The sequence below is a fragment of the Pecten maximus genome, chromosome 9 (genome assembly GCF_902652985.1).
Source record: "Pecten maximus chromosome 9, xPecMax1.1, whole genome shotgun sequence".
NCBI lineage: Eukaryota > Metazoa > Mollusca > Bivalvia > Pectinida > Pectinidae > Pecten > Pecten maximus.
The window spans coordinates 36,031,960-36,608,675 of record NC_047023.1 but is presented as its reverse complement, the minus strand read 5'-3'; the positions used below and the strand labels follow the sequence as shown (position 1 = coordinate 36,608,675).

At 36.3% G+C, this 576,716-nt stretch overlaps 15 protein-coding genes and 3 long non-coding RNA genes across 32 annotated transcripts in view; 5 read left to right on the top strand and 13 right to left on the bottom strand.

Moving 5' to 3' along the window:
- Nucleotides 1–46,332: 46,332 nt before the first annotated feature.
- On the bottom strand, nt 46,333–50,322 carry LOC117334367 (growth arrest-specific protein 1-like). The gene has a single exon (XM_033893947.1). It carries the CDS (start codon nt 49,561–49,563, stop codon nt 48,817–48,819), a length of 747 nt encoding a protein of 248 aa, XP_033749838.1. The 5' UTR covers nt 49,564–50,322; the 3' UTR covers nt 46,333–48,816.
- A 53,577-nt stretch (nt 50,323–103,899) lies between these two features.
- LOC117334653 (integumentary mucin A.1-like) lies at nt 103,900–106,651 on the bottom strand. Its single transcript, XM_033894400.1, has one exon. The coding sequence runs from the start codon at nt 106,324–106,326 to the stop codon at nt 105,328–105,330; it is 999 nt and encodes a 332-aa protein (XP_033750291.1). The 5' UTR covers nt 106,327–106,651; the 3' UTR covers nt 103,900–105,327.
- Nucleotides 106,652–106,658: 7 nt separating this feature from the next.
- Nucleotides 106,659–110,784, bottom strand: LOC117333982 (putative mediator of RNA polymerase II transcription subunit 26). Its single transcript, XM_033893403.1, is given in 6 exon segments — nt 106,659–106,766; nt 107,553–107,639; nt 108,165–108,440; nt 108,471–108,812; nt 109,182–109,329; nt 110,582–110,784. Coding segments are annotated over 6 exon segments (1,164 nt in total).
- A 12,596-nt stretch (nt 110,785–123,380) lies between these two features.
- LOC117333980 (mucin-2-like) lies at nt 123,381–126,889 on the bottom strand. The gene is made up of 2 exons (XM_033893402.1): nt 126,884–126,889; nt 123,381–124,754 (listed from the first exon to the last, which is right to left on the bottom strand). Exons 1-2 carry the CDS (start codon nt 126,887–126,889, stop codon nt 123,381–123,383), a joined length of 1,380 nt encoding a protein of 459 aa, XP_033749293.1.
- Nucleotides 126,890–127,360: 471 nt separating this feature from the next.
- LOC117334654 (apical endosomal glycoprotein-like) lies at nt 127,361–154,435 on the bottom strand. Its single transcript, XM_033894401.1, has 4 exons — nt 154,348–154,435; nt 150,688–150,918; nt 127,943–128,065; nt 127,361–127,536 (listed from the first exon to the last, which is right to left on the bottom strand). Exons 1-4 carry the CDS (start codon nt 154,394–154,396, stop codon nt 127,370–127,372), a joined length of 570 nt encoding a protein of 189 aa, XP_033750292.1. The 5' UTR covers nt 154,397–154,435; the 3' UTR covers nt 127,361–127,369.
- A 9,447-nt stretch (nt 154,436–163,882) lies between these two features.
- LOC117334785 (universal stress protein Sll1388-like) lies at nt 163,883–166,723 on the top strand. Its single transcript, XM_033894587.1, has 4 exons — nt 163,883–164,061; nt 164,888–164,971; nt 165,338–165,450; nt 165,788–166,723. Exons 1-4 carry the CDS (start codon nt 163,995–163,997, stop codon nt 165,983–165,985), a joined length of 462 nt encoding a protein of 153 aa, XP_033750478.1. The 5' UTR covers nt 163,883–163,994; the 3' UTR covers nt 165,986–166,723.
- Nucleotides 166,724–183,255: 16,532 nt separating this feature from the next.
- LOC117334784 lies at nt 183,256–190,863 on the bottom strand. Of its 3 annotated transcripts, none has more exons than XR_004534235.1 (4): nt 190,719–190,863; nt 185,597–185,666; nt 184,713–185,404; nt 183,256–184,347 (listed from the first exon to the last, which is right to left on the bottom strand). It is a non-coding gene; the product is annotated as an uncharacterized LOC117334784 (long non-coding RNA). The 3 variants fall into 3 exon arrangements; XR_004534233.1 differs by having other exon boundaries at nt 185,601–185,666; XR_004534234.1 differs by lacking the exon at nt 190,719–190,863 and adding an exon at nt 187,588–187,677 and having other exon boundaries at nt 185,601–185,666.
- A 16,933-nt stretch (nt 190,864–207,796) lies between these two features.
- On the bottom strand, nt 207,797–230,455 carry LOC117334514. Its single transcript, XM_033894192.1, has 24 exons — nt 230,319–230,455; nt 227,734–227,832; nt 227,261–227,344; nt 224,105–224,222; nt 223,676–223,820; nt 223,119–223,185; nt 222,625–222,730; nt 222,001–222,098; nt 220,938–221,064; nt 220,168–220,299; nt 219,448–219,717; nt 219,134–219,337; nt 218,828–218,971; nt 218,582–218,691; nt 216,933–217,060; nt 215,840–215,967; nt 215,336–215,468; nt 214,959–215,077; nt 214,695–214,838; nt 214,093–214,272; nt 213,529–213,685; nt 211,791–211,909; nt 210,397–210,510; nt 207,797–209,667 (listed from the first exon to the last, which is right to left on the bottom strand). The coding sequence occupies exons 1-24, from the start codon at nt 230,382–230,384 to the stop codon at nt 209,531–209,533; spliced, it is 3,129 nt and encodes a 1,042-aa protein (XP_033750083.1). The 5' UTR covers nt 230,385–230,455; the 3' UTR covers nt 207,797–209,530.
- Nucleotides 230,456–231,939: 1,484 nt separating this feature from the next.
- LOC117333979 (uncharacterized PPE family protein PPE24-like) lies at nt 231,940–235,953 on the bottom strand. Its single transcript, XM_033893401.1, has 2 exons — nt 235,928–235,953; nt 231,940–233,062 (listed from the first exon to the last, which is right to left on the bottom strand). The coding sequence occupies exons 1-2, from the start codon at nt 235,951–235,953 to the stop codon at nt 231,940–231,942; spliced, it is 1,149 nt and encodes a 382-aa protein (XP_033749292.1).
- Nucleotides 235,954–245,099: 9,146 nt separating this feature from the next.
- On the bottom strand, nt 245,100–248,978 carry LOC117334981. The gene is made up of 4 exons (XM_033894861.1): nt 248,819–248,978; nt 248,415–248,695; nt 248,094–248,279; nt 245,100–247,543 (listed from the first exon to the last, which is right to left on the bottom strand). The coding sequence occupies exons 1-4, from the start codon at nt 248,967–248,969 to the stop codon at nt 247,406–247,408; spliced, it is 756 nt and encodes a 251-aa protein (XP_033750752.1). The 5' UTR covers nt 248,970–248,978; the 3' UTR covers nt 245,100–247,405.
- A 14,410-nt stretch (nt 248,979–263,388) lies between these two features.
- Nucleotides 263,389–271,233, bottom strand: LOC117335030 (hillarin-like). Its single transcript, XM_033894929.1, has 10 exons — nt 270,752–271,233; nt 270,060–270,143; nt 269,480–269,593; nt 269,011–269,234; nt 268,380–268,548; nt 267,009–267,977; nt 266,362–266,527; nt 265,452–265,732; nt 265,031–265,218; nt 263,389–264,127 (listed from the first exon to the last, which is right to left on the bottom strand). The coding sequence occupies exons 2-10, from the start codon at nt 270,114–270,116 to the stop codon at nt 263,998–264,000; spliced, it is 2,298 nt and encodes a 765-aa protein (XP_033750820.1). The 5' UTR covers nt 270,117–270,143; nt 270,752–271,233; the 3' UTR covers nt 263,389–263,997.
- Nucleotides 271,234–272,274: 1,041 nt separating this feature from the next.
- On the top strand, nt 272,275–276,762 carry LOC117334843. The gene is made up of 2 exons (XR_004534239.1): nt 272,275–272,383; nt 273,071–276,762. It is a non-coding gene; the product is annotated as an uncharacterized LOC117334843 (long non-coding RNA).
- On the bottom strand, nt 276,280–283,313 carry LOC117334844. Its single transcript, XR_004534240.1, has 3 exons — nt 283,217–283,313; nt 281,785–281,998; nt 276,280–281,051 (listed from the first exon to the last, which is right to left on the bottom strand). It is a non-coding gene; the product is annotated as an uncharacterized LOC117334844 (long non-coding RNA).
- A 1,712-nt stretch (nt 283,314–285,025) lies between these two features.
- LOC117334841 lies at nt 285,026–293,917 on the top strand. The gene is made up of 3 exons (XM_033894660.1): nt 285,026–285,106; nt 287,582–287,623; nt 288,622–293,917. Exon 3 carries the CDS (start codon nt 288,633–288,635, stop codon nt 291,981–291,983), a length of 3,351 nt encoding a protein of 1,116 aa, XP_033750551.1. The 5' UTR covers nt 285,026–285,106; nt 287,582–287,623; nt 288,622–288,632; the 3' UTR covers nt 291,984–293,917.
- On the bottom strand, nt 293,104–376,542 carry LOC117334842 (ankyrin repeat domain-containing protein 24-like). Of its 8 annotated transcripts, none has more exons than XM_033894662.1 (23): nt 376,428–376,542; nt 336,862–337,089; nt 333,107–333,237; nt 327,137–327,225; nt 324,999–325,063; nt 323,519–323,647; nt 323,131–323,237; nt 321,930–322,024; nt 320,507–320,620; nt 320,123–320,190; nt 317,337–317,432; nt 315,338–315,412; nt 313,657–313,674; nt 311,522–311,641; nt 311,325–311,360; nt 310,889–310,978; nt 310,448–310,523; nt 310,151–310,263; nt 307,673–307,837; nt 305,690–306,681; nt 301,457–301,580; nt 300,527–300,592; nt 293,104–299,375 (listed from the first exon to the last, which is right to left on the bottom strand). In XM_033894662.1, exons 2-23 carry the CDS (start codon nt 336,928–336,930, stop codon nt 299,301–299,303), a joined length of 2,913 nt encoding a protein of 970 aa, XP_033750553.1. In that variant the 5' UTR covers nt 336,931–337,089; nt 376,428–376,542; the 3' UTR covers nt 293,104–299,300. The 8 variants fall into 8 exon arrangements, with proteins under 8 accessions (XP_033750553.1, XP_033750554.1, XP_033750552.1 ...); XM_033894663.1 differs by lacking the exon at nt 376,428–376,542 and adding an exon at nt 356,980–357,296; XM_033894661.1 differs by lacking the exon at nt 376,428–376,542 and adding an exon at nt 354,585–354,940.
- Nucleotides 376,543–376,821: 279 nt separating this feature from the next.
- On the top strand, nt 376,822–525,220 carry LOC117334865 (furin-like protease kpc-1). 4 transcript variants are annotated; one of them, XR_004534242.1, is made up of 16 exons: nt 376,822–377,223; nt 400,961–401,059; nt 441,379–441,483; nt 475,088–475,216; nt 482,820–482,896; nt 495,539–495,627; nt 499,609–499,781; nt 502,284–502,496; nt 503,371–503,471; nt 504,600–504,703; nt 505,253–505,367; nt 505,720–506,024; nt 510,822–510,953; nt 516,623–516,760; nt 517,142–518,545; nt 518,720–525,220. XR_004534242.1 is itself a non-coding variant. In XM_033894696.1 (15 exons), the coding sequence occupies exons 1-15, from the start codon at nt 377,059–377,061 to the stop codon at nt 517,714–517,716; spliced, it is 2,520 nt and encodes an 839-aa protein (XP_033750587.1). In that variant the 5' UTR covers nt 376,822–377,058; the 3' UTR covers nt 517,717–525,220. The 4 variants fall into 4 exon arrangements, 2 of the variants coding, with proteins under 2 accessions (XP_033750587.1, XP_033750588.1); XR_004534241.1 differs by having other exon boundaries at nt 517,142–518,661; XM_033894696.1 differs by having other exon boundaries at nt 517,142–525,220.
- Nucleotides 525,221–529,785: 4,565 nt separating this feature from the next.
- LOC117334863 (protein RRNAD1-like) lies at nt 529,786–545,469 on the bottom strand. 2 transcript variants are annotated; one of them, XM_033894694.1, is made up of 10 exons: nt 545,330–545,469; nt 542,186–542,304; nt 541,484–541,763; nt 539,349–539,509; nt 538,972–539,005; nt 535,782–536,491; nt 534,324–534,457; nt 532,943–533,075; nt 531,449–531,636; nt 529,786–531,142 (listed from the first exon to the last, which is right to left on the bottom strand). In XM_033894694.1, exons 1-10 carry the CDS (start codon nt 545,438–545,440, stop codon nt 531,039–531,041), a joined length of 1,974 nt encoding a protein of 657 aa, XP_033750585.1. In that variant the 5' UTR covers nt 545,441–545,469; the 3' UTR covers nt 529,786–531,038. The 2 variants fall into 2 exon arrangements, with proteins under 2 accessions (XP_033750585.1, XP_033750586.1); XM_033894695.1 differs by lacking the exon at nt 545,330–545,469 and adding an exon at nt 543,602–544,127.
- A 9,124-nt stretch (nt 545,470–554,593) lies between these two features.
- The window catches only part of LOC117334125 (uncharacterized PE-PGRS family protein PE_PGRS54-like), a 32,582-nt gene continuing 10,459 nt past the window's right edge, over nt 554,594–576,716 (top strand). The window contains exons 1-7 of one of the 2 annotated variants that reach the window (XR_004534039.1): nt 554,594–554,641; nt 561,830–561,910; nt 562,345–562,607; nt 564,194–564,410; nt 564,755–564,811; nt 566,887–567,639; nt 569,204–576,304. Coding sequence is in view for 1 of the 2 variants with exons in the window: in XM_033893582.1 (XP_033749473.1) it covers nt 561,838–561,910; nt 562,345–562,607; nt 564,194–564,410; nt 564,755–564,811; nt 566,887–567,639; nt 569,204–576,304 (8,464 nt within the window). In the remaining variant the exon portion in view is untranslated. The remainder of the gene's footprint in view (nt 554,642–561,829; nt 561,911–562,344; nt 562,608–564,193; nt 564,411–564,754; nt 564,812–566,886; nt 567,640–569,203; nt 576,305–576,716) is intronic. The other variant, XM_033893582.1, reaches the window with a different exon arrangement.

Below are 576,716 nucleotides of genomic sequence, written 5' to 3'. Positions count from 1 at the left end.
AGCCAATATACAGTGTACTGTTAAAGGGTGTGTAATACTAGCCAATATACAGTGTACTGTTGAAGGGTGTGTAATACTAGCCAATATACAGTGTACTGTTGAAGGGTGTGTAATACTAGCCAATATACAGTGTACTGTTGAAGGGTGTGTAATACTAGCCAATATACAGTGTATTGTTGAAGGGTGTGTAATACTAGCCAATATACAGTGTACTGTTGAAGGGTGTGTAATACTAGCCAATATACAGTGTACTTGTTGAAGGGTGTGTAATACTAGCCAATATACAGTGTACTGTTAAAGGGTGTGTAATACTAGCCAATATACAGTGTATTGTTAAAGGGTGTGTAATACTAGCCAATATACAGTGTACTGTTGAAGGGTGTGTAATACTAGCCAATATACAGTGTACTGTTAAAGGGTGTGTAATACTAGCCAATATACAGTGTACTGTTAAAGGGTGTGTAATACTAGCCACTATACAGTGTACTGTTGAAGGGTGTGTAATACTAGCCAATATACAGTGTATTGTTGACAGGTGTGTAATACTAGCCAATATACAGTGTATTGTTAAAGGGTGTGTAATACTAGCCAATATACAGTGTACTGTTAAAGGGTGTGTAATACTAGCCAATATACAGTGTACTGGTGAAGGGTGTGTAATACTAGCCAATATACAGTGTATTGTTGAAGGGTGTGTAATACTAGCCAATATACAGTGTACTGTTAAAGGGTTTGTAATACTAGCCAATATACAGTGTATTGGTGAAGGGTGTGTAATACTAGCCAATATACAGTGTATTGTTGAAGGGTGTGTAATACTAGCCAATATACAGTGTATTGTTGAAGGGTGTGTAATACTAGCCAATATACAGTGTACTGTTAAAGGGTGTGTAATACTAGCCAATATACAGTGTATTGTTAAAGGGTGTGTAATACTAGCCAATATACAGTGTACTGTTAAAGGGTGTGTAATACTAGCCAATATACAGTGTACTGTTGAAGGGTGTGTAATACTAGCCAATATACAGTGTAATGTTAAAGGGTGTGTAATACTAGCCAATATACAGTGTACTGTTAAAGGGTGTGTAATACTAGCCAATATACAGTGTACTGTTAAAGGGTGTGTAATACTAGCCAATATACAGTGTACTGTTAAGGGTGTGTAATACTAGCCAATATACAGTGTACTGTTGAAGGGTGTGTAATACTAGCCAATATACAGTGTACTGTTAAAGGGTGTGTAATACTAGCCAATATACAGTGTACTGTTAAAGGGTGTGTAATACTAGCCAATATACAGTGTACTGTTAAAGGGTGTGTAATACTAGCCAATATACAGTGTACTGTTAAAGGGTGTGTAATACTAGCCAATATATAGTGTACTGTTGAAGGGTGTGTAATACTAGCCAATATACAGTGTACTGTTAAAGGGTGTGTAATACTAGCCAATATACAGTGTATTGTTGAAGGGTGTGTAATACTAGTCAATATACAGTGTATTGTTGAAGGGTGTGTAATACTAGCCAATATACAGTGTATTGTTAAAGGGTGTGTAATACTAGTCAATATACAGTGTATTGTTAAAGGGTGTGTAATACTAGTCAATATACAGTGTATTGTTGAAAGGGTGTGTAATACTAGCCAATATACAGTGTATTGTTGAAGGGTGTGTAATACTAGCCAATATACAGTGTACTGTTGAAGGGTGTGTAATACTAGCCAATATACAGTGTATTGTTGAAGGGTGTGTAATACTAGCCAATATACAGTGTACTGTTGAAGGGTGTGTAATACTAGCCAATATACAGTGTATTGTTAAAGGGTGTGTAATACTAGCCAATATACAGTGTATTGTTAAAGGGTGTGTAATACTAGCCAATATACAGTGTATTGTTGAAAGGGTGTGTAATACTAGCCAATATACAGTGTACTGTTGAAGGGTGTGTAATACTAGCCAATATACAGTGTACTGTTAAAGGGTGTGTAATACTAGCCAATATACAGTGTACTGTTAAAGGGTGTGTAATACTAGCCAATATACAGTGTACTGTTAAAGGGTGTGTAATACTAGCCAATATACAGTGTACTGTTGAAGGGTGTGTAATACTAGCCAATATACAGTGTACTGTTAAAGGGTGTGTAATACTAGCCAATATACAGTGTATTGTTGAAGGGTGTGTAATACTAGCCAATATACAGTGTACTGTTAAAGGGTGTGTAATACTAGCCAATATACAGTGTACTGTTGAAGGGTGTGTAATACTAGCCAATATACAGTGTACTTGTTAAGGGTGTGTAATACTAGCCAATATACAGTGTACTGTTGAAGGGTGTGTAATACTAGCCAATATACAGTGTACTGTTGAAGGGTGTGTAATACTAGCCAATATACAGTGTACTGTTAAAGGGTGTGTAATACTAGCCAATATACAGTGTATTGTTGAAGGGTGTGTAATACTAGCCAATATACAGTGTACTGTTAAAGGGTGTGTAATACTAGCCAATATACAGTGTATTGTTGAAGGGTGTGTAATACTAGCCAATATACAGTGTACTGTTAAAGGGTGTGTAATACTAGCCAATATACAGTGTACTGTTGAAGGGTGTGTAATACTAGCCAATATACAGTGTACTGTTAAAGGGTGTGTAATACTAGGTCAATATACAGTGTACTGTTGAAGGGTGTGTAATACTAGCCAATATACAGTGTATTGTTGAAGGGTGTGTAATACTAGCCAATATACAGTGTACTGTTGAAGGGTGTGTAATACTAGCCAATATACAGTGTACTGTTGAAGGGTGTGTAATACTAGCCAATATACAGTGTACTGTTAAAGGGTGTGTAATACTAGCCAATATACAGTGTATTGTTGAAGGGTGTGTAATACTAGCCAATATACAGTGTACTGTTAAAGGGTGTGTAATACTAGCCAATATACAGTGTACTGTTGAAGGGTGTGTAATACTAGCCAATATACAGTGTACTGTTAAAGGGTGTGTAATACTAGCCAATATACAGTGTACTGTTAAAGGGTGTGTAATACTAGCCAATATACAGTGTACTGTTAAAGGGTGTGTAATACTAGCCAATATACAGTGTACTGTTAAAGGGTGTGTAATACTAGCCAATATACAGTGTATTGTTAAAGGGTGTGTAATACTAGCCAATATACAGTGTACTGTTAAAGGGTGTGTAATACTAGCCAATATACAGTGTACTGTTGAAGGGTGTGTAATACTAGCCAATATACAGTGTACTGTTGAAGGGTGTGTAATACTAGCCAATATACAGTGTACTGTTAAAGGGTGTGTAATACTAGCCAATATACAGTGTATTGGTGAAGGGTGTGTAATACTAGCCAATATACAGTGTATTGTTGAAGGGTGTGTAATACTAGCCAATATACAGTGTACTGTTAAAGGGTGTGTAATACTAGCCAATACACAGTGTATTGTTGAAGGGTGTGTAATACTAGCCAATATACAGTGTATTGTTGAAGGGTGTGTAATACTAGCCAATATACAGTGTACTGTTAAAGGGTGTGTAATACTAGCCAATATACAGTGTATTGGTGAAGGGTGTGTAATACTAGCCATTATACAGTGTATTGTTGAAGGGTGTGTGATACTAGCCAATATACAGTGTACTGTTGAAAGGTGTGTAATACTAGCCAATATACAGTGTATTGGTGAAGGGTGTGTAATACTAGCCAATATACAGTGTATTGTTGAAGAGTGTGTGATACTAGCCAATATACAGTGTACTGTTGAAAGGTGTGTAATACTAGCCAATATACAGTGTATTGGTGAAGGGTGTGTAATACTAGCCAATATACAGTGTATTGTTGAAGGGTGTGTAATACTAGCCAATATACAGTGTATTGTTAAAGGGTGTGTAATACTAGCCAATATACAGTGTACTGTTGAAGGGTGTGTAATACTAGCCAATATACAGTGTACTGTTAAAGGGTGTGTAATACTAGCCAATATACAGTGTATTGTTGAAGGGTGTGTAATACTAGCCAATATACAGTGTACTGTTGAAGGGTGTGTAATACTAGCCAATATACAGTGTACTGTTAAAGGGTGTGTAATACTAGTCAATATACAGTGTACTGTTGAAGGGTGTGTAATACTAGTCAATATACAGTGTATTGTTAAAGAGTGTGTAATACTAGCCAACATACAGATCATCGAAAGATCTTTGACGTCAGACAGCCAATATATGAATATGCTACATGTATAACTTCATAGAACTTATTTCAAGTAGTTATGTATATGAATGATATGATTGTAAACTTTGAAAAAGTATGAGTAAAGTTAGAATTGATATATATTTATTATAACTGTTGTGGAAGTGTTATATAACTATTATATACTTGTTATAGAAGTCTTCAAGCCATATGGAGATAGATCGCAATATACACGTAATTGCTTTGAAATGCAATTGAATTGTTTTTGTTTTTTTTATTTAAAAGATAAAGAAAACAATCAACCTTTTTGAGGGTGGTAAAATTGTAAGGTGTGAAATTCTTAATACGAGAATGTATAAACCCGAGGTTGAGAGATCCTCATATTCACCTGAATACAGGTAACTAATTGTTTGATTATGACATTTTATGTTTTAACTATGCGAAGTATTAAAATGCAGCACATATTCACCTCGCGTATATGAATTTTTTAGGTTTCGGTGTAACATCGCGATATATTTAGATATAGGAGAGGTGTTTTAGTGAATCAGCGAGTAGAAAAATGACAGTCATAATAAATGTACCCTTTCTTCTTTTCTACCGATAAAATTCACGATTCGTCAGCGTTGCAGTATCTGTAATTAGTTAATAGCCGGGATGGATAACATTCCTCTAATAAGGACCGACTATCTTCACCTGTACTGAAGTTATATAGCGAGTTTTAAAGTGCCAACCATACATTTGCATGCATCTTTGATCGAAATAACTACATCATACTCAATATGTTAATTCATGTTTTTTATCACTTTTTCAAAATGAAAGTAACGTACACGTAACATTTATGTGCAATGTATAACTGAATCTAATTACTTAAAGTGATGCTTGTGATGTCATACACTTCCCTATTATACACACTTTGTAAACACTTGATTAACATTCAGAATGTATATGTGTATATAACGAGTTCCTATTTCTTGATAGTCACATTCCAGTATTTCCTATGTAAGGTGATAACGCATTAGAGGATATCCCAACAATGTGACGATTCAGTTTTAACTATATATATTTTTTCCATCTCTTTCATACTAAAGTTTTATAATACAACGAGGATTCGGAAACAAGATGAAAGCTTCTATTAATCCTGGTAAACGTGTACTGTCGACATGTTTATAGAAACTCGTGTAGAGATATGAAGGCTAATAACGGTTTTCGGGAAGTGTATGTATTTTTGCTATATTAACGACGAATTCTGAACAAGGACATTGAAACCGCTGAACAAATCATCGTCCTGCTATACGTGTACGATTAAACCAATTGACTGTGGGATCAGTCTCAATTTCAATAGCCATCAAGGAAGCAGTAGCTAATCTGTAGATAATCTGTAGATAATCTGTAGGTAATATAATCTAAGTAATTCTACATGCAGACCTACCTATCACTGTTATCACATTGATATGTGTATTGTGACCTCCCTATACCTGTAAACATCACTGGTATTGTCGTCACTATGAAGCATGTACCCGTAAACATGTACCTGTAAACATGTACCTGTAAACATACCTGGTATTGTCGTCACTATGAAACATGTACCTGTAAACATGTACCTGTAAACATCACTGGTATTGTCGTCACTATGAAGCATGTACCTGTAAAAATCTACCCGTAAACATGTACCTGTAAACATGTACCTGTAAACATACCTGGTATTGTTGTCACTACCTGTAAACATACCTGGTATTGTCGTCACTACCTGTAAACATACCTGGTATTGTCGTCACTACCTGTAAACATACCTGGTATTGTCGTCACTACCTGTAAACATACCTGGTATTGTCGTCACTACCTGTAAACATACCTGGTATTGTCGTCACTACCTGTAAACATACCTGGTATTGTCGTCACTACCTGTAAACATACCTGGTATTGTCGTCACTACCTGTAAACATACCTGGTATTGTTGTCACTACCTGTAAACATACCTGGTATTGTCGTCACTACCTGTAAACATCCCTGGTATTGTCGTCACTATTAAACATGTACCTGTAAACATGTACCTGTAAACATGTACCTGTAAACATCACTGGTATTGTTGTCACTACCTGTAAACATATACCTGTAAACATATACCTGTAAACATACCTGGTATTGTCGTCACTATGTCTGTTCTCTTTAGAACTTGACATTTCAAGGATTTATACCTTGTTTTAAATGGCACGTTTCGTTAATACCATTAGTATTTGTCAACCTTCATTAAGTCCAATGGTTTATGTATACATATTTCTGTTGTTCAATTTTTGTTAGTTTCATAATTTTGTTTGTAATAACAGTTTTGTTCATCAGTCGAATTATTGCAAGGGTCGCAGCTCTGAAACAAACAATTCGTGAATAGGTGGTACACATCAGGTCACCCGGAAGTACATGTAGGGGGCGTTCTTGAACAAGGGTAATTAACTCTCAAAATTTTAATCACTTTCGACAAAGCAACGAGCTAAGGATTACATGTGTCTAAAATGCGATCCGTTCACGTGTCTAAGGAAATCCTTGCAAGGACAAGATACTATACTCGAGTACCCTAGAGAGCGGCACGCCTTGCCAATCATTCTCGTGGAGAGTACAAGTGTAAAACGCGCCTGCTATGCGTATGTTCCTGATTAACTGCATATAAAAAAAAAACCGAGACACCCTAGTCTAAATGTAAACGAAAATACATAGACAAAACGTGTTTTCTTTTAAAGATCAATTAAATGGAAATATGCTTTATATTGATAAGCAGGACAATCAATGTATGACATATAGCTTTATTATATATGCAATGTATATTACACTGTATATTAAAACAAAAACTGTAACACTTCAGCAATATTCATTTCAATCTGTGACCGTTTATATTTCTTGGACAGCAGCGTGACGTTATGGATGTAAATATGGCAGTCGAAGTCTTACGTCATGTTACTATCATTATGCTATTGCTGTATGCAATATTTACAGTTATTGTCTGTTTTTAGACGGAACATTCCAGGATAAAACAAGCATCGAATTAGTTAGGTCTTGCCGGTCAAGGGAAATCCTGTTGAAAACCAAAAACACAGTGCGTTGGAAGTCTTGGCTTCGTCAACATAAATGTGACCCTTAATATTTCCGACAACTGCGGTAATTAGGTATATATCACGTTTGACATGATAGTATGGATATTTCCGGTTATAAGGTATATCTGACGTTTAACATGATATTATGAATATTTACGGTAATTAGGTATATATGATGCTTGACATGACAGTATGGATATTTACGGTAATTAGGTATATATGATGCTTGACATGACAGTATGGATATTTACGGTAATTAGGTTTATATTACATTTGACATGACAGTATGGATATTTATGGTAATTATGTATCTATATTACGTTTGACATGACAGTATGGATATTTACGGTAATTAGGTAAATATATTACGTTTGACATGATAGTTTGGAATATTACGGTAATTAGGTAAATATATTACGTTTGATATGATAGTATGGATATTTACGGTAATTAGGTATATATATTACGTTTGACATGATAGTATGGATATTTACGGTAATTAGGTAAATATATTACGTTTGACATGATAGTAGGGATATTTACGGTAATTAGGTATATGTTACGTTTGACATGATGGTTAGAATATTTACGGTAATTAGGTAAATATATTACGTTTGACATACACGTGTCCTCTTGTCCACATTGCACATTGTCATGGACATAGAATGTATTGATTCGTGCTCCTTAGGACTAAGTTACGAGACATGAATATTTCTTCTTCTGCCATCTGGACTAGCTCTTCTCTCATTTTACGTGTTTTGCATCATACAACATGTGCCGTGTCAACGTCAATGAAACCTAAATGAGAGAGGCACAAAGAGGATAAAAGTTCTTGTAATCATTTTCAAGTATTCTTGTCGAAGAAATCATATCATACAATACCTGACTTCACTAAAGTTTTAAGGAAACAGTAAATGTTGCACTAGATCCGTGACCCGGGTAATAAAGGTCAACCGTCTACATACAGAACATGGGTGAGAATAATTCAGGTAATGCACATATTTTCCGTTGACTTTCGAGAGATACAAACCCCAATATAATAATTCAATCATTCAATCAGAGAGAGAGAGAGGGGGGGGAGGGGGGGGGGGGGGGGGGGGGGGGGCTGCGATCGTAACCCTGGAGTATCGATGATGACGATAAAGCGGATCATAATATTGTATAAGATCAATATTGAACTGATAGCTAGACCTGCCGAACTAGACCTGCCGAGCCATACTTAACCCTTGACTACAGACAAATGCGGATCAAATTGGAATCGTCTTTAGGAACGAAAATGACATCTTTAACAACTTAAGTTCCGTACTCACTATTATGAAATAAAAACGAGGTACAAGAACTGTAGAAACACGAGACCACTTCATAGTCCATCAAATGTATTAAACAGTAAACAGTCTTGTAATTAACCGTGTTAATACAATGTATTCAAACATCACTCCGTCTTGCTGTAATTATCCTTGTTAATACAATATTTTCAAACATCACACCAATTTTCAATTTATTTCACTCAGGCGCACTTTATATTGTGCGCGACAAGAGGTCGATATGAAATACAATAATACAATGATATGATTAACAGTAAATCACACATCTTTATCTTCTACACTCCTCATACAACGATAGACGCGACATTTCACCATACATAGCCAATAACCATACACTGCTCAAATTAAAACAGTCATCCTAAAGTGATATACAGTTACTGTATTACATTTTATAATACTGGTCTGGTGTAATTTACTGTGTTTTACCGTGTTAATACAATGTATCCAAACATCAAACCGTATTGTTGTAATTTACCGTGTTTAAACAACCGGGTTCCAAAACACAACATTAGTTTATTACTAATTTCAGTCCATGGTATATCATCAATGTTATCAATATCTAAAATTAACTTTAATGTTTAAATACTTTGTTTGATAAACCTCAGTTCTGTTGTCTTACATCACTTTATAGGTCTATATTCCTGTCTACACTGGCATCACTGATCCTGGTCGGAGGACGAACGGACATTTAGAGGTGCTAGTGAAACGGGTGTCGTTTGTATAATCTTAACCCCTGTAAGTAAATCTTGATATAATAACAACAAATGGCTTTAGATCGTACATAAATACTTATCGTCACGTGGTATATTCACCAACAAACTAGTTTTTTAATATAAGGGTTTACATCTACTATACGTTGTTCTTATTATGAGGCGATGATACAAATGTATATCTTCCACATAAAATTTCAACTTTTAATTTTTAGCAAGGATACATGAATAAGATACAAGACACGAGTAAGGCAAATTATGACTGAAATTCGTTCTTACTTTAATATCTGAATGCTACATTCTTAAAGCTGGGCTGAATCAATCAGCATTAAAATGCGGCGCTGTCTGTAGGATACTATTAGATCGAGAAGTGTTTAGAGCGAACAGGTGTCTGTGTAATATGTAGCTAACCGTACCAACGCAGACTTCGCGACCCTGTCATAAATTGTCTGAAACTTGTTCTATAACGAGAAGCAAGATTTGTGTGGGTCTAATTTCAATAAAAATCTATTGTAATTAAAATAAGTAAATTCCCAGTTACCAAGCCCGTGAACTTTTTGTATGGCCACAACGGTAAATCATTTTACGCCTGCCTTCTAATTTATTTTTGTGATAACACTAATGTATTGTTATGCATCACAGGTCACACTACGACAGCCCGTAAAGCCCAAACAAGACACCAGCGTCACTATATATCACCAATGTTGATCGACCTTACGATGATGCTGACACCTGCTGACTATGTGACTACGTTGATGATACACACTTTCAAATGACGTCATCTTATATTGTGACATTAAAACAACTCCCTGAGAGTTTTCTGATATGTTTAGAGAGCATTGTAGAGACTAAATGATGCCCCCAATACAATACCGGGGGTCCAAAAACCTTCATTATATCTTTTCTTCAATACCACAACTACACAAATACCCTTTTTCCAAGAATACGACAGGTGAATGACTACACACGTATATGCCTGGCGATGATGAAATAGTATGATGCGGAAGTCATTGAAATGATACATGTATGTATCACACCTGCTTAACGTTGTTGACTTCAAAGGAAATTGTAAAGCATAATATTTCCACGGAGACATCAATACATTGTTGCCACTTTTTCCTACTGCCACGATGACCATCCTGAAAAATACATTAACTACCAATTTGGACATGCAATCCTATTCCAGCACATGCCGACCCGGCGAAACTTCCATGCTTGCAGGTTGATCATGCACGTACACGTATCGAGTGGGACATCACTTTTTTTTCTCGAAGCTAAGAAACGGTACAAAATCCTCAAAAATAATGAAAATCGTAAAAAGTTAATCAAGAAAAGTAGAGAATATAAAAAAGTAATCAATGCAAATTATAGAAAGTTCCAAGAAAAAACTGAGAACGAAATGAGGAAAACCTCCATGTATGAACCGAAAGCATTCTGGGATATCTTAAATAGAATTGATAAACAAGATAATGCACTGAGAGTTGACATGCCAATTGATGAGCTACATGATTACTTTAGAAATTTAAATCTGAATCCCAATAATAGTGAAGACGAATTTGAACTTCCGGTCGAGACTGATATACCGATATATGACAATATACTGAACGGCCGAATTAACAGTAAGGAAATATTAGACGCTGTTAAAAAATTAAATAATAATAAAGCGTGCGGAATTGATGATATATATAATGAATACATTAAAAGTACCATTAATGAAATGTTGCCCACATACCATAAACTTTTTAATATTGTATTGGACACGGGCATAATACCAGAAAGTTGGAGCACTGGCATAATTAAACCAATTTTTAAGAACAAAGGTGATCGCAAGGAACTAGATAACTACAGAGCTATAACGCTCGTCTCCTGCTTGGGTAAAGTTTTTACGTCGATAATAAATTCCAGACTTTACACTCTATCAGATGAAATTAATCTTATTAGTAGCGCTCAGGCGGGCTTTAGAAAAGGACACTCGACCATAGATAATATTTTCATTTTACACACATTGACATCTTTGTATCTATCTTCCGGTAAAAAACTCTATTGTGCCTTTATTGATTTCAGGAAGGCCTTCGACTCGGTTTGGCGTATAGGTTTATGGCAAAAAATCATAAAAAGTAACATAACTGGGAAGATATTCAATGTTTTATATGGTATGTATTCAAACACTAAATCTTGTGTGAAAAATGGTAATGAAATGTCACAAATGTTCACCTCCAACATTGGTTTAAAACAAGGGGAAAATTGCTCTCCGTTTTTGTTTGCTTTGTATTTGAACGACTTAGAAACTTTTTTTATCGAAAAAAATGTTGATTGTTTGTCTAAGATTTATGAACTATGTCGTGACAATATTGATATGTATGTTAAACTGTTTATTATTCTATACGCTGACGACACTGTTTTAATGTCGGAAACAGCGACTGGCTTACAAACTATGTTAGATATGTTCCAGGAATATTGTCAGATATGGAAACTTGAGGTTAACACAAAGAAAACGAAAGTAGTAATTTTTTCAAAAAGAAAAACGAAAGGAAGAAATCGATTTATGGTGTTCAATAAGCAACTAGATATTCAAGATACTTTTTCATACCTAGGTATACTATTTAACTATAATGGAAGCTTTACAGCTGCCAAAAAACAATTGTGTGTTCAAGCCAATAAAGCACTTTTTGCTCTTTATCGTAAGATAAGAAATATAAATTTACCTGTTGATTTACAACTGAAGTTATTCGATTCACTAGTCACCCCAATATTATTATATTCATGTGAAATATGGGGATATGAAAATACAAGTATGTTGGAAAAAATACATCTACAGTTCTGTAAAAGAATTCTTGGTCTACGAAAAAATACATCTAATTTGATGATTTACGGAGAAACTGGCAGGTATCCTATTACTGTTAATATTAAGCTAAGAATGATAAAGTTTTGGTATACTCTTCTAACCAATAAAAGCAAATTGTCTAGTACTATATACAAATTGATGTATACTCTCCATGTAACTGGTCAGACTGAGTTTAAATGGATGAAATATGTTAAAAATATTTTAGATAGCGTTGGACTAAGTTTTGTCTGGATACAACAGAGAAATTGTGTACCTGATATTAAATATCTACAGTCAATTATTACTCAAAAATTACAAGACCAATTTATACAAACATGGTTCAATCAATTAGAAAACACGTCGAGAGGACAAACATACTCTATATTTAAATATCAGTTTGGCTTTGAAGATTATCTTCTGCGACTAAATGTAAAAGATAGGAAAACTATATGTAAATTTAGAACGTCAAATATCAAACTTCCGGTTGAAACCGGAAGATGGACTGGAATCCAGCGACAAGATAGAGTATGTCCACTTTGTAACGCTGGTACTGGAGATGAGTTCCATTTTTTATTTGTGTGTAACAACCATAATGTACTCCAGTTGCGTAGTAAATATATCCCAAATTACTACTGCAGAAATCCTAATTACTTTAAAATGAAAGGAATGTTCTCAATCTTTTATAAGAAATTGTATATGAATGTCAGTTTATTTATCCAAAAACTAGTCGAGTTATTATAACACACCTTTATCATCCAGCATTGTGATTATGCAGTATGTAAGCTTTATTATATTAATAATTATATTTATGAAAGGTTAAAATGTATTTTCCCACATTTCCTCTTCAAATTATATTATATTTTGCCTGTCATGCATCCATTCTGTTGAAAATGTCTGACCTCTTGTTATACACTATTATGTGTGTCTGAGTGAAAATAAAATCTTGAAATCTTGAAAACCAATGTTGATCGACCTTACGATGATGCTGACACCTGCTGACTATGTGACTACGTTGATGATACACACTTTCAAATGACGTCATCTTATATTGTGACATTAAAACAACTCCCTGAGAGTTTTCTGATATGTTTAGAGAGCATTGTAGAGACTAAATGATGCCCCCAATACAATACCGGGGATCCAAAAACCTTCATTATATCTTTTCTTCAATACCACAACTACACAAATACCCTTTTTCCAAGAATACGACAGGTGAATGACTACACACGTATATGCCTGGCGATGATGAAATAGTATGATGCGGAAGTCATTGAAATGATACATGTATGTATCACACCTGCTTAACGTTGTTGACTTCAAAGGAAATTGTAAAGCATAATATTTCCACGGAGACATCAATACATTGTTGCCACTTTTTCCTACTGCCACGATGACCATCCTGAAAAATACATTAACTACCAATTTGGACATGCAATCCTATTCCAGCACATGCCGACCCGGCGAAACTTCCATGCTTGCAGGTTGATCATGCACGTACACGTATCGAGTGGGACATCACTTTTTTTTTCTCGAACAGTTGAAAAAATGACAATACTATTATAACATGATATTTAAGACGCTAAAATAATTCTTTATCTCCCAAAAGGTACCATTCTGATACAGTGTCTGGCTCATATGGGCTACCATAACCTAGACACTAGTTATATCATCGATCCTATTACTAGCCATGTGTTGTCACGGCCAATTTGCTGTTTCCGTAAGAAATCTCCTTGATATCCAAATTGAATTTTTCATTATAACAGGCAATTCTGAATTATCTCGTTTCCACAAGGCATAGTTTGTCGAGTAACACCAAAGGTGTGCGTTAGATTGACCCTATCTAGATCTCATTAACCCTCCTCTCAGCTGCTGTACCTAGAAACGTGACGTAACACATATGTGGCGCGAACATTTGTTGCATATAACAAAGTTTATAGTCAGCTGACCTATATAAACACGGTTTGATTTGTTTTGGTTGTTCAGAGTCATATTAGATAAACGATGGGAGCCGAGAGAGTCATCTACTGGAGAGAGCATTAAAAGGAAAATTATAATAATACATTTCCACTCTGTTCTATAAACATATTGCTAGGTGATAGCAATGGAGCTTTACAAGAAATAATAATCAAATGAGACAGATACAATTGAATATACATTGTACAATAAAAATTAAATATGTCAATTATTAACGATATGAAATGGCTCGTTTCATGTAAGATTTTTAAAAGTATCCTAAAATGGGATCTTTCAGTGTCAGGAATGTTTGGCGTATTTTGGTTTCTCTAAATTTGGCGTTTCCGTCAACCCTGTGTGAAATTGAGGTATCTTCCGATATTAATTTGTAATACCGATTTCTGCCATAAGAGAAGGAGTTAAAATAACCTTCTCCCTTGTCATAAATTTAATATTTAGATGGATATGATAATATAAAATAAATTTCTGCCTTGACGTAAATTGGTATATTTAGATGGATATGATAATTTCATTAATACCACTCAATAGTTGGTATATAGGGTGTTGTCTTTGTCACAGGAAGTATTTCTTGGATCAGCATAATATGCATCTCATAGTATACAGGTAAGTATAAAACTAATGATATTCATTCATAGTCATACAAGTACATTACCAGATGATGAACAAAATTAATATTTTAATACAATATGATGAAAATAAATCCTTGTCACACATTGAATTGAAAGTACATGTATAATAACGTTCGAACCAGTTAAAAAATTATCTCGAAACATGTGATATGACTTTCGACACTGTAGCTCTAATTTATCGGTTTTTCTCTCGATATGCTTTAATTGCTTTTATTGACATGATCGAATGCATTTTCCATTAAAGTAAAATGGACATCCCATTGATTTGAACCAACAAATGTGTGACTTTAGCAAATGTTACATGCAAACATCAATATCTTAAAAGATAGAACACTTCCTTTCAGAGAATACCAACTAGCTTTCAACCTTTCAGGAGAGAACACATAGAAAGTATGTCAGAACGTTAAAAACAAGATCAGACCTAAAATCCGATATGGTAAGAGAAGGGAAATAAAGTATGCGTCTATCAGGAAAGTCTTTTACACAAAACACATTATTATGAATTATTCTTTACCTGAATAATTTCATCTTCATGGAAATTTATTAAGTGTTGCTACATATCATGAAAAAATCTCAAAAAACAATTAAATACATTCCAGTAACATCATATTGTTATTTTTTCTTGTTTTATGTTCATAATCTGTATCTAGCATTCAACATTTATAGGTTTATGCAAACTCACATGAATTTTAATTCTTTACCATATTTTCATTTGTAACGACCTTCAAATTACCTATTGGTTTATTACTGATTTGCCAAACAATGTTTTATAAAAATCCTGTTGATAAAGTGTAGTCTGGAGGCTTCCATACAGGAAGTAGTTATCATCAGGTGTAATAGCGCTATACCGACAATTTCTACCCGGGTCTGCCTTGTAAAATGATAATATTAATGTCGTAATTCGTTCTTGTATGGTTTACGCACATTTTCAGGCAAAACTCCAGCAGGAAATAAAGAGCTCTACATTATAATTAGGGAGAGTAATTAGGTATAATTGTAAGACTTTAGCGCCTACTGATCAATGGTTAATGTTATCGCTCAAGGCGTCCAACCTGTTATTGCGCTAAAATTCAAGTGCTGCATGGTATCTACCATCACGACCAAGAAAACAAATTGGGAAAATAAATTAGATTAAAGAGCTCATAAAAGAAAGATAATGATTTCCCTAAGGTAGAAAACCAGGGTAAATACCAATGTAAAATCATTCTAGGCTTATCAAGCTCTAGAGTCCAAAGGCTATTGTATGATATATTAAAACTGTATAGTCGTATGACCAACTGTATAAAAATCAGACGGTGTGTTGGATTTGCGCAGTAAAATAGTGCAACAATCACACAAAACCGATTACTTACTGTGTGAAGAACCTCCAAAAGTCAGGCACTGATCGACTTAACTTAGGATTTTATTTGTTCTTTTCTTTCTTCGCAAGCTATTCTTTGTATCTTCTTCTTCTTCTTCTTCTTCTTCTTCTTCTTCTTCTTCTTCTTCTTCTTCTTCTTTACTTTTGACTTCCAATTAAGCGTTCGAGACTTGTTGCTCTCTGCAAATGTTACCAGTTAAAACTCGTTGACCGGTGGGGATGTCCCATTTCCAGGTGCGGCCTTTCAGTGTGTTTGCACTATATAAACGTCCGTCATCCGTGGACACTGTCCATAACTAGCCTTGTTAAAGACGTAAAACAATGCCATACCAAATAAAGATATAGTCCCTAGGTAGAATAACAAATGCCACACCGCTTAGTTTTATACAGCACTGTTCTTTGTAATTCACAAAACTGATACGTTAATGCCAATTAATAAGACACACAAAAACCAATTACTGCACTATTTAAGAACGGGAGAATTCTATACAGATATTGCCGTTAAGTACAAATGCTTAACTAATGTTATCTTTATCCTAGGCTATAAAGTATGAACGCCTCGTGCTCCAGACAGGAATCTCGAATGGAAATGGTAGACATCTCTGTATCCGGTCCATGTATTAGATGTTTACGCTATCAGATAAGAGGTGGTGTTTATTTGTTTATCAGAAAGTATATACTATTTTACTGGTAATCTGATTACTCCTTACAAAAACTCTTCAATCCCACAATGTCGGGACCGACCGCAATTCTGTTTAGTAAAGCCATAGATACCGCCGAGATTGGCAACCTAATTGTAGACACAAAACAAAAACAAGATTGTCGTATTGTCTAATTTGGCTGCAAATATTGATTATTTCGTGTTATTATAAAGAATTTGCTTAATGCATTATAATGAAACTTGGAATATGTATTATATTTGGACATGGATATAACTACCGTCGAACTCTGTATACCTATATAACTACCCTCGAACCATGTATACCAATATAACTACCCTCGAACCATACCAATATAACTACCCTCGAACGCTGTATACCAATATAACTACCCTCGAACCCTGTATACCTATATAACTACCCTCGAACCCTGTATACCTATATAACTACCCTCGAACCATGTATACCAATATAACTACCCTCGAACCATACCAATATAACTACCCTCGAACGCTGTATACTAATATAACTACCCTCGAACCCTGTATACCAATATAACTACCCTCGAACCCTGTATACCTATATAACTACCCTCGAACCCTGTATACCTATATAACTACCCTCGAACCCTGTATACCAATATAACTACCCTCGAACCATGTATACCAATATAACTACCCTCGAACCCTGTATACCAATATAACTACCCTCGAACCCTGTATACCAATATAACTACCCTCGAACCATGTATACCAATATAACTACCCTCGAACCCTGTATACCAATATAACTACCCTCGAACCCTGAATACCTATATAGCTACCCTCGAACCCTGTATACCTATATAACTACCCTCGAACCATACCAATATAACTACCCTCGAACCATGTATACCAATATAACTACCCTCGAACCCTGTATACCTCTATAACTACCCTCGAACCCTGTATACCAATATAACTACCCTCGAACCCTGTATACCTATATAACTACTCTCGAACCATGTATACCTATATTACTACCCTCGAACCCTGTATACCAATATAACTACCCTCGAACCCTGTATACCAATATAACTACTCTCGAACCCTGTATACTAATATAACTACTCTCGAACCCTGTATACCAATATAACTACCCTCGAACCCTGTATACCAATATAACTGCCATCGAACCCTGTATACCAATATAACTACCCTCGTACCATGTATACCAATATAACTGCCATCGAACGATGTATACCAATATAACTGCAATCGAACACTGTATACCAATATAACTACCCTCGAACCCTGTATACCAATATAACTACCCTCGAACCCTGTATACCAATATAACTACTCTCGAACCCTGTATACCAATATAACTACCCTCGAACCCTGTATACCTATATAACTACCCTCGAACCCTGTATACCAATATAACTACCCTCGTACCATGTATACCAATATAACTGCCATCGAACCATGTATACCAATATAACTGCAATCGAACACTGTATACCAATATAACTACTCTCGAACACTGTATACCAACATAACTACTCTCGAACCTTGTATACCAATATAACTACCCTCGAACCCTGTATACAAATATAACTACTCTCGAACCCTGTATACCAATATAACTACCCTCGAACCCTGTATACCAATATAACTACCCTCAAACCATGTATACCTATATAACTACCCTCGAACCTTGTATACCAATATAAGTACCCTCGAACCATGTATACCTATATATAGCCGCCGAACCATGTATACCAATATAACTACCCTCGAACCATGTATACAAATATAACTACCCTCGAACCCTGTATACAAATATAACTACCCTCGAACCCTGTATACCTATATAACTACCCTCGAACGCTGTATACCAATATAACTACCCTCGAACCATGTATACCTATATAACTACCCTCGAACCATGTATACCAATATAACTACCCTCGAACCCTGTATACCAATATAACTACCCTCGAACCCTGTATACCAATATAACTACTCTCGAACCCCGTATACCATTATAACTACTCTCGAACCATGTATACAAATATAACTACCCTCGAACCCTGTATACCAATATAACTACTCTCGAACACTGTATACAAATATAACTACCCTCGAACCCTGTATACCAATATAACTACTCTCGAACCCTGTATACAAATATAACTACCCTCGAACCCTGTATACCAATATAACTACTCTCGAACCCTGTATACTAATATAACTACTCTCGAACCATGTATACCAATATAACTACCCTCGAACCCTGTATACCAATATAACTACTCTCGAACCCCGTATACCATTATAACTACTCTCGAACCCTGTATACAAATATAACTACTCTCGAACCCTGTGTACCAATATAACTACCCTCGAACCCTGTATACCAATATAACTACCCTCGAACCCTGTATACTAATATAACTACTCTCGAACCATGTATACCAATATAACTACCCTCGAACCCTGTATACCAATATAACTACTCTCGAACATCGTATACCATTATAACTACTCTCGAACCCTGTATACCAATATAACTACTCTCGAACCCTGTTTACCAATATAACTACTCTCGAACCCTGTATACCAATATAACTACCCTCGAACCCTGTATATCAATATAACTACTCTCGAACCCTGTATACCAATATAACTACCCTCGAACCATGTATACCAATATAACTACTCTCGAACCATGTATACCAATATAACTACCCTCGAACCCTGTATACCAATATAACTACCCTCGAACCCTGTATACCAATATAACTACCCTCGAACCATGTATACCAATATAACTGCCATCGAACCCTGTTTACCAATATAACTACTCTCGAACCCTGTATACCAATATAACTGCCATCGAACCCTGTATACCAATATAACTACCCTCGAACCATGTATACCTATATAACTACCCTCGAACCATGTATACCAATATAACTACCCTCGAACCCTGTATACAAATATAACTACCCTCGAACCCTGTATACAAATATAACTACCCTCGAACCCTGTATACAAATATAACTACTCTCGAACCCTGTATACAAATATAACTACCCTCGAACCCTGTATACCAATATAACTACCCTCGAACCCTGTATACCAATATAACTACCCTCGAACCCTGTATACCAATATAACTAATCTCGAACCATGTATACAAATATAACTACCCTCGAACCCTGTATACCAATATAACTACTCTCGAACCCTGTATACTAATATAACTACTCTCGAACCATGTATACCAATATAACTACCCTCGAACCCTGTATACCAATATAACTACTCTCGAACCCCGTATACCATTATAACTACTCTCGAACCCTGTATACAAATATAACTACTCTCGAACCCTGTATACCAATATAACTACCCTCGAACCCTGTATACCAATATAACTACCCTCGAACCCTGTATACTAATATAACTACTCTCGAACCATGTATACCAATATAACTACCCTCGAACCCTGTATACCAATATAACTACTCTCGAACCCCGTATACCATTATAACTACTCTCGAACCCTGTATACCAATATAACTACTCTCGAACCCTGTTTACCAATATAACTACTCTCGAACCCTGTATACCAATATAACTACCCTCGAATCCTGTATATCAATATAACTACTCTCGAACCCTGTATACCAATATAACTACCCTCGAACCATGTATACCAATGTAACTACTCTCGAACCATGTATACCAATATAACTACCCTCGAACCCTGTATACCAATATAACTACTCTCGAACCATGTATACCAATATAACTACTCTCGAACCCTGTATACCAATATAACTGCCCTCGGTGTACTGTATACAGGACGGTGGTATAACCTAATATCACATATCAAGCTAACATTGTAATACATGTAGTACGACTTGTTACTTGTTGAATACATGTTTTTCACAAATTAAAAGATTTGAGGATTTTTTTACCGGAAGTAAAACATTTTCTGTCGTTGCTAGGCAACGTTTCGCACATTGGGTTTGGTATGCAAGGTCATAACATTATGGATATTATTGATATACTGCAGCACACACAGTCTGGCTCGCAATGATATGTCGTTCCAGCTGTTGAAATATGATTCATTATGGTAATTAGGAGAGAGCGCCTTTACAGGGTAAGATCGTACCGCTCTCTTATCCTCTGGTTCAGCAGTCTGAGATAAGTGTCTATTTTTCAGGTTTTAATCAATATTGAAATATAAGGAAAAGGAGATGAGCTGTTTTCAACACGCGGCTTATTTAACCATCTTGTTAGAAGTGATAAGGTAACAAGGTAACATGGCAATAATTCTGTAAACATATATTCCAGTCACAAAAAACAAAAAGTCATCATTTTTCTATAATAAGCAGCTATCTAGGAACATTAATTTCGAAATAAGATTCCTAAATAATGAGTTCTAAAGTGGCTTTATCTTTTCTGTGAAAATCTCCTGGCAAGATAAATTTCTGGCTAGGAGAACGGTGTCTGTTTTAGATGATGTGTGGTTTCAACATCCCCCTCCTTTCCGACAACCCTAGCTTTTTTCCTTTCTGTCAACCACAAAAAGTTCTTTCCTGTTCTTCTATGATGCTGAATTTCACCATCTTTTTCTTACTATCATCCCTCCCGACCACCCCTCCTCTGTCCATCCCGTCCCACTCCTCTGTCCCTCCCGCCCCCTCCTCTGTCCCTCATGTCCCCAATCCCCTCTGTCCCTCCCGTCCTCCTCTGTCCCTCCCGCCCCCTCCTCTGTCCCTCATGTCCCCAATCCCCTCTGTCCCTCCCGTCCTCCTCTGTCCCTCCCGTCCTCCTCTGTCGCTCCCGCCCCCTCCTCTGTCACTCCCGTCCCCCTCCTCTGTCACTCCCGTCCCCCTCCTCTGTCACTCCCGTCCCCCCTTCTCTGTCACTCCCGTCCCTTCCTCTGTTACTCCCGTCCCCTCCTCTGTCACTCCCGTCCCCCTCCTCTGTCACTCCCGTCCCCCTCTTCCGTTCTTCCCGTCCCCCTCCCGTCCCCCCTGTCGCTCCCGCCCCCTCCTCTGTCCATCCCGTCCCTCCTATTCCTCCTTCAGCTTCTGTCTGTTGAATCTATCTCACCTCTTGATTTTGTTTTATCTAATTTACGGTTTCCCTGTTATTTTGTCATCCCCTTTTTCCCTTGTTTATTCTTTCTATTTTTTCATCTATACCTTCCTTTCCTCCGGTGCCTTTCTTCCATTCCGATAAATCCCTATAACCCCTCCCCGTTCCCCTGTCTCCATTTCTTATCAGTTACACAGCCTCGGTCTGTAGCGTCAGAAGTTGTTACACAATAGCCTGTGTACGCGGGAAGAGTCTTTGGTTACGTCATCACCCTGTCAAGAAGACATCGGAAACCGCACTTTGGTAATTTTATGGCATTTTCATTTCATCGCCATTCTCAACTGTCCACCAAATGCTTAAAAATAATATATACAGGCCACACGTGGTAAAGTATCATTTGCTCACAATATTTATGTCTCATTAACAGTAAGCTTTTTTGGATTTTAAGAAATAAAAAGTTTTAGGGGAGAAAAGGAATAAATAAATTTAAAAAATGCTCCCATGGATTAGGTTTTAGTTAAGGTATTAAAACACATTAAATGAAAAGAGGGTAATAAGAATAATACGAGGACCATGGGCGGCGGCAACAACAACCTACAACAACAACAACATGATAGGAAAGTCATATTTAACACAGGTACTTGTGGATATGATTATGATATTTCTAATTCAAATGTTTCATTATAGACGAGTAAATTAATGTATTACAGTCGCATGCTTAATTTGAAAAAAAATATCGTACCTCGGCCTTATAAATACTAAAAGGTAAGCAAGTAAAAGATCGAAAATCGTGTTAACGCCATTACTAGCTGTGTGTCGTCACTTCCGTAAAGGGAGACTGAATGGTTGTTGTGATCGTACCTTAATTTGAGTTCGGATATAAATTTCTGAGTAATGCCTGCACAACAGTTATTAAATGATGGCCAGCTATGAAGAAAAAATAATTTCTGAATCGATGACACAAAGGCTTGTAGCAGTAAAGCAATGCATATTTCAGGGAGAACAGGGATTTCCTCGAGAGGGTAGGCGGTGACCTAGATTTTCGATCTTTTACTTGTTTACCTTTTAGCATTTATAAGGCCGAGGTACGATATTTTTTTTCAAATTAAGCATACGACTGTAATACATTAATTTACTCGTCTATAATGAAACATTTGAATTAGAAATATCATAATCATGTCCACAAGTACCTGTGTTATTTAATACTCTCAAACCCTAGTGTAAAGTATGATTTCGTAATGCCACGATGCGATTGTAGTGTAATTGGATTACTTATAAGCAATGGATTATCTGGAGGGCAAAAGGAAATCGTCATTAATTACCCTTTTCCGGAACTTCCAATCGTATTTGATGGATTGGATGCTTCCTGACTTCCGGTTAGGACATTACTCCAAGTAAGGCCGATAATTAAATGGGAAGACATTTTATTTCATTTTATTTTTTTTCCAGATTATTGTGTCATGACAACTGACATTACCCATCCTTCACATCCAACTGTCACCATTTATAACAGAGAAAGCTTAAGAGGTAGCATACATAGTGCAATATACATATGAAATATAATATAAAAAACTTACATGTGAAAATCTACAATCGTATTGAAATCTAAAGGTAAATTATACCCAATAGTTCGAGTATACTAATACCTACATATGTAAAAATATGTTTGTATATTGAAATCTATATGAAATAATTCATAATGAAATATTGAAACCCAAAAGTAAACAATGAAAAGTAATGTCTTTTTTTTTTTTTTTTTTTTTTTAATATTTCATATTTAATTAAAGATGTGTTACATTAGATTTCCGCTAACTCGCATGCATTACACACAAATGTAACGCGTGCTCATTTTCATTATATAGTTTCTTGTCATCATTATCGATAAGTTTTTATACCACAGATATTCACTACGTTCTACGTGCTACTCTTACGGTTTCTAGCTACTAGTTGTTTGATTCAAACAAAGCAATTAAATTTATTGAATCATATCAAATTTAAAAATAGATGCATGTTATAATGTCATACGCCAATGGTATGCTCTACCCGAGCTGACTTGCATTGCATTGCAGTTGTATATGTATCGTGACGATGAGATGTAAACTCTCAAGATTAATAAAGGAGAATGTTCCTACTATGGCCGACAATGCCTGTTATAAAAGCATTCTTTGCCTCTTTGCCTGTTACCGGTACCCGGTTTCTTCATCAACCTTAACGTCTTTAACTAGAAGAGTTCCCTATGAAAGCATTACAGAAATTACAGAATTCGAAAGGAAAGTTCATTTAAGTTGAGTTTTAAATGTTATAACATCTTACAGTTTATGTTCCTGAACAGTTAATCATTATACAGTGTATATCAGAAATAAGTATACATAACAAATATGTAAATTCATCTTTTGTTGAATGTTAAAACATCTTACAGTTTATGTTCCTGAAATGTTAATCTTTATACAGTGTATATCAGAAATATAAGTATATATAACAAATATATAAATTCATCTTTCTATTTACCTAGAATAGCTCTACAACATGCATACATAATACAGTGTCCTGTGAGATCTCCATGTATAACGTCCAATGTAGAACAATGTGATATAGCTTCAGTAAATATAAACAATGAAACATAGAAAAAATGTCGAAACGTTCAGAATATACGTCGTGTATACATATATGTCGGACAAAACAGCTTCAGATAACGATGGATTACGTATTGCTCTCAATATAGGGATTAAGCTTTTTAAACAGCTTAAAGTTGCTGATAACGTTCTGAACACACTAGAATATAGTTCCATTGTACTGAACTGGCATGTCTGGACTACCATTTCGTAAGATGTTAATATTACAGTTAAAAGGAGGAAGTTTTTCTAAAACATCGAGTTCTCAGCAGGTGGTCGTTAGGACAATTCAGGAAGAATTGGTCAGTAGTTTCATCAGAGTTCTGACAAGTGTACATAAACAAGAGACTATTTAGGGAGTTGCAGTCACTCATTAGGAGAGTATGATGCATGTAGCCGTGTCTGCTTCTGAAGGCGTAATAGTGTGAATGAGGTGTGAAGGAAGTGAATAGACAGATTGGTTTAAGGTAATTAATTGACGGATTGTACTTTATGTTATTGAGAAGTACCTTCCATAGCTAACTAGAGGATGGTAGAAATAATCTTTATAGATAAGATAAGTTCGACATTTTACTTAAATAACATGAATAGCCCTACTGGTGTAATAAGAACGTATATTAATATGACGAACAGGTGAAACGTTAGGTAAGGTTATTGACCATGACCAATCTTAGGAAATTGGATTATTTTTACTTTTCTCTTTCGGGCAACGAAGTAGTGGCAACTTAATTCTGAATACAGTAGTCCCACGTCGTGATTCTGACTGCTCCGTGCTGTATGTATAATATCACCATATTCTAACATTAACTGCAAAGAGCTGTGATGTTATGCTGTTGGGCAATTGGGTCATCAGCTGAGTCTATCCGTTGCTGGATACTTTAACACTTAATAAGGAACATCATCGAGATGTTTGGTCAGCAAAAGGTAATCAGTCTCCTGTCCTCAATGGTCTGGCTTCCCAACACTGCCATCGTGTCTCATTTACAACCAACATGACACAGTCTCTGTCCGTAAACCATGTTGTTGATGCTTACGTGCTCTTCTCTGGACAGCGAGAGTTCTTAATATGTTCCACCATTACTTCGATGGAAATCCCCTGACTCCAGCTTCGATTGGGTAGCACCATGCTCTGTTTCCATGCTTGCTTCGTGTACCAGATCTGTATATTTCGTTGCCTTCCCTTCGCGGGCCTATAGTGTTCTGATCCCTCGTGGTACTGTCAGCTCCATAACGAGCCAGGTCTCCAGGTCTACCGTTAGTGTCCTGTTATAGGCTGCTAAAAACAATTGCTCCTCTCCTGCCCGATGTTGTCTTCGGCTGCTCTCCTTTGACGAAAATGATTAATCTTCTTCCACTCCATTCCTATCGTTTGAGGTACTGTCCGAAGAACCTGGTGGTATCTCCACCGATATCTGCCCTGTTACAGGGTCACCTTGCAGGACGACAGAATTCGTCAACCTGCCATGTTAACAGTTGATTTGCTGGAGCTAAAAGGACAGCATATACTGCCCTTAAGGGGCATCTAAACAGCAAATCAAGTCAAAACATTGATATTTTACAGGCCTATAAATCCCTATTATGGTGCAATGTCACAGAAGTAACATGATGAACTTTTAGTATGTATCATGGCAAACCGTGGGACTTAATGTTGACATGTAATTTGTTAAGCTGTTTGTAAATTTCAACAAAACGTAAGAAAAATGCATGTTTCAGGGGGACATAATTAACTCATTTGTATCCCATATATTACACAAACTTGTCATGGCGTTTTGCTCACAAGTGTCTAAAGCACAAAATAGGAGCATTGGTCTGACCAGCTTTGACGTTATTATATGTATAAACGCTGTTTTTATTTTGACCTTGAATTGCAAATGGAGGTCGTGAATGATATCACACAAATATGGCATATAAGGAGGTACATTTAAAACGTCAAAAATGCTCTTATTAGACAATATAATGTATTCTTGAAGTGGCAAGAAGACTGCTTTTATGAAAAAATGTTCAACCGTTGAGTTTGGGGTAAAATATGCCTATTTCTGAAAAAAGGCTGCAAACTCACCATTTTAACAAATTGACATTCAAATGTTCATGTTACTATGATGAGATGTCTTAAAAGTACGATATAGGAGTTTTGTTATTAACTGAAATGCCTCCTTTAAGCCATATTTGTGTAATATTATTCTCAGCCGCCATTTGCATTTCAAGGTCAAAACAAAATAAGTGTTTATACGTACATACAGTAAAATCCGGTCAAACAAATGCTCCTACTCTGTGCTATAGACACTTGTGAACATAACAGCATGGCTATTTTTCAGGTTTGATCATTTGCGTGACTTAGAATTATTCCATGCCAAATCTTACCACAAAGTTACTCTACAGAAGAAACTGGTAGCATCTATAGCATATTATTGGTGACTGTGAGAGGGTACATGTCCAAACAAACATTTTGGTATATTACATGACATTTTTTGTGCAAATCTTAAGGTATTTATTCGTGTTTGAAATTCAACACTATTCTGCTATATAGATGACCCTTAAAATGTACTGAAGACTCATCTAATGTCTTGGTTGCTGATAACTTCGTCCCCTCTTTGACACCTTTCCTGCTAGCTTTCGAGTCCTGGAGGGACATGATGAGTGTTGCTTTTCCAGGCTTGAACTCCTATACAATGGAAGAAAGTGGAACTGAAACTTTGTATCCTGGGTCATCGTCTGATGTGCCTGTTGACTCTCTACTTCTTCTTCACAGTGGACATTATGCTTTCGTACAGTGGCAAGGCCAGTCACTCCGCAGAACACTTATGTTTTGTACTTTCCGGGTAGTCCACTCCTATCGATGTTGATAAGTCGCTACAAAAGTGTTCCAACTGTTTGATGTTATATGCGTCTGGAAGAGGAACCCATTTCCCAAGGCACTTGATAGAATTTCCTACGATTGGCGGAATCTCCACTACTCTTCAATCTTAAGCTGGAACCATCGAATTAGATTCCTTTTTTGATGATCATGGGTCGTCATTTTGAACTTCCTCCTTGTCCAGCATGCTGTCTGTCTCCTCTAGGGTAGAAAGCGTCCATCCTGCCTGAACGGCAGTGGAAATCGTTAAGGTGTGATCACCCTGCTGAGAGGTCTGATGTTGACACTTGTTCGTAGCCCACAGCTCACTTTCTTTTCCTGCCTCAACGAAGGTCTTATAAAAGTGAAATACATTGTTAGAAGACACTTCCTGTCAATACTATTTCAAAATCGCCAAGGAGACCACATTTTACAGGCTTCATTATCAAGGTATTGAATACGGTCAGATTAACTTCTGTTAATGAATTGAGATGGAAATACCAAGGTCTCTGTGACTTCTGCCAGGGAAATATCCGTAAACAAAGAGGGATGCTCACTATTCTTGATTACAGCTATTGTTTTGGTAGGGTTATAACTAACAGGCCCTATTTTAAACCACTGGAGTATCGTCCAATAGTGTGGTAGTCCGGATCTGCTGTGATGTATGTTAAGTAGTAGTGTTTACAGTTCAAGCGACACATTGACAGCGATTACATAAGTAGTCTGAAAACCAATTAAAAAGATTTCCTGCGATTCCGAACGGTTTCATTTTAGAAAAAGGTGGTATCGGTGTCAAACTCTTTGCTGATATCACAGAAGACCATTCAATTTCTTTAGCTTTATCGAGAGCAAAGAAGATTTGCCAGACTGACAGCGTCAGGTTTAGATATTTGTCAATCAAATAGTTGTTAACATATGTTTGTACACGTCGTTCTACCATTTCCCCAACAATTGATAACTGATATATAGAACGATAGATGGATCTTTTTTTTTTAAACTTCCAAGATGACGGGAAAAAAATGTCTATCGTTGAGCGACAAACTATCGGCGGCTTCCTCAGTAAAACATGGAAATACGGTCCATTACTGAACACTCCTAGGAAGACAAACACCTGTTGGAGTAGTGATATGCACTATTATGCATATTGAATACATGTATTTATTACTAAATACCCTTTTCAACGTACTATTCATGGTTTTCTTTTGTACAATCCTTCTAATCTGAACATATATTACTCCGATTCACTAAGATTGTACAACATGACATTGTTAATAATCGTGAAATTGCTAATAAACGTGAAATTCTTCATTCATCATCCATTTCTGGTTTGACATATATTGGGAAGATTGAATTTGTTTATCTATATAATATACAGATCATGGCATTTATGACCATAACATTTTATGAGTCCTTGAATGGTCTAAAAGAAAACGGGTTTGCAAAAACATCTCTGCATATGTCAAACGTGTTGAAGTAAGAAAAAAATATCCCCGAATTTGCAAAGTGGATGGCAATAAGGCAATATTTGAAGTAAATGTATAAACTGTAGCTTTTCAGGAAAAACGATCACGGCATTATCACGCGTTACTTCTGTTTCATTTCTGCTCCCTAGATCTATTGAAACAATAAACTGTAGACCGATTTCTGATTGGTTGATTTATTGACCACTCAGATTGCGTTATAGATAACTACTTCCTTTATCTATGCAATATATGATATGTAATCGAGCCGATACATTGCTATTAACGTGTACGCCTATCGAGTCGATATCTAGCCGCTGCTGACGGCAAATTAGATAGGTTAACTTACTTCTCGACCAGCACTGACAAAACATGGAATCTTCACTTCGTATCATTGTCGATTCACATTGAGTTAAATGCATTGTATGGAAATAAAAGACTAACCACTAAGCATTAAGATTTAGGTATCTATGGTGTGTTTATTTTTTGAGATTTCTAACTTTAAAAACTAGAAGGAGATTATTAAGTATTAAAGTTCAGTGATTCTTGACAAAAGCAAAACGCAAAAAACAAACGAACAAATCTACGAGACCACAACCAGTTTAGGAAAATGAGTATTGTATTTTGGTCCTGAGTTTTCCGCCCTTTAATTTCTTTTGTCTCTCAAGCCAATATCTGCGCCAATATAAATGATGTCATGAAATTATCATAATTTTATTGTAATTCCAGGTAATATAAACGTCGTAGCTGGTATGTGACACATTGGTATATCCCCAACACGTATTATCTACACAACAAATCCTGGCAATAGATATTCAACATTTATCACTTTTATGTATGTTTTAATTTGTCGTTTTGACTTTGGAGTATGGATTGTGGAAGGTTTACCAAATAGGTAGAGTATGTTCTGGTATACCACTGGTATGGTTAACGAATCGGTTCATAGCAAATACAGAAGATAACGCTTATCGTATGTGGAACAAAATGTAGCACCTGATAAACAGACAGATTACATTACCATGAAAAAGTAGGTTTTACAAAATGTAAAGCTACAAAATATTAAATATTATCTTACAACAGTTGTTTACTCTAGCTTTCGAGCTACCACTGCCCTTCTCCGGGGACTTCAAGACGGAGAGGGACATACAGCAAAAAGATGTAGGTGACACCAAGGAAGAGAAGTACGTTTGAAAGTTAGGGTATTTGAGTGAGCAACTTGTGTAAGATTTTATATTCATTTATTATTATTGATAAGACGTATGTATTAATACATATTTGCGCATTAACAATAAATTAGTAATTTTCACCGTTAGTATATCGCCTTCAAGTCGAAAACTATGTAACATTATCTATCATTATTGGATCAGAGCAAACTCACATCAGCAAAGGGTAGTACATATGTTTACCAGGGTATAGTGTTATTGATTGTGTACACTTGTCAGGAACACACACATTCATACACACTCCGAGTGTACGTATACAAATGTAGACACACAGAGATATCAATTAGGCAACAATCGATATTAATTGATTTTGAGTTATCGATCTGGGATAAGATTAATTGGTCGGCAATTAACATCTGGTCATTTCCGACAGGCGTCAAAGTAGGTATAACCTAAATAAAATGGCATTTATTATGTGAGGTGGTCATGCTGCGGGACAACAAAGGCTATTACAAATGGAATTGATACACAGTAACTTATGTTGATAAATACATGGATCATTATAACATCCACTTTTCGTTCAAATAGACTAAAACCGTAACAGATCTTTTAGAATACGTTCGGACAGTTATCAACTTCATACCATCATGTATATTATTTTTATCATTCATTTCTTTTTTACAATTAAAATGTTTATGTCGTATCGGCTTGACTATACTTTTAAAATCTGTGTATTTGTATTTCTTACGTGAACTATTTGAAATGTAGATAGTTGAATTGTCAAAAGGTTGACTCGTTTATTAACTATACATTGATTTATCTATTTCGATAACATAATATTTTGTAAATGTGTAGATATTTAAGAAGAAATAAACAATCATCCTCTGATTCTATGATATCGATGAAATGAACATGTCTGATCTTTCTATCAACTACAAGACCAGTGGACACCAGATGGCGCAACAATAGTAGTTAGAGTGTGTAACTACATAACAGGTCATTATTGACAAAACTCTAACGAGTAAGCAAATAGCGATCACACCTTCAGCCGTGTGTAACAGCTGTAGAAGTGGCGGCTATGATGTCAGACAAAGTTGACGGTCATTCAGGTCAATCGTGTTGTAGTGGACGTTTGAACTACGGTCATCTCACCTCGACGGCCAAGTCCATTTAAGAAACGGATATGACGTACATCCCAAACTCGATATCCGGTTCACTCAATTTCGATTTTCCATCAAATATATGTTATGGCTTTATATGTCAATATTAACCGTCTATTTTAACATATATTCGTTTATCTGAGATTAGCCAATTCGTTTTCTTTGAAATAAAGACACAACAAATAGGATATAACGTTGAGATATATCTATATGTCTCGGAGTTTAAACATGTGAACGGCACGTGAGACTTATGCGGCGCATTCTTGTCTTTGTTTACACGGCCTTGGAAACTATTAGCAGAGTTTTAGTGACTTTTGGTTAAAATTCCTTTCTTACATTAAACCGTCGGTTTTTACCTCTTACTTCCCTCACGTAGAACACATATGAACTCTGCTATGTTTTATGCTAAAAAAATCCCGCAAAAATCAATATTATCGAAAAAATTCAGCTTTATCAATTTTATTAAATGCCATTAAATAAATCAACGACCATTTTAAAACAATTATCAGCATAAAAGGCTTGGCAAATGTTATATATTTTTCCACATTTAACCTTCCCCTTTTGATATACTAATAGTAGGATATTATCGTAAATAGTAGGAATACCACAAACACGACATCTACATGTTAATATTCCTAATAAACGGGTTTTGTAGCTCAAAACACATAAAATGGATCTGTGATTTAATACAAGTACAGAGCTAAGATGATCACTTTTTTTGTGTAAAGTTTAAATCCTCATTAAACTATTATTCTAACAATCGCCGTCTAGCTATCTCTGGAGATGTGTAATTTCAAGAAAATATATGAATACTTATGAAAATGTTTATGTTGTAATTCTATAGGCGCTATCGTTTATGACTTCTGAGTTGCGTGATTTATCGCAACGGTTTATTGACTTATAACAAAGACTAACGTGTGGAGTTTGTGATGATGGTAATAAACAACCCAATATTAATACCATTTGTAAAAACTGAAAACTAATACAGTCATCGTAAATACTTTCCTATATTGTGTTATATTTTTTTTCATAATAATTTATGATTTCTGATCACAAACCTCGCTTATTACTTTTTGGCACATATTCTGACACGAGAAACACCTGCGGTATTATGTAATTTACAAATATAGTGTTTGTTTGTTTGTAATTCTGTATTGGTGTTGACGTTTAACTAGGTCACTCGTTTACCTGATTCAGGTTTAATAAATAGCCATATGTTTGATTGATGTCGTCAAATTTCGTTCTATTTGTCAAGGCTGCGTTATGCACATTTCAAAATGTTTAAAAAGTAGTTTGTGACGTCAATGGACTTTCATATCGAGGTTTCCGTTCGTTTTAAAAAAAAAAAGTTTGAAAAGTAAAAATTCCGAAGACTTGAAATATAGTCCTTGCGGCCTATACTAACTGATTACAAATCATAGTTAGTGATACATTGATAAACAATTTTACAAAGTGAAGTTAATTGGACTGACAGCCGACATCTATAACTCTTCTTAGGGTCAATACCTAAACAGCTCAGGCAATAAACCGGTCCTTTATTCGATTTCAAGTATTAATTATAAAGATAAAATTGTCACTCAGCGAAACTAACATAGCAAGTGTTTGTAGTTCGAATTCCAAAGAAAACGATTTTCATTTATAGTACCTTTACCACAGAATTCTTTAGGATAGGATCAATAGGGTTGCATTATGTGTTTATTGTTGTGTTACATCTTCATGAAATAAGTATAACTGCCACGAATAAATATAATCAGAATTAATGTTGGTAGATGATTAAAATGATCAGATTAAACAAATGATGGATTTAATGTCATTGTATTTCGTAACGCCTCCCTTTATATTTTTGCAGGTAATGTATTAAAGTCTGTATCTTATCAAAAAGATACAGAAATTTCATACGAGTAAATCATTCCTGTTTGTTGAATTAAGTTATAAATGAATTTTCTCTGTTGTTTTTTGTTTTGTTTTTATGTTTTTGTTTTTTTGTTGTTGTTTTTTTTTTTTTTTTTTTATTTGTTTGTTTGTTTGTTTGTTTTTTCAATGGTGTTAATTTTCTTCCATGTTTTATATAAGGTATAATTGATTTGATATGTTAGTTATTATATATTCCTTTCCCTCTTGTCTGATCTTCCTTTCCGTATTTTGGTTTCCCCTTGATATCCGTCGTCACATGAGTCAGGTTGTTGTGAGGATTTAAAAAAAAAAGAACAAATAAACACCGTCCTTTGTACAGGAAGATGGCGTGAGAATCTCAAAGTATATGGCATATTTTCATTTCCATAACCTGTTCTTAGCTTCATATAACCCATTATTAACAATAATATCAACAGCAAAAAATGTCAGCAATTAATTCAACATTTCACATGCGCATGTCTTGTGATTTAAAAAAAAAAGCATTTACGACTTTGGGCACTATTATTATTCTGCTACACGCCTAATTGTAATAAGAACAACATTAAATTCAAGATAGAACACAAACAAGATGACATCGAAACAACTTACATAACATCACTTAGAACAGCATCACAAGAGCAACTTATCACATGACTAGCATTATCTGAAGATCAACATTTACATGTAGACTGCATAAATAGAAAATTATGCAAAAATATACATTATAAACTCATCAATCGTTATCTCTAAAACAGCAAATCTGTGCCATCATTGTAGAAAAAAAACCAGTTATATTTGTGGATTTACTGTACTAAATAAACTTCTGAGACGTAACCGGAAGTGTATGAACAAGGCGTACTTTACAGGGCTTACACAGTTGACCATGTACTCGGCCAAATGTTCAAAACGTCCTTAAGCTTCAGAGGAATGTCTAGAAATATAAATCTACATTATTGTAGAATTCTACAGGAGATTCCATGAATTAAATTTCATGCTTATTTACCAGCAACACTAATTCATATCAAATGTACAATACATGACGCTGATACTCAGTCTGTGACTTAATGTGAATTAATCAACTGACAATTTTGGTATGAGTCACATTTGAAATTATTTTCTGTGTTTCTGGAATAGTTGACATCTATAACACACGACAAGATACTCATAGTTGATATAGCACATGACAAAATACTCATGGTTGATGTAGCACATGACAAAATACTCATGGTTGATGCAGCACATGATAAAATACTCATGGTTGATGTAGCACATGACAAAATAATCATGGTTGATGTAGCACATGACAAAATACTCATGGTTGATTTAGCACATGACAAAATACTGATGGTTGATATAGCACATGACAAGATACTCATGGTTGATGTAGCTTCAAATGATGCTTCAAATACTGACCAGAGGAAGGCCTGACGAGGTCCTGATTTTCAGTAGATTTTGAACATCGTGTGTGTCTTCTATACAGGCCTTGAGACTACAGATGTTAGGCACTTCTGATGGACTTCAGTCTTTGATAGAGTCACGGCTGAGAACATACAATTTAATATACATATACATTCTATGTACACATATGATTGACGTTCTTTTGAAAACCAATTTTGAAAATTATAAAATTTACTTAAATATGAGCCAATTGCATCTCGACAAGCAGATTTCTTTCAACCTATATAAAGGTATTGTCAATAAGACGACTCAAAGGTACCAACACTCCTAGCATAACTGACGATTCTTATCTAACTCTCATCTTGTATTGTAGGTTGCTAATATCTTGTGTGTGTTTTGAACAATCTTTTTAGCAGTAATTAAAGGTTTCTGTCATTGTTTTACTCACTGTTATACATTAATTAATGTGGGTACAACTCGGACTCATCTTAGTCCACACATTTCAGACAGTTCATGAGATTCGGAATATGTAATACACATAAAGAAGATTAGGAAAAAAACAATTAAATTAAACTGTAAAGTCCATATCGATAGGGGGAACATATAAACAAAAGAAATGTTTAAACCTAGACACTAGAAAAAGTGACAGGAAAATGCAGCCATGTGTTTCGGAAGTTTCTTGAGTATCAATGACGACACCTATATGCCATTTACATCTAGTGTAACAACAATGATCGGCCATCATGGTTTATCATGTACACTTCACCATCCAGGAACTCATTCGATCCTCTTCAGTGTTTGGTTTGGTCTCATCAGCAGCTAAGGTCATTTAAAGATGCTATGCGAACTTCACTACCTCACTGAAGCATACTGCCAAAAGCACACAACATGACTTGAATGGGCTAGCCAGTTGTCCCACTTCCAAAATGCTGTGCGCTAATCTGGAGTAGCAACCACCATTTTATAGACTCTGGTATGTCTTGGCCATAGGACCGAACCAAAAGCTTTCCTTACAGGGTCGAACGCTCAACTTAACTTTAGGCCAAAAGTGAGACAGTATGAAGGGCGACATCAGGAGGAAATAAAGTTGTTAAGAAAGAAGAGAAAAGATAAGATTCCACAATTAGTCGCCTTTTTATCGATCATGCAATGGGAGCAGAAGGTGCAATTTTACGCCCTACCTGCAGGGTAGCCCTTTGAGTGTAATTCACTTGTAAATATAGTCCATCCTTACAACAATAAAGTATAAACATGTATACATAAACATTGTTCTATCCATAGTCATTAGAACTGAGAATGTATAAATTAACTCTCAACTTACATCAGTATATTGCTGAATCGTTAAGTACTGATGTTGTATAAACGTAAAACTTATATCACATGGACCAATCAACTGTAATGCGTTTTGATTGGCTGAAACATTGAACTTTGATCAGGATTGCTTCTTACTACGTCATTCAAGATGTTCTAATTGGCTTACAGGTGAAGGCCGCTTTACGCAGAACATGCAGAAAAAGTTGGTTTTCTGATATGTAAATTTTATATAGATTTGTCTCAATTTAATTCTTTGAAGGTAATTAATTTTTAAATAACTTCTGAAGTTTTAAATAAATCAATTTCTTTTTGTATATCAATCAGTGGCATTACTTTCTAAATGATATGATTAACGCAACACCCGGGGGTCTATTCATCCTTGTTATAACATTTTTTATTGTAATAGCAGTATTGTCAGATGATAGAACAGTCATTTTATAACATTTCTATTTTTCGTTTAAAAAATAATGATAACACAGTGTCGAACTATTTATTATGTAGGTCTTTCGGTCCATAGGTGAAAATTACAGCATTTGATTGTGTATCAGTACATCATACGAGTACATGTAAATAGGAGAGTGTTTAACGTAATATTGTAATATCAAATATAATCATAATATAATATTACAGTATAAATGCACACACACACCTGTGCACGTATGTTGCATAAACACTAAAGATACATGACATAACACTTGTATCAGCTGTAACTCTCGAATAAACTCCAATTGAAACATGCTGATATTGTCTCTGCCGTTATGTTTGCCGTTCGTTGGAATGCAACTAGCCGATTAACATGCTTAAAGATAAGCAATAAAGCTTAACAGCATATCCCAAAATGGGTCTCTTTATATCCCAAACACATGATAACAATTAATTTACTATCATAAAAACCCCCGAGCCGAAAATAAAAGCGTTTCAGCTGGACAAGAATCCAAGGTCTGAAGCCAAGAATGTAGGCTGAGAATGGAACAGACAAACCTTGGTGAACATATCTTAACGAGTTTCTGTCCAGATTGCATATTCGTACTGGAGTTTGATTTACGCTGATGCATATACAGGCACCCAGATCACTGGCGATACTGCATCTTTAGGTAGGGATTACATGTTATAGTGTACAGCGTACAGATGTACAGCGTACAGATGTACACCACGAGGTTTTATGTAGGTGTATCGAGATATTATTGTTAGATTCATCATTCATGATGAGATGCACGATTTATTGTAGAATGTAATCATTATTTAAAGATCATTTAACCATTAACATAAACTCCTATTAAATCGTCATTACTTATATATAAACAATTTCCATAGTACTTTATATAACCCGAATTTATATATGAAGGGAACATTTACTACTAGAATTGCTATAATCCGGTATTTGGTACAGATTAGTCACCTTCAAAACATTTCTATAAAATGATATCACTCACATTAATTGTATTGAACGACCTTTGAAGAAAGATAAAGTGTTGCCCGGTCAGAATTTTATACGATAGTCTCAACATCGTTAATTTTCCTTTTCTCATTATCAACATATCAGTCTTTATTGCTAATGGAATAACGTTTCCTCGTTTACATTCACTTTTCTGCAGAGACAACAACTTGTATGAGAATGTTCTGGATACACACATCATGTTGAAGAACTATTTATAAGCAGTTAGGTACCTTTTGACAAATAACTACTTAGTAAGCATTTTCTTTGTATTAAGAAAATATAAGTAATATATATATATAAAGTTATCCAGAGTTAACTATCTGTTGACAAATAAAGTACAGGTGTGCTATAGCATACCCTGTAAATTGGTGAACACGATGTCTGAGCGGTTTCTGTACGTTTCCCGTCCCCTGATCAATATGTCTATGATTTACACTAACTACGTTGATGAGTTTAACTCATTTAATTGTTGATTTAGTTCACAACCTTTCCTGTATTCAACGACAGACGTGTCTTCTAATGCCATATTGTAACATATGGTAACTAAACGTTCCAGATATTATTTTTAATTTGAAAAATTGCCACAAAATAAAACCGCAAACATGTCAAGAACTTGCGAATATAACAAATATTTTCATAGTTTGAATTCACAGTATTTTAGTTTTTATCCCATAAACAAAGAAACTTCACGAAAGCTTGCTGACACATAGACATGATCGGTAGTTCTTTATCTTCCAGTCAAAATTCGCCGATTTCAGACAACTGGCCTTGCAAGCGCAATATGCTTTCGTAAAGCAATGATTTAATGACGAAATAAGCCATATGGAATAGAAATATGACATAATTACATAATGGCTAGCATTTGTCGACTGTTCAGTGTATCTGTAGGCCGGCTGCAGCCTTGGGATAACACAATCATTTGCCAAACGAGAGATAATTGGCGGAAGTCTTAATGAACCATTAATCCTGGTCCTTTCGACCCTTTCAAAGTACATAGTAATAACAATGATTTACAAGCGTCCTGAGGCCCAGCTGTCCTCGAAGGATCGACAGGACAGGGCACCATTTGATCGTATAAATTAATTAATTCAGATTAAGGGTAAGTACAGTGTATTTTATTGTATGTCTGTCTCTAGTTTTATATGGATATCAGGAAGCCCCCAGATCAGAACGTGTTTTCTGGATATGGGGTTTAGATGTTCTATCGATTTTTCCTCCACGATGCTTCATTAAGGTTGCGACTGGTCATCCTGTATTCGTGTTGGGTGTTGGGTAATGCATTGCTATCTTTGTGACAGGAAGTAGATTTTTACGAATGGCAAATACAGGTATATTGCCTCATATCCGAATGTTCATTATTTTAAGACAACTTTTTTTTACTTAGATTGATCAATCTCAAATAATGTTTTGGGGCACAACACCTGCAAATTCCAATAAAATCTATTTTTTAAACCATTTGAAGAAGCGATTGCAATAAACTAGTCACAAAATGTAAAGGTAAAAATACGTTTTAGAAATTCATATTATCCCCAGCTTACTACCGATGAAGGAAAGGAAGCTTGTTCGTTTGTGAATATGGAACTCTCTTCCATACACAGACCTATCCAGCCATAGTACTCACTAATACAACGGAAAGAAATGTAATATTGTAGCACAACATGGTTAAGTCGGGAATTGAACTAAATCAGTTGAAGATACAGGGTTAAAAAAGAAATATTCATTCTACCAATAAACAAATTTCAAATCATTTTAACATTTTATATCGACTTTATTATCTCATATAAATATATTTTACGTTCACTGTAAAGATACTAAAAAAAAATTATTTTCCTTTCACTGTATTCAAATGATAAAAATGTGAATTCCGTTTTCGGGATTCTTAGATTTTGATTTCAAATGGAAATACATGTACATGTATATATATATATGTATATATATTTTTTGGTTTTATGACGTGCTGTGCAGTTTCTCCTGTAAACATTTTCGCACGCGTTGCCTTTCAAATCAGAAATGATCTGACAAAGATATTTCCAATGCCTAAAGGCATTAAAGACACACAAGATATTAAGACTAGTCATTTTTTTTGCCAGAATCTTGATTGCGTTCATACGTTTAAACGAATACACGTCAAATTCAGAAATAAAACCCACATGATGTCTGTCAAAAGCATACCTTGAAATGGATTTGAATCTTTGAACGAAAAAAAAACAATACAATTCTCTCTTTTCAGGCTATTGAACTGTCGGATTTTAACGTATTTACCTGGTAGCTGTGTCGATTCTATGCTGCTGTGCTAGCTATGGTGATCTATTGACTTGATTTGACTGAGATATTTCATTAATATTACACTTGTTTGACTTTCCTACCTTTCACATGGTGGGTAAATCTGCGTCTTTGCATTTAACTTCTAAAAATGGAAGATAATCAAACCACGGAATCACCAACAAAACACATGAGACATGTCATTCTAAGTTCTGCCAAAAGGTTTATTTTCACGTTGTCCTTGAAAATATTCAGAAAATAAATCCGAGATGATATCGATTGCAAAGGGTACAACGACAGGTATACGACCAAATCTATGCATTATATTTTATATTGCAGTGTTGACAAAAGAACTGGAAATACATCCAACAAAGTGCGCAATATTACCATTGATAACGCCTGCTGACGTATCATAATTATGAACTTACCAGGCTTAACGATTATGTTACCTTCACAGTGATCTTATGACATAGAATTTATCAGTTTGTTACGTAATATCCGGCGTGAATTAACACGTGATGATGTCGGATATGCTATATATTTAATACCTACTAACTTTGTGTAAAGGTGATGTGTTTACATTCCCCTGATATCTATAGAGTTATGTTTAAAGTTTAGCCACGTTGGCAAACATCATGTCAATAAACAAGAGGCAGAATAGATATTGAGACAAAAACAGGATAACAGGTTCCGGTAGAGTAACCGTCTTCTGCTTCAATAGCGACTCCCGCCATTTTAATCTGGGTCAAAATCTGGTTGTGATGTTATAAAGATGAAAAATATGGTAGTGCTAACGAAACCGCGAGGTATATCAACAAGCATTGAACACGTGGAGTTCATATAACACAAGAATATTGATGTTAACAACGAACGTTTCCCGATATCTTCCTCAACCTGCATCAGGTTATTTTATATTATAAAGATGTAGATACATTTCTATGCTTGCATCCATAAAATAACACGTGATATGTTGTTTTAAATAGGCTTATGACAAGACTTAAAATTTGTTCTAATGTGAAAACGCAGTAATGCAAAAGAGAGAGAACATAGGTACGTATATCATCCATTCACATTTTGATATGGAAACATGGCAAGTCAAAGAAGAATGAAAATGTGTACGTGTATCATCAATTCACATTCTGATGTGAAAACCTGGCAAGGTAAAAAGGAGAGTACATTAATTTGTACGTGTATCATCCATACATATTATGATGTGAAAATGTTGTAAGGCCAAGGAGAGTGAAAATGTGCACGTGCATCACCCATTCCCATTCTGATTTGAAAAGTTGGCAAGCCAATGAGGGTGAAATTATGTACGTGTATCATCCATTCAAATTCTGATATGAAACGTGGTAAGTCAAAAGGGAGAAAACATGTACTTGTATCATCCATTCACATTCTGTTATGTCATTTTCATGCATATTTGCATGTTAATCGCTGACATAAAGGGAACATCATTCATATCGCGGTAACTTAAATTGTTTTATTAGTGGTAAAATAATCGAAGCAGGACGCTCTTCGGCTAGTCAACCTAGAAAAATCCATTTCAGTAATATACAATTTATTTAGATACAACACCCCTTTTATAATACGAATTGAGTTTCAATGCAAATTATACATTTCCAAAGCAATAAAATTATGCAGTTTTTTTTAATTTGAAAAGATAGTAAAGGATCGTAATCCGGTAAATTTTGCTAATCAAATTGAAGACAAAGCTACCAGAAGGTTATGTAGACCGGCTGACATATGATCGCTGTATACTTGGTACGGGAGCTACTATGGAGATACGTGGTTGTAACTCAAACTGCAACGTTATACCAGGCAGTAATCATACACCCATTAAATGTTTAAATATAGAGCCAAAATACAACGATACCGTCCAGTAAATTTTCAAAATCCTTACAGCTTTAATGTTAAATCATTCACTTTTTTACTTCTATTATAAAATATAAGCTTGAATTTAAAGTAATTAAATTACTAGCGAAGTATAGTTAAAACATTGTTAAATTGTGGGCAGTCTGTACCTTAAATCCAGCCATTTTGTTATTATGCGGGGTTTTGTACCGTCAGTGTAAGATAACAGAGCTTTTAACACTTATGCCTAGAGGGCGAGAGTTAGGAAGAAACATGTCGAGTGAAGTAGGCCGGTGAAAATATCTACATACACTGTATAGATACATACGCTAGCTGTCCTTATTTCAGAATATGTCTGTGATAGAGGAAAGCGGGGGGAAGCTATTTCCCGCCGTGTTGCGCATGCGGAAGAACCTAATAACATATTACAGTCGTCTATCTCTCAACAATGAGGAGACTATTTACATCCTGTCATCACTTTCTTTCGATTTCAAACAGATGCTGCTGAAATATCAGCCAATAATTGCGGTTTTCTGACAAAACGCAGACGACCTCTTTGCTTCCGTTCAGCCAACCTCGGGTTTAGACTCTCATCATTTTGGCGATAGAGACAGACGGATAGTGGGAGGAGGCTCGTTTCTGCACTTTTGGTTGATTTCCTCATTGTCTAGGGAATTTTGGCCAAGTGGTAATTTATGACTGTCTTGGCGGTCCAATTAGTAAGTAAGTCTAATCATCGACACGAGATGGCAGCACCTGACACCTAATTTAATCACCTTTCCATCCCACGGTAGTACTTCATCCTAGGGGTCAGTGTCATACGTTTGCAATTAATACATTAATTTGTCGCATATACACATGTGAAGGAATGTAGGTAATGCATAGTTCAGTACACACGAATCTATGACGTCATACAGCACTTGAATGAGTTGTCACCATGGTAACTCGTTATTAAAATAAACATTATATATTCGTTTTCATTGATACATTGCCAGGAACAAAATCTTGTTACAACCTTGGTAAACAGCATCGAACGAAATATATCCCTTACATGAATTTTAGGCAAATGAACAACACAGCTCCTGGCTATTGAATTCGCAAAATGGGTCGATCAACGATAAAAAGTTGTATCTATATTACTAATTACTAAATTTGGGTAGAATAATCTGGAGATAATCAGGAAATTCCCAATACAGATTACTTTGTACATCACAGCTAGTGTAAGTATTACTAATATCTAAAATGACTATAAAAACCAGTTTGGTAATAAGGGTAGGTCTCAGATGAACAGCCATTAAACAGTCTATGTTTACAGATGTACATAGATTTGGAGGATACTATGCTTTATCCTCCTTTAACACATACACTATAATACCCTCTCATTATAGCTGAGTATTTTATATGATGAAATTTCTTTTTCGATTGCGGCAATTCAATCTAATCCTGTAAAATGTTTTTTAAGTACCCTGTAAATAGACTCGTATATAACATGACATAACGATAATTGAATCCACCAATCTAAAATTGGAATTACATGATGAAATCGATTTTATGTGTAAGACGATTAATTGAGCAGCCTCAGTTGAAGTGCGCTAACATATTAAAATCATGCTGCTTCCAATTACGTAAATGCCCCATTTTGCGTTCGGATGATATATTGGCAAGATACGATTCTACGAAAATACGGCTTTGATTCTTTGAGTACGAAACTAAGGCTATAAATTGCTATTGATCCAACTTCGGCATGGAAGTGCACTTGTTGCCTACTGTAAATATTACTACAGACCCCGACTGCTATTTGACACGACGAACGTTTTGATGCTCAATTGCCAAAACTTGCTTGAACATGGTAGTTTACTTCTCGAAGATTGTCTTTTCGATTTCTATCAAAGATGTGGCAATAATGATTAATGATTAATTTTGTATTGCCACTTTCAATGAGGCAGTGCTAACATTTTAATTTAGGTTATAGCAGTGAGTATTAGATAACAAAAACTGAACTTATCAGATTATTCAATCATAGTCAATTCTTCAATTTGTGAAATAGAAAGTTTATTCCTGTCTTACTAGAACAAAGAGTCTTTGTCCTATGACTTATTCCATCACGATTTGTAGTTGGTGTATGTGAACAATGTAAGACGGTCCAAAACAGCTTGATTTACATAAATTGATAAAATGATGGAGTTAATTCCGATAGTACCCAACTTTTAGCTGGGCACGCTTTCCGTTCCAGTTACAGCTAAACAAAAGCTGGTATTCAGTATTCGGAATCAAACGGACTGGAAACCAGGACTGTTCGCCATATATTTGAAAAACCCAGAGCAATATTTGTAATTGTAACTGTGCCGGATGACATCGTGCTATAGATGTGGGGGTCCATTCAGGTCGAACCTTCTGATGTTTTGACCCGCAAATGAATGTTATTGTTATCGGTGCGGAAATATTGGACACTTTTCAATGATGTACTTTATTCGGACCAGACATTATACTACAAACATTTGTACAAGATCATCTTTCCCCTGGAACCAGACAGCGTCAGCACTCGACGTCCTGTTCCCGTCCTGAACAATTCTTTTGGCAGCGAGTCTGCAATCACGACAGCACCATAGAAAAAGACCAAATCCACATCTAAACGGCGGCGAGATTCCGACTTAGGAAAAACCGAGAAACTAAACAGGTATTGTCTGTTTTACCAGAAGAATAATTGATAACTTTAACGTATACTGATAAGTTTTAAACCAAATCAACGCAATAAGTTCACATAACATCAGATTGAAATTCACAGTCAAAACCCTTCCTAGACCAAAGAGTTTGAAACAACAAAAGCAAGGGACTTCAAAATCAGCATACTACTTTTTGAACTTAAACAACACAAGGAAGCACTAAATGAAGTGCGGATTAAAATTGACAAAACAATTTTTGAAAACAATGAGCTAAGAATCAACGCACTTGGACACCGAGGACAGTTCTAATCAACGCCAGCGTTTTGCCGCAAACCGGACAATATAGAACTTTTCGCTCAAAAAATCTTTCGCATCAAAAAACCTGACAGAAGGTTAGAACTTATCAAAGGCACATTTTTAGTAAAAACAATGATGGACAATACGCCTACGGGATCACTTGAAATCAACATGGATATGTGTTTTTACACTGAAGAATTATGAAACGAGGACGTCTCATTCTTCGAAGCCGGAGGAATTACCATAAGGATTTTTTTGTGATAAAACTTTATAGTGCTAAAGCTGACCCGGACTGCTTTCAATTTGATTTGATTTGTGATAATGTTGTATTTGTAATTTTGTAGTTCGGGAGACAATCGGCAAAGCATATTTCTTAGACGTTTCAATTACATTAAGTACTTATAACGTTTCAACTTTTAACTGTATCATTTAAGATAAGTTCTGGTGTTTTTATCGCTGTACGCTGTACAATAAGTCTGATAAATTGTTCATTTACTACCCTTTTTCGTATAGGTATAAATATCCAGTTGTCCATTCAGTTACGTTAGTAGATTACCATACTACTAGTCCACCTCGTCAGTTTGGACCTCAGGCCAAGTTGATATCTATAGTGAAACCTGTCGCTAAAATTTCAGATCGTTAAACATGCTTTGTATACAGCAAGGTCAAGGACTTTGAACGAAACACATCGGGCTTATTTTGAATATTCTATAAAAACCGCCGTACAAGTTATCTTGCAGTGCATTTCAAAGTTAAACTGAACCACTTACTTCTTTATGCCAATGGAACAAAACAGCGGAAAAAACTATTTATGTCAGTTCTTCACCAAAACTGGGTTATTTGTTCTGGGGCATTAAATACCCTTTGATATTTTCATATTCAAATGACATTTTTATGTGTCGAGATAAAATGATGTTGATAAGTATAATATTTCTTTCAATTATTTTTGTATTCAAATTTAAAGAAATGTTTCAAAATAAATGTCGAATTTATACCACATAAAACATGTTTAAAAGTAAGTTACGCCCAAGAAATTGTGCAATGAACAACGCTAATCTGTTATCTAACTACATGTGTATTTCCAAATTTGTTTGTACTACAGATATGACGCTAACGATCCAAGTAGTAGACACATTTATATCACAAAAATACAATTTAAATCTAAATGTGTATATATAATGATGAGTCCCTAGCATGTAAATGATAATATCATAAATTAAGCCTGTATCAGGCATTCTGATCTAGGTTGAAATTTAATATTTCAACCTCGCTGAAGTAACATTGCAATGTAAAGCGTTATATTTAAATTTTATATAGAGTGTGTTTACTAGTGTCATCTAGTTTTTCATTTAAATATCTGACAGCACTTTTTGACAATTTTAACCCCCGCCATAGTTGTATTATCTCTCTTCTGTGATTTGTGGTCCTATTCTAGTAGCAGACAATGCACTGACACTTCGTAAACAATGGCATGACACTTCATATTTGTACGAGTCCGAAATTATCCGCATGCTATTGAATGTCGTTGTACCGAAATATGTACTCGGCAAGGTGACCTAGGACCAAAGTAAAAAGCTTTGTCATCTTCACAAGGAAAAATGAATGCATTTCTAATCGCTGTCTAACCGATGAAATCATTAAATTTATGTTTGTATTTCATTCATGATTGTTTACAAATGAAAAAGATACACTCATTTTCAATGAAGCTCCATCAAGAAAGAATCTGTTCTGTAAACGATGTATCAGTAGTAAAATTGCAGAGCAAAGGCAAGTTGAGCATACTTGAAATCTGCGAGTATAAGGCTAGATTTAAACAAATCAGTTCAACTTGAACACATTAAAAATAAAGGTATTTTACATTGGTAATAAAAACTGAAACATCAAATATTTTGAAAGACCATGAACAAGTCATCGTTATGAAGAAGAAAACAGTTATAATTCAATAATTACCATGATCATCTTAACGTGTGATTTATACTAAATTTGTTGTCATGTTGACCAGACGTATTCAATCTAGCCTTTTTTGATTTTCTGATACTGTGCTAATGGGACACACTGTGGATATTGTTCACCGCCCCAAAAACAAGTGTCATATTTACACCATTGACAAACAACAAACACGTGGCATGTAATGTCTGATATTGTTACAATATTCAAACAAGTCAGTTTTGGAATGCATCCGATGAAACCAAACAAACAAAGAAAGAACGAAACTGTGTGTAAATGACAGTCACACTCCACTATCTTGGTCCTGAGGATCTTATACTATAAACGTATTCAATAAATGCTACCAATAGATCTTGGGGTTTTTTCATTACTGAATTAACTAATGTTTTGACACCTCTGGTTTTGAAAGGGCTTGTCTACATGAATTTCGATGCTTCAGTTTTCAGGGATTATCTAACTTATTTAATAGTACTTAATGGAAATTGTCAGTTGTAAGTCAGGGTATATTCTGGAAATATGTATGTAATGTTACTTAAGTGTATCTTCTAAAAATTCCATAAATTTTTCAGCGATATCAGAGTAATTAACTCAACCAAAAAAATTTTGGATCTGCCAAAACGTAAATGTTATATTTTTCTTTCTCGTTTTGGAATCCTTCATTAAAACGTGAACACTATATTTTCCGATACATGTAATAGTGATTTGTTGCATTTTCCAGATAAGACATAGATATTTAAGGTACATAATATTCGCGGTGAATTAATAGCATGCCGCCACATGTAAATAAACGATACATGTTTCTTTGTGCATTCAAATCAAGAACTATACATCACATATCTTAATCAACGAATACATTTGGCACAAGAAAATCTATGTTATTATGGATTTTAAATTAAACTTCAAGTATCAGATAACAAAGTCTAGTTATGGCATCGGTTGTTCATTATATTGATTGGTTAAAATTTTTGACATTCTGACTCTGATTATAATGAAACACTTATTTACAAGACCACAATGAACTCCGTGACTGTCACTTACACACACAATGAAATAAATATTACAGATTTCATTTCACAAATATATAAATACTGCCTCCGTAGTCATATACATATCTCTTTCATGTGAAAAATATATAGCACATTAGATTCCTACAGAAAAGAAAAACTTTGTATGCATTTTTAATTTCTCTGTATTCGTCGGAGACATAATAAACACATACTTCACTGAGGTGATAACCGACCATGAAATAAAGGTTGTATGTTTCATTTAGTTATATATGCCAATTACTCTTATATACGTTTTCCTTTAATATGAGTAATGCTGAGGTCAGCTATTTGAAATATCAAACTTCTATCCAGGTTTTCTTTTCAAATTTCAAATAAAAGAAATCACATCTTTTTTTTCTACGGGTTTTTATTATGTCTTCGACTAGGCGGTCAGAGCAATATACTCAAACTGTGAAATGGTAAATGCGTTTTTGCGCACAGAGCTAAACAGCAACACATGAAAGAATATGAAAGAAAATTCCTCGCTTCAACGGTATATATCTATACTCAGAGAGACATTATCCATAAATCACAAGAATATCTTACAATCGAAACGAAGTTGGTAACGTTGGCGCTGTGGCCTTGTGTGTGCTCTAGCCGTGTAGCCAGGAGCCCGCGCTTATGATTTTTTTCACAGCTGGCACATCAGGAAAAAAGCATTGGCTATAAACTCTTTGTATGTGAGCAAGGTTTTCTCCGTTGACGGATATAGAAATACACAGCAAAAACATCACTAAACATCATCACATTAAATATTACGGATGATCAGAAAGTTGTAAAAAGTCAGCAATACATCTAAATGCATACACATATTAAAATGGCGCGAGGTCCTGATTTGGAGATCATTAACCATTTGCAACTCACAATATTAACCGAACATTGGAAGTAACACACACAATGTCTTACAGCAGTATACATTCGGCCACCATACAACAATAACAACAAAAACAGCATATTATATTTAAAAGATACACAATGGTCTGGTGTCCAAATTTTGTATTAACAAATTGTTTTTAACTGATCACGTGCCCTTGTAAAATATCTATAATCGAATGTTATTCGAATCACTTACTGAGAGTCAGAAAAGTTTGAGCAAACTCAGAGTTGAAAGTAGAAAAAATATGTCGAGAATATCTACTTGAACAGCTTACTCTCGCTTTGATAAATGTTATTTGTACATCAATACAGGCACATGTATTTAGATAGTAATTAAATATGCACTCTTAAATAATCAGGAACAAAATCTATATCTCTCTTGATATTGATTATAACGTCTATTCATATCAAGATCTTTGAATGTATTCCCGGTGATATCTGCGCTTAATCTTATAATCGTACCTAAATACGTTGATTCATTGAATTGAAGCTATCGAGTGACATTGATCTGCTATCAGTGACAGCTATCTCCAACAGCTTATCGCCTGTTATCTGTAGCAGCATTTAACATCCATCGGTGTTGGGTTAGATCAAGCACGACTGGGACCTTCGGCAACTTCACAAGTTGATTGATATCTTCTTAGGAAATAAACGGAATATTTGTGTGATCGACTTCGTGTTAATTGCACTTTAAATGCTAATAATTCCTCGCCTCTGCGCTCGTTAATGTCCCAGCTGAATATGTCACCGGCGTGAACGAGATCCCCCTAGCACGTGTCTCCAACACCACAATAACGAGGCAATAAGAAGGGTCACACATAGAAGTGAAACAGACAATCTGTTGCTTCCATTGAAGCTCTTCACCTGATACACCTTATTAAAACATAGAACATCTGTATAGTACCGGATACTTTTACAATCATACAATTCACTTCCATCACATTCACAGTTTTGTAATTTCTGAGCCTTGGCTTGTTGATACAGAATTGTAACACTGTTGTTACATCGCTCCGTACATTTATCACCTATAAATAACTTGCTGCAGTGACTTTTGTAGAAATCTAATGCAGTGAAGCATGAACTGTCCGCTTCACAAATCCACTTGGCCAGAGTACAACTGACCACTGATGTCCCATCGTTTACACTATGAATGGCCTCTAGAACGTCATTGGTGCATACCTCAATTCCTTGCTTTCTATCTTGACAGTATGGATCTCCACTACAGTTGCAGTTGATGAAATCTAATCCGGCATCGTCTTCTGATGAGAGCAAAGATATAAGAGCCCTCTTACATGACGTGGTACAGACGTCAGTCTCATGAAACAGATTCTCTTTGCATCCCGCAAAGAAGTGCTGAAGTGCCATTCCACATCCTATCCTCCTTGCACACCAGTCTTGGACATCGTCACAGTATTCGGCAGACATCACAAAACTACATAGCCAAGATTGTGCAAAACACAGTGACAGGACCCAGGAGGCACGAATAAACATCCTACGGACGGGTCGGACTTTCCAGGGACATAGTCAACAACAACACGTGTGCATATAGTCAACGAGTTGTTGTAAAAATATTTAAAACATCCAAGTCACAAAAAAGATTTGTAAAGTGTTACCGTAATGAATAACATGTACAGTCAGCTGTCCCTTACTGGTATGCCGAGTCGTTCTTGTCCTTTTCACCTGAACAGTTTTATAAATCTGTTTTATAAAAGGTATTTTTCTCCCTTGAATGAGCAGTTTGAACGAAGCAGCAAGCCGAAATGTTCCTAATAGGCCTGTTAACAACAGTGGGTCCTGACTATCGTGTTTTGTTACACTGTTGACGATTTAAAGAATGATATAGCTCACCTCGTTGTTGTGAAAGTTCACATTACCACCGAGACGTGATTGCTAACATATACACTCATCCATATCCAACGAGAGTTCATGGACTGGGTCCTCGGTCAGATGTATCGTCTGCTAACTCGTGGCTTTACGTATAGTAAAGGGATCCTCAACAGTAGTAATATATATACTTGGTAACTAATGCATCTTCCGTATATCCATCTAGTGTTAATTGATACACACACTTTCTGTAGTTTGTATATGCCTTGTGTTTTCGTTAATAAGTGTCCAGCTGTATAAACCGATATCGGCAGTCCCTTGCTACACACAACACAACCCTCCAAACTAACACTAGTTATTACAACACACTGACACCGCTATACACCGAAATGCCCCATGAATACTCTTGTAAGACTATTTTTGTAATCACCTCGCCCTCTGGCGGATTTGACGCCTCGTGAGAGGGCGTGTGTTATCGAGATCTCTTGGTCATGCAGCCAATACCATCGACTCTCCGGTGATGTAGAGAATGATTGGCATGTCTTAGGTATATGTAGCCCGTCGCTAAATGCCATTAATCATTTGCTGCCTTGTATATCGGAAGGCTGGCTCTGCTAGCATATACTGTAGTAGTTCGCGATGGTACGGTGAGTTCAAGTCTGGCTGTCTTTGTATTTTATAAACATTTTATATAAATCCTGGCGTCTTTATCTAGAAACACATCTAGTCTAACACATTGTGATAAAAACTCCCCGACTCTGTCACATGTAATGCAAAATCATAATATTTGCGGTAGATATAGCTCAAGATCATTATACACATGTTATAGATATTGGTAATATTTTCACATCAAGCTCAACATGCAGCAAGTTTCTGTACCAGGTATATATATAATGATGGGACTAGACTATCGAAATCCCAGCTCGCCACCTCGTAACACATTATCGAAACTTGATACCTCTTAACAGCAAAGCACAGTTCGTGTATGAAAACAGCTAGCTACTTACCAACAACCGTCGAATTTAGTTCGTAAACACATGATACTCACTGCCATGCGCCGTGGAGTGCAACACATCGTAAAGTCCATGATCGACGTTATACGATATATCGTTTATGATTTAGACTTAAAAGGGGATTTCTTTGTTGATTAATACGACTGGATATATTGCTACGTGATAAGGTTTTTCCTTCAGCGTTACAAATTTCTTCTGTATCCTATATAAACATAGGCTGCATAGTGACAATATATCTATATGGATTGACAGCTGCAAGCTTCGCTGGTAGAGATCTTATCTCTTGTTGATTTGTATTTGTGATAGCTTTACTGTAAATTACACAAGAAATTTTATATCTATTAAAATAACACTTACATGAATGAATGATACATTTGCGACCTTAGTTTATCGAACACCTTTACAAAGACGATTTCAAACGGCCAATTCAGAGTTTTTATACATGGTAATGCTTATCAAAGTAACAACGGGCATGGGCTGGTGTTTCATGGTTTGAACTTATTAGTATGGCGATATCTGTAGAACGCTGACTGCCACAACCGGTAGTTTACATAGATGTTCACTGTGATATTTGGGGGGTGGGTAATGTTTTTTTTTCGGATTAATGAAGTTTCTGTGAAATCAGTTGAACATCTTTAACACTAACAACAACGTTCCAGAAAATAAATCGATTGCTCAAGGCATAAAATATATTAGTACCATTCACAACATCAGCGATGTTAAAGACCTAAAGAGTATTTGGTTGCATTCCCATGTGCATTTATGATGAGAAATTAAATCAAAAGGTGTTGGTTTAAATATGCTTTTATAAATATGTTTGTCTCGTTATATCGACCATAGAGAGAGCTGTGAGTTCGATTACACGTTGGTATTTCCTTTTTGTTTCAATTAAAACACAAATTTATTTAGAGTGTTATTATTGCCCCTAAAATGACAGTTGCTCACAAGATAACGTCAAAATAAATATGTTTATCAGACATAGCTGCCATGTAAGCAAATATGCAGTTACACGCATAAAAATTCAAATGAACTAGATGTACTAGGTATTGTAGTTGTTGTTTTCGTCACGAACAGTGATCAAATGATGTGTGTGGTGCAACAGATAAAAGAATGTATAATCGATAGTTGACAATCAGTACGTATCGGAATGGCTGGTCTCTCTGGAATGATTCCGCGTCACGGCAATGTTCAGTATCATTCTGGGAGGAAACAATTGATTATTGGTATGAATGGCCCACATGTTTTTAAAATATGACTGTTTTAGTTAAACAACTTACAACGATGACATAGTTATCAATTCACATCATTCCACACAAGTTAATAAATATATCGAAGACTAACATGACATTAGCACAATTCAATACAACTTTAAAGTAGTCAAAGTTCATCAAACTGCATCATTAAATTATATACACTTGTATGTATAAATGCCTTTGTCCTTCAAGGACTTTTCAGTGATACTAAGATCCTAAAACGTTGACATACTTAAGAGACGAATGGAGAACTCACAATAGGATGAAGGGATATGAACATCTGGATGAGGACGGGCAATTGCCGCATTTTTAATACCATTTTCAATATGTGATTTCAAACGAACTCCATTCACGTGTCTAAAATATGATTTATATTACAAACTTAATTGTACCCACATGAACATTAACTCTCTTATAAACATTTTGTAATACACAGCTTAAATGTATTATTGCTTATTTATTCAATATTCTTTAAAAATGAGGAGAGATGGCGGCGTGTCGTATGTACTTTAGATAATCTTCACAATTGATATCGTGTGTTAAATTAGTTTGTTTTTTCTTCAAGTTACTTTTTAACTTTAAAAGTGCAAATAAACATTGAATCAAATTGTGGTATTATCATTATATGTTTTAAAAACACAAATTATATGAAATCACTGTCAGATATCTATCAACTCATTTCTTTGATTAATCCATCGTTAACTCCGGTATACGTATATGATTATTCCAATATTTGTAATCATCTTTTCACCTGTGTATAATTTGTATACTATACAGGCGTGATAGCGACACTGACTCTAAAGCAAGCTGTCATACCGTACACGTACGGATGTGGGAATGGTATACAGGTTTTGACAGTGTGGTTGATTTACTAGGCATGTGGCTAACCCAAACATTTACCTATTCATATCCATATTCTAATTTATTAGCGGTGAAAGCTAACAGACAACAATCGTATTTTATTACAAACATTATATTAAAATCACAATAATTATCCATATGCACGTGTTCTTATTAACATTTTTTTAATTAACAAAGATGGAAGTATACTTTTTAAAAAGTGTCTCCAAGGTACACGGGCTTATAAAGCAAGAAAAAAACAACAATGTTGGACATTTAAAAAAAAGGTAGTATAGGATATATTAGATGAAATTGGTAATTGTGTAACGTGGGGCGTCGTTTTAGTATAGTTTTAGATAAAATGGGTACATTGTATAACGTGGAGCGTCATTTTAGTATAGTTTTAGATAAAATAGGTACATTGTATACCGTGTAGCGTCATTTTAGTATAGTTTTAGATAAAATAGGTACATTGTATACCGTGTAGCGTCGTTTTAGTATACTTTTAGATAAAATAGGTACATTGTATAACGTGGGGCGTCGTTTTAGTATACTTTTAGATAAAATAGGTACATTGTATACCGTGTAGCGTCATTTTAGTATAGTTTTAGATAAAATAGGTACATTGTATAACGTGTAGCGTCATTTTAGTATAGTTTTAGATAAAATAGGTACATTGTATACCGTGTAGCGTCGTTTTAGTATACTTTTAGATAAAATGGGTACATTGTATAACGTGGGTCCTCATTTTAGTATAGTTTTAGATAAAATAGGTACATTGTATAACGTGTAGCGTCATTTTAGTATACTTTTAGATAAAATAGGTACATTGTATACCGTGGAGCATCATTTTAGTATAGTTTTAGATAAAATAGGTACATTGTATACCGTGTAGCGTCATTTTAGTATACTTTTAGATAAAATAGGTACATTGTATACCGTGTAGCGTCATTTTAGTATAGTTTTAGATAGAATAGGTACATTGTATAACGTGGGGCGTCATTTTAGTATAGTTTTAGATAAAGTAGGTACATTGTATAACGTGTAGCGTCATTTTAGTATAGTTTTAGATAAAATAGGTACATTGTATACCGTGTAGCGTCGTTTTACTATACTTTTAGATAAAATAGGTACATTGTTTAACCTGGGTCCTCATTTTAGTATAGTTTTAGATAAAATAGGTACATTGTATACCGTGTAGCGTCATTTTAGTATAGTTTTAGATAGAATAGGTACATTGTATACCGTGTAGCGTCATTTTAGTATACTTTTAGATAAAATAGGTACATTGTATAACCTGGGTCCTCATTTTAGTATAGTTTTAGATAAAATAGGTACATTGTATAACGTCGGTCCTCATTTTAGTATAGTTTTAGATAAAATAGGTACATTGTATACCGTGTAGCGTCGTTTTACTATACTTTTAGATAAAATAGGTACATTGTTTAACCTGGGTCCTCATTTTAGTATAGTTTTAGATAAAATAGGTACATTGTATACCGTGTAGCGTCGTTTTAGTATACTTTTAGATAAAATAGGTACATTGTATAACGTGGAGCATCATTTAAGTATAGTTTTAGATAAAATAGGTACATTGTATAACGTGGAGCATCATTTAAGTATACTTTTAGATAAAATAGGTACATTGTATACCCTGGAGCATCATTTAAGTATAGTTTTAGATAAAATAGGTACATTGTATACCGTGTAGCGTCATTTTAGTATAGTTTTAGATAAAATAGGTACATTGTATAACGTGGGGCGTCGTTTTAGTATAGTTTTAGATAGAATAGGTACATTGTATAACGTGGGGCGTCATTTTAGTATAGTTTTAGATAAAATAGGTACATTGTATACCGTGTAGCGTCATTTTAGTATAGTTTTAGATAAAATGGGTACATTGTATAACGTGTAGCGTCATTTTAGTATAGTTTTAGATAAAATAGGTACATTGTATAACGTGGGGCGTCGTTTTAGTATAGTTTTAGATAGAATAGGTACATTGTATAACGTGGGGCGTCATTTTAGTATACTTTTAGATAAAATAGGTACATTGTATACCGTGTAGCGTCATTTTAGTATACTTTTAGATAAAATAGGTACATTGTATAACGTGGGGCGTCATTTTAGTATAGTTTTAGATAAAATAGGTACATTGTATACCGTGTAGCGTCATTTTAGTATACTTTTAGATAAAATAGGTACATTGTATAACGTGGGGCGTCATTTTAGTATAGTTTTAGATAAAATAGGTACATTGTATACCGTGGAGCATCATTTAAGTATAGTTTTAGATAAAATAGGTACATTGTATAACGTGGGGCGTCATTTTAGTATAGTTTTAGATAAAATAGGTACATTGTATACCGTGTAGCGTCATTTTAGTATACTTTTAGATAAAATAGGTACATTGTATAACGTGTAGCGTCGTTTTAGTATAGTTTTAGCAGTGAAAGCTAACAGACAACAATCGTATTTTATTCTAAACATTATATTAAAATCACAACAGACAATCCATATTCACGTTATCTTATTAATACTTTTTAGTAAACAAAGATAGACACATAAAAAGTCTATGAAAGGTACATGGCCTAATTATCAGGCATGAAAATAACTATGTTTGACATTTTTAAGAATAGGTCGATTATGTAACGTGGGGCGTCATTTTAGTAAAGTATTAGATAAATAAGAACATTGTATAGCGTGGGGCGTCGTTAAAGTACATTGTATTACGCGGAACACGCGTTAAGTTTGACGCATGTATGAAATTTATTCATTACATTGTATTACTCGGAACACGTGTTTAATTGTATACATGTATGATATTCATTAGTTACATTGTATGACAAGAAACACGTGATGATTTCTATACTTGTATTGTATTCATTAGTTAGAAAGTACTACGAGGAACACATATATATGAATATTCATTAGTTACATTGTATTATGCGGAACACGTGTTCAGTTTCATATACATGTATGTATGATATTCATGAGTGACATTGTATTACGGGGAACACGTGTTTAGCTTTATACGTGTATGATGTTCATTAGTTACATTGTATTACGCGGAACACAAGTTTAGTTTTATAGGCGTTTATGATATGCATTAGTTACATTGTATTACGCGGAACACAAGTTTAGTTTTATAGGCGTTTATGATATTCATTATAGTATAATTAGTGACATTGTATTACGCGGAACACAAGTTTAGTTTTATAGGCGTTTATGATATTCATTATAGTATAATTAGTGACATTGTATTACGCGGAACACAAGTTTAGTTTGATAGGCGTTTATGATATTCATTAGTTACATTATTACGCGGAACACAAGTTTAGTTTTATAGGCGTTTATGATATTCATTATATAATTAGTGACATTGTATTTCGCGGAACACGTGTTTAATTTTATATGTATAATTTTCATTAGTAACATTGTATTACGCGGAAATCTATTTTAGTTTAACGTTTTGATGCCTTATTTATCACACTTGCCACATATTCAGTGTATTATTAGACGGTTTAGCTGACAATGATTTGACATCAAATTATACATGGAGCTTTATCTGGTTGAGTTATCTTATTTAAGAAAAATCAAGGTTGAATGTCCTCGTAACAGAAAAGGCTGACAACAGAGTGGTATGACTGATTCACCGCCATCTCATGATCTCTCCATGTAAATAAAAAGTAAAGCTACATCACTGACGAGTGGTATATCAGTTTCTAAATCGCTCCTCAGTAGATATATCTGTATTTCAAATAACTACTGGTTTGTCTAGAAGTATATTTCGGTGTTAATGGGTGTCATACAGACACGTAAGGAAAATATACGTAATACATTGTCACCACACTAAATCGGAAGGAATTAGATATCGGTATGAAAATATTTAACGACAATAAAAGGACAGAACGACAAAGGGACAGAGAGACACGAACGATTACACAGTAACACCAATAATGAAATAGGTAATATGTTATCATTGGTCAATAATATACTTGAACCAATACGGAATCTCTTTTGTTCAACTGATGCAGACATATACGCGGCCAGTAAGCTTTGTCCTTAAATATCATAAACAGCTACATGTAGATACAACTGTTGATGACCATACAATGCCCTAAGTACATCACGATTAAACCTCTCATGTAATTCATAGATAGTCACTTCATCAACACACCACAAAGGCAAAGTCTGACTTTACTAATAACGAATCCGCTGATCTCCTGATCATATTGTTAATTAATATACAATGTAGGGAACTTAAGTACTGAGATAACGTTGATGCTACCAAATTGCAAAAAAAAAAAAAAAAAATACAAAAAAAATACAAAAAGAAAAAAAACAGAATACTGACATAGTAATCTTAAATTCAACATCGATAGCGCGAGGGCAAAATATGTAGAAAATATAGATTTCATTTCAAGATATTTTATTGGGAAACAATTGGATTGAACATATAATAAACAAATATATAGATAAAATATAAACTATCAACTATAAATAGATTTGCATGGTGGTTCCTACAAATAAAAGGGAGGATAGGATCAGGTGTTCCGGAAGAGTAAGGGTCCTCACCTTCATCCTGGACACCGCAATACAAATCTAGGCCGTGTTACAGCTGTAAGTCACAATCTCAAATGATAGTTAGGGTGGTGACATCCAGGACACCGCCATACAAATCTAGGCCGAGTTACAGCTGTAAGTCACAATCTCAAATGATAGTTAGGGTGGTGACATCCAGGACACCGCCATACAAATCTAGGCCGAGTTACAGCTGTAAGTCACAATCTCAAATGATAGTTAGGGTGGTGACATCCAGGACACCGCCATACAAATCTAGGCCGGGTTACAGCTGTAAGTCACAATCTCAAATGAGAGTTAGGGTGGTGACAACAGGACACAGAGAAGGCGTTTCTGTACGGCACGCGGTTAAGATATGAAAACTTCATTATGATATGGCGATAGTACTACATGTGGTTTGGTTGGATTCTAAAACAAAAACCCTGATAATGAAGTCTATATTCAGCAGTAAGGCACAGGGAGAATATCTAAGCATTGTGTAAGCATTGGCATTTGTTAATATCAACACCAATAGCCGGATGTTGTATCATATCTCGATTAAAATAATTTAACAGTAATTGGGTGGCCGGATGGCACATTGGTAAAACATTCGCCTTTCACATTGGTTCGACTCCTGGATCGGACATCAAAAGGTATGGAGTTACATGTACCTACCTTCGCTGGTTACTCGTGCTTCCTCAACAGTAAGACCCCTCTCACGCTTCTATCCGGGTTAAGTGAATATCATCAATGAATATAACTTGTTTCGCAATTATTGTAAAATAAAGAAGTTTACATTTACATGTAACATCGAATAATTGAAATATTTTAATAGAATTGAAAGTTTTTATTGATCACAATGTTAATTATAACAAATACGATGAGATCACGCAGAAAAAGCATGAACCACATATTTTGGTGAGATTTATACAAAGCCTCGCTTATACTGATGGTATTTTTGTTTGACTACACAGAGCAGGTTTTAAGTAAATATTCAACACTTGAGCAGACGTTTTAGGAGAGAATGCTCCCATTGTGAAAAAGTGCCTCCCTGGAATCAAGAAAATAGCAGTGTGTTCGTACACGGTATTACACATCAAAGCGAACACAGGTGCACGGTAAAGAATCCTACAACTCCAAGCGTATGAAAGACCAAGACTATCGACTACGTACGGCACTGCAGGAGTATACTTGAAGCCAATATGTGGGCCAAATATATTTTTCTTTCTTGATGTACGAGGACAAGGTAATGAATAAATTTCACACGCAAATAGAAGTTTAATTGATGTTCTATAAATAGAACAACAGGCGTCTTTAGTGTGCGTACAAATGAATGACTGAACAAAGTAACTATTTTCGTTCTTGCTATCTAAATACGTATGGAAGGTGATTAGTCCCTATAAAAGTGCATACAAACTAGTTATGTGATAATGTATTGTATAGAATTAATAATACACATTAATGTGCATATAGAAAACATCAAACTAGTTTTCTTAATCTGATATCTTCGACACATATATTTTTAAAATCAAGATTTGAAGTGCAGTGTTCGTGATTCTACGCGGGATGAATCTACCATCTCGTTATTTAACCACAAATACCGCCTTGGCTTATCTTGATATAGATGTTATTGAAGTATTCGTCTTCTTATCATTTATCATGGTATGCAACACAGCTCTATTCCATATTACAAAGTAGTGTATGATGAGGAGGGGGATATAATGCTCTGTAATATTCAGCATATGTGTTTAAGGCATATAAATTAGCATGATGTCATCATTTCGTGCAAGTTTAGCTTAGCTCATAATATGGTTTGATATATTATATTCTATAGCACTTTACAATATAGTTTCGGACACATGCAAATTGCAAAAAGGGATACGGAATTTATACTATACATTTAGGTTTTGTTTACTTCAATCGAAGAATTAAAAAAAATGGTTTCTCAAGTCAGAAAGAGCTATCAAAAACGTCATGCAATACCACAAATATAATACACATTTTTAACGTGTTTTCAAAATACTGGTTGTACACTAAATAAGTGTAGATACCCTGAACATTGTTAACACTGACAAATGAGCCAATGCCGTTGATATCCAGAACTATTTATCTTAATGAGTCACTTTAAAGAGCATATATACATTTTTTGTAGTTAAACGATATGATACTTCGAGACTGAGAGAAATCCATTTACTCAGGTTTTTACAAACAAAATAGCAACACTCAAATTAATTAATTGTTTATCAACCTTGAACTAAAACGATTTGATATTTCGTTATTATGTAATGCTGTGTATTCTCCCGCTGACCTGCTGTGCCCATATGTGTCTTATCTCCGCTATACACCTGTTCAGTGGGCGCTTGTTTGGTGTTTGTAGGTCTAGATATCACAGACAGGTGTTTCTAATACCAAAATATGAGCTCTGAGGAATACGCACCTCTTCCGTGTAATTGATAACAAATTTCTTCTGAATTCCATATCATTACTTGACCTGTTTAGACTACAAACAAGTCGTATTAGTGGTTATAAAAGCAGATTCCCCAAACCTGCCACAAATTTTCCTGATGGATATCGTAACTGATATACAAATATAATAATCAGGATTTTGTATCTGTTAAGTATAATCTTCCATAATGCATTGCAGAAGAAGTATGGACTTTATTTAATAATTATTATCATAATATTTAAGAGACTAGTTTCAAAGTTAGAAATAATATGTTGATATGAAATGAATGCTGTACTAAACAAAGTTAATGTTAGAACAATTAGCTGATACACAGTATAGATTATATTAGGCATCAATTAAATTAAACATACCGAAGTATATACAAACTGAACGCATAAGACCTGAAGTTTATTTGATTTTTTTAACGTATTTAGCGTACTTCGAGGCTAGCAAACAGTGAAACAATCATAGACATATAGAACTACAGACAATCTTACCATAAACATATAGAACTACAGACAATCTTATCATAGACATATAGAACTACAGACAATCTTATCATAGACATATATAACTACAGACAATCTTATCATAGACATATAGAACCACAGACAATATTATCATAGACATATATAACTACAGACAATCTTATCATAGACATATAGAACTATAGACTATCTTATCATAGACATATAGAACTACAGACAATCTTATCATAGACATATAGAACTACAGACAATCTTATCTTAGACATATAGAACTACAGACAATCTTATCAACATATAGAACTACAGACAATCTTATCATAGACATATAGAACTACAGACAATCTTATCATAGACATATAGAACTACAGACAATCTTATCATAGACATATAGAACTACAGACAATCTTATCATAGACATATAGAACTACAGACAATCTTATCATAGACATATAGAACTACAGACAATCTTATCATAGACATATAGAACTACAGACAATCTTATCATAGACATATAGAACTACAGACAATCTTATCATAGACATATAGAACTACAGACAATCTTATCATAGACATATAGAACTACAGACAATCTTATCATAGACATATAGAACCACAGACAATCTTATCATAGACATATAGAACCATGAACAATCTTATCATAGACATATAGAACTACAGACAATCTTATCATAGACATATAGAACTACAGACAATCTTATCATAGACATATAGAACTACAGACAATCTTATCATAGACATATAGAACTACAGACAATCTTATCATAGACATATAGAACTACAGACAATCTTATCATAGACATATAGAACTACAGACAATCTTATCATAGACATATAGAACTACAGACAATCTTATCATAGACATATAGAACTACAGACAATCTTATCATAGACATATAGAACTACAGACAATCTTATCATAGACATATAGAACTACAGACAATCTTATCATAGACATATAGAACCTACAGACAATCTTATCATAGACATATAGAACTACAGACAATCTTATCATAGACATATAGAACTACAGACAATCTTATCATAGACATATAGAACTACAGACAATCTTATCATAGACATATAGAACTACAGACAATCTTATCATAGACATATAGAACTACAGACAATCTTATCATAGACATATAGAACTACAGACAATCTTATCATAGACATATAGAACTACAGACAATCTTATCATAGACATATAGAACTACAGACAATCTTATCATAGACATATAGAACTACAGACAATCTTATCATAGACATATAGAACTACAGACAATCTTATCATAGACATATAGAACCTACAGACAATCTTATCATAGACATATAGAACTACAGACAATCTTATCATAGACATATAGAACTACAGACAATCTTATCATAGACATATAGAACTACAGACAATCTTATCATAGACATATAGAACTACAGACAATCTTATCATAGACATATAGAACTACAGACAATCTTATCATAGACATATAGAACTACAGACAATCTTATCATAGACATATAGAACTACAGACAATCTTATCATAGACATATAGAACTACAGACAATCTTATCATAGACATATAGAACTACAGACAATCTTATCATAGACATATAGAACTACAGACAATCTTATCATAGACATATAGAACTACAGACAATATTATCATAGACATATAGAACTACAGACAATCTTATCATAGACATATAGAACTACAGACAATCTTATCATAGACATATAGAACTACAGACAATCTTATCATAGACATATAGAACTACAGACAATCTTATCATAGACATATAGAACTACAGACAATCTTATCATAGACATATAGAACTACAGACAATCTTATCATAGACATATACAGAAAATCTTATCATAGACATATAGACAATCTTATCATAGACATATAGAACTACAGACAATCTTATCATAGACATATAGAACCACAGACAATCTTATCATAGACATATAGAACTACAGACAATCTTATCATAGACATATAGAACTACAGACAATCTTATCATAGACATATAGAACTACAAGACAATCTTATCATAGACATATAGAACTACAGACATCTATCATAGACATATAGAACTACAGACAATCTTATCATAGACATATAGAACTACAGACAATCTTATCATAGACATATAGAACTACAGACAATCTTATCATAGACATATAGAACTACAGACAATCTTATCATAGACATATAGAACTACAGACAATATTATCATAGACATATAGAACTACAGACAATCTTATCATAGACATATAGAACTACAGACAATCTTATCATAGACATATAGAACTACAGACAATCTTATCATAGACATATAGAACTACAGACAATCTTATCATAGACATATAGAACTACAGACAATCTTATCATAGACATATAGAACTACAGACAATCTTATCATAGACATATAGAACTACAGACAATATTATCATAGACATATAGAACTACAGACAATCTTATCATAGACATATAGAACTACAGACAATCTTATCATAGACATATAGAACTACAGACAATCTTATCATAGACATATAGAACTACAGACAATCTTATCATAGACATATAGAACTACAGACAATCTTATCATAGACATATAGAACTACAGACAATCTTATCATAGACATATAGAACTACAGACAATCTTATCATAGACATATAGAACTACAGACAATCTTATCATAGACATATAGAACTACAGACAATCTTATCATAGACATATAGAACTACAGACAATCTTATCATAGACATATAGAACTACAGACAATCTTATCATAGACATATAGAACTACAGACAATCTTATCATAGACATATAGAACTACAGACAATCTTATCATAGACATATAGAACTACAGACAATCTTATCATAGACATATAGAACTACAGACAATCTTATCATAGACATATAGAACTACAGACAATCTTATCATAGACATATAGAACTACAGACAATCTTATCATAGACATATAGAACTACAGACAATCTTATCATAGACATATAGAACTACAGACAATCTTATCATAGACATATAGAACTACAGACAATCTTATCATAGACATATAGAACTACAGACAATCTTATCATAGACATATAGAACTACAGACAATCTAATAAAAATATAGAACTACAGACAATCTTATCATAGACATATAGAACTACAGACAATCTTATCATAGACATATAGAACTACAGACAATCTTATCATAGACATATAGAACTGCAGACAATATTATCATAGACATATAGAACTACAGACAATCTTATCATAGACATATAGAACTACAGACAATCTTATCATAGACATATAGAACTACAGACAATCTTATCATAGAAATATAGAAATACAGACAATCTCATCATAGACATATAGAACCATGGACAATCTTATCATAGACATATAGAACTACAGACAATCTTATCATAGACATATAGAACTACAGACAATCTTATCATAGACATATAGAACTACAGACAATCTTATCATAGACATATAGAACTACAGACAATCTTATCATAGACATATAGAACTACAGACAATCTTATCATAGACATATAGAACTACAGACAATCTTATCATAGAAATATAAAACTACAGACAATCTTATCATAGACATATGGAACTACAGACAATCTTATCATAGACATATAGAATTACAGACAATCTTACCATAGACATATAGAATTACAGACAATCTGATAGACATATAGAGCCATGGACAATCTTATCATAGACATATAGAATTACAGACAATCTTACCATAGACATATAGAATTACAGACAATCTTATAGACATATAGAACCATGGACAATCTTATCATAGACATATAGAACTACAGACAATCGTATCATAGACATATAGAACTACAGACAATCTTATCATAGACATATAGAACCACAGACAATATTATCACAGACATATAGAACTACAGACAATCTGATGATAGACATATAGAACTACAGACAATCTTATCATAGACATATAGAACCATGAACAATCTTATCATAGACATATAGAACTACAGACAATCTTATCATAGACATATAGAACTACAGACAATCTTATCATAAACATATAGAACTACAGACAATCTTATCATAGACATATATAACTACAGACAATATTTTCATAGACATATAGAACTACAGACAATCTTATCATAGACATATAGAACTACAGACAATCTTATCATAGACATATAGAACTACAGACAATCTTATCATAGACATATAGAACCACAGACAATCTTATCATAGAAATATAGAACTACAGACAATCTTATCACAGACATATAGAACCATGGACAATCTTATCATAGACATATAGAACTACAGACAATCTTATCATAGACATATAGAACCACAGACAATCTTATCATAGACATATAGAACTACAGACAATCTTATCATAGACATATAGAACTACAGACAATCTTATCATAGACATATAGAACTACAGACAATATTATCATAGAAATATAGAACTACAGAAAATCTTATCATAGACATATAGAACCATGAACAATCTCATCATAGACATATAGAACTACAGACAATCTTATCATAGACATATAGAACTACAGACAATCTTATCATAGACATATAGAACCACAGACAATCTTATCATAGACATATAGAACTACAGACTATCTTATCATAGACATATAGAACTACAGACAATCTTATCATAGACATATAGAACTACAGACAATATTTTCATAGACATATAGAACTACAGACAATCTTATCATAGACATATAGAACTACAGACAATCTTATCATAGACATATAGAACTACAAACAATCTTATCATAGACATATAGAACCACAGACAATCTTATAGAAATATAGAACTACAGACACTCTTATCACAGACATATAGAACCATGGACAATCTTATCATAGACATATAGAACTACAGACAATCTTATCATAGACATATAGAACCACAGACAATCTTATCATAGACATATAGAACTACAGACAATCTTATCATAGACATATAGAACTACAGACAATATTATCATAGACATATAGAACTACAGACAGTCTTATCATAGACATATAGAACTCCAGACAATCTTATCATAGACATATAGAACTACAGACAATCTTATCACAGACATATAGAACCATGGACTATCTTATCATATACATATAGAACTACAGACAATCTTATCATAGACATAGGGAACTATAGACAATATTATCATAGACATATAGAACCATGAACAATCTTATCATAGACATATAGAACTACAGACAATCTTATCATAGACATATAGAACTACAGACAATCTTATCATAGACATATAGAACTACAGACAATCTTATCATAGACATATAGAACTACAGAAAATCTTATCATAGACATATAGACAATCTTATCATAGACATATAGAACTACAGACAATATTATCATAGACATATAGAACTACAGACAATCTTATCATAGACATATAGAACTACAGACAATCTTATCATAGACATATAGAACCACAGACAATCTTATCATAGACATATAGAACCACAGACAATCTTATCATAGACATATAGAACTACAGACAATCTTATCATAGACATATAGAACTACAGACAATCTTATCATAGACATATAGAACTACAGACAATCTTATCATAGACATATAGAACCACAGACAATCTTATCATAGACATATAGAACTACAGACAATCTTATCATAGACATATAGAACTACAGACAATCTTATCATAGACATATAGAACCACAGACAATATTATCATAGACATATAGAACTACAGACAATCTTATCATAGACATATAGAACTACAGACAATCTTATCATAGACATATAGAACCACAGACAATATTATCATAGACATATAGAACTACAGACAATCTTATCATAGACATATAGAACTACAGACAATCTTATCATAGACATATAAAACTACAGACAATCTTATCATAGACATATAGAACTACAGACAATCTTATCATAGACATATAGAACTACAGACAATCTTATCATAGACATATAGAACCACAGACAATCTTATCATAGACATATAGAACTACAGACAATCTTATCATAGACATATAGAACTACAGACAATCTTATCATAGACACATAGAACCGTGGACAATCTTATCATAGACATATACAACTACAGACAATATTATCATAGACATATAGAACTACAGACAATCTTATCATAGACATATAGAACTACAGACAATCTTATCATAGACATATAGAACTACAGACTATCTTATCATAGACACATAGAACTACAGACAATCTTATCATAGACATATAGAACCATGGACTATTTAATCATAGATATATAGAACCATGGACAATCTTTTTTCCCGGCTGTATCCTCAGAGATAAGCTCTTCATTGCTGATATGTTCACAATTGTTCCAAATGCTTACAGTATTTTAACTGTTCATATGTGTGACCTCAACAATTAAGCCGTGACGTTTCTGACCTCTAATGTTATCTTTTTAACTGTTGATATGTTGTATAAGTTCTAAGCCTGGTATAAACATTGTATATCTATCCAGGTCTGGCATTCGGCAATCGTTCTAATTTATCGTGGGTTGACAAAAGCCATGTGACCATATATTGTTAATGACATCGTACAAGTAACGTCCCTACATAAGATCTACTTCGGCTGTTTAATCACGTGTTTTTCCATTGTGTTTCGATGGACATTGTCAGTATGACCGAATAAAGAAATATCACGCACTGTAAACATTCTCCAATCTCCAAATTGGTCACCCGGATGTGAGTGTATCGACCAGATAACCAGTGACCGATTGATATTACTTCCATTGACCAATTACTGCCAGGGACCGATTACTGCCAGTGACCGATTACTGCCAGTGACCGATTACTGCCAGTGACCGATTACTGCCAGTGACCGATTAATATTACTTCCATTGACCAATTACTGCCAGCGACCAATTACTGCCAGTGACCGATTACTGCCGGTGACCGATTATGCCGGTGACCGATTACTGCCAGTGACCAATTACTGCCGGTGACCGATTACTGCCGGTGACCGATTACTGCCGGTGACTGATTACTGCCAGTGACCGATTACTGCCAGTGACCGATTTATATTACTTCCATTGACCAATTACTGCCAGCGACCGATTACTGCAGCTGACCGATTACTGCCGGTGACCGATTACTGCCAGTGACCGATTAATATTACTTCCATTGACCAATTACTGCCAGTGACCAATTACTGCCAGTGACCGATTACTGCCAGTGACCGATTACTGCCGGTGACCGATTACTGCCAGTGACCAATTACTGCCGGTGACCGATTACTGCCGGTGACCGATTACTGCCGGTGACTGATTACTCCCAGTGACCGATTACTGCCAGTGACCGATTTATATTACTTCCATTGACCAATTACTGCCAGCGACCGATTACTGCAGCTGACCGATTACTGCCGGTGACCGATTACTGCCAGTGACCGATTAATATTACTTCCATTGACCAATTACTGCCAGTGACCGATTACTGCCGGTAATCCGCGGCGTACATATGCATTTAGGATTTCTGATTGGTCAATAATAGTCATCATATAAATATCGCAATTACGGTATTTTATCCATATGTACTTCAGTATACGCGCTGTGTCCATTGTCCATTCTGTTCCTTTCCTGATTTGTTGTTGTCCCCCCCCCCCCCCCCCCCCCCCCCCCCCCCGGGTCGGGTGGGGTGGGGTAGGGGGTATCTTGGATTATTGAGATATTATATATTTTTTGTATGAACATGAAACATTATATATCTGTGCTTATATCAACGTTACGTTTTATGAACAGAATGTATGTACATGTATAACAATTACGTCAGGTTCGACCTGGAAGTTTGTTTGACTTATATTGCTAATGATGCTGGTTTCATAAGGCTATTCTCGGTATAAAAATAGAACGGAAATATCCGGATAAATTGTCGACTTGCATCCTTAGAGGCTCCTATTATGTTCAGCTTACCGCCATTCAATACATCTTCATCAATCTGCTTGTAATATCAGGTACGTGGGTGAAGCACTGTGTGTGACTGCGTCTGAGACTGCTTGCTCTCCAGGAGTCCTATCGATTTAGTCATTGTCAGCTTAAGTATAGTTTCATTTTAACATTTCAGTAAATAATGCTTTGTAAATGGGTTATTTCACTTATCAACCGCATTGTTAAGTGTTCATCATTCAAGTTGTTTTTATTACAAATAGCTTAACATGCTGTACATCGTTTATATTCTAAAATAAATCGTCGAGGATTTGTCTTTAACGAAGCAGCTTACGATTTGTTAAAAGCACGGAAAGACATGCTGGAGCTGATTTAACATGATATTTTTACTAAGCTGGAACAACGTCACCATTTCTATGACTTTTAACCGAGGTAGGTGACTTGACTTTAATCCAACTAAGCTGGAACAACGTCACCATTGCTATGACCTTTAACCGAAGTAGGTGACTTTAATCCAACTTACCTTCTCTCAACGCTACCGGCGGTAAAATCGACACGATATTAAGTGGGTACAGACTTTCGTTACAGATTTTCTTGGTTATATATAGTCGTTACAACAATAATATAACAATAACAAAAATCAGTATTCGTTTGTATTTATATTCGTAGTTCGAGTGCAACCACGAAAACAACGACAGTTTATACACAACGAAGGTTTCATGTAATAAGGTATATCGAAATGATTTATAAATTCGGTCGATATTTAATGCATCAGAGTGAGATATTTTTGGCGAATTAATAAGTAGGTAATTCGGTTATTATTATGTTTGTCGTATTGATGTTCCTGTGTTATACATTAATGAGCAACAAATGATCTGGTTATATTGCTGACTGTCGACACTCCATGACACGAACAGATGTCATTAATGTTAACCAAACAAGGTTCATAACACAGAACCAATAGATCATATTGATGTTAACCAAACAAGGTTCATAACACAGAACCAATATATCCTATTGATGTTAACCAAACAAGGTTCATAACACAGAACCAATAGATCATATTGATGTTAACCAAACAAGGTTCATAACACAGAACCAATAGATCATATTGATGTTAACCAAACAAGGTTCATAACACAGAACCAATAGATCATATTGATGTTAACCAAACAAGGTTCATAACACAGAACCAATAGATCATATTGATGTTAACCAAGCAAGGTTCATAACACAAAACCAAAAGATCCTATTGATGTTAACCAAGCAAACATCATAACACAGTACCAATATATCATTTTGATGTTAACCAAGCAAACATCATAACACAGAACCAATAGATCCTATTGATGTTAACCAAGCAAACATCATAACACAGTACCAATATATCATTTTGATGTTAACCAAGCAAACATCATAACACAGAACCAATAGATCATATTGATGTTAACCAAGCAAACATCATAACACAGAACCAATAGATCATATTGATGTTAACCAAGCAAACATCATAACACAGTACCAATATATCATTTTGATGTTAACCAAGCAAGGCTCATAACACAGTAACAATATATCATTTTGATGTTAACCAAGCAAGGCTCATAACACAGTAACAATATATCATTTTGATGTTAACCAAGCAAGGTTCATAACACAGTAACAATATATCATTTTGATGTTAACCAAGCAAGGCTCATAACACAGTAACAATATATCATATTGATGTTAACCAAGCAAGGTTCATAACACAGTAACAATATATCATTTTGATGTTAACCAAGCAAACATCATAACACAGTACCAATATATCATATTGATGTTAACCAAGCAAACATCATAACACAGTACCAATATATCATTTTGATGTTAACCAAGCAAGGCTCATAACACAGTAACAATATATCATTTTGATGTTAACCAAGCAAGGCTCATAACACAGTAACAATATATCATTTTGATGTTAACCATACAATTCTCATAACACAGTACCAAAAGATCCTATTGATGTTAACCAGACAAACCTCATAACACAGTAACAATATATCCTATTGATGTTAACCAGACAAACCTCATAACACAGTAACAATATATCCTATTGATGTTAACCAGACAAACCTCATAACACAATAACAATATATCTTATTGATGTTAACCAGACAAACCTCATAACACAGTAACAATATATCTTATTGATGTTAACCAGACAAACCTCATAACACAGTAGCAATAGGTCATTTTGATGTTAACCAGACAAACCTCATAACACAGTAGCAATAGGTCATTTTGATGTTAACCAGACAAACCTCATAACACAGTAACAATAGATCATATTGATGTTAACCAAACACGGCTCAAAATACTGTACCAATATATCCTATTAATGTTATATTCGCTACATGTATGTTCATTTCCAGGAAAACATTGATTAACTACTAAAAGTTGTTCTGTTACATGTAGTAAACAAATCGTTGGTCAAGACAAGGTTTCCATGTGGATGCAATACATTAATAAATTTTTAAGACATAGATTGGTAGCATTACTAACATAAACTGACAATGGTAAGGAGAGTCCAACCACACACCTCGGATCTTCACCGGTAGGGGACGTCCAACCACACACCTCGGATCTTCCCCGGTAGGAAGCGCCCAACCACACCCCTCGGATCTTCACCGGTAGAGAGCGTCCAACCACACACCTCGGATCTTCGCCGGTAAGGAGCGTCCAACCACACACCTCGGATCTTCGCCGGTAGGGAGGGTCCAACCACACACCTGGGATCTTCACCGGTAGGGAGGGTCCAACCACACACCTCGGAACTTCATCGGTATGGAGCGTCAACTACATACCTCGGAACTTCATCGGTTTGGAGCGTCCAACCACACACCTCGGATCTTCACCGGTAAGGAGCGTCCAACCACACACCTCATATCTTTACCGGTAGGGAGTGTCTAACCACACGCCTCGGATCTTCATCACTAAGGAGCGTCCAACCACACATCTCGGACATTCACTGGTAGGGAGCGTCCAACCACACACTTCGGATCTTCACCGGTAGGGAGCGTCCAACTACACACCTCGGATCTTCACCAGTAGGGAGTGTCCAACCACACACCTCGGATCTTCACCGGTAGGGGGTGTCCAACCACACACCTCGGATCTTCACTAGTAAAGAGCGTCCAACCACACACCTCGGATCTTCACGGATAGGGAACGTCCAACCACACACCTCCGATCTTCACCGGTAAGGAGCGTCTAACCACACATCTCGGATCTTCACCGGTAAGGAGCGTCCAACTACACACCTCGGATCTTCACCGGTAGGGAGCGTCTAACCACACACCTCGGATCTTCACCGGTAAGGAGCGTCCAACCACACACCTCGGATCTTCACGGATAGGGAACGTCCAACCACACACCTCGGATCTTCACCGGTAAGGAGCGTCTAACCACACACCTCGGATCTTCACCGGTAAGGAGCGTCCAACTACACACCTCGGATCTTCACCGGTAGGGAGCGTCTAACCACACACCTCGGATCTTCACCGGTAAGGAGCGTCTAACCACACACCTCGGATCTTCACCGGTAAGGAGTGTCCAACCACACACCTCGGATCTTCACCGGTAGGGAGCGTCCAGCCACACCCCTCGGATCTTCACTGGGAGGGAGCGTCCAACTACACACCTCGGATCTTCACCGGTAAGTATCGTCCAACCAGACACCTCGGATCTTCACTGGGAGGGAGCGTCCAACTACACACCTCGGATCTTCACCGGTAAGGATCGTCCAACCACACACCTCATATCTTTACCGGTAGGGAGCGTCCAACTAGACACCTCGGATCTTCACCGGTAGGGAGCGTCCAACCACACACCTGGGATCTTCACCGGTAGGGGGTGTCCAACCACACACCTCGGATCTTCACCGGTAAGGAGCGTCTAACCACACACCTCAGATCTTCACCGGTAGGGAGCGTCCAACTACACACCTCGGATCTTCACCGGTAGGGAGTGTCCAACCACACACCTCGGATCTTCACCGGTAGGGAGCGTCCAATCACACACCTCGGATCTTCACCGGTAGGGAGCGTCCAACCACACACCTCGGATCTTCACTGGTAGGGAGTGTCTAACCACACGTCTCGGATCTTCACCGGTAGGGATCGTCCAACCACACATCTCGGATCTTCACTGGTAGGGAGCGTCTAACTACACACCTCGGATCTTCACCGGTAGGGAGCGTCCAACCACACACCTCGGATCTTCACTGGTAGGGAGTGTCCAACCTCAACCCTCGGATCTTCACTTAGTGGCTGGCGCTCTAACCGACTGAGCTATCGCAGCTCCAAGGGAATATATGGTAATGCACTTACTAATGCGTGCACATGAGTTACCAATCGGTGCGCACGACTTCGTAATATGTGCGCTCTAATTCCGAAACCGTGTGAAAGAATTACTAATCCGTAGCCGCAGGTTACAAATCCATGCACACGAATTCTAAGTATTTGCGTTGCATAGTGTCTTTACCCAAAATGGCTGATGCAAATGTTCGAGGGATGTCTTTGGGAGAGCCCGAGAACATTGTCCTTTACTGTTCTCGAAACAAAAACAGCATTTCTTTCACTGTAACGATAGGAATAAAGCACGAGAACGTGTTCTCGAATTAAAAAAATAACATCACCATTAGGAATACAGATGACGGCTATAATGTGAGTAAGCGTTTAGCAGCAAGATAAATAATACCTTTTATTATGTTGTTTTGACATGTATAATGCCATCTGTAATTAAAATTGTTGGATGGATTTTCCTTGATTTTGTTATCAGTAGTTAAACAAATCTTGCTACTAATCTGTCCCGAGTAGACACTGAATAATGTGCATTGGGAAATATGTTGGGGTAGTTGTTGATGTCCTGTGCCTGGGCCATGTCAATGAAGTCGTCTATTCTGCCATCGCAAATGATACACAAATTGTGAAGAATATGCAATTCGCCAGCATTAAATGACATATTTGTGTAACGTCTGCACAGTAAACGTTCTGAAGTTTTCTTAATGGGTCCTTCAGATGTACATTCGCACGTTCCACGCACTGTCTGGAAGACGAACACGTATTGTTTTAACGTTTTTATGCAGGGCTTAAATGTCCATTGTCTCTAAAAGGGGTCAAAAGCCAAAGCTTTAGAGAATATACCCCGTCTCCAATTATATGATGGTAGTTAATCACCTTCTCGCCATTTTCAGCTTTCAGAAACAAATGGGAACTTCGTAAAACACGTGCATCGTGAGTGCTTCCTGGCCATCATACATACGCATCATTTATAAGCAAGCTGTAGTTGTACAGAAGCAAATCATTTTCTATTAATGTAATCATTTTGTACATCTGGCTAGCTATCGACTCACATCGAATATCAAACCTATTTCGGGTATTCGCGCGATCAATCCCAAACATAGCTAATACAGTTCTCTTTATCCGGAAATGAATTTGAAAATTCGTTGTCAGACCAATACGTAACCACTCTACTGGTTATTGTATTTTGGCCTGTTTTCTCTTTATCTCTCTCTCTCTCTCTCGATCCGTAGGTGCAAATAATTTGTACTGGATCAAAAACTCAGTGAAATGGTACCTCGCTTGACCTTAACCAGTCTTCCATCATATGGTATTCCCCAACAAACTTCAATGTTTCCACCATCTTTGTTCTCGATAATGTTTTTACTGTTAGAACACCATTTCACTAGAACAAGCAGGGCCGTATTTTTTACTGTTATTGAAAAATGTCTCCAGCTCGCCCAAAGATACCCGAGATGTCCTTATCAATTTTAATTTTGACATCGGTTAAACGTTCTAAGTTATAGGTATTGTTTTTGTTCCAGAGATATAACGTAAATATCTTGGACAGGTATTTGAACAGGCGGTTAGTATTACTGGGATCGTGTCGAAGGTAATATTCTAATTTGGTCGATATCGGGACAACCGTTCAAGATAAAGAGGATTCCATATGGAATGTTATAACTGTTATATATAACATTGAATACTGTATGGATTGATATCTTCACCATATCATATGACATCATCAATATATGATTTTTTTATGTACATGTGAAGACGCTGACATGAACTGACTGTTAAGTTATTTCCAATGGTTTAAGATTCCATGGTGAAACCAAAAGATTGATCCAATAAGTGTTATGCTTTTTGTGCAGAAATTAGAAAAAAATAGCATCGTTCTTTTTTTTATTTTCACATATGTTATAACATTTAAGCAATGAACAGCGGTTTTAATATTGTTATTGTCGATATGGCAGCAAGCTGTTTGGTGGGCAAATGACATGGTGAACCCGTTAGGATTTCCATGCTACATTTGCCCACCATACATCTTGCTGCCATATCGACTATAACAACATTAAAACCACTTTTCAATACTTATATTTACATTGTCTTACCATTTCCGTCAACTTTCAAAAAAAATTAACCAACAAAAAATATCCCGCCTTTTTTAATATCACATATGACCCACTGGGTGTTATAGCCTGAGGCACTGGGTGTTATAGGCGTATGGTGGCAACTGCCTCTTAGCATTGTGTCCATGGGGAAATGCGGAGCAAATGTAAATACAACTTCATTAGTTGTTGCAAGTTGCATTGATCAATCGAGTTTAAAATCCGGTAAGCACCAATTTCCGTGACGTCAAAAAACATGGTCAGACAACTTTCAATTTAATTTGGTGAGGTAATAAAGTGACAATGTAGACCAAATTGTATGATTATCTGAATGATAATATTTATCTCACATTTTTAATCGATCCAACATATTATTGAAATTATTTGAAATACTTTGGGAAGTTTGATCCGGTTTCATGTATATTCAATGATTCTACCCATGCCCGCAGTTGGCAGCGGACATTTCCTATGGTTAGCGCGTTAGCTAATTATAATAATTATCCACAGTCCGCGTTTACTAAGCTAAAGGGAGAGATGTAAATATACTGAAATACTGACCGACATGGGTCACTAAAACCAAGGTGAGATAACGATGCAGAAATGCAATAACTGTCAATTTCGTGTCAATCGAAATTCTACCGAACCATGTCAAATTAACCTACAATAATCTGTTGTGGTCTAACCATACTGACATGGAAACCACATACATTTATTATGGAACGAATTTGCATTTGATATAAAACTCTGAGGTATTTGCATTTCACATCCTGTGTCATTTCGTGTTAATTGCAAAGTGCATAACATGTTCGTTTTGGTTTAAAGTTAATTAAGAAGAGAGGTAATCCAATTAACGTGGTCCGCTGACAACCTCATCAAATTCGTCTTCTTATTTATACACAGAAAAGAGTTTATGTCACAGTTTTCATGAATATCTTGAAAAAATATGGACATTTAATGAATATCATCTAATTTTATCCATCAAAATGGTATTGTAAGTCTTTTTTTCATATACTAATACTTTGTACTTTACATCATTCAAAGGATTAAGAAGAAGAGAAAGTTTATCATGTGTGTCATGGTACAGTCCTTTGAGATTCGGGAGGTACATGAAGACAATATTATGGACGTAAATCCCAGATGTTTGACCTGAATGTTACGGTTTAATTATTAAAAAAATCACGAGTCCTAGAAATACTGAACAGTTGTATGAGGTCCCTTACATCACTGACGAGTTCTAGAAATACGAAACAGCTGTATGGTGTCCCTTACATCACTGACGAGTCCTAGAAATACGAAACAGCTGTATGGTGTCCCTTACATCACTGACGAGTTCTAGAAATACGAAACAGTTGTAGGAGGTCCCTAACATCACTGACGAGTTCTAGAAATACGCAACAGTTTTATGATGCAGTTTAATTATTGAATGACAATTGTTGATATCGTGTTTAAATAAATAAATAAATAAAATAAAATCAACCAACTGATGCACGATATGCTTAAAATGGTAAACCAAGGGATTAAACGGACAAAATGGCATTTTATCCAAAAGATCACTTAAAATTATTAGCTTCGAAAAAGATTTTCTTCGTTTTGTGTGTTTTAAAAAATAACCTCCGACGAACATATTTAATTGTGGATTTCATACATAATGTACGGATTTATTTCAGCTTCAATATTAAATTGTCTCCGTTATATGTCCGTTAATATTCAGCATCAAGCATTTGGTTTGTAAAATAACTACATGTACATATTACGATCACGATATTTTCGTAGAACAAACAGGTCTTTAAAGGTTTTTCTCAGTAGGCATTATGATTTTTTTTCTAAAAGTTTGGTATCTCATTACGAAATAACAAAATTATGATATTATACCTACATTAAAACGGAAACGCCTTTCAAAAAGAAATAAATATTGAACGTTGACACGAAACAAGTAAATATAATATCTCTGAAATATTAAACTCTCGAAATAATATGTTTTATGTTTGATAATGATATTTTGTATTTGTGTTATTACATTTGATACAGATGAATGCATTTAGCAAAACATGTTTTAAAAAGTGTTTACTTCTCATTAAGTACCCGTGATATTGTCCGATAATGGAGTTGGATAATACAGTCAGGATATAGCATTACTTTTCAGTGTAATCCATAGGAAAATTAACAATAGCGTGGTAAAACGACTAGTCATGGCGTAAACACGGATGACTCAATCGTATGTCGTTAAAGTTATAAGTAACCCGGTTTCATATGTGGTTGATTTTTACAGTTTGACATACTATTTTTAGTATCAGTTTAATGAAAATTTGCTTTGTTTTAAAGTCCTAGAGAATTCTTACGATAAACTAAATACAATGTCATCGATTCCATTCAGATGCCGTCTCTAAATATTCCAATTTGACTTGAGTTGTGTAGGAAAACGTCTTTATTTTAAAGAGACGGGTCTATATAACAGGGGAATCTTTGAATACTAAATAAGTTTTTATTTAACTTAATTATACGAGTTCTTTTTAGAGACAGTTTTACAGTTGAAGAGGTGAAGTTTGATATGCTCAGACTAATAGTTGTTTACATAGATTACCATATTATATTATGCATTGGACCAAATGCAATTCTACATGTGAAAACTGCAAATACTTTAAAAAAATGTTCATATCTTTCACTACGAAAACATCTTAATCAACAATAGGGGAATTAGACAGATAGCTTTCTTTTGAAAAAAAAATTGTGTATTAATAGAGAATTCACAGAATAGAATGATAGACCTTGTATCTTCTTACAATGTAACCATCGGTAGTGTAATATCGACTAATAAAAAAATATTGGAAAAAGGGTAAAAAAACATAAGACCAGGCGTTCCCGAAAAGCTGGCGTCTTCTGCTTTATCGATGACAATCTAAAGGTAAATATTGATGTCACCAAACCGCCCCTACAAGTTAAAACCGCCGTAGTTACAAGAAATCAACAAGCGGCAGTAATGGTTTTACGTCAATATCGATAGCTCATTGGGTAGGGTGTCTGTTTGATACAATCCCAGGTGAAGATCAGATATGCTTTGCTCGATACCAAGCTGAGCCGTTTATATCCCTGGAGACTGAGATCACGGTCCATACTGTACTATCGAGGATCAACCAGTTGGGGTGGCACTTAACACAAAATGTTATGGTTAGCAAGCAATTTTCGTCGGTAAAAAGTGTAGCTGCTCAGTGAGTCTCCGCCTGTATATGTTGTTCAGTGAGTCTCCCCTGTATGTGTTGTTCAGTGAGTCTCCGTCTGTATATGTTGTTTAGTGAGTCTCCACCTGTATATGTTGTTCAGTGAGTATCCGTCTGTATATGTTGTTCAGTAAGTCTCCCCCTGTATATGTTGTTCAGTGAGTCTCCCCTGTATATGTTGTTCAGTAAGTCTCCGCCTGTATATGTTGTTTAGTGAGTCTCCGCCTGTATATGTTGCTCAGTGAGTCCCCGCCTGTATATGTTGTTTAGTGAGTCTCCGTCTGTATATGTTGCTCAGTGAGTCTCCGCTTGTATATGTTGCTCAGTGAGTCTCCGCCTGTATATGTTGTTTAGTGAGTCTCCGCCTGTATGTGTTGTTTAGTGAGTCTCCGCCTGTATGTGTTGTTCAGTGAGTCTCCGCCTGTATATGTTGTTTAGTGAGTCTCCGCCTGTATGTGTTGTTTAGTGAGTCTCCGTCTGTATATGTTGCTCAGTAAGTCTCCGCCTGTATATGTTGCTCAGTGAGTCCCCACCTGTATGTGTTGTTTAGTGAGTCTCCGCCTGTATATGTTGGTCATTGAGTCTCCGCCTGTATATGCTGCTCAGTGAGCATCTCCAAAAATGACCGTGGCAAGTCAGTGAACTGTAAACATGGGCAAACAGACGAAAACTATCAATTTTGCTAGTGTTTTGTACTGTTTTTACTTAGTAACAGATTAAAACTGTATCAATGTTATTATTCATTACATTGAGAAAAAACATATAGATGACAAAAAATATTGATTGATGCTATTCTTAGTCTAACTGCTTTCCAATCAAACTGTTTTACACCTAGGCATCAAGAACAAAGGCCTAAATCGATGTTACCAGTGGGCGAACATTCTAAGAGGATATTGACATATAGGACCTTCTTGTTATCAACATTAGACATTGCTTTTCCCATCCACCAGACCAGTTATTTAGAAATTGAGCAATCGAAAACAGTTCGAAGAATGAAAATAATATTGCAAATCACGTTCAAGAATCTCGCCCTGAAGCATCTGAACGATAGAACTAATATTCAATATAATTTCTTTTTCAAAGTCGTGATTATTTGCAAAATGCACGATTTTGACATATTGATTTTTGGTATTCTTACACGATATTCTACGAAAAGACATGTCTAAATAAAGAAAGTCTGTGATGGCTGGAGTTCATAATTCACTTGACATTTAAGGTAGTGGATTGGGGGAGATGGCGAAATTTGCTAAACTGATACCAGTATTATTTCCGGCCGGAAGGAACTTCTCCTTTGAGCAGATCTCCTGCCGATGTCAGAGTAACATAAGACTGTACACATAATTGAGATAACCGCCTACTGAACACAGGCTTCATGAATGGAAAATTTCTATATGTGAGATCAATAGAACCATTTTCCGTTCCTAAGATGAGAAATGACAATTTTATTTTGTTTTATTTATTAATTTTTTTTTTTTTATTTATTCATTTTTTTAAATTTTTTTTTTTTGCTTTAGCTACATGTATAGCAATTTTGCAAAATATATTGTGGTGGTACAAATGATCGAGCGTGTATCTCACCACCAACAAACGAAGAAGACGTTAACTCAAACGAATTCCCATAAACTTGATGCTACCATTCTCGTAGTGAAATGGAATACACATCCCATGTATAATTCAATATTGTCGTATTGAAGCTTCAAATGTCACGAGGAAGGTACATGAAGATTTATATTAAAATGTAATGAGCTGCTTTTGATGTATTACAACATAATTTGACCCGAAATATACAGTGCAATTAACTGTTATAGGAATCTGCTTGACCTCCCATCAAACATCAATAAGACTAATATAGCTCCCTAGTTGATGATTGAACGGAATAATGAGTACCAAGATAAAACTTTCGGGGGGAAACTGATTGCCTAAGGTCCAACTCACTAGCAATTAATTCTGGATATCACACAAAGCCTCAAACCAGAGTAAATGTCAACATTCATTCCATAAGTCAATTAATTTAGGAATATATTGCCCGAAAGCGTCCTATCTACATGGACAACTAATGCAATCAAGGTCATTTAGACACTTGAAACGTACGTATCACCATGGATAATGCTACATTTGTATGCTGATTTGCATATCGAGAAATGACCATGCCGTTCTCGTCTGTGTATAAACGACTGGTAATGCTTAATGCTAAAAGATATTGAAGACATGGTAAAACGTCTATTTAAAAAAACGCACACACAAAAGAACAAAACAAAAAACAACTAAAACAAATCAAAAACAAGCAAACAAAAAACTAACGTAAACATGCGTGTTAATAACGTGATCTGTAAAAATACGTCTTTATTCTTGGCTTTTCTGGATGTTTTCACAGGACTTACTTTCTGTCACCTTCCTGAGATTCTGAAGGAAACACTGTTGTTTATTGCAATAAACACGACCATGTAAAAGTACGATAATTACCGCACACATCTAAAACCAAGTTATTTCTGAGTTTATACCTTAATTTGTCCCCACTCCCCTACTGATTTCCCCAAATTTCCACCCCGCCCCCTGCACCCCACCCCTTCCCCTATTTGCCCTGGTTTGTCCCCACTCACCTCTAATTTCTCCCATTTCCCCCTGGTTTGTCCCCACTCACCTCTAATTTCTCCCATTTCCCCCTGGTTTGTCCCCACTCACCTCTAATTTCTCCCATTTCCCCCTGGTTTGTCCCCACTCACCTCTAATTTCTCCCATTTCCCCCTGGTTTGTCGCCAATCCTCTCTAATTTTCCCCGATATCCCCAATCCTCTTTAATCTCCACCCCAACTCTCCTGATTTCCCCATTCTATCCTAATTTTCAGCACTCCCAGTTTGACTTCCTCCATTGTCCATTTTCCCTGATTTGTGTCCTCTGTGTCCACTCAGTCTCTCTCTCTCAATTCTGACAGTATATATCGAAAGGACGAGTTTCAAAATGGCCTCAGAAGCAAATAAGATAGGTTGTACGTGGTATTGGTAGCCTCTTGTTGAAACACGTACATGTGTCGGAGCTATCATGCTGTATCCAAACATTGTACTTTACACTGCTCTTATGCCTCGAGTGTCGATATAATCCAGATCTCGTAGTCAACAATGAGGTGCTCACTGATTTAGCCAGCTGCCCGTGATATTTGGTATGTGCCATCGGTTATTGTGTGAAGGTATTCCATATCGAACTTTAGAAAGTCACAATTATCCACAGTCGCATCTAGTTTGACAAAAAGTGACCTGGCCCTTCTGGAAAGACGTGAATTATCTTTCGTACGCTGAGCTAAGGTGTATACCCTAAGGCGCGTTTTTATTTCATAAACCAGTGCCTACCATTTGCGTCTGGCTATTGTGTTTTTATATATATTGGTCATCAGATTGCATTGAGACAGACGGCTATCATTCTAACGTGTGCCTCGATAACATTAAGGAGACAGTTGGAGGAAAGATGTGTTTTGAAAAGCAGTCATTGCTTGAATCGTCCGAGATATGACTCCGCTACCCATCAGGTTATAGTTATGGATCTAAGTCTAAGTCGTCATGTTGAGTATTTCCAGGTTTTAGATAAGACGGTTGTTGTCAAAACATGTGATTCCAAATCTGGCAAATCATCCCTAATAAGCCCTCGATCAACAACGACATTTGCATCTTTCTCCACCACGGAGAGACTATTCAGTTATCGTTTTATAAAAGGTCATACTGCGTCAATAATGTAACCATCAGGCAGGGCTATGGTCATGAACTTTAAATTGTCTCGCTTCTTCTGACCACAGTAGATTCTCTTGAGCATGTGGTCAGAACTCTTGAAAAAAGATATATGTATCGTGTGCCAGTCACCCGCTTGCCGAAAAGACACTTCGGAGGAGTTTCTCTTTCTCTTGTAAGATGTGCACGTCTAAGAAACATGTGAACAATCGTTATTTGTAATGATTTTACAATGGACTGGCATGTTTTCAATATACTGGGGGGGGGGGGGGGGGGGGGGGGGGGGGGGGAGGGGGGGGGGAGGGGGGGGGAGCGTTGAACACTGTTTCCACGATATGTCCGTCTTAACTCAGAAAAAACAGTAGGGCAACCTCGTGTTTGAAGCGTAAATAGAGGACTAAAATTATGACCGAATTTCTAAAAACTGTATTCTTGTTTTCAACGTTAGGGTTAAGATCTTTTTGCAATGACATGATGGTAACTGACATTTAAGGACCGAACTCTTCATACATACATATAGTATGCATTTGGCGTGGGAAGACTGACCATAAAATAGATCCTCTATAAAAAATATAATGGGATATACCGCAGTCAACACCAACGTTTTGATCTTAAGGTTGCGTCTTTCGTTTCTCATAATTCCTGAAACACTTCGCACACATGCCAATATCTTGGTCATCAAGTCATTGCCATCTGCTTTTAAAACTTCAAAGAACGGTACTGCTTTAGGTGTTTAATGTTTAATATGAAGTACCAAAAGAACAACGATATTAGGGTGTATGGGGTAAACAAATGCAGGTTTTATTAAGTCACTATCGGCCATGTGATATATCGTATATAACGTCCTCACTATAATCAACAGCGACGATCACTTAAGGACGTTAGAGGGGGGAGGGGGGGGGGGGGGGGGGGGGGGGCTAAGAAAGGCACCATGTCAACATTAAGGTTTGGAGTGTAACCAGTTGGTCTGTTATGTCCACTATCGTTAAACAAGTCATTTGGGTGATATACATCCAAGCTATAAATCAACACTTTGCACAAATGGTAAAGTGGTGATCTTTTGGCAGGGTAAGTGTAAGTAATAAAGCTCACTATACACTAAATACTAAAGCTCACTATACACTAAATACTAAAGCTCACTATACACTAAATACTAAAGCTCACTATACACTAAATACTAAAGCTCACTATACACTAAATACTAAAGCTCACTATACACTAAATAATAAAGCTCACTATACACTAAATAATAAAGCTCACTATACACTAAGTAATAAAGCTCACTATACACTAAATACTAAAGCTCACTATACACTAAATAATAAAGCTCACTATACACTAAATACTAAAGCTCACTATACACTAAATAATTTTGTATGGACTGAATATGGAAGACTTTCCAAATGTCATTGGTCCAGAAAAGCCCCCAAAATAAATATTATTGGCTAACTGTTTTAGTATTTAGTTAATGGCTGATACTTTCCTATATCGTTAAATTTGATAATTATTTTGTCTCTTTTGTGACAATCTGCGCTCTCAGTTCAGTAATTTAGTTACGTTATTAGTTAATAAGGCAAGTACATCATCGATTTATTTGGGTTAAATGTATAGGAAAGGGAACCAACTTTGATGGCACAAAGCAGTGTATCTGTGAGTGGTATCTTAAGGTAAAACCATCTTTAGGCCGACACCTAAGGAAAATTAACATTGCCACCTGATTTTAAAAAAATGAGAATTCTCACCATGTGATGTTCTGCGGTAACGATAATAAGAATAACATCTGTAACATTGCTATCACACACGGTTATACTACGTGTACGGCGGAAATTGAGTGGCTGTTTACCTGTTGTACAACAGTACAATTCCTTGTCACGTTTTATTTCCTTTCTCATAGTTAATGCATGATTCTACTCACGCAAATGTCCTGATATGCATTCAAATCCAAATTGTTGTGTACACGACTAGGATTTAAACATGGCGGAGATCGTGGCCTCTATATATAGGACTAGTCATTAGGAACACCTCCAGCTATTTTGACACGCCCACCAGGAGTCGAACTTCTTTAGAAGACCTATATACGTTCTTGTTCTGACAATAAAGAACCCTAGTTCAATTCGTTCTATTTGGCAAACTGATAATTTCATGTTTAGAATTCTGTTTTTGCTAAATAATAGAAAGATTTAAAAAAAGAGACTGAATGCGGATTGAAATACAAACGTACTCAAGTATGATTCAATATTGTTCAAAATAATGGTTCTTAAAAAATAAACACGAAAAGCAATTAACCTGTGGGATACAGGTGTTTACTTACTGACGTATGTGTTAGAGGTACATAAAGGTATAACAAAACACTTCATAAAGACCATGACTAAGTCTCATATCGAAATTATAAAATATGTATTTAAAATCTATCCGACACTCGGTCACCAAAACATAGTCTTATATCGAAATTATAAAATATGTATTTAAAATCTATCCGACACTCGGTCACCACAACATAGTCTTATATCGAAATTATAAAATATGTATTTAAAATCTATCCGACACTCGGTCACCACAACATAGTCTTATATCGAAATTATAAAATATGTATTTAAAATCTATCCGTCACTCGGTCACCAAAACATAGTAACGTCTTAAGACTTAGTGACATGTTACTGAATTAACAATCTCGCCAAGTTGAAAATTGTGTTAAGGGGCATCTAAATAGCAAATCAAGTAAAAACAGTGATAATTACAAGTCTATGAATAACTACCATGGTACGATTTAACAGTAATACAATGAAACTTGATCATCTTTTCCTATTTACCACGGCCAACCGTGGGCATTGCTGTTTACATGTAGTTTAATGGTTTGCTAATTTCAACAAAGCATGCGAAAAATGCATTTTTTCAGGGGAACAGAATTATTTATTGAAATGCCTCCCTTTATGCCATATTTGCTAATATCATTCACAGCCGCCATTTACATATCGGGGTCAAAACAAATAAGTGTTCAAACGTACATGGACATCATGTACGGTCTAACAAATGATCCTATCGTTTGCTATCGACACTTGTGAGGATAAAAGCATGGCTATTTTTCAGATTTTATTATTTCTGCGACTTTGGAATTATTTCATGCTATATCTTACCATAAAGTAACTCTATAGCAGAAACTTTTAGCATCTACATCACATCATTGGTGTTTAGAAACTACAAACAATTTGGTATATTACATATTCATTTTTTGTGCAAATTTGTAGATATTTGTTCGTAGTTGAAATTCAGCATTATTCTCTCATACATTGTATAGATTACCCTTAAATTGGTAAACATTTCTTGGATATCCAGTTCGAACAGGGTTTGCGAATCCAATCAGTGGTACCAAATGCGTGAGCACATTGTAACTATAGCATGGCGTATGTTATTAGAACCATGCTATAAGATTTGATGACAGGCACAACTAAACAGCGTATTACCATGTAACACAGACGCCAAATAAAGAGTCAAATCACATCACAATCTATTTCATTCTTCTACGACACTCCGACATAAATCCATACATGTTGTACGCAGTTATAGTTCGTGAAGTGACGTCATAATATTTAGATTATAGTAAAAATCCCTCTCAGCACCCTCCTATTATTAAAAAGGGGGGTTTGAAAAGTGTTTGACAATACGGTGGAGACAAAATACAAATCACAAAGCCGTCTTTTTGATGAAGACTTCAACGAAATCAATATCAGTATCATATTTACACGAGCATGGAAACACATGACTTACTGTATGGCATCCAGGAAGCTAACACCCTAATTAAATATTGAACATGCCAATGAGAGGACCATATCTGTGATTTAAATCTCAGTATATCTATTCATGATGGCAATCAAGGAAAAACGTGTACCAACCCTTACTTACATCTATAATTCATCTGCGGACTAGGTGCTATATTGAACTACCTGTGAACTATAGATGTTACACAAACTCTCGGTTGTTGGATATAGTATTCCATTCATCCTCGTTAGTTGTTTTTAAACGTTACTAAAAGCAGGAGCTGTAGATAGTTTTGGTCAATTTTGAAAAAAGAACTAACGAGAGTGAAAGAATTACCGTACACTGTGGTGGCATATTTCCGCCATCGAGTTGTCGCCTTATGACTTCAATATTAATTAATGAATTAATATGTTGACATGTTTCTGGGAAGATGTCGACATCATAAAAAAATATGCCGACAAAAACCGACAAATATGTCGACTTAATAGTTTACTTACCGATATGATATTGCCGTGATAATTATGCTCATCACGATCTTCATCGACAATCTACAATCAACATAAGAGCAGTTATTATCCCGGAAAAATCACTTTCCCTGTGTGGGTGATTAATACATAAATTTAATTAGTTAATATTCATATTAGTTTATATTGAAGTTAAATCATTACATTTTTTTAAAACAAATACCAAGTGGGCCACATAGAACGATATAATTAGGTCTATAAATGGAGAATCAAATCTCAATGGGATTGCTTCTTTATATCAAATATCCAGAAATGAAATCTCGTGATCAAACCATAAGAGAATGATGATTTAGTGATACGAATCAGATATGCAAGAGATCAGTAGAAGGGAACAAAGGAATTGTCTTCAAGAAAACAGAATTACAATACGCATTTAAGACTGGCTTCTATATACGATGTATAATAAAGATATATACATATATATAGAGAGAGAGATTGAAATCAATATTAAGTCCACAATTGCTTGCATCGCCAACTGTACAGTAAATAGTAGTATAAGATCCATTCAAACGGAAAATTAGTGGCTAGGAGACCGATTGTATTGGGGGAATTTGATATCGAGATCGCTGTAAAAGCACTCGTCTTAAGCTTGCCAAACGGTATCATTCGCAATAAAATGCAAGCCTATTTCCGCCCTTTACTTGTCCCAGTATGGCAACGATTAGCGGTTTTGTCCATAAGAACTAATACTACAAGCACTTTTTCATGCCACAGAAGGCAAATGTTTGTGAAAATCTACGAACAGTGCTTAAATCGAGAGTCCCGTACAGCAATAGGTATCGTCTTGTGTTATAGTGCTGGATCAAGACCGACAACATATTCAATGCCAAAGTTTCATCAAGAAGCAAATGACTTGAGTAGATCGAGTTTAAATGATCAATGTATTAGTTTTCCTGTTTATTTACTGTGATAACGCCATGTTTATATCCCTACTCTGAATTTATTGAGTATATCATCCTTCAATGTATGATGTATATATACAGCATCGTATAGATTAACATTCTCACGAAGACAATATGCAAAGTGCCGTGGAATGGTGGTTTTGTAGTGAAGAAAACTGACACAGAAAATCGAAATTAGCGAGTTTTTGTAAATATTGTATAATAGTAAAAGATAATAGCCTTACTGATGATAAATAGTATTTGTATTCTGACATGATAATACGATTAAACGTAAATTAGTTATCATTTCATGTAACTTACTAGCGTATAATGAAAAGATATCAAATCCAGTATACAACATTTAGATTTAAAAATGAAATAAGTCTATTCCGAGCCATTTACCGAAAGTTTTTTTTTTTTTTTTTTTTTTTGAAATACAGCTATACTTTTAAAAAAGGGAGGGGGTGGGGGGCATGCTTTGGATGTAAGTTGGTATTCAGTTTAGAAACGGATCCAGTGACAAAAATAAAGTATATCTCAACAGAATACCAATGGGTTAATGTAACCCGTTGTCAAGATCTGGGGTATGGTGTGTGATGAAATTTTCGCAAGAAATTATGTTTATAGCTGTTACTCGTTACTGTGACAGTTGATGCGACGATATTTAGTTGGCAATATGTTAGACGATCCTACTGAAATTTTATCATCTTTGGGATATTGTTCAGGATGTACTTGGTGGCTTTTTCTGACAATCTATTTTTAGAACTGGTAGAACGACTGCACGCGTACTTAATGCACAGTGTACATGTCTGGTGTACATAAGACATGGTATCAGGGCCAGAGGAAACTCGGACTAAGTGTACAGGTATGTCACTCAGTATATCTCAGGAGTTGGTAATTATGTTTGTTAGTACGTTAGCTCAAACGGACAATAAAAGAAAGGAACGGGATAGTCCTGTACCCTGATCGATACTTACCCCATCACCGATATACATGTAGGTACATCGTCAAGGTCATATTCATATGTTTGTTTGTTTTTTCTCTTTCCAACAGGAATAAAGTATATTGACTGTCTACCCGTCATTCATATCAACATTTAAAATATTTCAAAGTTTGTCGATACATGTTTGTAAATAACATTGCTGTTTTGTAAACATTTAATGTAGATTATCAAACATGACACTGTACACCTGGTGATCAAAGTTGATATTTTATTTCAATTCGATATCATTGATACAATATCCACTTCGATAGAAATATTCCATATGTACATGTATACGCTGACGTCATTTCCGCCTCTTCGTTTATTGTTCAATATATTTACTCCGCTGTTTCATGTTTCCATTATCGAAACTAGGATTTTTTTGTTTTGTTTTGTTTTTTTCTCTTTGCATACAAAGTAAAAAAATCTATTCAGCTGTACAGACTTAACATGGAATATCTCTTTTCTAAATAGACCAAATAGACCTAGTACTAGTATTACACATATGGATAAGGAATGTGAGACAAACAGGACAAATAATATCAAGAAACAAACACATAGAGGCAGATAGATATCACATAAGGACATGAAAGAAGTTGCTTCAGAAGGATTCCCATAGAAAACCACTCTCACAATGAAGTATTAACATTCGTTCAAATTGTCAAACATCCTTAAAGATTAGAGAAGCGAGAATGGATTAAGTAACATAAAGTGGTCAAATTTACATTCACTAACTTTACACAGTTACAGATATGAATCGTCAGGAGTTCAAAGATCCGCAGTCGGGTAGAAAATCCCGTACTACAGACTAGATAAGCAAGATATAACCAGGATCTTGTCCTTTGAAAGATTAATTATCAATTATACTCCCCAAAAAAAAGAAAAATGAACACCCCCCCCCACCACAAAAACAAAAACAAAAAATAGGGGGGGGGGGGGGGGGGGACAAAAACAAAACAAAAACAAAATAATATTGTTATAGTATTATTGTGATCTTACCATTTTTATTTTTATTCCCGGGATGAAAAATATCCCTGTCCTCACATTAATTATACCCTTCCTCCGTTCCGCTGATGATGTAAATGATTACATCTATATATATGGCCATTTAAATATTTACTTGTAAACAAATTCGGACATTTCACAGTCATTTTGATAACACGACATATTTGAAGAAATTAATATCGGAAAAAAGCACTTGGAAAGAAAATAGCCAGATCAAGATGGCTATAAAACGATCAAAGGAACGTCAAGAACAGGGCCGCGGTAAATGGCGATCCCGCGCAAAAAGGTACATATATGATGGGTTTATAATTCAGAGTTAATGTAAAATGTCATTTTGAAAAATGAGTATTATTACTTTGTTCGAGCTTTAATGTGTAATATTGGAGGTAATTGTCAGTCGAGTTAAACACGACTTGTGACGTAGGAAGTATTTATGGGCAATTTTTAGTCATATTGCTCCGATGAAACGTTCCTGGGTGTTGATAATAGACCATTGATAATTATTTGATATCAGAGCTATGTGTTAATGTGGCTATAAACACTAACTCCCCTCCCGAGGGGAGATTGTAGATTACACACTCCTCAGATAGTGTCACGGTCACGTGAACTCAAACCAGTCGACCGTGACATTACAGTTAAACAAATACACAAACATTCCGATGAAGGTATTTTTTACAAACACCATTATCATTTATTTGACTCATAACAGAAGGAAATAAAATTAAAACAAAACACATTAACACAAAAAAAAGGTTATCTACAGATAGCATATCACAAGATGAGCAGTGGTTATGATAACATTTTACAACAGTTTCGTTTGAACTAAGGCAGTTAATATATAGCCAATGACTGTGACGTTGGAAGTGTCACCTGATAAAAACCTACCTGATACTTTGGTATGCGTCTCTCACTCCATCGACTTTGAATTTGTTATATGAACTTGTTATTGTGCTTTGGTTTTTGATGTGTTTTGGTTGTGTTTTGTTTTGTTTTGTTTTAATTGTTTTTTTTAATGTAATGAATTCCTTATGTGTGAGTAAGGGTTGTACATACAGCTGACCGATGTACCATATGATAATTGGTGCAAGTGTTTGACTCATGTCATAGACTTAAGAGTACTACATGAATATTGTATATGGATTTATATGGATCATGAAATGTAATTAGATAATATCACTCCACGAACCTACCTGGACTTAAACAACACATATATCAGATGATTCATTGCAACAAGAGGCCGATAAATTGGGCCCAATGTTTTTGTTTTGTTTCTTTCTTTTTTCCCTTTTTTAGTACATGCTTAATATAATGACAACGGTCAGTAATCTAGGTTCATTCGAGAAAATGTATTGTTAAAGATGACCGTATTTAGTAATGATAATAGAAAGATATATGATTTAAAATTCTGAAATATCATATTTCATATAACAAAAAAAATGGTACACGTTTAACTGTGTAGTAGCAAAAAGAGGCATACTACCTTTTGTGAGATCATATGTTAAACAACAATGATTCAGAGTCTATTTTCACATCATGCATTACCGTGCATGAATCGCCGTACACTACAGAGGAATGTGGCTGCTAGTATCACAAGGAGGGCAATTTGATTGACAGCAATAAAGAGTGGACAATTTGAAGGACAACAGAGTCAGTTTCGCCATAAGCATGTAGGGAAAACAGAACGTACTGAATTGTATAAGGATGACAAAGCACACTTTCTGTAAATGTAAAAAGGGTTAAATTCGACAAGGGGTAGTTGAAAAGAAATTTCAAATGAAACAAGGACAATCTATCATATTTCGATATGGACATTATGACACAATTGCTGGAAGCTACACGATTGTTGTAAAATAAATAAAGTTTACATTTACATTGATTAAGGTCTTGGTTGATGTAGAATTAATGGAACCCGACAAAAGATCAGTAAAGGTATCATAGGTAAAGGTAAACTTTACATTGTAATAAGTGGTCATTACTGTATCAACTTACTAATTCAATAACAGCGAAGACCAAGTTCTATCTACATTCACTCTTCTTTATCAGGATGGAAGCGCGGGAGGGATCTTACACTTACTATGGGGGGCGGGGATCTTACTATGGAGGAAACCGGATTAACCGGAGTAAACTCACTTTGTCGGGCTGGTGTTCCTATGTTATTTCACGGCCGATCGTGGAATCGAACACCGGTCGGTAAAATACAGGACTAGCTTAATACCAATACACCAATACATCAATAGACCAACTATAGATAATGTATTTTCTCTAACAAATTGTCTAACTAAATGCACTCATTTATATACCTCTAACTCTGATATCGCGTTAAAATGGACAGGCCATACGATATATGACATTTTTGACCGCTGCCGTGGCAATATGTCGTTACCTGAAACAAACAACACAATAATAACATCAGTCATGTTATTACCTAACGAGTTTATCGCCTTTAACATACTGTAGACGTACAGTATGTATTTTGGTGCACTCAAATTTGTGCGCATGTATGTATGAATAAAAGCAGGTTTCACCAAAGTGAATTGATGCTACCACAATACTTGCCTTAGAAAACATCATACAGAAACAACCATTAGTGCAATCACAATTTAGCAGTATGCTTCAATCTCGAATATCGCGAAAGTAAAATAACCACAAAAATATATGCGTTTACACGTAGAGCATTTGTCGTATTTATCTTTAATGATACCGATAGCATAAATTAATCTATTAATATCCAGGTCAAACAACATGAACTGATTGAGTAACTTTCATTAGTATAAGTAATATACGAAATCAGTAATAAATATTCATGCTCTATTACAAGATCTGCAATATAACATAACATCATGCGCAGTGCGATATTTCCGTATTATGTAACAGGAAGAAAACATCACGAAACTAATTACCGACTTAACAAGTTAGAAATAGACCAGACTAAAAAATTAGATAGCAGAGAAAATGAAAAGGATACATGTATAAGTCGGTGTCATCGGCGGATGAAAGGTTTCGCTTAAAGTGTGGATATCCTAAAATATTTTTATGAAAATGTTCTTATGTTTGATTGATTGTTAAAGTTGACGTTCTGTTTCAATAATAAGCGCCATTTCCTAGAATTCAGCGCCGATTAACTTCCGGTAAACATTTGAAGGCCGATAATGGAGGAAGTAATTCACACGCCTGTCACAGGCGTAGACAGTTCTGAGGTGATTAATTGTGTTTTTACATTGTAATGCCACGTCGGTTCAGTGAAATAAATCAATTTAAGAACGCATGTATTTTGTCAACTTAGTGCTGTAATAAGGGAAATTCACATAATCTGCATTTCACCAAGAATTGATAAACCCTGTAAATTCTCTGGCGTCATATTGCAAAATAGGAAATTAGGATCAATAAAATGTTTGTAATTTGTTTTTATTTTTGTTTGTGTTTTCACGGAAATCTTCTAGAATATATTTTGTTACATGTTTTCCGTAATTTGGAAGCAGAAAGACATTGGTATATATTTGGAGCCTATAAAAGACATTATCACGTATTTTTTAAACATACCTTTTTATTAAAGCACAGCAGATGAAATTATTCAGTAACAGCCAAATGATGACATCATAAAAAGAACGTTAATATAATAACTTTATCACTACGCACTATCGTTATACATAGATATAATAACGTGGCATCGCTATTCCATCGCTCCTTCGCCATCGTGTTTTCACTCCTTGGCCATCGTATTTTCGCTCCTTCGCCATCGTGTTTTCGCTCCTTCGCTCCTTCGCGTTTAGGTCGAAGGAGCGAAGGAGCGATATTGGAAATTTGTCCCTAACGGAACACCATACTTTAGATAGTTTTTCTGTAAGATGATAATGTATTATCAAAACTGTTTGTCATCAAAATAACAATGAATAGTTATTATATCAACATCATGATTGTAAATAGAAATGTCTTTTTACGTGTATGATTTCAGTAACAAATAAGTTATTTGACTTTTCTTAAGGTATTTTCCTCAAATGCAGCATTTTGAGTGGCTGTAGACCCAATTATGTATTAATGATGCACATTGTAATGCAATTTATAAAACAGTATCTTTCTTTAATATAAAGTGCCCGAGCGTTCAACCCGAAGATTTGGGTATCCTACCTTACCCAACAAACCTTTCGCGCATGCTCATTCGAAAAAATAATATTTTTCAGGATTCTAAGTATTTAATTTTTGGAGATGTTTCGAAGTCAGTGACGTTATTTAACACGAGGATCACTACATACCGTTAAATGTAGCGCGAGGTAAGCTCGCGCTGGCGGAGGATACATTTAGAAACGGAAATATTAGCTTAATGGTTTCTACTCCTGTATCGATGTCCCGTTTACAGAAAGAAAATGTCTTGAATATTATACCGGTTGAGCAAATATTCTGTCATTTCATTGAACTAGGGGCCATTTCTCAGTCGATTTTATCGTGTGATTCTTGCTCAACTCACATTAAATTTACATGTAATTATTAAATATGTTGTTTGGGGGAGTTTTCTTTACGACACTGTTACCCTAGCTATGTATTTGTTGGCGTTTATGTAGGTCCAAAAAGACATAGAGAGATTGGGGCTCTATACAAATCTGCACATGTTCATAACACAACCCCATTGAAGTAGTCCATAAAAATGATTGATACCGGAACATTAGTGTCAGGTCGAAGACTGGAGAGCGGGCCAAACCCGTACACTGTCTAACGCAGATAAAACAGCTACCGCTTCAGCAACAGTTAACTTTACACACTAAAACAAATCATTTCATTTCAAACTTAATGTACATATTTCCTAGTATTTACGTTACTATTACATTCATCATTACAATGTTGGATCTTCATTGTATATAATATTATGTATTATCGTACTATAAATGTTCAGAATTTAAATTTTCTCAATAACAAATTATTTAAAGTTAAGTTGAGCATTCTTTTCTGAAATAGGACATAGAAACAACATATCGTACATAATATTCATATTAAAAATAGAAAACATCGCATAAATATGACTCTCATTCATAAATCCTCTTGTTTTTATTCTTATGTGACACATGTCAAAATTTTGCATATGGAATTCCATCTGCAGGTATGCAACGCGAGATATTAAGTATATTAAATTCAAAATTAGGTATTTTATTATGATTAGTCCAACGAGTTTTAAAATGAGACAGAACAAAATGCGGGTTAAGTTGTTAAGTCTTAGAGTTATGATATTAATTACGGGGATAAAAACAGGGTGTGAATTATGGATGTTGGAAGAAACTGAATCCATTTACAATGAAGTTTGCTATAGCTATATTTTAGGACATTTAAACCACTGATGCGTATTAAGAAAATATGCACCTTTGAATATTAGCACAAAAGTTTCACTGCAATCTAATTTCCCAACCTCATGAACCGATACTCTACAACTGGAAAGTACATGTACCATGTATCGACATTCACGACAGTTTCTGATATCGAGGCAGTTCATAATCAAAGAATCCTACCTCTTCTCTACATGATAACATCTACAATGTTATAACAATGAAAACAGCTGAGAATAAATTATATCAAACAAGAAGGAAGTAACATAATAAGTGTGACTTACATTGATTATATAATAGATATCTCACTTTGTCTAAGACCAGATCATATATAATTGGAAGTGCTAACCAAAAGATACATTATATTGTAGGACACACCATGTACAATGTAAGATACATTATATTGTAGGACACACCATGTATCATGTAAGATACATTGTATTGTAGGACACACCATGTATCATGTAAGATACATTGTATTGTAGGACACACCATGTATCATGTAAGATACATTGTATTGTAGGACACACCATGTACAATGTAAGATACATTGTATTGTAGGACACACCATGTATCATGTAAGATACAAATGTACATTGTATTGTAGGACACACTCAGTACCACGTAAGATACATTGTATTGTAGGACACACCCAGTACCACGTAAGATACATTGTATTGTAGGACACACCATGTATCATGTAAGATACAAATGTACATTGTATTGTAGGACACACTCAGTACCACGTAAGATACATTGTATTGTAGGACACACTCAGTACCACGTAAGATACATTGTATTGTAGGACACACCATGTATCATGTAAGATACATTGTATTGTAGGACACACCATGTACAATGTAAGATACAAATGTACATTGTATTGTAGGACACACCCAGTACCACGTAAGATACATTGTATTGTAGGACACACCCAGTACCACGTAAGATACATTGTATTGTAGGACACACCATGTACAATGTAAGATATATTGTATTGTATGACACACCATGTACAATGTAAGATATATTGTATTGTAGGACACACCATGTACAATGTAAGATACATTGTATTGTAGGACACACCATGTACAATGTAAGATATATTGTATTGTAGAACACACCATGTATCATGTAAGATACAAATGTACATTGTATTGTAGGACACACCCAGTACCACGTAAGATACATTGTATTGTAGGACAAACTCAGTACCACGTAAGATACATTGTATTGTATGGCACACCCAGTACCATGTAAGATACATTGTATTTAGGCACACCATGTACAATGTAAGATACTTTGTATTGTAGGAAACACCCAGTACAATGTAAGATACATTGTATTGTAGAACACATCATGTATCATGTAAGATACATTGTATTGTAGAACACACCATGTACAATGTAAGATACATTGTATTGTAGGACACACCATGTATCATGTAAGATACATTGTATTGTAGGACACACCATGCACAATGTAAGATACATTGTATTGTAGGACACACCATGTACAATGTAAGATACATTGTATTGTAGGACACACCATGTACAATGTAAGATACATTGTATTATAGGACACACCATGTACAATGTAAGATACATTGTATTGTAGGACACACCATGTACAATGTAAGATACATTGTATTGTAGGACACACCATGTACAATGTAAGATACATTGTATTGTAGGACACACCATGTACAATGTAAGATACATTGTATTATAGGACACACCATGTATCATGTAAGATACATTGTATTGTAGAACACATCATGTATCATGTAAGATACAAATGTACATTGTATTGTATGGCACACCCATTGTCGTGTAAGATACATTGTATTGTAGAACACAACCAGTATCTTGTAAAATACATTGAACTGAAGCGTTTTTTCGAAGGCCACATCATTGAGTCAAATATTCTTAACTACAGCAAATTCAGATTAGATAATAGCTTACGATGAGGTCCTTTTCTGTCGGCCCATTCCGTCTGAGTTGAAGTGCGAGAGAAATTATAAACAGCAACATAACACTTGTGTTTTGTGCATTGTAATCTTTTCCATGCTTCCGGAGTAAACATCTCTAGCCATAACAGTAATGGTTATAGTATATTGTTAAGTGGAAAACAATGTTAACAACGGTTATGTCACTTCACGACGGCGTTCTAACATCAAACGAAAACAAGGATTATGCCATACGCTTAAAACAAAAAGTTCGTAATTTAACAGAAAGTAATAATTAGATTATAACAAGGCAATTAGTAGATTTACAGTACACTTAATTGTTAGACCGAGATGTCAGAAAATATATTTTCTCCTGACTTCTGGTAGGGAGGCCAACGGCTTATTAAAAAACATCAAAGTGCGATATAAACTTTAATTAATGTGCTATATCATACATTCTTGTAGTAATGGCATTAACACTTTAAATAAACAATCACACCAAAAATCAGAGAGATATCTTTAAAAATGAAAAGAAAGAAACAGTGTCTCGAAATTTCCGAAAATGATAAATTCCTGTCTCTTAAAACATGTAAGATACGTTTTGAAGACCAGTCCCATAATGGCAGAAGCAGATGTAGGCGTTGAATATATAAAAAAAAGTGCCCCAGCAAAGAAATAAACACTTTCATGTCACACCTGTACTCTTTTCACAAGATCTCTCTTGGCCTTTCTTTGCGACGCTTTATAATATAGTCTGTCTTCTAGACGCTTTGAATTGACAATTCGACATCAACAGTAATCATGCGAGATTGATGAATCACTTGTACATGTATAGAACGCCGATCGTTACAATCGTACTCTTAAACATTTCTATTGACGAATACTGTTTAGCAAAACATCTCAAACAACTTCAATATTTTATTCGTGTTGAATGGTTTTGTGACAATTTAAAGGATTTAACTTGTGCGAAAACGTATTATTCACAAGTGTACTTGTATAGGTCGACTTAAAGGTACGCGGTTTTGTACCAACCCTCCTTACAGGCGTTTTTCTATGGTGGATGATTTTTGCCATGTTGTATTGTTGCATTGGCGCCCCCGCCAAGCCAAGAACGGCATGCGACAGTGCGCCATGTGAAGAGCGATCATGCGCCAATCTAAAAGTCACAGTGCGACAATGCGTCAAACGAAGAGCGATGGCGCGCCATTGGAAGAGCGACATTGCGCCATACGACAAAATGAACGCTCTTTGCTTGGCGCACTTTTGCGCCATCGCTCTTCGCATGGCGGGGGCGCCATTGTGAAAGTGCTACATTGGTGAAATCAGCCAGCGTATTTTTCAGCGTAAAAAACATTGTTGATATCAAAATTCAGCATCAACTTTTAATATCAGTATCCTTAAAATCGAATGCGACACTAATATTCTATGTGGCTTTGTTCAGCTGAATAATAGATCAATGAGTACCAGCTATATCTTCAATTATAATCCTCTTTAAGAAAATGGTGTTTAATGTCGTGTTTTTAAGAAATGTTTCGATATTAGCTAATTATTCGGTCTTTGATTTTTAAATCATACCATTGACTTCAATATCCCATATTTAGACTATAAATACGCTAAATGAGAGTAATGTGTGTCTTTATGACTGCAATATAATTCGACGATAATGATATATTCATGTTATATATTCATGATAGAATAGAATGCCAGACACGTGTCCTTACACCACACTACGGGTGGCCAGTTGCTGTACGTCACTGTAGGATACAGAGTGTTTATCAGAACAGTCATCAGAGCAATGGCATTGAAAAGATGATGATGATGGTGTAGATGATTGATAAAATGTGCCAATTGTATACAACTGATAGATATTGCATACCTTGATCAGAAGTATTGTTGGCGATAGTTAGAGAGGGGCGTACAATGTGACTTACCCTCATATATTTTCCCTCCTTATTTTCTCGGAAAATCATTTGCTTTGCTTCGTATAAGAATTTGACACACCCACCCATCGATTTCTATATCAACAGACATCATACACCATTCGAAGTTCGCACCATTCAAGTACAACCCGTACTCCCTAACCTACGCCTGAACACCCTACATATATACCCCACGCACCATTCAAGTACAACCCGTACTCCCTAACCCACGCCTGAACACCCTACATATATACCCCACGCACCATTCAAGTACAACCCATACTCCCTAACCTATGCCTGAACACCCTACATATATACCCCACGCACCATTCAAGTACAACCCATACTCCCTAACCTACATGTACGCCTGAACACCCTACATATATACCCCACGCACCATTCAAGTACACCCGTACTCCCTAACCTACACCTGAACACCCTACATATATACCCCACGCACCATTCAAGTACAACCCATACTCCCTAACCTATGCCTGAACACCCTACATATATACCCCACGCACCATTCAAGTACAACCCATACTCCCTAACCTATGCCTGAACACCCTACATATATACCCCACGCACCATTCAAGTACAACCCATGCTCCCTAACCTACACCTAGCACCCTACATATATACCCCACGCACCATTCAAGTACAACCCGTACTCCCTAACCTACGCCTGAACACCCTACATATATACCCCACGCACCATTCGAGTACAACCCGTACTCCCTAACCTACACCTGAATACCCTACATATATACCCCACGCACCATTCAAGTACAACCCATACTCCCTAACCTACGCCTGAACACCCTAAATGAGCGAGCGCACGCACACACACATATATCATATGCAGCCCCACTGTTCTGTCATCCGTGCCGGAGATGATATAGAGACAAAAACAAACTATAGTACATCAGCTTGTGAATTTGTCGTATCGACATCGATATCACAAATTACTGACGATGAAATTTAATGTGACATATATATTGATATACATAGATATCTGCTAAGTACACAGCAATGAAAGCATGACAATAAAACATTAACAATCAGTCATAAAACAGCAAAGTAGGCCACCGGGCGGTCTGTTTCTGGTACAGCCATAATTATGTAAAAGTAGATTCAGCAGACAATAAAGAGCCGAAAAAAAGTCAGTTAACGACCGAAAATAGCCCACACCATCTTTATAAAGTGTATTGTCGTGAGGAAATCTATATCTAAGATGAAATAATGAACTATTAATCAGCCAATGACAAGAAGGCGAGGATGACTCTTTTTTGGAAGTCTATGACGGAATAAGAATATTCGCCATTCTAAATGTCACCTAACTAGTGTATTTTGTTCGGGATCCGCTAAACCCCCACGGAATATTGCTTCGAAAGCCATTACCTACGATTAACAATGATTCGTCCGTTTAATGTCTCTCTGTTTCACGGGGGCGTACGGCATCGCCATGACAGCTACATTGGAGGGGTAGAAACAATAGATGGTCTGTTTCTATTGTATTAGTTTCTCGCATCCCACTCGTTTACAAGATTATCTCTTGAAACACACTCTGACATTTCAATGTCCATAACAGTCTGGGGTATAAAAACTATTTCAGCGGCTGTAAAAAAGGGCATTGGAAAAATGTATATTGCAATAATTCATTCGTGTGCTATCTTCCTAACCACAATGCTAAAACGTAGTGAGAAAACAGAAAGTATCAGAACAGAAAGTATCAGAACTACGGAAGCCCACTGGTGCCAAATGTTATATGTAAAAAAAAAAAATTTATTGCGTTTAAACGCAATACTTTTGCGAATAAACGCAATACTTTTGCGAATAAACGCAATACTTTTTGCGAAAAAAGTATTGCGTTTATTCGCAAAAAGTATTGCGTTTATTCGCAAAAGTATTGCGTTTATTCGCAAACGTTTTGTGTTTATTTGCAAAAGTATTGCGTTTATTCGCAAACGTTTTGCATTTATTCGCAAAAGTATTGCGTTTATTCGCAAAAGTATTGCGTTTAAACGCAATAAAATTTTTTTTTTTTACATATAACATTTGGCACCATTGGGCTTCCGTACAGAACAAAGGAATATGTCAGAAACATTAAGTATAGTTTCGGATATTCTACTTCCGAGTGTGAAAACATATGACAACATTGCTCACAGACAGCATGTTTACACCACAATATACTAATCCAACGACAATACCACAATGTACTAATCCAACGACAATACCACAATGTACTAATCCAACGACAATACCACCGTGTACTAATCCAACGACAACACCACAATGTACTAATCCAACGACAATACCACAATGTACTAATCCAACGACAATACCACCGTGTACTAATCCAACGACAACACCACAATGTACTAATCCAACGACAACACCACAATGTACTAATCCAACGACAATACCACAATGTACTAATCCAACGACAATACAACAATGTACTAATCCAACGACAACACCACAATATACTAATCCAACGACAATACCACCGTGTACTAATCCAACGACAATACCACAATGTACTAATCCAACGACAATACCACAATGTACTAATCCAACGACATTACCACCATGTACTAATCCAACGCCTATAATACAATGTACTAATCCAACGACAATACCACAATGTACTAATCCAACGACAACACCACATTGTACTAATCCAACGACAATACCACAATGTACTAATCCAACGACAACACCACATTGTACTAATCCAACGACAATACCACAATGTACTAATCCAACGACAACACCACAATGTACTAATCCAACGACAATACCACCATATACTAATCCACCGACAATACCACAATGTACTAATCAAACGACAATACCATCATGTACTAATCCAAAGACAATACCACAGTGTACTAATCCAACGACAATACCACGATGTATTAATCCACCGACAATACCACAATGTACTAATCCAACGACAATACCATCATGTACTAATCCAACGACAATACCACGATGTATTTATCCACCGACAACACCACAATGTACTAATCCAACGACAATACCATCATGTACTAATCCAAAGACAATACAACCGTGTACTAATCCAACGACAATACCACAATGTACTAATCCACCGACAATACCACAATGTACTAATCCAACGACAATACCACAATGTACTAATCCAACGACAATACCACAATGTACTAATCCAACGACAACACCACAATGTACTAATCCAACGACAACACCACAATGTACTAATCCAACGACAATACCACCGTGTACTAATCCAACGACAATACCACAATGTACTAATCCAACGACAATACCACAATGTACTAATCCAACGACAATACCACAATGTACTAATCCAACGACAATACCACCATGTACTAATCCAACGACAATACCACAATGTACTAATCCAACGATAATACCACAATGTACTAATCCAACGACAATACCACCGTGTACTAATCCAACGACAATACCACAATGTACAAATCCACCGACAACACCACAATGTACTAATCCAACGACAATACCACAATGTACTAATCCAACGACAATACCACAATGTACTAATCCAACGACAATACCACCATGTACTAATCCAACGACAACACCACAATGTACTTATCCAACGACAATACCACCATGTACTAATCCAACGACAATACCACAATGTACTAATCCAACGACAATACCACAATGTACTAATCCAACGACAATACCACCGTGTACTAATCCAACGACAATACCACAATGTACTAATCCAACGACAATACCACAATGTACTAATCCAAAGACAATACCACAATGTACTAATCCAACGACAATACCACAATGTACTAATCCAACGACAATACCACAATGTACTAATCCAAAGACAATACCACAATGTACTAATCCAACGAAATTACCACAATGTACTTATCAAACGACAATGGATACGCGCTAGTATTTTTCATTGTTGTTTCCAAAAATTGGAATCTTGAAAAGAATCTGATCGGATAATTGAGAATTGAATTTACCACCATTCGTGTCTGATATACAACTAATACAACTTTATAGTAGAATCCACCAAAACCCTTTTTTCTGCTACCAAGTCAGTTGTCATGAAATGATATCCGAATGTCCTTCCGTGACAATCAATCATGTATAAGGAAATAGAGGATTCTCTCCTATTCCTGGAAAAAAAAGGGGAAACGACTTAGTAAATGAACATATTGACATTGTGACGTCATGTCGGCATTATCACTAACACACGTCACACGTCATGTCGGTATTATCACTAACACACGTCACACGTCATGTCGGCATTATCACTAACACACGTCACACGTCATGTCGGCATTATCACTAACACGTCATGTCGGTATTATCACTAACACACGTCATACGTCATGTCGGTATTATCACTAACATACGTCATACGTCATGTCGGTATTATCACTAACACACGTCACACGTCATGTCGGTATTATCACTAACACACGTCACACGTCATGTCGGCCTTATCACTAACATACGTCATACGTCATGTCGGCATTATCACTAACATACGTCATACGTCATGTCGGCATTATCACTAACACACGTCACACGTCATGTCGGCCTTATCACTAACATCTTCCTTCCCATCTGATCATTAATCAGCTGGTACATGAAATGTTTATTTAGACTGGTATACGTTGTTCTGGTGAAATAGAAAATGTAATAAGTATTTGTAATTATCCGATAAATTTCTATAATGAAAGATGCCGTTGACATCCTTAGTACATTGTATAAATGTCTCCTTCTAATTAGACAAAGTCTGTTTATCATTGTATCAAAAATGATTAAAATTCTATCCCTTAAAAAACCAGTACAATGTACTTGAACCTGTGGTATAACCATTATACCAACTGTCTAATTCAACAACGTTAATCCGAATGCCTTTATATATATATATGTACGAGGTTAATTGGGTATCGTCAATAGAATTAAAAGACAACATCCCATAACACTTTATAAGCCACATGATGTATACATATTAAAGATTCTCATTAAAATCGAAATAAATATGTATAAATTCATCACATATCAGGATTTAATTAAATCCGGATTTGTCAAGAAAAATACTTATAACAATATTTATAGACACGATTTAAGCGTAAATCTTCAATATATAATTGGGTTTTGATGTCGTGTGTTAAGAACTAATTATTTGTCGTGTCATGATCAGGTACTGTACGTAATGCTAGTACCTTGTAACAACTGTCATTCCGTAGAGTTATACTAAATTACTTCCGGTTTCATGATGGAGCACACTGTTAAGTGTAATACGAGAAATAAACTCGTATATACGAGAAAGAAACTCGTATATACGAGAAATAAACTCGTATATAAGAGAAGTACTCTCGTTATTACGAGAAAGAAACTCATATATACGAGAAATAATCTCGTTATTACGAGAAATAATCTCGTTTATACGAGAAATAAACTCGTATATACGAGAAATAATCTCGTATTTATTTTTTAATGATACCAACTAAATTTATTTTTTTCATTGGTCCTATTCGGCTTCCGTAGGTACGGATAAAGTCAACAATAAACATGTACTCCCACAGTCAACTGTCGATACTTATATAATTATTTCTCATCGGGTGTTGTATGGGAAGGGAGGTAACTCGAGGAATTTGAATGGTATACAGTAAATACAAGTGTTGTCTTTCTTTAAGCTTTATTTGCAAGTTTTACACATGTAAACCAGACTTCCATACACACAATGATCGAATCAATTTCATTGTTTGATATTTTTTGTGCGACTGAGTGAGTATTAATAAGCATGATCTACCCTACCAGCGGGCATCATAGCAAACATCTGGTATATATTGAAAGCTGCAAGCATTGATACTGCTAGTACACAAATTCAACAAGACATATATTAACTACTTTACTATTTTAACTTATTAACTTAGGAAACAGTACTACTTCATAAATACAACCGGGTGATTACATTATTCCTCAGAGCGGGACATCATCAATCTTACCGGTACACCATTAATCTAACCGCTACACCATTAATCTTACCGATACATAATTAATCTTACCGGCATACCATTTAACCATACCGGTACATCATAATGCTTAATATCGAAAAAAATATAATTCAAAACGAAATTACTATTAAGTATTTGAATGAACATGCATGTTATCTGCTAAAATGATTTTAATAATATACATGTACTAAAGCATATGTATTACATTGCATTCACAGATCATACATTTTGAAATAAACTCATAGAAACGTCATCAATGTTGTCGGACCAGCCGATTTATACAATAAAATGAATATAATGTGTTGCCTATATAAAAAGCAAAGACATACATGTATATACACTCACACAATAACATTATACTATATATGGTGGAAAATAACCCGTGAAAATGATTGCATTAAATAATATAATGCTTTGCGATCTCCCTTTTTGCAATTAACAGTCTGAACGAGTGTAAATGAGCAAACAATTGTACCACAGGCGTCTGGTTAGTATTTACTCTTCCTATATCAACAAGGTGTAAAACCCAAAGATCAGACGATACATCGACTGTGGAACGGAAGTAGGCTATTGATTGGTCGTATAGTTAGGATTGTTTACAGAGTTATCGACCAATCAGATAACCCCTTGCATACCGCTCTTAGATATGCGGACTACTTCCGTTCCACAGCCTATGTATCGTCGGTTATCACGACCGCTTTTGATCCATTTTCTCATCTTTAAATCATTCTCACACTACAAAATAATGTCATGTATTGCCATTTAAGGATTTTAAACCAAGGTACATGTACGTGACCAAATTTGTTTGCATTTTATATTTTAGTCGGATTGAATTTAAATTCAAAGTTAATCGAAGCCCACCGTCACTTCTGACTTTTTGGGATGTTTGTTGATATAGTAAGACAGGGACACACATAGATTTGTTTTCTATAAATATTAACCTGAATCAAACGCCTGGGATTGTACCTATAATCTATAACACTCTATACAATTTTGTTATTATTTGCTCGAACATTTAGCTGCTAGTAAAAAAATAATAACATTTTTCATATTTCGATTTTAAAGTAAACAATAACTTAGAAACATACACGTTTAATTACTTGGCTTGCTATCATCTGCGAGGTACTCCAAATGGATTTGTTCATGTTTTTTGTGGAGATCGTACACATACATATTACCCTGACCGTGAGAACCCATGTTGACACTAACATTGACATCATTCAGTATATATTGTCTCGATAGTTTCCTACGTTTACGCAGGTAGACAAACATCACAACGGCACAAATAGCGGCTACAACAAAAAAACCAACAAGAACTCCAATTATGACCGGTTTCACGTTTGTTTTGTCGGAATTGTGTTTTATTGGACTCGCCACCGTATCCGTTGAACTCTTTGTCGTGTTAGTAACACCTGGGGTACTTATGTCTGGCTCACTTTGTGTAAAAGGTGTATTCGCTGATATGGGTGTTTCTGTCGGGAGAGAAAGTGTTGTAGTATTTCTTGTGTTTGTATTCATCACCGGGGTAACGGTAGCTGGGTTAGCAGTGGACGTGGAGGATATTTTACTCGATGTTATACCTGGTTTTGCTGTCGTAGTCGTCCTTTTTTGGGCTTGTGTCGTCGAAGTTGTTCCTGCTGTTGCCGGAGTTGTTGTTTCTGAAGATGTCGTCGTCGATACTTTCGGAATTGTCGGTTTTGTCGTTTGCATTGTTGTCGCTGCAGTTGTCGGAGTTGTCGTTGTTGTCTGTGTTGTCGTCGAAGGTGTTGTCTTTGTTGTCGTTGTAGTTATAGTTGCTGTTGTTGTCTGCGTTGTTATCGGAGTTTTCATCTCTGTTGTTGGAGTTGGTGTTGGTGTTGTTGTCATAGTTGTTGTTGTTCGTGTTTTTGTCGTAGTTATTGGCGGTGTTGTTGTCAGAGTTGCCGATTGTGTTGTTATTGGACTTGTTGTCGGAGTTGCTAATGTTGTAGTCGGAGTTGTTGTCTGGCTTGGTGACGTCGGGGTTGCCGTTCGTGGCGTTTTCTGTGTTGTTGTTGTCGGATTTGTTGTTGTCGGACTTGTTGTCGTAGTTGTAATTGGTGTTGTTGTCATTGGAGTTGTTGCTGTTGGTGGTGGTGGTGTTTTAGTCGTCGGAGATGTTGTTGTCTTTGTTGTTAGTTTTGTTGTCGTTGGAGTTGTTGTTGGAGAGGTTTTCTCTGTTGTTATCGTCGAAGTTGTTATTGGTGTTGTCGTCGGTGTTGTCGTTGGTGATGGTTTCTCTGTTGTCAAAGTTGTGGTTGGTGTTGTTGTCGGAGTCGTTTGTGTTGTTGCCGGAGTCGTTGTTGGTGTTGTTGTCGTAGTTGTTGTTGATGTTGTTGTCGTCGGTGTTGTCGTTGGTGAAGGTTTCTCTGTTGTTGTCGTCGAAGTTGTTGGTGTTGTTGTTGTCAGAGTTGTTGTTGGTGTTGTTGTCGTAGTTGTTGTTGCTGTCGGTGTTGTTGTAGTTGTTGTTGTTGGTGTTGCTGTCTTAATTGTTCGTTTAGTTTTCGTAGTTGTTATTGGTGTTGCTGTCGTCGACGTTGTCGTTGGCAGTGTTGTCTTTGTTGTTGTTGATGTTGTTGTCGGAGTTGTTATTGGATAATTTTTGTCTGCTGTCGTCGAATTCGTTGGTGTTGTTGTTGGAGTTGTTACTAATGTTGTCGTCGGAGATGTTGTTGTTGTCGGGGTTATTGTTGTCAAGGTTGTTGTTGTTGTTGTTGTAGGAGTTGTCAATGGTGTTGTTCTCAGTGTTGTCGTTGGTGATGGTTTCTCTGTTGTTGTCATTGAAGTTGTTGGTGTTGTCGGAGTTGTTGGTGTTGTTGTCGTCGGAGTTGTTGTTGTCGGGGTTGTTGTTGTTGTTGTCGGGGTTGTTGTTGTAGTTGTTGTTGTCGGTGTTGTAGTTGTTGTTGGTGTTGTTGTTTTTGTCGTCGAAGTTGTCGTTGTTGTTGATGATGTTGTCGGAATTATTGTTGTCAAGGTTGTTGTTGTGGTTGTAGGAGTTGTCAATGGTGTTGTCCTCAGTGTTGTCGTTGGTGATGGCTTCTCTGTTGTTGTCATCGAAGTTGTTGGTGTTGTCGGAGTTGTTGGTGTTGTAGTTGTTGTTGTCGTCGGGGTTGTTGTAGTTGTTGTTGTTGTTGTCGGGGTTGTTGTTGTAGTTGTTGGTGTTGTTGTTGTTGTCGTCGTCGAAGTTGTCGTTGGAGTTGTCTTTGTTGTCGTTGATGTTGTCGTCGGAGTTGTTGTTGTTGTTGCCGGAGTTGTTGTTGGATATGTTTTCTCTGTTGTTGTCATCGAGGAGGTTGGTGTTGTCGTCGGAGATGTTGTTGTGGGGGTTGGTGTCGGGGTTGTTGTTGTAGTTGTTATTGTTGTAGTTGTTGTTGTTGGGGTTGTTGTTGTTGTAGTTGTTGTTGTCGGGGTTGTTGTTGTAGTTGTTGGTGTTGTTGTTGTCGTCGTCGAAGTTGTCGTTTGAGTTGTCTTTGTTGTCGTTGATGTTGTCGTCTGAGTTGTTGTTGTTGTTGTCGGAGTTGTTGTGGGGGTTGTTGTCGGGGTTGTTGTTGTAGTTGTTGTTGTCGGGGTTGTTGTTGTAGTTGTTGTTGTCGGGGTTGTTGTTGTAGTTGTTGGTGTTGTTGTTGTTGTCGTTGGAGTTGTCTTTGTTGTCGTTGATGTTGTCGTCGGAGTTGTTGTTGTAGTTGTTGGTGTTGTTGTTGTCGTCGTCGAAGTTGTCGTTGGAGTTGTCTTTGTTGTCGTTGATGTTGTCGTCGGAGTTGTTGTTGTAGTTGTTGTTGTCGGGGTTGTTGTTGTAGTTGTTGGTGTTGTTGTTGTCGTCGTCGAAGTTGTCGTTGGAGTTGTCTTTGTTGTCGTTGATGTTGTCGTCGGAGTTGTTGTTGTTGTTGTCGGAATTGTTGTGGGGGTTGTTGTCGGGGTTGTTGTTGTAGTTGTTGCTGTCGGGGTTGTTGTTGTAGTTGTTGTTGTCGGGGTTGTTGTTGTAGTTGTTGTTGTCGGGGTTGTTGTTGTAGTTGTTGGTGTTGTTGTTGTCGTCGTCGAAGTTGTCGTTGGAGTTGTCTTTGTTGTCGTTGATGTTGTCGTCGGAGTTGTTGTTGTTGTTGTCGGAATTGTTGTGGGGGTTGTTGTCGGGGTTGTTGTTGTAGTTGTTGCTGTCGGGGTTGTTGTTGTAGTTGTTGTTGTCGGGGTTGTTGTTGTAGTTGTTGGTGTTGTTGTTGTTGTCGTCGTCGAAGTTGTCGTTGGAGTTGTCTTTGTTGTCGTTGATGTTGTCGTCGGAGTTGTTGTTGTGGGGGTTGTTGTCGGGGTTGTTGTTGTAGTTGTTGTCGGAGTTGTTGTCGGGGTTGTTGTTGTTGTCGTCGATGTTGTTGGTGTTGTTGTCGTCGGAGTTGTTGTGGGGGTTGTTGTCGGGGTTGTTGTTGCTGTAAGTGTTGTTGTCGGGGTTGTTGTTGTAGTTGTTGTTGTTGTTGTTGTCGTCGAAGTTGTCGTTGGCGGTGTTGGCTTTGTTGTTGTTGATGTTGTTGTCGGAGTTGTTGTTGTGGGGGTTGTTGTGGGGGTTGTTGTTGTTGTCGTCGGAGTTGTTGTCGGGGTTGTTGTTGTTGTCGTCGATGTTGTTGGTGTTGTTGTCGTCGGAGTTGTTATCGATATTGTTGTCGGTGTTGTTGTTGTCGGAATTGTTGGGGGGGTTGTTGTCGGGGTTGTTGTTGCTGTAAGTGTTGTTGTCGGGGTTGTTGTTGTAGTTGGTGGTGGTGTTGTTGTTGTTGTCGTCGAAGTTGTCGTTGGTTGTGTTCTCTTTGTTGTTGTTGATGTTGTTGTCGGAGTTGTTGTTGTGGGGGTTGTTGTGGGGGTTGTTGTTGTTGTCGTCGGAGTTGTTGTCGGGGTTGTTGTTGTTGTCGTCGATGTTGTTGGTGTTGTTGTCGTCGGAGTTGTTATCGATATTGTTGTCGGTGTTGTTGTTGTCGGAATTGTTGGGGGGGTTGTTGTCGGGGTTGTTGTTGCTGTAAGTGTTGTTGTCGGGGTTGTTGTTGTAGTTGGTGGTGGTGTTGTTGTTGTTGTCGTCGAAGTTGTCGTTGGTTGTGTTCTCTTTGTTGTTGTTGATGTTGTCGTCGGAGTTGTTATCGATATTGTTGTCGGTGTTGTTGTTGTCGGAATTGTTATTGATGTTGTCGTCGGAGATGATGTTGTAGGAGTTGTCAATGGTGTTGTCCTCAGTGTTGTCGTCGGAGTTGTTGTTGTCGGGGTTGTTGTTGTTGTGGTTGTAGTTGTTGTTGTCGGGGTTGTTGTTGGTGTTGCTGCCTTAGTTGTTGTTCGTTTAGTTGCCGTAGTTGTTATTGGTGTTGTTGTCGTCGAAGTTGTCGTTGGAGGTGTTGTCTTTGTTGTTGGTGTTGTTGTTGGTGTTGTAGTTGCCATTGGTGTAGTTGTCGTGAAAGTTGTTGGTGAAGTTGTTTTCGTCGAAGTTGTTGCTGTTGTCGTCAGAGTTATTGTCGGAACTGTTTTCTGTGTTGTTGTCGACGCTCTTTGTGCGGTTGTTGTCGTTGTCGTCGGATCAACCGTTGTTGGTGTTGTTGTCGGAGTTACTGTTGCTGTTGTTGTCGGGGTTATTGTCGGCGGTTTTGTCCTTGTTGTTGGAATTGTCGCAGTTGTTGGTGTTGGTAATGTCGTAGTTGTTTGTGTTGTTAATGACGTAGTAGTCGGAGTTGTTGAATTCATCTTGAGCTGTCGTGGTGCTTTTTCATGTACAACATCTCGCTTATATCTTCCGATACTCCAAGCCATGATATTATCTACAGCTAGTTCGATATTTTGCCCTTTGGACACAAACCCGACCTAAAGAAAAAGAGTATGACATATCAGATTACATGCTGCACATTGAAAGAGTTCGTATTTAGCATTAGCGTTGAGATCAAAATGAGTGACCCTTACGAGAGACGATAATTTAATCTGAACCGTCTCTCAAACGTATTTGATGTATACTGTATAAAGGCTGAAAAATCGGGGTTTTACGAGCTTCTGTCGTTATTCAACGGAAAAGGCATCCTTACCAATAGTAAATGTTCATTGTGATTTTGATAGGTCCATAAACAATATGGCATGGACGTATTCGTGGAATTTTATAATACATAGTGACGACTTATTGATGTTCAGACCAATTTGCGTCGTCGCCTTCGTTTTTATTTTATTTATTGTTTTCAATAAAAAATGAGAAGAGTATGTTTCAGTAGTAAATGATGTGTTGATCTTAACAGGCAGTATCATCTGATTGTCGAGATTATATACTATTAAAATGTTTGTAATGGAAAAAATAGCGTGAAAAAAAACAACATTTAAAACAAACCTGAAATGGTATTTCAGTTCTGAGTGATACCATAACCGTTGTCCATTTGTTGAGTGGAAGTTGTCTCCCTTTGGAAAACCATAACCTCGTTGTGGAATTGGTGAGAGCGAGTACCTCCATATCAGCTGTTGCTTGCTTTGTGATATAGGAAAATTGCACACAAATGGTACCTGGGCTAATGACCGGACTTCGCAGGATGCCATCGGTATCTTGATTGTAACCAGGTGCCATATAAAAACCTATGATTGAATTCGATACTGGTTAAATGCGGATATGCATGCTGGAAAAGTTCTACACTTGCAAATGATTTCTTCGCGTAGTAAAAATTTAAGGAAATTATTTTTTATGAAAACGCTAGAGGAAATAATCAACAATATTGTAAGTGGTTAATCCAAACTAGGGAAGGCATTCACAATACTCTCAATGATTAAGCGTAACTTACTCAAGAATTTTTAAAGCGCATGGAAATTAACCCATACCAAGAACATAAAAGTCCATTTCAGTGTTAAACTACATACCATTTTCTGATCGACGTCTCTTCCATGTGACAATGTTATCATTTTGACCCCTCCGTGACTCGTATCCGCACAGAGAAGTATCAAAATCACATCCCTGTTCAAGAATTATGTGACCCGTCGAAAGACCACAAATATCGGGAGACAAAGGCTCAACATCTGTCTTATGTAACTTTACGGTACCTGAGGATTTTACACGCTGGACTGTTTCTGAAATAAGGAAAAATATTTCAAATATCATTCAGGTACACATATGCCTTTTTATCTACGCAGTACTGCTGCATCGAATCACAAACATTTTCATAACTTCATCAATATATCAAATTATTTCTCATGCCAGGCCCCAGAATTGCGATATTCGGCAGTAGATTAGTTTTTGACATTTCTTTCGACCTATTGTAGTCGCCTCATATGTATCACACTTTAGACCCTTAGCACCAAAGATGATGTACATGTATGATGGATTTTTTCTGTACTGTATCTAACCCTCGATTTGTATTGATATGTGCCAATATCTTATGGGTTTTTGGGGTTTTTTTACAATCACTAGATCAGCATTTTCCCAAATAGGGTTCTAGTTACGGAAACAAAGTTATGTAATTGTTAGGCTATTGATTTTAATAATGCTAGTTTTATTAATTGATGATTAATTCTGCATGATTTGTATGCATTTGTCTTACATTAGCCAAGACAGCACAGTATTATATACATCTTGATGTTTAGACGTAATCCCTGCAAGAAGTCTAGACGCTTCCAAACCTTGGCTTTAGTGGACTATACAAACGGATAGTACCAGAAATACAGAAACAACTTTTTAAGTTAAAGCAGTACTTCGTTATTTTATCATTTTAGGCTTGTTTGACTTCTGAATTTATGATGGATCGCCACAGAGTTATAGAAGGATGAAATAATCATAATAACTGTCAATTACATTGCATAGTTGTGTCTTTAGATAAAACACCTTCGTCACTTCTGGTTATTCAAATCATGAACTGTAGAAGTAGTTAGTTTGTTTTTTTTGTTTTTTTTTATGTATTCATTTGTCATATCTGTGGGTTGTCTAAAATTTTAAGCTACTGGTCATCTGACACAACTAAAGGAAGAGGACAAAGACATCAGTTTGACCACATAGATGTCGCCTGGTGATGGATAAGCTACATACAATGCATTGTTTAAACAGCTGTTGACTGATGAGGACAATTGCGAAGTGTTATGGTCGACATCATGATATCATTTGGAAATATTCTTATTCCTTGTGCGATATGACGTCAGACGTGACCGATACTTGTTGATATGACGTCAGACGTGTCTGATACTTGTTGATATGACGTCAGACGTGACCGATACTTATTGATATGACGTCAGACGTGTCCGATACTTGTTGATATGACGTCAGACGTGACCGATACTTGTTGATATGAAGTCAGACGTGTCCGATACTTGATACTTGATATGAAGTCAGACGTGACCGATACTTGTTGATATGAAGTCAGACGTGACCGATATTTGTTGATATGACGTCAGACGTGACCGATATTTGTTGATATGACGTCAGACGTGACCGATACTTGTTGATATGACGTCAGACGTGTCCGATATTTGTTGACATGACGTCAGACGTGACCGATATTAGTTGATATGAAGTCAGACGTGTCCGATATTAGTTGATATGACGTCAGACATGACCAATACTTGTTGATATGACGTCAGACGTGTCCGATATTAGTTGATATGAAGTCAGACATGACCAATACTTGTTGATATGACGTCAGACATGACCAATACTTGTTGATATGAAGTCAGACGTGACCAATGCTTGTTGGTGTACCTTGTGATTCCATTGTCACCACACTAGTTGTCTTTTTTTTTAAATGTGTCACTAACCCGTATTGGACTTAGATTGACATGGTTGGTATCGTCTAGGAAGCAAAAGACGCTAATCCTTACGAAAAACATGGTTTTATTTTCCTTTCGTTGATATTTTGCGCTACGTTTTGCATTGTATAAATGTATTATGGAGAGGACATTCTTGTGCCAACTCCCGTCCAATATTATTTAAGCTCGTCTCTTCGGAGAAGAGGAAGAGTTAATGTTGTCACCTTGAAAGGCATAGTAATATATGGTAATATGGTCCCTGTGGGGTTAAACTATCCCCTGCCGGACTAAAACTAAAAGATTTTTTTTGGAAAAAATAAACAGATTTTTTTTGGAAAAATAAACAGAATTTTTAAATTACTCTACGTTAAGTTTTTGGTGCATGGTTGAAAGGTAATACTGATGATACATCACTTTACAATTATACTTGGGTGCTGATATTTGCCAATAGAGTGCCTCTGGAGTGAAGATATCCCCTGCTGGACTCAAACTAAAAGATGTTTCAGTGGGGGGTGGGGGGTGGGGGGGGGGGGGGGGGTGGACACTTTTCTGCGGTACGTTTTTGGTGCAAGTGTAGAAAAGTAATACATCACTTTAAAATTTTACTAGGATGCTGATATTTCCTTTCCTAGAGTGAAACTGATTACTAAATACAATTTGAAAATGCTCACATTAGACAATTTATACAGTTTTACATACATATAAATAGCTGTCAAATTCACTTCTTAATAAAATATTCAACATTTTTCAAGGGAGACAACTCTCATTTAGATTTTTTTTTTATATCAGAAAATAAAAGAAATATTTCTAAATCCTATTAATTATTTCATATATTTATTCAATTAACAACAGCATACATGTAGCTCGTCTCCCGAATGTTTGTCAATAAATGATTTGAATATATGAATTGGAAGGGTTTCGAAAATTGCATAAAGAACATTTATATATGTGAACTTTATCAAATTACTAGTTTCTGAAGCACAACTTATCATTTAGTTGAAAATGGAGAAAATGGAATAGAGATATCCTCAATGTATAGATACAAATGTAGGTTATTAAATGTAGTAACTTGTAAGTTCGTTATCAATTCAATTTGCGAAACCATACCAATTAATGTATTTTGATTATTTACTGGCAAACTATTGCGAGACGAGCTATGCTGTTCTACATATATATATATTCTTTATGCAAAAAAAATAATAAAATCGATTCCAATTATCGGTATCATTCTGTTGCAGTGTACATATCCCCGATATCAAACTGAATCATTTCATCATACCTCACTTTATATTTGATATTTGATGAGTTTCACATATAGTTTTTAGAGTTTTACATACTTTTTGTCGATTTTTACATACAGTTTTAGAAGAGTTTCTCATATAGTTTTAATCGAGCTTTACATATAAATTTAGTTGAGTTTTACATGAAGTTTTAGGCAAGTTTCACATATTGTTTTAGTTAAGTTTCACATAAATCGTTAGTCGAGTTTTACATAAAGTTTCAGTAGTGTTTTATATATAGTTTTAGTCGATTTTCACTGATAGTTTAAGACGAGTTTCACATTTAATTTGTGTCGAGTTTCAAATATAGTTTTTGTCGAGTTTCAAATATAGTTTTAGTCGAGTTTCACATATAGTTTTAGTCGAGTTTCAAATATAGTTTTAGTCGAGTTTCACATATAGTTTTAGTCTAGTTTCAAATATAGTTTTTGTCGAGTTTCACATACAGTTTTAGTCGAGTTTCAAATATAAGTCGATTTTTACATATAGTTTTAATCATACATGTATATTATCTTATTTTCCAATGTCCGGAATTTCTCTGAAACTCCTACCGCGTAAGAAGCTACCTTAAGTGGTGTAGATAACAAGCGACATGTAAATGTGTGTACAGGGTGTGTAATCCTATATATGGGTATCTATCTATCTCCCTAATGTGACGGCATACGAGATAACCACGATAACCATCCCCATGTGTACCACCTCTTACGTAGAGTAGGTCATTTATGTCGGGTAGGTTATCTGGAGAGGGCAGTTATCATCTAGGTATCTACGATAAGTCTGAATCTTGATGTCTTAAGGAGTGTCTTCAATAGTCCTTGTACGTCTTGATAATGTATAATGGGGATTTTGTGTAAATCACAGCAGAACATCTTGGGTCAGCGTTCCACTCGTTCTAATTTATTGTTGGGTGTTTGAGACTTGTCTGGCTCTGTCTCACAAAGCAAAACAGACCAATGCCAACATGTACATATGCATCAAAAGTGTAAAGACAACAGCATCACACACAACACAAGGCGTCAATATGTCCGAGAAAACGGCCAATAAAAAGGCTATATTCCCAATCATGGCAGGAAAAATCATTAGCATACTTTAACGCGCTAACCATAGGAAATGTTCATTGCCAACTGCGGCCTTTGCTGTGGCTGATTTGTGCTATTTTGTCCTTTTGTCTTTTCGGTTAATTCCATCATTTCGTCTTTTCGCCCCAAAAAGACGAAAACTAACAAAACTTTAATTTCGGCTTTTCGTCCCGAAAAGACGAAACAACATACTCGAAAAGACGAAATAAATGCACGCAAATAAGGGACTTTAATTCTCGCCCCTAAAAGACGAAAGTTAAGCTATCAAATTTCAGTCTTTTCGGGGGAAAAGACGAAATTTAAAGTTTATTAATTTTCGTCTTTTCGGGGCGAAAAGTGAAAAAGTGGAAAAGACGAAAATAATGAGCCCGAAAAGACGAGAATTAAAGTTGCTTATATAAATTTGCGTGCATTTATTTCACCTGTTTGAGTATGTTGTTTTATCTTTTCGGGGCGAAAAGACGAAGTCCCGAAAAGACGAAAGAACGAGAATTAAAATATTTGATTTTCGTCTTCGAAAGACGAAAAGGCAAAAATCAGCCACCGTAAGGCATACTACCGTATACGCAGTCAAAACGAGGTCATTATGACAATATACAAGAATAAATTCACACATCATTGACAACCACCAAAATGGAATCAGGGAAGTACTTTCGACATCACGTGGTGTTTCTGATGACTATAACCTCATTCGGGTGTTTATCCAAGGGTCTTCGTACTTCATACACATAAGTGACACGCTATATATAGGTTACAACCAAGACAAAATGACGTTTATCATCTATTTAGTTCTGTATTCTAACTAGCTTAATATCGGTCCTGTGAGATATGTTAAAAGGGATGATTTAGACATGTTGATTTTGAGAAAAGAAACATACATGCGGTTATTTTTATATTTATTGTACAATGACAATTATCGTACACGTGCAGCTATACTCAGCCTACTCGAGCTGAGAGGAACGATATAATGCTGAAACTGATGTTTACGATTTAAAATAGTTTTGAGAGGAACACATCAAATAGGTTTCGAAATTAGATGATCAACTTCTTTGAGAAGAAATGATTCAAGCCTATACTGTATATTCTTTCTACTTTCTAGGCTTAGTATGCAATCATGTTTGTGTTCAGAGAGATAATATTAAGCATATTACTGTAGATATAAACTATGTGTTTGAATATCGAAAATGTGTTACTAGAACGACTGGTTTAGTGGACAATTCCTCTTAAAACAGTGAATCAATCATAAATAATACGATAAAATAAGGATTATTTATGGAACCGTTTATAAATGAATACTGTACAGTCAGTGTGTAATACAAATGTATATGATTATTAACATAATACTTCTATAAAATTATGTAATATAAAATGTAATAGACTTCAGGGCGGTGATGGATATATTGATATAGGCGTTATGATGTAATTGTTTGAAAACTATCGATCATTCTGTTAGACATATACTTACGGAATATAACAAACACCAAGAGCGACGTCAGTGGAATTCTGTATAACATTTTGTCGTCCGAAATGTCGTGTTGGTCAAGTTTACACTCAATGCCTGTTAATTATGATTACACTAGTTGTCCGTACTATTGTAGTTGAGATGTAGAAGTATAAAATAAATCATACCGGTTAGTCCTATCATGTTGTAATCTAAGAACAAAGGGCCTTTCAGATAAGGATGACACCCCTACATAACGTCTGTATGTGTGTGTGACTTGTGATGTGTTGTTGGGTAGGTCTGACCTCTGTTAACCTTACATTCCGCAATAATGCGGCAGAAGGAATCCTAATGTTTATGTGGGATAGCACGGGTTTTCCAGTCACGTGACTTAAATGACACGTCAATGACGTCACAACAAGGGAGTACCTTTGTGGTGTTGGTTAGTTTAACACTCGGTATGATACGTTCTCAAGGTGGTTTTTGAAAAGAAAGATCTTGTGAGAACACGACATTAAATATATCGATATAAATGCATGTATCAAATGAGCCTAAGTATACTGAATTTATTATCAACAAAATTTAGATTCGTTATCTGCTTAAGTAGAATCTAACAATTGACCATAAACAATAGGATATATTAATAGATTCTTTGTTAATCAATAACGATAAATAGAACAAATATCGGTCACCCAAATTCTTAAAATGTTAGTGGGTCACTGGTGAATGTATATAATACATATTCATAAATCGAACAACTAATTTCATATTGATGTTTTTAATATTTTCGATATGCAACAGCTTTATGGTATAAACAAGTCTGTGTTTGATTTCGTTCGTTCTAAAAGGTTCATTATAACATTTGAGGTTGGAGGTTGGGGTGGGGTTTACATAATATGCACTTGAAACTATATAGGATCACGTTATTTAGTAAAATAAAAGACACGATCGGCAATAATACAAATCACTCTTCTCCAACATTATTTTGAGAGGTGGATGAACACTACAACATGGCGACGTTGGCATTAGATACAGTGTCCGGTTTTGTCTCTTTTTGATACAACTGTGTAGAAATATATATTATTTCCAAACTCTGTACGAACAGAGTTATTTCGTTAAAAAAAAGAGAAAAAAAGCGAAAAGCAAAACAAAAAACAACCGGATAGAACCAAAATGAAATATACAAAGACTAATACCGTTATCAGCAATACTAAATTTTGGTGAACAATATCTTTGATGATATTTGTTTCGGAGACGATTGCGAGAATCGACGTGCATGGTAATGAATGTACATTTTTTTGGCTGTTTTTTTTTTTTTTTTTACGGTACAAAAATGTTATTCCCCCAGCCGGAAATATCCTAGATGTGTGTATACAATTATGGCTAAGCAGTAATTGTATACACACTTCTGTATTTGATAGGAGTTGCCAGGGTTGAGGAGCCCTTGGTTCATCTCCCCGAACAATAGTGTTGTCCCCACGCAGGAGGGCTCTCATACTGTACTTACAAATATAACTTATATGTCTATAATATCCATAACGGTACAGTCATTTTTGGAGATATCTTATCATAAAGGTTAACGGGTAGCAAACACCTTCAGTTGTCAGCTCTTTTATACATGTCTTAAGGAAATTTGTTAATACCACAACAACATAATAGTTGACAGAATGACATGACATATCGATGGATTGCACTAACTATTTTATTTTGTTTGACACACAAATTCGAATTACACCAGTAGCGGAGATGTACATGTACATGGTTACAATATGCACGCCAGCCAGGTAAGACTGTCGGCTTACGTAATAAAATGTTGAGTTGCAGGTCCCCAGTCATTACAGTTGTATGACGTTACAGCAACACTACAATGACGTCACAATGCCACGTCAACAATACGTTTCAGTGATGCAACATTAAAATAGAAAACAAGTTTTAACAAAAAAACATTCAACCTCTGGTGAGAGTGGTGACGGGATAGGAATCATTGGGGACAAATTCTTCAACTACAAACAGCAATCCCCATATTTGTCAACTTAAGAATACCTCTCGTGTTAAATCCTCATCACTCACCACTAATGCATGCAATAGTCTATATTTAGAAAGCTGATATCGTGTAAACACAGATTTAAGACTATTTTGAACTTGTAAAAATAAGTGTCATTGAATTTGTGATTGGAAATCGTTTGAGTATGTACCTCAAACATTTGTCAAATCCACAGTATTGAGCTTACTGATAATTAGTTTGATAGAATACATTAATGCAAATGCCTGAACTCTATATGTAATGTTTAATTATTATGTATCTTATTTTTATCCCCGTGTTTTTTGTTTTTTGATTTTTTTTGTTTTTTTGGTGGTTTTTTTTTTCTTAATATGGAGCCTTTCCTACTAAGGGTCTAGTTCCTTAATATTACAACAACAGACAAGTAGACTGTGTGTCTATATTTGACCATATAGATTATAACCATAGCTAATACGTAGGTAACAGCCATATAAACCTATCCATTGTCATAAATGTGAATAATTTGATTAAATAGAAATAATAGTTAGCATAATGAAAGGGTTCACGTTCATGCTACCATTTCAAATAATCGATGTGAAATGTTTGAAATAAGAAATACTTTATGTGTATGTCCGACCAATATTTTATCTTAATCAGTACAGAAAAAAACTGCTTTGATATTTTGTCTGGTTTTAATTATTTTCATATGTAAATATATCGAAACTGAATTGTTTTCGTGTTTGAAATGGTAGATCCTTACAACCAAAGTGCCTTGGTGTGTTTTCTTGAAATCCGTCAGTGAGTAATGTAATTATTTGTAAGAGGTAGACTATATACCAATGTTTATCAGTGCTTAAAATCTTGATGAATATATATGCAAGAATATCACTGTCTTCTCGTCCATTTAACTGTGATAAATTATATTCGTTATCCGCAGGGTGGTATATCACCCGGAACAACGTACGTCCATATACCTTCATAATATGAAACAAAGAGATTGAAAAAAAGCAACCTACGTCAAAAACCAAAATCCAAATTAGTTTCGTTCCAACCGCTACGCAGCGATACACATATTAATTTCGATTATGACCAAATACGGACTCATCAAGCACCTGGATACATATCTAAGGAAACACAGTTTTCCGTCCAAAAGTGAATGGAAAAGAGCCGTACTTGATGCCATCTACCCAATTGAAAACAAGTTACTCCGCGAAAGAATGGATAGTGACTCTGATTTCGACAGGTTTAAACGTGTCCATTACAGTTATCGCGCTTTTGAACACCTCAGGGTACCGACAAATGTACGGCAGTTGCGCAGCTTGTACCTATTCGTGAAACTTTTGACCGCTGTTCCCGATCTTGCCTACAACTGGTTGTGCAGTCACTGTCAAGACGACATCGCATCCTCCAGCTTTAGCGATGGCACCGCTACACTACGTAACGGAATTATGTATAACAGAGGGAACCTGGACAGCATTTCTCGGTAACATTATAAACTCATTCGGAGCAGATTGTTCATAAACATTTTGAATATGAATGACGAAATGTTTCTTGTGACAGTTCTTGGAGCAAACCAGTTAACATTCGATAGCGCCAAAACGTCAGTTCCTATTAATGTGCCTAGACTTTCTGGACAAAGTATCCCAGGTTGCCATAGAATGAGAACTCCCAAGATGTGAAACTTATGGGACGCGTCTTCATGCTCAAATTCCATCAATTTAACTCTACCTGATAACTAATATATAACACGTCCTTTATGTAGACTTTGACTTAACTTAACATTTATGATTAACATTTCAATTTCATGCACTTTCATTGTAAACAAAACAAAATCTCCAAAAGGGGGAAATAAAGATTGATGATGATGATGATGATGATGATGATGATGACACGACATCATACAGTTTTACCCGGTGTCTCTCTCTAACCACTGCTATTGTGATAACACAAACCCGTCCTAATCCAAGAATCGGAAGGTCCGTGATATGTCAACCATAAGCCAATATTGATATGTAACAGTAAAGTTTCAAAGGACACACTTATAGATGTAATTTGAAGGGAGCTTTTAAGGTCATGAAACCATTGGTTTCTCTTGTTATTTCAATTCTGATGTCATTATTTATTGGCGCATGTATTGGTTCGTCACTTCCAAAAACAAAATATTGTGAAAATGTCAATATTTTAGAGTTCATGTTAATACGATAAAGTGCATAATCCTACATTCATATAAAAAACAACTTGAACATATTTTCCTGCATGATTGATATTATTAGAAGGTTATAGTGTTACGTGGTTCCTTACACTAGACCGGCTTGTTTTTTTTTTTGTTTTTTTTTTGTTTTTTTTTTGTTTTTTTTGTTTTTGTTTTTTGTTTTTTTTTTGCTCTAGTTCATATTTTGTTCACATGAGCTGTGCAACACATCAAAATTTGTCGAAGTATTATCCTACCCGAATTTCATGGAAGCATACCGACGAACATCATTTGAGGCAGGAAATTGTTGAGAAGTATCTTGACTTTATCCCATTAGATTCCGTGGTCGATTCTTCTTTATCATTTGTTACGGTAAAACTGGACTATATCCTCCCTGTTACTGACTCTGATCAGAAACACACTGAAGTCTAGAAATATTGATTTAAATGAGAATTTTAAGTGTAAAGAATGTTGTCAACCACATACATGTGGATACATAACACAAGTATGTTAATGGCTATAGAAACTAAGTAGTTTTATTTAAAACTCATCGTGTATTATGACATATTGTATATACAAATAGTAAATTAGATTGAACATGATTGATCTTATTTGTTATTCAGATATGAACATGGTAAACATTTCGCAAAACAAAAATATTTGATATTGCATGTACATAAGCAAAGACTTAATATATTTTTAATGATGCAAAATACATTATAAAATGATAACGTCAATACAATGGTCATCGATTATTGTTCACTTAACAATTCAGTCAAAGGATGATTCCGATAGAACGCAAGCTTTGTCTAATATATCCTTTCTTATGAGTTACACTGTGGTTATTCGTTATCTCCATAAGAGTGACGTATTATCATCAATCTATCACGGAATATAAACCCAGAACTCCTTTATAACCGTTTGAGGTTATATACTGTACAAAACAAGTGTTAACAGTCTCTATTGACAGTATATATCTATGTTAACAGTCTCTATTGACAGTATATATCTATGTTAACAGTCTATATTGACAATATATATCTATGTTAACAGTCTCTATTGACAATATATATCTATGTTAACAGTCTTCATTGACAATATATATCTATGTTAACAGTCTCTATTGACAATATTTATCTATGTTAACAGTCTCTATTGACAATATATATCTATGTCAACAGTCTCTATTGACAATATATATCTATGTTAACAGTCTCTATTGACAATATATATCTATGTCAACAGTCTATATTGACAATATACATTGTATATCCATGTTAACAGTCTCTATTGACAATATATATCTATGTTAACAGTCTCTATTGACAATATATATCTATGTTAACAGTCTCTATTGACAATATATATCTATGTCAACAGTCTATATTGACAATATATATCGATGTTAACAGTCTCTATTGACAATATATATCTATGTTAACAGTCTCTATTGACAATATATATATCTATGTTAACAGTCTCGTTTGACAATATATATCTATGTTAACAGTCTCTATTGACAATATATATCTATGTCAACAGTCTCTATTGACAATATATACCTATGTTAACAGTCTCTATTGACAATATATATCTATGTTAACAGTCTCTATTTGCAATATATATCTATGTCAACAGTCTATATTGACAATATATATCCATGTTAACAGTCTCTATTGACAATATATATCTATGTTAGCAGTCTCTATTGACAATACATATCTATGTTAACAGTCTGTATTGACAATATATACCTATGTTAACAGTCTCTATTGACAATATATATCTATGTTAACAGTATCTATTTGCAATATATATCTATGTCAACAGTCTATATTGACAATATATATCCATGTTAACAGTCTCTATTGACAATATATATCTATGTTAACAGTCTCTATTGACAATACATATCTATGTTAACAGTCTGTATTGACAATATATACCTATGTTAGCAGTCCCTATTGACAATATATACCTATGTTAACAGTCTCTATTGACAATATATATATCTATGTTAACAGTCTCTATTGACAATATATATGTCTATGTTAACAGTCTCTATTGACAATATATACCTATGTTAACAGTCTCTATTGACAATATATATCTATGTTAACAGTCTCTATTGACAATATATATCTATGTAAACTGTCTCTATTGACAATATATATATCTATGTTTACAGTGTCTATTGACAATATATATCTATGTTAACAGTCTGTATTGACAATATATATCTATGTTAACAGTCTGTATTGACAATATATATCTATGTTAACTGTCTCTATTGACAATATATATCTATGTTAACAGTCTCTATTGACAATATATCTATGTTAACAATACACGGATGTCATTCCATAGTCACTATCAATCATTTACAGAACATAACCAGGTGTAGACCTGTCGTTGTCTATGTCGACGAAGAATAAAAATGAAACAACAGCATATCAATATCACGGTTCTTTGAAGATGATATCCCGTTTTGCTGGTTCGAAGACACAGGGCCAAAGTTCACATATTGCGAAATTAGATAAAAAATCGAGGCAGCTGTATTTGGTAATGTAGAGCGAATGGTCGACAATGTTGTTTTCGGTGTTGAAATTTTCCCCGTAGGAGTCAGTGGTGTGGTGGTCGAAGTTGTAGTTGGTCTAGTGGTTTGTATAGTGATTGGTGTAGTGGTTGGGTTCGTGGTTGCTGTGTTGGTTTGAGTAGTTGATGGTGTGGTGGTCGGTGTAGTAGTTGGTGTGGTGTTTGTTGTGGTGGTCGGTGTTGTGGTCGGTGTGGTGGTCGGTGTGGTGGTCGGAGTGGTAGTTGGTGTGGTGGTCGGTGTTGTGGTCGGCGTGGTGGTTGGTTTGGTGGTCGGTGTGATGGTCGGTGTGGTGGTTGGTGGTGTGGTTGGTGTGGTGGTCGGTGTTGTAGTCGGTGTGGTGGTCGGTGTGGTGGTCGGTGTGGTGGTCGGTGAGGTGGTTGGTGTTGTGGTTGGTGTGGTGGTCGGTGTGGTGGTCGGTGGGGTGGTTGGTGTTGTGGTCGGTGGGGTGGTCGGTGTGATGGTCGGTGTGGTGGTCGGTGTGGTGGTCTGTGTGGTGGTCGGTGTTGTGGTCGGTGTGGTGGTTGGTGTGGTGGTTGGTGTGGTGGTCGGTGTGGTGGTCGGTGTGGTGGTCGGTGTTGTGGTTGGTGTGGTGGTTGGTGTGGTGGTCGGTGTGGTGGTCGGTGTGGTGGTCTGTGTGGTGGTCGGTGTGGTGGTCTGTGTGGCGGTCGGTGTGGCGGTCTGTGTGGCGGTCGGTGTGGTGGTCTGTGTGGCGGTCGGTGTGGTGGTCTGTGTGGTGGTCGGTGTGGTGGTTGGTGTGGTGGTCAGTGTGGTGGTCGGTGTTGTGGTCTGTGTGGTTGTTGGTGTGGTGGTCTGTGTGGTGGTCGGTGTGGTGGTCTGTGTGTTGGTCGGTGTGGTGGTCTGTGTGGTGGTCGGTGTGGCGGTCTGTGTGGTGGTCGGTGTGGTGGTCTGTGTGGTTGTCTGTGTGGTGGTCGGTGTGGTGGTTGGTGTGGTGGTCAGTGTGGTGGTCGGTGTTGTGGTTGGTGTGGTGGTTGGTGTGGTGGTCGGTGTGGTGGTCGGTGTTGTGGTCGGTGTGGTGGTCGGTGTGGTGGTCTGTGTGGTGGTCGGTGTGGTGGTCTGTGTGGTGGTTGGTGTGGTGGATCGCGTATATGTTAATGCAGATTGATACCTCCATATTTTAATATCGTCCAAGCCTAATTTTGAATTAAATCCGGTCTTGACAGACTTGAACCGAATCTGGAAAATAAGATATAAAATGTAATAAAAGCCTCTCTTGAACACAAATAGAATAAATTTTATGGGAAGATATAGTCAAATAAAACTAGATAAGATTCTTGTTTTCAAAGGGTTCATTCACTAGTCCAATTTTGAAATGAGTTTTTTTTTATATATATATTTTGACAGCCTCGCATATTAATTAATTTATTTGATGAGTGTTGATGAAATATGTATTTAGCAGAAACATTAAAGGGACAATTTAGTCAAGCATCCTTTTTATAATCCAAGCAGAATCGATAAAACATATACCCAGACTAAATAATCTGCGGTCAACAGTTATCTGCTACGTAGCCAATGTCCATTATGTCAGTTTAAGTTTTGGGAAAGCCCACGTCAAATAAAGCTATGCTCCAAATATAGTGCAGCTTGTTGCGCCCTCTGGCGGGTACAGAGTTGGTTGTACATTTGTAAGTGACGACACGGTAGATCCGATGTATACGTATTTCTTTGGATTTCGACTTAACAACATGCGTGGCATACAGTTGTTACATGTATCATAATTAATAGATTCAATGATGATTTATTGTTTTGACAATTCAAATCCACCAAACACGGGTTTATTCCAGGGTCACCGAACGGGAATTCGTGTTCATGTAATTGTGTACACACATGCATGTATACGGCCGAAACGCTAACACCAATCTATGTGATTTATTCCATCCATGATGTAATCAGAACAATACTTATAACAAGTACGAATGGAATTATGATAATGGAAGTTGTACAGAATAAAAATATCGCACTCAACATAACTCCGTAGGCCGATCTAGGTCAAGTCTCGGCAAACTCGCTCGCAACTGTGTGAACTTCTTCATAGTTGTCGCAACCGTTCGAAAAACTCACATCTGTTATATTCATGACCTAACAGTAATTCTCCATATATTTTGTTTATCCATTCACTGTCTACGTTTAGTACGAGACCTAGCTGAAACCTATAGTTAAAATATCCGCTAACAGCTTCAAATGCAAACCAATGTTGTTTACAGTCAAGAGACGGGGCTGTGCTTGCACACATGTATACAAAGTGTGTAGAGAGACTAGAGACGACTTGCTCATTTGCATATAAATCGTATGGTTATACGATTAGGATCCCCCTTATAATTAATTAAAAAACGCATGGAAAACATAAACTTGTATCAATATATGACCAAGGATAGTTCATAAGGAGAACTCATGTACACTTTCATGAAATAATGTGTGAAATGATAAAAAAGTAAACAAACTTGACTAAATTGTCCCTTTAAATAGAAGCATGACTTTCATCATTCACACTGCACATCGTGACAGTTGAATAGCTGATTCATGATATTAAAGAGGCTTGCCCGCAGAGAGATCAGAAAAATTGGCTAATAGAAAAAGATTTTTTACACATGACAGATTGTTGGAATTGTTGAGTTTTTCATTTTATTTTCCTTATAAAACGCTGAAAAGTGATATTAAAACCTCATTTTTAAATATTATTTATTTAATCGCAACCCGCAATAAGTCTAATTTGATTGACACATCAAAGAAACAAGCACGTGCACAGTGCCGCACAGTGATAACTTCAAAGGCAGCGGCGATTTACAAATAAGATTTGCCGTTATATTCCATACATTTCCCTCTCAGGTTGAGTTTTAAAACGTCTTTTAAATACATATTCTGTAATTGTTTTCAAGAAATAAAGTCGGAAAGCCTCTAATTTTGTCACATAGAAACGTGTACTGAAGTTTATTTAGTGATCGGAGATGTGCCGTTTACCGGTCCGTCTGCGGGTAGGCCTCTTTAACATTTACCCAGGAACAATACCTAGCAAGTAGATCTAGTTCGCAGGTAAGTTACTGGCACATCATGGAATGTACAATGTACAAATGTACTTTCTTTCATGGTTTGAAATTTCCCAATTATTTTGCTGGTACATGTACAAACTTTTGGGATTTGCCAATACAACAAAATATTTCCGTAGTTATTTGGTAAAAATACAAATAAATAAATAAATAAATAAATAAATGAATAAAATAAAGGAAATTTAAATAAAACAATCTGACGTGTTCTCATGATATCCATGCATCTTATTGATAACACATTTCTATTTCAGTCAAACAAACCTTCATTTTAAAAACAAAGGAATATCAACTCAGTATATAGACTGGGTACACGGTCTTATGGAATCCAGAATGGTATATTCGCCATGAAAATGACCTAATTTATTTCAAATTGGTTTTGAATGAAGCTTAGTTGATATAATAGCTTTGGTAGAAATATTTGATGAATTTATATTCCTGGTTCCATGGCTACCACAAAAAATAGGTTTATACAGAACAAATGTTGGCATGCATATATAATTGCGATTTTTTATTCTCGGAATTAAATTGTTCAAATCTGTTGCATTTATAGCATATAAAAATAGCATTATGCATGAAAATAAAACAAATCTCAGAACAACAACGACAAGAAATTCAAATCTATATCGGATCACCAACACATAGTGTATATGATACGTTGTGCTAATAAATAGATAAATAACACAGTAACACAAATGGCGAAGGAAGACAACTTTTTTTTTCTCTTTTTTTTTTTTTTTTTTGATAGCATTAACGAATACAAATACATTTCCTTATGTAAGATAAAGTTACCTTGAATGGAGTCTGACTGTAAACAGCCAATATCGCCTTCTTCCATTTAGTCCCGTGGTTACCAGCCAGTTTCCATAGCGATGTTTCCCCGCCATTGGTGTCCAATAGAACTTCCAGATTGGCACCTGAATATGCATTTTTTAATAGAATGTTCCGATTTCAAGCACATTCGTGATAAATACTTTCGAGTCCCGGATATGAAAACCCTTTTCCAGTTCCGTGGATTCGAAAACAATATTTAGCTACTTGAAAGAAATCGATCTATTTTATAGACTTTGATGTCTTTTACGTTACTGTCTTTGACGTTCTATTTATATAACAAAGTTCACATAATCTATTCGTACATATACATATTTTACCATTTTTAACCAACTTTTTTATCATAATGATCTAAATATACAATACGGATGCTTTTAAAAATGACAAATTTGATCTGATTTTAACTTTAAAAATAAAACATGTTAGTATATTGTTTGGCTCTAAATGACCCTAGTTGTCGATGGGCCGTAAAACATAAACAAACAAACAAACCTGAATATGCCATTCCGTACCAGAACTGTATACACACAGCCCCACCGCTGATCATGGTCGTGTTGATGGAGGAACTGGCACCAGTACGTTTACCAAGCATGTATGGGTATAGGAATGGTCCTCCTATAAACATTGTTTATAACTATCAAATAGTTCTTGTTTAAAGATACAATCTGATTCGTGTATATGCTATTATTTTGAAACAACAAAAAGATATTGTGTATAGTTAAAAACGTTTATCTAGACAAGCTTCAGTTGGGGCATTCCGTACCACAAATTATCTAACTATGACTAGTACCGTAGTATCTGTAAATGATTACACAATACCTTATATAACCTTACACGTACAAATGTAAAACAATGATACATTATTTATAATGACGTGATTACCAACGTACAAAGTCGATCTTAAAGTTATGGTTCCTGGTATCTTAAAGTGCATGGCCAAAATTCTTATTGCGCGCGAAAGCCAAACTTATACATGTAAAATAGTAATGAATATCCTTTCGCTAAACAGATGTAGGCAACGGCGTTTTGTGTACATTGGTTTACGATTAGAACTTAATATATTTTTATATCGAAAAATATAGTTTGTGTACATGGACACTCCATGACTTGTTGACTTTAAGAGAAACGTTAATATTAATTATATGTACTTATTTTAAATAAAACAACAACGTGATCGTTAATAACGGTAAATCTCAGATAAATGATCAGGTAAAATCATACGATTATATTCTTAATTCAATTTAAATTCGAATTCCAAATTGTTATGCTATAGCGTGTTATATATTGTATGTTAACTAGTACTCGATATGATAAACATTGTGTGTTTTAACATTTATACAAAAAATTATACTCATATTGCATGGATGTTTGAATAAATCGTTTTAGCTAAATATATCTTTATTTGTTCATTAACGATTAGGTAGTACCAACCGTAATCTGTGTATATACATTTGTATGTAGCAACCTTATTTAACCCATGTGAGGAAAAGGTCGAATTCAAGTACCTATTTCAGGGACGAATTTCATCAACGTTCCTTAATTTAGAGAGAATCCTGAACGTATTTTGTTCTACATGTAAATCAAATCATTACATAATTCAAGGAAAGTTCCTGGAGTGATATTTAGATTTTAGGTGAACTTAAATTCTGTAATGCTTTCCTATGGGAAAACAGGAATTTCCATATGTTATACAAGATCATACTGATATATATTGGTATGTGATTATAGCAAGTCACCCTATTGGCTTGTATCAGATTTGTATGTCAGCGATTTATTCCATAGATTCCTTGAGGTACATTGTATATTTCATTTCTTCAACATTATATCATGGTAACTTCTAGGACGACCGAAACTTAAGTTATCACTTAAAGAATAAAATAGTTGCTATTACTGTTATGAATTTCAAAATTTTCTGAGACTGAATTAACTTACCATCGTGAAGAGAATCAATGCCTATGGTAGGTAGTGTAGAATATATTTTCCACTGTAAAAGAGGATAACTGGGATGACTAAAGCTACAGTAACCATGGTTGAAGTCACAACTCTGGTTCATCAGTGTCACCCCGACGTCAGAACAGCTATTGTTAGACAGAACCTGGAATTCAGCTGATCTTGTGGGGACCGACCTAGCCTGCGTAATGTTTAATGTTGGTATTATAAACCCTGTAAGGAGAAACGAACAAACTATGAAACAGATACTCAGAACTTCAATATTAAATATTATCTGATAACAAGCGACAGAGAAGTAATTCCAGGATATCAACACAAACACCGTACTCCAGGATATCAACACACAAACACGGTACTCCAGGATATCAACACACAAACACGGTACTCCAGGATATCAACATACAAACACGGTACTCCAGGATATCAACACACAAACACCGTACTCCAGGATATCAACACACAAACACGGTACTCCAGGATATCAACACACAAACACGGTACTCCAGGATATCAACATACAAACACGGTACTCCAGGATATCAACATACAAACACCGTACTCCAGGATATCAACACACAAACACGGTACTCCAGGATATCAACACAAACACGGTACTCCAGGATATCAACATAAAGACACGGTACCCCAGGATATCAACACACAAACACGGTACTCCAGGATATCAACACACAAACACGGTACTCCAGGATATCAACACACAAACACGGTATTCCAGGATATCGACACACAAACACGGTACTCCAGGATATCAACACACAAACACGGTACTCTAGGATATCAACACACACACGGTACTCTAGGATATCAACACACAAACACGGTACTCCAGGATATCAACACACAAACACGGTACTCCAGGATATCAACACACAAACACGGTACTCTAGGATATCAACACACAAACACGGTACTCTAGGATATCAACACACAAACACGGTACTCCAGGATATCAACACACAAACACGGTACTCTAGGATATCAACACACACACGGTACTCTAGGATATCAACACACAAACACGGTACTCCAGGATATCAACACACAAACACGGTACTCCAGGATATCAACACACAAACACGGTACTCCAGGATATCAACACACAAACACGGTACTCCAGGATATCAACACACAAACACGGTACTCCAGAATATCAACACACAAACACAATACTCCAGGATATCAACACACAAACACGGTACTCTAGGATATCAACACACAAACACGGTACTCTAGGATATCAACACACAAACACGGTACCCCAGGATATCAACACACAAACACGGTACTCCAGAATATCAACATACAAACACGGTACTCCAGGATATCAACACACAAACACGGTACTCCAGGATATCAACACACAAACACGGTACTCCAGGATATCAACATACAAACACGGTACTCCAGGATATCAACACACAAACACGGTACTCCAGGATATCAACACACAAACACGGTACTCCAGGATATCAACACACAAACACGATACTCCAGGATATCAACACACAAACACGGTACTCTAGGATATCAACACACAAACACGGTACTCTAGAATATCAACACACAAACACGGTACCCCAGGATATCAACACACAAACACGGTACTCCAGAATATCAACATACAAACACGGTACTCCAGGATATCAACACACAAACACGGTACTCCAGGATATCAACACACAAACACGGTACTCCAGGATATCAACACACAAACACGGTACTCCAGGATATCAACACACAAACACGGTACTCCAGGATATCAACACACAAACACGGTACTCTAGGATATCAACACACACACGGTACTCTAGGATATCAACACACAAACACGGTACCCCAGGATATCAACACACAAACACGGTACTCCAGAATATCAACATACAAACACGGTACTCCAGGATATCAACACACAAACACGGTACTCCAGGATATCAACACACAAACACGGTACTCCAGGATATCAACACACAAACATGGTACTCTAGGATATCAACACACAAACACGGTACTCCAGGATATCAACACACAAACACGGTACTCCAGGATATCAACACACAAACACGGTACTCTAGGATAGCAACACACAAACACGGTACTCTAGGATATCAACACACAAACACGGTACCCCAGGATATCAACACACAAACACGGTACTCCAGAATATCAACATACAAACACGGTACTCCAGGATATCAACACACAAACACGGTACTCCAGGATATCAACACACAAACACGGTACTCCAGGATATCAACACACAAACACGGTACTCCAGGATATCAACATACAAACACGGTACTCCAGGATATCAACATACAAACACCGTACTCCAGGATATCAACACACAAACACGGTACTCCAGGATATCAACATACAAACACCGTACTCCAGGATATCAACACATAAACACGGTACCCAAGGATATCAACACACAAACCCGGTACCCAAGGATATCAACACACAAACACGGTACTCCAGGATATCAACACACAAACACAGTACTCAAGGATATCAAAACACAAACACGGTACCCCAGGATATCAACACACAAACACGGTACTCCAGGATATCAACACACAAACACGGTACCCCAGGATATCAACACACAAACACCGTACTCTAGGATATCAATACACAAACACGGTACTCTAGGATATCAACACACAAACACGGTACTCCAGGATATCAACACAAACACGGTACCCCAGGATATCAACACACAAACACGGTACTCAATGATATCAACACACAAACACGGTACCCCAGGATATCAACACACAAACACGGTACTCCAGGATATCAACACACAAACACGGTACTCCAGGATATCAACACACAAATACGGTACTCCAGGATATCAACACACAAACACGGTACTCCAGGATATCAACACAAACACGGTACTCTAGGATATCAACACACAAACACGGTACTCTAGGATATCAACACACAGACACGATACCCCAGGATATCAACATACAAACACGGTACTCCAGGATATCAACACACAAACACGGTACTCCAGGATATCAACACACAAACACGGTAACCCAGGATATCAACACACAAACACGGTACTCCAGAATATCAACATACAAACACGGTACTCCAGGATATCAACACACAAACACGGTACTCCAGGATATCAACACACAAACACGGTACCCCAGGATATCAACACACAAACACGGTACTCCAGGATATCAACACACAAACACGGTACTCCAGGATATCAACACACAAACACGGTACCCCAGGATATCAACACACAAACACGGTACTCCAGGATATCAACACACAAACACGGTACTCCAGGATATCAACACACAAACACGGTACTCCAGGATATCAACACACAAACACGGTACTCCAGGATATCAACACACAAACACGGTACTCCAGGATATCAACACACAAACACGGTACTCTAGGATATCAACACACACACGGTACTCTAGGATATCAACACACAAACACGGTACCCCAGGATATCAACACACAAACACGGTACTCCAGAATATCAACATACAAACACGGTACTCCAGGATATCAACACACAAACACGGTACTCCAGGATATCAACACACAAACACGGTACTCCAGGATATCAACACACAAACACGGTACTCCAGGATATCAACACACAAACACGGTACTCCAGGATATCAACACACAAACACGGTACTCCAGGATATCAACACACAAACACGATACCCCAGAATATCAACATACAAACACGGTACTCCAGGATATCAACACACAAACACGGTACTCCAGGATATCAACACACAAACACGGTACTCTAGGATATCAACACACAAACACGGTACTCCAGGATATCAACACAAACACGGTACCCCAGGATATCAACACACAAACACCGTACTCCAGGATATCAACACACAAACACGGTACTCCAGGATATCAACACAAACACGGTACCCCAGGATATCAACACACAAACACGGTACTCAATGATATCAAAACACAAACACGGTACCCCAGGATATCAACACACAAACACGGTACTCAATGATATCAAAACACAAACACGGTACCCCAGGATATCAACACACAAACACGGTACTCCAGGATATCAACACACAAACACGGTACTCCAGGATATCAACACACAAATACGGTACTCCAGGATATCAACACACAAACACGGTACTCTAGGATATCAACACACACACGGTACTCTAGGATATCAACACACAAACACGGTACTCTAGGATATCAACACACAGACACGGTACCCCAGGATATCAACACACAAACACAGTACTCCAGGATATCAACACACAAACACGGTACCCCGGGATATCAACACACAGACACGGTACTCCAGGATATCAACACACAAACACGATACCTCAGGATATCAACATACAAGCATGGTACTCCAGGATATCAACACAAAAACACGGTACTCCAGGATATCAACACACAAACACGGTACTCCAGGATATCAAAACACAAATACGGTACTCCAGGATATCAACACACAGACACGGTACTCCAGGATATCAACACACAAATACGGTACCCCAGGATATCAACACACAGACACGGTACTCCAGGATATCAACACACAAATACGGTACTCCAGGATATCAACACACAAATACGGTACTCCAGGATATCAACACACAAACACGATACCCAGGATATCAACACACAAACACGGTACTCCAGGATATCAACACACAAACACGATACCCAGGATGTCAACACACAAACCCGGTACCCAAGGATATCAACACACAAACACGATACCTCAGGATATCAACATACAAGCATGGTACTCCAGGATATCAACACACAATCACGGTACCCCAGGATATCAACACACAAACACGGTACTCCAGGATATCAACACACAATCACGGTACCCCAGGATATCAACACACAAACACGGTACTCCAGGATATCAACACACAAACACGGTACTCCAGGATATCAACACACAATCACGGTACCCCAGGATATCAACATACAAACACGGTACTCCAGGATATCAACATACAAGCATGGTACCCCAGGATATCAACATACAAGCATGGTACCCCAGGATATCAACATACAAGCATGGTACCCCAGTATATCAGAACACAAATACGAAAATCCAACCGAACACAAATGTAATAATCCACGATGTTAACAGATCTTAATAAAAACTTAACGAAATAAAATTATACAAGACAACCCTCACAGAAAAATAAATACCTCTGCCTGGATTGTTATAAATGTACTTTTACTGGTGTGAGATTTTCTGATTATCCCCACAAAGACTTGTCGTCTGTCAATCAAAAATATCTTTTCGATGTCTGTCAAAAATTCGAAAAATCGAAAACATCACCATGACAACGTTTTCCAGATTTGCCGGTGGTCATCGTTTGCGTAATTGGACGAGAGGGATGTCATAATGACATATCGATTAATATGTGGCTGAATCGTATGAAATAGACCTTTTATGGTTGTAAAATACACACGGAGGTGAGATAATGAAAACGAATTAATGAAAGCTGACTACTCGTGATGTTCGATATGCGGTGGGTCCCAAATCAAAAATATACACAAAAATGGTTCAGTCACTGTCCCCTTCACAGTCGTTTAAATGAAACGTAAGCCTCGAGTTTCACTTTACCAGGTACAGTGGTAGGTCGGTGTTACTCTATGAACAAAACACACACTTCCTAACCATTCCAATTGTTCTGATTGCGAATTTACATATTCTGAACCCAATATATATAATTCCATTTTTAACACTTGCCTCGTATCAGTAAACCCGTAAAGAAATTTCGTGTAAATCTTGACTCATGTGAAATACACACATTGCTTGTCACTCCAGCTTGGTTTACGAAATTTTTATTGAAAATCATGATGTCTTGATTGAACAAATCTTAGGGTGAACTTTTAACATCACTATAAATGGTTAGCTATACCTAAGCCCAGAAAAGTACCGATAATTAAATCTGAGAGTGATTAACATTCAGCTGTGACGTTGGACTTCACAGTGTTTGCTTTGAATATCTGTGCATAGTCATTTAAATAAGTGTTCTATTTTAAAAAACACACACACACACACACACACACACACACACACACACACACTCACACAAACACGGTGGTTGTCATACTAAAATATATATATATATATATATATTACCATAGACATTAGTCGTTTAGATAAGATAGATAATAAGCTTTCCTCCACTACGAAATGCATTTTGTCTCGTAGTGATTTGGCTCACAGTATACGATGATACTTGATACGCTGGGAAAATTTCAATGTGAAGTTATTGCATAAATACACTCCGCGATGAGTGATGATTGTTCTCATGTTTATCTTGAAAAGTCTTTTTTACAATTTAAATATTAACTTACTCGAGTTAGATAAACTCTTTAAACAACCGTCAGTTGTTGGGGAAACCTCTATTTATTACACTACAGGCGCGTTGCCAGGCGTACGCCAGTACGCCCGGACTTTCACGTCATTTTTTTCAGAATAACATTTTTTTTCATTAGATAATTCTCAAGCACATCTTATTTTGATAATATGATATGAAAATGTTGAAATTCCTGTAGATGGTTTCCCATCAAATCCTTCATTAACCTGTAATTAATGTAGGCCTATTCACCGGCGTCTAGATTGTTTGACGCTGTATCCGAACGTCTCCATGTGTCTAGAGGATTCTACATGTATCCGTCTGTTACGTCTTCAGCATCTTGCGTCGGCTAAAGACATACGAGGACTGATTGATATGGTATGGGGCCGATATTGAAGGAGACACTCAGGGATGTTGTTTTGAAGTCCCACTATTCTCTTACTATACAGGGCCGTGTAGTCAAGGACTGGTCTCATTTGGTTAGTTTATATTGACGAGGTAGCACTCTAAAGTAAATAAGACAAGAGGTTTTCGCAAAATGGACAAAATCGGTGAAAGAACAGTGGTGCAATATTTGCATAGAAATGGTTTAGCATCTAAGGATTTCCATAATGATATGCAAGCAACACTAGGGAAAGATGCTCCTTCATATGCTTCAGTGAAAAGGTGGGTGGCGCAATTTAAGCGCGGCCGACAGAGCCACGAGGATAGCCTGTCAATGTTGCAACCCCAGAAATGGTCAATAATGTTCATGATATTGTTATGACTGACAGACGAGTCACAGAAAGATATATAGCCAGTATAATTGATATTTCACACAGAGGAGTAGATTCCATTCTGACCAAGGATCTTGCAATGAGAAAGCTTTCAGCCCGAATGGTACCAAGCCTTCTGACAGTTGATTAGAAGCACACCAGGCGCATATCGCCGCGTGCTAATGTTATCCTTTTCTAGAAGGATCCTGTCAACTTTGTTAAGAGATTTGTCGGTATGGATGACACATTGGTCAAACAAAGAGGCCAAACAACAGTCGAAACAATGGAAACACCCTGGCTCTCCCCCGCCAAAGACGGCAAAGACTGTTTTATCAGCTGGTAAGGTTATGGCCTCGGTTTTCCGGGATACGAATGATATTCTGCTTATATAGTACTCCAAAAGGGACAAGCAATCAATGGCACATATAACGTTCACTTCTGAAGCAGTAACGGGAAAACATTAAATTTAAGCGGCGCGAAATGCTCATTAAAGGTGTGTTGTTCAATGCTCCTGTTCACAAGTCTGTTATTGCCATGGCTGCCATTGACGATTGTGGTTTTAAATTGATTGAGCATCCGCCTTATTCACCTGATGTCGCTCCATCAGTTTTTTTTTTATCTATTTCTTTCTGAATAGCCAGGAAAAGGAGTTCTATAAAGGTGGCATTGAGGCCCTTAAACACTGTTGGAAAAAGTGTACAGATACTGAAGGGGATTTCGTTGAAAAATAATACAATATGAAGCTTGCAACATATCAATAAGCCCTCGTACGCGAGATCAACTATGGACGGAGAACGAATGCCTCTCTGAAATTATTACATGTGCGTTTCGATTTTGTAGATTTAGACACACTGAAATTTTTCCTTTTCTCCCATACAACATTCGGAAATCTAAATATTAACATGGAAAAGACAAAGTACAATGACGTCACGTCGACAATTCAATCACGTCTTGTCAACGTTTCCTTGCATTGGTGTAACGTCAATATTAGATACATAATAGGGTACATATGTTAATAGGTAAGAGAAAAATAATCATTCACCCCCATAGAAGTGAGACAGAAGAATCACAACCCTCGGTGTAAGATAATTAAGCTGCCAAACACTTGGCAAGCCTCATGTTTGGCAACTTAAGACTCTTCCTCTCGGGTTGAGATTCGCCTGTCTCAACCTCATGGGGGTGAAAAGATTCTATTAATCTCACCTATGTTGAAACAAGCTACAACAATTGCATTTCGTCACATTAACAATTCCATGACGTCTTGTCGACAATTCAATCACGTCATGCCAAGATTGTCGTAACATCCATATCAGATACATAAGAGGGTAACAAGGGATGGATAAAACTAATCATTCACCTCCATGGAAGTTGGACCGGGGAACAACAGCCCTCGGGGTAAGATACTTCAGGTGCCAAACACGAGACTTGCCTTAATAATCTTCCCCTCGGGTTGATATTCCCTTGACTCGTACCCAAGGGATTGAAAGATTCTTATTTCCCCGTGGGGATGGATGATTGTTGATCTATTCTTGTCATGACGTCATACAATTGCTTTGAATTTGGAATTTCCATTGTGAAATATGGATTTCTAATACAGATGATCTGGTGACAACACACTTGTCTTTTATCTATCCTCGATAAAAAGGTCAGGGTCACCACCCTGACAACGTGGGTTTTCCTCAAGTACTCCAGTTTCTTCCCACAATAAGACCTCTCGTGGTTCATGGAATGTTAGTATAATGACAGGTTCAAGCTTTGTTATCCTGTATCAACCAGATTAAACACTGTGATCTAACATATGTTGGTTGGAAACTACATTTGCATCATGGATTAAACAGTAAAACAATTATTCTGTGCTTTGCTACTCTTTTCTTTTTTTTTTTAATTTTCCCCCAAAAATGTTTGTTAATTAAATGATATTTAATGATACATTTCTGGAACAGGATTCTGTATCCTCTATACCAGACTTAGTACATGAGTATTGTTATAATAATAATGTTTGAATGTAATGACATTACAGTTCATAAACTAGCCTTAAAATCTTCAAGATGCTACACCTTCGACAGAGTGTAATAAATTGTTATTATTTTGACAATAAATGACATTTAGTCGATATATATATGCCTATTTAAGACCTACAAATAAGAAAAATGTATAACGTCAAAAATTGTCGAAATGAAGCCGAGAAGATTCGAACTTTTGAACATTATAATCTACTTTGCATACACTTGACCTTGATCGCAGTGCATTCTGGGAAGAGCTTTACATACAGAAGAAAACAAATATGGTGGACTTATTTTTATTAAGCTGGAACAACCATGTATATTGCCTGTTGCCTAACTCAACTACAACTTTTAATTGCGAGGTTTTACTGCAAATAGCAAATACAAACGAAATAGACATTTCAATATTATCCGTTGCGAAAAATCACGACCCTGTGTCTGTTGTCGCACACGAACCGAAACGCTTTCCTAGCGTTATCCCCTTCGGCCCCATTTCGCTGGATTGATACAGGTGTGATTTATCAACAAGTTTAAGCTGGTGAACTATAACAAGTGAATCTGCAATCATTACATATCACAAAAGAAATCCTAACCATTGATTCAATCTCATCATATGCTTAGAGTTTTCAGTAAAGATGACAAAAGACCGAACACTACGAGTGTACATGTATGTGTGTACGTTACACACTTGCCTCCCCAACAAAAACTCAACTGTGTAATTTCTATTCCATTGTCGTTTACAACTCCATCGGTCCTTGCAGTCTCCGATTGAAATCATTCCCTTTCTTAGTTCTCTTTTCATAATCTGATTTATGCTTCCTTCTTTCTGGAGATGTTAGGCTAACACATGTTGCCTTCCTCGCCTCGCCATGTGGTTCCTACTTTCTGTTTTCAGCACATGCGCAATCAGTATTTCATTCAATATTGAGGCGGAGCGAAATGGAATTTCTTCGGGACGCAATTAATTATTATTATTATTTTTTTTTTTATTTTATAGATAAATAATAAGATGAAACTTTTCGGGGGTGGTAATAATGTCAAGTGTGTAACTTTTATTCGTGAAGAAAAATACATATGAGTCTATTCGTGTTTTTAATTGATGAAAAATACTATCTGTCGAAGGTGCAGCACCTTTAAAATAAATCAACATTTTTCCAGTAATTATCAGGTTCATTTTTGAAAAAGTTTAAATCATTATCACACCATATTCTCTAGTAAGTTATTCTATACATTTACAGTATGTAGTAAAACAACATTTTTTTCTTTTCATAAGTGAACACTGTTGTGGATGTATTTTCAGAGAAAACGTTATACAAATGTATTAACTTAGAAACTTGTTTGTTTGCCAGTAACCGTTAATACTAAAGAATCCTAACAAATACTTAGATACTTTGGGATAAAGAACTAATATAATTAGATCAGGCTTTGTTTATCAAAGATAACGTAACGGAGACAACGTGGACGTCTGGAGATTAGGAAGACTTATTTGTTTGTAAACATTTAATTTAATTTACAATACTATGCCTATTGAGAATATGATTTGGCTTTTGACCAACATTGTGGGGAAGATAACCCATAATTGCAAGCACTATTTGAAAGGAATTGGGATGCAAAAATTTGTAAGTTGCCGCCAAAAGTTGAAAATGTGCTTGTCTTAGAACAACTGGCGAATGTCACTCTCACACTGCCGTAGAAGAGGGATGCAAGAATTATGGGTAATATTCAGAACTGTGATAAATATTCCCCACAATGAATACAATTTACGCCAATGCTTTCAAGAATATTGAATGTCGAATTATCTTTCTTAGGAACATCACTAATCTGTACCATATTATAATACACTGCCCTATGTCTCATCGTATCGTTATAAATGTTATTGCGGTGAATATGATGATTGAGTAGTTATCGAGTTCTAGAACATACCACAATTTCAATAATTAAACAACTCGTTAATTGGTGATATAAATAACGATGTAATAAGTTAAACATTTTGTCTAAGTCAGTAAGATTTATATTCCTTCATTTTAGAGTCTCTAGATATTACAGAATAACATTTTTTATGATTATCATTACTGTAAATCACTTATATTTTGCGTGGATTTTTTTTCTCGTTTTAATAATCGAGGAGAGTAAGTCGCGAATTCAAATTCTTCGCGATTATTTGTACGAAAACAACACCTATGGATGGCGACCAAGTTGTCGGTTGCCGATAGAGAAATCTTGTAACATCCATGACTAGCTCATCATTTGTGAATTAAAAGACATTTCTTGATCAGCGCTCGCAAAATAATTTATTCGCGAATATATCTGATGGAGAAAGTTAGCGAAATGATTTATTCGCGAAAACTAAGTGATGTATTGTATATATAACATGTTCATATCATGGAACCAATTCGAAATGGTATAGCTCGACAACAAAGTTTATGGTCTTTTGTCATTTATTTACATATAAAACTACATGTACATTGTTTGTATTTTAAAACCTTACCTGGAAGAGACAGTCTTCCAATTATATATCATAGAGAGCTATAATGAGTATATATCAAATGTGGTTAAGGTAGGATATAAACATCATTAATTTGTATTATGTCCTTAATGTTGATGATGAATAAAAAGTCGGTGTATTTATTGTAAGTGTAGCACATTGTATTCATTTATACATACCCAAATGTAATAGTTTGTTGTCATATATAGGTTTACTGCGTTCATGGCTCATGAAACATTAACATTAATATATAATCACATTTGCTAATCATGTCATAGCCACATACAAACATGAATTACCTACTTTGTCCTCTAGTACTATCATTTTAACACTCAATGAAACTCAGTAGCAGATCCTGAAGAAAACATCCAGATCAAAGTGATAAAAATAATTATCAAATACTAACCACTAACATATGGTATATTCTTTACTATGAATAGAGCTAAGAAAGAATGAAAGGAAAAGAAAGAAAGAAAGAAAGAAAGAAAGAAAGAAAGAATAAACAACTAGATACTGTACTTACATAAACAGATCCAAATCCACACTAGCTTCATTGCAACCGTTTCGTCAAAGCGTCATTCGAGTTTTAAATGATTATCAGTTGTATTGATACGATACTCTATCATCCAATGTTCATGTGTTGTCTCCTTTAGAGACGACTTCACTACTATGGTGAACGTCCTAGCCCAAACAACTGATACTTTTGTGATAAGACTGCCTTATATACTGACGAAAAATCCTACAGTTATACATAGCATAAGTATCTCTCCCTGATAACTCATGGGACACGCTTATACCTGTGATTTAATGAGAGAATGTTATCTCATATTACTATCGGAATGAATACATCATGTTACGTTCAAAAGAGTTAAGTCCTTTAAACAAAAAACAAACAAAAACTTGAGAAGTTGTGACTTGTTATCTGGTATACGTCAATTATGACTGTCGGTACTTCTTGGCGTGTGAAAGTATCATCATTTTAGATTCAGTCAGACAAAATACAGAAACTTACAATAATATAAAATCTATGACACTCGTTACGATTACTTCATTTTACACCGCCATAGGCTTAGTAAAGGAACAGCTTTTAGACTCATTTTATAAACTTTCATGCGAAAGTAAAACTAAGTTCCTCTATAGTTCGGTCTCTATTGTATAGATATTGAGGTAAAATGAAGATAAGCATATATACATGTACCTGTATCTTGAATATATATACTTCTCTAGATATGACAGACAAAGAAAATCCTTTTGAATAGTGATATATTGTAAATGGGAGTTACATTTGAAGCCGGACATCAAAATGTAATGGTGTTAATGATACCATCATGACGAGTACAGTGATTATAGTTCTACTAATATAAATAGTCATTTACAACGTTTTCTTTCTGACTAAAATATATCCATGACCCATTATAATTAACCCATCTGGGACATGAGGGTATGTATTCAACAGCTTCTCAACTAAACAGAAGTATCAGGATACTGCCATCGGTGGTATATTTTAATTCATGACATCTAGTCCGCCACTGTATAAGTTAACTTACACTATGAATTCATGTTTTCTAGTCCGCCACTGTACAACTAACACTATAAATTCATGTTTTCTAGTCCGCCATTGTACAACTAACACTATAAATTAATGTTTTCTAGTCCGCCATTGTATAGCTCACACTATAAATTCATGTCATCTAGTCCGCCATTGTACAGCTAACACTATAAATTCATGTTTTCTAGTCCGCTACTGTACAGATAACACTATAGATTCATGTTTTCTAGTCCGCCACTATACAACTAACACTATAAATTCATGTTTTCTAGTCCGCCACTGTACAACTAACACTATAAATTCATGTTTTCTAGTCCGCCATTGTACAGCTAACACTATAAATTCATGTTTTCTAGTCCGCCATTGTACAGCTCACACTATAAATTCATGTTTTCTAGTCCGCCACTGTACAACTAACACTATAAATTCATGTTTTCTAGTCCGCCATTGTACAGCTAACACTATAAATTTATATTTTCTAGTCCTCCACTGTACAACTAACACTATAAATTCATGTTTTCTAGTCCGCCATTGTACAGCTAACACTATAAATTCATGTTTTCTAGTCCACCACTGTACAGCTAACACTATAAATTCATGTTTTCTAGTCCGCCATTGTATAGCTCACACTATAAATTCATGTCATCTAGTCCGCCATTGTACAGCTAACACTATAAATTCATGTTTTCTAGTCCGCCACTGTACAGCTAACATTATAAATTCATGTTTTCTAGTCCGCCATTGTACAACTAACACTATAAATTCATGTTTTCTAGTCCGCCACTGTACAGCTAACATTATAAATTCATGTTTTCTAGTCCGCCATTGTACAACTAACACTATAAATTCATGTTTTCTAGTCCGCCACAATACAGTTAGTTAATACCATAAATTCATGTTTTCTAGTCCGCCACTGTACAGCTAACATTATAAATTCATGTTTTCTAGTCCGCCACTGTACAACTAACACCATAAATTCGTGTTTCCTAGTTCACCACTGTACAACTAACACTATAAATTCGTGTTTCCTAGTTCACCACTGTACCACTAACACTATAAATTCGTGTTTCCTAGTTCACCACTGTTCAGCTAACACTATAAATTCGTGTTTCCTAGTTCACCACTGTTCAGCTAACACTATAAATTCGTTTCCTAGTCCACCACTGTACAACTAACACTATAAATTCGTTTACTAGTTCACCACTGTTCAGCTAACACTATAAATTCGTTTCCTAGTCCACCACTGTACAACTAACACTATAAATTCGTGTTTCCTAGTTCACCACTGTACAACTAACACTATAAATTCGTTTCCTAGTCCACCACTGTACAACTAACACTATAAATTCGTGTTTCCTAGTCCACCACTGTTCAGCTACAGGATGTAACACTATAAATTCATGTTTCAATCCTATTGGTGAGCCACTAGTTCACTAGTTATATGACCACCAATTGAATTGACAAAACGGACCGGATGATTAACGTAACATCTCTGGAGGATGCATTTTATATTTATTATTTTATTACTAGGCTTAGCATGTCATAATTTTATTTCAAGCTAAAATATCGTTAGAGTTGTGTCCCTTCAACCATCTGAATATCTGTGAACTAGCTTATGATGAAAAACAAACACGAACATACATTGTAATACCATTTTCTATCAAAGTTTATTTTACTCCACAAATAGAGCAAACATACAGGTGTTATTCTCCTATTTTAGGTTACTTCAGCTCAATGAAATAACGCAAGTATTAATATACATACAAGTATTAGAGTATTAGAGTTAAGACACGTGTTGAATGTATAACATGTATTGCTTGTGTGTAATAATAAAAATACGTGGAAAGAGATGACGAGGTGAAAAGGACAATTACACTTTTGAATAAATAAGATTTCCCCAATTGATCAAGTATATCATTATGCTACTAAGTATATTGAACCAAGCCCGTCTCCTCTATTGTATTTACAATGGCCATGCTCTATTATTGAACACATATCCTCATTTAAATGCACACATAATGAATGAAATGTATTACTATATAATAGTTGATAAATGATTCAAACAAAAAGTTACAATTTATAAATACGTTGAGATGAGCAATTTCTTCGATTATAAGAATCATGGATTATGTTATTTAATATTAACAATGTGTGTTTATAAGTTTATGATTTATAGTGGGAAACACTTATAAAAATGAAGGGAGTATTTACAATCTTTCAGGCTAGACTCCCACTGATTATATCGACAACACCTACAGCATGATGATGTCGTGTTAATAGGACTGGGTATCACATACACCATTCATAATAAATATACTGTAAACGTGGACATTTACGCGAGGGGGGAATTTTCGCTTATTACACTTTCGATCGCGTAAATTTCCCCCACGCGTGTTATTTTGATATCAATTTGTATAATCTCGAGCTACAAACGAAGGTGGATCGATCACGAAAATTGCCCCTACGCGTATAGTTTACATATCGAAATCGCGAAACTAACCCCCCCCCCCCCCCCCCCCCCCCCCCCCCCGCGAAAATAACCACGTTTACAGTATAGAAGAATCATGACTGTATATAAACCATAATATGATCGAAAAGCAATTTATATAATTTTTAATTTACATAAAATAACTCACTGAAATTATAAACAAAATTAACAACTTATTTCACACAAACACTCCCTTCATGATTTTAATTGAAATATTAGTACAGACTATATTAGTCCAGGGACGTATATGATGGCTATGCTTGTGTGACACATATTGTTCAAAATAATATTACACTTTGGGAAAAATTGTAATTCTTTGTGCAAAATCAATTTAATATGATTTCAACATTGGAAAAAAAACATACAAACCGTAAAGAAATGTAATAATACACACACAAAAAATATCTACAATCAGAATTCCTAAACTTAATAATCTTCCATGACATATTAACACATTACATACACACATACTCAGCTTGTCTCTTAACGATTCTTTAATATTATGACCGTTGTGTTTTCATTCCCCTCATTTTAAGATGTTCGGGAATATGTTCGTCACTGATATAAGACTTACACTGTAGAGATTTATTTCTTTTCGTTGACCGAACTTTTTTTATAACAACGATGGCCGCCAGGACAACAGCACAACCTCCAATCACGGATCCGACGATTATGCCAGTTTTATGAGTATCCGAGAACGACCCTTCGTTTTGTGCGTCTTTGTTACCGACACCACCAAAGGGAGTGGTCCTAGGAGCATGCAAAATATGGTGTACTGAGTGACCGGAAGTACCACGTGGTGACATCTGGGTAGGAACAGAAGATTTAGTCGCAGACGTAGACGACTTTGAATTATTGGTTGACGTTGTATTAGATACTTGTGTTGTATTAAATTCCGATGTTGTAATTAATTCAAATCTTTGGGTGGTTAAACGTTGGGTTGTCGATTCCACCGATGGTAATGAAGATGTCGTCTTATTTGTTATTTTGGGCGATGATTTAGATACATGCTTTGTTGTTGGCTTCGATGACGTTTTCTGAGATACTGTTGTTTTATCAATGGTTACTTCTACATTACCAGATACTGTCGTTGTTACTGTTGTTCTTGTTGATTCATCGTGCGTTCTTTTTGTTGTTACAGTCTTTGCTGTTTCATTGGAAGTTGGTGTCGCGGGCTGTTTTGGTATTTGTGTAGTTGTCGGTGTAGTGGTTGGTGTGGATGTTGGTGTGGTGGTTGGTGTAGTGGTTGGCATAGTTGTTAGTGTTGTGGTTGGTGTGGATATTGGTTTAGTGGTTGGTATGGTAGATGATGTAGTTGTTGGTGTGGTTGGTGTAGTTATTGGTTTAGTGGTTGGTCTGGTGGTCGGTGTGGTGTTTGGTGTGGTTGTTGGTTTCATGGTTGGTTTAGTGGTTGGTGTAGTGGTTGGTATGGTAGTCAGTGTGGTTGTTGGTGTGGTGGTTGGTATAGTGGTTGGTGTAGTGGTTGGTGTAGTGGTTGGTGTAGTTGGTGTAGTGTGGGTGGTTGTGTGTCAGTTGTTGTGTGGTGGTGGTGTGTTGGTGTGTGTGTTGTGTGTGGTTGTTGTGGTGATTTGTTTGTGATGGTGTTGTTGGTGTGGGTTGTGTTGGTTGTGTGTTTGTTGGTGTATTTGTTGGTGGTGGTGTTGTGGTTTTCGGTTGTTGGTGGTGTGTTTTGTCGGTGTGTGGTCGGTGTAGTGGTGGTGTGGTGGTGGTGTGTGGTGGTTTGTGTTGTGGTGGTGTGTGGTTGGTGTTGGTGTTGTTGTTGGTGTGGTGGTCGGTGTGGTGGTGGTGTGGTGGTCGGTGTTGTGGTCGGTGTGTGTGGTGTGGTGTGGTGTGGTGGTGTGGGTGTTGGTGTGGTGGTGGGTTTTGTGGGTGTGTGTGTTGGGTGTGGTTGGTGTGTTGGGTGTGGTTTGTGTGGTGGGTGGGTGTGTGTTGGTGTGGTGGTGTGTGGGTTGTGTGTGTGGTGTGGTGGTTGGTGTGGTGTAGTTGTTGGTGTGGTGGTTGGTGTAGTGGTTGGTGTGGTGGTCAGTGTGGTGGTTGGTGTAGTGGTCGGTGTGGTGGTCGGTGTAGTGGTCGGTGTGGTGGTCGGTGTTGTGGTCGGTGTGGTGGTCGGTGTGGTGGTCGGTGTGGTGGTCGGTGTAGTGGTCGGTGTGGTGGTTGGTGTGGTGGTCGGTGTTGTGGTCGGTGTAGTGGTTGGTGTAGTTGTTGGTGTGGTGGTCGGTGTGGTGGTTGGTGTGGTGGTTGGTGTAGTTGTTGGTGTGGTGGTCGGTGTGGTGGTTGGTGTAGTGGTTGGTGTGGTGGTCGGTGTTGTGGTCGGTGTGGTGGTCGGTGTGGTGGTTGGTGTGGTGGTTGGTGTAGTTGTTGGTGTGGTGGTCGGTGTGGTGGTCGGTGTTGTGGTTGGTGTGGTGGTCGGTGTGGTGGTCGGTGTAGTGGTTGGTGTGGTGGTCGGTGTGGTGGTCGGTGTAGATGTTGGTGTGGTGGTCGGTGTGGTGGTTGGTGTGGTGGTCGGTGTGGTGGTCGGTGTGGTGGTGGGTGTGGTGGTTGGTTTAGTTGTTGGTGTAGTGGTTTCTGTGGTGGTTGGTGTGGTGGTCGGTGTAGTGGTCGGTGTGGTGGTCGGTGTAGATGGATATCTCCATATTTTAATATCGTCCATGCCTAATTTTGAATTAAATCCGGTCCTTACACTGTTGAACCGAATCTGGAAAAAAAAAATCAATTCATACAAATTTGAATAGCTAAATTATACTTGAAACATTTCTGCTCTAATACTTTTAATAATTGTTACACATATACAATAAATTGAAAATGAATTAATTCACTCTCTTTAATAGCTAATAAGACAACCGTGTCAGTTTGGAATGTATCTATATCTAGAAGATTATTATTTATGAAAAAGCAAGCGGTTAATTAAGAGATCCTGAATCCCTTAATATGTCAATATGTGTTTATCCCAATCTAATCACTAATGCAGAGTTTAAAAAGTTTGTTTACAAATTTTGATTGTACCTGCTTAACTGGTGATGTTTTTTTTTCTATAAAAGTGACTACGTAAGTTAAAATGGGATTTGAGATACATTCTTCACGCGTTAATTGACAAGGGTGTTCTGATATTTGTTTTCAAATAAGTAATAAACTTTCCGGGTGTATTCATAGTATTAAGTATGTATTGCAAACGTACGTAGCTAAGTTTAATCTTTTTTAAGCGTTTTTAGCGAAGGAAGCATTGCGCTAAATTATGAATGTGCTAATATCACTTTCTATATACTATTTATATAGCCGATATGGTTGGTACGCCATACAAACTGCGTTAATCTGTTAAGATTTAGAAATGCGCCAAAATCCGAGTTTTAAAAAAGGTAAAATAACAAGTGTTAGTTTAATATGGTATTCTTTAACTCGAGTAAGCTGATTTTGAAAGTTTAAAAACGACACAAGTTTTACAGTGTAATTTTTACTTTTAAGAATTAAATAGCGAAAATGAAAAAAGAACGCATTCGACAAACGCGGGTAAATGAGTCGGGAACAGCAGAATTGTGACCTGATTTGAATACACATGTTTGTTGACATACTCAAACAAGGTAGAGTTATATTAGCAGATGTAAAAGTGTCATTAGTTTATATTTAAAATAACGTTTAGATATTGTATTATTCTCAAACGTATTTAGTCAGGAACAACTAAACGACAAACCCTGCTAGTTAGATAGACGTCTTCCGCATCATGACTGCCAAAACCCTTGGTCTGAGATATTTCTTTGAGATGAACATGTTAAAATATTGGACCTCTGTATACACTAGTGACGGAATACATTCTGCGATACAGATATGGCTTCCATCGGTCGCTTTTTCTCCCGATAACATTTTGAAAGAAATTTCGATCTTTCTCCAAGTCAAAGACATGTTTTTTGCTTAGCTCTGATGCAGTAAAGCCATCAACGTAATAATTTGAATTTACTATATTTCACTACAAATCGGAGGCAATACACGATACACTGTACTTTGTGTCTAGAACTCATATAAATATTGTTGGCGATACACAAACCATAACAAATTCTTTTTCTTTATAAGTCTTCACTGATATCCTGTATAAGATTCTATTTAGTTTTTACCTTGAATTGAGTCTGACTGTTAACAGCCAATATCGCCTTCCTCCATTTAGTCCCTTGGCTACCAGTCAGTGTCCATAGCGATGTTTCCCCGCCATTGGTGTCCAATAGAACTTCCAGATTGGCACCTGAATATGCCATTCCGTACCAGAACTGTATACACACGGCCCCACCGCTGATCGTGGTCGTGTTGACGGAGGAACTGGCACCATTATGTTTACCAAGCATATTTGGGTATAGGAATGATCCTGTAAATATTGTTTATATATATCAATTATAGTTCTTGTTTAAAGATACAATCTGATTCGTGTATATGCTATTATTTTGAAATAACGAAATATATTGTGTATAGTTAAAAACGTTCATCTAGACAAGCTTCAGTTGGGGCATTCCGAACCACAAATTATTTGACTATAACAACAACAGTACTGTAGTATCTGTAAATGATTACACAATACCTTATATAACCTTACACGTGATACAATGATACAGGATTTATAATGACATGATTACCAACGGACAAAGTCGATCTTAAATTTATGGTTCCTGCTAAAGCACATTGTCAAAATATTTCATGCGTTAGGTTGCCAAATTAACACACGTGAAAAAAGTAATGAATAACTTCTTTTCGATAATCCGATGCAGACAACGCCATTATGCAAACCTCCGTGTATGTTTCAGTAATACAATAACTTCACAGATTTTCTAATAAAAAACCAACTTGTGTGCTGGATATTATATGACTTATTGACAACTATAAGACAACCCATACTTTATAGTTTGTGTTATTTTAATACTGTTATCAAATTTCATTAATAAAAACCACAAAATAATGACGACATAAATGATAAATATTAAAATTTTCATTCATACTGATATGTCTACGTTTTTATGTTTGTGTCGGATTTCCATATCAGGACAATAAACTTGTTTTCTGTATATCCTGTAAAGATTGATTCATAACTTTCACATCGATCTCGCATACAAAACAAAAAATAAATCGCTAGCGTCTGTAGTATAGTCTTATGAAAGTATGTCTTACTAAGAGATATTTCAGACTGAAAACTCTCAGTCACACTATCACCCAATCAAACTTGCAGTTCTAACTAGAAATTGGTGACAAGACATGACATACAAAAAGATTACTGTAAAAACATAAAATAAGTGACCACCAAACGTGTACGATATACGCACTAGGTATTTCATTAACAATTTGGTATACAATCATTGGAGTTAATTGTAAAGGAAATTAACAACGAACACAAAATCAGTAATAACTTCACTTTAAGTGCTTTGTTATAAAAAATAACTACAATGACAATTTCGCAATGTTCAAGCTATTTATGATGTTCCTTATTACTCCATAATGCACGATTTTCTGTACGCTATTACATATAAACAATGATGAGAGATGTTTTGTTTCATTGCAATATTTGTAATGCATACATATATACAATGATTAAACTAACTTACCATCGTGAAGAGAATCGACGCCTATGGTGCGTGGTCCAGTATATCGTTTCCACTGTATATGAGGGTAACTGGGATAACTAAAGCTACAGTAACCATGGTTGAAGTCACAACTCTGGTTCATCAGTGTCACACCGACGTCAGAACAGCTATTGTTAGACAGAACCTCGACATCAGCTGACCTTGTGGGGACCGATCTAGCCTCGGTGTGGTGAAAAGCTGACATTATGGATACTGAAAAAGATGTACTTGGTCATATACATAGTGTTTTATTTTGTGTTTTAAAGTGTTTCTTAAAGAGAACTTATTTGTACTTTTAACACTCAGAAACATTACCTATATTCACTGACTTACATACATAATCATTTTTCCGTGTAATGTTTTATATCTATGTATACATGTACATATTTTATCTACTTTCAAATACAAAATCAGTTTCAATAACTGTACATAACAAGTCATTCTTGTTAGTGTTCACAATGCATTTCATAAAAATCCATCAAATCTACTGTTAAGTTGTAGCAACGGATTTGTTATCAACAGGAGAAATCTTAAACCTAAGTGAACATGTGTTTTGCCCTTTTTAGATAATTATTGAAAACGGAAGTTCAATTAGAGCCAAGCAAGACGAAGGGGCGTTTTCTGATGAATATTCATTATACATGTATCCTTTAACATTTCCCGAGCTCTTTCGTGGATCATACCGCGAAAATTATATTGTATTATCTAAATTTAGAAGACATGTTGTTTATGAATAAGTATATTTAGATACTGTATCTGTGGTAATATTTGCGGGGATTTATTATCGCTTTATTCTTTGTCATTTATTTAAACGTATTTGAAAAAAGGCCATGTTGCGTGAAATTTAATACCCACGAACTAACTTCATCTGGGACACCAGCGAAATATCAGTCCCGTGATTTTTAACAGCTATACAGTATGAATCCTAATGTGCTGTATGTTGTTATGTATGTTTATATTAACTACAATTTCTACTACTTTTACACACAGGAGGCTGTTACCCTTTCAAGATGGCTCATAGATATGACTTACTACTTCTTGGTTTTCTATGACATTCCCTCGGCTATGTTCGGAGAGGAACAAAATGCAAATCATTGCAGTACTAGTAATAAGTACGAACTTAAAAACTATTAACTTTATTTTACAACAACGGCGAAACAATTATTCAAACAAACTGATATTAAACCAGAGACATAAATAGATGTATGTACGTCTCTGATTAAACACTCCTGTTAGAATCGCGCGAGGGATCTTGCTGTGGGGAAGACCACGTGGTCGGGCATGTGACACCAATACCTTTTCACGCCCGAACGGGGTCGAAACACGGCCTCCTATAGGTAAAAGGTATGTGCATTACCTCTGTACCACCCGAAAAACCAATGTGAACTATCTACCAGCTCACTGGATGACAATGCAAATGTACCACAGTAATCATGACCTTATCACCACGATTGTTTGATACTGTGATGTCACCTATGGTCACTATAGACGTGTAGATGCCATTCATACGTACATGTATGGCCGAGTGTGGTAACGTACATGTACCACGCATACATGATAAGATAATAAGGATCACGCCATGTCGGGGTCGTCAAGTTGTGCCATATAACTATACGATAATGCATTTATCGTTTTCACACTTTCGCTATACACGTTTGTACTGTTCTGAGTGTGTGCTAATTATCGTCTTGTACCATGTAACACCGTGAACAATGCAATGACGTTTTAATGTAAATTGACCTTAGGTTTCATGTAAATAGTAAATCAAGTGATATCTATCCAGATTAAAAATCACTATTCTGTTGCAATTAAACAGAATAATTTGAAAAATTGTTGATATAGATCATGGCTATCCATGGGTCTTGATTTTGACATTTAATTTTAAGATACCTGTTAATTTCGGCAAAACATACGTAAAAAGCATGTTTCAGGAGAACAAATAAACCTCATGTGGTCAGTCATATTGCTCAAAATAACCATGCAGTTATAGTCATAAGTGTCTATAGTAGGTAGTGCGAGCGTTTGTTGGACAAGGTGTTACAAACGTCGATTCTGTTTTGACCTTGAAATGCAAACGGCGGCTGTGAATTATATTGCACAAATACGACATATTTCAATTCCTAAAAATACCCATATTAGATACTATTAATACATCTGGGCACAGTAAGAGGAATGTTTTCGAGACAAATAGTCAAATAGTGGAGTTTGGGCCTATTGTCAGAAATCTAAATATTTTACCTCAAACACTGCTGTTGAACTATTTTCCTAAAGACGAACTACTTGCTATGATCAGAGTTCCTTATAGTGACTGATAACAGCGTCTTTGAAGATTGAAATGCCTCCTTTATGTCATATTTGTGCAATATAATTCACAGCTGCCATTTGCATTTCAGGGTCAAAAGAGAATCGACGTTTATGCTTTGATAAAGTAAAAACTGGTCAAACAAGATCTATAAAACATATTATACACTATACATTTTACATGATATAATTTACACTATACACTAACACTATATGCTATACACAACACACTACATACAATACGCTATATTGCTATAAACTTTAGTTGATAGATCAAATTATCAGTTGACAGTTTTAACGCTTCCATTTTCAATTGTTTTTATTGTACCCTGTTTAAGTATTTTTGTTATTTTACCATTCCCTATTTCGTTCCCCTTTCTTCTTTTTCAGCAATAATGTTGAAGTCGATGAATATGTTGTATTTGTGTATTTTCATTCGAATTGTTATTATAAAATGTGTCACCTATCTATAAGATAAGTATCCAAGGTCCGGAAAGAAGGCCAAAGTCATACAAAGATATGATTACATACTAGTGAAAACATCCTGTGACCTACCTAAGCAGATGTTTCTTAAAACCGTGAGAAGAGTAGGTTAGATTAATGTTCAATCGGAATACTTGTTAATAGTATCATTTTTCGTTTCGTTTTACCACAGAATCGTTTTACAGTATTGTTAATAAAGCATTGATTTTGGATTCGTGATTTGTGGTTGATGATATAATTTAAAAACAACAAATTATATCAATGTAACCAATATAGGTATTTTTAAAGGAAGAGACACTTTAAAAGTATACACTTAACAGTCTTGACTTTGAAGTAGTGTGAGGTCATTTCAATTCAGATATGAAATCAGAACATACGAAAATAAGAAACAATATTATTCAAATCTCATGTATAATATTTTGAAGATTTGATTAACTAATTCATAATTAATAAATCTAATATAGCATTATAAATGCAAAATTACGATCTTGATTCATAAAACTATTTTAATGTAAGATATAGAATATTATTATATTGGCTTGATATAATTAATATATAATTTAAACAATTTAAAGTTTTTTAACATTTTTAAAGACCAAATTAGGAGACACACTGGTGTGACTACCGAATTGCACTTACAGAATGTGGAACTTGATAGGTCTTCTCCCCTAATATGCCGATATAATAATTACTTTAGCGATAATAAGGAAAACTGTGTGCGTAAAATTCAGTTCAATATTCTTTTAAAATTAAAATGATTAGTATTACTCTAATATTTTAAACTATCAACAATATAAGCCATGCATTCATTATAACAAAACCAAAGGAGAACACCGAAAATATGCAGAAGCATCTTACCTAAATATATAAAGTAGAAAAATATCCATCTGGAATAAAGATTTGCCATTCCGTGAGTAATTAAAAGCTGGCGTGATATCACTGTACGATGTTACAGACTGCAATACATCGAGTAGCCGTTTATCTTATCTACTACAGATATGCTCTGGTAATTTGCCCGATTTACCTTTATCAAATCTGAACTACCGATGCATGTTTAATGTAAACATACGTATAACACTTATACATAGGAAGGGTAGAATGCATGGCCAACCCTTTTATATCAACTTGGGATGCATATTCAAATCATTGGAAATACAACGCACGTGTGTGCAGTCGTACCATGGCGGACCCTGTTATAAAGGAAAATACGACGCAAGTGTGTCCAGTCGTTAATAAACGGTTTTTTTTTCTTTCTATTTCTTTAAAATGAATCCGTTATATTAGCTTTGAAAATAATGAAATAAGCTCCTATGCGATAATTTTGTTATGGCATTGATGGTCAAAAAATGTTCATGCATCATTCTAGATAATAAACACAAGCTCCCTAGGGGCTAACGTGTATATCCGAGATGTGAATTCATTAAGGAAAACTAAACAGGCGTGCACTTTCTCTTATCTTGTGTCAGTTACAGATATCCTACACATCTATATGTTTCAATATAGTCCTGAAATGCTCTTGCGATAAATCTTTATCATTTGGGGTATTTAAATCTATCTTCGATAGTGTCCAAACTCTAATACTACAAGTTACATTTGGTGAGAGTTCCGGCTATCGTTATTTCCATGACGTACGCTCGTTTATCTTTATCTTTATCCAACACTAAAAATTATACACCATTTTAAAAAAAATCCCCAATCACTTTATATGAGGTACATATGTGTGTATCTCCAATTTGTCGTGTGTATTATATATTTGTACTTCTATATTTTGTTGGTGTTTTGACCCCGTTTTATAGAGATTGAGTTAGAATCACGGTTTCGTTGTTTTGTCGGTATATGTTTTTCTGACCTTCTGTTCCAGCTAGCTATATAGGTTTGCTTTGTATGTATTGTACATGATAAAACAAAACATATTGGCTAAATTAAATCATTGATCATTGAGTAATAAGTGTAGTTACTTTTGGCAGCGTTCCAGAAATAATAATCAATAGAAGTATCAATAGTTTGGCTCATCTTTCCTAACTTCCCTTTTTTCAATTATTCTGAATGAAAGAAACAGATTATGATTAAGATTTAGTTTCATTGTTTGACATTGTAATAGGATGGTCGAGTGGTACAGTGGTAACACACTTGCCTATCACATAGGCGGTCAGGGTTCGATTTCCTGTTCGGACATGAAAATGTCAATTACCAGACAATGTTGTCATAGTATAATCACATGACAAAGAGATTGTCATAGTATGATGACAGGACAAAGGGATTGTCATAGTGTGATCACAGGACAAAGGGAATTGTCATAATATGATCACAGGACAAAGGGATTGTCATAGTATGATCATACATGTCCAGGACGAAGGGGATTGTAATAGTTAAATCATAGAACAAAGAAGAATTCCATAGTATGAGCAAAGCACAAAGGGGAATGTCATAGGGTGATTGCAGGCCAAAGGGAACTACCCTAGTATGATCACTTGGAAAAGGGAATAAGGCGTTTAATTTTCTCTAGAAGACGATTCGTATTTCCAGATGATGCATCGCTGTGTTGATTTCTATGCACATGTTATCCCACACAGTAGTTGATAATAGTTATTAGCAGTTTCTAAAAACCTATCTACTAACGGGTCAAGGTCAAATGCTAGTACCGCCCACATCTCACCTGGTTGGTTCGGTCCAAATTGCGTAATTAGGATGGCGATATTAAAGTATTTTTTTAAGTCAGCATTAAACATATATCGGTAGCATGATAAACGGGATTTTATATCTGATTTATAACATCCACATTTTCACTTTAACCCACCAATGTTTTGGCCAATGCTGATCTTAATATTTCGATCCGTTCAGTGTATATGATACGAAATTAAAACTCATCATTGGTGTCCTCTATATAAAACTCATCATTGGTGTCCTCTATATAAAACTCATCATTGGTGTCCTCTATATATAAAACTCATCATTGGTGTACTCTATATATAAAACTCATCATTGGTGTACTCTATATATAAAACTCATCATTGGTGTCCTCTATATATAAAATTCATCATTGGTGCCCTCTATATATAAACCTCATCATTGGTGTCCTCTATATATAAAACTCATCATTGGTGTCCTGTATATATCCTGAGTGTCTAAAACACGAGTTGGTTTCTGACGTGCCCTACCCTTGATCTAATTCCAGTACACTGTACATTGTATCCTATGATAGATAGAACACTCCCGGATGGTTCAGCCACCACATTGGATGTGGGTGTACCTACAGATATACGTGTAATAAGCCTTGTTATCACGGCATGCGTAAAGTTTTATTCAAGTTGTCTTCCGAGGCCCCCGGGTCTATTATCATAGGGTAAGATATCGCCTGGCAGATTTTTAATGTCATGTTCTAACTAGGATCTATATCTGTTCAATGCATGGTAAAAAGGCTATTTGCAACATTGTCTTTTGTAATATTAAATATTTGTTATACCTTGTGCCCAATCTTATTTGCTTTCATTTATGGACATATGGCAATACAAATAATATCTATATTTACATCAGAAAGTCTGTAAAACTTATATATCAAATTGATATATGATTACCTGATTTTTTCTCTATCAATGTATAACAAGGCTTGATCTAATTAAACTATTGCTATTATCATTATCTCTATTATATAGATTATAGTTTTGTCTTTATCTTAATGTATAGAAAACTTCGATGTCCAGTCTGACTTATCTGTCAGCTTTTGATCCCGAGTAAAGCTGGGTAGGTACATTATGTATACATGAACAGTCGATAGTATTTATCAGTAGGTATGTCGGTGTCCGTTAATGTTTACCTGGCGAACTACTTCTTCTTACCTTTACTTACAATATCGTACATCAACTAATGTTTACCTGGCGAACTATTTCTTCTTACCTTTACTTACAATATCGTACATCAACTAATGCTTACCTGGCGAACTATTTCTTCTTACATTTACTTACAATATCGTACATATAACAATGTATGTCGTTGTCCGTTAATGTTTACCTGACAAACTATCTTCTTCTTACCTTTACTTACAATATCGTACAAAGAACAATGTATGTTGGTGTCAGTTATGATTTATTAACTAATGTTTACCTGACAAACTATTTTCTTCTTACCTTTACTTACAGGGGCCGCGGTGGCCGAGTGCTTAAGGTGTCCCGACACTTTATCACTAGCCCTCCACCTCTGGGTTGCGAGTTCGAAACCTACGTGGGGCAGTTGCCAGGTACTGACCGTAGGCCGGCGGGTTTTCTCCGGGTACTCCGGCTTTCCTCCACCTCCAAAACCTGGCACGTCCTTAAATGACCCTGGCTGTTAACAGGACGTTAAACAAAAACAAACCAAACCAATTACCTTTACTTACAATATCGTGCATACAACAATGTATGTCGGTGTCAGTTATGATTTATTAACTATTATTTACCTGACAAACAATCATCTCCTTACCTTTATGTTACAATATCGTACATATAACAATGTATGTCGGTGTCAGTTATGATTTATTAACTATTATTTACCCGACAAACTATCATCTCCTTACCTTTATGTTACAATATCGTACATACAACAATGTATGTCGGTGTCAGTTATGATTTATTAACTATTATTTACCTGACAAACTATCATCTCCTTACCTTTATGTTACAATATCGTACATATAACAATGTACGTTGAAAGCAGAAAAAGACATTTAAAAAATAACTGTATGAATGTTAAAGGAAACACTTGTAAGTTTGAAATGCTTTAATTTCGAGGGGAATATTTATTCTATTAGTAAGTATATAATAAAATAATTGTATTAAGATTGTCAGGCACTTAAATAAGTACAGATGTGAATGTTATGAAATTTCCAGAATTATGAATATATTATTCATAAAAATGTTATATAAATGATAACATATTTTTTAAATTATGAATCAGATTATGCTCCTACAGAAGGAAAAGAAATTCATTCTGTCGAGAACTTCTCTGAACATGACATCACAGATGTATTGCGAACACAGAATGATAACGCCACTGATATTCAATTTGTACAATATAAGTATAATGATTCGTTAGGGCGAGTTCTCTCATGGTACAGCTATCAATTACACAGCAAAAGGGGATGTTTTGATATCTAATCACGCCACCTCGGTACACTATATTTTTAGGACGTACGTATAAGAGTGCAGCAATTAATCGTGCATTAAATATGTACCAATAGAGATATGCTCTTAATCTGAATGCTCCAAAATCAACTTTTTGAAGGCCACCATCTTTGAAATTAAAGATGAAAATGAAAAAATGATTTGCCTTTGTGTTTTGCATTTATGTCAATCCCAGATATAGAATCAGTTATTGAAAGGGTGTTAAGGCAGTTTGATAACAATTCTAAAATCATGATATAATCATTTGTGGTAGAAGTAACTTGACAAAACATAACATACTATGATTATCACTAATCAAGTGATTAAGCTAAACACCTTTTGAAAAAACTTGGCCCTGCTGTCTGGATACATTTTGATTTCGGGCTTGGTTTAGATATATCTGCAACATCTCTCGCGTTAAATGGTGTTTACAATTCTTACTCGTTGGGCTAACATGTTATCAATGAAATGTTATTGATAAATCCTTACATTGCGTTATCAAAGGTAATCAAAACTGGCCACCATATCACAAGCTATCACGGTTAACTTTAGTTTATTGACAACACTTGTATACATATTGCTCTAGGTAAATCTCAGAAATACGTCGCCTGGAACAATAAAGATTACATAAAATATTTGACCTCAAAGTCTTATAAACACGATGAAGATGTATGTACACCATTATGTAAAAATATGTATTCGGGTGTCTTTGCTCATTTACATTCATTGTAGACCAAGTCATCATCCCTGAAAATCGACAAAAGAATTATTTTATCCTGAAGTAACTGGAAGCTTTGTGAAAATCATAATCATCTAACTGATTGACGGTATGTGTAATCAGGGGCGGCGTGCAAAGCGTTGCTGAAACTTAGGTTAATATGATGTTTAAAAAGAGACAATGACGTAATACCTTTATACAGCTGTTGCTATCGCTACTCAACCGTCATCGTCATCAGCCAGGTCCATCCATCGTCGAGGGTTTCAACCCCTGTCCTGGAATTCTCCACTGATGGTGAGGCAGCAGGGGTGATCAGTCCCTACTCTCCGACGGTTGGCTTTCCAGCTTTCTTCTCCACGCCGCATCCACAGCGATCGTGATACCCGCTCCGCTTCCTGCCCCAACTCTCAGACTGCAGTTTTCCATACCCCTCCAGCATGATTGAGTCCGGGAATCCTCTGCAGCCTACTTCCACAGGACAGTTCCACGCCTGCCAGCCTTCTCTGCCAGGCTCCTCCGTCAGCTCTTTATACTTGTACTTCTTCCTTTCATGTACTGATTCATACCTCGTCTAACATCGGACAGTCAGTTCCACCATCACTCGTTTTTTTCTTGCTGGGTGATAACAACACTATGTCTGGTCGCAGTGTTGTCTCCAGGATCTCTGGGGAAACCAATTTCCTTCCGCGAAGATCCACTCACATCTCCCAGTCTTCTGAACCTCCAAGAATCCCAAGGATGGTGTTCCTTGCTGTTCCCAATGGTGTCTGTCCCTCTCTGTGAAATCGGATGAATGTTGGTCCCTTCTGTGTTCCACGCCATTTTCTCTTTTCCGTCTCCAGTATGTTAGCTAGTTGCCCTTACACCGGGTCATGTCTCCACCTGTATCGGCGTTGTGCCAATGCCACCTCACAGGAGGAGAGGAAATGCTCCATGCTTCCTGGTTTTCCACATTGATGACACGTAGACTCCTCCACCAATCCACATCATTAAAGAGATTTGTCGGTGTTGGAAGCACATCACAGCCCTGAGAATGAACTGTAGCTGCCATGGTGTTCCTCTCTTCGGTGTCCCATCTAGTCCATGAGCTTTGATAGACAATCTCCAATGCTTTCCCCTTCCTTGCCTGTCTGTTTTTCTTGCTGCCTGATCTCTCCCTGTACTTGTTTTCTCCTCTCTGCTGCAGCATCCGTCCATCTCGGCGATTGCCCTCTGCCTATTCCTCGCCTTCAACTACACACTGTCCCCACAATGGCATTTTGCCCGAGTCTGCGTTCTGTCTCTGATTACTGGCTGGCCACTTTTTTTCGGTCGATTACCAGCAACTCGTGTCAAATATTCTGGTCTATTGCATAGACACCCATGATATGTTTGTATAATGATATTATACAGTAATGACCTTTATATGGAATGTTTCATTGTTGAATGGGGCTAACATATTGAGTATCATATAGACATGCGCAGAAATAACAAATACTCTTGATATGTATTCACATTGTATTACATACCATACAGGTAACAGGTACGTCCTCGGGACCCAAACACTTGGGTCATTATGAGCTTAACAAATTATGAATCAAGGGAAACAACTCTTACTACTTTCTGTTCCAATACGCTAATTATTCGAAGGTAGGTCGATCGCGAAAATTACCCCCACGCGTATAGTTTAGTTTACCTATCGTAATCGCGAAAATAACCCCCGCGTAAACAACCACGTTTACAGTACCCATTCATTAGGGGAAGTATTTGTATGCACAGATGATGATATTAGTCAAAATTATTCACTTGACAACACATGCTTAGAGACCAACACAACCATGCAGGATTAAATTGTTCCTTTCAGACAAACTGTTCGCAAAATTGCGTAATTGTCCCATGTACACCTTTACGTACTAAAGCAAGTCATCCTTTTCGGTTTTAAGATGCGAAATGGCTGGGAAAGACATTAACAATATTGCATCAAATCACCGTGATATTGTATGTGTACACCTTGTTACCAGGGGACGCCTAATGTCTGAATGGGACGGAAATATTGAAACGCTTCGTTTGTCAAAACAAGGTAAATGAAATTATATCAGTAGCATACATTTAATGTGTTAAGGAAACATTCATTCCAGATACTATCCTTTTGTGGTCCTTTCTCTTGGGAGACATTGGACATGATATATCGAGGGTGAACAAAATAACTCACCAGAGCAAGGACTAGACATTGTTTATTTTTCTGAACAAAATATTGTTTTATTAAAACTCCTGTCGGGCACTATCGAATTCATTTGGTTAAAATTATTAAAGTTCGACATTTTCATGACTGCTTTCATGGCTGATTTTGCTGCTTCCTTCCTGTTGGAAACATCCTTTTATAAAGAATACTATTCATTTCTTCCTTATTTCGAATGTGAAAGATGAAAGGTGCCATTCGGTCACCAACTAGCAAATATCTAATTACTAATATACCCATATAATTCAGTATAATAAATATTGATATGAAAACAGAAACGGAAAAGCACAAAGGGCGAGAGAAAAGGTAAAAGAATGAGATATGATAGTGTTCCGTTTGCATTAGTTGGGCACATCTTGGTTTTCAAATCAGAGACTAGTACCTGACGGAATAACATTGTTTGTTTACCTGTTATTTTAATGATACTATCGCATTAAAAACTACAAACAAACAAAATGTCATCATACGCATGTTCGCGTCGATAGGAACACATTTATATACGATATAGATTACTTTTTAGACAATCACAAAAGCATCTAGATCGTGACAAAAGGCTCTCCATGTCACTCCTTATTGGAGAAACACAATTAAAAATCATTTGAAACTAATCCAAAGCTTTGTAGAAGTAATCAGTTAATTTCCACACGTCTACGTTTTGATGTACTCACCCAACTTTTAAAATGCCTCCCACGAGGTTACAGGTAAAAGACCAAAGCCACACCACCTCTGCAAACATAAGTACTTTTTGCGTCATGGCTTCAAGAAGCTAAACTCTCCCCAAAACATTTGACAACCGTTTCAGACATTAGTAGCATATTCCTAAGGTGGACTGTCGATTGATTAAACATTGTCTACTTCAAACTTTATATCGCATTTGCTTTTGAGTAGTCATTTTCGAGGGGATGGTTTTGAGAAGTCATTTTCGAGGAGATGGTTTGGAGAAGTCATTTTCGAGGAGGTTGTTTGGAGAAGTCATTTTCTAGGAGATGGTTTGGACAATTGTGGCTTTTCAGTTCTGTCATTAGACGAAATACACTCAACCTTGATGGGAAAATCTACATCTTCAGTGAACTATAAATAGTGAAACATACGTAAATAAGTAAACTCCTGCAATGCCGACAGTATATACAGAAGGTTTATTTCATTTCGTTATCCACTGTAACATTCTTGTAGATGTTAAGCAGACAAGCTCAAAACAAGCCGTGCTATTTACTATACGGTATTCATAGCGAGACTGTTACATAACCCGGATGTTGACTATGAATATAAAAAAGGATCCGGAACCGGGCTATTACATCCATCAGTAAGTAGTGGCACTGTAAATGACAACAAGTATCGGTATGTGCTGTTTTATGAACAAAATACAAGTTGTCTATTTCACACGACGATCTGTGAGTATTTTCACATACATGACTTTACATCAACAAGAGATTACGCAATATACATTATACACAACCGTGTAACTGAAATGTTTCGCATTATGTTAATGGTATTCTTGTTGATTTTGTCACCTTAACGGTGTCGTGTATGGGTAAGATATGGAATACCAGCAACAGGTGTTAATGTATTACTGGCATATAAAATGTATGCAAACGAGTTGTGTATAGATATAACATAAAGGCATTTATAAGACACGTATTTGTTTCATTGGCACATTGTCTTTATGTAGAAAATGATCGACGCCCTTTTAAGCAGCAATGGGTCGTTTTTCTCACAACAATATCCGTCGTACGTGTACGTGTATCTGCAAGTCAAATTTGCATACCAATAGGTTAGCCCCTGCTGTTTTTGCCTATAAAGAAACATCGCATTTATGAACACGTGCATGGGCGTGACATGAGGCTTTTTGTATTTTGATCATACTTTCCAATATGATTTGTTTCAAAAACAGCAAAAATAACATCGCAGCCTAACTGAGCCTAAGGACAGGTAACCTAGTCAATCGCTCGATGTTTCTATAGGCAACAGGTGTGAATTTATTACCAGTATATATTTTAGATTGAATACAAATGAGAAGTTTTATCAGATGTACGTACTTCAATACATACCGGATCGATCGCCTTTCATTTCAGACCACGTGACGACATCGTCATCATCTATTGGTATAAATCTCCAAATGCAGAAAATAATATTGAAAGTTTGTTCAATTACATATAACAGGTCCATGTGTTTTGCATATTAATTCATATTTGAGTACAGTTAAAAGTTAATGACATTTTTATTTTTGTTTTTTTTTTCACTTTTGACGGTTGAGTTAAAATGCCTCACTGTCCTGCGGAGAGACCGTATCGCCTTAATAATCGCCTCACATATGTACAACTAGGTTTCAGTCTGTGTTCTATCACGGGTACATTCCGGCGTTGGCCTCTTGTCCAAAGATCACTAGTGACACAACTTGCACTTACAACACTGGTCAGTCCGACACGAGATCAAGATGTCCGATGAACGTACCATACTGATTGCTATGGACGGCAGCGAGCATGCTGACCACGCCTTTACCTGTAAGTGTTGCTCCATGATGGTATAAATGTGTATGAATGTCTGAGGACATGATTTTCAATATTTGTGTAATTTTAGTAAAGTCGACGTATTGTTATCAAGTTTTAACAAATCTAGGTCACGGACTTTAGGAGATAGGACTGGTCCGTGGGCATTGCTGTCCCGATAAATAATAATAAAATCAATACTAGATCTGAGTGTGTAGTAGTATACTAATACTGGTAATGTCTTTTACAATTATATTTTATTTAAATTAGAGCAGGGATATCGAAGTAGATACTTTAGGAGTTTTTTTAATGAAACGTGAAATTATTCTCTCTTTTTTTAAATCCAGTCTTTGTTCCTGAGTTATTAGTCGGATTTTTAGCTAAATGAAATATTTTAGTTAGATGATAGTTATTGAGCATGAGCAGTACAACGTTTCAAGGTACATATGCATTGTATACAGTATAATGTATCCTGTTAAATGAAAGTGATTGGGTAATATGATCATAGTGTAAAATATACAAAAATATTCATGGCAATCTTATTCCCTGGCTTAAACGTACATTTTAACACACTATTACCGATCGGAGTAAACAGATTTCAGTGATCTTATCAAGGTTGAACCAAGTTTTTTTAATAAGCGGCAAATCCCGGTTTGATTTGTGGGATGTTTAATTAGAATAAATCCAAAATGCAAGGTTTCGATGGCATTAGCAGAAGCGTCCTCAATAACGGCTTTAGTAGGTCTGACCATCTGTAGCACAGGTGTCTCCCTTAAATTGACAAATTACTGGACAAAAAAAAGAATGATTGTATTTTTATTTTTATTTATTTATTTTACAGATTACAAAGATAACCTGTACAAGGAAAAAGATGCACTGATCATCGTCTACTGTGCTGAATATAAATCATTAAATAATCCGCAGGGTGAGTATGACAATAAACCCTATCATCATAGTGTGAGTATGACAATAAACCCTATCATCATAGTGTGAGTATGACAATAAACCCTATCATCATAGTGTGAGTAAGAAAAAAAAACTATCATCATACATGTACTAACGAATACTACACCGGGAAACCTCTACTTCTGTATCAAATACACAAAACCACTGTAATACATCCATTATAAGTATTTCATTAACCCTCTTATTTAGTGAGCGATAACTATTATGAATCATACAAAGATACTTACTACTGCACAGAACAGGATAACTATTTCTGGTAAAGAGTAATAGAGTTGTTTCCCTTGTATTGGTGTTGAGGCTACTATTTCACACTATTCCATTACAGCCGTCACCATGGTGTCGATCGATCCTGCCCTTGTCACCAACCTCTTGATGGAAGAAGAGAAAGAAATAAATAAGATAGCCGCAAAGTTCGAGGCACTGGTTAAAGATCACCAGGTAAAGTTATAAATAGGGAAGTTCGAAAACCCCGGTATTTACCAAAGTTTAACGCTTTCCTCAATGGTAAGCAATCTATCAAAGTATCACAACTGCACCTGTGTCCCAGTTGGCTTATACAAAGTGTTTGAGACAGAACTTACTTTTAAAAAATAAGCAAATGGATGTCTTGGTCATTTATAAGCTTAACTTCTATGGAAATTTAGCACTAATTTCCAAGCGTATTTTGTGGACATGACTTTTGCATGTAATAAGATGCTTAGATGATATAAAAAATAAATACTTTTTTAATACTTAAGACATTGATAAGAGGTTAAATGTTTTATTCTGCTTGCAGATGAAGGGGAAGTTAATTCGCGTAGGCGGAGAGCCGGGACCAGGAATATGTAAAGTTGCACTCGAGCAAAACGCCGACTTTATAATAACCGGAAGTAGGGGGCTTGGCAAGGTTCGGCGCACTTTTCTAGGAAGTGTTAGCGATTACGTGGTGCATCACGCGCACGTACCGGTGCTTGTGTGTCGAAACAAGTCATAGCAACCTCAAGTGTTGCTGATAGACGCATTCAACAAATGGATAACAAGCATTTATGTATACTATTGTAGTGTGGGTACATATCATTAGAGGTGAAACGGTACCTCGCGGTGTAGTTGAATCGTTATATTTTTCTTCTGGTTCGGAACACGGTATAGTAACTCCAAACTCCGGTGAGTGGGCAATTTTATGCTTGGTGACATTGCTATTTCATCACGCGCTGGAGGTTATCCCAAGTGCTATATCAAAGCAAGTTTCTGATTGGCCTACTACTAGTATATAAATGATACCCAATTGCAAGCATTCTTACATTAAGCCTGTGTTGTGATGGGGAATATGGAATCGGACGAAATTATTTTGAAGGATCCTTTGGCTTCCTACCATGTGTGGAAATAGTGTTGAAGGCGTACCGTTTTACCCCTAATTATTACCCTATTACTAGTCGACTTTGTACAGTTATATAAACTTATGTAGTTGTATCAGTTTCCTATTAGCATGACAATGGATAGCCTTGCATGTATGAGTTTCCGCACTGTGTCACGTTCTATATCCATCAGTGTTTCTGGTTCAGGTGTTGATATGATAACAATACAATTATTTGTTTCGATTTTATAACCTTATATCTTTAGGCATTTTAAAATCAATGTAATTTTAAAACGTTCGACCATCTTTGGTCTACACTGTATGTGATACACAGTTCAATAAAAAGACCAACGCATTTAACTAACTGTATTATAATAATTGTATCAGTGTTCACCAATTTTTTAAAGCCACAACTCATCGAAATAAGGGTTTCATATACGCTACAGGTTACAGAAACCATACCGAATGTATCAAGCTGACAAAATCCAGATAACACAGTCTGTATGATATTCACCTAGACAATGTAAACAAGACTATATAATATTTTAATTCAAAATGTTGTATAAACACGTCAGCTATAATGTCGAACCATTACTACACATTAAATGTCTCACAGGCAGGTTCATCTACAATGTCACATAGCCGCGTCAAGTTATAGGTCCATTAGAAACGTCAGTTAGTGTCAGAGAGACCCGTCAAAATAAAGGTCCATTAGAAACGTCGGTTAGTGTCAGAGAGACCGTCAAAATAAAGGAACAACAGAAACATCAGTTAGTGTCAGAGAGACCGTCAAAATAAAGGTCCATTAGAAACATCAGTTAGTGTCAGAGAGACCGTCAAAATAAAGGAACAACAGAAACATCAGTTAGTGTCAGAGAGACCGTCAAAATAAAGGTCCATTAGAAACGTCAGTTAGTGTCACAAAGACGCGTCAAAAATAAAGGTCCAACACTTACGTCTGTAAGTGACACATAGCCGCGTCAAAATAAAGGTCCAACAGAAACGTCAGTGACAGTATCATAGAGACGCGTCAAACAGAAATGTCATCTAAGATGTCACAGAGACGCGTCTACCTAAAGGTCCACAGAAATGCCAATTACAATGTCACAGAGACACGTCAAATTAATGTCCAACAGAAACGTCAGTTAGTGTCACAGAGCCGTGTCGAAATTAAGATCTAAGAGAAACGTCATTTAAGATGTCACAGCGACGCGTCAAACTTCAGGTCACACATACATGTCAAAGAAAAACATCAAGCTAAATGTCACATAAACAAAAAAGCTTCAATGACATAATGGCATGTCAAACTAAAGGTCACATAGATACATGTAGCAACTATCAATTAAAGAGATGCGTCAATTTTCAGGTCATATGCACATAGCAGCTGTACCGCCAAAAGACATGTCAAACGTCAGCTATAAAATTTAAGGGAGGAGCGTCAAACTAAAGGTCATATAGACACGTCAGCTACTAGTTCACAGGCAAGCGTCACAGTACATGTCTCGTATACACACCAGCTACAAGTTATCAGAGTCACATGGACACGGCAGCTACAAGTTCCCATAGAGGCGTCAAATTAAAGGTCACATGGACACGTCAGCTACAAGTTCACATAGAGGCGTCAAACTAACGGTCACATGGACACGTCAGCTACAAGTTCACATAGAGGCCCCAAACTAACGGTCACATGGACACGTCAGCTACAAGTTCACATAGAGGCGTCAAACTAACGGTCACATGGACACGTCACCTACAAGTTCCCATAGAGGCGTCAAACTAACGGTCACATGGACACGTCAGCCACAAGTTCCCATAGAGGCGTCAAACTAACGGTCATATGGACACGTCAGCTATAAGTTCCCATTGAGGCCCCAAAACTAACATTCACATGGACACGTCACCTTCAAGTTCTCATAGAGGCCCCAAACTAACGGTCACATGGACACGTTAGGTACAAGTTCACGTAGAGGCCCCAAACTTTATGTCACATGGACACGTCACCTACAAGGTCACATAGAGGCGTCAAACTAAAGGTCACATAAATACGTCAGCTACAATATCACCGAGATAGGTCACATCTAGACAATCTTATCGTCATTGTTTTCGACAACTTGAAGCAAAACAAAATGATACATAGTAAAATAGGGGGCATTCCTGCTGCTTAAAGTGTAAATGGTTTTTAACATATTGGAAGTCTTCGTAGCAAGTTGCGGCAGTCGTGCCCACGCACAATTACGTACACACCAACCTCTCCTCATAACACCCATGAGGTTTCTATTGATTTGTTAGACAAATTCGAAAGATAAATGGTTAACCCTGTCGTGCTGAAGCTCCATTCCAATTACCAGCCATGTTGAGACAGTCACTAGGTTACGATCACTCTATGAAATCGTTTAAATTACAGACATAAAAACTCGTGGTTCCATACTTCATCATTTGATGCTGAAAAAAAATCACATTTTACAGTAAAGGCGATCGATACTAAACACAAATCTAAAGAATAAGGAATAAGTGCAGGAAGCTTGTGCAGGGAGTCATATATTTAATGGAAGAAAACGTATCTGTATCAAATCAGGAGTGCATGATGAGGAAGTCACACGCAAGAATATACGTAACGCTAACACCTAGTTATATGACCTGATGATCTAGGAGAGATATGGTCGCGATAGAAAAATGTACAGGTACCCTGACAAAACTAATTTGAGTAGAAAGGAAGAATGTTATAATACATTATAGCTCCAGAGAAAGGGATGATACTAGAGAAAATTCACAAAGAATTGTACCAGAGACAATTCACAAAGGATGGGACCAGAGAGAATTCACAAAGGATGAGACCAGAGAGAATTCACAAAGGATGAGACCAGAGACAATTCACAAAGGATGAGACCAGAGAGAATTCACAAAGGATGGGACCAGAGAGAATTCATAAAGGATGGGATCAGAGAGAATTCACAAAGGATGGGACCAGAGAGAATTCACAAAGGACTACACCAGAGACAATTCACAAAGGATGGGACCAGAGACAATTCACAAAGGATGAGACCAGAGAGAATTCACAAAGGATGGGACCAGAGAGAATTCACAAAGAATTGTACCAGAGACAATTCACAAAGGATGGGACCAGAGAGAATTCATAAAGGACTACACCAGAGAGAATTCACAAAGGATGAGACCAGAGAGAATTCACAAAGGATGAGACCAGAGAGAATTCACAAAGGATGAGACCAGAGAGAATTCACAAAGGATGAGACCAGAGAGAATTCACAAAGGATGGGACCAGAGAGAATTCACAAAGGATGGGACCAGAGAGAATTCACAAAGGATGGGACCAGAGAGAATTCACAAAGGATGGGACCAGAGAGAATTCACAAAGAATTGTACCAGAGACAATTCACAAAGGATGGGACCAGAGAGAATTCACAAAGGATGAGACCAGAGAGAATTCACAAAGGATGAGACCAGAGAGAATTCACAAAGGATGGGACCAGAGAGAATTCACAAAGAATTGTACCAGAGACAATTCACAAAGGATGGGACCAGAGAGAATTCATAAAGGACTACACCAAAGGGAATTCACAAAGGATGAGACCAGAGAGAATTCACAAAGGATGGGACCAGAGAGAATTCACAAAGGATGGGACCAGAGAGAATTCACAAAGGATGGGACCAGAGAGAATTCACAAAGGATGGGACCAGAGAGAATTCATAAAGGATGAGACCAGAGACAATTCACAAAGGATGGGACCAGAGAGAATTCACAAAGGATGGGACCAGAGAGAATTCACAAAGGATGGGACCAGAGAGAATTCACAAAGGATGGGACCAGAGACAATTCACAAAGGATGGGACCAGAGAGAATTCACAAAGGATGAGACCAGAGAGAATTCACAAAGGATGAGACCAGAGAGAATTCACAAAGGATGAGACCAGAGAGAATTCACAAAGGACTACACCAAAGGGAATTCATAAAGGATGGGACCAGAGAGAATTCACAAAGGATGGGACCAGAGAGAATTCATAAAGGATGAGACCAGAGAGAATTCACAAAGGATGAGACCAGAGACAATTCACAAAGGATGGGACCAGAGAGAATTCACAAAGGATGGGACCAGAGAGAATTCACAAAGGATGGGACCAGAGAGAATTCACAAAGGATGGGACCAGAGAGAATTCACAAAGGATGGGACCAGAGAGAATTCACAAAGAATTGTACCAGAGACAATTCACAAAGGATGGGACCAGAGAGAATTCACAAAGGATGGGATCAGAGAGAATTCACAAAGGACTACACCAGAGAGAATTCACAAAGGATGATACCAGAGAGAATTCACAAAGGATGGGACCAGAGAGAATTCACAAAGGATGGGACCAGAGAGAATTCACAAAGGATGAGACCAGAGACAATTCACAAAGGATGAGACCAGAGAGAATTCACAAAGAATTGTACCAGAGAGAATTCACAAAGGATGGGACCAGAGAGAATTCATAAAGGACTACACCAAAGGGAATTCACAAAGGATGAGACCAGAGAGAATTCACAAAGGATGGGACCAGAGAGAATTCACAAAGGATGGGACCAGAGAGAATTCACAAAGGATGGGACCAGAGAGAATTCACAAAGGATGGGACCAGAGAGAATTCATAAAGGATGAGACCAGAGAGAATTCACAAAGGATGAGACCAGAGAGAATTCACAAAGGATGAGACCAGAGAGAATTCACAAAGGACTACACCAAAGGGAATTCATAAAGGATGGGACCAGAGAGAATTCACAAAGGATGGGACCAGAGAGAATTCATAAAGGATGAGACCAGAGAGAATTCACAAAGGATGAGACCAGAGACAATTCACAAAGGATGGGACCAGAGAGAATTCACAAAGGATGGGACCAGAGAGAATTCACAAAGGATGGGACCAGAGAGAATTCACAAAGGATGGGACCAGAGACAATTCATAAAGGATGGGACCAGAGAGAATTCACAAAGGATGGGACCAGAGAGAATTCACAAAGGATGGGACCAGAGAGAATTCACAAAGAATTGTACCAGAGACAATTCACAAAGGATGGGACCAGAGAGAATTCACAAAGGATGGGATCAGAGAGAATTCACAAAGGACTACACCAGAGAGAATTCACAAAGGATGATACCAGAGAGAATTCACAAAGGATGGGACCAGAGAGAATTCACAAAGGATGGGACCAGAGAGAATTCACAAAGGATGAGACCAGAGAGAATTCACAAAGGATGAGACCAGAGAGAATTCACAAAGGATGGGACCAGAGAGAATTCACAAAGGATGGGACCAGAGAGAATTCACAAAGGATGAGACCAGAGAGAATTCACAAAGGATGGGACCAGTTCACATTGATCGGATGTTTATTTTCATCATTGAAAATTAAATATATAGAATATATAATGGTGTCCTGTTAAATATTATGCATTTGCCAGTCGTATGACATTGTATACGGCGACTTTCCGCCATACTCTTGAAATATTGAGATTTTCGAGGCGCCCATTCATGACATTGCCTATTTCTGTTAATGCAAATTAAAAGATGATACTATATTAGGAGAATCTCGCAGACACGTTGTAATGACGAGTGACAAGTAATGACAAGATGGAGACTAGAGTGGGATGGAGACGATGGAGTCGCAGTAGGTCGCATATTGTTATATTCTAGTAGTGCCCTTTGAATATTCTTCCACTCTCCCGAACTCAGTGGAAGCTTCAATATTTCCAGTATATTATGTTCCTGTTCAGCTCGGCTGACGTAGAAAATTCTGAAAAAAAATCGTCTGTAGCTGGATTCGTGATGTCATTATAGGATCAGACGACAAAATCTATATATGATATTACTATTTGCTTAAATATAGGTACTATTTTACACATGATGTATGTTTCTTTTATTTAATTTTTTCAAATGCTGGTGATATTTAGACAAGTTTACATTGGTCTCTGGTGTACTTGTGCGAGATTATTACACATACTGGGTTTGGTTAACTGCATCTAGGGACGATGCAACGGAAGTGTAAATAATCTTGAACGTAATACATATAGAGTCATTACATTCATACGTATTCATAATGTGGTGAACGCCATTGGATCAGAGCCTTCTTTGTACAATGCGCATTTGTTGAAGGTGAGATAATCGCAAAAATAAATCTTTCAATGACATAAAGCTGCTACGTAGACACGGAAAATTAGGTAATAGATGTATATCATCATCACCACACATAACTATAAGATTAAGAATAAGGTATTCTAGAATGCATACTTAGACGTTCTGTTCCATCCCGTGAATATTTCGTGGATGTAGATTGCTACTGAGAAAAAACATATCACTTTTCTCCTTATATATTGAAATATAGACTTTATTTACCATGAGTCGCATTGACGGGTAATATCAACAATACCAATTCGAACTTGTATTTGAGAATCTCTTATGATCGCGGAGCATACTTACTAAAAGTTGCTCCCATGTCCAGTAAGATATAGAGTTACGGCCCTTTACTTATTTTTGACGCTCGAGATAAGCAGGTTTTATCACTCCAATGTCTATTTCGACGTAATTCTGTTATGATGTAAATATCAAATATACGGGTAATTTAGTACGGTGTCTATTTTAACAATCGATATTAATACTATTTACAAAGACGATAAAAACAATTGTCTAACGATGTTTTTGCCTTGAAGCTTTCTGTACATTGTAAACAATGAGGCGAATATAACAGACTTGCCCCATTATATTAGAACGGTGTACAAATCGATTTCATGTCAGCACCTACATATATAAGGTGATCGGATGTCCGACCTCTGACGATGCATACAGAAAATCATTTATCATCTATACAGTGTAGATCCGTGATATCAGCCGTGCTAGCTGTGTCTATGCCCGATCCATGATATACATTTACATATCATACAGTACCTCCATCAATATGCATCACAATCATTCTCCGTGACATGCATCATTCACTGACAATTCGAATGTTAAAACCATGGTCCGTTATAATGGTAAAACTTGTTTCTCAATATTCGAACCACGGTCCGTTCGAATGGTAAAACTTGTTTCTCTATATTCGAACCACGGTCCGTTCGAATGGTAAAACTTGTTTCTAAAGATTCGAACCACGGTCCGTTGGAATGGTAAAACTTGTTTCTATAGATTCGAACCAGGGTCCGTTCGAATGGTAAAACTTGTTTCTATAGATTCGAACCACATTCCGTTTGAATGGTAAATCTTGTTTCTATAGATTCGAACCACGGTCCGTTTGAATATGTTAACTTGTTTCTATATTTTTGAACAACGGCCCGTTCAAATGGTAAAACTTGTTTCTTAAACTATACAATCAAACCTGCTCTAACGGTCACCTTAAAAAAGTGGCCACCTCCGTAAAGCGGCCATTCTGTGGTCCGCCCGATGGAAACTACTATATGATGAGCCTTAAATAAGCGGCTACCTGTCGAACGCGGCCAACAGCTACAAAATCTGCCCCGAGTCGTTGTATCGTCCTGTATTAAGCGGCCAATTTGTCCGGAAGTAGACATCTGCGATGATTACATGACCAGATATTTTTATCAAATTCATCAAAACATTGATCTTTGTTGGTTTTCATTTCAAAATACACTGTACATGATATATTGTTATCAATATCAACAAGTGCATTATGATATGATAAATTCAATTAACTGTTGAAAAAAGAATACGGCAACAGGCCGTTTCTGGCCAACCTGGTTTAAGCAGCCACCTGTCTTAACTAGCCAATATCTGTCGGTCCCTTGGGTGGCCGCTTAATACAGGGTTGACTGTATATTCGAACCACCGCCCGTTCGAAAGGAAAAATTTGTTTTTTATATACGAACCACGGTCCGTTCGATTGGTAAAACTTGTTTTTTTTTATATACGAACCACGGTCCGTTCGATTGGTAAAACTTGTTTTTTTTTATATACGAACCACTGTCCGTTCGATTGGTAAAACTTGTTTTTATATACGAACCACGGTCCGTTCGATTGGTAAAACTTTTTTTTTTTTATATACGAACCACTTCCGTTCGATTGGTAAAACTTGTTTTTATATACGAACCACTTCCGTTCGATTGGTAAAACTTGTCTTCTCTTTTCGCGTAAGAAGTTAAATATGTACTTACCCCCAATATAAATACACTTCGAAGCATCTACAAAAAAAATAAAAATCAATCCCTATTTAAAACCAAATTGAAAAAAAATCACCTTATACACATCGTTGGAAGAACGGTCAGCTTAAAGCCCCATACTTCCAAAGAAATATACATAAATGTATATATTTTGACCTCTTTACAGATTTCAGACTTAATATATCCCTAATAAATTATCGCAAATCAAAAACTGGAGGGAAATTTTTATTTATGAAAGTATAGGGGAAATTCCTAAAAATAATAACTGGATCCGACGGGCAAGTTTCTATCCTAATTAGTCCCACAATGCAACGGGCGGGTTATCAGTCATCATTTCATTTCATTTTCATTTATTATCTCAACATCTATACAGGTATACAGAGATAGACTACAAAATACAATACATGTAAATTTACAATAATATGAAATTTGGTGAACATCAACATCATTGGCGAAACGCCGAAATCATGTACCTGACAAAACGCAGACGGATTCTGCGAAAAAGAAGCATAAAAGGCACAGGAATAAGCAAAACCTCTGGATTTCCTTAGTAGAAGAAATTCTTCGTTGGACCTTAGCAAGAGAAGAAAAGGAAATAGACTCAAATTCCGATTTTGCCGCACGTCTATTGGATTGCTGGTTAACTTTTTCCGTACTCCTCATACATTGTTAAATTTACCGATCTGATACTTATACATGTTTTGATGTATTGATATTGTTTTATTTTAAGATAAGCATAGTATTATAAATGAGAAAAAAAACTAGCAATTACATGTAAGAGCCAATTTCTGAGCAAAAAAAAAAAGATAAGCATTTAGTTGTTCGTTTGTTTATATTGAACAGTTATTACGAGAATATTTTGCTAATAATACGTTCAAATGAAAGCGTTATTATGCAAGTTCACGCATACTCGATATGTAAACGACTACCATGTGTGTAGTTTATGTGCAGTGTACGTTGTTGTAGCCTCGTTCTCGGCCCCGTGACAATCTCGCGCGGCGAGTTATTTTTGTACACTAATATCGCAAGGATTGCCCTGATCAAGCGTCCAGTTCAACGGTCAGGCATCTGGGATTGCCATAAATACATGTGTATAACTAGAATTTTAGGTTATTTGGGAGTTAGCGGCTTTAATAGAACAGCCAAATTAATCGGAAAACGTTAGATGGCGCTGCCATGATGCCATTGACGACAGACAGATAACAAAATAGTTCATAAAGAAGACAATGCTATCACTGTTTTACAATATTAATTAAAATGTTTAGACATTGCTTTTTATTTTTGTGAATTGTTAATTCATCACTTATATATATATTTATTTGATCGCATCGCATATAATCCTTATCTACCACCGCGCAGTTTTACTTTGACAAGTGCGTAACGAGGTCGCCCGATTAACTGCCTTACAACGAGGTCGTTATTGGTTTACCGATTGTTTTTATTTTCGTGAACGCCATGTTGTTTTGTAAGGATTAACATTTTTCTTTACCTTTTTCATGACTTAAGGCAAAAAGCTATATATTTTTTTCAAGCTTTGGCAGCTTCAAGATTAGCAATTGTATTTACATTATATTTGATATCGATGAGCAAGCCTAATCACAGTGCGTCATTATCGAAAATTAAATATTGATCACACTAAATACAACATTTACCTGTTTTCACACTATGGTACGTATGCTTTAGAGAGATTACACAACGAGAGTTCCATGAACATACATCTGTTCACATCAGATTCCATGTATTATCGCCACTACTGTGTATTTATGTTTCCGGACACACCGTCTGGTTCCGGGTCCCAGGTGATTATGATTAGTGTACACACTCGTGTTCCGGTTAAGGCTCAGTATACATCAAGTGTGTTTGTGAGTCCTGTCGTTCACTGCCACAGCAATATGCTGTAAACATTTTACCAGAAAATTACGACGCAATATAAAACACACGTCTATGACGTCATATCATGAAGCTGTCAGTATTAAATTACACCACGATAGGTTGGTCCTTAAAAACAAATTAAATCTTTTTTCGATTTCTCAGTGGAATCACTCCTCGCGTAGATCTTGATGTGATTACGAGGTCCATTCGACCGAGTACACTCGGTGATCTTGACGTGATTACGAGGTCCATTCGACCGAGTACACTCGGTGATGAAGTTGTAATGTTCTTGACGTGATTACGAGGTCCATTCGACCGAGTACACTCGATGATTAAGTGGTAATGATCTTGACGTGATTACGAGGTCCATTCGACCGAGTACACTCGGTGATGAAGTGGTAATGTTCTTGACGTGATTACGAGGTCCATTCGACCGAGTACACTCGGTGATGAAGTTGTAATGTTCTTGACGTGATTACGGGGCCATTCGACCGAGTACACTCGGTGATGAAGTGGTAATGATCTTGACGTGATTACGAGGTCCATTCGACCGAGTACACTCGGTGATGAAGTGGTAATGTTCTGATGATATTCAATTGAGACACAGCCACACACTCTTAAGTAACGAGGTTATTACAGGGCATTGTAGAATGTTTACGAACAATTCGATATGATTTACAGAGGAAACATTTTTCAGTGGAAAGACATTCTAAATATAGCTTATTTGGCATTCAAAATCAAACGGGCTTGGGTAAAAGGCAGAAGGCAGTCATCTGACACCGTATGATATTCTTTGAAAATTGTCCAGTGAATAAATTACTGTAATATTGTACGACATGATGATGCCTATTCAAACACACACACAAGTTAACCCCGTACGACATCATACTGTACCTTCGTTGCAAACGAACCGTCGGGGGGGGGGGGGGGGGGGGGTCACTTGGTACCGTAACCATCAGATATAACGACCAACTGACGATCGTGATCAGTATCCATGACTACCAACCAAACGTGAAAACTAGCCAACATGGCGACAACATGCATGATGGTCAAACGAAAGTATTTGATTGTGTAGGAAAGATATTTATAAAGAAACCTACAGTGAAGATGCTGAATGTTCAGTTCGATCCCCACTAGAGTAACGATTGTTTTTCTCGTTAAATGACTCACAAAACTAAATAATTTACTACTGTATATGTTATTACTAGTGACCCCATCCCTTTATTCGCTCGTTTGAAGTTCAAATTATGTAAGTTTATATCAAATTAAAGTTTGAAGTTTTTTCTATCGGATAAATGTAGTTATTGTATAGGTGTAATGGCATACATTGTATATGAGCACACGGGTATTCGAAAGACAGTAACCCTGACATTTACAGTGCACTGGGGAATTCCCGCCTTTTTACACCTCGAATCATACGTCATTCTTTTTTTAGTAGGAGTGTATATTTTTGGTTTTCCAAGTCTCAAGACCCTACTCTTTATTCTCGTATATAGAAAGCGCCCATTTCATATGTTTTTTTACTGAGGAAACAGCTACAACCCTAAGAAACACATTTTCCTCAGGAACTTAGTTCGGGAGAAACACCAGTTGATTTAATTGTGCGAGTCCTAAATTGATTTCACAAAGCATCGTAACTGTGCTGTCTTGACGGTGTCTGTGAGCTTGACGCTTTACCTCAATACCTCTGGATGGAATGTGATACAAAATGCATGTTGTTCGGTGAGGTAGAAACTTCCAATGAACTATTTTTGCTACTTCCGTGCAAGCTTCACAATTTCTCAATCTGCAGAATAAAAGATACTGTTTTCGTCGTTGATTACGAATTAAATTCATGAAGATAAAAAGTAAACAGTTGATATCGAAGGGTCATTGGTGTGTCAGTTCTCTGCCTTGATCACTCTAGGTCCATGCCAGATTCATGACATGTCTTTTAACAGTTTAATCAATAATACAGTATTCTGCTGTATGTTTAAAAACAAAATGTGTATTAAAGAGAAATATGCAAAAATAATGAAACGGAATTCCTTTTACTTTAACTGTGCATTAACAATAATAACCCATCTGATTCCAGCACTTCACTTGCTTGCGAACATGCCATCAATTTTCCAATTATCTCAAAATATACAGGCGATTGCTTTTAGTTACCCGAAATACAAAATTAATATCAATTTATTGAAGAGCTCTGGTGATAGTATGATTTATATTTATTGTTCTACGTTTAAAATGCAATAAGACTGAATGGATCTACCTTGGTAACAGTTGTCTCCGAGTGGCTGTAATTGTTATCAATATACTTTTGTAAAATGTAGGGTTGACGGATGGTACAGTAGTAACACACTTGCCTTTCATCTAGGATGCTAGGGGTTCGATTCCCCGATCGCACGTGACAAGGTATGGGATCACGTTCCTGACCACGTGGGTTATCCGGTTTCCTCCCACAGTAGGAACCTCCAGCGCTTCAATCAGAGCCAACAAGCATGGTTAATATAAGTTTATATAACTTGCTTCGCGATTGTTGTAAATTAAATAAAGTTTACAACAATACATTTTGTAGTGTTTTGGAAACGAAGCCGAGGGAGAGTAGACGCCAGACAATCTAGTCTGTTGCGACATGTATCCAAGGCGTTGCTAGGGAATTAAAACAACCTATGATATATCTTATTTAAAGTCTGGTTCACAAAAATCCATTTTTGTCCATATATCAGTTATGACATTATCGACCTGGGAGGTTCTGTTTATTGAGCTCCTAGGAAAGTCCAGTGATTGACGAGGCGGAAAGTCACGGGGGAATACCACCGACAGGGTTATTGAATACCACTGACTATTAGTTATATAGAGCTTACTTACTCTGTTGATCTCCAGTTATTGCTCAGTGATCGATCATCATCATCAACACCAGAATCCAGTCCGTATTGCTCTATCTAATCAAAATCAAATCGTTAGGGAAATCATCACCTCTTGTTCTCTCCGAAATCCATCCCTTAAAAATAAATGCTATATTCTACCGAAATCCAGACGTTTTAGATAAAGAAATATCCACTGCTGTCAAACTCCTTCACAGTAAATGTCCTTTCTCATGTGTATGAGTATACAGTGTATGATTTCTCCTCGAGTTCCATACTTAAAAAAAAGGGAGCAAGTTCTCTCCAAATTCCACATTTTACATAAATGCCCATATTCACAAAGTTCCGGTCGTTCTAAATGAATTTTCTTACCAAACAGCAGCTGTTTGCTTTAAGAAATGTTTGTTTCTACAAAATTACAGGTTTTTTTAAATAAATACTATTTACATCGTAGTCAAATGATACTGAACTATAGAATATTCCCAACAAAGCATGATGATTGTTTAAGTGAGTGTAGGTTTGTTTGATTGTTTTGTTTATCGCCCCATGAACAACCAGGGTTATTTAAAGGCAGTTCTCATTGTAGTAGTTGGTGACTACCTCACTGAACAGCATACGGGATGTCCGTCGCATAACATCCAGAACAATACGAGTAAAGTGTCTTGCCCGAGGACAAAACCACGACAACACAGACCGGCCTGTTTCTCAGCTTCCCGAGAGACAAATCGACACGGATAGGGAATGTCGATCAACGCACCTCTGATCTCTACCAGAATCTAGGTGGCCAGCACTCTAACCGAGTTATCGGGGTCCCGGTTATGGTAGGAGTGGATGATGTATACATACATATTATAAGTGTTCGTGTTGTTTAGTTATATGTATACACACGATTATATGTATTAGTAATGTCTTTGTATCAGTGATAAGTTGTTTGTAGTAGAGTGTATATCCCAATATGTAAATTTTCCACATAAAGTACAATATGACAGCTATAACCGGTTACGTATCGATCCCCTGACAGCTATAACCGGTTACGTATCGATCCCCTGACAGCTATAACCGGTTACGTATCGATCCCCTGACAGCTATAACCGGTTACGTATCGATCCCCTGACAGCTATAACCGGTTACGTATCGATCCCCTGACAGCTATAACCGGTTACGTATCGATCCCCTGACAGCTGTAACCGGTTACGTGTCGATCCCCTGACAGATATAACCGGTTACGTGTCGATCCCCTGACAGCTATAACCGGTTATGTACCGATCTCCTGACAGCTATAACCGGTTATGTACCGATCTCCTGACAGCTATAACCGGTTACGTATCGATCCCCTGACAGATATAACCGGTTATGTACCGATCTCCTGACAGCTATAACCGGTTATGTATCGATCCCCTGACAGCTATAACCGGTTATGTATCGATCCCCTGACAGATATAACCGGTTATGTATCGATCCCCTGACAGCTATAACCGGTTATGTATCGATCCCCTGACAGCTATAACCGGTTATGTATCGATCCCCTGACAGCTATAACCGGTTACGTATCGATCCCCTGACAGATATAACCGGTTATGTACCGATCTCCTGACAGCTATAACCGGTTACGTATCGATCCCCTGACAGCTGTAACCGGTTACGTATCGATCCCCTGACAGCTATAACCGGTTATGTATCGATCTCCTGACAGCTATAACCGGTTACGTGTCGATCCCCTGACAGCTATAACCGGTTACGTATCGATCCCTTGACAGCTATAACCGGTTACGTATCGATCCCCTGACAGCTATAACCGGTTATGTATCGATCCCCGGACAGCTATAACCGGTTATGTATCGATCCCCAAATCATTCATAAAGCACAGATATATTGTCTGTATCCATTGGGTCCCTGCTCCGTTCCCTAACGTAGAGGAATAGCAGTTTGATTTTTCAGACTAGTCGATCTAAGTCGTTTTAAGTTAAGCAAAGATTTATTTGACTGGGTAGTTTTGCGGTTATTGGTTCGCAATGTTAAATCATAACTCCTAGTACAGTTCATCAAAGTTGGTAAACCCCCTGTCTACTTCACTCCGACTTGAACCCCCACCCCCGACACCCCACCCCTAAGCCCCAAATCCCACACCCCGCCCACTACAAATTAAATAGGATTAGCAAAAAATAAGCTTTTTTGTCAAGTAGATCGTTTCAACACGCACTTTACATTAACGATGTTGCCGTAGAACATCCATTCGAACGTAAACGACTATCGCATGCTGTCACATACTTAGGTAAACAAACGGAAAGTAGAAATAAATCTTCGTATATATGTCATATACCTATATACTTTGTGTGTAATAAACAGCTTGGAAATCACGCGACGAAATATACTCAACGTGTTGAGTTTCTATAGCGATTTGTACGCTGTTCAGAAACTCTATGATACTATTAAGACTTTTTAGAATCTTGTTATTAAAACTTACGTATTTCACTTAGATCAAGGAGGAAAAAATGGTTCTGTCTCCTGACCGAGACAAACCAAAGTCCAGAACACTAATTGCTCTCTGCTTGCCACTCAACGTTAAGCGTCTGGCTATCAGGACTGGTTAGGCTATGTCCAGTACTAAAATCTGACTGGACGGGCTGCCATGGTCTGGTATTTCATCGTGATAACACTATAAAGGATTGCCGTTTAGTTTGCCCGCCATCCGCGGACATCTGTGTCATAGTTCCCAATAGAGGGTCATTGTACCTGCTGTCTCCATTGCTGTCGTAAAAGGCGACTAAATTTGAGATCCTATAGTTTCGTTCTAGATAACGTTTTCTCCCTAATGTCTGTCATCACACTTCCTCCCTTTTGACCTCAATAGGCGTTCGCCCTCGAGTTGAATATACTGTTCCCTGGCCGAGACAACCCTCTTCCTCTCATGCTACCGTATTAGGTGTGGCATTTCAGGGTGATGACACTATATAATCGTCCGTCTGTGACCCCATAATCCGTGGACACCGTCCTTAAATGACACTCTATAATCGTCCGTCTGTGACCCCATAATCCGTGGACACCGTCCTTAAATGACACTATATAATCGTCCGTCTGTGACCCCATAATCCGTGGACACCGTCCTTAAATGACACTCTATAATCGTCCGTCTGTGACCCCATAATCCGTGGACACCGTCCTTAAATGACACTCTATAATCGTCCGTCTGTGACCCCATAATCCGTGGACACCGTCCTTAAATGGTTCTATTGAATTAACAGGACGTAAAACAAATAAAACAACCCTCAAGTATACGACCACCAAATGCAGAAACAATAGCGACATATGACTGACATTATCGTGACGTCAGGATTATTGTTATGCAGACAGGAACAAATCGATAAGGTTTTTTATTTACCGGGTTTAACATTTCCAATATAAAGAAAAATGTCTCGTTGGATGTTAAATCGGATATCGGACTTGACATAAACTCTCGTTATCAAGTCACGTGGGGTCGATATACCGAGTTTCTATATGTATGCTATTGAAGGTATGTGTATGTGTTTTAAGCGATCGAGCAAAAGCCCGTCAACATGAAATAGACGCACTGTTCGATAAATTCTCTTTTATGTTGGCTTTCCCCGCGAGGAGAAATCAATATAAAAATGTAGCATTACTTTTTGTGATCCAGATTTTAAATCCCTCTCTTGCTACTATAAAGTAATTGTTGGAAATGGATCTCGTGCTGCTATAAAGTAATTGTTGGAGTATTGAAAACTGAATAACACGGAGAAATACAGGAGTTGATTTCCTTATTTTCTAATGACGTTCAAGAGGAGAAAAATAACCAGTCAATCTTATTTTCACAAGCTTATAGGCTTACGCTTACATAGTGCTTACCATTACCCAAAGACAGTGTACATTGTAAATCTCTCATACATATCTCCGCCCAACCTCGACATCCATTCAAACAAGTCCTATTAATTGTATATCGAGTCAATGTTTCATTATAGTTCAAAGTTTATCTTCAAATGAAAAAACACCAAGGTCATTGATGTCAATAATAAAGAAAATATCGTGGAAGTAGAGGTTTTATATCACAATGAATACATTCAAGGTCACTGAAGCGATAGGTTTGATTTTTACCCATTTTTAGAAAATCGGGAATGTCAAGAATGTTGTAACTATGGACGCCATGTTTCCATGCAGGTTGGTGATACCGGCAGGGTAATTGAGATCATTAAGTTTATTGTAAAAGTCTTCAGTTTCAAATGTAAGTTTACCAATATCACCAAGAAGTTACACGTAGCTGTTCAAGTTCACTGTATTTGCAGTTACTACCAAGATTATAGGTGTCAAGGTCATGATATCACCATGACGATTGATTTAAACATTGTTGTTATCGTGGTCATTAATGACACCAAGGTCATGGCCGTCACTAAGGACACTGGCGTTATGGTGAAAAATATCCATGTCAAAGAAGCTGTATATATTACAGTGAAGAAATCCAAGATCACTAAAGCAGCTGATTTCACCAAGGTCAAGGGTGTTACCATGGTAACTCTTACAACATTCAACGTTTGTTTTCAAAGGACAATGGATTTCTTAGAAGACATAAGATGTTTTCGCCAACTTAAATTACAGCAATTTCACTATATCGGAATTGCAGCGAATACAAAGCTGGTACCATTCACGATATCGATATGTATAGATATTCCACACCTCACAAATATTCTGTGGGTAATGTGGTACAGCACTTTTGTCACGTGGTAAACATTCTGTACATTGAAAACGTCACAGCTAATATGACGAGAATCACAACACATGATATGGAGAAAAGCACCTTATTGGAATTTATTTCATCAGTTATTGTTTTTATTCTTCTCAACTTTCTCTCTTTCCTTGCAGCAGTTTTAAAAATTGCCCCGGGAGAATGGAATGTGACATTCGCTGGAAGTGACACTCTTCTCTGGTTACTTCCTGTTGTCATGCGCAGAAATTCATCAGTTGATTTTCGCCTTGGATCACTGCAGTTGTACATCACAGCGTTGTTGTCCTCTTCCGAATGTGTGACGCTGTTCCGGCGTCTCTGACCGTGACTCGTTCTGATGTAGTGACGCATTATCACACTTTCAGTGACGTCATACACACATTTATGAAATGGTATCTGAAACATTTAAAAGAGCACATATTACTCATATTAGTCTAACATAACAGTCGCTATTGATTCAATATCGTAGTCTGATGTTAAGGTATTTTTGTATTTGAAATTGGATTGGATCAAGCATGTACTTAGGAATCTGACACTCAATTTGATTGAAATAACGTGTTTAAAGAACTTATTGCTCATTCACAGTTAAGAGAATTTTAATATTTCAATAAAACAACTTGTGATAAGATATTGATGAAGTATTATGTAACACTGAATCTTTACCAACCACTGTAGATAGAGTCAAGAATTGGACGGATAGGGGGGGTGATGCTGTACAAGGAGGAGAGTTAGCCATTCGAGATGACGTACATTTCACTTACTCCGTTTTGTTCACAAAACCATGCAGGCAGGACGTCTACGACACAGCAAAGACAGATAGTTGGCTTGACATTGATATTCCTTTTAAAGCAATCGGCTGCATGCTCAAGTATTTAAAAAGTCATGAGATCTCACACTGCTAAATCTTCTTATTCTCATAAGAGTACGCGGTTCACCAAACGACAATACCGCCGTTGCTGTCGTTCTGAACTTTACGTGTGTCACTGTCACGACGATCAAAGAAATGCCAGCTGTTTTTAGACAAAGACTGACGTTCCAGCTCATGAATATTGACAACAGTTGAGTTGCTGCTTTCACTCGTTATTGGAGTTTGGTTTAACATGTGTATTTCCCTCAGCAGTCCCGGTAGACAGGCGATCGTCAGTAATGATCTCCACTAACACTGCTCCGTTAACTATCAATTATTTTCCAGTTTTCCTGGTTTAATGACGTTATGCCGATAGTCACGGTTCCAGGCAAGTACCCAAATACAAACTTCTAAAACGTTAGATAGATTGATGATATAAAACAAATCAGCATCGCACAAATAAAGCGTCCTTTAACTCAAAAGCTTGTTCACGAATAAAGGTATAACGCTCATAGTGTATGTTCAACAACTCACAGTACACAATCACTAATTCCGGAATCTCTCAAACCCGTACGCCGTATTTCGGGCACTTACATAGGCTGAAACCTGCCGAGAAAAAACACAATTAATAGATCACGAGACCTAGCTTCTTCATCAAATCAAATTAAATTACATTGCTGTCACGTGTGTGCTATTAGTCGTGAAATCAAACATACACGTGTAATTTAAGATGCATGATATAAATAAGAGCTTAATCGACCATTGATGTGAAATTAATCAAAGTAGCCAAATTCTCACCTACCCGTAGAGGGCTGAATGGCTGTGACCACGAAACACTTCGCCTCTCGTGCCGCTTGCTGCTGCATGTCTGAGTAAGATAAATAATTGAGAGCCTGAGCTGCTAGCTGGTACTGTGGCTGCGCCCAGAGTATTGATTGGCGAAAATACCTGGCGTGGTATGTCGCCAACACACAACATTCCACAGGACAAATAATCCCGCTGTCTATCGTGGCCTTAGTTAAATTGGGGTTTCAAGAGACCCAACTGGAAGGACACTGAACCAGTATGTATCCAAAAACATGTAGACAGTATATATAATGCACGATTCAGAACCCGGTAACGATAGAGTATCATTTAAACTCAATGAGATGAAATATAACCTCTACGAAACATGTTCAAGAGGTGAATTTGGTATTTGATTTGCTGTTGTCCGTCCTTTGACAGGTATATATGTAACGTGTAATGTCAAAACCCTAAAACCCGGAAGGTCTTATAACGAATATTTGATATACAGCAAGAATCATAAAAAAACACATAACTCTTATAAATGTATATGACTGTTGCTATTTAAGTAGTACATTTAATATTTATTCACAGAACGTCCGATTCCCGTGGTCAAACCTTTCCACAGCGCCCACGGCAAACGTCATGAAATCAATGAACTTGCTATCTCCATTGCCGATTGTTCATCTAGCATATTCGCCAATAGAGAAATGTGTTCCAATTCGGGACCTTAAATATATCAATCAAAATCTCGCCTGGCCAAAGCGGTCAGAGTAGCTGTAAAATATTAACTTTCTAATCAGTGCAAATGGTGATAATATTGTACCTGTCATCAGCAACAAATTACCTGTCCTCAGCGCCGAAGTATTAAAACATTACCTATCGTCAGTGCCCAGGATATCGAAATATTACCTGTTCTCAGCGCCCGGGTTATTCAAATATTACCTGTTCTCAGCGCCCGGGTTATTCAAATATTACCTGTCCTCAGCGCCCAGGGTTTACAATTAGCTGTCCTTAGCTCCTAGGTATTCAATATTCAAATATCACCTGTCCTCAGTGCCCAGAGTATTCAAATATAACCTGTCATCAGAGCCCTGGTTATTCAAATATTAAATTACCTGTTCTCAGCACCAGGGTACTCAAATATAAACTGTCCTCGGTGTCCGGGTTATTCAAATACAATGTATTACCTGTTCTCAGCGCCCAGGGTATTCAAATATAACCTGTCATCAGAGCTCTGGTTATTCAAATATTACATTACCTGTCCTCAGCGCCCTTGGTATTCAAATATTACAAAACTGTACCTGTTCTCTGTATCCGGGGTATTCAAATATAACCTGTCCTCGGCACTCAGGGTATTCAAATATTACCTGTCCTCGGCACTCAGGGTATTCAAATATTACCTGTCCTCGGCACTCAGGGTATTCAAATATTACCTGTCCTCGGCACTCAGGGTATTCAAATATTACCTGTTCTCAGTATCCGGGGTATTCAAATATTACCTGTTCTCAGTATCCGGGGTATTCAAATATTACCTGTCCTCGGCACTCAGGGTATTCAAATATTACCTGTCCTCGGCAATCAGGGTATTCAAATATTACCTGTCCTCGGCACTCAGGGTATTCAAATATTACCTGCTCTCAGTATCCGGGGTATTCAAATATTACCTGTCCTCGGCACTCAGGGTATTCAAATATTACCTGTCCTCAGTATCCGGGGTATTCAAATATTACCTGTCCTCGGTATCCGGGGTATTCAAATATTACCTGTCCTCGGCACCCAGGGTATTCAAATATTACCTGTCCTCAGTATCCGGGGTATTCAAATATTACCTGTCCATAGCGCCCTTGGTATTCAAATATACATGTCCATAATGTCCAGAGTATCTAAACCTTAGAAAATACCTGTCTACAGTGCCCAGAGTCACAATATTATCTGTCTCTGGTACTTAGGGTATTAAAATACCTGTTTAAACAACGGCCACATGTAGGTTACTAAAATCTTACCTGCTTATCGTCACTGTTTCAACATGGACAACATGCAGTTTCACATAACTTGAAAGTCTGCGGTGTTTTGTACATCAGCCTCATTTATATTTTATGTGGGTGTGTTATTTTTACAGTGATCTTACCAAACGTATTTTATCAGTGATACGTTGTACCTTGTAACAGCCCCAAGTGTTGTTGACAGAGACCACTTACGTACGATATACACTCCGATATACACTACATGTACATATGTTTGGATCAGATTATTTACAAATGCGGTTTTTAAGGGACTGCCTGACATGTCCTGTCACAATCTTTCGACGCACACGGTTCAAGGTTAAGTGACGATAAATTTATCATTTTTCTCCTTGGTTATTTATATTTTTTTTTTTTTACATTTTATCTATTGATCAATCATGATTAATTTTATTTATCGAAGTATTTTGTAATTATTGATGCATTTATTTTGTGATCTACATAATTGTTTTTATACATTTTGTAATCTATTGATGAATTTTGTAAATCTTTGATCTATTTTGTAATCTACTGATGAATTTTGTAAATCTTTGATCTATTTTGTAATCTACTGATGTATTTTGTAAATCTTTGATCTATTTTGTAATCTATTGATGAATTTTGTAATTTGTTTATGTGATTGTTATTTATTGATTTATTTGTGTATTCATTTGTACATTTTCGTCTTTAATTATTATTAACGTTAACCGAAGCATGCTTTTTATCAAAACTGTCTTTGTCAAACATGGCCTACTTAGGTTTTGAGTAATAAACAAACAAAAAATAAGAATAAAAAACTATTTAATATCGGTAAACATAACGACATACTAGCAAACTAGGTAACACGATAGATGATAGCGAGCTGAAAGTGGAGAAAGAAAAGCGAACGATGACGTCAGAGGAAACTTATACCTTTCTCAGTTTTACAGGCAAATAACGGACGTAGCTGGAAACCAATTAGTTCTAACTTAATTTAATTTTAACATGGATTTGCTTTCTCTGTATCAGGGGCATCATATCTTCCTAAGGTTCCCACGTGCGTGTAGTGTTGTATACCAAGTATACCTATATGTTAGTGTATCAAGTGTATCAAGGCAGCTATTTAAATTCTTTTGAAATATTTTGATCCGTCCAAAGTTGTTTTTCTGATGTCGCCATGGATACCTATGAGGCGAGGTGTATTTTGAATGTTCGCGTGTATTACACTATGGGCCAAGGTGACTAGGCACATCGGAAGCATTTTAATCGATTCTGTACCACGGTACACTTTCATATGGTACACACACGAAGCATTTTAATCGATTCTGTACCACGGTACACTTTGTATGGTACACACACGAAGCATATTAATCGATTCTGTACCACGGTACACTTTGTATGGTACACACACGAAGCATTTTAATCGATTCTGTACCACGGTACACTTTGTATGGTACACACACGAAGCATTTTAATCGATTCTGTACCACGGTACACTTTGTATGGTACACACACGAAGCATTTTAATCGATTCTGTACCACGGTACACTTTGTATGGTACACACACGAAGCATTTTAATCGATTCTGTACCACGGTACACTTTGTATGGTACACACAGGAAGCATTTTAATCGATTCTGTACCACGGTACACTTTGTATGGTACACACAGGAAGCATTTTAATCGATTCTGTACCACGGTACACTTTGTATGGTACACACAGGAAGCATTTTAATCGATTCTGTACCACGGTACACTTTGTATGGTACACACACGAAGCATTTTAATCGATTCTGTACCACGGTACACTTTGTATGGTAAAGCGACATTAACATAAAACCATTGCTTGAATCATTTCGCGCAAATCTTAATTATTTCCTAGGATGCAGAAATCCTATTCTACAAGCATGTTCGTATGCATAACGAATTCAGAATAGGTATCGACATTGTCCATGAGTGTTTGCACATTCAGCAGGGAATTGCACTAAATGTTTCCCTCAACAAATGAAAATCATGTTAAATCAAATAGATACGTTTAGAAAAATATATAAGTAAGTTTGCTTCCCTTGTTGGTCACCCTGTCGCTACGGTGCCGACATCCCATATCCCACAATACCGACACCCCATATCACACAATACCGACACCCCATATCACACAATACCGACACCCCATATCCCACAATACCGACACCCCATATCACACAATACCGACACCCCATATCACACAATACCGACACCCCATATCCCACAATACCGACACCCCATATCCCACAATACCGACACCCCATATCACACAATACCGACAACCCATATCCCACAATACCGACATCCCATATCCCACAATACCGACACCCCATATCCCACAATACCGACACCCCATATCCCACAATACCGACACCCCATATCACACAATACCGACATCCCATATCCCACAATACCGACACCCCATATCCCACAATACCGACACCCCATATCCCACAATACCGACACCCAATATCCCACAATACCGACACCCCATATCCCACAATACCGACACCCCATATCCCACAATACCGACACCCCATATCCCACAATACCGACACCACATATCACATAATACCGACACCCCATATCACACAATACCGACACCACATATCACACAATACCGACACCACATATCACATAATACCGACACCCCATATCCCACAATACCGACACCACATATCACACAATACCGACACCCCATATCACATAATACCGACACCCCATATCACACAATACCGACACCCCATATCACACAATACCGACACCCCATATCACACAATACCGACACCACATATCACATAATACCGACACCCCATATCCCACAATACCGCATCCTCAATTGTGATGCTGCATACCGTGAGCTAGCTTTGTCGTCATCCATGTGTTGTTTTCGTACAAATAGTCAAGAAGGATTTTAATTCGCGACCGACTCTCCTCGCGTATTAACGCAAAAATAAATTCCACGTTAAATATAGGTGATTTACAGTTATAAACATGAAATATGTTCATAAAAATCGTTGGAGACAAAATAGACATGTTACTACTCGGAGACGTATTTGTTGAATCATATTTGCTTTCAAACACTGTATTTTATAATCATTGCTGAAGTCTCATAGTACAGAAACCATTACCTTTATAGCCGACTCCTTTTCCTGCTGATGACATGATGGCATTAGGGCGGGATAATTAACAGTCCTTTCTCAGATAAATTGCTGCTGTGCCGCCGACACCTCAGATGACATTTGACTCGCTGCACACTACACTGAGGCCGGTCGTAGTTCGGGCACCTTATTGATCAGGAAGTCATCGAGAATTAAGTAGTTAAAAGCATCATTTCGCGGCTATATGTACGGTTTCATTAACGTTATAGCAGGAAGCAAATATTAAGCAGCTTCCGTAAATAGAATATTTAAAAATTACAACAATTTTAAAATATTCATGTCAAAATTTGATAACAACAAAATCGCTTACCGCGAGATAATCAAGGGTTCATGATTTGAAAGAATATATTGTACAAAGGTCAATACAGTGAAATTATCGACCAGTGAGTAATCAATATGGACAATCACTATGTTTTAAATCGATCAAAGATAAAAATGTTATTGGAATTTTAGGCGGTATATAAGGGATCTAAAACACCATCTATTACACCTATAGACAACCCACGGGGTGTCTTAGTCCACGATTAATACAATTATTTACTGGTGTCAACGGGGAAATCTTTAACAGGTGAATCATTAAATTATCTCGTGACACGAGAAAAAATTAATGATTTAAAAGGGACAATAAACAAGGCTTACCGAATTTAAAATCTTCCGGTACACCGTTCGTCTGTTTCCAATAGTGAACTCGATCTACTCAATATAAAATATAATGTAAATTATGTAATAAGGCAATACTTTGACTTCTAAAAGGCATTTAAAGGTACATTACATGTATTAGTGCAGACACGTACTACTTATTTGGCACTTATCAGGTCTCCATTGAGTTTAGGGTATTAAGGACTTAACCATTGAATTGTCCAATACTGATAGGTGGACCAGAGATACAGCTATCAAAAAATGAGCAGAAGTTCATCAAAGAGAAATGATAGCCATGTGCTAATGCAATGATGATTTCTTCAGATTTATATGAACAGAAGGGAGACTAGACGAAAATAAAATGCATTTGTTGGCACATGGATGGTGACAGTCTGTTGGGTAATCTTACCACGAAACATAAGTAATGCCAACCAGGAAACCAATCATTACAAATGTTGGGATTTTCAAAACAAATACTGCAGTGAAATTCACGTCCATATTTTTATATTGCTATCGCTATATGCCTTCTCCGGAATAACAATGCCCCATAAAAGGGGAAACGTGGGCGTCCCATCATTTTGAAATGATAGCAGAGCATTTAAATGTTCTAAAAGAAGAAGAATTTTTAGAGGTGTTATTGATCAAATGGATGGCGAGAAAGCGTGATTTGATTTTAATTTATCAAACAAAGCTTGTAATATAATCTCGAGTCGCCTCCTACAATCACGTTTCGCTCTTAGCATCACTGACATTATTAGATGTATGATGCGGACTCTTAGCACCACTGACATTATTAGATGTATGATGCGGACTCTTAGCACCACTGACATTATTAGATGTATGATGCGGACTCTTAGCACCACTGACATTATTAGATGTATGATGCGGACTCTTAGCACCACTGACGTTATTAGATGTATTCTGCAGAGTAATTCATGGCTCTACCGAATTTAACTCTAAATTTGTTTAGAAAGCTGTGTGTCTTTTGTACAATCTTTTACATGTTTTGTTTACGTCTTTTACTTGTAATAGCGTTTTAGACTGATGTATTTCACATTCACAGCGGCGAAGTGAATCCATTGTAGTATATTGGATTTTGAAATTCAAGTTGACTCTAAAAGGATTAACTCTACATGTAAATTGTCCTTAGCTTTACATTTAGGATAATAATAACAAGATCACCACATTGCCTACTTGAGCAATACTTGTACATGTATGGGTAAATTCATATTCGAAGCAAATAAGATTCGATCTTTACATATGTAACCCGTTCTCCACAATGTATTTCATTGCTGTTTCATTGTCATTTTCATTTTCATGTATTGTGTATTTGTATTATGTACTTATGGGCCACAAGGCCTACGGTCAATAAAGAAATTGAAAAATTGAAAAATTGTATGAGATGACGATCAGTTTCATCAAAGTTCTTTAACTTAAGGAAATCGCTTAACTTTAAATTATTCGTAGGAATGCATTTCAGAATGTATGGAAAATCCTTAGCTAAGATCCCCCCTTTGTTATAAGTATTTTTGTTTTTAAATCCTATAATACTTTCCTTAAATTTAAAGTTAAGGAATGCCGTTGTTGATACTGGACCCATGATCAGATGGAAAGGATATTTCATTTATGTACAGACCGAAGTCTAAATTCAACTGCTGTATAAAGATCTTGGCTGTGTTTGACAGTACAACTGAAGTGTTTGAAGGACGGTAGTACAGTGATAATGCCTTCGACAGACTAGTGGTATATGATGTTACTTATATTATTGACGTCACATTCACACACAAAAATCCACGACTATTCGTCATATCAGGTTCAGAGAGAATTATTTGTATCTTATAATCAATAACGGAGCTCCTAAAGGTCAACAAATAAAATACGTAGCTGGGTTCTCTTAAAATGTTCGCAACACGGACGAAGTAAAGTAGTCCGAACAGAGTGGGGACATTCTCCTGTTCTTGTAGGATTACCAGTTCTTCAGCGAGTATTGATATGCAAACAAAACCGTAATTCTAAAACGATAGCAAAGGGACAACAAAAACAACCATGAATGTCCCGGGGTTTATTTAAGCATTGAACTGTTACCAAATGGTAGTATACAGTCGATATGAATACAATTTGGGTGACAGATAAATATTTCATGTCGCCCGTTACCATTTGGTAACAGTTCAATGCTTATATTTACATTCATAAAGATTTTTGATTTACTGTAGGTTATGACGCGTTTAAATTTGCCGCTTACCCTATCACTGAGGTCATCAAGTTCAAATACCGGAACAGTGAAATTTCCAGAAGAAATGATATTGTCCCTCATGACGCTATTAATAGCAAACACATAAAGTGGTTTTTGCACAAATTTGGGTTTATTTTATATTTCATATACGTGTGTAGGTATCGTCAAATTGTTCATAATTACATAATTTCTGATTGTTTAAAATCGAAACCGTTTTTATGCGCAATGATGTACGATTAACATTTAGAAGTGATGCGGCGTTGTACGGGCATTGCACAGGACAGACTAGATTCCTCGGAAACACTTATGTTTCTGGTATTAACTGGATATACGTTATTTTCAGAAGAATAACAGCTCTTAATTCTTAATGAAAGTTGTCTTGATCGTAGGTGAAAACGATTCCAAGGATATTTCGTTCGAAACAGAATCCAGTGTAACCGGTCACATCAGTGTCGCTAACTTAGCAGACGATTTTCAACTTCACAGGGGCTCGATTTTGTAAGGTAGGCCTTTGTTATCAGTGAATAATCACAAAACTAAAATCCAGTAGGCATATACATACACAACCGGAAACTATGTCGATACTTTGGATTAAGATTTTTTTTTTTTATAAATACTTGACTTTTAATGTTGTCGTGTCTTTCATTTCTGAAAATTTGGAAACGAGCCCCTGTGAGTGTGACGACATTGACAATTTGATAATTTCGTATAGATCAAGAATGGCGCTTATAGTAATTTCGTGTTGACTACATTTTTAGTATCATAAAATTATACTCTCATAACTTGTGACATTGCTTTATTTTTTGTTGTGGCTTCTGTTAATAAATGCTAGCATTCGAAAGCTCTCTAGGCCGAAAGTAACTGGCGGCCATTGTTAAACCTACAACACCTGGAGCTGTATTCCTCCACTGACCGAATCACTGTAAATTGTAGTATACAGTCTCATGAATACAATTTGGTTTACTAACGACATATAGACAAATGCAACACAGAATGTAAATATTGTAATATCAATGGTATGGCTAAGATTGAGAAATGAGAATACAGACGCTTTGTACTGCAACATGAGCTGGACATCTTCTCTACAGTCTCTACACGGCTATCCGATCCTGCCGGATGTAGTTACTACCTTCGTATTATCAGGGATGTTAAACTGCCAATACAATTATTGATTTATGTTCTTCTGCCAGTCACCACATCAAAGGGATGCAGCTAGATAGATCCTCTCAGGATATTCCATATGGAGCCCCGTTCCGAGGGAAACCATCTTCACTACGATTTTTTTAGGAGCCAAAAAAATGATCAGGAAGATCAAATAAAATAATCTAGTTGTCATGCCTTTAAAAGATAATAACAGTAATACGATATATACATTATCACCTCGGTTGAATGTCCAGGCGAATCCAGTGTGATGTGCGTGTAATTTATACATGCCTCAATCAATTAAGTTTTAATTTAACAAATATAGATGTATATAAGCCAAAGCGGTTTTTGTTATTGCTTTAACGCCTCCATCCCTGCAATGAGTAATTTTAATTTGATAAACTTATATAATAGGTGCATTCTATACTTTCGGTATAATAAACATCGATTTCAATTTGTATGATACACATAATAAATTGTACTGAAATTTCAACAAGTGCCTTCTAGTGGTATTATAAGTTCATAGTATCATAGTTATATTCAATAGGCAATTATTATCATGTTGAAAATAATTATCTTTTACGTGAATAATAACTATATTAACATTATCTTAAACTGCAGATTTTTTTCTATAAAATTTGTTCATTGGTGTCTACAAAGTTATTTTTCTTTATTTTCATCAGAGGGCCTGAATCAACATTGGAGTCCAGGGTTCGTATTCATGAAACTGTACTCATGCTCATACTCAACTTTTGTGCTCACGCTAAGTTTTGTACTCCGGTGAGAACGTACTCAAAAACCATATTCATCAACTTCCTGCGAACGTTCTCATGTGAGTTCTGTAACTAAGAGAGCTCTCTAATGTTTGGAGTTTTGTTTTGTGTATTGGGGAAATACACGCACCTGTCCTCAAAGCAGACGATACGACCAAAAGGAAATGGCAGAAACTAGCCTGCAGTTGAAGAAGAAAAATCCTGGTTTACTGAAGCAAACAATCCAAGTACTCGATATTGCAGTATAACTTGATCACAATATCATAGATTTTGATATTAATTTTACTGGAACTCACGTAATCGGACCCCTGGCGCCTTTTTCTCTGATGATGTGGCAATAATTTTCTTAAAAATGATTTGGCCTAATGGGATAATTTTTATAACGATTTTCTTATTGACATATACATTAACTGAATTAATTTGTTGTGCCTTTTTCCATACCTACTTCTCAACAATTGGTGCACACTCAATTAAAATGTCGGAATTAAAGCTAATCATTGCCAGGAGATGGATCTACGAGACAATGTAAGTGATGAAAGCCATTCTTTTGAACACGTTAGCTTAGGATCACCTGACCTGGTTTGTTGGTCTGAAATAAACAGGGAGCGAAGTAACTGTTTGTTCATAATCATTTTGATGATAGCAAGATATACTGACTACAAAAACCTTCAATCAATGTTTTATTCATTATTATGGATTAATTTTCACAATCAATGTAACTCATTAATACCAGCAAATACTAGTGTTGACGTTATATTTAAGTGGTTTACTGGGCTAATTGTTCACGTTTGTCCCAGTTAGACAACAGCCTTGTTAACATTCTACTGTTATCACTTACATACCTATGTGTAAATATTCGCTGGGAATTCATTTTTCCCGCTATATCCAATGACCCGGAATATGCCGAAATTAATCCCTCGCAAATATTAACAACTAACAGTATTTAAAGCATGTAAGGGCATTGTGTCTAATGAGGATAAGAATCGCATTATTAATGGCTCATTATATACGTATATGTTTTATTGTACAGACCGTGGTATCTTTATTCCGACACACGGTACTGAGTGATTCTGTTGCCTCTACATGTACAGTTAACATAAGGAATGGTACATGTACAATCACTGTGATGTTTATCCATAGAATTCTTGGTAATTAGTCCGCTTAACTTTGCTTGTTAAATTTATTTTGCAAAACATATATTGTATGAAAAAATAAGTAATTGTTCAACAGACTTTAGACGACTCTGACAGTAGTGCCACATGATTTTACTAACCAAGAACCACCTCACTGTAGTATGGCAGTGTAGAACGACGTCTTAAAACGTGAGGATTTGGATAATATGGCAGGTTAGTCTATACATATTCGTCAAATTGTACGACTAACTGGTTATGTAGATGTTAATAGAACAGTTTATTATTTTTGATGTCCTTTTAGTGTAGGAACCGTGCCTATCATTCCACCACATATTGATCGTAGATATCGAATAAAAGTGTGCCCACTGCAGAATAGGGAATATTTTCGTGTGACTTGATATTTGGTAAAATTGAAGAAACTAAAATATGTCTGCTGTCCTTATTAATAGGGATCGATATGTGCACATTTCTTTCTTTTTCTACTCGTTGCTTCCGTGTTGTTGTTTTTTTCGTATGACGGTATCGAATTAGACATCCCGAGATACGTGTGTCGGTTTGTGTTTCTCAGGAATCGAAGCCGGGATACCGACTGGTCTTTGCTGTCGTGGTTTTGTCCATGTGTAAGACACCTTACCCTTATGTCTCTGGATGACATACCATGGGCCTCCCGTTTGTTTATCAGGGAAGTAGTCGGTAGATCCCACCTCAAAATGACACAGGCTGTTCAGGGGGTGATAAACCCAATAAGACCTATCCACATAAAGCCGCCATATTGGATTTTTAGAGTTACGTGCCCTTTGATCGGAGTAAAGACACTTCCGGTTCCATTCATACACATGGCCGATGGTCAATAGTTTACCATATTAGAGACGCTGTTCTTTGACAATCTGAAGGTATAAATTGTTCGTTGTACATAACACTAACTTAAAGAGTTTGCGGTTTTATTTATGCCACCAAATAAAAATATTACAATGATCATGACAAATTGGCCTGACCCGCTTGGCTGGCTGTACTCCTATAACATTTGATATGATAAGAGGCCGCTGGTCGGCTCTTTTTCTATCGGATATGATTTTGCCGACTGCGACGCCTATCAAAATTATCTCGCCGTGTAAAACCTCTAACATTGTTGGAGTAGGCTGGTTGGTGATCTTAATCAGAGGGTCACGTCACTTGTGTATGGTTTTGTGTATGTTTTAACAAGTGCATTGATTTATGGGTCTTACATTTAATCATAGAACTTGGATGTTATACTTTGTTGATCACCACAGTTCATCACACAGACACATACCTCAAGGAAAACAAGCTGAACATAGACCTTCCTCCTTACTAAGTGGACTATTGAAATGAATTGACACCAGTTAAATGAAAAGAAAACATTTCACTTCTTCCATCGAGTTCGATCCAAGTTCAAATACTGAAATGTATGGAGAAATGAATGGGGAGGAAAAGTATTTTTTGCCTCTTTCTCTTCTCAAAGCAGGGGTATTGCACGTATTTTTAAAAACTCTTTTGAATATAAATTAAGTTATAGATATTGTCCAAGACCAAAATGGAAACTATTTGTTATTCAATATTATAATACAAGATATAAAACTAACCCTTTGTGGCATATATGGCCCTAATGATGACAATCCAGAATTGTGTACTGACATACAAAGGAAAATTGAATTCCTTGGAAAAGATACTGTAATGATAACAGGCGATTGGAATGTCCCTTTAGAATATGAAATTGATACAGCTAATTATAGGAATCGTAATAATACAAAGGCCAATAGGGAATTCATAATATCATGCAAAACATAGATTTAGTGGATGTTTGGCGAGAGAAAAAATGTCAGTTTTACTATTTTCTGATCTCATCAAATTGCAAAATTATATTCGAAATGCAGATATGGACATAGCATATAAATCTGATCACTCACCTGTCTATATTGAGTTAGAATTTAACAAAACAGAGCGTGGATGTGGTACATGGAAGTTAAATAATAGTTTATTGGGGATCCAGAACATGTAAACATAATTAAAAATAAACGAAGTGATTTCTCAGTATATAAAGGACAGATGATAACAATGATATAGAGAATGCAGATAAATTATTATGGGAAACTCTGAAATTAATGATAAGGGGGAAAACTATCAGTTACTCGATCAGCTTTTAAGAAAAAAGAAAGAGATAAGTCAGAAAAAGACAGATACATTAAGAGATTTGTATAATATACATCGATCAAATGATGTTGATAGTGTAAAACATGATATAGCAGACATTGAAGGACAACTTAAAACACTAAGGGATACAAAAATACAAGGTATTATAACCAGAGCAAATGTAAGATGGAAGGTTGAGGGAGAAAAGAGTACCAAGTACTTTTGTAACCTAGAAAAAGGCAATATACTGAAAAGACGATTACTAAACTAATTTCATCAGAGGGAAATGAGATTTATGACATTCATGATATATTAAAAGAACAATCTCAGTTTTATTCAAATTTGTATAGTAAAAAAGACACTGTTTTTACAGAAATACACCTTTTTGGGATGAAATTTTACAGATTTGGGGTTCTCTTTATGAATAGCTCCCCGCAGCCCCCGAGGATATTCTCTCCCAGCCTTTAATGAAAGTATTAAAATAAATAGACGCCCTATTTTTTTAAAAGAAATTATGTGATGCGGATATATATACTTTGTAAAGGACCTTGTTGCTGGAAAATGGATTTTTTTTTGACATATGAACAATTTATACAAAAATATCAAGTTCACATTAATTTCATGAACTTTAATAGTCTCATTAGTGCCATTCCAAGAGGCTGGAAGAGATTGATCAATGACCACAGACAAAATACTAAAACTATAGTACATAACAACTTAAATCAAGTTAAAAGTATTGAAAAACCATCAAGATACTTCAATAAAAAGATTATTTTAAAGGTGCAGAATGGCCTGTTAAATCTCATGAGAGATGGCATACCTTATTAGATATATCTTAATGCAAAAACGAGTTGGAAAAAAATCCATGTTATTCCGTTTCAGGAAACAAATGACTCTAAACTACAAAGTCTCCAATATAGAATTTCAGAGTGTTCTTTACTAATGCAATGTTATTAAAAATGAAAGTTCTTGAACACGGAGAGTGCAGTTTTGTAGTGGAGCACCAGAAACAATTTGCGATCTATTTTGGGATTGTCCTCATAGCCAATCATTATGGACAAGTCTTATTAACTCTCTTTATCAATGTTATAGTATAAGGCTAGAAAGAAAACCAGACTCTTTCCTACTTGGTGTCACAGATGATAGACAACCAATGGGTCTTAATCTAGTAATTCTTTTGATTAAGAAATACATATCTCTGCAAAGACAATGCAAACACATTCCAAATTGGGAAACTTGTAAAACCTTTATTAGGAATTATAGAAGTTTAGATCTATATTCGGTCTACAATCTTTCAACCAGTATGGGTCAAAAGACCAGGCAAAAGTGGGAAAGTGTCTGATCTATCCTTATCTAAATCCAACAATTTCAAGTATATAAGTCGTGGAGTTTACTGCTGAATCTATGTAACATGATGTAAATGAAATGTTGAAATGAATGATGTAATGGAAAATAAAAAATTAAACCCCTTGTCAAAAGTGTAACAAAGTTTAATACATTTTTAAGTAAAAAGCAAAGTATAGTTCACAAGAGGTCGGGAATTGTAGTAGATTCAACAACCAATAAGTCCTCGTAAGCTTTGTTATTGACGGCTGTTATTTCTTTTGATGAAAGTTTTATTGGGATGCTGAGTCTATTGGCTGCATAACAAAGAGCTGCAAGTTCTGCTTTCGTTCTTTCTTTCGATATACCTCGTTTATCTAGAAATTGTTTGAGGGAATCGACTCTCCACATAGAAAATAACTCCAAAGTCATATCACCAGGATCGTCTATGTCATGATGCAGCCGGCTGCTTACGTTGTAAATATGCGTGGAATTACTAATATGGCAAACAACAGGTTTTAAAAATATAAAAAAAAAAAAAATGATGTATTTATCGCAAAGGTCACAAAACATCATACGAAATCAAATAACATGGGAAACGTTGTGTTGATAGTAAAAAACGCAACTCACTTCGATAGCGTATCCATAGACGCCTACCAAAACCGGAAGTGTCTTTACTCCGGGCGCCACTATCGCGTTACAACGGGGGATAACTCAAAAAAGTTATGTGGATAGGTCTATATTTCCCATTGTTCTTCTAAGGTAACTGTGATGGTGACTAGCTGACCCTCATTAGAATACTGCCGAAGCGTTACAAGGCGGCGGGACCACCATGAAACGTTAATGTCATGTCATCTATCCGCATAATGATATCACAATGACAGCTCTTTCAGAAACGTGTTTTAGTATACAAATAATCATACTTTGTTCTCATTCGTTAATTAGTTTTGCGTATATAAGATAAATTGTTATATATTGTGTTATATTGTTATACATCTACATATAATTACATCCCTCGATATACAGAGGCAGTATTTCTGGGTATGCAGTATTTAGATTTTCGAGATCCAAAAGGAAATTCAATTGCAAGCGTGGTGGAACCTATTCGGTTGTCGTTCCGTGATGATATTACTTCCGCATGGCTCTACTACTGTGTGTACCAGCCCATCACAAAAGGTAAAACAGACACTTTGTATACTGTCAATGAAAAGAATCCAGTTACTTTTGCTAAAATGTTAAACTGAGTTCACTCAATAGTAATCCAAAATCCTGATTTACAGCACTTTAACAAAGCTCATTCCAACTATTTAAAAGAATAATTTGCAAGGATTATTCATGCATGAACCTCTAAATGAAAAATACTCTTCGCATCAGATGAAGCAATCAGTTACTCTCTAAATCATAGACATCCGTATAATGAGTTTTCCGAATGTAAATTGATTGTACGACCAGTTATATCTTGACCAAAAGTAAAATAAGAGAAACCGAAAGTAACGCCCTCTGATTTTGACAAAAGGCTTTGTTTTGTTTTTACATGAAATTTTGTAAATATGAATTAGCTCTATACTTAGCAATGTATGATCCGTGTTTCCATGACTACTTCCAACACCAACTCTTCTACTGGAGGAGATTGTTGATTTTATTAAACAGCACCTGATATTGATATTGTTATTGTCATCGCCAGACTAGAATCCTATCCACAAATCATTATCTAGGCTGTCAATGACTGCAGTCTAATTAAGTGAATATAACTGGCCTCACCTGATCATTGCATGGTTAATAATGTGAGGACAAAATAGGTTGATTTTATCATAGAAGATTTTATCATACACTCGTATGACAGAAAATTGCAATACTCGTAAAATATGTTATATTAAACGGGAAACTAATCAATAACATCTATTTGTTGTCATTACGCATTACCGTCAGAAACTAAGAAGTTATTGACGTTACGCATACCGTCAGATACTAAAACATGTAATTTGATATATGATCGTGTAACGTAACGCATTGCTTTCATTTGGCTGCACTGCACGTAGACGAATGACATAAGTATAAAGTCATCTTCTTTAGTTGGGTTGTCACTAGGGCACTTCTGGCAGAAGTTAAGACCAAAAAAGTCAATGATTGTAAATATATGCAATATATTGAAATATTTCCTAAATATCATCCCATGATGTACTAAGTGTAGTACAAGATCACGTCCCTTTCTAAACTGTTGGTCTCATTTTACAAATGGACCGTCCTCATGAGTAGGAGTGTTTTAAAATACCAAAGCGAAATTTGACGTATACATATGAAGAAGGATGTTGAGTATTAAAGTTGACCTTGTTAAAATCTTTATCAAACAAATTGGCGTCATTACAATGTAATCATTAAGACCCCTTTTATTTTAGTACGGTAATGAGTAGAGGAACGTAGCTAGAGATTAGATCCAATGTGTATTGATTCAAAAGTATGAGGAATTGTAAGGTTTTTTATCTAATTATTTAATAATTATGCTGCTGATCACGAAAAGGGTCCTGTCAACGCCAGAAGTATGTTAGACTTGATTGATTTCGAAATACCGTGTGGCACTTCCACAAACTTATGCGAAGAGGACGAATTGAGATAGTGTTCAATCTACCTGAACAGCCAGACATACCGTACGTTTATTCAAATTATAATAATTTTGTCCTGAATTCTATCAAAAGATTAAATGTCTTTCAAGAAATGTTACACAATTATGGCATTTTGTTTCTATTGATATGCTGGTCTGTGGAGCTCAGATAATTAATATCACGCCTCAGTTGATATAGGTTATCTGAGCTCGGTAAATCCTCATATCGATAGAAACAAAGTGTCATTACGGTGTTATTACATCCGGACATTAAAACCAGAGTATAGTATGCCAAAGGTATGATCACATTCAACAATATTTACCACAACGCCATGCTGTCAATACATTGATACAATGACAAATTACACTCTCGTGCAACTTGATAGAAGTTGTCTGACAAATCAGATTGGCTGAAATTACGCGACGTTACAGAACACTCGAGCGTGCAATACAATGTTTTATCATTGTTGTAGAGTGCAGTATGATGTTCAACGGAATAACACGCGATCAGATGTAATTCAATCCGCATCTGATATAAAACTGAAAGTATAACAATATATTTTATAGCAAAGGGTGTGTTCAGTCATGTTTGTGTGGTTTCAAAACTTCATAAGAACCTCTACATAATAATGTTTAAGCATCGTTTTATCGATGGTTTGGTATGGTCCTTTTAAATTAGTGTTCATCGAATTATTCAACTGTAAAATGTAGAAATGGAATTAAAAGAAAGTGGATTTCAAAAACAAAACATACTTGGATCAACACTGAAACACTTTTCTGTTAAAGTACATTTGTATTTATCCAGACTTTATTGCAATCGGAAATCTATGATACTTTTCAAAATTCACTATTGATAAAGAATTAATAGTTCTTGTTTCCGTGTCATTATTCCGTTGTTGTCTTTAAATTTAGAACAACGTGATCATTTATCATGGTACAAGCATCTGTAACCATAAATACTACAATATTATTGTGTAACCTATATTATTACATGTATAATATCAATCTATTTCGACTTCTTAGATCGTCCGCCCAACACCTTTTTCACAGGATGGTTTGGGCAATAGCGCTTTATGAACATGTATACAGTTATTGCTGGAATAGTGATGTTCTGTGCAAAACTCAGGACATTCTACCATAATGTAAAATCGCAGATATAACTTTGAATATTTGATCGAAGTTTTCATCAGAACTCAGGCATGGATACAAGGAAGTAATTTCATAATGAACGAAAATAGTAAACAAAAGACGTGCGACATATCTGTTTCTCGCCCCAACAAATTGCACAAGATATGAAGATTTGTCTCCCCTTACGAAAGGTCGCTCATTGCCCACAACGCTTTTGAATAAAGGTCCGCAAACGAGTTTGTATTTGAACGATGTAGATACATATGTATATGTGAAATACACTGTCATTTGATTGTGATTTTGTGATTGTAACATTATCTATTTCTTATTTGTTTTTAGTAATTCAATTTTTGCATTGAACATATGTTAACTGTTTACATATCTACATTTACAACATATGCCCAATGTTAAAAACAGTGATTTTGATAATGATCTTGACGATCACTATTGCCGGACTCCGGATCCCGGTTTCCGTTCATTTTGTTACACAGCGTCTGAAGGACGTGTACCTAACTACTGTGATGTGTGTGGTATGGGTAAGTACTGAACCATTTCGTTGTAATAGTATTCTCGTTATTGACGTCTTCCTGACTTAGAATATACTGCAGATGATAACTGTTATATAATTCGTTTTCAAAAAGAAAAATAGCATTGAGTTATTTGTCAATGAAACGCTATCAAAGAATTTCAGATGATAATTCCTCATGTTCTTAAGTTCTTTAGAGGAAATTCGCTGAATATTGGTATTTATATTCGTAATCCTTACGACAAAATCTCAAACTGAAAGAATGCCATATTCCCGATAGATTGTATTTTGCGTTGTAATCTTTATTCGAGTCTGTGCAATTAGAGTAAAGCATTCATGGGTTTGTGTGTATATCCGTATAAAGTAGAAATAGTTGTCTTCCTTCCGTTGATTTAGAGTAAAAAAACTTTTTTCGTTTACATGTGAATGCAAAATTATTGACTTTCATTACGTTAATACAAGGAATTGATTACCAGAGAAACGTGATATTCCTTCGAAACAAAACGCAGTTGACAATGTCTTTAGAAAAATGTACTTAGCTTCATTTATTTCTTTGTAATATTTTTATATATTTTCTTATTAAAATATACAAGTATTTCTTATTAAGGTACAAAAGTATTTTTGAGGACAGAAAAAGCTAAAACAGGTAGCAGGGAACATTTTTTTCAGCTGCAATCTGAGCAACAAATAAATAAATAAAACAGAATAATCGTTGACTGATATGTACGGAAGAGCATTAGTGCCATGAAGCAAAAAAAATAAATCCATTTTTTCGTGTTAATAACTCGAAATTTCGACTTACTAACTCGAAATTTCGACTTAATAACTCGAAATTTCGAGATAATAACTCGAAATTTCGACTTAATAACTCGAAATTTCGAGATAATAACTCGAAATATCGAGATAATAATTTTAGTTATGGATATTGGTAATGCACTAGATTTAGTGAAAAAACATGTTTCTCTTAATGTCACTACTGTAAATATCATGTTTTTGTCTGACAAATAGGACATGATATTAAGAGGAATGCACTGTATGTTTATGTATATATAGTTGAAAAATATAAATTCAACATGACAACTGTTGTGTTTTGTTAACGTTTTCAGGCCTAACGGCCATCTTCAGGCGATTAATTTATTCAACGTCTAGGTTACCACATTATGACGTGTATATGCAGGTACATGTGTGACCATCTTTCAACTTTTATGAAGTTTTAAGCAGAATTGTTAAATTCATTTAATCAAAGTCTTCGATAGCATCTGTACTTGTAATTCCGTGATTTGTCTAAGACTGAAAACATAGATGAAAGGCCCCTCCTTATAGTCATTATTACCTCCACTATCAATTTACTATAAGCCTTCTTAGTTCTTGGGCCCTTTTAAGTGGCCTCCCACATACATATATACACACAAGAATGGGAAATCAACTTCATCTTCTCTATCAGTTTAGGTCAGGATGATTCATAGCCAATTCGTCTTAATAACCAAAAGTAAAATTAGTTTGCTTTCGTGAGATCCCCCTTTAAGTGAATATGATAGATTGTGTTGAATATACTTATGATTAACATAGAAACACAAATGATGAATAAAGACACTAAATCTAGTGCATTACCAATCTCCATAACTAAAATTATTATCTCGAAATTTCGAGTTATTAAGTCGAAATTTCGAGTTATTATCTCGAAATTTCGAGTTATTAAGTCGAAATTTCGAGTTATTAAGTCGAAATTTCGAGTTATTATCTCGAAATTTCGAGTTATTAAGTCGAAATTTCGAGTTATTATCTCGAAATTTCGAGTTAGTAAGTCGAAATTTCGAGTTATTATCTCGAAATTTCGAGTTATTAAGTCGAAATTTCGAGTTATTAAGTCGAAATTTCGAGTTATTATCTCGAAATTTCGAGTTATTATCTCGAAATTTCGAGTTATTAAGTCGAAATTTCGAGTTATCATCTCGAAATTTCGAGTTATTAAGTCGAAATTTCGAGTTATTATCTCGAAATTTCGAGTTATTAACACGAAAAAATGAATTTATTTTTTTTTGCTTCATGGCCCTAATGCTCTTCCGTAGATATGCAAGTATATTTATAAACTATTAGATATTTTATCCATATTTCATAGTTAACAATGGGGAAAGTCCACTTTCTGTAAAGATATATTTGTTGTAATGATGTATATCGAGACTTGACCAAATGGAATATCTGACCAAGTACCGATTTTTATTCTAAAATATTCAGCCTCATACTGTTCAATTCAACATACTTTAACAATTTTTGTTTTTACCTTGTTTTGATAAATCTTCAATATTTATAATCTATGGCCAGTGCGTTCTTATATATGATACCCCCGGCGTATAAACCCTCAGTAATGTTCTTGTCACGTCGACAGCAGTCAAATCTTATAAACTAACCAGTTAACACACCCTAGGCCTTTAGAACAAAGGATACAACATCCAAATTCTTTTGTCGGATCTTTGCTTATATTTGCTTGCTAAAATTAAAAAAAGCTGTGCTTCTTGTTTTCTCTGACAGGACAACCCGACAAAAGAATGGAAATATTTTGAAAAGTTATATAGGAGTAAAACGTTTCTTGACCATAACTGTGATGCAAAGATTCGGCCTTACATTTCCCGTGCACGTGTGAAAGGTATGAAGATCAACAACATTATCTGACAACAATATGACGAGACCCTTCGCATAAGCTACCGCTTTTCTCTCAGGTAGATATGCACTTTATCAACCACGTATTGTTTACTACTTATCGTTAGTCGGTATTCCGAACAAGGATGGATAATATTGCAACAGCAATACAAAACAAATGTGGGATCATTACTTCATGTTATACTGATCATGTATACCAAGTTTCGTTAAGATCGGAGTAGTTCTTTAGAAGGAGTTATCCGGACAACTGTTGCGTGACAGACAGACAGACAGACAGTGCTTACTTCGTTATGACTACCCTTACTAGCACCATTAATTCCCTTTCTTTTGAGAAAGTCATATCACATAACTCCATTTACCTAGAATCAAATGACGCTTGTCGATCAAGCCAATGACGCTTAACTTCCGAAACACTTGGTCTCATTCTGCTTTCCATTTGATCAACCATGAGTGATTAATATCACGTGAATGTCACATGACAAAAAATTCACGTTTATTTTTGTACAGTCTCGACTGTATGCAAGGTGGGCGAAATGATGTTAACGCGTCCGAGAGGCCGTTCCAATGATTTGTATCGAACAGGAGATATTCGCCGAGTTCGCCTGTCGACTAACTGATAAGGGACTGATAAATATAGATGCGCAAAACTCAGTTTAACCTGTGGAAAATACTTAGATATAAATAAACAGTATTCTTTATATTATATATTAACAATTTAAAACAAAAACGAAGAAAATTGACATGAGCATTCATACAAATGTATGTTTTTATTATTTTTAAGAGAATGTTCATTATACAAAATACACGTTATGTACAGTCGAACATGTATAAATAGAATTAAGCTATATTTTGAAATTTAAAATAACATAATGTTTTCTTGTGTATCGTTTTCAAATTTAATTATAAATGATTTATTTCAGATGAAATATTAGCCCCCATGATGACCGATTAAGGGTTATTGACCATTGTACACGTAATTACCAACACGTCCAGTAAAACAAAGATCAGAAAAAAGTATAGTGTTCAATTGTGAATTGAAAGTACATTCTGCAAACGCGCTATTGTTTGGAAACATTTTTGCTCTAAAAACATTACGCTAAATTTTGATTTAGCCAATGATGCTTTTGCCTGCTAAGTCTACTGCAAATTATGTGAAAAGGCTCATTCGTCATTACTTTTGTCCTTTAGGAATATGAAACAATGAATGCACCAAATCAGAACGTTTACAGTAGAATGGTCTTGCATGTGTTCTACCGACATAATGACATACAAGCAATTAAACAAAACATTATTTACATGTACATAATACCATACATGTAATTAAACAAAACATTATATAGATTTTATACATTGACTTACAAGTAAATAACAATGAGACATATAAAAGCACTTTCTGTGGCACTAAATCACCTAGCATCGAACTCACGGTATCATGAACCAAATCACAACTCTGACCTCAACACCATCCTACAACTAGTGTTTCAGTAATGAACAGTCCGGTAAATCGTAATGTTTATACATTGATACATTGATAGATGTGGGCAATATAGATTAGAAACAGTTACGACAGATTGGTAGTTTCTGGCTTAACACTTGGTTTGTACATACAGTAATACAAATATTGTGTTTATCAATTTATAGAAATGCTGGATTAATTACAATACATATGTCTTAATGTTGTCCGATAATGTACAACATATAATGTATAAGTACACATAAAAGTAAACACAATAAAAAGTATACCCAGATGTTATAAAGTAATTACACATGAAGGATGAATTAACATTATTTGACGTTGTCACTGAGCTATAATAATCAATTTAGTAAAATAATGGAAAATCATATTTGTGAACTAGTTCACGCTGAGAAACATTTTCCTGTTCTGCCTTTAAATTATATTCCTTTGTGACGTGGCAATGATAAATATATAGCTGGTGTCGTTGTTTTCCTTCAAATCTAATTAACTAATATTTATCGAAAGTCTCTTTGATGTCAGTTCGATGTGATGCAATGAATACAAACAATAAAATGCATGATATCTAAACTGAAAATAAAAATAATAATAAAAAAAAAGGTTTGTGATTAAAATTAATGTGATAGCTGTATTTACACATGTTAATAACATGATATTTGCACGAAGAAAGGACACGCTTCTAGGGCCTTACTGAATGTATACATACTTTATACAGTACATTCCACTTAATCGGGTAACGTTTAATAGGGTTTTTCGTTTATTGGGGTAAAAATTCTAAAACCAAAACCATTTTCTCTACGATCGTGTTAACAAAGATCGTTGTAAAAGTCGTTTTTTTTTCGGTTATTCGACTCCGATAATGTTACCCAAAAAATAGAAATGCTCCTATTTTTACTGTATTCCTTAAGCATTCTTTTCATTATGCATCATTTTGCGATCTTCCCTAAAAAATCGATTTCAGATCCCTGCTATCACAGACACTCGGACAGATTACATATAAACTCTCTACGGTGACGTCTCACAAAACCCACAGGTGGCGGCACAGGATCGCACGGCATATCCACGAAAATTGGTACAAAATTCAGGTTGGTCTGTCAAAAGACTTCCACAGTCAGGGCGCTCATCATTACACTGTGGCGGAACTGTAAAGAGATACAAGAAATATATATTTATAGTCTCACACCTTCATTATAGTCTTATAACTCTAACAGGAGGAAATTGACTTAAAATGAAATTTCTTGTATATAAACACGCATATGAACATTCAGTTTTTACCTTTAAAACCGTCAATGGAAAATAAATCCCTTACACATTGTTCACTCCACATTTCTAGATGCTCTTTTACAGTGACCAGCATACAGTGTATATCTAAGCATGCTGAGTTTCACAGATATATTTCAGGTCGTATATCAGCCTTTCGTACACCAAAGGCATGTCACATTTGATTCGCTATTCAATGACCTGTTTGAATCGTATACTCTTCAACAATAGTTAACCTATCTAGGGTTTCCTACCAGTGAAACATCACTACACATGAAAACTGTTCAGGTCGATCAGGTCAACTACTCGCTCTTACTGCGAAGATTCATTCTCTCACATGGTACTTCTGATTATTTCAGAATTTTTACCTCGTTTATCCACAATCAAATCACGCAATTTGTCCATAATTGAATGTCTGTGTTTTTCGACTTATGAGTTGAAATAGTTCAAAAACGGTTCTTGGTAAATTAAATTGAAAATATGAAAAACAATACGGTGGAATAAATAAATGTGAAGGAGGAAAATTAGGACTCTGGAATAGTTCGTTAGAACGTTTATCAACGTAAATAAATGAACTAGTTAGTAAAATTGATATAATCTTATATACTCACAGGTTAAAGGAATTTGACAAACGTAAGTTTCTTTTACAGAACATCTTTTCATGATCAAATTGCCATTCTTGTTCATTTTGGCGCAATCTTTTTTCTCTTTGTTTGACACTTTGCCTGTAAAAGAAATAAATGCTAATTGAATTATGTTTGACAGTGTGGTTAATGTCCTATACAAATGTTCAAGCAAAATATGTCTCGTTTACTACATCGCTGCATAAGGATATATTGTGAAAGAATGGTGAAATTATAAGATTTGTTGTATAGCAAAAGTGTCAAAAGTGTTTTTTATCAACATCATCTGAAATGCATTTTCCTAGGTATAATTGCGACATATCATTCCTCAATATGTAGATAAAACAGACATTCTCCATTCATTTTACCAACTACTTCGAAATGATAAAACAGAACACGGACTGATACAATTACTTAAACCTATATTCCAGTACAAGCCCAATTGATTGTGATCCAAGCTTACCTATATTCCAGTACAAGCCCGATTGATCGTGATCCAAGCTTACCTATATTCCAGTACAAGCCCGATTGATCGTGATCCAAGCTTACCTATATTCCAGTACAAGCCCAATTGATTGTGATCCAAGCTTACCTATATTCCAGTACAAGCCCGATTGATCGTGATCCAAGCTTACCTATATTCCAGTACAAGCCCGATTGATCGTGATCCAAGCTTACCTTTACTCCAGTACAAGCCTGATTGATCGTGATCCAAGCTTACCTGTATCCCAATACAAGCCGATTGATCGTGGTCCAAGCTTACTTTTTTCCAGTACAATCCCGATTGATCGTGTTCCAAGCTTACATATATTCCAGTACAAGCCCGATTGATCGTGATCCAAGCTTACCTATATTCCAGTACAAGCCCGATTGATCGTGATCCAAGCTTACCTATATTCCAACACAAGCCTTATTGATCGTGATCCAAGCTTACCTTTACTCCAGTACAAGCCTGATTGATCGTGATCCAAGCTTACCTGTATCCCAATACAAGCCGATTGATCGTGTTCCAAGCTTACCTATATTCCAGTACAAGCCCGATTGATCGTGATCCAAGCTTACCTATATTCCAGTACAAGACTTATTGATCGTGATCCAAGTTTACTTTATTTCCAGTACAAGACTGATTGATCGTGATCCAAGCTTACCCGTACAAGCCCGATTGATCGTGATCCAAGCTTACTTTTATTCCAGTACAAGCCTGATTGATTGTGATCAAAGCTTACCCGTACAAGTCCGATTGATCGTGATCCAAGCTTACCCGTACAAGCCCGATTGATCGTGATCCAAGCTTACCTTTATTCCAGTACAAGCCCGATTGATTGTGATCAAACCTTACTTTTATTCCAGTACAAGCCTGATTGGTCGTGATCCAAGCTTACCTTTATTCCAGTACAAGCCTGATTGGTCGTGGTCCAGTGGTGTACCGTCGGTCCACAACAGCGTTCCCTCAGACTTCTTGTCACTTAGCCCCAACCAGATATCCGAAGGATTGCTTAGTCTGTCGGGGGGAAACAATACTATATTCATATAAAACAACTTCCTAAATTGTCAGCACAGCCTAACAAAATAATTTAGGTGTGAATATATGGTTTCTTATATAGAGGATCTGTCATGAGTTTCCCTTCATATTAGATTTATAATACGAGTTTTGAATTTTTTATTTTTGCGAGCCTCTGGCGAGCAAAAATAAAAAAATTCTAAACGAGTATCATAAATCTAATATGAAGGGAAACTCATGACAGATTCTTTTGATCATATGACGTTTTTTTTCATCGTTCCCCATCAAAAACTGATTCTCTCTTTTGCCTTGAATCGCCACATCTCAACCAAATCACCCGAACCTTCGAAGTAGGTCAATTATACCGACGAGAGAAGAAATAGTTCTAACACAACTGACTCTTGAAAAGGATTCATTTTAGTAAATACACGTCTCAAAACAAAATTTCAGCATTTTTTCATTTAATCTATAATAGATAAATTGTCCTTGGTGTTTGAACAATGACGAAAATATTTTAGTTTGAAAGTACATGAGCGACTGTTTTTGATGTGACGAAGCCGTGACGTCACTTGGCGCGATAATGGAGGCTTCGTTGTACAAATGTCTATTCGCTGTCGCTGTCGTACAGAACCATTGTACGGCGCCTTTTCACCGCTTTGTGTTTATCCTCGTCCTCGCGGGAGTTTATGGAGATGTGAAATGTTCCACCGTGAATATTCCCACTGAACATTGTGTTCAGACTGCCGTGAAAAGCGACGTCGGATGCCGATTTGTTAGCAGTGTTGTTTGTGTTGACATTACACGTGTTTGTCGACGACAGTGTCAGCATGTTATTCTGAGCAACCGTTGAAGGCAAGTTGTAACAAACTACATTGCCGTTTTTCATGAGGATTTTATTAAATAATGTTATTATTTGTTTATTTGAAAAGAATCTAGACTAGATATGTCTCATCGGACAACGCAACCGCAATTTTCTATCGGAGTTAAAATATGTTACTAGGGGTCATAAAATAGATGTTTGCTAGGCCTAATTAACATCTTATAGTATAAATATAATTAAAAAAACTTTGGCTGTGTACATCTAGGATTTTATCTTTGATTGTACAACATGTTCTGTTAATACTAATAGACCGATTTGTCGTTCAGTTGATTTTTTTTCAAAGTTTACAATCACAAGTCGCCATTTTTACGAGTCGTAGTAAAAAGAAGTAGGTCGTTCCCACGCGTATGAATACAGTTCTCACGGAACCAGCCAATCATCGTACGTAGGATAGCGAAAGGTGTTATTACACTAGTGTCATAAAGAAAATTTACGTAATGGGTTTATGACACCGTATATAACGGTAGTCATATGATAAATAGTAATAGGTTTGATATCAAAACAATGAACAGTATTGCACATTTTTGTTCTATTTAAGTTAAGAATGCCAATGACAATTTTAGAAAGGATATGTCATGACATCAAACACTAATTTTGTCAAGAAAGGGTCTTCCTAATTTACTTTTCATTCTTGAATATATTTAGCTGAAAATATCAACTGGTATGTTACAGTGAAGAATAATAATGCATATCATATCATAGATTATGTACCTATGATAAAATGTATTTTTTTACTTACAACATATTCAAAATGAAGTTATGCTCATATGTTGTTTTTGTCATGACAAGCTGACCACCCTCGCTTTGACATCGCCTGGTAGCTTTCGCTTCTTTGACTAGGTCTGGAAAGTGCTTGTAGCAATAGTCCCCCAGTATGCTCCAGTCATCAGGACAAACTGCCACATTATGTCAGGAATGTAAACTTGTTTTGCTATTTTATTAGCCAAGCAATAGCGACCATCCTTATGTCACAGCGATTATATTCAGATATCATAAAATGACACACAACACACTGGGATGCTTAATATGTTAGATAAATGTAGTTCCCTTTGGAAAATCTTTATAAACGTACAATCGAAGACACATTTCTTAATTGCAAACAGCCAATTTATTGTTCATCTAAAGAATGTATGCTTCGTGTTTAGTTATTAAACTGTATAATTCAATGACTGCTAATACAATATTTGCATAACAGAGATTAATTGAATATATGGATTACTTGAAGAAGGAAAATTATCATTACTTGTGTCTTCAAAGTAGAAAACAAATTATCAAATTATTAATTGGCTAAGGTTTGTCATACCTTGACAGACTCGACCTTCCCCCGCCCATGTGCCGTCTGTCAGACAAGTCAGCCTCCGGATATTACCACCACTAACACAGCGGATGTGGACGTTCTCTCCAACAAGATAGAACTCTTTTATTTGATCCAGAAACTCTCCGTCGACAGGAAGTGTTGGACTACTACATCGCATGGAAGTAACTATAAAATAACAGTGAAGGGTTATTTCAAATACGTCAGTTAGATGATTGATAAACTCTGCTCGTTTTACATTCTCCGACACAACCTTACTTGCTGCTTCTAGTTCCTTACGAATAGCAGTACAAGTTACGTATTATTTTTCGGTCTTTCAATATCCAAAATGATCATATTCATATCAATATGATGCTTAGGTGGTCTTCTCTCCTACTGATATTGACATTTGTGTAGAAATTATGTGGTTTTACTGACTTTCTGACTGTCCTTTTTTCTGTCCATACAACACTAAGGAAGAACAGAAAAGCTTATGGTGCTTTATTTTCTATAACTTCTATAAGTTTTTTCTAAAATATATCTAAAGATGCCATTCACATTATTCATGATATTTGCACAATCTGTGGATTTTGGGCGTCATACTTCCTTACCTGGGGTCCTGCTTTGAGTATCACATAGACCACATGTGCGTGCGCATCCGACAACCCCTTCCTGTATATGACGGCCAAGAGTGCAGTATGCCGAATCGGCTGCTACGGAAGACATGCAATCGTCAAGGATATCAAAGCATCCACCTGAAAGAAAAATGACATATTCGCTGTATAATGCAAACGTACTGTTAAACTTGTTAGACAGAATGTCTAGTTTGTGTTAAATAGAGACGTGACACAGAAGTTAATGACGTAATAGCTTACCGATACCACATACGTCACAGTAGTCTCGCCTGCAATCATCAGCATGCGTGTAACACCAGGGTCTAGTACCTAGTCCTGGACTCCGGCATTTGTTACCGTCTAGGCCAGCAAAACGGTCACTTAAACGGGAAAACAGAGTACAACAGTTATAACAATATATGGTATAACAGTTAAAGGAGCTCTGGAATATCACAAAGGTACAAACGGTAAACATGGAAGGAAAACAAAAATAGTAATGAAGAAAGGGGATAATTCAAGTTTGAACAGTTGCTAAGATACGGCCATGTCAAATACTGAAATTTACTTACATTTCATCGTAATTTCACATTAACCACCTATCGTGAATATCATTATCACTTTAGGATTATACGTATTACCTCTCCGCAAAATCGTGATGACGACAGTGGGTAACGTCACGCCAGGGTAGACAACTCTGTAGGTCGTGCGTGAAGTTGACGTCTCCTCTGTATGTCCAGCCATTATCGCTAGGAAGGTAGCACAAAGCGTCGTCTGTCGTAAAGAGGGATATATAAGGAACATAGTTATTCTTTCATTGATCTCAATTTGAGCGACTTAGCAAAATTGTGGCGTTATATTTTATGCTATGCATTTCAAGGAATTTGCACAGCATATTATACAGACATGCAAATGAATTTTATATTCTATATTTAACCGTAAGTTTCGATGTTTTGCACTCTTTAATTGAATCCATATATAGTTGCCTTTTTGTTACTGGAAGTTAAATCATCGCATTTATTGGCAACTGATCACGATTGTATGAGAAATTCTCCCAGATAGACCCTCAGCCAAATTCCATATGATAACACCTGTACCAATTTATTCCTCGTTCTTTTAGCTTTAAAATCAACTATTGTTTATACCTTGGGGTGCCAGGGATACGCTAGCCCGGAAGTGACGATTCCCTTTCTGTGAGGTCTTTGATCGTAGGATCACAGACATAATGTTCGACTGTGACACGACCGACTGCCGGAATCCGCTGCCACAGTACCTTTTAGGCCATGATTGAAAGGTAATAATTCATTAATCCACAGTATATATTGTTATGTTAGTCTCCGATATCTCAGGATTTTAGTATGGCATTGTTAAAGCTGTTTAATCAATAGCGCATCTAACATTGATCGAATATAGTGCTTACTACCAAAACTACCAAACATGAAAAAAGTGTAGGTTTGGGCAAAAACTAAGAAATAAATATTCAAATAGCTGACATATGTCATCCTGGTGCCGTTGGGCGACACGGGAACAGTGTCTTTAGTTGGTTTACGAACACGGGAACAATGTTCTTATCATCCAATATTCACAGCAAAGTACACTAGCCTGTTCCGAGAACAATAATACTCACCACCTCACAGGGACCGGTAGTGATTTACCGACATTAACATAGTACTAATCCTTCCTGTGAATGGCTGACACTAGCATAAGGACCGACTAACCCTTCATGTGAATGGCTGACACTAGCATAAGGACCGACTAACCCTTCCTGTGAAAGGCTGACACTAGCATAAGGACCGACTAACCCTTCATGTGAATGGCTGACACTAGCATAAGGACCGACTAACCCTTCCTGTGAATGGCTGACACTAGCATAAGGACCGACTAACCCTTCATGTGAATGGCTGACACTAGCATAAGGACCGACTAACCCTTCCTGTGAAAGGCTGACACTAGGACCAAGGCCTACGCCTCGCATCATAAACCGGCCAAAAATCTTGAACGCATATGTAGTAACTAACGGCGTGTCAAAAATGTAGTATAACATTAAGTGTAATTGAGTGCGAGAGATTTTGCCCAGTTATGTTATGTACACGTCATGTTTCCTGCCAAGTAACTGGTGAAAGGGTGAACATTGTCGGCATTATGTTCTTAAATGTTCCCAGTCAACAAGAACCTTTTGCCAAATTATTTAATATTTGTGACGGACGTTTTGATAATAGAAGTTTAATATAAACCTACGATATGCCGGGTTGTCCCGGCAGAAATGAGCGAATCTCCACTTTATCCTCACAAACAGATGGATCGTCAGTTGACGCCGGAATTTCAAATTCGGAAAATCTTAACAACATTGTTGTATTAGGAGGACTCTGAAAGATAACATCATTGAGTTATAGTTATACGTCATCAATTCCTGTGTACTGTAAAAGATAACATCATTGAGTGATACAGTTATACGTCATCAATTCCTGTGTACTGTAAAAGATAACATCATTGAGTGATACAGTTACTCGTCATCAATTCCTGTGTACTGTAAAAGATAACATCATTGAGTGATACAGTTACTCGTCATCAATTCCTGTGTACTGTAAAAGATAACATCATTGAGTGATACAGTTATACGTCATCAATTCCTGTGTACTGTAAAAGATAACATCATTGAGTGATACAGTTACTCGTCATCAATTCCTGTGTACTGTAAAAGATAACATCATTGAGTGATACAGTTATTCGTCATCAATTCCTATGTACTGTAAAAGTGGATATTTTCGCGCGTTGAAATTTTCGCTTAGTCAGCCTCCAAACTGTTCGCGGTGTGGATATTTTCGCGCTGTCACTCGTGATGAAAATATATTTTTGCGCTGCGATGTCAGTGGGCATGTACGTTAAGTAACCATCATGGTTATCAAGAAATGAAATTTTTTTAATGATAAATAAACATTGAATTAGATAAAATACTATCAGTGTACACATTACTTAAATTAGTTTATATCCATGCATGTCTCTTGGCTGACCATGACAACGTTACACATCACGGGCGATATGACGCTTGAATGAATATGGTATACCACTAGGAACTTGCGTCTTGGATTTTATTTAGTTTATTTGGTGGAAATATTCGCGTGTCAATATTTTCACGTGTTATTATGTTCGCGTGTGGATAATTTGGCGAATATTTGATTGTCGCGAAATAAGCGAAAATTTCCACGCCGCGAACATTTTCACTTTTACAGTATTTAAAGATAATAGAAAACAAGTAAATTACACAGTTATCAGTAGTCATCAGTTTCGTCTATTTTGAGTAAAGAAGCTGATATCAGTGAGTGACACATATCAATACGTCATCAATTCCTGTGTAATAAGAGAGAGGAGAATATCTGTGTATGGCACAGTTATCAGTAGGTCATCGGTTTTGGTGTATTTTGAGTAAAGAAGCTAATATCAGTGATTGACACATATCAATACGTCATTAATTCCTGTGCAAATGGAGAACACCACTCAGCGATACTGTCATTAGTACGTCATCATTACCTGTGTATCTGGGGGTAAGAGAAGATTACATTAGCAATGTGTCATCAATTCCTGTGCATTTGGAAGGGAAATTTTTCTCATCCTAAAAGCACACGTTAACTCCAAAATCGATATAAAATACAATGGGATATCCATATTTGGTATAGAGTTGTTCAGCTGAATCATGTGTGATGTATCTGTATGTTGATTATTAAGGATTAGTCCCTAGGTTTCTGTATTCATGTAAGACACTAAAAAACACCATACATGTATAGGACATAATAACCGAGATAGGACATTTTATGTTTAGTCCACGTGACGATACTAGATTAACAACAGTATTTTTAGTTGAAATGGTTGCGTTTTTATTGTTGACATACCTGTATTACCCAGGTACACACAGAGAGAGGCCGGTAGGGGGCAGGGTAGCCGGGTGACGTCAGTTCCTTAATGGCGTCAGATTTCGTCAGGTGGATAATACCGCCACAACCTTGATATAGATTTGCAAATTTATTGTTATATTACAAACTTATTTCACATATATTTACCTATTTTCAAATAAAGACACACATGAAGTATAACATATTTACCTGTTTATACTGGTCTATAAAGACACACATATTTACCTGTTTGTACTGGTCTATAAAGACACAAGTGAAGCATCACTCTTCTTTGTCTTCTCTTATGTTGAGGCAAAGGTCTGTTTATCTTGGCAATTCGTTTACCCGGCTGATTAGCAAATTCAAAATACTGAGGAAAACTCACAGCGCCTGAAAACATCATAATGTTCAGAAGATTCTAATCTGTAAGATGCTTTATGTGTTTAAGATCCATTTTGTATTTTTTTTTTTTTTTTAATAGGAAATAAATGTTCATGTCATCAAGGATGAATTAAGACTTGCTTTACAGTATGTTTTGCGAATATCGGATACCTTTCACTTTTTGACAATTCTTTTTATTCCGCTTCCATAGAATCAATGGCTGTGAAACCGGAAGTTCAATTGGGCTATTTCTGTTTCCATCACTTCTGCAGCAGAACTCCAACTTTGTATTTTTTATAAAGTTGCCGTCAGGTATTGTCCCGGAAGTGACGGGAGGTCTTGCGTCTGCGTATTGTAAGAACCCATTCGTAAACCCTACAAGAAATTAATAAAACAAATATATGAGTTGGATATAATAATGTTCCACCGTCATATCAGCTGAAGAGTCCCTAACTAAACAATCAATTTTATTCCAGTCTCATTACCTTCTGGACATGTTCCTCCAACTCGAGACACGCAGTATTCTCCTGGTGGCCACTTGATTGAATGTTCAGACCTCGTGGATTTAAAAGTACAGAATACGAGTTTGGTAGCTTTCGACGTCACACTTCCGGCCACGTTGTAGTCAGGGGATCGTTTTCCTTGTCCGAAATGGGTGACGGAGCCGACTTCAGAACCATCAGGACAGGACACGTCTTTCACCTTGAGGATTGCGAAGCCTCCTGTCGGCCAATGGACCTTTTCTTTTGTGCTGGCTTGATGTTAAAAAACCGGTTTAAAAGTTTCTTTATTTTTCAGCAAAATATGCATGTAAAGTAATCCTTATACATGTAAAGTAATCCTTATATATAAATCTGAAGTAACCCTTACCTTTATCAATTGTTCTATGATTTACAGAAGAAGTATTTTATTAATATGTTTCTTCATCTACCAATATAATGTCTTCTGAACAACTTGAACCAAAGATCGTGTTTTACATGGTAAGACGATATACATATGTAAGTAAAGAACTGGATAGCAAGGAAACGATAGATTAGTCGTGATGGAATGAGCAACATATACAGTAGTGATGATTTGGTGGTATTTGCATCGTTCTGAATTTGAAGTTAAAATGAAATTGGCGAGCGAAGGAGTTGTTTGGTCGAGATAAGACGATGGGGAATACGAAGGATAGAGAAATAGAGTTGAAGGGAGGAATTGCGTACCAACTCCTTCGATACTCGTACAGTTGGTGGCGGGATCTAGTCCGGCGATACAGCGACATTCGCAACGACCCTTCCTGTAGGTCAAGTACCCGTCAAAGGCACAAGTCGCGTTAAAGTCTGGACATTTTTCATCTGACAAAAACACAAACGGTCACAAAGTATTATTACATTTCTGAAAGCAATCACTACCCATCTATCTTATCCACGTTACATTTCTGGCGATTAATGCGGATATTAAGATACTCAAGACAGTGGTGGCGCCGTTATACTGACTTAGCTCGAAACTATCTCAATACATTTATATATACCTTAGATGGGACAGTTACGGGACACAGTATAACATACATCTATCTAACATCTTTATTTACCCCGTTCTCATAACTATCTTATTAAAAGCTTTATTTGAATATCTTGTTGTAATATACCGTTCTTGCACTAGTACCAGTACGATTATGTTTTACACCATGACTATCCTGTGCATCTGACCATCTTTCATGTACACATTTGAAAGTGGTTTACCTACAGATGTGTAACTTTGTCACACTTTCCCAGTCGTACAAGTGTCTTTACTTGTGTACTCATGCCGGCTGTTTCTACTTTGGTGCTCTAACATTTGATACTTCTACAGTCTTTTTCTCTCTACAGCGTTTTTTCTAGCTTCTTATCCGTGCCCTTGACTTTATTTTCAACCAGTAAACATCCACACATGATTTATCTAACTGAACCCAATAAGTATATTCCCCTATCCTACCTGTGACATCCATCCCTACCTGTACACCTGTACACATGCTCAGCTTCCCTCAGAAAGTAATAGAACTCAGAGTCTTTTTCTCCTACTAAATACTTCATGTGAGGATCCAACATTGTAATCACGGGACGCCCGTTCTTGTTGAAAGCCTGTAAAATATCACTATTTATTACATTTTTACCAGTGAAATATCAAAAATTATTCATTCTATAAAAGTGATATTTTTCACTAGTGAAAAATATCACTTTTGCTGATTTGACCAATCAAATTAATGATTAGAAAATACCAAAATAATTGACCAATCAGAAAGCCCGACATATATGTCAGCACCTGGACAGGGGAAACTACTTTTTTTGTTTTCAAATTATCGCTGTAGTCCTAGTTAGCATACGGGGTAGGATTTTCGTTGATAAAAAATGTAATAAACAGAATATCTAACAGTGTCTTCAGTAAAACCAAATATATTTCACTCGTGCGGCTAATATTTTGATATTTTTCACTCGTGCTGCGCACTCGTGAAAAATATCAAAATATTAGCCCCACTCGTGAAATATATTTGGTATTACTGAAGACACTGTTAGATATCCTCTATATACATTAATATACGGAGTGTATAGATAAAAGCGGGCTGCAGTTAGCAGTGGATTCGTCAAAACCGCCGCCAGTAGCGGATTGGGGATTCAGTTCTTTATGTTTAATTGATATTTCTTTGTATTGACATTTGATGCTTGTATTCAAATAACGAATCCACTGCAGCAGCGGGTTGGAAATTCAGTTACATACAATGTATGTTCAATTGGAATATTTCTTACAATTAATTATTGGAGATTCGAATAACGAATCAGCTGCTACCTTCAGCCCGCTATAGACAAATGTGACATTATCTATCAGCACCAAAGAAGGAATTCCACATACTGTATAATTGTTTAATCTCGCGATATTTATATTTCGCGGTTGTCCCAGCCGGACCTACCTCTACTTCAATTTTCGTGCTAAATTTAACTTTTCTATACTGCATTTCCTTGTATGAAATAGTAAATAACATACTTCGGAAAGTCATTTCCAGTTGTGGTGCAGACACTCACCTTAAAACCGTAATGCATAACAGATGTGTAATCATATCTCCATGGGAAAAGCGTCCTCTTGCTGTGAACTTTCAATTTGTGGAAGGCGTACCATTTATCTGAAAGGCGTTACAAAAATTCATTAGATACCTTTAATAAAGTGACAAGCGATTGAACTTAAGAAAATGAAGTGAACCAAATCGTTCAAATGAACATAGAATATTATATCAAGATAGAAGAATTTTACATCGGCGAACATGGATGGCTCATAATCAAAATTTACTGTTAAATTCATTGACCCACATACCTTTTCTGAAAATATAATGGGTACGAAACATTCAGAAATGATTTCCCAGTGGCGTAGGAAGCGCGGGAGAGGGCAGGAGTGGGGGAGGGGCAATTGCCCACTTTTTACACTGGGGGGGGGGCAAACATTTTTTTTTTTTTTTTAAATATGCCCCCCCCCCCCCCCCCCCCCCCCCTTTTTGAAGACTTCCTACGCCACTATTTCCTTCATGATAATACAGATATAAATCATGTTACAACGAGCAAGCTGTCTTTTTCTTACTTAAAATGTTCTATATTCGAAAGTATGGTACTGTTGATTTCGAGAACGTGTCACTTTAAATGAAAGCGAAAGTCTACCTGGTTTGATGTTCTCGTAGTTAATCCGGACGTAATCATCTCTGTAAGGATTCTGCTGTTCGTGACTGAAGCCAAGTGCGTGTCCAATCTCGTGTATACAAGTTTTCTGTAAATTACAGCATACATATGTTTACTTCTATCAACCGTCTTTGTATTACCACAGAGAAACTTGATTGATATTATAAATCCAGTGTTGTGTATTGAGGCATAGAATACTTCTAGCAAAAACGAAAGTCACATATGTTTAACACTCAATAATCTTTGAACTAAAAAACAATTTAAGCTGTATTTTATATAATCAATATCTATTTTACTTCCTGGTGTTTCATATTACCCATCGTGTCATGTATAGGGACCAGTCTGATATAATTTCAATAAAATTCAATAAAAACGAGCGCAAAACAAAATACAGATTTGCGTGTGATCATTGATAACAAGGGTTTATATGACCATGTGTTCCAGGATGATGAGCGTCTTTTACAATACATGCCTACCCCTTGGCAGCAAGAGATGTTCTGACCTCGTGCCCCTGTCGACAGCATGCCAACATGTGACCAGCATCTAACGGAGAAAATAAATTGATATTTGATAATAGGTCGATTTGATCCCTGATTGGAGTTCAATATGAATACAGAAGTTTATTTCATTACTGACTTCTCCTAAACTGTAGCAACTGTGAAATCATTTAACGGCATTTATCGTGTGTTATTCAATTTTACATGGGACAATTAGTATGTTGCATCCGATATCTTTAGGAATTAAGATATTTACCGGAAGTAGTCTGTTAAATCGGTATTTGTTTCATGTATCCGTGATTAGAGGTACATGTAACATGATAGAACACATTTGACCAAGTACACCCTATACTTCCAATTATCACACTATGGCTTAATCTTCTACTTCACTTTCTTATTTTGTAGAATCATTCTCGATGATCCATATATTAAATGTTTCACTGAATGGCTTATTAAGAAATGACTTATAATATCATATCAACGGGGTAGTGTGTGTGTGGGTGGGGGGTTATATCGACAGATAAAAATTGATTTACCCTGAATGTTTACCGAAGTTGAGATGGTTGTCATGGCCCAAACCGAGGTCCTGGCCTGTGGTTGCGGTCCAGGGAACAAACCGGAAACCAGTCCAGTATTCATACATCGCCATGGCTGAGTGGATTTCACCGACCTTTTCAGGTACTATAATGAATATAAATACAGATATATCTTTCGGAGTCTTTTAAATAAAAAAAAGCATAGCACTCACAGAAATAGATGTAATCAAATGTGATCACTATTAAATGTTTCGTTATTGTTAGAGTACATTGATTGTATATATGTAAGCTATGGGAAGTGAATTAAGTAGGACATTTAGACAAAGACATTTAGACTGAATTTTAAAGTATCAGTGAAGTTATAAAATATTTTTATATTTTTATGAGTATACATATTTAGGGTTAGAGTTCACACAAAAGAGGGCCTACTTAGCGTGGTCATATCCAAGGTGTAGGGTATCACACATTTGGGCCATAATTTACTGGGCTTGTTCAGGAGAAATCTCTTGACACGGGACCGCCTATATGTCCCCTCCTCCGCCTCATCCTTTTTATGAATAAAACAATTTGAATGTTCAATTCAATTCAATTCATTTATTGACTTTAGGTCTATGACCCATCAGTACATAAATTAATTTACATGTATTTATATATGTATATATATATATATATGAATACAACATGTATTATAATAAAATTACAAAACGTAATTGACTTATTATAATTAAATACGGAAACCGATTAACCGACATATGTACTATATTATGAGGAATATTAATCAACCATATTGTCTACTGGCAACATCAGCAAAAAAAAAAAAAATACATTGTAACCACTTAATCTTACAAGGGCTGCGCCCAATCACAGAATTGATACTAATTATAATACACTGTTACAGAATAAGGATTCTAGGAGAACTTTTATAACAGTCAGTCAGAGAGACATGGAAAAAAAAGTATCAGATAATACCATTTGGTAAACACGACAGACGGACACCGGGAGGTTCAACATTGTATAAGCACACTATTATGCAATAACGTGTTACATCAAAACTCAACACCTACACAAACCGAGTATATTTACACAATTCTGCAACTAAAAGCTTCTTTGATAAATCTTCCTAGCAAATTCAATTCTTTAAGACTATTTGTGTTCAGTAATTCTATTACTTTGAAGACTGAAGGTTTTTTCCAAAAATATTTCTTTATATATTTTCCTCTAAGAGTTGAATATTTTTGACATACGAGTAAAAAATGAAATTCATCCTCAACTTCTAAAGAATTACAGTTAATGCAATACCTATAACACCTGGGAATATTCCTATACCTTCCTGATTCTATAGCTAGATTGTGTGCTGAAAGTCTCAATTTTGTTATCATTTTTCTCAAATGACTTGGTAATGATTTGGTGAGGTAGAATTGCAGTGTTACTTTATTAACCATATGTTTGTATAGATCACATTTACTCGACATATGTAATGAGTTAAACAATGTCTGAGAGGCCTGGTCATTAATTCTTTCTTTTATAATAGGCATATAAACAAAATCAGAAGGTAACTGGCGTAACCATATATATCCAAATCCAAGTTCAAATAATTTGTGCTTCACATGCAAGAGCCAATTCTGTTTTGGATTCTCTTTCTCAATTTCCATGTAGAGCAAGTTGTAAGCCTCTCTTAGTATACAATTATCAGAATTCAACAATTTAAACCAAAATTTTAACATTCTATTAAGTTGCATATTCTTCAGTGGGAGTCGCCCAAGTTCGATATAAATCATAGCGTTACAGGTAGATTTTTTAACGCCCAGTAAGTTTTTACAAAATTCTAAATGTACCTTTTCAACTTCCAAAGCATTATGAGTACTCCATACTTCACAAGCATAGCAAAGAATACTGCTAATATAAGTATCAAACAAATGCAACATAGTTTTTATATTTAAGTTCAAATTATTACACTTTGAACGTAGGGCAAAAAGAGCTTTACGACCTTGTTCGGCTAAATGCTTAGACATAAAGTTAAATTTATTATTAAACTTAAGAAGAAATCCTAAATAACAGAACTGGTCTACCACTGAGATATTTATACCGTTATATGTCCATGTTTCGTTATCTTTGACTTTACCGCCCTTCCGAAAAACTACGATTTTTGTTTTATCTGTATTAACTGTCATTTTCCATTTATCTGAGTAAGACCTTAAATTATCCAAAAGGCTTTGCAATCCCTCGACTGATTCGGAAATCAGTACAAGATCATCTGCATACAACAGGAGAAAGAGACTCAGTTCTCCGAAATCGTAACTTGGGGCCTCGTTTTCAATAAAGTAGTTTTCAAAATCATTAATGAACAGGGAAAAAAGTAATGGTGATAAAATTTCCCCTTGAAATAAACCGACCTCATTTGAGAAGAAATCTGAGCATTTCCCGTTTAGCAAGACACATGATTTTACTGAATTATATAGAGATTTCACTGTTTTTAAGAAATTACCCCGTATACCCAATTTAGAAATTTTATACCACAGGCTTACTCTGTCTACATAGTCGAATGCTTTCCGAAAATCAACAAAACAGCAATAAAGGCGTTTTTTTCTTTGAAAGCGTTTTTGTAATTATAGTTTGCAACGCAAATATAGCATCGATAGTACTAACCCCTGGTCGGAAACCAAATTGTGCATCCGTTAAAAGATCGTAAGTTATACAAATATCCATCAATCTCTTGTTTAGAATAGAGGTAAACAATTTGCAAAGACAACTTATAAGACTGATGCCACGGAAATTATTGGGATCTGAACGATCACCTTTCTTATGTACCGGTACCACTACAGCTTTTGACCATTCAGACGGAAAACATCCAGAATTTAAAATATTATTGAACAAAATTTGCAACATGGGAAGAAACATTTGCTTACCGTCAATAAAACCTTCATTTAACAGACAGTCGTTACCATGCGACTTCCCACGTTTGAGGTTATTGATAGCTGTTACAATTTCTTCTCTGGTAATAACTGAATCTAAATCTTCATATATTACAGGATAATCAACTAAAAGTACATCATCATCATCGAGAGAATTACCAGTGCGATCAACATTGTTAGCTATGGCCTGGAAGTGATCAAACAATTGATTTATCGGCATCTGCGGCGAGTTTTTACGTTTGCTTTTGCTGAATTTTTTGTAAAAATATTTTGGGTTGTGTTTTCGCAAATATTCTAACATATCGCCTTCGTACAACATGTATTGTTTTTTCAATCTTTTTTCCAAAATTTTATATCGTCTTTTTTTGTTAACTAAAGTGTTAACTCAAAAACATCAGTTCCTTTATGGCAATAACGTTAACAAAGTTATTGGATAGTTTCTTATCATACGGGGTAAAACATCAACCCCAAGATGAAAACACCGATTGTTCGAATTTAAAGCAAGATGAAACCGGAAACGCAATCGCCGTGGGTCTGCTGCTAGTTCGGTCCTGTGTTATACGTCGACATGAAACAGTTTCCAGCTTTTCCGGAAGTACAAGGGTACGTCCTTAATATACAGGTACATATATGAGTGGGTGTAAACTGTAACCAAAGTATCAAAAACACTTACTCTATTCTCATCTGATTCTTCCTCTAATAAATCATCCCTCAATTCATCGATGTTGTCGTCAATCCATTCCTCGTCATCTTTCTCCTGTATTTTGTGTGGTATAAATGCTTAATAGGATTTTGTCAAATTTGAAACCGTTGTTATATTAGAAAGGCTGAACATTGAAAGGGTTCTATGTAAGCTCATTAATTTGTACCTAATACATTATCAGACAATGGAATACGTTTAAACTTAGAATAAAATTATATATTAAAAAAAAATTCTTCAGTTTCTATAGAAATTCTTGTTATTATTATTATTAGTTAATCAAATTAGCCAAAAAATTAAATATTCTAACTTTTAACAAAGAGCAATACTATTTTCCATTACCGTTAATTAGTCTTATTTTATGAAGTTAATGTTATAACTAAAAATTGACATGAGTAAGGGATTAAATTAGAAAGATTCCAACGTGTTAAGTATCAAAAGATTACCAATGCCGTGTCCACCATACGCTGAGATTCTGGAGTAATTAGACCGTGGTTCATTACAAAGCCAAGGTCACGGTCGATCTCCTTGTCCACGGAGACATCCTTAAAGAGGAAAAGAACAGCCTAAATGTAGCGCCTTGTAAAATCATCATTATTCAATGCACATTGATTTATAGAATATTTAGTAAAGGGTAAAGAAAACGTCTTTATTGCATTTTTGCCAGTGAAATATAGAAATTTATTGCATTTTTGCCAGTGAAATATAGAAATTTATCAAACTAATAAAACTTGTATTTTCACTGCAGCGATGAGCAGTGAAAATATAAGATTTTGCAGTGAAAATATAAGATTTTGCAGTGAAAATATAAGTTTTCCGTTTTTGACCAATCAGAGCGGACCTTTGTATTCAACTCGTTGAAACTTGCCGATTTTTCCAATCGAAGCAAAGATAGTTAAATTGGTTATTTTGCTGTATTTCTGAAATTTTCAGACTAGTTTTTGACAAAATACTCACTTGACGTTAGCTATTCATGCATAGATTCTCCTATAACAGCAGAAAACTCTTAAATTGCGTTGATCAGTCCTTTCTGAATGGCGCCATCAATTTGACGTGAAGTAACGTCACTAAGAGATGACGTCATTACTGATTCCCGCACTTTTTGACGCTATTAATTTTTCGATGTTTTTAATGTTGTTTTTAAGTTGATGAAATGCAATAAATAGAAAATTGAATAGTTTCCCGTTAAATACAACATATATTTCACTCGTATGACAGAATATTTCGATATTTTTTACTTGGCTTCGCACTCGTGAAAATATCGATATTCTGTCATACTCGTTAATATATGTTATATTAAACGGAAAACCATTCAATATCCTCTATTTATCAGACTACTAAAACTTATATTTTCACTGCAGCGATGAGCAGTGAAAATATAAGATTTTGCTGTGAAAATATAAGATTTTGCAGTGAAAATATAAGTTTTCCGTTTTTGACCAATCAGAGCGGACCTTTGTATTCACCTCGTTGAAACTTGCCGATTTTTCCAATCGAAGCAAAGATAGATAAATTGGTTATTTTGCTGTATTTCTGAAATTTTCAGACTAGTTTTTGACAAAATACTCACTTGACGTTAGCTATTCATGCACGGATTCTCCTATAACAGCAGACAACGCTTAAATATTGCCTTGATCAATTCCTTTCAAAATGGCGTCAAGTTGACGTGGAGTAACGTCACAAAGTGATGACGTCATTACTAATTCCCGCACTTTTTGACACTATTAATTGTTCGATGTTTTTAATTTTGTTTTTAAGTTTATGAAATGCAATAAAAAGAAAATTGAATGGTTTCCCGTTAAATATAACACATATTTCACTCGTATGACAGAATATTTCGATATTTTTCACTCGTGCTTCGCACTCGTGAAAATATCGATATTCTGTCATACTCTTGAAATATATGTTATATTAAACGGGAAACCATTCAATATCCTCTATATACACTACCCGTCACAAAATGCATAGAAAATTAAACTCATTAGGGAATAAACACCAACAACAAACAGATCGTCCATTGAAACTAGGATTACATTAAAACCGTTCATAACACCGAGAGTTACAGTTAAATGATCATTCATAACACCTAGAGTTACAATGACCATCCATAACACCTAGAGTTACAATGTTATGATAATTCATAACACCTAGAGTTATAGTTAAATGATCGTTCATAACACCTAGAGTTACAATGTAATGATCGTTCATAACACCGACAGTTACAATAAAATGATTGTATATTCACTCTAAATTTCAGATATGAAAAGAGAAGCTGAACTCTTTGGAGGGTGGACATTTGTAAGAAAATTGATTAAAACACATAGCCTACAAATAAAAGTGGACAGAATAAAACTTGACGAATTAAGTGCTCGTTTAAACGAGGACGCCTACCACTACTGGTTAATGAGCGTATGAGTTCAACACACTACATCCACCTATCAAAGGACTGAGAGTAAGTTATAGTATACATATAACTGATACTCTCATTAACAAATACATGTATATAAAACTTTACACGAGAAGTTCATCAGGTACAGTTTACAAAGTATTCGAAGGGAAGGACAGCAGTGTTACGTCGACAGGATTTCCTCTGTGACGCTCAGCTCTACCGCTATATGTGATATATCACCGCTACAGACATCAATGGGCCAGGGAATGACGTCATATAAAAGCGTCGGAGGACAGCGTATATAAAAACTGATGACAATGATAAGAATTGTCCTCTGTATATTGGAGTATTATGTACGATAATAATATATACATTTATTTCCAATAATATATTTTTTTGTCTTTTTTGTAAACATGAAAAGTGACCATTTGAATTAAAATAGCATCAAATAAATTCAAGAAAGTAAATGTGTATCATTACGGTAGTGATAATGAATTATCTGACTAATATATTGGTGATACATTTTAACAACGTCAGATCCTGTTTGAATTCTGGCTTTTGTTATGTTTAAATACTTGTTAACTACATAATCTTTCTATAGATCTACACCAGAAGTTTTATTACTATACAAAATATACCTACCTCTGTCTGTATTCCAATGGTCACTGTTATGATGACCATCGTGGTGGTCAGTGTTAAGATGACCATCGTTGTGGTGACTGCTTTCCTCAAATGTAGAGCTTGTCTATAAAATGACGTACTTACAGCCGTGGGAAGCCCCTCGGATACACTGAACACTGGCCTCCCCTATAGTATAAGGGAAGTTGGGCTCAGTCAGCTTATTTATATGCAAATCAGATCATGGCTCGAAAACGAAAACAAAATGTGATAAATATCACATTGATAAAAAGTTCACGGGAAAAACATGTGGTGATTATCACATAATAAAATGAAATTACTGAAAATAGCGATATTATGTTAATGTGTCTGATAATAAGAGGATTTGTGAATTAAAATAATTATAATAATTACTTTATTAATAACTTCAAATTAATCCTGTGTCTCTGTAAATTTTGTTTAAGTCAAATTATCACTGCTATGTGTTTGGTGTTCATGTGTATAAAACCCAAGTGTCTTGTCTGAACTAAACAATGAAATCCAACAAACAACTTCTTTATCAAGTGTCTTGTCTGAACTAAACAATGAAATCCAACAAACTTCTTTATCAAGTGTCTTGTCTGAACTAAACAATGAAATCCAACAAACTTCTTTATCAAGTGTCTTGTTTGAACTAAACTATGAAATCCAACAAACTTCTTTATCAAAGACGTGTTCTACGCAGCAGAAAATTGTGAAGCAAATTTTATCGATCGAATCCTATTTTTGTTGTAATCAAATTTCAGCGCCACCTTGACCTCAATAAACATAATTAATTGATAACACAGGACAGCTAGGTTTATTCTAGGTTCGAACCGACACATATATACTTCAACTTGTATCTGGGTTTATCATCCACGAATCGTCTCGACGTCTTTTTTGTTTTTCTTACCAATAACACTCGGTGTATTTGCAATGAAGCAAAATGGGATGTAAAAAGTTCTCCACAAAACGATTACAGTATTCATTTAAATTTCTCATATGTCGATCATTAGGATGTCGATGTTTAACCTCCAAGTAAATAGTTTATTCTTACATTCTCAGATGGTAATGTTTTTGTCAAAGTTACGAGTTCCAAGTTGGTTATTTCTGGTACTAAATACATGTAACTTCCCCAGGTTACTTAAAGTAGCTCTCGACAGGTGTCATCCCTGATTATAACAGTATTGTAGTAAAGATCCATTTTTCATATGATATATGTCTGATATGATATTAACATTGATATATATCAAATTTTATGTAAGTCCATAATATATGTTTTTATACAATAACATTATGGTCAGACCACAATAACAGTGAGATACCATTTAAACATCATCATTCTTGCCATTGTCATCTCATTATGATGGCCATGAAGGGACGATGAAATGTATCAAATTTTAATAACTTTTTTCCTTTTGTTTTTGGTGATATTTTTTCTTTTTTAAATCCATAAAAAAATCATAAACAGGGGAAGCATTTTTAACATGTAGATAATTTATTCATAAAGATAGTGAAATTACCACGTGCGGTCGGACGTTGTCTCGCCTATTGCTAAATTACCTAGTTAATAGATTCCGTTTTGACATTTGATAAACAATAGAAAATATAATTTCAGAGGCAAAATCTAATCGAAAATAGGAAATTGACATGTAAAAGTTTGATTGGGGACACCGAGGTCAGGTGAACTGAGGTCGGATGTATCGAGGTCAGGTGTACCGAGATCAGGCGTACTGCGGTCAGATGTATTGAGGTCAGGTGTACCGAGATCAGGCGAAACGAGGTCAGGTGTACCGAGGTCAGATGTACCGAGGTCAGGTGTACTGAGGTCAGGCGAAACGAGGTCAGGTGTACCGAGGTCAGCTGTACTGAGGTCAGGCGTACTGAGGTTTGGTGTATTGAGGTCAGGTGTACTGAGGTCAAGCGTACGGAGGTCAGGTGTATTGAGGTCAGGTGTACCGTGGGCAGGTGTACCGAGGTCAGGTGTATTGAGGTCAGGTGTACTGAGGTCAGGTGTACTGAGGTCAGGTGTATTGAGGTCAGGTGTACTGAGGTCAGGCGTACCGAGGTCAAGTGTACTGAAGTCAGGTGTACTGAGGTCAGGTGTACTGAAGTCAGGTGTACTGAGGTCAGGTGTATTGAGGTCAGGTGTACTGAGGTCAGGTGTACTGAGGTCAGGTGTACCGAGCTCAGGTGTACTGAGGTCAGGTGTACTGTGGTCAGGTATACTAAGGTCAGGTGTACTGAGGTCAGGTGTACTGAGGTCAGGTGTACTGAGGTCAGGTGTACTGAGGTCAGGCGAAACGAGGTCAGGTGTACCGAGGTCAGGTGTACTGAGGTCAGGCGTACTGAGGTCAGGCGTACTGAGGTCAGGTGTATTGAGGTCAGGTGTACTGAGGTCAAGTGTAAGGAGGTCAGGTGTATTGAGGTCAGGTGTACCGTGGGCAGGTGTACCGAGGTCAGGTGTATTGAGGTCAGGTGTACTGAGGTCAGGTGTACTGAGGTCAGGCGTACCGAGGTCAGGTGTAATGAGGTCAGGTGTACTGAGGTCAAGTGTACTGAGGTCAGGTGTATTGAGGTCAGGTGTACTGAGGTCAGGTGTACTGAGGTCAGGTGTACCGAGCTCAGGTGTACTGAGGTCAGGTGTACTGTGGTCAGGTTTACTAAGGTCAGGTGTACTGAGGTCAAGTGTACGGAGGTCAGTACCGAGGTTAGGTGTACCGAGGTCAGGTATACCGATTTCAGGTGTACTGAGGTAAAGTATACTGAGGTCAGGTGTACTGAGGTCAGGTGTACTGAGGTCAGGTGTATTGAGGTCAAGTTACCGTGGTCAGGTGTACCGAGGTCAGGTGTACTAAGGTCAAGTTAACGTGGTCAGGTGTACCGAGGTCAGGTGTACCGAGGTCAGGTGTACTGAGGTCAGGTGTACTGAGGTCCGGTTACCGTGGTCAGGTGTACCGAGGTCAGGTGTACTGAGGTCAGGTGTACTGAGGTCAGGTGTACTGAGGTCAGGTGTACTGAGGTCAGGTGTACCGAGGTCAGGTGTACTGAGGTCAGGTGTACTGAGGTCAGGTTACCGTGGTCAGTTGTACCGAGGTCAGGTGTACTAAGGTCAGGTGTACCGAGGTCAGGTGTACTGAGGTCAGGTGTACCGAGGTCAAGTGTACTAAGGTCAGGTGTACCGAGGTCAGGTGTACTGAGGTCATGTTACCGAGGTCAGGTTACTGTGTTCAGGTGTACTGAGGTTAGGTGTACCGAGGTCAGGTTACTGTTTTCAGGTGTACTGAGGTTAGGTGTACCGAGGTCAGGTTACTGTGGTCAGGTGTACTGAGATCGTTGTAACGATTAACAGTGACTTTTTCTTTAGGATTTTAGCAGGTGTAAGATAAAAGATAAAAAGCTGATGTGTCGCATTAGCGTGAAGGCTTCAAGTGCTACGTAGGAGATATGTGTCCCGAGTGTTATACATTGTATTTCTGCTTCAATGTATCCCTTGTTGACTGTCTTTATAAGGAAGGGTATAATGTCTAGTTCCAGGACATACTGGAATGTACAAAACTTTCAATCCCACACTCGTCCGCCATCAATTTAGCAGAATAGGATAAGTCTTAAGTTCAATCTTTGTCTTTGGAGTGTGGCCATTGAAGTTGGTGCTGTTTGAGAATGACCTGGTGTTATAATATCTACTGTTGACATAACGTGCTGCTTTGTGTTGTACCTTTATTTCAATCTGTGTGAGATGGTTTTGGTTGTTGTCATATGGGAGAGCAGTATTCCCATTTTGACCGTGTAAGTGCTTTGTATGCTTGTTCTTTTATATTTGGTGAGTTGAATTTGAGATAACAATAAAGAAAGCCTAAAGATATGTTTCCATTTGCGATGACAATATCAATGTGTTTATTCCTTTCAATGTAGGCTATTTGGTAGTGTGATGCCTATACATTTACTCGGGTCGTGGTACGTGCTTATTGTCTTTGTTGTCTATTGTCTTTGCTGCCTATTGTCATGTTGCCTATTGTCTTTGCTGCGTATAGCCGAGTTGCCTATTTTCTTTGTTGTCTATTGCCTTTCTGCCTTTTGTCTTGTTGTCCTATTGTCGTGTTGCCTATTGCCTTTATTACCTATTGTCGTTTTGCTTATTGTCTTGGTTTATTGTCGTGTTGCCGTTTGTCTTTGTTACCTATTGTCGTTTTGCCTATTGTCTTTTTGTCCTATTGTCGTGTTGCCTATTGTCTTTGCTGCCTATTGTCGTGTTGCCTATTGTCTTTGTAGCTTATTGTCATGTTGCCTATTGTCTTTGCTACCTAATGTCATGTTGCCTATTGTCTTTGCTACCTATTGTCGTGTTGCCTTTTGTCTTTGTTCATTATTGTCCTATGTTTGATGCTGTCGTCTCAGTGTGATGTTTTTCATGTATTCCCATGAGTCATACTGTAAATGAGGAAGAAGATAGGACCGAAACATCTTATTTGAGGGGATCCGGGTGTAACATGTATCCTAACAGATTGCTTCCCCACAAGTACAACTGTTTGGGTGCGTAGTGATTCAGCGTTCCATCTTATCTAAGTTTGCATGTTTGTCGTTTGTGTGAAAATTTGTCAAATGATTCGGCATAGTCCACGATAATGATGTCTGCCAGCTGTGTTGCTGGATAACATGAGGTGTTAAAAGTTGTGTTTCACGCGATCTTGGGGATCATAAAATGTGTTGTAAATCATATCATCTATTGTTCTCCAGATGTGTCATTGTGGCCCTGTGATGATATGTTCCATAAGTTGGCATGTGATCAAATAAGTGAATTAAATCTGTAGTAAGTTTAGTTGTACCTTACTTATCGCTATTTCTGTAAATCATGATTAAGATTTTATGAATCCAGTATAGTATATTTTCAGTGTACCTGTAGTGAGTGAGCATGTGAAACATTTGGTGAGAGTTGGCGTTATGGTACTATAAACGTGATTATTTTGGCGGGGGATAATTTTGCGATTTCAATATGTCAATTATACGCGTGGGGTAATTTTCGCGATCAATCAACTTTCGCTTGTAGTTCAAGATTGCGCAAATTGATATCAAATAATACGGGCTTGGAAAATCGATATCGCTTTATTTCTTATGGAGTCCATTAGCAATCTCCTTGTCAAAACTCTATACTATTTCTACCCTCCATGACAGGATGCTCTTTGTCTGCATGGAGATGTGCTATTGGACTACATTATTTTAAACAGTCTAGTTTAAAGTTAACCTACAGACTTAGCAACGATACATACTGATATCACGATCTTATTTATCTAAACTTTACACTTTTGCCTATTTTTTTTACCCTTTTCATTTTTCTACATATTCATAAAAACCTTAACAATATTGCTACTGTACTGATTCTAATTCTACTCCTGTCTGGTGATATACATACAAACCCAGGACCAGCGGCTAGCTCATCCTCATCTAATACATCTGACACTGAATCGTTTTCTCACCCTGACAATTCACTTCATATAATGTATTTGAATATACGCAGTGTTAGAAATAAAATTGATTTCCTTGATAGCTTTACTGATGACATTAATATCTTGTGTTTAACAGAGACACATTTAGATCCTTCAGTCCCTGATTCTGACCTTTCACTTGCAAACTTCACAACCATATTCAGAAAAGATAGGAACGCTTTTGGTGGTGGAATAATGATCTACACAACTAATGAAGTGCTACCCAAACGCAGATTTGACCTTGAAGCCCAAAATGATGAAATAATGTGGATTGAATTTCAAATTGACAATAATAAATATCTCCTTTGTGTACTTTACAAACCCCCCTGGCAACATTCAAATTCAGGCATCTGGACAAGACTTAAACACTCCCTTGATCTAGCTTTTAATTACACTCCACATGTTCTACTGACAGGCGATACTAACACTGATCTACTACTAGGTAATAACAACGATCTTAGCATACTTACCCAACTATATAATCTAACTAACATTGTCACCAGCCCAACACGGGTAACTAATACAAGTCAATCCCTAATCGACCCATTTTTCACTAGTGACTCTATCAGAACCGATCTATCCATGGTTATACCTGTTTTAGAAACCATAAGTGATCATAGAGCAGTTCTTGTCTCTATATCATCCCCTTTGCTCAAACAAAATTCTTTTAAGCGAAAAATTTGGCTTTTTAACAGAGCAGTTATTCTGAACCTTAAAACTGAAGTTGCTCACGTAAACTGGAATAACCTTTTTTCCAATGTTGAAAATGTAAGTGAAAAAACTGATATCTTTACTAATACCCTTACTAGAATTTTGGAAAAGCATATTCCTAAAAAAACTATTACTGTGAATAAAAATGACAAGCCATGGATGAACGGAGATCTACGAAAGGCAATAAAGCGTAGAAACAGATTAAGGAAACACTTTATAAGAGTTAAGTCACCACAATCTGAAATTAAATTCAAACGTGCAAGAAACAAAGTAAGTAACATGCTCAAACACTCTAAGGCTCTTTTCTACGAGAATATTGATGGACAAATAAATGATAAGTCAGCTAACCCTAGAACTTATTGGAAACTAATGCGCATGCTGCTGAAAGGTAATACAATCTCTGATCTTCCTCCTTTGCTAAATCCAACAACTAACTGCCTTACTTCAGACAACTTTGAAAAATCAAATATTCTTAACAACTTTTTTCAATCTGTTTCTAACCTGGACAACCCAGATGATGATACACCCTACTTTGAAACCCAGACTGACACATCCCTTTCCGAAATAATTATAACTGAACAAGAAGTGTCTGATACTATCAATACTCTAGATACTAACAAAGCCGCTGGTCCCGACGGTATTAGCCATAAGATGTTAAAAATACTTACCCCGGAAATAGTTGCGCCGCTTACTCTTATATTCAACGAATCTCTTCGTACTTCTGTATTTCCCGAATCATGGAAGCTTGCCTATGTCACTCCCATTTTCAAAAAAGGTGAACCTTAACTTGCTAATAACTATAGACCCATCTCACTTCTTAGCTGTCTTGGAAAACTATTTGAACGCATTGTCCACAAGAACATCTACAACTATCTTTTTAGTAATGAACTTATCTATAACTTACAGTCTGGCTTCCTACCTAACCACTCTACTACTCACCAACTAATCGAATTATATCACAATATACTTCTTGCCCTGGAGAATCATGAATATACTGCTATTGTTTTTTGTGACTTTTCTAAAGCTTTCGACAGAGTTTGGCATCAGGGTCTCTTAATAAAGCTAGAAAAATATGGGATAAAAGACAAACTTCTGGATTGGATAAAAAATTACTTAACAAACAGGCGTCAATCAGTTGTACTGCAAAATTCTATTTCTTCACAATTATCCATAAAAGCTGGAGTTCCTCAGGGATCAGTATTAGGGCCACTTCTCTTCCTGGTTTATATTAATGATATCTCCAACACACTACTTTCTGTTACAAGACTATTTGCCGACGACAACGCACTAACACACTCTTCCAAAAATTTACTCGATGTTGAACAGGTAATAAACTTTGACATGGAACAAATGAATCTCTGGTCGAAAAAATGGTTAATGACTTTCAATCCCACTAAAACGGAAATAATCATGATTTCTAATACCGCAATTCCTTCTAACCCTAAATTTCTTTTCGATAACACGCCGATCCCTATTGTAACCAGTCACAAACATCTAGGTGTAGTCCTTAACAGTGGCGGTACATGGAATACCCATATCGAAGACATTATAAACAGAACCATAAAATACATAGCAACTTTACGAAAATTAAAATACATTTTAAAAAGGAAAAAAATTAGAAAAAATATACCTTGTTTTTATTAGACCACTTTTTGAGTATGCCTCTGAAGTATGGGACAACTGTAATGCCACTTTAACTAACAAACTTGAGAATATGCAGTTCGAAGCTGGTCGAATCATAACCGGTTTACCTATCTTTACTAAGAAAGAGTTTATATATAGTGAACTAGGGTGGCAGTCATTAGCTGATAGACGGAAAAATAGAAAATTGTGTATGTTTTATAATATTCGTAATGATAACTCTCCTTCTTTCCTAAAGTCCCTACTCCCACACACAGTGTCTAACTATACTAACTACAACCTAAGAAACAGAGATGACTATCAAAATCCTTACTATAGACTGCAAATTACAAAATCATCTTTTATCCCAAACACAACTAATTCTTGGAACAACCTACCAACTGAAGCAAAATCATCGCAATCCATCAGACAATTTAAGACCTTTCTAACTCACCAAGATACTAATCCACCACAAATTCAACAATTCCTTGAATATGGTTCAAGAAAAGCCAATATTTTACATTGTCAATTACGTAATCGCTGTAGTCCTTTAAAGCACGACCTTCATAAAGCCCATCTTTCAGAAAACGCTATCTGTGACTGTGGACACTATTGCGAAAATTCTTCCCACTTCTTCCTACACTGTAAAAACCACGAACAGTCCCGTAACAAAATGATTGATTCCTTGAACTGGTATAACAGAATTACCGTAGAACATCTTTTGTCTGGGGACCCAAATCTAGACACTAACCATAATATTCTTATCTGTAGGTCTGTACAAACGTTTATTCTAGATTCCAAAAGATTCAACATATAGTATCTACTTGCTTGTTTCTACTAATAAGATATCTACCATTTGTATCAAAAGCCGGGTTGTTAGTGCTATTCTTATGTTTCTTCCTTTCTTTTTTCTCCTTATTGTTTTCTCCCTTTTCAATTATGTTTTTTAATAAATCTAAACCTCTTTTTCGAACACCATAAGTATATCATAAGTATCCTAAAGTATCATTTAAATCATATTATTTTATCATGAAATTACATATATAGACTGCATCGTGTTTGATCAAAGATGGACAACGTCAGACTGGAGAAAGCTTCTAAGCACAGGATGTGACGAACTCTTAGAAAGTAGAAGGATCGGAGTGTATGAACAGTAGTGTTTTACTTGCTCCGTCAGGGCCACTGAAACCTCTTGCATGTATAAACGATAAACATTATATCATACTTGGTGTTCACAATCTATTTCGCTGCTTTACATTTTCCAACCTTTTGTTTAAAAAAAGTTTAATAATTATGTCACGTGAAACATTGTATATACACATTTGTTACGGAAAGGACGTTGGTAAGTTGCATAACTTTTGTCCAATCCATTTGCCATTATGCAATAAAATTGATTTAAACTAACGGGCTTGGGAAATTTTCGCGAACAAAAGGAGTCCGCGTAATTAGCGTAAATTTCCCCCTCGCGTAAATTTCAACGTTTACAGTATTTCTAATGTATCTAAGTGTTATGTCACCAAACCCTGTTGCTTTGTGTGCGTTCATATTGTTTAGAAGTTTGTTTACACCTTGTTGTGTGATGTGTCTGACATTATTGGGTGAGTTGAAGGTCCCTTACCGGGGATTGGACAGTTTTGGTATGTGATAAAGACTGATTCGAACTGTTAAAGGTGTTAGCCTTGTATGTCGTGTCTGTTATTACGTGATGCGGTGATTCTTTTCTTTTTCGTTTTGATGTATGAGAACTAGTGCGCTTTTTACCAAAATTACATTTATTCAGTGATACGGTACATTATGCTATTATACCCTATACATTGAATTTTAGAGATATGCCATTTTATGACCTTATTCTTTCTTTATAACGCTTTACAAATATTGACATACATAATATATTGTACCTTGTTAGCGAGCTCCATAATGCCTAAATCCGAATCTACTGATGCACAAAACGTCAGTCAGAAATATGAAGTGACAAAATAATATCCACTGTGAAAATGTTACTTCTGTTCCTGTCAAAGGTGAACATCCAATGTGGGAAAAGTTACTTCTGTTCCTGTCAAAGGTGAACATCCAATGTGGGAAAAATTACTTCTGTTTCTGTCAAAGGTGAACATCCAATGTGGGAAAAATTACGTCTGTTCCTGTCAAAGGTGAACATCCAATGTGGGAAAAATTACGTCTGTTCCTGTCAAAGGTGAACATCCAATGTGGGAAAAATTACGTCTGTCCCTGTCAAAGGTGAACATCCAATGTGGGAAAAATTACGTCTGTCCCTGTCAAAGGTGAACATCCAATGTGGGAAAAATTACGTCTGTTCCTGTCAAAGGTGAACATCCAATGTGGGAAATTACGTCTGTTCCTGTCAAAGGTGAACATCCAATGTTGGAAAAATTACGTCTGTCCCTGTCAAAGGTGAACATCCAATGTGGGAAAAATTACGTCTGTTCCTGTCAAAGGTGAACATCCAATGTGGGAAAAATTACGTCTGTCCCTGTCAAAGGTGAACATCCAATGTGGGAAAAATTACGTCTGTTCCTGTCAAAGGTGAACATCCAATGTGGGAAAAATTACGTCTGTCCCTGTCAAAGGTGAACATCCAATGTGGGAAAAATTACGTCTGTTCCTGTCAAAGGTGAACATCCAATGTGGGAAAAATTACGTCTGTTCCTGTCAAAGGTGAACATCCAATGTGGGGAAAATCACTTCTGTTCCTGTCAAAGGTGAACATCCAATGAACGTAAAGCGAGTTTCATACTATCGATAGCATCACACCCACACTTGGGATGCCATCAGAAAAGAATAAATTGACATTAAAGATGAACCAATGGAACCAATCACTTTAAATCGGACTTCAGCCTACAAAGGCAGAACATATAAATATGGTATAACCAGAATAAACAGCAATGATATAACTAAGTACAGTGACAGTGCAAAATTGTCGGCCTAAGGTAGATCATATTATCGTGTTCCACATCACTGATTAAACATGTAAGGAACCTTATGAAAACAAACAAACATCTAAATGATACGGACTTTTATTATACTGCTTAGCATTGAAGTAAATGAAGCGGAATTTATGGTACAGACCTTTGATGGTGGTCGTCCTTACATATACTAGAAATGATTCTCCAGGAATAATATAGCTACAGGGAATATATGACAGGGAAAATTACTGAGAGAAGTAAAAATATAACATACAAAAATGTAATAATGGCGAAAAGGAAGAAAACAGGGGAACGCGCAGAATAATGAGAATTTGACAGGTGGAAATTCCTTTATTGTGATGGTAAGCTAGTACTGATAGTTTATAATCATTATAATTATACAATTATCATTTTCTGCTAAATTATATTTTATCCTCTAAGGATGCACAAAAGACAGAACAATTAGTAAACACACGTTTAAAAAAATATTATTGGTGTGGAACGGGGGGCACGGGAGAACGGATATAGTCGCATACATGTATTTCCCTGGTGGAGAGTAACCCGAGTTTCCTCTGACCTCAACACCAAACATCAGACACTTTGATAGACAGATGTCTTTTTTAAGTTATATAATGATCTGACCATCAAAATGTCTAATGTCTGGCGAAAGGGCATAAAGAAACTGAAGTGGAAGGATTGGCGTGTTTGTTTGGATTTTCAAAACATTTTATGAGTGTTTTTGTGACTCAGACTGGGTGGAGGGATGGCCGAGTTTAACTTTTTAAAAGTGCGCTTTAAGGTTTGTTGATATATTTGACATATATAATCTCTGAAGTTTCTTAGGTTGATTTTTTTTTCTTCAACAAATGGGGGGAAATGCTAATATTCCTGATGTATATTTACACAGAACCATCGAAAAACAGGCCTTTGGTGCAAAACAAGCAATTAACGACATTTAAATATAACTTTAGAGCATTGCCTTTGGATGCTTCTGCTTAACGTATAACTTCAAATGTAAACTAAGAAATGTATCTTAGTTATAAATTCACTAGAATTAAAATGTTCATTATCTTATACTTCTTCAGAGATTTTTTTTCTAATGATCAGAATTATCTGTTTGATATCCATATATTTCAGCTCATTTCCTATTCTTCATTATTTAGTGCATATGTTTCATTTGAAATTTTGAATTGAATATTATGTTACCATGTTATTCAGAATAATTTTGTAACGCCTTTCAAATAAAATATCTTATTATTGTCTATATCTTGCTGCTTATAATAATGATTTTCTCACATCTCAAACTTCACGTACATAAGTTATAGGACTTTATTTATATGGATATTTGTGGTGTGGCCGCAAATACTGGAAGAGAAAGCAGATTAAGGCATCTTTTGTCTATATCTAGATGTTCTGTGTCATAGATTTTTACCAAAAATGGCTTGCATGGTCAATCATGCTAAATGGTTAGACTTCTTTATAATCCATAACAAACATGTAACCAACCAAAGTTTGTCTGCCAAACTGGATTTTTCAAACTGGAATTTCCACAATACATAATATTATGTTCCTTTCGGGAAGTTGGAGTTTGTAAGTTTGTCCATATTTCTACTTGTCTTTTTATCTAGAACTTCTCTACTTGGAAGACATACGCACACAGAATGATGAGCAAAGATTGCTATAACCATGTGACATGCATGCCTTCAATTATTTTAGTTTTTACCAGTATAATCTGTTTTTAGTATACAAGTAATACGAGATGCTATTTATTATGACCTTTTTGTTAGTCATCCTAGTTCTGTGAACTGGGGTCTAATTATGATAAGTATTGAGAAACTAGAACAAACAAAATAATTGAAGTAGATATGAGATATCACCAGCTAAATTGGTAGCCATGGCAGCAAAACATGAACAGATGAGGAAGTGAATTGCAATTTTACATTTTCTACATAATGTTAAATTCACATTGATAAAATCATCTTCCATATTATAATTTAAAAACACATGTTGCCTGATGACTAAAACTATGAAATAGGAAAGGAATAAATAGAACTTTGAAAAGATTCGTTTTTAATGTTCAAACTTGTTGGCATGAAAACGACTTAACATAAATATAAAATATGATTTATCATTATCATTTTTACTCCTAATACAGCATTGCAAAAACACCTTATTTAATTCGAAAAGGTTATATTCTCAAATTTCTAAATGTATTGGGGTTGTTTACAAAACTGTTGACGCAAAAGTGTCAAACCAAAATGCCTGATCTTTTTTTTTTCTTTTCTTTTTTTTCAGTTCCATTAAACAATCGTCCATCATATTTCGTTACCATGCTCTTATCGATGAATCAGGGTTTAATTCGAGCCACAGAAAATCGGTTTTACAAATGAGATTTGTGGAATTCTTAAAGGTAGAATACAAACATAATAATATATTTAAAGTTATATTTCAATGTTTTAAAAGAAGAAATGATAACTTCCAAAATCTCTAAGAAAACTGTTTCAAAACCATTTGTCCTGACGGTACACGCTACTGGGTAGGTAAATGTACTAGCACGACTGGAATATGGCCTCAGACAACAACTAATTCCTCGATACGTTTATACCATAGAAAAATGAATGATTTAAACTTGTTTGTAACAAGCATTTCCATTGGTTTAGATCCATAACGTCAAAAAATGACGTCGCCGTTAATAAGGTCGCTTTTGTTTTGCGGTTGGAGCAGCTTAAGGATTTGTAAGAGAAAAGAGTCCATGAATAAAGTGAATTTTTGCAGGGTATATATTGAATTATAAGGATTAAGTTGAATATATATATTTATGTTATGAAGTTAAGACACAAAAAACCGCTTTTGTTTTTGTGTTATACCACAACATTAAAAAATATATTCAACTTAGATAATGTCGGTTTATGCTGCATTTTGTGGAAGTATTCAAGCCGAACCTTCCCACAATAAGTCGGGGAGTATCATCGGAAGATATCATTACTCAAACTTTATAACGCATCGTGTTCTTCCAAACAAACATCGAAACTAGATCTATGTCAAAACCTTATATCTATTTAATATATATTGTACAGCAAATGCATGTAAAATATACTTCATATCTAAAAGAGCTAAGCCAGGGAACAACGACCCGGAAGTATAGCTATCGTCTGAGGCCATTTAAGCGGGCTAAACCGGAAGTTACAAACGTATGTGCCAAATGTAAACATTTCATTTCATTTATTTATTATCTCAACACCTGTACAGAAAAGGTATACAGAGATAGACTACAAAATGCAATAAATGTAAATTTACAATAATATAAAATTTGGTGAACATGCGTGGATATACAGAGGGATGAAAGTACCATAAAGATGTTAACTTATATTTGAATTAAAATATCTACTCAGGGGAACATACGAAATTGATTTTTTTGATAAAATTACATAACTTTTTTAAGGAAGAGAGTCTTTTGGACATCATGATATCTTGCAATGAAATTACACTATGTCGGATGATTAATTTTTGAGGTAAAAAAACTTTCAAAACATAAGGTCGAACATTCAAAAATATAGTGATATTCGTCTCCAATATCTTTTTTATTACATTTCTGGCAGAGACGTTCTTCCCTCGGTATATGTCGCCAACTTCCAGTAAACAACATAATAAAATCGTAGGTATGTTAAAAATGTGAGAAGCTTGAAGGGACTTTCAATTGTTGTTGCTGGTGAAGGTCATAGTCGTTCTTTTTCATTCCTTGTTGATGCGACAGAGAAATCCTACTTGTCTACTATTTTACAATCGTTCGCGGTGATGATAAATTGACAGGCCGCATACTGCTATGCCCGATTCTCGCCCGAAAATCCCTGTCTACATGCTGTAATGAATCGGTTAAATGAGTTTATGCGACTGACATCATCTGGTATCCAAATGTATCTACAAATAGGCATAAGACCTTTACAAAATTCAATCATTCTAAGGAAATGAAACCCTATTCGATATCATATCGTATATATATATATATATTTTAACCTGCTAGCACTATGCATCTGGATCAACGTGTATTTTAGTTAATTTCAAAATCACCCGAAATAAACTTTAAATAACAGCATGGTTTTAACATTGGTGGACTGAATAGGCAAGTATATGAATTTCAGATTATAGGTCCATCAACCGTCAAAAGTCGTAGAAATAGGCTACAGGCTGTTTTTGGCTTTAATATTGTAGGGTATCCTGAAAAAAGCGGCAAATTGAAGAACAAATGATGCTGATATGACCCATAAAGAACTTTATGAAGAAAGTAAATATATACTATAAATTATTGTTTTGGGACCCATAAATATGTTACAATTTTAAAAGTCTGGTTATTGTCTTCCTTAATGAATTCCAAATAATGAATTTTATGGACATATGCAGTTTGGTTTAAGGTCAGGTTGGCTATTTAAATTGTCTCGGACAGAGGTAAAAGCATGAATTACAATTTGCTAATTATGTTCCGACTTCTTAAATCAGTACGTAACAAGGATACGTATTCATATCTAATAAGGAGCACAACACTAACACCACTTCGTAGTCACATACCAAACTTTAATATCATAGGTAACATATATAAGAGAATAGTGTGGCCCTGGTTTCTTTACTTGTCTTTAAATGTTTCTTAACTTAAACAATTTGATAAGCTTACCATTCTCCAGTGAAAAAGCATTGCTAAATTTATAGAAATTATCTTAGGTAAGGAATTTTCCTCTAATTCATACATGCTGTCCGATGGAAAATGTTAGGTCAAGGAATGCCTTAGTTAAGAAATGTTGATGAAACCGGAGTCTTGCAATTTTCCCTGTGGTAAGAAGTAAAAAAAATGCATCTTGTGATATATAGTGGAGGAATATTAACATACAAATCAATTCGATGTATAAAAGGTAGAAAAAATATAACGGGAGATGTGAGCTCACCCTTAATGTAAACAAAAATAAACATGTATGTAACAGTAATTATGTGGTGGCACTCTTGTGTTTTCCGTTCAGATGGTTTTGATAACAAGAGGCTCTATACTGCCTCCATTGTACACGTGATATTACAGCTGATATGCTCACCTTAATTGAAATATGATTACCAGAAATGAAATGACATTTACTAAGTGAATTTGTAGTTAAATTGTTTGACTGTGCAATGATAGAGTCTATTAAAGAATAGGAATAATGCATTGTGTTATGAAAGCGTTAAATATGAGCGCAATCTTTTGAGACAAAATAAAAGATACTGATGCTAAATGTCAAATTTGAGCATGGATGCTTGCAAAATAATATCGATGAAAAGGAATGTCACATGGAATGCTGAAAATTCGTACATTATCTAAGTTATATAATTGCCATACATATTTATACATTTAGTTCAATATCTCACTCATATTTACAATCCAATCGATTTTAGCACGTGTGAAAGGAATGATCACTTATATACTTAATGGCAATGATACGGTGAACGCTGCCAACATTCTTAATTCGGGTAGCCATTAAGCAAACTTTAACTTTTACCTTATTCTTTCATAACATGTAAAGTTTTCTCTTGGAAGCATAACATACAATCTTCATCAATTTACAGAAATAGGAAGTGAAAATAATAACGTTTGAATTTAATTGTCGGAGTCCCACACTTTGTTTCAGATGTCCACCATGTACTCACCTTTCTTTGTTTATGCAAGTACATTGTCTATATCTGAGATTCTTAGATCAGTGACATATCACTTGTAGATAACTATTTCGTTCGTGTTTTTCTTAATAACATTAATTTGTTTTTTGCAAAAAAAAAGATACTGCTACTATCGTTAGAGTAAAGATTCATCAGACTGGTATATATTTATTTATAAAAGTTGACTCGGATATTGTCCCTAAGATGACCTGATCATTAGTGGTATTGGGACGAAAATACGTCTCAACAATCTAAAAAGCGGTCCGTCCCATCGTTCAATATTGGACTGATGCTCAGTTGCAATAATTTGTTTCGCCATTTGTTTAACCTAAGAAAAAGACGTATTCCGATAGCTAACAAACACAGTGTTCAATCGCTATTTGTTAACAAAATAAACACCTCTTCAAATTAGATATCACTTTTAGTTTTCTGATGCAGTATCATTGTCATCGTTGTACATTAAATTCGAGTTTCAACTGGATTTCTTCTGTTTCAATCGTATAACACAAATATCATGTTACATGCATATTTCGGCTTCCAATGTAAATTGTTACAGATACATTCCTCTTCCATGATACAAACGTATGCTATAACAAGTCTCAATGATTCCACATTATTATTTTAATGCCACTTGATAAAGATACTTTTCTAGTATCGACAACAGCCAAGCTATTTTCTCATTGCATTAAGCTATTAGGGATGCTATTAGATTTTCCTTTGCAATCTCCTTGGTACGAGCTTGTAGTTTCCCCCGTATCCGGTTCAACATTTCTTTTCGTTCCTTTTCAATTATGGCCTTCCGTTTGTCACAAACCTGCTGTATCTGAAAATACCAAATCGTATCCGACAATATATTCCTACGATTTCACACACAAAATTTGAGTAAAAAGGGGATACGTCTTAATATAAAGAAGAATAAAGTCACTGTATTTCAATATCTAATGGATTTACATTTGAAAACAACAATAAGCTTTTATATAATATATACGTTGCACAAACGTTACATATTTTACGCTATTACAACGCTCAAAAATTGAACTTTTTTATCTTTTAAATTAGAAGTGTTTCATTATTAATTAGATCCCGAATACCTTTTGTCGTACACCGCCTGTAACTTATGTATCTTATAAGTCATCACATTTTGCTGTTAATTAGATATAATTCTATACTGTGGGTGTCATATTATGTATTTTTGTGACAAGTAGTTTATACACTCTCGGCAGTGTAGCAGCTTAGATCATTCATAAAAAAAACTTCATTAATAAGGAATTAATTTACTAATACTTTGGTGCAACTTAGAACAAATAATTACAAGAAGATAGCTATGCTATCACTTCAATAGCATAAATATCGAATTAAAATAAGATATTTACCCATTTGTTGAAAGCAGCGACGTTTGTACTCGACTCTCGTATGTCCTTATAAGAATATTGCCCGAGGATATCGTCTACTGTCTCCAAAAGGCTCGGGTCCAGGGATCCCACACGCAGATTGTCTATTCTGTTGAGTAAACTATCAGTTCCTTTCTTGTGAAGATGTGGTAAGATATTTTCCCAGGTCTGTAATTTGAATGGATAATAGGTTTTATACATTAAGAAGCTACCTGTTTATGTTGAATCAATTATATAGAAAGCTATATTGAAGAATTATTGCCTTGACGATTCTTACCTGTACTGAGTTTTACTGAATATTACCTTTAGTGAATCCGGTTCCTCTCCGAGGAGTATACAGACTACACGCATCACATCCACTACGATTGGCTTTGGTCGGACAAACGTTTTCATTTCTGCCAGAATGTCTCTGTCCAACTTCCTAATATGGAAGTTATATCCGTCAAGCTTTTTGAGGTTAGCAAGGGTATTCTCCGCCTCTGTAAGTTCATTCCGGAGTTCCGGGGCATAATCGGACGCTTTGCCCTTTGCAAGCACTATCTTGATCGTCTCCGGATGTCTGCGTTTTGTAGCAATACGAAGTTCTGTCATACAAAAAGAGCCAAACTTAAAAACCTGTCCATGTGGTAGTTATGGATATTTGATCAACGTTTGTTTGAATTATTTACTTTTAATAATAAAGGCATCAACGTAATTCGATTGATTACCTTTCTGAAGTGCGAAGAATTCAAGCCTCTTCTTGGCCAGGATTTGCTCTCCCTCATCCGGAATCAAATGCAGCTCGAAGTCATTTAGAGCTTTTCGGATTTCAGTCTCGTTTCCATACAGAATCGCCTTTTGAAGACGTTCCCGTAACATCCTCTTGGAATATTTCTGGATGAAAAAAAATAATACATTTATGAAATCGGACTTCTTGTCAAACCAATTAATCAGTTACGTAACTGTTCATGTCTACATTTTATATATTCTTATATTTTTAATTTAAGTCAATTGATGGTTAAATAGCCAATATCTTTCAATATCTCATGTGTTTCTTTATAGTCATTTTTATTTCAGTGTTCATTTTAACATATATGTGTTTTTAGTTTGAAGATAAATTAAAGCTGAGTTGTTTTGTAATAAGGGCAGAACGAACATTGCAATGCGTCATTACTTCAATACTCACATCATCTTTGATTTCGCTGAATGGACTCTTCACATCTTGTTTGCCATAAATGAGCAGGTAATTACAAATGTTCTTAAATCCCTGTTCGCCCTTTTTCTTGGCATACAATTTCAATGCGAACTGGCCTTTTCCTGGGAGGAGGACCCGAACGTACATGATATCCCCAATGATGACATGCCTTGTCTTATCTTCCAAATCTCCAGGTTTGAAGTTTGGATTACGTAACTTTGTTTGAATTTTCATTGTATGAAGATCAATGGTTCCGAATAGTTCAAACTGCATCGTAAGTTCATCGCCTGACTCCAGATGCACACGACCGTCCGTGTGGCTAAGAGGCTTCATCCCGTACACAGTCATGTAAGGGTTCGGCCCCCAACCTACTTCCGGAACTAACGGCAGTGCCGGCACTGTACATGTTTCCCCTTCCTTTTCTATTTTGAATTTGCAGATACTGGGTAATTGAGTAACGTCTGGTGAAACGTCATTAAAATTAATGAGATCTCCTAGAATTTCACATGTATATACTCCTGTTACCGGAAGTTCAATTTCAAATATAAATCTGGAGTATCCATAATGAAGATAGACATACCGTTCGAGATGAGTGGGGAATTTTGTGGGGTCAATCTCTTTATTAGATTTAGATTCATCCGCATTTTCAGGTGGAGATGTCTGAGATTGTTTGAATGCATTGTTTAACATTTTATCCATAGCCTTAGGATTCCTCGGTGTGTATACAGCCTTATGAGGTACAGGTTTAGAGCTTTCTAATGAACTTCCAAATACAAGCTTACTTTGTTTCTCCTTCCTTGGAATCGCGACGCTATACCTTGGCAGCTTATTTACCTTAAAGCTCACATTTGAACTGTGTTCACTTGGTGGTCTTTGTTTATTCTTTTCATTCCTCACGCTCTCATTAGTACCATCACCATTAGTAGCCACTTGTTTCATGAGAACATTCTTCAGTCCACCGTTTAGAATCTTTGCTTTAGTGTCCGCTCCCACATCGCCATTGCCTTGGGCAACTCACCACCTAACTTAGGCGATTCTTCATCGCCGTTCACGACATGTTTATCATCATTATTGGTTTCACTATCATTTGTCTTATCGTTTTCGTCTTTTTTCAACAATCCATTGAGCCCACCTCCACGTCCTAAGCCTCCAAGAACTAGCGGTTTTTTAAAAACCTTTTTACCAAACATTTGCTGAAGGACATAAGCGGGATCTGATAAATCCTCCTTCAGGTCAACTGTCGATTGATAAGGACTGATGGGTAATGAATCGTTGGATATAGTATCCTCTTTCTCGACAAACTCCTTAACCTGCTCCCCTTTCATGTTGTAGTGTAGTAATATCTTGTCCATCATTTCAGAGGGAGCCGATATCTCTATGACAACGGTCTCGTTCCGGATTTTCAGTTCTGATGTCTTTGGTTTCACAATTACCAATCCCATAGAGAAGAAATTTGGTTTACAGAGCACTGACTTGGAAAAATCTTTCCATAGCACCGGGTCTTCGGAAAGTTGCCATCGAGTTTCCGAGGGGAAGGAGAAGCGTATGAATTCAGACGGATCCGTAAGAAAGAAGAAACTCCTATTCTGATTTTGAAAAACAAAAGGAATAATAATCAACTAAAATGAAATAGGTATGAATATTTCAGGAGGACAAGATACTAAAACTATGGTAACAAGCAATATGATTTGCTGAAAGAAAACCATGAAAAATACATTTGTAAATTTTGTTAATTCTTAATGTTTCGAAATGAATTTTCAGCGAAATCGTCATTAATAAGTGAAGTATACTCTCATTATGTTGTCGAAAATGCACTATTACCCCATGTATTACTTTACTGATGTTTACATGTTGAAATTGATACATCTCTTTTATTTACTGAAACTTATATTCATTTCATATGTCATATGCTAGGGGACAAAATCTCTTCTACATCATTGAGATATAAACATGAATATGATGTATAGGGGAAACATCCTTTTTAAAAGAATATAATTGTTCAGTATCTGAAAATACCTCCAGTGCTTCAGTGAAACATGATATATTAGCATGGAGATCCTTAAATCTTTAAAAGCGTTTCAGAATGTTTAATGTTGTTTATTTATATGCGACATGTATCATGTTGATCTAGATCAAATTAAGAGCTGTCACGTACTTAATGTAACGGTCACAAGATTTAAATTAAAATATCCAGTAAGGAACATTTTGTCCCAAACTGATGACAACAGAACAACACTAACACATAATTGTCATCAACCTGTATCTCCAGAAACATCTGGTGTATGTTGTCTGCCACTATCTTTCGTTTAAAGTAGATTACAATGTTTTTAGTTATTTATCAGATATTGTTCATTGCATCAACTTGAACATGGTGAAGAAAAAGTGGATTTTACACTAAAAACAAACAAAAACAAACAACAAACAAAAACAAAAACAAAACAAAAAAACAGAAGCTCACACTGATATATTAGGAAATTGAATATACCTTTTTGGGAGCAGTGGTTCCAAGCCCAGGATGTACAAATCTCCATTCTCCCTCTAAGTGAACATAGTTCCAGTGGTCCGAAGAGGATTTAGCCTCGCTCTGAAGACATCCGGGAATAAATTTATCCGATTTTGTAAATCCATCGGCAACCATGCACGGTTGATTCATTTTTCTGAAACAAACGTAAGACATTCTCTATAAAGTGACAAATAACAGGATGAAGAAGAATGCCGATGTTGAACATATATTAATTGTATTTGATAACAACACTTACTCACTTACATAGCATGACCCTAAAATGTCCTGTTTATTTTTTTTTAAATGTGTCCTCTAGGAAAGTCATAAGCATACTAGTAACTAGTCGTCTTCTTTAGTTTAAATAACTTGACTTCAAAGTTATCCTATTTAGTAACCAACCAAATTCTGCATGGAACCTTATATACAAACAACAACAGATAGTAACACGCATAACATAAACTGGAGGTCAATTTTCAGTAAACGGAAGGTGTGTTGTTTTAGTAAACTGGAGGTCGATTTTCAGTAAACCGAAGGTGTGTTGTTTTAGTAAACTGGAGGTTGATTTTCAGTAAACCGAAAGTATGTTGTTTTAATAAACGTGAGCCCGATTTTCAGTAAACCGAAGGTATTTTGTTTTAGTAAACCAGAGGTCGATTTTCAGTAAACTGAAGTTTAGATAGAACAAATAACAGTCGATAGTTACCATATTTATTTATATATAATAAACATGCCCATACATAAAAAATACTACAATTATATATGGACACTAAAAATCAAGATTATATTACGTATACAATAAACACATAAAATAAATTTGGTACATGGGGCAAGACTCAGCTATAGATGTCTGTAGAACTGGCTGTAACTCTTGTTACATTGCTCCAGCTCTACCAAGAAACACTGCTGCAAGTCTTGTTACAGGTCTATATATATCTAGCATACATAAGGCCGGCTATAACTCTTTGATTACATTGCTCCAGCGTTATTTATAATAATGACTGGATGTAAAGTTAACTCTAGGTTAAACTGCTCCAGGATTACTTATAATAATGGCTGGCTGTAACTCTTTGGTTACATTGCTCCAGCTTAACTATAATAATGGCTGACTGTAACTCTTTGGTTACATTGCTCCAGCTTAACTATAATAATGGCTTGCTGTAACTCTTTGGTTACATTACTCCAGCATTACTAATTATAAAATGGCTGGCTGTAACTCTTTGGTTACATTGCTCCAGCTTAACTATAATAATGGCCGGCTGTAACTCTTTGGTTAAATTGCTCCAGCTTAACTTATAATAATGGCTGGCTGTAACTCTTTGGTTACATTGCTCCAGCTTAACTGATAATAATGGCTGGCTGTAATTATTTGGTTACATTGCTCCAGCCTTTGGACGTCGACCTATATATAAATATGTAGGTTAAAAAGAATTGTTAGAATATTTTTGGGGTCATTTTCATGAGAGATTGGTTGTTAACCAACCCTTATATTTTTACATGAAAACACTGCCAAAACTCTGATAAATTATGATAATGATATAGTTGAGTGCCCCTGAAGGTGTTTTGTTTTAGTAAAGTGGAGGCAGTTTTTAATTAAACCGAAGGTAGGTTGTTTTAGTAAACTGGAGGCAGGTTTTAATTTAACCGAAGGTATGTTGTTTTAGTAAACTTGAGGCCGATTTTCAGTAAGCCGACGGTATGTTGTTTTAGTAAACCAGAGGTCGATTTTCAGTTAACCGGAGGTGTGTTGTTTTAGTAAAGTGGAGGCAGTTTTTCATTAAACCGAAGGTAGGTTGTTTTAGTAAACTGGGGATTGATTTTTAGTAAACCGAAGGTATGTTGTTTTAGTAAACTGGAGGTTGATTTTTAGTAAACCGAAGGTATGTTGTTTTAGTAAACTGGAGGTTGATTTTTAGTAAATCGAAGGTAGGTTGTTTTAGTAAACTGGAGGTTGATTTTTAGTAAACCGAAGGTAGGTTCTTTTAGTTTACCGAAGGTAGGTTCTTTTGGTAAACAGAAGATAGGTTCTTTTAGTAAACCGATGATAGGTTCTTTTAGTAAACTGAAGGTAGGTTCTTTTAGTAAACCGGGGGTAGTTTTTAAGTAAGTTCATAAAGTAATATATATTAATACATATTCATACATATTCCACTTAAGGTGTTTCCACATAGCATGACCCAAAAATGTCCTGTTTAATTTTCTTTAAAATGTGTTCTCAAGGAAAGGCATAAGCATACTAGTAACAAGCGTGTTTATTCCAATTTTTGACCACGAGTTATTGAAATATTTTGGACTACCTTGCAACGAAATTGTTCTCACAAAGAATGTCTGTATATGGATTCAATTACTTGTACACATTACAAATTACATCAATAATTCAAGACATAAAATTCTTTGAAATAAGAGGTTGCATTATTCTTGATGTGGTATCAGGTGGTCTGAAAAGGCTTCATTTTTCATTTGGCTTCAAGCTTACAAAAGTAATATGACATTGCTGGAAAACATGAAAGTAATGAAACCGTCTGAAAAACAAAAAACGATTAATATTGTTCACAGTATCCAAATTTCAGTAACGGCATCAAATGGAGTAATAGCAATGTTTTCCCAATATAAAAAGGCAGGAACTTACTTGCATATCATATTAAACAAAAGTTGGATGTCTAGTTTTCCAGAAATGACGTCGTTGATATCTTTATGCGGTGTGTCTGCAGCGGATGAACCCCGAAAATCACTACTGGAGGGGTCAAAGTTGACCAGCCATAAGTAGATGGCCCATACTTTCTCCACAACGCTTCCTGCCTTTCCTGTCAAGTGTTCGAGCAATTTGTCGTAGCTCATCAACTCGTCTTTGCTTACCTAAAGATATATACCCCATATTTGATATAGAAATAATTTGCCGGAAGTAATGTGGCGGATTTTTACGACATATTCCGTGACGACAAAGCGTCGTTTGACGACATACCATGACTCCATTTTCACTATTTATCACAAGATAAAAGTCCTTTTTTTATAGTCGTGTTTTTAGCAATGTAAGTATACCCCGTATAGTTTTTTCTTATGACTATAATACAACAAACAAAGTGAAAAAATACAAAATATTACAATGGAACCATACATCAAAGAGAGCTAAATATATAGTAATATTGGCTAATGCAGCATATAAATAATGTGTAGGCAAATTTCTCGTTGTACTTATATTATTACTTATTATTATAACATTGATCTTGGACACCTACCGAAAAGACACGCTTATAGACATTCTGCATTGTGCGTGGAGAAAAAAATTCCTTTTTCCTGACTTTGGTCGGCTCTACGGGTGGCATCTTGCTCATGTCAGCGTTCACAGCTTTGTTAATAAGCTTTATTCGTTTGACTCTGTCCATAGTCTGTAAGATAACATAATAAATTTAATATTTTGTAGCCGCAACTATACTGATTAAGTCATTATGCCGAACGATAATTACATTGTTTATTGATTTGATCAGAATTATACAAATATGATAGGTTGTTGTTGTTGTTGTTGTTGTTGTTGTTGTTGTTCAGACGTACCCTCATGGTCAGTTTGAGGATGACCGGGTTGATAGGTTTCACCTCCTCTGTCTCCGCCACCACAGCGGGCTCTTTCTTTGATGGACCACTTCCCATCGTTTCAGGATATATCACGCATCACATCATGGTATAGGAGGACCAGTCAATTTGTTCATCTGTTGATTTCAAATCCAACAATAAAGTTCATCTACAAAATGATATTCTATTTTGTCCGTGTCATTAATCAACAATGCTAGGTCAATATCTAAAAAAGTGATGATTTGTCTCTATGCAGCTAATAATATACTCTGATATCCAAGTAGGTACCACCCAGTATACTCTGAGTAACAGGAATGCTATTATCTGGTAAAATATATAAGCGTAAAATGTAAGACTGCATCGCCATTATGAAACTTGTCCTCCTTTTTATTCAAAGTCTTGAACGGAGAAACGACAATCTTCCTTTTTATTACAACATTTTAGTTAATTATCTAAAGCTATTCAAAACCTCCTACTACCATTATTTTTTCAAATACAAAAAAAAACTGTAACAGTTGAATTCCAAGCAACTGCTCCACTATATTATTTTTTTTACTTCTTACTATATCTACTGTCAAGTTGGACATGACATAAAGGAGATCTTCGCATTTTTTTCAAACGCTAGATATGCTAATCTATTTGGCTCATAATTCTTAACAGAATCGCCAGTTTGAAATCCAAAATAAAAACAAAACGCAATCTTGATACCAATCTCAAAACCACATTAAAAATTTACAAAAGTATCTAAACTAATATTTTTCTTGTTTACAAAAAATAACTTGGCTTGCTTGACAACCATGTTAACCTCCCTACGCATTGTCCGTTTTTCTATAAATGACATAATGTCTTAATGTTCTTCAGTATTGAAATATTTCAGAATGATGCAAATTAACCTCGTTTGTATGGGATTATGAGACGAAACCTTATACACGTTTTATTGCTGGCTCGAGTAGTTGTTTAACTGTTCTTGGTACAATTAAGTGGGGGTTGAATCGCTATCGGGAAACTGTTTACTCCAGAAATGGAATTACCGTATTGGAATATGGATTTTGACTTTTAAGATCATTTGATCAGTCCTGAACACTTCCTCCTTAGGTTTCTTCCAAAACGTTTGATGTTTCTACTCTTTACTTTACCATTCCCCATTTCAAACTTGAGGAACGATTTCGTTGTCATGTAATCAGAGTTTTCTTTTCCAAGAATGGCGAACGACGATATACTAAGGAAGTACATAGTTGTGAACTATACGGAAACATATTTCATTAAATATACAATAAAGGGCTCATATATTTCTAATCAACATCTTTGTGAGCTCGGTGACAAGATTTTCAAGCAGACTATAACAACAATGGGAACAAACTGTGCTCATTTCTGTTCTCAATTTTATCTTATTTTCATATTGAAGAGTTTGGCCTTGCACAGTCCGACAATTTCTCGTATAGGAATAATGATGATGTGTTAGCTTTGGATAACAAAAATTTATTGGCCATGTCGATCGGAGATTACCGTAGAATTGGACATCAAGCACACCTCAGACTCTCCAACATCAGCTTTTTATGATAAGTGTGATGATCATAACGAAACTGTATGATAAGAGTAATTATCATAACTAAACTGTATGATAAGCGTGATGATCATAACTAAACTGTATGATAAGTGTGATGATCATAACTAAACTGTATGATAAGTGTGATGATCATAGCTAAGCTGTGTGATAAGTGTGATGATCATAACTAAGCTGTGTGATAAGAGTAATTATCATTATCACGATTTCAGTGACAGATGTTACTACCGACGGAGAAATAATCAACATAAGGTTTCGAGAGACACAGCTTGATGAAGACCATGGGAACGTTTTATGATCAACATTATGATCTCATTCGGAGTATTAATTCCCTTATGTAATATCACGTCAGACGTGTTTGATTGTTGTTGCCATACCAAGAGTTCAGTTGCCACCACCATAACTTCCATTACAGGTTGTGACTTAACCCGTATTTGACCTAGATGTGTATAGCGGGTATCCTCGACGAAGCAGAAGACGTTTACTCCTCCGGGACTTCTAGTCTTATTCTCATCCTGAGTCTCCATGCAAATATATGTGTTTGGTAATATCTTGTCCTCGTTTAATCCATCAAAATTAAGTCAGTATTTTTTGGGTTTTCAAACATTGTTTTTAAATAATGATTTGGTATATATCTATACATGTTTCCTGACTTAACTGAAAAGTCATTAGACTACTTATCTTGATCATTCCGGATATGAATCCCTGGCTGTGAAAGACGAGCGCTCTATTATCTACGCCACCGAGTCCCATTGAAACAATGGTAATAACCTAACTTGCATGTAGATATTATTACTAACGGTATCATTTATAAATGACATTGCTAAGATGCCTTAGTCTTTACATTTTTATAGTATTATACAAGTATTTAAAGAAACCCGACAGTGATTTGCTGTTACATGTGATAACAAGTCTAATAAAGGTATAGTAAGATACATCACATAATCAGGTTTAAATGTGTTGTTTAAAGCTCAGCAAGCTAGAGGCTATCTCTTATCTGGATATTTGAGCAATTACTTATTATAGTAAACCAATAGTACAGTTAATTTATTGAAATTATGAATTAACATTTCGTATTCTTCATGTAATTAGATATAATGTATCTGTATAATGTCGTCATCTTGGCCGACCATCTTTGATATTACATATTGCTATAACTTGTTATGCAATTAACGACAATTAAGTAAAGTTAATGTTAGATATGTGTTCAATCATTTCACACTATTGTAAATTTGATGTATGGATTAAATAAGTCCTCAACAAGTTGTATAGGATTGTATAATATTTAATGCACGTATCACGTGTTATACAATAGGGAACAATAACCTAGATGTTGGTTTATACATTACACGTAAAAGGGTACCTTCAGAATGCGGCCAGCCACTTTATAATTGCTCTATATTTCATGGCTGACATACATTCAAAGCAATAGTGCAAAAACGTCTATGTATTCGACTTGGCTACAATCGTTACCTGAACGAAATAAAACATCAACATAGCTTCAGAATGCCAAGGACTAATACACATATTAAATCAAAAGAATCCCTCAATAGGTTTTTTTACATTTGAATATATCCACGATAAAAACACATTACAAATATAAGCCTATCAGGTCACTGATCAAAGCCTGTATCTATTGAATCTTGACCTGGGGAGTCCATGACCTTTTACCGATGGTATCGGACCTTTTTATTAGGGGGCTATATCGCTGGGTTTATAACCAACTTAATAAAATGTTGTACTATTTCATAGCCGGTAGCAGATACTGTCAAACAAAATCCAGGCATGCTTTTACTGACTTGAATGTCATATAAAGGATATACAGTAATAAAGAGAATGAGACATAATATACTGTAGAATATCAAATACTCGCGGGTACCTCATATAAGCAATGTAGCCCCATTTTTCAACTCAATCCGTTACATTTATTTTCGAAGTTCCTCATCAATCCTAAAAACTGTGAACATTATATAGAATCGCTTCTACATTTACCATGGTCAACATCTTGTTGTATCTGTCCTGAACATGATGAGGGCAATAGAAATTATACTATAGGGTTCATATAATACAAATTAACTTTTCTCCGTTATTTCTGTGATAGTATTTTAGTTTTTGTTGTTGTTTTAGCTTCTATCAACACAGCAATGTGATTCATAGACGGACTGATATACTTGAACTTTGCCAGATGGACGCAGTTAGCGAAATTTCTCTGAAATCACCATGGTATGACATCGCAGAGGAATGGTCCAGCTATGCTTTCTTATGTTTCGGGTCCAATGCTGAACTTCAGTTAGGGAATATTAAGTACTATTTAATTACTTTAATATACCAACACTTAACAATAACGGATATATCGAGAACAATCAAAAATGAGGAACCAAAATTCAGTCGCTTCTTTTCGACAAAATCCTTACGCCTTGGGCCAAGGATATTTCGGTATCGAATCGACTATACATACAGTTTATGATATTCTTCCTTCATATGGTTGTACAACCTTTATATAGTTGTGTTTTAGCATGTTTCCGGTCAGTTACAATTGTCATGCCATAATATATCCATATGTATCCATACATTGACTTTGAGGGAAATCACTTTTACTTTTCGAATGGTTTGTACACTCCTCTTTGAGAGTTATACCCTGGCACTACATTATATGAAAATATATGTATGGTTATTTTTTCTTGTAAATGTGACCATTGTTGTTATTATAAGACAACAAAAAGTACCGTCATAAAAACGGAACAATAGAGACACCTCAAAATCAATATAACGAGGGCAAAATGTGAACAAAACTATAGATTTATATATAGACGCCTGACAAAGTACAAGGAGAATAATACCAGGTGTTCCGGAAGGGTAAGCGTCTTCTGCTTTATCGACCACACCCGCAATACGGGTCAAATCCCAGGAAAAATTACTTCAGAGCGAAAGTAAAGCAAATACTTATGTTACGATATTGCATAAAACAAAGTTTAATGACATTCAATACCTTTTAAAGAGTGAGGCTTAGATACAAACATCGTAAACATGTTTTATTTCTTGATTTAGCATGTACAGTGCAAACCATAAATGTGCTCGGGTGGCATAGTCTCGCATTTTACCTAGGCAACCATGGTTGGGTTCCCTGGCGTAAATAGATATTGTGTAGCCTGCTAGAGCACGTGGATTTTTATCCAGGTTCTCCTGTTTTGTCCCACAGTAGGACCAATCACACGCTTTCCATCCGGACAGAGTTATTACTTTAAGTTGAAATAACTTGTTTTGCAATTGTTGTAAAATAAAATCTATATGAATCAGCCATCGCCAACCATACCTTGCACTGCTGTTACCTGTGATGTTGTCTTTATTTCATTGTTACCTTTACTGTATTGTTACTTTGATATATTCCTTTTTTGATTACTTTTTGAACCTGGATCGATGACTAATACCATATATATATGTTTACATCGATGAAAATATTTGGATGGCAATTTGCCGGAAAAGCTAAATATAGGTAGGAAATGACGTCATTGCTGCGAAAATCGTAATAAATATGATGATATTAAAATACATCCAATTCTAAGTGTAACATAAAGGGGATTGAATTGATTTTACTTTTCCCTTACAAATAACCAAGCAACCCGATATATATTTATATGTCGTTTTGTAGAGAAAACCTGGACATAATTTCCACTTTATATTTCTTTTCAAACTCAATTATCGAAAATGTATCAACGATGACTTGTTTGCTAACAATATATATACACAAATATCTTTGTAACGACAAAGTTACTACACTGTGTATATGTAAACAAAAGTTATAGTGATACGCGTTTTATGAAAATTTTATATAAAGTTCCCTTTATTCAAAGGATGCAGACGATATGATTGATTCAGGTTAACTATTGGAGGTTCGTTAAATGTGGGTATTCTAAATTAACGGAAAACACACTAATATAAAACCATAACATTTTACATTCTTTGTTTCTGACATGTTTGGATCATCACCAAATATGACTGTCGTTTCGACATCTGTCCTTGAATATCGTGTAACTATGAAACTTTCATGTTTCCGTGTGACAAGCTATAACTTTACTTATGTAAATATTGTATACGTACCCTGTCTAGCGACAATTAAATCCGTCTGTATCTATATCCATGGTGGTATTCCGTTGTCACCGTTTAGAACAGATTTTTACACTGGGAATGTTGTTAGGCCGCAATACTTAATCGTCCGGAAACAATAGTACTTTGATTTGTCCGATATTCAATTATACGCGCTCGCTGACTGTTAACAATGAGCAAACAATGGCGTAAATACATATGTATTTAACATACACCCTATAACCCTTCCATCAGAGATAGGTTCAACCAAATGTTTATCATTTAATCACACACTACCACACTTAAGTATTAATGCTGGACTTATATATATTGAAAACATAAATCATTATACATGTATATCGTATGATCAAGGTTTCCAAACATTAAAACAATTTAGTATTACCTCAATGATGGTTACCATAATATAAATTGAATATTACAAATGACTCTTGGTGCTATCTGATCATTTCGGTCTGCATAATATATATGTTTTGTTGGAATATGCCATTGAATATATAAAATTATATAACTATAGTTTTATTCTCGACATCTTGATATAGGCAGAAAATTTGGAAAAGAACACTTGAAACTAAAACTCTCGAATATCATGTTAGCCGTTTAATATATTGTAGTGCACTGCTGCTCTTCACGTCCAAATGGATCTAAAGTGATGTCCACTTTTCGTTTTTAATTAATGGATCGAAATAATCATTCTTATCATTAACTGGTAGCTTAGTTATTTCTGCAAAAAGCAATGGTAGCTATTTTCAATTATACACGTTTTGAAAGTGAATAGAAGGTTTATTACTTAATACCTCTGTAGAAGTAGAATTGTGAAAATACCTTTTTTTGTGAATTACTCCATTTTGTAAAGATTGAATCGGTATTCAAACCCCACGATTTACGCGACAGATGTCGTCTGCTTTTGGAAAAACTAACAACACAGGGTTTTGAACAATACATGTTGATTAAGATCAAGGAAAGTTTCATGGTCGACAACATGGAATCATTGGAAATAAACTATTTCTTTATGCGACATGAAGTCATCTTGTTAATATACCTGATGGTTTACGTTGTCATCGCCCTAGTTCTCATTTTAGGGATATGCCTTGGTCCGGATATCACCATGATTTGTATGACAGGGCTGTCGTCGTGACCTAGATTTGTATGACAGGGGTGTCGTCGTGACCTAGATTTGTATGACAGGGGTGTCGTCGTGACCTAGATTTGTATGACAAGGGTGTCGTCGTGACCTAGATTTGTATGACAGGGGTGTCGTCGTGACCTAGATTTGTATGACAGGGGTGTCGTCGTGACCTAGATTTGTATGACAGGGGCGTCGTCGTGACCTAGATTTGTATGACAGGGGTGTCGTCGTGACCTAGATTTGTATGACAGGGGTGTCGTCGATGAAACTGAAGATTCTTACTCTCCCGGAACACCTGGTCTTGTACTTTTCAATGGTCTCCGTGTCAAATCTATATTTGTCCATACCTTACCCACGTTTGTCTTGGTCGCATGTCGTTATTAGTTTGTTACGACTTCGGAGGAGAAGAAATTATTTCTGTCTTAACCTCTTGTAATTAAGTATATGGTGATTAACACCCCTTTCTCTATCACAACAGGTTACAAAATATCAGCGATTCATATAGTAAATCTGTACATTCTGCAATGTCGGAAAATTCATAACGCGTAACATTTGAACATCATGAAAGTTTTATTTGACATTTATGGCTAGGCCGCTCATCTACAGATATAGAGAAACATCGTTGTAAATGTCATCGTGCGTTTAGCGGGATTCCAATCATAACTGGTGAAAATAATATATTGATAATTAAATACAATCAAAACGTTACCAAACATATACTGGTACTAATCTTCAGAGCAGTAGAAAATCACCCAACATTGTGGTAAACTTACTATCCTCACGCGAACACATACATCAAGTCTATCAACAATGTATCAATATTTGATTGTTATCTGTATCATATATAAAATCGTCCTGTGATAAGTACAGGCCGTAACGCAAGGCTGGGATATATCAAATTCCTTGATATGTAATGTAGACTGTGGTACTATTAAATAATCACCCATGCGTGACGAAAATTAACGTATAATGTTACCCGTACCAGACAACCTCAATAACGAGATGTTAATACCGCCCTTAGATCGCGTGTACTGTCCAATACAAACAGTTAGACACGTTATATCATAAAATTACACTAGTAAACAGGGAACTTCATTCGAATAGAACTGAATAACGTTTTATTTCGAGTACCAGATTTGAAATTTGTCTTCATTGTTTTGGCTACGCGTGATTAAACAATGCAATAAGATAATTATTGTGACCAAGATAGATATTCCTCCGATACGAAAGAAAAACCACAAGTCTCATTTCATTTTTTAATGAACAGTTTATAAATAGGGTACATATTTCAAACGAGAATAATTGATCGCATAACATAATATCAAGTTTCATTGTCTTAAGATGTGACGATTCCGTATTTCAAACAACGAGTCAGATTACGTAGATGAGATTATTTAACGATTAAAATAGAATACAAACCAACCCCCTCAGAACACACCTGCCTATGTCTATCAGAGTTACAATGGATCTGTCTCTCCTGGTGGAGGTAGATATCAACAAAAGTCCAGGAAAGCAAAAGGTGAAATGTAGATTTATATCAATGTGTGAATTAAAATAAATCGAGATATGCTATGTCTAAGCACAGATAGTTCTACAAACTTATTGTTCTATCATCCTGATAACACTACTACATGCAATGTAGTATTGTCTGTGTATCCGAAGTCATGGATATCAGTATAGTTAGTATATCGAACTTAATGTAACCTAACGTAGTTGATGAATACATATACAGATGTTAATGCATTTTTATACATTTTATACAATTCTGTTACAACCCTCGCCCTTGTCTCTGATGACGTAATCAGGCCCGCCTTCCTGCCACGTTAGGAAGGTGTTCCCGTCTCATGCGCTTCAGATGGGAATTTTCCATTGGAATCGCGGCTTTACGGAAGCTATCAATGCTCTTTCTAGTGTTAGTGCTGTCTTTTGTGACGGAGTCACGTGGGGTAGGGTTCCTCTTTTCCTTACAAATGTTTTGTACCTACAAGAGTAAACTAGAGACTAATATCAACCAGTTGATGTAAGTTCGAAATGGATCATGTAAACAACCATACAGGAGACAAAAAATGAGGATATGATCAGAGACCGGAAGAGGAACTAAGTACATGTATACATCTGAAAGTGTTTGATCCACCTTACATAGGAGTTGTTTAATACATTGATCTAGTTATATCGTCAAAATGATTTCTATCTATTATGGACGAAGCTTAAGATTGATTGTAAAGAATGTCCAAAAGCATGAAAGAAAATATTAAAACATTAGAAATTGAAATATTAATAGTTTTGATAGTGACTATGAACATGTGAATGATGAAATCGTTTACGTCACTTCTGAAAATAGTAAGGATAATTAGAAAAGGCCTTATCTCTTTTTTCACATAACTTGTAGAAATGCCAATGCCCTAATCAAATTTACATTGATATTTGATGTGATTTTTACTATTTTCTGATTGGTCGGGACGTGCTACAGGTATTGACAAAATGCAATGTTCATCGCACAATAATGCACGTGTAGTAAACACGAGTTGCCTCGTGACAGCAAAAATAAAACCACATGTGACTTTCAGAACCCATCTATCACTCAAGACATCAAGACAAAACACATAGCCTATTAAATGATATTTCATAATTAGTCATAATTAACCCCCTTCCGCCCGCCTCTATTGTAGCTTTTGCACACACTTGTTGTCGTGTTTATATCTGGCTGCATATTGTGACAACTTTAGCTAAACAGTGCGTGAAACTCAAGCTGCACAAATCAGGGATAGAACACTTAGGACATGGTTACCTTAGAATCTGATTATCAGAGTTTTCGGATTGCTAAATCCTACTGTTAACCTCATCCAAAGTCAACAATTGTACACTGGCATTATTCTGTACTTACCCAAACAGTACAGGGCCGCAGGTCCCTGGACTAGCTTCCCTCACCGCACGGAGATCATAGGGTTTAAGTACCTCCTCTGCGTCCTTCACACTCGACATGGTGACGTCATCAGGATCAAGATTTGCTATTTTCTTCTGTAGGCTGTCCTTGCCGCTCTGAGCCATCAGTACCTGGATGTATCCCCACTTCTGTGTAAGGGAACATAGAACATAAATGTCAATGCGAGGACATTGATCGCTTAAGGTTGCATATTGCTTTGTACATTGTATATAATGTGTGAGTTATCTCCCTTGACAACTTATTATATTTTCAACATTTAACATATATTCTGAACTACAAATATTTGACTGTGTATTCTTTCTTGTTAGCTATCATCTAAATAATGTTTAAGCTATGTTTTCGTGACGATGCCGACAGGTACCTCTAAGTACTCTATTGGCTCCCCGAACATCAAATACACAGCTGTAAGTACGTCCTGTATGACAGGTTTGGGGTTCCTGTAGCTACGAATCTCGAAAATCACTTTCGACTCCAGCTTTTCTATCGGGTGAAGGTACCCAGCCAGCCTCTGAAGCCGACAAAGGTAGTCTTCAGCCTTTTGTATTTCTGGCTGTAGCTCCGACTCGAATTTAGAGTTTCTGGCTTGTCGTATGCTCTCTTTCAGGACGAACAGGTTCCGTCGCTTCAGCGTATCCAGTAATCCTAGATAAAGTAACGCAAACAAGTAGAATTCAGATAACAGATGATTGTATATTTGGAACGTGTTTCTTAAGATGGCAGATGGGAAATTTTGCCTCGCCGCACTTCAACTGAGGAGGAAAGTGTTTTGTCACCAACATGGTCTTATACACAATTGTACATGTTATGGGTGTCTCTGTGCACATATATCTGGTATTGCATCTAAAATGTCACTTGTACACAGTCTAACACTACTATAGCTACACACAAGTACAGTATCTGTGGTGAAAACTCCTTCTGTCTGAATATGTTTTTGACAGTTGACAGGCATTCTTTGGTCTATAATATTGCCACAACATATCAGAAACAGATAAAAAGCAGATATAGTGTCTTGGTTTCCGCTAAGTTCAAATGAGTGAATGTTTTGCTTGAATAATGGCGTCGATTTCCGTTATGTTCAAATGAGTGAATGTTTTGTTTAAATAACGGAGTAGATGTTTGTTATCAAATCATTCTAAGACTTCTGAAAAAACAGAAGTGTTAATACTTTCCAGATATTCGAGTCTCGTACAATATGTCAATACGACCTGCTAACAAATCTGCAACCTAAACGTATAAAACAATTCTAGAGATGTTATAGAGTGTCCAGATACCTTTCCTGAGTTTGAAGTAGTGGAGTTTTTGGTTAGCCCGGTCAACTTCCCCTCTGTCCTCAACATTGTGGAACTGGAAATCTTCAAGGGCGGCCCATAGTTCGTCATATGTTCCTGATTCTGTATGCTGTTCTAGTCGCTCTCTCAACACCCGTTTAGGATATCTCTAAAACATAAAATACAGCGATATAATTATTCTACTCTAACCGTTCCCTCTTAAACATAAAATACAGCGATATAATAATTCTACTCTAGTCGTTCCCTCTAAATCATAAAATATTATGACTTTTCTCTGTCGCCTTCTAGTTTTAAATAAGTCCTTAGCATCAATAACGAGTTCGAGGAAGACAATCAGTCATTTGATACCTTTCATTGATTTTGGCACCCGGCACATGTTCTTTAGTAACGAGGGCTAGTATACAAACTGAAAACAGATTCTGTTATCAATTCATTATCTACTTTCTTGTACCATGATTACGTGAGTTCTTTGACTTCCAATGGTTTGTATCAGTATCATGGATAAGTGATTATCGTCACCTACCTATCTATAAATACATATCATACAAACGAGATTTTGATAATTCTTATCTTGTAATTACGAGTGTAAACTGATGAAAAAGAAGGACCAATAATTGTCATTAACTAACCTCTGTCTCGGTTGACGCTTGTCTGCTACACAGAACTAGGTAGTTGCATACGTTCTCATAATCCTCCAGAGAACCGTCCTCACTTTTGGCATATACAAGCAGGGCATATTGTCCTTCTGCCGGAACAGACAACGTTATAGACAACACTCCGTTTTCAACGTCATGGCTCACGTGATCCTCTAAGTGATCTCTGGTAACAAGGTCATGATGGAGTTCCACTTTGAACTGATAGTCGTCCAACGTTTCAAACTTTATAGTGATAACATCCTCCGGATTGATATAAATATGGCCTCCTTTGTGACTAATAGTTTTCATTCCAAGCTTTAACAGGTAAGGTGTAGGCCCCCAACCTAAGGAAGGGGCAATTGGTAGAGGGTCGAGTTGTCCGGGAAATGGAGCATTCCCAGAGATCAGTCTAAACTGACACATTACAGGCATGTCAGCAAAGTCGTCCACATTGTCGAGGAGATCTCCGTGAACATCAAACTGGTAGATGCCCGGAACAGGAAGTACGATGTCAAAAAATACATGGTTATTCTTTGTCGTCTGATACACGTATCGTTCTAACAGGGGAGGGAACTCTGTCGTGAACGATGGACTAACGTCCAGCTCATCGTCATCGTCATAAATATCCCGATCGCTGTTGCTTTTGACCTTTGCGAACCCGTTCACACATGACTCAGCCTCTATCGCCCTCAGTCCCCTTAATACGAAGCTTACCGCAAGATTTTGTCCTATCTCCCGTGGGGCCGATATCTCTATGAAAGCTTTACCGGATTTAGTTCGGATTCGGCCCGTTTTAGGGTTCACTATCCGGATACCATTACTGAGCATTTCCGGGGAACAAAATGGTTGATTGAGAAACTCGGTGGCTGTTAAGGGCTTCGAAAGTAGTTGCCATTCGGGAATGTCTGGTAAACAGGTGAAAATGAACTCATCCGGTTCCGTCAGGAAGAAGTGGTTCTTCACCTATAAAATTCAATCTGTTTTAAATGCCAAAGATAAACTTTTCGAAAAACAAAATTTAACCCTATTTATTCAGTTTTGGGAGTCAATACGTCTTTCGTTTTTCAAACTAACATTGAATTTTGTTAAGATATATTTTTATATTTCTATCTTCCCTTTTAGATTGGTTTACTCTACAGCATAGCAGACGAATCTAGAGGACGAAACTGTAAATGAAGCATTCAGTCAATCATGTTGTAACTTTGTTCGTCTTGTATAATTTGAAACTTTGATTAAACACCGGGCACTATTTCAATTATGAACAACTTAAAACGTACGGATAATAAGAATCAATTTGGTTTAAACGTAATGTGGCAATAAAGAGCATAAAACAGAAAGATAAGAAAGATAAGTTTTGATGCTGACCTTGACACTCGGGTCTCTCGCCCTAGTCACATGAATTAACCTCCAGCTGTCCTGCAGAAAGACAGCTGCCCATTTGTCTTTCATGTCCTCTGTATTGGTTGCGTCTATCTGACCGGCTGCTTCCATCCGGGTAACTCCATGCAGCATCACACACGGTATACCGCAATGACTGTGAAAGACAATGAAGACATATTTTTGTCATGTTGTAAATTGTCACTTTAAATAGATATGTGTCGACAGAGCATGTTTCTCTGAATGAGTGGAAGAGTACAAAATATGCCAATATCTATCAAAATGAAGATGATATTCACCTAACTGTTGCATTTCTTCAAAGACGACCCAGATATCCAAGCCTATATTCTCAATAGGCTATTAATATTTTGTTAAAATACATATATCCGAAATTTACCAAACTGAGTAAATTACATGTTTAGAGCATCTCTCGTTATTTATGCTATATCTGTTTCGGTCCAAATTTGATTTTCTTAAGTTTTCTGCTGGATTTTCCAACTTATGGTCCTCCTTCTTTAGTCCTAAAGTGACAGCTGTATGAAACAATTTTAGATTCGTTTTCGGCATATACTTTATCAGTTACTAAATTCATACAAAAGGCATTGTTTGTTTGTCATACCGACAAAGAAGGGTGAAGAATGTTGTCATGTCTCCTTTTCTGTCGTTGACCATCCGGAGGTAGCCCATTGGTGTGCTGGACCCGCCTTGGCTGGAGACTAGTTCTGACGTCATACTTCCAAGCCAGATGTAGATAGACCAAACCTTCTCTACGTCATCCAGTGCTGCCCGTGTCAGCTGGCTCAGAAACTCATCATAGCTCTCTGCCATCGAGTCAACTGGTACCTACATGAAAAAATATCAAATATACCTCAAAAGCAACAGAGAATAACGGCAAAATACGAACAAAATAGATTTACATGCAGACCCTAAAAAAGTACAAGGTAAGTTGTTCCGGAAGGGTAAGAGTCCTCTGATTTAAAAAATGTAATCATTTCACTTGTTCAGTTCTCTTTAATGTAATATTTGATACCTCCATTCGCTATATAAGTTTTATTGTAATTCGCGGTAGATCCGTTGTTGATGTTTACCATTAAGGCAGTCCTGGAAACCTTCTTGAGGCGTTCGGGTTTAACGATGTCCCTCCTATGTGAAATAGGAATCTTAGGAGGAGGATACTCGCTCAGGATGGACGGAACCTTTTTCTGTGCATACATGCAACGAAGGACAAATACAAAATATATCATAAAAACGAACAAGAGACACCGATATGTAACTTTTACTCAGAATCGACAAAATGTTGGTAAAATCTGAAAAAAGATTTAACAATGGTTAAAGCAATGTTAAATGGAGACATCTTCTGTTTCATCGGAAACATCCGCCATGAAAATCTACGTTCAGATGATGGCTCGTTCTGAAACTGATAAAGGAGATGTGAAAACAAAGCCTCTAGGTTTATTATCGTATCAAGCTATATACACCCACGATTTGAACTAATTGTTTGTGATTGCTGCCCTCGATGTACAAGATGTTCTTGTTCATAGTGTATTGTAAGATATTGAGTCCTATACTATGTGTATATATAGATAGTATTATGTAATATCATGTAGGGCTTCGTAATATATTATTTCGTATAGACATGTACGAATACGCATAGAACTGTATGCTTACGTAGTCCGGCGTGGCTGGCCTGACCTTGACCTTGGGTTTGGATTTTCCGGACCCCATCTTGTCCTGACGCTACCTGCTTGGTTACTGGATGATAATAGAAATTGTGCATTGTTAACACATGTAACATTGGTACTCGGCTAAAAATGATTTCAAATGATCATATTTACAGTTTAACCTGCATCATATTTACTTAAAAAGAACTTCGTTCAAAATTGTAAATAAATAGTGATAGCGATTATTCATCTATTTGTTTAATTCCTTTTTTTGTACTTAAGTCTTCCTCCGTGGTAAATCTGACATTTGGAACATAATGAGTTTTGGTACCTCCCTGCACTTATTAACAAGAACGCTCAACAGTAACCGTACACTGTTGTACACCTTGTATATCCATTGTTACGTAATATTTACATCTCTATATAGTACATACTTGAGAAAATTGGCGACATTTAAAAAGTGACGCGATGAATGACTTTATAACTGATATGGAACAAAGCGATTTAGTCATGTCAATTTAAACAGCAGTAAACAACGTCACAATGTATTGTTATGATTTAGCGATCAATCCAAATTACGCAAAATATTCAGAATAATTATAATATCACAAAGCAGAAACATATCAGGACTACATTAAGGGGTTATTTGAAACATTCACAGTTTTAATTACAATCTACCAGAAATAAGAGCTAACTTACCGTTTTCATTATTTACAGTTACTGGAAGTTTCTGTCCTCGACACCTGAAGCTGCCGTTGTACCTGTGCTCATTGCTAAATTAGATCTCGCACAAAGTTTCACCTGTGCAACAACGGTCTGAGTGTTAAAACGCCGACTCCGTACCTGTCAGAACCCACTTTAAATGTGACGCTAAGGATTTACCTCATAACCACACAAAATGTCCTCTTTGTTCGCGTGAATTATGAAAATTAAATAAACGTTGTCTTTTATTATTCGGGTAGCCAGAAATTAGTAAGTGTAGCAATGAGATAAGGGTTGTCAGGGGCGGTGGATGCCTGTGTGTATCGTTATAGATAGGCAAGTGTTATATGTACGGGGGTTATACGTAAACGAAAATCAGTCCTCAATGTTATCAATACACAAATACTCGATAATAGGAGTCCGTCTGCGCATGTCAAAGAAAGCTGAAACTGTGATTCAGTTTAATCTCGCTGTTTTGTGTATATGAAACATGGTATAATGTGGCTGTGTATTGACTGCGTAAATAAACTCTAACCACCCTCAGGTACATATGTATATTGGATAAAAGGGAAAATATTACAGTATCGATCCCTATTGTCGAGTAAGAACGGTAAATGTGTTTTATCTTATAAGATATGTCTATAACCAGTTCTTCCAAAATTGTAACACTGTTACGTTAATATTCTGCATGGATAATTCGTGTAAGTTGTGATCCTCAGAATACGTCCCATTTAGTCCTCAAAAAAATACTCACAGCTGGGATATCGGATATGTTGGATGGCTATATGTAAACTTTGGTCCATTGCTTTTAAATAGTTTGGGTAATTACTTTGTGCTAAATGTGCTTTAATTGTTATTGGAAATACAGGTGATTACGGGTTTAGAAATCATTTTACCGGTGCACGGTTTACTGTCAACAACAATACTGCATTGTCATCGCAGAAATTTGCATTTGCTTGTGATACATAAAGTTTTCTCATTTGTTAAGACAATGTTAAAAGCATGTCTGTATTAAATTTATATCAAGTCAACATGTCTAGTTCATGAGCAACATAAATGTTGATAAACTTAATTCGTAATATACATTTCAGATAATTCACCGGAGGTGAATCTCTACCAAGAACAAGAATAAAAATTGTTTTACTCTCAGACACATAATAGTGTAAATACACTCTGCTGATTATTGGGACGAAAGTGTCATAATATATTTCATTGAAGACATTTCTTATCCTCTCTTAAAAATATATAAAGAACAGTTATTGTTCAAATGCATGCTTAGATTTAGCTATACCTTATTTAAAACACATTTTTCTTAAAGAATTCCCAATCTTAAATATCATCTGCAAGTTTTCTTAGATTTGCGTCCTTTGCTGATTAAAACAATATATAATCAACTTATTTAAAATGTATGGGACATGAATTTCAGTCGTTTTATTAAAAAGTACGAGAAAAGACAATCAATATTATCTTTAAGTAATTGATTTATTCTGAAAGGATGTCATGAAGTAAAGTTAGTTAAAATACCCTTCAAATTAAAATTCCGGAGCGTTTGGTTCCATTCATTACAACGACCCAGATGCTTCGGAAACCCTCTAAAGACAAAGATGGCGGGATGGTGAACGTTTATCGGTGAGTGTATATTAATATGGATAGTGTATTAAAAATGGCTGGTTTATTAGTGTATTTTATTGTTGCGTTTAACTGATAATGCAAAGGTTTATTCAAAATCGATGCCACTGCAACTCTGCCTGACACAATACCAGTCTGCCATATGCATATTGACAGTGACAGCGATTGTCTGTTGACAAATCCTTGTTTTTGCCTGAAGACATTTATTTGAAGTTGTGTCATATTATCTCGCATATATGATAATCTTATTTACATTTTTACATCTCAAAAAAATCCCAATTTCCATCAGGTGGCAATTTCCCACAATGGCAACTGGCAAGAAAAAAAAAATCAAGTATCACTTGCATGAGTCGTATTCATACGTAGGATTTGTCTCCCCTACATTATCAAAATAGGCTTATATCTCATCAAATAGACTAGTAAATTGCATGCATATTGTCACGTGTTTATTAATTGTTGCTGCGACCAAATCAACATTCATGTATCCAATTTTATTGTAAATGTTACATCTTCAATACCACATGTACAGCAACAACTCGAACAGATCTCCATTGAGAAATGCAATACAAAACTGAGACATGGATAAAACAATAAGTCTCACATTATTGTATTAGACTAGTCTATGTCTAGTTTTTGTTGACATGGTTAATTTCCCTATTTTTTAAAAAAAAAATTTTTTAATTTCAGGAAGTGGAACATTAAGCCCAGTGGCAAGACATATCTTTTGGATGTTGTTTATTAAGGAAAAGAATGAGCCTTTAAGATGACGGAGTTACAACTGTGTAGTCCAGCTTGAAAACGTCCTCATTGTACAAGAAGATTGATTGACAGATGTTTCCTGAATTTAAAGGGAATTGAACATACATTGTTTGTTTTTATATAAAGATTGGATAAATCTTTTCCTGAGAAGATGGCATTATTGAATCACCTTTATGACTGGAACCCAGAATCTGCAGTAATTGCATTGTGTATGGCACTGCCATGGGTCAGGAAAAAGGTCGCTAAATACTCCATCAACTTTCATCTTTATCTCATCATCAGATTTCGACTTTAAGACATCAGTTGCAGACTATTGATTTTCGATCATATTAGCACTCATATTCCATTACCTCTCATCTTAGAAACAATCCCAGGAAGGTTTGACAAGATATTTGTTTATTTAATTCTTTGATCTGTTCTTTAGGAGAACATTTATCAGAGATTTTCAAATAGACTGATTAAAAATACATTACTTCTTTGAATTAATTAAACTACATGTATTTAGTTATCAACACTGCAAGGTCTTCTCCAGTCAGACACCATGTCAGTGACCATTGAGTTAACATTGGTGTCCGGCCTGATCGTTATTATACTAGGCGGACTGTTCTGTGTGTTTCTATTCAGACTGATGGCGTACTTGCTTCAGTTTCTGTTTGGCTTGTTTTTTAATGTGAAGGATAAACACGAGGAAAGACAGGAGAACGGTACCAATGACAGTGAAGCGGAAAAGAAACAGTCATGAGGGTCATAATCCCAAATTGATTAAATGCAATATGCAGTTGTGTCTCAAAAGATAGATTGGTGTAAGTAGAGTGTCCCATAAGTGTATTTCTAACTGGTTCTATGTTATTAGGCTTAATTCCAACTCTGGAGTTGCTTCTATATTTGATAAAACGAAATGTTACATACATGTACATGTATTAAAGAAATATATTCATTTTAGGCATTATTTTCACTTTTAAAACAACATAGCTTGCTTCACTGCTGGGATTCAACAAATTTGATACCAGATAGGCAGTCTTCTGATTATATATTACCTTGATATGAATATACAGAAAAAAAATAAATGGCAGGAAAATTATTAATATAAGTTACAGCAGCTAGTATACAATCAAACATTTGTGGGACACTCTTCTTTAAAACTCTTGAGTTTAAGCAATAGTGAAATTCATATTGTTTGTTTTAAAGCTTAATGAGTCATCATCGTAGATTTAGATTTGAAAATATTTTTGTGTTAACTGTTGCAAAACCATTATCTCTAATCTCTAAACATTATTAATAATTGAAATTTAAGTTTTTAATTAGGATGATTATGAAAAATGTACAAGGTTTACCTGGTACTTTTTACAATGATTAGTTGATAACATCATTGTTTAATTACGAAATTTATCAGAAGTAAAAAATCAACAAGCCTGTATATGCTTATAATATATATATATCCATACTGCCTATAAAGCACCTATAATAATGCAAATTACTTTGAAAGCAAAATCCCTTTCCCTTACCCAGTAAGCCAAGACGTTTATGTATGCAATTTTTGCATTGCTTTCGGCTAAACTTTAACTTTGTTATTTTACCTCTAGTTACAATATTCGTATAAGTAGAGATAACGAACCGTGGGGCACAAAAGTACTAATGTAATAGAAACAAAAGGGTAGTTATTTGCATCAAGATATTAGATGTTGAAGAGAAAGAAATTTTGGTCTAATTGATTGATGTTCTTAATTACATTATATATGTAAATGCTGGACCCGGGGTGAAGGTTACAGGGTTGTTAAAAATGACAGGGTAGCACATATAAAACAGACAGTGTGTGTATGGGCCTGTGGCTGGTGTTCCTTATTTTTACATCAAATATATTTTCTATATCAGAAGATCACAATTCCACATATGTTCTATTTTTCATTTGTAACAAACATCTTATGGAAGCTGTACCTCTATCATTGCATCTTTCAACCATCTGTATCAATTTTGTCACCATGTAAGGCCAAAATGTTATATTTATGCTTCCTGTTGCATGTATATAAATCAGGTTAGTTATATGCATCTTTTAGATACTTTTCTTAAGGGTTATATAGCCTGTTATTGGAGGAAATTGTCATTAAGAATTGTCATAAAAGTTTATAATGAGCTTAAAAAGTTGGGGTTTGTAGAAAATGTGACACATTCTAGGAAACATGCCTTTATTTTTGCCCTATTGGCTATAATCCAGCATGTCAGTATGATACACAAGTGTTTTACAAAAACAAGAGTTGTCAGAAACTAGTGAGTGGAAAGGATGGAAAAAAGTAAATTTTATTGTATGGCAATATGGCAGAACATGCTACACATGTTTGTAATGATAGAGTCCGAGCCAGGGGAGACAAACCCAATATCGGAATACATGTATATAGGTCTCGCACAACTGATTCAGCCAATCAGCTGGTGTGTCCCTGAAGAAAATGTGTTTCTTAGGTTTGTAGCTATTTTCTGAGTAAATGATACATGAAATGGGTATTTTCTATATAGGAGAATAAAGAGTAGAGTCATTAGATTTTGAAAATCAAAAATATACACCCCTGGTATAAATAGAAAGATGTAGGATTCCAGGTATAAAAAGGCGTGAATTCTCTAGGTGGGGGTTCCCCAGTCCACTGTAAATATCAGGGTTACTGTCTTCCAAGTACTGTTGTGTTCTTATATGCTATAAACCTATCCAATAACATCATTTTTCTGGTAGGGAAATATTCAAACTTTAATTTGATATAAATTTCACAACATTTGAACTTCAAATGAGCGATTGAGGGGATGGAGTCATTGGTTGTGTGAGACATATATAAGAAAAACTTAGGGAATTTCCCGCTGGCAGCCGGTGAAGCAGCAGATTTGAATCTTTAGGCAAGGGAGACAATTCCTATAATGATCATGATGACAACTTAGATCACACACTGCCATAATATACATATATACCTATATTTGGTGCTCTTTTTACTATACAATGTCTATAGGTTTGATAGTATTGTAATGTTATAATATATCTTTGCCAGTTGCTAGTTCTGGAATCTTATATCATTTGATTTTAAAATCTTCTTTGACACCAATTTAGGATATCTATGGCGTACAAATGTACATAATACCTGATATTATATATTTTGTACAATAATATCTATCTGGATTTTATAACAAAACACAAGTTACCAACTAAGTTCGTTAATTTCAAATGTTGCTATTATTGAGTTTGCCAATATTATTCAGATTTAAGTTTCTTCAAAAACATACAGTACTATGGTAAATTTTTGTCTGACTTTGTATGGATGAATTCAACATAAAAAACGCTTTGTACTAATGAAACCTGAAGATACAAGGTATATATAATTTCATGAATGTAATTTCATGAAACTATTAAATGTATGAAATTAAAAATGAACAAAGTTCACTAAAGCACTTTGTACAATTAATTTAATTTATAGATAATGTAATTTACTAAGTATTTGCAGCAAGCAATTTTATACTGTATGTGAATTTATTTATTTATTTGTTTCAAGTTCTTGTGTTGTGACCTTTTAGAGTGCTTGAATATGCTTCAGCTCACTGTGCTCAGAAAATGTTATGCATTTTAAATAAAGTTGTCTTTAACATCACTCTACAGGGTTTCCATTCTTTCTTTTGTGTACACATCTTCGCTATAGCCAAGGCTTCTGATTCACGGTCGTGGAGTGTAACACAATCAGGAGACTTGGCTAGCGAAGATGTGTACTTGGCTATGATGGATTTCAGTATGGCATCGTGCAGGTGTTAATCCCTTCTAATTTCACACATCCAGATGTACTTAGGCTGAGATAACACTAGAGTGAATCACACATCATTGCCAGGTACAAGATAGCATTACAACAGTGAAATTACATATATTGAATGCGAATAATCAGAAATCTAAAAGATAAATTGTTCACCGAAACAATACATTTCATTTAAGAAAACAATTGCAGACCACACTTTACAGTTATTGGAAGGTGGCTGCATGATATCTTAAGGAAGCCATTTCTACTCTGTCAAACTTGACACTTTAGTTTTTTACTCATGTGTAATGGACAGAGTAAGATGTGACAACTACTTGTTGATGAAACGGTGTGACATTGTGTTGATCTGCAAGTAATATACAATTCGGGACCTGAGCAATTATGAAATGTTTGATTTCTATCAAAAGTGATAAAATATGAGCCGGAAGTCCTGATATTAAACTGACGGTATCATTTGTAACCGACTCAAAAATGTTGGTTCCAAATTTTATTTCATTCATTTATTATTATTATTCGTACAAACCGTTGTCTGACCGCCTTGACATTTACATGTTGAAGTTTGGAGTTCAGTGATGCAACGCTGTACAATTACAATTGTCTAGTGAAGCAATGCTGTACAGTAACAATCGTCTAGTGAAGCAATACTGTACAATTACAATTGTCTAGTGAAGCAATGCTGTACAATGACAATCGTCTAGTGAAGCAATGCTGTACAATTACAATCGCTCTAGTGAAGCAATGATCTACAATTACAATTGTCTAGTGAAGCAATGCTGTACAATTACAATTGTCTAGTGAAGCAATGCTTTACAATTACAATTGTCTTGTGAAGCAATGCTGTACAATAACAATTGTCTAGTGAAGCAATGCTTTACAATTACAATCGCTCTAGTGAAGCAATGATCTACAATTACAATTGTCTAGTGAAGCAGTGCTGTACAATTACAATTGTCTAGTGAAGCAATGCTTTACAATTACAATTGTCTTGTGAAGCAATGCTGTACAATAACAATCGTCTAGTGAAGCAATACTGTACAATAACAATTGTCTAGTGAAGCAATACTGTACAATTACAATTGTCTAGTGAAGCAATGCTGTACAATTACAATTGTCTAGTGAAGCAATACTGTACAATTGTCTAGTGAAGCAATACTGTACAATTACAATTGTCTAGTGAAGCAATACTGTACAATTACAATTGTCTAGTGAAGCAATGCTGTACAATTACAATTGTCTAGTGAAGCAATGCTGTACAATTACAATTGTCTAGTGAAGCAATGCTGTACAATTACAATTGTCTAGTGTCTAGTGAAGCAATGCTGTACAATTACAATTGTCTAGTGAAGCAATGCTGTACAATTACAATTGTCTAGTGAAGCAATACTGTACAATTACAATTGTCTAGTGTCTAATGAAGCAATGCTGTACAATTACAATTGTCTAGTGAAGCAATGCTGTACAATTACAATTGTCTAGTGAAGCAATACTGTACAATTACAATCGTCTAGTGAAGCAATACTGTACAGTAACAATTGTCTAGTGAAGCAATGCTGTACAATTACAATTGTCTAGTGAAGCAATGCTGTACAATTACAATTAGTCTAGTGAAGCAATGCTGTACAATTACAATCGTCTAGTGAAGCAATGACTGTACAATTACAATTGTCTAGTGAAGCAATACTGTACAATTACAATTGTCTAGTGAAGCAATACTGTACAATTGTCTAGTGAAGCAATACTGTACAATTACAATTGTCTAGTGAAGCAATACTGTACAATTACAATTGTCTAGTGAAGCAATACTGTACAATTACAATTGTCTAGTGAAGCAATACTGTACAATTACAATTGTCTAGTGAAGCAATACTGTACAATTACAATTGTCTAGTGAAGCAATGCTGTACAATTACAATCGTCTAGTGAAGCAATGCTGTACAATTACAATTGTCTAGTGAAGCAATACTGTACAATTACAATTGTCTAGTGAAGCAATACTGTACAATTACAATTGTCTAGTGAAGCAATACTGTACAATTACAATTGTCTAGTGAAGCAATGCTGTACAATTACAATTGTCTAGTGAAGCAATGCTGTACAATTACAAATGTCTAGTGAAGCAATGCTGTACACTTGTCTAGTGAAGCAATACTGTACAATTACAATTGTCTAGTGAAGCAATACTGTACAATTACAATCGTCTAGTGAAGCAATACTGTACAATTGTCTAGTGAAGCAATACTGTACAGTAACAATTGTCTAGTGCAGCAATACTGTACAATTACAATTGTCTAGTGAAGCAATGCTGTACAGTTACAATTGTCTAGTGCAGCAATACTGTACAGTTACAATCGTCTAGTGAAGCAATACTGTACAATTATCTAGTGAAGCAATACTGTACAATTACAATCGTCTAGTGAAGCAATGCTGTATAATTACAATCGTCTAGTGAAGCAATACTGTACAATTACAATCGTCTAGTGAAGCAATGCTGTACAGTAACAATTGTCTAGTGAAGCAATACTGTACAATTACAATTGTCTAGTGAAGCAATGCTGTACAATTACAATCGTCTAGTGAAGCAATACTGTACAATTACAATTGTCTAGTGAAGCAATGCTGTTCAATTACAATTGCCTAGTGACTAGTGAAGCAATGCTGTACAATTACAAATGTCTTGTGAAGCAATGCTGTACAATTACAATTGTCTAGTGAAGCAATGCTGTACAATTACAATTATCTAGTGAAGCAATACTGTACAATTAAAATTGTCTAGTGAAGCAATACTCTACAATTACAATTGTCTAGTGAAGCAATACTCTACAATTACAATTGTCTAGTGAAGCAATACTGTACAGTAACAATCGTCTAGTGAAGCAATGATCTACAATTACAATTGTTTATTGAAAGTAAAATGATTATTCTTTCTCAGTAAATCTTATTCGGAATGACATTGTATATTGTGTTAAATCGATTCCCTCTAGCACGTTCATTGACGACCATATACGTGGAAGCTGCTAATGGACAACTGATCTTCGGGAGCTGGTTTATACATTGAACTTCTTTCAATCAGTATTCATCCTGAATATAAATGCCAACTGATAGCAGTTTGATGTCTATAAAACAACACTGTTGGACATTCCGAATGATTTAAACATAGAATGTTATATCAACTGATTTATATTTACCATTTGGGTTGAAACCTCTAGAGACCAATGTCACGTGGGTTCTTATAGAGCGAATCCGAACGTTACAAATATCCCATCATAATGATGAGGTCAACAGTGGGGGTCATGCTATTTATTGAAATATGAAAGACATCCGAATTTGTTATGGCTATATAGTCGCATTGCATTTCCAACTATTCATTCACCATGTTGGAATGTAATAGCAGTCAATTTATCCTGCGTTTAAACCATCCTTTGTGCACAGTCCGTGTTTGTGTACTATTCCCAATACCGTCTGCATGTCTTTGTTCAAAATGCGTAAATAAATTTCTGTTGGAGGAACACTGTTCCGTATTTTACTGGCGAGACTTGGACAATCTCGATACTGTTTGATCAAATATGTTACCCTCATGTAGATAGTGTAGGCCGAGTGTAGCGTGCCGCACCGACATAACCTCTGACGCCAATCTTCGTCTTAATTTGGTAAATGGGTATAAACTTAGTGGAACTTCCATTTTACTGGTGTGTTGTATGGATTTTGTTGATATTTCCACCAGAAAATATCGACTGAATGTCAAACACGTAAGTCCACATCCATACGATCAATATATTCCTAAATGATTTAGACCCGTCGCTATTTATGGCCAATCTCATGTAAACAACCTTGCAAAGAAATGTGTTGTTTAAATCAAATACACAACGAGGCTCCAACGATCAAATCAACAAATCGTCACTTGTATCAGAGATGTCGTTTTCGACGTGATTTGCGTTTTTTCTTCTTTTTCTGACGTTTCGAACCCCTCAGCTTTCTATGAAGTTTGTTTCGTGATGTTAACTTGTTGTTATTTGGTTGAATCACCGGTTCCACGTTCACACAATCGTTCCCTTCACGAGACACCAAGTCACCATGGAAACTATTTTTCTCTAAACCATTAGTTCCAAGTATGCAATCCGTCACAGTATTGTAATCTGAAACAGCATTGTTTTTAATTAAACTTCAAGTTTTTATCTTTCAGTGTTTTATTGTTTTATTAGAAATACATGCCTACGAAATCGAGATCCATTGGGGTATTTAAGATTTTTTTTTGTCATTATTTCACTCCATTAAAGGTTTATGCCATGCTTTTTTCCTATTGGTGCTATATTAGTTTCTTTGCTACTTGTTCTAAAGAGTTTATGAGTGACATTTCATAATTTATTCAAACACATCTCTAGAATCTAGAAGCTTACTATGTGTTAAGCCAATGTTAACATGGTTTGGTTTGTTTAGCGCCCTCTTAACGTATGTTCGTGTTTGTCACCTTATGACAGCTCGGATCTAATGCCAAGTTTGTAGTGCTACCTCACTGAAGCATACTGCCGAAGACATCCAGCAGGACACCCCACCCGGCCACATTATACTGACAACGGGTGAGCCAGTCGTCCCACTTCATTTAGCGTTAAGTAGGAGTTGCAACTTCTTTTTTTAGACTTCGATGTGTCTCGACCAGGGTATAGAACTCAAAACGTTCTCAAAGGGGTGACCGCTCAACTGAAGGCCAAAAGTAAGGTAGTGTCAACGGGGGGCATTAGGGGGAATGAAAGGGGGAAAGATACTGTAACATCACAAACTTAATCGCCTCATTTTAATCCTCTCAACTTCATTGTTACCAACAGTTTTAATTTGTTATAGATAACACGTGCTGTTTAAAACAAATCTTACCCGGGTACCTGCCGGCGAGACAACCGATTGGGTTGTGACAATGCATGGCAATAGCTGTACACACCCACAATGTCACCAGGAGCCCGGAGATGTGTCTAACCATGATAGTCTGGTGCTAGAATCGGGGAGCTTGCCATAATAGTCCACCGCCAACAATCGGTACTTAGTGATAGCACATCCTGATCCAATAGGTAGATTTGTCTACACTTGATATCTGGATTGAATTATAATAAATATACAATTATTTCAACGTAAAAATCCGTAAATATATCAACAATTATATACGTGTATCTAAATAAAGGATCTACGTTTGTAAATATGCGAGTGAAATAGAAATATGAAGTCTATCATAGAACACAGGAATTTGGTACGAATTTCCAATCCACGGTCCAAAAACACTCATATACATGGACCGTCGGTTGGCAATTCGTGCCATGTTCCTGTATCCTGGACGTCAATTATTTAATGTTAATTATTCATGACGTCACAGGTGTTATAAAACAGTTATAACACAATATCTACGACATGAACACATCTCATGTATGACAGCACAGGCTAGTTATATGATAAATTATACAAATAGTTTAATATTCACACACTCAACTATTCAGATACATTGTACATGTCGACATTTCAAAATTTAAAATATTCACAAATGGACGTCTTTGTTGAATCATTTACAAATGCAAGTCTCCTTTAAAATAATGACATCTTTAATGTCTCCGACCGGTAAAATAATTACATGTAATTACACCATAGGGACATGTGACATGTATTACACAATAGGGACATGGGACATGTATTACACAATAGGGACATGGGACATGTATTACACAATATGGACATGGGACATGTATTACACGATAGGGACATGGGACATGTATTACACAATAGGGACATGGGACATGTATTACACAATAGGGACATGGGACATGTATTACACGATAGGGACATGGGACATGTATTACACGATAGGGACATGGGACATGTATTACACAATAGGGACATGGGACATGTATTACACAATAGGGACATGGGGCATGTATTACACGATAGGGACATGGGACATGTATTACACAATAGCGACATTGGACATGTATTACACGATAAGAACATGGGAATTTGTTACAGCGACAAATCGTATTTGGAGCTCCTGATAAACCACACCCTGTGTGTCTTTTTATAGAAAGACAACATACTCGTTACACATCTGAAACACTATACACCATATAATGATGATAGAAAAACACAGACTGACCTAACAACCCCATGTCCTTGTGGTATATACGGCCTGTGAGGTTACGAGCCCTTCATTAAACAATTTCAAATCTTCAAATGAAACAATACGATGAACCCATTCATTAACATCATTATAATTGATTATAATCTGTTTCCGTTGAAATGCGAACGGTCACATAAATGATATACTTACCTACATGCGGATACCTGGGAATAAACACCAACACAGCTTATAGAGGCATGTATACAATACATACACGGCGGATCACAGTGTACCTCGGGTGTTCGCCTTTACGTCAGATTGGTCCATGCTTCCAGCAGTTTAATTTCTTTTGTGATCCGTTTCCATGGTGATGATATATATATACAGTGATGTTCGATAATTAATACTTGATGAATTATCAGCTAGATCAGCCGGCGGTCTAGTGTATAGTTTAGTTCAATAAAGCAGCATCAGCCGACATATTTATAGTGTCGCTTTAATAGAACCAAATACTTAGGTACTATATGTAAGATAACGACACATTATTGAAGATTTGTTTTCTGTTTACTGTAAAGAGAATGATCCGGTATAGTTATACGTATATAACGAGCGTGGCTATCGACCGATATAGATATTAATGGGAGTATAGCCTAGCAGATGTGGTACTCTAAGTCGAGGTTCACTGATAGTGTCTTCGATCATATATCGTACCATGTTCTTAGTCCGAAGCGATTCCCAATTACAGAGATTGATATGGCTTAGTCAACCGATGGGGACCGATCGGATTTAATCACGGGGTCGTCGGGAACTCCAAGGTCAAGGTTCTGGGCTGGAATCTTATCCTTTATCTAGATCAAGATTCTTCAATCACAGGAAAGATATATTGTCATGTAATGTTCCACAAAACTATTCCCTTTTTACAGCAGAGGGGTAAGTCGGTTTGCGTTTCTGAGGATCGTCTGACGTCATGACCTAGCCCGAGTTTCCTCTGACCCGGACACCATGTCTGGTGTCAGGGCTAGAGGAAACTCGGACTAGTAATGACCGTGTCTTGGACGAGTCCTTAGATAAGACACTTTATTCCAGTTTCTGTAGATATGTGTTTCAGTGAGGTAACCCTAGCTATTACTAGTCAGTTAACGGACGATAAACTCAGAAAAATAATAATGATAAAAAAAAAAAAAAACAGGTTTAGTACTTGCCTATTTTCCGTGTTGTACTCCTCAATTTTCAGACATCTTAACGTCATTTGAATTTCAAGGCTGATTCCGTCGTCAGTTATTACGTTTGTTAGTAGAAATGGTACAGGCATTGTGTATCAAACCTCTCAGTTTGTTTTGATTGGTGCTAATAACTTGTGCGTCTTCTGTACAATCTTTGATCACATGATAAATATGAAACTAAACTAGAAACTGTGTAAACTTGTTTTTATTTTATAACAATTGCAAAACTGGTCATATAAATCACTCTTGTTGGCTTGGATAGAAGCGCGAGATTGGTCTTAGTGTGGGAGGAAACTGGAGTTCCCGGAGAAAACCTACTGTACGTGGTCGGGCAGGTGACCTTTCCACGTCCGATCGGGGAATAGGCAAGTGCCACCCGACCATCCAACTAAATCCTTCATCAAGTACTTCCACATCTTTCCTAGCTGATACCTATATTCATCTTAGAGCAGACCGAATAATTATGTGTTCATGCAAAATTAATTCCACTTCGAATGCCCTGCTTTTCCTTAATATGTGGTTGTTTTTCAGAGATTGACAACCAACAGGAAACGCACAGGAGACTGAAAATTTGCTACAGTCTACATGTATTTGGACCTTTCCTAGTGTGTATATGCTATATAGGAAAGGTCCAAATAAAGGTAGACTGTAACAATTTCTCTGTGGGAAAACCCATACCGAGGAATGGCAGTTTTCTGTTAGCATACAAAAAGACAGTATGATCTAAGGCACAAATGCTTGCAATTAGAACAATGACGTCACGCGGGCCACACATGTTTTGATGACGTCACATATTTGTCGTCAACGTCATAAATTTGGCATGTTCAAGTTGACGGACACTTTTTCCCTGCTACAAAATATAACTTAGTCAAGCCAGGTAAGCATTACACAACTCACATATTCTATATTTTTCTTAAGTTATCCTCAGTTCTTATATAAATTCATGTACTAGTGAAATAAGGTAATTGACAATGAAAAAATATTGTGTGTATTTGTGTGCAAATGAAAGCTATTCATTTCCAATTCAATTTAAAGCAATTATAAATCAAAAGATATGTTCCAAACATAAACAATCTGAAGTTACCCAAATGGACAATTTCTTATAGTAAAAAAAAAGTCAATATCTCCTACCATTCGATTAATTTATACCAACGAAACAATTCAACAGATATCATTAGCTTTTGGGGCATTTCTTAGTTATAAACGGTCTGTGTGTCTATATACAGAGCTTTCTAATAAATCCAGGTTCACTTTTTCCGCGTGTTCTTCCAATCGGTCCTACCGCTTGTGTCGCAATTTTTGTATAGCAAATGAAGTTTATAGTTATGATTATAATCATTTTCATAAAATAATTAATAATCCCGGAAATTGGAACTGTTGATCATCAGGCGACATACATATAACTTGCCCAATCATTGTTTCTCTATTTAGAGGAAGACATGTGTTTTGAGTGTATCCCACTAAAATGTCAAGCCAGTCTCTATTTCTTAAACCTCGTTTGTTAGATTGACGTTCACCTATGCGCCCTTTCCGCCTCGGTTTTGTTTAAGTTTTTAATGGACGCAGGCAAAACACAAAAGTTAATTTCCTCATTTAACACTGTTACCTCTTTTTAAAGTTCCACAATTCTAGCTTCACATTCTTGCATTATTCAATTACATCCCTCTTCTATTTTTCTATTCGGGAGTATAATTCTTTCGAGTGTCGCCCTGCATGAGACGCAAAACGACATAATATCTGATTTTGATAGGATTTCAAATTCTCTCGAATCGAAATCCAGGCATGTGATACAGAAATAGTCGTGGCCTCAATTACATCTCATATATCACGAGTAATTTTGAAGATGACTATTCACATTGGATTCATTATGGCGATGTATTATCCAAATCGGATCTATATATAATAAACGAGGGGAGAACGACGATAAATGATTTATATTTGTATTAAATGTACTTTGAAAGCGAATGTATCCTAAAACCCAAATGAGAAACAGATTTCCTGCTACTTCTTGCACTTCCGGGTTTGTCTTTTGTCATTCTCCCTGTTATTGATCATTTTGCGGCTGATTATTTAGACTGGATCCATTATGTTCTCCTGATTAATACTATATATACTGTTACCGTGTCGATATTTACTCCCTGTATTGGTACAATATACGTTGTGGTTTAAAGAGACATTGCTCCTCAAAACAAAGCCCTCTGTCTTAGTCCATTATACTTACTATCCATGCTTAAAATCATGGGCAATCGCATTGAACTTGTAACCAAAATATTACTGACGCTTGAAGTCTACCAATTAAAGTTTCCTATGCCCTGAGCTCACATGTGACATCTCATGAGACATATATGGAATACTGCTCTTAGTCTGCAGATGTTTTAGGCCGTCTTTCCACGAAGCATTGCGTTTTCAATTATTTGATTAGTCTTCCACCCTTTTTTAACATTTCATGCTCATTCTTTCGGGGTCCCTACTGATTTTCTTTCTGATTTTCACATTTTGGCCCACGTACCAAAGACGAGTCTTAGAAAGACAAACAGCTATATTCTATTCCATATATCACTAACGTGTCCAAGAAAGACGAAACAGCTGTATGATGTCCTCAACATCACTGACGAGTCCTAGAAAGACAAACAGTTGTAGGATATCCTTAACATCACTGACGAGTCATAGAAAGACAAACAGTTGTAGAATATCCTTAACATCACTGATGAGTCCTAGAAAGACAAACAGCTGTAGGCTATCCTTAACATCACTGACGAGTCCTAGAAAGACAAACAGTTGTAGGATATCCTTAACATCACTGACGAGTCCTAGAATGACAGACCAGCTGTATGGAGCATGCAGTCTGATATTCATTATTCGTCATATATTCCATTTCTTCATGTATTTTTAGAATGGATAATTCACTAGCGTACGATCCGCCCAATGCAATGTCCCATTTGTTGTTCCCAATGCTTGTCCAATTTTTGTGCCCATTGCTCTTAGTTGTGCCCAATGCTTGCTTTGCCCAATGCTCTTGTCACTTTTTGGCCAATAATTGTGTTTAAACTTAACCGTGTTAAGGCGAGTATTGAATAGTACAAAGATACCTGTACAACATGGTGATATTTTAACATCAAGAAAGGATATTCTTGTGAATTAAAGACTGTATACTTCCTCACACTACTATAAACAATCCATTTTATGATTTTGATGTTGACGCTGGTGCTTTGTCAGTTGAGGGGTAAACTTATGGTGTATATTGCTAGATTCTGATAGAAAATTTTAAGCTATGAGATGCAATGGCGACTCGCCATAGTATACAAGGGGTGTACCGAGAATTCGATTTACGCCTTTGATATTGTTATTTCAGACCTACCGTTTGCCCAAGAGTTGACTACAACGTTTGCATACAGTGAGTATGAACTATTTTAAGGGGCCTTAAATTGGTTAACAACTTCATAATGACGACATACTATTATCAAGCCGTTTCCCGGGATTCTTAGTTCTTGTTCTTGATTAGGTGTGAAATGGTTTACAATAAATTTTCATTTATTTATTCATAATTTTTGTAATAAACACACACCATTTAGAGATACTTGAACTACCAAAGTAAAGCTGCTGATTTGATTGGCTATTTCCTTGTTGATTACATGAATTTAATGTGAGGTATCATAATTGTGTTTCTTTATGGCGAATTATGAACACTTATACTCCTTAGACTTTTAGACGTAATGTTAGCTGAAGAGCAAACTCATACGAGAAACATTAGCACGGCATCCATATTAAAAACCCTTGAACTGTTATAACGACGAAGTGTTAACAATCCAAGCTTACTTTAAACACTGTAACTGTGCATAACGTATCATCCAAATCGGTTCTAATGTGATATTTAAAGATGAGAGAACGATAACAAATAATTTACATTTGTATTTGCAAATGGATCCTAGAATCCAAATGAGAATCCGATTTCTTGCTACTTGCGGTTTTATCATTTTCCGTGATATTTTAGGAATAATTTTGCAGCTGTTTCCATTATGTTCTCCCTGATCAATTTCATACTATATGTGTCGATATTTACCCCCTATATTGGTACAATATGCGTCGTGGTTTCAAGTTTTCAATTTTTTTTCTCTTAATCGTTCTTTAAAGACATTGCTCCTCAAAACATAACCCTTCAGCCTTTCAGTTCGATTTTGGGCCATTGCACTCGGTTTCTCCTTGCGAGAAAACCATTGGCAATCGCATGTTAATGTAAACATTGCTATCAAAATAATGCTGTTCGTTGATTGTAGTGATGGATAATATGAAATTTCATTTTAATCAATTTGATCAACCCTCAGTGTATATTCATCATATATATTAAGGTAAGATACCGCTCGTGTTGAAATGAATGCACGTCTTTTGATACAGGTCCCACTACAATGAAGTTTCCACCAGATATCCATCAAATCAAACCTGCCTCTGTGGTACTGACAAAACTTGTACCTACTAACCTTCCGAATGGCATCACATGTGACATTCAAGAAACACCAAACGTAGACAACGTTGTAAACGTCGCGATGTCCGAGAGTTCCTCGTCTTCAGTGAAAAACTTCTCAGATAAAGCAAATTCCAAAAGTGGTGTATCCCGTATTACAGATAATTCTCAAGGCGACAGTCTTGGCAAAATAACATCACCAGTTTTACGGAATAGAAGCAATGATAGAAAGATGACATCCCCAAAACGTGATTTGAAACATGAAACTTTAAGGACGTGCACAACAACAGGGAAAGTATACATAGAATCACCAAGGAAACGTAGAAAACTTCTCTTTTCTACCTCTAAGTTTTCTATCTCTTCAAGACATGACGATATAGATTTACAAGTTTGTTCAGATGTTAAAGAGGGCAATATGACAAGCAATGCAAACGAACAAGCATCAACGTCAACTGACAAGCAAGGGTGTAGAACCAAATGTACATTGAATATGCTAAATATACCCACAGTTGTCGGGGTGAATTTTGCCAGTTCTGTGCATGCCTCCAGCACTGTTTCCACTGAAAAAGAGAAAATAAGAGGAACGCTGTTTGGGAAAATAAAACATACCACCGACACAGCCAAACAAGAACCTCGCAATGGAGGAATCAATGAATCTGTCAATGAGAGTACGTCAAAAGAACTGTCGGCAAAAAGCGATGACGTCAAACCAATGACGAATGTCGGAAATAGTGTCTACAAGACAAAGCAACAAACGTGTAAATCAAAAGTGTATGCCACTGAAAGATACAATGATTCCTCAAAGAAGCCTGCTATCTCTGATACTGATACGACCGGTCGCTTAAATCTGCCAAAAGCCAGTAAGAAGTCCAACATCAAAATAGAGAGTATAACAGCAAAGTTAATGCGAGAGAAACAGGAAGCTGCTAATTATCCCGAGTCTACTGACTTAAACGCATCTTCATATTTGTCGAAAACAAATCGCCAAGCATTAATTACCTCTGCGTACACGTCTGTGAAGCCGAAAAACGGACAACTGCCCTTGGACCAGAGAGGCCATCGTTCTAGGAAAAGACCGGTTCAAAAGCAGTACGTGCGAGCTAATTCCGCGATAAACGTACCGTTGAAAGAAAAGTTGCCTGTCAAAGAACGGTGTTCCTCTGTTCCTTCTTCTAGTGCAAGTAAATTAAAGGAAACAAGAAAAATGCTGAAGACGGCAATTTCAGCAAGTGCCGTGAACACCAAAATCGAATACACAACATTGGAGGATTGGCTGGAAGGAATGCCGAAAAACGTTCCAAATATCCTCGTGAAATCCAAATGTGTTTCTAAGTCAAAAGAAATTTCCAAAATGTGTAAAGATAGTTCGGAAACAGCTTCAGCAGAACTCGTTCGACTACAGAAAATGAAAGGTAATGAAAATCCGGAAAATTTGACCAAAATCAAACCTAAACGAAATAAGAAAAAGCAGGGCGAATCGCTCATAGACAAGTCATTAACACCCGGGCCATCCGGATATCGAAAGATCAATGGAGCTGTCATAGGGGAAGGGATCATCAAGAATAAATCGCCAGATAAGCCAATCATCACTAACGAAACAGAAAAGGCCTCACCGAAAGAAAAGCTCAAGTCGAATAGTGTACATATAAAAATTCCAAATTCATTTTCACATACGACAGAGTTTCAGCTTCCTAATGTTGAAGGGTCCCAAATGACAATCAATCGAATATCTCCACCAAAAAACAAACACGTTTCATTAACGTACAAAAATGAACTAGGATCCAACAGTCCAATCTCGTTTAAGTTTTCGTCACAAAAGGGCATGGACGTTCAAGAGAAAAAGACTGATGAAATCAATACCGCAACCCTACCCAATAAAAGTGTCACAGGAGCAAAATCATTGGTCAAAATGGGAAGCTTTGCCATCAGTAAATCACAGGAAATTATTCCAATCAAATCAAGCGATTTGTTCCTTACTCCAGTCACAAAGCCAAATGTCATTACGCCAAGGCGTCTCAGTCGCGCAATATCATACGCTGACTACTGTGCGCAAATGGACGATGCTGAGGCCTCCAAAGATGCAGCGAACAGCAAGCCAAGACGAAAGTCAGAGTCGGATATAATCACTCTGTCCGAATTTAGAAAAGGTGACATAACGATCGACGACGATACCAACGACCCATTGCAAAATGATGAAAAAATCTTAATGAAAAAACTTAACCAATTACATGTAAATAATACAAAGTGTTCAGAAGAAACCTCGCCTCAACATTCACTGTCTACTGATAGTTTGGATGTGCGTGATTGTTCTGAAGAATCAGTAAAACAGGAAAAGAATGACAAAGCGATTAAATCAGAGCTAGATGATGATAATGATGATGATGATAAAGATAGTGTTCATCTCTCAGATCACAAGTACACAAAGACCCCGGACGCCTCACCCGCTAAGCCACTCACTACAGGCATACTCCACAAAACGTCTACCAAGTCTGGTACTGTGGTTATAGGGAGTCGTAATCAGAACTCCCAAGTGAACCGTAAACAGCCAGTATATGCAGTAAAATACGGCGACAAGCTCTTCCTCATACACGGTAAAGATGACAAAAACAGCGGAGCAGCGTCAACTGGTACAAACTCTCCAAAACAGGGAAGATTTAAGGCAATTTCTCCTAAGGTTGAAATTAAAACAGAAACAGCGTCTGCCAATAACAGCAGCCCGAACTTGACTAGAAAGAATAGTCGTAAAGTTAACGCAAATAAATTAATTTCTAAACGCAAATTGGATTTCATAAAGAAGCTGGTATTGAATCAGAAATCTTTGAAAAGGCAAAAGAAGCAGAGCAAACAGCCGACTTTTTATTCTTGTAGATCCAACAGAACCTCCGTTTACAGGAATGCGAAGGTTGTCTACATAACGAGAACGAACGACACAATACAGACCACTACGTCAAGGGTAAATATCACCCTTACCAAGGGCACAGACGCCGAGATAAAGCGATGGAGCAGATACGCCGACTTTAAGGCACAGCTCACATATGAAAACGATGAAAATACATTGATACACATCCGGGTCGATGAGCTCCAGCCTGGGTTCTACAAATTGATGCCAGAAAGTAACGTGTCCCATACAACAACAGTCAGTGTGATTCTGACTTGTCTACCACCTCACCCAGACATCATCGCAGAAGGAGAGGCCTTCATTGCAGTCGGACCTTTGCGAAATATTGTGGACACAGGGGAAGGATCCGAAACACACAGAGGTATGGTCACCATGCAAACTAGGGGAAAATCTTAACTCAATCCTACCAGTTACAGCAATGTGCCACGGTGACCTATACTCAAGTGATGTCAGCTACCGTCCAAAGGTAGACGCAAGTGAGTGGTACGGGGCTGGCGTGTTCGACACTTTTACAAGAAAATATTGTCGTCAGAAAAGAGTCGTGCAGCGGCGCAAGTGGAACAGGAGTCCCTACGAAAAAAAATTCAATTAGTGGCATTGATGATGCAATTACCACTAAACCTATCGAAAGTGTTGCCGATGGTGCAATAGCTACTTAGAAAAGGAGTTGCTGTCAATTGTACAGGAGTCCCTAGGCAATGCCTTCCGTTAGAGGTGGCGTCGATGGCACGAAACCCTAACGACAAATTTCTTCGTTTGAAAATTATATTGATAGTACGCTATTCATATGACCAAGCTTCCAGATGGCATTGGAAATCCTACGACAAACCTTTCAATCGGAGTGACATTGATGGCCAAGGAACCCCTATAATAGTCTTCATTAAGAAGTAATGTTGGCGAAATTAGAAATCTAACCACAAACATTTCAATTGAAAATGACATTGATGGCACTGGAGCCCCTAGGATAGTATGCAGTGAGAAGGAACGTCGGTGGTATTGGAAATCCAACAAAACCTTTTATGAAAAAGAAGCATCGATGGCAATGAAACAACTACGGTAAAATATTAAATTTGAAATGACGTGTGTGGTACAAAGTGAAAACATAAGAATAAAAGATGTTGAATTTGAACGACTATCTACTAGTTTCCATGAAATTTTCACATCATTTAGACATCAATTGCCATTTCCTTAGATAAACAAATCGCTGTTTAACTACTACTGGTTAAGAATTACCATGGCTTCATACACATGGTTAGAGTAAACCAATGGAAAGCTGGTACGACATCATTTTCCAATATGATGAAATACTTTACGAAAAAAAAAAAACGGAAAAAAAACACACAAAAACAAACGTGAAACTCAAATTGTACTGATCCTTCAAGCCGAAAGGACAGTCATATGCCCGAATGTGACATCATCAGGCATTTACTATAAATCATTTCTAATACTGTGAAAGGAATGTCGTACATTCTTTCTATATGATGTAATAGAGCAGAATAAGGACGGAAGCCATTTAGTGTTTTAGATGTATTTTTATTGTTGTATTAATTCATAATAACATCATTGCCGTATATGTATGGACACATAGGGTTACAGAGACATTTTGCATCATGAACTAGATATGCAATTAATAATTCTATGATGTATTTTAATATATAATATTAAAACTCCCAACAATATTGCTATTATATATATATATTGATCCCATCTCCTAATGTAATATAGCACTCCATTCTCTGACGTCCAAACAACAGGATTTACTTTGTTATTGTCTTTCTCTCTTCACACAAAACTTTTCTCTTAAAACTCCCATTTACTCTTCATGAACACATATCCTTTGATAATGTAACACAAACACCCAACCTACCTGTAAAATGACGTAATGGATGATCATACCTGTTAAACTGACGCTATGTGCATCATACACCTGTAAAACTGACGTCATATATGATCATTCATGATCGACACTTGTAAACGTCATGTTTGATCCTACACCTATAAAACTGACGCCATGCCAGATCACACCGAAGTCAACTGAAGTCATACAAGATCACACCTGTAAAACTGTTATGTATGATCATACATAAACCATACGTGTAAAACGTGCTTTTACCTGACACCTGTAACCCTGATGTCATGTGTGATCATGCCTGTTAAACTGACACCATGTGTGATTATACACCTGTAAAACTGATGTCAAGCATGATCAAACACCTGTAAAACTGACGTCGAGCATGATCATATACCTGTAAAACTGACATCATGCATGATCATATGGATATGACATGTGTTATCACAAACTGTTCACCAGTACAATAAAATATTGATGGTACAATACAAAGGATGATGAGCCATCTTCTACTGTTTGTAGGCAGGCTTTGATAGACTTCAAACCATATCAAAAGTAGGTACAAAATTGTAACATAAGGTATACAGGTATAGAATGTACTGCAAAATCACACACAAATGAACAATCTATGAAAATGCTGATGATCTGACATGGAGTATAAAAATACAAAGAAATGTCAATATGTATACCCAATTTTCTACAGACAATGAAGTTGGTCACAAAGACACTATCAGACTACATTTTTTGGCATATTTTAATGAACTTTTATTAAGACTATCATATTGGACACTACTGATTTCTTCTAAAATATGGACTTATTGCTAAATGTGTCATATATTACATATTCTGTACAGTACAGTAAGTGTGTTTTAGGGCCTTGCTTACCTTGAAACTTGACCTTGAGTATTAAATCCTGGTTAGGGGAGACAACTCTCACTTATTTCTATCTTACAAAAAACAATGCTTTTTTTACTGTAATAAGGCTTATATGGCAAGATAGTATCATTATTGAGAATTAAGCTTTATAGTTAATTAAGCCAATTTGTTGGACACATCACAGCTCATTGTACAGGTGAACATTTGGACAGTTGGGATTCAGATTATCACAAAACTAAGACAACAATTAGTTACATACACAGTAATATTATGGTTTTACAATCATCGGTACATGTACTTAATTTCAGAAGGCGGAATATCTCACCAAATCATCATTTGACCAAATTTTGGCTGGACATCTAAATAGTACATTTATCTCTGTTCAAAGAGGGAATTCCTTTGACTTTCACTAGATGTGGAAGACATGGAAATGGGATTTTGTTCAAATTATAAAACAGTCATACCAACATTTATATAAATACTGATAGTTGGATATTATTATGAGTGAAAAAAGAATTATTGATCAAACATCCCATGAAGTGAAACATGTTTGTTTATTTTTCATGATTTATACAAGATAATTAACATGGTCAGACTAGAAATTCGACTAAACAAAAATAGCAAAAACAATTATCAACAATTATGTTTGCAGCAAATGTTATATAAATTAAACCTGCATATGTGGGGCTGTCTGGAGACTGACAACTCCTCTGGAAGCACTAGCTTGGTATATATTGAATTTACAATATTAATTAGGATCTTGTTTATACTGAAGTTCCAGGTCTCATAGAGAAAATCTGATATGTAAATGGCAATGGGGCAAATATCCCAATGGTTGACAACCAACACAGAGATAAACTGAATTATATAGGGGAAAGTCGGGTAACTTTGATCACTTCAGTTTCTCTCGAGATTTGAGAGGTCACATGATCGATTTTAGGCTCTGCGTCGCTTACGTAAATGAAAATAGGGTCGAATGCTCCCAAAATACAAAAACTACATGGTCTTCCTCTATAATTGGAGTTTAGAAGGGAAGAAATGTGTCAAAACTACGAGTCGGGTAAATTCGATCATGCGTCGGGTAAATTCGATCAGCACTTCGGGCAACTTCGATCACTTCCGGGTTCACATATATTTGGGAAGTTGTACATATCGATTTTGACTGAAAGCTTCAATCACAGGCTCGAATAAAGTTTATATCAAATAATTCCACCTTCAATAATCATCCATTCAATTGGGATGACTATACATTATTGGTAGAAAGTTCAGATACAACGACAGCACTTTGGGCGGTGTCAAGTTTGTTTTTTCCTTTCTTCATATACGTCTCTGATATTATTGTTTGTTAGAAGCATGCAGTCCGAATTTTTCTGACGATCTTGCGATAACGTATACCTTATATCTCCAGTATAACATCAGAACCCGTCGGATTGATAACAAAGATAAATTTTATTCCACGTCTGTGTGGTGTATGCGAATATGTACATTCGTCTGTATTGTCTATACATATACATTTCTACTAGTATACTATTTTGCCTTAACTTCAGACGACTTCAAATGTACAATACAGCGAACAATGATTTGAATTAAATTTAATATGCACCTAATTATCAACATTTTAAATACTAGTACGTACAGTGATCGTTAAGATATCTTTAACAACCCGATAATGAATAATATAATGACTTATATTGGTTGTACTCGTAGTATGGAGTCTACGTTTTAACTCTTAGATACTATCCATTTGTCCTAGTCACTTACATTTGTATCATAGATAAATTCTCTATATTTGTTGTTGTCAATTACGCCACCCATTGTTAATAACATAGACTTTTTACGAAAGTGTTCTACTGTTATTTTTTCTGATGATATTTATATTGACGAAATATCAAATACACTATATTGTTATGATGAGACGTCCGTATTATGACAAAATGTTGCCATATTTCAACTGATCGAAATGAGATAACTACTCTCCTGTATTCTCTAAAATGTTTGCTTCAATAATAAAAATGTATGTCAGTACAAAAGTGAATCAAAATGATTATATGATAATATTGTAGTGGCTCTGTGATGTCGAAGAAATAAATGACCATATATTTGTTCGTGAATTGTAAGAATGGCGTTATTGTGTATTTGCTGGTATCAAGTAATAAATTATAGTACATGATTGTCTTGTGTTATCGGAATAATGTATGATTGAGTGTATGGTATACAATTTATCAAGTAACAAATGGCTCGGCATCGATACAATTTCTATTATGTATACGTCGCCGTTATCGTATTGGGAAAGTTGACCTGTAGTACGTACATGTACTTTTTTTGCTGAATACTGATCTTCAATATTTAAAAAAAAAAATAGTTTAAGCTTGAGAAAGAAAATTGAGCTTACATGCATGTGTACACGTTTAGCATAGTGATAAAACTGTAAAGAAAATTAAATAAACAAATCACAGCAACACATCAGATTGGCGTTCATGCTATATCTATTAAACTTTCAAAGACAAAGTGTAAATTGTCCACACATTTTTTTCTAGTTCGATTTTACTTCATATTGGATTCCAAAAGAAGACAGAATGTTGATTGCCCCTTGAAGTTTGCTCTCGTCATGTACCTTACATCCGACTCTACACTTTTGTTGTGGACCTACACGTTTATACTTCACTTTAGCCTCTTCTTTGGGTTTTAACCGCCATGTGTGGGATATACTGAGTTTAAAAAGTTTAGAGATGACAAAGGCATGATTCCTCGTTATGTACGCCCTCTTCTTTCCATCTTTGGAGGCAACAGCGATCGCGTTAATATCTTTAGGGTTTTCCGGTTCCCTTTGGAGCAAATATCCCTCTCCAACTTCTAGATGCCGGTAGCCCCAGTGATGCATCCCAACAACTGATATACCGGGGATAATAAGATACTTCATCCTGTAAACCTATGTACCGGTAGACTACAGTTGACCACGCCCCTTTTTAACAACCACGCCCCTTTTTTAACATACAAGTTTGATGCCTGGAACCACATATTCATTTGTGACTGAAGGATCTAGTTTGGTACGGAGAACCACTTCTGAAATATTATCTTATTTTCAAAATAGTTTTGAAAGAAGCAAACGACCCATTTTACAAATAATCATAAAATGATCGTGCATATTGGCTTCGATTACGTGTGATCGAAGTTACCCGCATCTAGAATATTGCCGTGGAGGGTAACTTCGATCATTTAGAATAGCTTATTTAAAATATATGTATTTACACATAAATCAAAAACTTATATAATTCGTTAGTTTTAAGTTAGAATATTCCAATTGTGATACACGCATTTTTTAAAACAATTACTTACTCTCTCAGCGAATAAAAATCTCTTGAGTAAATGTAGTTGAGTTTCGTAATCGAAATAGCCGCCTTTTGGAGGTGTGTTCATCATCGGAAAGAAACAACCAATCATATCGCTTCACGTATATTTCGTCATGTGACATGTATTCTTTTTATAACAAAGGGGATTTCCAGTTTTTCCAGCAACGATGTTTGAAAACTGTGTTGTGGAGTAATCGTAATGTATGTGAGAATAATGTAAAGTGATCGAATTTGCCCGCATGATCGAAGTTACCCGACTTTCCCCTAACTCCATCCCTTTTTGAATGGATTTTGTAAATAATCTTTAAACATTTGATTCTCAACCACATCAAGCAGGACGTTTTTTCTTACTTTGATTGCAAAGGAATGTAACAGTTTTACCTGATACTCATATAGATCATTTTCAATTTGACAGTGTTCATAAAGTAACAAGTTTACCTCAACAAATGTTGGTAATTGTAAATATACAAATAAAACTTAACCCAATGTTACTCAATTTCCCCACTATCCAACATCCCCAACTAAAGTCTATAAAAATATTCAATACAAAATTTGTTTCTATGGTAAAAACATATAATGACAATGTTGTTCACAACCATTTATAAAATGATACACACATTTAAAATAGAAAGTCATATATAAATTTTCATATAAAAATAACACTCATTTCATCTATTAAAATTATCAAATGAACAATTCCTTTTAAAATGGATATGAATGATATACACCCAGGACATTACATATATTTAGGATTGCCAACTTGTTACCAAGGATACACACATATCTATTACACAATCCCAGAAAATATCAAATCTCACAACATCTTGAGGACTGATTTTGCAGCCCAGCAGTATCAGCACAATTCTCCAAACACAAAACAACAAAAAGGGGAATAACTCTATGTGGAGAAGGAATTCAGGAAAAAAATAACAACAGATAAGACATTAAAAATTAATTTGGAATGTATATCAAAAGTAAAATCTCCACATTACATTGTTTGTCAAAAAATTAACAAATCTGTTTCAATTACAATATATTGAATCAAGCTTTATATAAAATAGGAATGTTATCAGAGAACTGCTCAACAAGTTACTTTCCCAAAATGCTGCTATTTCCTGATAGTTCTGCAAGATATCAAACCTCTCCTGACAGTGCATCATGACTGTAAACCATAAGGTGTGACAAGTCTAAATTACCCTTTAAGGATAAAACTATATAGATCTCATTTGCTTATGCTTACACTAAGCATAGAAGTCCATTATCATACAAGGCTAGATGCATCACAAAATTCTTATGTTCGTCTAACCACAGTAAGATACAGGTCAAGTAGGTTATAGATAACTGACTATACATGACAAGGACATAAGAGGATTGGAAAGTAGAGTGATCATTCCCACTGATCATCGTTCATACAGGTCATGTGATCACTGCTGCAGAGTTTCCAGGGAGACACAAATGACCGTCCACACAGGTCATGTGATATTTGCTGCTGAGTTTCCATGGAGACACAAATGACCGACCACACAGATCATGTGATTGCTGCTGCTGAGTTTCCATGGAGACACGAATGACCGTCTCCATAGATCATGTGATCACTGCTGCTGTGTTTCCATGGTGACAAGTTTGACACAATTTGGGTCAGCAGTACTCTTCCACACTGCGTAGGTCAATAATGTTGTACAATATTTGCTGAACATCAGTGTCCATGTGTCCCTGTGTATGAGAAACAGTGATTTTGAAGGAAACATATCTAAAGATGGCTGATGTACCTGAGCATAAGTTTAGTGGCAGTTTTATATTTTGCAGAAAAAAAAATTAAAATGCTGAACTACCCAATGCAGAATTTGCAATTTCCATGTTGTTTCATTGACATGTCACATGGTAAGAAATTTATAAAAATTTATAGAAATTATAACTTTTAACTGTTATGTCAAATTCACATTACAAGCTAATACATCTTTGTGGAATTTCTATCCCCCATTTTCCTGACATATTACACCATTGCAAGACTTCTCTTCTCTCATCTATCATCACCAAACTCCATATTACACCATTGCAAGACTTCTCTTCTCTCATCTATCATCACCAAACTCTATCACATTTGGCTGAGCCCATTGGAAACAATGGAAACAGCAGAAATTAAACTTGTAACCAAGTCTGAAGGAAATCTGTTAACAACTGTTTCAATTATTTCACGGAAATGGTAGAAAACATTCTTAGTTAATCAAGGGGCCATAACTCCATAACATAAAGTCAAGCAAAAGTGCTTATCTACCTTGGCCGAGTCCTGAAGGCATTTAACCTGGTTACCAAGTTGGAAGAAACACTGTTAAATCTGTTGCAGTTACTGCATGAAAATGAAGCATGACAGACGGAAGGACGGCAGAGGGACGGACAAACCAAAATTAATATCCCCCATTTCACTTTAAGCTGGGTATTATAAAATGCTATTATCATGGTTGGCATGAAAATAAAATTTCTTCTTTATACCAAAAAAATGAGAATTTTTCTAGCATATTTAGGTACTAGGCCCCTCATTATATTCTTGAAGTCTCTCTAACCCTTCAGTTCACTATAAAATCAAATGTTTTAGAATTTTCCACCTTTTCCACCATTTCAGATTAAATCAATTGCCCTCAAATATCTAGATATTTGTCATTGTGGTGTACCTGCCCTAAAATATCTAGATATTTGTCATTGTGGTGTACCTGCCCTCAAATATCTAGATATTTGTCATTGTGGTGTACCTGCCCTCAAATATCTAGATATTTGTCATTGTGGTGTACCTGCCCTCAAAGATCTAGATATTTGTCATTGTGGTGTACCTGCCCTAAAATATCTAGATATTTGTCATTGTGGTGTACCTGCATTGCTGATATAAGGTGTGTTCTGTATGTGTTGACTACATCTCGGTGATGTCGGTCTGTTTCCTAAAACACAACCAAAACAAATATTATATTTATGGATGCAAAACACAAATTTTATCTATTACAATGAAAATAAGAATCGAAATAAAAGACAAAACATTCAATTGATGTACATGTAGCATTACCTTATCACAGGTAGCTATTGTAGTCATGGTAACACAGAATTTATATACAATGTACCAATAAACCTGAATGTCAGCAAAATTGTGAGTTTTCGATGTCAGCAAAATTGTGAGTTTTCGATGTCAGCAAGATTGTGAGTTTTTGTTCTAACTATGATAATCATAATTTATCGTTGGTTGTAACTGCAGCTTAATTAAGTAATTGTAATTTACCAAGAGTTGTTGCTATAGCTATGATCATTGTAACTTACCGAGAGTTGTTACTGTAGCTATGGTCATTGTAACTTACCAAGAGTTGTTGCTATAGCTATGATCATTGTAACTTACCGAGAGTTGTTGATGTAGCTAAGGTTATTGTAACTTACCGAGAGTTGTTGATGTAGCTAAGGTTATTGTAACTTACCGAGAGTTGTTACTGTAGCTATGGTCATTGTAACTTACAGAGAGTTGTTGATGTAGCTAAGGTTATTGTAACTTACCGAGAGTTGTTGATGTAGCTATGGTCATTGTAACTTACAGAGAGTTGTTACTGTAGCTATGGTCATTGTAACTTACAGAGAGTTGTTGATGTAGCTAAGGTTATTGTAACTTACCGAGAGTTGTTGATGTAGCTATGGTCATTGTAACTTACCAAGAGTGGTTACTGTAGCTATAGTCATTGTAACTTACCAAGAGTTGTTGCTATAGCTATGGTTTTTGTAACTTACCGAGAGTTGTTGATGTAGCTAAGGTCATGGTAACTTACCGAGAGTTGTTGTTGTAGTCGTAATATCTGTGTCTGTAAAGACTTGGTTTGTTTGTCCTTATCTGTACTTGATTCAGATTCTTGCTGTGCCCTAATTGCAGATTCCTTTTTCAACTTTTCATATGTCCTTGTAACTTACCAAGAGTTGTTGCTATAGCTATGATCATTGTAACTTACCGAGAGTTGTTGATGTACCTAAGGTTATTGTAACTTACCGAGAGTTGTTGATGTAGCTAAGGTTATTGTAACTTACCGAGAGTTGTTACTGTAGCTATGGTCATTGTAACTTACCGAGAGTTGTTACTGTAGCTATGGTCATTGTAACTTACCGAGAGTTGTTACTGTAATTTTTCAATTTCTTTATTGACTGTGGGCCATATTGCCCATTAGCACATATTTCAATATACAAAGTCATAATATACGTGAACAGCAATAGAAATTACAAAGTGGAGAACGAGTTCAGAGTTTGTACATATAGCCAGGATCTTATTGGCTTCGAAAATAAGATTTGCATATACAATTCACTGACATAAGTTATATTAAATATAAAAGTCTATACTTAGTCAAATCATGTACTATTGGTTACATATAATATTGATATAATAACAGTATATTAAAAGCTATGTATTTGATCCAAATGAATGATCTCAACGGTGAGGGAGATGCGAGAGTGGTTGGGGATACCCCTACCAGAAACTCGCACATCCCCCGTTGAGATCAGGCAGATCTGATTGTATGGTGAAATACTTATGTGTATCAAGTTAAAATATATGGAGCGAATGTAGGGGAAAGTGAACAAGTTAAAGACATGCGGCTCGAATCTTATTAGCTTCGAAAATAAATTTGCCTAAACGAGTTAGCTGTTTGATATTATTTACATTCAATAGCTGTATCAATTTAAACATTGAAGGTTTCTGCCAGTAATATTTTTTAATGAGACGACGTCTTAAGTTATTGTACATGTTACATTTCAATATAAAATGGTATTCATCCTCTACTTCAGTCGTTGAATTACAAATTATACAATATCTCTTATGTCGATCAATATTCTTGTAGCGGCCGGTTTCGATTGCTAAAGAATGCGCAGACATACGAATTTTCGATAAACATATTCTGTAATTCATAGGTATATATTTTGTTAAGTAAAATTGAATGGAAAAATTGTCCACAATATACTGATATAAAAAGCATTTAGAAGACTTTTCTAAGAGATCTCTTAAATATTGCCTAGCTTGATCAAAAATTCTTTGACGTATACAAGATAAAGTAGCTTTAGAATTATGTGATGATTGGCAGAGCCATACATCACCAAAACCTAAGGAGCAAAGCAGATCCTTTACACATTGTACCCAATTAAAACATGACCCAGTGTTCTTAGTTAACAAAAAGTTGTACGCAGTATTTAAAATACAATTTTTCGTGTCAAGTAGTTTGAACCAGTATTTTATTATCCTATATCTCCTTGTGTATTCTAAAGGGAAACGGCCAAGTTCCCAGTATACCATTGCATTATTTGTAGATTTTTTAACTTTAGGTAATCTCTTACAAAAATGTAAATGGACCTGTTCAATATCTAACCCTTTGGTCGACCCCAAACTTCACATGAATAGAATAAAATGCTACTTATATAGGTGTCAAACATACTCAGCATGGTTTTACAATTTAGATTCATGTTTACACATTTAGAAAACAAAGCAAACATAGCTTTACGTCCTTGGTCAGACAATTTTTTTTGTACATTCGTGAATTTATTATTGTATCTAAAGTTTACGCCAAGATAGGAGAAATCGTCAACACAATCAAGTTTTTTCTCGCGGTAAGACCATATTTCACAGTTACGGATTTTCCCGCCTTTACGGAAAACCATAACTTTTGTTTTCTCAATATTAACTGTTAGTTTCCATTTGTCACAATAAGTTGCGAGATTATTTAATAATTCCTGTAAGCCTTCGACAGTTTCAGAGAACAAGACTAAATCGTCAGCATACAGCATCAGAAATAAGCTTAATTCGCCAAAATCGTAATTTTGGTTACATTTCGATATAAAAAAAGATTCAAAATCATTTACGTACATGGAAAATAATATCGGCGACAAAGTTTCGCCTTGCATTAAACCAATATCGTTTGAGAAAAAATCAGATAAACAACCTTTAAATTTGACACAAGATTTAACATTGTTATAAATTGATTTAATTATTTGAAGAAGCTTGCCCCTGACACCTAATTTCGAGAGTTTATACCATAAATTAATTCTGTTCACATAGTCAAACGCCTTGCGAAAGTCGACAAAGCAACAATACAAACGTTTATTTTCACTTAAGGATTTAGTAATAATAGAGTGTAAGGCAAAAATCGCATCTACAGTGCTTAATCCACTACGAAATCCAAATTGTGCATCTGTAATTGTCTCATAAGTTTCGGACCAACGTATCAATCTTAAATTCAGAATGGACGTAAATAGTTTGCCCAAACAACTTAGCAAGCTGATACCTCTAAAATTGTTGGGATCAGTTTTTACACCTTTTTTATGAACAGGAGTTATTATTGCCACAGACCACTCGGTTGGGAAGTAACCAGAGTTCAAAATTGAATTAAAAAGTGTACATAAAACAGGCATAATTATTTCTTTTCCAACTAAAAAACATTCGTTCAAAATTCCATCTATTCCATGTGACTTGCCATGATTTAAATTATTAATAGCCTTCTTAATTTCATCAATACTAATTGGACTGTCTAATTCCTCATATAATGGGACAGTATTTTCTTCAGAATCGTGATTACAAAAGGTACCAGTTTCATCACCATCATTGGTGGCTAAACCTTTGAAATGTTCAAACAATGTACTGATATTCATTTCTGGACCTGATGACATGGAAGATGAAAACTTTTTATAGAACTGTTTTGGGTTGTACTTCCTTAGGTATTCAAGCATATCCCCTTCAAATCTAATATACATCCTTTTCTTTGTAAGTTCGGCTAATTTATATAACCTTTTCTTATCAATTAATATTTTATGATTATTTATGGATTTACATCTATTGAAAATATTCAATGCGTTTTTATAATTGTAAAACATTTTTTTTAACTCTGTGTCAAACCAGGGTTTGTCCTCGCACACGTGTGAACCTCTAGTTCGGTTCGTCTGGTCATGCCCTGTTGCACTTTTGGTGTGTGTATCGCACGTACGAGTAGTCAGAGTAAACGGGCGCATCGTCCGGGTGAATTCGTCGGTAAAGCGACTTACACAGGAATCGATTGAATGTTGAGTGACCTCACCCGAAATTACAACGGACGCGTTAATATTATCAAGATTACTAGTAAGGTTATCTAAGAACTGACCACTATGTTCCTCATTCCAGCGATAATTCGGGATTTTTTTGTGTTCGGTTGATTCCGCATACGCGGTGTCGCGCTCGTCCAATGAGAATCGTGTAGACAATTCCAGGTGCAAGGGGGCGTGGTCAGACAAAACATTGAAATTACACACTATGAATTTTTTAACTAAGTTTATAAGGCATGGGTTTAAAATCAAATAGTCAATAACACTCATACCATTATGACCACAATATGTATAATCATTAGAATAACCGTCTACATCTCTACCGTTAAATATGCGTATTCCAGTAGATTTACATAAATCAATTAACCGATTGCCAAACTGGTTAACAGTGTCGTCAGGGTTGGACCGTGTACAATATTCATCGTCAGGGATGTAGTGGAACATATTAGAGAGTTGCCTCTCTAAACTGACATGGATATTATCATTTTGAACAAAATCAGATTTTGTGCCAGTGCGGCTATTAAAGTCGCCGATTAACATAAGTTTACCTTCGCTACTATAGCGATTAATACAAGCTTCAAGCTCAAAAAATAAATCACAGTTATATTTGCTGTAAAAAATAGAATTTGCGGGTGGTATGTACACGCCCGCTAAATAGACATCCTCAGTTTCTAGTAATAAACATTTATCTATCTTCAGCCATACAATCGAATCGTGAATTATGTCACTGTAGCTATGATCATTGTAACTTACCAAGAGTTGTTGATGTAGCTATGGTTTTTATAACTTACCGAGAGTTGTTGATGTAGCTAAGGTCATGGTAACTTACCGAGAGTTGTTGTTGTAGTCGTAATATCTGTGTCTGTAAAGACTTGGTTTGTTTGTCCTTATCTGTACTTGATTCAGATTCTTGCTGTGCCCTAATCGCAGATTCCTTTTTCAATTTTTCATATGTCCTTGACAATTCAGTTCTATTTTTATCTAATTGTTCCTCTAAGAGAGCATTGTTCTTTGACATTTCTGAGATGGTAAGTTCAAGCTGTTCCTTCTCATAGTCTAACATGTCATACTCTTCCTGGAGATGTTCTTTCTCCTCCAGGAGACTGGGGTTTCGATTCTCCACCTGGACGCTGGCTGTCTGTACCTCGAGGAATTCCTGTTCCATCTTCTCTTTGTCTGTTAATAACTCGGAGTAGTCCTGCTCCAGCTGTGTATAGTCCTGCTGTAGGGCCTCAGACTGTTGTGATAACTGATCATACTCGTCCTGTAGCCCTTCGTACTCCTGTTGGATTTGTTCCTGCTCCAGTGACATTGCCTGACATTTCTCCTGTAGGTTCTGTACTTCCTCTAACACCACATCGTGATTCTCCTGGAGTCGTCCTCGCTCCACCGCCTCCTCCTCGTATCGTGATTTGTACCGATCCCGCTCCTCCATTAACTTGGCCATCTCACTAGCTTTACCCGACATGTTCACGGCTGCTAGTTTTCGCTCTAAATCCTCCTTCTCTGATTGAACCTTTTCTAAATTTTCCTGATTTTTCTCTAATTCTTGCACTAACTTTTCTAGGTCCTCGTGCATGGCATTGCCATCAGATAAAAGAAATTCATTTTCTTTCACAATTTCTTCTTTTTCTTGGAAAAGTTTCTCGAACTCCTCAGCCTGCTGATCTTTCTCTAGTAGCACTTGGTCATACATATCCTGTAGATTGTCCCCAGCCTGTACCAATTTTTCGTAAGTTTCTCTCAGAGTTTCTAAATCATGTTTCAGTTTCTCAACCTCCTCACTTTTATTGTCACTTCCATCCTCTGTTTTTACACACACTTTTGAGAGTTTTTCTTGTGAGGATTTCATGTCAGCTGATGAATGGCTGTCTCCAAAATTCTTCGGAGATGTCTGGATCTCTCTCTCCACAAAATTCTCTTCCCTGTGTCTGTTCCTCTTTATCTGAAGAATCAATGAAATGGAAGGGGTTACATTTTCATCCTTACAATTAGGTTAAATTTCTAAATAAAAACACAGTTAATCAATTTAATAATCAAGTAAAAATCTTTACATAAACAGTAGATTTATATGATTACATTAACAGACACTTAAAATTTAAATGTTTTAATTCTAATAATATAGGGGCTGTAATTTTCGATTCCATACTCTAATTGTGATAGGCCAGTCTGTAAATTTTGTTGTGTACAGAAATGTTTTCAGGAGTTGTTTACCTTGGCTGATATTTGTATACAAAACCATGCTCGGTCTCATATGAAGAAAGCCACATATATGTTGGTCACAATCCCTATAGCATGTTTGATGAGTTAATTACCTGGTCTATAAGGATCTTGTTTTCCTCCTCCAGTGTAATCAGTTTATTATGGAGTTAATTACCTGATCAATAAGGATCTTGTTTTCCTCTTCCAGTGTAATCAGTTTATTATGGAGTTAATTACCTGGTCAATAAGGATCTTGTTTTCCTCCTCCAGTGTAATCAGTTTATTATAGAGTTAATTACCTGGTCAATAAGGATCTTGTTTTCCTCCTCCAGTGTAATCAGTTTATTATGGAGTTAATTACCTGATCAATAAGGATCTTGTTTTCCTCCTCCAGTGTAATCAGTTTATTATGGAGTTAAATTACCTGGTCAATAAGGATCTTGTTTTCCTCCTCCAGTGTAATCAGTTTATTATAGAGTTAATTACCTGGTCAATAAGGATCTTGTTTTCCTCCTCCAGTGTAATCAGTTTATTATAGAGTTAATTACCTGATCAATAAGGATCTTGTTTTCCTCCTCCAGTGAAATCAGTTTATTATGGAGTTAATTACCTGGTCAATAAGGATCTTGTTTTCCTCCTCGAGTGTAATCAGTTTATTATGGAGTTAATTACCTGGTCAATAAGGATCTAGTTTTCCTCCTCCAGTGTAATCAGTTTATTATAGAGTTAATTACCTGGTCAATAAGGATCTTGTTTTCCTCCTCCAGAGTAATCAGTTTATTATGGAGTTCCTCCAGCTCCTCTTCCTTTTCCTCCAACTGAGCTCTGACCCCGGGTGGCAGATCCTGTGCCCCAGGGGCAAGGAAAGAGGATGCCCCTACAGCATCAGGGGGGACCGACTGAAATATGACAGAAGATTATGCTGTCATGCTCTCCAGCCAATCCCAAATCGAGTACAGATTGAGTATAACATTATAAGAGACATTTATTTTCCAACTTTGCATTTCTTGAAGAAAATGACTTCAAAGACTTGCACAACTAGTCTAATAGAAAGTAATGACTGCATGATAATAGGTACTGCTGAAAGGAAAACAATTCACTTTGATTCACCAAAATATTTTTAAAGATTTTTACTTATTTTTCATTTATATTGAGTTAACTATATATACTAAAATCTAATTAGATAAACACAAATTAAAAAATTAAATCTGAAGCCAATTATCTAAGTGTTCTATAAAACTAAGAAGGAATTTTCACCAAGCCAGTAAATTTAAGTACCAGCTAACTGCACAACAGTGAAAAACATGTACAATATACATCAGACAGTCCAAAACACCAATAAGAAAGACCCGAGTGAGAAAATGTGGTCACTACAAAGTAAAATCTACTCTAATATTGCAAGTCTTTTGTGAAATTTTCATAAAAATTAGAAAATGTGTATTTCTACATGGCATAAACAAATAATAATTCTTTTCAGGAAAAAATTTAATCAACTATTTTGTCATAAATCATAAATGAAGTAAATATTTTAAGGGTATTTCAAGCTATTGAAAAAAGTGATATCTATCTCCTTAAAAAGTTGTATGCATGAATGAACATACAAATCAAAGGAGAGTCATCAAAGAGTGACATACCAGACAAAACTAATGCATGCTGGGAGTGGTCACATGACAAATGATTGAAGTGTGGAAATTCAAAAACAGAATAAACTTTACCTAAAACAGGATATCACTGAAATGCATGTGTAGATTTAAACTTTGAAATAATTACTGATTTTAATGTTAACTTTAACATAGGTTGCATACATCAGCTGAACAGTAAAGTAAACACATACTTTACTGAACATTCAAGTAAACACATACTTAACATGCTAAGTAATTTAAACAAGAGGCCCATGGGCCTTAACGGTCACCTGAGATTTGAAATATTTCAGTTTATTTAATTGACCCTTTTTGCCCCCCCCCCCCCCCCCCCCCCCAACATATGCATATTATCAAACTTTCATTCCATGCTGAAAATGTTTACAAAATTAGAATGAATTCCAAAACCAATAAAAGTCAAAAATGTTATTTCCCTATATAAACTATAGTAAATTTTAGCCCCGCCCCAGGGGCAAACTTGAGACCCCAGGGTCATGAAATTCACAATTTTGGTAAAGAACCTTCAAACCCAGCCATCTATGAAGTGTATTTGATTCTATCATATCTGAGAGTAGAGAAGAAGATTTGTGAAATTTCAGTCAATTTGGCCCTTTTTAGCCCCGCCCATCAGCCCCTGGGGGTCAGTCAGGGCCAACATGTGCATGCCATCAAACTGTCATCCCATGCTGACAATGTTTGCAAAATTAGAATGAATTCCAATAGAAATCAAAACAAATCAGTCAAAAATGTGATTTCCCTATATAAACTATAGTAAAGTTTAGCCCCTCCCCAGGGGCAAACGTGAAACCCCTGGGTCATGAAATTTACAATTATGGTAAAACACCTTAAGACCCTTCCATCTATGAAGAGTGTTTGATTCCAGCATATCTGAGAGTAGAGAAGAAGATTTTTGAAGTTTTAGTCAATTTGACCCTTTTTGGCCCCGCCCCTCAGGCCCCTGGGGGGTGCGGACCATATACTTTACATTTTTTGTTGACCTTTAGCCATAGAAGCTTCCTGCCAAATTTCATAGAATTTGGTTTGTGGGTTTTGGAGAAGAAGTCGAAAATGTAAATTGATTACGGACGGACGACGGACGACGGACGATGACGGACAAAAGGGGATTAGAATAGGTCACTTGAGACTTTGTCTCAGGTGACCTAATAAAAACAGATTTCTTAAACTTAATTTTACCTCTTTGAAAATATCACTGGATAATCTTCCAACAGACAAATGTGAGAAACCATGAACCTATGTAAGCAAATATTTTTCTTTGACCGATAATAACTCACCTGTGTATACATTCACTAAGCAGTTCATTCTCTTGAATGCATTCGTTTCTTCAGGTTCTCAATCCCATGCCTTACATTTGCAATTAGGAAACTTTTCATTTCCTTTAATCACTTAACAGGTATCTATGAAATCTTTGAACTGTGAATAACAAAGACTCACCTTTGTATACATTCCTTGAACTATTAACTACAAAGACTCTCCCGTGCATACATTTTTTGAGTTGATTACAATGACTCACTTGTGAGTTAATTCCTTAAGCTGTGGATTACAAAGACTCACCTGTGCTCGTTCCTTGAGCTGATCATTCTCCTGTCGGAGTGATAGGATTTGACTCCTTAACAAGGCTACCATCTGTTTATCATCTGGCTCCATCTCTCCATTTTTCTTGTGACCTGGTAAAACAAAATACCATCTCCAATAAACAGACTTCATCAAAATCAAAAATTGGACAGTTAGTGGAATAGCTTGATTAACAGATTTTTTGACAGGATTCTTAAATGTTGAATTGGAATAATCAGTTATCTGTATACACTGGTGAAGTAAGGGAGGTAATAAAAGGATGGTTAAAGGTCGTACCTGGAGAATCAAACAGATCACCCTCACTATCATTCCAGGCATCTCCCGTTGATGGTCCATCCTCTTCCTGTGCATTCTGGAATCAAATAATACACTAGGGCATTACAATGCAGAGATGAAATATAGAGAAAGACTATGGAGAAAGTTTTGTTTTTTGTCCTGGTTTAGCATCCTCCCATATCTGAATTTGATTAACTTCTTTAGAAGATTGGCAGCATTAACCTTCATAATTGCCAACTTCTTTATCAATATTTTTGCATTCTGTAATAAATTTAATAACACTATGTTCATAGACTTTTATTTCTTTTACAAAGGGATCCTAATATTGCAAGACTCCATTGTTCTTCCATTCAAAATAATGGACAGGAAAATGTAGAGATGTTGGGTGGATATTGAGTGGTGTGTGGTTCCCCTAATGACAGCTCAATGACTCAGTATTACCTCTGCTTTAGTGGTCTGTGTGGATAATTTTTCTTCAAGTTCATGATTTTTCTCCTTTTCCTCAGCTAGTTGGACCTCAAGACCCTCCACCTGGAACAGAATTCGGAATCAAAATTATCGTAATGATACATAATACGACCCTCCACCTGGAACAGAATTTGGAATTACAATTATCGTAATTACATATAACACGACACTCCACCTGGAACAGAATTAGGAACTAAAATTATCATAATTATACATAATACAGACAATTAATTTCATCGCTTTCATAGTGCATAATTAATTCATAATAATAATTTTATTAAGGAAAAGAAACTTTACAGCCCTTCCAGTGATCTCTCTGCATTGCACAGATGACAATTCACTTCACTTATTCTTCTGACATCAGTGGAAATGTTTGTAACTAGATAAAACTGATTGTAATTAAACTCACCATTTTCTCTAGGTCTTTTGTTTTATCTTCAGATGCCTGAAAAATAAAGACATTTTTTATATTCATTTATTCATTGAGTTATATATTTCCCAGACTCATATTGTGTTAGATCATTATTTTCTTTACATCTGAGATAAATACATGTACACACAGTGTGACCCTTATGGGTAGAATAAAACTATTCAAATCCTACTTACGGCCTGTTGGAATTCCTGAAGCTGCTTCTGTAGTGACATTATATCACCTTTTAACTTCCTGTTACTGGAAGTGACTCTGTGAAACTCTTCATTGAGTTGTTCATGCTCCTCCTCCAGCTCCTGACAATTACAAATACAATATGTAAATTAACAAAACCTGACTTGTATACTACTCCAAAAGAATGGCTCATATCATAATTAGCAGCTCTGAGCTGACAATTATAGAAGATTTAACAGATCCTATAGATGGTTAATGGACTATACAAACAGGTGGTCATATTTGTTTTAATATTTCTGAAGTCACCCCAATAAAACAGAAAATAATAAAAATCATAACAGGCAAGAAAAAACATGTTAACTAAGAGATACAGTGTGATTAATCAGAATTAACACAATAACACAAGAAGAATTTGAGATATGAACATCTGCTTTAAAATCCAAACATAAGTGTTCAACAGGAGTGGAGAGTGTGGAACATCAAACAGCATGCAGAACACAGGTGTTGTAATCAGGAACCGTCTGTACAGTAAAACCTGTCTATACTGGACACCAAAGGGACAAATCTGTCTGTCTGGATTAGACAGGTTTTATACAGGTTAAAGAGATAACAAATAAAAGTACCCTAACATTTTACAGAAAACAATTTCATAAAATCGATGTGACACGATAACACACATTTGACAAAAATATATTTGGTACAAGTGAATGCATATAGGGAAATGTATGGTAGGTTTATCAAACATATATTTCTGAATTTCGTATGGTAAGGTTTTAGACAGGTGCCACACAGATAATAGGTCTGCATAACATACAATATTTCATCAATTCACACAAAAACAATATATACCTGTACAAATATATATTACTGTTCATATTATCTTGTATACAATTCAGTATATATATATGTACATACATTACATATATATATCTCAAGATCAATTAAATGTATAATGAATCTAGCAATTTATCAAGCGAAGTTAGCAAAAAAGCATCATGGCAGAATATGGTATCTTAGCCCCAATAAATATTGGAAATGACAAGACATGGTGACATCAAAATTATCAAGCCCTGCATTAGACAATGGACATTGAAATGTCAAACTTTTCAAGCCCTGCATTTGAAGATGAACATTGGGATTTTAAACTTTGACAATGAACAATCCTAATTTTGCACTCTTTAAAATGTGCGGTCGAGTGGAGGGTACATACTTTTTTTGCAAGGCTTATGGTGAGAAAATACACAATAAATTAATTGGAGTTAATTCAGTAGGGAATTGTTTTGAGCCTTTTGGGCTACAATACATTGCATGTGGAAATAGAGGAGAGAGAATTGTTGATGGTATGGAGAGTGTGTACTACTGTGAGATGAGGCCGGGTCATGAATACTAAACATGTTTGATGGAAGATAGAGCAATGACAAATAAGTCAAACAACACAAACAAATTGTCAACAATGAGGATGAATATGATAACTATTGACCTGAATGACTAATATATGATAAATATTGACCAAAATGACTAATATATGATAACTACTGACCAAAATGACTAATATATGATAACTACTGACCAAAATGACTAATATATGATAACTACTGACCAAAATGAATAATATATAACTATTGACCAAAATGACTGATATCCAAAATTTCAAAACAAATGTGATGAGAAAGGACAACAAAAACCTGCATCATAATAAGCAATATGTTGACAGCAAAAATTAATTTGACAATGATGACACAATGTTAACAATGATACTCAAGATCTGATAAAGATGCTGCTGCTGATGATGATGACAACAAAGATGCAGACCATGAAGGAAAAGAAGAAAATGATGACAACAATCATGACAACAATCATGACGATGATATAAAACCATGATGATGACAATGATGATAACAGACGATTACAATATGGCCAAATATATGACAACCTCCAGAGAAATAGTTATTTCAATGATGTGATACTACTGTGAGATTATCAGAAGCCTAGGTAACCAGTATAATGACATCTGTGAAAGGTCAGGTACAGTTTGTGCACAAATAATATGACCACCACACTGTGAACCTGACAAACGGAGGGAGGTGGGGAGGGGCCTCAACCGTGCAGCAACACATACTGGTTAATATAACCTTACCTCTCCCGAGTTATCTCCCTTTGAAGAAAAAAAGTGAGGCACCTAAAGTATCATGCAAGTTGCCAGTTACCATTAATGATTAAAAAAAATCAACAAGCTTTTCTGGTGAACATAAAAGGACCAACACAAAAGTGATCAATTATAAAAAAAAAAAAAAAAAAACTAAAAAAAAAGGCCTCTGTTTCCTAGCAACCATCCACCAATCAGCAACGTTCATTTACACCACATTAACAGGAAGCTGACATGTACAAGATATATGCCTAATCTACACAACTCTCCTATCAGATTCTGTATTATAGGAAAATAGGTGATTTGTTTTACCAGACAAGATATTTGTATGTTCCTTTGAACACAAACTGATCAGAAAGTCAGAATCAAATCCCTTTTCCATTAAACGAAAACAAAAACTGAAAATTAGAAGTTTTTCTGCTCAATTACCAAGCTATGCATACCAAATAATCATCAGTGTTAACATTAAAATCTGTACAAAATGTATGAGTCAACATTTTAAATGAAAAAATGTTGAAAACATATTCCAACTTTAAACATTGCTCTGGAATCACATAAACAAAGTAGATAATACAATATCCTGTTACTGAAATTACATAGTAAGAATGTGACATATCTAAGTGTATACATACTAGAGAGTTTGTCTATATAGGTAAAGGCGGTAGTATCTCTGTCAATGGTTAACTACCCATGCCAAGCACTAGACCATAATTACACCTGTATATAATCTGTATCACAATTAAATAACACTGATTACAATCTACCTGTATTACAGTGGTAAGTAAATCTACCTGCATTATATCTCTAATTCTATCTACCTATATTACAGGTGTAAGTCAAGCTGTATTACAGCTGTCTACCTTTATTGTAGCTGTAATTCAATCGATCAGTAATATAGCTGTAAGTCAATCTACCTGTATTATAGCTGTAAGTCAATCTACCTGTATTATAGTTGTAAGTCAATCTACCTGTATTACAGCTGTAAGTCAATCTACCTGTATTATAGATGTAAGTCAATCTACCTGTATTATAGCTGTAAGTCAATCTACCTTTATTGTAGCTCTAAGTCAATCTACCTGTATTATAGCTCTAAGTCTATCTACCTGTATTATAGCTGTAAGTCAATCTACCTGTATTATAGCTGTACGTCAATCTACCTGTATTACAGCTGTAAGTCAATCTACCTGTATTATAGCTGTAAGTCAATCTACCTGTATTATAGCTGTAAGTCAATCTACCTGTATCGTAGTTGTAAGTCAATCTACCTGTATTACAGCTGTAAGTCTATCTACCTGTATTATAGCTGTAAGTCTATCTACCTGTATTACAGCTGTAAGTCAAGTACCTGGATTATAGCTGTAAGTCAATCTAACTGTATTATAGCTGTAAGTCAATCTACCTGTATTATAGCTGTAAGTCAATCTACCTGTATTATAGCTGTAAGTCAATCTACCTGTATTATAGCTGTAAGTCAATCTACCTGTATCATAGAATCTATGTAAGTTAGTCAATCTACCTGTATTATAGCTGTAAGTCAATCTACCTGTATTATAGCTGTAAGTCTATCTACCTGTATTATAGCTGTAAGTCAATCTACCTGTATTACAGCTGTAAGTCAATCTACCTGTATCATAAATGTAAGTCAATCTACCTGTATTACATTACTACATACCTTGTAGGCCTCCAGTGCCCGCAGATCCGCAGCATTTACCTGTTGAGGACTCTCAGCTGGTTTTGTACTTCTTGGCTATAATCAACAGATATAGGTACATTAAATAAAACATACTATTATTCACCTACAACATTTATTCAGAGCATCAAATATATGCAAAATATGTAATGAAATGTAGTGAGTGAATGCTTCAGACTATGTAACCACTCAGCTAACCTATTCACTCCACAGGGTGACCCTGTAGTTTCTAGGGTATACCTACTATTCTAACACACTCCACAGGGTGACTGTGGTTTCTAGGGTATAACCACTATTCTTACTTACTCCTCAGGGTGACCCTGTGGTTTCTAGGGTATAACCACTATTCTTACTCGCTCCACACGGTGACTGGTTTCTAGGGTATGACTAAAAGAATCCAACATGGGTCTGCCCCATGAACAGGGATATCTCAACCCTCGTGTAAGAGTTTGGCCAGTCAGCACGAGGCTTGCCGAGTGCTGGCCAGCCAAACATTTACACGAGGGCTGAGATATCCTTGTTCGCAGAATGGACCCATGATTATTTTTCTCACATACTTGCAACCAAACCAAAGTTTTTCATTGCTCCATCCTCCTTGGAATGTGTGTCAAAAATGATGATGTTACGTTATTGTTAGCAGCATCATATAGTGCCTGCCGGTTGTCTCTATCATCCCTGTGTAAGATCGATATTTATTACATTTTTACCAGTGAAATATCAAAAATTATTTATTCTATAAAAGTGATATTTTAATATACTAGTGAAAAATATCACTTTTGCTGATTTGACCAATCAAATTAATGATTAGAAAATACCAAAATAATTGACCAATCAGAAAGCCCGACATATATGTCAGCACCTGGACAGGGGGAACTACTTTTTTTAGGGAACTGTAGGCCTAGTTAGCATACGGGGTAGGTTTTTCGTTGATAAAAAATGTAATAAACAGAATATCTAACGGTGTCTTCAGTAATACCAAATATATTTCACGAGTGGGGCTAATATTTTGATATTTTTCACTCGTGCTGCGCACTCGTGAAAAATATCAAAATATTAGCCCCACTCATGAAATATATTTGGTATTACTGAAGACACTGTTAGATATCCTCTATATCTTTTTCTTAGCAACAGCAGGATAACCCTGTGAAGTATGTGAGAATACTGTATCTCACACTACTCAACGGCGAGTATTTTGGTTTTTAGTGAGTTGATACTAGATTCAAGCTTATTCCAACTGAAATTTGTTTATTTATAAGTATGTGAGGAAAATAAACAAGAATTGGTCTGTTCCACCGGCAGGAATATCTCAACTCTCATGTAAGATTTTGGCTGGCCAGTCCTCGGTAAGCAGTAATGTGCTGACCAGCCAAACTCTAACACTTGGGTTGAGTTATCCCTGTCCACAGAACAGTCCCATGTCAAATTCTATTTATCCCCCACATACATTTAAGTAGGATATTATAAGATACAAAACTCAAAACATCATCAAAATAACTAAGTCAGGAAGCAATTGTGTACACCAAGCTTTAGAATTTTTCATAAAAGGGACATAACTATATTAGGCTGCGGATGTATATCATTTGTATGACAGAAAAAAGGAATTGTTAGCCGGAAACAAAAGTGTCACTAACAAAATTTACCACCACGACTATAACGGCAGGTGCCAAAGGCATCCTGACGTTAAAAAATAAACAGATTTTCATAACATAATACAATTATATTACATATTACATTTAACTGTTTAAGGTCAGTTTTTGAAGGTACTATAAGTTAAACAATTATGTTTTGATCCCCACTTCCCCTCCCCGATTACAACATACCAATGTAGCATAGAATACAAATATCCCTGACAAACATGGTGTATTTTTATTTTTGTGTGTGTTTTTTCACCTTACTGGCTGGTAGGTTTTTGAAATCTCAAAGGATACAAAACAGAAAAAACACAACTGTGGCTTTTAAGTGATTGTCAATTCCCATTTACCTGTGGTACTGGTTGGTTGCTAGGGGACACATCGTTGGATAGTTTACGATCAAACTCAGGTGTGTTGGCAGGTATAAACTGAGCTACTGCATCAACCTGGTCAAAAAACAACACAGGTAGTCTAGAGTGAAAATCAACAAGCATGCTGGGTATTGCTAAAGCAATACATGTCCCCTCCCAGCCCCACCAAAATAGTAACAGTGACCTTGACCCAAAAACCCTGAAACTCAAACTTGAATTGTAGCTATTGATACTGAAGTTACATACCAACTTTCACCAAACATACCTTGCAGCATGGCTGAGAAAAGTGTGTAAAACTGAGTGGACAGACAGACAGTGGACAGACAGACAGAGGACAGACACAGACAGACAGAGGACAGACAGACAGAGGACAGACAGAGGACAAACAGACAGAGAACAGACAGACAGAGGACAGACTGACAGACAGACAGACTGACAAAGGACAGACAGATAGAGGACAGACACAGACAGACAGAGGACAGACTGACATAGGACAGACAGACAGAGGAAAGACTGACAGAGGACAGACAGACAGAGGACAGAAAGACAGACAGACAGAGTACAGACAGACAGACAGACAGGCAGACACAGGACAGACTGAAAAAGGAGAGACAGGCAGAGGACAGACAGACAGAGGAGACAGACAGATGGACGGGGTTTCACCGGTAGGTAACTAATGGTACCTTATAAGTAAGGAAGATTTCTATATTGTTAATGATATGGTCGATCAATCATAGATTATTTTTTAAGCATGGTATATTTGACATGGGGGTGAAATGTTTTTAAATCTTTTTCTTCTTTGAAACATAGCTTAGACTAAATCATAATGATAATGTCATATTGTGCTGTCAATCTGAATGGCAGCTCCAGCAGTATGTTCCCAGAGAGTTAAGAGGGTGATGGCTGGTAGCTAAAGGTCCAATATTATAATAATCTGTGTACTGCATTTAGACAGCTAAGAACTTCATATTATTATACTTTTTATAATAGTTCAAAATATGAAGAAAGAATGGTAAGGTAAAATGATGTACAATGTAGGCACATTTTTAATTACATGAAATGTATATCAAAATCAGGGATTTCTAATTTACCATATGAGTTATTTCATTTCAATAACAAGAGGCCCAATGGGCCTTAACGGTCACCTGAGATTTGAAATATTTCAGTTAATTTAATTGACCCTTTTTGGCCCCACCCATCAGTCCTTGGGGTCAGTCAGGGCCAACATGTGCATATCATTAAGCTGTCATCCCATGCTGATAATTTTGAGAAAGTTAGAATGAATTCCAATAGAAATAAAACAAATGATTGTCAAAAATATGAATTCCCTATATAAACTATAGCAAAGTTTACTCACTCCCCAGGGGCAAACATGAGACCCAAGGGTGATTAAATTCACAGTTTTGGTAAAGCACCATAAGACCCTTCCATCTATGGAGAGTTTTTGATTCTACCAAATATGAGAGTAGAGAAGAAGATTTTTGAAATTTCAGTCAATTTGACCCTTTTTAGCCCCGCCCATCAGCCCCTGGGGTGAGTCAGGGCCAATATATGCATACCATCAAAATGTTTTCCCATGCTGATAATGTTGACCAGGTTAGAATGAGTTTTAATACAAATCCAACAAATAATAGTCAAAAATGTGATTTCCCTATATAAACTATTGTAAAGTTTACTCCCTCCCCAGGGACAAACGTCAGACCCCAGGGTCATGAAATTCACAATTTTGGTAAAGCACCATAAGACCCTTCCATCTATGGAGAGTTTTTGATTCTACCAAATATGAGAGTAGAGAAGAAGATTTTTGAAATTTCAGTCAATTTGACCCTTTTTAGCCCCGCCCATCAGCCCCTGGGGGTCAGTCAGGGCCAACATATGCATACCATCAAACTGTTATCCAATGCTGATAATGTTATTCAGGTTAGAATGAATTCCAATGCAAATCCAACAAATAATAGTCAAAAATGTGATTTCCCTATATAAACTATTGTAAAGTTTACTCCCTCCCCAGGGACAAACGTCAGACCCCAGGGTCATGAAATTCACAATTTTGGTAAAGCACCATAAGACCCTTCCATCTATGGAGAGTTTTTGATTCTACCAAATATGAGAGTAGAGAAGAAGATTTTTGAAATTTCAGTCAATTTGACCCTTTTTAGCCTCGCCCATCAGCCCCTGGGGGTCAGTCAGGGCCAACATATGCATACCATCAAACTGTTATCCAATGCTGATAATGTTATTCAGGTTAGAATGAATTCCAATGCAAATCCAACAAATAATAGTCAAAAATGTGATTTCCCTATATAAACTATAGTAAAGTTTACCCCCTCCCCAGGGGCAAATGTGAGACCCCAGGGTCATGCAATTCACAATTTTGGTAAAGCACCACAAGACCCTTCCATCTATGAAGAGTGTTTGACTCCACCATATCTGAGAGTAGTGAAGAAGATTTTTGAAGTTTTAGTCAATTTGACCCATTTTGGGGACCATATAATTCACAATTTTGGTTGACCTTCAGCAATAGAAACTTTCTGCCAAATTTCATTGAATTTGGCTAAGTGGTTTTGGAGAAGAAGTCGAAAATGTAAATAGTTTACGGACGACGGACGACGACGGACAAAAGGCGATTAGACTAGGTCACTTGAGACTTCATCTCAGGTGACCTAAAAAAACTACAAATTTCCACAGCTTCCATAACTTAAGTGTTAAAAATTAATCACCACCCCCATCCCCAACCCAACCCCCATCCCCATCCCCATACCTACCTGATCTGCCTCGGGCATCTCTGATGTAGTTGTTTCTATGATTTCTCCATTAGCACCACTGGATGGACCTGTCAACCAGAATGCTAGATTACATCTAATTCAGAATCTTTAGCTTTTGAAAGCATCCATTTGTATTTTAAACTAGTATTCTATTCAATATGAATTTTTCGGTACAATTTCATCAACAAGTAATTTAACAGTGCCTTAAATATCTATATATTTTCAACTTATTTTACAACAACTGCAAAACATGTTATATCAATGTCATACAAATACATTATTGTATAGGTGAAAAGCAATGGGATATATATATATATATATATATATATATATAGACAGTATCATAGGCTCTCATAGGTGACATTTGACCTTGACCCTACATACCATTAGCAGTCTTGGATGAGGTGAGGTCCCAGGAAGCTCGTGTTGGTGCTTTACTGAATACTTCTTCTAAATCATCATGTCCTGCATCTACAGCATACTGAAGGGCTTTTCTGCCTGTAAAACAAGAATTGTTAACTGACACATGAAATAAATAAAATTGGGAGACTATTGCAAATCTTATTTAAACATTGAAGTTCTGTTTTAAAGGATTTTTTCTCCCCTTTGTAAACTTTATCTATTGTACAATGATTGCGAAACAAGTTATATCAACTTATATTAATCACACTCCCTCTATCCCCTGGTCCCCTTACCTTGTATGTCTGTGACCTTGGGATCAGCTCCCTCTATCCCCTGTTCCCCTTACCTTGTATGTCTGTGACCTCGGGATCAGCTCCCTCTATCCCCTGTTCCCCTTACCTTGTATGTCTGTGACCTTGGGATCAGCTCCCTCTATCCCCTGGTCCCCTTACCTTGTATGTCTGTGACCTCGGGATCAGCTCCCTCTATCCCCTGGTCCCCTTACCTTGTATGTCTGTGACCTCGGGATCAGCTCCCTCTATCCCCTGTTCCCCTTACCTTGTATGTCTGTGACCTCGGGATCAGCTCCCTCTATCCCCTGGTCCCCTTACCTTGTATGTCTGAGACCTCGGGATCAGCTCCCTCTATCCCCTGGTCCCCTTACCTTGTATGTCTGTGACCTCGGGATCAGCTCCGTCTATCCCTGTTCCCCTTACCTTGTATGTCTGTGACCTCGGGATCAGCTCCCTCTATCCCCTGGTCCCCTTACCTTGTATGTCTGTGACCTCGGGATCAGCTCCGTCTATCCCCTGGTCCCCTTACCTTGTATGTCTGTGACCTCGGGATCAGCTCCCTCTATCCCCTGTTCCCCTTACCTTGTATGTCTGTGACCTCGGGATCAGCTCCCTCTATCCCCTGGTCCCCTTACCTTGTATGTCTGTTACCTTGGGATCAGCTCCCTCTATCCCCTGGTCCCCTTACCTTGTATGTCTGTGACCTCGGGATCAGCTGCTTCTATCCCCTTGTCCCCTTAACTTGTATGTCTGTGACCTTGGGATCAGCTCCGTCTATCGCCTGTTCCCCTTACCTTGTATGTCTGTGACCTCGGGATCAGCTCCCTCTATCCCCTGGTCCCCTTACCTTGTATGTCTGTGACCTTGGGATCAGCTCCCTCTATCCCCTGTTCCCCTTACCTTGTATGTCTGTGACCTCGGGATCAGCTCCGTCTATCCCCTGTTCCCCTTACCTTGTATGTCTGTGACCTCGGGATCAGCTCCGTCTATCCCCTGGTCCCCTTACCTTGTATGTCTGTGACCTCGGGATCAGCTCCTTCTATCCCCTGGTCCCCTTACCTTGTATGTCTGTAGCCTCGGGATCAGCTCCGTCTATCCCCTGTTCCCCTTACCTTGTATGTCTGTAGCCTCGGGATCGGCTCCCTTCCTCAGCAGTAGTTCACACACTTCCTTGTGTCCTTGTTTTGCCGCTGCCATCAGAGGGTATCTAGAAGGGACATAACTCTCAAATCAAACTGCTATTTTCAAGGAGATAAACTTTGGATGTAATTGTACAAAATTTAAACTATTCCCGAGTTTCTGAAGAATTCCACTAGATGGATCACCTAGTCATATTATCCTTGTACATTTTCATTGTTATCCATTATTATCATCTGTTGATATTTTGCCTGTGTTTTATCGCTTTAGAGTGAGATAGGTTGGAGCCTGTATTCTATTTGGAGTGAGATAGGTTGGAACCTGTATTCTATTTGGAGTGAGATAGGTTGGAGCCTGTATCCTATTGTTTTGTTTAGATTTTTTACAACAGACATATTCTTACTGATCGTGATGAAGGGACTAGTATAATTGAGGCTGCTAGTATAACTCAGGCTGATCGTGATGAGGGACTAGTATAATTGAGGCTGATTGTGATTTGGGACTAGTATAATTGAGGCTGATTGTGATTTGGGACTAGTATAATTGAGGCTGATTGTGATGAGGGACTAGTATAATTGAGGCTGATTGTGATTTGGGACTAGTATAATTGAGGCTGATTGTGATTTGGGACTAGTATAACTGAGGCTGATTGTGATTTGGGACTAGTATAATTGAGGCTGATTGTGATGAGGGACTAGTATAATTGAGGCTGATTGTGATGAGGGACTAGTATAATTGAGGCTGATTGTGATGAGGGACTAGTATAACTTAGGCTGATTGTGATGAGGGACTAGTATAACTTAGGCTGATTGTGATGAGGGACTAGTATAATTGAGGCTGATCATGATTTGGGACTAGTATAATTGAGGCTGATTGTGATGAGGGACTAGTATAACTTAGGCTGATTGTGATGAGGGACTAGTATAATTGAGGCTGATTGTGATTTGGGACTAGTATAATTGAGGCTGATTGTGATGAGGGACTAGTATAACTTAGGCTGATTGTGATGAGGGACTAGTATCACTGAGGCTAATTGTGATGAGGGACTAGTATAACTGAGGCTGATCGTGATGAGGGACTGATATAATTGAGGCTGATCGTGATGAGGGACTGATATAATTGAGGCTGATTGTGATGAGGCACTAATATAACTGAGGCTGATGAGGGACTACTCACATGTTTGATGTGTCACACCTATTGACCTCTGCCCCTCGGTCCAGAAGTTCCTTACAGATCTGAAGGTCTCCATTGTGTGAAGCATAGAACAGGGGTGTTTTGTCCGTCTACAATAGAACACAGCAAGGTTTAACCAATTTATCCTTCAATAAGTTGAGGCCAGACACATACTATCTAACTGATACTGGTGTACCTATGGCGAAGGAGGGCCTTTTTCCATCATATATGGTAGATATTCCTCTACAACTATAGCCGTGACAAAGTTCTGACACTGTGAACCTTGACCCTGCCGTAATGTAATGATATTGTGAACTTTGACCCTAACTTAAAAAGTTCTGACACTGTGAACCTTGACCCTACCATATCGTTATGATATTGTGAACCTCACCTTGTCTCCCACACTGACATCAGCCCTGTGGTGGAGTAGCACCTGTACACAGTTAACATGCATACCCATACAGGCATGGTGTAGTGCGGTTGTCTCATTCTTATCTGTCTCCTCAATGTCCACTCTCGCCTAAAATGATACATGTATAAGTAAAGCTTGCTTTCTTTTTTAAAAAAATCCTCCAATTACAAAATCTTGTAAAAATACCCCCCCCATTACAAAATCCTGTAAAAATCCACCCACTACAAATCCTGTAAAAATTATCCCCTCATTACAAAATCCTGTAATTACACTTACCAACCATGACACTAGTAAATGTTGTTTTAGTCTATGAGATGGTTACGAAAAGTTCAATGCAAATATTATTTAATTCTTATGCATATTAGCAAACTGACCATTATTTTTTTTCTGTTCGCTTTTAATTTCAATGTATCTAATTTTAGCTGGGTTTTTTTTCTACCCTCCAAAATACTGAAAATCATAACCCTTAAAAACAACTGTACAGTACAAATTTCTCTGTTCTTTTCTTTTCTCTATATTTATACATGGTCACTAATTGTGTAACCAAAGCTATGGAAATAATAGCCTACAAGTTTTTGACGTTTTATCTGTACTTTCACAATTCTGATCTACTGAATTTTTTCTGGATGCAAAGTTTTACCAAATTGCAGGCACGTGCTCGAAAGACAAGATCTGAACATTAAACAAACATTAGGCGGGTGACATTTTACATCCTCAACAATCTGTTCCGTTAGGGGACATGACAGTGAGGTAATGTTGTATATATAACTGTTTTGACATCCTGTCAACAGTATCAACCGCATATCATCAGATACACCTCTGATGCGTGTCTGCTAGTGCCGAAATCTAATAATGAAAATCACACTTTATTTCTAAATTGTTCTAAACTTTAACGATATCAGCAGCCATTGTGCTAGTGTAACCCTGTCACTACAGATTATAGCACCTTTAGTAGACAGTTTGTTATCACCACTGATCAGTGAAATTTGAACAGGAAATATTTATGTATGATTGATTGGTTGATAAACACCTATCGTGACAAGAAGTCTTGATAGCAGTTGGACTTTAAATATCACAGACCTTCAAAGTGCATACTGTTTAAAATGAAGGGCTTAAAATAAAACCTAAGTGTTGAAATGTCCAATTTCAGATAAATGTAAAGGCTTCTTTCCTTCTACGGTAGAAATTCACATCAATCAACAATCAAGCATGCAGTGAGTGGGTAATCTTATTTGTTGGTCTTTGTAGACATGAGTATTGCTGTATTTGGATATGTATTAATTTGCAAAATTTAATAATTAAAAAGGATTTTCAATCTAAAGTGTGAGAGGTAACAGTGATATGTTTAATTGTTGAATACTTTAGACAAACTTATTGTATTGTTATGGTGCAGTAACTGAATAAGACATTGAACATTGAATACTTTAGACAAACTTATTGTATTGTTGTGGTGCAGTACCTGAATAAGACGTTGAACAATGTCTGCTCTCCCATTGCCTGCCGCTAACTGTAAAGGGGATGTTTCTAAAACGAAGAAAACTTTTATTCAAAATTTATAGGCTTGTAAAATTCATTCATCAATGATTTGATTAAATTTTATACACAATCAAACAGACAGAGAAATTTATTTCTAACATGGACAAATAAGAAGCCATAGTAATACTCCTGTGTTACAGAAACATCTCTGACCGTCTGCCCTGACATACAGACAGTGAATTATGATTTTAACCTTATGCATTGATTGGGGGGCTTTGATAAGATGGGCAATATGTGGCATATGTATCATCCATTCGCCATTATGTCTGATACGATGCAGTTTATCCACTTATATCCTAATCCAACCAGATCAATAGCTGTCACACCAATCAAAATGTCGCATGTCTGGCAGGATGCACCCCATCCTGCACCTACTTACCCATCTCCACAAACCCATCAAAGGAGTGTGCACATCCTTACACAAACATGTGTTCCCCTCCCTAACCAAGTATCCATAAAACCTATATAGGGAATTAATCTAAATCTAAGTCCAGTCAAAGCCATGACCTTGAAAAAAACACTGCAGGGTCAAGTTACAGAAAAAATAGCATAAAAATGCTGTAATGCAGAGTGACTCAACAGGTGGTTGCATTTCTGAAAACTATCCAGTGACTTCACCCTAACATATATATACTTGAAACAAGTAGGATCTTAGAATGTACTTGACACAAGCAGGGCCTTAGACACACTTGCTTGCCACAACTATCCCATTTTGGAGACCTTACACATAGGGTCCCCTTAAGGAGCACTTTACTCCGGCCACTTTCTGTGGACTTTAAATTGTTTTGCAGGAAAGAGCACTTGATACCAACACTTCATGTTGTCTTTTATTGTTATAAAAGTGAAAAACCACTTGATATGTTTCATTTTCTATTGTTCAGAAGTGTAACACATTACATGTTTTACAACAAACACTTAACCATACTTCCTGTACATAGACCAAAATATACAAGGAGGAGTATTTTTGACCTTGAAATATTTTGTGCTCATTATTTGATGACAAGTTTAGGAAAGACAATCAAAAACACAGAAAACACTTCGTTACTTTTTCTTGCACATATAGTGAAAAGGAGGAGTTTCAAGAATATACAATCTTATATACCATTAGTGGCTTGAAGTGACACTAACTTAAGTAACCTTTATAAACATATCTTATTACATATAACTGTTCTATAGCACCCTATCCTATCTCAATGTAATTACTTTTGAGGCTACTTGGCATGATTGTAAAAGTGAATCAACAGACATACATCCTCACTCAAACAACAAACATACATGTCCCTTCCTCCCCCTCCCGCGATAATAGTAACAGTGACCTTGACCTTCACCCAAAAACCCTAAAACTTAAGTTTGTTTGAGAAATTATAGTCCTTTATCATTGTGTGAAGTTTGACCAAAATCCCCAGGAAATGAATCTGCAAGAGCAGGCAGACTTTGGCATGAGGTACAGACATACGTACAAAACAGAGTAAACCCACCCAGTTTCACCAGTAGATCACTAAACACATGTTAACAGCCTAACTTTATCATATATCACCAAGTGATCCTGGTAGGCTCCATACACATGTACTTATCACATATAATGTCACACAGTACAGACAACTGTAATATTCAACACACATTCTACTCCTCTATGTTAATAGCTTATCTGGAATATTTCACATCGCTTTAAAAGGGTTGCCATAATCCAGCAACATAGCGAAAGATTCACTTTTCCTCATTGTTAACAACCACATGTTGTCAGGTTAAATTTTAAGCATGTCAACGAATATTTTAGTCAGAGGGCAAAACAATTTCTCAGTATATACATGTAGTAAGTGAATCCTAAGTTAGAAGATTTAACTGTTTCTCGAGGAACAAACCAAATCTTACCTAATTGGGGAGACTGAAATCAAAAACCTTGCTGTCAATCAGGCAGCACAATTTCCAGCTACCAATGATAGATGAAATCCACTAAAGCTATGCTGTACATAAATACATGATATTTGTTGATATATTCAGATCATATGGATACTAACAAGGAACCAAGGTGGTGACATTGTACCTGACAATGTTACTTACCTTGTATTGTTTTAATGTTGGCGTCGGCACCATAGCCAAGAAACTGTTCTACAATCTGAGTTCTTCCTGCAGCACAGGCAACATGGAAACTGTAAAACACAGAGGTCATTCAGATCGTTATCAAGGTCATATATATAACATAGAGGTCATACAGACCTTTATAGAGGTCATCTATACAACATAGAGGTCATACAGACCTTTATAGAGGTCATCTATATAACATAGAGGTCATACAGACCTTTATTGAGGTCATATATATATAACAGAGGCCATTCAGATCTTTATAGAGGTCATATATATAACATAGAGGTCATACAGATCTTTATAACAGTCATCCATACAACATACAGGTCATACAGATCTTTATAGAGGTCATCTATATAACATAAGAGGTCATACAGATCTTTATAGAGGTCATCTATACAACACACAGGTCATGCAGACCTTTATAGAGGTCATCTATACAACATACAGGTCATGCAGACCTTTATAGAGGTCATCTATACAACATAGAGGTCATGCAGACCTTTATAGAGGTCATCTATACAACATAGAGGTCATGCAGACCTTTATAGAGGTCATCTATACAACATAGAGGGCATACAGACCTTTATAGAGGTCATAAATATAACATAGAGGTCATACAGATCTTTATAGAGGTCATCTATACAACACACAGGTCATGCAGACCTTTATAGAGGTCATCTATACAACATACAGGTCATGCAGACCTTTATAGAGGTCATCTATACAACATAGAGGTCATGCAGACCTTTATAGAGGTCATCTATACAACATAGAGGTCATACAGACCTTTATAGAGGTCATCTATACAACATAGAGGGCATACAGACCTTTATAGAGGTCATAAATATAACATAGAGGTCATACAGATCTTTATAGAGGTCATCTACACAACATACATGTCATGCAGACCTTTATAGAGGTCATCCATACAACATACAGGTCATACAGATCTTTATAGAGGTCATCTATTGTCATCTATATAACATGCATGTCATTTGAATCTTGATTAAGGTTATTTGTAAACACAGAGGTCATTCAGATCTAGATAGAAGTCATTTACATATAACACAGAGGTCATTGAGATCTTGATAGAAGTCATTTACATATAACACAGAGCTCATTCAGATCTTGGCATAGGCCATCTATATAACACAGAGGTCATTCAGATCTTGATATAGGCCATCTATATATAACACAGAGGTCATTCAGATCTTGACATAGGTCATTTATATATAACACAGAAGTCATTCAGATCTTGACATAGGTCATTTATATATAACACAGAGGTCATTCAGATCTTGACATAGGCCATCTATTCAGATCTTGACATAGGCTATCTATTCAGATCTTGACGTAGGCTATCTATATATAGCACAAAGGTCATATGCCAGTGAGTATATAACTTTATGTTACAATATACACCATGGTGGTATATGTTGTGATGTGTTGGTGAGACATATTGTATGCAGGTTTTTCACTTTAAAAGAGATTAAAGTGTGTCATTTTACCCTCAAAACATCAGTGACCACCAGAATCTAATCAGGTGTAGAACAGTGTAAATATCAACTAAATCAGTTGAGGGTTCTTAAGATGTTTTATAAACAAGCTCTTTACAATGGGTAACAATTATCCAAACATTCAACTCTTTACACCTGATCATTTCCTCCAAACAAAAAAGCTTGCTTTGATATTGTAAAACATTCAGGCTAAATTAACAGCCACTTATCCTACCACCTTTGTATGATTTCCTGTTATGATAACAGGATTACCTGACATACAAATGGGTGGACACAATATCTTGGTTACACAACCGTTTTAGTTAAGTATACCACCAAAGCTTAAACAAGAAGACATTTTGAAAAATTGTCCAGAAGAAATAGTATAACTCAACTAACTGCTATGTTAGCACTGTAATGGATCCAGGGGCCAACACATCAACTTTAACTTTATTGTGATTGGTTTATTACAACTTTCTTTGTTTGTTGAGTTTATAACCCTCTGAACAGCCAGGGTAATTTTGATGTAGGGTCTCCATGTAGTAGCTGGTGACTCCCTCACTGAACAACAAATGAGTAATATAAGCTGCCAAGGGAAGAGGGTCCAACCATGCACCTCAAATCATAACCTGAGGATGTACATCTATCAGGAACCCATCCTTGTCGCAGGACCATTTTTACTAAACTGCATTTTTAATACAATAAACACGGAATGGGCTTATCATCTGGCATGGCTTAATAGCAGGTAGATATGTAATATGCAGTGTTAAAGCTCTACAACAGCAATATTTCATTACATTTGTTTTATTATATCTGTATCTATATTTAGGAAAAGTTAAACAGAAATATAAGTCATATCTGAAATTTACACATAGGTTTGCCCAAAACAAATCCCCAGAAAACAATTACACTACAAAATAACAGAGTTGTAAATTGAATCATGATAAGAATTATTATCAGTCTACAGTATCTATTAACTCCTCCTTAACACCAGTTACCCCCTGGAAGGCCCCTTTGATGGGGATTGGAGGGGTGGCAGCAGGAGGGGGAGGTCAGATGATGGAGGGGCTGATATGGACATGCATGTAGCATAGGTAACAAAGCATGACAACCTTACACATGATCCTATGGCAGCTAAGTATGTATGTGCATTGTAAAAACTACCCTGTATTGCCTCGGTAACACATGCACTACTGCACCTGTAGCATGTAGGATATCTCCACATCAGTCTTCTGCCTTCCCTTATACATGTTCTACAAAGTGTACTCTACTTTATCCTCTCACTGCCCTCCCAAACACTCTCAAATACCTTACTCTCCCTGCCCTCCCAAACACTCTCAGATACCCTACTATCACTGCCCTCCCAAACACTCTCAAATACCTTACTCTCCCTGCCCTCCCAAACACTCTCAAATACCCTACTGTCACTGCCCTCCCAAACACTCTCAAATACCTAACTCTCACTGCCCTCCCAAACACTCTCAAATACCCTACTCTCACTGCCCTCCCAAACACTCTCAAATACCCTACTCTCACTGCCCTCCCAAACACTCTCAGATACCCTACTCTCACTGCCCTCCCAAACACTCTCAAATACCCTACTCTCACTGCCCTCCCAAACACTCTCAAATACCCTACTCTCACTGCCCTCCCAAACACTCTCAAATACCTAACTCTCACTGCCCTCCCAAACACTCTCAAATACCCTACTCTCACTGCCATCCCAAACACTCTCAAATACCTAATTCTTACTGCCCTCCCAAACACTCTCAAATACCCTACTCTCACTGCCCTCCCAAACACTCTCAAATAGCCTACTCTCACTGCCCTCCCAAACACTCTCAAATACCCTACTCTCACTGCCCTCCCAAACACTCTCAAATACCTAACTCTCACTGCCCTCCCAAACACTCTCAAATACCTAATTCTTACTGCCCTCCCAAACACTCTCAAATACCCTACTCTCACTGCCCTCCCAAACACTCTCAAATACCCTACTCTCACTGCCCTCCCAAACACTCTCAAATACCATACTCTCACTGCCCTCCCAAACACTCTCAAATACCCTACTGTCACTGCCCTCCCAAACACTCTCAAATACCCTACTCTCACTGCCTTCCCAAACACTCTCAAATACCCTACTCTCACTGCCTTCCCAAACACTCTCAAATACCCTACTCTTACTGCCCTCCCAAACACTCTCAAATACCCTACTCTCACTGCCCTCCCAAACACTCTCAGATACCCTACTCTCACTGCCCTCCCAAACACTCTCAAATACCCTACTCTCACTGCCCTCCCAAACACTCTCAAATACCCTACTCTCACTGCCCTCCCAAACACTCTCAAATACCTAACTCTCACTGCCCTCCCAAACCCTCTCAAATACCTAACTCTCACTGCCCTCCCAAACACTCTCAAATACCCTACTCTCACTGCCCTCCCAAACACTCTCAAATACCCTACTCTCACTGCCCTCCCTAACACTCTCAGATACCCTACTCTCACTGCCCTCCCAAACACTCTCAAATACCCTACTCTCACTGCCCTCCCAAACACTCTCAAATACCCTACTCTCACTGCCCTCCCAAACACTCTCAAATACCTAACTCTCACTGCCCTCCCAAACACTCTCAAATACCCTACTCTCACTGCCATCCCAAACACTCTCAAATACCTAACTCTTACTGCCCTCCCAAACACTCTCAAATACCCTACTCTCACTGCCCTCCCAAACACTCTCAAATACCCTACTCTCACTGCCCTCCCAAACACTCTCAAATACCCTACTGTCACTGCCCTCCCAAACACTCTCAAATACCCTACTCTCACTGCCTTCCCAAACACTCTCAAATACCCTACTCTCACTGCCCTCCCAAACACTCTCAAATACCCCACTCTCACTGCCCTCCCTAATACCCTGTAATACCCTACTCTCACTGCCCTCCCTAATACCCTGTAATACCCTACTCTCACTGCCCTCCCTAATACACTGAAATGCCCTACTCTCACTGCCCTCCCTAATACCCTGTAATACCCTACTCTCACTGCCCTCCCTAATACACTAAAATACCCCACTCTCACTGCCCTCCCTAATACCCTGTAATACCCTACTCTCACTGCCCTCCCTAATACCCTGTAATACCCTACTCTCACTGCCCTCCCTAATACACTAAAATACCCCACTCTCACTGCCCTCCCTAATACACTAAAATGCCCTACTCTCACTGCCCTCCCTAATACCCTGTAATACCCTACTCTCACTGCCCTCCCAAACACTCTCAAATACCCTACTCTCACTGCCCTCCCTAATACCCTGTAATACCCTACTCTCACTGCCCTCCCTAATACACTGTAATACCCTACTCTCACTGCCCTCCCTAATACCCCATTATACCCTACTCTCACTGCCCTCCCTAATACCCTGTAATACCCTACTCTCACTGCCCTCCCTAATACACTGTAATACCCTACTCTCACTGTCCTCCCTAATACACTGTAATACCCTACTCTCACTGCCCTCCCTAATACCCTGTAATACCCTACTATCACTGCCCTCCCTAATACCCCATTATACCCTACTCTCACTGCCCTCCCTAATACCCTGTAATACCCTACTCTCACTGTTTTCCCTAATACACTGTAATACCCTACTCTCACTGTCCTCCCTAATACACTGTAATACCCTACTCTCACTGCCCTCCCTAATGCACTAAAATACCCTACTCTCACTGCCCTCCCTAATACCCTGTAATACCCTACTCTCACTGCCCTCCCTAAATACTCTCAAATCTCCTTTTCATACTGTGCTTCCTGAACACTCTAAAGTCTCCACACTGTCTTCCCTCAAATGTCCTGGTATACTTTTCTACGCTCTCAAAATTGCCTAGTCATAATGTGATTTATTTTCAGGGTATTTCTACATCAAACATGTAAGGGTTATTTTGTCTTAATGTGAAAAAAAAGTTTGAAGAATACAATCAATCACTGAGAAATGTATTTGTTCTTGTAAAAGTAGGTCACATTGAATTGACATTCAAAACCATCAACACCTTGTGTGAATAGATGGTGAAATGTAGATTGTAAGATATATGGGTTTAAACTTTGAATAGAACACTATTTAATTCTGTTTGATACACAGGTGCTAGAGAATGAGGACCTCTTGGTAAAATAATGTCGTGGTAACTGATGAGGCCCACCCTTAGGGACCAGGTCTGATAGAAAACATGTCACCTCACATCATAAAATCTTCAAGGATTCAGAACCAACAGAGAATCAAATCATGTATCTACATATTCATCTGCATTTCTTGACACTTTCTGTATGATAGATAAGTATTGACAGCCCCTTGGGATCTAGTTTTACAAGTATCTGTATGATATGTACCAAGTAGCCCCAGTTCCTTGGATCCATTAGGGACCACAACCTTTTTCTGATTGATACTCACACAGACAGCCCCTTGGGACCCAGCTTGGTCGGGACCATGGCCTTTTTCTGTAGAATATTATCCACTTTGCTAATATCTCCCAATTCCACAGCCTTTAGTAACTTCTCGTCATTCTTGTTCCATTCTGATAGCTGTAACATAATGAGAAACTACTGTCAAACATTGCACACCATGTTTTTTATAGTAGACTTTTAAACATAAGACACCATGTTTCAAATATGACTAGCAACCATGGATACTAATATGACTAGCAACCATGGATACCGATATGACTAGTAACCATGGATACCAATATGACTAGTAACCATGGAAATCAATATCATTAGTTACCATGGATACCAATATGGCCAATAACCATGGATACCAATATGACTAGTAACCATGGATACCAAATATGCTATTCTACCATGTTTGCTATGCAACGCCAGTTTTGATTGGTTTAAAACCATGTATTATTTTCCAATAATACACGTTCGTGCCAATAATACACGCTCGTGAGTCACGGCTGTTACAATTTTATATATCTAAAATTCACCCGTTTCATAAAAGGTTACTATAGCCGAGTGGGCTAATGGGTTAGTCTTTCAATAAATTTTTATCACTACGCGAGTTCGAATCCTACGGAGGCCCCCCTTTTTTTCTTTTTTTTTTTTTTTTTTTTAATTTTCAAAATCAATGCCATATGATAGATGCTTTTGATTGTAGTACTGTATTGCCTGTATATTTCATCAGCAAATAATGCAATACTCAAGACTCAAGAAATAAATTACAAGGTTTTCTCGGGGTTTCTTTGCTGTTTTTTCTATTAGAAAGAGGTCGATCTCAGAACTAAACAGTACATGGTAGAATAGAAATAATCAACTTTGACTCGTGTATTGTTGCGGCCTTCGTTATTAATTTAATTGCAAAATATCCTCGTCCTCGTTGTATATCCTGCAACAATACAAGAATCATCGTTAATTATTTCTTAAGTAACCATGGATACCAAATATGACTAGTAACCATGGAAATCAATATGACTAGTAACCATGGATACTAATATGTGACTAGTAACCATGGATACCAATTAGCCAATAACCATGGATACCAATTGCAATATGACTAGTTACCATCCTGAACCATTTTAGTGAAAAGTGCTTTGAGTGAATCATTCCAAAATATTCTGATACCTGCTGATATATTAATTCTCAATTAGAAACAAGATATACTGGTACTATTTTCTGAAAGTCACAGGGCCTACAATATTCATGTGTGAAAATGATGCCCAGTTTTCAGGGAAAAGACCCTGATGTGAATGAATAAAAAAATACCTACAGTAATTGATTTTCACTGACATTATCATAATTGCTGAGATAAGTTAATTAATTATGCATCAATGATGTCCCAGAAGTCAAAGCACTGATTTAAAATTGATCCTGTATTCAAACATTGATACTGTATTCAAACATTGATACTGTATTCAAACATTGATACTGTGTTTAAACATTGATACTGTATTTAAACATTGATACTGTATTCAAACATTGATACGGTATTTAAACATTGATACGGTATTTAAACATTGATACTGTATTCAAACACTGATACTGTATTTAAATATTGATACTGTATTCAAACACTGATACTGTATTTAAACATTGATACTGTATTTAAACATTGATACTGTATTTAAACATTGATACTGTATTCAAACACTGATACTGTATTTAAATATGCATAAATTCTGAGGAGACCACAAATATAAATTTACACTAATACAAATATGATTATTGTCTGTTATGAAATGATGGACATCAGTTTTCAATTGACTTGATGATTGTTCAGATCTGAAAAAATTCTTCAATAGACATACGACAAGGTGCTTGGTAATTTCTCAATGAAAGATACCGAGATGTTCCGGAAACTGATTTACTCACATGTACACACAAGACTGATACAAAAGGTTGCCAGTTTCGACACATATCCTCGATCAAATGTTTTTGTGAAGATTTATCTTAGATCTTATGTATTTATATATAGATAAAAGTATATTGTTATCAGCTGAGATTCTTGTTTATAATAATGTTCCGTGTAATTTCCATGTCTGGTCTGATGACAATGTCCACTGACTCATCAAACAGGAGGTCTGTCATTTACAGATAACCTGGCCAGACATTTTTTCTCCATAAGTAATAATTTAAAAAAATTGTTGTGTGATAGAAATGTGAAGGGCAGTCGTAACCGTTTTTATAGTGACTAGACAACTGATACCTAAATAAAAGGCTGGTATCTCCTATCAAACTGTAGATATTGAAATGTTTGGAAAATCCATCTGGTCTTCCTGACAATTTTTGTTTTTGGACAGACTGACTTTCTTTGATATCCTGTTATGTGACAGTATTTGATGATTCATATTTATATTTCATATTTGAGTCTTGTTTTAGCTTCTATGCTGAAAAGATTAATGCTGAAGAAAATATCACTTTCCTAAATTCACAGCCAATCAGATAATTTACTTATCTTTTAAAATCTTTTACCGTCCAAATCAATTTCTTTGTATTTCCTAACCCTATCAGGTGAATTTATGTTTGTTTTTGCAATTTGTATGAATCTAGCTCAACCAATCAGATCAGTGCATCCATCGACAAATTAATATCAATGTTTGTTTTATAGTTCAAGGTCACTATAATTGTATGTCCAGACTACTCCAGCGCTAGTGCAATGTAAATGTGTTGAAGGCTTCTGTACATACACATGATAAATTTCATTGTTTACCATGGAAATACTGCTATGTTGTCGGTACTGCCTCTTAACAAGGCCTGATGGAGGGGTGGCACGCTCAGACCATCAGACGTCACTCCCTTCATTAGGGAAAAGTGTATAATGGACCGAGGCACATAATGACCTTGGACAAGGTCATACAGCTGACCAGAGATAATGGCTGAATGGGTAGTTAGGGACAACACACAGGACAGAACAGACTTTGTAAAACCAGAATGGTGTGAGAAAAACAATTCTACCGGTAGATTTCCCTTCTGTGTGATACTAAGATTTCAGGATAGCTTTACCAGACCAAACAAATTCAGCAAATGTGTCAGACGGCCAGACATAATGTCCATCACAAACTGACAATGTGTCCTTGAGGTTTTACTCTACCAGGAAATCGCAGCAGGATTATACACTAAATTTGTACATATATATTTACATTGAATATAATAATAATACTTAATTTACTAAGGTCTATATGGTATAAAATATACATGTGGCAATGTAAACATGCAAGCAGAAATCCGGGGAGGGAATGGAAGTCAACTTCTAAGACACAGTACACCACAAATCCATTGAATTCAACAAACACCGATTCTACATAAGCTCAAACAAGAGTCCTGCTGATCAACATTAATTGAATTTTGACAATATGCTGCTCTCTTTTCAATGAAACATTATAAAGCACTCAGGGACGTCTTTATAAAACATGTCTACAATTAAAACAAATTCCATCAGTACTACAGACTGAAACTCAAATGAAAATTTAAAATTCTTTAGCATGGAACTTGAGGCAGTTAAAAAATTACTAATTAAAAATATTAATTTGGTTTTCAGCAAAATCAAACTTCCCGCTATTTTATTTTGAACTTAAATAACAGCTATATACATAACAAATGTCTGTCTTATTGTTGTGTACACAGGTATATGAATCCTTAAGAACAACATTTGCCCTAACCCTAGTTACATATAAACAGCTAGACAGATACCTGTATGTATCTACTACTTACATCTGTTGTACTCTTGCGGAACTTGAAAAGCCCCAGTTTGGAGCCCTTCGTTTTCGTTTTCGAGGACATTCTGCTTCTGAAGTTAACGTCTAAGACACAAATGTACAAATTGTCGTAGTTAGACTGTCTCCTGACTTCATCAGGGCGCTACATCTGTATCCCGTCGTCAATGGTTAGCCTTCCATCCTTGTACCAGGTAGATCTCATATCGGCAACATTCTGTCACACCTACAAAATCATAAATAACAGGATTTTGATTATAAATATGAGAGTTTAGTGATTAGAGCAGGTAACAGCTGGTTTTATAGAACAGCACACGTCAAAATGACAAACAGGTTTAACTTCTAGAAATGGTTTCAGCCACTTCAGTCATTTGATAAAGTGCCTTTCTTGCTATGTACAGGTAAAATGGTATAAGGACAGTCTAAAGTAATAAATAGGACTCTTTCAATAGGAGTGATATATGTCTAACACATTAACCCTGTACTGGGATGTAGGGCTCTTAGTAACCAGAATCAATACCCATCAAAGGATTTTTCCTTCAACAACAAATCTGTTTCAACATAAATCTAACACAACATCCTGAAATCATGACTTGTGTATACAAAACCTAGTCCATATGTTAGAGTACTGCAAGATAGAATTTTAGGATATTACAACACCAGCAAGACCTACATATTAAAACTACAAACTTTATTTGGCAACAACTGCAAAACAATTAAAGTACATCAGGTAAAAAATCACTTTTGTTGACCAGAATTGGAAGCATGAAAGGGGCCTCAATACCATGGGAGGAAACCCTGAGTACCCAGACACCCCCTCAATACCACGGGAGGAAAACCTGAGTACCCAGACACCCCCCTCAATACCATGGGAGGAAAACCTGAGTACCCAGACACCCCCCTCATTACCACGGGAGGAAACCCTGAGTACCCAGACACCCCCCTCAATACCACGGGAGGAAACCCTGAGTACCCAGACACCCCCCTCAATACCATGGGAGGAAACCCTGAGTACCCAGACCCCCCCCCTCAATACCATGGGAGGAAAACCTGAGTACCCAGACACCCCCCTCAATACCATGGGAGGAAAACCTGAGTACCCAGACACCCCCCTCAATACCATGGGAGGAAAACCTGAGTACCCAGACACCCCCCTCAATACCATGGGAGGAAAACCTGAGTACCCAGACACCCCCCTCAATACCATGGGAGGAAAACCTGAGTACCCAGACCCCCCCCTCAATACCATGGGAGGAAAACCTGAGTACCCAGACACCCCCTCAATACCATGGAAGGAAAACCTGAGTACCCAGACACCCCCCTCAATACCACGGGAGGAAACCCTGAGTACCCAGACACCCCCCTCAATACCATGGGAGGAAACCCTGAGTACCCAGACCCCCCCCTCAATACCATGGGAGGAAAACCTGAGTACCCAGACACCCTCCCTCAATACCACGGGAGGAAAACCTGAGTACCCAGACACCCCCCCTAAATACCATGGGAGGAAAACCTGAGTACCCAGACACCCCCCTCAATACCATGGGAGGAAAACCTGAGTACCCAGACACCCTCCCTCAATACCACGGGAGGAAAACCTGAGTACCCAGACACCCCCCTCAATACCATGGGAGGAAAACCTGAGTACCCAGACACCCCCCTCAATACCATGGGAGGAAAACCTGAGTACCCAGACACCCCCTCAATACCATGGAAGGAAAACCTGAGTACCCAGACACCCCCCTCAATACCATGGGAGGAAAACCTGAGTACCCAGACCCCCCCCTCAATACCATGGGAGGAAAACCTGAGTACCCAGACACCCCCTCAATACCATGGAAGGAAAACCTGAGTACCCAGACACCCCCCTCAATACCATGGGAGGAAAACCTGAGTACCCAGACACCCCCTCAATACCATGGAAGGAAAACCTGAGTACCCAGACACCCCCTCAATACCATGGGAGGAAAACCTGAGTACCCAGACACCCCCCCTCAATACCATGGGAGGAAAACCCGAGTACCCAGACACCCCCTTCCCTATCTTTTTCATGCCCAATCAAGCGAGTGTGTAATTTTTAGAAACATAAGACATAACAATGCACTTTAGTATATATAAAGTAACAAAGAATCGGATAGAATCACACAAAGCTTGGATATTCATGATGCTAGACTTTATATCCAATTGATATGGATAGTTGATTTCATATTATCATCAGTTAGTTGAAAAAGTACCTCTATAACACGGTAATCTTAACTCCTTTTTATGTTGAAAGCCTTCTGCTAAATTACGATTGGAAAAATTGCTGTTTCTGTACATTGTTTTCTGTGACAGTGCAGCAATTTACTGTTACACTAATCTGTTTATTTTAAAACTTAGTGCTCCAAAATAAATATACTTAATTACAGCTGACAACACAACCTGATGTCTTAAGTTCGTAGTCCTTTATTTACTTTTAATTAGACAGTATATAACATAGCAACCCTGCATACTGAAGGTATCCATGCCTCAACGATAAATCTGATACAACATCACAAAGAAGCAAGGCGTTGGCTCCTCTCCCCTATTATGAACATTTTTTTTACAAGATACAAAGTATACTTTAATGACTCATATATTTGATTCCTCAGCCCCTGCTTGATGTGGAACTCAATAAGTTTAAGTAACCCCCTAATTTAATATCTCTTATAAACAGGACTCATTAATATTATGGACTCGCATGAAAAAATCCTACAAACTCACTGATACAGCGTAGGAAAATAATGCTCCCAGCATATAGCTCCTGATCTGGGAGATAATTATTATTTCAATAATCCAAATGGTTTGAGATTTTCCCATCAATACCAAAGCTATACTGGAAGTCACTGTCAAAACATGAAATACTGTTACACTCTTACATATTCAAATCAAGCAAATCTTAAGAGGGCTCTGTATAACCTAGTACATGAACCTCTACACACATGGCAGGATGTCAGTTCTTCAGGAGAATTTCTACAACTGGAGATTTGTCTTGTCTTACTTATTTAGTCTTGGTCTGTGAAATGTAATTGTCACTTAAGAAAATTTTGTGGTCCAATGGTGTACAAAATATTAACAGTGCATATGTACAAAGAAAACTACGTCCTTAATTCAGGAACAAAGATATAAAGTTGTATGTCAGTTGTCTACAGTGACATATCATTAGTTATGCTAATGTCAAATTTTATGCAAGGACAATTTTCCGACTTTGTAAGATTGTAAAAAATGAAGGTCAAATAATATAAATGCAAATTTTATTCAAATCTCTTTCTACTTGCTTGACAATGTTCAGTTTGACCACAGAGTGAACCGGAGTCTCTCTATTATACTCGAAGGCGTCAAGTACATAATTGCTCAAAGGTAATTTGAACAACGATTAATTTAAGTTATAGAATACAAAATGACTTGAAGTATCAAGAACAAATTCAGAAGTACAAAATAATTCAAATGTACACAGTACAAAATGGCTCACATGTACACAATACAAAATGGCTCACATGTACACATGCAAAATTACTTATCAGGTAAAAGCCCCAAGCTCAAAAAATGTATTAAGTGTAAAATGTCTGAAATGTACAAAATTCAAAATTACTCAAATGTCACTCAGAAAGTTACCAGAAAACCAAATGGCCTGAAGTTAACCAAAATGACTCAAATACACAAAGTACAAAATGACTAAAAATTACCAAGTAAACAAGAGATCCCAGAGGGATCTTGGCGCCCACCATTGAATGTTCTTTATAGGTTCCATGTCAGATTGATCTTTTCTCTACTTTTCTCTTCTTCTAAGTCTTACTAATCTGTGTAAACTCAGAAGAAACCTCTAGTACTTTTCAAACAAGGGAAACCTATATATAAAATTTAAGATTTAGGCACCAAGGGGAACCTATGTATATGGAATTTGAGAAAGATCCCTTCAGTGCTTTCTGAGAAATAGTGATAACAAACTTCAATTGTCAAAATCCAAGATGGCTGCTTGTCGGCCATGTTGTTTTCCGATTGGTCTCAAAATGCAATATGCATAACTAGGCACCTGGGGGAACCTACATATGAAATTTCAGGAAGATCCCTTCATTAGTTTCTTAGTAATAGTGATAACCAGTTTCAATTTTCGAAATCCAAGATGGCTGCCTGTCGGCCATGTTGTTTTCTGATTGGTCTCAAAATGCAATATGCATAACAAGGCACCAAGGGGAACATACATATGAAATTGGAGAAAGATCCAATCAGAACTTTCTCAGAAATAGCGATAACAAACTTCTATGGTCAAAATCCAAGATGGCTGCCTGTCGGCCATGTTGTTTTCCGATCAGTCCCAAAATGCGATATGCATTACCAGGCACCAAGGGGAACCTACATAACAAATATGAAAAAAATCCCTTTAGTACTTTCACAGAAATAGCGATAACAAACTTCAATTGTCAAAATCCAAGATGGCTGCCTGTCGGCCATGTTGTTTTCAGATCGGTCTCAAAATGCTATATGCATAACTAAGCACCAAGGGGAACCTACATAACAAATATGAAAAAGATCCCTTTAGTACTTTCACAGAAATAGCGATAACAAACTTCAATTGTCAAAATCCAAGATGGCTGCCTGTCGGCCATGTTGTTTTCAGATCGGTCTCAAAATGCAATATGCATAACTAGGCACTAAGGGGAACCTACATATGAAATTTGAGAAAGATCCCTTCTGTGCTTTTTGAGAAATAGCGATAACAATCTTCAATTGTCAAAATCCAAGATGGCTGCCTGTCGGCCATGTTGTTTTCCGATTGGTCTCAAAATGCAATATGCATAACTAGGCACCAAGGGGAACCTACATATCAAATTTGAGAAAGATCCCTTCAGTACTTTCTTAGAAATAGCGATAACAAACTTCAATGGTCAAAATCCAAGATGGCTGCCCGTCGGCCATGTTGTTTTCCGATCGGTCCCAAAATGCAATATGCATAACTAGGCACCAAGGGAAACCTACATATAAAATTTGAGAAAGATCCCTTCAGTACTTTCTCAGAAATAGCGATAACAAACTTCAATGGTCAAAATCCAAGATGGCTGCCCATCGGCCATGTTGTTTTCCGATCGGTCCCAAAATGCAATATGCATAACTAGGCACCAAGGGAAACCCACATATCAAATTTGAGAAAGATCCCTTCAGTACTTTCTTAGAAATAGCGATAACAAACTTCAATTGTCAAAATCCAAGATGGCTGCCTGTCGGCCATGTTGTTTTCCGATCGGTCCCAAAATGCAATATGCATAACTAAGCACCAAGGGAAACCAACATATGAAATTTGAGAAAGATCCCTTCAGCTCTTTCTCAGAAATAGCGATAACAAACTTCAATGGTCAAAATCCAAGATGGCTGCCTGTCGGCCATGTTGTTTTCCGATCGGTCCCAAAATGCAATATGCATAACTAGGCACCAAGGGGAACCTACATATGAAATTTGAGAAAGATCCCTTCAGTACTTTCTGAGGATTAGCGATAACAAGAATTGTTTACGGACGGACGGACGGACGGACGGAGGGAGGGACGGAGGGACGGACGGACGACGGACCACGGACGCAGGGCGATTTGAATAGCCCACCATCTGATGATGGTGGGCTAAAAATGACTAAAAATTACCAGGTAGAAGAAGACTCAAAGCACAATCAGGACAAAATAATTTAAAGTAATACCAAACTGTTTGACCACTACCACATAACCAGCAGTCGAAGATCCCTATATTTAGTTCTACAAAAGAAACTTCATTTGACCTTGACTGAAAGGACAGTGTGACCTTGAGGGGTTATCCTGGGAGAAGGAACTGCATGATGCTGGCTGTTATGTAGGCAGTAAAACCATGACAAACAGATATTGGTCGTCCACAGCGAGCCACAGAGTTTTGTGGTACAGTCCCATGTGTATAACAAGTCAATATGAAATGGAGGAATACATATACCATTCATCACAGTGATTTACTTTTAATGGTTTATTGTGGCTACTCTCCGTCAATACATCAAACAAGGACCTTATCGTGACATTGGGTCTCCAACAAATACATAAAACCCAATCTGCTGATGCGATATCATCCAATACTTTGGACGATATATATATATATGTATATGTGTGTGTGTATGTATGCAATGAAAAAGGATATCTTCATTTTATCTACAGGGTGGTTTTCACTTCATCAATACACCATCTGGTCATATCAGTATGTAACTCTGGAATGTACCAGGAAATCGGTATCACACTTGTAGATAGGAGTAAAGTAATCTTAGTACACAATCAGATAAGTATAGGTAAACAGAAAACTACCCCGCACCTACAAAGTATTAATACCCCACATCTACACAATTAACTAAATACCACACCTACACAATTAACTAAATACCACACCTACACAATTAACTAGATACCACACCTACATAATTAACTAAACACCACACCTACACAATTAACTAAATACCACACCTACACAATTAACTAAATACCACACCTACACAATTAACTAAATACCACACCTACACAATTAACAACATCCCACACATACACAATTAACAATATCCCACACCTACACAATTAACAATATCCCACACCTACACACGAAACAATACCCCACACCTACACACGAAACAATATCCCACACCTACACAATTAACAATACCCCACACCTACACAATAAACAATACCCCACACATACACAATTAACAACATCCCACACATACACAATTAACAATATCCCACACATACACAATTAACAATACCCCACACCTACACAATAAACAACATCCCACACCTACACAATTAACAATATCCCACACATACACAATTAACAATATCCCACACCTACACAATTAACAATACCCACACCTACACAATAACATCCCACACATACACAATTAACAATACCCCACACATACACAATTAACAACATCCCACACATACACAATTAACAATATCCCACACATACACAATTAACAACATCCCACACCTACACAATTAACAATATCCCACACATACACAATTAACAATATCCCACACCTACACAATTAACAATACCCCACACCTACACAATTAACAATACCCACACATACACAATAAACAATACCCCACACATACACAATTAACAATATCCCACACATACACAATAAACAATATCCCACACATACACAATTAACAATATCCCACACCTACACAATTAACAACATCCCACACATACACAATTAACAATATCCCACACATACACAATTAACAATACCCACACCTACACAATAAACAATATCCCACACATACACAATTAACAACATCCCACACATACACAATTAACAACATCCCACACATACACACGAAACAATATCCCACACATACACAATTAACAATATCCCACACATACACAATTAACAATATCCCACACATACACAATTAACAATATCCCACACCTACACAATTAACAATACCCCACACCTACACAATAAACAATATCCCACACCTACACAATTAACAATATCCCACACATACACAATTAACAACATCCCACACATACACAATAAACAATATCCCACACCTACACACGAAACAATATCCCACACATACACAATAAACAATATCCCACACATACACAATAAACAATATCCCACACACACACACCATTAACAATATCCCACACCTACACACGAAGCAATATCCCACACATACACACGAAACAACATCCCACACATACACAATAAACAATATCCCACACATACACACGAAACAATATCCCACACCTACACAATTAACAATATCCCACACATACACAATTAACAATATCCCACACATACACAATTAACAATATCCCACACCTACACACGAAACAATATCCCACACATACACAATAAACAATATCCCACACATACACAATAAACAATATCCCACACATACACAATTAACAATATCCCAAACATACACACGAAACAATATCCCACACATACACAATAAACAATATTCCACACCTACACATGAAACAATATCCCACACATACACAATAAACAATATCCCACACATACACAATAAACAATATCCCACACATACACAATTAACAATATCCCACACCTACACACGAAACAATATCCCACACCTACACAATTAACAATATCCCACACATACACAATTAACAATATCCCACACCTACACAATTAACATCCCACACATACACAATAAACAATATCCCACACCTACACAATAAACAATATCCCACACCTACACACGAAACAATATCCCACACATACACAATAAACAATATCCCACACATACACAATAAACAATATCCCACACACACACACCATTAACAATATCCCACACATACACACGAAACAATATCCCACACATACACAATAAACAATATCCCACACATACACAATTAACAACATCCCACACCTACACAATTAACAATATCCCACACATACACAATTAACAATATCCCACACCTACACAATTAACAATATCCCACACCTACACACGAAACAATATCCCACACATACACAATAAACAATATCCCACACATACACAATAAACAATATCCCACACATACACAATTAACAATATCCCACACATACACACGAAACAATATCCCACACATACACACAAAACAATATCCCACACCTACACATGAAACAATATCCCACACATACACAATAAACAATATCCCACACATACACAATAAACAATATCCCACACATACACAATAAACAATATCCCACACATACACAATTAACAATATCCCACACCTACACACGAAACAATATCCCACACCTACACAATTAACAATATCCCACACATACACAATAAACAATATCCCACACCTACACAATTAACAATACCCCACACCTACACAATTAACAATATCCCACACCTACACAATTAACAATATCCCACACCTACACAATTAACAACATCCCACACTTACACAATTAACAATATCCCACACCTACACAATTAACAATATCCCACACCTACACAATTAACAATACCCCACACCTACACAATTAACAATATCCCACACCTACACAATTAACAATATCCCACACCTACACAATTAACAACATCCCACACTTACACAATTAACAATACCCCACACCTACACAATTAACAATATCCCACACCTACACAATTAACAATACCCCACACCTACACAATTAACAATATCCCACACCTACACAATTAACAACCCTTGTATATTAGACATGTATGTTCCACATCTACACCTGCATATTAGACATGTATGTTCCACATCTACACCTGTATATTAGACATGTATGTTCCACATCTACACCTGTATATTAGACATGTATGTTCCACATCTACACCTGTATATTAGACAGGTATGTTTCACATCTATACCTATATATTAGACAGGAATGTCACACATATACACCTGTATATTAGACAGGTATGTTTCACATCTATACCTATATATTAGACAGGAATGTCACACATCTACACCTGTATATTAGACAGGTATGTCCCACATCTACACCTGTATATTAGACAGGTATGTCCCATCACTACACCTGTATATTAGACAGGTATGTCATATTCCTACACCTGTATATTAGACAGGTATGTCCCATCACTACACCTGTATATTATACAGGTATGTCCCAGGTATGTTGATAAGGCAGGTTCTACATATCTCAGGTTATTGCACTTACTGTTGTAGATAAGGAAGGAACTGTCTCAGGTAAACTGTTCCACAAACCTTGTACAGAATACGTTTAAGGTCACCATCCTGAAACACTTTCTACTGTTAGGAATATTCCACTTGAACTTTACCGGGAAGAGTCCTTGAAGTATTCCGGTGTCGGTATTGTTTACAATTACACAAACATCACAGTCTCGCACATTTACACTCACCGGTGACACCTAACACAGTTGGCCAGGTGAAAAAGTTGCATTGACAAGAGCCCAAAAAAACTACATCACAATGTATTCATAGTTTTCCGATGGCTGAAAAAGTAGGGCAGTTATTCAGGTAGTATGGATACCTGTTGGAGGTTCCCAGGCTTTCTGGCCAGGTGAGAAAACACCTGTATAGGGCCAACATGATATATCTGATGCTTCTCACTTAATTAGGGAACCTGAAGTCACATACATGTTTGGTGGGAATTTACCAGGTCACGGAGAGAGCAAAGAGATAGTAGTGAGACCAACTGGGTTAATATTCCAGTATACCTCATTAACTTATTCATGGGGTATGATAATTTTGCAGCTGGACAGTGCTTTTCAAATTGTGGATCAAGTTAACACTTCCTAAAAAATTATAAATTAATTTTTTCCTGATATGAGCATCTGTATAAAGGATTGTTCAGGATTTTCAGAAGTAAATTATTCACCATCAATGCCCTCTAACATGACAACCAATCCAGAATGCTCTCTAACATGACAACCAATCAGGATGTCCCCTAACATGACAACTATCCAAAATGCTCTCTAACAAAACAACCAATAAAAAAGCTCTCCATCATTACAACCAATCAGAATGCTCTATCACATGAAAACCAAACAGAATGATCACCGACATGACAACCAATCAGAATGATCACCGACATGACAACCAATCAGAATGATCACCGACATGACAACCAATCAGAATGATCACCGACATGACAACCAATCAGAATGATCACCGACATGACAACCAATCAGAATGATCACCGACCTGACAACCAATCAGAATGACGACAACCAATCAGAATGCTCTCAGTTACCAATGGTTTTTCAGTCAATCAAATGAAGGAATATTCTGTACATGTAATCATACTAATTAATCTTTACCTTAATTTCAGACTGCACCTATTATTGATTGTTTCTATACAATGTGATAAGAAAACTCAGGAGCATAAACAATATATATATAACCATGTTGGAAAATAATTGAACCATGAAAGTAAGTAGATGCAGAAATTGTTGTATGAGAGCCAAAAGATGGTAGGGTGGACAGGTTTAGTGTTAGTACACAGGTTTTCTTATTGTTTGTACACAGGTTCTTTTGTTGTTTGTGCACGGGTTTTCTTGTTGCTTGTACCCCGGTTCTCTTGTTGTTTGTGCACAGGTTCTCTTATTGTTTGTACCCAGGTTCTTTTGTTGTTTGTACACAGGTTTTCTTGTTGTTTGTACACAGGTTCTCCTGTTGTTTGTACACAGGTTCTCTTGTTGTTTGTACACAGGTTCTCTTGTTGTTTGTACACAGGTTCTCCTGTTGTTTGTACACAGGTTCTCTTGTTGTTTGTACACAGGTTCTCTTGTTTGTACACAGGTTCTCTTGTTGTTTGTACACAGGTTTTCTTGTTACTTGTACACAGGTTCTCTTGTTGTTTGTACACAGGTTTTCTTGTTACTTGTACACAGGTTCTCTTGTTGTTTGTACCCAGGTTCTCTTGTTGTTTGTACACAGGTTATCTTGTTGTTTGTACCCAGGTTTTCTTGTTGATTGTACCCAGGTTCTCTTGTTGTTTGTACACAGGTTCTCTTGTTGTTTGTACACAGGTTCTCTTGTTGTTTGCACCCCGGTTCTCTTGTTTGTACACAGGTTATCTTATTGTTTGTACCCAGGTTCTCGTGTTGTTTGTACACAGGTTCTCTTATTGTTTGTACACAGGTTCTCTTGTTGTTTGTACACAGGTTCTCTTGTTGCTTGTACCCAGGTTCTCTTGTTGTTTGTACACAGGTTATCTTATTGTTTGTACCCAGGTTCTCTTGTTGTTTGTACACAGGTTCTCTTGTTGTTTGTACCCAGGTTCTCTTGTTGTTTGTACACAGGTTCTCTTGTTGACGGATCATTGCCACTGCAAATCTAATCCCCAAATTCAATGAACCTCCAATTACAATGGTACAGGGTTGACACACGGGACAATACACCACACCAGACAACAACAAAGAATTAGATCAGCCAACACCATGTTTGTTGTAGCAAAGATAACAAACATTGTCTCCACACAAGATCAAATTGTAGCTTGGCATTTCTTACTACATACTTCGTACTTTAAGTGCTAGATCTTCAAAACACAATGAAATTTTTAAAATAACCCAATTCTGCGAGCTGAAGACAATAGGGAAGGAATGTAAGTGCCAAACTAGATAATTATCATATTACTATGAGTACTAGAACATTTTGAGCTAACAGTTCAGTTATACTTTTCACACAACTGTAATGGTTCATAAAGACTTCAGCTACATGTTTATTGTTTATAACATACAAATTTTGGTAGAAGCAAAAACCTGACAGCAAAATCGCGAAAGTTACAGTACGTTAAGTTAAAGAATGTGTTTTATAATATTTTTACATGTTAATTGTTTATAACATACAAATTTTGGTACAAGCAAAAACCTGACAGCAAAATTTCGAAAGTTACAATACGTTAAGTTCAAGAATGTGTTTTATGATATACCAGACTTTCTCTTCGGTCTTTTTTTTTCAAATCTTTGACATGTATTCATATGCATGAATAAAAATGATTTTATAATCAAGATCTTATCATATTTTATACATTGAGCACCATAAATACCTTGTAAGTAGAGCTGATAATTACACAGAAGAAACAGCCTTCAGTAGATAGTTTAATAACATCTATCAAGTGACAGAATTCAAATTCTAAAAATGAGGTAAATCCACAACTATCAGACATGAAGGCTTTAAATATTGTAATAGATTAAACTGTCTGCACAGTCTGACTGGTGTTTATGTCTCATTCAGATAATGTCAGTCTAAAACAAACATTTGAAGGACCCTGATCATATCCTGTTTTCATGGTAACAACATTCAAGCATTCTCAATGACTTCTAATGCTTTACAGCTTATACTGTGATATAGGATATAATGTATTTTTCATGATTTTATTATCTGAGTTTATGTTTCTGAAATTGCATTAGAAATCTTATCAAGCCTAGAATCAGACAGCAGCCAGGTAAACATTGTAAGGTATATAGATGGTAATACGTATATAAACATATAATTCCAGGTTTCTCACATTTCATTTTTGTTTTTCGTTGGGTTGTCGCCATTAAATTCGCAGAAGATGAAAGAGATATTCTAAAACATTACAGACATCACAAGAGTCATCTAATTTTGAAATTAATTAAATTTTTTCAAAAATGTATTTCAATTAAAGTTGAATATAATATATCTACACGACAACTTTTACATTATTACTCGTTTCTGACTCCGAGTTGCTTCAGGGTCCTCATCTTTTTTAAAATTTTCTTCTTTGAAGTCATACTGTAGAACCAATTTATATTGCAAATGACAGCAAAGATACAATGTATATATTTAGATGCAGAAATAGCACAGCCAATAAAAGAACAGCTATTAACAATCATACCAATTAAGGAAACAGAAATTATCATTTGTTTAGAACCTTATTAATAACAAGGCTATCAATTTTTGGTCAAACTATTTTATGTACTCATTGTTTATGATGACAGTAGATATGAGGAACAATTATTTGGCCAGATATACCAGCTGTTTTGGAAACTGAACTCTTTGCGACATCTGTTTTTTGGTAAGAGCCAAATTTAAATGCCCTCTTTGTTGCAAGTTAAGAAAAATAAGTCAGAGTATAAAATCCATGGAACTGTTACCAGATGCTGTTATACAGTCGATATGATACAATTTAGGTGACAAATAAATATTCATCATCACCCTATTGTATTTATCTGTCACCTAAACTCTTTATATTGACTGTATACTCAAGTACATGTATCTGGTAACAGTTCAATGTTAATACAGGTCATTGGTAGCTTCCATTAGAAAAAGGATTATAATATTGCAGAATGTAGAAAGCAATAAAAAGGGTTCATATTAGATAGGTTTTACTGAACAAACATGGAACCCAGATACAAATGCCTTGATAGGTGATCGATTGGCACAATGGTAACACACCTTTCACCTAGATGGCCAGAGTTCATTCAAAAGGTTAAGGGTCACCTGCCTGACCATGTGAGTTTTCTCTTAGTACTAAGATTTCCTCCCTCAGTAAGACCTGTAGCATGATTTTATCTGGGTCAACAAGAGTGATTATGTAATTAATATTATCCAGGTCAACAAGTGTGATCATATAATCAATATGATGTATTTCTATATGAGCCAACAAGCAGAATCAATATGAGATGATATAACTTGTTTTCCAATAAAAGATAAATAAAAGTCTAAAGAAAATTGCCTTGATGATCACCGCTAATCTGCATTTTATTCTGAGATAATGTAAGCACCAATGGATTCACTACTGTAACTATGTTAATCTGTCCAATGAAATACCAATGGTATATTTTGTGACCAGAAAAACAGTGTTTTTTCACAATGGAAAGAGGAAAAGATGTTTTGGCAATTCATCAATAATAGTAGAATCATGAAATATATATAGCTGTCCAGTTTAGTCTCTGACACTGACCACAAGACAAAAACCAGATTTTACACTTAAAACAGTTTTGTACAGCCTTATCCAAAGGGATACACATAACATTTCTATACAGATACTAGACAACGTGAGGCAATACACATTAAAACATTCACTGTAACATATACACACAAATCATAGCAGTTAATTATTACACATGGCATGCATGTAAAGACTGATTCTTGAATTCTTAATGACAAAATTGTTTTTGTATAATCTACAGAAAACAGTTGTATATATGTGCTACACTACATGTTTCAGGACAAGGTAACATAATTAATTACCTGAGCTGGTTTATTTTTTGATGTGTAGGAAAACATAACCAGGGACGTATATATATGTCCCTGACATAACTAAACAGTGTATTAATATGAAATAAATACTTCTAAAGTAAGTATATCGGCAGACAATGATATAGTTTTTCTTGTATTTTTAAATTAAATTATATTTTAAAGCTATCTGTTTTAAGAATAAATATGGTAAATGTCATATAAACATGCACAGCTGTAAAATCTATATATGTGTGTATGTGTACTGATATTATAATTTATATTAAATCAATGAAATACGAGTCCAAATATTTTTAAAGGAATCCAGTTACACTAGGTTCTACTGAGCTATAAAGAAAATCATAACTTCAAAATCTAGTCATGATTCTCTGGAATTTAGGAAATGTACATGTTAATTGTCTTTAACCATTCAACTCCTGGTTGTTAGACACCATTCTGACTTTGTCTTGTTTTAAATGCCACAAATAAAATGAGGATTTGAAGGTACATACGTTCAATGTACAGGAAGGGTGCTGCCAAAATGTGAGGTTGTTCCTAAAATAACATGGCCTTACATTACAAGCTCAAAACATACAAATATACAACCTATACTTACCAAGAAGTATATCCGTTACAGATACAGTGGCTCTGAATATACAATTACATGAACCAACAGGTGCAGTAAATGCAGTGCTACAGGTATGACAATTTTAAATCACACAGGTAATTGTTTTTTGTACAGTGTTATCGTCCCTAGTACAAATTGTCAAGTTAGGAATGTCTAGGTCAGACCACCTGAGGCACATGTAAACATATTAACATAGTAATACTACCTATTTTTTATCTATCTTCTATGGCTTTCTGTTTACACCTGTCCCTTGGGGTAAATATGACCGGTCAAATGACCGCTGTCCACTACTGCTAGTTTTAATCATTTTGATTGAAGGATGACAGATGTTATGTAATATCATTCAATTTTGTAAATTCTGAATTCAGACATCAGTTTGAACCAAACCCTGGGTTCAATCATGCAGGTCACAATACACATACTAGATATACACCATTTCATTCACAAGTGAAAGTATTGTACAATATATATACAGGTGGTTGAAATTCACATGTAGATATAGAATGAATGACCAATTAAAAATGCATCTGAATAATTGACACCTTCAAATTGCGACCTGACTGCCACACAGACAAAATGACTGTGACATACACACTCCGAGTTTGCCCTGGATAAACTTAGAACTAAAACTGAAAATTTCAAACAATGGTTTACACCTGTAATTGACACCTGATGATAGGAATTCACAGCTGATAAGCATGCGCATGTTACCTATAGTAGATCTGACATACATATGTATAGGTCCCTCAATTAAGATTTATCGAGTAGACAGCTTCATCAACTACAAACAATTCTGCAGCATATGTATATGACTTTGAAACATACTCATTATATACAATATCCCAGTGGGTACACATATATATGTCTATATATAATTGTAGCATCCTCATTATCAGTAGAGATGAACACATTACCTGCCGGTGAAATGTACTGTAGGATTCGGTCAACAAACCTTACCTATCTCCTCCACGGTATCTGTGGGGCTATATAACTATCCAACCAGGGATAATTAAGTTGTCGTGATGACACAATGGTCTTTATGGCATTTCAAAATTTACATGTGTGACCACCTTTCTAAATAGGTGGTGCATGTAAATTAGATAAAAAACACAAACCCTCAGGCCAAAGGGCATAGATTAAACGGCTAATCTGATAGGGAAACTATTCCTGGGACAGCTATAGATAAACCAAGTTTATTTCTCACCTGTACATATATATATTAAGGAGAATTTCCTTCACAGGTAAACACAATCAACATAGGTATATAAATAGGTATGGGTTGACTTCACAACTTAGTGAGATAAATACACACACACAGGTTTATAGTGAGGTATGCCAATATATGACAGCACCACTGTTTGTGGTCTCAAGACATTGTAAATGGTTTGGTATTTGACCTTTGAGATATTAATGGAATTTTATATTCCTCAGAGTAATTCCGGGGGATCAACGACAGACTCGATCTATACCCATATAATCCTCGGTGTTGACTGTAGGTATTGCAGTCCAAAATACACCGTGAATGTAGGACATTTATAGACGTGTCCCTGGTACAAACATAAATTCTCTATGCTAGACATTTAACATTCAGATAGAAATTAAATTCAAAAGTTTATCAGATAGAAAATGAATACAATAGTTTAGAATAACATCAATCAAATTACAAATGTAAACATGAGTACATTATTGTGCCCCCCCCCCCCCCCCCCCCCACCTCCCTGCATGGAATCAACAAATTAATGATCCCCACATTCATCCCCCCCCTCCCCTTAGCTACATCCTCCCTCAACTACATTCCCCTCCCTGGAATCAACAAATTACCCCCCCCCCCCCCCCCCCCCCCCTCACCAATGGAGAATGTACAGATTTACAAATTTTGCCCTGATCTTCACTATAAAATTTGTTATTCAGACATTGACACATGATCAATGAAGACAATGTCAATGTATACTCCTATGTCAACTACACTGTAATTTATATTTAAGTCATTAATTGTTTTTGGATAATTCAGGTACACACCTTTCACTATATTCTGTTGTTTGTGGGTCAAAATCGATTTTTTTTTTCTACTGTTCTGAAATAGAAAAGAAATTTTGAAAATGTTTGCAATAATTTTTAAAATAATCTTTTTATAGTCAATAAGAATTGTTTTCTGTATCTCGATCTCAATAGAATTTCACTTGTTGATAAAACACTGACTGTTCCTCCCATGCTTCCAGGATGTCATTCTAAAATCCACATCATGTTTACAATCAATGTAAATGCATGTACATCTCCAACACCCTGCATGTGTGTTCCATAAGTAGTTTGTGCTATACAAAATAATTCAAGTCATCCACACAAATTAAAGTTGACAACACCATGACAGAAAACTTCTAAAAACTTACATGAGCACATTTAGAATCCTAGATTTCCTGTTGTACACAATTCATTTACCTGAAACACACCTGAATCACACCTGTGTATATCCCACCTGTACAGGAAATCAGCAAATCACAACCCCTAAACACCCTACATGGTATTTCCCTGGGGTAACTTCCTGTACTTATAGATTCCTGGCATACTGTGCCTTAGGCTATAGATGGTTTCCACAGTAATCTGGGTACATCATTTCCTATTACTTTGATGGTATTAACAGCCTAAAATCACATTATATAAAACATGTCCTGCTTAAAATAACAACTGTCCTAATGAAGATATAACATATACTGTTGTCATTACAAATCTTTGGTTATTTCACACTTTAACACTAGGTGACCCATCAATCATATACATGATCTAGGATACCTTGTTATATACAGGTAGGTTTTACCTGTGGCAGTACCTGTGGCTGTCACCTGATGGTCTGGGTGATAAGATACAACACAGTCCCTAACACCCTTCCCTATATACCATAAAGCGATATAAGTGGACAGTGGACAACAGTTCCTCTCAGGTAAAATATAAAGGTATTATAGGTAGATATCAAGTCACCTACCATTACAGGTAACATCAATGAAACAGGAGATGTATACAGCCATATCACATAACAACTTTCCCCTGTCAACTCATCTAAAACATCATTGATGGTGGTTTTCCTGGGTACATGTATGGTGTATTACGTACATTGTGATTTTAACCTATAACATGTATTAAATTATAAACTTCCTGGATATTACACATATATGCACCAATGCTTAAAACTTATAAGCACCACAGTATTTACAATACATGAATATGTGCTTGTAACTAAGCTCTCCTAGATATTGGTACTGAAGCCCTTATCCAGCATCACTGACCATATAAGGAAATGCCCTTATCCAGCATCACTGACCATATAAGGAAATATCATTTTATCATGCATTTCCAGTGGAAATATTGACTGTTTTGCATATGCGTACTGCTAGCTGAACATTGACCATAAAAATTTATCATGAAATCCACCATATCTGCTGAGCACGCATGGACTTCATCCAGTTCAATACTCCCAGTCAAACTGATTCCTCACAGGAAACATAGCCTAGCTACTTTTAATTTGCCAGTGAAATAATGATGTTAAACAAATATAACAAGAAGGCCCTATTGATATGGCCATGACATATTCCATATCCTTCAATCTCCTTACAGTCGATATAATCAACCCTCAATTCAATTTGAGTTGATAGTGATGGCAAGAGACTTTTAATATTAATGCTAATTATCATATGTTTGTCTGTAATATTGGTTGTAAAAAAATGTAAACTTTAATTATTTTACCACAGGAAACCAGAGTACCTTGAGAAACCCGACATGGTCGTGAAGATGACCCCGTACCTTTTCACATCTGATCAGGGAACTGAACTGCATGGCCACAGCTAGTTACCAATGTGCAACCACACCACTCAATTATTGGTGCACTAGCCGAGTTTCCGCTGTCCCTGACACCACACGGGCTATTACTGCACCTGTGGTCATTAACCATACTTAAAAACCTTTGTTTTACAAACCTGGTATGCCATATCTACCAGGCTGGTGCCATATCTTCCCAGGCATACAGAACAATTTATTGTGTTCTATTTCGAAGAAAAAAATTATTACGGTATTAAAAATTAAATGTAAAAATTTTTTGTTTCCTTTTTTCCTTTTCATAGACTTTAGCTATAATAGAACAATTCCTGTCCTACTTTGTTACAGTATCAAGTTGACAGATGTGTTTACATTATACATAACACTAAGATGCATGAACACCCTGCCATTTTTGGCTTTGAGACACTATTCACTGTATCAAGTTGACAATGCTAACAACCCTTAACTGAACCCTAATCAGCCCTTGGCTATCTGGCCCCTGGGATGACATGGGAGATTTAAGGTGATGTAGGGTAGGATATAGGTTTAGCTAGGTTAAATATTGTTTATCAACTGGGTAGGGTATAAAGATGGTCATATCATACCTCTCAATTAAGTAATTAACATTTGTGTACAGACAATAGTTTATATATATACTGTATATATGTACTGTACCTGGTATGTATATGTACCTGGTAAATTGTCATATTGTCAAAGCATTAAGCTATATTGCTCCATTTCCTACATCTACCTGTTCCATAATATAAACAGCACTCAAAATTTACCTGCCAAAATATCAATACAATTTAACAAGATGTTTATTTATAGCCCAGCACCATTCAACACAACCGGTCTTTATATCGTTTTAATAAAGCGGTCCACACTACTTTCCGAAATCTATACTGCATGTATGTATGCTAATAATGATACAGCATTCAGGTTTACTTAGCAATGTAACAAAGTAGTACTCAACCATACCTGGGTATTTCTTCGGTGTAATTCTGATGTCAACAATGAGTTAATCCTGAGAAAAGTTGTGTATTTACACAGGTAGGTACAGGTACAGTGCCAGGGTACCTCTAGCCAGCTGGTGTTTAATGTGGCCACCAGTAGCTACATATGTTTTATCAAAAGAAGCACATCAGTATACCTCGGTGACACTTAGGAATTGGCCCATATCTAGGTGATCAGTGAACCGTGACACGCATACCTGGAGTTCCAACAGTCGGTGGGGTTAATATCGAATTGTATGGCATGCAAGCCCCGCCCGATATGCTAACCTGCAGCATACGTAAAAGCTTGTCGTAAATACAATATTTACCAATAGTGAACGCCACGATCAAGACTGCCGACAGGTACAATGAATATGATGTAAACATCTCTATTTTGCAATAAAGAGGTTTATGTTTCACGCCTCATAAAACAATCTGTCGCACATGATCGATAAATGTTCCAGTACCTTTTTGTTGATCACATGCAAGCCTTTTTTACTACAATACATCAGGAGATAGCATTATTTTTATTATCCTTGGTAAACCAAGTTCATATTAATAAATTTTGTACTGAAAAGAAATGATAGATAGGAATTGAATATATCATACATATATACATGTATACACGATGATCGGTACTTATTATGACTAATGTATATTTCAACAATTGAATTGTGGTGTAAATCGTTCTTGCACCTATACATGTAGGTAGTAACAGCCATTGATAATTGTATTGTCGTTAGATTTCATTCCAAGGTTATAATTGACTTATTGTTTAGTGGTTCCCAGACATGAAGATTTATATAAAGTAAGAATTAATGTGCTTCTTATTTAAAATGAACTATATTTGGAACAAGTTTAAAATTATTTGGATTACATCTCAAATCAAACTCATAAGATCTGATACTGAGATTATGATCAGTACTTAAATAATATATACCTAATTTATCTGTATACTGTGCCGATAGAAAATAACATCTCTCAATATCATTTGATAAAAATTTAACATGAAATTTAAATCATAAGGATTTTTGCAATATGTATAGTAATTAAGACAATTTTCAGCATTTAATTGTCATATATCTCTTAATTAATGACAATCTGCTTCTTTTTCCAATGGTCGAGTGGTTAATGTGTCCCGACACTTTAACACTAGCCCTCCACCTCTGGGTTGCGAGTTCGAAACCTACGTGGGGCAGTTGCCAGGTACTGACCGTAGGCCAGTGGTTTTTCTCCGGGTACTCCGGCTTTCCACCACCTCCAAAACCTGGCACGTCCTTAAATGACCATGGCTGTTAATAGGACGTTAAACAAAAACAAACAAACAAACTTTTTCCAACAAACACCACACAGTTACATACTATCTGATGTCTGAGGGTACATTTAAGCATTGAACGGCTTTCAGTTGGCATTCATAGTCGATATGAATGCCAACTGGACAGAGGCAAATTCAACATGAAGCGCTAGCCGTTCAATTCTTATATTTACCATCTGCGATTTTTTATTTGTCATGCGATTTTTGTTTTGAAATTTTCAAATTCAAATTTCCCGCGCTTACGAGTAGCAGAGATCACTTCCTGTTGGCAGTTCATAGGCTGGTGAACTCGCACCTGAATTGGTAGGGTTATATAGTGACAGTGCCATACAATGGTAAATATGTCTGTATGTACAGTACATATCTGATGTCTGAGGGTACATGTCTGTATGTACAGTACATATCTGATGTCTGAGGGTACATGTCTGTATGCGTGTACAGTACTTATCTGATGACTGAGGGTACATGTCTGTATGTACAGTACATATCTGATGACTGAGAGTACCTGTCTGTATGTACAGTACATATCTGATGACTGGGGGTACCTGTCTGTATGTACAGTACATATCTGATGACTGAGGGTACCTGTCTGTATGTAGTACATATCTGATGTCTGAGAGTACATGTCTGTATGTACAGTACATATCTGATGTCTGAGGGTACATGTCAGTATGTACAGTACATATCTGATGACTGAGGGTACCTGTCTGTATGTACAGTACATATCTGATGACTGGGGGTACCTGTCTGTATGTAGTACACATCTGATGACTGAGGGTACATGTCTGTATGTAGTACATATCTGATGACTGGGGGTACCTGTCTGTATGTAGTACATATCTGATGACTGGGGGTACCTGTCTGTATGTACAGTACATATCTGATGTCTGGGGGTACCTGTCTGTATGTACAGTACATATCTGATGACTGGGGGTACATGTCTGTATGAAGTACATATCTGATGACTGAGGGTACCTGTCTGTATGTACAGTACATATCTGATGACTGAGGGTACATGCCTGTATGTACAGTACATATCTGATGACTGAGGGTACGTGTCTGTATGTAGTACATATCTGATGACTGAGGGTACATGTCTGTATGTACAGTACATATCTGAGGGTACATGTCTGTATGTACAGTACATATATGATGACTGAGGGTACATGTCTGTATGTACAGTACATATATGATGACTGAGGGTACCTGTCTGTATGTACAGTACATATCTGATGACTGAGGGTACCTGTCTGTATGTACAGTACATATCTGATGACTGAGGGTACATGTCTGTATGTACAGTACATATCTGATGACTGAGGGTACATGTCTGTATGTAGTACATATCTGATGACTGAGGGTACATGTCTGTATGTACAGTACATATCTGATGTCTGAGGGTACATGTCTGTATGTAGTACATATCTGATGACTGAGGGTACATGTCTGTATGTACAGTACATATATGATGACTGGGGGTACCTGTCTGTATGTAGTACATATCTGATGACTGTGGGTACATGTCTGTATGTACAGTACATATCTGATGACTGAGGGTACCTGTCTGTATGTACAGTACATATCTGATGACTGGGGGTACCTGTCTGTATGTAGTACATATCTGATGACTGAGGGTACATGTCTGTATGTACAGTACATATCTAATGACTGAGGGTACATGTCTGTATGTACAGTACATATCTGATGTCTGAGGGTACCTGTCTGTATGTACAGTACACATCTGATGACTGAGGGTATCTGTCTGTATGTACAGTACACATCTGATGACTGAGGGTACATGTCTGTATGTAGTACATATCTGATGATTGAGGGTACATGTCTGTATGTACAGTACATATCTGATGACTGAGGGTACCTGTCTGTATGTACAGTACATATCTGATGACTGAGGGTACATGTCTGTATGTACAGTACATATCTGATGACTGAGGGTACATGTCTGTATGTACAGTACATATCTGATGTCTGAGGGTACATGTCTGTATGTACAGTACATATCTGATGACTGGGGGTACCTGTCTGTATGTACAGTACATATCTGATGACTGGGGGTACATGTCTGTATGAAGTACATATCTGATGACTGAGGGTACCTGTCTGTATGTACAGTACATATCTGATGACTGAGGGTACATGCCTGTATGTACAGTACATATCTGATGACTGAGGGTACATGTCTGTATGTAGTACATATCTGATGACTGAGGGTACATGTCTGTATGTACAGTACATATCTGATGTCTGAGGGTACATGTCTGTATGTACAGTACATATCTGATGTCTGAGGGTACATGTCTGTATGTACAGTACATATCTGAGGGTACATGTCTGTATGTACAGTACATATATGATGACTGAGGGTACATGTCTGTATGTACAGTACATATATGATGACTGAGGGTACCTGTCTGTATGTACAGTACATATCTGATGACTGAGGGTACCTGTCTGTATGTACAGTACATATCTGATGACTGAGGGTACATGTCTGTATGTACAGTACATATCTGATGACTGAGGGTACATGTCTGTATGTAGTACATATCTGATGACTGAGGGTACATGTCTGTATGTACAGTACATATCTGATGTCTGAGGGTACATGTCTGTATGTAGTACATATCTGATGACTGAGGGTACATGTCTGTATGTACAGTACATATATGATGACTGGGGGTACCTGTCTGTATGTAGTACATATCTGATGACTGTGGGTACATGTCTGTATGTACAGTACATATCTGATGACTGAGGGTACCTGTCTGTATGTACAGTACATATCTGATGACTGGGGGTACCTGTCTGTATGTAGTACATATCTGATGACTGAGGGTACATGTCTGTATGTACAGTACATATCTAATGACTGAGGGTACATGTCTGTATGTACAGTACATATCTGATGTCTGAGGGTACCTGTCTGTATGTACAGTACACATCTGATGACTGAGGGTATCTGTCTGTATGTACAGTACACATCTGATGACTGAGGGTACATGTCTGTATGTAGTACATATCTGATGATTGAGGGTACATGTCTGTATGTACAGTACATATCTGATGACTGAGGGTACCTGTCTGTATGTACAGTACATATCTGATGACTGAGGGTACATGTCTGTATGTACAGTACATATCTGATGACTGAGGGTACATGTCTGTATGTACAGTACATATCTGATGTCTGAGGGTACATGTCTGTATGTACAGTACATATCTGATGACTGGGGGTACATGTCTGTATGTACAGTACATATCTGATGTCTGAGGGTACATGTCTGTATGTAGTACATATCTGATGACTGAGGGTACATGTCTGTATATACAGTACATATTTGATGACTGAGGGTACATGTCTGTATGTACAGTACATATCTGATGACTGGGGGTACCTGTCTGTATGTACAGTACATATCTGATGTCTGAGGGTACATGTCTGTATGTACAGTACATATCTGATGACTGAGGGTACATGTCTGTATGTACAGTACATATCTGATGACTGAGGGTACATGTCTGTATGTACAGTACATATCTGATGACTGAGGGTACCTGTCTGTATGTACAGTACATATCTGATGACTGAGGGTACCTGTCTGTATGTACAGTACATATCTGATGACTGAGGGTACATGTCTGTATGTACAGTACATATCTGATGTCTGAGGGTACATGTCTGTATGTACAGTACATATCTGATGACTGGGGGTACATGTCTGTATGTACAGTACATATCTGATGACTGAGGGTACATGTCTGTATGTACAGTACATATCTGATGTCTGAGGGTACATGTCTGTATGTACAGTACATATCTGATGACTGAGGGTACATGTCTGTATGTACAGTACATATCTGATGTCTGAGGGTACATGTCTGTATGTACAGTACATATCTGATGTCTGAGGGTACATGTCTGTATGTACAGTACATATCTGATGACTGGGGGTACATGTCTGTATGTACAGTACATATCTGATGACTGGGGGTACATGTCTGTATGAAGTACATATCTGATGACTGAGGGTACCTGTCTGTATGTACAGTACATATCTGATGACTGAGGGTACATGCCTGTATGTACAGTACATATCTGATGACTGAGGGTACATGTCTGTATGTAGTACATATCTGATGACTGAGGGTACATGTCTGTATGTACAGTACATATCTGATGTCTGAGGGTACATGTCTGTATGTACAGTACATATCTGATGTCTGAGGGTACATGTCTGTATGTACAGTACATATCTGAGGGTACATGTCTGTATGTACAGTACATATATGATGACTGAGGGTACATGTCTGTATGTACAGTACATATATGATGACTGAGGGTACCTGTCTGTATGTACAGTACATATCTGATGACTGAGGGTACCTGTCTGTATGTACAGTACATATCTGATGACTGAGGGTACATGTCTGTATGTACAGTACATATCTGATGACTGAGGGTACATGTCTGTATGTAGTACATATCTGATGACTGAGGGTACATGTCTGTATGTACAGTACATATCTGATGTCTGAGGGTACATGTCTGTATGTAGTACATATCTGATGACTGAGGGTACATGTCTGTATGTACAGTACATATATGATGACTGGGGGTACCTGTCTGTATGTAGTACATATCTGATGACTGTGGGTACATGTCTGTATGTACAGTACATATCTGATGACTGAGGGTACCTGTCTGTATGTACAGTACATATCTGATGACTGGGGGTACCTGTCTGTATGTAGTACATATCTGATGACTGAGGGTACATGTCTGTATGTACAGTACATATCTAATGACTGAGGGTACATGTCTGTATGTACAGTACATATCTGATGTCTGAGGGTACCTGTCTGTATGTACAGTACACATCTGATGACTGAGGGTATCTGTCTGTATGTACAGTACACATCTGATGACTGAGGGTACATGTCTGTATGTAGTACATATCTGATGATTGAGGGTACATGTCTGTATGTACAGTACATATCTGATGACTGAGGGTACCTGTCTGTATGTACAGTACATATCTGATGACTGAGAGTACATGTCTGTATGTACAGTACATATCTGATGACTGAGGGTACATGTCTGTATGTACAGTACATATCTGATGTCTGAGGGTACATGTCTGTATGTACAGTACATATCTGATGACTGGGGGTACATGTCTGTATGTACAGTACATATCTGATGTCTGAGGGTACATGTCTGTATGTAGTACATATCTGATGACTGAGGGTACATGTCTGTATATACAGTACATATTTGATGACTGAGGGTACATGTCTGTATGTACAGTACATATCTGATGACTGGGGGTACCTGTCTGTATGTACAGTACATATCTGATGTCTGAGGGTACATGTCTGTATGTACAGTACATATCTGATGACTGAGGGTACATGTCTGTATGTACAGTACATATCTGATGACTGAGGGTACATGTCTGTATGTACAGTACATATCTGATGACTGAGGGTACCTGTCTGTATGTACAGTACATATCTGATGACTGAGGGTACCTGTCTGTATGTACAGTACATATCTGATGACTGAGGGTACATGTCTGTATGTACAGTACATATCTGATGTCTGAGGGTACATGTCTGTATGTACAGTACATATCTGATGACTGGGGGTACATGTCTGTATGTACAGTACATATCTGATGACTGAGGGTACATGTCTGTATGTACAGTACATATCTGATGTCTGAGGGTACATGTCTGTATGTACAGTACATATCTGATGACTGAGGGTACATGTCTGTATGTACAGTACATATCTGATGTCTGAGGGTACATGTCTGTATGTACAGTACATATCTGATGTCTGAGGGTACATGTCTGTATGTACAGTACATATCTGATGACTGGGGGTACATGTCTGTATGTACAGTACATATCTGATGTCTGAGGGTACATGTCTGTATGTACAGTACATATCTGATGACTGAGGGTACATGTCTGTATGTACAGTACATATCTGATGTCTGAGGGTACATGTCTGTATGTACAGTACATATCTGATGACTGAGGGTACATGTCTGTATGTACAGTACATATCTGATGACTGAGGGTACATGTCTGTATGTACAGTACATATCTGATGACTGAGGGTACATGTCTGTATGTACAGTACATATCTGATGACTGAGGGTACATGTCTGTATGTACAGTACATATCTGATGACTGAGGGTACATGTCTGTATGTACAGTACATATCTGATGACTGAGGGTACATGTCTGTATGTACAGTACATATCTGATGACTGAGGGTACATGTCTGTATGTACAGTACATATCTGATGACTGAGGGTACATGTCTGTATGTACAGTACATATCTGATGTCTGAGGGTACATGTCTGTATGTAATACATATCTGATGACTGAGGGTACATGTCTGTATGTACAGTACATATCTGATGACTGAGGGTACATGTCTGTATGTACAGTACATATCTGATGACTGAGGGTACATGTCTGTATGTACAGTACACATCTGATGACTGAGGGTACCTGTCTGTATGTACAGTACATATCTGATGACTGAGGGTACATGTCTGTATGTACAGTACACATCTGATGACTGAGGATACATGTCTGTATGTACAGTACATATCTGATGACTGAGGGTACATGTCTGTATGTACAGTACATATCTGATGACTGAGGGTACATGTCTGTATGTAGTACATATCTGATGACTGAGGGTACATGTCTGATTGAGCAAGCAGAAGTGACAATGACCCAAGGAATGGAACTGATGAAGCATTCAACGTTGTGGAAATAACAATTAACACCAACAAAAAGACCTTCATATGGAGGCAGAAAACCTGCAGCATTTATTGATGAGCAAACCAATAATTTGTTAGGATTCTGCCCAATTAAATTCTGTGAAAATCTACAACTGCAGATAGCCAAGAACAACAGAACATTCTGTTTATAACATCAGAAATTGATTTACGCTGCTGGTCTCATAAAACCTCTGACAGACCTGTTAAATCCATTAATCAAGGGCCATTATTTTTATAGCAGCAAATGAAATCTAGTCATCAAGCTTTCTGATATAATTTTGAAATGTTGCATTTCACAAGTTATGTATGAAAGAATTTGATACATAAATTACTTAAGTACTAATGGTGCTAGAGAATAAGCTAAAGGTTTGGTCACTAAATACCAAAATGTGTCCATCTTTGATTTTGAATAAGGTTTAACGTAACTGGAGAAATTGGAAAGTCATAGCTAATCAAAGGCCAATGTTACAGGTAGCGATCTTGGATCTTCAATAATCCTATATTTAACTGGATAAATTCTTGGCCAATGGAAAGGCAGCCATCTTGTATTTCAAAAATCAACGACCAAAAGATGGCCAAATGAACTTACTTTGGTCCTAACCTTTGGTTGATCATTTTATATCAAGTTTGGTTTATATTTGACAAATGGAAATGAAGAAGAATAAAGATAATGACTCTCTTTATATACCTATGAAATAACTGTAGGTCTTTGTCCAAACCATTATATAATCATGTACATGTTGCACAGCAACTGCAGCAGCAAAGTTCTTTTGTTTGATGATATTTAAAGTTGGCAAATCTAAAAAATTTCAGGAACAAGTCAGTGTGGTTTGTACATGTTAATTTGTTAAACAAGTAGTTTGTTGTATAGATAGAATGAATGGAAGTAAAAAATTATATAAACTTTGTTATGCGTTTTCGGAGTAAAAAAATTTTATAAACTTTGTTATGCGTTTTCGAAAAATGACTCCGGTAGCAATACAAAGTTAACAATGTGTCAATGTCTGTGTCTGTGAATCCCTTCACAATCAATGAACAGACCTGTCAAGTGCCCCGCATTTTGCGGGTCACTCCCGGAAAATCGGTATATAACCCGCAAACAGAAATAGCTCCCGATGGGTGTTTTGAATCTCCCGCATTTCAGTAAGATCTCGTTTTCGTTCCAGCTACCTCGGATTTTTTCTTTGACGCGTAGGAACACAATTTGAGACACCGAACAGATAATCCAACAACAACAAAAATGGTGTGTACGAAGGCTTGTACAGGTAAGTGTTAATACTAATCAGGGGTGTAAAAATCCACTTGCCCGACGCCCGGGACAAGTAGTTTTTGAGTTAGGGCAAGTGAAAAATGTTGGTGTACTTGCCCTGGGCAAACGAAAAAAATATTGTCTCTATCTTAACTTTCATGTTGGATTTCCAGAATCCCGTGTTATATGTGTTTCAGAAGAATTATTGTAGTGGAATTGGATACATTGAAACATATTAAAAACGTAACAATTAGCTATTGAAACTACATGTACTTTATTTTCGTGTCTGAAATGAAAATTCTAAAGCCGAGGAAACTAGGTCGCCAGAGGCACATTCAGTTCAAAGACATTTTAAGGACATTTATGCTGATAAAAATAATAGAAACTGCATCTGAAGTATGAAATAGTGATGCACAGAGTTAACTTACTGCAATCTATGCCTAAATGTTCTTATAAGACAACAGCAAAAGGTTTTAACATGTGAAAACGATCTTTGTTTATGCTTGCTGGAAGTACAATTTGGCAACTAATAATGAAGACGGAATCCGGACCAAAAGTTCCGGAATTGAAAAATGATATAGAAAAACTAAAATTTTAATGCATGTGGTTCACAATTAATTATAAAAATAATTCTTTTGATTTTAGATGAATATTTTTGAAGGAATGAAATACTGATTGCTGTGATTATCAACCTTCCACCAATGTTTTGAAGATGGCAAAAACAGCTACAACAACTTACAATGTAAAACATTCATGTAAATGAATGAAGTGTGCATAGAAATGCTTATTAAATGACACATGTTGATAAATTTTTTCAGTTTTATTGTTTTTATTTCAAGTGAAATGCCGTTACGCGCAATGACCTGCATTGGAGTGCTATGACCTGCATTTTTATGAGTAATGACCTGCATTTTGTTCATGAGAACTTGACAGGTCTGAATGAAGTATTGTACTTGTAAATGTAATGTTAAAAGTATTCCTCATTCTTCCTATTGTCTCCCTTTGTTATCATGGAAAACACTTAGTTCATTTCTCCACCTTAAATCTCCTGGAAACATATACATAGATTTATCATATTAACTTAGACTTAAATAACCTTATAATAAAACAATACCAAACCCTTCATGGGAACAAAGATTGGTTTAAAAGTATGACTGAGGCTTGATCTTGACCTTTACCTTGACCTGGAATGAATTACCATACCTAAAACTGACTGGGGAAAAGACACTAACGTGCTGTCCGTGTTGTGTAGGGAACCATATCATCAACTTAGTATAATACCTGACCGGACCGGTTTTGTTACTAAGTCGGAACTCATCAGAGGTAAAGTGGGTGGAGTCTGCAGCCCTTTATAGAGTTGTATAGGGTGGCGTAGGGTGGTGCAGGGTGGCGTAGGGTGGCGCAGGGTGGCGTAGGGTGGTGCAGGGTGGCGCAGGGTGGTATTCTTATTGTATGACTCTCCTGAAAGTGGAAAGACCTCAAGGAAAATGAGACACATTTAAAAGTTTATGTGTATCATTTTTTATAAAATAGGAAAAAGAATAGTTACTGGGAGATGAAATGGCTAATGAAGAGACATACTGTATGTCTCGAAATGTTCCATAATTGGATGTGGTGATTGTTGCAAGTGCCGAATGTTCCATTTACCAGTCAGCATGTTGCTGTGTTATCTAGGCGGACTACAGAGTTGTATAGTCAATGTTAATCTTGTCTCCAGTGAGACAATGTGTGACGTTGGTAATGGTGACGTAATAATGGGTCGCCTGAGATAATACTGTGACGTCATATAGTGATGATCGGCGTGTCCGGAGTTGATGTAAGAGCATTGTGTCTAAGACAGAGTTGTAGTGGAACAGAGGAGTGATATGTTGGTGTATGGTGAATATATACATGAATACCTTTGTTAGTGTATTTTATTAGAAGTGGTTCTAGTGGCTCTGTTCAAGTATATTTTTTCGTTCGCGGTCCAAGTGGTGAATGTGCATATGGTAAATAAATGATAATATGATAAATTTACCATACCTATCCAACCATTATAGTCCATATATCCAATATCTAGTAAATAGCCCACTATATATGTTGTTCAGTTAATTACAAACAATTATAAATCTTTTTTTTTTTAAATAAGCCCATCCCCTATGTACACTTTGAGTCAAAAACTATTTTATCCTCCATGGTTTATTAGGATATATATGATGGTATTTTACAGGCTAATTCCTCTGTAGGATCCTACATTTCAAATATTTATTAAATCTTGATTTATGATAATATGCTTTAAGTGCTCAGACAGAGTTTACATTGTCATAGTTATTCATACCAGGCATTAACATGCATTATGATAGGTAATATTTCTGGTATAACTGTCATAATCTGTATGCACATTAATTTATCTGTAAGGTGCCTGGTTTTTATTAAACATATGCAATACATGTATACTCTGTACAAGATGACAAAATATATATAAATATTGAAATATGTGGCAATGACAAGATATCAACTAGCCAGAATGATGTGGCATTCAAAGGACTGTAAATGACATTCACTGCATGCCAACTTCTATATAACCACTGGGATATCAACAGTTCACCATCAAAATGTCTGCTATCTACAGAACTGTGTGATGAAAAAGAATAGTTTAAATAGAAACTACATATGAGAGTAAAAGATAAGAAATATAAATATGGATTTTACCAATGGTTAGTATTTGTCTTGTCCGATATTGGGTGTATCGACAAACGATACAAGTACCTGTGATATTTACAGACTATAACCAATTTAGGAAGCTTATTAGGATATACAGTATATGGTGTGTTTTAAAGACTTCCCTGTAGGATATATATGGTGTGTTTTAAAGACTTCTCCTGTAGGATATATATGGTGGTGTTTTAAAGACTTCCCCTGTAGGATATATATGGTGTGTTTTAAAGACTTCTCCTGTAGGATATATATGGTGGTGTTTTAAAGACTTCCCCTGTAGGATATATATGGTGGTGTTTTAAAGACTTCCCCTGTAGGATATATATGGTGGTGTTTTAAAGACTTCCCCTGTAGGATATATATGGTGGTGTTTTAAAGACTTCCCCTGTAGGATATATATGGTGTGTTTTAAAGACTTCCCCTGTAGGATATATATGGTGTGTTTTAAAGACTTCCCGTGTAGGATATATATGTTGGTGTTTTAAAGACTTCCCCTGTAAGATATATATGTTGGTGTTTTAAAGACTTCCCCTGTAAGATATATATGGTGGTGTTTTAAAGACTTCCCCTGTATGATATATATGGTGTGTTTTAAAGACTTCCCCTGTAGGATATATATGGTGTGTTTTAAAGACTTCCCCAGTAGGATATATATGTTGGTGTTTTAAAGACTTCCCCTGTAGGATATATATGGTGTGTTTTAAAGACTTCCCCTGTAGGATATATATGGTGTGTTTTAAAGACTTCCCCTGTAGGATATATATGGTGTGTTTTAAAGACTTCCCCTGTAGGATATATATGGTGGTGTTTTAAAGACTTCTCCTGTAAGATATATATGGTGGTGTTTTAAAGACTTCCCCTGTAGGATATATATGGTGGTGTTTTAAGACTTCCCTGTAGGATATATATGGTGGTGTTTTAAAGACTTCCCCTGTAGGATATATATGGTGGTGTTTTAAAGACTTCCCCTGTAAGATATATATGGTGGTGTTTTAAAGACTTCTCCTGTAGGATATATATGGTGGTGTTTTAAAGACTATGAATCCCCTGGAGGATATATATGGTGGTGTTTTAAAGACTTCCCCTGTAGGATATATATGGTGTTGTTTTAAAGATAGGACTATGAATCCCCTGTAGGATATATATGGTGGTGTTTTAAAGACTTCCCCTGTAGGATATATATGGTGTTGTTTAAAGATTTCCCCTGTAGGATATATATGGTGGTGTTTTAAAGACTTCCCCTGTAGGATATATATGGTGGTGTTTTAAAGACTTCCCCTGTAGGATATATATGAGGGTGTTTTAAAGACTTCCCCTGTAGGATATATATGGTGGTGTTTTAAAGACTTCCCCTGTAGGATATATATGGTGGTGTTTTAAAGATTTCCCCTGCAGGATATATATGGTGTTTGTTTAAAGATTTCCCCTGTAGGATATATATGGTGGTGTTTTAAAGACTTCCCCTATAGGATATATATGGTGTGTTTTAAAGATTTCCCCTGTAGGATATATATGGTGTGTTTTAAAGACTTCCCCTGTAGGATATATATGGTAGTGTTTTAAAGACTTCCCCTATAGGATATATATGGTGTGTTTTAAAGACTTCCCCTGTAGGATATATATGGTGTGTTTTAAAGACTTCCCCTGTAGGATATATATGGTGTGTTTTAAAGACTTCTCCTGTAGGATATATATGGTGTGTTTTAAAGACTTCCCCTGTAGGATATATATGGTGGTGTTTTAAAGACTTCCCCTGTAGGATATATATGGTGTGTTTTAAAGACTTCTCCTGTAGGATATATATGGTGTGTTTTAAAGACTTCCCCTGTAGGATATATATGGTGTGTTTTAAAGACTTCCCCTGTAGGATATATATGGTGGTGTTTTAAAGACTTCCCCTGTAGGATATATATGGTGGTGTTTTAAAGACTTCCCCTGTAGGATATATATGGTGTGTTTTAAAGACTTCTCCTGTAGGATATATATGGTGTGTTTTAAAGATTTCCCCTGTAGGATATATATGGTGGTGTTTCAAAGACTTCCCCTGTAGGATATATATGGTGGTGTTTCAAAGACTTCTCCTGTAGGATATATATGGTGTGTTTTAAAGACTTCCCCTGTAGGATATATATGGTGTGTTTTAAGGACTTCCCCTGTAGGATATATATGGTGTGTTTTAAAGACTTCCCCTGTAAGATATATATGGTGTGTTTTAAAGACTTCCCCTGTAGGATATATATGGTGGTGTTTTAAAGACTTCTCCTGTAGGATATATATGGTGGTGTTTTAAAGACTTCCCCTGTAGGATATATATGGTGGTGTTTTAAAGACTTCCCCTGTAGGATATATATGGTGTGTTTTAAAGACTTCCCCTGTAGGATATATATGGTGTGTTTTAAAGACTTCCCCTGTAGGATATATATGGTGGTGTTTTAAAGACTTCCCCTGTAGGATATATATGGTGTGTTTTAAAGACTTCTCCTGTAGGATATATATCGTGTGTTTTAAAGACTTCCCCTGTAGGATATATATGGTGGTGTTTTAAAGACTTCCCCTGTAGGATATATATGGTGGTGTTTTAAAGACTTCCCCTGTAGGATATATATGGTGTGTTTTAAAGACTTCTCCTGTAGGATATATATGGTGTGTTTTAAAGACTTCCCCTGTAGGATATATATGGTGTGTTTTAAAAACTTCCCCTGTAGGATATATATGGTGGTGTTTTAAAGACTTCCCCTGTAGGATATATATGGTGTGTTTTAAAGACTTCTCCTGTAGGATATATATGGTGTGTTTTAAAGACTTCCCCTGTAGGATATATATGGTGTGTTTTAAAGACTTCCCCTGTAGGATATATATGGTGGTGTTTTAAAGACTTCCCCTGTAGGATATATATGGTGTGTTTTAAAGACTTCCCCTGTAGGATATATATGGTGTGTTTTAAAGACTTCCCCTATAGGATATATATGGTGTATTTTAAAGACTTCTCCTGTAGGATATATATGGTGTGTTTTAAAGACTTCTCCTGTAGGATATATATGGTGGTGTTTTAAAGACTTCCCCTGTAGGATATATATGGTGGTGTTTTAAAGACTTCCCCTGTAGGATATATATGGTGGTGTTTTAAAGACTTCCCCTGTAGGATATATATGGTGTTTGTTTAAAGATTTCCCCTGTAGGATATATATGGTGGTGTTTTAAAGACTTCCCCTGTAGGATATATATGGTGTGTTTTAAAGACTTCCCCTGTAGGATATATATGGTGTGTTTTAAAGACTTCCCCTGTAGGATATATATGGTGTGTTTTAAAGACTTCCCCTGTAGGATATATATGGTGGTGTTTTAAAGACTTCCCCTGTAGGATATATATGGTGTGTTTTAAAGACTTCCCCTGTAGGATATATATGGTGTGTTTTAAAGACTTCCCCTGTAGGATATATATGGTGTGTTTTAAAGACTATGAATCCCCTGTAAGATATATATGATGTGTTTTAAAGATTTCCCCTGCAGGATATATATGGTGTGTTTTAAAGACTTCCCCTGTAAGATATATATGGTGGTGTTTTAAAGATTTCCCCTGTAGGATATATATGATGTGTTTTAAAGACTATGAATCCCCTGTAGGATATATATGGTGGTGTTTTAAAGATTTCCCCTGCAGGATCCTGTCGATTACTAAAAAGAGTGATACGTTGACACACACACACCTTTTTTTTTTTTACTAAATTAATAGCGTTTGAAAACAGGTGCTGTAAAGGATTAAAATCTGGATCATCCAAGCTCTTGATTTCAACAGGCATTTTTAAAACAAGTATCTGAGTCATAATGGAGCATAAACATAGATTTGTTACATACATCAAATTACATGTTGGTCATACCGGCTAAAAGTGGACCCTCTGTAGAATCAGGGATATTGATGCCTTTTATTTAAAGCCCATAAAAGGGACCAAAATAATCTTCTGGCTGTTGGTGTCTCCTTGAAACATCGTGATCATATGACCATGGCTGTTGGTGTCTCCTTAACAATATAATCCTCATATGACCATGGCTGTTGGTGTCTCCTTAACAATATAATCCTCATATGACCATGGCCGTTGGTGTCTCCTTGAAACATTGTCCCCATATGACCATGGCTGTTGGTGTCTCCTTAACAATATAATCCTCATCTGACCCTGGCCGTTGGTGTCTCCTTGAAACCTCATCCTCATCTGACCCTGGCCGTTGGTGTCTCCTTGACACATATCCTCATCTGACCCTGGCTGTTGGTGTCTCCTTGACACTAATCCTCATCCAACCCTGGCTGTTGGTGTCTCCTTGAAACCTCGTCCTCATCTGACCCTGGCCGTTGGTGTCTCCTTGACACTCATCCTCATCCGACCCTGGCCATTGGTGTCTCCTTGACACTCATCCTCATCCGACCCTGGCCATTGGTGTCTCCTTGACACTCATCCTCATATGACCCTGGCCGTTGGTGTCTCCTTGAAACCCCATCCTCATATGACCCTGGCTGTTGGTGTCTCCTTGAAACCCTGTCCTCATATGACCCTGGCCGTTGGTGTCTCCTTGACACTCATCCTCATCTGACCCTGGCTGTTGGTGTCTCCTTGAAACCCCATCCTCATATGATCCTGGCTGTTGGTGTCTCCTTGAGACCCTGTCCTCATCTGACCCTGGCTGTTGGTGTCTCCTTGAAACTCCGTCCTCATCTGACACTGGCTGTTGGTGTCTCCTTGAGACCCTGTCCTCATCTGACCCTGGCTGTTGGTGTCTCCTTGAAACCCCGTCCTCATCTGACACTGGCTGTTGGTGTCTCCTTGAAACCCCATCCTCATATGACCCTGGTTGTTGTTGTCTCCTTGACACTCATCCTCATCCGACCCTGGCTGTTGGTGTCTCCTTGATAAATATCCTCATCTGACCCTGGCTGTTGGTGTCTCCTTGAAACATCGTCCTCATCTGACCCTGGCTGTTGGTGTCTCCTTGAAACATCGTCCTCATCTGACCCTGGCTGTTGGTGTCTCCTTGAAACATCGTCCTCATCTGACCCTGGCGGTTGGTGTCTCCTTGACACTCATCCTCATCTGACCCTGGCTGTTGGTGTCTTCTTGAAACCCCGTCCTCATAAGACCCAGGCTGTTGGTGTCTCCTTGACACTCATCCTCATATGACCCTGGCTGTTGGTGTCTCCTTGAAACCCCATCCTTATACGACCCTGGCTGTTGGTGTCTCCTTGACACTCATCCTCATATGACCCTGGCTGTTGGTGTCTCCTTGAAACCCCATCCTCATCTGACCCTGGCTGTTGGTGTCTCCTTGAAACCCCATCCTCATCTGTCACTGGCTGTTGGTGTCTCCTTGACACCCGTCCTCATCTGACCCTTGCTGTTGGTGTCTCCTTGAAACCCTGTCCTCATCTGACCCTTGCTGTTGGTGTCTCCAAAAAACAAGATCACGCTGAGTGTGTTCCTTTATGGAGATTGTACCAGTTGTACTGAATAGGTACAATAACATTATGGAACACAATTGAAGCAAATGAAGATCCCCCCACCCCCCATAACTGATAGTTAGAAGATTTCTCACCTATTGGTAGGCAAATCAACTTTATGAAAGGGAAATTTTCATCATGAGCATTTTTTTACAATTAGCAAAAAATATTTTGTGTAATATTCACCAATACTCAGTCAATTAGTCACTTTTCAGTGAAATGAAAAACTCTATCAAATATTTATTGGTGTGTATGCATACATTATAACAATGATTACTCAAGACCAAAATTTCTAATATCAATTTTCTGCAAGATTTTGATTTAAAGGGGATATTTATATCTTATACTATAAAGTATAGGAGTATCCATGCAAAATAGCAAAATAGATCCAGATCTTATGTCTGTACAAACAATCGTCTGACAGAAGATACCTACATAACATGAATGTGTCATCTATAACATATGTTATACACATACAAACACAACAGGAATGTCTAATCTACATGGACTTCAGGACTTGGGTTGGAATCTCATCCATATTCAGTTTTTCTATACATATATACTGAGACTGTTATAAAGATAAGTTTTAAATGGCCATTAGGGTTATATGCCTACCAGTGTAAAGGCACCCGTTGTATGGTATAAAGTTATTACAAAGTCACTGATCCTTGACCTGACATTATCCAGACATGGGTCTAATAGGTGTATATCTAAAGGTGTTACATCTTTATTACACTTCACTGATACAAACCACTCAATGAATACTACCAAGCTTACATACCATTCATCAAACAAGTTATCTGATACTACAGAGAATCAATTTGTCTACAATAATATCTGTTTTATTGCATATCAACGTCCATATAAGTACATGATATATTTACTCACTTTACCAGCTTATTTAACCTTATTTTGAGACATTCAACTTCGATCTTTCTCCTATGACAACTTTTTAAAAAATTTTTATTTATGCCAGTTTATATGCTTCCTTGATAATGTATCCTTACATATTTAATGCTAATTTCGCTCAAGTAATGCTTATTTCACCCAAGTCCTTGGTCATCAACAATTTACTTATACAATAGTCTATGCTTCCCTGACAGTGTATGCTTATTTCATCCAGTAATTAATGCTTATTTTGCCCATGTAATGCTTATTTCACCCAAGTCTTTGGTCACTGACAACTTACCAATACAATTTTTTCATCTGTCTTCAACGACAATATTTACCAGTACAATATCCCCACAGTCTTTGGTCAATGACAACTGATTACTTACACATATAGATGCATGGTGCACAACATAACGTTGACAAATATATATCATCCTTGCCACTGCTCCCTACTTTATAGAAGACTCAAGATTTTGGACACAACCTTTTGATAGAAATGATTATGAGTAAAGCCTCTATAGTATACATGCATTTCATCAATTGCATTACTTCCTTTTAAAGATTTTTTTTTCATCTTTGACATCAAAGGCATGCGAATGTATCCCGATCATAGTAACACAATGTATGCACACTGAATGGGAGTGTGTGGCAGTGCTCAAGTCATTTTCTAATCGTGAAATTCGACATTGTTATTAAATGGTACAACACGTGAACTGGTCTATTGTTATAAAGATAAGAAGAAAATATGTTCGTGTATCAAACCTGTACACATACATCGGCTACAAATAAATACAAAATGCTACAATGTTTGTTTATGAACCAAACATTGAATCAACTTAGTAATTAACTTTAATTGGGGTTACCTCCCCTGCATCATATCCCAAAGCTTGCATTGCCTACCAGAACTTGAGTCACAGCCACTGTCACGAACTAACATGCCCTTAAATTAGAAATTAAATGGAGAATATTACCTTAACAATCAGCTACATCAACTAAGTACTCAATCGGCTGTCTGTTGACTGGTAGATTATCACAACAGTAGCGAGACGGTGGCTTCCGTACACAACTTATTCCATTTCCGATGTTTTTGCGCATGATGTTTTGTATCTTCCGGAAAGGTGTTCTCAAGAACGATATAGCATGACATGATAATTATTTATGATAAACCAGTTATAATGTTTCTGTAGTAAGACAATTATGATTATATTATGATTAATATGATTTGTTTGTGACTTGCCAATACAAATGATTGTTACTAATGACTAATTGTACCGTTAAGATACCGCGAAATAAATGCTTTTGAGCTCACCAAATAATGTTTTTGTTTGACCAAGAGGTTACTTCCTGCACAGCGCCACCTATCTAAGAAATATAAAGCCGCACGTCAAACAAGAGGAAAGTGCCTGTCTTGGAATACACTGACGTTTGGAGGCTGTTCTTGAAGAGTTTTTGCGTGTTTACCATCAAAATGGAATATGGTTAAATTCTTTTGTGCTATAACTGGAATTATGAAGTTATGGATAGTCAGAATTCGAAAACGTTACGTATTTTGAAAAGGATGTTATAAAATTTGGTGTCGTTTTATTAGATACAGCCGTGAAGATGCACGGTTATCGATACATAATTCATCTATCAATATTTGGACTGATATTCATAGAAATTACTCGCGGGGAGCATTACACGGATAAATGGGCGGTGCACATCGAGGGGGGAGTTAAAGAGGCACGGGCTCTGGCCGACAAACACAACTTCGTATATTTGGGACAGGTAAGATTCAGAAACAAAACAAGATCTGCCTCTTCTGTGGTAGTCGTTGTTGATGCTCCATTGTCCGGACACTGGACCCATACCAAGTAGACACTGTGTCGATAACAAAAGACACCGGGTCAGATCATGTATTAACCACATTCAATGTTTCAGCTTGACTTTTCATCTTAATATTGATCACCTTTGTTTGATTTAACATTAAAGATAAAAGAAAAACTGATGTTAAAATGATACTTTGTTAGCAACCCCCTTGGTAGGATTTTCCCTTTATCTTGTACAAAAGATTCTTCCCAAACGTAATTTTAAAGTTTACCCCAAAATAATTTGGTAAATGTTAACTGATTTTAGAAACATTTATATGCATATTATAAATTTTAAGCATTTTGTATCGGATTATCTTTATTTTATGGTTTTAACTATAGATCTAGTTTTACCTGTTTCATACAAGTCTATAAGCCAATTATATTATAAATAATGAGAAGGCAGTTCAATGATTTTATTGTTTTATTATAATTGATTAATGATTTAATTGTTAAGAGGTATCTTTATTTGATCACTTGTATTCCAATTATATTTTTTTCTCAATACTAGCTGACTGATTTTTTTGTGTAAATACATTTATGTTAAATATTGGTAACAAATGATCATCGCTCTACAATCTTCAGATAAGAAATACTTAGATTCTATGGTTGTTTTAAAAGTGTTCAGAGACATAAATACTTGATGAGGCCAATGTTATTAGAAGACTCAGAACAGTATAAAATGACTGCTATGTAAATGTAAGATTTAATTTATGGATACTTGGCATGAAATCGACCCATTTGGACCACAGTTGTAGAATGTTAGATATTGGTGATAACAAGATCAGCAATTATACAAATCAGCCGTGCCAGTTCTGAAGAATTTCTTGTGGGGTGAAGAGGTGATGTCAATAATTATCAGCCATAAGTTTCACGTTTCTGTTTCAATAACACCTCGTAATTTACTGTATAGCATTTTCCTTATCACAAAAATATTTGTTAAGACTTCTGGTCAAGAGATTGAGATATATATGTAGTTCTTGGGGGGTTTAATTTTACAGGTATCAGTTTCAGGGTTTTAGTTATTATAAATGGAACCAAAATAATAGGAAAAATTGTTATTTATGAGGTTAAATTGTTAATATATTGAACTTGTGTAAGATTCCATTGTGGTTGAGAGAATTTTAGCAAATACCTCAAATTTTTTTTTAAAGTGTTATTGCTGAAAAAACAAAAGCGGGAATTTTGATAATTTCTTTTTGGTAGGCAGAAAAAAAGAAATGTAAAAATCTTATTGACATTTGAATGAAGTCCTTTCAAGTTGAAAATTACTGGAAGATATATATATGCAAAAAAAAAGTAATTAGGGTAATGTGAAATACAAGTTTGTTATCGTCTTTTAAAAGTTTTGAGTATCAAATTAGACACCTTTTTTCTAAAATGATCAATAATATTTGGATAGTGTGTTTGTGTTGTTGTTTTTTTTTTCATTTGTAAAAATGGAAATTGTACTTAATGTTTTTCTGTTAAATTTTCTCTAGAACAGTTACCACTGTATTACTGCAGGAAAGCACAAAAAACACTTCATCGAACATCAATTTGAAAAAAATCCTAACTTTTGATAAAATATAAAGAAACAAGAAAACATGAAATTCAGTTTTGATGGTTGTAATCCTAGAGAATAGTAGTACGTTGATTTATTTCTCATTTTAACGTTCTTTACTATATTTACCCTGTGATCAATATATACACAATGTACTACTACATGAGTACAATATAGGAAATCATTAGTGGCACTCCTTTAACCAAATATTATTCGACATAGAACCACCCTGAGTCATGGTGTACTAAACAATGAGATTTTTGAAAATAGGATGAGATAAATTACAGGAAATGTTAACGCTTCTGTATAACTTCTTAGAAAATCTTAAATTAGGTACTAGCAAATCCATTTCAGAATTAGACTTTAGTCATAGATATTAAAAATAACCCTTGGAATACCGTCATGATGATATAATAATTCCTGCTTTCAGAAAATAACATGTGTACATTAATATATGTCATTATTGTGTCTTGTGATAAGAATCTTGTTATAAAATGTGTCAAAGTACTGTCACATGATGTCTACCGATGATGTTTTATATGTAATGTGTGTATTAACTTTTATAATTTATGGATTTACCTGTACTTTTAGTTTCTCTGTCTGTTTTTCAAAATTTACATTTGTTTTAAGTTGTCGCACCTGTGTGACGTCCTGCAGGTCTGCTAGTCCTAACTAGTTTACCTGGATGCTGGCTATATACCTGTAGCATCATACAGACATACATGGTACACCTAGACCACAGTATCAAGATGATAGCCATGCCATTTGATCATAAGTGAAGATACTAGATCTTATTGTGATTATACAGTCATAATCTGATGGCTTGCCAAAAACAATTGATCAACAACTGGAATCTTATTGTAATAATTCCAGGTAATACACTGGTCTATAGCTACCTAAACTGAAACAGTAGTACAGCAATTATTACCTGGAAAGGTAACCCGTAGTACGTAGTACTCATATAACAAAAGTACATCTTGTAATATGCAAGTGCATGGACTGAAGCTAGCTATCACCTGAAGTTTCTACCTGTGTAGTTAACAATTCCTTTATTATACAATGGTTACCTGTACATAATGATACATCTCTTGAAAGCACCTGATATTTTATCTGGACAGTAGTACACAAGACAGTACACAAGTTCTACCCCAATTTATAGAATCTGTGTAATACATGGGTAATTCCTGGACTTATAGAACCCATGCATATATAATACACAGGTTAACATTCTACCTGGACTTACAGAGGTCAGTAATACTAATACACAGGTTCTATTTGACTTACAGAAGTCAGTGATACTAATACACAGGTTCTATTTGACTTACAGAAGTCAGTGATACTAATACACAGGTTCTATTTGACTTACAGAAGTCAGTTATACTAATACACAGGTTCTATTTGACTTACAGAAGTCAGTAATACACAGGTTCTATTTGACTTACAGAAGTTAGTAATACACAGGTTCTACCTGGACTTACAGAAGTCAGTAATACTAATACACAGGTTCTATTTGACTTACAGAAGTCAGTAATACTAATACACAGGTTCTATTTGACTTACAGAAGTCAGTTATACTAATACACAGGTTCTATTTGACTTACAGAAGTCAGTTATACTAATACACAGGTTCTATTTGACTTACAGAAGTCAGTAATACTAATACACAGGTTCTATTTGACTTACAGAAGTCAGTAATACTAATACACAGGTTCCTTTGACTTACAGAAGTCAGTAATACTAATACACAGGTTCTATTTGACTTACAGAAGTCAATAATACTAATACACAGGTTCTATTTGACTTACAGAAGTCAGTAATACTAATACACAGGTTCTATCTGGACTTACAGAAGTCAGTAATACTAATACACAGGTTCTATTTGACTTACAGAAGTCAGTAATACTAATACACAGGTTCTATCTGGACTTACAGAAGTCAGTAATACTAATACACAGGTTCTATCTGGACTTACAGAAGTCAGTTATACTAATACACAGGTTCTATTTGACTTACAGAAGTCAGTAATACTAATACACAGGTTCTATTTGACTTACAGAAGTCAGTAATACTAATACACAGGTTCTATTTGACTTACAGAAGTCAGTAATACTAATACACAGGTTCTATTTGACTTACAGAAGTCAGTTATACTAATACACAGGTTCTATTTGACTTACAGAAGTCAGTTATACTAATACACAGGTTCTATTTGACTTACAGAAGTCAGTAATACTAATACACAGGTTCTATTTGACTTACAGAAGTCAGTAATACTAATACACAGGTTCCTTTGACTTACAGAAGTCAGTAATACTAATACACAGGTTCTATTTGACTTACAGAAGTCAATAATACTAATACACAGGTTCTATTTGACTTACAGAAGTCAGTAATACTAATACACAGGTTCTATCTGGACTTACAGAAGTCAGTAATACTAATACACAGGTTCTATTTGACTTACAGAAGTCAGTGATACTAATACACAGGTTCTATCTGGACTTACAGAAGTCAGTAATACTAATACACAGGTTCTATCTGGACTTACAGAAGTCAGTTATACTAATACACAGGTTCTATTTGACTTACAGAAGTCAGTAATACTAATACACAGGTTCTATTTGACTTACAGAAGTCAGTTATACTAATACACAGGTTCTATTTGACTTACAGAAGTCAGTTATACTAATACACAGGTTCTATTTGACTTACAGAAGTCAGTAATACTAATACACAGGTTCTATTTGACTTACAGAAGTCAGTAATACTAATACACAGGTTCTATTGACTTACAGAAGTCAGTAATACTAATACACAGGTTCTATTTGACTTACAGAAGTCAATAATACTAATACACAGGTTCTATTGACTTACAGAAGTCAGTAATACTAATACACAGGTTCTATCTGGACTTACAGAAGTCAGTAATACTAATACACAGGCTTTCTATCTGGACTTACAGAAGTCCGTTATACTCATACACAGGTTACTATTGACTTACAGAATGTCAGTACTACTAATACACAGGTTCTAATTGACTTACAAGCAGTCAGTTATATCTAATACACAGGTTTCTATCCTGGACTTAACAGAAGTCAGTTATACTAATACACAGGTTCTAATTACTGGACTCTTCACAGAAGTCAGTTATACTAATACACAGGTTCTATTTGTCTTACAGAAGTCAGTAATACTAATACACAGGTTCTATTTGACTTACAGAAGTCAGTAATACTAATACACAGGTTCTATCTGGACTTACAGAAGTCAGTTATACTAATACACAGGTTCTATTTGACTTACAGAAGTCAGTTATACTAATACACAGGTTCTATCTGGACTTACAGAAGTCAGTTATACTAATACACAGGTTGTATCTGGACTTACAGAAGTCAGTAATACACAGGTTCTACCTGGATTTAAGTAGGCTGTGATACACAGGATCTATCTGGACTTACAGATGACTGTAATTATTGATACAGGTTTTACTCTTACAGTCTTACAGAAGCCATCTAATATACAGGTCCTACCTGGATTGCAATATATAGTATACTAGGTTTTACCTGGATTTGCATCAGATTTGTAGTACACAGGTTCTACCTAGAACACAATTATACTGCAAGCTTCTTTCAGTTTAGGCTACACTTCAGCTTGTAGATGAAAATATATGTGTGTAATAATAGCTATGATTTATAGCCTTTTGTTCCTACAATATTTTGAATATATACATACAGCTTTGCCCTGTAATTATCTCCCTTGTCTAGTAGCTAGCAGGGAAGGAGTTTTCACAGCCCCTAGAAATGAAGCTACTAAATCTGCCAAGGATGTAACCACTTTTCAAATTATACTGTATTTATTTCTTCAAAGAAGTACTCTTCCAGTAGACAGCACTGCTCTCTAGTCGCCATGCCATTCCAAACTTCCAGTCACCATAGTAACACGATATAGATACAAGTTGTTCACTTCACTTGCCTTATCAGAAAAGTCTATATTTTTGGAAGAGCATCTTCTCTGTAGAGCAGCTCTAGTTCTCCACAGCCCAACGACTGCTACTCTTCACAATTTTAATGGTCTTTTTCAAATCTACTAAATTTAGTGAAAATGAGATTTTTTTGTATGGAATTGTATCGATTGGTTTTAATAGGGTTTCTGTGTAGTAAACAAGTTGTTGTAAGGCACATCAGTGAGAGTATATATTGGTTATATATGGTAGGTTTTTAGGTATTGATCGTTCAGAGCTGTGTATACAATGCTGTGTAAGTAACAAACTCATTCAAATACATAGTCATGTATTTGGAGCTTTGATATGGGTTTACAAAGCTTTGAGAGTATATTATTACAAATCATTTTCAAAATAGTGGAAAGGAATATATTCATTAGTTCATCACATAAGATTTTAATAAAAAGTTTATTTAGTTTATCCTTACTGCAGAAATTTCAGAATAAGAAATTGAAGTTTAAAATTTGTATACATTTAGATACTGTATAAACAAACTTTTGACAGTACGAGATCAGCAAACGTTAACATAAAGCAGATCGAGTTTTGATACTTTATTTGTTAATCAACAGTAAAAGATATAATGCTGCAATTTTAGAACATGTTTTTTTTTCATGTGGAGTATTAAAAGAAACCTATTGATAGATTTCAGCAGGTTTTTTTTTCAAGATTTTTTCGGGTGTATTTTGTACAAGTAGCAGAGGAAGATATCTCGAGGTTTTTATTTAGAGTTCTCGTGTATCATTCTAGGTTGAGTAATGGCTTATATCCATATAACCAGATAGCTATTAATGTCTTACTTCTTTATGAAGCCTTGACTTTGCTTCATGGATTTTATTTTTTAGGAACGTGAACACTGCACCTATTTAAATTTAATGAACCTTAAAATCAATCTGTGGCCATCTAATCTTATCAGTACAGCATCAAATCACCTAGATCAACACACATATGCCAATTATATGCTTAAGAAAATTTTAATCATTAAATATAGCTTTATCAGGATTTTCTTCAAGAGTAATTATAAATGACCTTATAGCTGTTGATGGGACATTAAACAATACAAAATCAAAATTTAATTCCATACAGTATTGTTTTCTGAATTTATTCATGATTTGATTTGATCAATGAAAAAATCCTTTCAGGTTTTTCATTGATCTCCAATGAAATTGGTCTTTGGGTAAACACCTGAAAACCTAGATCAATATACTTTATACACACCCATTATGTTTACAAAGCTTGATTTCAATATTGTTGCAAGTCACCTGGTATTTTGATATTTTTCTGTATGAAGAAGTGATTTTAAATTCGGTTGAGAGTCAATATTGATATTTGAATTCTGGTTCAAGGTCTTGTTTGTGTTTGCTTCCATCCTTGAGGAGTGCTAGATGTGATTGTTGGCTACTGTGACCATGAATTTTACTAGTAGCACTTAAGCAAATGCATTTGAAATATCATGATCACTAGCCACCTGAGGATAAATTAGACTACATAGAGATTGATCGAAGTTAGTTCAACAGGGTTAACCAGATATTTGAACTAGATCATGTATGTGAATTATGAAGTGCACCTTCCATCTCATATTATAGCAAATCATCAATAACTTGGTCGGCTGAAACAAATTTAAATTGTAAATGACAGTTATATTTAAAATTGCACAAAAAAGTTGAAATGGGTATTACTATAATAATTTTCATATTTTTTCTGGGGAAAGTATTTTGATATTGATTATTTAATCATAAATGCTGTATGAACTGATGCATGTACAACAATATCTACTGGACTAAGAGAAACACAAGATGATTCTAGTCGGGTGTTACATCATTGGTGTATACATGTACAAGGTATGTAATCATGTTATATGGCAAAACGTTTTTCCTTATCACTTCTTACATTCAGGGAATACATATAGGGCAAGATAGATAGTTTGATGACATCGTTGGCGTCAGTGTGGTCATCCACCTCAAAGGTTTCCATGCATAATTCACTGAGTTACTGTGGGCTGATAAAACATATATATAAATGCTAATTAATTGAGCAGGCTTTTCAGGTTTAAAGGTCAAGGTTACTTATAAAAAAATAGAAAATCTTTCCAGTATAAATTGAAAATTCATTCCTACATTAACTTCAATATCTGTCACTTGGGAGAAATTCTTGTTTCTTAAATGTTATGATTAATTTTTCATCCTTGAAACTGGTTTCAGGGGAAAGGTTAAAGGTCAATAGATAAGATATTCTTGCAATTTGAGTATACAGATCTAGATGCCCTAGTCATCTTGTCTTTGTATGCATAAATGTTGTATAACATGTCTAAAAAGAGGATTGTCATAGGTTGGGCAGAAATGAGAAGAAAATTAAGTTTTCTCACTAACTAAAGTATTCAGAACTATATTTACAACCCTAAAGAAGAAAGGGTTTCAGATTAGAATACATTGTCATTAATGTTTGTCAAAATTATACTGGTAATTATCAGTGTCTGTATTGTTTGCATTATTGGAAACCCAATGTCCCAAGGTTATCATACCCTTGCTTAGTCCTTTAAAATAGTATTTGCATTGCGGTCAAATGTGAAACAAGACATAGAAATGTGATTTTATTTAACTAAAGAAATAAAAATGCTGCCATTTCTCAATATCTATCCCCATTGAACTGCAAGTTTGGGTGACATTAGTTGGTTGAATAAAACTAGTTTCTGGTATCAGGTAGTAGAAACATGTTGCTCTGGTATACAGGGTGCCTTTTCACCACGGGTCAATGCAAGTGGATGACATTGATCACAGGGCCAAATGATCATGAGGGACATTGGTAATTGGGGTCAAATGAAGGACATTGTATGGTCATTAGGGTTAAAAAAAATGACAGGTTACTAGGGTCAAGTGAGCAATATTGGTTGCTGGTGTCGAATTAATGACATTGGTCACTTAATTGGGTCAAATGAGGGACATTGGTCACTGGGGTCAAATGAGGGACATTGGTCACTGGGGTCAAATGAGGGACATGTTGGTCACTGGGATCAAATGGGAGTCAGGGCATCCAGTTGACCCTTGACTTTTAGCAATTTCAGAAGTCAAATAACCTTTTCTCAGAAATCTGAAGGGTCAAAACATGTCAAATAGACATGTCCCTTCAAACCCAAGAGTCAGATCTCAATTTGGAGAGTCAAAAACATACTCTCAAGGGTCTACTGGATGCCCTGGGAGTGCATGCAACATAAGTCACAGGGTTGATTAAGGCAAGTAGAAAGCTTTTTAGGTACAGTAATGCTGTTTTAATAATGTGTTGTTCCGATCCTGTTGTTTATAGGTCAAACTGTGTTGATGTATCTATATATCGCGAGCAGCCTTAGCTTATGATTATTGGATTAGGTGGTCAGATGGTTTTCATAGAGCAGGCATATTGCATGTAGCTTTTGTATCAAAGGTCTGAATAATTCAATTTGTATTGTCTTCATACTAACATTTATCAATATTTCATCTTCTGCCCAATACCTAATGTATATTGATGCTAGAAAGACATATACCATGTGTTGAACCCCTCAATGTGGGCATGCATATTATATGATTTCCATGGTGATTTAATTCTTTGTACTGGCCTCAACTGTAGGGACTTATTACAGGTGTCTGTAGAGGTAGCCACCAGCTACTACAAGGAGACCCCCTCCTAAAACTATCCTGGCTGTTGACAAGGTGATAAACCTGACAGACAAACTTAATAACAAATTAGATGTATCATAATTTATATCTATTTTGTGGAGTAGATTGCCAGAGGTTTTTCAAAAAACTTATGGAATGACATATGGTATGGATGTACTTGCCACATCTGTGTTTGCTGTGAGAGGCTGCCAACATTGCCTCTTTTATATTAATTCAGTGGTGATGAGATAATTGTAACAAGTGGTTGACTATTGGTTAATAAAGAAGGCAGTAGGTTATACAGGGAGTCTGGAGTTTATGACAGCACCAGGTTGATCTTTAGTAGAACACACATGGAACTCGAGGGCAGCTTATAACAGGCCTGAAATGGTAGACTTTAACACAGGGGGTGTAGCTAGAAACATGCTGTACTTATAGATAAACCTAGACTTAATAAAATGAGAAAATCAAGCATATCATCAAAAGACTTTCTTGATATTGTAATGAATACATAGTGCATGAATGTTAAGGGTAATGAAATTATTTAAAGAGAGTTAACACAGGTTTTCAGCTGATGAACAAAAAATGTTACGAAATTAGGAATATTCAATGATTGAAGAAAATATCCCCCTTCTGATTCAAACGACTTCTTCGGGTTAACGTAAAAGATGTAGGATCATAGTCTCTGCTGCTGTTAGTGTTAGGTCTCTGGAATGATATATATAATCAACAAAGTTTGTTGAAAAGAAATGACCTTGGGTCACATGGGGTAAAATATTCAAAAAGGGAAACAATTGCATTTAAGTAACTGAAATTAGAGGATCATACCAAGTGAGTAATACAGGCCCATTAGCCCTCTTGTAGCATTTTCATCTTGCAGTTGATGTGGACTAATGGAATTGGTTGAAAATGGATGTTTTATAAAGAATGGCAGAGGGCCAATAGCAAATATTCTATCTTTTGTGTGGTTTGATATATCCTGAAGGAATATTAGCTCCTTGGGAAAAACACAATTGATTAATCAATAAAGGCATTGTCATGATTTCATAATGCTGTATGAACTAGGAAATATTTATCTTGAATATTAGCTGAAGTGGCAGTTGAAATATTCATGTACTGCCTATCCTTGTCACTCGGAAGTTCATATCTGCATGTATCAGTTTTATTATGAAAATTTCAATATCTCTTTGAAAAAAAACAATACTTGAAAAACTGAGCATTTTATACAAAACTGGTTATTAACTTACATTTTGTAGAAAAAAAAATTATCAATATGCATATAGAATCATTATATTAATGGTATTTAGTTGTTAAGAACCAGCTGTGTGGTTATGTATACAAATGTATTCTCAGTATGCATGAGAATCACTATAGAATTTTCCCCTCCCAGAACATCATGGGGACACATGTAGGGAATCAATATCGCCTGTTATATATATATATATATATATTGTAGATATCTTACTGGACTTCATACATCTGATTAGGTCCGCACAGGCACAGACAGCGACCTTTGACATCCAGTGAATGAATATTTTCCTATTGATTATAAGTATTTGCTGGAATATTTCAAATTGGAATTTGTGTAGGGTTGTATAAGGAATTTCTTTTACCATGACAGATTCACATTAGGTTTTCCTGAGTTGTAAAAAAAATTTGCAAGTCAGTTTTATCTGGGATAAAAAGCAGAACAGATGTGAATTCCCATTACACATTATGAAAGGTACTCCAATCATTTCTGCTGAGCTGAGCTAAAAATCCTGTTATTTTTCTTAGAACAGAAGACATGTTACATAAAGTCAATTAAAAAATTCAACATTGTTTTACAGAGCGAACAACCAATTGGAAGACATGCTACAGATATTGTCAATAGCCGATTAAAATGATAAACGCATGTTACAGAGCAAACAGCCAATCAGTAGACATATTGCAAAGTTCACTGTCTTACAAGAAAAATGCCAACAATTTCATTGGATTTATAGATAAAACATTTTTCAAATATAAACGACAAAATACAGTGATAGATGTCAATCAGTAGGCGATTTACATGCTTTGCAAAAATTGTTATGGTTTGATTCAAATTGCAGATGTTTTTCAATCAAAAACTGGTTAGACCAATTTGTCCATGCATGCATTATATTTTATATGTAGTACCTATAATTTCCATATTGGTAGTATTTCCTCGTCAGTTTCTGGCCCAAGTTAACATCATGGAAATTAGGGGGACCTTTTAGGCGAGTGGTGATCCTCAAAGATTTTGTCACATTACACTACAGCTGTATGCATATACAGTGCAACTTACAGAAACAGATCATCTCTAATACTAAACGAAATGGTGATGTATGGAATTGATCCTTCTTTATTATAATAATAAAAAACTTCCTAAAACCAATATATTGCAAATGCTCTGAACTGCAAATACCAAATCAATTTTGTGTCCAGAATGGTGAAAATATTCCCAAAATTACAAGTATTATCTCCGGATGGTGACTAGTCAAAATGGATGACTTCTTCAAACTGACCCTCTCTTGCTATAGTCTGGTCAAACATTCATGTAGCATGCGCTGCATGATCAGTTTTGAAAATTTCCACTGTATTACAAAGTTATATTAGGTCAGTCTTCCTGGCATCTAATCATAACGTGGACCTGCCAATTGGGCTTTGACTAATGTGGCACAGATTGGGGTCATCAATAATTATAATCCATAGTTACACAGCCACGTGTCCTTGATGTCCAACAGTACTCATTAAATACAACTAACCATAAATTTCTAGTATTTTAAATTCAAAACACAAGGACAAATTTAAATTTAGATATTCATTTTCTCCATGAAAATTTTCATTCAGTCCTTTATTCCTGCATTTCCTTTTGATTAACAACATTTTTGAAAAGGCAATTCAACTATTTGAAAGGCAAATTTAACTACAGTAAATTATTTTGCAAAAGTTACAAAAGTTCAAAGTAGACAAGTAATTCAATATTGTTTTTGGTCCAGAGACATGTTATTTTGTTTCTTTGTGTAAAGCCTGAGATTTGAAAATTACTGGTCCATTAGCGAGGTCTTTTTGTGAGATCTGTGTCGGGTAAAATCTCTGAATAATTCTGGAAATACAAATGAGGAGAAATTAATGTTTTCATTAGACCTGTAAAAAAAAATTGTTTTTTTTGTTCACTGCTAAAATATTACCATCACGAGTGGATATCTGGCACAAGCTGAGATACATTTGTAGTGACATTAATGCTTAAAATGGTAAGTTTGATTTGTTACCTATATAAATAATATTATAAAGATCCTACCTGTGGAAACTTCTATCTGCCTTTGTTAAATTATCATCCAGGTAACACAAATGTTTTGAAATGTTCACGGTGGTCGTATATCAAATTAACCAATCTCCCCACAATGAACACCTAGGCTCCTATAGAATTAACAGCAAATCTTCTCAGATTGTGATTGTAAGGTGTTAAAGGAGTCAAAAAAATGAGAAAGTGACACGGGATTACATAATGGACGTACTATGGGTTTAGATAACCCATACAATAACTGTTCCCCAGCCTCACTTTCAGTGTTTACAGATACAACCAGTGTTTGTTGATGTCAAACAAACCTTTCCCTATGTAACACAGCTGGATATGCACTCATGGTGCCAGTGCATTGCACCTGTCTGAAGGAAAATTTTGGGGAGTACTAGATCTGCTAAGTAGTATTTCTGAACGTCTTCACTTGAGGACAAATGGTTGAAGGTCCACCGTGTACTTGGCTGATGTTATGGAGAGGCAATAGATATTAGTTAAACTTTAACAGACCAGAAAAAAGGCTGTAAATGTATATTATTATGAATTGAAAGATTCAGTGAGAGAGGAAGAGAAGAGAGTAATTGGTCTCTCACATTAACAGAAACTAATTTACCTGGTAATCTCTTCTCTGTCTGCATATTTTAGATATTTCAGGTACACCAATAAAGTTATGATCATGCTCAGTTCTCAGCATGAATCCTATTAAGGGAACACATTTTACTATTTCCCTGCAGAGTTTCAGTTTTGTTCAGGTTTTTGTCAGTAGATTCCAAAGAAATGATGAGAATAACCTACCGTAATTTCCATATCATTAAAGTGTCCAATATAATTATATATAATACACTAATGTGTAAAATATTGGATACCTTCCACATTACCCTTATTTGAGCTAGGTTTAAAGTGCTTGATACCGAGTTCTGTATTTATCCTGTAATAAGCCTGGCTGTGAGGCCAATTACACATAGACTTGCACTCTATTGTGGGTAGGACTTATTGCAGCTCGATGAAATATCATTTGTTACGTTTTCTGAAATAGACCAATGAGTGGGCTTATTTCTAGATAATTATGTTAGGCTTATATGCAGTATATGGATAGAGTGAGCAAACTAAAACTTTGATTTGGTTCTCATTTAAGTCATTACCAGCTGATTTGAGGCTAGACCCTTTTTTCCTCGACAATATATACTGACAGTACAGGTCGGTTCCAAATAGCATTAACCTTCAACCAAAATAGATATCTTGTATCATAAAGTCATATGACATTACTAATGGTATTTTGTTAATGACATCATCATATTGATGTGGTGTGAATGTGATGTACTTGGACTATATTGTATATAGATTTAAAAGAGAGCATAAGGTCACCTTACTAGCTCAGGATTGTGGGAAGTTTTAGCCTATTGGTGGTAGGATGTACAAGTATGGAGAGCGAAAGGTTGCTAGTCCAAGTCCCAGCTTATAGAGAGCAACAGGTTTCTTGTTTGAGTTTCAGCTTATTAAAGTGAGGGGTCTCTTGTTTGAGTCCCAGCTTATAAAAGTGAGGGATCTCTAGTTCGAGTCTCGGCTTATAGAGAGTGACAGATTTCTAGTTTGAGCCCCAGATTAATTATAGATCTTGAGCAAGAGGTCGATAGATCATGATCACGGCTCAGCATATATGCAGCATATTTTTCATTTACTATTACAGAATAATTAAATAGGCTGGACAACAATGAACCCAATACCCGGTCAGTGTCATGGCATCATAATGTACAGATACCTATACGGTACGCGTTCTCTATGTAAGCAATATTGTGAAAGGAAGCAAATCGTTAAATACCCTAATAAATGTTTACGAACTCATACAACAAAAGCTGTAGAAATATGAGAAAGTGATACAGTGCATAATTGTGTTCCTGTCTCACAAAGACAATGGACAAATTATTGAGGCATAGAGAAAAGACATTTTAATCGAGTTAAATAATGCATCATTAATCATATGGTCCATTAATTCTAAATCGGTGATAACGTGCATGTGAGCTGTATTGAGTTAAACTACATACGCAACTTATAGATTTTTTCGGTTGAATAGAGAGTGTTGCGTATTTGAAAAGACTGATGTGTCAGCAGAACTAAGGAAGCAGATTATCATGAAGACATCGGGAGAATGGATTTTTATTGTCCCCCACGGTGCTGTGTTGATGCAGAAGATGAAAATTGTATGCATGATATTGAGATGAGCTTGTGAAGGCAGGGGATATTCGTCTACATCAATATGTTATTGTTGGAAGGGCCAGAAATACATAATACTTCTGACTATATCAACAACATGTTACACTCCACAGACAACATTAGTTATTATTCTTGTGTTTATAGAATGGCAACTTGATGCATGTCCGAAAGGACGTAAATGATGACCATTTAGGAAAGGTCATTTAATGAAAGCTTTACTTTCATCCATCTTCTATTTCTCTCTAAATATAATGCTGCAATCCATTGATGAATGATACTTCAGCTCAGATACAGCATTATTGGAAGATGCTAATAAACAATTCATGCCATAAATTGCTGGATAGTGTCACAGTAATTTATTTGCATTGCACACCTTCCAGCTGTGCTCCCTCCATGTTCCCTAGTGTTAATTGACAAGGTTTATTGGTAATTAGGCTATCTAATTTAATATGGCTCTATTTTGCCTCCTGTGGTGTAAGAACCCAGTACTTAATGTTTATTTCTGGTGTGAATGTTATGGTATATTTCTATGGAATGGAAGTCGATTGTTGTTGTGCATTTGGTGTCAATATAAACATTATATTCCTGCTCTTATATTAATATGATATATCTTTGTGGATTAGCCAATTATAAACCCCCTAATGAGACACATATGTGTTTCATGAACAAGGAAGTGCCTGCAAGTCTTGGAATAATCCTTTTCAAAGATCATTAGTTTCTAAAAGGAGCCCAATTATTTCTAATACATATTTTGATATAGAGCTCTAAAATACATTCCTTTGAAATAGAAACCTGGAAGGATTCCTTTATAGTTTATGAGACCAATTTGTTGAATCAGCATTTGTCGTAAGCAGCAGTATACTGTAATTACCAAAAATGAGAAAACTTATATTATTGCCTTGATGTTTTGAAGAAAAAATGTCTTAGAAATTTTTATGATTTTTAAATTAATTGTGTTCAGATTTTAAGTTCTGAAAATTTGAATAAGAAATTGATATACATGTAACTAATTTCATAAGATATTGTTCTTTGGGGAACATAATTATGTCAGGTGTAATTCTCTAGTTAAAATCAGATGTTTCTATGTATAGGTCCTGTATCTGATGTTTCCTATCTGCCAATGTAGGCCTTTGTATAGGGCTGTGTCAGGTGGTACATTTTAATTCTGCAAGTCATGCGCTTAGTATACTACTGATTATCAGGGCACGTACCCACCATCAAGATTTTTTCCTGACTTAAGTGTTGTTTACTGTGTAAATTTACAACCAAGATATATGTATTGGTACACATTTAAGAAGTCGGTACAGTAAATTATTTCTTCAATGGAAAATGTGATCACAAATATTTTAATCCTTTAAAGTCTTATTGGGACATCATATAACAGAGATGATTCAAAGCAAACCATGCTAAATCAAACTTGTTTGTGTCAATTGAAGCACTAGATGAGACAGAGGGCAAGACATTTTATTTCATTCTGACATTTCAAATAGACAAAACATTATTAAAGAGGAAATGAAATCACAGGAATCGGTAGAGGATGCAATCGAAGAGGAAGTGACATCACAGGAATCAGTAGAGGATGCAATTGAAGAGGAAGTGACATCACAGGAATCAGTAGAGGATGCAATGGAAGAGGAAGTGACAACACAGGAATCGGTAGAGGATGCAATCGAAGAGGAAGTGACATCACAGGAATCAGTTTAAGATGTTATGGAAGAGGAAGTGATATCACAGGAATCAGTATGAGATGTTATGAAAGAGGAAGTGACATCACATGAATCAATAGAGGATGCAATGGAAGAGGAAGTGACATCACAGGAATCAATAGAGGATGCAATTGAAGAGGAAGTGACATCACAGGAATCAGTAGAGGATGCAGTGACAACACAGGAATCAATAGAGGATGCAATGGAAGAGGAAGTGACATCACATGAAACAGTATAAGATGTTATGGAAGAGGAGTGGCATCACAGGAATCAGCAGAGGATGATATGAATGAGGTAATGATATAATAGGAATCGGTAAAAGATACAATGAAAGAGGAAGTGACATCAGGAATCAAGGAAAGATACAATGAAAGAGGAAGTGACATCAGGAATCAATAAAAGATACAATGAAAGAGGAAGTGACACCAGAATGACTATTCAGAAGATATGACTTGGGAGACATTGTGCAGAACATGCATGTTATGAGACTGGTGTGTGAAGAAAGTGGCCTTTAGTTACAGGACATTGTTTTGGAGGAAATGACATCACATGTATTGTTACAGGACTGCTGAGGAAGTATATAGGACAGCATACAATGGAGGAGGTGACAATAATGGTTTTCGACAATTTGAGCTTACCCAGAACACTACATCTACCACTTTAAAACTTGGCAAACACACACTTTAATGCAAATAACCTGCATTGGTGCAGTCAAATACAAACGGAGCCCCTATATATGTTATATACACCAGGGAACTGTCTCTTGTCTTCTGTCTGTCCGGACTAATTCCTCACTGCTGATGGTTATGAGTGTCAAGCTAGGCATTCCTCCAGGTGACAAGTTCAGACATGACCCTATACTCCAGTGCCAAATGAGTCTACACAACCAGCAGCCAATCATCAGGGAAATGCAGCTTCTCATAATTCATTTTTCCTGAATTTCATGAATTGTGAGTCCAGTCAAAAGAATGATCAGTTTGTTCATGCTGATGATGTGAAATTGGTGAAGAAAAAAAGGAATTGGTGTCCTTGTATGGCGTTTCTGTTTCCTGGTGATTTAATCAATGAAAGTAATAAATTATCCCTGAAAAAGTGCTTTTCAAAGACCTGTGTTATAAAATGTCGTTTCTTTTGAGTTTACCTTTTTAAAAGCACTATAATGGAGGTCGATTTGTAGATCACACTTACTGCTGCTTTGGGCAAGTTCACTAGTGCAATCTGGGAAAATTTTCTGATCAATTCCATTTACTGCATGTACCAGCACTACAAAGAGGTATCGTGCCACTTTAACTTTTGGTTGATATCGTGCAAGGATGATAATTTAGCTGGAATATTTCATTGAAAAACACCGAACCTATAAAGATGTAAACCTAAATGGCTCCATTGGTTTGGCTGATATGTAACATGGAGCTTTTGCATGCTTGAAGTCTATAATGGTGTAGAACACTGACAGTGGCCCTGCATCATGAGGGGACTGATAGAATGGGGCTCTGTCTATTAATCAATATACGATCTAATTACCTTACCCATCATACTACACACTTCCACACTGTAATGGGCATGTAATACTGTAAAATGTAAAACATTCTTTTGCAGTTTTGACTTTTTCAAATTGTTTTGTTGATTTATTTTTTCTATGTTTTACTGGTACATCTGGACTTTAAGACTACACCAATTTGTAGTCACTGAATTAACATTTTTGCTGCACTACAAAACTGGTAAAGGTTTTATGTTAAAAAAATATGTTCAGGAACAAAGTCAGACCAATAATTTTAGTCCTACCTATAACTATATTGCAGATGTATGTTTGTTTGCTTGGTTTATCACCCTGTGAACAGCCTCCTTGTTGTAGTTGGTGACTACCTCGCTGAACAAAATACAGAAGGCCCATCGCAATGCTATCCTGAGCAATAAGGGTTTCTTGCTCATGGGCACAACCATGACAGCACAAACCAGCCCGTTGCAGATGTTAGCTAGAAGACATGTATAGCATTATATTTAGAATATGAATATCCATAATTTAGCCCTTTTAAAGTTTACAAGTTCACACACACATACACAAAAAAAGTTTTAAATTGGGAACATCTGCAAGAAGAGAAAGAAGTAATCATTCCATGTTTCTGTACTAAAGATTCTAGGACATTTATTGATCAGTTCCATTGCTACAGACTGTTCTAGATATAAGCGTATCCTCATGGAGCCAGCACAACAAATCCTTTTTGTACAAATACATGTATACTAATTCTGGTAGGATTCATGCTAGAGAGTGTACAATTTACCACTTTGGTGTCTCTGGGATTTGTTTCATATTGGTTTTCTGATTACTGAATTCACAAGCATCTAGTGACTGTTTTATAGAAGGCATGTAGGTATACATGTACTGATCATGGAAAAATGAATACTTCTGAAACGGAAAAGGCGTGTAAACCATTTTAAATCCCACTCTAGATGTTGTGATAATTTATGATATGTTATCAGTAGAATTTTAAGACTGTGTTTATTTGGATTATTTGGAACTTTATATGTAATTAAACAGCATGTACCAATGATTAAAACATAATGACTGAATTTAAATTTGTGTTATACTCTTGTCTAAGGCCTCGCTGCCATATCAAGTGAAAGTTCATCACATATATTCATATTTTGTTATATTCCAAGTCAGTAGTAGACAGGGATTAAATATTGAGTAGATGCTGTGTGCTTATACATTATTACATTACTTTAAACAGCTAAAATATTGAAAAACAGTAAAATATCTTTGCAAAAACAGTAAAATATGCTATTTCTATCCATTTTGAAGGAGAGAAAAAGTTTTGATTTTTTTTTTCATACATTGAAATTAAGGTTATAGCCAGTGTCACAATTTCCATAAAAACTTTATTTTTGGTTCAAAATTTTACTTCAACAGTGAAAAACTTGATACAGTATTGTAAATCAAAGTACAATGTACAATGTACAGTGTAACTCATAAATGAAGCTTCCATAATTCATGACAGAATACAGTGTACAAAAGGCTTCAATATTTATCAGTGTTCCCAATACAAATCTTATGGTGCAAGGAAAAAAACCAGGTACATGTTTAAAAAAGAAAACTGTTAGCATTGAGAACATCTGTTTATGCCATTGGTGGCAAGTGCTAGGTATAGTGGAATGGTTTATGTATTTGTGGCAAGTAGGTTTACATACATATTTTAGCAGGGAAACAATTGATGGAGTAAATCGGTAAAGGAAACCATTCAACACAAGTCTTCAGGGTATTGTGTGCTTGTTCCCAATTTCTGAATAACAGGAAAATGTCTTAGAAATACCAGATCGAGGGAAATGCATTTTGGTAGAGTAATTAATTATTGATTACTCAGTGTTGTTTGTTTCTCCATAAAACCTCAGAGGAACTGTTGCCCGTTTTGAATGCTACAGTTCGGAATTCATTTGTCTCCATGACTCTGTCTAAAAGAAATGAATTAGGAAAATTGTAAGGTACAAAATTTGTAAGCCTGTATCTTTGGAAATGAGCTTACACTATAACTGCAGGTAAAGATTGGCTCCTGTCTCAAGAATACTAAAATTACTCAAAAAAAAAAAAAAATAATGAAATAAATAGATAAATAAAAGTAGAAAGACTCATAATTTTTATCTCATCAAGTTTATGTCTGATTTTAAGTTTCAAACCAGATACTCTAATATTAGAATTCAGCTTCAAGGCAACTCAGGGGTCTGATGGGCAGTCATAGTGTTGGCAGTGTAAAGTATACTAGTATTTATGCATAGAAGGCAATACGATACAATAGAGATGTTGATTTTTCGTGAATTTTTGTGGTCTTTACTCTTTTCATAAGCTCACCAAGATATTTAAATTCAGAATTAAGATTGATACAGGAAATTTAGGACTGAGGAATTCTGAAATTGGGTCAATAAATGTTATTGAAATATTATATAGAGTGTTTATATCTTCTCACCTGAGATGAAGGCCTGACTGACAGGGAATATTAAATAAAGATGGGCTGTCTAGAATCTGATAACAGTATTTACATAGACATCTGACAGAAAAAAGGGGCCCTGTTTATCACACATGTAGATTTGAACTAGATTGAAAAATATTAAAAACCAGAACCCAGAACTCAAATCCAAACAAAAACATGCAGAGCTGCAGTACCAGACAGTAGAAGGCATATTCTAACAAGTGGTTCAGCCCTTCCACTTTTAACTTATAAACTCCTGTACTGTCTGAAAATATTTGACCGCAGTTCCATCAGTACTCTTAACATATGGACATTTGTTATGTTATTGGACATCACATGATCCGGAAAAAAAATCTTCATTCAAGAACATTCCTTAATTTCTTTTAAGATTTTTCTATGGAAAATTGTATAAGTCAAAGATAAATTAAGGAATGTCAATGAAAATGGGGCCTGGTCATTTCTTATCATTGTTTCATCCCTCATATTGGTTTCATCAGCAAAGCACAACCATGAAGTGGCTCTATATATACGTAGAAAAATTATATCCTGAGTTAGTTTTAACCAACATGGTTGTTTCAGTACTTATGCTCAAGTAGCTTTCATTTTTAGCCCAGACTGGTCGTTTCTTAGCTTCCTGAAAAAACACGAACCGCCACGATGCTCCATTTTCGTAGTGGTTTGTGTTTCTCGGATATCTAAGAAAAGGACCCATCTTGTGTTGACATGGTCGTGTCCATGGCAAGACACTTTACCCAATTGTTCTAGATGGTATGGGAAGGGCCTCCAGCAAGTTTTTAAGTTGGGTAGTTACCAGCTACTACAAGATCACCCTGTCTCAAAACGACCCTTGGTGTTCCTGGCGTGATAAACTCTACAAACAAACATTTCCAATCTGAGTGTAACGTGCAGTTGAGCAACTAAATCCAGTCAATGTTTAACCTCAATAATCTTTATTTTTGTCTGAATCCTATGTAGGTTGTAACTAGTTCTATCTTAAACTTTTCTGATACAAAACATGTGGATGTTAGTGCAAAACAAAATTTGAACATAGTTACTTTGTGAAGTGTAAAATTCCTCAGGTATGTTTTGATTGCTGTTTTATACCTGTAAATCTTCTGTATAAATCCCCTGCTAAGGTATACTCTGACACATTAAATAAATAAAAGTACAGCCTTATTGCCATGAATATATATATATATATTCCTGTATGACCTCAATGTCTTATATATTGAACTCATAAAGTTGTGTTATACTGTGTGCTTGCTCCTCTGGACTGCATGCGGTTTCCATGTTTTGCAGCACGCCTGTGTGTTAGTGGAGATATATATATATGAGTAAGTAGCACCTGTTGGCTGTAGGTGTGTTTAGTGTGTGGGCACACCTCCCTCCCCTCCGTATATACTATCTCCCTTATCTCCCCTCACATCACAGCTACACAGCTCCCAAATGTAGGCCCATCATAACCAAACTACAGCCAAACAGTCTCACGGATGTGGCAGAACACTCCTGTAAACTGTGAATAAACATTTGTAAAGTTTCAAATGTAGGACAGACTATAACAAGTGAAAGTGACATTTCCAATTTCCAGTATCAGGCTATGTGAAATTGACCTGTAGACCAACTAAATTACAACCATGTCTTCCAAGGTCAGAATGACTTCTCTTGGGAAATTAAATTGGCCTGTCCTTCTACAGACCCACTGCCCTCCCTAACACTATCCATCCTCCTATATCAACATGTCCATCTCCAAACCCTTCCCATCACAATCACCTGGCCATTCCTAGGTCACACTGACCTTTCACACGTCAAACAACCTGTAAATGGACTAATCCGGAAATTTAACAGCCTAATAATGCTGAATTTCATCTTCCTGAAACAGTGTGTTTTCCTTTGGGTAGTGTACATAAAGTGCAGTTTACCTTCCTTTATAGGGGCCTGCGTGTTGTAAAGCGGTACTGTGCATATGCATATACAAACTGTATCTGTAATTTAATTTGTGGTATGAAATTGACCTTAGAAATAATATGTTTTTTTGGGTGTGCTATAAGACACATGATTCAGCATGACCTACTTTGAAATATCTTTTCATAAAAAATGTACTAATCCAATTTAATCTTTTTAAACTATGATTTGCCCTACTTCATCCTGTAAACGTGAATTTAAAGGCACTAAAAAAAAAAAGCATCAAAATATACTGAACTTTAAACATCCACAGAGTGGTATACAAATTTTATTATATACTCATTCAGTTTGGGAAGGATAATCTTAAGTTTATTTACCAGCAGTAAAAACAAAATTATCTTCGCAACCTAAAGGGCAAGTGAGCTTCATGCAGCATTGCTATGTCCATTGTCTGTCTTTCCATTGACAGTCTTGTTTGATGTCCACTTTCTTTCATGAAAAAATCTTTTCAAACATTTTGTAACTAAGATACCTACTTGAGTCTTGTTATTTGACTTGTAGGATGCTAGGACCGATATTCAAGGGAGTGATCTTTAAAAACTTCCAAGACATGCAAAGTTCAAGGGTAATCATACTGGGCTATAGAGTACCATACAGTGATAAAGGGCTATCATGTTTGTTCAAATGAATGACCTTGAATTACTTTGGAAGTCTTATGGAACACATTTATAGTAGATAGTCTTGAAACAATTCTGTGTTATATATGGACAGGTATATGCCTATATCAAAGTCTCTATGTGATATCAATAAGTTAAGACAAGTTATCAACAGCTGGTAAAGAAAAAAAAAAACTCCTAAATTTTCTGAAAAAAGGAAGTACTGCCGATCAATTTTTAAAACATTGCCCAACTCCCCCCCCCCCAAGGTCTGCAGGACATTGTTATATTAGCATATCACACTGCTTCATTAGCATATCACACTGCTTCATTAGCATATCACACTGCTTCATTAGCATATCACACTGCTTCATTAGCATATCACACTGCTTCATTAGCATATCACACAACTTCATTAGCATATCACACAATTTCATTAGCATATCACACTGCTTCATTAGCATATCACACTGCTTCATTAGCATAGCACACTGCTTCATTAGCATATCACACTGCTTCATTAGCATATCACACAACTTCATTAGCATATCACACAACTTCATTAGCATATCACACTGCTTCATTAGCATATCACACTGCTTCATTAGCATATCACACTGCTTCATTAGCATATCACACTGCTTCATTGCAGAAATTCATGATGTCCTCTTATGAACCTGGCTGTTAGGAAATTAAACCCCCAAAAATCAAAAGCTGATGATAAACATTCAAACTAATTTCTTTTTCTTTCCTTTACAGATTATGCCGGATTATTATCATTTTCAACATAGAAAAGTAGCCAAAAGGTCACTTTATTCCAGCTCATATTTTCACCGAACTCTTGCGTCAGAACCAAATGTAAGTACTCAATGTTCAAACTTGTATGATGCTATCCCTTTAGTAAATAAAGTGCATGGTAGAACCATAGTTGATTTACTACAACAACAAAAAGAGAGAGAGAGAGAGATGAGTTCAGTGTACAATTCCAGAAAAAATATATCCATGCAATTATTCATTTTTATCTGACGAATATTTTGTCTTCTACAAAATGGTTTCAAACAGATGACTCGTAAGAGGAAGTTTGTCCTCTGTTTCATCTGTTTTTTATCAGCTAATGGTAATGTTATATATACATCTGTTGTTTTAGTTAATGGTGATATTATACATCTGTTGTTTATTAGTTAATAGTGATGTTATATATCTTTTGTTTATCAGTTCATGGTAATGTTATACATCTGTTGTTTATCAGGCCATAGTTCATAGTAATGTTATATACATCTGTTGTTTATTAGTTCATGGTAATGTTATATATCTGTTGTTATTAGTTCATGGAAATGTTATATATCTTTTGTTTATCAGTTCATAGTAATGTTATGCATCTGTTGTTTATTAGTTCATGGTAATGTTATATATCTGTTGTTTATCAGGCCATAGTTCATAGTAATGTTATATACATCTGTTGTTTATCAGTTCATGGTCATGTTATACATCTGTTGTTTATTAGTTCATGGTAATGTTATACATCTGTTGTTTATCAGGCCATAGTTCATAGTAATGTTATATACATCTGTTGTTTATTAGTTCATGGTAATGTTATATATCTGTTGTTTATTAGTTCATGGTAATGTTATATATCTTTTGTTTATCAGTTCACAGTAATGTTATATACATGTGTTGTTTATCAGTTCATGGTAATGTTATATATCTGTTGTTTATCAGTTCATGGTAATGTTATATACATGTGTTGTTTATCAGTTCATGGTAATGTTATATACATCTGTTGTTTATTAGTTAATGGTAATGTTATATACATGTGTTGTTTATCAGTTCATGGTAATGTTATATACATCTGTTGTTTATTAGTTAATGGTAATGTTAAACATCTGTTGTATATCAGTTCATGGTATTGTTATATATCTGTTATTTATCAGTTCATGGTAATGTTATATACATGTGTTGTTTATCAGTTCATGGTAATGTTATATACATGTGCTATTTATCAGTTCATGGTAATGTTATAAATCTGTTGTTTATTAGTTCATGGTAATGTTATATACATCTGTTGTTTATCAGTTCATAGTAATGTTATATACATGTGTTATTTATCAGCTCATGGTAATGTTAAACATCTGTTGTATATCAGGTCATGGTATTGTTAGATATCTATTGTTTATTAGTTCATAGTAATGCTATATACATCTGTTGTTTATTAGTTAATGGTAATGTTAAACATATGTTGTTTATCAGTTCATGGTATTGTTATATATCTGTTGTTTATTAGTTCATGGTAATGTTATAAATCTGTTGTTTATTAGTTCATGGTAATGTTATATATCTGTTGTTTATTAGTTCATGGTAATGTTATAAATCTGTTGTTTATTAGTTCATAGTAATGTTAAACATCTGTTTATCAGTTCATGGTAATGTTATGCATCTGTTGTTTATTAGTTCATGGTAATGTTATAAATCTGTTGTTTATTAGTTCATGGTAATGTTATATATCTGTTGTTTATTAGTTCATGGTAATGTTATAAATCTGTTGTTTATTAGTTCTTGGTAATGTTATATACATCTGTTGCTTATCATTTCATGGTAATGTTATACATCTGTTGTTTATTAGTTCATGGTAATGATATATACATCTGTTGCTTATCATTTCATGGTAATGTTATATATCTTTTGTTTATCAGTTCATGGTAATGTTATATACATCTGTTGCTTATCATTTCATGGTAATGTTATACATCTGTTGTTTATTAGTTCATGGTAATGTTATATACATCTGTTGTTTATTAGTTCATGGTAATGTTATATATCTGTTTATCAGTTCATGGTAATGTTACATACATCTGTTGTTTATTAGTTCATGGTAATGTTATATATCTGTTGTTTAATGGTAGTGTTACTGATTTTTTGGTTAATTACCAGTTAACATTTTCCAGATTCAGCAAACTACAATGTGACCATTTAACTGATTGATGAATTGATTTGTTAACAAGATCATGACATTTTTATGAGATAACTGATTAATTTGATGACTGGCCTGAGAGTTTGTCCTTGATGACAGGGTAGAACAAGGGCTATAATGCTTCAGGCCTTATCATATATCAACATATGCTGTATTATCTTTATTACTCCTACATGATCATCAAACACAAAACTGCAGCAGAATCAGAATTTGTGGAGTCTGGAGGATGGAATGTTTTAGTTTCTAGGAAATGTAACCTCGGGTATTATCAAAGCCTATCTCAGGGAGATGGAGATCTGATTCAAATGACAACTTGGCAGCTGTTTCTGTTTATGTTGCGAAGCAGGAGTAGAGAAGTACAGTAAATGGTAGGGCAGTATTGATTTTTTTACGTTTAAATTCATCAATCACTGGGAAAAAGAAACTGGATTTTTTTCCCCATGATCACTCTGTTATCAGATCGTCACCATCTAGTTCAGACAGTATCTCACCCCCTCCATCTTATTGCATATTTTAATTTCCAAAGTTGTCAACAGAACTTTTTAATCAAGATAAATTGAGTAGATCCTTGATTTGCATTGAATGATGACAAAACAGTTTCATGAATATATCTCCCTGCTGCTATCTTTTCAATCAAATCACAAATGTATCTGTCATTTCAATATTCCGCATCATCAACATCCCTATTGGAATTTGAATAAATGAAGGAACACCCATATACATATAAGGTACCTGTATATGAAAATCTTCTCCAACTGATTGCACTACAAGAAGGTCAAGGAAGGGCTCAAGGTTTGGCCACTGAACCAGTATTGTATCGCAGAGACTTTGTACAACAGCTGAAGATGAAGAAATATATTAAAACTGTGTACTGTAACAGCCTGATTTATCTGATGTACATTGTCTGAAGAAGTATATGTAATTACATTGAGGCAGGGCTCAAGGTTTGGCTACTGAACCAGTATACTATCGCAGAGACTTTGCACAATGGCCGAAATTGAAGAGTAAATTTAAGATTTGTACTTTAACAGCTTGATTTATCTATCAATTGCTGACACTTACAGATGCTGGTGTTCTGTCTGCCAAACCACATCAGGGATACTGGTGTATTGAACACCTGCCCTAATGGACATGACTATACATGTTAACAGATAATGCTAATTGTACATATGTACTTTGAAATAAGAACAAAACTGATCATACAATTCTTAAATGACAGCAAAACAATTTTACAATTTATTGATTACAACCAGAATTGTTTCTGCAACTTTGATTTCAACATTTATTTTCTTTAGTAAGAAACATTTTTGATGTATTCCTGATATTTTGAGACTGCTTTTGACAACTAAATTCTTATGCAATGAGTAATTAGCATTGATGAAACAAGTCTTGCTAAGGTTTCCCATCATTGCTAATCATTTGTAGAAACCATTGTATAGGGTTTTCATAGTTCAGCCAGTATAGTATCAGACCTATGAACTGTTATTACCTCAGTTGAAGATCTGAGGAGTGGAAACTCCCTATCTGACGCAGTTTGACTTTATCACAACACCAAGAGCATGAGCTGTCCTGTTGTGTCATGGTGTTGTACTTGGAAGGGACACTCTATTCCAATTGAGTTGGATATCGTGCGGCAGGGATCCCTGGACCTCCCTATGAAGTCCAGTGAGGTTGCCTCCAGCTACTACATGGATACGCTGCCTCAAGAAAACCTTAGCTGTTCATGGTGAAATGAATCCAGCTAGGTGGCCACAAGCTAATGAATGAAGACCTTGTTTGAAGAAAGACAGAATGAGGTGTTATAGAAATATGTGAACTACAATGTAATAATACATTTCTGCTGCAGTCTGTAATGATATTTACTATAATGTACCACAGATGCGCAGTAGTGGACAGTAAAATTGGCTGTGGTCAGCAATAATTGTCTTGCTGTGAAAGGCAAATACCAAGTACTGAAGTAATCGATAGAATTTGTAGGGATGGGCAATAGATTGTACTTCAGTCAGAAATGAATTGCTGCTTTTTGTGGGCAGTGGTTGTACTGTAGTGGACATTAACATGTACTGTCAGGGTTCAGCAATACTATTTTACTTAAATGATTACTGCCATAGATGTCCTCCAGTGGGTTGTAATCTGTCTGTGGTAGGTATAAGCCGTACCTATTGTATGTCTATCAACAGAACTAGGCATTGCATATGTTTGGGGCCATTTCGATTTTCCTATAACTTCCCATCTCCATTTCCACGAAATTGGCCAATAGCATTACTGAAGAAAGAAACCTATGTATAATCATTTATTTTAAATTTGTTGCAAATGTTGTGAATATAACATGTACACAAAACTTTAACATCAAAACACATGAAATAAACCTAATATATTGATAGTGTGATGGTGGACATTACAGACTGAACCAACAATGTGTTTTACTGTTGAAATAATTAACATCTTACCAATGAAACATATGGCGATTTAAAAACAAAATGTTAAGAAGCAGTGGAGGAAGCTATCTGGACGGCTGGTATCATATTTATTGATTGTTCTCTTGTCTTCAGTTAATGGATACGGCTCCAAGCTCATCTGGAGCTGGGGTGGCTTCATTATAACCACTAAATTAAGTCTTTGTGGCAGGAATTGGGAGTCAATTTTGTACTAAGCCACCCACTGCAATACCAGTAACATTGAGTTATAACTTCAGAGGAAGACCTTTGAAGGTAGAATGCAGAGATATAGATTATATCAGATGAATTAACCTCTGACCCACCCATCCTCACCCGTCTGTTCATTAACAGACCTCCACAGTAGATCTCCAGATGTGTTAATGGAAATTAGCCATTGTTTTTATGACTAATTTTATATTCTAGGGAGATTTTATATAATTCCACTCATACAGAGACTTTCCAAACGAATCTGATGTAGATGTGATTGCTTGCATTAGACACTGTGTGTGCTTATGACATTGATGGTTGAGACTGAGGGTGTTAGTGTGTAAGTAGTGGTTCTAATATTTCCTAATTTGTCCACATTTTCTAGGTCAACAGCAGGGCTTTAGGTCCTCTTCAGTGTACATTTCCATGGTTGGTAGAAGGCTTTTGGTTCTAGTTCTCTAAGGCTTTTGTCCTCGGTAGAAAGCTTTCCTGGACAATAGTTCCTGGCATGGGCATGCCAATATAAGACGTCAGTGGGTCATATTTTTGTTGTCTGGGTTGTCAGAGGAACTTAATGGTCATCTTCTGGTTTCCTGGGTTGGTACAGAAGGTTTTGTCGGGTCCTACATATTTCCTGGGTTGGTACAGAAGGCTTTGTTGGGTTCTACATAATTCCTGGGTTGATACAGAAGGATTTGTTGGGTCCTACATATTTCCTGGATTGGTACAGAAGGCTTTGTCAGGTCCTACATATTTCCTGGGTTGGTAAAGAAGGCTTTGTCAGGTCCTACATATTTCCTGGGTTGGTACAGAAGGCTTTGTTGGGTCCTACATATTTCCTGGGTTGGTACAGAAGGCTTTGTTGGGTCCTACATATTTCCTGGGTTGGTACAGAAGGCTTTGTTGGGTCCTACATATTTCCTGGGTTGGTACAGAAGGCTTTGTTGGGTCCTACATATTTCCTGGGTTGGTACAGAAGGCTTTGTGAGGTCCTACATATTTCCTGGGTTGGTACAGAAGGCTTTATCTGGTCCTACATATTTCCTGGGTTGGTACAGAAGGCTTTGTTGAGTCCTACATATTTCCTGGGTTGGTACAGAAGGCTTTGTCAGGTCCTACATATTTCCTGGGTTGGTACAGAAGGCTTTATCTGGTCCTACATAGTTCCTGGGTTGGTAAAATGTTTTGTCAGGTCCTACATATTTCCTGGGTTGGTACAGAAGGCTTTGTCGGGTCCTACATAGTTCCTGGGTTGGTACAGAAGGCTTTGTCAGGTCCTACATATTTCCTGGGTTGGTACAGAAAGTCTTGTTGGGTCCTACATATTTCCTGGGTTGGTAAAAGGCTTTGTCAGGTCCTTCTTGTTTCCGGGGTAGGTGGAAGTTTCTTGTTGGTGGTCCGTTGATCAGGTAGAGGGCTGTATGTAGATCTGTGTCCCAGATACACTTAAAAGCTGTATCTTTTTTGTTCCTTTATGAATTTCAATTATTAATCTGTATATAATACCTTGATATTGGGTTAATAATACGATTTTGACATTAAGAACATACACATTGAATCTAACAGTGAAAAATCACCTTCTGTGAAGATTGGATTGATTGAAAGGTTCGAGATAACACATAAAAATTGAATGTAACGGTGAAACTCCTTGTGTGTGAAAAGGGAATCAATAGAGAAAAATAACAAAAAAGTTTAGAGTTCACATCACACATTAGGGGTTCACGACTGCCTGTCAACAGATTTATCTGACAGGTGTGTCCAGGTGTATCTCGGACAGATTTACCTGTATAGCAATCTTGGTGTTCTATATACCCTATACAGTGATACACTAGTACTAAGTGTCTCAAATTATTTCAACGATCTCCAAATGAAGTACAGAACCTGGCTTCTTTTTTGTGTAAAGTTTTTGCGGTTATTATTTTGTGGTAAGATTGTATTACTTGAGATCAAGTACAGATGGCTCAGTTTTAATTTATTTGGAATATTGTGTGTTACATAATGACCAGGAGGCTTGTCGAGGGTATCAGAGGAGTTAACAAGTACCCATATACCACACATGGCTGATGTCTTCATGGAGGTCTAGACAACCTTGTATCAAGATTCCTTAGCTTAACCGTACATATAGTTTAAATTTCAAACTCAATTCTTTAAAAAAAAAAAAAAAAATTTAAGATTATTTTTGTGTATGTTTACGTAAATTGGTGATTTTGAAAGTTAGAAAACGCTGTTTTATATATTACGTTATGCTTTAATACTACGGCTATATTATAGAGTGAAGAGTGTATCATAATAAGCTTGATACAAACAAGTCGTGGAGTATTAAGTTTATACCCCACAATTATATCTCCAATAGTGTTCTAAGGTCACGCTTCTTGCCTTTCAACACAGTTTCGTTTTCGTAATTGCAATGAATTTAATTCCTGGTTTTATTTAAGAGGACCCCCTCTATCCTGTAGTCTTCTATCCAAGGTCTGACAAGACCCAGGGTGCCTGGTTCAGGCTGTTTATAGGGTTGATAGGATCTGAGAGTGTTACAATTATGTTGCAATGTACAAGAAACTAAGAGTTCTATAAATTTACAATATGTTTACTTTCTGCGGTGTGGACTGTAAATATTTAAAAATGCATTATCAGTTTTGTGCTTTGATAAATGCTACATAAAATACTTATTATATTGGCAAATTTATTTCGCAAAAATTTTTTTTCCTCGAAATATTGTTATACCCAGAATTTTTAGAAACAATGAATGAAACCATTTCTAACTCAATATTTATCAATCGAGGGGGGAAATATGAACAAAATGTAATGATATTAATGTTCCTGAAAATAGTGCAATAAGCTTAAGACCAGGCATTCGAGAAGGGTACTTCATCAGCAACATGGGCGGTATCAGTCTAGTTCAAATCTAGGTAATGTCATGCTCTCAATCTGTGGTAGGAACAGTGTAACCACCAATCATGTGAAAAAGCATTGATCATGAATGCATCTAGCTTCTGATGAAAAATGACACTAAAAGGCACTGTTCACTTTTGTGGTTTTTGTACAAATTTCTTCTAAGAAAATTAATGGCTATCTTGTATATATACATATCCTTATAGTAGGATGTTTTGGTGGAATACTTTACAAGCAAGGGGACACTTACAATGCCTAGTTTCAATAAATAAAAAAAAACACCAGAAAATAACATTCTCAGTATGTTACAGTAAAGGTAGAATATATATAGGTATATAAACATGTCAGCTTTGTTGGTTCTAGGATGGGTATAATACTATAAACAGTTTTTCTAGCTAATTGAAAGTACTGACTATGACATCAGTTTTAATTACCCTTAATTTGACTCTGCACATTAGATCTGCTTCCTGACATTTCTGATGGAATTTTTCCAATTACCTGGTCCAGTTGGGCTAATGCTACAGTATACTGTGTGTAAAATAATGCTGGCCCCTACCAGATGTGGGGAGCTGTTGATAATGGGGGTTACAGTGGCAGATCTGACAAAATGTCAGAGTAAGTGATCCTTGTCTAACATCTTGGCACCAGTTTCAAAACACAACTTTACTACAGGTAGGAGAGTAAGTAAGTAGACGCAGGAACACAACTACAGTTACGGCATGTTTTATCATTGTTTTTAATCATTTTATGAAATTCCAGGAAATGTTTATTTTTGTTCAAATTTGTTTTTTTGTTCAAATTTGTAATGAATAAATTGTATCTAGTTTCAACTGGAGGTTGTGTTCAAGGTTTTTCTGGTATTCTGTCAGTTGGTAAAGGTTACATAATCGATAGTAATTGGAATGATTCTCAAGCCATTTGACCTTAAACTTTTGGACAGTGTCTCAAGAATTAGCACTAATTTATAGGTATGTGGGTAATTATTATTTGACCTTGGACCAATAGGTTTGGCCTTCTATGATCATGGGAAGTCCTGGAGTCTTTTGAGACAGTGACCCTTGTACATATGTCTAAGCATTGTCTTCCATGATCTTTATATATCTTTCAACTTTTACATTTAAGACCTTTGTGCATTGTCTGTGATAAGTCGGTGATGGTTGTAAACTTTGTAACCTTGACATATGTTCCTTAGCTTGCAATTTCATTTCAAAATATTTTCTTTTATAGATGTCTGATAAAGCAACAGGCAAAGTCTATGTAAGCCCATAGCAGGGATTCTCCTTGCGCTGGTGACCTGCAACCTTTAGGTATATGGCCTCTGATGAAACAGGAATAGGTCTTGAATCTGTGATTTAGGACCTTGGAGCATTGTCTCTGATAAAACCATGACCTTGAACCTTGGTAGATGCATAGTGTATACAGAACTTACCCAGTATTTCATACTATCATCCATAGTGATGTGTAAATAGAAGAACACAAACTGTTTACATACATTCTGTAAACAAATCTGTGTTGTTTTAGAAGTTGTCAACAGTGGTTTAAATGGCTCTGAAATAAATAAGATTTCTGCAGTGTTCTAAATTGGGAAAGTCGATAATGGTGATGAAAATAACTGACGGTGTTATTGTGACGTCTTAGAAAAGTGTGAAGGTCGTTAAAATATTAAAGGTATTGGTAGTTGTAATGATTATTTCAGTACAATTTCATCTTGGAAATAAGCTTCTAATTTCTCAGATATGCTATTTAGGGAAGCAGCTTCATTATCTGGCTTTGCGTAAGCACAGATCTGTGCTTGACACCTACAATGAATTTGCACAAAGTTCAACAACACAAACCCCTAGTTAATTGTGTTGCCTAGATGCATTGTGCTAATATACATTTTGCAAAACACTAATGTAATGGCTGAGATTTATAGGTCGGACGGTCAATTGGAAATATAACAGCTTTATATTCTGTGCATATACAATGAAGGCCATGTTCTTCCCTACAGAGAAACTGGGGGAATATCAGATTGTAATATCACTGTCTAGCTTGCCTGTTCTTCCTGTATTCTAGTACAGACCATAACTTATTAATTGATTTTAGTGAAATTTGATAGAGGAAAATAGGGCATTCAGGTCCTTCTGTCCAAGGTCAATATCACCTCATTGTTAAAAATTACAAATACTTGTAATGTTGTCCTGAATAGCTTGGGGTTTCTTAGCTGGATGTGTGTCATGTTCTAATTCTGTGTTTGTATGTCAAGGTCACAGCAAGGGTAAAAAGTCATTATAACTCATCAATGTCATCATAAGACAGTTACACAGTATATCATGTACGTACCCACTGTAATGTCCATAACCTTAGGAAGACCAAGCTCCTATCAAAGGATGAAAATTCAAACAATTTTCATAACCTATAGCAACATGAAAGGTTTCAAATTCAGAGAAACTGAAGAATCGAAATTGATCAAAACTGTAATAATTTGATTGTTCACTGTATCCATGACAACATGTGTGATATTCAATTTATATCTTTAATGTCAAGGTGAAGGCAAGAGATCAGATGTCAAATCATCTATTCCTGGTCTAGGCAACGACCTCTGGATACAAATTGATGAAATTTCAGTGATAAATGTATCTTGGCGAGACAGTGAGTCGCATAAAAAAATGGCAAGACGCAGTAGAGGACATGTATTGGATTGCAACACTACTGCTTTGTTATGCTCCTGTAGGACAGCCACATATCTAAACTTACTGGAAATTGAATCATGGAGAGCAACTACTGTATTATCGATACAACTCAGGAACCCCCCCCTCTAAAAAATAATACTTCAAAATATTTTTAATATAAATGGTAGCATGCAGAAATTAAAGTATGGGATAGGAAGTTTATTATTAAAGAAAAAGTACAGAAATGAAACTATGAAAGAACATGTTCATTTGTAAAATTAAAGGGATAACACATTCCAGATGTTGAGAATAAACAGAAAATGTAATTACAGAGAGAGTACATAAAAATTATGTAGTTTGATAATAAACATTAAACAAGGGCTTCTGATCATGATGATGAACCAACACAGGGATACCTGTAGACTGTATTGTAACAGATGTTGGTTTACAGGAAACAAGCAACTTCCTCCCTGGGGGTCTGTTGTCATGGAATATTAACCTGAACTAGGAACACACACAACAGCCATATTACTGACCTGTATATACAGTCCTGATGTCTTGTAAGATGTTTGCTAGGATTTTTTGGACTGATATTCGAGTCCATGCTTTTCCTGTAGGGCTCATTTATACTTTGAGTAGCCACTCAATGTCTTAGTATTGGTACTAGAATTGGTACTCATCAAAATTTTGAAAATGGGGATTAGAAAAAATTCTACAAAAATAACTACTTAAAATTATATATTTGATCAGTTAGTTAATTAATACCAACCTGACCCAAAAATGTACAGAATTAATCGATTTGACATTGATTTAATTTTGTTTAATGACATACAGAGAGCCAATATAGAAAGTATTTCTGATGTTATGTATATATGAACAGCAAAACAGCAGGAGAATGACGTATCTTGTATTACCATCAACACGCTGACGCAAATCCACTCCATAGTTAAGTCTATCTGTAAGGAAGGCAAGCTTATGTTCAGATAAGATCACCATAACGTCACAATTAGATTCTTTATATAGATACAGAGTGGAGAGGTTTATTTTGTTTACAAAATACAATTTAGAATGTACAAAAATATGAAATTTACGAAGAGAAATATAAAATTTTCAAAATATTGAAAAGCTAAACATTATAAAGAACTGTTGTGAGCTAACTGTCAGACAAGTTGTTATAGGAAACCTAAGCATCCATCTGAAGTTGTAACACCTCTGACAATTTTGTTCTGTGTGTTAATTGTTGTTAAGTACATCGTATCATTTTGATACCTCCCTATGTTAGATACGATAGTCTGAAAGTGTGATGTGTTGGGTAGGTACAAGTAGGTATTAAATGTGTACTTGGTAACACACTGCCCCACCTACAGTAACTCCTTCACCTAATGGGGATAAATTGGCAGTTTACTTCGTGGCTGGTGCATGTATATTATATGACCGATGTACTCTATACATACTCCAGAAGCAAAGGCATGCCGTATTTATGGTTTTATTTAACAGTTAAAATTTAATAATAGGAGAATGCTAATAATTTTGCACTTTTAGTTAATTTTCAAAACATTTTGTTTGTTTAGGTTTAAATAAGACCAAACAAATTCATCATGTTATGATATTGGTAGCCTTTGATTATATAGATATGATCATTAGGCTTTGATATATTAGACTTTCAATTACAAGTGATAATCACATTTTTAAACATTCAGATCAACAACACATCAGCATAATCATTTATTATAATCAGATAAATTATAATCAGATAACATGTAGACAAGACAAAGGGACAACATTAACTTACTCCTGATACCTTGTCCGGTTTATCTTAATCCTGCTACCTTGCCTGGTTTATCTTAATCCTGCTACCTTACCTGGTTTATCTTAATCCTGCTACCTTATCTGGTTTATCTTAATCCTGCTACCTTACCTGGTTTATCTTAATCCTACTATCTTACCTGGTTAATCTTAATCCTGCTACCTTATCTGGTTTATCTTAATCCTGCTACCTTACCTGGTTAATCTTAATCCTACTATCTTATCTGGTTTATCTTAAACCTGCTACCTTACCTGGTTAATCTTAATCCTGCTACCTTACCTGGTTAATCTTAATCCTGCTACCTTGTCCGGTTTATCTTAATCCTGCTACCTTACCTGGTTTATCTTAATCCTGCTACCTTACCTGGTTTATCTTAATCCTGCTACCTTACCTGGTTTATCTTAATCCTGCTACCTTACCTGGTTAATCTTAATCCTGCTACCTTATCTGGTTTATCTTAATCCTGCTACCTTGTCTGGTTTACTTAATCTTGCTACCTTGCCTGGTTTATCTTAATCCTGCTACCTTATCTGGTTTATCTTAATCCTGCTACCTTACCTGGTTAATCTTAATCCTACTACCTTACCTGGTTTATCTTAATCCTGCTACCTTACCTGGTTAATCTTAATCCTGCTACCTTGCCTGGTTTATCTTGATCCTGCTACCTTACCTGGTTAATCTTAATCCTGCCCACCTTACCTGGTTAACCTTAATCCTGCTACCTTACCTGGTTAATCTTGATCCTGCTACCTTACCTGGTTTATCTTAATCCTGCTACCTTACCTGGTTAATCTTAATCCTGCTACCTTGCCTGGTTAATCTTTATCCTGCTACCTTGCCTGGTTTTGGTTTCATGCATGTTGTACAACAACTTACCAACTGCCAGGGTCATTTAGAATTGTTTAGAACCCATGATCTACAGATCAAATTGCCTATGTAAATACCTGAATCAATTATATTTACACCTATTTTGAACAGATTTCTGGACATGGTTATGATGGTGGTTGTAGTGGTATGTAGGGGGCAGTATTGACTGATACTGGGTGTATATAGAGACTGCCACTTGATGATGGTTATACTGTGAAGAGAAGTGAGAGGATCACTTCCTGTACAAACCACTTGGTTGTATGGAGAGAATTAGATTAGGCAATCCAGCTTTCAACACCACAGTGGGCATACAGTGGAGTTACACCATCTGTTTAAAAACAGACCTATCACTATAGACGACAAACATTCCTATCAGCAATTGATATATATTTACAAAATGGTTTTTATCACAACACATTCTTCACATGTCTGTTGTTTTGTGTGTTGTTAAGAATGAAAAGCAAGATACTTCAAATTCCAATTTTGTTTCACAATTCTCGTTGCCAGTGTGAAGAATTAAGTTACAGTGAGTTAAGTGCCACTAATATTTGATTTCCACTTTGGTACATTATTTCAAAGGATTCAGATATTTCCTAAAGAATTGCCACACCTGAACTCAACAAACATCTGTTTCCAGGGCATGCCACATGTATAGCAACAAAATAATTGGCAATTTCATCAAACGTGTAAATATCTGTGAAATGATATATATTTATATACAATACCTGCTGAGAGATCACACTTTTTTCCAATTGTAAATCAGCTTTCTTGAACCAATATCATTGTAATATAAAGAATTCTATTTGTAAAATCTGTTTCTCTGTTTTACGAAACTGATGTTTCCTGTAGTAAATGTTAGATGTGGTATGAATTATACTGCGTAGATCTGAGGGAGAAATTAGCCGAATTTCCTCGCTGCATTTTATTTACCACATAATGCTTAAAGGAATTTTAAGGATAAAAAAAAAAATCTCATTCTTTTCATTCCATCTAGAACGATCATTCATAGGAGTATACTCTCTTGGCAGAGTGTGTATGATAAATGGTAATTTGGAGGGGATACACCTGATGATACACAATATGGATACCTGGGCCAATATATGGATACCTGGGCCAATATATGGATACCTGGGCCACCAGAGGATGTATAACCTTCATGTACATATATCCAGGTAGAACAGGACTACTGTCTTGACTTAATCCTTTTAATTATTTGTAAAGCCATGTCATAAGGGGTTGTTTATCCTGTTATATTAGAATCAAAAGAACAGTACTTAGTACTATCTGGACTTATTTGCTATAGGAAAGGAACAACTAGACTCACGTCCGCAACTTTTGATGAATCTTGGGCCGCAATCTTACCAATTATGTTACCTGGCTGTCAGCAATCATCTCAGTCAAATTTATCCACATATTTATGTTTTTGTTACCATACCAATGTTATTTATAGATGTTACTTGTTATGTCATTGTTATTAGAATCCTAAATATTAGTTCTAGTGTGAGGTATAGTGATATACAAGGTGAGTGTTATTAGAATCCTAAATATTAGTTCTAGTGTGAGGTACAGTGATATACAAGGTGAGTGTTATTAGAATCCTAAATATTAGTTCTAGTATGAGGTACAGTGATATACAAGGTGAGTGTTATTAGAATCCTAAATATTAGTTCTAGTGTGAGGTACAGTGATATACAAGGTGAGTGTTATTAGAATCCTAAATATTAGTTCTATTATGAGGTACAGTGATATACAAGGTGAGTGTTATTAGAATCCTAAATATTAGTTCTAGTGTGAGGTACAGTGATATACAAGGTGAGTGTTATTAGAATCCTAAATATTAGTTCTAGTGTGAGGTACAGTGATATACAAGGTGAGTGTTATTAGAATCCTAAATATTAGTTCTAGTATGAGGTACAGTGATATACAAGGTGAGTGTTATTAGAATCCTAAATATTAGTTCTAGTGTGAGGTACAGTGATATACAAGGTGAGTGTTATTAGAATCCTAAATATTAGTTCTAGTGTGAGGTACAGTGATATACAAGGTGAGTGTTATTAGAATCCTAAATATTAGTTCTAGTGTGAGGTACAGTGATATACAAGGTGAGTGTTATTAGAATCCTAAATATTAGTTCTAGTGTGAGGTATAGTGATATACAAGGTGAGTGTTATTAGAATCCTAAATATTAGTTCTAGTGTGAGGTACAGTGATATACAAGGTGAGTGTTATTAGAATCCTAAATATTAGTTCTAGTGTGAGGTACAGTGATATACAAGGTGAGTGTTATTAGAATCCTAAATATTAGTTCTAGTGTGAGGTACAGTGATATACAAGGTGAGTGTTATTAGAATCCTAAATATTAGATCTAGTATGAGGTACAGTGATATACAAGGTGAGTGTTATTAGAATCCTAAATATTAGATCTAGTATGAGGTACAGTGATATACAAGGTGAGTGTTATTAGAATCCTAAATATTAGTTCTAGTGTGAGGTATAGTGATATACAAGGTGAGTGTTATAAGAATCCTAAATATTAGATCTAGTATGAGGTACAGTGATATACAAGGTGAGTGTTATTAGAATCCTAAATATTAGTTCTAGTGTGAGGTACAGTGATATACAAGGTGAGTGTTATTAGAATCCTAAATATTAGATCTAGTATGAGGTACAGTGATATACAAGGTGAGTGTTATTAGAATCCTAAATATTAGTTCTAGTGTGAGGTACAGTGATATACAAGGTGAGTGTTATTAGAATCCTAAATATTAGATCTAGTATGAGGTACAGTGATATACAAGGTGAGTGTTATTAGAATCCTAAATATTAGTTCTAGTGTGAGGTACAGTGATATACAAGGTGAGGTGAGCTTTGTATTGATGGTACTCTTGTTATAATTAATAGTGAGGTATTTAATTTATGATAAGGAAATAAATTTTGTTCAATATGTCATAAAAATTCTATAAAAGCTGAATACATGTAGTGATCTAGAAGGGGCATAAGGGCATTGTTTCATCAATGTTGAGTGAGATATTTTTGCCAAAAGCTTTCTTTTAGCTACAGGTGTCCATCAATGTTGGATGAGATATTTCTGCCAAAGGCTTTCTTTTAGCTACAGGTGTTTTGAACACCAAGTTCCTTAACAGTAATAAAAGGTGTTAGAATCCAGAGGAAATAGCACTGCTATGATATGATAGGTAAAACACTTCCAACAGCAATCTAATTTCATTGCAATTGCCAACTTTTCCATAACACAAGCTGATCTTTACCCAAGAACTATAGTCAATTCTGTTTTCATTTTTATTGTAAATTACTTGTCCGTTTCTATATAAGCATTTTCTGGAAATGCCATCACAAATACAATAGGCATATATGTAACTTTTTGCACTTGGTGTTGATTGCCTTCCGAATGCCAATCAACAAACATGTTCATCTGTCCCTCCAATGTAACAACATGCAAAGTTAATGTAGCGGTGTAATATGTGGCAGGATTCAGAAATTACAGACATGCTTCAGTGCCACAGATACTACTTGGTTACAGGTTTGCTGTGGTGAGGGTGATTCTTCAGATAACTACATATACACACACCAGTTGTGTATCAGAGCTTCCTCACCTGAAAGATTTCCCATTGATTTAGCATTACTGGAGATTAGTCTTCAACTATCAACATTGTCTTATGTACTAAACTGGCGACCACTCGTTTAGTTTTTGTAAGTAGTAACTAAATTGTTACCTGTCATCAGAAATACCAAAGTCATCAAGCTAAATTTTATAATATTGATATACTAGAGACATGGTCAATGTAGTTCTTAAATGAGTTTTCATTATCTACAGAAAGCTAAAAGATACATGTAGATGTTAAGTCTCAGAAATCCTATTGAACATTATTCGACTTCTTCAAACTCTCATATGCCAGCAGGGCCAGTTTAGATGAATTTTCATCATCAAACAAATGCTGAGCTTGTAGAGCCAAGCCAGCACTCTCTAGCAGTAACAAAGTGGCTCCATGGGCCAGTGAGGAACTGCTCTCACCAGTTCTGTCACACTCACAATTACATCGGCAGAGGAAGTGGACAGAATGGGAAATAGATAATTCATCACATGTTCCTTCACTGTTGAACATTTTCGAAGCTTGAGGATCACCAGTCTCAGGGATCTGTTTAAATAAACTTGATAATTCTCTGAGAAGTATTTCAATCCAAAATTACGCTTTTGTAGGGTTAACAATAACTATTATGCAGATCCAATCATTAACTCTAGATGGGTATACTTGTGCATTTAAATGATGCATTCTGCTCTTGCTAGATATCAGATGGTCTCAACCCACATATACTGCAGCTCTGATATATTGTCATGATAACATTGTTATTTTGGAAAACTATAAATAACTGTAACACAATGGAAGAAAGAGGATGGTGATAAAATATTAAAAAGAACCAGATAAAACTATTTTCTATTCGGTCATAAATTTACAAAACACAAAACTGACTTGAGTGATGCCTGATCATGATAGCTAGTTATAAAAAGTATGAATGAGCTAGGAACTTAGCACAGTATGTAATAGCTTTGGAAGGATACAACTTCTACAGCAATAGTAAAGGCTGTGTGTCTGATATGAGGGTAGGAAGTGGTTTTTATGTTGGAATTCTGATACAACATGATGGATGCTAGACAAGTACTGTTATCAGGAATCCATGGTGGGTCAGAGGCAGAAGACTTGTTGGCAGCCAATCAAAATCTCCTGTAGTATTGACTTAACGCTTCCTGCTGGACATGCTTCATTGAATCCTTACACCTGGAAAAAGTGGTGCTGGGAAATATATAGAGTGATAATCATGTATTTGTAGAATTGTGGACAAGTTGACAAAAAAAAAATTTTATTTTAAATATTTAGTTTCCTGTTAGTCTTCAAAATATTTCTTATGAAAAAGCAGATTATCACAGAGAAAAATGAATTTTAAATGTGTGAAAGAAGTTAATCCAGTGGAAGAATAAATTATATTCAGTAATGGCAGGACAGATAAATAGGGAAACAGTGTAATCTTCTCTCATTATAATGGGCATTAAATTGGACACAAAGCAACTGTATTTTGAAAAATTGTAGACGAGAAAATTATTGTGTATTGGTGTATAACTAATTTCATAAAAGAATATATTGATGACTCAAACCTATGATTTCAGTAAGTGGGTTTTAATTTTAGATTTTTTTTTATATATTAATCAAATTATTTTTGAGCTGTAGATTGTAATCAAATGAATCAAAATTCAACAAAGGGTTAGTTTCCCTGATAATTCCATCATAGAAATGATGCACTCTTTTATGGATTGATTCAGAAAAAAAAGAAATTGTTGACATACAAGGATTAAAGGTTAAATGGTCCAAAACAAGTAGTTTTATCAAAATGGTCTTGTTTTGCTTCGTGGATGAACTAAAAACAAATGTCAACAACCTATTGCTACCCCAGGAGGCTACTTTGGATCATGCCATGTCAATGGATCGAAGATTCCATTGTTATATTGAAGGTGTTGTTTATTTGTTAGTGTGTTGTACTCCTTTACTCCAGCTCTCTGGTAAAATGCATTTCTGTGGTTAATTATTTATGGTGTAAATGTTAAAATAGCATTTTGCTGTGTGAGCACTACAAAGTGTCTTATAAAGAGAATACAGATTAGTGTTCCCTTGCGCATGCTGAATTAACTATTTGGGGCAGTAACACCCTACCATAGTCCAACAACATTACAAGGTATTCCCAGGATAAGTAGAATCCACTTTACTGCATGGTTTATATATAAACAAAACCTTCCAGTGATCCTTGTTATAGTAAATTAGTATAATGCATATTGATTATCCACTATTTTTGGATATCTGTTTTATTCACAAACGTATATGTGTCATGTATTATACATTTTGTTTTCAACAAAGTCGACAAACAAAATGGCTACAAAATCCATTTGAAATCCATAAACATTTTCTGTTTTTTATAAATCCATTTAAAATAGGTTAGAATTAAGATGCTATGCTCCAGTAGTTAGCAGCATACTTCCAACATTTGCCACTGTGTAAGAAATGTTGAGATAAAAAAAACTCATCATGATATCAGCACATATTTTGTCCTTGAACTTTCTGATATAACCCTCTGTTTTTAAGATGTACCCAGTGCATATTTTGATTAGTCTAATTTACAATGATACACGATCAGATAAATATTGAGACAGATAATATCTGTGCCGTAAAACAGTAATTATGTAAATGTACGGAATAGCCTGTCAACAGATCGCAGTTCGGAGAGGACAGTCATACAGCAAGTTGATACAGTGCAATCTGTCTTTTGTTAGAAAATTCCTTTTTAGAAATTAAATCTTTTGATAATATTAAAGTTTCCAGACAAGAGAAGTACATGATAACAGATGTTTCTTTTACCATTGGATTGGCTCGCTGGAGAACATTTCTATTGGTTTTTATGGCCACCTAGAACTCTTTCTATTGATCTCCAACATATCCAATTCATAATGACATTTTTGAAGTTCCAAAAACAAAGAAAAATGATTTACAGAAATAGACTGAAATATGTAGGCATCGCAACGCAGTACTGGAAGGAAGAAGTTATCAAGATTACAATGTTTACGTTAAAGAAATGTATACTTGGAAGGATTTTCCAAGGTTTTTATCAGTGTTACCACATGTAGGCTACACAATCTTCTTTATCTGTTTAAGAAGTGGCTTCAGAATACATTGCAAAGAGTGCACTCCTTTGAACCCATACAGGAGTCTTCCCATTTAAGCAGGATCATATATTGCTAAGGCAGGAACCCCCCTGAAGATTTGTGTAAGCCACACTGCAAGATAAAACCTAGAAAGCTGGTCCTCATTGTTAGGATTGGGATGATGTAGAGGTTACTTAATAGTCCTGCTGATTGGCTGATTGTCTGTTGGCCTGACCTCTGATTGGTTGATTGTCTATTCCATGAACCTTCCTTGGTGTCTAGGTTAAAAAGCCATTTACCATTTAGTGTCATGTTTATAAACAAGCTTCTAGAGTCTTGAATAATTTGTCAGCTACACTAGTGGTTTGAAATCCTGCACCAAATTAATGAAGAAACAATAGGGTGACGTGTGCCATGCTGGGAGGGAGTAGGTTTTCATTGGTGGAGATGCATTCGTGATGACTGACTCCATTACTGTAGACTGGCCTATCTGAGTACACTAGTGGGCTGGGGTATAACTTTGTCTTTACATAGCTGCAGTGACCCTTAGGAACCTCACTCAAAGCTGAGGGAGGAAACTTATCATCTCTCTATACATACCTCTCAGCATGATACCCTTGATTGCATCTGACATGTTTGCAAGAATTTTTGATTTCTGTGATAAATGGAATTCATCTGTGTAGGATTCCATTGGAACCTTCATTGTTTTGTTCCCATTGTTATCATTTCATATCTATTTTGAATTGTTCACATCAAACAGGAATTCACAATAGGCTTACCATAAACATTAAGTTTTTATTGTCTACCTATTAGTAAAACAAGGTATAATATCATTGCTTTGTACATGTATCTATGTATGCATTATTTGGTTTTCTATATCTAAAAGCTGGTTTAGGTTTAGTTCGTATTTACATGTACACCTGACCAGATTTCTTGTCATTGGTCAATATCAAAGTGTGAAATGTCTTACTTGACCAAGTTTGGTGGTGTTAGTGTATAAACTTGTGTCATACAGCAAGAAGCATTGGTTGTGTATAAACTTTTTTTTTGTTTTTGTGGTTTCTTTGGAACCACAAATATAAATACAGCAAATGTTATTGTTCATGGGTCAACTACAAAAATGTTTACCCACAAAATGATTTGACTCCAGATTAAACTATGAAAGAAAGTACACACTAGCAGATACAGTAACCTAGCAGATACAGTAACATAGCGGATACAGTAACCTAGCGGATACAGTAACCTAGCGGATACGGTAACCTAACAGATACAGTAACCTAGCGGATACAGTAACCTAGCAGATACAGTAAGCTAGCAGATACAGTAACCTAACAGATACAGTAACCTAGCGGATACAGTAACCTAGCGGATACAGTAACCTAGCAGATACAGTAACCTAGCGGATACAGTAACCTAGTAGATACAGTAACCTAGCAGATACAGTAACCTAGCGGATACAGTAACCTAGCGGATACAGTAACCTAGTGGATACAGTAACCTAGCGGATACAGTAACCTAGCACATACAGTAACCTAGCACATACAGTAACCTAGCGGATACAGTAACCTGCACTAAATACAGATCACTCTCTACACCACCCAAAGGATACCATGCAATAACTCTCAAATCAACAGTGCCATGCTTATCATGATTTTCTACAAATGCTGATAGGTTGATTTTCAGTCAGATCCTAAATTAAATGTGGCCACAAGTTGTCATTTTGAATGTTAAGAGCACCATGGCTTTTAAAGTGCAATAACTCTAAAGCAATGCTTTGATTAATTTTTAAATTTACTCAAGGGTAATTTTCAGCTGTATCCGAAATTCAATATGGCTTCCAGTGGCCATCTTTGATTTCTTGACTTTTAGTAGTTTTCATATGATACTCCTGAAGGAATGCTTAAATTCTTTTTAAAGCTTCCAACTTTCTACATGTAGTGTAAGTATCAGTTGTCTTGTTTGAATTTGATTTTTAAAAGGATCTGAAATTCAATATGGCAGCTGCCATTAACCATCTTCAATATTGATTAATCAATAAATAGGTCTCCATGTTAGCTTCATACAGAGTTGGAAGTCCTAAATTTTGACTTCTATCAGGAATTAAGTAAAGTGGTTTCCATTCAGGGGGCCCTGTCTCTAGAATATTAAAATTATGATTAAAATTGAGCTATATAATTAATGTTGGTCTTTAGGATATGTCTTATTCTAGAGACACTCGAAACACCTCGGCCGATTCACCTTGACCGTAGAGAATCGGCCATGGTGTTCCGAGTGATTCTAGAGATCCAAAGTTTCAAACAATGGGGAGATAACCTAGTATTAGAATTTAGCTGGGCACTTCTTTACAAAAACTAATTAGGGGCTGGTTGCCATTCTAAGTTTCCCTGTGTGTGATGTAACTTCAAAATGGTTCAATAATGCATTGAAACTCATCTTCTAAGATGTTTTCTTTTAAGGAAATATTCTAATTAAGAACTTTATTTACATATATTGACTAATCTGACCCCTGTATTTTGACATTCAATATCAGTAATCATCTTTTATATGAAAACTTCATTGAGCAAGACCTGCGAGTGAACTGTCACAGGTCTGTTTAGACCTTGTTCTAGGTATTCTGGAGGAGGGAGTTGGCATCATATGCCGGAAATAAAAAACACTCATTTTCAGAAAGGTTTAATTCTAGATTACTTTGGAAAGATTTTAGTGATAATAGAAGGAAGTAATTCCAACGAATTATACAAGAGCTATTAATATTTTCATTCATGATATGGTCTTGTCTTTCAATCTGTTGTACATTTTTTTTATATCTGTTTAATTCAGAGCTTGTAAAAAAAAGGAGCATGCATCATTCTGCTGTAGTGTTAATAGCATTCCATACTTAGCGTATATTTCAGTGGCAACAGATAAATATGTTTACAAGGATGTTGTTTGATAATAAATATCCTTCTTCCTTTGGTGAGTGCATATTTGGTGCAATTTAACAGTGATAATTTAGATACAGAAACACAGGATATTGCTTCCATTGGACCAAGTTAATGTACATACAACACCATGATAAGTTAACCTGCCACTCAAAACTTTACCAACTTACAAAAGTGTCCGATGTTCACCGTCCATTTTGGTCACCGGTGGTGGACACCATCTTGTTAATGTCACTTATATGTTGTAAAAGTTATTTTTATTGGTGTTTCAAATTTATGCGATTTAAAAAAATAGTCTCAAGAAAAAGGTATTTTACTTGCAATATGAAAGACTATTTCCTTAATTATGTTCAATGATTTATTTTAAGTGTTTCATGATTTTATGCTTTCCTTGAGAGAAAAAATAGGGTGGAAATGATACCCTTTTAAATAACAACTTTACAGTAGTCAATTAATTGATGATAATATATTCATCTCAAAAGTCATTTTATCTTGTCTGAAATTAATAAGCTCCTGTGACAGATGCATATAGTCTACAGTTATACGTTTTAAAGGGACTGCATGTCATTGTTGCAGGCAAAATAAAATTCAGAAACATTTATGTGCTTATCATGCAACATGCAAATGTCTATTGATTATGTGAGTGGAGTGGTTTCTGTACTTGTAGATGGCATGTTTCTGATACTGTGTCTTCCTCTGTAATCAGTTTATATTTCCTACAAGACAGACAAGTATAACGAGCAGAATCTGTCCTTGTGGCCATCTGACAAGGCATCTGTCCGTAACATTGCCTTAGTGCCCATAAATCCATGCATGTAGCTCTGTCTGTTCATAATATTCCCAGATATATATTAACATTTGGACTCAAGCTTTCAAAAGGTTTTGCTGCTGCAAGCTTATCTCCATTAATCTGTCAATAAACACATATCTGTCTGTTTGTCTGTAACTGTTTGGTCAATCAATATAAACCTGTATCTATTTCAGTAGCTTTATTGAACTTTATAGCATTCTGCAATTAACTGTAGTTGTCTCCCCATTTTTAATTTTAATATAACTCTTCGTGATTTGCTTCTTGTACCTTTTCATGGCTCAAACAGCTTGAAAATATATCATTTGAAGGTGATACTCAGTTTCTATTGTCACTTTTGAAAAAATGTCCTTTTTAATCAAACAAGGGAGATTTCTTGACATAAGGTATTCTCAAATTAATGCCCCTTGCCCTAGTGTAAAAGTATTAGAGTTTGGTCAGGTCATATTTGTAAACCACTGGATTCTGTAAAAATGAACAATGGGGCTTTGCGGATAAATATGGTACATATATGATAAACACAATTAAATATCAGGATATTTGTAAAGGAAGTTCCTGGAGATTGCTTATGACAGTTTGCTGCTTTCATTTGATGTATTTGACGGGATGGCAGAAGTGCATGCAGCATTATATCCAAGTCAGTGCCTGGTACAACCTGATATCATCTACTAAGCAGCCATCTCTATACACTGTTTCTGCAACAGGGCTGAAACGATCCTTGGAGGCAGTGTTTATATTATAATGCATTGTACAACTTTAACAATTTTCATAGGAAGATGAATCCATAAATTCAACATTACTGATTATGAAATGATAAGGATTGAAAACTGGAAAACCAGAGATTTCAATATTACACAAAATCATGTTAGGCATGGCTGTTTATAAATAACACTACAAATTCAAAAAAATTTATGTATGGTAGAGCTTTCTGAAATATTTCTCATTTCAGTTGATTTCACTTAACAGTGATGTGTGAAATGAGAAATGAATGAATTCAGGATATCTGGTGGATCTGATGTCTTGTCCCTTGTGAAAGCTAAAAAAAAAGTTGGTCTAGCATTTAGAGGTACTGAGTTTGAATGCTGGCAAAGTAAAATTTAATTCTCTAACCTTTGTCACTGGCTCTAGCTGTTCTAAGAATATTAAAATTTTAAATAGAAAAAGAGCTTTATAATTTTGTTTTCTTGAACATGATCCTCAGTTAGATGTTAGACTTGGGTGAGATAAGCCTGTGTAAGTAGGGGTGGGGTACTGTACCAGACTTGGGTGAGATAAGCCTGTGTAAGTAGGGGTGGGGTACTGTACCAGACTTGGGTGAGATAAGCCTGTGTAAGTAGGGGTGGGGTACTGTACCAGACTTGGGTGAGATAAGCCTGTGTAAGTAGGGGTGGGGTACTGTACCAGACTTGGGTGAGATAAGCCTGTGTAAGTATGGGTGGGGTACTGTACCAGTCTTGGGTGAGATAAGCCTGTGTAAGTAGGGGTGGGGTACTGTACCAGACTTGGGTGAGATAAGCCTGTGTAAGTAGGGGTGGGTACTGTACCAGACTTGGGTGAGATAAGCCTGTGTAAGTAGGGGTGGGGTACTGTACCAGTCTGTACTATTGTGTGGCCATGCTGGGTGAGATAAGCCTGTGTAAGTAGGGGTGGGGTACTGTACCAGACTTGGGTGAGATAAGCCTGTGTAAGTAGGGGTGGGGTACTGTACCAGTCTTGGGTGAGATAAGCCTGTGTAAGTAGGGGTGGGGTACTGTACCAGTCTGTACTATTGTGTGGCCATGCTGTATTGACCAGTAGGCCTGTCTGGGTTTGGCACCACTCCTTCATGCCGTTCCCTGAGCCAGCTGCCAAGAGAAATTGATACAAAATTGAATGAAAAGCTCTTGATACAATGCAGCCATTGGAAAATATCCATGCATATCCATTGGTCATGACTGGGCAAGGAGGCTGGTTACAAAACCTGTCTACAGAAATCTGAATGTCCAGGCACTGATGTAAATTTGGATTCCTATATCCTGCATCTTAAGTGTATTGTGATAAAGTTAGTGGCCATAATGTCCTACAAATCGATGAGCTCCCAACAATGATGTAGACAGACAACTGCAGTTAAAACATTAATTGAACTGCCTTGGATATATGTGTTTTATAATATTGTACATAAATGTTGCTTTACTTATATTTGTAACTTGTTTGAAATTTAAATTCACAACTGGTGCTTCTTTTTGCATATTCATATATTGGTAATATTTGTACATTCTGCGAAGAAACATTAGAAAAAATTTATGTTGTTTTAAAGAATTTTGAATGTACGTGTATTTTAAAGTATCTTTTACAAAAAGCTATTATTGCAGTCATTCTATCATAATTGCACGAAACATTTGACAGATGAATGTTCTATTTCACTGAAAGCATGTATCCTGACTGAAGGCAATGGAATTTGTATCCATGATGGCCTTAGATAGAAGGTCAATATTGTTGACCAAGTTTATTATTTAGTACAAAGGATTTTAACCTGTATAGGATATTTCACTTAGAGACCATCCCGTTTAACCAATCAGCAGTATACACTACCAATTTACATTAGGTCGGTCACAGTTAGACCTTACACAAATCTGCAGGCTATTTCCATGTATGTTTTAGTTGATTCTCTTGTCCAGTGTCATTAGCAAATAATTTTGTATTGATGAAGGATAAATGGCTTTTTCCTCCAGCATGGATGGATTTTATGAGAAGAATTGATGCTGAGGTCCCCCCTATTTACAAATATTGATTGTGGTGTTGGGTGATGGACAGTGTATGGAATGCCGTAGCTGGTTGAAAGTGGATGAGCCAGCACATTTCTTCATCTCAATTAGATGCCAAACCTTGACTGTAGGAATACTGAAGCAAACATATAGAGGACCTTGTGTCTCGACAGCTTGGTGTATTCTCGGTGGTATCACTTGAGTCTGTATAGAATTCAAAGTAGATTGCATCCTATATGGTTGTTTGAAGTTTTGAGGTCATTCTTCTTGTCCTTTTGGACATTTATCAATGGCCATTTGTATTTCATTTTATTCCATTGATATGTTTGAATTCTTGAACAATTTTATCCTGTTGGTGAATTTAAATCATTGGTTAGTTTTATCCAGTTGGTCAATTTAGCTCATTGGATAATTTTTTTCCAGTCGGTTGATTTGAATTTCTTTCTTGCTAGTCTCTCAATGAAGTCTTTAACCAAATGGCCAATATGTATATATGTGTGTATATAATTATGCCATTGGTAATGATTTGAACAGTTTTTATGCCATTGACCTACATGAAGTCTTCGTCTCATTGGTCCTTAAAACAGAGATGTTTATTTGCAGACCTCTTGACCTATGTATGAAGGTAAATCGCATCCCATTAGTCTGAATTAGATTTTTACAATACAAGTCCTTTTAGACCTCTCACCATTGGTTTATTTGAAATCTTTCTTGTTAAAACAAATCTTTTTACCAAATTGGGTCCCCTTAACTTTTATCGCCTTTATAAATATAAACATTTGTAACGTTAAATTCAAATTTCAAAGTCATGCTGGTCCATTGAAACCTTAGAGTGAATGGACCAACTTAATTTGTCTAATTAAGTTTAATTATCTTCTGAAGTTCAAGTTGTCTATTTGAAGCAAACAAAAATAATAATTCCTGTTTTGGTACATCATCTATGTGATGAGGGTTTTGCAGTTCTAGTTGCCTTCTAATCTTACCAGGACATCGATATATGTCCTCAAGATAAACGCTTAAATGAAGTATCAAGTCTGTACTTACTTCTTTCACATAAATCCTTTGGAGATGATTAGAGATATCTACAGGATCAGGGCTTTTTCCAGTGCTTTTTGGGACCAATAATGGACACCCATTTCTAAAACAAAATTATTTCCTAATTAAAGCCAAATCCCCAAAATTTGCAGCTTTACTCCTGAATATTTTCTTCCCAATTCCGTGATTTTCATTTGAAAATGTGACAGAATTTGATCCCCATGACAAGTGACAGAAAGAAAATTTGTTTGCTGGGTTTATCACCCATGATAGCCAGGATCATTTTGAGGTGTGAGTCTCCTTGTAGTAGTTGTTGACTACTTTACTTAAAAACATCAGAGGCTTGTTGTATGCCATCCAGAGCAATTAATGTAAAGTGTCTTGCCCAATCACACAACCACGGGAGCACATGGACCAATCTGTTTCTCAGCTTTCCGAGAAACACACCGACACTGGAAGGGAGCGTACAACCACGCACCTTGAAATCTTCACCTGAGATTACATGGCTGACACTCATTTGAGCTATTGCAGTCCTAAAAAAAAATTAGGATAACTTACATCTTGCTTAGCTTCCTGGAACAGTAAAATGGTTGTTATATAATGTTTTTCATTTGAGTATGGATAGTGATATTGATTACAATTCGAAACACTTGAATGATACGTCTTGTGATATGTTCTTCACTACTGCCTTCTCTGTTCGTGATTTAGAGACTGACATTAGATCAGGAAATTGGTATTAATGAGAATGTTCACAAGTTGTAAAATCAGTTCTTGTTACAACTGCTCAATAAGCATCACAAGTATACTAAGAACTTCTGAAGCATTCAAATCTTTTACATGTTGAACGTGGTTTTGAAGGAAATCTTTCAGCCAGATGCTCACATCCACTTTAAAGTTTGGTGGTTTAAACTATATACAAGATCTTGGTGTTTATGTGAAGTTGCTAGCTTTTCCAAATTGTACCACATGTTTGTTGGGGTTTTAGGCCATAGATCAGAAAAACGCAGTGTAAAAGAAACTTTAAAAAAAGTAGTGTGAATGTTTCGTATTTATTTCTATTACATTGTCTTTAATGTTTTGTGTGTATCACTTAGGTACATTGCTATTGTACACAGAGGAATGTCATTCAGGGTTAACTGTTTTTAGTACACACACATTCCAATATCATACCATACATAATGGGAGGTGGAGGGGATGTTCTCTGGGTTTTACTCTATATTTAAAAACAATTAATGCTGATTATCCTATCTATTACTGCATTCCTTTCATAAAATGTTGTTGCTGTTTGATGTGAAACCTGATGTGGCAATATTAAAGTTACAAATATGCATACCATGATTTTATTATTTGATAAATTTGTCATAAAATGAATGAGCTTTATATCTTATAAACTATTTTCATTCAGCCAAACAAAATCTTGGCCCTTTTTTTCCAAAAAAGTAATTAGGTTAGTAACAATTTAACAACAATTTCAAAATCCTTATAAAATAAATTTTAGGGGTAAGGATATTTTCACTAATAAAGTGACTATAAGCTAATCAACTTTTGAACAACTAGGCCCTGGCTTGTTTTGTTGGTCTGAAAGGTGTAAAAAAGGTCCTAAAAATGGAATTATTTGGCCAGATTATTACAACCTCAAATTCCATCTCACTGATAATTTTCTTATACTTACTTTTATGAGGCAGTAGATTTACAATTATTTTCCATGTTGATTCATTGATTGAAGGAATTTGAAGAATATCTTTTTGTAAGTATGTATATTAAAAACCAGGATGTTGTTACTGGCTGAATATCATATCGCTAAATGGAACTCTTACAGTTTCTACACATTCGAACATTAAAGTACATCGATGTAAAAAGCATGAAGTATTCATCAAAACAGTTATTCTCAGGGGAAAAAAATCCCTGTAGTATTAAATTAATTCTCAGTCATAAGAAAAATTAATTCTCAGTGGCAAAAATAATCTGCCGACACACCCACAAAGATAGTGTACAATACGGGTTTGTAACTTCGTGAGAGGCCACCATTTTTAATGAATTTATTTGAATCATTAGCTGTAGTGACAAGCTGCCAGATTTGTGTGTATTAATCTGAGGCAGCGATTGTGTGACCATGGATAACTATGGAGTGTGGTGTACGACGCCCATTCACTCCCCAAGGGTGGCTAGGTGTAGAAACACGCTTCATTACATACATGAAATTTGCTACAATTATTCATGGGAAAGGTCAATTTAAGTATTTTGCTTTGAATGTTTATATATGTATGCTTCTGTCGGATTTTTTATTCAGAAAAATAGTTGTAATCATTACAGATTTTCTTTTCACTGAATTCATGACTTGATTGATAGTGTTTTCACCTGGTGTTTGATATCACGATATTTCACAGTACATTTACTATACCTGAAGTTATTGGGCTTCTCGCTACATTTTCAGATGCTATCTGATCGTAATTGAATGTCACATGGACGTCATATGCATTAAGAATCATGATGGATGCCATATGAATTAAAGGAAAACTTGCTTTTTTTGTGGTTTAAAAAATTCTTATCTGTTGATTTTAGTTCTGATTTGATTTAAGACATTTTTCATTTCAACAGTTATCCTTTCATGGCTGTGTTGTTAATTTTTTTCTAGAAAACAACCTCACATGAGACCTGATTAATTAAGCTTTCAAGTTACCACTTTTTATCACTATGCCTGGGGTAATGAGCCCACCCAAACCCATTGCAATACAATAAAAATGCTATCATAAAGATAATACAATGTTATATAGTTCTGCAATAAGCCCAGTCCCTACTTTAAGTCATTGACTTATAACAGTATGAATACAACACAACAGTCCTTACAAAACCTGTTATGAAACCAATGCTGTATCTGTAAATGAATTATAAACTTCCATCAGAATTCTTGAATACATTTCGAATAATATATCCAACCAGTACTCTATTTGAAATGAACACAACCCAGCTACCAAACCTGTCCAAATGGACACAACCCAGCTACCAAACCAGTCCAAATGAACACAACCCAGCTACTAAACCAGTCCAAATGGACACAACCCAGCTACCAAACCAGTCCAAATGAACACAACCCAGCTACCAAACCTGTCCAAATGAACACAACCCAGCTACAAAACCAGTCCAAATGGACACAACCCAGCTACCAAACCAGTCCAAATGGACAACCCAGCTACCAAACCAGTCCAAATGAACACAACCCAGCTACCAAACCAGTCCAAATGAACACAACCCAGCTACCAAACCAGTCCAAATGAACACAACCCAGCTACCAAACCAGTCCAAATGAACACAACCCAGCTACCAAACCAGTCCAAATGGACACAACCCAGCTACCAAACCAGTCCAAATGAACACAACCCAGCTACCAAACCAGTCCAAATGAACACAACCCAGCTACCAAACCAGTCCAAATGGACACACCCAGCTACCAAACCAGTCCAAATGGACACAACCCAGCTACCAAACCAGTCCAAATGACACAACCCAGCTACCAAACCAGTCCAAATGGACACAACCCAGCTACCAAACCAGTCCAAATGAACACAACCCAGCTACCAAACCAGTCCAAATGAACACAACCCAGCTACCAAACCAGTCCAAATGAACACAACCCAGCTACCAAACCAGTCCAAATGGACACAACCCAGCTACCAAACCAGTCCAAATGAACACAACCCAGCTACCAAACCAGTCCAAATGGACACAACCCAGCTACCAAACCAGTCCAAATGGACACAACCCAGCTACCAAACCAGTCCAAATGGAACACAACCCAGCTACCAAACCAGTCCAAATGAACACAACCCAGCTACCAAACCAGTCCAAATGAACAACCCAGCTACCAAACCAGTCCAAATGAACAACCCAGCTACCAAACCAGTCCAAATGGACAACCCAGCTACCAAACCAGTCCAAATGAACACAACCCAGCTACCAAACCAGTCCAAATGAACAACCCAGCTACCAAACCAGTCCAAATGAACAACCCAGCTACCAACCAGTCCAAATGACACAACCAGCTACCAAACCAGTCCAAATGGACAACCCAGCTACCAACCAGTCCAAATGGACAACCCAGCTACCAAACCAGTCCAAATGGACACAACCCAGCTACCAAACCAGTCCAAATGGACACAACCCAGCTACCAAACCAGTCCAAATGACACAACCCAGCTACCAAACCAGTCCAAACGAACACACCCAGCTACCAAACCAGTCCAAATGGACACAACCCAGCTACCAAACCAGTCCAAATGGACACAACCCAGCTACCAAACCAGTCCAAATGGACAACCCAGCTACCAAACCAGTCCAAATGGACACAACCCAGCTACCAAACCAGTCCAAATGGACACAACCCAGCTACCAAACCAGTCCAAATGGACACAACCCAGCTACCAAACCAGTCCAAATGGACACAACCCAGCTACCAAACCAGTCCAAATGGACAACCCAGCTACCAAACCAGTCCAAATGGACAACCCAGCTACCAAACCAGTCCAAATGAACACAACCCAGCTACCAAACTAGTCCAAATGGACACAACCCAGCTACCAAACCAGTCCAAATGGACACAACCCAGCTACCAAACCAGTCCAAATGGACACAACCCAGCTACCAAACCAGTCCAAATGAACACAACCCAGCTACCAAACCAGTCCAAATGGACACAACCCAGCTACCAAACCAGTCCAAATGGACACAACCCAGCTACCAAACCAGTCCAAATGGACACAACCCAGCTACCAAACCAGTCCAAATGGACACAACCCAGCTACCAAACCAGTCCAAATGAACACAACCCAGCTACCAAACTAGTCCAAATGGACACAACCCAGCTACCAAACCAGTCCAAATGGACAACCCAGCTACCAAACCAGTCCAAATGGACACAACCCAGCTACCAAACCAGTCCAAATGAACACAACTCAGCTACCAAACCAGTCCAAATGAACACAACCCAGCTACCAAACCAGTCCAAATGGACAACCCAGCTACCAAACTAGTCCAAATAAATACAACCCAGCTACCAAACCAGTCCAAATGGACAACCCAGCTACCAAACCAGTCCAAATGGACAACCCAGCTACCAAACTAGTCCAAATAAATACAACCCAGCTACCAAACCAGTCCAAATGAATACAACCCAGCTACCAACCAGTCCAAATGGACAACCCAGCTACCAAACCAGTCCAAATGAACACAACCCAGCTACCAAACCTGTCCAAATGGACAACCCAGCTACCAACCAGTCCAAATGGACAACCCAGCTACCAAACCAGTCCAAATGGACAACCCAGCTACCAAACCAGTCCAAATGAACACAACCCAGCTACCAAACCAGTCCAAATGGACACAAACCAGCTACCAAACCAGTCCAAATGGACACAACCCAGCTACCAAACCAGTCCAAATGGACAACCCAGCTACCAAACCAGTCCAAATGGACAACCCAGCTACCAAACTAGTCCAAATGAACACAACCCAGCTACCAAACCAGTCCAAATGGACACAGCCCAGCTACCAAACCAGTCCAAATGGACAACCCAGCTACCAAACCAGTCCAAATGGACAACCCAGCTACCAAACCAGTCCAAATGAACACAACCCAGCTACCAAACTAGTCCAAATGGACAACCCAGCTACCAAACCAGTCCAAATGGACAACCCAGCTACCAAACCAGTCCAAATGGACAACCCAGCTACCAAACCAGTCCAAATGGACAACCCAGCTACCAAACCAGTCCAAATGGACAACCCAGCTACCAAACCAGTCCAAATGAACACAACCCAGCTACCAAACCAGTCCAAATGGACACAACCCAGCTACCAAACCAGTCCAAATGGACAACCCAGCTACCAAACCAGTCCAAATGAACACAACCCAGCTACCAAACCACTGCTGTCAAATGAACATGATCTAGACACTGTGACAACAATGTTCAGGATGTGTTTTGAAATTGTACGACCTTCACCTTGATAGTTTTTGAAAGAGATGAGATTCCCTTTAGTCCTCATTCTAATGAATAAATGTGGCACCAGGACATCACATATAAAGAATTGGTTTTTCCGTTTTGTTTCCCTGCCTTGGTTGTGTGGCCATTGATCGTATCAAGGAGATGCCTATAGCTCCACAGACTGTACAGCATTAGCTTGATGTACCTACATTCCAGTACCCAGGCTTCACTGCATTCAATTCCTCACCAGTTGGCTTAACATTCCACAAACATTTACGTATTGAACATTTTGGCAGCAAGTTCCAAAAAAAACCAGAATAGTTTAACGTTTTTGTGTAGGCATTTGATTATGAGTAGGATTTGATTGCTTGTGTAATGGGAATGTTTCCTAGAGGATGAACAACACCTCTGTGACAGGGTAAAGGCAGTCAATGGAAGAATGTTTACCTAAATGTGTGAAGGGAATGGTTTCTCTAAACACTGGTTATGTTTCTAAGCTAAATCCCCCATTTAGTTGCCTTTACCTGATTTCCAGTTTCTGTTTGATCATTACACTTAAAGAGCTTGACCTATTTGTGGGCACAACAAATAAAATCCTAATGCCCTACAAACATTTTGTGGACCTGGATTTAGATCATTTCCTTGAGCTAGTTTGCATCCTATTGATTTTGTGGTAATGGATAAGAAGCATGGGCCTTTAACCTTTTCTATGTTGGTGTTGTGCCAGGCAGATTATTTATCTATTATTAAGCTTTTTCCTAATAGCAATATCACTGCAAAATTTTTTTTATCATGAATTTGAAAGAATATGATTTCAGTATTTTATATTTATACTATATGGCATGATGGAATGGCAACAAAGTGTGTAGATCCCTATTGTATGGTGTAATTTTTAATTACTGATAGGACAATCAGTTCTAAGAGACACAATTCTCCCAAATATAATCAAAATCAAATGAAACTATGCAAATGAACTTACTATAATGTCTTCGAAGATTTGATAAAATAACTATTTAAAAAACTTTCTTTTTCCTTAAAAAATTGAAGTGTATTGCAACACCATGAACTCAATGTACTGAAATTACTATAAACAGAACAATCAAAAACATTTCAATTAGTATGTCACAAATACTATAGGTGCAATGGATGTCTAAATACGTTATCCATAAACAAGGGTATATCATACACACCATTGTCGAATTTCAGTCCAAATGATCGTTTGTATTGTTGGCTACCAGTCACGTGTTGTAGTGTTACCACACTGTAAAGTATACTTATATCTTTCTCTCTGTATTTTTGGAGGTTTAAAGCTGGGAAGCCAAAAAGAAGGTAAAATGGCTGCTTATATATATATACAAGAAGGGCTAACGACAGTCATCTTTAAGTTAATATTGAGCAGGAATGTAACATTACTGAAACTCTTTATGATTTATATGGTAGTTAAGACTGACCAAAAAACTGCTGACCGACTTACTATCTGTGATAGGAAATTGATACAGCATTTAATTGATACTTGTATCTCTTATTTGGGTATAGGATGTATTTCCATAAAGGATTTGATGTCTGGTCCTCGACAAGGCATGCAACTAGTGCTTTGATGTTGCTCAGTGATCCACCCAGGTTAATTAAGTCTGAACACATGAGTTTTCTTCTCGTCATGCCATATCTATAAAAACTGAATTAAAACCAAACGTTTCATTACATGACTGCGGATTTGTCACATACCATAGAATTGAAATCATTTATTCAATTTGCAACACAGCATCTTTGATGGAGTTCGGGTATGCAGGCGTAAACATGGCATGAAATACGGAAAATATTGGAAATCGCATGAAACAGATGAGAAAAAAGATTGTAATTACTGTGATGCAATGCTTGTACTCCTTAGAAAAAAATATTTCACCATGACAAATATTGGAGCAGGCAAGGCTAACATGCAATGCACTTAGTCGTAAAATATTGATGGAATCATTATACAAACATTCGTATTGGGACTTGTCACGATAATGTAGTCATGTTTCTTTACTTACCTAGTTTTTGAAGATATTAATTAAATTTCCAATTAAAGGAAGATTATCAGATTTTGTTAAAGAATTTTTCAATAGTTACCAAAAATTATCAATGTATCGGATTAAAGAGGTCTAAATAATGAAATTGCAGTTTTTGCAATAATTTAAAATATGTGAAAATATAATTTGAAATTAAGCATCTCCAAACTGATATGGATATATAATTTTTGATATTTATAGAAAAATGTGAATAACAATGCTTCAGTAGAGATTAAAAAAATGTTTGTACAATTACTTTTCCTACTGTTCAATTAATTTTTCTCGGCTCTAGAATTGATCTATAGTTTGTGCCTGTATAATCGTGTCCTTCAATGCTTGCAAATTTTCTTCTCTAATAGATGTTTTTATTGTTCACTGATGTGATTTGGCGACTGACATATATTTATGTAGGTAGTTCCATAAGAGCTAGCCCTCGTTGATTGAATATAGATAAATAACTACTTGTCCTGGAAAGTCGACTCATACTCCTGGAAACATCATTTTCTGTGTTAATGGTTATCGATGGTACACGGGTGCCGATTCCATTATTCATCAATACCACACTAACACCAACTCTGGCTTATGTCTAGAAGTGGCAACACCATGTATATTGTGTCATTATTGGGTAAATACATATAATTACAAGTGAAAAGCTCTCTTTGTTGACAGAGGAGTAATTGTCGCTACCACTTACGGAGGGTGTTTCGGGGAGCCGATTATAGGTTCGGTATTATTTGACAGTGTAAATGTTCTGTTATCATATATATCTGGTCGTGTTCTGACCAATGAACCTTCCGTTATTGATATCTCTATGTTCAGACTACTTGTAGTTTATAGAGATTAATCACATTTGTACAGTATCATACTCCTCACCGCTGCTCCCTACAGGATCTTCAAATATTTTTGTAAAGACCACCCAGGGGAGGATAATTGTCACCCATATACAGGTCTATTAAATATAAATAGTAAACAACCTTTCAGGACAATTGAAATTAAGGAGACAAATTTCACCTCACATAGTTTGTCTTCGAGTCGTTGCTATATATCATTTGTTGATAAATCCTGTATTTTCAACTTACCAACATCTCTAAACGGTTTTTAAAAAAAGCTGAAGTTGATAAAAAAAATGTATATTTGATCATTAGAGATTTCTAAGATAAATAAAACATCTCATTTTGCATTAATGGATTAACACAATAATCCATGATGTTAAGTTTGTGTTATAAATTTCACACAAATTTTATTCATATCATCCTTGTAATAAAAGACTTAAGCCAAAGCAATCTTGAAAATTATTACCAACCGAAACCAAATGTTTTACAAAGACAGCTTCACTCCGTTGAGCCATATGAATACATGGCCAACAGCTTCTTTTTCATTCAAGGGGGATCAGGAGGTGATGGATTCTTTTGATTTTATCCAAAAACCATTTATTTAATTGGCATCCATTGCTATTAGACTAGAAAAATCTGTCACTTTCCCCATTGAACATTCCACTCTCTTGAATCATCTTCAAAGATGAAATTTAAAAAAAAAATATTATTCAGTTTGGCACACAACGCTTTGGAGTCATTTGTCAGAAATGTCTTACAAAAGATTTGTGATGACAATTGGTGTTGGCGTTGAAGTTATGTGTGTCTAGATATAATGTCAGCCAATGTTGTAAATTAGTAGTGGCTGATGCTAAGACAACAGTGCCATATGGCACAAGGGGCTTCATTTTCTATCACATCTGTACTCCTCAAACAGAATGGCTTGTCAACTCACTCAGACAAATTAGGAAACGGTTACTGGTATGTGGAAATGAATGAGCTTAGAAAATGATTAATTTTGAAAAATCTAATTGACAAAAAAAAATGCATTCATCAGATCATAACTGATTTAACATAAATAACTGAATATACTTACAATGATTATATTATGCTCTGCCTACTTCCTAACTTTAATGCAGATTCTATCACTATTGATATTCATGATTATGACAACTGACATTCACGATTCTATGAATACCTACATTCATGATTCTATACTGGGACCAATCTCTACTAGTTTTGTCTCTCAGCACCTTTGATGGAACTTTCTGGTCATTAATGACAGATTCAAGAGATGAAAAGTCCACATGTTCTGTGATTTTGCCAGTCAAGACATTGCCAGCTATCCTGTGTTGTGTGACACAGACAAGTGCTTCTGATGCTAGCAAGCTTTTCACACTTCTATCCAAACTAATTAAGATCTTTTGGATAGGATCTGTTGAACTCAACGGGAGTACAGTTGACATAAGTACTGGGCTAGGACATCAAATAAAGTCGGTGGTATGTCTATTGGTGCTTGTTGATAGTAAATATTTGTGGAAGTCTGGTCAATCCTGCCATAAATCTAACACAGTGTGGCCAACACAGATGGCCAGATTCACAGTATATACGGTAATGACTACTGCCAGTATAGTCTATATTGGAGATTTAAAACAAGTTCCAGCATTAAATTGTAAACCTTAATATTTTTTACTTTGAAAGAATTGAGCTGAGAAGATTAGCAAATAATGTAGGTGTGCCAATTTTGTGATTGATTACAAATAATGTAGGTGTGCCAATTTGTGATTGATTACAAATAATGCAGATGTGCCAATTTGTGATTGATTAATATATAAAAATATGATAATGTACTATAATCTTGTGTATGCCAAAATACATGAGGTGCTATTTAATTTGTTGAACCAAGAAACCTTTCTGATAATGATAAAACAATGGCAATGATGGTTTGGTTCCCACTTGAAAAAGGATAATATTGTACAGTTCTGGATAATACAGTTTGTAATAGAAAACAATTTCTACCAAGATGAAGGTATTTGACATGTGCTGCAGTGCTGTAAGGAATCAATTATTCAAACAGTTTTCAAGAAACAATAGTCTTAACAGTTCGACTTTTGAACGTCTTGACTGTGGTCCTGTTTAACTACAAAACCCTACTCTCTATTTACAAACAAGATTCTATGGTTGTCTGTGATACAAGGAGTGTTGAGGGAAAAAAAAACCTCATTTATGAGGTTCACTGCTCGGGGAAACAGAAGCCATAATTTCAGAGTCAATAAACAAGGTATTGCTATGTTTTGGCCACATATCTGTGATGTATTGAAAGGTTTTGTGAGTATAAGGTATGTCTATCCTGTTGGGTGTTTATATGAAGCATGTGTGGAACTGACCATTAGGTGGGAGTAGCTGATTGGCTTTGACAGATGGGCTATAGGGCTGCCAAGGTCTGTGCTAATACATGCTATTTCATGCATTCATGATAAGGTATACACATGTATATAGGGGACTGTGTGTTATGTACCAGCCTGTCTGCCATCACCTGTAGTACTACATCCCCCACCCCCACCCAATCCCAATCCCCTTTTCCCACCATTTGTGTTGTACAACTCCTCCAGTGCACAATCCCCATCCCTGTATGTCCAAATCATCATTTCTAATGATACTCCATCTACATTATATTAACCTTCTTTTATCTCTATACCCAGTTTATTATCTCTATCCTACAGCTGGTTTACTACACCATTACAGTGTTTGCTCCATATACCGAGTTATGGCCCTTTGTTGGTTTTGCTACAAGACTATAGTTTTTCCTATGTTTGTTTGTAGACGCTGACTTTGATGCCCCTTTCTCTTACTGGCAGAGCAATACATATGTTGGTGGTAAATGTTAAGACCTTTTGACACTCAGTAACTGTTTGAGACCTGATGATTATTACCTACTTCAGCTGTTGAGCTCCCTAAGAACATTTCTATCAGCAGGTGTGATTCCACAAGCCCCAACCCCATCAACTTAATCAGAAACTGTTTTGTTCTGTACATAACAATTAATCTAGCTCCTTTATGTTCTACAGGGCTTAGTGGTTAATGTACAATAGACAATATGATATACAGGACTTCCAGTGATTCGTGTCATTAGTTCTATGATAATGTGTAGATACTATGGACCACTGGGATAGAAACAGGTGTATATTCTTGGGCTTTGATGGCACTTATACAACCCTAGGTAATAATGGATTTAGACAAATAATGGCTATTGGTAATGATACTGGATAATAAAACAAGTCCGAAGGTTATTTTGTGGCTGTTTTTAAGTTCTGTACTGATGAGTGAATTCTATTGATGATTGCAACATGCCTTAATAACATCTGTTGTTTAGTATAAGAGCACCCTTTCCGACTGTTAGTAAAAAAGAGTTCTTTAAAAGCTAAAGTGCAAGTGTATGTATCTTTGCTGCTAAAATTGTATGATTTCACAAATACCTGACATAATATGGGTCCCTTTAAAGTTTTTACTGCTAGTGTTTGACATAATATACTGTATTGGTTTGGTAGAGTGTAAGGAAAGCATGTCAGCTATGTCTTTGCTGTGAACCGGTTTGTGTAGATTAGCTTCGACACCATAAACAAACCAGGTTTTTTTTTTCCTCCTATATACTTTAACTTAGTTCCTTCAGATAGTCCAGTTTTTTGCAATAGTCCACATTTAGAATCTGGGTGGTTGTCTATCTCTGAAGTACACAGGGATGACTTTAATGACAAAGAGTGGTGTTGGGTAGTGTAGAAAATTTCAAATACTAATTACTCATGTAAACCTTTCCATCAATCTTTTCAAGAATTTGGCAATGAAAGTTATTCATCTGCCATTCATATGTACACGGTGATATTCAGCTGATGGTGATGTGAAGTAGATCCCGCTCTGCTGGGGTGAAAAAAATTTGACAATAGGCTGTTCAGATGAACAGAGACACCATACCGACATCATCTGTCACTATATTCCTGTCCACCAGTCAAGGACATTCTTGACCGACAACACAAGGAAATATTCCTCAGCATTACAAAGAATTCATTAAGTCATTGTCGGGAACTATTTTAAGTACAAGCATCGGTTTGGTTAAGTGTTTGTGTATGTAAAGAGTTTTGTTGGGTTGGACATTGAGGGATTGCATTGTCCTTCTCTAATTACCTTTGTATGTAACAACGATGTAACACATCTATTTGTTTTCTACCTTAACCCTAATGTTGCTGTATTGTCTAACATTGTTTACATTTTTGTAACAAACGATTATTCTTCTATGTTTTCAGGTACGATGGTTAGAACAACAAGTTGCTAAAAAAAGGAAAAGAAGAAGTATATATTATCCCCATCAACCATTTAACGATCCAAAATGGCCTCGAATGTGGTATTTAGTAAGTACTTGTTTAATTCTGATGTTTTTAGATACATAGCGATGTACACTTGTAATAATTAGCTTGAACAAAGATAATACAATACAAAACTACAAAATTGGCTATTAAAACAAGAAAGAATCTTGAGCAGATATTGATATCTTTGAAAGACATACAGTCAAAAGTCTTATCTTAATTCTCGAAGACCCTGCTCAACTCAAAATATCTAAGTAAAATATGCATGATTACCTTGGCTACTAAGGATATTCATGGCCCTATTGTCTTTGACTTCAGGAGATTTGACTGTACTGAAATTATAAAATGTGAACATGTTTTAGTCATAAACTTTTCTGCTCATGTTTATGAATAAATTTGTATATATTTACAAAATCTGCAACAAAATCTGCAACAAAATCTGAGATATAACGAAAACAGAAAGCAAGAAAATGTGTATATTATTAACTTGACCATAAAAAGATAAAATCTCGAAATACGAACTGAAGAAACACCAAAAGAGAAAGACAACATGAATAAATAGGAGCTGATGTATGATGGACCTTGCTATATTGAATTATTACTTGTTTAAACCATAGACTAGATTTGAACAAAAATTTAAAAAAAAAAGACAACTTAAAGGTGAATTCAAGAATGACAACTTTCTTTGACCTTGCACACGTAAAAAATAGGGGAGACAACTTGGACTGTAAGAAGGAAAAAAAGAAACGAATGAATACCATTTATGTGCAGCGTGTGCCTCTTGTAATTTAAATTATCAGAGCAATCCATCATCACAATAAACCTTGCTTGCTGGAGGGGATGAAATGCCAATAGGCACATCAGACTTCTCTGGCAGAGATTTCGACTAGATTTGACAGAGACCGATAATGGGTACAACACAGTAGTCCGATCCTATTTCTGGTAGTGTGGTTTGGGTATCCTCCGTTCAGTATGTTAACAAAGTAATGTGTTCTATGACAGCTGAATGTTGATAGGATGCCATTTACTAGCACTGAATTAAGGAAATAATGCAATATGATATTACTTAATTTCCATGAGTTATTTAAATGTTTGATATTAACGAGTTATTTTCTGTTAATAGACATATCCACATACTAACTTCTTATTGGTTAAATTCCTGCCCTAATATTATTATTGTTTAATTAGCTATTTCATTTTATGATAATGCTACTACTGTGGAGTCCACTTATAATGATATTCTACTTTCCATATAAAAATATTATGATAACCAGGATTTTATAATAACCAGCAAGCAATTATATGCCTCTCAAACCGGAAGTTGGGGCCTATTATGATCATAAGACCTACAGCTTACAAAATTAATTCAGAACAGAAAAAAGTTTACATGGGATTGATGTTGGACCATATCATATATTAAACAGGATATTTCTACTTATTCATATAGAGAAAAATTTTGTTCAAGGAATAATATTATAATAAGCCTGATATTATGATATCGGATATTATAATTAATGGGCTCCACTGTAGATGGAATCCTTTGCTTTATCAAATAAATGATTAATTAGCATTAAATTGGCCTCTAGTTATCGGACATACTGAATAAGGGATATAGTTTATTTAGATGCTGAGGTTGTTTTGGTGTGGTATGGTGGGCACAGCTATAAGTTTTATATATAACTTCAGGGTTGTAAAACCTGCAGAAGAGTGGCACATCATTTCAGCACTTTATTTTAGTGTTTGGAATTTTAAGAAATTTTCTTATTTATCAGAAGAATGTATATGTTTACCGGAGTCTTGCTCTGAAATGTCATTATCAAAACTTCTGTCAATACATTTCCACAGACATTAGATAAATTAATGGTTTAACCAGATGTTCAAACAACAACAAAAAGACTTTTATAGGATTCATGGATTGACATAATGTACACTTATCAATTGATATAAGGTGACAAAGTACTGTAGATAAGGTAATTTGTACATAATGTACCACATGTCAAATATTGCTATGTTCACCCCAAAATAAGACACATCAGACAGGCAGTTCCTGAAGAAAACCCCTGCTTGAAATGTATTATTTTTTTAATCTGAATGAATAATCTTTCAGTAGGTATATTGGTGATTAAAGTCTAGATCTCTTCAGCAAACTCACTTTTTGCTGTTTTACTGACAAAATGTAGATAATTTACTTCAGCTGTAAATACCAATAAACTTCTGAAATTGTTCAGAAATATGACAAAGAAACAGAATTTGAGCCAGATAGTGTTGTTAGGTTTGGTTTCTGTATTACTATGGAGACTGTAATGTTAGGTTTGGTTTCTGTGTTACTGTGGAGACTGTAATGTTAGGTTTGGTTTCTGTGTTACTATGGAGACTGTAATGTTAGATTTGGTTTCTGTGTTACTGTGGAGACTAATGTTAGGTTTGGTTTCTGTGTTACTGTGGAGACTGTAATGTTAGGTTTGGTTTCTGTGTTACTGTGGAGACTGTAATATTAGGTTTGGTTTCTGTGTTACTGTGGAGACTGTAATGTTAGGTTTGGTTTCTGTGTTACTGTGGAGACTGTAATGTTAGGTTTGGTTTCTGTGTTACTGTGGAGACTGTAATGTTAGGTTTGGTTTCTGTGTTACTGTGGAGACTGTAATGTTAGGTTTGGTTTCTGTGTTACTGTGGAGACTGTAATGTTAGGTTTGGTTTCTGTGTTACTGAGGAGACTAATGTTAGGTTTGGTTTCTGTGTTACTATGGAGACTGTAATGTTTGGTTTGGTTTCTGTGTTACTATGGAGACTGTAATATTAGGTTTGGTTTCTGTGTTACTGTGGAGACTGTAATGTTAGGTTTGGTTTCTGTGTTACTATGGAGACTGTAATGTTAGGTTTGGTTTCTGTGTTACTGTGGAGACTGTAATGTTAGGTTTGGTTTCTGTGTTACTGTGGAGACTGTAATGTTAGGTTTGATTTCTGTGTTACTGTGGAGACTGTAATGTTAGGTTTGGTTTCTGTGTTACTGAGGAGACTAATGTTAGGTTTGGTTTCTGTGTTACTGTGGAGACTGTAATGTTAGATTTGGTTTCTGTGTTACTATGGAGACTGTAATGTTAGGTTTGGTTTCTGTGTTACTATGGAGACTGTAATGTTAGGTTTGGTTTCTGTGTTACTGTGGAGACTGTAATGTTAGGTTTGGTTTCTGTATTACTGTGGAGACTGTAATGTTAGGTTTGGTTTCTGTGTTACTATGGAGACTGTAATGTTAGGTTTGGTTTCTGTGTTACTGTGGAGACTGTAATGTTAGGTTTGGTTTCTGTGTTAATGTGGAGACTGTAATGTTAGGATTGGTTTCTGTGTTACTGTGGAGACTGTAATGTTAGGTTTGGTTTCTGTGTTACTATGGAGACTGTAATGTTAGGTTTGGTTTCTGTGTTACTATGGAGACTAATGTTAGGTTTGGTTTCTGTGTTACTGTGGAGACTGTAATGTTAGGTTTGGTTTCTGTGTTACTGTGGAGACTGTAATGTTAGGTTTGGTTTCTGTGTTACTATGGAGACTGTAATGTTAGATTTGGTTTCTGTATTACTGTGGAGACTAATGTTAGGTTTGGTTTCTGTGTTACTGTGGAGACTGTAATGTTAGATTTGGTTTCTGTGTTACTATGGAGACTGTAATGTTAGGTTTGGTTTCTGTGTTACTGTGGAGACTGTAATGTTAGGTTTGGTTTCTGTGTTACTGTGGAGACTGTAATGTTAGGTTTGGTTTCTGTGTTACTGTGGAGACTGTAATGTTAGGTTTGGTTTCTGTGTTACTATGGAGACTGTAATGTTAGGTTTGGTTTCTGTGTTACTGTGGAGACTGTAATGTTAGGTTTGGTTTCTGTGTTACTGTACATGTGGAGACTGTAATGTTAGGTTTGGTTTCTGTATTACTGTGGAGACTAATGTTAGGTTTGGTTTCTGTGTTACTATGGAGACTGTAATGTTAGGTTTGGTTTCTGTGTTACTGTGGAGACTGTAATGTTAGGTTTGGTTTCTGTGTTACTGTGGAGACTGTAATGTTAGGTTTGGTTTCTGTGTTACTGTGGAGACTGTAATGTTAGGTTTGGTTTCTGTGTTACTATGGAGACTGTAATGTTAGGTTTGGTTTCTGTGTTACTGTGGAGACTGTAATGTTAGGTTTGGTTTCTGTGTTACTGTGGAGACTGTAATCGTAGGTTTGGTTTCTGTGTTACTGTGGAGACTGTAATGTTAGGTTTGGTTTCTGTGTTACTGTGGAGACTGTAATGTTAGGTTTGGTTTCTGTGTTACTGTGGAGACTGTAATGTTAGGTTTGGTTTCTGTGTTACTGTGGAGACTGTAATGTTAGGTTTGGTTTCTGTGTTACTGTGGAGACTGTAATGTTAGGTTTGGTTTCTGTGTTACTATGGAGACTGTAATGTTAGGTTTGGTTTCTGTGTTACTGTGGAGACTGTAATGTAAGGTTTGGTTTCTGTGTTTCTGTGGAGACTGTAGTGTTAGGTTTGGTTTCTGTGTTACTATGGAGACTGTAATGTTAGATTTGGTTTCTGTATTACTGTGGAGACTAATGTTAGGTTTGGTTTCTGTGTTACTGTGGAGACTGTAATGTTAGATTTGGTTTCTGTGTTACTATGGAGACTGTAATGTTAGGTTTGGTTTCTGTGTTACTGTGGAGACTGTAATGTTAGGTTTGGTTTCTGTGTTACTATGGAGACTGTAATGTTAGGTTTGGTTTCTGTGTTACTGTGGAGACTGTAATGTTAGGTTTGGTTTCTGTGTTACTATGGAGACTGTAATGTTAGGTTTGGTTTCTGTGTTACTGTGGAGACTGTAATGTTAGGTTTGGTTTCTGTGTTACTATGGAGACTGTAATGTTAGGTTTGGTTTCTGTGTTACTATGGAGACTGTAATGTTAGGTTTGGTTTCTGTGTTACTGTGGAGACTGTAATGTAAGGTTTGGTTTCTGTGTTACTGTGGAGACTGTAGTGTTAGGTTTGGTTTCTGTGTTACTATGGAGACTGTAATGTTAGGTTTGGTTTCTGTGTTACTGTGGAGACTGTAGTGTTAGGTTTGGTTTCTGTGTTACTGTGGAGACTGTAATGTTAGGTTTGGTTTCTGTATTACTGTGGAGACTAATGTTAGGTTTGGTTTCTGTGTTACTGTGGAGACTGTAATGTTAGATTTGGTTTCTGTGTTACTATGGAGACTGTAATGTTAGGTTTGGTTTCTGTGTTACTGTGGAGACTGTAATGTTAGGTTTGGTTTCTGTGTTACTGTGGAGACTGTAGTGTTAGGTTTGGTTTCTGTGTTACTGTGGAGACTGTAATGTTAGGTTTGGTTTCTGTATTACTGTGGAGACTAATGTTAGGTTTGGTTTCTGTGTTACTATGGAAACTGTAATGTTAGGTTTGGTTTCTGTGTTACTGTGGAGACTGTAATGTTAGGTTTGGTTTCTGTGTTACTGTGGAGACTGTAATGTTAGGTTTGGTTCCTGTGTTACTATGGAGACTGTTATGTTAGGTTTGGTTTCCGTGTTACTGTGGAGACTGTAATATTAGGTTTGGTTTCTGTGTTACTGTGGAGACTAATGTTAGGTTTGGTTTCTGTGTTACTGTGGAGACTGTAATGTTAGGTTTGGTTTCTGTGTTACTGTGGAGACTGTATTGTTAGGTTTGGTTTCTGTGTTACTATGGAGACTGTAATGTTAGGTTTGGTTTCTGTGTTACTGTGGAGACTGTAATGTTAGGTTTGGTTTCTGTGTTACTGTGGAGACTGTAATGTTAGGTTTGGTTTCTGTGTTACTATGGAGACTGTAATGTTAGGTTTGGTTTCTGTGTTACTGTGGAGACTGTAATGTTAGGTTTGGTTTCTGTGTTACTGTGGAGACTGTAATGTTAGGTTTGGTTTCTGTGTTACTGTGGAGACTGTAATGTTAGGTTTGGTTTCTGTGTTACTATGGAGACTGTAATGTTAGGTTTGGTTTCTGTGTTACTGTGGAGACTGTAATATTAGGTTTGGTTTCTGTGTTACTGTGGAGACTGTAATGTTATGTTTGGTTTCTGTGTTACTATGGAGACTGTAATGTAAGGTTTGGTTTCTGTGTTACTATGGAGACTGTAATGTTAGGTTTGGTTTCTGTGTTACTGTGGAGACTGTAATGTAAGGTTTGGTTTCTGTGTTACTGTGGAGACTGTAGTGTTAGGTTTGGTTTCTGTGTTACTATGGAGACTGTAATGTTAGGTTTCGTTTCTGTGTTACTGTGGAGACTAGTGTTAGGTTTGGTTTCTGTGTTACTGTGGAGACTGTAATGTTAGGTTTGGTTTCTGTGTTACTGTGGAGACTAATGTTAGGTTTGGTTTCTGTGTTACTGTGGAGACTGTAATCGTAGGTTTGGTTTCTGTGTTACTATGGAAACTGTAATGTTAGATTTGGTTTCTGTGTTACTGTGGAGACTGTAATGTTAGGTTTGGTTTCTGTGTTACTATGGAGACTGTAATGTTAGGTTTGGTTCCTGTGTTACTATGGAGACTGTAATGTTAGGTTTGGTTTCTGTGTTACTGTGGAGACTGTAATATTAGGTTTGGTTTCTGTGTTACTGTGGAGACTAATGTTAGGTTTGGTTTCTGTGTTACTGTGGAGACTGTAATGTTAGGTTTGGTTTCTGTGTTACTGTGGAGACTGTATTGTTAGGTTTGGTTTCTGTGTTACTATGGAGACTGTAATGTTAGGTTTGGTTTCTGTGTTACTGTGGAGACTGTAATGTTAGGTTTGGTTTCTGTGTTACTGTGGAGACTGTAATGTTAGGTTTGGTTTCTGTGTTACTGTGGAGACTGTAATATTAGGATTGGTTTCTGTGTTACTGTGGAGACTGTAATGTTAGGTTTGGTTTCTGTGTTACTGTGGAGACTGTAATGTTAGGTTTGGTTTCTGTGTTACTATGGAGACTGTAATGTTAGGTTTGGTTTCTGTGTTACTATGGAGACTGTAATGTTAGGTTTGGTTTCTGTGTTACTGTGGAGACTGTAATATTAGGTTTGGTTTCTTTGACACAGTAGAATCTGCTAGTCAAAGAAAATGTTGTCTATATAGAGACCTGATGATAGGTTTGGTTTCTACAGTTGGTACCATGGAAACTGAGCGGCAAAGACTATTTTGCCTGAGGCTTGATGGTAGTTAATTTCTTCGATTCCACATGACAACACTGTGGAAACTGAGAGATCTTGCCTATATGGAGGCCTGCTTCACCTGTCTGGTTGTTGATGGTGGTATGTAATTACTGCTGTCTACCAATATATGTCCGGAAGGAGATAGTCTGCAGTACTGGTCATAAACTGTGAAAATTAACTACTCACCATCAAATCAAGGTCACTGTTCATGGCTATTGCAACAGTATTTTGTTATGCTATCTTGCAATTCAACAATAATCTTATTTGAATTGCTTAGGCCTTATAATTCAACATTTTTGAATTTATCCCAATTCAGATAAAATATTAGGGACTTGTACAACCCTGTAACTGTGGTGATTCCCAAGGTGCCTTGGGTATTATTACTGGAATTACAATTAATTAGCTAATTCACAAATTTGGATTAAAGAAATTAATTCTTTAGAATTGCCCTCAAGAATGCCAAATTCAATAATAGATTAGAAAATTCACTGTATAAATAAATGCAGCTTGATTCAACATGTGAAAATTAACACTTTGGAACAAGTTATATGTAAATATCAATATCTAAATGGAAATATGTTCAAGATTTATTGCAAAAGCAGGAATTTTCACCAATATCCTTAAAAAAAAAACTCTATTTGCCTGATTTTTGGCATCACCATATTTTTCAGTGTCGCCATATATTCTTATAATGATCTATTCCTATTAATGCAGTTTTTAATGTACCTAATTGTATGTATATAAAACCAGAATGATTACACAGGGTATATGAGGTAAATGTATAAAATTTAAGACTTGGATATACTGTTAAAAGGTAGTCATGAGGTAGACATTCATATGCATGCATCATATATAAATATGAATTAGATCATATATGAATATATTAGACACAATGAATTGTGTCTGTTGCTCAGTTTTTATCGAGGTTTTATTGATGGAATGCTATCACATAAAATCGTATATAATAACATACTTTAGAGTGGCACAGGACTCAAACTTCTAGACAAATCTATTCCCCTGAAGATATGGTTGATCAATGGGAAAAGATGTGTAAAAAGGAAGTTGAAAGTCTAAAGTGGCTGAATAGTATAATATCACCTTAGTGGTGGCAGGTTAGTAGAATAGCATATATTAGCGGTGGCTGGTTAATAAAAGCAGATCAGCGGTGGTAGGCTTTTGTAGAGTAGCAGATTAGCCCTAGCAGGTTTTGTAGAATAGCAGATTTGTAATGGCTGGTTAGTAAAATAGCAGATTAGTGGTGGCTGGTTTATAAAATAGCAGATTAGTGGTGGCTGGTTAATAAAATAGCAGATTAGCGGTGGTAGGCTTTTGTAGAGTAGCAGATTAGCCCTAGCAGGTTTTGTAGAATAGCAGATTTGTAATGGCTGGTTAGTAAAATAGCAGATTAGTGGTGGCTGGTTAATAAAATAGCAGATTAGTGGTGGCTGGTTAATAAAATAGCATATTAGTGGTGGCTGGTTAGTAGAATAGCAGATTAGTGGTGGCAGGCTTTTGTAGAATAGCAGATTTGTGGTGGCTGGTTAGTAAAATAGCAGATTAGTGGTGGCTGGTTAGTAAAATAGCAGATTAGTGGTGGCTGGTTAGTAGAATAAATAGCATATTAGAGGTGGCTGGTTAATAAAATAGCAGATTAGTGGTGGCTGGTCAGTAGAATAAATAGCATATTAGAGGTGGCTGGTTTGTAGAATAGCATATCAGAGGTGGCTGGTTAGTAGAATAACAGATTAGCAGTGGCAGGTTAAATAAACAAGCAGATTAGTGGTGGCTGGTTAGTAGAATAGCATATTAGTGATGGCTGGTTAGTAGAATAGCATATGAAAACAGTTGGTTTGACTTGATAGCAGATAAGCGGTGGCCTATGTATGTAAATGTCAGTAGTAATAAAAAGTTTTTTGCAGGCCAAGGTGAAGGCTATAAAAATAGCGGTTAAGAAAATACCATCAATTTCTAGAGCATCTACAACAGATATTGAAGTATTGATTGACAAGGAAAGAAAGGTTTCATACTTGAAATACCAGCACCCAATACTGTTTGTCCATAGGTCTCTTAGGATTGGGGATAATTCCTATAGATTTAAAAAGATTTAATTTGATCTGTGTGTAGTGTAGAGGAAAGTAAATAGCCCAAGTGTATTAGCATGGAGTTTATGTTTACAAGGCAGTCCAGATCTGTTGTAGGTATTACAGATTGATGTTGCCAGCCTCTGTTGCCCCAAAGGTCTAGGTAGGGTTCAAAAGTGTTAGAATTCTGATGTGCTGATTGGTGCAGGTTTGAATTGTGTTGCACCACAAAATATGAAAATTATTATTTATAGTTTCTTTCTTGTATTCTTTTCTGATAATACCAAGTGTTATGTAAGAGTGGTAAATCATAATGTGACTTGAAATAAAAATGAAAAGAAAATCTTCAAAGCAAAAATAGAAACTGATATAAAAAGAAGTATATTTCAGTTTGTTATTCATATCAGCTGTGTATTCTCTGTATAGCAACGGAACTTGTGACCAGTTATGTAATGATTTTTTTACTCGAAATTGTGTAAATGGTGTGATTCTATGAGATTTGCTGCCCTATATAATTACCCGAGAAATTGTGCTTTTGACCTTAGTCAAAAGGAGTCAATTTTACAATATACAGACAGACACACTGGGTATTAGTAATAATGATTGAGACATATTTTGATAAATGTACCTAGTTGAACATTATAGTGAAGATCAAATTTTTAATGATATTGAAGCTGAATGCTGAAATGAAATGATTGAGGAGGCGACGTCGATTGATGGTTTGAATGTTAGGTGCAAATTGTCAAGTCTGTCATTGTTGAAGGATTGAATTGTGATTAGTGATAAGTTACAGAAATTCTTGTTTTAAAATATTCTGGGGTTTACTACAATGACATTCCAGAATAAATACATAGCTAATGTAAAGGCAGAATGTGTTGAAATTTGTTTGGCTAAATTGGATTCTGTCGTGATGGGTATAGATTGGGCAGTAGTCAAGTACGTTATTATTGATACTGCATGCTCACATAAACCCAGCTCAGCAGTATCTGCAGCTTGTCTTTTTTTCTGTATATTATGAGAATACATAAACATGTTCCATTTCAAATTGTCTGCAGTAATATAATGTACAGTTTCTAGACATGTTGCCAGATCTCTTTATGTGGGATATATACAAAAAACATCGGTAGTAATATCTTAAGTATTTAAAAAGTGTTCTTGTTTATGGTTTTCTGGGTTAATGAAGAACGACACCTAATGTATTTTGTTGTATGGTTTTGTAATGCTGCACGACGTTTTGTGAATATGAAACTGCCATTGTTCTTTGACAGTTTTGTATAGGTGTATGTAAATTTACTCTAAACTCATCAATGTTGTAGTAATAATCTACTTGAATATCTTCTGTCTTCTTACCAAAACACAATACATGTCAGCATTCTTACAAAATTATACTTTTCATCTTACAGAATAAGATTGATATTTTTATGTTACCATTAAAACCTTTAACCGGAGCATTACGTTATGGGGTTGTCATTTGACTATAATTGTTCTATCTGGAGAACTAATGTTTTTTACCAGTCTCTTAAAAACTTAGTCGATTTTGGTTATTACAACATGAACCTTTGTTTTCCTTAGTGACATTTTGATTCAATTTCTGTCCCGTAGAAAAGTGTCAAGGATTCACTAAGGTTGTAGTCACAATATAAAGGTCAAAGTCAAACTCGCTCTTTGAACAATAGAACAACAAATAGCCTATGAAAATGGTAGTTACAACTCTTCCTTAACATTCAGCATTTTTGGAATGGGATGACTGGTTTGCCTGTTGTCAGTATAATGTGATCGGGTGGGGTGTCCTGCTGAATGTCTTGGACAGTATGCTTCAATGAGGTTGCACTACAATGTGGTCATCAGTTTCATACTATCACAAAGGGACAAACAAGAATAGCCGCAGCCTCCCAAAACACACACAAGGGAGGCCATCCTGAAATGACCTTAGCTGTTGATAGGACACAAACAACACAAAGCCGAAAACTTGTCGTATACAGGCAAGGTTTGTTATCTCCAACTCTCATAACTCTGCCCTAAAGACTGCGCTTAACTCGAAGTAAAAGTTCAGTTCTAATAATAAAATTCCTTGATATATAATATTGGTTACCTTGGTTACTCACGATATGTCGGATTTTTCATAACCACCTCATTTTGGAAAGAAAATTGTTGAATAGGGAAAGATTTTTTCAGGAAATTGGGAAAGATTTTTTCAGGAGTAAACTACAAATTTTGGGAATTTGGCTTAAATATGAAATAATTTCAATTGGGAATGCGTCCCATTAACGGCCCCAAAAAAAGCCTCCAGAAAAAGCCCTGACTATATATGTATAGTTTTAACACAATATCCCCCCTTATTCCCACCCCTATCCCTTAATACAAGATAAGTTATTATACATACATTTAGATACAACAACATAAATGACTCTTGTAACAAAACTGTTGGGTTACAATGAAATGCTGACAAAGACAATTGTGTCCTGTGCTGTGTATTTAGTGGTGTAGGGGTATTGAACCATATTACGATAGCGTTGTTTCTGGCAAGTGTGAGATATGTAAATGTCGAACCCCCCCCCCCCCGGGACACAACAACAGAACATGGGTCAATATCAAGCTGATCAATACTTCAGATACAAGTAATTGTTCAGCCTCCATTGTCAGGGCTGCATAAAAAGGAATAAGCTCTTTATATTGTTTAGGTAGAGAGTTAAATGATTTTTTTTTATCTGTAGTGTTTAGTTGCTATCCAATCAAATCCGTACCTACTTATGAAATTGCTCACGCCTGTGTTTCAGAATTTAAGAGAGAAATGAATTAACTAAATTCCTGCATCTCAGAATTATTAAGAGCAATGGTTTACATTGTTGCAGCAGATGCATTCAGACCAGTGGCACTATTTTCACGTTTTGCTCCCATCCAATTCATGGGACACTGGAGGTATTGTGCTATAAAGTTAAATTTAGAATGATAAATTTGAGGCATTTACTGGAGATTGAAAGTTTTATATAAATTATTGATAAGGTAGCTATATAGCTCACTGTGAAATTGATTTATGAAAATGATCAAATAGCTTTTGAAGTATCCTTCAAACTATCAGATAGCTGAAGGCTTTTCCTCAATGAACTTTGCATTTTTACTGATATTTTGTGTTTATTTTTGTACACTTTTACATACATTCATTATCATGACTAGGCTCTGCAGTGCCTAACCCTAAAAGCTGAGGACGATGGGTTGTACTCACTCAGATAAAGTTGATGATTAAAAATTCTCATTACATTCCATTGTTATTGATACACTCCCTATATCACCATTACAACCAATCTAATGAATCTATAGACCAGTACATCATAGGCAGTCTATACGTTCTTGTCGTTATTAAATTTTATCACTTTTTACACTACCGATCTTCAATACACTGAATTTTTACTTACATGTGTGTGAACTTATTAGTCCCCTACCGGTGAACCCGGGAGGAATATAGGTTTCCTTACCATCTGTCTGTCCGTCCATTCACTCAGTTTTCCAGACTTTTTTCAGCCATGGCACGCTTCAGGGTATGTTGGTTAAAAGTTTTTATGTATATAACTTCAGTATGAGTAGCTACAGATCAAGTTCGAGTTTCAAGGTTTTTTCGTCGAGGTCAATGTGACTGTAACTGTTTTTAAAGGGGGCTGGTAGGGAACATGTATTGCTTTAACAAAACCCTGCATGCTTGATTTTAAATAATGTATTTATCGGTTATAATTGATAATGCATTAAAATCTTAGTGTGCCTAAATATACATCTGTATTTGCAAATACTGTATTCAAAGACATACCAATGTAATATGGGATAGTGTATTCTCTAATATATTGGGAAGCACAATATATTTGCTACAGGAGAGTCCAGTATTTGATTATAATGTATTCTGTGTTGAATAGATTGGTCATAAAAATGAAAGACCAGGCTATATCCCAGAGACATCGATCGAAGATTGCTTTATTGGAATTGAAGATTTTTCTACTAGTATTTTCTAAGATGAGTACTATTAGAGAAATATATTGGATTAGTCCTTAAAGCATATGACATTTATCCTGATGGTTGTAATTATTGACCTTTGTCTTTGAATATGCTGATATTTTTTTTTGGGGGGGGGGGGATTTGAAGGCACTTATTTGTAAACTTTATGTAGGAACTAGTGTTATTCCTTAGCAATTGAATTATGTTTTTGAGGTCCACAACACAAACAACAGCTTTATAGTAGTTCAAGGGAGATAATCATGGTCTATTTGCTTGTTCCTGGTATACAGAGTAAACACATGGGGATTGTTGACTTTGGCAGCACAGAAGGTATTAGTCAGGGAGAGACACACAACCAACAACAACACATGGGCAAGTTATCACTACAGCCGGCCACTATCTCAATATTGACACTACTTTTACAGTTCAGTAGAGGCAGGGGGAGGGGGTTCACAGTCAAGGCAAAAGAAGAAAAATTTAGCAACCCTAAAGCTATCTAAATAACATTAGGGATGTGAAATGAAGGGGAAGAGTGTTTTGGGGGAAATTTCATGCAAACAGCAAGGTTGTTTTATTGTTTAATGTTAACCAAAGCAATGGTTAAGTGACTACGGTTACTTTGAAAAGCTATACTCACAGCTAATTTTAGATATATTGACCTTTCACAGTTATTGTTTTTATCATTACCACACATTTCATATCACCTTTAACTTCAAATCTGACAGGGATGACAGTAACAATCTGGTGTTGGGGGGACACAACACACACATATAGCATTATTACATAGTATGAACCAGATAAATTCCTAGCCTACACTCTGAGCTAATAACAAGCATTATAAGTATAATAATGTTATGATATATTCATTGGTGATCTAGCTGTATTCGTTTGTCTACCTTACTACTCTAAACACACTTACTTTAGAGCACTCAATTTTTTTAACATTACCAAATTTAAAAAGATTAATTAATTAGTACTTATGAAGTAATTATGGATTTTTCTGCACCTTCTTGGAAAACAAAATACAGAATTAAACTACAGTTAGCACAATCATTAGTGATGTGCATTCAAATGAAAAAATCACAAAACTGTTTAAGTGCACTGTTTCACTGTTTTACAAACTCCAGATGACCAGTCTCCAAGGTGGTATAAATCTTTACAAATATATCAAAGGTCCTTAATTTGTTGTTAAAAGAATTTTGGTGTTAAAAAAATCCAAAAATCCCTCAGATGAGATGACAGGGGTACTTTTGACCCCTTGTGGTACAACTGGATTTAATTAAAACGCTGCTGGTTTTACATGGACCAATGACCTTGACCCCATGCTTGACTGATGTTCACCAAGATGAACCAGACTTTGAAGCTGTCCAGATATGAGGCTGTATATTTTAAGTGTTTGCATGAAATTATCACTATAGGACAAATGGCTAAGATACACAAACAAAATCTTAGTGATGGAAAATGTTTTTATCACAGAAAAGTTACTTTTGTATAGGTAAGAAATAATTTTGTCGCCCTTCATTAAGAGAGTCTTGGAGCTTCACAAACTAAATAATCAAATGTCATTTGAAAAATGCACTGCTGGTTTGAGAGTTTACAAAAACCTTTAAAATTTTCGAATCTGGAGATGTTTTTTCGATACTATAACAGAATAGGCAGTGCAGTACATATGCAGAAGGATAAGTGCATTGAAAAATGTTGAGAACGCAAGTGGGCTTAGAATTGGCAAGAATCTGATGGATTGACCAGATACCTAATCCCTAGTCCCCAGCTATAATCCAGATTTTGTTTTCAAACTTGTTGTTTAAAATCCATTACTCAAACACATACTATCCATCAAAGAAGACGTCTTTCTGTCTTTAAGGTTTTATGATAGTCAGAAAAATTGTCAGAAAAATTGAATTTTATATTATTTAAAGATACTGTCTTACTAAAGTTTATGTTGAGCAAAATCGACTTGTCAGGTAGAAAAAGTATGATATAAGGAAACGAAAAAATTAACAGAATTTTAGAGTGTAGACTAAATGAAGTGCAGTTAAAACAAATTAATTAGACTTGTGGGGTAAAAGCAATATGGTATAAGGAAACAAAATTAAACAGAATTTTGGATGAAGTGCAAATATAGCAAAATAAAGTCATAGGGTAGGGAAAAAGTACAAGATTAACAGGAAACAAAAAATTAACAGAATGTTAGTCAGAATAAAGTGTAATTAAGGGCAAAATACAATCTTAGGAGACAAAAACTTAACAGAATTGCTTGAAATAATACAGAAAGCTAATTAGACTTGTGTGGTATAGAAACAATACAATCTACAGAAAGTAAAAAGTGCAAATAGGGCAAAACAGATTTGTGAGGTAGAATTGACTACAAAAGAGAAAATCACCAAAGTTACAGATTATAACATGAAAAAAATCTATGGTGCAAGGAGGTTTTTATCGCATGGTTGTTGGCCATAGAAAGACATAGTGGCAGAGAGGAATATAGAGATTCCGCTCACATTAAACTGTATAGTCTCGGGGCAGTAATTAACTCACTCACTGGGGAAGCATACTAATGTTGCTCAACAATTTCTCTCCATTGCTGTATTGTATACACATATTATAAAAGGACAGTTTTAACAATTGGAATCAGGGTTGCCATGCCAATGAGATTGATCCTATACCAAATGGTGGTGGCTATCAGTGTTTTGTCTGAGAAATGGGAGCCAGTGTCATCTCCCTAGAGGACAGGCAGATTTATTAAAAACCTTACTCCTTCACATCAATGGGTAGTTAGCTGAAGAGATGCTCAGTGCTGACTGGGCAGATTTGGCAAACTCAATGTAATATTGTGGAATATGACTTTGGTTTTGATAGGGACAGTCTGTGATGGCTATTCATTTCCTGATCTTGGCCATATTTCATGCTTGTCGGAACAATTCTTAAATCATTCAGTCTCAGACGCACACAAAATGGCAATGTAAGAATATTTTTTTTATCAAATTCATTCGATAGAATATATTGGCTGGCTTTATTTTTTCGTCTGTGTAATCTCAATAAGTATTAGTGAGTATATCAACTGTAATCTCAATAAGTATCAGTGAGTATATCAACTGTAATCTCAATAAGTATTAGTGAGTATATCAACTGTGATCTCAATAAGTATCAGTGAGTATATCAACTGTAATCTCAATAAGTATCAGTGAGTATATCAACTGTGATCTCAATAAGTATTAGTATATCAGCTGTGATCTCAATAAGTATTAGTGAGTATATCAACTGTGATCTCAATAAGTATCAGTGAGTATATCAACTGTAATCTCAATAAGTATCAGTGAGTATATCAACTGTGATCTCAATAAGTATTAGTGAGTATATCAACTGTAATCTCAATAAGTATTCGTGAGTATATCAACTGTAATCTCAATAAGTATTAGTGAGTATATCAACTGTGATCTCAATAAGTATTAGTGAGTATATCAACTGTAATCTCAATAAGTATTAGTGAGTATATCAACTGTAATCTCAATAAGTATTAGTGAGTATATCAACTGTGATCTCAATAAGTATTAGTGAGTATATCAACTGTAATCTCAATAAGTATTAGTGAGTATATCAACTGTAATCTCAATAAGTATCAGTGAGTATATCAACTGTAATCTCAATAAGTATCAGTGAGTATATCAACTGTAATCTCAATAAGTATTAGTGAGTATATCAACTGTCATCTCAATAAGTATTAGTGAGTATATCAACTGTAATCTCAATAAGTATTAGTGAGTATATCAACTTTGATCTCAATAAGTATTAGTGAGTATATCAACTGTGATCTCAGTAAGTATTAGTGAGTATATCATCTGTAATCTCAATAAGTATTAGTGAGTATATCAACTTTGATCTCAATAAGTATCAGTGAGTATATCAACTGTGATCTCAGTAAGTATTAGTGAGTATATCAACTGTAATCTCAATAAGTATTAGTGAGTATATCAACTTTGATCTCAATAAGTATCAGTGAGTATATCAACTGTGATCTCAATAAGTATTAGTGAGTATATCAACTGTGATCTCAGTAAGTATTAGTGAGTATATCATCTGTAATCTCAATAAGTATTAGTGAGTATATCAACTTTGATCTCAATAAGTATCAGTGAGTATATCAACTGTGATCTCAGTAAGTATTAGTGAGTATATCAACTGTAATCTCAATAAGTATTAGTGAGTATATCAACTGTAATCTCAATAAGTATTAGTGAGTATATCAACTGTAATCTCAATAAGTATTAGTGAGTATATCAAATGATCAGAAGCTTTTTCCACTGAGTTGATGCTATTATAGGTGGGGACTTTTTAGCACTAATAATGTACCCTACAAACAATGGTGGGCTTGCCATTATCTCTTACTTTCTCATAAAAATTGATGTATTCTGTAGCGTACTACAAATAAAGATCAATATTTTTGTTTTGTGCGAGCAATTTCTAGGTCACTATCTCCAGTGGTTTTGACATTCTTATTATAACATCTCCACTTGGTGCACTGGGGTGATTCTGACATAATGGGCCGGCACCACTACCCTAACATATTATGGCTGATTATCAGCATTTGATGGGGTCCTTCCCCCCTTATTTATATACAACAGTTTGTATAGTAGTTTTCATATTGATCTATACAGTTTGATGTATTGTTTTGTTATAACAATAGATACTGGGACAGATTATAAATCATTTGAAGTAATATGGTGTCTGGATATCATTCCACATTGACTTTTTTCTATGTACTTGTTTTCTGAGGTTGCCATGATAAGGTTAGCTCATGATCACACATGTTCCTGTTCAAATGTTGCCATGGTAAGGTTAGCTCACACAAGTTAGTGATAAAATGTTGCCATGGTAAGGTTAGCTCACACAAGTTAGTGATAAAATGTTGCCATGTTAAGGTTAGCTCACACAAGTTCCTGTTAAAATGTTGCCATGGTAAGGTTAGCTCACACAAGCTAGTGATAAAATGTTGTCATGGTAAGGTTAGCTCATACAAGTTAGTGATAAAATGTTGTCATGGTAAGGTTAGCTCACACAATTTAGTGTTAAAATGCTGCCATGGTAGTGTGAAAATGTTGCCACGGTAAGGTTAGCTCACACAAGTTAGCGTTAAAATGTTGCCTTGGTAAGGTTAGCTCACACAAGTTAGTGTTAAAATGTTGCCATGGTAGTGTTAAAATGTTGCCACGGTAAGGTTAGCTCACACAAGTTAATGTTAAAATGTTGTCATGGTAAGGTTAGCTCACACAAGTTAGTGATAAAATGTTGCCATGGTAAGGTTAGCTGACACAAGTTAGTGTTAAAATGTTGTCATAGTAGTGTTAAAATGTTGCCGTGGTAAGGTTAGCTCACACAAGTTAGTGATAAAATGTTGCCGTGGTAAGGTTAGCTCACACAAGTTAATGTTAAAATGTTGTCATGGTAAGGTTAGCTCACACAAGTTAGTGATAAAATGTTGCCATGGTAAGGTTAGCTGACACAAGTTAGTGTTAAAATGTTGTCATAGTAGTGTTAAAATGTTGTCATGGTAAGGTTAGCTCACACAAGTTAGTGATAAAATGTTGCCGTGGTAAGGTTAGCTCACACAAGTAACTGTTAAAATGTTTCCACAGTAAGGACAGTTCAAGGTCATACTACCAAGTACTGTAAAACAACTTTGCTGGTATTTCCATGAAACTTGTGGTTATTTTTCACAAAAGGAGAGTCTGCTTCAGGGGTTTGAACCCAGACCTCTTTTATATGATAAAGAAGGGCTTATATAATTATCTATTATAGAGGAAATAGAAATTTATTACTATTGAAGTTCAATCAGAAAGGCAACCAATTAAACATATTTAATTACAGAAATATAAATGATAACTGTTCATCAAGAAAGATTGTTATGTTGACATGTTACGCAGAGTAAAGCAGCTAGTATAAATCAGAAAGGCTATCGTGGAAATAGGCCTATTCAATCCCAATCATATTTTTTAAGGATTATGTAACTGATTGTAGGCTAAACAATTAATCGAAAATTGGTCTGTTGACACTAACCAATTATATTCTGCCATTAAAGTTGAAAATCTAAATTCCCAACACTGATAGAAATAAGAAGAAAAATCATTATCAGGTGTGGAACTTTCTGTCTGAATGCTTTAAATCACAATATATCTCTAAAAAATTTATCACCAATTTTCTGCTGATTTCTGTCTATCTCAGCTCTTTCTGCTTCTACCTATGTTAGGATAATGGAGAACAATTTTAAGACTACAGAACAATACAAACTGGGATTGATTTATACTGTAATGTACACAAGATGTATAGACAATATATTAAGTTTCTGGTGTAGCTAACATTTTCATTGATTAGCTTTCAGCTGTGTACTTCCCTTCCATGACTGTGGACATGAAATGATCCAAAAGAAAAAGATCTCATGCTTGAATGCATTCTTGCCAGACAAATTATGATTTAGGGAATACGCAATTCTTCCAAGATACATTCAGTATGACTCAACAGTTGATGTCATATATAAGGGAGCCAGTCATGTGCTTCTCAGAAATAAAAAAATATATATATATTTGTGTCAGCACTATTGATGGTTGCATTTAAATTGATGATGTTAGTGTGTTAGTTAGGTGCTGAGAGTCGTTAGGCAATAACATTATTTTTATGGGTAATTAATATCAATGTGTGATTCCAGGTGCATTAAGTTTTCGATGCAAAGTTTTCCCAGGAGTCTTAGAATGATTGACTTCTTCATGATGCAGGTGCTCTCTCTCACTGTAGCATGTTCTACTATAAGTGTGTAAAGCAGAACAGGGTTTTGCTCTGTACAAATATCTGTTCCTAACTATGTGTACATGCCGTTGAACAAGTTGGTTAATACAAAACCAGTAGACTGGTGCAAAAAAAAGGGAAGAAAAAACGAAGGAAAAAAACCTGTTCAGTAATCAACATAGTCAAATAGCTGTTGAGCATCTGTTTTCACAGATTCAGGTTGAGTTATTAATGTCACTCTCACACATCACTATCCCAGCTCTGCACCACTATACAACATAGGAAATGTATCATGTGTAGCTCTTAAATGTCATGATTTTAATGGGAGAAAGTTCATCTGCAGGTGAAATATCGTCTATCTTTAATGTTTGAAAACAAATAAATTTCAGAGATGTTGAGAGAAGACATGATGACATGCAACAGGAAGTGGTCACTTCCTCTTTGAGTTTCCTCTGATGTATACTTACAATAATATTCCCACACAGTGTGGTCCCTTGGTCATGTGACCCTTGTCTAGACTGGCCTCTGTCTTGAATATTCAAATTACAAATAAAAATGAAAAATAATTTTGATAGCTTGGAGATCTGTGTTCGATTCTAGGTTCAGTTTCAGACTCGGGAGAGATAAGCAGGTATTAGAATTCAATAGGACAATTCTTAACAAAACCTTAGGTGCTGGTAGCCACTCTACTGATTAGGCTGAGTTTAATGGTGTTGATTGAATTTTCAATCCTTATGACAAGTTGTGTGAAGTTGAAAAGCAAGTATGACTAGATTTCATTCTCGTCTGTAGGATCTCTTCTCAGAATTAATGAAATTTATAAAGATATATATAATTGTCTTATAAATGAATTAGTGGGGTTTTAAAACATTGTTTACCTTGGTTAAAGAAATCTGAACAGAGTCACATGATTGTGATAGACGAGTCTACACAACTTTCTGTTGAAGACCTGTAATGTATGCATTCTTTAGGATCTACTGAATTGTAGTGTATTGTTTTCACTGATTCAGGTATATACAAAACAGGTTTGCTGGCACTTTTAATTTTTGGTAATAAAGGAAAGGTCTTAGTTTTGTGATATATTTTTAAAACATATTTAAAGCCTGGCAATATTTGTCAACTGTGATTTTCAGTTATAGTCGCTTTTAGATATTTAATAAATATTCTTCTGAGACAAAGTTCATGATGCCACATTTTGTGCCAAGCTGACTTAATAATTTGCGAACAACTGCAAATTATGTACATGGTATAATTATACTATGAGAGAAAAAAACTGCCCAGATGGTTATCTTTGCATTGGGCAGGAATTTTGCCAGGAGGTTTATGTGTAACTATGTAACAGATATTGTTAATCTGCTCCAGATGGGAGTTCAACTCATGCTTAAATTCTTGGATATTTTAATTTGTTTTGCTTTAATCTCTTACACTTGAATGTAGAGTTGTGCATGTGTCACGGGTGAGTAGAGATGTGGCCTACCTTTCATCAGATCTTACTTTGAATAGCTACAGATTATGTAGGTGAAGACGTACGTGGATTGTGTTGCATGAGGCTGGCACTGTTACAATTGGATTAGAGAGCTTTTCAAGTGCATTACCTCCCTAAACATATCAGAATATGTCAAATTTCAATGCCTTGTCCGTCCCTGCCAGCACTGATTGTGCAGTCTATCTGAGGGCGATCCCTTATATAGTTGTTATTGATGGCATTAGTACAGATATGAGCTGTGCCCTGTCACTAATCCCATTGATAATGAACTTATAGGGGTATCGCAGACAAGACCACACAGGCTTCAAACCTGGAATCTGTTGTATAGAGTTTCATTAACATAAAGATACTTCAAGCTGAAAATTTAATTAGTGATATTTCATAATTAGGATAAAATTTTAAAACAAAGCATACATGGCCATGGAATTGAAATGATAACTTTAGATAATATAATAAAAAAAAATTACACATATTTAAAAGTATGTTTGTCTTTATATTTGTTTTAAGCTATCACTTACCTAATGAAGCTTAATGAAATGGTATCCAGGTACTAGACCCACCACACACTGAGGTTGACCCTAGATCCAGCCTACCAAATCACCCTTGCATTATGAATTGCAGTGTCCTAATTTCTATAGGGCCAAATAATACCAAGTGAAAAAAACACTCAGGGAGGCATTTTATTCCCATTACAGCTTAATTTTATTCACTTATTTTGTCTTTCATGACCTCTTAATTGTTATCTTTTTAAATAATTATCTCTGGATATTTTTTAGAAAATTTAATTGCGGAGATAATTAACTAACAATTTAATTAAAAGCCCACACATGGCAAAATGATGCTGTTAGTCTATAGCTGTGTTAGAGAACTATAAGGACCATAATTATGTTTCAGTTTTAGAGAATTATACTTAAATTAATTGAGTACTTGTAAGATCAACTGATGAACTCATTTCTAAATTTGTTTGTTGTTCCTTAACTCAATACTTTATCTAGATCAGGTAGGTCACAAAATTCAATAGATTCTTATAAACTCTTCTTGTGGAGCATAATAAGAGCCACAACCACACCCTACCAGTAGACTCAAAAACCATGGGTGGGCTTATTACAGGACATTGAAACAACATTTGTATCTGACAGTACATTGTGTCAAGGTTGACAGTACATTATGTCAAGGTTGACAGTACATTATGTCAAGGCTGACAGTACATTATGTCAAGGCTGACAGTACATTATGTCAAGGTTGACAGTACATTATGTCAAGGTTGACAGTACATTATGTCAGTACATTATGTCAAGGTTGACAGTACATTATGTCAAGGTTGACAGTACATTATGTCATGGCTGACAGTACATTATGTCAAGGCTGACAGTACATTGTGTCAAGGCTGACAGTACATTGTGTCAAGGTTGACAGTACATTGTGTCAAGGCTGACAGTACATTGTGTCAAGGCTTACAATATACAATTATTGCCCTCGTTCCGGGTTGACATGAATATTTGACCACCCGAGAGGTGTCATGTCACCCGAGGGCGTAGCCCGAGGGTGACATGACACCTCAAGGGTGGGCAAATATTCATGTCAACCCGGAACAAGGGCAGTAATTGTTTTATTATACCGAAAAAAACATAAGTGAATCAATTTTGGTATCAATAAGTTTATTTATTACTAGACTATCAACAGTTTTTAAGAAAATTTATTTCATTAATTCATCAACTATTCAACAAATGCTCAATTGTAATCAACCTATAGCCATAGGATTCTAACCTGACCACTGATGTCTATACTCATTTTGTTCAATGTGTATTTCTTCAAACCATATTTTAGACTGTTCAACGAAGATCGTTTAAGAGGTACCCCATCGTCTTTCTGGGCCCCGGCATAAAATTCTCCCAGTCGAACGTTCAATGTATGGACGTCGAAGTTTTCAAAATCCTTTGGTCTACCTGTTGCAGATAGGAAATGTATAAAGGAATCCACGGCCCCATTGATGACCCTTTTGGTGTTTTTAGAATCCTTTTCTTGCAATAATTTCGCCATTTCCTCCACTGTTGGCAGACGATAGCGTCCGCCGGCAGCCATTGTTGTTATCGAGCAGAATACTCTGAACTCCTCTGATTCAACTACTTTTGAAGACGTTATGGAAGAGAGTTCCGAGTTGGGGCTCACGAGAGGGTGACATAACGATTTTGGAGGGCTCACGAGAGGGTGACATTATGATATTCAGAGGGTGACATGATGTTTCGAAAGCGACAGCAAGTAAATAATGAATTATTTGGAAATTTGTGGTTGACATAACGAATGTTTTTAATCACGTGACATGGTTTTCACTAATCAGAAGCTGTGATACAAGTCTGAGGTATAATAATACATTATGTCAAGGTTGACAGTACATTATGTCAAGGTTGACAGTACATTGTGTCAAGGTTGACAGTACATTATGTCAAGGTTGACAGTACATTATGTCAATGTTGACAGTACATTGTGTCAAGGTTGTCAGTACATTGTGTCAAGGTTGACAGTACATTGTGTCAAGGTTGTCAGTACATTGTGTCAAGGTTGACAGTACATTATGTCAAGGCTGACAGTACATTATGTCAAGTCTGACATTACATTATGTCAAGGTTGACACTACATTATGTCAAGGCTGACAGTACATTATGTCAAGTCTGACATTACATTATGTCAAGGTTGTCAATACATTATGTCAAGGCTTACAATACATTATGTCAAGGTTGACAGTACATTGTGTCAAGGCTGACAGTACATTGTGTCAAGGTTGACAGTACATTATGTCAAGTCTGACAGTACATTGTGTCAAGGCTGTCAGTACATTGTGTCAAGGTTGTCAGTACATTGTGTCAAGGTTGTCAGTACATTATGTCCTATTCATATTGCCTACAGAGCAGAGATGAATTGGTTTAACAAATTGGTTTTGCAATGATTAAATGTGTTTCATGGGATGGTAGTTTGATGTTTAATAATTTAATGAATTCATAGCTTTGGCAGTGTTTTCAAAAACTAAATGAGTTCCAAGTGGGTTTACACCTTGATTATGATGTGATTTCAGTAATATTGTAGTATAAATCTGTGGTTGCAGTTTTCATTGAGTCTGTAGTTGTCTTTTCCCCAAAATGATCAAACAAATTAAATTAATGGAACATTGGTTGTACAATAATTTAATGCTTTCATTGGGGTGATATATAGCTGTTCAGTTGATGAATTTAATGGTGTGACACCTTGGTTGTGCAATGATTTGGTACATTTATTGATTTGGGAAATTCATTGTTCACAGATGTGCGGTATTCAGTGATTGCAACCTATTCTATGACCAGATAACTTTCATATCACCATGTATATATGACCAATTAGATGTACGACAATAATTGAAATTTAATAGCAAGACAATTTGTTTGATGATATGTCTATTTAAAGATGAGATGTTGTAAAATGATTTAATAACTTCACTAGTTTGACTTCTCACCTGAATAGTTGTAAATAACCCATTTCAATGAGTTTAATAGTGTAACACTTTAGTTATGCAATAATTCAACAAGTGTGTTGGTTTGTCACATTAGTTGTGGAATGAGCGGTTTCACACCATTTTTGCTGGTACTTAGTTGTGACATGATCTAATGCGTTTAGTGGTTTGACACCAATTTTGCTGGTACTTGACAGGGATGGGACATGGCAGCTTATCTGTTGCTGTAGATTTGTACCGCATCTGGTGAACCGCAGGAGAACACAAACCAAGACCTAACCACTTGTCCTCCGAGAGTCACTTAACTGTCGGCTTGTCACACACAATTCTCCACCACTACCCCAAACTGATACCAGACCTGCCATTGAAGACTTGTGTCTGTAAAAATGTTTAGATATTCATGTTATATCAGTGGGTTTTTAAGACATCAAAAATTGTCTTTCTCCAAGTATTAGAGACGACACATGTCCATGTGTTTTTTTACCCATCTTTTTTTTTTCAAATAAGAAGGGGCACTGGGAAAGTAACACTCATGTGATGAACTATGAGCAAATTCTTTAAAAAAAAAAAAAACAGTAGAAAAAGTTTTTCGTTTTTTTTTTCATGGGAATATTGTTGTATTATTTTACCCAGATTTAACATCTAGTTTAATTGTCAACTGCATATGCTACATCAAATGTTTATTACATTAAATGTGATAATATATCCAAAAGGACATTTGACTATGATTTTAATGTAACAAACCTATTCACTGGCTTATACTTGGTATTCAATGTGATTTCTACCTATTGGTGTTTTTTTTTGTTTTTTTTTTACCTTTGTGCTCATGTCCACCCAATTGAGCAAAGAAGGGCATGGGCTCTGTCCCCTGACAAAGACAGACTGTAGTCTGTAGAATTATTAATACCTATTACTCTGGTAGCTAGCTTTAGATAGTCGGTGGTAGTGGTACTGGATGGTTTGATGTCAGTATTACAAGGTAGGGTGTCTGCCATGTCCAATTTGTAACATTTCAGTGAGATTACACTATAAAGGGTCGTTAGAATAAGCCCCATCATCTGTATTGTCTTTGGATATATATATATATGATAATGACCTGGGTTGGAAGGATTGGAACCCTAAACAAGTCATCATATTGTAATAAGCTTGTCCAACAGTATATATATTTCAGTATAAAATTGATTTATCTGTTAAAACCCAAAGGACAGGTCATTCAGTCCTTTTGCTGGAAAGTTTTGAGAAAATGACTAAATTATTTGCTGATCAATACATGGTTGTTTACCACTGATGCTGCAGGGGGTTGGTGTTCCTATCCAGAATGTTGGCTTTAATGTCATTACAAGACTTTGATGTCTGTGGAATAATCAGCGGACTGCACTCAGTAAACATAATTCCACTGTAGTTCTGTCGTCCTGTATTGTTAAGTACTTTCACCAAAGATTTTTTTTTTTTAAATTGCATCTAGTTTAAACCACCTTTTATTATTATTAATATTATTTGGTAACATTGCATGGAACTGTTTACTTGAATTCATAATTTTGCAGTAATAACCATAAATTTGCTAGATGTTGTCTGATTTACTTGAATCACAATTTTGTAACTTTAAAACGAGCTATCCCAAATGTAGTTTGAATTACATGCTGCTGTTAAATTTCTGATCTACAAGGGATAATACAACCTGATCTTTGAATAAGGGTAATATATATAGTACATATTGTCTGATGTTTGTGCACCAGAGGGGCTTCGATAGCTCTGTCAGTTAGACTGCCTCTTGGGAAGCTGAGAAATGGACCAGTCGGTGCTGTCGTGGTTGTGTCCTTGGGCAAGACACTTTGCCCTAATTGCTCTGGATGGCATGCACCAAGTCTACCATATGTTTCCAATGAGGTAGTCACCAACTACTACAGTAGGCAGTTCACTGGGAGATAAACCAAGCAAACAAACAAGCATCAGAGTCAAGGAATTTGTGATACTAACTGGTTGGGAGTTGCCATGAAATTTCATAAATTTGTATTCTCTTCTGTTCATTGCTACAATAGCAACATATTTCACAGGAGCTCTAGAATTTAATACTGGCCATAATATCAGGTCACTGGTTCTGCAAGTTGATACCCTGATGAATATTTAATAGGGATTCACATTAATTAAGCCCTTAATTGACCCGAACATTAGGACAAAGGTTTAGCAGGTTTGAGAGGAAGCATTCTAGGTATGAATATTGCCTAGGACATTTAATGGGCCACTAAATTAACCATAACATAAAACATTTAGCTATCAGGTTTTAAAGCCTTAATGACTTGTAACTGATTGTGATCCGAGTATTGATCGTTTCCTCTCTGCTAGCCTAGCATGGCCTGAGGATGGTGTTGGGGATAATTTTCTCTTTTACATGGGAGAGACACTGTACATTACACTCCAGGCATATCATGAAGCGGCACATTTAGGGCTGTTGTGTTAAAATAATGTGTTTCTGGTGTTACTAACTATGAATTGTCTCCCATCCCAGAGAAAATCACATCAGTGATGGTGACTACCTTTATCATTTTTTTCCAGCTGATTATCACCAGTTTCCCTGCAATTTCACATGTTTCATCAACAGTTTAATGATATGAACAGCATATATAGGATGTTGTTCAATGTTGTCTTAAATTCTTTGATCCATGAAGCAGAAAATGCTAGTGAAATGTCACCAGTGTACAATAAGAATATCATGATAAGGAAAATAGGTTTCAAATTTTCAAAAATTGTCAATTAAAGGTGGTTTCATATATCACGAATATATAAAATCTTGACTGTTAAATGGAAATAGTAAATTATCTGGTGATATTTTCATACCGTTATATTAATTTATAGAATCGCTAAATCATAGAAATAATAGATGGTAACAATTATGAGGTATATCAAGCACACATCTCAATAGAAGGTTTCTACTGTAGACAGCTATCTACTAATGACTGTTCTCTGTAGACAGGTATCTACTGATGACTGTTCTCTGTAGACAGCTATCTACTGATGACTGTTCTCTGTAGACAGCTATCTACTGATGACTGTTCTCTGTAGACAGGTATCTACTAATGACTGTTCTCTGTAGACAGGTATCGACTACTGATGACTGTTCTCTGTAGACAGGTATCGACTACTGATGACTGTTCTCTGTAGACAGGTATCGACTACTGATGACTGTTCTCTGTAGACAGGTATCTACTACTGATGACTGTTCTCTGTAGACAGGTATCGACTACTGATGCCTGTTCTCTGTAGACAGGTGTCTACTACTGATGACTGTTCTCTGTAGACAGGTATATACTACTGACTGTTCTCTGTAGACAGCTATCTACTAATGACTGTTCTCTGTAGACAGGTATCTACTACTGATGACTGTTCTCTGTAGACAGGTATCGACTACTGATGACTGTTCTCTGTAGACAGGTATCGACTACTGATGACTGTTCTCTGTAGACAGGTGTCTACTGATGACTGTTCTCTGTAGACAGGTATCTACTGATGACTGTTCTCTGTAGACAGGTATATACTACTGAATGTTCTTTGTAGACAGGTATCTATTAATGACTGTTCTCTGTAGACATGTATCTACTAATGACTTCTCTGTAGACAGGTATCTACTGATGACTTCTCTGTAGACAGGTGTCTACTAACTGATGACTGTTCTCTGTAGACAGTTATCTACTACAGATTACTGTTCTCTGTACACAGGTATCTACTGATGACTGTTCTCTGTAGACAGGTATCTACTGATGACTGTTCTCTGTAGACAGGTATCTACTAATGACTGTTCTCTGTAGACAGGTATCGACTACTGATGACTGTTCTCTGTAGACAGGTATCGACTACTGATGACTGTTCTCTGTACACAGGTATCTACTGATGACTGTTCTCTGTAGACAGGTGTCTACTACTGATGACCGTTCTCTGTAGACAGGTATCTATTGACGACTGTTCTCTGTAGACAGGTATCTACTGATGACTGTTCTCTGTAGACAGGTATCTACAGATGACTGTTCTCTGTACACAGGTATCTACTGATGACTGTTCTCTGTAGACAGGTATCTACTGATGACTGTTCTCTGTAGACAGTTATCTACTACAGATTACTGTTCTCTGTACACAGGTATCTACTGATGACTGTTCTCTGTAGACAGGTGTCTACTACTGATGACCGTTCTCTGTAGACAGGTATCTATTGACGACTGTTCTCTGTAGACAGGTATCTACTGATGACTGTTCTCTGTAGACAGGTATCTACAGATGACTGTTCTCTGTACACAGGTATCTACTGATGACTGTTCTCTGTAGACAGGTATCTACTACTGATGACTGTTCTCTGTAAACAGATATCTACTAATGTCTTCTCTGTAAACAGATATCTACTGATGACTGTTCTCTGTAGACAGTTGTCTACTACTGATGACTGTTCTCTGTAGACAGGTATCTGTTGACGACTGTTCTCTGTAGACAGGTATCTACTACTGATGACTGTTCTCTGTAAACAGATATCTACTAATGACTTCTCTGTAAACAGATATCTACTAATGACTGTTCTCTGTAGACAGGTATCTACTACTGATGACTTCTCTGTAGACAGGTATCTACTGATGACTGTTCTCTGTAGGCAGGTATCTACTACTGATGACTGTTCTCTGTAGGCAGGTGTCTACTGATGACTGTTCTCTGTAGACAGGTATCGACTACTGATGACTGTTCTGTGTAGACAGGTATATACTAATAATGACTTCTCTGTAGACAGGTATATACTGATGACTGTTCTTTATATACAGGTAAATTGTAAACTTTATGTATATTTCACAATTTTGAGTTATACCAACTTATATTATTCATTGCTGTGGGCCTGGATGGAAGCGCCTAAGGAGTGTTAGTGTTGGAAATAACCTGAATATCCAGGAAAGCCCATATGGTCGAGTAGGTGGCCCCATACCCCTTCACTTCAGATACGGGAATCGAACCCCAGCCACCTAGGTAAAAGGCCATTGTTTGACCATTGTGCCACCCTACCACCCATAAGACAGGTGGTGTGGCGCGGTTACTCATCATCTCCCACCCGTCACAGAAATGTACATATCTGTGGTTTATACTCCTGCATTAAATCATTAATGATATCCTCTGAAGATTGTCTGTTGAATAATTAAGTGTTCTGTCAATGGGGAAAGCCGTATGGAATATAGGTATAAAGTCACACTGGGTAAACACACCAGTTAGTTCCACAGGAGGCAAAACCAGAGGTAAAACCACTGCGTGGGTTAACTCAGTCATTACTCATTGGAAATGTGCATTGATTAAACATTTTTTCGATGATAGTTTTAGCAGCAATGTATATGAGATAGTGGCAATGTATATAAGATGATGGAATGATTCAATCAAGTGGCTTAAATCATCTTGTGATTGTAACAGTGGAAACCCTATAAGTCAATAACCGGTACAATTCCATCACTCCTTCCCAAGTCTGTGTCTTTCTGCGATGGCGATGCTCATTGCCTTCAACCTTAACCTGCTGCTAGTTTCAACATATACATCACCGTTCTGAAAGATAGTTGAGATACATATAAGATTTATTAGCATCTAGGGACTTCTGGTTCACTTCAAATTAAAGAAAATCGACTCAAGTTAAACTATAGACTCACACACAAGTGAAATTGTCTTTCATCAAACATCTTGAAATAGCATTTAACATACACAAGTTCTTCAAGAAACAAGTTTGAATGTTGTTCAGCCTGCACTAATTTACCTTCATTCAGCAGGAAGATTTTATTCAGCAACTTTGTTGGATATTGCCCAAAAGATAGGATATTAAATCCTTTTCTGCTGTAATTACAAAATCTACTTTGCTAAGCTGCATAAAGCATTAAAATAACAATGGCTAGAACATAATGAACTTTCTCACTGAAAAAAACAAACTTGTTAGATTAAAATCATACCACACAACCAGAACGAGAATTATACAGTTCAGCTTGGATTAAACAACCCATTACTCGACATTACCATTATAATTGTTGGTTACCTAAGAACACCCTCAAATAAAATCATTTTATTTCCGGTTGCATTAAAAAATAATGATTGTTTAAAATCTGCCATTTTTTCAAGAGAATGCTGTTACTGCAGTGTTTAGATGTCTCAGGGCGTACATAGCCTCCGCAATTGGTAAGAGATCTTGGTGATAATGTGGGAAAACGTTACATCATTTATACTGCCTAATTTAAAATTGATTTTTAAAGGAAGGTTTTTAATTTGATTTAAATTGGACCGTGGACTCTGTCTGTATATCAGAGACAGATCTGGGTACAATCTAGGTACATGTTCTAGGGTTCTGTAAGCTACCATCAATCTGTCCCGTTCTCATCAACGCATACACTAGTCACTCGTAACAACTACATCTTAATGGTCATGAACAGTTTGAACTGTTTCTCAGCGACAATCCATCCTCTGTATAACCAAACATTCTGCTTTGGAATTTCATACCTTTGGAACAACAGAAATAACCCAGAAATTAAACCATTTACTGTGTTCTTGCTATCAAGCTGCGTTATCATGTGTTTGTATGTAGTTTCTCGTGGTAATAGCAGAGACATTACTAGTGCACTTTGTTGGATAGTAAGTGGGTAGGATCTGTGTAAGAGTGCATACTGGTAATTAAGAACTTAATTAACCCTTAATTACAATAACTACTTTTGGATGTGTTTTCCCTATAATACGGAGGGTTGTGATTGGTTTAGATATTCTCCGGCTTTGTAGGCTCTAAGTCAGTATCTGTATTGCCAGTTGGAGTATCCTATTGTGCCCTAAGCATCCTCTGAATGGCAGATATATAGAAGAGTACAGCCTGACAAGGAAGATACACACGATCCTATGGTGATCAATAGAAATGAAATTAGGGCTGCGGAGTAGGGACACATCAGGGAGGTATGGGTCATTTGATGTGGTGCAGCACCATTCACTGTGTACTATTGTCTTTGATGTCTAACTGTATATGAATATAACGCCCTAAATGTATATATGGTTTTGGTAGATACAAAATTTCATTTCTAAAAAGCAGATATTTTTATTCAAACTTTGATATCATTATTTTTTTCATCAATTTTTTCCCAATTCATGTGGAAACAATAATGTGTTGCTTGGGTAAAGTAATTCTGTTTTGTTATCAAGTTTCTAGAGTTTTGATTATGCTTTACCACTTTGGGGGTGATTTGGGGCCGATAGGATGGGTTTTTAGTGATGGATGGCATGCTATAGTGGCCCAAAGCCTCCCCTGGCACCAGTCGACCCTACCACCCATACTCTGAGGTGCAAACTGATTATGAATTAACAGGCATCAGTCCACAGGGGCTTCCTTGCATTGGGCACCCAATTATTGGCGTTGTTCAGAAGAGTTGCCACTACCAATCTGATCACAGATAGACAACATTCTGTCTGCCATCCCAACTTCTGGTGGTAAACAGCTCTCATGACAATAAATACAAATAACATTCAATTTCCAAGTCTTCATTGTAAGGTCAAAAGGTCACAACATGTGATTCTTCATTGCATCTGTTAGTCTTCTGTTAGTCAATGTATAACAAAATTTAACTTATCTAAAATAGCAGTTTTATATGCATTTTAGCTGTAGTAGACATAATTTCCTTGAATAGCAGGTCAAAGCAGGATAATGAATCGGCCTGCTGTCTCCCAATTTATGTAAAACATATGCTAGTAATTAAGAACCGTATACAAGCCTTATATAAATCTGTAGAGGATGATGACAACAAAAATCATAAAGCACAAAAATAAGCAATTCTTGTATATTCCATCATTTGCGTCTACTTGACAATTTTTTTGGAAAAGCTCTTGGTTGTTACACAATAAGTTTTGACAGTTGTTGAATCTGCTATACATCATCCAGTGTTCACATTTCTTGTTACCTCAGTGACAACTGTTGGTAATAATTCCATCAAACTTGAAGTATTCATTTCAAAACACCAAATAGCACTGGACAGTACAATGGTATGACAATACAAAGGTATTATATTAATACAAAGGTATGACAAAACAAAGGTATAGCAATAATACAAATGTATGACACTAGTACAAAGTTATGACAAAAGTACAAAGGTATGACAATAGTACAAAGGTATGACAATAGTACAAAGGTATGACAATAGTACAAAGGTATGACAATAATACAAAGGTATGACAATAGTACAAAGGTATGACAATAGTACAAAGGTATGACAATAATACAAAGGTATGACAATAGTACAAAGATTTAACAATACCTTTGTATTATTGTCATACTTTTGTATTGTGATACCTTTGTATTATTTATTGTCATACTTTTGTATTGTGATACCTTTGTTTTGTTAAACATTTGTATTATTGTCATACCTTTGTATTGTGATACCATTGTATTGTATAACAATACAAAGGTATCACAATACAAAGGTATAACAATACAAAGGTATCACCTTTATGTATAGATAAAGAGCAAATGAAAAATATAGCTTGCTTGTCCTCAAAAAATAGAAATTGTTTTTAGTTTTATTCTCATTGGAAAAACTCTGAAAAACAACAAATGAGTTAGATTATTTTCTAATTTCTTGATGTAGATGTAGTATACTTATATATGGGATAAATGCTGTATTGATATTTTTTCCATTTATTTACAGCATCGAGGAGAAGGCCTAGATATGAATGTACAGAGTGCCTGGGATCAGGGAGTGACAGGCAAGGGCGTTGTCGTGACAATATTAGATGATGGAATAGAGAAAGATCATCCAGATTTAATACGAAATTATGTAAGTCAATTATAGTGTAGCTGAATTTATTGAATCTTACCTACGGTGTAAGTAACAGAAAGATCAATTGGACACGTTAATAACTTCAGCATTCGGAGCCTGCAGATGAATGAAAAGCCAGGCTGAGCCTTCTTTCATGTGAGGAAAGTAGGTTTGTAACAAGCTAACTGTATATCTTCACAATTGAACATGTGAGGCAGGAGAGTTGTTTTAAATCTCACAATGAACCTGTCAGGAAACTATAGGCTTAATTAATGACAATTAAAGGTCATTTACAACAGTTAATGAACATCCTGTTAAGTCATCTTGGACAGTAGAAGTCAAAGAAAATTCCCCCTCCAAAATTCTGTTAAATTTTTATTTTATTTTTTTTTTTTTTTGCCAATAAATAGAGTAAGTAACTATTTGATCACTGCATGTTCCTGGCTGCTTGGAGATGATAGTTATTTGATATTGAGCCACTGAAGGAATTGTTTGACTGGGGAATTTCAGACTTTTAAAAAGAACTTAAATGTGTGAAATATTTCAGACCAGCAGGTTTTTTTCAAAAGATTTTGGAATGTGTATCCTTATGTCAGATGGTAGTATTTTGGTAAGCTGTGAGGAGATATAAAGTATAAAGCATTGGGGGATTTGTGCTCCATCATCAGTGGGCCTAAGCATCTGTTTTGGATATTAATTGTAGTATAAGGTGTCTGGGATTCCCCATGTCAAGATCGACAAAGATAAGAATATCATGGGCATATAGATTGTTTACATATTGTGGAAGTCTTCCTTGTCTCTCTTCCAGTCTATGGACAGGCTATACCAGGGAGTGCAAGTAGGGTATTTATAGTGGAAGAGAGAATCTACTTTAGGGGAAATGTAAACGTTAATGTGAGCTTATGTAAAGGTGCTGACAGTGTGTAGATGCTGTGATGAGATGTGTCCAGATTATGGTAGAGATGATGAGGAGGACGGAGAGAGAGAAGGAGCGAGAGTAAACGAAGTGTCAGCCCATAGCTATCAACACCTTCAGCAGTAGCTCCAGGCCTGATGGACTTGTCAGCAAAGTCTTGGCAGGTTTGAGGCTTCTGACAAATCAGGCAAATGTCATAAACAAACAGGCAGTGGTAAATAACTCGGAAATAATTCAGGAATGGGTTTGTTTTGAAGTAATTCAATACATGCTATGTAAATGTAACATAAACAATGTTTATGTACATAAGTGATGGAAAATTATTTTGAAATTACTTTAAAATTGATTTGTTTTGGAATTGACAAGACTGGAATTTCAGTTAACATTAGCCAGATATGTGAGATTGGCTGAGAGATAGAACATTGTCCTTGATTTAGATGTGTACAACTATAAACTTGTTTACCAGGCTACTTATCAGATTGTGTTAGAGATGGGTGTCTGTGACTTCAATGTTTTGACACATTAGACATTATGCTCACAGCATATTAGAATATAGTACGCATTACAATGAGGGACCTTCTCATATGCTATACATTATCTTGTTACACTAATACAAGTATAGGATAAGGTTGATACAATTATACATCATTAGTTACCACAAATTGAAAGTAATTAAAGGATTAAAGAAGAATTTTCTGCTTTTTTCTTTTCGGCTTCATATTTATTAAAGTTTTTTTTTTTTACCGTTTACTAGCTTTAGTCTTACTGCGATAATTAAATGTGGAATTTAATTTGGCATGTCCATGAATTGGCAGTGTTTTGGTATTAAAATCGTGTACCACAGCTACATGGCGATATCCAAATTGGCCTATGCAGTGATTAATGTTGGAGAAATATTTCGGAATTAAGAAGGTGATAGGGACTCTTTATTGTCAAAGTTTATCTAATCTGTGAAATTAAACATTTATTTAAACCCTCTGATAAAGGGCACACACCCAAATGGCCTGTACAGCTATTTCATATATATCTACTCGATAAGGATTCTACACCAGCGTTCATTAGGAAGGTATCATTGGCTTTTCGAAATTGTGAAAGTATATATTTTTCAATTCTCAAATTCTAGAGCATAAAAAATCAGCAGTTAACACATTTGTGAATTGGCACATCAATATTAAAAAAAAACTTGACCGGTCAATGTAGTTGGCACAATCTTAATTAGTATAAGACTAAGTCAGTGTGAAAAGTGCAAAAACGATCAGATTACTGCGTAAATGTTTATTTCTACAGTAAATAATAGGAAGAACATTGTCTTCAGGTAAGAAATTTGTCTTGAGGAGAAAATTGTCTTCAGGTATAGTTTATGTCTATCTGAATTAGATACGAAGGAATGGGGTATTATCTATAATTATTGCAGTGATGAGGTTTACCTTGTTGACAGAAACTGATAAAGTCTGCTCTACTTAGATCTATTACTGAAGACAAACTAAGAAAGCTATGCCTGTGATAGAGAGTGAGGGATCTATTACTGAAGACAAACTAAGAAAGCTATGCCTGTGATAGAGAGTGAGGATCTATTACTGAAGACAAACTAAGAAAGCTCTGCCTGTGATAGAGAGTGAGGATCTATTTATGAAGACAAACTAAGAAAGCTATGCCTGTGATAGAGAGTGAGGATCTATTACTGAAGACAAACTAAGAAAGCTCTCCCTGTGATAGAGAGTGAGGATCTATTTATGAAGACAAACTAAGAAAGCTATGCCTGCGATAGAGAGTGAGGATCTATTTCTGAAGACAAACTAAGAAAGCTATGCCTGTGATAGAGAGTGAGGATCTATTTATGAAGACAAACTAAGAAAGCTATGCCTGTGATAGAGAGTGAGGATCTATTACTGAAGACAAACTAAGAAAGCTATGCCTGTGATAGAGAGTGAGGATCTATTACTGAAGACAAACTAAGAAAGCTATGCCTGTGATAGAGAGTGAGGATCTATTACTGAAGACAAACTAAGAAAGCTATGCCTGTGATAGAGAGCGAGGATCTATTACTGAAGACAAACTAAGAAAGCTATGCCTGTGATAGAGAGTGAGGATCTATTACTGAAGACAAACTAAGAAAGCTATGCCTGTGATAGAGAGTGAGGATCTATTACTGAAGACAAACTAAGAAAGCTATGCCTGTGATAGAGAGTGAGGATCTATTACTGAAGACAAACTAAGAAAGCTCTGCCTGTGATAGAGAGTGAGGATCTATTACTGAAGACAAACTAAGAAAGCTATGCCTGTGATAGAGAGTGAGGATCTATTTCTGAAGACAAACTAAGAAAGCTATGCCTGTGATAGAGAGTGAGGATCTATTTATGAAGACAAACTAAGAAAGCTATGCCTGTGATAGAGAGTGAGGATCTATTACTGAAGACAAACTAAGAAAGCTATGCCTGTGATAGAGAGTGAGGATCTATTACTGAAGACAAACTAAGAAAGCTATGCCTGTGATAGAGAGTGAGGATCTATTACTGAAGACAAACTAAGAAAGCTATGCCTGTGATAGAGAGTGAGGATCTATTACTGAAGACAAACTAAGAAAGCTATGCCTGTGATAGAGAGTGAGGATCTATTACTGAAGACAAACTAAGAAAGCTATGCCTGTGATAGAGAGTGAGGATCTATTACTGAAGACAAACTAAGAAAGCTATGCCTGTGATAGAGAGTGAGGATCTATTACTGAAGACAAACTAAGAAAGCTATGCCTGTGATAGAGAGTGAGGATCTATTTCTGAAGACAAACTAAGAAAGCTATGCCTGTGATAGAGAGTGAGGATCTATTTATGAAGACAAACTAAGAAAGCTATGCCTGTGATAGAGAGTGAGGATCTATTACTGAAGACAAACTAAGAAAGCTATGCCTGTGATAGAGAGTGAGGATCTATTACTGAAGACAAACTAAGAAAGCTATGCCTGTGATAGAGAGTGAGGATCTATTACTGAAGACAAACTAAGAAAGCTATGCCTGTGATAGAGAGTGAGGATCTATTACTGAAGACAAACTAAGAAAGCTATGCCTGTGATAGAGAGTGAGGATCTATTACTGAAGACAAACTAAGAAAGCTATGCCTGTGATAGAGAGTGAGGATCTATTACTGAAGACAAACTAAGAAAGCTATGCCTGTGATAGAGAGTGAGGATGTATTTATGAAGACAAACTAAGAAAGCTATGCCTGTGATAGAGAGTGAGGATCTATTACTGAAGACAAACTAAGAAAGCTATGCCTGTGATAGAGAGTGAGGATCTATTACTGAAGACAAACTAAGAAAGCTATGCCTGTGATAGAGAGTGAGGATCTATTACTGAAGACAAACTAAGAAAGCTATGCCTGTGAAAGAGAGTGAGGATCTATTACTGAAGACAAACTAAGAAAGCTATGCCTGTGATAGAGAGTGAGGATCTATTACTGAAGACAAACTAAGAAAGCTATGCCTGTGATAGAGAGTGAGGATCTATTTCTGAAGACAAACTAAGAAAGCTATGCCTGTGATAGAGAGTGAGGATCTATTTCTGAAGACAAACTAAGAAAGCTATGCCTGTGATAGAGAGTGAGGATCTATTACTGAAGACAAACTAAGAAAGCTATGCCTGTGATAGAGAGTGAGGGATCTCATTTAAAGCTGTGGTAAACCTCTGATATATTGTAGTGTTGATTAACCCATAGTACATGGTGGATTGGATTTATTATAAGGTTGTAAAGCTTCACTCTGATAAATACAATCATATAGAGTTTCAACAGCCTCGACAGATGGTCCTAATTACCAAACTCTTTCTTACAGATCCAGATTTTCAAAGAAATAATCTTCTTCAATAATTGTATAGGTAAAACACGAACCTGCTAGTAATGGCATACCTTAAACAACATGTTTCCAAAGAATTTATTTTATAAACGTTTCAAAGATTCCACTTATTTCAAAAGGATATGTAGGCTAGTTATTCAGTCCTGGTATGCAGGCACAGCAAGGGATCTGGTTCAAAGATAACTATACCATTCATCTATTGTAGTAAAAAGGAAAATGATAAAGATGAGGACATGCCCTTGTCTGTCATTTTGGAGGGGTTTATTTTTAACATCAGATATTTGTAACACATGTCGGTCATTAGATTTACCTTAAAATATTATATTCCTGTGTATTTTTGCCCCTAGACAACATTCAGTACTTTGTAGAATATCCTATGTTAAATGTTCACTTTAGCTTATCTTTGTAGTCAAAATTTACTCTTTTGAAGCTTTTGTACTCTTCAAGATGTTAAGTCTCAAGAAAAAGCCATTTTGTTCCATTTTCTAAAATCTCAAGTTTCAAGTAACTGATCTGCTGCCGGAATAATGAAAAGATATGGTGAAAAGAGCTATTAAAGTGTTGCTGGATTTCAAACCCTGCAGGATTATTTAAAGAACATTAACCGGTATCCGTTAATCTTTCCAAGGAAATCCTTTCATTTATTTCAAATGTCAGAAGTTTTTACTCGGTGTGTCAGTAAAAAGGGACATGGTTTTAGTTTTTACAATGCCATGAATGTAGCATTGTTGGGTGGAGTAGACATTGCGTTGATGTGTTGACATTGATAGTGCTACAGGAACAATTCTATGAAACCCTCATCTCTGGGTTCTGTACTGTAGTGCAGCTCGCTGACGAATGCTGGTCTCAGGTACAACGATACAAATTTGATCTCTTTGACAAGATTCTGGTTTGATAAATAGGGAGAAAAACTACAAATTTACTCTTTGCATTCCTGCCAAGAGTGGAAAAAAGTCCAATTTGTTTTGCAGCATGCTTTATAAGCAGGATCAATTCATATAGAGAATGTTAAGGAGTATTAGATGCTTTTGAGATATTCTGACATGCAGGATTAGATGGCGGGGGTCTGTAGGTTGTATAATAATAAGATGTTAACTTGATAGTTTAACTATGACCTTTCCTGGGTACACAGGGATGTAACTGGCATCTGGTGTACCCAATGGGCTGCCTACCTCATTATAGTATGTAGGATGTTACAAAAAAAGACCTTTCTTGGGTACACAGGGATGTAACTGGCATCTGGTGTACCCAATGGGCTGTCTACCTCATTATAGTGTGTGGGATGTTACAAAAAAAGACCTTTCCTGGGTACACAGGGATGTAACTGGCATCTGGTGTACCCAATGGGCTGTCTACCTCATTATAGTGTGTAGGATGTTACAAAAAAATACCTTTCCTGGGTACACAGGGATGTAACTGGCATCTGGTGTACCCAATGGGCTGTCTACCTCATTATAGTGTGTAGGATGTTACAGAATGTCAATAATATATGCATACATACAACCTATTACTACACCGAGCTCTTGACCATGTAGTGAACAGAATCCCTTATACTAGACTAATCATTAAACCTTATACAGTGAAAATATTGTGTGAAATATCCTCTAGCTATTGGATGGAGATTATCAAAATTGTTCACTACATGTTTGAGAATCACATCCCTAAAATAGGCTAGCTTCCTTTTTTTCATAAATCTTGATCATGATCACCAAGGAATGCTTCCTATGAAATTTGTTTGTAATCAGCTCAGTGGTTTTGAGAAGAAGTCATTCAATTAAGATGTTTATAAATCTTAGTGAGCATGGACTATAGTAAATATATAGGCAAACAAGGTTTTGTATACATGTCCATAGAAATAAATCTGTTGATGTAATAACAGTAATGGGTTTGACTCGACAGTAGGAAAATGGAAAACCTTAAGTAACTTTCTCAGATGTCACTTTCTAGTTACATAACTAGGCGGATTATTTACAGTCTTCTTGATTAACAAGTAAAGTGCTTCCAGGGATTTAAATCAGATATCTGGACTGAAGATGGAATTGTCTTCTGTATGACTATCTAATCTTGGTATAGCTTTACTAGATTCCTTTTCCTTTGTCTCATCCAATGTATAAACATTAAAAGCAGCTGTTATTTGAAACATGAACAACATGAAATTGGTATTATATGATACAGGAAAAAGGCATACTGGCTTTATTACTGTTGAATTTGTTCTGTTGATCATTGGATCAAGAAGGGAAGTTTACGAATATGTTATATCATCCTCTACTTAATTACGCAACAGAAGAACTACAACATCACCAAGTAATGCCATAGTAACGTCTGCAGGATGTAAAACAATCTGATAAGTTATTAGGTAATGGCTTAGGAAGCCATTGGATTTGGGAAGTATTGGACAAATTCTCTGATGGACATCTTCACCATTACTACAGTAGTTTCTAATGTGTCGTCGAATGTGGAGTTGAAGAAATTGGTGATTTTGTCTTAATTAAGAGACTTTCTCTTTGTGTTTCTCTTTGTGTTTTTTGTCATATATGTTTAAGAATCAACAAAAAATCGAGAATAGGCTCGATTTTCGTACATGTATATACATGTAGATTGAATTAAAAAAGTAAATGAAGAGAAAATAAATTCATAGCTTGCATTATTGTAAGTGTTGAATATTTTACTTTAGTTTTGGTTGATAAGGTTATTATTATTTACCTGCTTTATAAAGTGGAACTCTCTAATGTGTTGTGAGATTATATTCCACAAGTACATTAAAGTTATCTGTATGATCATATCAGGCAGATTCAATTGGTCAGAATTTAAAACAAAAACACATTTTTTGTCACACTAACTATTCTGTTTTTTTTCTTGCAGGACGAACGAGCTAGTTATGATGTAAACAGTCATGATGCTGATCCACAGCCGAGATATGATTATACTAATGAGAACAGGTAGGATATTTTAACAGAGATGTGATGATTATACTAATGAGAACAGGTAGGATATTTTAACAGAGATGTGATGATTATACTAATGAGAACAGGTAGGATATTTTAACAGAGATGTGATGATTATACTAATGAGAACAGGTAGGATATTTTAACAGAGATGTGATGATTATACTAATGAGAACATGCAGGTAGGATATTTTAACAGCGATTTGATGATTATACTAATGAGAACATGCAGGTAGGATATTTTAACAGCGATTTGATGATTATACTAATGAGAACATGCAGGTAGGATATTTTAACAGAGATTTGATGATTATACTAATGAGAAGAGGTAGGAAATTTTAACAGAGATGTGGAGATGTGTTACAAACATTTTGTGTGTTTTTTGTTTGTTTTTTTTTTCTTTAAGAAATTATTTATAATACAATGTATTCATGTATTATGTACATGGCAGTTTATTAGGGGATACAGAAAGTTCCTTCACAAATATAACACCCAAATTTGTCAGTGTAGTAATCGCCTGCAATCTTCATATATTTATTAATGACTATGGTATATCTGACAATTCAAGTTTCACACTTGTGTAATAGGAGGGGGAAAATGAACGGGCAGACCGGGGTTTGAACCCGAGACCTCCGAACACTAGCCGGAATAAAATATTGCTCTACCAATTGAGCAACCTGTTCGCCGGCATTCATCCCAGTCCAGTTCCGCTACACATTTAGGGTCAAGGTCATATTACTATTTATAAAGATCATTGTCACCACTGTAGTGACTTTGTTCCTTGAGAGATTTTGATCAAACTTCATGCAATTGGACATCAGGCAAGGTTGAATCACAACAGAGTTAATGCCCCTTGATTTATGAAAATTGTTAAAATTGTTGTATGCCATTAAATAACTCTCCCAAATAGTTTTGAATGTCTTAAAACTGAACAGGATTCAATGTGATTGGGTTTGTTAATGGCAGATGAGAAGAGAATTCTTTCAAAAACAGTTTACTTTTATCTTGTAATACATGTTTAATGAAACCTCTAACCTCTGTATAAGGCTTTACTTTTTATGAAGTTTCTGGCTCAGCCGAATTTAGCATTCTGTTGAGCTATAATGATATGTTTCTCCTTTCCTTAAAAATGTTAACCTATAATATGTCAGGAAAGCAGGGGAGATAAATCCCACAAATTGGCTTGTTCATTTTGATTATTTTCCTGGAAGTTCATGATGCCCCTTTAAAGATTTCCAAGCATAGAAGATGCAGATAGACAAAGCAACATGGGACTGCATCAGGAGCTCTTAACCACTGGTGACACTAATTGACCTTGGTTATTGTTAATATGACCTTGGACCAGGTGAGACCATCACCTATAGCTACTGGCAAGGAGAATTGATGAGACTAATCTAGTCCCTAGTTGAGTTTAATGTTATTTGGAATAGGACCTTCAGTCAGGTTTATCTTCTGTTGAAAGTGTTTTATGATACAAATTTTCCCAGTAGCCAACATTTTGGAGTTGACCAGGTTACAAAGTAGTGACACCATGATAACATTACAGGCTAAACAAAGCATTAAGTATATAGGCAAAACGAAATGCAGTATATACTACTTATGTTGAATTTATCTGGCTATAAACCCATGTTTTGTTATAAGGACAAAGAGGTTTCTCTCTGTTCAATAATGTTTCTAAATGCTGTTTCAATGTTAATCCTTTGAGTCAGAGTTTGTGTTGGTCTCCTGGACATGATGATAAATGTGATCATTGAACTGGAATCAAGGTTTACACCATGGAAAATGAAGTGGTTTTTAAATTTTGAAAATGACAGAGGATACTGAAATGAAAATGAAACCATAATTCTAACTGAACATTGATTAAACAAGGACAAACAAATTGACAAAAAATGAAGATTTTAATGAAGAGCCCTGAAAAAGTACAAGTAGAATAAGACCAGGTGTTCCGGAAGAGTAAGCGTCTTTTGCACATCGACCACACCCTCTCATACAAATCTAGATCAAATCCAGGTTAAGTCACGTTCTCAGGAAGAAAACTACGAAAAAGAAGCAACAAAACATATTTCTGCGATTATTTATATATATATATTTTAGAAATGTAGATTTTTTTTTTTCCAATCTGAGACAATGGTGTTCAATATTTTAGGAAAGCAGTTCGCTGTCTTTCCTAGTTAGGGTTGTAAGATAAGACCTGATGTTTGTCTGGTGTAGAGTCGATGATGTCAGGTGGATGTATCACACTTGACATGGAAAGACCCGATATAAATCAATATCTTCACTATTGGCCATTGTCTTAGGAGCCCCTGCTACCAAACAAGTGACAGAAGTGGGTCTGTAGCATTGTACATCTCTCCCATATAAGCTGTCTGGATACATTGTCTGTTTACTGTCCCTTGTGTACGATGTAAACATGTCCCCTTCATCAGATTCCTTACCAGGAAAATTCTTGAACATACTCCGGGAGAGTCCATTCTTATGTATAGCAGTATAAGTAATATTTTACAATAATATACAAAATTTTTGCATTGTTTAAACAAAAAAAGCAGCAAATAATCTACTGGATTTAATGAAGTTCTTGGGGATCCTGAAATCACTCAGGGTATTTGTTTATGGGCGAAAGTTTGTCCAGATCATGCTACTTAACTCTCTCAACCCATTCTTACAAGGTACATTGTAGTTGTGCACTTGCAATTTATTTTTCATTTGAAATATTTTGTTGCTTTTTAGGATTCATTGGGTAATGCTGCTTTATCCTTTCAAACACTCTTATGAAACTGAAGTTTACATGATCGATTAATATAGTTCTGTCTGCCTGAAATTTAAAATAGAAAATTAATTTGGATGAATTAGTTTGGAGTTTTACCCTCTGTATGATATCTATATATCACTTTTTGGGACTTACATTTCTGGTGTTCCCTAGCATGTTCTTCATCATTTAAATTGACATGCACATCCTCTGAGTGATTCGTTATGTGACTGGTTGTAAAACAAGCGAAAAAATCTAAATGCTACATTAGGTAAATTACAGCTGATGATATGGCAGTCTAAAAAATGTCTTGTTTGTTTTCAACTGCAAACAATCCTATTACAGTACAAGTATACAAAGTTATGGCTTCCTTTGACAGCACCGAGCTCATTACCCAGGGAATACATTTATCTACCGTCAAAAGGAATCATAGGTGGCAGCACCATGCAGCACGGAATCCTATTAGTTACTGACTATTAAAACACCTACACCATCGGTACATGACTGAACATCTCATTATGGAAGTATCGACAAACTGACAAATCTATTGTTGTCTTCTCAATCATGCATGTATGATTTTTAGCTCACCTGGCCCAAAGGGCCGGTGAGCTTATGGCATGGCGCAGCGTCCGTCGTCCGTCCGTCAACTTTTCCTTTAAATCGCTACTAGTCCTAAACTACTCAGTGGATTTTGACCAAATTTGGTCTGAAGCATCCTTGGGTGAAGGGGAACCAATTTTGTATAAACGGTGGGTCTGGCCCCCCAGGGGCCTTAGGGGTGGGGCCCAATAGGGGAAATATAGCAAATTCTTTAAAATCCTTCTTCTTCTGTAGAAATGAAGGGATTTGATTCATATTTGGTCTGAAGCATCCTTGGGTGAAGGGGAACCAATTTTGTATAAACGGTGGGTCTGGCCCCCCAGGGGTCTTAGGGGCGGGGCCCAATAGGGGAAATATAGCAAATTCTTTAAAATCCTTCTTCTTCTGTAGAAATGAAGGGATTTGATTCATATTTGGTCTGAAGCCTCCTTGGGTGAAGGGGAACCAATTTTGTATAAACGGTGGGTCTGGCCCCCCAGGGGTCTTAGGGGCGGGGCCCAATAGGGGAAATATAGCAAATTCTTCAAAATCCTTCTTCTTCTGTAGAAATGAAGGGATTTGATTCATATTTGGTCTGAAGCCTCCTTGGGTGAAGGGAAACCAATTTTGTATAAACAGTGGGTCTGGCCCCCCAGGGGCCTTAGGGGCGGGGCCCGATAGGAGAAATATAGCAAATTCTTTAAAATCCTTCTTCTTCTGTAGAAATGAAGGGATTTGATTCATATTTGGTTTGAAGCATCCTTGGGTGAAGGGGAACCAATTTTGTATAAACGGTGGGTCTGGCCCCCCAGGGGCCTGGGGGGTGGGGCCCAATAGGGGAATATTGTTTATTCTTTAAAATCCTTCTTCTTCTGCAGGAATAAAGGGATTTGATCCATGTTTGGTCTGAAGCATCCTTGCGTGAAGGGGAACCAATTTTGTATAAACGGTGGGTCTGGCCTCCTAGAGGCCTGAGGGGCGGGGCCCAATAGGGGAAATATAGCAAATTCTTTGAAATCCTTCTTCTTCTGTAGGAATAAAGGGATTTGATCCATATTTGGTCTGAAACATCCTTGGGTGAAGGGGAACCAATTTTGTATAAACGGTGGGTCTGGCCCCCCAGGGGTCTTAGGAGCGGGGCCCAATAGGGGAAATATAGCAAATTCTTTAAAATCCTTCTTCTTCTGTAGAAATGAAGGGATTTGATTCATATTTGGTTTGAAGCATCCTTGGTTGAAGGGGAACCAATTTTGTATAAACGGTGGGTCTGGCCCCCCAGGGGCCGTAGGGGTGGGGCCCAATAGGGGAAATATAGCAAATTCTTTAAAATCCTTCTTCTGTAGAAATGAAGGGATTTGATTCATATTTGGTCTGAAGCATCCTTGGGTGAAGGGGAACCAATTTTGTATAAACGGATGGTCTGGCCCCCCAGGGGCCTGGGGGGTGGGGCCCAATAGGGGAATATTGCATATTCTTTAAAATCCTTCTTCTTCTGCAGGAATAAAGGGATTTGATCCATGTTTGGTCTGAAGCATCCTTGGGTGAAGGGGAACCAATTTTGTATAAACGGTGGGTCTGGCCCCCCAGGGGCCTAAGGGGCGGGACCCAATAGGGGAAATATAGCAAATTCTTTAAAATCCTTCTACTTCTGTAGGAATAAAGGGATTTGATCCATATTTGGTCTGAAGCATCCTTGGGTGAAGGGGAACCAATTTTGTATAAACGGTGGGTCTAGCCTCCAAGGGACCTGGGGGGTGGGGCCCAATAGGGGAATATAGCATATTTTTTAAAATCCTTCTTCTTCTGCAGGAATAAAGGGATTTGATCCATGTTTGGTCTGAAGCATCCTTGGGTGAAGGGGAACCAATTTTGTATCAACGGTGGGTCTGGCCTCCCAGGGGCCTTAGGGGTGGGGCCCAATAGGGGAATATAGCATATTCTTTAAAATCCTTCTTCTTCTGCAGGAATAAAGGGATTTGATCCATGTTTGGTCTGAAGCATCCTTGGGTGAAGGGGAACCAATTTTGTATAAACGGTGGGTCGGCCACCCAGGGGCCTTAGGGGTGGGGCCCAATAGGGGAAATATAGCAAATTCTTTGAAATCCTTCTTCTTCCGTAGGAATAAAGGGATTTGATCCATATTTGGTCTGAAACATCCTTGGGTGAAGGGAAACCAATTTTGTATAAACGGTTGGTCTGGCCCCCAGGGGCCTTAGGGGTGGGGCCCAATAGGGGAAATAGGGTTAATCCTTTAAATCGCTACTAGTCATAAAGTTATAAATGAATTTGAACCAAATTTGGTCAGTAACATTCTTGGGAGAAGGGGAACAGAGTTTGTATACATTTTTACTCTGAACCCCCAGGGGCCTAAGGGGCGGAGCCAAATAGGGGAAATAGATATTAGTCTTTAAATCGCTACTAGTCATAAATTTTTTAATGGATTTTAACTAGATTTGGTCAGGAACATCCTTGGGGGAAGGTGAACAGAGTTTGTATTAATTTTTACTCTGAACTCCCAGGGGCCTGAGGGGCCGGGCCAAATAGGGGAAATAGGGTTAATCTTTTAAATCACTGCTAGTCATAAAGTTATGAATGAATTAGAACCAAATTTGGTCAGAAACATCCTTGGGAGAAGGGGAACAGAGCTTGTATACATTTTTACTCTGAACCCCCAGGGGCCTGAGGGGCGGGGCCAAATAGAGGAAATAGGGTTAATCATTTAAATCGCTACTAGTCATAAAGTTATGGATGAATTTGAACAGGAACATCCTTGGGAGAAGGGGGAACAGAGTTTGTATAAATTTTTACTCTGAACCCCCAGGGGCCTGAGGGGCGGGACCAAATAGGGGAATAGAGATTAGTCTTTAAATTGCTACAAGTCATAAAGTTATGAATGAATTAGAACCATATTTGGTCAGGAACATCCTTGGGGGGAGGGGAACAGAGTTTGTATAAATTTTACTCTGAACACCCAGGGGCCTGAGGGGCGGAGTCTAAGAGGCCCAAGGGTCTTTCCCCACCCTAAGGAACTTAGTTTCTTCAAACACAATTAGGTTGTAAAAATAATCCATAGGGTCTTTCAGTCCCTTAGAGAGTATGTGTATGAATAAATTGAACATGAACATTATTTTGACATTTGGTCAAATCCAACCAGGTGAGCGATACAGGCCCCATGGGCCTCTTGTTTAATTGTGATGACTTTTGTCATAGTTGTCATATGATAGTGACTAAATGATCTGTATGTACTGTATGATTTCATGTTTAAGGATTTTGAGGTAAAGATATAGAGAAGCTCTAGATTACCTAGAGAAAATAAGTCAATAGTCTTTCGTCTACAATAATATGATGATATTTTGTCAATATTTCAGGTATGGACCAATTTTGATATCAAAGACACTTTCTCATTTTACTATTAGGGTTGCATTTTATATAGGTCAATGCTTATTTACTGGTAATATATTGTCTAAACACAAAGTTAAAAATAAAATTTGATAGAATTTTAGATATTTTTATCAGATATGGTGATTGCATTTTTAAAGTTCACTGTAAGCAGATATCGAACAATTGACTCTATAACACCAGAAATTAGAAAATAGCACATGCTGCTGTAGTGAGTATAGCAGCAATCATATATTGTTGTTGGCCTGTCTCATCTCTGGTGATATTGCCTTCTGTTAGCCAAGGATTACATGGAATTATAATGTTGTAAAACTGGCGTGAGGCAGCAGGACGTATGGCATTCCTTCTGTGACAAAATGTCAGGTGAATGCTAGATAACTGTCAAATACCACTTAATAGGACCTGCCTTGCTGGTGATTCTGTGTCGGCACAAAAGCCAGCTCTTAACAGCTACCAGTGCCTGCAAGCATTGTCTTCTGGATTAAGATTCCAATGGAAGCAAATTGTTTGCTATGTACGCCATTATTGAAAGCATACTTTCAGAATCCTTGCACCAAGCCCAGCATCATTCTAGCATGTTACATAGCATTATCAGATGAATTTCTCTCATTTCTAATGTATTCATCTTAGCAATGTGATATGCATATTTTGATTAATTTGAAATTCAAAGTTTAATTTTTTATTTGTTTGAGGGAGGGAGAGGGGGAAGCAAATGTCAATACAATGACTATCTCATAAACTCCATTCAAGTCTGTACCTATCTCATAAACTCCATTCAAGTCTGTACCTATCTCATAAACTCCATTCAAGTCTGTACCTATCTCATAAACTCCATTCAAGTCTGTACCTATCTCATAAACTCCATTCAAGTCTGTACCTATCTCATAAACTCCAATCAAGTCTCTACCTATCTCATAAACTCCATTCAAGTCTGTACTTATCTCATAAACTCCATTCAAGTCTGTACCTATCTCATAAACTCCATTCAAGTCTGTACCTATCTCATAAACTCCATTCAAGTCTGTACCTATCTTATAAACTGCATTCAAGTCTGTACTTATCTCATAAACTCCTTTCAAGTCTGTACCTATCTCATAAACTCCATTCAAGTCTGTACCTATCTCATAAACTCCATTCAAGTCTGTACCTATCTCATAAACTCCATTCAAGTCTGTACCTATCTCATAAACTCCATTCAAGTCTGTACTTATCTCATAAACTCCATTCAAGTCTGTACCTACTCCATTCAAGTCTGTACCTATCTCATAAACTCCATTCAAGTCTGTACCTATCTCATAAACTCCATTCAAGTCTGTACCTATCTCATAAACTCCATTCAAGTCTGTACCTATCTCATAAACTCCATTCAAGTCTGTACCTATCTCATAAACTCCATTCAAGTCTGTACCTATCTCATAAACTCCCTCCGAGTCTGTTCAATTCTCATAAATTCCATCCGAGTCTATTCAATTCTCATTAACTCCATCCGAGTCTCTACAATTCTCATAAACTCCATACGAGTCTCTACATAAATTCCATCTGAGTCTGTTCAATTCTCATAAACTCCATCCGAGTCTCTACAATTCTCATAAACTCCATCTGAGTCTCTACAATTCTCATAAACTCCATCCGAGTCTCTACAATTCTGTACAATCTTTTGAATGTTTATCTCGGTACACTATTAAATTACCAGGCAATAATGTGTAGTATTTTTCAAACCTTAGTAAACGTTGGTATTATGCTTGTCCTAAAACTGTAAAAGGGGAATTTGAGTGAGGATTTTATACAAGTAAGTGTTCCATAAGAAAAGGTGACTACAAACAAGCAGGGGGGGGGGGGGGGGGGCAGTTTGAATCCATACAACAACAATCAGGAACAAAGGGTCGTTTTCGGCAATTTCAAAAACTTGAGGGAGCATGGCTCTTGTAAATGTAAAAGAAATGGGGGAAAACACCCTAGAAAAATCTCTTTAAAAAAACCTTCTGCTATGATTTATATTTCCCCTCTTTTATCAAATTCATTTTTATTCAGATCCTCTTCAAACAACAATTGGGTCAATGTCCACTAGGGTTAGCTAAGGTCAGAAGAGTTCACCATAACAAGGAAGGCTAAAGGTGCCATGTTATTATCCAGCCAATATTGTCTGTCCAACAAAAGGCTCCATCTGTAAGGGTCCCTGTAGGGCGCCTGCTTGTCAGAAACAGACCAGCTAGCAGTAGAAGTAGGCTAGAAGTACCATCACTGTCTGTTCACTAAACCATCAGACAGTCTGCCTGGCAGGAAGGCTTTGTGTTAGGTTTAGTGTGAAGCAGTCCTCATATCATATAGAAAACATCAGTATTGATGGAAAAATAAATAACTTTCCAAATGTTATGTTATAGCTTTTATCACAGTTTGATAAATGACTGAAACATAAATTGAGGGGGAAAATGCTGATGTCTCAGAAAAAAGTTTCATGTTTTGTATTGGGAGAGTTATGGGTTAATTGTAGTGTTACACTCTTTGTCTGGGCCATTACATCTACCCAGAGTCTCGGTCATTTTGTTGTCTTGTTTTTGGTGCTGCCTGACCATTGTCTTTTAGAAAAAGCTGGCTAGTAAATATGCTCACGGCTGTTTGGTGAACATCTGATGTTCAATAGACTTAGGTGTTGTTCATTATATATGTATATATATGTGTGTGTGAAATGATAGTTGTGTTCAATAGGATGATAGGGTCATTCAAAAAGTCGAGACTTTGAATGCTATGGGCTTTTTGTTGTACACATTTGTTCAAATGGCACGACGTGTTCTTTGCTAATTTGAAGGTTATGGGCTATTTGATGGACACCATTGTTCAATGGACTAGGAGTTCTTGGTTGATTTTAGTGTTGTGGGCTTTCTGATGTACACCAATGCCATATTCAATGGACTAGGGATGTTTTGGGCTGTTTGAAGGTCTCTGTTGTTTAATAAGGCCTAGAGCCTTTTTGATGGACATTAATATTCAGAAGTCAGATGGAGTCTTCACCAAGCGGGGATAACAAAGTCTAATCTGAACAAAAATGTCATCATAAATCAGGAAAAAAAAATTACATCAACCGAGTAATCTCTAGTTTTGTTCCACTGCTACAAGTGAATGCCCCTCCTGAACATTCTCGAGCTCATGCCACTTTTATTAAGTGGTAACAAGTTCAAGCGACAATTTTATCACTTGATCACTACAGATGTACGATATACATTATCTTCGACCAAGAAGTGCATGAATGTAGTTTCATTCACAACCTTTGACATTTTTGCAGAAACTGGTATAAATAGTCCTTGTAGTAAATTACATTGGGGCCTATCTTCCCCTTGACCTTTACAAATATTAGATGATGGCCCACTAAAGACTTTGAACCTATCAGTGTCGCCACCCAGAATTGTATGAACATATTTGTCCTTAAGGTTGTTTGTAAAAATATTTGCCTGAGTCATTAGCTTTTATACAGCACACCCTACCTCAAAATAAAATCTATAAACTATAAATTTTTAAAAATCATCTTGGAAAAATGATTAGAAATTGTGGAGAAATCATCACGCATACAATTCACAATTTGAATTTAGATAACAAAAATGTCAAAGATTTACATTACAACGTAGCCTAATCCATGGTTGCTATTTAGAATTCCTGGTGCCAGGGTGAATTTTGAATAATTTTCAAGTTATAATCATTATTGTAGCTCCTACTACACAGTGATGCTATGGCAGTCTTCAAATCTAATGGAATTTCAGACTATTTTCTGCCATGTCAAGTAATTATTAAGAGTTACTCATCCTGGTGTTAGCATCAAACTGTTCACTTAGGGACTTCCTAATGGAAATAAAATAATCATAATTTCCAATTCTTATTCTTCTTTCCAGTATTTCTAATTGTGATAATTACAAAATGTTCTTAATGTAATTCTGTCCTGTCAGGAAAGGGAAATACATCAGGGTTCCGTCATTGTCTTTCATGATCTGGCTTTTGGACTTTAGTATGGAATAAGAACGCAGATATTAAAGAGAGAGATATGTGTTTTTTCATACATATATATTTCATAATTTAATGATATTGGTTTAAATGCTTTTTGCTATATCCATCAATAGTAATATTCATCTAGAAATCATGATAAGACCAAATGTTTATTTTTTTCCAATTTAAAAAGTAAATGAGAAATTTTGAATGGACAAAAACAGATGTTGGGATTCATTTATACTCTATAGTACAGCCGACAAATACTTCATTTACAGGTAAAAAAAACTTTCATAAATGATTGTTTTTAGGTTGTCTGAAAGGTAAAAGTGCATCTTCACCATTTTGAGGATAGGTTTGGATTTTAAAACACAGACAGGATCTCCTACAAAAGCTTGTATAAATTTGAATCCAATGAAGTGAAGTGAGAGATGTGGAAATGCTTGTCTGTGTGGAGGTTTTATAAGATTTCAATCTGAAATTCATACCAAGTCTACCATAATGTTCCCTGTAAATCCCCTACCAGTGAGACCTGGGAACACTAGGTTTTGTCTACTTGTCTACCATGAATGTTCCCTGTAAGTCCTCTACCAGTGAGACCTGGGAACACTAGGTTTTGTCTGCTTGTCTACCATAATGTTCCCTGTTAGTCCCCTACCAGTGAGACCTGGGAACACTAGGTTTTGTCTGCTTGTCTACCATAATGTTCCCTGTTAGTCCCCTACCAGTGAGACCTGGGAACACTAGGTTTTGTCTGCTTGTCTACCATAATGTTCCCTGTTAGTCCCCTACCAGTGAGACCTGGGAACACTTGGTTTTGTGAGCAGCTTGTCTACCATAATTTTCCCTGTTAGTCCCCTACCAGTGAGACCTGGGAACACTAGGTTTTGTCTGCTTGTCTACCATAATGTTCCCTGTTAGTCCCCTACCAGTGAGACCTGGGAACACTAGGTTTTGTCTGCTTGTCTACCATAATGTTCCCTGTTAGTCCCCTACCCGTGTGACCTGGGAACACTAGGTTTTGTCTGCTTGTCTACCATGAATGTTCCCTGTAAGTCCCCTACCCGTGAGACCTGGGAACACTAGGTTTTGTCTGCTTGTCTACCATAATGTTCCCTGTTAGTCCCCTACCAGCGAGACCTGGGAACACTAGGTTTTGTCTGCTTGTCTACCATGTTCCCAGGGACCCGGGGGATGTTAGGTTTCCTTTTGGTTAAGAGTTTTGAAAAGGCTATGCATTAACTTAAAAATGTTACTAGGATGTTGGTTATACCTGGAAATGTCTTCATTAAGAATCTAGAATTAATTTTGTTGATTAAAAATGTCAAGTTAGTTTAAAATCAACACCATTGTAGTCTGTGATAAATGGGGCCATGCCAAGGGGGCAAAAGTTCAAATCACCACCATGGTAGTCATAAATGGGGCCATGCCACGGGGACAAAAGTTCAAATCAACACCATTGTAGTCATAAATGGGGCCATGCCACGGGGACAAAAGTTCAAATCAACACCATTGTAGTCATAAATGGGGCCATGCCACGGGGAGAAAAGTTCAAATCAACACCATTGTAGTCATAAACGGGGCCATGCCATGGGGACGAAAGTTCAAATCAACACCATCATGTAGTCATAAATGGGGCCATGCCACGGGGACAAAAGTTCAAATCAACACCATTGTAGTCATAAATGGGGCCATGCCACGGGGACAAAAGTTCAAATCACCACCATGGTAGTGAGAAGTTCAATATTGGCTAAAATTGTTGCATGGTGTTGAAAAAATCATTTGAATAAATTGCATCTTGCAATGGCTAAAGAGTTATCAATATCAGTGTTAAACATAATATTGTAGAAACTGGCATTTCAAATGTTGCATTTTATGTCAAGCGGCGATTTTGTGTCTTTTCTCCAATGATACATTGGTTTGTTCTCCGTATTTTTCAGGCACGGAACTCGATGTGCTGGTGAGGTGGCTGCTCATGCAAACAATAACATCTGTAGTGTGGGAGTAGCGTATGAAGCCAGCATTGGTGGTAAGTATTGGGTCACTAGCTGCCACAGTGTCCATATTTGAGTGACATTTAATTCCAGTTTTTTGCCCTTGAGTGACATTCAACTCATGCTTTGTTGAGTTGCAGTCAACACTAGTTTTCTCTCTGAGTGGCATTCAGCACTAGTTTTATCTTTGAATGAAAATTAACAACATTATTGACCTTGAGTGGCACAAGTATTGACCTTGAGTGGCATAAGTATTGACCTTGAGTGGCATACAACTCTACTATTGATGTTGAGTTGATTTCAACACCAGTAACATGGCCATGAGTGGCATTGAACACCCGTTTTGTCCCTAAATGACAACTCCTGTATGGCCTTTGATCTTGGCATTGTCCTTGGGTGGTATTCAACATCAGTATAGCACTTGAGTAGCAATCAACGCCACTTTTGCCCAATGTTGAAGAGGAATTCAACACTGAAATTTGAGATATTATTTATGACATGCACATGAAGATATTTCCATTGATATCAGATTAAATCTTTGTAACATATTGGTAATAACACTTTGACATATGATATGCCACCCATCAAGACCTTTTAGTGTAATTTGTTTTGGGAAGACACAAAAAGCAAAGATTCTTTACAAAAATAAATTTTATAATGCATTTTCTTTAAATATTCTCCCAAGAAGAAGATAATAGTTGTTTGTTATATGTGCATGTATACTTTGCCTTTGTTCAAATTAATGACCCAGATAGATTGGCTTGGAACATCAACCTTATAGCTTCCTTGTCTTAATTACAACTTGGCAAATTTTTATGGAGCAAATTACCTTTCCAAGTTGCACTAAAGAAAAGGTTTTATTTTCTTAGTACTAAAAGATTTACTACAGAAACCATTCAGTGTGCAGCGTGTTATATTTAGAGTTGAGATAAAACTGTTATGGACCGTTGGTTTAAACTCCGGAGAACGCCAACGCCACCACAGTGGAAAGGAATTAAGATGCGTCTGAAGATGTTGTTGCATAATCCTTGATACTTTCATATTTTGTTTACCTGACGGGAGAGATAAATTACACCAATGCTCCTATTTGTGTGTAAAAGAATATTATGTTTTAAATATGCATGGAAAATATGACAGCCTATTGGCATATTAACACCAGGCTGTAATTGGCCCCGGAACGTGTGATAGGGGGGTAATCCTTGGAGAAATCAGCAAACACATTGACTCCACAACAATTTTCTCTCTCTTCCATCAGAAAGGTGGGGAGAGAAGATAAGACAGTAAGACACTCAAATATAGCCCTATGTTTAGATTTGAGATACAGCCCAAACATCAAAAGCTAGAGCTGAAAGTTTTAAAGAAACACTACAGCTATGGAAGCCAGTTTTGTGGTTTTACACCCAAAAAGCACCTGTCTTAAGAAAAGTAGTGTGGAGATTTACGAGAGAAGGATTTGTATCGGTTTTCCTTGTTTTACTTCGCCAACAAAGCATTGAACACCACTTGATATTTATATTGTTCCTAATTTTTAGATTAAAGTTGGTCTGACTGACATAAAAATGACTTCTTCCTTCGTTCTTTTAGGCGATTTGATGGAAGTGTTGAGTGATTAACTCAATGTTATGTAGCCATCCATATCTCTACCTATCAACTCTGCCTTACGGTTATATGCAGGTATAGGTTTTTAGTGCTAAACCATCACTGATACAAACTTTTTATCTGCTGTTTTCGACCAGTGACCCAAATCACAGTTTCTAAATCTTTATAGCTGTTGGTATAGAGATCAACACAGAACTGAAAAAATAGTTTAAGATGAGATCAGATTTGTTTAAACAAGATTGAAATTCAAAATAAGTACAGAATGTATTCGGGGAATTATTATGGCTGTCATCGTCATCGTTGATTTTATTATACTTTGGACCAAGATTTATTGTATTATGCTTGTTCTGATTTTGTAGTCTTAGAGTGGACAAATCCTTATTTGTCTTGCAACAGATCAGTAGTAATAAAGAGTGGTTCTGTACTATAAATCTATACTGTAGGAAAGTGATGGGCAGTAATCCTAGGGTTCCGTATGGTAAATTGTTCTCTATTAGAGGTCAATAATGGTCTCATTTGTCCGAGATAAAATCTACCGTGTACTTCTCACTGACTGCACAACAACGGTCCTATTGATAGAGCCAGAGATGGTGGTCATTGAGAAACTTCTAAGTCAAGTGTCTGGTGCAGGCGAGTCTTCGGACCAGGTGATTCACCTTTAAACAGAGCTACCTGTCATAAGTCGTGTAACCTAACAGTACTCGGGTGTAATTAGCTACGCCCATACACCCTAGCCTTACAGCCAGGTGAAACGGGCCACTGGTACCTACCAACCAAGTTGTCACATGATACGTTTGAAGTGGTGGTCCCTGTCTCCTTCTAATGTTTTTTGTCACATATTAATCAGCTACCTGTACTGATACAGTTAAGTCTTTCACTGGATTTGTGTTTTATCTTCACACACAATGGCTTTGAACCTCTGTCCATGACAAGTCAACTATAGGGTATTAGGCAGATCAGGGTAACACAACTATTGTCCTTTGATGAGGTGGATAATGGAATCAATCATCCCTAGGTTACAGAGGGAATCCTCAATCAGAGAGGTCAGACTATTTTTATGTCTGAAAAAACACCTAAACATCAATATTTTTACACAAGTGTTTTGGTATACAATATAGTGTTTTGTTTATTTTCCCTTATGCTGATCATGACCTTGTGCTTTTTTTCAGTGTGACATTTGAAAGTAAAAAATTTGCTCCTTCTATATTTGAAATAATAATAAAGATCTATACAGAATTTCTTTTGTATTTAAAATCCTGAAATTACAAGAGACATTGGACATGAAATTATGACTGATTTTCATGAGTATGGGATCAAAAGGTGTTTTGCATTAAGTTAATGTATCAATATAGATATGTAAGAAAAATAAAACAATAACCAAGATTTGCGGCAAGGCCTTTCTGCCCTCTTTGGATTCTCATGGTAACGTGACATCAATAATAACACATGATGTCAGCAGTTAGCAATTAAGTTTACATTATATATTAACAGTACCAGGAACTAGACCCGTACGCATTGGACATTCAACATTGATATAAAAATTCATGTATTCAAATTAGGATTTTTACAAACATCTCTGGTGATCAAATCATCTGTTTGAAGTTTGAAGAATGGGAGTACTTGAAAGTCATCTTTTGATTATTGGTGTATATGTTTGTTAACTTTCAGGAAACATAATTCATCACTTTTAATTTGTTTATGTTCAAATCAAGACATTTTGTGGATATTGAAGCATATATAGATACATTCTTAGAATTGCATGTTATATCTTATCTAACCTGTATATTTGATACGTTAGCAAAGTTATATTTCTCACATTCTATTATCATCTTACATGTACCACATCTTCGTTTCATACATGTTTTGTACCATTAATTACATTAGTAATATCCATGTCAAAGTTTGATTTGCAAAGCAAAAGTTCAGGTTTTAAGGCTGTCTTTTAGAATTTATGATTCTGAATTTTTGTAATATATCTTTTCACTGTTTTTCTTATAGGCTTCATAATACTTGACAACAAGCAGCATGTTACAATTTTTTTTATTATTTGTAGTCACAAATGGTATGATGCTGACGTTTTTGTTACAAGATCTGTCAGTGTCATCACTGATAGGACCTTTCTCTTTTGGTCGTTTCATTCCATTTCTACTACACTTATAGAATGGTATATCTCCCTTTCATATATGGCGAGAGTAGCAGGCCCATCAACAAATCCGTGATGTCATCATGAAATATTGTCTTTGTTACTATGTAATAACAGTTGAGCATGTGAAGATAAACTGAAAGCGCTAATGCTAAAAATGAAGACTTGAAGTTGTTTGTCAATCTTTTCCAATATTTTAGACCAGACAATGGGAAAATTGTATTTTTTATAAATATTTATATATATTGCACATTGATTGTACCTTCTGTTCAAGGTGTCCGGATGCTGGATGGAGATGTTACAGATTCAGTAGAGGCCCAATCATTGAGTCTGAACCCAGAACACATCCATGTGTACAGTGCTAGTTGGGGCCCTGATGATGATGGGCGCACAGTTGATGGGCCTGCTACTCTCGCTAGAAAAGCCTTCCATGACGGCATTAACTTGGTAAGTTTGTAGGTAATTCAGCAATGTATTTCATCTCTCAGCTTTAACTGTCAGCCATGTAAGCTTTAGTAAGTGAACAGCTAGCTTTCCAAAACAAGTGTCCATTACACTATTTTATCATAAATGATACTTGGAAGAAATATTTAAAGTGAAGTCAGTGTGACTACAAACATGCTACTTCAGTTCTAATTAATTTGATCAGTGCTTGGTTCTTAATGAAGACAACTTGGTTAATTATTATACAGCCTTTCCAGCTAATTGGCTCCTCTCATACTCTTTGTCATTCAGCTTCATCACATGGCCAGGAAAAGACACCTCATATGAAACGCATTGTATGTCTTTGACAGCTTGTACTAATTCAATGTTTGCAAGGATTTCCGCTCTGTCCATTATGAATTCTGTAGGCTTAAAACTGACACTGCTGATTATATTGTGTCTGTGGATAGAATAATAACTTAATGACACTTAGGAACTATGTGTATATAGCGATACAGCTCCTGAAGTCTTCATATAGCAAGCCTTTCATCAACATCCCACATATACGTCCAGTATCAGATTATTTGCAATCTATTCTACACTATAAGTTTGGTTCTAAAATGGATATATCCTAGATGTCTGCTAATTGTCAGTTGACAATAGTATATGTGTAGATCAAAAGTTCTCCTATCTCTATCATAAAATTTCTACTTTTTTGTCTCCCATCGCCTAAGAAGAATGAAAACATAACTCCTTTATCTGCATTTTTTTTTTAAACCATAAACATGCAACTTCATTTCTGGGATTTGTATTGCATATGATGAAGTGATCTAGTGATCTTCCATAAGAATGAACTATTGCTAAAATAACTTGGTGTATATCATTAGAATGAAGTACATTACTATCATTCAGATGTACTCTGTATATATAGGTCACATCAATAACAACGGCAATAGCCTGGCAGGTATATGTCACCCGCCCTCAAGCTTATCTTTCAATTTCACTTTTATTTGTCCAGATTGGCCGATAAATATATTTTTTCTGTGTATTTTTTCCCCGTTATAACCAATATCATGGGCTGTAATGTGACTTTATTGGATATGTTATTGACTGTCCTTCCCGATCACTGGTCTAAAAGATGTTCACTCGGATAGAGTCTCGGTGTTCTGATGTGGTAATACCTGGTAAAACAGGCAGAAACACAAACCTGGAAAAGTACAAAGTCTCTCGGTTGGTTAGACCGACACTTCTGTTGATGCAGGCAAGCTAGGAGTAGGAATTACTCAGAGATGTTTGTGGCAGTTTAATACCAATTCTTCTGGCACAAAGCTGGGAAGCTGCTTAGATATTTAAATAGGAGTTGCAACTGTCTTGTACAAGGAACTGACCAGTTTGTTGTTTGACAGTAAATTCAAACAACACTTAGTCCCAAGACTGCATTAGTACAATATTAAAATTTTGTTGTTTAGGTGAAAATTCCAGCTGGATTTAGCTCAGATTATTTTGCAGATTGTTGCTGGGGATAAGAATAAGTGGGTTTTAGAACAGCATAGGATAGCAATCATTTTGTAATCAAGCTAGGAATTACATCAAATACCCTATAGGTATTCAAAAACCTTCAAATTTTGTAAAAAAAAAAAAAAAAAAAAATACAAAGTGAACATATAATTGAACCCTGCAAAGCAAGACCATCACTAGAATATTTAGTCCTGCCACCAAAACATCAAGAAATACTTAACTGTAAAAGTTTTCTGATTAATAATTAAGGCAGTGTATGCTTGAAAGTTGTACACTTTTATCCCATTTCTCATCATTGGAAGAAATGAAGAGCTGAATTTCAGACTGCTCACTCTTATCAGTGATAATAATCTTCAGAATTGTGTATACCGTTGATTACAAGGATATTTAAGAGAATCCTGGAGATTGGCAATGTCTTCATCTAGTTGTGATGGTATCGCTATGGAAGGCAATAACTTACAAAATTACTCACAGTATTCAAGTTTTTATTATGAATACGGATAGAAATAATATTTTGGCTAATGCTGCATCACATCTCTGTAAAACATGCAAATAATCCAGATTTAGGAGATAGGATAATTATTTCTATAATATTTTCATTTGTCTATGCGATATCTTCCATTAAAACAAATCAGATACTCTACACTTCATTGAAAGATCAAAATGATTTGGTATAAAACTTGAGCAAGAACTGATAGTATATACTGTTGTGTAATAAATACTGTTTTAAAAAATGCTAGTTTTAGTTGCAAATAAATTTTCAAAGCAAATTGAAGACTAAAACCACTACCATACCATGAACAGCAGGACAAAAAAAACATGTTCACACATACTTTTGCCTAGTCCTGCAATAAGCCCACCGCTGCATCAGAGTTTATGTATTATACCCCCTTATTACAGGATATATATAGTCATGTAGAGTTGATCAATGAAAAGGTGTAGTCATAAAATGAAACAAAAACTGACAAATTCTTCCAACAATTGAGTATTTATTTTTGTGTGGCACAGGGTCGTGGTGGACTGGGCTCCATTTTTGTGTGGGCATCGGGCAACGGAGGGCGAGACTTTGATAGTTGTAACTGTGATGGGTATACCAACAGTATCTATACTATCTCCATCAGCAGCGCTACAGAAAACGGCAACATTCCATGGTATTCCGAGGCATGCTCATCTACACTAGCCACTACCTATAGCAGTGGTTCTGGGGGAGAAAAACAAATAGTAAGTTTCTACCTTCTGTCTTTGGAAGGTCAAAGTAAGTTTCTACCTTCTGTCTTTGGAAGGTGTGTGTCATCCAATTAAACAAGTGAGCAATATATGCTTTACAAAATTTTTGTCAAGTCATAATTCCTTCACATCTTAATGAAGGTTTCCAAAACGCCTTCATCGTTCCAACTGGTATATAAATCCTTGAATTTCAGCACTTGCCTGAACAATTCTTAGAATTAAGTGTCATGACTTGAAAATCTTTGAATTTGGCATAAATGTCTTAAAAAGTCCTGAAATTCATGTCTTTGGTGTTGAAATCAACTGAAATAGACAAATATACTAGTGTCAGTGTTCTAGTCTTTATCTGGATGGTTATGTGCAACCAATTTGATATGTCACTGTACGATTACAACATTCAGGCAGGACACAAGACTACACAATTTATATTGTCACGTAACTGTCAAAATTTCACCAAACTCAAGTCTGCATGAACTACCCTTACTCTGACACATCTAGGATTATTAATGTAACAAACTTTGAATTGCTAGATTTTATTGTCAGATACTCTTTTCTATGAAACAATTTGATATGTTTCTGAACCATAAATAATTTATTTGTTGCAATTTCATGCAGTTTCTTTAGATTTCATCCTTTATTTCATCTTGGTTTAAGGTTGGTTGCACACCATATTTAAGTCACAGTATAATTTAAAGTAATGTCTTTAGGTTATTGTCATCACGTTTCATTCATAAATTACTATTAACCTATTTTTGAGCTATTGTTGTCTTTGTTGATGACTTAATGTTTTGATTTTTGATGTACAGGTAACTACCCACATATTTTCAGGTAATCGTCTGTGTTCATGACTAAATGTTTTGATTTACAGGTAACTACCGACTTAAGAAAGACCTGTACAGAGTCCCATACAGGCACCTCAGCTAGTGCCCCTCTCGCTGCTGGAATATGTGCCTTGGCTTTACAGGCAAAGTAAGTACAGTGTCCATGGTATAGTTGTAGACTGGCAGCCTCTTCGTAAAGAATAGCTAAATTCTTACATAAACTTATCTCCCCCCTAGTTTAATACTTGTAAATTGAGGCATATATCCTAGAGGCAAGGTTATAAAGCACAATTCATTGATAATTAGGTCATAAGGTCAAAGGGTCAGGATGACCTATAGCCATTGTTCATAAGCTTTTCACATTTGAAGCATCTCTAATTCACCAGTGGGATTCGACTCAAACTTTCCTGAAATCATCATGAGATGTTCATGACGAAGTGTTGTTATTTTTCAGACCTGTCTAAAATCCAAGCAGTCAAGGCCACCATCTTAAAAAAACATATCTTACACTTCTTCTCCAGTTCCACTGGTGCTATTGGGCTGAAAATGGTTGGGTGGTTAAGGGAGGGTAGCTGACAGAATGTTATTATTTTTCAGCCTTGGTGAAAACTTTGACATGGCTGCCATGGTGGCCATTTTATAACATGATTGCATAATTATGGGTTTCCTGAGCAACACCTATTTTAAGTTAAACTTCTTTTCAAGTTCATCACTGGGATTCAGCTTAAACTTTTCAGATATGATCTTGAGATGTGTTGTTTCTTTTCATGTCAGTCTGAAATCCAAGATGGCTGCCATCTTCAAAAATTCATTTCAATTTTCTTCTCAAGTTCCATCAGTTGGATTCAGCTCAAACTTGCCTGAAATGATACTGACGAAGTGTTATACTTGGGAGGTTTTTTTTAAATCCAAGATGCATGGCCACTATCTTGAAAAATACATTTCAAACTCAGGATGGTCAGAAATGGTGGCCACTATACATGCCACTGAGCATGTATACTACAGTAGTATTAGGGTCTTTAAAGTCAAATGTCTTAAGGCCCGTTGGCCTCTTGTTTCAATATTCTAAAGACATCTAGGGGCCAATCAAACTGCAGTTTCACATGTCATTCATAAGTAAAAATATTTTCAAAAAATAATTTCAAAATTAAGCTTTCTGTAAAGGATTATTTTTAATATGGCAAGATTTAAGGGAAGGGAAAGGCTGTACATGTAGTTTGTAAAATGATTTTTACTGATACAAGGGGCATAACTCTAACATTGTGCTTTGTTACAGCCCGTCTTTAACTTGGAGGGATTTACAGCATATTGTTGTAATGACCGCCAAAAGGGGGAATCTAAGGGCAGATGATTGGACATATAATGGAGTCAACAGAAGTGGTAGGTCATCTCTCTGACCAATGGTCAAACTTTCAGATGTGAACATGTTAGCATGGGTATAATAAATAATTGAGGTGTGCATATTTCATTTTTAGTGCTAACCTGCTGGCAATCAACTTGACCAATGTATATATGTCATATGATAACGAGATCTCATGTGGCCGAAACATAAAATCTGGCCCCACTTTCAGCAATATCCCTTAACTTACGAATATTTATTAATATCAATTTTTCCATAGGAAACCATTAGAGAATTTAAGGGAAGTTTCTTTACCATGATTTTTTTTTCTTAGTTAAATATGTGGAAAATATTGAATTCAGATGTTTTCTCAAGGGATGTTGGTGAAACAGTGGCCTGTTTTTTAATTCCCCATATTAGTGCAATTGTTGGTAATCACTATCACTTCGTTTATAGCACAAGTTTTGTGACAAGAGTATATAATAATTATGACAATTTTAGTAAAGGCTTTTACTTTTATTATATTTTTTAAATGAAAAAAGATTCTCTAAATTGATGTAACTTTCTTACCATGGTTTATTTTACTTCAGTGAGTCATTCCTTCGGTTTTGGTTTGATGGATGCTGGTGCGATGGTGAGACTTGCCAAAAACTGGACCACAGTGCCCACACAAAATATATGTGAAATCCGTTTGCAGGAACGAAAGTATGTAATTAATGGCAACTGGTTTAAAGGGGGTTAACTCCATCTTTAGAATATATTTTTGTATCTGTCTTTTCAACTTTTAGCATTCTTTACAGGAGATATTGATGAGTTCATGCCATTGGGCAACATCCACTTCATTTATGTAACATACTATTTGAAATATAAATTTTACATCAGGTTTTATAAGGTATATTTATTATCCCTTAGTCAGCTGTGAGTTATGAGAATTATTTGTCCTCTAATAACGTGGATTTCATGTCTTTTTGAAGTATGTTTGTCTTAACAATATCGTGATAAGCAGATATTACAATAATATATTGTATACTTAATCTTTTACAACTTTTGGTTTCAGTCGTCCGGTTCCAGCAAACACTAAAATAAGTGTGCCCCTACACACCGATGGTTGTATTCGTACTTTAAACCAGGTGAAATATTTGGAGCATGTCCAGGCCAGGATCACCCTGTGTGCTATGAGGAGAGGCGAGATCTCAATTTACCTTAGGTCTCCAATGGGTACACGTTCAACCCTCTTGGCCCGTCGACAAAGGGATCTTTCTCGTGATGGGTTTAACAACTGGGCATTCATGACTACTCACAACTGGGGTGAATACGCCAAGGGCACCTGGACTTTGGAAATTGAAAATGGCGGCAGTGCCAGTAAGTCATATGTATCTATTGTTTCAGTTAGATGTCTGTTTTTGCTTTTAATTCGTTTCCAGTGGTTGGCCTTTTAAACATGGTAAAGCAGTACATATGATGCTTCACAGTCTCCTGTAGTTGACTCTTCCTTATTTCTGATTTTTTTTTTATTTCTGTTTCATTTTTCTTTCCATTTCAGTTCAGATTTGCTTAGTTGTTTTACTTCACAATTTGTTTCTGCTATCAATGTGCATTGCAGTTTTCTCTTTTCAAAATGCTTACTCTGATAAACATTTACTGTGATAAACATTTACTGATAAACATTTACTGTGATAAACATTAATTATGATAAACATTTACTGTGATAAACATTTACTGTAATAAACATTTACTATGATAAACATTTACTTTGATAAACATTTACTGTGATAAACATTTACTATGATAAACATTTACTGTAATAAACATTTACTGTAATAAACATTTACTTTGATAAACATTATATTTACTATGATAGATATTTACTGTGATAAACATTTACTATGATAAACATTTACTTTGATAAACATTATATTTACTATGATAAACATTTACTTTGATAAACATTTACTTTGATAAACATTATATTTACTATGATAAACATTTACTATGATAAACATTTACTTTGATAAACATTTACTATGATAAACATTTACTTTGATAAACATTATATTTACTATGATACATATTTACTGTGATAACATTTACTAAGATAAACATTTACCAGGATAAACATTTATGAAACAGAAGAAATGGAGATAAAAATTCTAAATTCATCAGCCCAACTTACTAAAGGTGGTAATAAGTAAACACTTTATCTGTTCATACATCTGTCCGTACAAAGCTTGTGTACAGATATCTCATGAATCCCTGTACATACATCTGTCCGTACAAAGCTTGTGTACAGATATCTCATGAATCCCTGTACATACATCTGTCCGTACAAAGCTTGTGTACAGATATCTCATGAATCCCTGTACATACATCTGTCCGTACAAAGCTTGTGTACAGATATCTCGTGAATCCCTGTACATACATCTGTCCGTACAAAGCTTGTGTACAGATATCTCATGAATCCCTGTACATACATCTGTCCGTACAAAGCTTGTGTACAGATATCTCGTGAATCCCTGTACATACATCTGTCCGTACAAAGCTTGTGTACAGATATCTCATGAATCCCTGTACATACATCTGTCCGTACAAAGCTTGTGTACAGATATCTCATGAATCCCTTTACATACATCTGTCCGTACAAAGCTTGTGTACAGATATCTCATGAATCCATGGACAGATTCAGTTAACAAGCTCTGTACCTAATCAGATTTTGATGATTGTCAGTCAAGGGTCAAAGGTCACTCTCAACCACTTTAAAAAAAAAAGGGAATAAGGTATATGTGAGCCCCAGCTCGTCATTTAATAATCAATTTCCTGTCTGAAAAGAATAAGATATTATTCATTATTAGACATTACCTTTATTTACTTCAGTATCTGTTCAGAAGTGAAATCATTAATGTTCTTGTGCAAAGAAAAAAATGTGTTTTTGGTTACCTTTGTAACAGTTCTGGTGAGTCATATAAATTAGACAAATACTGAATATTATTTCTGTAAAGCTATCTTATGTCGCTCACACGATTACAGCCCACTATGTTGAAACAACACCATGACACACATGTAAACAAACGATAAACATGTACCCAGTTTGATATATATTTGATGAATAGAATCTTAAACTTGTGTCAGTTTTAAGCTTAATTTGATGTGGCAATTTCCTAAATACTTATGACATTCAAAATATTGGACTTACCATTCAATATTTCCATAAATTGCTATGTAGGATACTAAAATACAGAAAGAAAATTAATGTCATTTACACACTGCCTTTTCCGCATATCCATATCCTTAGTCTTATACCACTGAGCTAGGCATGCCTAAACTGACATTAGGTTACTGTACACAAGCAGTAGGAAAATTGCTTGCTTCTTTTCATTCATTTGCAATTAGAATTTCATCTTTCTTAGATTTTAAGTATATTTTCATTCAGTTGAATTTTCATTTAAAAATCTTTCATTTTTTCACCCTTTAAAAAAGACATTTAAAAAAGAAGCATGTTCACGTGCATGTGTGTGGTATTATTGTTTGATATGGAATGTAACAGGTTTATATTTGTTGATTCAATTGTTTATTATTTCATCTGGTGGAATGGAAGCATGTCTGTCTGTGTTGAGCATGTTTGACCTTGGTTGACCTTGGTTTTAAAGGAAAGTTTTTTCACTTGTGCTGGTTAAATTTCTGTAAACAAAATGTTAATTAAAATTCCTGCAAAATTTACAAAATTAATTCAACCTGTTTTATCAAAAGAGAATCTTCCTTATGTTCCATGATTACTCATTCATTACCGATAAATCTCATTCACTCATATGTTTCATTATCGCAGTTATTTGATACTAAATTGTCTGACTTCACACAATACTGTAAAGGTGCTTTATAAAATGGAGTTTGACTTAGAAATGAGATTTTCTAGTCGGTGCGTTTCTCAGAGGACCATCGGTCATTTAATTGATGATCGATTTGTGCCAGTTGTCCAAGGTAAGGTTTTCTCATTTCACTTCATAGCCTCCCTCATATCATTCTGTATGCATGCTTCCAGGGCCTACAAACCAAAATATCTTTGGATTCATAACAAAACTGATGTTTAAAGAACTTCGGGGTAATATGATCTCCTGTGAAATCAAATAATATATGTTTAAATGATGTCACACGAACAGATCATATTACAATGTTAATATGGAGATAGATAAATGAGATTGAATTTAGACTTTGAGAATGATATAGAAAGTTCGCCCAAGAATTGTCACAGGTCTTCTTGATCATGTGACATAAGAATCTGATTTTTTTTTTTTTTTTTTTTAGATTTGCAATGATACAGGTGCTCGTGTAATGTCCTCTCATATTTAAAACTTTCATTCATACCATAAACTTAAAAATCATATATATACAGTGCCTTAAAAGGATGAGGTGTTTCACAGAGAATATTTTGGGAAGTGAAAAACTTTGAAGGAATGCCCGATAGTCAATATTAAACCAATGAGTCGTTTCACTCAAGGTGATAAAGAACCTGAACAATATTAATTACATGCTTGTTTAGAATAATTTTGAGCTCTGTAGTTGAAAACTCATTGAGTCGTGTGCAAGCTGCCTGAAGTTATAGCATTACTGCCCTTTGTTTGACACATGATCCAGTCAAAGACATGTCTTCTATACTCCTTTAGGTGAAGGGTGGCATCATACTGAAATCAGTTAACCAATCATATGGGCCTTTGTGGGGGGGGGGGGGGGGGGGGGGATGTTAAAAAATGTGGTTAACTTACTTGCAATAGTTTACCCTGATGTTTATCATTCGCCATTATCATCCACTTTAATCATTCCAACAACCAATGTATAATGTTAATGGTGTACTCAAAAGGAAGATTCTTTTCTGATAAAGCCTTGGTTGGAAAATAATGATTTGAAAGCAAGCTAATGAAATTTCTAATTTTTTTCTCTTTTTTTTTTTGACAAACAATAAAACATCTGCGTTGATTTAATTGATGTTAAAAATTAGCACACGAAAATAAAAAACAGTATTTCTCAGAATTTTGAGTTTGGGAATTTTTATTTATTTATTTTTTTAATTTTTTCTTACAAAAAAAATATTGTTTAATGTTTTATTTGCCTTCTGATAAATATGATTCCTGCTTTCCTTCCTTCCTTGCTGTCCTTGCATGCAATGCACATCGCTTCTGCACCAGAACAAACAAGTTATATATTAACACTAACCAACCCTAGAACAATGTTTTCTTTCTCATTTCAAATACAAATTGATGTGCATTTTTAAAGTAATACATCAAATTCACTTGAGGAAAAATATCATCATTCTGTTTTTGACTTCATGATATTATGATTGAAGGGAAGTTAATGGCTTATACCGCTGTTTAAAATGGTGATTTTATGTAGTATTTTCCTGCAGAAATGTTTTCATAATAAATGTTTGAATTTGCCACATTATTAGCATTTGAAAATTTTATGCTTTTTTGGGGAAACGGACTTTAATAATTTAGCAATTGAATTAAAACAACATTTGCAAAAAGATTATAAGAAACAGTTGATTGAATATTCAATAATTATTTTTATTTTATAAAACAAGGGTAAGTGAAAAGATTTCTGATTAGACAATACTACCTCTGATAACCTTGGATTGGTTCCGATAACATCACCGATCTATAGAGGCTGAAGCCATGGTAGGGTCAATATATATGAAACTGTATAACAATGTATTAGTGATCCATAATAGTTAGTTATCATCAATATCTCAAATATTACAATGTAGTCCAGCCTTGTATATTTACAAGTACTGTATTTTCAGCACTGAAAAAAACTGACGGTCAAAAAAAAAATCCTGATTTTACTTTCAACAAAGATGATATAAATAATGAAACAAAGATTTCTGGCATTAGGATCCTCTCTTGTAAGAAGATATACATGTGCATTGTCCAATTTAGCTCTCCTGTATGCTATAAAAACCTCCCATTTTGAAATTTGTGAATATTTTTTTAGCTTTATACATTTTTGCTTAGTAAATGATGAATGTTTGACTATTGTTTACCCAATGTGATTTCCAAGTGTACTGTAAGGGAGTGCAGAAGGTACGGTACGTTTTGTAGTGGTGCCGTGGGCTACCAGTTGGTGACTTGACTACTAATACTTTGTGTTTTTGTCCATGTGTTTTGTTTACAGTGATTGCGGCTAAGTTAGAGGACTGGGTCCTGGTCTTGTATGGCACAGAAATGGATCCACTGCGCACAACCATCACCACCTCAACCACCACAAAGATTCCTCCCTTGAAAAATAATTCCCGACCCCGCAAAAGTAAACCCCTTAGCCCTTCCATCACAACTACCACCGAATCTACCTTTACACCCTATGAGTATTGGTCATCAAGGAATCATCATCCAATTCAAAAACACAAAGACCGAGACCCTTATCGTTATCCTTATAGAAAGGACCCTTGGCGTCCCCCTCCATTTTATCGCAATAACGATAATTTGAAACCTCCTCACATGTGCATTTTTGAAACTTTGGCCAAACGGAACAACATGTCTGCTTTACAATATATGAGGATGGTCCGAGGCAACCTAACGGCAGGCAAGGAAACCTCTCCTAGGCATGACTGTCTGTCCGTCCATCTTGGGCATGTCTGTCTCTCCATCCAGGCATGCCGATTTCTGTCCATAGTCTGTACCCCAGGCATGCCCTCTAGCCTCTCTCTGGGTGTAGGATGCACTCAGGCATGACCTAGTTTCAGTTTGTGACCGGTTCAAACTTGTCTGGCTTGTCGTTGAAGGCATGTGCCATCTCTTGTGTAATGGTAGTGTTCTCTGTGACCGTCTTCTTTCTGCTGTATTCAGTTCTTCTTCATTGTCATCTGAGTTTTAGGCTTGTTTTGCCTGGCACTTGTAGATCATTTCATTTCTTGGGGGTCATCTCAACCACTGTTAATAAAGCGCACCTGAGGTTTTGTCAATGTGAGAATGCACATGTTGGGATTGTACCTATCAGGAGGTGTCTGTTGACCATTATATTCCTACACAAATTTGCACAAGTTTATGATTATTATCACTAGGATTCACTTTTTTTACTTAGAAAAAAAAAGTTCCTTGCATTTTTTCCCTAAATGTAGTTGTGAGATGATCCCTGTATTTCTACTGCATGGCTTCCATCATTGTTGCACATGTTTTTTTCCCTCTATATATTTTATGCATGATTTGTTTGCCTCATTTTGATATTTCATGAATTTAGAGGTTAAACTTCGCTACAGTCATAAAAGACACCTAGTATATAGTCACTGTTGAGGTAGTTTCTGAATTGGTCATATAATTAAGTCAAAATTAGCCGATTCAGCTTGCCATTTAGAGTATGTTTTACCTTCTTAATGAAAAGTTGATACTTAAAAAATGACCAATGTTTATATGTGTATGAATATAAGTTGCACATTGCAGTCATTGACCTTTAACCCCTATCCAGCCTTCACCTCTGACCCTTTGCCATACTCCATGATCTTTCTAGCTTCATCCTTTTATTTTTATAAACTTTTGTTTTTTTTGTTTGTTCTTTTTTCTTTAATATTAAATTGCTGGTATTTATTGTAGTTCATTTTTTTGAATGAAATTTATTTGTATTACAATGACACTTTTGTATTTGTTTAAAAGTACTAAAGAATGGCTTAGATTCTATATATTAAAATGTTAAATAAAACATTTATCTGTATATATAATGCTGTAAGAATCCATATCAGTATAAATATAACCACTTATTTTAACCTGTAACTATGTACTCATTTCTATAGTCATGTGCATAACCGTAGATGAATGAAAGCATATACAAGTACAGACATGCTTTGGTTCTTGGTTGCAATTGTTTCCTCAAAAGGAGTTGCCTAATTCTAATACCTATCTCCAAATATTTGAAAACTATGGAGAAATTAATAACAGATCAGCCAGGCTGATGATGGTCATACAATATACCATAAGGAAAATTCTTTTAAGAACAGTGAAAGTTTACTTTCATTAAAAACAAAAACAAAACAAAAAAACATTGAGCCCAGTTCAAGTATTTTTTTAATTGCAAATTATCAAATTTGAACCAATTCTAGTAATCAATTTTTTTGTACAAATGTCTTCAGATAGAAGAGAATTACATTAGTTTCAAGAGGTAATTTTTTACAGAAATATTGCACTTAATTTGATGACAATTCCTGATTTGTCTTAGGACAGGTGACTTGAGGAAACAATACAAACAATTACTAAATTGTCTAGGATTGCTTACTATAATCATAGCATGTACCTCATATCAACATTAATCTCATCGAATGGTTAGGATTGAAATTCTCAAGTTCACAGCATCTAAGTGATATGTTAGATTTTGAAAAGGCGAAACTATCTAAAATAGTTTTATGTGCCATATTTATCCAGCAATAAGTCCAGGCCTGGTAATGATATCCAGTAAAATAAGCCAAGGCCTGGTAATAATATCCAGTAGTAAGTCCAGGCCTGGTAATAATATCCAGTAAAATAAGCCAAGGCCTGGTAATAATATCCAGTAAAATAAGCCAAGGCCTGGTAATAATATCCAGTAAAATAAGCCAAGGCCTGGTAATAATATCCAGTAAAATAAGCCAAGGCCTGGTAATAATATCCAGTAGTAAGTCCAGGCCTGGTAATAATATCCAGTAGTAAGTCCAGGCCTGGTAATAATATACAGTAAAATAAGCCAAGGCCTGGTAATAATATCCAGTAAAATAAGCCAAGGCCTGGTAATAATATCCAGTAGTAAGTCCAGGCCTGGTAATAATATCCAGTAAAATAAGCCAAGGCCTGGTAATAATATCCAGTAGTAAGTCCAGGCCTTGTAATAATATCCAGTAAAATAAGCCAAGGCCTGGTAATAATATCCAGTAAAATAAGCCAAGGCCTGGTAATGATATCCAGTAGTAAGTCCAGGCCTGGTAATAATATCCAGTAGTAAGTCCAGGCCTGGTAATAATATCCAGTAAAATAAGCCAAGGCCTGGTAATAATATCCAGTAAAATAAGCCAAGGCCTGGTAATAATATCCAGTAGTAAGTCCAGGCCTGGTAATAATATCCAGTAAAATAAGCCAAGGCCTGGTAATAATATCCAGTAGTAAGTCCAGGCCTGGTAATAATATCCAGTAGTAAGTCCAGGCCTGGTAATAATATCCAGTAAAATAAGCCAAGGCCTGGTAATAATATCCAGTAGTAAGTCCAGGCCTGGTAATAATATCCAGTAAAATAAGCCAAGGCCTGGTAATAATATCCAGTAAAATAAGCCAAGGCCTGGTAATAATATCCAGTAAAATAAGCCAAGGCCTGGTAATAATATCCAGTAAAATAAGCCAAGGCCTGGTAATAATATCCAGTAAAATAAGCCAAGGCCTGGTAATAATATCCAGTAAAATAAGCCAAGGCCTGGTAATGATAGTCAGTAATATAAGCCAAGGCCTGGTAATAATATCCAGTAAAATAAGCCAAGGCCTGGTAATGATATCCAGTAGTAAGTCCAGGCCTGGTAATAATATCCAGTAGTAAGTCCAGGCCTGGTAATAATATCCAGTAAAATAAGCCAAGGCCTGGTAATAATATCCAGTAAAATAAGCCAAGGCCTGGTAATAATATCCAGTAGTAAGTCCAGGCCTGGTAATAATATCCAGTAAAATAAGCCAAGGCCTGGTAATAATATCCAGTAGTAAGTCCAGGCCTGGTAATAATATCCAGTAGTAAGTCCAGGCCTGGTAATAATATCCAGTAAAATAAGCCAAGGCCTGGTAATAATATCCAGTAGTAAGTCCAGGCCTGGTAATAATATCCAGTAAAATAAGCAAAGGCCTGGTGATGATAGTCAGTAATATAAGCCAAGGCCTGGTGATGATAGCCAGTAAAATAAGCAAAGGCCTGGTAATGATAGCCAGTAAAATAAGACAAGGCCTGGTGATGATAGCCAGTAAAATATGCAAAGGCCTGGTGATGATAGCCAGTAAAATAAGCAAAGGCATGGTGATGATATCCAGTAACATAAGCAAAGGCCTGGTGATGATAGCCAGTAAAATAAGCAAAGGCCTGGTGATGATAGCCAGTAAAATAAGCAAAGGCCTGGTGATTATAGCCAGTAAAATAAGCAAAGGCATGGTGATGATAGTCAGTAAAATAAGCAAAGGCCTGGTGATGATAGCCAGTAATAAGCCCAGGCCTGGTAATAGGTATCATCCATCACTATTTTAGTTCTATAGAAACTTAATATTATCTCATTGTACTGTTCAAATTCAGTCTTGTGTGAAACAGATTTTGTTAGCCAGTGGACTTATTGTGGGATAAATGTGGTATGTAATGTAACATTTAACATGGCTGAGTTAGACTTCCAATACAGTAGAAATATATATATTTACAAAAAAATATATATTATTGATAAAATATAAGTACAAGACAAACACTGAAACAGATATTCTCACCGATAGATACATAAATACCAGTATACAAATATACAAGATAACAAGACCATTGTAGATAAAAAAAGAATACCAGCACAAATTAAAGATTTATCAGAAAAGAGTACTAGCACAATTGGGGAGACATAACGTAGCTATAGGCCAAAAGAATTTGCATATGCTTGCATAAGTGACCTTCATCCAATATTATTTTACGTATTTAAGTGTGTTATTGATATCTAGAATGAATCCACCAGCCAGGATATAAGTACAGAGAAAGTACACAGCAATTTTATGTAATGGGGGATAAGCATCGCAATTCATTAAGTTGTTACTCAGACAAATTAATTGTACATCATTAATCTCTCTCGGAAATGAGTTTAACGTGAAATAGAGACAGATAGTCGGGGGACAGACCCGTTATTGTAGAGAAGTGATGGTCGCAAGACCTCTCATTACATTATATTCCACCAACATACAATCTCAGTATAAAGCTTTCTGTGGCTGGTGTTGAGTAATGGACGGAGCTTTGTGGCCAGTTAGGTCTCTTAACAGTCTACATTATAGTGTCCTTTGTACACAGGTCGCTTAACACGTCTACTATATATCCTTTGTGTACATTTTACAAATATTTCAAAAGCAGACAATGTGAGAGTGACTTTTTTTACAATGTATAGATATTTGTAATGTCAGGATAGATTTCAAGTCAAAATGTTACATAGATATTGCTCAGGTTGTTTTTTATGGTTAGTATTTATATATATATATATTTATATATATATCTATATATATCTCGGTACAACTACGACACCAAATTCAAATCTATATCTTCCGATCACCAACACATAGTGTGATACATTGTGCTAATAAATAGATATATAACTTAGCAACACAAATGACGAAGGAAGACAACTTTTTGACTCGTGCCCTGACCGGGCCTCGAACTCACGATCTACAGCACCCAAGAACGCTGATGTGGCGCAGCAGTATAAGCTGCGGGTATTTCTGGCAAGGCGATTGGGTGCCATAGATCGTGAGTTCGAGGCCCTGTCAGGGCACGAGTCAAAAAGTTGTGTTCTATGTCTATATGTGATCGTATGTAATTTACCCGTGTCTTGATAAAGGGGCAGATTGCCCCGAAAATTCGACAATTTACTTGTCTGTACTGTCGTTGAATATCGTTAACGTATATATATTGATATTTACAAAACTCCAAAGAAAATGTATCACTATTGTATTATTGTCAAAAACACCAAAACTGTACTCAGAAACATAAATTTGCTAGGAATATATTTTTAGTACGTTTAAAACAGCATAACTACAGCAACCTTTTAACATACATATCTAAACATGGAGTTGAAATTATGTGTGACATTAACGAAAATTCTGCCTAATAAACAGTTTCCACATAACATCACTTAAAAAGTCCTGACTTAATTTATTGTTCAATAACATGTCCATAGTAAGGTTCAATTTTGGACAAAAATATCTGAGCTCTTTCAATTTTCCAATATTTCATTTCATCTGTTTACTTTCCAGCCGAATTAAAACAGTGGACACTAGTTGTCATGGGAACTGACACCCATCCTCAAAGCCGCAACATCACTGCACAGCCAGTTAAGCCGAAAAAAGAGCCAATCAAGTGTGCTGGCATCACTTCTCACGGCATATGTATAGGTAGGTATATTTCGGATAACGAAGGAGGAGGAGGGGGCACCAGGGGTTTTAGGATTACCAGGGGGAGGGGGCATCAATGGTTTCTAGGACTACCAGGGGAGGGGGCATCAATGGGTTTAGGATTATATTGCTTCTGTGAAATCTAGGGTACCTGAGGGTTTAAATATTGTTTCAGCGTAATGTTGGGTACCAAGGGGTTTGAATATTGCTTCTGTGAATGTGGGATACCAGGGGTTTAAATAATGTAAATGTAGAAAGGAGCTGAACCAGGGGTTGGTGATTTTCCCAAAAATATATAGACATTACCCTGTCACTGTCCTGTGCCAAATTTATCCCGACTATATATACCATCTCTATCACTGAAAATGTTACTTGTTTCAGAATGCCGTCCTGGATTTTACAAGTATGGTGATGGCTGTGTAGCCAGCTGTCCTGAGTTTTACTACGGTACCATGGAGACAGTACTGATAGATAGTAGCCACACTTCGCCTGATTGGTCTCCTCGGTACCAGAGACATGGCATCTGCCATGCCTGCAATGAAGCATGTCGGACTTGTAAAGGGCCATACGTTGAAGACTGTTTTCAATGTAGTGAGGGACACGAGATCAGAGAGGGGTACTGCCGTAAAAAGCTGATCATGAACTTCTTAGACCCAGATATGTTGAGTTTCTTTGTCTGGGTGATAATTCTATGCACGTCTGCCATCTTGCTATTTGGAGTGGTCTTCATTGTTCTACAAGCTCGAGACCACAACATCCTCTGCTGGCGTGGGGAAAAGGAGAGACAGTCAGAGGGGTCAAAAGGCAAATACCGTGACGTGCCAACTCGTCCTGCGGAGGACAGGGAAAGTGAAATAGATCATTACCACACTGTGTTACAAAACATTCACACACTTAACTCCTACAATAACTCCAAGTACAGCCTAAACCACAGTTACCCACCTTCGAGACATTGACAACAACTCCAGCCCCTGGCTACACTTCTTTGCCCTCAGCAGCGACAAGAACAGCCTGGCCCCCTTTGTGTTTGCCCGGCAGGACTGACATGGCTCAAACCATCTGAGATACGTGCTGAGGGTGAAATCTGTAGCACACAGGGTGCATCAATCATTACACAATTATGAGAGTTGTTATGTGATGTTATATATACTGATTATATATATATATGATTTGTTGATGGGTCTCCTACATTGAATGTCTGTACGAGCATGCCTGTCTTACTATAGAGAGCCTGTGCTGCGTGTCTGGGTATAGTAGTAGCAGACCAGATACGTTGTGTTTTCATTATCAATACTCTGTTTATATATATAGAATCTAGGTATTGTGTATAGCTGAACTATAGATCAGGTGTATGGCAGAACTATTATCTAAGTCATATACCTGTGTATGTATGACTAAGCTACAGTCTTTGTAGTCTGTATGACTGTGAACCATCGTCTAGCTTGTGTGTATGACTATCTTTATCGAGGTCAAGTATGTGATTTATGATATAGGTCAATTTAAGGCTTGATTGTATGATCTCGGTCAGGTTATGTTTTGACTGTTATTTAGGTCAATTTTATGGCTTAACCATATGATCTAGTTCAGGTGTATGTTTGGACTGTGAAATAGGTTAGTTGTATGGCTGGACTATAATCTAGGTCAGGTGTATGGCTGGACTGTTATATAGGTCAAGTTTATAGCTTGGCCATACTTTAGGTCAGGTGTATGGCTGGACTGTTATATAGGTCAAGTTTATAGCTTGGCCATACTTTAGGTCAGGTGTATGGCTGGACTGTTATATAGGTCAAGTTCATGGCTTGACCATACTTTAGGTCAGGTGTATGGCTGGACTGTTATACAGGTCAAGTTCATGGCTTGACCATACTTTAGGTCAGGTGTATGGCTGGACTGTTATATAGGTCAAGTTTATAGCTTGACCATACTTTAGGTCAGGTGTATGGCTGGACTGTTATATAGGTCAGTAGGTCAAGATCTTGCTGCACTATGATCTAGGTCAAGTTTATGAATTTATTTTCTTGACCACACAATAAATGACTGAGTGTGGAAATTTATCAGTTTATCTAGACAATATACAATTTTAGGGATACATTAATAGAGAAATGAAACTAAAAAGTTACAAGTTGACTATATAAGTAAAGTCTATGCATTTATTTAAATTGACTTGTTTTTCGGAAAATCAAGACATCAATATTGTTTTCTCATCATTAACATGTGTTTTCATTAAAGCAAATAGTGTCAATGGCCATCAATCAAAAGCTTACAAAAAAAGATTTGAGGATTGACAAGTTTTTGGGACCAGAAGGTATTATTGGAATGCTTGAAGAAATTTTTTGGTGATTAATTAATTCAACAATTCTGTTAGGCAATTTAGTGTGATCGAATAGCGACAGTGACTGAGGAAGTCTTTAGTTACATGTTGTTTTAGTATGTTGTGAGAAACATTACAGTATGTGTTATGGTATATAGACACAAGTCATTATAGAATTCCATAAATTATTTTTTGTTTTCAATACACTGGATGTTTGTATATTCTTTATCTTGATAGGTCAGACTTTGATAAACTGTTTCAGTTTGGAATAAAATGTACCTAACTTTGTATGTGTGTGTTTATTTAAAAGTTTTTATGTTTGTTAGTGAGCATTCGAGAGTACCACTATCAATTATGCGACACCAAATCAAAAAAAAAACATCTTGAGATTAAAATTCTCACTTTTGTATGTTTAGAAATGAATAATTATGTAGCAATAATGAAATACTTACAGTGTCAGGGATTTGCTATCAAGAAAGAAAGTGTTGAAAATTCAAGACCGATATTTTTGATTTAGCTTAAGGGTGCATTACTTCATTTTGTATTGGCTTTCATAATGGTCAACTTAATATATGCACCATCAATTTTAGCCATTTGTACGAACATATGAATGGATAATTTTAATCCCAAAACACAACCATTTTGGTTTGGAGTTATTGGTCATTCAGAAAAGGTTTCATCTTAATTTTTCTTGTTTTAACTATTGTATTGTTTTATTACCTAAACTAAAGTCCCAAACATTTTGTTGTCATTTTCACAGATTTTCAAAGTTATTTATTTACGGAGTATTTTTGTTAATTTTTCATGTGAGTACTGGTTTGAGTAGAGTTTTGATGATATACAACCATATTTTGCATATGTTATACAGATGTAAATAGTTCTTATTAATAATGACATTGTATTATTTTGTCTCCACAAATGACTTAAATGTGTATGTTGGATATGTTTTTCTCTTTCCTCTATTTGATATGGAGGCAATCCTGTTTTAAAACCTTCCCCCCCCCCCCCCCCAAAAAAAAAATATATATTGCCTTAAGAACAGGTTTTTTTTATTGTTTTTAAATGATCAATTTCTCATTTTGTCTTTTAGTCAGTATATTGATGTATCAATTCAATAATTTAATCTCAAGTTCAGGTTGATAATTTGAAGAATACTTTGAAGTTGATCATGCCATTTTAATTGACTGTTCTATTTACAGTATGTTGCAGTTTTTTTAAGAAAAATGTTGGGGGGGTTTCCCCGAGACAAATTAGTGGTTTGAAATCGAAAAATGATTTACAAGTATTTATTTTACGAATTTTACTTTTATTTTGTCAAATTAAAATTGGCCTCACAAATATCTCTTAAACAAGACTAGTTTTACGGAAGTATATGGACAGGTGTTGCATGTGGTCACTGTGAAGAAAAGACCTTTACTGGTCAGCTTTTTAAGGGAACGGTCAGTAATATTAATGTATAGTATACACTGATCGATGTACATTGGTGACCAGCATTTGGTAGTCTGCTCTTATCTCATTGGGACTGCTCAAACATTACTTATTTCATGTACAAAACTTCACGGGAACAATTTGTGAAATATATTTGCTGTGTGTGTTGTATGGTACGATTGTGAACATTTAAAGAAAAGCATTGTACATGTATATTGGATAATTGTTCCGAGACCTTAATATCCAAGGTCTGCTCCGTATAGAGTTGTGTGACGTCCATTTGTACTGTTATTGTTTTGGATTGGGTGATCCATCATTGGTGCTCTTGATTCCCCACCAACAATGTATATCAGATTCTTCCACTGTTAGTCGTATGAGCTGCCAACATGTGTATTTGTACGTTACTGTGTAGATTTGACCACAAGAATACTTGACCTGAATATTTCCACCCTGATCATAACCGACCAATATTATTGAAGATCTTATTTGTACTAGCTTGATAGTCGTGGGACCAGGCATTACAACTTAATTCGTTTGGTGTCCAGGCAATTCATATTTCTTTTTTCTGGAAGAACTATGTATGGTATGATAGAGAATCCATCTCAGCCAAAACAATCAGTATTTATAAATTCTATATTTCTCTGCTCACTATTTTTTTTTTTAATTCGGTGAATGTTAAATACGTGTGTACTATACTTTAACATTTTATTAGTCTTCTACAGGAACTGATAATAGGTGTTTTTTGCACACAGTCTGCAAGTTAGTGTCACCTTGACTAGTGCATATCTCCAAAAGTCTCACAAAAAATACAGAGTTATTGCCCTTTGACTAAACCTGTCTGCTTGTTCAGAGCATATCTCTCTATTACACACACAAACGTTTTAGCAGTGTATCGCATACAAAAGTGGGTCATATGTCCTGTGATATACGCAGTTTTGGCCTTCAGCGAATTTTGAATATAAATAGATATGTGAGGAACTGTCAATTGCTTGTAGATAGGATTGGGAAATAATATATTATAGCATAGTATGGTTAAATGAATTATTCGAAAACTTTATAAGGTCCATGAATATCATCGTGACAAACATATTACTGTGACGTAAAATGGTGCAGGATATTGAAAGGTCAGTATTGATTTATATGTGACCAGAAGCTTTTGTTTTTATGTGAATGAATACTTTGACGCAAAATATCAAGCACTGAAAAAGACGCATTATTCTGTGCCATTTTACATCACGGTGATATGTTGGTCACGATGATAGGCATGGACCCTGTACAGTGTACTACATTGTTAGATAAATGTGATTCTCTGTCATACCATCCAAACTCTTTGTAGTTTCAGTATGTAACCCAGTACAGGTAGATACAGCTCTTGTGAAAACTGTTACGTAATTTTTCTTGTGAAAAAAATTTTAACAGGAAGTCTACTCTTAGTTTTAATAATTGGTGGTTCAGTAAACAATACTGATATTTGCCCCATTACATGGGGTTATTTTCTTCAGCATTTCAAAAACAAATTTGAGAAATGAGTGTATTATTGACTGTAAACAGATGATTTGTATTGTGGATGTTAAGTTGTTGTCCATACAACAGCATTGATATGATACGTATATATTGATAGTAGATAATGTGTTAGTTCTAGGCCACCCTCTGCGAATGTCCTCAGTAGTCGCAGTGGTCACCCTCCAAACTTGTGAACGTATGTTGTTGTTGTTGTAGAATTGTGAAATATTATGTTGTTCCTTTTGGTGGTTAGTCGTTGTAGAAAAAGTAATGAGATGGACATCAAGATGACTTAAATTATTGTGTATGATGTCAAAATAATATGTTGCCTTTAAAAGTCGTTATGACGATCATGAGCATGTGAAAAACGATCATTCATCTATTAACAACTTGCCCATATATGGTCATGATCAGTAAGAGATATCCTCATCTGCATATTCCACCGGATTATATTTGGACAAAATATTGTCGCATCTTTAATTATATATCAATATATCCCATCAATACGTGAGCTTTAAGTTTTACATTTAAATGATGTAAATTTCCTTTCTAATTTATTTGCCCTTTGTTTTTCAGAGATGTATAAGCATGTCTAAATCATATTATCTAGAGAAGCTTGTACGAATGTTCATCAGCTAACCATACATTGTATACTTGATATTTCTGTATAAACTATGTAGTGAGATATCATTCTCTGGTACTGTCAAATAGGATATTTATCACCATTATTATCCATCGTGTATATCTTGTCTGGACCAGCAAAAACAGGATAGTCTCCTTTTTTTGACAGATTTTTATTATACTGTAAGATTTCAATAAGAAACTTTTTGTCATTCAGATTTTGTATTCTTCTAAATCTTGTTCATATTTTTATTACTGCTATCTAGCAGTAAAAAAAATGAATTTTCAAATTAAAAAAAAAACAATTAAATCACACTTCAGCATTAAATAGTCTAGATGGCTTGGTGCATCAATTCATAGCAGATAGTTACAGACTAGGCTATTAATTAAATTATTGTGTAAAACAACAATTCAATGAAAAGAAACAAACATGATGAATAGGTGATTACAGAATTCAGCATCATAACATCAAAAAAAATTGTATTTCTTTTTTGCATTTTTACTTTAAAATGTGTAGATATCTTGTGTTAACTCAGGGTTACTCTATATTGCAGATATATGTAGGAGCAGGACATATTGTCCGTGTTCTTATAACTCTAAATGCCACATCTTCGTAGAATATTGTAGCTATTTTAACCTTCTATTATAGTCAGACAAATATTTTACTAACACCTGCTGAATTCATTTATCTTTCCTTACACTTAAGAAAAATGTAGTTTATTGTATTTTATGAGATTATTTTAAAGATAAAACATTATCAGTATTGTATTATTGTTTAGTTCTCATTTTCCCAACAGGAACTTCTGTATGTAAAACCAAATTGAAAATATTTTATTTTTGTTTATAACTGCTTTTTAGATGTAATTACATATCTTTGACTGAAATTCAAGATATCTTAATAATTATATATGAAATATATTTCGCACAATTGTTATTTGTAAAGTTATTTAAAACATAGCCTGCTTTTGATAATGATTAGATAACCTTAGGGCCAAATCCTCTAGTCATTATGGTACATGATAAAGCATTGGCCTTTGACAATCAGTAACTGCCTCTGCGACCTCTTATATTGTTTATATACCGTATATGTAGATACTGGGTTATCTGCCCTTTAATTCCATATTTGTGTTGGGTAATCTCAATATGGACCATTATATACATGTTACACCTATTAGTTTGAAACTTTCACCATTACAAGGTACTTGATATCAAAAAGAGAACCGGCTATTCTTTTGAATTAACTTAAGATTTCTTTAGTGAAATGACTGTCTAGAGATGATGGGTCGTGTTCCTAAACTTATTTCATATCTGTTATTGTAAATTTATTGATTGATAATTCTAAAAATCATTATTTTAAGATAGTTTGGTAGACTCCTGAAATATTTTTTTTGTGTTATCATATCCTATGACTACTTTTCATTTTAGTTTTTTTTTTTTTTTTTGTAGAAGCCATTAGCATTTGTCCAGTGAGCAATTTGCTTTGTGATTTCTTTATGTAAAAGTTTTGGATTTTGCGGACTATTATTAAAGATGTAATATGCCATTTCTATGATGAGAATTTATGTTGTGAGAAGTTGTAATATTTAAGTTGTATATATGTTATGCAATATTCAATTAAACATTTAACATAACATTACCATATGATACTAAATCTACTTATAGATCTGGAAAAAAAACTCTTAAAATCTGTCACAACCATATATAAATATTAAATATTTACGATAATTTTATACTGAAAACTCTTAATTTTCAAACTATTTCTTGATATTTCACCAAATTCAATAGAATATTTAGTTTTGAACTTTTGTGGAGTAAAATAATGTTTTCTGTAGATACAATACAGATCAAATTCTCCAGAGAAATATTTTGGTAGCGCACATGACCCAATTTTAAAAAGTAATAATATTTGAATCCTTAATAAGCTGGTCAAACCTGTTTTCTCCCTGCTGTTCACACGTCATTTAATTTCTCTAGCTGTACCCACAACCACCATTATGCTTGCTGTGTCATGTACAACAACCCTGTAAGATACATTTAGCTTCTTAGCAGCCTACAGTGAATATTTGATGACCACCACCAAACCTCTGGTCATACTCTTTATCACTTAGTAAATCAACATTGCTGGAAGGTTTTACTCCACTGACTAGATAGACCACAGAGGTCACAAGTCTGCGAGACACATGATGTTCTTGTATCTAATACTTCTAGGGCTCTAGCACAATTCTGCGTGCATGAGAGTATCTAGAGCCAAATTTGTACGGTAATATTGTGCAATTCTTCAAATTCTGAATTGCCTCTACATTATATGCAAAACAATGACTGACCAAGGGTACTCTATTGAACACTTGGCTCAGACTATTGGCCGCTGGGGAGTCTACTGACGGAGGTTTTGTTGACCGTTGGGGTGTTTGCTGACAGTGCTATGTCGTAGAACAGCAGCAGCATTTGTTACTAGTGGTATTTCACCAGTATATATTGACTGCTGAAAATCATCAACAACTTTGTCCTCATTTACATGTAAATGATTTGTAAATTATTCTTCCTTGTGTAGCACTAAGAAATCATGATGTATACAAATAAATTCTTACAATGATAAATTACTGTTGTTTTTTATTCTTTGATCTAGTTGTTACTCTTATCCTGATAAAATTTGTTAGAATCAAAGGGTTACATTTTTGAAGAGTTATCTCCCCCTTTATAGATGGCATGTGAATGCAACCACCTGAATTTTGAGGATGGTATTTAAATTCCAATGTAACAATGGGTTCAAATGCAATTTCTGAATCATAAGATTTACAAATAATTTAAACTATAATAGTCTTAAACTAAATCCAGGAACTTTTCTCCACTTCTATTTACATGAAAATATATTTCATGCAAGCCATCTTGCTGATTTACGACTAATGACGTTAATCACCATGTCTGATATGATAAATAATGGATGCCGGCAATATGCCTCCATATCCATATCTCAATTATTGAATTAAAATGTTAGTGTTTCTTCCGTCTGTATTTCAAATCAAGGTCCTTCCAGTGGATAATAAGATTTATTTCAAAGTCTTTTATTGTTGGAGAAACAACAACACGTTAAAGCTAAGATGCATTACCTATTGCGTTCAGGTCTATTCTGGTAAAGATCTACCCTACTCTACGACTCCAAAGTAATTTAATTCATGTATAGTACTATATAATAAGCTGCTTTTCTTCAGTACATACTATGCATATAATTTATTTTTCTGCAGTCTTCTTGCAGGTTATATATTTCCCTGCAATAGCCTTTGTACATTGAACTATTGCCCCTTGTAACTGAAACATAGCTTTATATTACTGACTTAATCTCTTACCTCATAATTATATATAGAATTTTAATTATGGCATCACTTCACACAAATGGCATGTTAAAGATACCAGACTAGATAGAGAAATCTAATGATGTGTAATAAATTGATAGTCGACCTCAACATGACGCCAATATGTTGTGGGTCATATTCCATATTGAAATCAGAACCTAATATGAATAATGATGTAATGTTCACCAGCAATCAAATAAATGATAGCTTTATGTTTATATTAGTACTGCTATAGATGTGAACACAGTTCCATGGATCTATCAAAACAAATTAACGTAGTCTAGTTTGTGTATATTAGGCCAGTAATATTAGGAGGATAATTTGACAAACATCAAAGAAATTGCAATAGTATTCATTACAGTGTTTTTATGTCGGTACATACTCTAGAAACACCATATAAAAAGTATCAATCAATAAAACTTTCAGAAAATAATTAAATCGACAGATATTCAAGACATGCTAGGAGTTTCCGATTCAATTTTCATTATTTCATATATTGAATTTCCCTTCATTGATTAATTACATAATATATGTTGGTACATTCACTTATATAAACTTATTAACATACAATGGAAACAATAAGCGAAAGGCAATTAGTTAAAGAACATGGACAAATGATGAATTATTATTTCATTACTGGTTCAAATCTCTGTTAGAGGTAGGTTAGGGATACACTTTTCATTATATTTTTTAATGAATATCTATGCATTCGTGTATTATAGTCCAGTGTTTTAATACGATAACAACCATTGGGTAAATACAAACATTTGGAAATATTTCGTGTATGACGTCATTACTATACCATAGTTATCTCCCCTGCACATGATTATTTTTAGTTTTATGCAAACATTTATCCAATAACATCATTACTTTTGTTCATTCCAAACACGCTTTGGGTATCACACTGTTTTGTTAACGATAGCGATTACCATTACTATGTTTATCGTCTATTGATGTCCTTGTTTCATAATAGCCATAAAACACATTAATAAATTTGTACTTTTTTAGCTCACCTGGACCGAAGGTCCGGTGAGCTTATGCCATGGTGCGGCGTCCGTCGTCCGTCGTCCGGTGTCCGTCGTCCGTCGTCCGTCCGTCAACATTTGCTTCAAATCGCTACTAGTCAAAAGTTCTTATTGGATTTTGACCAAATTTGGTCAGAAACATCCTTGGCAGAAGGGGATCAGATTTTGCATAAATGGTGACTCTGACCCCCAAGGGGCCTGAGGGGCGGGGTCCAATAGGGGAAATTGAGGCAATTCCTTTAAATCGCTACTAGTCATAAAGTTATGAATGGATTTGAACCCAATTTGGTCCGAAACATCCTTTGGGGAAGGGGAACAGATTTTGCATAAATGGTGACTCTGACCCCCAAGGGGCCAAAGGGGCGGGGCCTAATGGGGAAATAGAGGTAATTCCTTCAAATCGCTACTAGTCATAAAGTTATGAATGGATTTGAACCCAATTTGGTCAGAAACATCCTTTGGGGAAGGGGAACAGATTTTGCATAAATGGTTACTCTGACCCCCAAGGGTCCAAAGGGGCGGGGCCTAATGGGGAAATAGAGGTAATTCCTTTAAATCGCTACTAGTCATAAAGTTATGAATGGATTTGAACCCAATTTGGTCAGAAACATCCTTCAGGGAAGGGGATCAGATTTTGCATAAATGGTGACTCTGACCCCCAAGGGGCCTGAGGGGCGGGGCCCAATGGGGAAATTAAGGCAATTCCTTTAAATCGCTACTAGTCATAAAGTTATGAATGGATTTGAACCCAATATGGTCAGAAACATCCTTTGGGGAAGGGGAACAGATTTTGCATAAATGGTGACTCTGACCCCCCAAGGGGCCAAAGGGGCGGGGCCTAATGGGGAAATAGAGGTAATTCCTTTAAATCGCTACTAGTCATAAAGTTATGAATGGATTTGAACCCAATATGGTCAGAAACATCCTTTGGGGAAGGGGAACAGATTTTGCATAAATGGTGACTCTGACCCCCGAGGGGCCAAAGGGGCGGGGCCCCATATGGGCAATAGAGGTTATTCCTTTAAATCACTACTAGTCATAAATTTATGAATGGATTTGAACCCAATTTAGTAAGAAACATTCTTTGGGAAAGGGGAACAGATTTTGCCTAAATGGTGACTCTGACCCCAAAGGGGCCAAAGGGGCGGGACCTAATGGGGAAATAGAGGTAATTCCTTAAAATCGCTACTAGTTATAAAGTTATGAATGGATTTGAACCCAATTTGGTAAGAAACATTCTTGGGGGAAGGGGAACAGATTTTGCATAAATAGTGACTCTGACCCCCAAGGGGCAAAAGGGGCGGGGCCCCATATGGGAAATAGAGGTAATTCCTTTAAATCACTACTAGTCATAAAGTTATAAATGCATGTTGTAAACTCAGAGAGTCTGGACTTCATTATTTCTTTAAAGCAGTTGGGATCCCCACGCTATAACCATAAATAGCATTGTTTGAGGTTAACAAACAAAAGGAATTGAACATGAACATTATTTTGACATTTGGTCAAATCCAACCAGGTGAGCGATACAGGCCCTATGGGCCTCTTGTTTGTAGAATCCCGGAAAGCTTTTTCTATACCTGTATTATTTGTATATATGTACACTTCCTTATATTGTACTCTTCACCAAGTAAATGTTCTGTTCACAAATGAATATCGGGTCCCGTTTTTTTTTTTAAACAAAACAGAATCTGTGCTATCTACAACTGTTTTACATTTACTAGTATACAGTTACGTGTGGATTTAACTTTCATTTCCTGCACACATCGGATTGTGTGTCATTCGAAGTCATCAATGTCATCTATTTCTAATCGGGAACCGTTGGAGCATCCAACTCCACGGCACTCACCACAAGCAACAGAACACACGATGCCATCCTTTCTGCATGTACAACGTTTTGTGTCGCAGTTCACTTTCTTCAATGCTGCTCTTTACCGATACCAAAAAGTCTGGATGTGGTATCGCATCTTGTAAGTGCATGAATGGCTGGCAGCAACCGACACATTTCTGGTCCGAGAACTGCTTGTGTTTTTCTAATATCCCATACTTTCATGTGCTTTGACGTATCTACAGATCGAAAATATAGGTGATGTGTGTCATCTAGTCCATAAAAACACAGGAGAACCAATAAGTCAGTGTCTTCGCCAATGACAACAACATCCCTAGTCAGAGTCAACTGAACTGCCGTTTGCACTATTTGTGGATCTACTTGGACAGTTTCCCCATCGACTTTGAAAGTGGACTTCGTGTTCATTGTGAAGACTTGGTTTGCCTTTCTGAACGTGAATTGAATTTAAATCAATAAATTAAAAAATATGACAAAGAAATGCAAATAAACAAAAACAAAAAACTTAACTGATAATTGTGGGCAGCTGGTCAAAACATCTGCGATGGTCTCCATCCTGGCAGTTCCGGAATATATTGGTTGCAGTAATCATGGTACAAATCAGATATAGACGGGTCTTACATATATAAGTACCAGTTAAACTGGTTTCTGTGCTGTTGTTTTGTTAAAAATACTATTGTAATGTCCTCATCGTAGAACATATTTTTAACTATATTAATTTGACAGACATTAGTTATTAGATGACACCCCTACCCCTTACTCTTAGCACTTAGCATACGCCATACATATAGTGTTTCTGTAAATAGTTGTGTTGTTGTTAAGAACGCGACTAATCCTTCATCGGCATCCTCCTAATCATACCCACACTATCTTAACAGGGAGATGTTGCAAAAGAGATATTAGAGAAACAAAATGAAAATGAAGATACAAAATAAACACACAGAAAATATGAAAAATTATATTTAATACAAAAAGTAAACTGTCAAAACCGGGACAATTTATAAATATTATGAGTTGCAAATACTTTGCTAATGTTAGTTAATATATATAACATCAAATTAATTCTATACACAACCGTCCTATGACAGATAAAACGTGTTTTTGTCTGAAATATGGCACTTTTGCACAATCAATGTATTGCAATGCTGGGCTTCCATAGTTTTTAAGATCGGGTTATAACCTCCTGTAACAGGACACCAAATTGTACAAATTTATGCTGTATTTCATTTTATTATAATGAGTGCTTCATCAAATACTGATATATTTATTGATAATTCAGTATAGCATCGGATAATATTGGATGCAAGCATCATACATTCGTCATAATACGAAAGCAGACGAAATCGCCGGATTTCGTGTCTAATATGAATGAATGTACAACACTGACTCGTATGGCATGACACAGATGATAACACAACATCACTGAATACATAAACAAATATCACTGATACAATATTCTAAGTAATTTGAAGTCGTACCATGCAATACACTTTCAGTAAACCGACGAACACATGGAGGTCTCGGCAAACAACAACAATCTAGTTACCTCCCTTTGTATGTATGGAAGGCCGTGGCGCTATAACAATTTTGCGTTATTTTGTACAACAATGATCGCTAAAATTAAGTATGTTCCGCAACCGGTATTTTCCGATACTTTTGATATGTTATTTATTCACATTTTATGAATAGTTTGTGATAGGAATCGTTACTATTGCATTTTTTTTTATGATATAGTGTAATATTACTGGCCTATATGTGTTTATTTCGTGTTTGGTGGGAATATTCATATCGTTTTCAGTTAAAATCATTAAAAACTTTTTGTTGGGAATATCAATATTATCAATGAAAAATGCTTTTAAAATCATTTAAATTTATCTATCAAAAAAAAAGTATGTTTACAAAAAATTTTGTGAATGATTCTGGGCCAAAAAAAAAGAGGGGGGATGCAATGACCAGACCGGGGGATGCTCCAATCATTTGAGCTACTTGGCCAGCACATTCAGCCTAGTCTAGTCCTGCTACAATTGTAAACCATGTAAATGAGAACACAACAGATTTATCAAGTCAAGTAATGTCTGTAAATGATGTCTTCATAATGTTTTCTAGATGTCAGAGATTTCTTGACGATTTGTGATGTTCTGGACCAATTCCTAAAAGTCAGAGGCACAAAGTTCTTTGATGAAGGAGACAAGATTTTTCATGAAGTTTTTATGTCTGTGGATTTTTTTCTGGAAGCCAGCAGCACAAAGTTCCTTGGTGAGAGGGCAGGGTCAAATATTGGCAACAGAACACTTGGTATACCTACAGAATATAGAATTAATCTTTCACATTCCAAGAACAAGGGAGCAGCTATCCTTAACATCTTCCTTTATACTTAATTATGTCATGGGAGTACAAATTTACATGCTGTAGGTTGTATAGGGAATCCATTATAATTCAGATTCACAGTTAATGTTTCAAGATGATCAATAAATCACTAATTCGATTTTTAACACAGGAAATCATGCCAATTACTTGTTGGACAGATGAATCTTTTGACAGGTCTTCTCAGTGGAAAAGCAAAAATCAACAGGATGAATTTAACAGTTCCCAGAATACTATGTTTACCTTGTTCGTACAAGTACAGCATCCTGTCTAGCAGAATGAGACTCTCCACCACCGGGGCGAGCGACAAACGTAGGGTGTAGAAGGCCACGACGTTTTGCAAGTAAGGGAGATAACTCTTTGCTTGCTGCATAACTTGGACTTTGACATCGGTATCCAACCCCAGTCTCCCAAGTGCACTCTTCACATAGCTATAACAGATCACAAGATGATTAAAAGACCATCGTAAAATTTGTACAGAATTGTACACTCGAACTTACAAATCTTGGTAGAAATATTGATATATAAACATTGATATATAAACATTGAAGTCCCTTCATATAATTTGATGCGACTCTTCTTTCCTTCCACCTCCATATATACCAGTATAATACTCATTTGTTAGCTTTGATTGGTTTTATATAGGTCATTGTCAGAGATCATATTTGTCCTTGATCTTTGGACTTAAATGGCCTGTTGACCTAGTGACCTTGATATTTTGTTAGTTGCCGTCTTGTTTAATCCCAACAAGCTTTTTTTACATAATGTCATGACAACATTTTCATCAGTGAAAAATTAGAATTTGACCTTGGCTTTTTACCTTCTGACCCAGTAACCTTGTCATTTAATCCGTTGACTTCCATTGGCCTCATATCATAACAAAATGTATTCACCAGTGAAAAAAATGACAAAAATTGACCATGACCTTTGATCTAGTGACCTTGACCTCTGGTCAGGTGATTTAATTCCGACCAAGTTTGTTTCATAATGTCAAAAGAAAATTTTCACCAGTGAAAAAATACCTAATTTGACCATGACCTTTGGTCTTAACTTCTGGTTAATTGATTTGTTGTTTAATTACAACCCAAAGTTGATACAAAATTGATTCCCTTTCACCATCAGATGCTTCAGACCAAATATGAACCAAATCAGCTGAATTTTCTCTATTTTGCCCTGCCCCATTGGCCCCTGGGGGACTTTTCTGACCCACTGTTTATACAAGTTTAGTTCCCCTTCACCTAAGTATGCTTCAGACCAAATATGGATCAAATCCATTCATTCTGACAAAAGAAGAAAGATTTTAAAGAACTTGCTATATATCCCCAATTGTACCCCACCCCTCGGACCCCTGGGGCCAGAACCATTGTTCATACCAATTGGTTCCCCATCAACCAAGAAATATGTCGGAACAAATTTGACTTAACTCCACTCTCATTTCTGACTACAGTAGCGATAAGGAACGTTGGCTGACAACGAATGACCGTCACAGCATGGGCTCACCGGTCCTTTGGACCAGGTCAGTTAATGATCAAATTATCATTTCAATTGTATTATTATAATTTTCACATGATTTAAAATTGTTGTGTGATTTCCAAGATATAGAAAAAATAATATGTGCATATCAAAATCAGTACCATTTGCCATAATATTAATGATGTATATCGATACATTGATGATATCAACAACAGCCCTACATTTCAATACAAGATGAATGGCTGTCAGCTTGTCCGAGACTACCTTTCAAATGACAGATTCTCTGCATGTTTAATTGTGAGCCGAATGCTGCCGTGGTTGAAGTCTGGGTAGGTCTGTTTAATGATGTACTGTAATGCAGCCCTGTAGCAGTGTAACTTCAGACTTGGTGGGTTGGCTGAAAATTATACACAGCGACATATTTATCTGGACAGCAGCATTATTCAACTTATTCATAATGAATCCTTCAAAAACAAACTTAAGACCGATATCATTTTAATCAGAGTCCATCTGTCTGTCTCGGCCAATTTCTATGACACTTGTTAATTTGCACTTGAAGTTATGTCCTTTCTATTGATACCATTATACAGATTGTCCAGAGTAATGCAATTATATAGAATGTTTATCATTATCTTATGAAGTTGTGAAATCATTCAGGTTTTGGTTTTTAATAACTTTGTGAGGAGTTATGCCCCTTCCATTATACTAACAATGTATGAGCATTGTTTATTGGGTACTAGGGATATAGACGATATTGAATGGTTTCCCGTTTAATATAACATATATTTCACGAGTATGACAGAATATCGATATTTTCATGAGTGCGAAGCACGAGTGAAAAATATCGAAATATTTTGTCATACGAGTGAAATATATGTTATATTTAAAGGGAAACCATTCAATTTTCTTTTTATTGCATTTCATAAACTTAAAAACAAAATTTAAAAAAATTGAAAATTAATAGTGTCAAAAAGTGCGGGAATCAGTAATGACGTCATCTCTTTGTGACGTTACTCCACGTCAACTTGACGGCAACATTTTGAAAGGCCTGATCAATGCAATTGAAGCGTTTTCTGCTGTTATAGGAAAATCTGTACATGAAAAGCTAATGTCAAGTGAGTATTTTGTCAAAAAGTAGTCTGAAAATTTCAGAAATACAGCAAAATAACCAATTTATCTATCTCCGCTTCGATTGGAAAAATTGGCAAGTTTCAACGAGGTGAATACAAAAGTCCGCTCTGATTGGTCAAAAACGGAAAACTTATATTTTCACTGCAAAATCTTATATTTTCACTGCAAAATCTTTTATTTTCACTGCAAAATCTTATATTTTCACTGCTCATCGCTGCAGTGAAAATATAAGTTTTATTAGTTTGATAAATTTCTATATTTCACTGGCAAAAATGCAATAAAATAATTTATTTTACAATTCTAGTTTAAGTGTACTACTGAGTCAGTGACATTTGATAGACAGTTATCCATGTGGATTACTAGTAAATTAGTGAATTCACCACCTGATCTACCGGATCATCAGCTGTCTGCCCAGTCTAGTTTTACTATCAGTAAACAGACAATACACCGTAATATCACGAAATCACAGGAAATTCCTTAGCCTTCCAAATACATATATAATCAAAAATATTACCAATTAGTCTTTCTTTGTAAGAATCTGCAAAATGACATGCCATTTCTCTGGCCTCATAACTCAGATGGCTGTCACTGATGTTCCTTGTGAACTGGCTCATCGGATATCCCACATCATCAGTGTTGTCCTCTGTTCTGAAAAAGTCAAATTCAACATATTACAGACATATCTGGCACTACCAACCTTCTGTAGATGGTTGGATTTAATATATGGAATTTTATCAAGATTGCTGAAAGAGATGCGACGCAAATTCATTGTATATTAAATTTTAAAAAAAAGTTAATTTTCAGAAAATTTCAGAAATAAAAGTACAGATGGACAGATGGAAGGAACGGATGGAGTGGAATGTGTATTTTCCTGTTCTTTCATTCATGATCATAGATCAGATAAAGTAAAGGCGACTGAACTTCCAGAGAATATAAGTTAAATGAACTAATAGACAGATGGAATATATGATTCCATAATGTTGGCTAAGACTAAGTGTATGACAAGTACAGACATACCCCTCTCCAGTGTATAACAAGTACAGACATACCCCTCTCCAGTGTATAACAAGTACAGACATACCCCTCTCTAGTGTATAACAAGTACAGACATACCCCTCTCCAGTGTATAACAAGTACAGACATACCCCTCTCCAGTGTATAACAAGTACAGACATACCCCTCTCCAGTGTATAACAAGTACAGACATACCCCTCTCCAGTGTATAACAAGTACAGACATACCCCTATCCAGTGTATAACAAGTACAGACATACCCCTCTCCAGTGTATAACAAGTACAGACATACCCTCTCCAGTGTATTACATGTACAGACATACCCTCTCCAGTGTATAACAAGTACAGACATACCCCTCTCCAGTGTATAACAAGTACAGACACACCCCTCTCCAGTGTATAACAAGTACAGACATACCCCTCTCTAGTGTTTAACAAGTACAGACATACCCCTCTATAGTGTATTACAAGTACAGACATACCCCTCTCTAGTGTATAACAAGTACAGACATACCCCTCTAGTGTATAACAAGTACAGACATACCCCTCTCTAGTGTATAACAAGTACAGACATACCCCTCTCCAGTGTATAACAAGTACAGACATACCCCTCTCTAGTGTTTAACAAGTACAGACATAAATTTACCCCCTCCAGTGTTTAACAGACATACCCCTCTCCAGTGTATTACAAGTACAGACATACCCCTCTCCAGTGTATAACAAGTACAGACATACCCCTCTCCAGTGTATAACAAGTACAGACATACCCCTCTCCAGTGTATAACAAGTACAGACATACCCCTCTCCAGTGTATTACAAGTACAGACATACCCCTCTCTAGTGTATAACAAGTACAGACATACCCCTCTCCAGTGTATAACAAGTACAGACATACCCCTCTCTAGTGTATAACAAGTACAGACATACCACTCTCCAGTGTATAACAAGTACAGACATACCCCTCTCCAGTGCAGGAAAGCTTCATATAACAGCATGCAACCGAGGCTAAACCAACGATGTTTGGACACTGAGTAAAAATCCTCAACATGGTGGGGGTCAGATCACCGCAGGCATGGAGACCAGTCAAGACAAACTGGGTCAGATCAACTGGAACAGTTGATTTTGGAAGAGTTGATTTTGTTTGGTCACTGGGAACTGACAAACTTGTCCTAGAAAGTTCATCAGGAAGAGAATCTGATTGGGTTGGTTCAACATCACAGGTGGAACATCCTGGCCTCGGGTTGTCATCAGCCAATATGATTACTTGCTCTTTTGATTGTATTATCGTAGTATCTACATTGACACTATTGCTGGGAATGTTTAGTGAGTTGATGAAATCTTTCTTCGTGTATGAGGTTCCAAATCTCTTTTCCCAGTCTAAATTATTTGGACAAGATTCTGAATCTTTTGATTTTGATCCAATAAACCGATTTGAAGACACTTCATTTGGCACTCTTTCTATCTCTTCAAACTCGGAACAATCTGTCTGCTTTTTGTAAGAATCCTTAACTACTTCTAGAAACTTCCCAGCACTTGTGCCAGGTTGGATGAGACAGGTCACATGATCAGGCATGCACAGTGGTGTTTTGTCATTGACTGTGGGATCCTCTTTGCTGCTTTCAACTGAATTTGTATCAACATGTAGGTCCTGATCTGTTTGATGTTTTCTCTGTTCAAACATACATGTAATTAAATTGTGTTTCACTATGAGAGCTATTATATACCAGGCGAGTAAACATTTTACTACCATTGAATTGCAAAATACCAGGTAATCTTTAACTTAAGGTTAGAATCTTGTAAAATATAATAACTATACAGAGTACACACTCAACAGCAATGTATTACGATAACAAGAGATCCCAGAGGGATCTTGGTGCCCACCAGTGAATGATCTTGATAGGTTCCATGTCAGATTGATCTTTTCTCTTTTTTACCCTAGCTTCCTCTTACTAATCTGTGTAAATTGAGAAACATCCCTCCAGTGCTTTTTAAAGAAGGGAAACTTATATATGAAATTTGAGATTTAGCGATAATGGCTGTCTGTCGACAATGTTTTCAGTAATTTGTCCAAAAATGCATCACTACGGACCAAGGGGAACCAACATATGAAATTTGAGAAAGATCCCTTCAGTACCTTCTGTAAAATAGCAATAACAAACTTCAGTTGTCAAAATCCAAGACTGTCTGTTGGCCATGTTGTTATCCGACTAGTCCCAAAATGAAATATGCACAACTAGGGACCAAGGGCAACATATATATCAAATTTGAGAAAGATCCCTTCAGTCCTTTCTCAGAAATAGCAATAACCAACTTCAATTGTCAAAATCCAAGACGTCTGCCTGGCGACCATGTTGTTTTCTGATCCGTCCCAAAATGCAATATGCATAACTAGGGATCAAGAGGAACCTACATATGAAATTTGAGAAAGATCCCTTCAGTACTTTCTCAGAAATAGTGATAACAAACTTCAATTGTCAAAATCCAAGATGGCTGTCTGTCGGCCATGTTGTTTTCTGATCCGTCCCAAAATGCAATATGCATAACTAAGGACCAAGGGCAACCTACATATGAAATTTGAGAAAGATTCCTTCATAACTTTCTCAGAAATAGTGATAACAAACTTCAATTGTCAAAATCCAAGATGGCTGCCTGTCGGCTATGTTGTTTTCCGATCGGTCTCAAAATGCAATATGCATAACTACAGACCAAGGGGAACCTACATATGAAATTTGAGAAAGATCCCTTCAGTACTTTTTCAGAAATAGCGATAACAAACTTCAATTGTCAAAATCCAAGATGGTTGCCTGTCGGCCATGTTGTTTTCCGATTGGTTTCAAAATGCGATATGCATAACTAGGGACTAAGGGGAACCTAAATATGAAAGAGAAAGATCCCTTCAGTCCTTTCTCAGAAATAGCAATAACAAACTTCAATTGTCAAAATCCAAGATGGCTGCCTGTCGGCTATGTTGTTTTCCGATCGGTCCCAAAATGCAATATGCATAACTACAGACCAAGGGGAACCTACATATGAAATTTGAGAAAGATCCCTTCAGTACTTTTTCAGAAATAGCGATAACAAACTTCAATTGTCAAAATCCAAGATGGTTGCCTGTCGGCCATGTTGTTTTAAGATTGGTTTCAAAATGTGATATGCATAACTAGGGACCAAGGGGAACCTAAATATGAAAGAGAAAGATCTCTTCAGTCCTTTCTCAGAAATAGCAATAACCAACTTCAATTGTCAAAATCCAAGATGTCTGCCTGGCGACCATGTTGTTTTCTGATCCGTCCCAAAATGCAATATGCATAACTAAGGACCAAGGGCAACCTACATATGAAATTTGAAAAAAGATCCCTTCAGTACTTTCTCAGAAATAGTGATAACAAACTTCAATTGTCAAAATCCAAGATGGCTGTCTGTCGGCTATGTTGTTTTCCGATCGGTCCCAAAATGCAATATGCATAACTACAGACCAAGGGGAACATACATATGAAATTTGAGAAAGATCCCTTCAGCACTTTCTCAGAAATAGCGATAACAAACTTCAATTGTCAAAATTCAAGATGTCTGCCTGGCGGCCATGTTGTTTTCCAATCAGTCCCAAAATGCAATATGCATAACTAAGGACCAAGGGCAACCTACATATGAAATTTGAGAAAGATCCCTTCAGTACTTTCTCAGAAATAGTGATAACAAACTTCAATGGTCAAAATCCAATATGGCTACCTGTCGGCCATGTTGTTTTCAGATCAGTCCCAAAATGCAATATGCATAACTAGGGACCAAGGTGAACCTACATATGAAATTTGAGAAATATCCCTTCAGTACTTTTTCAGAAATAACGATAACAAACTTGAATTGTCAAAATCCAAGATGGCTCCCTGTTGGCCATGTTGTTTTCCGATCGGTCCCAAAATGCAATATGCATAACTAGGTACCAAGGGGAACCTACATACGAAATTTGAGAAAGATCCCTTCAGTACTTTCTCAGAAATAGCGATAACAAGAATTGTTTACGGACGGACGGAGGGAGGGACAGACGGACGGACGGACCACGGACGCAAGGCGATTTGAATAGCCCATCATCTGATGATGGTGGGCTAAAAAAATGATTTTCATTTTGTGTCTGGAGATTTCTATTCTTACCTTTAACTTTCTGTGTATTTTCTTTTGAATGGCTCTGAAAAAGAAGTGTCCCGGCTAAAAATACACTCAAATTAAGACACAGCAGGTTAAAATTATTTTTAATTCCCTAACAAAACTTCATGAATATTTACATGAACGTCATATCACCGAGAGTATATTTGTTATATATATTCTGCCCTCACTCCTGCTTTGATAGAAATGGAGTTTATATTTAAACAAAATTTAATGTTGAAAACATATTAAAATTTGAAGAAAAAAACAAATAAATTCCAATTTCACTACACACCAATAATATTTGATTGCAAAATAACTTTCTTAATAACTAATTAATGACACAAGATCAATATTTCAGATATTGTAGGTCACAATCATATCACCTGTCCATTTTCTGTGCTTTTGGTGCATGACAGCCTGCAGCTTCTACAGTGGTGACTTTAAAACCATACCCAAAGGCAAGCAGTCTAGACAAGTGGCCTTTACCAGCTCCAACATCTACTACATGGACACAGCCACATTGACTCCCCAACAGCTGTATCGCCTGTGGTATGAATTTCAGGGGTCATAAAAATATATTTAAATATATACTAGCCATTGCTTCTTCAGCAATAAGTTCCTTCCTTGCACAAAGAAGAACATGACCAACAAGAACAAGAAGTAGAAGAACAACAAGAACAACAAGTAGAAGGACAACAAGTAGAAGGACAACAAGAACAACAATAGAAGGACAACAAGAACAACAAATAGAAGGACAACAAGAACAAGAAGTAGAAGGACAACAAGAACAACAAATAGAAGGACAACAAGAACAACAAGTAGAAGGACAACAAGAACAACAAGTAGAAGGACAACAAGAACAACAAGTAGAAGGACAACAAGAACAACAAGTAGAAGGACAACAAGAACAACAAGTAGAAGGACAACAAGAACAACAAGTAGAAGAACAACAAGAACAACAAGTAGAAGGACAACAAATAGAAGGACAACAAGAACAACAAATAGAAGGACAACAAGAACAACAAATAGAAGGACAACAAGAACAACAAGTAGAAGGACAACAAGAACAACAAATAGAAGGACAACAAGAACAACAAGTAGAAGAACAACAAGAACAACAAGTAGAAGGACAACAAGAACAACAAATAGAAGGACAACAAGAACAACAAATAGAAGGACAACAAGAACAACAAGTAGAAGGACAACAAGAACAACAAGTAGAAGGACAACAAGAACAACAAATAGAAGGACAACAAGAACAACAAGTATAAGGACAACAAGAACAACAAGAACAACAAGAACAACAAGTAGAAGGACAACAAATAGAAGGACAACAAGAACAACAAATAGAAGGACAACAAGAACAACAAGTAGAAGGACAACAAGAACAACAAGTAGAAGGACAACAAGAACAACAAGTAGAAGGACAACAAGAACAACAAATAGAAGGACAACAAGAACAACAAGTATAAGGACAACAAGAACAACAAATAGAAGGACAACAAGAACAACAAGTATAAGGACAACAAGAACAACAAGTAGAAGGACAACAAGAACAACAAATAGAAGGACAACAAGAACAACAAATAGAAGGACAACAAGAACAACAAGTATAAGGACAACAAGAACAACAAGTAGAAGGACAACAAGAACAACAAGTAGAAGGACAACAAGAACAACAAGTAGAAGGACAACAAGAACAACAAGTAGAAGGACAACAAGAACAACAAATAGAAGGACAACAAGAACAACAAATAGCAGGACAACAAGAACAACAAATAGAAGGACAACAAGAACAACAAGTAGAAGGACAACAAGAACAACAAATAGAAGGACAACAAGAACAACAAGTAGAAGAACAACAAGAACAACAAATAGAAGGACAACAAGAACAACAAGTAGAAGGACAACAAATAGAAGGACAACAAGAACAACAAGTAGAAGGACAACAAATAGAAGAACAACAAGAACAACAAATAGAAGGACAACAAGAACAACAAGTAGAAGAACAACAAGAACAACAAATAGAAGGACAACAAGAACAACAAGTAGAAGGACAACAAATAGAAGGACAACAAATAGAAGGACAACAAGAACAAATAGAAGGACAACAAGAACAACAAGTAGAAGGACAACAAATAGAAGGACAACAAGAACAACAAATAGAAGGACAACAAGAACAACAAGTAGAAGGACAACAAGAACAACAAGTAGAAGGACAACAAGAACAACAAATAGAAGGACAACAAGAGCAACAAGTAGAAGGACAACAAGAACAACAAGAAGAAGGACAACAAGAACAACAAATAGAAGGACAACAAGAACAACAAGAACAAGAATGAATCATTTCGACAACGATAATATATTATCATGACTGTATAGCCCCTTTGTTATTAAAAGGAGGTCATCATATCAAAGTAATATTTTGTAACACAGTCACTTTGTGTGATCTGATGTAAGTAATTAATGATTGGAACATTTTACATCAAGGACGTAATACATGAAACATGACCGATACCTTTCCAAGTTGTAATATCTCATGTTGTTTTTTTGGTTTCACATTTGCACGGAAACAGGCATTGAGTGGAAGATATTGTCCATATTGGATATCAGCTCTGGCTTGAGTTTGTATTGTAATACCAGAATCAGGTGAAACTATGGCCTTCCTTTCTTTGTCTGAATCTGCTGAAAAAAGTCCTTCTCCAACCTGGTAATTCTCTAGATCTACTATTTGTCTGTTGAGTGACAGAGCATGCGTAGATTCCCTGAACGCTAACAAAGACAAAGGAAGGTCCTTCCTAGAAAATAGTAACAATGAACATATTTGATAAAATATTTGTAAAATGTCAAAATCTGTACAATGCAGTAGATTTTACACAGATTTCATTTTAAACACATCAAAACATAATATTATTTGTTAATTTATTTTATCTTACAAATTAAAAATAGTTCAAACTAAGGAAGTCTGTCCAGTTTTGTAATAATTAATACTACATCTTCCATTTTACATAATTAGAACCATGGTTAACCAACTTCTCTTTTCGATATAGTGGGTAACATATATGGCTTTTGTATCTTAGGAATTTCACAAAACTAACTGAGCTTTCCTTCTCTCTTACATTTACACAACATGTCACTCACTCACTGTCATCATGCATATGTATGTGACAAAAGCAGCTTCTTTTTTAAGTGAGGTCCAATGTTGAAGACTTAAGTTTACCTGTAAGGAATCGGCAGTGAGGAGTCAAGTAGAAAGGCCAGGTCAGGAGGTGCAAGTTGTGACAACCCATTTGTCCATCCCGCCGGTAGTCTATCCCAGTGTCCATCCGTGAAAAAATCCTGTCAATACACCGATATATTTATATATATATATATGTAACCGTTGGTGCTCGTATATATAGAAAACACCAGGGTTCAGGTTCTGGATTCTTTTATTACATAAAGACCTACAACACATATAACATGGACATACTACATTGACTGGAACAATTACAGTATATTTACATGACAATGGTACACTACGCGACCACGGTTACATTAATGTAATGTAGAATATACAGTCAAACTTCGATGTTTCGAAGTTCAAGGGACTGACAGAAAAACTTCGAAACAGCGGGACTTCGAATTATTCATGGTTGACAATAGATCGATGTTTTCTTGATAATGACCATATCTGTTAACGTTACATGTCCTCAGTGTCTTCGTGTTGATCGCCGCATGTCAGGCTCACATCGAAAAGTTTAGTTAATTTATACCTCAAACACAACAAAATAAAAATACTTTTCAGTAATTATACCTAGGCATTTTATTAATTAAACAAACTATGTATCGGTTACAAAATATTTATATCGCGTTTAACAGATAAAGCATAAGAAGTACAATACACACTTACGTAAGTCGTTAGGTTTATCTGCTAAAGACACGTGCGTTTACGTAATGTGCATATAGTATACGGAATGCCGATCGGTTGGAGAATGCATGATTGAATGACAAATAATCGATTTACTTGTATATTTATGTATAAGTTTGAAACGTGACACTTTGAATATGAGTGAAGACATCGCTAATTGTTTGTGTTTGAAATTGGTCCGCTTGTTTTACAGTTCCGTAAAATTTACTCACCGACCGCTGATTTCAATGGCGACGAAGCTTATCGACTACCGAAATGTTTTACCGGAGTGATTAAATGTCATGGCTTCTAAATTCACCTTTTATCTATCAAATTTGGCCTGATTATTAATTAACCCCGTGATCGGGAGTGACAACACACGCTATCGTTATCCCTATTGTCAGTCAGGGCATTTGGGGGAGAGGTGTGAAATCTTGCCGCAGGGGTCACGACAAACACCTGTCCAGTGGTCCGTACAGGTAATGTTTTTGTTCGAATCATGAGATGTCAATTACCTATAATATCATAGCTAACGGGTCATGAAAAAAGTTCGATACATCGAAAACTTCGATTTATAAAACTTCGAATCATACATACGTTTGTTAGTAGCGTTATATAGTGAGAAAATTCGGGACCAAGCAATAAGTTCGATACAGCGAGAAATTCGAATCAACGAAGTTCGATACATCGAGGTTTGACTGTATATTAAAAGTTACATTTATGAAATATACATGAAGACAGACTTACCGGGGCTAGATATATATAGTCGTCTGTACTGTCCAATGGCATGATGGAGAATGAACAGGGAGCGGGGGACAGAAATAATATGTGCCGGGAATAGGACAAAAAGTCTGTGCAACACTCTCATCCAATCGAACCTCTCTCATACGATGACGTTTGACAAGAGTCCTTACACGCACGCGACATACATGTAGTTGACACATACATGTCCCGAGTGCCCAAGGGCTACATATATACACTACAGGAAAATGTTTGTCGACATATTTTGCAAAAGTTATCTTTCAAGCCAAACGTATACACATATATGTGTGTGTGTGGACATGTGAATCACTGTAAAAGGGGAGGAATTACTGCAGATTTTATTATACTATGGAAGATTCCCGTTGTTCTGTCATTTGGGGGTGTCTTTATCGAAATGTAAATCTGCTATGAATTAAAATATATGTGTAACTGTATATATATTGTAGTATTTTTCTATATTAGTGTAGTATGTTTCTATTTTCTGTTATACCATCTTTGCTTTAGGAATTTTAATAGCCCGTCAATATGTTGACTGTTGGTAATTAGATGGGGGGACACGTTGGGATGCTAATCCGTGAAGTAATCAATTCACCACACCCGTGGCAGTAATCGTCTGCCCGGCTCACGTTCATGTTTATTGCCCCTGTCAGAGAGGTATTAATCGCCTCTCATCCCTATTACCCACTACAAATGGCTGGACCTGTCTGGGAGCTCCAGCGATGCCCCATCTATATTACACATGGTCAACATTTACTCCCGGCTAATTGTTTTTCTAAGTGTTATATGTACATTGTTATTTACACATTTAAGTCACCGGAGCAGAAGGCTCCGGTACAGGTGTGCACCACTCCGGCGCTCCGGTAGCGCTCCGGTAGGTTTCGGTATAAAAGGGGTGAAAGCGAGAGCGGAGTCGGAGTTCGTGGAGTTTAGTTCGGGAAGTTCGTGGAGTTCAGGGAGTTAGTTGAAGTTCGAGGGAGAGTCCAAGTTGGAGTGCCTAGGTATTATTTTGCTGGATGTTGCTATGTATGCTGATGAAAGCGAAAGCAGTGTTGCCATTTATATATGCTCTGTACACTGCTGATGTTGCTGAATACATAGACTGAAACTTTACAACGGTGTTGAATTGTGTTTCTCGACGACCCACACTATCTAATTCTAAACTCGGGTATTGTGGCGGGTGTCTGACACTACCTCGAGGACACCTACCGAGGGCTGCGGGACTTTGATTATAGTTCCCCGGCAATTTCGCTACAATATGTTATAATTCTGTGTGTGAGTGTGGGAGGCAATAGTTGCATGAGAAATTAGTAAGGTATGTGCATCATCATGGCTATTTGATGCAATTCCATAGCCCATTAGAAAATAGCCGAAGATTCCTCTAGTCCTGCCGCTGCCAGAGAAACCTTCTGCTAATTAACCGGTAATTAACAGAGGGACACAAAAATGGCCAAGTAGGTATACATGGTGATCGAAGATAGAACACCTAATTTTAGAATATTAGACACTGTCTTCCGAATATATATATACATAGATACATAGATTTTACGTCCTAATTTAGAAACAAAATATTCAAAACTGTCTATTTCTTAGGACCATATATCCAGAACTCTTCATACGTCTGCTTTGCAGTGTAACGTTACTTGCAGTTCAGTAGAGTTGTGCCCGGAACCTGAAGAAATATAATTTTAACACATAAAACTACTATTACTATACCGATATGTAGGCGTCGATTATCCATCTGTATTCATTGAGGAATTTCACAGACTTCTCAATCTCTAACTGCACCTGTTTAACAGTGTTGTTGTTGCATGATTGTAGATTCATAGCATCCGAAATCAGCCAGACTATACGAATCTCCGCCACAAAAGAGTTCTCATATTGTCGGACGCATTCGATATGCACGCTTATCTAGGGGCCTGTTCGTTTATTAAATGTAACCTGCACACCGGTCCAATTGGTCCAACCGTTTGGACCGCAAAAACGAAAACGGCCTAATATGAGTAAATCTTACAGTACAATGTATATTAGAATTATGTATTGTGTTTGAAAGAGCCCATTTTCTAATATAAAATAATGTATTTGTAATAATCAGTTTGAAATTAAGAACACCAATGTTTGAAATGTCAAGGAAAATATATCATTCAACATTTAATTATGGCCCACAGCTTAAATAACATCTTAATTTGTGTCTTCCTCATCACGTGAAATTGCCCGTTTTCTAATGTAGAATAAAGTATTTTCTAGACGTCTGGCCATTGTGCCATATTATGGCAAGCCAAAGTGGAAAAAAGTCACTATTTATGGATATCCATAAATAATTCTTAATATCCATAATTAATTCTAATATCCATAATTCGATTTATGGATATCCATAAATACTTATTTATGGATATCCATAAATCAACTTTGATTATGGATATCCATAATTCATTTATGGATATTAAGATACGAATTATGGATATTTACAGGCGATTTATGAATATCCATAATTCATCGCGTTTTTTAAATATCCGTAAATCATTTTTAAATATCCATAAATCAGCGACCCCTATGTCCGGTCGGACTATTAGAGGAGTTCCGAAACAAGAAATATCTTTAAAAAAGATAAACGGCATAGTTTTAATGCTGGTGGTTATAATGTAAAACTGCTGGTAAAATAAGTTAACGAACTAATTAATAAATGCGTTTTAGCCCGGATAACAAAATTATGTCAGTTTGAATCATTTTTGGTGATAGTAAGACTGCATTTGAATCAGGAATATAATTTCATTAATATGTCATTTGAATGTTCAATCTTAATTTTGTTTCGTCTTTAACTGCATATCTGCATTTTGCATTTACCGCTACATTGACCAATCACATACTTCATCTTGACCAGTAACGCCACCTTCCGCGTCATATCCGGGGCCAAAAGAAAATTATACGGCTATGCCGAAAAAAGACATGCGCATATTAAATATCCATAAATCAGTGAGGCGAGTGTCGTTTACGATCTAAGAACCTCGTTAAGCACCTTGCTCTGATTGGCTGAAAAACACACTACCAATCTATCGCGCTCCTTTATTGGTCAATAACAAATATAGGCATTGGGGTATTTCCCCATCCCTAGGGACTATTATTCGATTTATGGATATCCATAATTCGATTTATGGATATCCATTATTCGATTTATGGATATCCATAATTCCATTTATGGATATCCATAAATCGAATTATAAATATCCAAAATAAACTCATTGTCAAGATAATTAATTATTTCCACACAATAAGTTTAGGCGTATAGGCTTCTACACAGATTAACATCTTTGGGGGATCAGTGTTCGATGAAGCGATGATGAGCGTCACAACCAATGGAAAAGCTAAGGGGCGTGACGGTTTCTACGTCATCAGATAGTCAGTGCATTTGATTACAATATATCAGCAGATTCAAAACATTTCAAACATATATATTTCTATAAATCTGAAGTCATAATGGAGTATATTCTATTTGATATGATTGTATATCATAATTCTAGCATTTATAGTTATATATATATATTGTAATTTTTATATAACAAATGACGAAGGAAGACAACTTTTTGACTCGTGCCCTGACCGGGCCTCGAACTCACGATCTACGGCACCAAATCGCCTAGCCAGAAATACCCGCAGCCTATATCGCTGCGTCACATCGGCGTTCTTATTAAAGAACAAGTATATTGATTCCTACATATTTCATGAATACTTTCATGAAAACAATGTCTTTTGTTATTCTTAAAGGTGATATCAATTGTAAGTTAAACAAAAAAGTATTTATCAACTCTTAGAAAACTGAGATATATCTTAATGGAAGGAATAATTGCTGTTGTATGGTGAGTTTTGCGATTTATACTTCCCTCTCGTGAAACTTTCCCGTATTTCATTTTATTTCTTATTTTGTTTTAATTTTTTTTCCAATAGTTTACCAACCAAAGTGTCCCATTGAATTTTAATTGAATTTGAAAACTCTTTTATTGTGTAAACAATATACGAAAGGATTTCACTTGTAGGTAACAAGAAATTAAATCGTAAAAGTTAACGGGCATGCAGATAATACTATGTATATTAAGTATCTATATTGACCTTCCAGAGAATGAAGAGCCACAGGATAAATGTAGTTTGGTGAATTACATGACTCAATGCTATAAAAAGAATGAGTGCTCTAATCTTTCTACGTTATTTTAAGGATTGGCAGTTCAATTCATGATATAGTCGAAATCTACTTGTAAAATTTGGCAAACCCGTATTGATCCTGACGGCTTCACGCTGCATATGTTCAATAACTCTGTGTCTCCTTCATTGAAATTATCCCAAAACTCGAGGTACGGAGGGTGTGGGGTATATATGAGGGTGTGGGGTATATATGAGGGTGTGGGGTATATATGAGGGTGTAGGGTATATTATGAGGGTGTAGGATATATATGATGGTGTGGGTATATATGAGGGTGTAGGGTATATATGATGGTGTGGGTATATATGAGGGTGTAGGGTATATATATGAGGGTGTAGGGTATATATGATGGTGTGGGTATATATGAGGATGTAGGGTATATATGATGGTGTGGGTATATATGAGGGTGTAGGGTATATATGATGGTGTAGGGTATATATGATGGTGTGGGTATATATGAGGATGTAGGGTATATATGAGGGTGTAGGGTATATATGATGGTGTGGGTATATATGAGGATGTAGGGTATATATGAGGGTGTAGGGTATATATGATGGTGTAGGGTATATATGATGGTGGGGTATATATGAGGATGTAGGGTATATATGAGGGTGTAGGGTATATATGATGGTGTGGGTATATATGAGGGTGTAGGGTATATATATGAGGGTGTAGGGATATATGAAGGTGTGGGGTATATATGAGGGGGGGGGGAAAGAGGGGTGGGGTAATAGGGGGGTTTGGGAAGGGGGGGGGGAAGGGGGGGGGATAAGGGGGGTTGGGGAATTTTTGGGGTTTGTGGGGAAGGGGGGGTTTTGGGGGGGAAAGGTGAGGGGGGGGGGTAGATAGAGGGTGGTGGGGTAATATAGCGGGTGGGAAAATATGAGGGTGGGGGGGTATATATGGGGGGGGGGTTATATAGGGGGGGGTTTGGGGGTTTGGAGGATTTTGAGGGGTCTATATGAGGTGTGGGGTATTGAGGGTGTGGGGTATAAAAGGGGGGGGGCTGGGGGGGTTATGGTGGGGGTTTTGGGGTGGGTATATGTGAGGGTGTGGGTATATGTGGGGGGGGGGGTTTAATATGATGGGGTGGTATATATGAGGGTTGGGGTGGGTTATGGGAGGGGGGGGTGATAAGGGGGGTGGGTGACGTGAGGGGTGGGGAAAGTAAGGGGGGGGGATAATGCGGGGGCCCTTGGGGGTTGGGTATATTGAGGTGGTGGCGGTATATATGAGGGTGGGGGGTATATGGAGGGTGTGGGGTATATTTGAGGGTGTGGGTATATATGTGGGTGTAGGTATATATGAGGGTGTGGGGTATATATGAGGGTGTGGGATATACATGAGGGTGGGGGGTATATATGAGGGTGTGGGGTATATATGAGGGTGTGGGGTATATTTGAGGGGGTGGGGTATATATGAGAGTGTGGGTATATATGAGGCTGTGGGGTATATGTGAGGCTGTAGGGTATATATGATGGTGTGGGTACATATGAGGGTGTAGGGTATATATGAGGGTGTAGGGTATATATGAGGGTGTGGTGTATATATGAGGTTGTGGAGTATATATGAGGGTGTGGGATATATGAGGGTGTGAGTATATATGAGGTTGTGGGTATATATGAGGTTGTGGGGTATATATGAGGGTGTGGGGTATACATGATGGGCGTGGGGTATATGTGAGGGTGTGGGTATACATGATGGGCGTGGGGTATATGTGAGGGTGTGGGATATACATGATGGGCGTGGGGAATATATGAGGGTGTGGGGTATATATGAGGGTGTAGGGTATATTTGAGGGTGTGGGTATATATGAGGCTGTAGGGTATATATGATGGTGTGGGTATATATGAGGGTGTGGGGTATATTTGAGGGTGTGGGTATATATGAGGGTGTGGGTATATGTGAGGTTGTAGGGTATATATGAGGATGTGGGTATATGTGAGGATGTGAGGTATATATGAGGGTGTGGGGTATATATGAGGGTGTGGGGTATATATGAGGGTGTGGAGTATATATGAGGGTAAGGGGTATATACATGAGGGTGTGGGGTATATATGAGGGTGTGGGGTATATATGAGGGTGTAGGGTATATATGAGGGTGTGGGGTATATGTGAGGGTGTGGGGTATATATGAGGGTGTGGGGTATACATGAGGGTGTGGGGTATATATGAGGGTGTGGGGTATATATGAGGGTGTTGTGTATATGTGAGGGTGTGGGTATATGTGAGGATGTGAGGTATACATGAGGGTGTGGTGTATATATGAGGGTGTGGGGTATATGTGAGGGTGTGGGGTATATATGAGGGTGTGGGGTATACATGAGGGTGTGGGGTATATATGAGGGTGTGGGGTATATGTGAGGGTGTGGGTATATGTGAGGATGTGAGGTATACATGAGGGTGTGGTGTATATATGAGGGTGTGGGGTATATGTGACGGTGTGGAATATATATGAGGGTGTGGTGTATATATGAGGGTGTGGGGTATATGTGAGGGTGTGGAATATATATGAGGGTGTGGGGTATATATTAGGGTGTGGGTATATATGAGGTTGTGGGGTATATATGACTGTATGGGTATATATGAGGGGTGGGGTATATGTGAGGGTGTGGGTATATATGAGGGTGTGGGGTATATATGAGGGTGTGGGTATATATGAGGGTGTGGGTATATATGAGGGTGTGGGGTATATATGAGGGTGTGGGTATATATGAGGGTGTGGGTATATATGAGGGTGTGGGTATATATGAGGGTGTGGGTATATATGAGAGGGTGTAGGTATATATGGGGTGTAGGTATATTTGAGGGTGTAGGGTATATATGAGGCTGTGGGGTATATGAGACGCTGTGGGTATATATGAGGGCGTAGGTATATTTGAGGGTGTGGGGTATATATGAGGTTTTGGGGTATATTAGAGGGTGTGGGTATATATGTGGGTGTAGGTATATATGAGGGCGTAGGTATATTTGAGGGTTTGGGGTATATATGAGGTTTTGGGGTATATGAGAGGGTGTGGGTATATATGAGGGTGAGGATATAAATCAGGGTTGGAGTATGTTTGAAAATGTATTTTATGTTATTATATTGATTTGAAAGTAGGGAAGGGGGAGGGGTGAAACTTTGAATAACTAAGCATGTTTATAAATCTGCATTTACAATGGTGCACACCATATACTGAGAAGTGTTTAGGTACTCATAGGCTTTTACCAAATTACTATTTAATGTTATCGACCTAATGAAATATTGGCAATGGAAAGAAAACAACTTTGGAAATTTTGCTTTGAACGCATGAAGATACCGTGCACGTGAACGAAACGACCCATTGTTCTGGCATAATTCACACAGAGTCTAAAAAGCGTGTCACCAGCGGGCAAGTACACTCATGACCAGTTCACAAACACAGGTCACAGAGTTCACAAAATGTTGGCCTGTCAGATGTTTTTATGTGTAATAAAGTTTTAAATATGTAATAATTGAGAACTCTTAAGTAATTTATCCATAGAATTGGGAAGAGGGAATGGCGTTCCTCGCCAGGAAAAGTTTTAATTTATGTTCTGTGTACAACTTACACCAACGTAATAACAAAGCTAGATAATATATATATCAATGTATATAATTGTCAAGTAGTAATAACGACAGTACAGACAAGCAAATTGTCGAATTTTCGAGGCAATCTGCCCCTTTATCAAGACACAGGGTAAATTACATACGATCACATATAGACATAGAGCATGGAACAGTTACACAAATATAGTGGGTATAAACAACAATCAATATCAAGATATATATATACATTGTATATGTGCCAAATCATTATGCTAATCCAACTAATATCAAAATTGAAGGAATGTCCACTGTATCTATAGACACATAGAATACTGTACATACGAAGATTTACAAATCTTTTGATTTCTGCTTTGTCAACATGGCCTCAGTTAGGTACAGTCCACTTGTGCCGAGAAAGATTGGAGTAATAACCAAACGGCATGTAACCAATGATTAACTCCTCCACAAATATTTTGAAATGGTATATTTGTTAAGGGATAGTTACAGAAATATTAAAAACAGAAATTTCAATATAAAGTTATTTGAATTAGATAAAATGACAGATTATACTTGGTAATAATCAGAACCTATAGAATTCAGAGAGCTTATCTAAACTATGTTTTTTTGTGTGAAATATTTACAATAATATCATTGTATTCGTGTTTATCAATGTCGTGTCAAGCTTGTTTTTGGTCAAATGATCAAAATAGTGTTATATTGATAATTTTCATGATAAAATCGGCTATTTATATTGATGTAAAACCACATCAACTGTCTAATTTGAGCTTTTTCACATCTTTTTATAAGAAAAAGTCTGGCAAGACACAGACAAACATTAACACAAAGATGTTATTGTAACTGTTCAAAACATGTTAGATAAGCTCTCTGAATTCTTTAGTTTGACATTACACACAAAAAAGGTGTGTAAGTTAACCAGACATAGGTAAGCGTGTTGCTAACCCGTGTAGACTATTCCAGGTGTGTCTGGACACAGATGACCCGGTTACCTGCACGTGCGTTGCCATTCAGACCAAACAGTCAACTTTTCTCAAATTTTCATACAAAAGTTTTTTGCCAATTACTGATCAACACCAGTCATTTATTGATATAAACGAGTTGAGATAAATATAATAATTATATACTCTTTTAGGGTTTCGTTATCATATTTGATGTTATTAAATATTCATGGAGGGGGGGGGGGGGGGGGGGGGGCGCAAAGCTTTTATTTCTTTTAAAATGGTGACATTCGTAATTTTGTTTGTCATTTATTTTCATAATTGATATATAATGAACGACTTTAATACTTCATCGTCATATATGTGCACAGCACCTAAAAAATTTTTTTAAATAAAAATGCTGCTATAATAGTTTGCACCTCGTAGTAATTGATAGCTATCTATAAACACAATGGCTGAAGGTGGTGGTGGGGAGGGGGTGGGGCTGGTAAAACCTTGCCATGGCTGGGGGACAGAGGGGAGGGTATAAAACCATGTCAGGGTACAGGGGTATCTCTTTGCATGTTGGTGTATACTAAGGGACGTTCGAGTATACTAGCTGAGGGATTTCCTTTTCGTTTAGCAATACTGCTTTCAATGCTAGATTTTTATTCAGATTTGCGATGTTTTATTTTGGCCTTCTCACAATAGAAAATTTAACCAGATCTAATCCAGCATCCTAACGTATTATTCCTACTGGTTTCAACCAAGCAGTTTCAAAATTGTCACTCAACATATTCAAAATGATATCATTCAGATAAAAAATGTGACACGTTTATGTTGTGAATAACACATAGCTATTCTTAATGCACATTCATAAGTTATTTTGCTGTTTTGTCGCTGTTTTGTCGCTGTTTTATATCGATACAGGTAGTTACGGCGTCAAGCTCGCCATCCTTTAGCCATTCGGTGGTATTTCCCTATCGTTTTACATGTATAGGGAAGCATAGTCATCTTGAGTAAAATAATATTTTCTGCTGTAACAAATGTTGTAACACAAAGCTATAACACAAAAATGGCCTTCGGTGTATATATACAGTACTATCCAAAATCATAGAAGTGTTCATTTTTGAGTTGGGTTTTCTGATTTGAAGAGAATTAATTCTCACGGGGTGTCAAAATATGTTTTGTTTCTGTTTAGTCTGGTGCGCATTCGGTAACACTTAAATAATTAATTTCTTCAATCGCACGTGATTTTGATATTACAAAATTGACAACTTATCTATTTGGTAAAATTCAATATTAACTTTTAAGCATGACGACACCTTATTTCTGACTTGCTTACATGAGTAAATATAACTGTTTACTGTGTAAATGTTGTTAGAGGCAAGATTTTTTTTAAATGTGCGTCTTATAATGTAACCATTGAATATTACTTCAGTGAAGCTATTACACTATTTATGGATAGAGGCGAAAACAGGATTTTGACAAGCGGGACGGTTTTGTTGAAGTAGGGATGAACGTCAAATTTGATATTTTTAATCTTTAGTTTAAAACATTGTTAAGAGTTTCAACTACAGCAACACCCACCAACGCTTATATGGAAGTAATAATGTACAGCGCGTATCAAATATTAAATTAATTTTATATTACATATATAGTTTAATATGGGGGCTCGGTCGAACCCCCTTCCCTATCCTTTCCCCCTCCCCAACACTCCTCTAGTCCGCCACTGAATGAACATATACACATTTAACATATATACAATAAATATCATTATGATGAAACCTCAACATCAGATTTCACAAGAAGTTCAATGCAGTGAATATCACGTGTAATGTAGGTAATAGAAAAAAAAAGTTTAGTGTGTGTAAAAAGATTTATTAAGATATATCCCGGACATAAAACCTTGTCTAGTGGATTTTATATGAAGAAACGACATTGTCGAGATTATATTTTTATAATATTTTTAGAATAGTAATAGATTTAAAGTCAGTCGTTATACCGACTCGAAAAGAAATTTCTTTTTCTTGCTATGTGGTCAAAGTGTATACATGTAATTACACAATTGTATTAAACGTAGTTATTATGTGTGAACGTGAACGTATGTATTTAATTTTGAGACGATGAATATGGACAAGCTTTGCACTTTCAAAAAAATATATGATCACGTAGCACGTGCTAGAAACGTGCAAATGTGACGTATTGGCAACAACCAATGAAATAAGGGGGCGGAATGCACGTGCACAGAGGGGTAGAAGAACACGCACACGCCGGCTTTCGTCAGTCCAGCGCCGTCGACCCTGCTCTCCAGTGGTCACCTGTTGCCGGCTCAGAGAAGTCCAGTGAAGGTAAGTCTATCCTTTTAATTTTACTTTTGGTATTCTGTTATGTATTATTTTGTTACTACAGCTATATACCAGGATAAGGTTATTTAATTACCGTGTATATTTCCTCATTAGCACAATACTTGAAACGGTTATTTCTATTGTGAAAAGGGGTCTCACAAACTCATGGAAAGCGAAAATATGGTATTTTTTGAAATCTTGTATTAGATAAGTTCTAAGAATCCAAAACGGCGCTGTAGTACAAATACCATAATTTTAGTCCGGTAACCCGTTCTATTTCCATGTGAATTCATTATTAACCTCTACGGAATTATTTATCGATGTTGTGTATTTTTTGCCGTTTGAAACTATTGCAATTGTTTTAGTTATCCCGAAGTTAAAGCATTTCTCTTTCTTTTAAATGAAAGCGAGTTAATACTGAAACAATATGTTTAAACTGAAACTATGCATTACAAAAGAAACCTCGGCGTACTGGTATATCAAAGCAGTTGGGTTTGTCCCGAACGAGCGGAGAGACCACGTGATATGCACGCGCACGGAATTAAATGGCGGCCACTCGGAGCACTGATTTACAAGTGCTAAATTATCACAACATATGTTGATATTGCGGAGCTTATTGCAATACATATTGCTTATCAGTTGGGTTTGCCGTAAACTACTCTGTATTGGAAAGAAGTTTAAATGAGTTAATGGAAATTCTATAACGTTTCTGTAAATTCGCCGCCATTTTAAAAACACTGCTTCTCGTCAACTACAGATCACGTGATTCCCCGCTAGGGCAGGATGATAGAGAAACGTTGTAGGTTTCTGTCGGTTTGTATTTTTTGATTGAACATTGAATAAGTTAAAACAGTTAAATGTAAGATTGATAGCATTACCCAACAATGAAAGCATACGTAATGCAGAATCTAACTTGACACTAGAGACTTGGCAGATCTACCGAACCTACACAGTAGGCTACATTCATGTAAAAGAATAATTCATATGGATCAGGAAGGGAAATCTTGCCAAGTCCTTGTAACTCAAAGGATAGATGGTCATAAAAACAATTCCATTTTTTAGTGCCCTCGTATTCAGAAATAACATGTGCATGTACATTGGCTATACAATTTTCTGGAGTTATGCCCCTTATTTATATTTTTGTTCAGTCGGACAGAAATAATTTCGCATGTGGGTTAATGTTGCGTCCCGTTTTGTTGCTCATTAGTGTATTCATGTAAAAATACATTGTTGTACATTGTTGCAACTTGTACATTCCAATGACGTCACATTGTTTACAGATCCCGCGTTGTGTCTGCACTGCCTGACATGAAGGCTTCATTCTGTGTTTTTTAGTGTTTTTGTTAGTTTTCTTACAATTCAATTGATCAGGTATGATTAAACAACCCCAATCAATATGAGGTGTGAATGTAATTTTAAGTTTAAACGGCATGTTGCGAAAAATACTTCAACTTTCACTTTGACAGTGCATTCGTGATCGGAGCTTCGATCGGCTGTCATGGCAACGACGAGGACGGTGGTTTTATCAGTGTCGAATTTACAAACTTGCATGTACAGCCGAAAACGTCTAACTATACCTTATGTCTTTGGAAATCATCTGTAACTAATTATTTGAATTAATTACAATCCATTGCATTCGTTTATTAACGTTTGTTCTTTTCTATATGCCGATTTCGATACTTAAAACATACAAAAAAATTATCAAAAATTACATCAAAAATTAGATCTGAATTAATTCTAGATTTTGAATTGTATTCATAAATGTTTGCATCAAATGATTTAATTTGGCATCAATTTTATATTCTAGCAAGTTTGTGGCATTTTAGTAAATTCATTTTTTTGTGATGGCTGCTGACAGTGAGTTTTGTAATCGTTGATTACCTTTTCCCACATTCCCTATTTGGCATAAAATCATCACAGGTCTAGTGATTTAAACAATTGAATGTTTTTTAAAGTTTTAACTTGACATGATGACTATTTTATAGGGACTTAAATTAAAAAGTTGACAAATTAAGAAAACCACTAATATAGATTAAGTCATCCAAAATTGAAAGTAAACATTTTTTTTGGATTGTTTGACTGTAATTTAATTACGATTTGCAATTAAATCAATGTTAACTGGATCATGATCAGCAAGAGGGATAACTGAAATTAATAACGAAGCTTTTATAGAATGTATAGTAATGCAAAGGAAATAACTCTACAGTATAGTCCCTTTCTCTGGTACTAAACAAACGTTTTTTATCATTACTTGTATTTTAAAACTACTGTCAAAGTTCATAAGGTAGTATATTATGAAATATTTTTGTATATCATAGTTTTTTATTAATACTTAATGCCAATTTACAAAAACATAAGATGTAAATAAACTTTTCTCGGAAAAGCTATACCATGAAGGGAGGTAATAGTTTGTAATTTTATGAGAATATTAATTGCTTCCTTCTGCTAGCATTAAAAAGCCTGAAATTCACACAAAATAACTATGTATTAGCTTTCATTTAAAAGACTTTTATCGACCAGATATTTTCTGGTTCAAAGCAGCAAAAAAAACTCATTAGAACATACCACACTCAGGTAGCGTTTCGCAGATGAAAGAACAAATATTTCACTTAGACTAACGAATAAGAAAATACCTTATAAAGTCATTGATAAATGGTGGCCTCCTTCCTTACTGTGACATTAAGCATCAAGACCCATTTCAAATACACTACCAATAACATGTGCTCGGACCAGCTGTCTTGGCAAAATTGGACATTGCAGTTACCACCCTTTTCACACCATCTTGCAAGTCCCTATATTTTATATTGAAACTTGGTTCCAAATTAATGGTATTCATTCTGCACAAGATCTACAAGAAATGACTTGCTGTATTTTGATGAAAGCAGTTATTTGAAGCAAATTTTCAGCATACTCATCATTATTTTCAATTTAATGTGCACGGAAACATTTTCATTGAATGCTAGGATAAGCCTTGGTGCTTCCAGGGGAGATAACTAGTCTCACTTTTAAATATGAGAATAGCTTTTAAAACTTCAATATGAACTTCAATTAGTGTTGGGAATCGGTTGCATTTTTGTGATTGATCATCACTTGTGTGTAACCAATCGATGATCAATTAAAACCGATTAATTTCCAAATGTATTTTTTGTATTAATGTCTCAATATTTTGTGAAATGCTTTCAACAATTTCAGTAGCTAATAAACTGGTATACCTACATGTATACTATCTTCCTGTGTTTTTATTTGTTTATTACAGATAAAAATGAACCAAAATTTTTTTTTTAATAATTTTATTCAACACAGAAAAAAAACAACAAAAGGATTTTTCATTGGAGTATTTACCTAATTAGAAATTTTTGCACGGGCTGTAAAATGCTTTAATCCATCCGTTATCGAAATCTAATATACTTTGAAAACGAACGTAGAACTGTGACTTACCATTGAAGAAATACGACTTTCTGCACATTTTACAAATAGTTTTTGTCATAGTTAAAATATCTCTACTTAACTGACCTTTTGCTTCTGGTTTTCATTAAAAACCAAAATGTTTCCATAAAATAGACCATGTGTGTTTATCGGGAAGAAAGATCGTATGTATATGTTAACGTTGCTTCCATAGCTAGTCGCTTATGCTCTTACAAACGAAATCTTAGTCATCGGTACGTTTGCATTCCGCCTAGTATTACAACACTGTACCAGCTATTGTGACGCTTGATTTTGTATGATACAAGCATAGTAGACATTGTCAAGCTGAATTTGCGTATGTTTATCTGAAATCCAGCTAATATATTTTCATAAAACCTGATGTAGGGCACTTCCGACGAAAATCGATTACAGATTTCTTACTCGATTAATTGATCAAACGTCTCGAGCAAGTGATACTCGACGAACTCGATTAATCGGAACACTAACTTCAATTGTTTATCTGCAAATGATAAATCATGTATATATATTCCATTACAAATGGAATAGCAATTTTAGCTTTTAGCTCGTCTCTTCGAAGAAGAGAGTGCTTATGTTGTCACTCCGGCTTGGGTTTTCCAAATGTCAAGTTTTTGGTGCAATTGTTGAAAGGCACAGTAATTTATGGTAATATGGTCGCTATGGTTGTTAAACTATCCTCTGCTGGAGTTAAACTTTTAAGATATTTTATAAAAAAAAAACATTTCTCAAAATTTTGGACTTGGAATATTTCTGCGTTAAGTTTTTGGTGAAAGTGTTGAAAGGTATTAATACCTTTATAATTGTACTAGGGTGCTGATAATTGGCAATAGTCTCTCTGGAGTAAGACTATCCCTTCCTGGAGGAAAACTAAAAAATGGATTTTTTTTTTTTTAAATCTGTTTTTTTGTTTCTTAGAACATGTTTGCGTTAAGTTTATGTTGCGAGTGTTGAAAGGCATAGTAAAACATGGTATTAGGGTCCCTGTGGTGGTTAAACTACCCCTTGCCGGAGTTAAACTGAAAGATTTTTTTGGAAAAAACTTTGCAAGTGTTGAAAGCTATTAACACATCACTTTATACTTGTACTAGGGTGCTGATATCAATGTGAAAATGCTCAGACAATTTATACGGTTTCACATTTTTTCAAGGGAGACAACTCATTTGGATGATTATCAAAACTGAAGAAATAGGTTCAAAATCAATTTAATATATTTATTCAATCTACAACAGCATAGCTTGTCTCCCGAATGTTTGTCAATAAATAATTTACATATGTCTTCCTTCGTCATTTGTGTTGCTATGTTACATTGTATATGTATAATATATATACATAAATTGGTATGGTTTTGAAAATTGCATTAATACACAATCTGATAAGTAAACAATATAAATATTATTAATGCAATTTGCAAAACCATACTAATTAATATATTTTAATTATTTATTGACAACATTTGCGAACGAGCTATGCTGTTCTCAAACAGCTCTTGTTAATGATGGGATTTGTATAGTCTTCCACATGTGAATGGAATCCAGAAGAATCCTTTATAGATTTCTTTAATGAGTAAGAAAGGAAGTTATTCCAAGCTTCCATATTTTATATATGGATGTCTGCATAATTCAATGTAATTCAAATATTTAAACTTCAAGTAAAGGTGCATTGAGGATACTAAATATTCCAGACTATCACACCAGATAGTAAGCCATCTGAAAATTTTGAATTTATCTAATTTGACAACATTTGTAGATGGCTTTTATGTCTCAACATTTCTAGTTTCTTATTGCAGTGCAGTCGCATTAATTATTGTCTTTGAAATTAAACATATGTTGTGACATTGTGTTCATCTGGGGGTTTCTCGAGTTTTGACACTTAGTATACTATAAAATCTTGTGCAGCATTTTGATTCGTTATTTCGGTCTTGTCCAGAGATCTTCATCCATTTTAAACATTGATTTAGTGTGAGCTGCACTATGTGTAGTTTTTCAGAGGGGATTTTGTTTAGTCTTTGTTTTTTACAAAAACCGTCCAAGATGACCCAAACACAGCCTCTGATAGGTTAAAAATTTTGAGCCATAACTTCTGTTCCGTTTTACGCAAGTTTAAGACTCTCTTTAAAGTAAATCAAAACAAGACATTTTCCATAAATTGGCTGCTATAGATCTACAGACTGGCAAAATTATAGATGTCAATTTAAAATTAAATAGTACATTTTCTGATTGGACAATTCAAAGGCTTCTGAATTTGAAGTGATTTTTTCATTTTCCCAAACATAGGTTAACTATGTTAGGGAGTGCCTTGACATTACAGTGGGAATATTGAACAAAGTAGTGAATTGTTGGTTTTCATGAAACGGGAAAGATATACAACATAACTGCAACGCCTATTTCTGGATTTTTGAAACAATGGCCTCGTTTTGGCTTCTGAGTGATGGAAATGAGGGTGTTGCAAGATTTAGCTTAATATATAGGGGTTTCTAAGGATACCCAACACAATAGCAACACTTTCAAATAGCTCGAAAGCCATGGTAATGAAATGGGGGCTTCTGATTTGTCAAAGGTTTAGATGATGTACGATTTTGCCAAATATTGCTACATAGTGGAGATCTTGGTCGGAATATAAATATTGTCAATTTGGATGAGATTTGCTATGTAGATTTAAACATAACCGACTTCCATTTCTGGATTAAAGAAAATGGCAGCAGTTTAATTTGCTAGCTTAAAGGAAAACGGTGTTTAAATAAAATCTTGTGACATATAAAAATTGATACTGTGGTTTCCAAGCTTCCTTAGCAACTGTATGGATAGCTATTTCTGTAATGGCTCATTAAAACTATTTTTTACTATATTTTACACAAATTTGGTTATGATGGTAATTAGATGCAAATTCTTAGTTAAAAAATTCAAATTCTGACATTTGGACCAGATTCTAATCCAGTCTAAGATAACATGATATTTATAATTGTTTAGAATCAAAAAGGGTAAAAACAGTTGTTTTGTCCTGGCAATTGAATTTTGCTTCCCAATACCTCGCGTCGTGTATACATTTCAAATATGTGAAACCAAGCTACACCATATATCTAGTTATATGAGAGGTGTAAATTTTGCGACATCATTTAAATGTTAAATTCTGGTTTACATGAAACAAAGATGCAATATAGATTTTTTCTTGTCCCATGGCAAAGAAAAACTTACTCCCAATTCTTTTTTACATAATATATAAACAGATGTCTGAAAATAGTTTATGGTATCACAGGAATACTTTCCTGAAACTCCCTTGTATAAAAAACGATGGTCGTTGTCGACTGCCGACAGGTTTACACTAGATATCTCGCGTGTTTTTAAAATGTTGACAATCTTCCCGCATCCGTAGTCTGGATGTATCTGTCCTTGTTAGCTCACAAATCAAAGCAAAAACTTGTTTAATTCATTTGGCTAAACCGTTTAATTCATTTGGCTAAACCGTACCCAGACATCATCTTCGCATAATTTGATTGTTTTCGAAAACAGTCACTAGTTAATTTTATCCAAAATTGTACTAATCAATTTTAAAGATGGCGACAGTGAAAATTTTTTTGTGATTTTGGCACTAATGACAAATCGAATGTAATATTAAATAAGGTAATGTGAGTAGAGCTCAAGCTATGTATCCGAAAGATTGGTGACATGAGTAAAAATATGTAAACAAACTTATGTTGAACATGTTTATGCACAAAAAATGCAATATCAGTAATTTTTTTACATGTTTCAGAGTGAAGAATGGCGCCCCTAGGCCTGTTTGCAGTTGGGGTACTGGTGGTATTGGTACAAGTCTCACAAGTTCAGAGTGAAGGTACATATTCTTACAATAAAATCATGTAGCTAGGGCAAGATTTCCATTGTACGTCAATCCAGCAATACCTTCCGTATCAATGAATTTGACATTAGTTTATTTGTGAATTGGTGCACCTACAATATTTTCTCTATCATAGTAAACCCGTTTCCCTTAGAAAATACCAAGGCAAACATTTTGTAGACAATAGTGTTGATTTGCCCAACAGGCAATTGATTTTCCCAAGCTTCAGCATTACTGAAAGTGTTTTTATTTCGGGACCCAAAAAATGTTATCAAATTTGATAACATCAATTAATGCCAATTGTTGATGTCAATTTTGGACAAATTTTTCACTTATATTTTGATAGGAAGTCTGTCGACTGTAGGTAGTACCAGGGGTGAAACTACAATATAGGAAGCAATGAATAATTTATCCCATTGTCTCTTTTTCAGCGTACAATTATGGTTATGAATTGACAGAAAGAGGAAGTTACTATGGAAAAGCTGAAGTTATACCTTTACCTACAGCATGGATAAATTCCAATATTAAACTCCCTCGTGGCAGCATTTTGTTCAGTGTTAGCTTCTACATAGAACCTAATATCACGATATCTTGCACAGGCAGCATTCTTATATGGAAAGAACTTTCAATCACTAACTTTGAGTTAGTATATAAAGAGGACATCACATTTAATGTAGAACCTGGTTTACAAGAGGTAAGTGTATGCAGGGCTGAACATTAACTACATAATGACAATACTTTATTTTGTGAACTTGCCTCTTCAGAAACTCATGAACACATGATTTTGCAAATGCCTATCTAGAAATCCAGACTTAAATTGCAAATGAGACCAATTATTTTGAGTAAGGCATTTTCGAAGTAAATGAATGCACCATTGATTCCCAATTTCAAGGATTTCAATAGGCCAGTGTTAAACATTGTTTAGAATTTCAATTCTACCAATTACTTCATATCCAGTAGACACCCAAGCAGTCGCATGTCGCTGTTTTACTTTTCATTTTGTAATTTGATAAGGATATATTACTATAAACTCTATGTAAAAATATTTTAGCACCTTTCCAATAAACATAGCATCATGGTTTTCCAACTCTATTGTGGCACATCTGCTTGACTGACCTCTGACCTTCAGCTGTATATGAATGACGCCATTTTGTTCGCAATACTGGGTTAAGTTATGTCTGATTTAAAATAATGTATCTAGTAGTTTTCTTTAGGGTTATGAAATGGTATAAATAAAATGAAATATCTGTAAAAGCAAGTTGAAACTGAATTAACATGGATACCATCTAGTGTTAATTCCAAACCAATAATCGCAAGGCATTATAAACTTTCTTCGCATATCAATGCAAAAATGAATCCCATACAAAATTTGATTTCCAATATGCTCCTTAGGCATTTATAACCTCCCTGTTTTCCAAAACCTTCAAGAAACTTTCATTAGATCCTAAATTGTGGTTATGTACATCTCAACACACCCTGTAGGTTATGTGCATTTTACTTGTGGAGTACATATGGGGGCTAAAAACCCTGAAAAATTCATAAAAGATCTTTTTTGCCTCCATTTCATGTTCACTTACAACATCAAGGTCAAATCAGAACAGGCTTTGCAATATATTGGATATATTTTCTCACTTGAGATGCAGAATGATTTTTGGAGGGTTTTAAATATTGTATTTTTGAAACCTGATTTTGCGAATTTTGCTATTTGTTAGAAATGCAAATATATTTACACATCTATAATGTACTGTAAAGGGGGCAGCTTTTCACCCGACACTTTAAAATATTTATACCAAGGTTCGCAGATCTTGGGTTCGTCTGGGTCTTGCGTTCAGTCCAAGTTCAGTGTAAATCTGGGAAATAAACAAATTAAAGATATAATTTAATCTACTAAAAGTTTATAGATTTTCCTCAACTTTTACCATGTATAAATACTACCCAACTAATTATACCTCCCGCACTTTGTCAACTCCTATATAGCTATCGACCGATTTCATTTGAAATACACAGGAATGTTAGGGACTCATGTCTACATATGCATGCAGGTTTTCCCCCACAAATTTGGGTTGCCGTGGTAACCAGTCCACTAAAAACAGGTGTTTGTTGGAAAATCTTCACCCGAGGGGTGGTGGAGGGGCGGGGGTTGAGTTGGCACTCTGAACGACGGTTCTAGTTAATGTTTTGTTTGGATTTTTTTAATGATGCTGAAATTTTACTGAATTTGAGATTACTTTATCCACACAGCAGATATTGTATATTTATACATGTATATTTTTGTTATAGTTTGAATTCCCAGTGCCACAGCAGCTTTGTTATGATGCAGACAGCTATATTGGGTGGAGTTTTAATGGCCCCATTGGTCCTATTTCCATGGAACTAAACTCCAACTTAACGCACACCACCTACTTTACTCCCCCTCTACACAAAGGCATGATCTACTCCACGTTTTTTCCTGTCCCTTACAGCTTTTCGTTTCAAGTTGCTGTAAATACTACTGGTGGCAAGTATTAACTGAAAGATGAATTTTACTACTGTCCTAAAATAGTTTTATAACACTTTCATCAGGATTAGTCTTGGCTTATAATCAGAAGGGTAATAAAAAAAAAAAAACGCTAACAGCTGTACAAATTGTTTCCGATATGAAAATAGGAACCTGTGGGATTTCCACTTGGGATTTTCTTGGGACAATTAAATAGCTTAATGTAGTCTCAATTGTGCAAATTAGCTGTTTTATATCTTAGTGAAAACAGGATGTAAAGTGCAACCTTGTTTGTATGTAAAATTGATGACTTGAACTCCATTGATCAAAAATAAATATACATTAGTGACTGTTTTAATTTGCAGCTTACGATTCTCCACCAGTATGTGATCAGTGCTTCATTGGGCCGGATGGAGAAACGGGTATGTACAAAATCAGCTTTATCATTGGCGCAGTTTATAAAGTAATTTGTATTCAATCTTGAAAGCATATCTTGAATAGATATTCTTGAAATAGATGTGACAAAAGAATTTATTACCATGAGCATATACTACAATTGGTTATATGGCCTGTCTTTTTAAATTGTCTCACTCTGCTAGTTTCCATCAACTTCCCTGAAATGATGTGCACACTGAAGATGTGCTCCTGGGCTTGGTTTTTGGATCTGAATATTTTCATTGCAGTATTGTCCCTTTTACTTACAATTGTGGACTAAATGTTGTTAGGAAACTCCTAGTTGTGCCCATTCAATTTTGAGACTGATCAGGAAAATGATGGCGGAAATTGCTGGCCACCTTTGATTTTGGTAGTTGAAGTTTTATCTGTATTTCTCGGAAAGTTCTAGTTTTTTTTAGCTTGTCATCAGTTTATTAAGAGGAAAGGAGAAAGAAGGGAAAAGTAGAGAAAAGATCCGTCAAACATAGAACCAATAAAGATCATTTAATGGTGGGTGTCAAGATCCCTTTGTTATGGCAGTTATGCCCACTTTCCTATCGGATATCAACTAATGTAGTTTTCAGCCAAGCTTCCATGGTGTAGCCAGCAAACACAGATTAGGTTTTTTGATTCAATAATTGGTATCCAGCTATGCTTTGCCCATATTTTGGACAAAATTTTCTCTAGACATTTTGAAGCATATGAAAGTCTGATTATATGTACATTGAAGTTGTGCATCTGCTTGCTGATACGCTTTTTCCCCTTTTTTTAAATAATCAGCAAATGTCTTGGGCAGAATAGGAATCTTGGTGGTTCTAGGAAGAGGGTCATTAAGACGGTTCTATAAGTTTTGGTAGGTTTAGAATTTAAGTTTGCACAAGATATTGTTTTTGCCACAGCAACAAAAAGTTGGTAACCTGGAATCGGGTTGTCATCTATCTTTGTGATAGTTCTAATTTATGTTGGAAAGCTATATAAATTCACAATTCTGTACCTAGGTAATTTTTCAGAAATATTATTTAAGGGGCATCTAAACAGCAAATCCAGTCAAAACATTGATATTTTACAGGCCTATAAATCCCTATTATGGTGCAATGTCACAGAAGTAACATGATGAACTTTTAGTATGTATCATGGCAAACTCTGGGTCTTGCTGTTGACATGTAATTTGTTAAGCTGTTTGTAAATTTCAACAAAACGTAAGAAAAATGCATGTTTCAGGGGGACATAATTAACTCATTTGTATCCCATATATTACACAAACTTGCCATGTCGTTTTGCTCAAAAGTGTCTAAAGCACAAAATAGGAGCATTGGTTTGACCAGCTTTGACGTTATTATATGTATAAACGCTGTTTTTATTTTGACCTTGAATTGCAAATGGCGGTCGTGAATGATATCACACAAATATGGCATATGAGGAGGTATTTAAAACATCAAAAATGCTCTTATTGGACAATATAAAGTATTCTTGAAGTGGCAAGAAGACTGCTTTTATGAAAAAATGTTCAACCGTTGAGTTTGGTAAAATATGCCTATTTCTGAAAAAGGCTGCAAACTCACCATTTTAACAAATTGACATTCAAATGTTCATGTTACTATGATGAGATGTCTTAAAAGTACGATATAGGAGTTTTTTTATTAACTGAAATGCCTCCTTTAAGCCATATTTGTGTAATATTATTCTCAGCTGCCATTTGCATTTCAAGGTCAAAACAAAATAAGTGTTTATACGTACATACAGTAAAATCCGGTCAAACAAATGCTCCTACCCTGTGCTATAGACACTTGTGAACATAACAGCATGGCTATTTTTCAGGTTTGATCATTTGCATGACTTAGAATTATTCCATGCCAAATCTTACCACAAAGTTACTCTACAGAAGAAACTGGTAGCATCTATAGCATAGTATTGGTGATTGTAAGAAGCTACATGTCCAAACAAACATTTGGTATATTACATGACATTTTTTGTGCAAATCTTCAGGTATTTATTCGTGTTTGAAATTCAACACTATTCTGCTATATAGATGACCCTTAACAATTTCTTGTTAAAATGATAGGTCCTGCTGGAAGCACTGGAACAATTGGACCCGAGGGAGAGACGGGATGGACTGGATTCACAGGATATACTGGTGAAAAGGGTACATCAGGAGACAAGGGACAGTTTGGAGAGACTGGAATTACTGGTCCAACTGGTGAGACTGGATTCACTGGTATAGGTGACACTGGCGAGACTGGAATTACAGGTGTTGAAGGTAGCACTGGATTGACAGGGCCGGAGGGCGAGACTGGACTCAAAGGTGACACTGGTGACGTTGGGTTGACTGGACAGAAAGGTGAAAAAGGTGACAAGGGCTTGAAAGGAGTGGAAGGAGAGACCGGAGTGTCTGGAGTCTCGGGGCAAAAGGGACAGTTTGGTGAAACTGGTATTAAGGGACAGTTTGGAGAGACTGGTTTGAAAGGAGACTTGGGTGAAACGGGTATTCAGGGAGTTGGAAACACAGGTCCAGTAGGTGCCAGTGGTCTCAAAGGAAGCAAGGGTAACCTTGGAGAAACTGGTCCATTGGGACCAACAGGAGAACTTGGACCTGGTGGAGAAACTGGCCAGAAGGGTGATACTGGGGCTGTTGGAAACACTGGACTGAAGGGTGACCTTGGACAAACTGGTTTCACTGGACCTGTTGGATCTACTGGAATGATTGGAGTTACTGGTCCTTCAGGTGGTGAAAAGGGTGAAAAGGGAGACTCAGGAATACAGGGATTTTCTGGTGTGTCTGGAGTGGTCGGAAGCACTGGAGTCCAAGGAATACAAGGTATGTACTACACCAATAACAAAACTCAACAAGGCTTTTTTATCCTTGATGCTCAAATCTGTTGAAATTTTGGAATTTTTGTTTTTCATATAGGCTCAAAATGTGCTTGAACTGTTTGAGAAAGTTCTTAGCTTCTGATAAACATTGATATGGAATATCAGTTACTACACCATGTTTCATGTAGGTCCCAAATGGTTTAAACTTTTGAGCTTTGCTTTCCCTGTTGGATTTCTATTTCCAAGATTTCCTGTATTCATACATATCAAATAGTAAATTTTAGACAAAATGATCATTTCCTTATTATATACCCGGATATTGGTTCCCTCGTTAGAAAACCAACATGGCTGACAGCATTGTTATCACTGAACTTTTTCAACAGATGAACCTCAGTTCTTTGCCAAGATTCTTTTGTGAAATAAAATATATTTGACTACAAAGATTGTTACTTTCCAAGTAATGTATGTTCTATGTTTATTTTACTCCCAATTTAATCACTCGAGCAACAGCAACTGTTACTTAAAATGTTGATGTTTTACAACATCAATAAAACAGAACTTAAATTAGACATTAATGATGTATACTTTGGAAGTTTACTTTTCATTGGAAGTCAGAATTATTTCTCTTGTGACATGTCACTTTATTGCAAATACAGCACACATACTTAGATGTACAGTAAAAAGTGAGAGATAAAATGTGGATTCAATATCTTCCACAAATAGACATTGGGTCGGGGTCAGAAAGGGGGGGCTCAGGATGAGAATTGAGGAATTGATAATTGCCTTACTGGTAAAAAAATTTACAGGATAAAGCTTACTTGATAATCATGATATTGGTTTTAAGGTTAAAATATCGTTAGATAAAATATAAAATTTTGTATCGACTGGTAAACATTTTGACATAATGAAGCAAACTTGGTCTTTTACAATAAATCTTGACTTATCTGAAGATCATTGAGTCAAAGGTCAAGGTCAGATTGGTATCTTTTGACCAAAAAACCAATGAAAATGTCATCAGGGTGAAAATTATGATAGTGCCGTGCCAATTTGGTATTTCAGTTTTGTGGTAGATTTTTATAATGTCACAAGATTGGACATGTTTTTGATGCACAAATTCTAGCTTAGTACATTTTTTCATATGCCAGTCAGAATTGGACAGGAATGACATTGCTGGACCAATCTAAACTTGTTTGTTTGGAGATCTGCAATTTTCAAATCTCTTAAATTGGGACTTCATAGTCATGATTCAATTTTCTTTAAGTGGCATTTTCTATTTTTTTAAAAGTTATTTGCCCTTTGTTTATTTCAGTATTTACATCTTGTCTAGAGATCTTCTCCATAGGTTTTTCAGATTTCTTTAAAACTAGGCTTTATAATTAAGATCTACATTAGTGCTCTTTGAACAGGATGATGTAAATTTTATTGTAATAAAATTCAGAATGCTTGTTTATCAGTAAGGTGCGATTTCCTTGTAGAAACAAATAGGTTCGTGATTGAAGTTAATCGAAATAATTTTACATGGCCTTGGAAGTATCTAAAGATACCACTACAAATCTTTGATATTACAGGTGTCTCGGGACTTGTTGGTAGTACTGGTCAAATGGGAGCAACTGGAATCAAAGGGGATACGGGGTCAACTGGTGCAACAGGCCTTAAAGGAGATACTGGTGTTGAAGGAGCAACAGGGGACAAAGGAGACTCTGGAATAAAGGGCGACACAGGTGCTAAAGGACAACAGGGAAACCAAGGAGTTGTTGGTAACACTGGACCTGTTGGGGCTTCAGGCGATGTTGGCAATACTGGATCTAAAGGTGAGAAAGGAACAGATGGTAATGTAGGGTCCACTGGCCAGGTTGGTGCCACTGGTGCTAAAGGAGACACTGGTAGTCAAGGAATCGAGGGATCCACTGGGAATGTTGGAGCGACCGGACCTGTTGGAACCACTGGTGTTGTGGGATCGACTGGAGCACCGGGTTTAACAGGTTTGAAGGGAGAACAAGGTCAGATTGGAAGTTCTGGTGTTAAGGGTGATCAGGGTATCAAGGGTGACACTGGTGTTCAGGGAACAACGGGGAATACTGGTGCAAAAGGTGATACAGGAGAGAAAGGATCTACTGGTGCTGTAGGTGCAACTGGAGATACAGGCTTAACTGGTGCTACCGGAACCAAAGGCGACCAGGGGACTACTGGCAACACCGGGAGCAAAGGAGACACTGGGTCAACTGGGTCTAAAGGGACAACAGGTGCAGTTGGAGCAACTGGGAGCAAAGGTCAGACTGGTGATACTGGTATCAAAGGATCTACTGGTGTAACTGGAAGCACAGGAGTGCAAGGACAAATTGGAAACACTGGTCAGAAGGGAGAAGGGGGTGCAAAGGGAGACCAGGGTTCAAAGGGCGATACTGGCAGTACTGGGATACAGGGAGTTAGTGGCATAACTGGAGTACAAGGTAACAAAGGAGACATTGGAGACACTGGTGTGCAAGGAGTGGAAGGTGCCACAGGGGAGAAGGGTTCTACTGGAGCAGTTGGTAACACTGGTAGTACTGGACAAGTAGGCGACACAGGAGTTAAAGGTCAGGTTGGTGCCACAGGCAATACAGGACCAGTGGGGAGCACGGGAGTCGCAGGCTCAACAGGATTGAAGGGTGATCAAGGAAACGAAGGAGATGTTGGAGCCACAGGTGGTGTTGGGGCAACTGGAGTTGTAGGAAGCACTGGTCCAACCGGAGCAACTGGTTCAAAAGGAGATCAAGGATCGACAGGAAACACTGGAGCAAAGGGTGATACAGGAAATGCAGGTACGGAAGGACAGACTGGTGACAAAGGCAATGTAGGCGACACAGGAATCCAAGGTGGAAAGGGAAGTAAGGGAGATGGAGGTACTAAAGGTGAACAGGGTATCCAAGGAGTAGTAGGAAGTACTGGTGTACAAGGAACAAAAGGAGACACTGGCTCAGAAGGTGCAAAAGGACAGTTTGGCAATACTGGTGTCAAAGGTGATGTTGGGAACACTGGATCAAAGGGAGACACTGGTGGTGTTGGAGCTACTGGTGAAAAAGGCCAGACTGGCAATGTTGGCACTACTGGAGCCACTGGCAATGTTGGAGCCACTGGATCCAAGGGCGACACTGGAAATGTAGGAGCCACTGGAGTTGTAGGAAGCACTGGACAAAAAGGTACTAAGGGAGATGATGGGATCCAAGGAGTCTCTGGTGTATCAGGGGCCACAGGTACTCAAGGTATACAAGGTGTTAAAGGTGATGACGGAGCAAAGGGAAGCGATGGAGCTCAAGGTATTAAAGGACAAGATGGCAGTAAAGGAGAAGAGGGACAGTTTGGATCTACAGGTTTACAGGGTGTTGCTGGGAATACGGGAGCCAAGGGAGAAGTTGGTTCAACCGGGCTTGTTGGGTCAACTGGTCAAAAGGGAGACGTAGGAGCACAGGGAGGTGAAGGAAATATTGGCGACACTGGTAGCACTGGGGTTAAAGGTCAGACAGGTCAAACTGGAGCAACTGGTGTCCAGGGAGTTGTAGGAAACACAGGGGCCAAGGGAACAACAGGAGATGTAGGTAGCACGGGTCTAAAGGGCCAGACTGGTAGCACAGGAGCAGTAGGGTCTACTGGACAAGTTGGCAGCACAGGACAGAAGGGAGATCAAGGAAATGTTGGCACGGAAGGAAACACTGGTGCAGTGGGCAACACAGGACCTGTTGGAGCAACTGGGGTTAAAGGCGATCAAGGCTCTAAAGGAAATGTTGGTGACACTGGCACAAAAGGGCAATTTGGTACTACGGGAACTAAGGGCTCTGTAGGGGATACAGGTGTTAAAGGAGACACTGGAGCTGTTGGTGCCACGGGTCAAAAAGGAGATGGGGGTGATACTGGTAACACAGGAGAGAAAGGTGAAGTTGGATCTACTGGGTCTGTTGGTGTCGCAGGTAGCACAGGAGTTCAAGGAACAAAAGGAGATGGGGGTGCCAAAGGAGATCAAGGGCAGGTTGGAAATACCGGGGTAAAGGGAGATCAAGGAGTTAAAGGGGATCAAGGATTAGAAGGCGACGTTGGGAGTACAGGTACACAGGGTATCCAGGGTGTTGTGGGAGATACTGGCGTCAAAGGAAATGATGGTACTAAAGGATCCCAAGGTGAAGAGGGACAAACAGGAAGTGTTGGATCCACTGGACAAGTAGGTGCTACTGGTGTAAAGGGGGATACTGGAGCAGTGGGCAGTACTGGAAGCAAAGGAGATCAAGGCATTGAAGGTGGAACTGGTGCTGTTGGGAGTACTGGTGTTCAGGGAGACAAAGGCAATGTTGGTGATACTGGAACACAGGGCCTGAAAGGAGAGACTGGACAAGTTGGTGACACAGGCATTCAGGGTGCAACTGGACTAGTTGGTAGTACAGGACTGAAAGGTAATGTTGGCGATACAGGGATTCAGGGTTCAACTGGATTGCAGGGCACCAAAGGAGATACTGGAGCGGTAGGCTCCACGGGTATCCAGGGCACCAAAGGAGATACGGGAATACAGGGTGATACTGGTGTTGTTGGTGCCACTGGACTAAAAGGCGAACTTGGTGCTACAGGAAATACAGGACAGACTGGAGACACTGGAGTAAAAGGCTCTCAAGGCATCCAAGGAAATACGGGCCAAAAGGGAGATGTGGGATCTACTGGGCCTACAGGGTCAACAGGAGTTGTTGGAAGCACTGGTGTAAAGGGAGATGTTGGAAATACCGGATTAAAGGGAACTACAGGCAGCACTGGAGCCAAAGGAGACCAAGGCATTGCTGGAAACACAGGTGCTGTAGGATCTACTGGTAGCATTGGCCCTAAGGGAAATACAGGACAAATAGGAGATACTGGCATTCAGGGTACAAAAGGAAATGTTGGTGATACTGGTCCACAAGGTACACAGGGAAACAAAGGTGACACAGGAAATGTAGGGTCAACTGGTGTAAAAGGCGACACTGGTGCAACTGGTACTTCTGGACTTAAGGGTGACCAAGGAAATGTTGGAAATACAGGAGCTAAAGGGGAAGTTGGTGCCACTGGAAATGTTGGTGATACTGGTATCCAGGGAGAAAAAGGTGGAGTAGGCAACACAGGACCCCAAGGTAATGTTGGGGATACAGGTGCTAAGGGAGAACAAGGATTGAAAGGACAAGTTGGCGATACTGGAATTCAGGGACAAACGGGTAACACTGGTATTCAAGGTGAAACTGGAGTTGTGGGCAACACTGGAGCCAACGGACAAACTGGTAGTACTGGTGTCAAAGGAGAAACTGGAGCTGTTGGAAGCACTGGCATACAGGGTCAGACTGGAAATACTGGAGCTGTTGGTGCTACTGGAAGTGTAGGTGCAACAGGAAGTACTGGACAAGTTGGGGCCACTGGAGTTAAAGGAGGTGATGGACAAAAAGGAAGTACTGGTGACAAGGGATCCCAGGGTGATGATGGAAACACTGGAGTGAAGGGAACAACGGGTGAAAAAGGTCAGATAGGCGACACTGGTGTAAAGGGTTCAACAGGTTTGACAGGAAGCACTGGACCTGAGGGCAATACTGGAGCTGTAGGTAGTACAGGAATAAAAGGTGAAGATGGAAATACTGGTGCTAAAGGAGATGGAGGAGACCAAGGAGCTACAGGTCAAAAGGGAGACACTGGGGCTGTTGGCAGTACAGGACAAAAGGGTCAATTTGGCAGCACAGGAACAAAGGGAGATGAAGGCAATACTGGTGCTACTGGACAAAAAGGAAGCAATGGCAGCAAGGGTGAACAAGGACAGACCGGTAACACTGGAATTAAAGGAGAGCAGGGTGTGGTCGGTGATACAGGTGTCGAAGGTCAAACTGGTGATGTTGGTGCGACTGGAACGAAGGGTCAATTTGGAGAAACCGGTGCCAAGGGACAGTTTGGAACAACAGGTATCCAAGGTGAAACGGGAGTGCAAGGAGCAACTGGACAGAAAGGACAATTTGGGAACACAGGGCTCAAAGGTGTAGTTGGAGATACTGGTGTCCAAGGACAGACAGGCAATACTGGTGTCAAAGGAGACCAAGGTCTAACAGGAAGCACTGGAGCTGTTGGTGCTACAGGAAATGTTGGCAACACTGGGCCTAAAGGTCAAACAGGAAGCACTGGTGTAAAAGGGGATACAGGAAGTGTTGGAAGTACAGGTTTGAAGGGAGATACTGGCAGCCAAGGTAACGAAGGTGTAACTGGAGCTGTTGGAGACACTGGTGTAAAGGGACAAACTGGTGGTACTGGACCCAAGGGAGATGTTGGAAACACTGGTATACAGGGTGAAACAGGACTCGAGGGAGAAACGGGAAATGTTGGCAGCACTGGCTCTAAGGGTGATATTGGTGACACAGGAACCGAGGGATCAACAGGTGATGTTGGAAGCACAGGAATTCAAGGTCAAACTGGAGTAAAGGGACAAACTGGTGATATTGGGGCAACTGGATCTAAAGGTGATCAAGGTGTTGTTGGCAACACTGGTGTAAAGGGAGATCAAGGGAATGTTGGAGACACAGGAGTCGAGGGAGACACTGGTAGTGCTGGAGCAAAGGGAGATGTTGGCTCTACTGGACTCAAAGGAGATCAGGGAATCAAGGGAACTCAGGGGATACAAGGCGTTCTCGGAGATACCGGAGTGCAAGGTGTAAAAGGCAGCACTGGTGCTCAGGGAATCACAGGTGATATTGGAAATACTGGAGCGATTGGAATGACTGGTAGTAAAGGAGACCAAGGTGTGCAGGGTAATGTCGGCAATACTGGCTCTAAAGGTGACCAGGGAGATACAGGACAAATTGGATCCACAGGTATTGTAGGTAGCACTGGAGAAAAGGGACAAACTGGCCTAACAGGAACTCAGGGAGTACAGGGTGTCGTTGGATCAACAGGGGCAACAGGACAAACAGGAAACACTGGACCAAAGGGAGACACTGGTAATGTAGGGGCTACAGGATCTAGTGGCATCACGGGCAACACTGGACAAAAAGGAGACCAGGGCATACAAGGAAATGTTGGAAACACTGGACAAAAAGGAGATCAGGGAGTTGTAGGAGACACGGGCGTAAAGGGAGACCAAGGTCAGACTGGTAATACTGGATCCAAAGGAGATGTTGGAAGTACTGGATCAAAGGGAAACACTGGCCAGGTAGGAAGTACAGGACAGATAGGACAGACCGGTAATACTGGAGTGGTAGGAGATACTGGTCCTGTTGGATCCACTGGTGAAAAAGGACAGTTTGGATCTACTGGAGTTCAGGGACCAACAGGATCTACTGGAGTCGAAGGAGGAAAGGGAGAAATTGGCGTCTCTGGTACAACTGGTCTTGTTGGGAATACTGGAGAAAAGGGTCAGATTGGAAACACTGGTCCATTTGGCTCAACAGGACAAGTTGGAGACACTGGCTCTAAGGGAGACACTGGAAATGTTGGAAACACTGGACCACAGGGTAGTGTTGGAAATACTGGAGCGAAAGGCGATACAGGAGGTGTTGGCAACACTGGTCCTGTGGGCAATAAAGGTGATAAAGGTCAAACTGGTGCTGTTGGAAACACTGGTGTTCAAGGTGATGTTGGCAGTACGGGACAAATGGGATCAACAGGACAGACTGGCAGTACTGGCTCAAAGGGAGACACTGGAAGTGTGGGTAACACGGGCCCTGTGGGTGCTACAGGAACAAAAGGTGACACTGGTGCTACTGGCAGTACTGGTACACCAGGCTTGAAGGGACAAACAGGTGATAAAGGTGATCAAGGCCAGATTGGTAATACAGGTATTACTGGAAATACTGGGCAAAAGGGAGATCAAGGAAATCAAGGGTCAAAAGGAGAACAAGGAATTCAAGGAAATGTTGGTGCCACTGGTCCAGAAGGTCAAACCGGAAGTACTGGAAATACTGGTGTAAAAGGAGATACTGGTAGCAATGGAGTGAAAGGAGAAGTTGGAAATACAGGGTCAAAAGGAGAAGTAGGCAATACCGGTGCAAAGGGCGATACTGGTGCTACAGGTGGTGTTGGTGCAACGGGACAACAAGGAAATGTTGGAAACACTGGTCTAAAGGGAGCAACGGGTAACAAAGGTGATACTGGAGCCACTGGAAATGTTGGTAGTACTGGTAGCAAAGGAGAAGTAGGAGAGAAGGGTGATCAGGGAACAACGGGTAATGTTGGAGCTACAGGACTTACTGGCAGTACTGGTAACACTGGAGCAACAGGATCCAAAGGTGACCTTGGCTCAACTGGTAACACTGGACCACAGGGAAGCAAAGGTGACAATGGCCAGAAAGGCAACATAGGTGACACCGGATCAAAAGGACAGACGGGGAACACAGGACCGAAAGGCTCAACTGGTGCTAAAGGAGATCAGGGACAAATAGGAAACACTGGAGTATCTGGTTCAAAGGGCGACACAGGAGCAGTGGGGTCAACTGGTGAAGAGGGAAGCACAGGACTTAAAGGAGATCAGGGTATTGTAGGTATGACTGGAGTTACTGGAAATACTGGATCAAAGGGTGACCTGGGAAATGTGGGAGACACTGGAGTAATGGGAGAGAAGGGAGATGGTGGTGCCACAGGAGTGTCCGGAGTCACTGGTGATGTTGGAGCCACAGGAAATGTCGGAAATACAGGCCAAAAGGGTGACAATGGTAAGTAGGTTTATGCACTTGGTTAAGTATGGAGAAAGTTAAATAGAACAAAAAGGAAAGATGGTCAACTAAAACAATGTATAATTCGATCAATTTCAAATATTTTGCTGAAAATCTGTATCCTATACTATTTCTTAGTGTATTTTTCATAATTATCAGCTTAAGATTCCTGAAAAGATTAGCTGAAAGGTTATCTGAATTAGAAAAGTGTAGATTTTAGGAAGCATCAACAGAATACATCCATTTTCTTTTGAATGTATGTGCACTGAAACGTTGATAGTTGAAGGTTTATTGCCATGTTTTGTCAAAACAAATTCTCCGGAAAGGAGTTTTGTCTTTTGCAGTGAGAAATCAATAAAGAATGTACTTTTTGTATTTAAACAATTGCAATATATTTGTAAATTTGCAATTT

Bases quoted from the DNA above. Each gene is read 5' to 3' on its own strand.
- LOC117334842 (XM_033894662.1), bottom strand. From the start codon at position 336,930: ATGTCCTCGAAAACGAAAACGAAGGGCTCCAAACTGGGGCTTTTCAAG. The intron at 310,264-310,447 runs GTACGACCTTTA...TTGTTTTACCAG, and splicing joins TGATCTGTTTGATTCTCCAG to GTCACAAGAAAAATGGAGAG. The intron at 306,682-307,672 runs GTAATTAACTCT...TTGATTCTTCAG, and splicing joins ACAAGATCCTTATTGACCAG to ATAAAGAGGAACAGACACAG.
- LOC117334367 (XM_033893947.1), bottom strand. From the start codon at position 49,563: ATGTTTATTCGTGCCTCCTGGGTCCTGTCACTGTGTTTTGCACAATCT.
- LOC117335030 (XM_033894929.1), bottom strand. From the start codon at position 270,116: ATGGGGTCCGGAAAATCCAAACCCAAGGTCAAGGTCAGGCCAGCCACG. The intron at 266,528-267,008 runs GTTAGTTAATGA...TTTATGTTTTAG, and splicing joins AAGCGTCAACCGAGACAGAG to AGATATCCTAAACGGGTGTT. The intron at 264,128-265,030 runs GTAAGTACAGAA...TTACTCTTGTAG, and splicing joins TGCGGCCCTGTACTGTTTGG to GTACAAAACATTTGTAAGGA.
- LOC117334653 (XM_033894400.1), bottom strand. From the start codon at position 106,326: ATGACAACAACACCAATTACAACTACGACAACAAGTCCGACAACAACA.
- LOC117334841 (XM_033894660.1), top strand. From the start codon at position 288,633: ATGAAGTTTCCACCAGATATCCATCAAATCAAACCTGCCTCTGTGGTA.
- LOC117334514 (XM_033894192.1), bottom strand. From the start codon at position 230,384: ATGGTCATCTTAACACTGACCACCACGATGGTCATCATAACAGTGACC. The intron at 227,345-227,733 runs GTAATCTTTTGA...CACAAAATACAG, and splicing joins GTATGGTGGACACGGCATTG to GAGAAAGATGACGAGGAATG. The intron at 215,968-216,932 runs GTAGGTTTATAT...ATGGCCTAAAAG, and splicing joins CCGGGACAACCCGGCATATC to GTACTGTGGCAGCGGATTCC.
- LOC117334863 (XM_033894694.1), bottom strand. From the start codon at position 545,440: ATGAATCTACAATCATGCAACAACAACACTGTTAAACAGGTGCAGTTA. The intron at 536,492-538,971 runs GTAAGAATAGAA...ATGTTTGAACAG, and splicing joins AAATACACAGAAAGTTAAAG to AGAAAACATCAAACAGATCA. The intron at 534,458-535,781 runs GTATGTCTGTAC...TGACTTTTTCAG, and splicing joins CTTTCCTGCACTGGAGAGGG to AACAGAGGACAACACTGATG.
- LOC117334785 (XM_033894587.1), top strand. From the start codon at position 163,995: ATGTCCGATGAACGTACCATACTGATTGCTATGGACGGCAGCGAGCAT. The intron at 164,062-164,887 runs GTAAGTGTTGCT...TTTATTTTACAG, and splicing joins TGCTGACCACGCCTTTACCT to ATTACAAAGATAACCTGTAC. The intron at 164,972-165,337 runs GTGAGTATGACA...ATTCCATTACAG, and splicing joins ATCATTAAATAATCCGCAGG to CCGTCACCATGGTGTCGATC.
- LOC117334654 (XM_033894401.1), bottom strand. From the start codon at position 154,396: ATGGCAAATCTTTATTCCAGATGGATATTTTTCTACTTTATATATTTA. The intron at 150,919-154,347 runs GTAAGATGCTTC...CATCTTTTTCAG, and splicing joins TTTCTACTTTATATATTTAG to TATCCATAATGTCAGCTTTT. The intron at 127,537-127,942 runs GTTTGTTTGTTT...ATGCATATTCAG, and splicing joins GTACGGAATGGCATATTCAG to GTGCCAATCTGGAAGTTCTA.
- LOC117334865 (XM_033894696.1), top strand. From the start codon at position 377,059: ATGCACGGTTATCGATACATAATTCATCTATCAATATTTGGACTGATA. The intron at 503,472-504,599 runs GTAAGTACAGTG...GCTTTGTTACAG, and splicing joins GCCTTGGCTTTACAGGCAAA to CCCGTCTTTAACTTGGAGGG. The intron at 504,704-505,252 runs GTAGGTCATCTC...ATTTTACTTCAG, and splicing joins TAATGGAGTCAACAGAAGTG to TGAGTCATTCCTTCGGTTTT.
- LOC117334981 (XM_033894861.1), bottom strand. From the start codon at position 248,969: ATGTTACGGGAACGTCTTCAAAAGGCGATTCTGTATGGAAACGAGACT. The intron at 248,696-248,818 runs GTAATCAATCGA...TTTGTATGACAG, and splicing joins ATTCTTCGCACTTCAGAAAG to AACTTCGTATTGCTACAAAA. The intron at 247,544-248,093 runs GTAAATATCTTA...TGGTATTTTCAG, and splicing joins TCGCTGCTTTCAACAAATGG to ATACAGCAGGTTTGTGACAA.
- LOC117333979 (XM_033893401.1), bottom strand. From the start codon at position 235,953: ATGGTTGTGAAGTTTGCAAGTGAAAG. The intron at 233,063-235,927 runs GTCAGAATCAGG...ACTTTACCTCAG, and splicing joins GTGAAGTTTGCAAGTGAAAG to TACACCTGAAATCGGTATAC.